This window comes from Rhinolophus sinicus, linkage group LG02, assembly GCF_036562045.2.
Source record: "Rhinolophus sinicus isolate RSC01 linkage group LG02, ASM3656204v1, whole genome shotgun sequence".
Classification (NCBI taxonomy): domain Eukaryota; kingdom Metazoa; phylum Chordata; class Mammalia; order Chiroptera; family Rhinolophidae; genus Rhinolophus; species Rhinolophus sinicus.
The window spans coordinates 97,845,733-98,422,448 of record NC_133752.1 but is presented as its reverse complement, the minus strand read 5'-3'; the positions used below and the strand labels follow the sequence as shown (position 1 = coordinate 98,422,448).

At 37.5% G+C, this 576,716-nt stretch overlaps 8 protein-coding genes, 1 non-coding gene and 2 pseudogenes across 36 annotated transcripts in view; 5 read left to right on the top strand and 6 right to left on the bottom strand.

Annotated features, from left to right (window-relative positions):
• The window catches only part of ANKRD26 (ankyrin repeat domain containing 26), an 89,980-nt gene extending 6,629 nt beyond the window's left edge, over positions 1-83,351 (bottom strand). The window contains exons 1-28 of one of the 6 annotated variants that reach the window (XM_074324968.1): positions 82,882-83,330; positions 79,282-79,396; positions 78,953-79,126; positions 74,531-74,637; positions 71,149-71,219; positions 66,070-66,126; positions 63,536-63,569; positions 61,962-62,034; positions 55,352-55,412; positions 55,059-55,261; positions 49,090-49,219; positions 48,738-48,796; positions 46,299-46,392; positions 44,181-44,279; positions 43,530-43,558; positions 43,363-43,435; positions 32,075-32,154; positions 26,433-26,590; positions 21,815-21,848; positions 21,383-21,524; positions 15,019-15,232; positions 13,319-13,502; positions 12,637-12,774; positions 10,307-11,257; positions 8,557-8,709; positions 5,557-5,627; positions 5,124-5,217; positions 1,243-1,355 (exon numbers count right to left, since the gene is read on the bottom strand). In XM_074324968.1, the coding sequence (XP_074181069.1) occupies positions 1,243-1,355; positions 5,124-5,217; positions 5,557-5,627; positions 8,557-8,709; positions 10,307-11,257; positions 12,637-12,774; positions 13,319-13,502; positions 15,019-15,232; positions 21,383-21,524; positions 21,815-21,848; positions 26,433-26,590; positions 32,075-32,154; positions 43,363-43,435; positions 43,530-43,558; positions 44,181-44,279; positions 46,299-46,392; positions 48,738-48,796; positions 49,090-49,219; positions 55,059-55,261; positions 55,352-55,412; positions 61,962-62,034; positions 63,536-63,569; positions 66,070-66,126; positions 71,149-71,219; positions 74,531-74,637; positions 78,953-79,126; positions 79,282-79,396; positions 82,882-83,132 (3,962 nt within the window). In that variant the 5' untranslated portion in view covers positions 83,133-83,330. Of the gene's footprint in view, positions 1-1,242; positions 1,356-5,123; positions 5,218-5,556; positions 5,628-8,502; positions 8,710-10,306; positions 11,258-12,636; positions 12,775-13,318; positions 13,503-15,018; positions 15,233-21,382; positions 21,525-21,814; positions 21,849-26,432; positions 26,591-32,074; positions 32,155-43,362; positions 43,436-43,529; positions 43,559-44,180; positions 44,280-46,298; positions 46,393-48,737; positions 48,797-49,089; positions 49,220-55,058; positions 55,262-55,351; positions 55,413-61,961; positions 62,035-63,535; positions 63,570-66,069; positions 66,127-71,148; positions 71,220-74,530; positions 74,638-78,952; positions 79,127-79,281; positions 79,397-82,881 lie in introns of those variants that run through there. The other 5 variants (XR_012493778.1, XM_074324970.1, XM_074324969.1 and 2 more) reach the window with 5 other exon arrangements.
• A 20,095-nt stretch (positions 83,352-103,446) lies between these two features.
• Positions 103,447-147,010, bottom strand: YME1L1 (YME1 like 1 ATPase). Its single transcript, XM_019749130.2, has 19 exons — positions 146,275-147,010; positions 142,094-142,225; positions 135,696-135,858; positions 133,220-133,318; positions 128,943-129,052; positions 127,478-127,628; positions 126,988-127,071; positions 124,605-124,687; positions 118,718-118,808; positions 115,590-115,742; positions 114,887-115,019; positions 114,014-114,076; positions 112,153-112,265; positions 111,099-111,254; positions 110,356-110,507; positions 109,582-109,708; positions 109,415-109,488; positions 108,673-108,759; positions 103,447-103,910 (listed from the first exon to the last, which is right to left on the bottom strand). The coding sequence occupies exons 1-19, from the start codon at positions 146,305-146,307 to the stop codon at positions 103,767-103,769; spliced, it is 2,148 nt and encodes a 715-aa protein (XP_019604689.1). The 5' UTR covers positions 146,308-147,010; the 3' UTR covers positions 103,447-103,766.
• LOC109456702 (centromere protein K) lies at positions 104,622-106,334 on the bottom strand (annotated as a pseudogene).
• Positions 147,011-147,191: 181 nt separating the features above from the next.
• MASTL (microtubule associated serine/threonine kinase like) lies at positions 147,192-182,855 on the top strand. Of its 5 annotated transcripts, none has more exons than XM_019749104.2 (13): positions 147,195-147,495; positions 150,326-150,463; positions 162,356-162,495; positions 163,418-163,506; positions 164,724-164,830; positions 165,059-165,209; positions 169,545-169,717; positions 171,300-172,445; positions 173,460-173,598; positions 176,784-176,798; positions 178,817-178,930; positions 179,018-179,119; positions 181,672-182,855. In XM_019749104.2, the coding sequence occupies exons 1-13, from the start codon at positions 147,310-147,312 to the stop codon at positions 181,827-181,829; spliced, it is 2,658 nt and encodes an 885-aa protein (XP_019604663.2). In that variant the 5' UTR covers positions 147,195-147,309; the 3' UTR covers positions 181,830-182,855. The 5 variants fall into 5 exon arrangements, with proteins under 5 accessions (XP_019604664.2, XP_019604663.2, XP_019604665.2 ...); XM_019749103.2 differs by having other exon boundaries at positions 147,205-147,495; positions 173,457-173,598; XM_019749105.2 differs by lacking the exon at positions 176,784-176,798 and having other exon boundaries at positions 147,192-147,495; positions 173,457-173,598.
• LOC141570286 (small nucleolar RNA SNORA38) lies at positions 154,310-154,440 on the top strand. Its single transcript, XR_012494291.1, has one exon. It is a non-coding gene; the product is annotated as a small nucleolar RNA SNORA38 (small nucleolar RNA).
• A 17,127-nt stretch (positions 182,856-199,982) lies between the features above and the next one.
• ACBD5 (acyl-CoA binding domain containing 5) lies at positions 199,983-239,355 on the bottom strand. The gene is given in 15 exon segments (XM_019749107.2): positions 199,983-200,103; positions 200,106-200,143; positions 204,246-204,355; positions 205,027-205,059; positions 211,713-211,912; positions 215,144-215,411; positions 217,718-217,824; positions 218,619-218,822; positions 219,860-219,994; positions 224,900-224,932; positions 225,028-225,142; positions 231,145-231,217; positions 233,562-233,682; positions 237,706-237,871; positions 239,213-239,355. Coding segments are annotated over 14 exon segments (1,599 nt in total). The 5' UTR covers positions 237,782-237,871; positions 239,213-239,355; the 3' UTR covers positions 199,983-200,017.
• LOC141568559 (pancreatic progenitor cell differentiation and proliferation factor pseudogene) lies at positions 222,043-222,987 on the top strand (annotated as a pseudogene).
• A 12,088-nt stretch (positions 239,356-251,443) lies between the features above and the next one.
• ABI1 (abl interactor 1) lies at positions 251,444-362,792 on the top strand. Of its 11 annotated transcripts, XM_019749116.2 has the most exons (12): positions 251,483-251,778; positions 290,992-291,159; positions 336,378-336,554; positions 339,871-339,885; positions 340,610-340,710; positions 341,976-342,116; positions 344,696-344,796; positions 345,715-345,795; positions 349,529-349,705; positions 352,804-352,890; positions 356,604-356,789; positions 360,675-362,792. In XM_019749116.2, the coding sequence occupies exons 1-12, from the start codon at positions 251,662-251,664 to the stop codon at positions 360,848-360,850; spliced, it is 1,527 nt and encodes a 508-aa protein (XP_019604675.1). In that variant the 5' UTR covers positions 251,483-251,661; the 3' UTR covers positions 360,851-362,792. The 11 variants fall into 11 exon arrangements, with proteins under 11 accessions (XP_019604678.1, XP_019604680.1, XP_019604677.1 ...); XM_019749119.2 differs by lacking the exon at positions 352,804-352,890 and having other exon boundaries at positions 251,444-251,778; XM_019749118.2 differs by lacking the exon at positions 345,715-345,795 and having other exon boundaries at positions 251,476-251,778.
• On the bottom strand, positions 362,598-399,189 carry PDSS1 (decaprenyl diphosphate synthase subunit 1). 3 transcript variants are annotated; one of them, XM_019749127.2, is made up of 11 exons: positions 398,987-399,188; positions 393,676-393,740; positions 393,062-393,182; positions 390,198-390,328; positions 382,092-382,233; positions 379,202-379,313; positions 378,996-379,105; positions 371,900-371,980; positions 371,676-371,789; positions 365,841-365,921; positions 362,598-363,055 (listed from the first exon to the last, which is right to left on the bottom strand). In XM_019749127.2, exons 1-11 carry the CDS (start codon positions 399,113-399,115, stop codon positions 362,915-362,917), a joined length of 1,227 nt encoding a protein of 408 aa, XP_019604686.1. In that variant the 5' UTR covers positions 399,116-399,188; the 3' UTR covers positions 362,598-362,914. The 3 variants fall into 3 exon arrangements, with proteins under 3 accessions (XP_019604686.1, XP_019604687.1, XP_074181067.1); XM_074324966.1 differs by lacking the exons at positions 362,598-363,055; positions 365,841-365,921 and adding an exon at positions 371,138-371,326 and having other exon boundaries at positions 398,987-399,189; XM_019749128.2 differs by lacking the exons at positions 393,062-393,182; positions 393,676-393,740; positions 398,987-399,188 and having other exon boundaries at positions 362,773-363,055; positions 382,092-382,318.
• Positions 399,190-399,249: 60 nt separating this feature from the next.
• LOC109456696 (protein adenylyltransferase SelO) lies at positions 399,250-439,042 on the top strand. 7 transcript variants are annotated; one of them, XM_074324960.1, is made up of 21 exons: positions 399,731-399,837; positions 402,545-402,639; positions 403,188-403,306; positions 403,916-404,044; positions 410,102-410,166; positions 410,254-410,310; positions 410,403-410,501; positions 410,669-410,736; positions 413,057-413,144; positions 415,310-415,379; positions 416,129-416,201; positions 417,598-417,681; positions 418,363-418,492; positions 424,267-424,311; positions 424,420-424,501; positions 424,601-424,693; positions 428,188-428,208; positions 429,161-429,240; positions 430,007-430,050; positions 435,765-435,844; positions 438,774-439,042. In XM_074324960.1, the coding sequence occupies exons 2-21, from the start codon at positions 402,576-402,578 to the stop codon at positions 438,894-438,896; spliced, it is 1,614 nt and encodes a 537-aa protein (XP_074181061.1). In that variant the 5' UTR covers positions 399,731-399,837; positions 402,545-402,575; the 3' UTR covers positions 438,897-439,042. The 7 variants fall into 7 exon arrangements, with proteins under 7 accessions (XP_019604674.2, XP_074181063.1, XP_074181060.1 ...); XM_074324961.1 differs by lacking the exon at positions 399,731-399,837 and adding an exon at positions 399,842-399,881; XM_074324962.1 differs by lacking the exon at positions 428,188-428,208 and having other exon boundaries at positions 399,261-399,837.
• Positions 439,043-441,226: 2,184 nt separating this feature from the next.
• Positions 441,227-552,377, bottom strand: APBB1IP (amyloid beta precursor protein binding family B member 1 interacting protein). Its single transcript, XM_074324957.1, has 14 exons — positions 552,117-552,377; positions 500,142-500,213; positions 498,967-499,054; positions 495,450-495,742; positions 492,911-492,988; positions 482,519-482,678; positions 481,091-481,212; positions 468,262-468,348; positions 465,845-465,988; positions 460,946-461,056; positions 452,046-452,144; positions 450,995-451,112; positions 444,472-444,563; positions 441,227-442,078 (listed from the first exon to the last, which is right to left on the bottom strand). Exons 2-14 carry the CDS (start codon positions 500,211-500,213, stop codon positions 441,578-441,580), a joined length of 1,965 nt encoding a protein of 654 aa, XP_074181058.1. The 5' UTR covers positions 552,117-552,377; the 3' UTR covers positions 441,227-441,577.
• Positions 552,378-576,716: the final 24,339 nt, after the last annotated feature.

Here is a 576,716-nt window from a genome sequence, read left to right as displayed (position 1 = left end):
TGTAGAAATGTAGAATGATAAGTCAAATTCTTTAAGAGTAAATATTTAATAACCATTTAAATAGATATTATGGTCTATCATATAAAATAAACAAATCTATAAATTAAAATCCTCTCTTATTTGTTCTAATCTAATACTTTTTGAAAGCATAATGACTAAATTATCTTAGGTAAATAATATGAAAAAAATTTTATGACATATATGAAAGTTAATATTGTAACTATAGAGTTCTTATAAATAAGTTATTAATATCCATTTCCATATGTTAATATAAAATATTAACCTATTATTAAATATCAGCTCTACACCAGACATCAGTATCCAAATTGAAGAAGAGAAGCATAATTATACATGAATGTTTTGAAAAGATACAAAAATACCATTTGGTACCCTCTGACGACAGTCTACAAGAAGAAAAGAAAGTACTAACAAGAGACCATTCAAAATAGAAAGAGAAGCAAAAAGAAAAATCTTTGAAGTCCCAATGGAGGGGAAAAGGAAAAGGCAAAGCTTTAGAAGAAAGGAAATCAGAGAGATAATGTGTAACAGTTTCTTCAAGACTGTTTTAGGGAGAGATCTTTGCTAGCACAATGTTAACATAACGAAAGGGATACAAAACAATGTGGAGAAAAACAGTGAAATGAGAGGAGAAACATTGATGAGAATCAGAGAACAAACAAATACTCAGCAAATAAACAAAAAGGAAGCCATGTGGGGAGCTTCCCAGATGTTGGGGAAAGATTCCATTATTATTTCATCTGAGTGGTAAAAACATGATTACTCATCTCATTCTTCTTTAAGCCATACACATATTTTTGAATATATATTTTATAACTGAAAAAAGCAAAAAGAGACCATAAGCCAAATCAAGATAATTTTTGATGCTATTAAACAATGACACAGATAGGTTTTTAGACATTAAACTACTAGAATGCCAAAGGAAAAGACATAGTAAGAGAAGAAAAGATTACCAAAGACAGCAAAGACATCTTACAGAAATAAAAATTGAAGGTAGACAATTAAGAGTGCAGTTGACAGTATACGCAAAAGGCACTGTCATTATTATTTTAGGAATCATTAAAGAGTATGCTTGTACAATTAGTTTCTGAAGTAAATCTTTAAATAAGTTAATTTGTTTATGAAAATTACAGATAAATAAATTTGTATTTTGGTTTTAATAAAGTAAAATTATACTTAAATCTTAATTAGTGGTTGACATGATCTGAAATATTAAAATCTTACCTGGTAATCTCTTTTTCTAATTCACTATTTTTCTTCATTTCTTCATCCAAACTATATTCCAGAGATTGTTTTAACTCAATACATTTCTTTAACTGTTGCTTTTCATTCTCAGACTTTGAAAAATATTTTGAGCAAAAATTAGTTTTAAAAATCTAGAGACTCACTCTTCTTTCTCTAAAATATTATTCCTCATCAGGTCATGAGGGATATGTGTAGACAGGTTTATAAAATACAGTTTATAAACCTAATGCCAATAATGATAGATTTAAAAAACAATGACTTCTTAAAACAGCTAATTTAATTTTACACTGCCATCATTTTTTTTCTGGAGTTTAAATTGCCATAATTTGTTAAAAACAGAGGTTTTTTACATGTAAAATAGGAAGTGTTAAAGAACTTTTTAGAAGAATGGCTATACGAGGTGTGATCAAACAATATGGTGAATGTTTAAATAAAAATTATTACAGTAAAAGACAACTGCCATTAATCCCCCTCAAAAAATACTCCCTCTTGCTTCTAACATACTTGTCCCATCGTTCTTGCCACTTTCTGAAGCAGTTCTGGAAGTCCTCTTTCGTGAGTGTCGTTAGTTGCACTGTCATGGCTGCCTCAATGTCCTGAATCAGTTTGACTTTGGGGAAGAGCCAGAAGTCACACGGTGCCAGATCCGGTGAACAAGGTGAATGAGAACCATAATGCTTTTACATGACAGAAATTGCCATACCAGAAGTGATATGTGACACAGAGCATTGTCATGATGGCGGATGATTTACAGCACACTTTAAAACACATTTTTTTCTCAGCTGTAGCTCACACCCAACTGACTGCACCGAACAAGTTGAAACTTGTCTCACACTGTTACTGAGGTTCCAAGCACCACTTTCTGTATTGAAGATCCCTGCCTTTCACCGTATCTGTACTTTGCCTTCTTCCTTCTAGTTCTTCATAGACAATATCCACAACAGAAAGGCTCCATGTCACACATCACTTCTGGTACGGCAATTTCTGTCAAATAAAAACATTACGGTGTGTCCTCATCCACCTTATTTACCGGATCTGGCACTGTGTGACTTCTGGCCCTCCCCCAAAGTCAAACTGACCATGAAAGGTAAATGTTTTGAATTGATTCAGGACATCGAGGCAGCCATGACAGCGCAACTAAAGACACTCATGAAAGAGGACATCCAGAACTGCTTCAGAAAGTGGCACGAATGATGGGATAAGTGGGTTCAAAGCAAAGGGGATTAATGGCAATGTGTCTTTTATTGTAATGAATTTTTTTATTTAAACATTCACCATATTGTTTGATCACACCTCATATTTACATTTTAGTTTCTAAAGATGCCCTAGAAACATTTCATCAACAGTGCAAAATATTCCAGATTTTATTAAATCACATCTTACTAAAATAATCTGTGAAAAGTTCCCATGCAGTCCCCATTATATTATGATGATAATCTGACTTTAGGGTGAAATAAAGACTCATTTGTAAGCATTCCTCCATAGGTTCAATTTCTCCTTTTCTATTACACAGTTTTCTCTATAAATAAAGTTTAGGTTTTCTCTAGATTATATAAAAATATAACTTTTTGTTGATTCTTGTACCCTTTTCTATCATTGTTTCTCCGCTTCCACTGAACTTCAACATTCGTTAATGAATAGTCAGTCTCATCCACTTATTCATATTTTCTCCACTTATTCCCGTCTTTCACATAAGAATCTGTCTTTCAATCCTATAATTGCACTAAAATTTTTGAGTGTCATCTTTGTCTTTAGTCCTTATTCTGCTTTACTTCTCAGTAACAACTGAGAAGAATGCCCACACCTTTCTATGGTCTTCTAAGCCCGATTCATTTCTAAACAGCAACCCTGACGTTCATCCTTCACCTTTCTCTTTTTAAATTCTCTCAGAGTTCCTTAAATCTCAATGCTTCAGACCAGATTCCCTAATCTACACTTTCAGCCTTAACCCAATTACTGAGGTCATCTGTACTTTGCCTTCTTCCCTCTAGTTCCTCATAGACAGTGCCCTCAACCACACACTCATAAACCATTACTTGCTGTGGATCAGCTCATCTTGCACATTTTATGTTGATTCTTATTAGTGTTACTTTAAGTGTAGTGTGATTTTCTGCTCTTACGGACACCTTCATTGTTGGGATGTTGACCAGCATACTTTGTCTTGGTTTTCTCTTAGAATGTAAAAGTTTTTTACAAGCATTAGATTATCAATTACTTGCATTTGGTTTTTTTGTTTTCGTTGTTTTTGAATAATTTCCTATTCCTTAGAGACCTGACCTGACCTATGGAAGTTTTCTTCCGAAGTTGCTTTCACATACATACTCGACTATCTTATTTGAAGGCTTGAGTCAGCTAGAGCTATCCCTTCTTCCCAATCCAGATTCTTCCCCTCAACATTGTGCAGATCAAATATCTTAACCCAGGTAATATCTCATCGGAGGGGAATCATGAGATGAAAGCCTTCTAGAGAAGTGGGGGCTATTGATTGAATGGGTTGAAAGCTGTCATTATTAAATTTTTGAATCACGGGGTAGACCTTACGGTGGCTAATACTTCTGTCAAGATCCTAACTCATTTCTATAGGAATCTACAGAGAATCCCTCATTATTTTTTATTTTTGTGTAAGCTTAATCAGTTTTGAGTATTCTTACAAATTTTTTTATTTTTGATACCTTTATAAATTTCTGTATGAAACTGTAAGGTGACAACTCCTGGCACTCGTGTTCACAGAAGACTCCTTGTCAACCTATCAACATGTCACTTGTATGAAAGTAAACTAACACAATGTAACGAATGTGTATGAAGTCTAGACAAAATTTTTTTTCTAAGTTTCTTCAGCCACAGGCAGACCCATGAACATAATCTTCTCTTTCCCTGGATAGGCATGTCCGTCTAAAGCACTTGCACAGACCTGGCCACTGTGACTGAAAGACACCAGCTGGTAGGTGCGTCCACCTCAGCACTCCACCTCAGGGTTCACAGTACAATCTTCTGATTGGAAATCCTAGGCTGCCTCTCCTACAGGGCACAGGAGGATGGCAGGCGAATGTCGTTCTGCTTAGGAAACAGTGGTATGGGTTTCACTACCTATCAGGAAATTGTCATCCTGGATGACACATCAATCTTTTCTGACATCGAACTGTTAAATCTTTAAAAGCGTATGATTAACTCAAGTGAATGGAAAAAGATTAGTTTCTAAACTTGCAAAGCTAGGAGCACTATGTTACTATGTAAGGCCTTGATTGGACATTCATTTCTACTTTTACACTTGCATCTGTTTTCTTTTTCAAAATCCAACAAAGAGAAAAGTATATTCTTTTCAGGAAACATTTGCACAATGACCCAGTATTCTTTAATGATGAAGAAAACAAATTAGAACATTAAAAGTAATTTGTTCTCCAAATCTCACTAAAGGGTTTACATTTCAAGGGAAATTCAGAATTCTGGATCAAATCCTTACTCAAATGCCTGGACTCAAACAGATATTTGTAGTCCAATGTTTATTGCAGCATTAACAATAGCCAAAAACAAAAAACAAAACAAAACCAAAAAAAAGCCAAAAGCTGGAAAAACCCAAATGTTGAACAGACAAATGGATAAATAAAATGTGGTATATATCAAATATTTTTAGACTATCACCATCTTTTTTTTTATTAAAATCTCACTATAAAATTCAGTAATTTTATGAATTCAGACACCTTCCTCTATAAAGAGGAATTACATTCCTATTTGCAAATACTATCAGGATGAATACACTACTTTTATCCATGAGACTCCTTATTGTCCAAAATATTCTTATATGCTACTACTACAGAAATGGAAATTCCTTTAGTGTGACAGAAATTAGGAGACTGACTTACCGAACTTGTACATAAGAGGTTTCTCTGAAGCTGTTCAATTCGGCCTGCTTGCTTTTCAATTGTCACTTTTAACTCAGCATTTTCAGTTTCAAGCCTAAAATGTATATTTTGAAATAATTATTCTCACACAATGATTTAAAACATACCTCATAATCTCTGAACAAACATCTGAAGGTGCAATTCCATAAAATCTTACAATTTGAAAAGCACATGATATGGCAACTATGCCAGTTTTCTAGTAGTATTTTGTGGATAATGTGCAAAATCTAGAGACAATGTAAACAAATACGCATTTCAAAGTAGCTCAAAGCTGAAATTTTTATCCAGCTTAACACTGATGTATTTATTATCACAACTGATCTAATTGTCATACTACACTACACGTCTGCTTTATAAATACTCAAGTCATTTTCTGTGCTGCTTTAAGTTATACTTTTGCATGTGATCTTGCGTCTTCTCAGCATATCTTACGGCCTCTGTATGTCGATCGTTTGCTTCAAGCAACTAAAAATAAAGAAAAAAAAAACTTTTTAACTACTCATAATCTAGTACAAATCTACCTGTTTGTGTAACTGAAATTGGATTGACACACAGCCACACTCCATCTGCATTTTGTTTATGGCTACTTCCTGCCATAACAGCAGAGCTGAGTTATGACAACAGAGACCTTATGGCCCGTAAAGCCTAACATATTTACTATCTGGCCCTACAGAAAAGCTTACCAATCTCTCCTCTAGTACCCAAACAAAAACGTTATTAATGTTTTAAAATTGTATTTTATCAGATAAATATACAACGTTCTAAATTAGCCAAATGGGTAAAAAAGGAAATTATGTTATGATACTTATATTTTTGTATTCCAAGAACCACACCAACGATAAAGATTAACATATGCAAATGACCATGGCTATGCCAGTGATTACAAAAGTGAACAGGTGTCTCTCGGTGATGACCAGATATTTCATGGACTAGTTTGAAAGGCAGCTTCTACCTAGGAGCCACAATGCCTGGGTTTGAATTGCAAGTCCACCAGCTATTACCTACATAACCTTGAGCAAAGTACTTAAATTTTCCGAGTCTCAGTTTCTTCATCTGTAAAATGGAGAAAATAATGGCATCTACCTCACTGGGGTGCTGGGAAGATTAAATTAGGGAATATATGTAAAGTAGTTAGAAGCATACTTGATGCATAGTAAACTCTAAGGGTTTGCAATTAGCATTATTATTGTCACTGTATCTTATGTTCTAATAAAATTTGATATTTTAGACAGGTAGCATACCAATGGAAGTGGTCTCTTACACAAGTTACTCTGAAATCATTCTTCATACCATTGACAATGGCAGGAAATGAGGAGCATGAGGCCCAGAATATAGCCCCAATGCTTCAGAAAACTTTTACCAATTGAAGTAGCCAGCAGTACGTTAATAATTTATAAGTTGCTTCATCTCTGTACTGTTCAGTGGGCAAAGACCATGGACTATAATGCAGAAACCACCTCGGGACTGAGCGTACAGTGCACATGACCATGAGAGGCAGGGTAAAGTCACTGACATGGAAAGAATGGACTCTAGTGCTAAATCCAACTTCCCGGATCACTTCATTCCCAGCAAGTGTTACCAAGTCCTCTGATGAGCAGATGAGGAGACGTGCTCTGGCGGATCAGAAAAGCCGTCCCCAGAGTTTCACAGTTAGTAACATGGTATCAATCTCTGCACATCCCAGTGTGGCTGAGGAGTGAAGGGAGGCCGGTTTCCTGTTTTTTTCCTTTTCTTTTTTTTACAGAGGAAGAAAACTGAGCTTTTTTTTTAAATTTTATTAGTTTCAGGTGCACAAGACAAAACAATACTTAGTCGTTTATCATTTATATCCCTCACACTGTGTGAACCCCCCTCCCCCCTTCCACTATCCCTCTGACATCGCAAAAACTGAGCATTTGATTGAACAATTCTCTATTAGATTAAATGCTTTCAATTTTATATTTTTTGTTTAAAATACTTTTAGAATAAAAGCTTAATTATATCAATGTCTCCAAGAAGAAAGTACAGAAGTGGTATAAAATATTTAATTTTATCCAAACAACTGTTCAGCAAAATATTTTCAATTTATGCAAGGATAGGAGCCATCATATCAAACACCATTTCCCCTTAAATAATTTCATACTTAGAAAGACAAGATATCGCTCATGAAGAAAATTTTAACAATGTGAAATTCAGGGCTAGATTGCTCTGCACAGACTGGCTGACAAGTGCTGAGGAGAATGATCTCAGTGAGAGTTCGAGCAGCCACAGGAAGCTTCACGGAGAGGAGAGCGTGGGAGCCGGGCGTCCAGGGGCAGGGGAATAAAACATAGGCTCCCACCGTAACTTGCAAACTGATGTTCACAGCAGAATTATTAATAGCCAAAAAGTGGAAACAACACAACATTCCATCAACTGATGAACGGATACGTATTTTATCCACAAAATGAAGTAACGTTGGGCAGTAAGTAGAAATAACATATTGACATGGGTTACAACAGGGTTGGGCCCTGGAAACATGATATTAAGTGAAAGAAGCGAGACATAGAGGAACTCAGATTGTGTGACTTCATTTACATGAAATATCCAGAATAGGAAAATCTATAGAGACAGAAAGTAGATTGGTGGTTGCCCAGGGCTGGGAGAGATGGGAAGCTGGGAGTGACAGCTAAGTAAGATGGGGTTTCTTTTTGGGGTGAAAGAAATGTTCTACAATTGACTGTGGTGATAGTTACACAACTCTCTGAATGTACTAAGAGATATTGAATTGTACATGTTAAACGGGAGAATTATATGATATGTGAATTACATCCCAATAAAGATTTTTTTTAAAAATCCAATAGTGGATCTAGATAATTTTCTTAATTCTCTATTGTGGGTGTGCATACTATAATGCTCTACATATTTCCATACTTTTACAATAATTCTAAAATGGAAAGAAAATGAAGGCAATGCCTACTTCGACTGGTTTGCATAATGACCTTTCGGTACAAGTGATTCTGAAATCCATGAAACATATGCAGCTTCTGTATCCATTCACAAAAGTGAAGATAAGAAACAATTTTCTGGAATGTTCCATTAAATATTATCCTCTGATTTTAAATGGCTGCCTCATCGTGGTAATGGAGATATCACCACAAAATATTGTTTAGTAGAAAAAGTCTCTCGATTTCTATGAGGAATGCTGCATATTTCTCAGCTTTCCCATGGGTAAATATTACAAGAAAAAACATATAATAGAAATGGCAGAATGAAAGTCAGAGTTTAAGAAATAAGTGCATTATAAAGATAATAAAATTATAATAAATTAATTTTAATGAAAATAAAGCTACCCATGAAAATTAGTATCCCCAAACACTGTATATTATTTAACCAGTTATAGATTAACTATCGACATGTTAAATTTTATACATACTTGATTTCTGATTTCATTTAATTTCTTCTTTAAATCCTGTGCCTCATCTTCTAAATTCATACGATAACGTGATATAACCTCCAGTGAAGCCTCTGACATAGATTGTTTTTTTAGGGTATCAGCCAATTCTTGTTGAAGTTGTCTAATAACTACCTAGTAAGATATTTTTGTTACTGATTTTATATAAATCACATTATTATTAAATTATGTTAATAATCTATAACTCTAACATTAATATAATATGTAACTTGAAAGAGATCACATGCATCAATTCACCTTGAATTGTAAACAGGAGTGTGTCCTCTCACTCCTGTTTACTGGACACAGTAAAGGACAAACAGGACACACTCCTGTTTACTGAATCAAGGTAGAGACACAGAAGGTGTTATCCCCAATCACCATTAGGTTACTTCAACGACGGATTCAGCCTCACTCTCCATGCTCCCCTGATGAACCTGTAGAGCTTTACAATCTACTGACGTCTCAAAGGGAAATGGGTCTGTCGGTGGGACCAGTGGTAGCAAACTCTACACTGTGTAACGTTTCCCTCTTTTTTATCTCAGGCTTAGATTGACCTCAGAGGTTCTCACGTATGCAGTCCTCTGCTCACAACCTTCCTAAAGATTCCTATATCTTAGAAGAAAAGTGAACTAATTCCAATGGCTTTCAGGGCCCCAGGTAACCTGGTCTCTACCTCTCTCCCTGCTACACATGAATCCTGCCACCCCTAACTTGTCTGAAAATGGAGATCCAATGCGAAATTAATAACAGACAGCTACAATTCTCTTTGAATTGGACAAACGTATGTCTAAATGATAGTAATTGGGACTTGTGATGAGAAATATGAACAAATTATTTGTAACAATAGTCAAATAAAATTATATGTAGTAGTGGGAAGATTAAATCAAATATAATTTTGTTAAAACTCATCATATGTTCCAAATTATGATTTAATGAAAAGTTAGCGGTCTTTAACGAGTTGAGAGGCCATAAGAATACATTATTTGAGACTGAAATATTTCCAATTTAAATCAAATTGGCATGAATAAAAAAAATTATACCAACAAAAATGTATATGAAGCTACTGAAAGAAAGGTGCTATTGAGGGACAGTATCTATACTTCGGTTCTTCTGGAAAACCTAGAATTAACTGTCTAGGTAATCCACTTAATTGAATCTTAATTTCAAAACATTCATTTTAGGTATGAGCATTTCCATTTATCTGCTTCATAATGGTACCATGTTTCCCCGAAAATAAGACCTAGCTGGACCATCAGCTCTAATGTGTCTTTTGGAACACAAATTAATATAAGACCCGGTCTTATCTTAATATACTATAAGACCGGGTCTTATATTACATAATTACATATATTAATTTTTGCTCCAAAAGACACATTAGATCTGATGGTCCGGCTAGGTCTTATTTTCGGGAAACACAGTATTACAATGTGATGACAGAAAGATTAAAATTATTATTTTAGCAGTATAAGACTAAATTATTACCAATCTATATCTATTAACAATATATAACTTAAAATTTCATAGGCAACACAACATCTTTACTCAAAGTAAAGCAGTACTCAGGTCCAATTTTTATTTGGACACAATGTCTGCTTTTAAGCTGATAAAGCAAATACATTCATAGTCTGTATTTTTAATATTCAACTAGATTCAACATTCGGCCAACATCAAATATTACTTTGAATTTTCTTTCAGGAAATTTGAAAATTATTTCTTTCTGGATATTTACCTCTCTTTCTGCTTTATCAGTTTCATATTGACTAATTCTTTCTTTCAAATGATTACATTCTTTGATTAACTCTTTATTTCTTTCTTCTAGCATACGACCTTGTTTTTCACTTTCAGCTCGAAGTATTTTTATGATATCCTGAAACTGGTCTTGGATATTAATGACTGTCTTTTCTTTATTGTCACTTTTGTTGTGAGCATCATCCAGTTGCTGTCGTAGCAACATATTTTCACTTTGTAGGTGAGAAAATCTCTCCTCTAAGGATTCCTGCTTTCCAATGTATTTATTCACTTTATCTTGTTCATTTTGATACATATGTTCAATTTCCTTCTTTTTACATTGTGTTTGGCTTAGGTCTCTTTGTACATGTTCTAAAACTGAAGTCCTTTCTCTGAGAGCGTCTCTCGTGTGATGGAGCTCAATTTCTAGGCTATTGAATTTACTCTCAGCTTTAGAGAGTTGTTGAGAAAGAACCTCATTGTTATCTTTTAGGTTAGACATATCAAAATTCATTTTGTCCCGTAAACGAAACCATTCATCTCTTGCTCTCTGGAAAGCAAGTTCTAGGTCTCTTCTTGATGTCTGACTTTGCTCGTGATCATGGATTGCAGCAGCCAGTCTAGAACGGTATGATTCAACTTCTGTTTCCAGTCTTTCTTTGTTCTGTTTTTCACTCTCCAGTTTAGAATTTAGCATTGTATTCTCAGCTGTCAGAACGTTCAGCTGTCCATTATATTGAAATATTGTTTTTGTTAGTGTTTCCTCATTTAGTTTTATCGTCTTTTGAAGGTGGTCATTCTTTTCTTTTACAATTGCAATGTCCTCAAAATATTTTTTTTCCATTTCCTGCTTCTGATTTTTCGTGGTGTCTATTTCCAGTTTCAACATGGCAATTTCATCCTGCAACATGCGGTTTTCATGCAACAGATCTTTTTCAGGACTCTCAGAAACCTAAGTAAAACAATGGAGACTTGTCGTTAGCACTCGATGAAATGATGTATCATGATATCCTCTGAAATTAAAGAACCTATATGTTATGTAATGAAAAGGTTGTAATGAGTGGGAATCCCACTGACAAAATATAAAGTTGGACCCAAATCTCCAACTTTATACAAGGAAAAATTCCCGAAAGTTCAAAAATTTAATATAAGGTGCTGAATTCATAAAAGTAAAAAAAGGAATCATAAGAGAATTTTTAAGAGTCTCAGAATTGGAAAGGCAAACCCAAAGGCATAAAATAAAAGATTAAAATAAAAGATTAATAAATCTCACTACACTTAAAATTTAGCTTTTAGTTTGAATATACATACAGCTACCCCACAGTAAGAGTATTAACTCTGCATATATTTGGATAGATTAAATTTCCTAAAATTCTTATTTCCTGAGAATATTCTATAGATATTCTACTTTTCTAATATTTTCATAGTAAGTTATAAAAATTATATCTATACTAACAACTGATGGCATCGTATTAAGCACTTCTGTATACATCATGAATTCATTTAGTTATTGCCGTCTGGAATGGAGAGGTTAAAAAGATAAGCAAGTTCAGAATTTTCCCCAGGTCTTCTGACTACAATCAGTGCTTCTGCACCAAACCACAGTTACTTCTGCAGTAGAAGTATATAAATATAAAAAAAAGACATATTTTAAAAAACTCATGGTAAATACGGTAAAATTTATAGAGCTCTTCTTAGAAAATCATGAGATTATTTGCTGCTGCAATAACTTTTATTTCCTTTTGATAAAGTTTAAAGTAGTATCAAATGTGAAATAAAGTAAAATACATTTTACTATTTAACTAAATAAAATACTTATCAATAAATTATCATTAAGTATATATCATGGTATATCATTGTCTTCAAAAAGTCCTTGTACTGAAATAAAATACTACTTGGAGAAAATTGTTACTTTTCTCAAAAGTAGGAGAATGACATCTAAAATATGGTCTCGAATTGGCTCTGCTTTTCCTCCTTACCATCAGTGGAAGTGAAAACTAACCTCTGTATTATGGAAAATATTAACCGCCCCCCCCCCCCTTTGGATGAGGCCACTGTGAATGTCACTACTTGACTGTTGAAGACAAATGGATTTGAATTAAGAATATCATTTTTTGCAATGGACCAAAAATGCCACATCCTAAACATACATACATACACACACACACACACACACACACACACGATATATACATACATGCATGCGTGTGTGTGTGTGTATATATATGTATGCTTTTTAAATCTTTTGTACATTCCATATTGATAGTGTTGGTTTTTAAAATATATACACAAATAATACATACACACATTTGAAAATGACTAAAAGAATACCTCAGAATTCATTTTCTTATGAGCTGTTTCTACCTCCTTTTGTTTGCAAAGGAGATTGGTCAGAATTCCATCTTGTAATATTCTGGCATTTTGTTCTCGAGAAAGTTGCCTCTGAGAGTCATTTAGCTCTTCCACAACCTAGGAATACATTTCATTAGGTTTTTGGTCTCATACTATTTTTTTTTTAAAAAAGTCAAAAACCTTTAAAAAAAAAATGTTAAAAGAACGTAGCTTTTCTAAGTACAAGGATCTTTATCTTCCATGAAAAACTCAAATTTGAATTTAAATGAGAGCTAAATTTGTCACACAGCAAAAATACAGGCAGCTATAATATTGTGAAATAACATTTCTTTACAAAACATTTGACTAGTTTCATCACAGTCTCAAGGCAATTTAGCCTGTTTGTTAACATTTAAGAAAGCCAAAGTTAACATTTGTGTTGATGATTAAGCTCAATTTACCTTCTACTTCTTCATTTAGAAAACATATACAGAGCATCTATTAGATGCCCAAAATTGAAATAAATTAAAATTGTAGTTATAAATGTCACAGTTCATATTTTGAACGAAATAACATTTTGGTTTGTTTTAAACCTAAATAATATACATCAAATCGAAGGAATATTATAAATATGGATGAAATAGTATTAGAATTATGAAATTTTTACTAAAGGTGAATTTACCTGATTGAAATTATTTCTTACAGTCTTCAATTCCATATCTAGTGTTCGAAGAGTGATTTCAAGTTGTTGTTTCATGTCTACTTCTTTACTATATTGCTCTTCTTTTTTTCTTAACTGCTCCCTAATTTTTTTATATAACATATCAGTATTTCTTCTTTTCTCTTTTTCTTGTTGTAAGGTAAATCTGCAGTTAAATACACTTATCTTAAATTTCATTTGATTAGAAAAAAAAAAGTTCATTTTATGATCTGGTTCTACATAGGTTGCTTTATTATCCTAAAGAAATTTCTAAGTTCTCAAATTTTTTTCCTATCTAGGTCTCATGCTTTTTATTTCTCACTTCAATCTCTTCCAAAAGATAATATATACCTGAAAGGTAGCAATGAAAAATATCGTAGGAAAGGAATTTTGAAATTCCTTGGTAAAGGTAGAGCTGACAGTTATCCTTTTACCCATAGTCATACTTACTCCTCCATTAGGACAGATAATCTAGTTACTAATTAAAAAGACAAGTCATTGTTTATAAACAAGTTTATAAATTCACTAAAAATAAAATTTCAGCTTTTTCATATTCAAAATATGACAGGTACCCCTGAAAATGATTTACAGTGTAAGGCAGTATCTGCAGATGTCTCATACACAACTCATACCTGCTGACTACTGTAATCCAAGACTACGCTAGAGAGTCTAATATCTGTTGCTGTACACTTTTTATGTTTCTTCTTTTGTAACACTTTCAGATTATCTTGTTGATTATTATCTATTTTATAAATCACTTTAAAATCCCTTTTGGAACAAGACAGGATCCATACTGAGTCAACAATGAAGAGTAATATGTGCTTTCAGTGTGGACCTTTGAATTAATTTTATTATATATAAGATACTGAATAAATTAATTAGTCATCTTTCCATAACATCACTTTTCATACTGTGCATATATTAAGACTAAAACTGTGGGGCGACAGGATAGCTCAGTTGGTTAGAGTGCGGTGCTCTTAACAACAAGGTTGCCGGTTTGATCCCCTCATGGGCCACTGTGAGCTGCGCCCTCCACAACTAGATTGAAACAACTACTTGACTTGGAGCTGATGGGTCCTGGAAAAACCCACTTAAATATATAAAAGTTTTTAAAAAATAAGACTAAAACTGCATAAATATTTTTGAGAAATTTTTTCTGTCTTGAGAAAAATGGCCATTTTAGACTGTGTTGATGGGAAGGTAAATTAATATGAACTTTCTTGAGAACAATTTGGAAATATGGATCAAAGATTTTTTTCAAAAGTTCTTTTATGTTAACCAAATAATACCCTATTAAAGAATTTATTCAAAGTACATAATCAGAAATGTAGGAATAGGTTTATATACGAGATATTCCTTATAGCATTAACTATAATATAGAAAAAAACAACCAAAATTCAATTTGTTAAATAAATAATGAGGTTTCCATATGGTGGACTTCTATATGGTCATTCAAATAATGATTTGAAAGAATACACATACACATTAACTTATTACTAGAAGTATGCACTGTTAAAAACTTGCTATATTATTTCCAAGAATTTTATATTCCACAATACTAAAGAAGTTTCTTCCCTATAAAATACCAGGAGGAAAGTTAGCAATTATAAAACTTATCCTATATATCTATAGTATGAAAGCAAATATTCAAATATTTCTTTAAAACCAAGATGTTTTAATACCTCAAATTGCAGAGTTCTTGTTCCCATTCCACTTTTTGATGCTCTAACTGTGATTTCATTTCTTTTGTTTCTGATAGCTCCTTTTGTAGTCCACTAACCTTATTTTCCATTTTTTTTATTTTTCCTGTAAGTAACTCACAGTGATTTTTCCTAAGTTCTATTAATCTTTCATATGAAATAATGGCATCTTGAATTTTCAACAAGCTAACAGAATCTACATCAGAGAGAAAACAAAAATAGAAATAAAATATATGAGTACTTTTTGCAAATAAAGGACTACATTTTCACAATCACTCTTTCATACATTGAACAAATATATACTGAGTACCTACAATGTGGAAGACATTATACTAAGCTCTGCAGATAAAAGAGACAAGACCATTGGCTCTTATTTAGCTCAAAGTCTAGTAGAGGAAAATGACAAATAAAATAATTATAAATTCAGACAGATATTATACAGTTCTATGATCACATAACAGAACTTGACCTAGGCTGGATCCAGGGAAGATTTCCCTGAGGAAGAGATGGCTACACTGAGAAATGCAGGGTGAGTGGGAAGCAATGAGACAAAGGAGAAAGAAGAGCATTCTAAACAGTCTACAGCATGTGCCAAAGTTGTATTGCAATCTGCTTCCACCAAGAAGGAGTAAGAGGTACTGATTTACCTTCCTATATGAAACAAGCAAAAACAATACAAACAAATTACATTTAAAAATTATTTTCAAGACTGGACTTCAGGGAACGAAGGACAATGATTCCTGAAACAAATGAAGTTATCCTAATGAATGTCCCAGCTCACTGCCTCGAGAGAATTTCCAGGCAACTCCACAGGGAGAAGAAACTGAGGTAGAGTCCACCAGACTCCCTACATTAGGTGATGAAGCTGACGAGGGTCTGGTGAAACCAAGGCAGAGAGAGATCACAGGTCAGAACACTGGAGAGAAGACAGCAAAACAGAAAAAGGACCCTGGAGACCTGCAGAGGGCATTCAGTTGAGAAAGGAACCATGCATACGTGTGAGGAAATCACCCAAGACCAGGGGAAAAAACAACATCTGAAAACAGTAGAGGAAACAGTGCCTGGTGCTTACTCCTATTAGCCAGGCTGAAGAAACTCATAACTCACAGGAAAATGAACAGGTTAGTCAGAAAGGTCTTGCCTCTGACTAGTGGGGAGTAATTAGCCTTTGGCCAGGCTCTGGATTCACCTAACAAATCATAAGAGCAACACCAGAAAGGACCAAACTATTTGCAGGCAACTTAACTACCTCTCAAAACAAAAGCTCAAAAAGTTAAGTAGAGACATGGAAGTTATTTTTTTAAAAAGCAAATAGCACTTATTCAAATAGAAATTATAATGTCAGAGATGAAAAATACACTGGATAAAAATAAATACATACTAGACATCACAAAATAAAAGATTAGGCAGTTTGACACCAGTGAATAGTGAGAAAACTTCAAATGGCTATCATATAATTCCCCAAAGAAGCAGGGGGAAGGGACAGAAAAACATTTGAAGAAAAAATTTCCAAACTTTCTAAACTTAATGAGAACTATAATTCCACAGATCCAGCATTAAAAGTAAACTACTGTAATTTTTTTGTACTATATATGATGTGATATAATATTATTTGAAGGTGGACTGTCATTACTTAGTCATTTGACATGAACCAACCCTAATGCAGCCACTAAAATAGCAAAAGTTATAGCTAATAAACCAAAAAAAAAAAAAGAAAGAGTACTAAATCATAAAAATTACTTGATTAATCTAAAAGAAGACAGAAAAAGAAGAAAATAGGAACAAAGAGCAAATGAGACAAACAGAAATCAAACCACATGATGACAGATTCAAATCCACTGTATCAATGATCACATTAAATGGAAATGGTCTAAAAACCTCAATAAAAACATTGTCTGGCTGGATAAAAAAGCAAGACCCAAATATAGGCAAACTCTAAGAAAAACACTTTAAATGTAAAGACACAAATTTTTAAAAAGGATAGAAATAAGATAGACTACACTAACACTTAACAAAAGAAGGCTGAGCTAAAGTAGCTATAATACCAAACAAAGTAGATTTCAGAGCAAAATATATTACCAGCAATTAACCAGGTCATTTCACAATGATAAATTAATAAGCAGCATAACAATCCTAAATGATTATGCACCTAATAACAGCTTCAAAATACATGCCGCAAAAACTGAAAGAACTGCAAAGAGAAATTGATAAATTCACAACTACTGTCTGGGATTTCAATACCACTCAGTCAATAAGTAATACAATAAGTAGGCAGAAAGTGATCAAGGACATAACACCACTGTTCTTCTCAAGTTTCCATGGAACACTTACCAAAAAGACTATATATTCTAAGTCATAAAATAAACCTTAATAAAAGGAGTGAGTCAAAAGGACTTAAGTCATACAAAGTATGTTCCCTGACAATCAAACTGGAAATCAAGAACAAAAATACCTCTGGAAAATACTCAAATATTTGGAAGCTAAATAACACACATCTAAATAACCCCTGGGTCAAAGAAGTAATGAAAAAAGAAATTAGAAAGTATTTTGAATTGAATGAAAATAAAAACAAAACATGTTAGATGTTGTGGAATGATGCTACAGTACGTAGTACTTACATGGAAATGTATAGCACTGAATGTCTATATTGGAAAAGAGAAAGGTCTCAAATCAATGACCTTCACTTCCACCTTATAAAACTAGGAAAAGAAGAGTAAATTAAACCCACAGCAAATAAAAGAAAGAAAATAATAAACATCAAAAATAAAACCCATAAGAGAGAAAATTAAAAAAAAAAAAAAAACCTATAGAGAAAAACCCCTGAAACCAAATGCTTTCAGGAGATCAATTAAAGTGATAAACCTCTAGCCAGGCTGATAAGAAAGAAAAGAGAGAAGGCACACATTACCAATATCAGAAATGAGTAATGTGACATTACTACAGATTCTACAGATATTAAAAAGATAACAGAGTAATATAATAAACTTTATGTAAATAAATTTGACAACTCAGATGAAGTGGGTAAATTCCTTGAAAGACAGAAATTACAAAGGCTCTATCAAGAAAGAACAGATAAACTAAACAGCCCTGTATCTATAAGAGATATTGAAGTCCTAGATAAAGACCTTCCCACAAAGAAAATTCCAGGCCCAAATGTCTATACTGGTGAATTCTACCAAATATTTTAGAAAGAAATAACACCAATTCTAGACAAATTCTGTCTCAAAAAATGAAGAGTTTGAGAAATATGTCCCAACTCATTCTATAAGGCTAGTATTACCCTGAAGCTAAAACTAGACAAAGATATTATAAGAAAGAAAACTGTGTCAAGAGCATGGAAGTAAAAATTCTAAACAAAATATTAGCAAATCAAATACATTAAAAGGACAACTTGTCATGACAAAATGGGGTTTATCCCAGGATTGCAGGTTTCGTTTAACATTAAAAAATCAGTTAAGAGTAAAGAGGGTCAAATACATACTTACAGAAGGAGAGTAGACTTCCAGTGGTGAGCACACAATAGAGTATGCAGATGCTTATACACGTGAACTTTATATAAGGTTACTAACCAATGTTACCCCAATAAATTTAATTTTAAAAAAAGATCTTTCCACATCAGCTCAAGTACAAATTTTTAACTAAAAGATAAAAACAAATCTTATAATCACAGAAAGCAAAATTTTTCCAGTGGGGGTGAGGGAGTACCTTTAACTGCCTCATATATTTGTAGTATCACTCACATTCCATTATAAAAGACTATTAACTTTGTTCATTATTTCACTAAGATTACAACTAGATAGATATGCTTGTGGCTCCTAGTGTGACCAATTTACCACTGGGAAGTCAAATTTAGCTAAATACCCATTCAAAGACTACAACAAATGAAGGGTTTTTTTGTTATGTTTAAGACAGACTCTTTCAAACTAGATCTGTAAGACTTCAGCCTTTTACCAAGTGAGAAAAAAAACATATTTTTTCTGAATGGTGTAGTCCTAAAAATGTCTCAAAAGGTACTTATTAGTGGATAAAGAGTTTCTTTTGGGGGTGATGAAAATGTTCTAACATTGATTGTGGTGATGGTTGTACAACACTGTGAAAACACTAAATACTACTGAATTGCACACTTTAAATTGATGAATTTTATGGTATCTGAATTATAGCTCAATAAAGCTGTTATTATTTTTAAAGTGAAAAAATGAATTAGTATTACTCGCCATATTAACAGACTAAAAAAAACAAACCATATAACCTTATCAATAGGGGAAAACAAGGGCGCTTGACAAAATTCAACATCTATCCCTGATAAAAACTTCCAGCAAACTAGGAATACAAGGAAAATTCTTCAGTAAGATAAAGAAGATCTATGATAACTCTATAGCTAACATCATATGTAATGGTGAAAAACTGAATTCTTTCCCCAAAGGATCAGGAACAAAACAGGGATGACTGCTTTTACTCCTGCTCAACACTATACTACGAGGTTCTAGCCTGTGCAATTAGGCAAGATAAAGAAACAAAAGGCATCCATCTGGGAAAGGACAAAGTAAAATTATCTTTATTAGCAAACAACATGATCACATAATAGCAATCAGCAAACTCCAATCTGTGAGCCAAGTGACTTGTTTTAGTAAATAAAATTTTACTGCAGTACAGTTATGTCCATTAATCTGTGTATTGTCTATGGTTATTCTCATGGTACAATGGCAGAGCTTATTAGTTATGACAGAGAAAGTATTGGCCACAAGACGTATATATTTACTACCTTTAGTAAAACTGTTGTTTAAGACTAACACTATCTAATTTCAAGAACTATTATAAATCTAAAGTAATTAAGAAAGCATGTAATTGGTGTAAAGATGGCCATATAGATCAATGGAGCAGAACAGAGTCCAGGAATAAACCCACACATATATGGTCAACTGATTTAGACAAAGGCACAATGACCTGAAATGGAAAAAAATAGAGCCCCTTCAACAAATGGTGCTAGAATAACTGGATATCCATATACAAAAGAATGAACTTAGATCCATACCTTGCATCGTGTGTAAAAGAAAACACAAAACAGATCACAGATCTAAATGGAAGACATAAAACTATAAAACTTCTGAAAGAAAACAAAGGAGAAAATCTTTGTGACCTTGTGCTAGGCAAAGATTTCTTAAATATGAACACCAAAAGCAAAATCCATGAATGAACAAATGGATAAATAGGATTTCATCAAAAAGAAAAGCTTCCACTATTCAAAAGACGTTAAGAGAATAAAAAGACTAGTTAAAAATCCTTGCAAAAAATATAGCTGATAAAGGTATTGTATCTAGGATATGTAAAGAATTCTCAAAATTCGACAAATAAGAAAACAAAGTCTAATTTTTAAAATGACAAAAGATCTAGGCAAAGTTCAGAGAAGATATACAGATGGCAAATAAGCATATGAAAAGATGCTCAACATTATTCATTATTAGGGAAATACATATTAAAACCATAATGATGTATACATTACACATCCATCAGAATGGCTAAGATTTTAACAACTGACAATACTAAATGTCCATGAAGATATGGAGGAACTGGAATTCTAACATGCTGCTGGTGGGAATGGAAAATGGTGCCACTACTTTGCAAAACAATTTGACAGTCTCTTAATAAGGGATATAAGGGGCATGAAGGAGACTTTTAGGGGTGATGGATATGTTAACTCTCTGGATTGTGGTGATGGATTCATATACGTATATGGACATCCAAACTATCAAATTATGTGCTTCATAAGTGTATAGTTTACCTAAACACCACTGTTGGAAACAAAAACCTCTATCACAGCAAAAAAATATATCAGGCAGTGGCCGCGACAGAGACAGAAAGGATATGAAATTATATCAAATAAAGCTAGAGGACTGTGGTCTTTAACCTTGTTCAAAACAATGAGAAGTAACAGCTGGGTTTTAAGCAAGGGGGTAACATGATGAGATCTTAAAAATATATCATAATTCTGGTTGCAATGTACACCAAGTTTCCAGGAGGTGGAATGGCAGGGAGAACAGTTCTGAGGTTATATCAGTATTCTATCAGGGAAATCATGGTAACCTGACCGTGGGTGATGGCATAGGAGAGAGGCACAGTCAACAAATACACTAGGTGTTGCCATTCACACTGAGAAAAGCACAGTGGTAATTACCATAGCTCTTTGACTGAGGGTATACAAATGCTCTCATTTTATTTTAAATATAAAACAGATCTCAGATAAATAGCTCTGCAACACATCAGTACTCAACAGAGCAGTACCATACAAAGTGTGCATATATTACTACAGTGTACATACAAAGGCTTTATAGTTTTACAATGGTCCTACCTTTACAATCCATGCCAAGTTGTTCAATTAGCAACATGGAATTCTGATAATTGGAGTAAGGCAACTCCCAATGTTCTGAAACTGTTTCAGAAGATTGAGTTAAGTCATCAAGGTCATCTACCGAATTCATTTGCTCTTTGACCTACAAATAAATGACACTGCTATTCAAAATGTCCCCACAATATTCATAAAATATACTGAGTGTACAGAGGAGATAAATGTTTACCTTTTTATAAAAGCAAAAACATGGATATTCTTAAAATAATTGATTTTTATCAAAAAGTTACTTTTATCAATAACTAGTGTTTCTAAATGACTTTTTCAAAGTAAATGCCTCTAGAACAAGGGAAGATTTTCTATTTTTTCATTATATATTTTATAAAATATTTTTTACGACAGATGATATTTTTGATAATTTATTTTTCACAATACCTTGATCTCTTCATTAGATGTTTTTTTTGCTGACCTAAAAAAAAAAAATTATTTTCAGGTAAATATTAAATACTTAAAATATAAAGAATATCTAAACCTAATTGTTTCTTATATACAATATGTGCATTTTTAATTAATTTTCTATAAGGCAGATTAAACAATAAATAGAAAAAATAACATTATGGGACAAAGAAAATATACTACTAATAATATTAACACAAAGTATTGATTCAGATCAAGCTTACAGTCAAAACAAACACACCAAAAAAACACATAATGGTTGTTACTTGCATTATTTGATAGAAAAAAATAACATATCAGGGTTTTTATTGTCATTTTCAATAAAAACAAACTTTTATTGAAACTAAGACCTATTTGGAAAGCATTACTTAAGTCCTTATATGAAGGAAACCCTTTTTAAATGAATCATGATATTAGCTTTGTGAGGACTTACCATGCAACTACTAAGCATTATTATAAGCACTTTACGTGTCTTATGGGCATTTGAATCCTCACAAAAATTATGGGAGGTAGGCAGTACATTAGGTATTTTTAAAGGAAGAAAATGAAGCTCAGAAAGGCTAAGCAACTTGCCCAAGCCCGTACAGCTGGTCAATAGCAGACCCAGAATTCAAACCCATTGACATCTGGCTTCAAAACATGTTTCACACTCTGCTGGGAAAGCAATATTTATTTTTAAGTGTTTTTAAGTACTATGATAGCAAATGAATCTATATTATTATTCCATTTCTAGCTATAATTATAAATAATAATTTCTGAATATTACACATATTTTTTTAAATGAAGAGACTATATACCTAGGCAATATTAGAAATATTCTTTCAGTAAATTAAAGATTTGCTTTTTCTAGGGGCCAGCCCGGTGGCTCAGGCAGATAGAGCTCCGTGCTCCTAACTCGGAAGGCTGCCGGTTCGATTCCCACATGGGCCAGTGGGCTCTCAACCACAAGGTTGCCAGTTCAACTCCTCGAGTCCCACAAGGGATGGTGGGCTGCACCCCCTGCAACTAAGATTGAACACATCACCTTGAGTTGAGCTGCTGCTGAGCTCCCGAATGGCTCAGTTGGTTGGAGCACGGGCTCTCAACCACAAGGTTGCCGGTTTCAACTCCCGCAAGGGATGGTGGGCTGTGCCCCCTGCAACTAGCAATGGCAACTGGACCTGGAGCTGAGCTGCGCCCTCCACAGCTAAGACTGAAAGAACAACAACTTGAAGCTGAACGGCACCCTCCACAACTAAGATTGAAAGGACAACAACCTGACTTGGAAAAAAGTCCTGGAAGTACACACTGTTCCCCAATAAAGTCCTGTGTTCCCTCCCCAATAAAATATTTAAAAAACAAACAAACAATAAACTAGACAGGCAAAATATGCAGTATGTTAGGGGAGAAAAACTAAAACAGAAAATAAAGCTTTGATGTGCTGTAGGGGCAGAAATGGTCAAAATATTGGGCAAGCCAAGAAAGGTCTTGCCTTTTAAGTAAAGAACTGAAGAATGGGAAGAGCGTTCCATGAGGAATCTGAGGGAAAAGCATTCCAGAGAGAATCAGCAGCAAGTACGCAGGTATGCCTGGAGTGTTTAAGGAATAGTGAGAGATTCAGTGTGGTTGGAACAGAGTGAAAAGGTTAGCAAATATAAGTTCAAGTCAGAGACAGGGACAGAGAGCTGAGATGAACAGACTACGTAAGGTCTTGTAGGGAGTAGTAGGACAAACTTTGGCATGTACTCTGAGTGAAAATGGGAGGCAATTAGAAGGTTTTGAGCACAGGAATGACATAATCTGACTTATCTTTAATAGATCTACTGTGCTTAGAATTGATGGAAAGGGAGGGTGGATGGGAGAAAGGAAGGAAGGAAGGAAGGAAGGAAGGAAGGAAGGAAGGAAGGAAGGAAGGAAGGGAGGGAGAGAGAGAAAGTGGGTGGGAGGGAGGGAGGAAGGGAGTGAGGGGATAGTCAGATGAAAGAGAGAGAAAGAAAGAAAGAGAAAGAAAAAGAATGGAAGGAAGAATGAATGAATGGAAGAAAGAAACAAAAAACCAATTAGTTGACTATTACACTAATCTAGATAGCCGATGAGACAGGTTTGGGCCTGGAGGATGTGATTGGCTCTGGATATATTCTGAAGGTAACCTGACAAGATTTGCTGACACATCAGATGTGAGGTGTAAGAGAAATGCAGGAGTTGAAGATGACACCAAGTTTTGGGCAGAGCAATTGGAAGAGTTGTCATTAACTCAAACAGGGAAAACTACATTAGGGGCAGGTAAGAGAAAGAATATCAGTACTGTAGTTCGATTTTGGACATCTTAAGTTTGCAATACCCGATAGCTATCCAAAAACAGATATCAAGTAGACAGTTTGATATATAGGTTTGCAATTAAGGAGAGATCTGCACTGGAGATATAAATTTGGGGAACATTGACATAAACAAGGTAGTAAAAGTCATGAGAAAAAGATCAAGGACTGAATCCTGGGGCCACTTGAATGTGTAAAAGGTGGGGAATGAGGAGAAACAAGGAAAACAATCCAAAATGGACGGACTAGACAGGCAGGGGGAACCAAGCATGTGTTTTTCCCCGGGAAAACTAAAAGTCCTGAAAGCCAAATGAAGCAAAGATTTTGGACAGAGTTTTCATTGGGTCAAATATTGCTGATTTAGTAAAACTGATACGGGCCAATGAGTAGCCCCCCCACTGAAAAACTTTTAAGTCTTCTTTCTTACAGAAATTTTAAGTTTCCTTCTCCTTAATGTTTCTTTTTTCACAGTTTTGTAGCTCCTACCCCCTGCTTTAGAAAATTACCCTAAAGCTTGTGATTTATACTTGTTGATTGTAATCATTGAAGCCAAATGTTCTTTCCAACCCGTCTGGGCCCAGCTCCTGGACAATTAACGTCACCTGAATAACCAGTTAAGTAGCCACAGGCTCCATAGAGCAGATGGATTTTCCGTCACATACCATGTTTCCCCCAAAATAAGACCTAGCTAGACCATCAGCTCAAATGTATCTTTTGGAGTAAAAATTAATATAAGACCCAGTATTATATTATATGATATTATATTATATTATACCCAGTATTATATTATATTATATTATATTATATTATATTATATTATATTATATTATATTATATCTGGTATTATACTATATTATACCCAGTATTATGTTATATTATATTATACCCGGTCTTATATTAAAATAAGACCAGGTCTTACATTAATTTTTGCTCCAAAAGACGCATTAGAACTGATGGTCTGGCTAGGTCTTATTTTCGGGGAAACACGGTAGCATCAATAGCTTTGAGCTCTGCTCTTTAAGCCAACACTTTTAAATGTATTAATTAAAATCTATTTTTCCTCATTCAGGGGCCTTGGGGATACAGATGATACCCCAGCAAGATTACTAGTCCCAACCAGAGAAGCCAACACGGTGTTCCAAGCAGATCTCGGGTCCCCTTCCTCTCATCTAAGATCAGATATGATGAGAGTTCTGCGAATCCCCCAATAGGTAGGAACAGCTCTATGCCCCTGCCCAGCAGGAAGCAGATACAGAAGAAAACACCTCCTGTCCCTCATAGAAATTTTATGGGGATCACATCTCTCAAGGAGAAAACAAGGCAGGCAGTCAAAGATAGGCATCAGGTGTCTGCATTCCTGCACATCCAACACAACCCACAGAATGTGACTGCCCAAAAGACCTCCCCTCTCTGCCCAAAACTTCCCCTTTTCACTGTAATTATCTACCCCTATGAGGAAACAAATGGGTACAAAATACCCAACTAGACTACGCCAGTCATTCACACCTGCGCAGTAAAGGCCACAACAACCTTCATTTCACCTGGGCCTCATTATCCAATCATTATAATATCATGCATATGCCCGGAAGTTCATTAATATCATTATAACGGACTGAATTCTGGGAAGGAACATGCGCAGTCTAATAAGATGAGGTAATAGCCCCTTGTCAATCACAGGTGTCAATCAAGTGGTCCCATGTCTGGAAAGGAATAACCCATTCTAGAGAAAAAAGGGATAAAAACTCCAAGTCCTCGCTAGTCAGCGCCTTTAAGCCTTTGAGCCTTTTGAGCCCCTTCTTCTACTCAAGCCCTCTCCAATCCCTTCGAAGTGTACTCTCTTCTAACAATGGCCCTTGAGCCACTGCTTTCTGCTCGGCCCGCTTCTATCTCTTTGAATAAACTGCTCTTTCACTACTTTATCTCGATATCTCATTCAGGTCTTTGCTCAAGATGCCAAGAACCTGTACACCGCGCCAAGGAGGGCCCACTCTCCAGTAACAAAACGAGGTCTGAGAAATTATGTCTACCAATAGTGTATGAGAATGCCTTTTTCTTCCCATTTGCCGAACCTGGTTGTTATTTTTTAAATAAATTATTTATCATTATGACTTCAAAAAATGGTATCTTATTGTTTGTTAGTTTTTTTTGTTAATTTGGTTAATTTGCATTTTCTGATTACCGGGCAAGGCTGAAAATCCCTAGTAAAAATACAAAGTTTGTAAATCGTGAATATTAGCTCAAATTAGAATTTGCTGGATAGGAAAATAACAATTAACTACTGTTAAATATTGCTATAGGCTTACCTATCAGAATCTTCATTCTCCATAATAGGAAATTGCTGGTCATCAGTTTTTCCACTCTTTCTTTCTTGAATTAATCCATGGCTGTCATCAGCAGCAGCATTATATATGTGTTCTGTTACTTCCATTTCACTACTTTCGTGCTTCTTTTCTTCTTCAAACTTTAATGAAAGTGATAAAAGTGAACTGGCATCTTAAGATGACTAACCACAGAGCTAGGAGGTCTATGGGCAGAGCTGGGCTCCCTGTTACTCTCTAGTCCTGACTTCCTGTTAAAACTTTATAGTTCTAACTTCCGGGAGAAGGACTGACATAGGGAGCCATTTGGGGAAGAGCTCTCTTTCTTTTTGCACATGTGAGCCGGTTGGAGCTCCGGCCAGAGGTGTGCGTCCTCACACGGCTGTGGTGGTTTTGTTTCCTTTTCTTTTCCCGAATAAACTGCTCTTTTAGTGGACTACCTGGAGAATTATCTTGTCCAGTCAACAAAAGCTTGATACTAAGGATAATTTAACAATTAATGTATTCATTAAAAAGAACTTTTGTATTTTCATTGATTTTATCATTAGGCTCTGAGTTTAAATGTCATGTCTTTCACCAATAAAAATATTTTTGTGCTTACTGTATCATTATAGGTCACTGAAATCTTTGTAAATTCTGTTTCATTTCTATTTCACAAAGGGCTTTCTTAATGTTGTGCTCTTATTTACATCGACTCTTTGCTACCTAACACCCTCCCCCATCTGATTAGCAGAGACAGAAAAATGAAAAGATGAAGACACAAAATTTGTTGTTTTCTGTCTTTACCACCTGGATTTTGCATCACACAGCCAGACTTAGAGGATGTGACATAGAGCTTAGGAATGTGGTTAACAATAGGAAGTCTTCTTTTTGCACTAAGCTATTCTTCCCCTCTTGCCTTTTACAACTCTTTTTTTCCTTTAGATCTTGGGGATATCGAAATCATAATGGTATTCATGAAATACAGGAACCAAAGTCTACACAACACAGAAGCACAGTGAAACTGACCAACTGTTAGTTAATGTAGAATTCTAGAAAATGAGTAATGCTCCCCGAATTTCACATTCAATAACCATAGAATTTTATAGCTAGAGGATATGGAAGTAATTACCTAATACTTTAACCCCATATTTACTGAAAATGAAAATAACACCAAAGGTTAGATGATTTTTCCGAAGCTCCTAAAGATGCATTACCTAGCATTCTATGGCACCAAAAGAGATTATAGAATTCTATAATGCTGGATCAGAAAAATGACCAGATAAATTTGTCAAACTGATCAGATCAATTAAAAGCGTGACTTTAAAAAAGGATTTAAATGCTTTAATTTGGGGAAGGACTCATCCACTTTTTCTTTTGAAAAAGAATATATCAATTTTGTCTACATTTAAAAGTCAATGCACCTCAAAACTTTTCTCCTTTAGAGTTAAATACTGAATATTTTGCAAAGGGTTTACATTACCTATATGATAAAATCATGCAAGTCAAAATGTACCATACTTTATTAAACAACATAATATAAAGGTAAGAATCAACAAAAATATCTGAGACTGGTGATAAATATATATATATATATATTTAAATATATTTAAATATGTTTGTTATTAAAAAATCTCAAAGGGGTCATGTTGGAATTCTAAGTGTCTTACTTTTTAAAGTAAAGCATATAAAAGATTGCATACACTAGAGTATAAAACATTAGTATAGCTGGGAATATTTGTTTATATCCCTTCTCTCAGTCATTAGTTCCTTTCCATTTTATTGTTTATAGAATGCAATTTATATTTAAGCCAATACATTAAAGCAAAAACCCAAAGCTTATTACATTTTTTAAGCAGTCTCCTTTATATTTTTTCTGATGCAGAAAGTCACATGGTACATAGCTAAATTAATTTCCCAGTTCATACAGAAGACTGACAGAGACACTTAAGTTGATTAAGGAACAAAAATTATGAAAATGTTTTCTTGAACTCCTATTATTTAGATAGCAGAAATAATATATGTGAAAACACAATTACATATTAAGACAACCCCATGTTATACACAACTCTTTTCAAAGTGAAAAATCAGAATGGATCAGGTAACTGATAGAGAAAAAAATAGAGTAGTAACAAGTGAACCTCTACCTCTTTTTGAATTTTCTCTTTTTCCAAAGCCAGGAACTCTACTTTTAACTTTACTTTTAATGCCTATCTCATTCTTAAACCTTCACATAGCTTGCTGTAATTCTCCATTTCGACATACTTCAGATGTTCTGTCACTATACAGTGGAGAACACTTACATTTTCTAATTCAGTTTCCAGGCTTTTACAGTTATTAGCAATACAATTATCTGCATATAATGGCTTCTAGAACAAGTCCTGATTTGGTTTTGTTTTCTTTTAAGTGTTTGTAACAGCAGAAAAATTGTGGCTTTTTATTTGAATCATGAATTGCACTTCATTGGAGCGGGCAAGACACAAATCAAGAAGGGTTTTTGGATCACTACACTGAGATGTATGTCCGATGCCTAATTTCCAATTGGTGGTATTTGGGTTCCTATTTTTTGTCACCTGCATATTAAACTATTGGTCTTCTTTCACTTCAAATGGAACTACGGAGTTCCTTACTTTTTTATTTTCTATATCACTATAAAAACTCTCAGCATTTTTGTTAAAAACATGTTCAGAACGTGGTTTGTTATCATTTTCATGGTGTAATTTACCTTCATTTAAACAAAGCTTAGAAGGTGACTGGCAAGAATATTCCGGGAACCCAGAGTATGAATGAGATGGAAAGACATTTTCAGGAGTGGGTTCTTTTTGTTCAGGAAGTGCCTGGAATACTGCAGAGACAAACAGTCCAAATGTATCCTTTTCCTCACAATTAAGTATATTATTTGACAAATTAGAAGGTATTTCTCTTAAGTTTGATCCTTCTTTAGAGCTATCAGATAGTGGCTCTTCCTCAGAACAAGCAATGATTTTGTATTTTTCACAAAACTCACCAAACTTCTGCTTTAACTCATTTGTGATGAGTTTTAAATCATTTCTCCACTCTAATTTGCCTTGCTTGGTCCAAATTCCTCATACTTTTGCACACAAGGATGTCCTGGGTATACAGATATATTCTATCTTGAGACATTTTTTGCAGATGCAAAAGTGGAAGATTAATTTGCTTAGTTTGATTTTCAGATGTCTTTTCTGTCGGGGTACATGTTTGTGAAATAACTTGATCCTGAAGGAATCAAGTATGGACAAAGAAAAATTAGAATATAATTAAAATTTACCCGTCAAACTTCTTAATCTATGTTTAGCTACTCTCAAATCACTAGATTGTAACTAAGAAGTAAAAAATAACTTGCCTTAGTCTAAATAAGGAGAAAAACATGAATCTGCACACCTAATTTTGCTTCTGTTTGAACTAAACAATTTGTTATATGTTAAATCCACCAAAAATGAATTAGTAGATGATTTTTAATGTTACAAAGGCTTCCTCACTTAAAATAGTTCACCTCCCCATATATTAGCGAGCCCCTACAATGTGTTTAAGAATATTCTTTTTATTTTATTTTATTATTTTATTTTAAATTAGTTTATTGGGGTGACAATTGTTAGTAAAGTTACATAGATTTTAGGTATACAATTCTGTAATACATCATCTATATATTACATTGTGTGTTCACCACCCAGAGTCAGTTCTCCTTCCATCACCATATATTTGATCCCTTTTATCCTCAGCTACCACCGCCCCCCTTAACCTCTGGTAACTACTAAACTATTGTCTGTGTCTACGTGTTTTTGTTTCTTTGTTTGTTTGTCTTGTTCCTTTGTTGTTTTCAGTTTTATATCCCACATATCAGTGAAATCATATGGTTTTCTACTTTTTCTGTCTTATTTCGCTTAGCATAATTATATCAACGTATAACACTATTATAGTATATAATGTGAATTAAAGTTAGGAATTTGCTTTTCTTTCTGATTGATGTTAATGATTTTGGCTCCTAATAGTTTAAAGTTAAATAACTTTATTAATTTAAAGACTAATTTAAGGATTTATTAATTTAAAGGTTAATAACTGGAGAAGAGGTAAACTTTAAATTATTAGGGTCCAAAATCACTAACATCAATCAGAAAGAAAAGCAAATTCCTAATTTGAATTCACATTATATACTATGGTAGTGTTGTACATTGATGTAGTTACCAGTTGCATCCAATTCTAATATATTCTAATATCCACTAATAAGCATATATAAAAAACTGAATAATATTTACTGATTTCCTACACCAAAATGAAAGAAACTAGAAAGTTATTGTTTGTACCCTAACAACAAAAGGTCCCATCCTGCAAGGTATGATTCCCTTAACAAGCAGTTGAGTTGATTTCATGACCCCATTCTCTCCCTGTAGACTCAGAGGTCAATTACTATACATAGAGTTCACAAGGCAGAATCCACCTGTAACCTGGCCTAAGTAACTTGCCATATGAAACTACAAATTTTGAACCACTGACAATGATGACTCCTTTCACATGAGTCTGACTCAGTGATCATCATTTTCACATTGTCCATAATTTCAACTGTTTAATCATGTGATTCAATATTTGATGTTACTTTCTTTATTATGAAAGGAAGTTATAAAAATGAAAGGAGCAAACAATATTCAGGACAGCTTTTTGTTGTTGTTGTTTTTTTGCTTCAATTCCAAAGATAAGGTTTAGCTATAAGTTACTATAGATTCTAACACTATTTTCAATTTTGTAATTAGTTCAAATATTATAAAAACTAGACTCAATTATGCTCTATTAACTCTAAAAGGCTAGCTCGAAAAGTAATTTCTATTTTTTGTCCTTTTTTAAATTTAAGTATATAACTATAGTTGGTATACAATCTTATATTGGTTATATTAGTTTCAGGTGTACAATATATGATTTGATATTTTTATACCTTACAATGTTATCACCCCACTAATTCTAGTAATCATCTGTCACCATGCAAACATATCACAATATCATTGATTATATTCTCCTTCCCCTTTTCACCAACCCCCCCACCACCTTCCTTCTAGTAACTGTCCCTTTGGTCTCTGTTTCTATCAGTCTGTTTTTGTTGTTTTGCTTATTTTGTTCTGTTCAAACAATTAAAAAAAAAAAAAATTGAAGAGGAAAGAACATTTCCAAACTCATTCTAAGAGGCCAGTGTAATCCTGATTACCAAAACCAGACAAAGACCCTATAAAGAAAAAGAATTACAGGCTAATATCCCTGATAAACATGGATGCCAAAATTCTCAACAAAATACTAGCAAACTGAATTCAACAGCACATTAAAAAGATCATACACCAAGATCAAGTGGGATTTATACCAGGGATGCAAGGGTGGTTCAACATCCACAAAATAATTAATGTGATTCATCACATCAACAAAACCAAAGACAAAAATCATATGATTTTAAAAAAAAAATCATATCATTAGCTCAATACATGCAAAAAAACCATTTGACAAAATTCAACATCTATTTATGATAAAAACTCTCAACAATGTGGGTATAAAAGAAAACTCATCTTGAGGAAGGTAATTTCAGTGGGACTGTGTTATGTTATTAAAGCATAGAAAATGGTATTATACTAGAAATTAAAATTTTTACATACCTGTGGGTAATTATTTTCACTTCCATCAAGGCTTTCTTGTCCTTCTGATGTCATTTCTAAGTCTAGTTCTGCTGACAAATCTATATATTAAAATGAATTGTTAGATAAAACTATAGATTAGAACAGTTGGATAAAACTATATAATCTTTGTAAAAACAGAAAATAACATTGTATCAATTGAGAATTTAAATTAAGTTTAATCTTTAGCTGATATTTATTTAAGAAATACTTTCAATTATTTAAAATTTCAACAAAGCATTTGGTAAAAAATAGATGTCAGAGTTCAAGGCATACAAACATCTCAAAAATTCGTTCACAAATACATTCACCCAACATCAATGAAAAAACAATCAGAAACAAAAGAAAATTTAAAAATACAGAACAAACATATCAAGTCCCACTAAACTCTATTCCCTACCTCATAATAGTACCTTTTTAATAACACCCCAAGATTCAACTGTAACATTATTCAGTTTCCAAAATTGTTACGTTTTATGCCTTGATCAGTGTACACCCTTCCTTCTAGCTGAAATATTTCCTCTACTATTCTAACAAATTTCTTTTCATCTTTTAAGACCTAGCACTGGGATTTAAAGACCATAGATAAGAGGTATCAGGAATGGTTTTCTTAGAGATATGCCCGAGCTGAGATTTAAACAGTGAGGTTATCCAGAATCAAAGGGATAGAAGGCAGGAAAGGGGAGAGCATGCCAGGCTGTATGAACACAGGGAGAGAAGCATATAATAGGATACATTTTGTCTAAAATACAGGGATGGTGAGGAGGGCATCACCAGCAGTTCAGCAATGGACTGTAGAAAGGGCGGATAGTAGAAAGAGTTAAAGATGAAGAGTTAGACAGAAGTCAGATTATAAAAGCCTTATGTGTAATTTTAAGATGCCTGGACATTAATCTGTTTTAAAGAGTGGTTCATGGTCATATTTGCATTTGAGGTAAATCACTCTAAATGCTGTGGTAGTGATGAATTTGAGGGGCATACTAATAATGAAAAGAGATGACTTAGAAGGCAGTAATTCAAAATAAAGATGACACAGGCCTGAACTGAGGAAACGTTTCCAGAAATATTTAAGATATACAACAATCAGTACAGAATAAATCTTTATTCAATGAATAAATGCAAGAACTAGACTCTGCTCATTATTGTATGAAAGTTATCAACTAAGAAGTGAAATGAATTACTTGAACTGTTTTAAGTTGCTTGAATTTATTTTGCAGCTTTTCTGTTTCACATGTTCCTGTGTTGAGGGAGCTTGTGTAGGTGTTTAAAATCTCCTGCTTCTTGGATCTAACAGACTCATGAAGAAATAAGACACTTGTATAGATAAATAAACAACCTTGGATTTATAGCTTGCAGTCACTACTCTAGGAGATAAATAAAATCTTTGGTAAACACAATGTTAATTCTAGAAGTAAGGATTAAGAAAAGAAGATAAAACTATAGGAGTGAAAAAATACTGTATTCAACTACAGACCTGATAAAGGGCACAAAATTAATGGTACGTAAAGTAGAATACGTATCAGATGGAGTTAGTCAATAGAATGAGTATCCTAGTAGAATTAAAATTGGTTTTCCATATATTGTTTTTAAATAATACAGCACTTCTTAAAACCAATTGTGAACTATGTATTCATTAAAAAAATTTTGGAAAGTGACAGACTATGTGGACCCCGCTGAGAAGGAAGTACCAGGTAGCGAATTCTCAACGACTCCCATTACTGCTGGAAAAGTCAACTCTAAAATATATAAAGCCATAGAAAATACAAGAAATATTTTAATATTTGGTTTCAGTAAGTGCTTTTTCAGTTACACTAAATAGAATTATAACTAATATTTGTGAATTCAGAGCTATAAAACTAAAGCTAAGAAACCACGTTTTGTTTCAGGAGGCAATCTTTAGATCTCTACCTAGATTTCCCATCTAGTCCCAACATTACCCCCCACCCCCACCGTGGTCTTCTGCCTTCCCTCCTCCCCATCCCCCCCACCCCGCACTCCAGTTCAAGCCATTGTTTCTCAGTCTAGTTGTAGGACACAGCTCCCTGGCCCATGCTGGTATTTTGAGCCTTGCGCTCCCCCCAGCTGAGGCAGGTAGTCGCCAGTCGTCGGTTGGCTGTTCACAGCAGCTCACGGCAGCTCACAGCAGCCCACGGACACTCACACTGGCTGCTGGCCACTCAGGCTGGCCACAGGCCGCTCTTGGCAGCACAGCAGCCCACGGCATAGTCCCAACATTCTACATATAATAAAGAATAATGCTGCTACCCACTTCCAAGGGTACGATCAATACAAGTCTAAGGGAAATCACCGTTTCTCATTTTCTTTCGTGTGTGCGCGCTACTTTGGTTAGAGGAAGCATGTAAATGTCTTGCTAGGGGGTATTCTGTTTGGTTGTGGGTTGCATAAACGGAGTCAACATAAAGTAGATTTTGCCACAAAATGATTTGAAAAGTCAGAACTATGGTGAAACCACAGAGGTGGTGAAGGGTTGAACTCTTTGTTTTTTTATTACCTTCTTTGTTCTCTATTTTCTGGTAGCTGTGATTCACACAGGTCTTGAAGCCTATAATTTCCTAATAGAAATACAACTCCAATATTAGTATTTTCTTTATCTATTAAGGTCATCTGTCCAAAGTCAGTGGATGCTGACTGATCTTTGGTTATTGTTTGTGATACAAATGGACATTTATCATCAAGTTTCAAATTCCTGGATGTTTGATGAGTACAATGATTGAAGGATAAACCAGCAGCATCCCAACCGGAAGAATCCAAAACTAAAATTTTATTAGAATGTAAATAATAATATAAATTTGACTAACTTGTAAAAATTCTTCCTTCAAAGAAGCAGTCCCAAGTCTTCTTCTCCCCCAAAACACACTACTCCTTCATAGTCCATTCTATTTTAGGTGTCCTATACCTGCCATGTACATAGATAATTTAACTACTGTCTCACAACTCTGTACTTTTTTATTTTTATTACTTTTTATTTTAATTCACTCAGCAATTTCTATTACATAATCTATTTTACATAAAAGCTATGCTTATTAATAGTTAAGATTCTTCAGGGTATGAATGCTTTTGTCATTATCAGAATTTATGTCTATCCACTTAAGTTTAAATACGAGGTTTGACAATTAAGTTCGCTAACTTGTTGCAATGATGTTGCTAAACTTTTTTGATATCAGAGGGATTACTCATTATGAATTTGTACCAACTGGACAAACAGTTAACAAAGTTCACTATTTGGAAGTGCTGAAAAGGCTGCATGATAAAATTAGATGACCTGAACTTTTCGCCAACAATTCATGGTTCTTGCACCAGGTCATGACAATGCACCAGCTCACACGGCACTGTCTGTGAGGGAGTTTTCAGCCAGTAAACAAATAACTGTATTGGAATACCCTCCCTACTCACCTGATCTGGCCCCCAGTGACTTCTCTCTTGACCGAAAGATAAAGGAAATATTGAAAAGAAGGCATTTTGATGACATTCAGAACTTAAGGGTAATATGACGACAGCTCTGATGGCCATTCCAGAAAGAGTTCCAAAATTGCTTTGAAGAGTGGACTAGGCACTGACATCAGTGCATAGCTTCCCAAAGGAAGTACTTCAAAGGTGACTGTAGTGATACTCAGCAATGTGGTATGTAGCACTTTTTCTAGGATGAGTTCGCAAACTTGTCGGACCTCATATGCACGGTAAAACGTGGGTTTTAAAAAACATTTAATGAATGGTACTTCTTCTAATAAGAAAATACTTACTTACAATGAGATGGTCTTTCTAAATGTACCAGTATCTTCAGAATTCATATGAGAAATGACATTCTTGGGTGACCTTATTGTTCTCATATAAAAATAGGATCAATGTATGTCTATGCTAGATCCGAAGAGTACAGGAAATGAATATATAACACAAATATTTTCCTTTTTTTTAAACAAAATTGTCAGATTTAAACATTAAAAAAAAAAAAAAAAACTTTTTAAGAGAAGTGAAAGAAAAAAGCAACAAATGTAGAAGTGAAGCTTTAAAGCCTATTTCATCACGAAGATCCCTTTATCATTTTGCATCCAGGAACCCTGTATATCCCTGGCATATTAAAATCCATCAGTTCAGCTGTCCATAACTATTTTCACAGTAATACTGAATGTCATTTGCCATTTTCACTCTCATTCTCTTATATGTATACAGTGGAGTTTTCCACAGACATGATATGTGGTAACATCACAGCCCTGCAGCAGGACCCAGCTGGGCCCCCTGTAGTCGGAGCCCTGCCCCCATCCAGCTGGCTTCCCTTTTTATTTAAACAGTAAATCTGAGCAGTGTGAGCTCAGAATGCCTTCGGGATACCCTTGCCCCTCTTCCAGCTATCACCCTGGAGATGCTCTCTAATCACAAACTATTGCTCAGCATTCTTCCCAGGTTACTCCCCCCACCATCCCAGATCACTGGCACCAGAAGAGATACGATGACAGAGGTGGGCATCATGAAAGAACAACAGACTTTCGGAACCATCATGCAATCTCTGGGAGAGTGCCCTGATTTTCCCTTAAATACCCTAAGCAGGTCTGAGAATGTTAAGGCAGTTTTTGGAGGTGTTAACCCGCTACCTTCTCAGACCACCAGTGCTCTCATAAGAAACACTTATTCTGTGACCCAACTCCTGTGTTGGTCTACAGTACTGGCTGAACGGCACAGTCAGCGTGAGCCCCGGACTCACTGGGCTTCCAGTTACAGTTTCTGGCAACCACGAAGGGATTGCCTCAGGATTTCTCCAGTAAGTCTTTCAGCTTGCAGAGGGTCTTGGGGGCTGCCTAGGACTGGGCGGATTCCTTGGCACAGACCAACCTCTGGAAGTAGCTGCCGAGCGTTTTGCTGGGGAGGGGGTGTCTTGCACCAGGGTCCACCTGTCATGGACGTTTTTCTGCTCAGTTGGGATAGAATAAGCGGTTGTTCTGTTTTCCTGCTTCCAGTTACTGGTTGAGAGAGTGAAGTGGCCCCCGGCATGCGCAGTCCAAGGATTTTGCACTCACTGCCTAGGGCTCCTCTCTGAGGGCCATCTGGGGGTCGTACTGACCCACTGGCGCCAAATAGGTGACACTGATATGGGCCAAACGAAAGGGCTTCTCACTATAGAAACTTTAAGTTTTCTTTTCCCTAGTGTTCTGGCTTCGTAGCCCCTGGTTATAATCATTTTTCAAATCAGTTTCTTAATCATAAATAACAGATTGTTTTTAACCTGAATCATAGAAATCTCCTACCCTCTGCTTTAAATAATTACCCTAAAGCTTGTGATTAATGTCTGTTGACTATGGTCATTGTATCACAGCATTTTTTCCAGGCCCAGCTCCCAGGTAAACAATAAACGAATGACCAGTTAAACCAGAAGAAAGGCCAGGCTCTATGAAGGTGAACAAATTTTTCATCATGCAGTCACCCTGTGTCAATGGCTTTGAGTTCTGCTTCTTGGGCCAACACTTTTAACTCTATTAACTAAAATCTATCTTTCCTCATCTAGGGCCCATTAGGATACAAGTGATGCCCCACCAAGACTTCCAGTACATCCCTACCAAAGAGGTCAACATGGTCCTCCAGGCGGATCTTGAGACCCCTTCCCTCATCTAAGATCAGATAAGGTGAGAGTCCCGTGAATCCCCAATAGGCAGGGACAATGGCCACATTCAGCAGGAAGCAGACACAGAAGAAGAGATCTCCTGTCCCTCAACTTCCCATAGAGACTTATGGGGATCACGTCTCTCAAGGGGGACATGAGGAAGGCAGTTAGAGACAGGAATTGGTTTCTGAGATGCCTGGATACGTCAGGTAACATTCCTACATGTCCAACATAGTCTATGGGAAATGACCACCCAAAAAACCTCCCCTCTCCGCCCAAACTTGCCCTTGTTTACCATAACCATTAGCCATTATCAATCACAGGTATCAATCAAGCAGCCCCACAAATAGAGAGGAGTAGCCCATTCTGGAAGAGAAGAAAATAAAAACTCCAAGTCCTTGCCAGTCAGGGCCTTTTGAGCCTTGCTTTGCTCGGGGGCCCGCTCCAAACCCTTCTAATAATGAGCCCTTGAGCCCTTTGAGCCTTTTGAGCCACTTCTTTGTGCTCAGCCCGCTCCTACCTCTTTGGAGTATACTTTCACTTCTAATACATGCTCTTTCACCACTATATTTCTGTGTCTTGTTCAATTCTTTGCTCAAGATGCCAAGAACCTGGACACCGCACCGAGAAGGGCCTGCTCTCCGGTAACAACACTGCAATATCCAACAGGGCATAATACCCCACTAGTAAGAGGCTTTGGTTGCAAGCTTGCTCTGGTTCTGGAAGCGTGCTTGTGGTTAGCAACACGGTTCCCCAGGAAGCGAGGCCCATCTGCCGTACTGTAAAAGCCACCACTCCTGCTCTTAATCTTTGGGCATCTGGTGGTCTTAAGGCCACATCTGGTTTCTGCTTTTTAGCCCACTGGCCGACTAGCTGATGATCAACAGACCCTGTATATGGAGTAAGACGACGTCGCGTCCAAATCTGTCACCTATCTAGGTCTGGTTTTTGTAACTTCAGATTCAAATTTGTTTTTTTGTTTTTTGTGTGGTATCTGTCTGGGTTTTGTCTGTCTGATCCAGGGAATATTTAGGTCTGTGTGTCAAGTGTGACTGCCTTTGTTCCAGCTCAATACTGGGATCTAAGGTTTCAATCCAGGCAGGAGCCCATGGGCAGAATATTAGGGCCATTGGCAAGATTACAGCTATAAGCCTCTGACCAAAAAGAAATCAGTATTCTATTGCAATTCTGCTTGGCTAATGTATATACTAGATTCTGGGGAATGCTGGTTGCTCAGTAGTTCATTGAATTATTATACTATTTTGCAACTGGAATTGTTCTGTTACAGGTCTGGGAAATAGTTTGAAATTGTGTATGTAAAAGCCTTTATGATAGACTCTGAAAGGAAGGGAACCAAACTGATAGTTCAGAGAAAAGGGGACTCCACCCATCTCCTAATCCACTTATAACCAGGAATGCCTGGGGCTGAGGTAAATGAAGGAAAAAAAGAAGAGATGCTTTTAAAACCAAGTGGCTAATTCTAAAGCCAGACCCCCCAACCCCTTTGTTCCAGGTCTTTGAAATTGAAGGGGCAATTGTAAGATCTTAGGTCCTCTCTGCAATTGTTAATACCAAGTTTCCCCAAAAATAAGACCTAGCCGGACAATCAGCTCTAATGAATCTTTTGGAGCAAAATCTAATATAAGATCTGGTATTATGTTATATTATATTACATTATATATTATAGTATATTACATTACATTACATTACATTACATTACATTATATTATATTATATATTATACCGGGTCTTATAGTAAAATAAGACTGGGTCTTATATTAATTTTTGCTCCAAAAGACACAGAGCTATTGTCCAGCTAGGTCTTATTTTCGGGGAAACACGGTAGTTCTGGTATATGTATATGATCTCTGGTATCTGTGTTGGCCTATGTTTTATATATAATATAATGTTTTGTCTCCAGATGATATTACCAGATTATAATGTTTGATTGGCTTAAAGAAAAAAGATTAAGTGCCTATATAAATTTTAAATAATAAAAAACTAACCCAAGTACTTTTCAGGATCACATGATCTAAGAAAATATTTGATACTAAGGCTGGTTTAACTTTTGGTTGAATAGATGTGTCTTTTCAGGTTATTAACATTAAATATGGTATCTTTTTACCTGGGTTTACAAAAATAAATCCATGTTATCTCTTACAAAATTTGTCAAGAAAATAACTTGGTTAATAATTAACTTTGAAATCTCATAGAGTTAAAAACTAATAAAATGTTAACTGAAAGAAGGTTTTAGATGAAACTTTTCAGTAATAATTATATAGTGGGGATATCTGGATGTGGTTTCTCAGCATCTGTTGACTAAGACGTTACTAAGCTGTTTACTTCAGGTTTACTTAGTTGTGCTAAATGATAAAAATTACTGAATATCTAGGTATTTCAAAATAACAAAATGCTGAAATATTGATTTTTGGATAAGTCTGAGTTCATCCATTTCTGGCTTCTTGTCACAAGAATGTTAAAAGATAGATTAAGGTCTGTTAATAAATATATCTTATAATTTATTACAAAATCTTATACTTTCAAAGGTTACAAAATATGTTCCTGGATTTACCAATGTAAATGCTAACTGCTTGCTTTTAGTTGTCAGTAAAAATTAAGGTTCTGAAGGTTATGGATTCTAATTAATATGAAAGAAAATGATGTGTGTTTTCAAGGAAGGTATAAGGTATGGAAATATATTTTTGAAGGAATTGAAAGAAAGTAGTTTGCCCTAAGGATAGTTATTTCTGAATGTGCGAGAGGAGACAAACTAAGAGGGACTGGGAAAGTTGTAGAAGGTTTGTGAAGAAAAAGCTTAAAATAATTTTATATATGGTTCAGCAAAATGCAATTAATTAGGTACATTTAAAGATCAAAAGTAAGCTAGTACAAAATTAGTTAGGTTTTCTCTCTCTGCTAAATAAGACAAAATTTGTTAGACTATTGGTCTGCTACTGACATGAAAAATGTTCTGCCTGAAAAGCAAAGATTATGTGTCATCAAAATAATTTATATTGGGGCGGCCAGTTAGCTCACTTGGTTAGAGAGCAGTGTTCTTAACAACAAGGTTGTCAGTTAGATCCCCACATGGGCCACTCTGAGCTGCGCCCTCCACAACTAGATTGAAACAACTACTTGACTTACAGCTGATGAGTCCTGGAAAAACACACTTAAAATAAATAAAAGTTTAAAAAATAATAATAATAATTTATATTGTCTTAATCAGGTCCTTGGTTACTTAAAAAAATAAAAAAATAAATCTAAGAACTAAATTTGCTAATAGTTATGTAAACTTTTGTATTTTAGGACTGCTAGAGTTCATGTGCCCTCCTCAGTGTCAGAATGTAGGCCAGTGTAAGGAAGCTTGGCCTGATGTTTTCCCCTAATCTAATAGGCTATTATAAGGGTTCTGGCCTACTATTACATCCCTGATAAAGAGGCTTTGATCCTAAAAGAAGGCCAGGGAATTTGTTCAAGTGTTTAACAACTGAGACAGGGAAAACGAGGAGTAAAGGAACAGTGAGACCGGAGGACAAGGCCAGAGACAGGCCAGATTTTTGGTTGCAGTTAATAGACAAGCCAAGTCCAGGGCCACCTCAGGGTCATCCTGATGGAGAAACTGACCTAAGATGGTTCCCTGCCACATGGAACTGACCTAAGATGGTGGCCTGAACAAAGAGAGAAGTCCCCAGCCTAAGCCCCAGCCCACTTCCGCATAACCCCCTCCAAGCCACACCCCGAGCCAATCAGCAGACGACACCTACCCCGTTCCCGACTCAAGGAAGTCCCCAACCCATAAAAACCTGCTCACAACCTTGCTAGGGGCTCAGTCTTTTGGGAAGGATCCCGCTGAGCCTGCCAGTGTAATAAAGCTGACTCTCCTAACTCTCTGAGTGCCGCTTGGGTTCTTTCCGGTTCTGGTATCCGAAACAATCCCGGCAGCCCCAGAAGAGGTACACCAGGTAAACGAGCCTGCTTTGGATGTGGAAGACCACTGGAATAAGGATGCGTCTTTTGGAGCAAAAATTAATATAAGACCTAGCATTATATTATTATATTATATTATACCCAGTCTTATTTTAAGACTGGGTGTTATATTAATTTTTGCTCCAAAAGACGCATTAGAGCTGATGGTCCAGCTAGGTCTTATTTTCAGGGAAACACAGAAGTAACAAGAGTGGTCCCCACTCGTATCCCTGGATTTAGAAATTGTCTTAAATAATACAGTTGTTTTGTTTCCTCTCTAATCTAACCTTACTGTTTTTATAGTAATAAAACGAACATATGATGGGTGGCAATGTAAAGGTGAAATTTGGTAAATCAATAATGTAATTAGACTTAGCTAGTTTGCAGTTTGACTTACCACATAGCTCACTATCTAGCCACTTGTCAGTTTGATCCACCCTGATATTCAGCTGTTTTTCTATTTGTTTCTCCCCTCACTGATTGACTTAAGAACTGTTTTCTTCCCTTTTTCAAGGCTACACTTACCTCGTTAAATCCATTCAATGAACAGAATCCTAACCTGAAAAGGGCAATTTCTTAATCCTCAGGCACCCAATTGTAGATTGGAATCCAATCTACAATCCCCTTGCAGTTTTTACTGATGACACATAAAGCCCCAGGCCTTAGGAGTATGGAGATAATATTATCTTAAAACAGACCAGACCCCAGAAAGTGATTTCAGCCCTAGGACCTGCCTAACCAACTCCCCCTTTCCCTTGTTCTTCTTGTGTACCTACAAAACCTTCTCCCCATTCAAGAAACGAGGAGATGGGCTTTGGACAGGAGTCTGCTATCCTCCCAGAATGCCAGCATTCTAAATAAACTTTCTTTTCTTTCCACCAACCATAGCTCTCGATTTTTAACTTTTTCAAGCGGCAGGCAGCTGGACCTCAACACAGTATCAGTTCTAATGGTCGCTGGGTCATAGCTCTAATGGCTAATGTGGGTGCTTGTTTTTGGTATTTTTCAGTTTTAATTCCTAATATTGTAAATATCAATAGATGCTACCTACTTAAACAAAATTCTTTGGAATTCTCAATGTCTTTTAATAGTATAAAAGGATCCTAAAGCCAAAAAGTTTCAGAATTACTGTTTCAAAGACTGTCTACCAAATATTATGATTAATTACTTCTACCATTTTTAATAATCAAAGACATCACACACACACACACACACACACACACACACAGAGTCTGCTAATCAGAACATCTGGTTGGCTTAAGATCATTGGTGTAATGACACTAATATGAAGTAAAATTAAAACACAAAAATTAACAGTTGACACATTAGCAACTGAGGCTTTACTCTAGATAAAGGTCAAAATCAAAGAAGCATTTTAAAACACTGGAAAAAATCTGTGTGTGTGAAAATTAACCTCTGGGATCCCAAACTGGGAAGTTTAGGGTATTGAAACAAAAATAGAAACATCTTAGTTCAAGCGCATGTTTTTAAAATCTCTTTTTCTTATTGTTGTAAATATCTTTTTTCTCAAACATGGATACCAACAATGACATCTGCATTATTTATGTCAAATCCTTCAATTAAATTTGCAAAAAACACCAAACAAACAGGAATTAGGAATGAGAAGATTCTGCGCATGTCAAATATTTTCGTGCACTCCTTTGCAGAGAAAAATTGGTATTACAAAACATACCTGATGTGGGTGTTTGCACATCCTCCATTCCTGCAGCTTTGTTAGAGTCAGGATCTTTTGCTTCAACAGTAAGCTGAATGGATGTGGAAACAAGGTGAGTAATAAATAATGTACATTTCATACAATCTGTAGTTAACAAGTCAAAATAAAAATATAAAAGTTATTACCTTCAAGTGAGGATATTTTTCAGGAGAATCTAAAAAGCAAAGGGACATATACTCAATCATATGCAAATATGAAAGCTAACTATACGTTCATGCAGAGTTAGTATGGAGCTGAATCCTCATGCGTGGCTTTGGAAATGACTACATTAGGTGTTGGTGGTTTTTCGGGGAGAGAGGGAGCTGTTTGGACAGCAGCAAGATAGAAATACGAATTCACTCTAAATACTGAAGAAAAAACAGGAATATAGGTTTCACAAAACATGCAGATGAGATTTCAAAAGTATGTTTCCAATGACTATAACTAAAATAGAAAAGTGTGCATAACCAATGCGAACGTGCTGATTGATGGGGAAAAACGTGATCCTTCATCAGAGGGACAAACCATGATCCAGACAGGCTCAATGTGCAAGATGATGATAGAATACAACAGCGTATCTTTAATGCAATAATACATCAGAAACATTTATACCATTATGCTATAAGTATTTATCATGTTCTTCCATCTGTTCTGGAATTTAGGAAGTACACAGTTGTGATGACAGTTCAGTTGAATGCATAATTCATTTCTCAACAGAGGAAGTGTTATAAATCGATCAACTTGGACATACACTTGTAGAATAATAGTTAATAAAAATCTTCATTTTTTTTTCATACCAATGTGGGCTACTGGTGTGCCTATACTTCTTGTATCCTCTAGTTTAGCCATCTTACAGTTTCTTGATCCACTCATGCAAGAAGGGATATAAAACACATCTAAGAAATAATGTAGAATGAGCTTTCAATATTGAAATATGGTTATTAAAAGAAAATAATTAATTTAATTGCCACAGAAATATTAAATATTAAAGATCTTTTATATTTAAAATCAGTGTAATATTTACCAAAAATAACAATTTTGACACTTAGGGAATAAACGCTATATAATTTCTTTCGTTTCCAAAATTACTTTGGTTTGGTATGTCATGCTAGTCTTTAAAGGATTTTTATGAAACAGCTGTCTTATAAAAAACTTAGCTACCTTAATAAAACAGCCAATGCTTTTATATTCAAATTAATCTCATTTGAATAGCAAATACCAGTGTAGCAGATGTATTTTTTTGATGCCTGAGAATCCTGAGGAGGATAAGTGAGTGGCTGCAGCTTACCCCATTCTAGCACTCCCTCCTGCTTGGAGCAGCACTCCCTCCTTGGAACAGCAAGGATCTCATCTTCTGTTTCAGTGCAAATATACTAAAGCCATGAAAAGTGAGGTCTCTCACATTTCCTCATCGACTCCAAAATTACCTAGCTGAAGCCTTTCTTTCCTCCCTCCTTCTCTTTACTACCCCACTTCCTCTTCAAAAGTAATTTTTAGACCTGTGGTCTGGATACTTCCCCTTTTCCATTCTTTTTGTGGATTATCCCCACCATTTTTTTTTTCCTCTCTGTTTAATAGTAGTATCTTACAGCTATAAACTCTGTTTCTTCATCTCTTTCCTTCCCTTTGGTTATAAATATGGTCAGAAAGAAAAACAAAATAATGCTGTTCCTGGATCCTTTTATGTCTCCAACTATCCAATGTCTCCTCTTCCAGAATTCTCTGAAGAGAAGTCAGCCCCCCTCTCTGCACAGAGCATGGCCTGTGGACCAGCACCTTGGTGCCCCCTCAATCCTTGTGAGACATACAGATACAAGACCCACTGCTATCATTTCCCCCCAAACTGCAACTGCATTCGGAGTCATGGACTTTTGGTCAGGTTATTGCTTCCCTGATAATCCCATAACCAATCTTACTCTCTGCTTCATTCCAATGCTCTTATTTTGCTCTATATGATACTACCCTATGAAGTAACAGCGTTTTATATGGCATTAAAGAATATACATTTACAGCTGACCACATAGGCTTAAGTTCATCCCTGGTAGATAAAATAGAGCTCTACATGGTCAGGTACCTCAGTCTGTAATGCCGTCCCAACCGTGAGGAAAAGAGGATGAGCAGGGACATTTTACTGTACTTGACTGACAAGTTTTGGTACTACCTGTAGAAGCTCACTTTCTTCCCACATTTCAAAAACTCTGCTCTTCTTTTTTCTAAATTATTATTTTACCACCTTCCACTTCATTTTTCTTCACTTACTCCCTACAATTTCTGCCTTTCTTGTTCTTCATTCCCTCTTTTATTCTTTTCCTCTTCTTTATTTCCTGACTCTCCTTAGGTCTTAGAGAGTCTTGAAATGGAACAAATAATTGAGCTCCTGTACTGGCACTCCCAATTTGTTGTTGGTACCTGATAAGATAAACAACTTGTCTCCTTTTCACTTCCTTTTCCTCACTAGGCATTTAATAGGTGGTTTTCTTTAGCTATTAGACTGTATCAGTATTCATGCTTTATTTGTTTTTCCCCTTTCTTCTCACCCCCGCACTCCTGTTCAAGCCATTGTTTCTCAGTCTAGTTGTGTAGGACACAGCTCCCTGGCCCTGCTGGTATTATAAGCCTTGAGCTCCCCTCGGCTGAGGCAGTCAGTGGTCAGTCGTCGGTTGGCCGCTCACAGCAGCTCACAGCAACCTCCAGCTGCTCACAGCAGCCCAACTCCAGGGAGAGCTGTTGTTCACAATCTTAGCTGTAGAGGGCGCAGCTCATTGGCCCACGTGGGAATCAAACCAGTGACCTCGGCGTTAGGAGTATGGTGATCCAACCATCTGAGCCAACGGGTCGGCTCGTGTATTCATGCTTTAAATCGACATCCTGTTAATGACTTTTTAAATAAAATACAAAAAAGTAGAAGGTCTTACCTGCTACTTGTCCAGTAAGTATATTTTTTCCTCTTTGATCTGCAGCACCAGAGAAATGATCAACATACTTCTGTGGAAGGCTTGCAGAGAAACTCTGTTAAAATTTATATCAATAATGAGTTGTATAAAGATTTCTAGTCCCTTGTAAGAAAATATCTGAATTTCCCACTTTTAATGCAATTAGACTGAACAATCAGGCCAACACGTACTGAAAACTGAACCATGTAAGCAGGGAGCCACATAGACACTGTGAAGCTCAGGCCTGTCATGTGGCTCCTGCCTGACTGTCATGGAGTCTCAAAGCTGAGTGAGCACTTCAGAGACACCGTCCTGATGTCTGTGCACATCTCACCAGGAACTGACTCCAATCACCTTCATCTACTCTGCATCCCCATCAAGGTCACTGGACATACGGAAAACTACGCATTTAAGCAAATCCTCTAAGACGTGTACTTGATATGAATTTTAAATATTTCTACTGACAGAGTTGTTTTCTGTTCAAATAAGATAGTTGACATGATAAGAAGCCTTGATGTATGTAGTGTTGCATCTAAACAGAACAGTTTAGAACCTACTAAATTTAGGTAAACAAGGACTTGGAGAAAGCTAACTATTATTTGATAAAAGTTTTAATAGGAAAAATCATTGAATGAAATGGCAAGGTACTAAGAAAAGCATTTTTTAAATTATGTTTAAATAATAGTCAAAAATTTTACATAGCTATGCAACTCTTCAGAAAAATTATAGTAAGCTTTCAGTAGGGAAAAATAAAAACATTTATTTATTAACCATCTAAAATGAGCCAGGCACTTATTATGCACATTTTATTTCTCTTCTACACAAAACAACAGCTATAAGGATGGTTTGATGATGGCTACCGTACAGGCTGCTTCCTGGCCTTTCTAAGACATCAGAGTAAATGATGAGCAATGCGATCCACTGTTGTCTCTGTCCAGCAGGTTTTGCTCCTAGACCTTCACATGACTGGCTCCTTCTTGTGCTTCACTTGGCAGCTTTTGTCACACTCAGGTTTTCTGACCACCTAAATTCTACTCCTACTCCCATTCCAACTGTAACTCCCCCTTATTCTCCCCCCCTTATTCTCTAACCTAACATTTATAGGAAGCATGTGCTGTTTTCCTGCTCCTACGACTATAGCTTAACCCCTCAACTTCTACACTCAGTGCCAAACTGCCTGGCATACGGTTGGTATCCAATAACAGAAATTTGCTTTAGGTCAAAATATTTAAGATTTCATCAAGAAGGCCTCACGTCCCAAACCACTACAGACCTCTGGGACATGGCCAGTCACAGTCTCCTGAACCTTAATACCCCCAAATTAGAAATCCACATGTCCCTTCTAATTTTCCCATTCTGTTCTTGTCACCACTGCCATTCATTGTCCTTCAGGTTACAGAAAGTGTCCCAATATTAATAAGTCACTACAAGCCACTGTGATCACTGTGTCTTATATTTCCACACCACCCTTTACAGTTTACAAAGTGTTTCCACATTTGCTATCACATCCGTTCATTACACATCCCTGAAAGGTAGGTATGACTACCATCATTATGAATCAGATCACTGACATGGGCAGGTTAAAAAGTTTTCCCAAGATCCCATAGCTAGTAAGTAACCAATCCAGGATGCTAGCTTGTTCTTAGACTTCAAATACATTGCTTGTACCACCAGGCTGCAGATGCCTATATCAAAATAACACCCTTCCTATCTCTTTCCACAGCTAAGGTGTCAGATTAGCTCATCACTACTTTGTACTTATATTATTACAAGTACGGTTGCTATAAGTTACTTAATGCATGTTATTTTAACTATCAAAAACAGTTGTTACTTATCAAAACACCACTAAGCCAAATTGTTGTTAATGTAATCCTACATATTTATTACTATCCACCATGCTCTTCCTTCTCTGGAAAAGTTCCTTTCAGATCTGCTTGACAATCCAAATATAATAAAACTTTGCAATCTCAGGCATTATCTTTCAAGTTCCAAGTGATAAAAAAAACTACAATGCAAATTGCTTCTCTCTGAATCTCATTAGTAGTTTTACACATTCATATATGCTATAGAATAATACATTTGGCTATAGGCTGACCTGGAATAATTCTTTAGTTTTTAAGTGAACTTAACTTCAGAAACCAAACTGATTCCTTATGGTTTTGAAGCCTTAGTTTTTTTATACTATACTACACTGATTTCATTAAGTGAATCTTGCAAATTAGCAGAATTTACTATGCAGTATTATTATATTTAGCACAGTTATTTTATTAACTATAGCTTAAAAAACATAAGAAAATAATTTTTATGGAAAAATGCAGAGGTGAGAAAGCATACTGTTTATATTTTAAGCATACTGTTTATATTTTAAGAATAGTCAATGCTGATATCTAAAATAATAACAATAATAATAAAAGACAGTACCTCAGAATCCCAAGGTGATTCTACATCTTCTTCTTCTAAACCTAATGCTGACATTTTATCTATAAAATGTAGTCACAGATACATTAATGTAAATATTTTTATATGGATTTTAAATACATATACAAGTCTATTTCCATTCATGAGAATTGCAATAAAATAAAAGCAATAGCAGAAAAGAAATTCAGAGGATTGAAGTATTTGCAAGAAGAATAAGTTGGTAATAGTTGGGATACTTTTCAAGAAAGAAAATAAATACTTAAAAGAAAAAGGTATCATATTTGAATCGACACATGTTAGATTTGTTTATAAGCATTTAAGCACAGAAAAAAATCACAGATAGTCACTAACTTACCACTTCTATTACTTTTGTGTGCCGCATCAACATAAGTCAAATTGTCATTATTGGTTTGCTCTTGTGGAGCACTTTCAATAATATCCACACCATTTTCTTTTTTTCCAATTGCTGGCTGTGTTGCTTCTTCCTATAAAAACAAAACAAAACAAAAACCCAACTTCAGAAAACATCATATTTATTTACTTGCTCACTTGCTCACTTAGTCCCTCAGTCAGCAAGACAACAAACATTTACTGTGTCCATCAAATCATAGGCACTGCCCCAGGAGAAGCTGGAAATACAAATAAAAGATTTTGTCCTATATTTCAGTAGGGGTACAGATACATGAAAACAACAAGAACTGAAAAGTATCACTCACTAGTACTACACCTGAAGTGAATAAAGTACAGTAAGGGCACAGAAGAGTCAACAGTCAGTACCTGGGAAAGTCAGGAGATGCTGCAGAGATAAGGCTGCATCATGAAAGATATCCTAAGTGCAGAGGGAAGGCGAGAAGGGAATTCTAGAAAGGGCAGCAGGAGCAAAAACCTGAGGCATGAAACAACATATTGTAAGTGAGGGCACCAAACCTGGAACACTGAGAATGGGATGGAGAGATAAAACTACAGGACCAGAACCAAGCCAAAGAAGGCAAGTGTTACGCTGGCGTGTGAATTTTACCCTCACGTGATGGGGAGCCACTCAATAAGCAGAGGTGTTGCATCATCACAAATATATTTTAGAACAGTCGCACTGGCAGCAATGTAAACATGAACATAAGGGGAGCAAATTACAAAAGAGTATTTCAAAATTAAAGGTGAGAAACTGAATTACGGTAATGAGACATAAAGAAATGATAAGCACGTAGAAAATATGAAACTTGATGATTGACTGGAAGTGGTGATTTCAGGAGGGTTGGAGTCCATGATTTTTCATGATTCAGTGTTTCAATGGTGCTTTTACCAGGATGGGGAAAATAGATGACAGAGTAGATTACAGAGAGTCAGGAAAAAGGAAAGGGTCCAGGGCAATGTCTTTAGTTTGGGACATACCAAATTTGAGGCACTACGGGAACTTAGAAGGAAAATCTGGATAAATACATGTGGAGTAGAAACAGATGACTTTACTCAGGAAAAGCATAAGATGTTAAGAAGATAAGTGTCTGTAAAATGCACTAACCTGATATAATTAAATAATGCAAACCTACACAGAATTTCTGAAATTTTGAAAATAAAAACGAGAGCAGATAAAAAAAACAGTGGGATTCAATTTTTCAGTTATACGAGTATATTGCAAAATCTGTTTCAACAATATAAAATACCCTTTGATGGATATATGCAAAGATTATTTCTAGAATATTGTAGTAATAAGCACTTTAATGAAAAAATTTAATTGTCAAACACCAATTCACAATGTTACAAGAAGACTCCTTTTTAACAATTAATGTTTAAAGACAAGTTTTAAACTGTGAAAGACAAATGCTTATGTAATTATAGAATTACAAGGCATTTTTAAGTACTACTATCATGTATGAAAGAAATATAAAGCTCTATTTTAAAATTCACATGGTTTCCTTATTCTCCTGTGAACAGCACACTGATAGCTCTAATATCCTATCTATTCTACATTCCCTAATAGTAAAAGATTACAGAAAAAAACTACTATAAAAAACCTGATAAAACTGTGATTATCCAAGTTGAAGATTTAAAAGTCTTTAAATACATCTGTGATCATCAAGTAGGACTGAATGAAGAAAGGTACTAAAAAATCAAGTCACCGGGATCTCCGAGTTTCAGATACGAAAGAATTTTCATGTTAGGTTTAACTATGAATGCCGAAGTTAATAAAGTTTCTTAAGTATAATAAGAAATGTACCCATTGCTGGAGATATTCTAAAAAGCAAAAAAATCATCTTTTAGAAATAACTTTGTACACTCTGTTGATAATCTTTCTTTCACTAAGCATTTTATATTAGAAAAAATCATAAATTGTGATTTCATTCATTTGATGTGTGCATATGTGTCCATTAATTGCAGATATTATTGGGAAAAAATAAATCAGAATCCCTAGCTCCAAGAGGCTAAGTGAGTTTCCCACATTCTTGAAGCTAGGAAATGGTAGAGTGGGCTCAAGCCCAGGCTACCTGCCTCCCAAGCCCGTGCTGGGACCACATTCTGCTCAGCCCTTCCTCTTCCCTGCAGCTCCCATTTCATGCCTTCTTCTGGTTTGTTTCTTCCTTTTGTCCCCCCTTCCCGAACAAGCCCTAAAGTGAAGCAGTCCTGGGCACACAGAGAACACAGAGAGGGGGCCTGCTAAAGTCTGTGCGCCCTTGCAGGCCTGCTCAGTCTGACCCTGCCATGGAGGACGCCACAGGCTGGCACTCAGAGATGTTCTATGTATAATTGTTTATAATGGCAAAACAACTGGCTGTCTATCCACAGGGGACCAAATAAAAAATTCACGTGACTTCTGCACAATGGACATCTCTGCAGTCATTGCAAAGAACAAAATAGCCCCTTAGAGAGCAATATCTAAGAAATATCATTAAGTTAAAAAAGCAACAACAGAAGACATGCTTTAAATGAGTCCATTTGATTGTTTTAAAATGTATTACATGATCTTAATTTCATTGACTGTTTGATTATTGCTGTGACAGTGTTCTTTTAGTGAGGTAAAAGTTCACAAAACATAAAATTAACCATTTTAAAATGAAAAATTCAGGGGCCGGCCCGGTGGCTCAGGTGGTTGGAGCTCCATGTTCCTAATGCCAAAGGCTGCCGGTTTGATTCCCACATGGGCCAGTGGGCTCTCAACCACAAGTTGCCGGTTCGATTCCTCGAGTCCTGACAACTGGACCTGGAGCTGAGCTGTGCCTTCCACAACTAAGATTGAAAGGACAACAACCTGCCTTGGAAAAAGCCCTGGGAATACACACTGTTCCCCAATAAAGTCCTGTTCCCCTTCCCCAATTAAAAAAATCTTTAAAAAATAAAATGGAGGGGCCGGCCCGGTGGCTCAGGCAGTTAGAGCTCCGTGCTCCTAACTCCGAAGGCTGCCGGTTCGATTCCCACATGGGCCAGTGGGCTCCAAAACACAAGGTTGCCAGTTCAATTCCTCGAGTCCCGCAAGGGATGGTGGGCTCTGCCCCCTGCAACTAAGATTGAACATGGCACCTTGAGCTGAGCTGCCTCCCGGATGGCTCAGTTGTTGGTTGGAGCGTGTCATCTCAACCACAAGGTTGCCAGTTCAATTCCTCGACTCCCGCAAGGGATGGTGGGCAGCGCCCCCTGCAACTAAAATTGAACATGGCACCTTGAGCTGAGCTGCCGCTGAGCTCCCGGATGGCTCAGTTGGTTGGAGTATGTCCTCTCAACCACAAGGTTGCCGGTTCGACTCCTGCAAGGGATGGTGGTCTATGCCCCCTGAAACTAGCAACGGCAACTGGACCTGGAGCTGAGCTGCGCCCTCCACAACTAAGACTGAAAAAAAAAGAACAACAACTTGAAGCTGAACAGAACCCTCCACAACTAAGATTGAAAAGGACAACAACTTGACTTGGAGAAAAAGTCCTGAAAGTGCACACTGTTCCCCAATAAAGTCCTGTTCCCCTTCCCCAATAAAATCTTTAAAAAAAAAAAAATAAATAAAAATAAAAAAATAAAATAAAATGGAAAATTCAGTATCATTTAGTACATTCACAATGTTATACAACGATCACCCCTAATTTCAAAACATTTTCATCACCCCAAAAGGAAATCACATTCTCATTAAAGAGTCACTCCCAATTCCCCTACCCCCCAGCCCCTGGCAACCACTAATCTGCTTTCTGTCTCTATGGATTAACTTATTCTGGATATTTCATATAAAAAGAATTATATAATAAAAAAATTTTTTCAAAGAATCTTTACAGAAAAAAAATTTTGTTTTTTTATTTTAGAGTGTTATAGCTTAAGATTTATTTTCTCATTCAATGAATACAGATTAAGTACCTCATTTACATAACCAGAAAGTTTAATTTTGATTAATGAAAAAAGTAAAGTGCTATTTATTTCCTTATCTTTGTTTTTTAAAAATCTAAAACACCTACCAAGATTTTACCAAACAGTAAGATCAGTTAATTAAGCAAGTTAAGAGTTTCAGACAAGATGGCAGAGCAGGTAAAAGCTGTGCTTGCCTCTTCCTGTGACCAAATTAAAACTAAATTATAGAACAATCAAACTGGAGAACAATCTGAAGACTAGCTGAACAGAAGTCCTATAACTAAGGATATAAAGACGAAGCCACCTTGAGACTAGTAGGAGGGGTGGAGACATAAAAAGTCTGTTCCCACACCTACATGTGGCAGTCAGGAATTAGGAGGAATATCTCAGCTGCAAAGTTCTACCCCTGAGGAGCGAGGGGTCCCAGGCCCACACCAGGCTCCCCAAACCAGAACACAAGTGCCAGAAAGAGAAGGCCCCTCAATACCTGGCTGTGAAAAACCAGCAGGAATTGATTTTGTCCACCCAATTGAAACAGAAGGTGGCTGGAAAACCAGATGTGCACTTAAAGGGCACACCCCCCACCCCCACCCCGCACAGATTCACTCACTCCCAGGCCCTCACCCTGGACTCTGGTGGAGCAACTGTGGCTCAGGAGGTGCCAGAGACATACAGGGAGGGACAGAGTTGTGTGGCTTCAGGATGAGGGCTGGAGAGAAAGCCGCCATAGTCCCTGTGTTGAGCCCTCCTCCCATGTGGCCAGCAGGTGGATGCCATCTTTCCTGTGTTGATACTTCCTTCCACCTGGCTAACCACTTAAATTACTAAAAGTACTAGACTAGTCAGGGGGATCACTACTTAAATTATACAAAAGTCTAATTTCAGGTGCTGTACACCTGAAATCAATATAAAATACTATTGAATGTTAACTGCAATTTAAAAATTTAAAAGGCGGGGAAAGGTAAAGGGGAATAAAAGGTTCAAATTTCCAGGTATAAAACAAATAAGTCATGGGGATGTAATGTACAGCATTACAGACAAGATGGCAGAGCAGGTAAATGCTGTGCTTGCCTCTTCCTGTGACCAAATTAAGACTAAATTATAGAACATTGGGAATATAGTCAATAATACTGTGATAACATGGTACGGCGTCAGATGGTTGCTGGTGAACACTTCTTTAGGTATTTAAATATTGAATAATTATGGTGCACACCTGAAACTAATATAATATTGTATGTTAGCTATATTTTAATAAAAACCTTTAGAAAAAAGCAAGTTAAGTATATACCAAACAGTAAGATAAGTTAGAAAACACAAGAAAAAAGAGCCAAAAATTCATAATTCATAATAAATCTGATAAGGCCTATAACAGACTTCACTTTACATTATCTATGAACACAGGTTTTGCTAGATTAAATACAAGGGGTGACTTTATTAAGCTTAAAAGTGAGGATTACCAAAAAAAGACTTCAAATAAACACTTCAATGAACAAAAAATAGTTGAGAACTAAATTTTCCTTCAGTTTTTCATAAAAATCAGCTATAAGCAATTTTGAACATTTTTTTCATTACCTGGCTTTCTTTTCTTAATTTGCATTTAAAATAATTTCTATCATATATTATAATATAGCAAGTTTCTGCTCTCCCTTAACCCCATTTCTGTTGTTTCTTTATAATAATCTCCTAATCTTGATTCTCTTATTAAATCTTTATTTTCATCTTACCTTTCTTAAAAGAATATTTCCCCTTCACCCTCATCTTCACATTCATATAGCTATTCTTTCTAGTTGCCTTTTAATTCTTTCCTTTCATAACGGCATACCTAAGAATTGTTTACTCCCACTAACCTTTATAAAACCCAGTCCTGTACATATATATCTCTTGTTACTTATTTTCTATTCTGTTCTTCAGGACCTCCATTTCTTTCTAGGATCCTTTTCATTACTAGGATCAGGGGGATGGTATACGAAAAACAATGGGGAAATAACTTAAAACAACACAACTTACCTTTGTAAGACCAGCGACTGTTAAAGGCATGAAAGGAGGTTTTACAAGAGGTTCAGGTGAGGGAAAATCAGGATGAGAAAGGCCCTGGACTGTTTTTGACGGTTTAGGAAGGGTCTCAGCCAGATCTTCATTCTCACTATGAGATTTATTGTCCTCATAGAAGATCTTATTTTCAGGTTTCACAATGGCATATTTTGCTTCTACTACAGTGAAAACAAAGTAAAGGGTACATGAAAATATCTGTGACTTCAAATCAGTTCATAACATAAGAACAGACTCTTCAAATAGCTTACTGTTTTTCTGGGATTGTTGAACAGCAGTCATTAGCTTTGCTAAGCTTGGTTTCATGACATTCTAGGAAAAAAATTATAGCTTTAAGTATCAAATTTGATAATAATGATAATATTCACCATTAATAGGTGATCTCACACAAAGAGCACAGTCTTTGGACTCATTCAGATGTAGATCTGTATCCCATCTCTGCCATGTACTAACCTACACATTCCTATAGGGTAAAAATTGTAAGAGAAGACAAAGTAAGCCCCAAAATGTTACTATCATCATCCCTAAGATTATTATCCAAATACTAAGATATCCATTAGATTATAAAATTTAACCCTATGTAGTTTAGAGTACTACTGAAAAAGCTAACATTAAGACATTTAAATTAATTGTTATATTTTGAAATGTGTTTGCATGATTTATAGTTACATGAATTATCTCTTGTGGGAGAAAATATGAGAATATAGTTTTTAGTAGTAGATAGGTTGGAATTGCAAACAGTATAAAGTGGCTTCTATTCTTTTTGTCAAAAGGCTAAAAACAAATGATTGTTTCAATTCAGCTGCTTCCAAGAAAGAGAAAAAAAAAAAAAAAACAGAATAAACCTGAGGGTCAATAATTCATGAATAAGAGCTACATACATACTAAATAGAAAGCCATGACGAGATATGTTGACAATGGAGACAGAGAGATGGACTGAAAAAAACACACTGAAGCAATGTTTTCTGCAAGGAAAAAATTAGGCTAGGAATAAAAACAAAAAGGAGGTGGGAGAGGAGAAAGAAAGGAAATAAATGAGATATGACCAGTTAATCAAGTACAAACTTAAGACAAGGATAAAAAGCAAAGCATAAGTACAGGGTATGTGGATAAATATATAGATATAGATATAGATATAGATATAGATATAGATATAGATATAGATATAGATATAATATCACTATATATAAATATATTTATAAGACTTTAGTAATCATCAATATTATTAGGAATATACTGGAAAAAACCTCTGCTTCACATATTTATTATACATTAACATATATAACATTTTATAAAAATATATAAATACATAAAAAAATATATAAAACAGAGTATATTGGTTCATAGTACATCCTAATAATACTGATTTGCATTACTCTATAATTATTTGTTTACAAATTCTACTGTAATAAAAAGTTTAATTTGTCAGTATAGAATTAGTCATACAATTATTTTAACATGGGCATCTATCATGACACGAAAGCTATAAATAACTAGAGAGAGAGAAAAATAGAAAAAGAAATGTTCCTAACACATCTGCTTTCCACTTGGAGAAAGAGTTGGTAATCAGAATTCTAAACAGGAATGTGTGGCTTGAAAACGTATTTTAGATAATGCCTTATAGGACTGTACACTTGAAAGCCATGTAATTTTATTAACCAATGTCACCTAAATAAATTTAATTAAAAAAATTTTTTTTAAAGGATATATTTAATGGAACATGAGATAGGGCTAAGAAAAGTTTGAAAATTTTTAATCTAAAAGTCTAAGCTCACAATTAAAGGATACTAAAAAATATACTATAATCTACTTTCTTAACACATATTTCTTATTTATTTCCTTCTTATTTGTGACATATTTCCTCAACATAACTCAACCGAAATTATATATCCTAAACATTAAAAGTGAATATAAATTTAAGTCATATTTCTAGAAAATCAGATAGATTTAACTTTGATATATTATGTCTAATGTATTACTTGTAACATTTCATTACACAAAATGTTATTTATCTTTGTTCATTTATTCACATTCAAAAAAATATTAAAGAGCTTCTTACATGTAAGACCTTATTCTAGCTGCTCCAGGATGTGTACAATTATGTTTTCTAATGTCCAGTACCTCATAGGATGTAGGGGCTTTAAAATGAATGTTTAAATCATTACAATAACAAAACATCTGAAATTTGAAATTTGAGACTGTGATACAAGGACTCTGGGTAGATATTTTTAAAAGCTATTATACAAAAGTTTCTAGTTTTGGTCAAGAATGTGAAATAGGTAAATGCTATGCTTGCCTCCTCCCATGACCACATCAAAATTAAAACTAAATTATAGTACAACCACCTTTGAGAACCACCTGAAAACTAGCAGAACAGAACTCTTATAACTAAACATATACAGAAGAAACCACATCAAGACTGGTAGGAAGGGTGGAGATTTGAAACCTGGTCCCATAGCCATATGTGAGTAGTTAAGAATCAGAAGGGATATCCTGGTTGCGGAGGTCCCCCCTGCGGAGTGAGGAGTTCCAGTCCCACACTGGACTCCCCAGCAGGAGCCCCAGTGCTGGCAAAAGGAGTCTCCACAGTATCTAGCTGTGAAAATCAGCAGAGATTCGTCCAGGTGTGATGTAGGGCTGCCGGACTCCCAGATGTTCTTAAAAGGAACATGGACTTACTCACCGAACGACACACTTGCTTTCAGCTCCAGCACCGGGCAGAAACTTGAAAAGCACCAGGGACATATAGGGAAGAAGTGAACTGTCTGACTTCAGTGCAAGGTATGGAGGGGCAGCACTGTCTTCCATTTTGATCATTTATTGAGCCCTTCCCCCACACAGCTGGCAGTTGCAGGTGGGCTCCAAATCTGATTCTCCATTAAACTCGCCTCACCCTGGTGATTCACTCAGAACTTGCCCCACCCAACTCATGCACAGGCCTGAACATCTCTCAGCAGATACTACTCACAAGCAGCTGGTCTCGGCCCACACTGTGGACTTCCTTGAAATCTCTTAAAGGTCCACAAACCCTAAAAAAGCATGCCTATACTTCTGGCTAAGTGGCCCTTAGCCCAGTACTAGTGGGAGCTGGCTTCCATTCATAGCATAGGCTCTTCCAGGTGCCTCCAAGCCAAGCACAGGCAGTTACCAACAACAGATCACTTTGTAACTCCTACTAGGTGGCCCTGGGCCAACCACAAGCAGCAGAAGACCTAGGCTTACACCAGAGCTTCTCCCAAGAAATCCAAGAACCAACAGACCCAGAGATGAGCTTCAGACCATACCACAGCATCACCCAATTAGGTCCACAAACGACACACCCAAGGGTGGACTCAGCAGACACCAGAGGCCTGCAACAGTGAATTCCCCTCCGTGGGGTTAGCCCACGCACAATAGTTCATCTGCAGTAGTCACAGACAGTCCTCACATGCAGTCAGCCTAAGGGTCAATTCCACACATTGACATGTCAACAGTAATCAAGTCTCAACAACAGGAGGGCACATACAACCCATACAAGGGACACTCGTGGAGAATCTGGCTCAGGTGACCAGGGAGAATGGGCCGCTGGGCCCCACAGGACACCAACTACATAAGGCCACGTTGCCAGAAGTGGGAGACTTAGCAGATATACCTAATACAAAGAAACAAATATGGAGAGGCAGCCAAAATGAGGAGATAAAGAAATACATCTCAAATGAAAGAACAGGAAAAAACTCCTGAAAAACAACTAAACAAAATGGAGGCAAGCAATCAACCTGATACAGAGTTCAAAAAACTAGTTATAAGGATGCTCAATGAACTTCAGGAAATAATAGATTAATTCAGTTGGAACTTTACAATAAAGAGATAGTAAACATAAAATAGGATATAGAAACCATAAAAAAGAGCCAGTCAGAAATGAAGAATACATTAGATGGCATCAACAGCAGATTAGATAAAGTAGAGGATCAAATCTGTGATTCGGAAGACCAGGTAGTGGAAAAAACACCCATTTGGAACAGCAAAAAGAAAAAATAATTAAAGAAAATATGACTATAGTTTAAGGGACCTCTGGAACAACATTCATATCATAGGGGTACTAGGGAGAAGAGAAAGAGCAAAAGATTGAAAACCTATTTGAAGAAATAATAACTAAAAACTTACCTATCATGGCAAAGGAAATGTACATACAAGCCCAGGAAGCCCAGAGTCCCAAACAAGATGAACCCAAAGAGGTCCACACCAAGGCACATTAGAATTAAAATGCCAAAGGTTAAAGACGGGAGAATCTTAAAAACAGCAACAGAAAAAGCAGTTTGTTACCTACAAGGGAGCTCCCATAAGACTGTCAGATGATTTCTCAACAGAAACTTTTCAGGCCAGAGGGGATTGGCACTAAATATTCAAAGTGAAGAAAGGCACGAAATATTCAAAGAGAAGAAAACTAAGGACCTACAACCAAGACTACTCTACACAGCAAGGCTATCATTTAGAATCAAAGAGCGATAAAGAGTTTCCCAGACAAGAGAAAGCTAAAGGAGTTCATCATCACCAAATCAGTATTACAAGGAATCTTAGAGGAATGAAGAAGAAGAAGGGGGGGAGGAGGAAAAGGAAAAGGAAGAGGAGGAGGAGAAAGAGAAGAAGAAGACAAAGGAGAAGGAGAAGGAGAAGAAGAAGAAAAGGTAAAAAATGTGAATAATAAAATGGAAATAACTACATACCTATCAATAACCACTTTAAATGTAAATGGATTAAATGCTCCAATCAAAAGACATAGAGTGGCTGAATGGATTGAAAAAAACAACACCCATATCTATTACATCAAACTAAAGTTTTTGTACAGCAGAGGAAACCATCAACAAAACCAAGACAACCTAATAAATGGGGGAAGATATTCACTAATGACATATCCAAGGGGTTAATATAAAAAATTTAAAAAACTCATACAACTTAACACCAAAAAGACAAACAATCCAATTAAAAAATGGGCAGAGGACCTGAATAGACATTTCTACAAAGAAAACATATAGATGGCCAATTCACATATGAAAAGATGCTCAATGTTATTAATCATCAGGGAAGTGCAAATTAAAACTACAATGAGATATCACCTCACACCTGGCAGAATGGCCATCATTAATAAATCAACAAACAAGTGTTCAGTAATATTGTATGCCAACTATAATTATATATATATATATATTCACAGGATATAGAGTTCAGCATAGGGAATAGAGTCAATGGAATTTTAATAGATATGTATGATGTTGGGGGGCAGTAGATTGGGGGGGTTGTCACTTTGTGAGGGGTGAAATGTCTGGCTATTGCATTGTTTTGTGCACCTGAAACTAAAAAAAAAAAGATCAATTAAAAACAAACAAGTGTTGGTGAGGATGTGGAGAAAAGGGAACTCTCGTGCAATGTTGGTGGGGTTGCAAATTGTTGCAGCCAGTCTAGAAAATAGTCTGGAGGTTTCCTCAAAAAATTAAAACTAGAACTACCATATGACCCAGCAATCCCACTTCTGGGTATTTATTCAAAGAAATCCAAAATACTAATTCAAAAAGATATGCGCACCCCTACGTTCATCAGAGCATTATTTACAATAGCCAACATATGGAAGCAAACTAAATGTTCATCAATAGACAACTAGATATAGAAGATGTGGTACATATGTGCTATGGAATATTACTTTGCCATAATAAAGAATAAAATCTTATCATTTGTGCCAACATGGGTGGACTTAGAGGGTATTATGCTAAGTGAAGTAAGTCAAATAGAGAAAGACAAATACCATATGATTTCACTTATATGTGGAATCTAAAAAGCAAAATAAATGAATAAACAAAAGAGAAACTCATAGATACAGAGAATAATCTGACAGTTGCCAGGTGGGAGGGGGGTTGAGGGCTAGTTGAAAAAGGTGAAGGGATTAAGAAGTACAAATTGGAAGTTACAAACATAGTCATGGGGATGTAAAGTACAGCATAGGGAATATAGTCCAAATATTGTAATAACTAAGTATGGTGGTGGGATAATAGACTTATCGAGCATCACATTGTAAATTATATAAATGTCTAACCACTGTGCTATACACCTGAAGCTAACATTATATTGAATGTCAACTATAATTGAAATTAAAATTTAAAAAAACAACAAAATCTCTGAATTTTACCATATGGTTATTAAGAATCTCTGATTTTAGAACTGGTTATTGTTTTAGGCAAAACATGTATTCCTCAATTAGATGAAGACTTTTGAATATACTCTTAGTGCAATGATTTAGAACACAGTGGAATCCTTTGTAATATGGGTTTTGAGAAAGACAATTTAAATTTCTAAATTTCTACAATTTCTACTATTTCAGTCTAAATGTGGAACCCAGGATAGAAACAGAAAAAACTCCCTCCGAACAACTGTATGATACAAAAATTTTTTAAAAATTAAAAAATAAATTTAAAAAAACTATGTATTATATGCTATTTAGTTTTGGAACTGAAAGTCACCAGGAAGATATTGTGATTATTACAATAAGTAATCTGATCCATTAAAGATTTCATTTATAATCCTTACCCTTGACCAAATTTCATATCTCTTCCATTGTGGGAAACCTTTTCCCAATATAATTTTCCTATTACTATACATTTACCAGCCCATTCTTTTTTTCAGCCGCCACTTTCAGTACTTACTAAAATTTTAAAAAAGAAAGAAAAAGGAAAAAACCTCAACTAGTCATATTTCTATAAAAGTGTGCTCTGGTGAATTTTCCATTACAAACATAAAACAATGATAGGTGGAACCCTACTAAATTTTAAGAGTAAGAACCACTCAAAACTAAGTTCAGAGCAGGAAAATTAATTTTACAAAGGAGCACTGTACCTTGGTATCAAAATCAAAGTCTTCATCATCCGATGTAGGCCATGAATCATCAATGCCAGGTTTTTTGGAAAGACTTTAGGGTAAAGATATACAACAAAAACAAGTGAGTTCATTTCTTTAAAAAAGCAAAAACAACAACAAAAACGGAGTGGTAGTTCAGCTATCTGTATATTAAATGAAGTTTCTTGATATAATTAAAATTTGGCCTGTTTTTAAAACGTTTTCAGTTATCTAGTTCTGCTTCCACCTCTCCCAACCTATGACATAGTCAATGAAGATACAGTCTAAATTTCCATCACAAACAGTGACAACCAATATATCAGCAAAGCCTGAAATTACTTTGTTTTCACCAGACGTCATGAAGGATGGATTGAAAATCCAATTAATAGCTGACATAACTTCTGTAATTTGAACTGGGCCAAATCTGATTACCTAAATCAAGGAAGAAAGATACACTGTCCCTTCTCCATTGTCCTGCTTCAGAGACTAACCTGTGTCTGTCAAAAATGGCTCTTTGTTTTTAGCATGGAAACCACTAACTAAGGTGACCCCATTCTTTCCTTTTATCCTAAAATAGTACAGAGAGTTTCCTGAAATGTTTGAAATGTTTGCAAGTTACAAGCACAAAAGTCAAAGAACAAAGTTGTATGTTGTTAGCTTTCCCACTCCCAGATCTCTCATCCTCAGGGCTCCCTGGCAACCTCCAACCTTGAAATCTGCAGCCTATGAAAGCACAGACTCCTGAAACAAGGACAGGCTCAAATGACCCGCAGTAGGAGCTCTTTATTTCCCTATTCCCTATTTTTTCTTGTGTTTCACATATACACATATACAGGCTTCTTAGGAAAACTCTAAATCAGCGTTAACACATAACTAAATTAGACTCTCTGAGCTCATCTGATCTGCATCTGAATCCTGACTCCAGAGTTGCCCAGGAACTTCTCAGTACAGGCTGAGGGAAAGAGAATGACTTTGGGAAGCCAGGCGGGCTGAAGGTCAAAGTACAGGTCAGCCACTATGTTCCAGTAACTGTGAAACCATAGGTCAATCAATCAACCTCGCGGAACCACAATGTCTAATTAATAAAAAGTAAGCTAGAACAGCACAGGTATTGTGATGACTACATAACAAATGTTAAGCACAAACCGTGTTTCCTCAAAAATAAGACCTAGATGGACAATCAGCTCTAATAAGTCTTTTGGAGCAAAAATTGATATAAAACCTGGTCTTATTTTGCTATAATATAAGAGCCAGTCTTAATATAATATAATATAATATAATATAATATAATATAATATAATATAATATAATATAATATAATATAATACCAGGTAGAATATAATATAATATAATATAATATAATATAATATAATATAATATAATATAATACTGGGTCTTATATTAATTTTTGTTCCAAAAGATGCATTATAGCTGATTGTCCAGCTAGGTCTTATTTTTGGGGAAACATGGTAATATAGGGTCTAGCCGAGAGTAGAACACTCAATAAATGTTGGTTTCTCTTCTCTGCAGTCCCTTAGTTAACACATGATTTTTTAAAATCCATAAAATCCTACCTGCTTACAGAGTCTTCTTCAGAACATTCATCCACTATTAAAGAAAAACATAAGATACATTTTAAATCCACAATAGAAAAATACAGAACTTTAAAAGTATCAGACTGATGCTGTGTTAAAAGTATTCCTTTGGGACGACTAAAGACTATACTAGAATGAATATTAAGGATACTATTGGTAGACAATTAATACACGAAGAACTTTTACTTCCCCTCCTTTCTATATGTGAAACACAAGAAAAAAAGAAAGGTATTTATCAAAATTTGATACATACAAGTTAACTGTTATTTATAATGATCATAATCCCAACCAAACCCCATCAAACTGAAAGAAAATGGTATCTTTAGTAAAATCAGTATCATAAACTGACAATGTCAAATGTAAATCACATGATTTTTCTGACTTCTATCATGAAGCCGAGTTATAACAGTGTACACTTATTTTGCTGTTACGCAGTACAACGTGTCCAGCTCTTCCATCAAGAGTGTTCAGTTTAGGATGAAACACCCTGTCATAAGGAAGCTGGGTCGATGGGCACCATACTTTGCAGCACTGCACAACACAGGAAGCTGACTCTTTTTGCCATCATTGCAAGGTAAGTATGAAAGACTTTGTGATCCCAGTTTTATCAAGTATAACCCCTGAGACTGTTTCCTTCCATTGCTAGCGAGTCTATCTGGACCCTCCTCATAGAACAGGAAGGTCCAAACAGTGCTCTGCAGTAGCGCTTGATGCCATTTTTCTCAACCCTCCCCATTATGAGGCAAATGTCTATAGAAATCATGTTTTTTCAGCTTGTAAGGCATATGTCATCAGATCCTATGCCATTGAACAACAGCAACAAACAACCAAAGAAACAAAAACTCACAAAAGACAAAGAGGTTATTTTGAACAACTACATTCAATGACCTTGGAATTTTAATTTTTTAAACATTCAAAAAGATACCCACGGTATGATTCCAACTATATGACATTCCGGAAAACTACGGAGGTAGTAAAAAGATGGTTTCCAGTGGTCAGGGAAAAGGGAGGGCTGAGTAAACAGAGCACAGAGGATATCTAGGAGTGAATCTATTCTGTATGGTACTGGGATGGTGGAAACGTCATTAGACATTTGTCAGAACCCACAGATTGTACAACACCAAGAGTGACCCTAATGTAAACTACGGACTCCGAATGATAACGGTGACTTAGTGCAGTTCATCGATCGGCATTAACGTACCACTCTGGTGCAGGGTGTCAACAATGAAGGAGGTTCTGTGTGTACAGGGATATGTGCTTTGTGGGAACTCTCTGTACTTTCTGCTCAATTGTGCTATGAACCTAAAACTGCTCTAACAAATAATGCTTATTAATTAAAAAAAAAAGGTATCCACTGAACCTGCTATTACCATATATTAATATATTAATGCTATTTTCAAGACACAGTCACCTTGAAAATTAAGATAAAGATCTAAGTATCAGAATATGGATATTATCCACCCAATTGAATGAAGTATATGAAAATCCATAAATAAAGCAAATCATTTTAGTTGCATACTTAGGCAAGAAAATAATTGATAAATATGATTGAACATCTTGCTTTATCATGATGAACAGGGATGTACTGCAAAGTGAATCAAAACTGAATCATTCCTATACTTAAAAGGCAATTTTATTCTAATTTTAAATTAGAAATCATTATGCTGATTTTATCTAAAAATTACATTAAAAGATTAATCAGGTAAAAAGGAAATATTATAAGTACCATAGTAATTTATGTACAAATACCTGTTAAATATTTTAAAAAGGCAAAAAAATAACCAGCACTGAAATTTACTATGGATGCTACAACTGAAACCAGTACCATGGCATGTCATCATATTACTTGCTATTAAAATAAAATGTTAAGACAGTGTCAAAAATTTAAGTCAGGGCTATAACTGCTGTGCAGGAAGATTGCATACAGCAGGCCTAACTGCTATCCTTCGAAAGTCCTACTTGACTGGCTGACCCTTGGCTGGTGTCTGGAAACCTGGATTCCCACCATTCCCTAACTAAGTGTGGCTCCCAGGGCCTAAGGTGTTTGTACAAGGTGATTCATGCTAAAAACTCGCTTTCCTTCTGGGAATCTGGTACGTGCTAGGGGGAGCTTGCCGATGTGACTTGTGTGCCATAAAAGCATTAGGCACTGAGTCTAAGGAGACTCTGGTTCTGCTAGACAGCATTTCACATGTGGTGCCAGACTTTGACAGAGGAGAAATTGGCACATCCTGGTAACTCAACAGGGAGATGACTCTTGGAAGCTTGTGCCTCGTATCCTCCAGATTCTGGCCCATACACCTTTTCTCTTTGCTGATTTTGCTTTGACCCTTTCACTGTAATAAATCACAGGCATGAGTACAGTTATATGCTGAGTCGTGTAAAGTTTTCTGGTGAGTAACCAAACCTCAATGTGGTTTTAGGAACCTCTAACAAATTACATTATATGAAATTTTTATTATTTGGGTTGATGTTTTACTTGATCATAATCAAAAGGTTATTTCACAGAATACCTGTGCTTGAATTTGTTTTTCTTGATACTTGTTTTGGAGATTCCTGTAGATCTATATCTATTTAATAAAGGCATAAAAGGGAAAATTAAACAATGATGTCAGAAAATAATGTGAAATAAGTAACAATCCTATTTTAATCAGAATAAATAATGGAAAACCTTAATGACAATATGTTCTACAGTATGAAAGTTCCAATAAAGAAAATGAAGAGATCACACTGTCAATATTCTCCAACTAAGGAGGGCTTAATTCCTTTTTTATAATAGTTATCAATCAAGTAAATGGAATAAATATAGAAAAACATATAATTATCATCCATAGTATAATAATGTACTACTGATTATAGAGTTCGTTTTGTTTCTAATCTTTTTCTTAATTTCTTATAAAACTAAAAACATGCCTCACCTATTAAGGCAGTGGTTGACAGAACATGCCAAAAAATTACCATACTTTGCCATATATAATGCGCACCCACATTTTTGGCCCAAACTTTCAGGGGGAAAAAATCTTCCATTTTAATTTTTTAATTCAAATTTTTATTTGTTTACATTTAGGTACTTGTTATTTGCATTATAAAGGAATTTTAGCATTTATTTTTTAACATATTATGGTACAAGAAATTTTATGTAACAAATAATTATAAAACACAAGAACAGATACAAGGTACAAGAAATTTTATGTACTGGTAACAAATTTACAATATTTACGTATCATAGAAGGCCAAGAACTCTTCGACATTGCAAGTTCGTTGTAAGTTCAACAAAACCGATTATCGTATTCCAGGGTATTATTTTGCATATGGATATTGTTATTGATTTCTATGGTTAACACTTTTAACTCATAAGTATAACTAAAAGAATTAAAAACTTTTATATAGATACAGAATTAGTACTACCATGTACAATGTGTATCCTTATTTTTCCCTCACAAGTTTGGGCAAAAAAGTACGCAATATACATGGCAAAATACAGTATAATCAAAATGTACAATGATTTATCCATGGATATTCCATCAAACTCAACATGTATAAAACAAAAGTGGTCTTCCCTGCTGCTCTTCTCCATGTATCTGATAGAGTCCAATTCACTCCTCACGTCCAATTTAAATGCTGGTGCACAATATGGAAACCTATGAATCATCTCAGATTTCTCTCTCCCCACTAAAGTTTTATATTCAATCATCACTAAATCATGTTAACTGTACCTCTTTTCTGTCTCTGCTTTATTTTACCACAGCCACTGCCCTAGTCAAACATGGGCTCTTAACAGATGGCTTTCACAAGGAAAAAAAAAAAAAAACACTACTGATTATGGTTATTTCTTAAATGAATAAGATTTTTTTCCAGCAAAACAAATGAGAAAGATATAAGTCTAGAAAAAGACCAACATTTTAAATTGAATAAATTGAGCTTCCTCACTTTTATTTCTTTCAGCATGGATGGGTAAAAATGTCATAGTGAACTGATAATAGTCCAAGGAAGAAAAAGCTTCCTCTGTCTGCCAGTCTCTTTGTGGTTTCCTCCAACCTATCCTCTATAAGAGGGGACAGTAAACTATGGCCCGCAAGGCAACTCCACCCCGCCATCTGGTTTTGTATATAAAGTTTTACTGGAGTTGTCTTGCCTGTTCACTTACATATGGCCATGACTGCTTTCACACCATAATGGCAGATTTGAGTAGCTATGACAGAGACCAAATGGCCTAAAATCAGGCCCTTCACAGAAGAAGCTTGTTGGTCCCTGCTTTACACCACAACCAGAGTGCCCGAATCCACTTGTTCCTCTTCTGCTCAAAACTCTCCCATGAGCCCCTGCAGTAACCATTGCTGGCTCCCTGCCCACTAGCCATTCCTTAGTCTTCATTCTCACTGGAGAACCACAACTCTGTGTGGATATTTATTGTCCCAATACATAAAGAAGGTGGCTTCTCCTCAGCTCCAGAATAGGAAATGTTATACTAAGCTAACTACAGTGACTAGTTTTACCATTTAACTGGTATAGGAACGAGCATGTGATGTACCCCAGCCTATACATGTTACAGGGAGTCTACTGCAAGCCTCTGTTTTCTTCCTATTTAAAAGAAACACAGAGCTCAACATCACTAATCATCAGAGAAATTCAAATAAAAACCACAATGAGATATCACCTCACACCTGTCAGATGGTTATCATCAAAATGGGAATAAATAACAAGTGCTGACAGGGATGTGGAGAAAATGGAACCCTTGTGCACTGTTGGTGGGGTTGTAAATCGGTGCAGTCACTATGGAAAACAGTATAGAAATTCCTCATAAAATTAAAACTTGAACTACCATATGACCCAGCAATTCCACTTCTCAGTATTTGTTCAAAGAAAACAAAAATACTAATTCAAAATGATATCTGCACCCCTATGTTCACTGTAGCATTATTTACAATAGCCAAGATACGGAAGCATCATAGGTGTCCTTCGGTAGATGAATGGATAAAGATGTGCTGAATATACCATATATACACAATGGGATATTATTCATCCATAATCTTGCCATTTGCAACCACATGGATGTTCCTAGAGGGTATTACGCTAAGTGAAATAAGAGAAAGATAAATACCATAAGATCTCGCTTATATGTGGAATCTAAAAAAACAAGACAAACAAACAAAACAGAAAAAAACCCACAGCTACAAAGAACAACCTGATGTTTGCCAGAGGACAGGGAGTTGAGGGGATGGATGAAAAAGAAGGTGAATGAGAAATACAAACTTCCAGTTATAAAGTAAGCCACAGGGATCACGTACAGCAGAGTCAATATGTCAATAATATCGTAGTAACTTTGCATGGTGATAGTTGGTGACTAGACGTATCGTGGTGATCACCTCGTAAGGTATATAAATGACAAATTACTATGTTGTACACCTGAAACTAATATTACATCGCATGCCAACTATACTTTAAAGAAAAATTTAAAAAAGAGAAACATGTAAAGAAACGCAGTCCTTCCAGCCTTTGGATATTGTCCTCAAAACATGTTTGGCGCAGTTGCTAATTAGCTGACCGGGAAATGAGACTTAAACAAAACACTGACAGCCTCACAGGTGAAAAGGGCCAACATGTGGCATCCTGATGGCATCACTGAACCCCAACACCACCCTGGTTCCTGTAGTTTTAGCCACTGTTACCTAGGTCACCAATTATCTGCAGCTAAAAGCATTCTATCGGAATCATTTCCCAAGGCCTACAGGATCACAGCGACTCCTACCTCTAGTACTAAAGACTTTCCTAAGCTTGCCTCACCTAGGTATTCACCTCCTTCCCAACCATCCGCACAGCACACTGTTGGCACCATCAAAACTGAGCTGCTCAGACATCCTGCAAAGTTCACTTGGACATCTGAGCCTATGTCTGCGGCTCCTTCTGCAAACCTGTAACCTTGAGAGTTGTTCCTCCTGCCCAACCCGGTCCTTCTGCCTCTTTACCTGGCCCCCTTCACTCACTCTGCATGCTTCCCTTAATCCTACGCAGATTTTTACAACTCTGATTCCTCATACGGACTGAAAGTGTCTGGCACATACCACACACCAATAAAAACAATAAATAATGATAATTATAAGCTCTCAGTGGTCTCTGATGCCTAGTAAGCACCGTATAAAGTAAAGACTAAAAATGACAATAATACTGAGCTCTTGGAGAGCAGGGCCGGTGCTTTTAAAACACTTGTATTCTGCAGCATCAGAGTAACACTTAGTACCTGAAAGACACTGGATGGTCACATAGCAAACCATTACACGGACAAATGAATAAATGAATAAAAAGGTTTCCTTTTTATTAAAAACCACAGAAATAAACCAGGGACAGGTCTATAATATTATGAGCACCTTAAAAACCAAACTCCATGTCATCTTTGTGTTTCCAATAACTTGCAAAACCAACCTACAGAAGTTCTTGATAGAGGCCTACTAAGTGAAAGGGGTCCTCATGCATTCAGATTGTAAAATGTACAAGGTGCCACATCCAGTGAGTACAGCAGCATTTTTGTCATTGTGAAGCTTTTTCTACTTTTATCATAATGTTTTGAGACCCAAGGATGGCCATGTGGATATTTATTATGATTATCTTTCGACTAATGGCAACAGAGCATCTTGTTCTAAAGAAATTACAATGTCATAACAATTATCCAACAAATATAAGGAAACATCTTCTAATGAAGTCAACGTGTCTCATTCTGTTTTAACTTATGAGGAATGAAGGTGAAAATAGTGAAACCTTGTTAGTATATCTGTATGGAAAATAACCTATGCTTCTTTCTCAACAAGACATTGCTTTTCTGACTTGCATAGTACCAGTAGATATCTTTATAAAACAATATCATTGAGATTGCTGCACAGTGGCTAGTTTTGTAGTTCTTATTGTTTGCCATTTGTTTATAGCACCAGGAAGGTATTACTGAGTTCCTAGTTTGGGTTACATTTTCAGTGAGACCAATCACTATGTAATAACAAGTATTCATTTGCTAGATGTAATCCATTTGCTATAAATATTACTCAAAAGATCCATTTTTAAAACAAGTCTAATTTGGTACAAGGTGATTACAGAGGAAACATACAACACACTAATTTAAAAATCTTTTTTCTTATTTATGCAAAGATATAGGGCATTTTAGGGGTCATGACTAAATAAATGAATTTCTTTTCACATAATACTGTCTCAGATTTTAAATTACCTACAATTAACTTTTATAATAATTTTGAATACTAGACTATTAAGAATGAAATTAAGAAAGAAAATATATACATGCAATTTACACATTTTTTCACTGCTCTTTCATTAACAAAACTTCCTTACTCTTACTTTATCCATAGTAGAACCACCAAGAGTAATTCACTATCAGAAGTCTTACCTAGGGGGGTGGAGGGTGGGAGATGAGGGTAAGGGGGATCAAATATATGGTGATGGAAGGAGAACTGACTCTGGGTGGTGAACACACAATGGGATTTATAGATGATGTAATACAGAATTGTACACCTGAAATCTATGTAATTTTACTAACAATTGTCACCCCAATAAATTTAAAAAATAAATTTAAAAAAAAAAAGAAGTCTTACCTAAATTGCTGTTCTCAGAAGGTATTTTACATCTCCTTTCTTCTTTAGATTCAAAAATTAATTTGTGATTGCTGTGTATAAAAAAGGTGATAAATAGTATTACTATCTTAAAACTGACATAAAAATATTTATCAAATATACAAATTTCTTAGTGTATTTCAGATAATATCAGACTAATATTAAAACTTCAATTATCCCATACAGTTCAAATTTGTAAGTTCAACAAACTTTTTATAAAGCATGTTCTTAAAGAAGAAAAAAAAGGAAGATGAACCAGTCATGAATTGAGGGCAGTATAGTTCAATCAATTAATTACAGTTAGCTTGACATAAAAACAAGTGTCTTGAACTCAGAACTCCTACCGTGTTTCCCCAAAAATAAGACTTAGCCGGACAATCAGCTGTAATACATCTTTTGGAGCAAAAATTAATATAAGACCCGGTCTTACTTTACTATAATATAAGACTGGGTATAATATAATATAATATATAATATAATATAACATATAATACCAGGTCTTATATAATATAATGTAATATGATAATATTACATTATAACATAATATAATATAATACAATACCAGGTCTTATATTAATTTTTGCCCCAAAAGACGCATTAGAGGTGATGGTCCGTCTAGGTCTATTTTCAGGGAAACACGGTAGCTCTATAACAGCTATTCATAGTTCTCAGACAAGTTGCTTCTCTTTGGCTTAAAGTCCTCCTCTATAAAACAAGCATCTCACTGCCTTATTTTACCAGGTTGTTAGAGGAAATGAGGTAATATACCAAAACAGTGCTCAGAGAAATAATAAGGCAATGAAATGAGTTGCTCTTAAACTTTATTTGTAGAAACTATTTTGGAATCCCGAATAAACCCTAACGTGTGTCTTTCATAGGTTCTGACATTCAAATGTTGCAGTTTTCAGGAAATGTTATTAAGTTTGGTTATTAGCTACTCTTTTTTTATGGTTTGTAATTCAGGGCACCTCAGCTATTATAAAATTTGTAACTAAATTTATTTATAAATATATTACCTCATTAAATCAGATAACATAATGGTCCCCTATTCTTGTAGCTAATCACACTGACTGCAGAGAAGTAACAGAAGTGAAACCTGGCTGGGACTGCTGCTGTCCGGTCTGTATCTCCTCAAACGCTGAACCACAGGTCTTTATTAGAATGATACTTAACCTCCCTGTCCATTTCCATTGACTTGGAAGATATGACCCTCCTTACACACATGCATACTGATGAGTCATGGGTGGGCTCAGCTATTCTAGTGTTAAATAACCTACTTTAGATTCAGATTCAGGGCTTTCTGTTGACTGGCTTCCCTGTGAGGCATAATTGAGAATATTTTGAAACCTGAGGGAGATTCAAGTCACTTTGAAGAGTCATTATTATGAAAAAGAGATCACTTGAGAGGTCAACGTTAACTAAGGGATCTCAGGGAACTTGGTGCCTACTACTCTGGGAAGGGCGACATGGGACCTTCCGGGACCTAAGGGAAGGAGCTCTAGGGGATACCAAGCGGCCTTGGGGTACAGATCTGGTAACAGAGGAGAAAGGAAAGTCTGATCTTCTCCTGCACGTTATTTGACCCTCTTTGTCAGCTCAGAATGGTGCCAACTAACATCTGCTAGCAGAAGACACAACAAGACGCTCAAAGGGTAACTCATCATGAAGGTCTGGGCTGACATGCGGGCCCCACATAGCTTTCCAGTGTGGGGGGAAGGCTATGTGTGGCTAAAGCTGGGAGGCCCAGCTGCTGGGCCAGGGTGCTGGTGCTTTGGAATAGGGGCTGAGCACACAAGTAGGAGGGTGGAAACTAAGGAATGTTGGAACTTTGAAGTCCAAGTGTGGAAAACCACGGACACAGAGGACTCCAGATCAGCAAGGGAACCTGGGAGCAAAGGTCAGTCATGACTACGAGGTCAGACAATTAAGTTCGCGAACTCATCCTACTCACCTCATTGCTGAATATAACCAGGGTCACCTTCTAAGTACTCCCCTTGGAAAACTATGCACTAATGCAAGCACCTAGTCCACCCTTCAAAGCAATTTTGGAACTCTTTTTCTGGAATGGTCATCAGAGCTGTCATTGTATTACCCTTGATGTCCTGAATGTCATCAAAATGTCTTTCTTTGAATATTTCCTTTATATTTGGGTAAAGAAGAAGTCATTGGGGGCCAGATCAGGGAGGGTGTTTCAATAGTTATTTGTTTACTGGCTAAAAACTCCCTCACAGACAGTGCATGTGAGCTGTGCATTGTCGTAATGCAAGAGCCATGAATTGTTGACGAAAAGTTCAGGTCGTTTTTATCTAACTTTTTCACGCAGCCTTTTCAGCACTTCCAAATAGTAAACATGGTTAACTGTTTGTTCAGTTAGTACAAATTCATAATGAATGATCCTTCTGATATCAAAAAAAGGTTAGCAACATCGTTTTGACTCATGATTTGGACTAACGGAACTTTTTTGGTTGTGGAGAATTGGCTGACTTCCATTGTGCACTTTGACGCTTTGTTTCAGGGTCGTATTGGTATACCCGTGTTTCATCATCAGTGATAACATGGCCCAAAACATCGTCTTGTCTCGCCAAAAGGTCTTGGCAAACTTTGACTCTCCTTTGCTTTTGTTAATTGGTGAGTTCCTTCGGGACCATTTTTGCACACAACTTTCTCATGCCAAAATTTTCAGTTAAGATTTTCCTGTTTCTCTATCTATGTTTACTTGGTCTGCTATACTTCTCACAGTAAGGCAACAATTTTGACATACAATTTGACCAATTTTTTAAATGTTTTTGTCAGTTCTGCTCATAACTGGCCACCCTGACCTCTCTTCATCAGTGATGCGTTCTCACCCCTCAGAAAAACATTTAACCCATTTGTACACTGCCATTTTCTGCATGGCCTTATCCCCATAAACTTGGACTAACATGTCCCTGATTTCACTTCCACTCTTGCCAAGTTTAACAAGAAATTTAATGTTTGTTCATTGCTCTAATTCAAGCTCAGACATTCTCAAAACAGCACACAAAAACACACAATAATGAACGCCACTCAGCAAGACACCGCAATATGTCGACAGGAACACAGCAGTGAGACACTGATATACCAAGGTTATGAAACCTCACCGATGTAACCTTACTTGCTAATGTAAGCGCACGATGGCAAGTTCATGAACTTAATTGTCAGACTGCATATACTGTTCTTCCTGTTGCCCAGTCAGAATAATTGCTTTTCTACCTAAATGATAATGTGTTGATATTTTCCAGTATATAATTGTCAGTTAATCCTCTTCTTATTAATTTACTTTCTGACTTGATTGTTACCACTTCAGAATACTAAGTTTAAACAAAAAAAGAATGAACAACTGTACCTTTTCATCTTATCAACCGCATGTATGTTTGCATTTCTTTTTACTAAAAATTCCACCATTTGCTGATTGTTTTCACGTACAGCAAGTAAAAGGGGTGTGAGATCATCCTGTAAAATAGAGAAAACAATTTGTAACCTATAAAATTATATATTTCTAAACTGAATTTTAAAACTCATAAAAGATCCTCTGCACTTAAACATATAATAAACAAAAAGCAGCCCCCTGTGCTGTCATCTGCTGCTCCTTCTCTTTCAAATACCCTCCTTCTAGGTCCCCAGCAGATGAACTGCAACCTCATTCTCCAGAACTCCCTTCAAACACGGGCAGTCCTGGTTTCAGGAATCTTTGCTCCTATCACAGCCTCTATCGTAGTATAACTGCAGTGATTTTATTATTCCCCATCTGAGCCAAGAGCTTCTTGAGGGGCTATTTTTCATCTCTGTAACTCCAAACTCTAAAACATAGTAGTAAATGCTTTCAGTATTTTTATTGACTTAATCACCAAAACGATTATCTCTAGAGTAGTGTGTCTAAAATTATATTCCAAAGAATATGTACTTTATCGGAAGTTAAGTACTGTGTCCCAACAGGAAGATTCCAGAAAGATCACCTATGTTTGAGAAACATTACAAAACTGTGCTTTATATGCCTATTATTAAAGAAATGTTTCACTTTGCTTAATCCCCATTTGATAATGCTTCTCTGTGGCAAACATTTACATTTGAGAAGTTACAGAGTTTCAGGGGTACAGTTTTGAGAGCTTTTCAACAGAGGTGAAGACTTTCTCCAACTTATACAAACTTGCTTGCTTCTCTTCTATCAATGCTCTCAGGATCCCAGATGTCAACTTCAGGCTCTACTGCTCCAAAAGGATCACTAAGGAAATGGACTCCACGTTATAAAGAAATAGGCTTCACATGAACTTTGATTGCTTATGAATAAATGGTTCATGGGTTTTCTCCTATTATAAGATCACAGATTTTTATCTTAGCTGTTAGAACACTCAATATGAAATTTTATTCTCAATTATAGTGATAATCCTGGGACCCTAATGCATATCTATTTTTTTTAAGTTTGTTTTTATTCTAGTTCCATTTAATTGCTACTTAAAATTATTTTATAGTTTAGGCAAAATATAAATTAGAAACAAAAATATCATGGCTTACCAATAAACATTTTAATACTGATCTATATAGATTATTTTTAGCATAATAAAAGCTACTAAATCACTGACATTTTTAAGAAACAATGCTGAGGGAAAAGATATAATATTGTCTCGAATATGCATAACCTCTCCAACTATAACCATAAACCTCATAAGACTTAGAAACATTTCAATGGAAATATGATTATAGGACATATAAAGAAGAGTTTAAAAAAAAAACAAAAACATAAATTCTAACTTGAAAAATTCAATTTCATTGTAAAGAGATTAATATCAAATATAAAATACATATAATAAATCAATATAGACTGTCTTGAAAATCTTGAGATGTTTATCAAAATACACTGTAAAACAGGAATCGTAACCTCCAGTGCTTACAGAGTAAGTGAAGAACCCAGGTGGGGACAGTAGGAAACTAGAGAACACACGTCCCATGTAAGAGGCACAGCCTCGCCACAGCACACCCACTGTAGTCAGGGCTGAAGGGGACCAGGTTTGATTCTTTAGAGAAGCTCGGCATCCAGATTTCTACTGAGTCTCCAAAATTGTCAGTGTTGACTCAATATATGGAGGAAAACTAAACATACCCAGGGGCCACATTTAGTCTATAGGCCACTTGGGATTTTATATTTGCTGTTTCCAAATGGTTGTGTATAAAGTGAACATTTGTATGTAAAATCTTTCCTTTCTTTAGTATCACGTTTTATCAAAAAAATGGGCCCCAACATGTAATAAAAATTGTTATTTAGACTCATTATACCCACTTCAAGAATTTTTCCAATACTTACTCAAATCACAATCCATTTGTATTTATTTTTCACAGATTGTTAATCAAATGAATAATTACTTCATAGGACTGCTGAAACTAAATTATTAAAACAGTTCCCATCTGTATTGGTACTAACTTCATGGTTTTTGATAATTTGATGTTTAAACCTGCCATCCTGATTATGCCAGGGCTCTACAAATTTAACAGACATACTGAGACAGTCTGTCATGCAGCTTCAACTAAAATGAAGGTTCATGATTTTCTATTACTGCAGGAAAACCCGCTTGCAGTAAACATTTGTTGATCTAATGACCTGAGCATGAACGAAAGATGTAAAATTCTTAAAGGGTCAAATTCTACTTATTGGTAGGTTACCCATCAGCAAATTTCTAAAGATTCTCTGAGTGCCAGTGATTGACTGATGGCTGAAAGGAAACAGGTAGGTGTTCTTCAAGCTAGTAGATACCGCCAGTGATACTCCCTTTCACTTCTCGAGCCCAGAGGTACAGATAGTTCAAAGTCAGGCTAAGACTGTTGAAAAGGAAAGAGATGAAGGAAGTATCACCTCTCAAACTCCACCTCTTCTAGAGATTTCTTTAGTTTTTGAGATGTGAATTGATACATTACACTTATCCATGCAGTGGTTTTGAACCAAGAGTTGTGTCTGAATTTATTAGATCCAGGACTTATTAGATTTACTAAATCAAAATCTTCAGGAAAGAGCCTAGGCTTATAAATTTTTTAAAGTTCCTCAGGTGATTGTGATTCGCCAACACAATTCTAGCTGAGAACTAGTGCAGCAGACAATCACTTCAGTCTGTTTTCTCACATACGTGGCCAATTCCCTGTCATTTGAGGATTCCTCAAAAGTGGAAGAGATATGTCACTTATCAAAACTGCAGTTAATTTCCTGGGTAGGAGTGGAAACAGGACTAATGAACTTAAAATGCAACTTGATTTCATTATGGGTAAACTCCTTCCTTTCCGTCAAGACATTCTAGATTTCACAGGAGAGTTTAGACTTTTATCTAAGTGGCTGTTCCTGCCAAAACAGGATAATATTTCGGTTAATTATTTGTCCTTCTCTCCTGTTTCTCACTTAATCGCCACCTGTTCACTGCCAATCTGGTGGCTTCAGAGCCCTCCTAGAACTGATCTCCAGGCAAGTTTCCAACTCACTAACTCTCCCTCCCAAACTAAGGATTATTATCCCTGAAAACTGGAGAGCACCACACCTAACCATATAAACTGAAGGAAAAGCAAAAATAAAAACCTCTTCTTATTATTTCCCCTCAGGGGCCAAATTCCCAAATACGCCTTCATAGTTCAGAGAGCTCTTTCCTTTTCCCTTTCTTTTTTCCCTCTTATGCTTTGGCCAATAAGAGCTAAATCACTTTTATATAAATCACCTTTTTATAATATAGGAACTTGTTAATAGCAGGAAGATTTCTATGATACTGTAAAAAGCTTTTGTTTTGTTTGAGTTTTAAGATCAAGCCTATTTCCAAGGCAAATTTGGTTTTCTGTGTTACTTTCCATGAATTGGGGAAAAACTCAGACGGGAAAAAAATATTTGAAAAAGAAAGTTTTGCCTTTGACAAACTGTGTTTTCACAAATATTTGCTGTAAATGTATAAAAGAGAGCTGTACCCTCTACTGCTTCTTCAGAAGTATCATTATATAAACAAAGGGAAATCTTCGACAATTAAGTTCAATATGTTTTCATTCAAGGAACTGCCTGACAAGCAAACATGTAAAACTGACCCTACCAGTGCCAACCGAGAGCATTCCTGCCGGGGTTGCAGTGACGAGAGGTGATGTACGTCCAGGAGCAAAAGCGCGTGAAAGCGGCCCCATCACCTCCTCCCTCTGTACACCTACAACCCGTCCAGGACCGGCATGAGGCTGAGCTGGAGCCCCACTCCGAGGTGGAGACCCTGAGAGGGGCCGTGGCTGGCAGAGGGGTTCTGAGCACAGGCAGCTGTCCTTGCTGGATGCCCAGACGTGACTGACCCTCCTGCCCAGTCTGCAGAACCCCGGGTTCCTGGGGTGCCCAGGGCCTGTGGCCTGCTGCTTCCCCTCCCCACCTGCACACCGCCAGCTCCCCCTGCCGGGTACCAGGTCTCCATTCCTCCTCCCACCCATCCCCAGCAGCGCCCATGTCCTAAGGCCCTGCCCTCACAGAAGCCACCCCCTCATCACTTCCCTCCCCCCAGACCTTCAGCGCTTGGTGGGCTCTGAGCCTGGCACCCACTCCCACGCAGAACAGCAAGTGCTTCCTTCTGGGGTGGAATGGGAGCTGGGAGGCAGAGCTGGGCCCTTTCCGTGGACACCCCATTTCCCAGCCTTCCTGACTTGGCTTTGGAGTTGTTTCCGTGGTGACGAGGCCTGGTGTACAGTATGCAATACATACCTACTAGAAATACAATGCTTGGGGCTAAAGAGACGTGTATTGCAAATATTGTGTAAATAATCCATTGATCTACACCTTGTTCCTTGCTTCCATATCTGCCTGGTGTTGCAGCAGCTTTACGGCTATCGCGATGTTCCAACCCAGGGCTGAGTAGTGGAGAGCGGTGTTGCCATGGATGTCCATTATATTTGGATCAGCACCGCATTCCAGCAGGAGACTCACACACTCCTCTTCTTGACACTGTATGGCCTGTGGATTATGCCCAGAAATAGATGGTAAATTCTGGGAATTCAAAGTAGACATTCCACAACTTTCCCCAATCAGGTCTAGTTAATCGAGATACATTCATTTTTATTCTAAATAATGAAATCCATCTGGTGTTGACATAGCTGGCTACCACGTACCTTCATCAGAGCTGTCCTGTTCTCGTTGTCACGGAGGTTCAGCTCACATTTCCTGTCTGTTAACAGAGTCACCACTCCCAGGTGACCACCAGCACAGGCCAGATGCAGAGCGGTCCTATGAGGGTGACAAGGCTTTTAAGGACATTACAGGGCACTGTGTCAAACATGCAATTCCTCACATTAACTGTGAACGTGAAATGCTATTCCTAGGCCTTCTAAGCCAATATGGAGTTTGCTTCTGGGCAAAGCACAATATTTACTAGCTCTTGTCACTCACCACATGAATGAAAGAGCAGCCTATGTGAGTAAAAGAGGACATGACCCGGGGATTCAGCTCAACATAGGTTTGATCCCACTTCAACTCTGTCACTTGTTAGCTATCCCTTCGTCTTTGTGGGCCTCGATTTCCTCATCAACAAAATGGGCATAAAAACAGTAGTTACCTCACAGGACACAGGAGTTTGCTTAAATGAGATCTACGCAAAGAATTTGCTACACTTCCTACCACAAAACACAGCTGAATAATTGTTAGATAATATTATTGTAATTCTTACTATCACTACTACTTCACAAAGATAACATTAAGTAAAATGATATCACTCTACCTACTTTGCAGATATATTTTAAGAATTAGAAAGGACACTGTAGTTCAATATTTCTAAGATGCTTATTTTCTCACATGTTAACATCTCTGACATTGGAATTCAATTTATAATTCAAAATGTCTTATCACTATGATCGGCAGCATTTTTAAACCTTTATCACTGGATCATAAAGTAGTGGGCACCCTGCCCTCCGTGGTGCCTTACAAGTGCGACAATGGTATTTGCATCAGACCAACTGCAGGTCTAGGCACATGGTTGGCATGTAAATAAATTTTAGTTCTTAAAAGCATTATGCGGAAGAGGACTAACATAACAAAACAAAACAAGAAAATAATTTTTTTTAAAAGTAAGTCTTACTTTGATTTTCAAGAAACTTTAAGTGAAAGAAAATTCAGCATTCAAATGAATAGGGATGGTTCATTTTATTCATTGTTTAGATTTAGCATTATATGAAAATCGGGTATTTCCAATGATCAGTATTAGTATTTAACACTAATATACACTTTCAAAAGGGCAGGTAGAGGTTATCTTCTACAATTTCCTACCTTCAGAAATACTTTTGTTTGAAAGAAGAAAAATCTTCAATTGACATAAGGTCCTAATACTTCAATTTTAAATTTCTCATTTACTTATAATGGGCAACATGAAGGTTTAAGGATGAAAAGGTCCTGAGTAGACTATGTTTGCTACATAATAGGTATTCAGATTATATTTGATGAATAAATGGATTGAATAACTATAGTTGGAGACTTCAGTAATTTTCACGGAAACTTTTATAAAGTAAAGCAATATTTCTGCGATAGTAATAATCACTTATATTGCTATTTTTATTTTTTCATTTTCATTAAGACACAACTGAAATGATTATAATCTTTTACATATTTTATGTAATAAAGCTATATATAATAAAAAACGTGTATAACTATATACTCGTATATACATAAACTCTACAGACACAGATAAAAAGATTCCCTGTACTTCTGAGAAGGCTAAATGTTGTCAGAAGATACCAACCCTCAAAAAATGTTTTAAATAAATGAAAGTGAGAAATTATTTTTATCTGCAAGATTCATATTCCTGCTCTTCCCCAGGAATATTTCATTAATAATAAACTTTTGCTAGCATGTCTATACAACTTCACTTCTATACAAATAGAAATCAGATTTTTAAACAAGGAAAAGAAAATTTCACTTATAATAGAAATGATCAGATATCAATTTTATCCCATTTTGCACATGTTTTTGGCTAGAAGATCATAGTCTATTTGTGTGTGTGTACAAACTGATTTTTTTCTCCCTTTTCAATCTACCAAAGTACATCTTCGCATGTCAACATACATCTATTATCCATACCACCTTCAGTGGTCCATATTATTTATTCTATCCTATTAATGCACTGCAATTTATTTATAAAATCTATTCATTCTGCTTAATACATTGCTATTTTAAGCAGTGCTGAGAAAAACAAATTGTAATTTATCTATTATTTTGTAAAGATATTTTAGTATAAATTGAATTGATGGGTAAAGGGAATATATATTTTTTAAATGTGGTCCTTATCACCAAATTGCCTGTCTGAAAAGTCAGAAGCTATTTGAACTTGAAACAGCAATGTAAGTGCCATGGCTCCTCACCTTCACACACTTTGTGGATGGAAAAGGGAATTTCATTTCTCTTTTAACTTAAATCCCTTTTCTCACCAGGGACACTAAATAATTTTCCTATGTCTGTTGGTCACTTGTAGATCTATTGAAAGGACTTTGTCCAGTTTCAAATTAGAGTTGTTTTCTTGATGATTCCAAAAACTTCTCAGTAAAAGGAAAATATACTGTTTCTCTCATATGCATACATGTTGTAAATATTTTGGAAGTACATTTTCTTTTACTTTGTTAATATTATTTTCTGATATACAGAGGGTTATAGTTTTTTTATATTGCTCAGTCTCCAAAATTCTTGCTTTTGAAATCTTTGTCAACATAAAAAATATACAAATAGACATTTGTGTTTTCTTCTGATACTTTTCTCATTTTGTATATTTAAAAATGTTTAATCTATACTCCATCTGGAACTTAAATTTGTGATTTAAAAATCTAGCTAATTTTCTCCAAATACTTAACAGGTATGTCTCCACCATTTATGAGTAATTCACCTTTTCTACTAACATAAAATGTCACCAATATCAAATTCTAAACTTTTACACATGTTTGGGTCTTTGAGCATTTTCTATTCTGTTCGAATCATTTAACTTTCTTCTCAGTTATTAGCAAACAATTCGTGGAAATTTATAGCACATGTTAATATCTAGAATGGCAAACCTTTGTCTACTATACAAAAATTCCCTTTACTTCATCACAATAAAGGATGGCATATGTAACTCAAAAATTTTTAAACCATATTTTTGTTTGATTTATGTAAAAATGATAAATAGAGAAAGAGCACACATTTTGAGAAAAATGAGTCTTCCTATTTAAGACCACAGCCATCTTCCCACTTCAAGGTTCCCTTCTAAGGTACCTCAATGAAGACCATATACTTAGGTGTACACTGATATAAAACGGATACTGGATTATATCCGAGGAATTTTTAGCCCACCAGTTGCTCTATTATGGGAACTATTTTTCTCGTTATGCACTTTTCTATAGTATATAACATTACGGTATAAAATTGTGAATATCAAAAATAAAATGCTGTATATACTTATTTTCATTTTTATTATTGATATTCAGTTAAATCGCTTTAAAATTGCCACTAAAGTGCTCTGGCAAATTCATCATGGGGAATGATGAATGGGTCCTTAAGTTTTCATTTCTGCGGCTCACGAAGTCGGCCTGGGCCCTGGACCCCAGGTAGGGTCCCCTCAACAAAGGGAAGAGCCCAGCATCCTCGGTGACAGGAGGGCTGGGCTCCACCTGGATACGCCCGGGCAGGTGAGCCCTTCTCCCAGTTGCCCCCAGCCTCTTCCCAGCCCCGGCAACCAGCCTCGAAGTCCCTATTACCTGTTCATCCTGTCTCTGTCATTCAAGCCATTTATCCGGAGCAATAGAAGCTGCTGCACTTTCGCTACGTCGCCCAAGCTGGCAGCTTTGTGGATCTTACCCAGATCTTTGTCTCGGATGTGGTACCCAGGCCCCAAGGGGACTGTATTACCAGTCTCAGCCATCATGCCAACGCCTTTGCTCCGCGGACTAGTTAACGAGCCCAAGGGCGACTTGCCCTTCCGATTCCCAAAGCCAAAAATCTTCTTCATCGCAGAGCCCACCGGCTTCAGAGACGCTTCAGCACCCGCTCAGATTCTCACCTCCTCTTGAGCCCACCACGCGCGCTCTAGGTAAACAAACCGCCTCCCGCCACAACATCCCAACAGGGCAGCGCCAGAGTTCGGAATCTTTCAATCCAAAATAATTGTAACCAAGGAATGCCACTAAACACAAGTGCGCCTGCGTGCCTCAGAGGCTTATGTCTCTGCGCAAGCGCACAGAGGCACTCAACCAAAGTCAAGAGTACCCAGAGCGCATGTGCGGGCCCAGGAGGCTCAAATCTCAGCGGTTGCTTGCGGGCAGTGCTGGGTTCCTTTCTAAAGTTGGTGGCTTTTGGCCCAGTGTTTCCAGACTTTTGCGAAACTTAGATTCGCCCAGTGGAGAAGTGGTCTTTGCCTCCGCCTTGGGCTAGAGTGGTGTGGAACTTAAGGGTGCTGAAGGACTCATTCCCCCAGAAAACTCCCCTAAAAAAAAAAAAAATCTCTGACTCTCCTTGTCCCCAGTTTAGGCCTTTTCCACAACCTTCTGGGCCCCAGCCAGTCTGGAGACTGGCTAAAGCGAATGCAACAACAGAAACATGTTAATACACATGCACACTTATGAGAAACCAATGAACATTCTTCAAATAAAGTGAAAATGTATTTCTGTATGCCTTTTAACCCTCTCCTTTGGCCCAGCCTTATGTTTACATTTTCTTTACTGTTGTTTTCCCCAATTAAATCCTTAATCAATCCAAGATTTGTTTTGGAACATGGTGTAACATTTAAGAACTTCTTTAAAAATGTCTATTCACACGTCGCAAACCATCTTTTCTCACCTAGTTTAAAATGCCACTTTATTGTGCATTAAATTCTCAGGTATGTTTTTTCTCCTTCTGGGTTTGTCGGTCTGTTCCACTGAATGATCTGCTTCTTGCATCAATACTCCACTATTTTAACTTCTTTATAAAATATATTTTAATATTTGTTACAGTTCCAAAGTTCCCCCTCCTTACCCAGGCAATGTTTACCTAGAAGTTATTTGAGATGAATTTTTCATCAGTATTCCAAATTATAAAAAAAAATCTTAGTGAGATTTTTATTTTAATTCTGTCAAAAACTAATTTTAACTGAGAATCAATCTCTTGTGTCAGTATGTCCAGCTACAAGGTATGTCTCTTAATTTCAGTCTGTTTTATGTACCTCATTAGCTTTTGGTAGTTTTTTCCTTATGTAAATCCTGCCCACTTCTTGATATATTTATTATATATGTCTGATTTTTATTTTTTATTGTGATGGTATATGTTTTCCATTATAATTCGTAAGTGATGATTATTTTGATATCTGTGTATTTGAAAACCAGAGTGAAGAATTTTTAAAGCTATAATTTTGTAACAGAAGGAGTTAACAGTTTCTGGAAGGTTCTTAGGGAAGGCACAAACTGGAGGGTAAAGATTTCACCAGAAAGATGGAATATTGAAGTATGCTATGATGCAGAGGGGGAAAAAATCAAGTAAAATGCAAGCAAGAGAGGCTGTTTTTATTGAACGGTAAAATAATTGCTTAAAAAAAAAAATTTAACATAATATAGTTATTTTTCCTCAAATCACATTAGCCAAATTTTTCAGTAATTAGCTATCTGAAACAACATCTAACTTTTTTGTTTCCTTTTAATATTCTCTGTTCCTTTGCTTTCGCTACCCAAATCCACTCCCCACTCTTATACCCAGTCATCTTACTCATCTTGTGTAATCTTGTCATCTTCATTGTTATGAAGCCTCTTGTGCTCCACACTTGTCCCATATTCCTTAAGATCTTACAAACTTAAAATCTAAATACTCATTTCCTTCCTCTTGCTTCCATATTTCTCTATCAGCAACTCCTGTATTTCCATCTTTATTCCGTTTCTTAGGAAAACAAAATATGTTGCCTCCATACTCCATAGAAACTAATATAAACAGGTGAGTGTATAAAGAAGCTCCTTTTATTTTTTTTATTTTTTGTTTTTTTGTTTTAATTTTACTGGGGAATATTTGGGAACAGTGTGCTTCTCCAGGGCAAATCAACTCCAAGTCATTGTCCTTCCATCTAGTTGTGGAGGGCGCAGCTCAGCTCCAAGTCCAGTCACCATTTTCAATCTTTAGTTGCACGGGGCGCAGCCCACCATCCCAGTGGGAATTGAACTGGCAACCTTGTTGTTGAGAGCTCGGGCTCTAACCAACTGAGCCATCCGGCTGCCCCTCCAGAAGCTCAGCGGCAGCTTGTTGTCTTCAATCTAGTTGTGGAGGGCACAGCTCACTGGCCCATGTGTGAATCAAACTGGCAACCCTGTTGTTCAGAGCTTGTGCTCTAACCAACTGAGCCATCTGGCTGCCCCAGCAGCTCCTTTTAATGTAGTACTTGATCCAGTCATTCCAATTACCTGGTATAATGGGTGAAGAGGACAGAAGCAAGAGGCGACTCACAACAACAGCTAATGCAAAACCAGCCAACCCAGACCTCACCAGGTTCCTATTGCATTTGCTAATCATTTCAAGAGCTGACCAAAATAAAAAGTAACAGAAACCACCATTGCACAAGATGAACCAGCCAAATTTGAATGTTTCGCAGCCATATATTACAGCAAGACAAATGCATAGATATGCATTTAGGTACTTATTCTTCAGAGGTCATTTAATGCCATTTTGTTCTTTGTCAGTTGAATAATTTGACAACAAACTGTTTAGAATTAGCAACTCAGAAGCCGAGTGTCTGGACCTTCAGCAGAAGTTGCTGCTGGAATGTACCTACATGGCTCTGGAGAGTGCTGGGGCTCCTGCTGAGGATTGGGCATCTTCAAAAACAAAACAACAACAAATTTTCTCAGGCCTATCCAGATTAGCTTGAACAAATGGTTTTAGGGGGTGTGAATAGTTTCAACTACAATCACCAAGCATTTGCCTCTCACAGTTGTCCAACTAGAAAATTATCTTTTGTTCTCTATTTGTCTCTTCAGTATTCCTCAGTGTGACCTAGGAGACCAGTAAAGGCTCTCTAGTGACATCTGAAGAGAAGAATCTGACATTTCGTGATGCAGCCTGTAATGAGAGTCAAAGACATTACCAGGCTATAGGGAGCTAGGAAACACACACCAGGACTCCAGGCCAGTTGTAGAGATTTGGTTGACCCTAGTGTTTTTGAATGGACCAGATATGCTCAAGGAGTATATATTAGGCCAACTCTGAGCTTCTATGTTCCTTGGCCAAATGCTATCTGAATCCCCAGAGTTTCTTACAAGAAGTTGGAACTTACAATTTCCCATTCCTGGACTTCCGTGAAAACTAATTTTGGACCCAGAGCAGATGCCCTGTAGAACTTTGTTGCTTAGAACCCTCATGCCTATCTAAGACTCAAATAATGCCCTGCTTCAGCTTTCCTGCACACTCATTTAATAGCTATGTTAATGGAATTAATAATGTGTTAGAGTAATCAACTGAAATATGGATGCTTTAACAAATCTCATAGGAAAAGTTTTTCCAATTCTAGTTCAAAGGCTGTCAATGTTTTCTGCTTGTAAGAGTTACCAAAAAGTCATCAAACAATTTTCCACAACTGGTTCATTTATTCTACAGGATGTGTCTTCCCAGGCATTCTGCTGTATCTACTAAGGAAAACTGAAATGATTATTTCAAAATAAAATAAAAACAGAGTCTCTCTTTTGTTCTTCTTGGAAATCCTCTCGCAACCAACTTCTCCAAATGCCTTTATATTTGTCTCTTTTTCCTCCATTTTTTCATACCTTTGTCTCTTTTAATCTCCTAGGAGAGTTATACAGATGTAACTAACATCTCAGGTTTTAGAACAACTGGTCCTTAACATGCCTCAAGACCTTGAAGAGCAGTAACATTTGAGGTGAGAGCCTAAAATTATTTGTGCCAAGCAGAAAGGAGGAAACATGAAAAATACACCTTTAAATTAACATATCCACTCATAGTTAACTGGCACACAATCCTACCTTGTGTTTTTTATCTTCTAAAAAAGAAATCAGATTTTCCTCTACAAGAAAACATCCCAGTCATTTAAAATATCTCTTTTACTGTTATACTCACTGGGATACTTTCAGAGATGAAAAAGTCACTTAATACTCATATTCTCCGTAGCATTGTTTAACCCTCTATGGAGAGTCTGATTCATCTATTCCATGCTCTGCCTGTTGGTGAGGGAATTAGGATAATTAATCTACTTAATACCTAGTATTCTTTCATTCACTGAAAATGTATTAGCTGACTACCTATAAAGCACTCCATTTAGCCCTAGAGATACAAAAGTGTTAAGATTGCTTCCTAGAACTCACCATCAGGTGGGAGAACAATAAATTAGAAAACAGTTTATTACAGAAGTACAAATCAAATGCTACAGAGAAACAGAGAAAGTAGGTGGATATACAAGCTAAATAGAAAAGGGCTGGAGAGAAAGACTAAGAAGTCACCAGCATACAGATGGTAGGAAAATATGGAGAGAAGCTGAAAGGACCAATGATACAATCTTAGAGTTTACCAACATAAAAGGGAGAGTGAAGAATAAAGACCCACATGATAGTTACTAAATTTTATATGATCATAGAATTGTTATAACAGAATAAAGGGGGAAATAAGATGTGTAACCAACTAAAGCAGTCATCAGAAAGTGTTCTCTTGTTTCTATTAATTTAGCAACAGTATAAATAGATAATGCTGCTAGATCCTGGATTTGCTCTTTTGGTATTAACTCTATTAGTTTTGATAATTATGTAAAAATAACATGACTACATGTCACTGTAATTTTAAGGAAAAAGAATACTAAGCCATAATATAGTATAATAAAAAATCATAAGATACCAAGACAATAGCTTTGTTTAAAAAGTTAATTTAAAAGTGAGATTCATACACATATCCCATACATGTCTGTGAAAAATTACACAAATATTTCAGATTTTGAAAAATCATATGGATTTATATCACCAAAAAAAGTGTTCAAACAAAAAATCTGTTAATATATGTAACCACTATTTTTGCGTCATTACATACATAATATGTAATGTATAATAAATATGTAGGACTATAGATTTGATTTTTGGATTGAGAAAATAACACCTAGTTGGCAGAGTAGGCAGGAGGAAGAGGAACTAGCCCCAGGAAAGGGCTTTTCTTTTCACAGGAAACAGGGCTCTTGACTTAATGTGGGAAAGAATTCAAGTGTGAGCCAGACAAAAGAAGCTTATTGTGAGATGATCCACTCTACTAAGCAGAGTAGAGGCTGCCCTTAGGCAAGAGACAGCCCCGATCCTTACAGCTGTGGTTTTTATTAGTAGGCTTTTTAATATGGGAATAAGAGGGAGGAATATTCTTACTAGTTCTCAGAAAGGGTGGGCTCTTCAGGAGATTTAAGATATACCCCTTTTTTTGTCCTTATATGGTCCTCTCCAGAGGTGTCATGGCCCTAGGGGGTGGGTCATTTAGAATGGAGATGTATAACAATGACCATATAATGTGGCTGGAAGTTACCTGGAGTGACTCTTGCCACCATCTTGGTCTTGGCTGGTTTGGCTGGTTTCCTTATCTCATCTTGATTTATTGGCCCTTTGTCTTTGACTGGTGGTTAATGGTTTTCTTGTATACTCTGCCCCCAATCCTATCTCACTTACATTAAGAAATATGCACATAACTAGCTGGATTGAAATAACTAGTATTTAAAATGAATATGAACAAATATAAAGAATATCTGAAAATATTTTATCAATTACCAAAGTAATCAATTTAATACATTTAAGTTCCAAGTGAAAGTTTTGCATTCTAGTCGCTTAGAAAAGTTTACAATTCCTCCCTAAGTCCATTCTTATTAAACTGTTTTGATTGGAGTGTGATTCAAAATAAGTCAGGGAGTTATCACTTTCAGCATGATGAGGAAAGGAGGTTGAAATCATCTCCATTTCAAAAAGAAACACAAAGTTGACCAAATTGTTTAAAAAACAAAACTTTTCGCACTCTAGAAATCAAGTGGGGACCTACAACAAACTAAGAAGTGTTTATTCATGAAAACCACTGAAGTTCAGATAAGAAAAGTGTGAGTCTATGCTGCTGTGCTCCCACATCCCACCCAGGGCTTGTTACCCCTGCCAGAGGGGACTCACTTCACTAGATGCACCCTAAATTAAAGTGGTGATATCAATAGTAAGCAAACAGAGTTCCCTAGCCTGAGGCTATAGCCTTGTTTGAAGCAAATAACAGAAAGAGTAACTAGGTATTTCACTGCAAGTTCTGGGAGATAAGACAGCTCAGTGGATTTCCCCAGATTTTCCAGAGGCATGCAAAACAGAAACTGAAGCAGGTTCAAGCTCCCCACACACCCATGGTTGCCAAAGCCTGTAAAAATACATAAAGGAGAAGCAAAAAACCATGCGAGAAAGCAGAAACCAGGGCAGACTTAAAATGAGCTGAACATTTAATGTACAGCCCACAAACAAATCCATTAGCAGAGTAGAGGGCCTGATTTATGGGGCTTGAACACAACCTGTGTTCAATCTTTGGCTAAATGTTAAGCTGTGTAGACATAGCAACAACCCTTAGGAAGCAAGATTTGAAATTTATAAAAATGAACAGAGACATCCGTGGCTGCACACTGTACTAGAGACAGACTTCATAAATTTATTGGAGGCAGGTTATTAAATAAAACAAGAACATTCTTTTGGGGAGAAAATCAGACTCTGTAATTGCTACATTACATGAAATTCAACAAGGTTACAAAAGCAAAGAAATAAAAAAGTTTGACACTTACTGAGGAAGAAAAGCATTACTAAATAGAAAAGGTGTATCTCCAAATGTTGGCTTTATCAGACTTAAAAGCAGCTATTATGAACATGTTCAAGAACCAATGGAAATCATGTTTAAAGAATTAATAAAAACTATGACAAAAATGATCCAATGCATGAAGAGAAACAAAGACAAAGTATAGGAAAGAACCACATAAAAAACTTGGAGCTGAAAAACACAATGATCTGAAATGAAAAATTCAGTTTATGTGAGATGGCAGAAGAAAGAAATCAGTGACCTTGAAGAATCAACAGAAATTATCCAATCTGAAGAGGTGAAGGAGAGAAGACAATAAAGAAAAGTAACACAGTCTTAGAGACCAGGTCAACATCAAGTGTGTTAACACGTGTGTAAGGACAATCCCAGAAGGAGATGAAAGAGAGGAAAGGACAGATAAAAGCATTTGAAGAAATAATTACCAAACCCCTCAAATTTGATGAAAAACATTTATCTAGAGATGCAATCTCAACAAATCCCAAGTAGAAAAAACACAAGGAGATCCACAACTAAATACATTACAGTCAAATGGTTAAAAGACAAGGATAACAAAAATATCTTGAAAACAACAAGAAATAAACAACAGATTGCTACAGGAGACCAACTTTTTGATTAACAGCTGACTTCTCAACAAAAATATGGGAAAGGGCTGGCCCGGTGGCTCAGGCGGTTAGAGCTCCATGCTCCTAACTCTGAAGGCTGCCGGTTCGATTCCCACATGGGCCAGTGGGCTCTCAACCACAAGGTTGCCAGTTCAATTCCTTAAGTCCCGCAAGGGATGGTGGGCTCTGCCCCCTGCAACTAAGATTGAACACGGCACCTTGAGCTGAGCTGCCGCTGAGCTCCCGGATGGCTCAGTTGGTTGGAGCGCATCCTCTCAACCACAAGGTTGCCAGTTCGATTCCTCGACTCCCGCAAGGGATGGTGGGCAGCGCCCCCTGCAACTAGAAAAAACGGCAACTGGACCTGGAGCTGAGCTGCGCCCTCCACAACTAAGATTGAAAGGACAACAACTTCACTTGGAAAAAACAGACCTGGAAGTACACACTGTTCCCCTTCCCCAATAAAATCTTTTAAAAAATAAAAAAATAAAAAATAATAATGGGAAGTCAGGGGTTGTGGGATAGCATATTCAAAAGTGATTAAAGAAAAAACTCTCAACCATGTATTTTATACCTAGCAAACCTATTCTTCAAAAAAACAAAGTCAACGACATTCCCACACAGACTGAGGACATAAGATTAATACAAAGTAGTAGTTTTGTCACTGTACTGATAGATTGTAATGTGTACAGATAAAACAAATGATAATATTAGCACAAGGAAGTGAAGAAAATAAGATACATTGGAACAAAGTTCCCACATTTTACCAGAATGAAATTTGTCTTATTTTGAAGTAGACTGTGTCAAATTAAGATGTATATTGTCATCCCTAAAGCAACCACTAAGATGTAACTCAAAAAAGAAAGAACAGAAGGATCTCTTTAGATACGAGAAAAACAAAACAAATAGCAAAATGGCAGATGTTAAAAACAACTATATCGGGGCCAGCCCGGTGGCTCAGGCGGTTGGAGCTCCATACTCCTAACTCCGAAGGCTGCCGGTTTGATTCCCACATGGGCCAGTGGGCTCTCAACCAACCACAAGTTTGCCGGTTCGACTCCTCGACTCCTGCAAGGGATGGCGGGCTGTGCCCCCTGCAACTAATATTGAACATGGCACCTTGAGCTGAGCTGCCACTGAGTTCCCGGATGACTCAGTTGGTTGGAGCGCGTACTCTCAACCACAAGGTTGCTGGTTCGACTACCGCAAGGGATGGTGGGCTGCACCCCTGCAACTAACAACGGCAACTGGAGCTGGAGCTGAGCTGCGCCCTCCACAGCTAAGATTGAAAGGACAACAACCTGACTTGAAAAAAATTCTGAAAGTACACACTGTTCCCCAATAAAGTCCTGTTCCCCTTCCCCAGTAAAATCTTTAAAAAAAAACAAAACAAACTATATCAATATTAAACATGAATGAACACCCAACTCAAATAACAGATTGCCAGACCAGATTTAAAAAAAAATAAAAAGCAACACCCAGCTAATAAAGGACTTGTATTCAGAATATATGATTTCTAACTATATAAGACAAACAACCCAAAGGGGAGAAGGTAATATATTTGAAAAAATATTTCTCCAAAGGTATACAAATGGCAAATAGCATAGAAGAGGGTGCTTAAAATCACTTGTACTAGGGAAATACAAATTAAATCCACAATGAGGTACTACTTCATATCCACGGAATGGCCTTATCAAAAAGACAGACTATAAGCAGAACTGTAGGTGTGGAGACACTGGAACCCTCAAAACATTGGTGGTTGGAAAATAATATTGTATAATTACTTTGAAAGCAGTTCCACAGATTCTTAAAAAGCAAACAGAAACGTACTACATGGCCCAATAAATTTCATTCCTTGAAATCTACCCAAGAGAAATGAAATACGAATTCATACAAAGACACGTACACACAGATTTCCAGTTAAGATGGTAGAGTAGGTAGATGTTGTATTCACTTCCTCTCAGGACCACATCAATTACAACTGAACCACAGAACCATTATTGAGAATCACCTGAAGTCTAGCTGAATCGAAGCCCTCCATCTAGGGACATACAAAAGAAGCCACCTCGAGACTGGTAGGAGGGGCAGAAATGTGAAACCCGTGTGTCACCATTAAAAATTGGAGGTGATATCTCAGCTACAGAGGCTCCCCTCTAGAGAAGCGAGTGGTCTCCACCCATCCCCAGCCCAGGGTTTCAGTTCTGAGGAGAGGTCTCCATAACTTCACCAGTGGAGAGTGTGGCTGAGTGAGTCAAAGAGGGGCTGCACTCCCAGGTGCTCCTCTTAAAGGGACTGCACATGAACTTACTGATGGATTCACCTGCTCTGAGCTCCAGCGCTGGGGCAGTAGCTCCAAAGATGCCAGGAACATATGAAAGGAACTGAATTGTCTAACTTCAGGGTAAGGGCTGGAGAGGCAGCTTTCTCCCAGAGGAGCTGGCAGAAGCCATTGTTTGTTGAGCCCTTCCCCTCCCTGTGTGCAGGTGCAGGCAGACGTCATATCTGTCTCCATCAATCTGGCTAACACTGTTCATTTGCCCCCGCCCTAGTGATTCCCTGAGACCATACCCTACCCAAAGTTCAGGCACACCCAAGCTGCTTACAGTGGCTTTTCCATATAAACAGCCTGCCTTCACTCATACTGGGGACTTTCCTAAAATCTCTCAAAGGATCACAAGACCCCAACAAGCAGCATCTGGATTTGGCGTGTCTCATACCTCTGGTACCTCTGACTGAGCAGCCCTAAACCCAGCACTAGCAACAGCAGACCTTGATTTGTGACCTGGCCCCTCAAAGCACCTCCAAGCACAGCATGGGCAACAGCCATCTCTGGATTGCTTTGTGGTTCATTCCATCCCAGGCAGGGCAGACTGCAGATGAACTTGGCCTGCAGTGGGTGCCCTGTCAGGAGGCCCTTGGGCTGGCAGTCTCAGTGGCCAGCTTTGAACTGGGCTGGAGCATCACCCAGCCACCTCAACAGATGATACAACCAAAGGGAAGATTGGGCAGGTACTAGAGTCCTGCTAGAGGGAGCCCTGCTCTGTAGGGTCAGCCCTTGCATACACAGCTCCTCCACTGTTGTGAGGCAGTCCTCACAACCAAACCTTAAGGTCAATCCCTCTTGTTGACGTGCAAATAGCAATCAAATCTCAACTACAACAGGAGGGCACACACAACCCACACAAGGGACACACTTGGAGAACCTGGCTCTGGTGACCAGGAAGACTGCACCACTGGGTCTCACAGGACACCTACTACATAAGGTTACTCTACTAAAACTGGGAGGCATGGCAATGCTACATAGAAACAAACACAGGGAAACAGCCAAAATTGGGAAACAAAGAAACATGTCCCAAATAAGAGAACAAAGCTCCAGATAAGGAACTAAACAAAATGGAGACAAGCAATCTACCAGATGCAGCATTCTAAATACTGGTTATAAGGATGCTCAATGATCTTAGAGAGAACTTCAACAAAGAGATAGGAAGCACAAAAGTGGAGATAGAAAACATAAAAAAGAACCAGTCAGAAATAAAGAATGCAATAACTGCAATGAATACATTAGAAGAAATCAACAGATTAGATGAAGCAGAGGATCAAATCAGCAATTTAGAAGATAAGGTAGCAAAAAAACAACAAATCACAACAGCAAAAAGAAAACAGAATCCAAAAAATTGAGGACAGTTTAAGGGTCCCCTGGGATATCAAGTGTACCAACATTCACATCATAGGAGTACCAAAAGGAAAAGAGAGAGCACAAGGAGTTCAAAACCTATTTGAAGAAATAATGACTGAAAACTTCCCTAACCTGGTGAAGGAAATAGACATACAAGCCCAGGAAGAGCAGAGTTCCAATCAAGATGAACCCCAAAAGGCCCATACCAAGACACATCAGAATTAAAATGCCAAAGGTTAAAGATAGACAGAATCCTAAAAACAGCAAGAGAAGAGCAGTTAGTTACCTAAAGGGAGCTCCCATAAGATTATCAGGTGATTTTTTAACAGAAACCATGCAGGCCAGAAGGGACTGGCAGAAAATATTCAAAGTGATGAAAAGCAAGGTCCTACAAACCAAGATTACTCTACCCAGCAAGGCTATCATTTCAAATCCAAGGACAGATAAAGAGCTTCCTAGACAAGAACAAGGAAAAGAGTTCGTCACCACCAAACCAGTATTACAAAAAATGTAAAAGGAACTTAAGACAAAAAAAACACAAAAAAATGAATAATATAATTACAACTACTACATATCTATCCACAATTACTTTCAATTTAAATGGATTAAAATACTGATCAAAAGATAGGTGGGCTGAATGGATAAGAAAACAAGACCCTTTATATGCTGCCTACAAGAGACTCACTTCAGATTGAAAGACACACAGAGACTGAACATAAAGGGAAGGGAAAATATTTCATGAAAATGGAAATGAGAAAAAAAAAAGCTGTGGTAACAATATCTATAGCTGACAAAATAAACTTTAAAACAAAAGCTATAACAAGTGACAAAGAAGGACCCAGTAATCCCACTTCTGGGTAATTTTCTGAAGAACCCAAAACACTACAAGAGGACGTGTATCAATATGCTCATTACAGCATTTGCAATGGCCAAGATGTGGAGGCAACCAGAGTGTCAGTCGATGGATGAATGGATAAAGAGGAGGAGGTACTTAAATACAATGGAATATTGCTTGGCCATGGAAGGGAATGGTTCTCGCCATTGGTGGTGGCATAAATGGACCTGGAGGTGTAGGGAAGATGTTGAGGAAAATTTGCTCTCATTGGCTGATGTGAGCTTTTGTCTATTAGTTTTTGTTTCTTTGTTTTCCCACACGAGAGACTGCATGTGGGGTTCCCTCCCATGAGACTGCACGTGAGGTATTGGTTAACTTAGGGTTAAGAAAATGTCTCCCTGGTCTTCTTCCCAGCAGAAGAGATATGGGAGGATGTTGCTTTTTGTCTCTTTTGCCCGCATCAGCAGGTGAGATGGAAAAGCAACTAAGTTATATAGGATGACGTAACAGGCATGTTGCCAGACTTTGGAAGGCCTTGGGATGATGGTCCCAGGTGAGAACAGTAGGTGCTCTTTGTCCAAATGGCCCTTCAGCCAGATAAGCAATATTCTTATCACAGTAACTGCCAGACCCTCCCTGAACCGGCCATTCCTGGGGGGGGGGGGGGGGGGGCAGAAACAAGGAGCTTGGCTCTAAGGTACATCTGAAAAAAATATGACAGACTTCAGTTGGCAGTGTAATTTTGTCATTTTGCATTGGTGATTCTTCATCATTCTGACATTTTGAAGATTCGTATACAACACGCAGCTTACACCTGGAGATGTCCTGACTTCCAGCCGCGGACCTGGTGAGGTCTGGCTGGTTCCCAACATTCTCCAGTGTTGTTCCCCACGCTTAGCCTTCTTGAGAACTTGTTAGCATTTTGGAAACTTGTATACAGCTTGCAGCATCAGAAGACACCCTAACTTCCAGCAACAAGAACAACAGCAACACCAGCAGCATTCTGGGCCAAGCAGCAGTGGGAGACACCTGAGTTTCTCTCAGCTGCAGACCGGGCAAGGTTTTGATTCCTGACCTTTCCACTGTTGTTTTTCCTACAGTTTGGTGAGCTTTTGGCATCTACTGTAATAGTCGCTATCCTATAGTTTATTACTGCTTTTGGATACTCCTTATTGATGTTATTTGTGCATTCAGCCAAGTGATTTTTGATCAATAGTAAACATATGTTAAGATCTCTTAAACTTACATGTATGTATACTCCCTTGACATGACATTGCTATCAATGTATATAGTTTAACCACCTTTACTTTGTCATTACCACATTCTTTTAAGTGCCTTTGTCTTTTGCTACCACATATTGCTAAATAAATTGATTAGATATTGCTAAATAAATTCATTAGTCCCACACTAGCGTCTCCCTCCCCTTCCTTTTCCCTGCTCGTCATTACAGAAGGGTATTGTGCGAGTGGAGTATGTCGGAGAGAGAAAAACAGATGCAATGTGATTTCACTTATAGGTGGAATCTAAATAAACAACATGGAAACACTCATAGATACAGAGAACATTTTGATGGTTGCCAGATGGGAGGGGGGTTGGGAATGGGTAAAAAAGGGAAAGAGACTAAATACAGATTGATTGTTACATAGTCTTGGGGATGCAGGGTATAGCATAAGAATAGAGTCAATAATATGGTAATAGCTATGTAGGGTATTGGACGGGTACTAGATTTATTGCGGTGATTGGAGGTGGGTTCGGGGACAGGGTAAAAAAAGCATTAAGAAATACAAATTGGTAGTTACAAAGTAGTCACGGGGATGTAAAGCATAGGAAATATAGTCAATAGTATGGTAATAACTATGTATAGTGCTAGGTGGGGACTAGTCAGGGGGATCACTTCTTAAATTATGTAAATGTCTAACCATTATGCTGTACACCTGAAATTAATATAATATTGAAGGTCGACTGCAACTGAAAAATTAAAAAAGGGGGAAAAAGGTGAAAGGGAATAAGAGGTTCAGATTTTCAGGTATAAGAAAAATAAGTCATGGGGATGTAATGTACAACATGGGGAATATAGTCAATAATATTGAGATAGTGCGGTACGGTGTCAGATGGTTGCTGGACTTATCAAGGTGATCACTTCTTTAGGTATATAAATGTTGAACAACTATTTAGTACACCTAAAACTAATATAATATTGTATGTTAGCTACAGTTTAACAAAAATCATTAGAAAAATAGCCCCCAAAAAAGACATGTACAGAGAGAGAGAGAGAAAAACACAGAGAGAAGAAAGGGAATAGGGAGGTAGCAATAAAAAAAAAAATGGAGCAATGAAAACAATTGGTGAATATGAGTCAAGGGTATATGGGAGTTCCTTCTATTAACCTGGTAGAACATTTCTGTTAACTTTGAAATTACATAAAAATTTAAAGGTTTAAGGAAAAGGGAAATATGTAGCAAGCTCCATTTCAACTTCAATGAAGACCATATACAGCTTAAAAGTTACTAGAAAACTGTAGGTAATTTTAATAAAATCACTTCAAGAATATAATTTGGTTGTAATAAACCAATACAATGTACTCTAAAATAATTTTTCTATTGAGTTAAATAAATCCATCTGAAAATCCTGTAACAACACATTCATATTCTCAAAATATGAAGGAAACCCAAACATTAACTTTCCATTTCTAACACAGGGTAATTCAAAAGTTCACTTTGAAGGGTGCTGAATTTTTGGTTTCATTTTACTTTCAATACCAAGCATAATTATGTAGGTATTCAGAATTGGAGATGTTACTTTTTTTTTTAAACAAGCAGTGGATTAAATAAGGAAAAGGAGTACACACCCAAAATAATGGAAGTGGGCAGGCCAGGGTGAGAGTAATTGCACCAAAGAACAAAATTTAGGATTTTATTCAAATGAAGGGCTGAGTCACAGGCTTTCCCGGGTGGGGCCTGCTGTCCTCAATGGCCACTCCTTTCCATCAGGAGGTGGGATTCCCTTGTTCCTACTTGGCCCTTGTCAGAACTGTCTGGAGATAAAGGGGGTAGAGAGGTTTTCCCCTGCAATGCTAATAGTGTTATAATCCATTACAATTAGCTGTAGCTGCACCTTAAGAATGATCTCATCTCCTCCTTCCTTCGTCTCCCGCACTTCCTCCTTCCCTTCCTCCCCCTTCTCCCTGTTCTTTCTGCCTACAGTAACATTCCCCACCCAAGAAATCTGGGCCCTTGCAATCTTACAAGGGATTTGGGTCGAAGGTCCATCCTGTGAAACTGCTTCCTGCTGGACAGGGACGTAGTCCCTGCCTATGGGCACCAGTTTCTTGCTATCCTATTACAGTGGGGAGAGGGCTATGGAGGATTTAGGGAGTGGTGGAAGGGGCAGCTGTGAGTGAAAAGACCCGGCCACTTGGTTGAGCAGATGTGACACGGTCTGTCATCCTCAGCAGGGATGGGATGGGATCCTTGGCGGATGGCCATCTGGAGATGAAACTACTGTATCCTAGAAGATACAAATTTGACAAAATAGAAAGACAAGAGCCAAAGATTAGCAGTCCAAGAATTAACAATAAAGTGATTTTCCCATTTTCCCTGGAGGCGCCTGGGGAAGAGCCAAAAGGACAAAAATCATGGTGATAACTGGCCATGGTATGAAAGAAAGCGTTCAATGGGGATCCCAGGTGGGGCACAAGAGGAAAACCAGAGCTAAAATAAGGCTTAAGAGAAAGGCAATTAGCAAACCTGAGTCTGGGGTTAGTCATCAGTACTTATCAATCTTGGGAGATTGACTTGCTTGTCTGTTTGAAGAGGAGCTTAAGTTCTGCTGAAATGTTACTTGTTTAACAAAATATTGCTATTCTGAAATAAATTTCATTAGTTAGAATGATAGCAATGTTTAAAAAATTTTTTAAAAAATCCAGACCAGCATTTTGTCTCCGGCAAGCAGGGCACACACACCTGGAGAGCACGCGGCTGCTCCTGGTTTCAGACAAGCAGAATATGAATATGGTCAAGAGCCCGATTTGCACTCCTTCCAGGGGTCGCCACGAGCATGGACTCCTAAACCTTTTTGCCTCCATGGAGGGCATCAGCCACCTGCATATTCTGGTGGCAAAGGACATGAGATGCCCCTGTACCACCAGTACTGGCCCAACCATGTCACGCTGGTGCTTCCCACTGTTCAATAACACAGGCGTGGGTGCTGCCAGGTCTCTCATTAAGGAGCTGTCATATCACAGCCAGCTCTGGACAGGAACCGCCTGGAAGAGCTGGGAGTTAAACGCCTGAGTGTCTGGCCATTCATCGTTGTGATGAACAACTCGTGTGTCGTGTGGAACATCCACAGTGCTCAGGAACAGACCAGCCAGCCAAGAGGCAGGAGTTTCCAGTAAGAATGTGTCCTTCAAGAGTCTTACAGCATATTGAAACAACATCAGACATTGGCGGCTGGATGGCTCAGTTGGTTAGAGCGTGAGTTCTCAACAAGGGTGCAGGTTCAATTCCTGCATGGGATGGTGGGCTGCGCCCCTGCAACCAAAGATTGAAAACGGTGACTGGACTTGGAGCTGAGCTGCACCCTCCACAACTATATTGAAGGACAATGACTTGGAGCTAATAGGTCCTGGAGAAACACACTGTCCCCCAATAAAAAAATTGAAAAACCAAACTGTCCACTACGCAATCCTGGGCATACAGAAATGGAGCAGCAAGCAGACGTCCCAGAGCCTGCAGGCCCCATTCTCCAGGTGCCACGTGCATGACTTCATTCTCCTTAACACAGACTTAACCCAGAAGGTACTGGAGACTTCCTCAGCTATTTCAGTGAAGGCGCTTTCACCTGAGAACAGTAGTGGCTTGCATCTATCTGCTCATCTGCCGCTTCAATAAGTTCAAACTTCGGTCTCATGAAGTAACATGTTCACGATCAAGGGCACAGGGACTTTTTATCATTAGACCACTGATCGTGGTGTCAGAGCTTCAGCATGCCGGGCTCCTGACAGTGAACACACACTCCTGCAGCCCCTGTGTAGTTTCTCCAGGAGTTCCCTCAGCGCGCCTCATACGCTCTTCCCCAAAGCCACCCGTAACTTCAACAAGAGCCTTATCTTGACCTTTAACTGTGACCTGAACATTGGACCGGAGGTGGCCATGTGCTACGTCAGCTCCAGACGCCATTCCAGCAATGTCAACTGTGAAGGGCTGTTTTTCAGTAGACTCCTCTCGTACCTCTGTGACTCTTCTGTAGGTGATCTTAAGAAATTTAAGTTTCTAAAAGGTGCTACCCTGTGTGTCACCTGCCAAGAGAGAAGCTCCTTATGCCAAACAACTGTTTGCTTAGAACTAGAGGACAAGTGGCAGTTCCATCTCTGGGATGAGTTTCAAACTGCTAACAGTAGTGATGACAAACCCTTTACTTTCTTACTGGACGTCATGTATGAACTTTTGAAGAGACCAAAAATAGTAAAGGGGTGCCTGGGTGGGATGGGGCAGAAATATTTGGGATTTTTTCCCTTTGAAGTACAATCACTGTGGAGCAAAGAGCAATATATTTGTTCTCCAAAGAACACCCCAAATCTGACCCAGGGCTTTGGGGGCATCACTCTCCTTCAGTTCCAATTTCAGGACCTTACATCCAGGTTAACTCTACTCTAGACAGTCAATACAATTACGTGAGACATGGTCTGTCCACGGAGGCTGGTAAGGATATACTTTGGAGAAGGAACATGGAGTTTACATTGCTTTTTCTACTGCATTGTTAGAAGGAAAGCTGTCAGCACCAGCTAGCCTGAATGTGTCACATGTGACTCACACCACTGGTGTGGAATTACCTGAAGATTTATGCTTGAGACCTGAACCCTCAGTTTCTCTTCAGATCTGTACTTTAGTACACTATTACTTAGGGGTCTGATAGAATGTAGAAGGTATTTATATTTTTTAAAAAGTAGCTTTGCCTGACTCTGTGCAGTGTTAGAGATTTATAATCTTTATGTATTGAACTTTTGGCAAAACTTCCACAGGAGTTAAACATTTGACTATTTAACCTGAACCAATCAGTAAATGCAGAGCACGCATTGTGTGCACACAGAGCTTCTCCTTGCTTGTTTCCATTCTCCAAGCACACCATGTCTATGAGAATACGGAACAGTGATTCATCTTCTACAAGGAAAACCTGATTCAGTAGTTGAGCCAATTAAGCTTTCAGCAGTCACCCCATACCAACCCCCATTTGGATGCTGGAATTACGCAGTTGGCACAAGCAGAGCTGTTAGGTTGGTGCAAAAGTAATTGCGGTTTAAAAGGTTAAAAATTCCAGAAACCGCAATTACTTTAGCACCAACCTAATACATGTCAGGGCATGGTGCTGTGTGGAGTGGAACTAGTTTGTTTCCTTTCAGAGACTCAAGCAAAGATAACTTAAAAGATACACTGAATGATATTTTAGCTGCCACATGCTGACCACAACACAAAAATTGCTGAAATAGGAAATGAGCCATAGAAAGAGACAGAACTGTTTTTACTTAATCCTACACCAGTGATTCTTTTATAAGGAAGAAGATTCCATTAAAAGTCTCTCTGACTCATTAAAATCAGCAGGGGGTGGTCTGCCCAGTATCAACAGTAGGAGGCATAAGTTTCTACGAATATCTCACCATATACTTTAATCAAGAACAGATTTTTGTACTAGAAAAACTAAGCCTATAGGAAGTTTGCTCTTAAATTACTCCCATTCTCCTCACAGAATCTCGACATCTTTCTCATTAGCCCATACGTATCACTTCATCTACACTTAAAATGGCTACTGTTACTTAAATTGATGCCTTATTTGTGACCTGAAAGTACCAAGAGGGGGCCTACTAAACCTGCATTTACTTAAAACAGTATTAAATGACCAATTTTATTAGCTCGTGATAACAAGGAGTCGACAGCTAGTGAAAGATGGAATGTAGTAATCTGAAAATTGTTTGATCTCGATTTTAATATAGCTACTTATTATGTTTTAAATGCATTTTGAATGAACAATTCCATTAAAGCCAATTTAATTATTCTTCAAAGAGGATCTGCCTTATGTAGGTTTTAAAAATGCTCAATTTCAGTACAGTAGATTTTTTGCCAAAGAGGTACGTTGTGAAGCAGGTTGATTTAGATATGAATGTATTTCAATTGTTCCTGTTTGGCTGAAAAGGGCCTAATGCAGAAGATATCAAGAAATCCACTGCTTGTGCAATATTCTAACAATATTTACTACATAGGGTAAATAAAATACTTCAAATAATTCTAAACAGTTGTACCTGGGGCAGATGATCTTGCAGCGTTTCTTCTGGCTTTATGGCTTCATAGTCTGAAGGACATTTTTTAATATAGTTACTTTAGATGCAGGTACTCCATATTAGTTAGGGCTGCACTCTGAAAAATCAAATGATTATAATCTCTTCAATACTATTTAACCCTGTGGAAGAGAAATACCAGAATAAAGCCAAAAGACCATCACCCCAATGATGGACAATTCAAACTGACATGCTTCTCTTTTCAATGCTCATCTTACTAAGGTTTGACTCTTTTAAAATCACCTTATCAGTATAATTCTTTAAAGAATATTAGGTCCTTCTTCTTTAAGGATAAAATTGCACAAGCACAGGACACCACAATTTGTTAATAGATACCTTGGTGTGTTCCACTCGAGCCTTGTATGAATGTGTTTTCTCGACCTCAATAATAATTGATCTATAGACCTGTTGAACCTTGTCATGTCATAACAATTCACACAGGTTAATACTGAATGTAAACTAAAATGAGAATGTTGTATTCAACATTTTGGCTGTAATTTATGCAAATGTTTTTTGTGAATTTTAGAAAAGGTGTGGCATTTATGTTCCTTTACTGCTGTAAAATTTCTTAACCAAAATTTGGTGAATTTCACTAGTCTACCTCACATGTTGTTTATGATTCTAAATTGTCTTAAGTTGTGTCTAGTGTTCTTGTCCTTCATTTTATTTGGTGAATGTATTAAAATTCTCTCAACCTCCCCCAAAAGACCATGAAGATGAAAGGTGCATTTTAAAGTCTATAATCATTTATATTCCGATTATATCCATATGTTTACAATTCTCTACTCTTAAAGATTTTTTTAAAAACAAGGGTTTTTTAAAATAAAGGGTGACAAAGAGTTTCACACCTTTGAGTGATGCCAAGTCAAGAATGCCCGTTTTATATATGGACAATCTGGAGCATAATTAAGTGCATCTTAATGACGTTTCCCCTGATGTGTGCAGAAATATGGTTTACCAACAGCCAAACAGCATCATTTCCTTATCAAACATAAACGTACTATCTAGAAATAAAATCCAACAATTTTACTTTGCTATGTAAAAATACTTCCAAGGAGCTAAAGGCACAATTTTATTCACATCTAGTAGAGAAACCAACCATAAAATCATTATTTTCAACTTAACAACTGATTGACATTTCTCAAACAAGCTGTTTTCAATCCTGATAGTTCTTTATTTTTCTTTAACATATTTGCTATGGGTTGCTAATTTGCAATAGGTGTCATGAGAATAACCAAAATTAGATAAGTGTGACAAAAGGGTGACAAAGTGTTTCACACCCAAGTTAAGAATGGGAGAAAAGCGTCGCAAAAGGAGACTACTGCAATCCTACTTATATTCTTGCAGTAAAACCAACAATGCATCCTTTTCAAGAGTCATCATCTGAATTCCAATTTCTTCCCCTCAAGAACAATTTGAATCTCTTTGGCATCCAAAGTCTCATAAGTCAATAAAGCTTCTGCTAGGTTCTTATGCTCTTTTGCATGAGTCTTCAAGATATGTTTTGCTCGTTCATATGAGTCCTGAAATAGAAAAGCAGGTATATTAAGAGGCAGAAAACTTAGGAGATGCAAAAACCATAAATGAGAAAAGAAAAAACTTTAAGAACCCTAAAATTGCCCAATTTAATAATTTCTATTTATAAAATATAAAGCATTTGTAATTTTTAGATAAGAGAATTTTATTTACAAGAGTCACAAAGATTAATAAATTTTATGAACACTATTTTGAAGTAATTAACAGGTAATCAAAGTGATTTAATATATATCACTTGTTATATGACACACATTAAAATAGTTTTCTACTACCTTTATCCATTAGATCTTTCTATATTTAAATTTTTAACAAACCTAGAGATAAGGCAGTATACATGGAACAGATTTACTAAATACTTTAAAATTATGCTTCCTTCTACATCAGATACAAGGTCAATTTTAAAACCATCTGCAAATTAAATGGCCTTTTCATAATTCCTAAATTTAATGGAGGTAAGCACCAAATAGAACTTAAAATGCATAAAAGAAACTGTCATAAATTTCAAAAGAAAACTATTACATTAGCAATACCATAAATTAGAAAAGAATTTTCCAAAGAATACCGCAGAAGGTACATTAAATGTTTTGTAACGATTAAGTCTAGAATATTTTTACTTGCATCGTTGTCCATCCAGTTTAAAACAACAAGCACTAACCATACTGTGAAAGGACTGTTCTTAAATAAACAGTAGATGGCCACGTGTCATTTTAAGGATAACAGAAAAAGACTATGTTCTTTGATTTGCAAATAATGTTCTTTATTCAAGTAATACTCAGTGTTTCCATTATCTTTGAATGACAAGGTTTGTGTGCAAAAGAGACCATCCGTTTACTGGTGGAATGCTTCTAATCTTATTCAGGTTGGATCTTCTGTATGGCAATTCTTTCAAGTAGGAGCAGCTCTATATAAGGTGCCCAAAAAGAATCACTGACTTTGACATACGGATCATGTGGAACAACAAATAATCTATTTAAAATAATCTCTAACATTACATGCAGTGTTATCAGCTGTGCAGTTGATTCCTGAATATTTTTTTTTTCTTTTAAACATTTCTATCAGGCAGAAGAAAGTGGTCTACACTCACTCAAGGTAATCAATAGTTACTCCTTATTTTCTTTTGTATCATGAGTATTCTAAAGATTCTTGGTTCAGTAACGGTCACAACCTGAGGTTTCAATTCATTGCGTGGTACAAAGAGATTCCAGTATCTGTTGCTGTTCATCCAACCACTGTTGCTCCCTTTCCAAGTCTTCCTTTAACTTTTTATTCTTTGACTGAATAGTAGATAGTACCAATTCAAGATAATGTCTCAATTTTTGGAATTCTTCTTTTCCTAATGTTACCGGAACTTCTTCATTCAATGGAATTATTTCAGGAGTTTCTACCATTGACTGAATTCAGCAGTCAAAAACTGCTTTTGCATAATTAATAATGAAAGCTTAACATTTGAACCAGGGAGTGTCTCTGTTCCAACACGTGATAACGATAGGGTAGGTAGAAAGGTAGAAATGAGCTGGAGGGAACAAGCATTAGTTAGGAGACCCCGTGCAGCTGCTCTTACTTGGGTCACAGATATCCTGCTCTGCAGGATACTAAAAACCAAGGGGAGCACAAATACCTTGCTCAGCAGGATACTGAGAACAAGACATTTCGGTTTAGCCTCCCATAGCAGGGTTTCCTAAAGAATTATGAGAAGATAGTGGGCTCGCACATGCCCCTAAATCAAGGTCATTAGAAGGAAAAATGTCAGAGAGGGAGTAGAAACATCCCACTAATCAGAATGTACATCCTGCTTTCCAGAACCATACATTTTAGTTTAGCTGGCTTTTTAATGGACTTCTCAAATAAATCACAGGAAATGGAGAGGTTCACACTTATGCCCTGGGAAACAACCTTGTGAACAAGAAGGGAGGATAGGACACTCAGCAGAAAAGGAGAAAGCTGCTGGCGAGGGAGGGGGAGAGAATTCTACCCATAGAGATAATGGGAGGAGACTGTTTCCCTCCCGTGGGTCAGCCGTTCCATGTCTTGGAGTGTACTTGCTTTATTAATTAACAAACTTCTTGCTGTCCTATGCGTGCACAAACTCTGTCTCTCGACTGAATTCTTTCCCTCAAGAAGACAAGAACTGAGGAAAAATGTCACTTCTGATAACATTCTTCCATATCTTTCCACATTTCTTCACATTTTTTAATAAGTTCTTTAGTATCTGCAACATCTTCTACAACTGTATGTAGCATTATCTGGATCTAGATCTTGCTGGCTCACTGACATGTGGCTTCTGTTTTTCTTAGTCTTGTAAGAAAAAAAGCCACGTGACCTTGGGCAAGTCACTTAAACTATCTGTGCCTCAGTTTCCTTATCTGCGAGGTTCCAGAGCCAGAGAAGAGTGGGACTCAAGGCCTGGCGGATGTGGGCTATCCAGTCCTGGGGAGGTGAGGGGCCACCACCACAGCTGTAGCTCCATATCCTGGGAGCTGCCAGCCCCAGCAGCAAGTGACTAAAATGTAAAAGCATTCAAAAGTTTGGTTCCCACAGATAACTCTTTTGTACTTTCAAACGTTCCATTTTTAACCTCAAAATCTATCACACAGAAAAATGATTACCTTACACAAAAAGCTACTTTAAAAAATTAAAGTACACTCTGTACTTATCTGCTTTTTAAATAAAGCCTGTGAACATAGAAATCTATTTCTCTATTTAGCATATATGCTAGAAAAGAAAGGAAGTTTGCTCCTTTTGCCTCTTGATTTCACCAATTTATTCAATCTAGAAGGACCGGAAAAGACCTACGTTTCCCTTCTGTTACTTGGTAGTCTATACACTTGACAATTGTAATAGTATTATTACAGCTGATCCTTGATTTTCACACTTTTATTGCAACCCACTTAAAAGCTTCAATTGTCTTTCCAAAGGTGAGTTTAGATTAAGTTAATCAGTTCATCAATAACCATACTAACAGTTCATTTTTGGCAGTGTCTCAACATCTGTCTGTACAATGATTTTACCAATATTTGAGTATTTAATCATATTTTTGTTTGCCCTTACAAAACTGTGGAAAATATAAAAATGAATTTACAAACACCAAGAAGCATAGATCATATAAACGTAATATAATTATTAAACATAGACATCATTAGACTTTCTAAACAAAACCCTCACATCAACGGAAATAATCAAAGCAAATATATAAAATATCAGAAATAAATTATAGAAGATTATAGCTAAAAATGAAGGATAAACTGGCAATAACTTAAAAAACTTTCTTGGGATGAAACCCTTATGTTGCAACATGTTAAGATTACTATTAGGTTTTTACACTTTTAAGTTTCATATACATCAGAACCTAAAATACTATTAACTAGTAATCATTTCTCCTTAGGAACAACATAAGCTTGCCATCTAGTGGAGATAGGACCTACTGCCTTTCCAATCATTTCGTAAAGAAAGGATTCAAGTTTTCTGAGTTTTCAAAAATGTATTACAGCAAAGAAAGTATTTCTGATGTTCTAGGAGTATTAGAGTATACATAATTTGCTTAGAATAACATAAACAGTAAGGGAAAGAGAGAGAAGATTCTGGGAAGGCAGAGATTTCTTCTGAAACACCTTCTAAATCTTTCCATTATATAAACTTTCCCACATTGTTAACTACTTTAAAGCATTTCTTCCACTCTCTTAGTCAAAAACTGACCTTCCTGGGAAGACTGCTTTCTCGAGGCCCCCAAGTGGCAGATATTTATTCACTCTTATCCCAGACACTTCAGGATAAAGAGGCGAGCTCTTTTTTCCCATCAACACTTCCAGACGATTACTATACTACCCTCTTCTATCCAGCACTATTCCTTTGAAGTTCATGCTATTTGACTATAGCCCTACCCAACATCCTTCACTGTGTCATCTACTACCCGAATTACAATCCTCATTCACTAAAGACTTCCGGCACTCAGTTCAGTCTTCTCCATTCCAAGACCTGCCTTCACGCACGCCCAAATGGAACACATATCCAGACCCATGAATCTCTCCCAACCTCAAATCTGCATTAAACCACCTGAAATTCAACATTTATAAAACTGAACTCATGATCTGCCCACTTCCCAGCCATCACCAGTGTTTACTCAGTAAATGGCATAACTATATAGTTGCATGAGGCAGAAATCTAAAAAAATTGTATTTTAAATTTAATTAACAGCTCTCTCAGCAAAAACATCACAAAAGCATTTTGATTCCACTACATCAGAATCTCACGAACCCATCATGTTTCTCAATTTCCACTGTGACCAGCCTAACCCAAGCATCCATTCTACCACGACTAGATTACCATAGTACCTACTAACTGATCTTACTGAATCTACTCTTACACATGATCTCACCCTAATCTGTATTGGACAATGCACTCAAAATGACCTTTGTTTTGCTTACTCTGTATTCTCAGCACATGCACACTGCTAGGCACAAGCAAATAATAATATATGTTGACTAAATGTATGTCAAGAGTGGGAAAGTAAAAACTCAATAATTAATATCCCCCACTCTAATACCTCTTGTGGCTTTGCAGCTACAGAATTGAGTATTTATTGTCACTGATATAATCTGATTTTAGGCTACGGCAAGCATAAAGCACAGACCGAGTCTACGACCAGGGTTCTCTAACAACATATTTAAGTCGTGGTTGCAATGATACACCCACTATCTTGTACTTAGGCACAGTATGACTAAATAAAGAAGCACAGAAAAATATGATCATCACCTTTAGAAGGATTCTGATTTCTTGTTCAATAGCAGATTGCGTTTCTGGACTCAGTTTCCCTGTATCACTGTAGGTCATAACTCCAAGCTAAAACGAAAGGGAAAAAAGTGAACAGAAAAACCCCAAAATACTAATAAATGTTAACAGAGGAAGTACTACCCTATACCTAGGGAAATACATTTTACAGTGGGACAACAAAGAAATTCAATATAAAAATGCCCTTAAGGGCAAAGAAATTTTATCATTCTTCCAAAAGTATGAGACTAAAATTAAGTGTGAGCAAGAGAGAAATTTTAAAATCCTAAGTATGGTTCTGAGTACTTTCTTAGAAAAACCTTGGCAGCTATTCCAAGTCCAGAAATCCACAATTCAAAGTAACAGAACTGCTTCATGGAACCACAGTGGTAATGCAGGAAAGTGAAATTGTGAAAAGGGTAAAGTATGGCAAGCTCAACAATACGTCTTTTATGTCATGTGAATAGAAAAGGCTAAAGAGAGTTTGTCTTATCATTTGGTTAACTCATTAAGTAATAACTATTACCTGTTCGAGCAGCTAGAATGGAAAGAGTGCTACATTTGATTACTCAGAAAAATAAGGTTTAGTTTAGTGTAAGTGGGACAAATTCATTTGGAATGAAACAGAGGATAAGTAAATGCTATCAGTTTATAATGAGAACCCTCTTTCACAGACACTTGGCACATATCATTTGATAGATGAGGAAGGATTAAAATTAGCCAGTACCTTTTCACTCATTCCAAATTTGGTAACCATCCGCTTTGCTATTCTCGTTGCATTATCAAAATCACTGGAAGCACCTAAAATTTTAAAATATACATAGAACTCAATTTATAAAGATATCTTTAAACCAGCAAATACAATTAAAACTAAAGACATTCTTTATAGCCAACCTGTTGTAATATGATCACTTCCAAATATAAGCTCCTCTGCCACTCTTCCTCCCATACTAACATCCATTTGTGCAAGTAGCTGAGATCTGGTTTCATTCCATCTGTCATTTTCAGGCAATAGGGACACCTAGACAATTGAAAAGGAAAAAATGAAGACACAGTTTGAAACACTTAAGTTAATAACCAGAATTATCACTTGGCTCTCACACCTTATTAATACCATGATGCTGAAAGCTCAAAGACATTTAGTACAGATGGTCGTCAGGTGATTGATGACAAAACCAGCAATTTATAAAATAAGGAAAATTCTTTACAAAGGAACAGCTCATTTTATAAATAATAGGTAGAGTATGCTGCAATATGACTATTTTATCCTCCATTTCACAAAAATGTTTAAAATGTGCACAATTAGAAAGATGGGAGCATGAAACTTGTACTCGAGAAAAATCTTAAAAAAACTATTGAGCCAGGACATAATTACTTTCTGGGGGGAAGAGAGCAATTATATATTTAAGAATTATTCTTTGCTATCATTCCAGAATTAAATTTCATAATGTAAATATATAATATCCAAAATATTAAGGATATTCTTAATTAGCACATAAATTTCACAAGTATCTGTGATTTCAAGATGATTCAGAGAGATTAAGAAAAAAGTACCAACAAACTTAGAATGTAGCTGAATTTTCTTTTTAAATGTTTTCATCAGCAATTTCCTACATAAGCTTCTGGGCAGCGCTATTTGGAAGCAAAGAAAAATTACAAGATACTTACATGTCCAAGTGTTGGCCCTCGTGGCATAATTGTAGCTTTGTTGATAGGCATTGCATCTTTAGTGTAATATGCAATAATAGCATGACCAGATTCATGATATGCTGTGATGGTTTTGTTTTTGTTATCGATTTCCACACTTCTACGTTCAGGCCCTAAAGGCAAACATTTAATTAGATGAAATACTCCAGACATATTTAAATTAATGAAACCTATTTGCCTCAAAGTCATTCTTAGAGTATTCTTAGAGAAATATGATTTAATATCATCATTAATAGTTTAAACAGAGTAAAAGTTCTAATAACTGAGTAGAATTGACTCTACAACATATATAATCTATCAACTGAAATACAAAATTGTTACAACTATCATCTTAATCCATATAGCAAGAGAATGCTTAATTCTATTTCTAGAAAATGAGGTTCCAATTTAACAGGAATGTCATAACTAACCTGTTTCGAAACCAATTCAAGATTTAAAATAAAAATTAAATACTGAAAAAAGTAAAACTAACTATTCTTTCATCAGCAATATCAGACAAAAGTAAAACCATGGGCACTCATTCCCCCCAAAAGTGTAATCATGTAAGCTATACTTGTTCTGTAAGAGGCCAAACTATGTTGCTATATTTAAGTATATATTTTCATGTTCCTGCACTTTTCTTTTTTATAACCTTTCCCCCACATGAAGACTTTATTCTATAACACAATGAATAGTGTAAGACAGGAAAAAAAAAGAAAACCTACCCATTAGAATTTTATCTTTGGAAAACTCTAGTTCCTTCATAGTAACCATTTCTTTTCCATCAACAGCTGCCTTTAATGCAGCTTGGTTCACAAGATTCTCCAACTCTGCTCCAGAAAAGCCAACAGTACCTCGAGCTATGATTTCTGGATTGACGGCTATGTAGATAGAACATATTAAAATTTCAAAACAGCCAATAGAAAGCTTTTCACAAAGAACTCACGTTCCAAAAGAAAAAAAAGATAAGTTATCATGAACTATAATTTAAAATATTTATCTTAAAGAAACTGAAAAACTTACTTTACTTAAATTCAAAGGGGGACAAAAGCTAAAATTGCTATTAAATATGCCATTAAAATCGCCATTGGGACAAACCGCAAAAGTTCTTAAATTTAAATGAGTTTGTAAAAAACAGAAATGTAGAGCTGTCAGATGATAATTTATATACCTTCAATTATGACCTATATTGTTACTGGCCTAACCACAAATTCATAAAAGCATATTCATAGACAACATGTTGTTTTCTGAATTTCATCTTGAAATACTCTGGATATCAAAGCTCCCTTTATTTTAGGAAACATATTTGTTTTATAAACTGATTCAGGTATCTTTGAAAATACCACAGCTTTAATAGCTGCTTTTTTTACTCAGGTGGTCCATATTTCCATGTGTTTCTTTTACAGCGTGCTCCCCTCTTTTGGTCCCAAAGTGATTTTATCAGGAGGTACTATGCTCATAATAAACAGGTGTGTTTTCTATTATTTTATATTTTACATTCATCTTAAAAACCATTTTTTACATCTCCAAGTACTGTCTAACTGAATACTCAAAAGAAATTTCTTCAGAATTGGGATTCAGAATGGTAAAATCTCCTACATATATACTAATTAAGAAATGGACTTTTTTTTTAAGAGAACCCATAACTGGAAGGGGAAAAGGACACATAAAGGAACTGGTCTTTAAATACATTTATCAAGTAAGGACCACAAACAGGGTGCATTGATGTATTACCATTTCATGGAGATAACAATGTTTGTATCACTGAATTAGACTTACACTGATCAAACTTTATTTTATTGAGGTACCATTTCAAAATTTCTGTTCGACCTTTTACATCTGGTCTTGGAACTGTAACCTGCATGTCAAAACGACCAGGACGTATTAAGGCGCTAAAGAAAGAATACAAAAAGAAAATATAAATTAATAAGTGGATTATGCTGAAGATAAAAATAAACAGGACTAATACGCTAAAAAAAGGATGGAAAGACAGTGGCAAACAGAGGTTAGATGGAGTTTTGAACACACATATACAGATCCTGGTAAAACATGGCTCAAATAACAGTTTCAATAACCAAAAGGCAGAACTAAGGTTCACATACACGTACATCTGGACAGTACACAACCCTCAGAAATAAAAATATGCAAGTCAGTCAAGGAACAAATAATTCTACAGCAGTCTGTTATGAAAGCTACACACCCACCTTAACTGCTGTAAGTATAGAACGTTAAACTAGAGTCTTAGGCAAAGACAAACTATTTGATCAAATGAAACTGTGAATAACTTTTATAATAAAGTCAACAAAAATTTTAAACTACAGTAAACTTTATTTTAAAAATATGCCCTACACGGCAGGCCCAGCGGCTCATGCGGCTGGAGCTCCGTGCTCTTAACTCCTAAGGCTGCCGGTTCGATTCCCACATGGGCCAGTGGGCTCTCAACCACAAGGTTGCCAGTTCGATTCCTCGACTCCCACAAGGGATGGTGGGCTCCGCCCCCTGCAACTAAGATTGAACACGGCACCTTGAGCTGAGCTGCCTCCCGGATGGCTCAGTTGGTTGGAACGCATCCTCTCAACCACAAGGTTGCCAGTTCGATTCCTCGACTCCCACAAGGGATGGTGGGCTGCGCCCCCTGTAACTAAGATTGAACACAGCACCTTGAGCTGAGCTGCCGCTGAGCTCCAGGAAGGCTCAGTTGGTTGGAATGCATCCTCTCAGCCACAAGGTTGCCAGTTCGACTACTGCAAGGGATGGTGGGCTGTGCCCCCTGCAACTAGACAATGGCAACTGGACCTGGAGCTGAGCTGCACCTTCCACAACTAAGACTGAAAGGACAACAACTTGAAGCTGAACAGCACCCTCCACAACTAAGATTGAAAGGACAACAACTTGACTTGGAAATAAAGCCTGGAAGTACACATTGTTCCCCAACAAAGTCCTGTTCCCCTTCCCCAATGAAATCTTTAAAAAAAAAAAAAAGAATATGCCCTACACACTCAAATTTTGTGATACATAAATTGTCAGGTTCTTTTAACAGCTTTACTGATATATAATTCACATACCACAGAATTTCAAGTGAATCCAGTGGTTTTTGATATATTCAAAATTGTGCAACCATCACCATAATCTCATTTTAGAATATTTTCATCCACCCTCAAAAAGAAAACCCACATCCACTGGCAGTCACCCCCCATTCTCCCCAGCCTCTGCCAACTACCGTGTTTCCCCAAAAATAAGACCTAGTCGGACAATCAGCTCTAATGAGTCTTTTGGAGCAAAAATTAATATAAGACCCACTCTTATTTTACTATAAGACCGGGTATAATATAATTAATATAATATAATATAATATCCCAGTCTTATTTTATTATACTATAAGACCAGGTCTTATACTAATTTTTGCTCCAAAAGACGCATTAGAGCTGATTGTCTGGCTAGGTCTTTTTTTCGGGGAAACACGCTACGAATCTACTTTCTGTTGCTATGGATTTACTCTTCTGGACATTTCATATAAATGGAATCATATAATACATGTGATGTTTTGTGATGGGCTTCCTTCTCTTAGTATAACATTTTTAAAGTTCATCCATATTCCAGTATGTATCAGTAGTCTACAAAAATTTGTTTTAATACTTACTTATCTAATGCCTCTGGGAAGTTGGTGGCTCCTATGATGATAACTCCTTCATTGGGTTTAAAACTATTAAAAAAAAAAAGTACCTTTGCACTAAAAATTAAAACATCAGACACAAAAATGCTCTACACAAAACTGTTTATCATTAATCTTAATTAACAGCAAAGAAAAAAGATCGATCTTTTTATGTACCAAATGATATCTCTATTTTTTAAAAGTACTAATAACAAATGTTAGGCCAGTATACTTCAATAAAAGTGTTACTAATAAATCACCAAAACATCTGTGATGACATATCTGCACAATATTTGCTCTACTTAGGAAAAGACCTGACACAAAAAGCTTGAGTACTTGACTAATTTCTGAAAAATTATTTTCAATTTTACCAACTGAAATGATTTGCTCCTAGACTTCCTATTTGGTTCCAGAATATCTTATATGACTTTGAGAAACATTTCTGCTTCTTTCAAAGCAAACATTTCTGCTTCTTTCAAAGCAAACCCACCTCTTGTTTTCCATATTATGAAAACTGATGCAAGCTTTTTACCTACCACATCACTCAAAGCTAGCCAAACTGTATAAAGACCAGTGTACTCTCCCTTTACATCTCCATACAGACTACTTAGTCTCAGCTGGAATCACTGCTTTCCTGTCATAATACAATAAATGAAAAAAGATGTAGCTATCACCAGTTAAAAGGAGTTGGTATATTAATTACCCCATTAGTAATAGAAACAATACAGTACTGAGAAGAGCTTGTCTTGATTTCATCTGTGAAGGAGTACGCTATTGCCTATAAATATTAACATTTTCCCTGTCTCTCAAATGTTACCAAATATATCACCATATTCCAAAGGCAGAAGAAGATTCAATTACCCATCCATTTCAGCAAGAAGTTGATTTATAGTTTGCCTTGAATATGGATGCATTGGAGATTCAATTCTCTTCCCACCAACAGAATCTAATTCATCAATAAATATAACACAGGGTGCATTTGCTTTTGCTTCCCCTAGGAAAACAGAAAAGATTCAAATAAGTTTAATGAAATCAACATTTTTGGACAAAATCATATAAATATTAAAAACCTGTAAGATTGTCAAAAACCAACAAAAGTTAGGGAGAAAATACACAAAAGGAGGTTTTTTTTTAACTGATTGAAGAACAGTAGCCTCAGAAGAAAAAAAACTATACCGTAAAGAATGATATATGATAAAAATAATCATTCATTCATTCTTCCTAGCTGTACAAATCACATACAATCAGGGTTGAGGCTAATTACTCTTTAATTACATATTACAGAAATTACGACTAAAATAAAAATAACAAAAACAAGAAAACCCAGCTTTTCAGTAGCCCCCAACTGCATCTAACACTTCTACTAGCTCTTCTGGCTGTATGTGGGGAAAAGCATAGCTAGCTCTGTTTTAGCTCACAAATTAAGTTACCTGAACCCAGAACCCCACAAGGGCTATTTCAGCTGATTAACAATCTTAATTACGTAGAAAAGACAGGGTAAAAAACCCTCTTTCCCTGAAATTAAGAAAAATTAGTATTGTATAAAAGATACATTAAAACGTACTAAAAAGATTTCTTATACGGCTGGCTCCCACACCCACAAACATCTCATCAAATTCTGATCCAGAAGCATAATAAAAAGGAACATCAGCTTCTCCAGCCACAGCTCGGGCAAGAAGTGTCTTTCCTGTTCCTGGTGGTCCAACTAAAAGAATTCCTAAAGAAAAAGAAAACAACAAAAAAAGTAAACAAGAATGATTTAAATTAAAAAACAAAAACAAATCCTGATATAAATCTATAAAACAAATAATTACTAATTTATATAATTTTGAAGTTGAAGGTAAATCAAAAGACCAATGTTTTTAAACACAGCAAAATATATTAGTCTCTACTAATAACTGATCCATGTCAGAACCTTTTCCAATACTCATTTTCCTGTATCATTTTAAAAAACGCATTTAAAAAAATTCTAGGAACATCTGGTGAAAACTGAAAAAATACGGAAGAATACATGATATTAAGGAAATAGTGTTTAATTTTATTTGGTAGGATAAATTATTGTTTATTTAGGACAATGTCCTTACTCTTAGCTGATGTATAAGAAAAGTATTTAGATAAAAGGTAGTTAATGTCTACAGCCTTCTTTCTAACTTTTCCGTGTTTGAAAAATTTCGCAATAAGTTTTCATAACAAGTTAAAACTTCCTGATTTACATGGCTTTTTCTTTTTCTAAACTGCATTAAAAAAAGGCAACAAAGCTGTATTAATTCTGTATTTTAGCATTAAAAAATTCTTTTTAAGGAAGGTCAAAAATACCCTGAAGACTATCCTTGTATTTTCCTTATTGTGATTCCTAACTGGTTTAAATCATCACCAAATCTTGGTACCTGAAGGTTTTCCCACGAATTTATAAAGTATTCCTTATAATCAGAAAGAAGAATGTCATTATTTTTATGGTTTTAAATATGTTCCCTATGATACTACAGTATTGATTTAATAAATGAACCCTAAATAATCAAAGATTCATGCAAACATTTTTATGTCCTACTGAGCATTCTCAGTAGAGATACTGGGCAGTATAAAAACAAGGCGTGTCCCCTTATCTCACCAAATCCATTTCTAGAACTGGAATCTACAATGATGTATAAATAACAAATGAATAAATCTAGAATTTGTTCTAAGGAAATAAGAATACGGGCAAAGCCTTGAGATATTAAGATGATCACCCCAGTGCTAACTAATAAAACATTAAAAACAATTTAAAACTTCAAGTAAATGGTTAAAGTATTGTACAACCATATAGAAGGACACCATAAAGTCATTACAATTCTGCACCCAATTCCAACTGTGGATTTTTCCCACACCGACCAACAAGCAATTCTATGACACCAGCTGGGTATCCTACAATGCAGCTCAATTCAGACACTACCCACCTGGAGCTAGCATTAAATCCCACTGGTAAAGAGGCCACTCCCCCAACCTTGAGATGCCAGTGGCAAGACCAGGTGGTTTCCTATGCTTCTGACCAACAGGCTAGTCAGAGGTTCCAATGTCTCCCTACTTAGGTATGATTAATTTGCTAGAGCAGTTCACAGAACTCAAGGAAACATTTACTTAGTAGATTACCAGTTTGTTGTAACATACACAACTCAGGAACGGCCAGGTGGAAGAGATGTGTAGGGCAAGTGAACCTCATTCTTTTGGGTTTTTATGGAGGCCTCATTACATCGGCATGATTGATTAAATCACTGGACATTGGTGATTAATTCAACCTCCAGCCCCTCTCCCTCCCCAGAGGTGGGGAGGAACTGGTGGGTGGGACTAAATGTTCCAACCATCTAAGCACAGACCCCATCCTTAGGTGTGTTCCAAAAGCTATCTTATTAACATAACAAAAGGAACCTTTATTGCTCTCTTCACTATAAAATTCCAAGAGTTTTAGGAGTTCGGTGCCAGAAACAGGGACTAAGAACAAATATTTCTGATTATAAATCACAATATCATACAGTCACTAAAAATCATATTTAGTAACTGAGAAAACATCAAAGCTAAACTGAGGAACATTCTACAAATTCGTGTGTACTCTACACAATCTTTAAGATCACAAATGATCCACCCTGACCCTCACAAAAAAAGACTGAGCAATTTTTTGAGATTAGAGAAAAACCTAAATGTTGTGTGTGAATCTGGAATGCGTCCTGAACCTGGGGTGCAGGGTGGAGGATGAGGGGACCTAACTACAAAGGGTATTACTGAGATAAATGCTGAAATTTGAATATGACTGTGAATTTGATAATAGTTTTTGGATCACTGTTAAATTTCCTAATTTTAATAACTGTACTGGAGGTTATGTGACAAGAATATCTTTATTCTTAGGAAATACACAATGAGATATTCAGGGATAAAGGAGTATTATATCTATAATTTACTCTCAAATGGTTAAGAAGTACATGTATATACAGAAAAGTAAATGAGCAAATAGGACAAAATATTTAAAAACTGTTGAGTTTGGGTTGAGTATAGATGGAGTTCTCTGTCCTATTCTTGCAACTTCATATAAAGTTTGAAATAACAAAATTTTAAATTACCAAAAAAGGTTATAGAACAGTATGTTCAGAATGAACACTTATTTATAAAATAGCAATTAAGAACTAAACTTTAATCAGTTAAATCTGGTAAAAACTGTACGATGTCAGGTGGTTGCTGGACTTACCATGGTGATCACTTCTTTAGGTATATAAATGTTGAATAACCACGTTTCCCTGAAAATAAGACCTAGCTGGACAATCACCTCTAATGCATCTTTTGGAGCAAAGATTAATATAAGACCTGGTTTTGTGTTGTGTTATGTTATGTTATGCTATGCTATATTATACCCGGTCTCATATTACAGTAAAATAAGACCAGGTCTTATCTTATTTTATATTATACTATTATATTATATATTATATTTATTATACCATATAAGACCCGGTCTTATATTAATTTGTGCTCCAAAAGACACATGAGAGCTGACTGTCCGGCTAGGTCTTATTTTCGGGGAAACACAGTATGCTATACACCTGAGACTAATATAATATTGTATGTTAGTTATATTTTAATAAAAATCTTTTAAAAAAATGATAAAAACTAAATTAGTAATATATTATAATATTTCTTGATGTCAAGTCTAGTAAAGGGAAGATATCTTACCTTTTGGAAGTTTGCCTCCAAGCACAGTGAATTTTTGTGGACTTTTCAAGAATTCAACAACTTCCTGTAATTCTTGTTTAGCTTCCTCTACCTAAAGTGACACAATTTACCAAACAATTTTAAATAATTAGATTATCAAGCCATCCTCTTTGAAAAGCATAAATTTAATTGGAAATTAACTTGTCTCTTTGTTTCAGGGAAAGGAGTATACAAAAATTCCCCTTTATAAATACACAAAGGGTTTTCTCCTGGCCCTTGTCATTTATGCAGTCTCCTTACATATTCCAACAAAAGCCAGGTTTAACTTCTTGCATTTTTGAAAAAGTGCTTCCTCCAGTTAATAAAAACTGTTACATTCAAAATTCTAGTCAAAGGTGTCATGGCATTTGATTTAGAAAGCATTTGTGATTATGAGGCTGTTTTCATTATAAGGAATTACTACTAGATTATAAATGACTCAAGTCCCTAACAAATGCCAAAGGGCAGTGACTAAAATTAGATTATGGTGTATTGATATTGTTTTGTAAATGGCTGTGGCAAAAAAGTTTGTAAGATTTCATGCCCAAATATTAAATTTTGAAGAATTTCCATCGCTAGTGAGAATAAAGTGCAACATGGCCAACTAAGATGGCAAGCAGAACATTAGCTTAACTTTAAAAACTCTGATGTAAGATTACAGAAGCTGCCTATCAGAAATGGTGAGCTATTTTCCTAATTAGCATACTAGAAAAGTCAAAAATACTCAGTGCCGGAATGATACTAAAAATTAGTGCAGATGGCCAGATGTTAAACAATTGTGGTGGCAATATGCTGATTTAAAAAACAAGTCCATTAACGAGGCCAAAACCCAGGACTTGGTTCTACCAAGAAATACAGATCTAGACCTCCAGAATTAAATTTTCTAAGGAAAAAAATCCCAAAATCTTTTCATGGATGAAATTTTCCAATTTAAAAACGTTGGCTGCCAATTTACAATGTGTTTGTGTGCACTTATTTATATTTATTTATTTTAAATTATACTGGCCAAATAATATATTTGTTAATCCAATTCACCTCACTAGCAGCCATTCTGCAATCTTACATTAGACAACTTTAAATGGCTCTCAGTGAGAAAAAAAGAGCTCATGTACACAGAGCAGGGTTAAAAACTGCCTGGGAAGGAATGCACTAAAATATGAAACACACTTTGTGCCAGAGGGCATCCTGCAAATCTAAAATTAAACTCATGACTACCTCTGAATTCTAGAAAATTTCTCAAGACCATTTCCAGGAAATAAAAAATTATTAAGAGTAAGCAGGTTTTTTGATGGGCTTGAGAGAGTCTTTATAGTTAGCCTGTTTAAGTTATTAAAAATTTACCAAAACATTTACAAAGTTAATGGTTAAAAAAAAGCAAAGCTTTGTCCACTCCTCCGGGAGACCCAGAGAAACACATACATACAAGTATGCTAACCAAGAGACACATATAAGAATAATCACAGCAGCACACCAAACAAAAAACAACCCAAATGTCTCATGTAGAATAAATATACAGTGTTATCGTGTTCGTAGAACAGAATACTGTATAATGAGGATTAAGGAACTACAACTCCACAAAACAGCATGGATGGATCTCACAAACAAGTTGGGTGAAAGAAGCCATACCTACATTAAATGTATTACATTTATATAAAATTCAAAAAGTGGCACAAACTAATGTATGGTATTAGTACAATGATTATCCTTGCGGTGGGAAGAGATAGTAACTAGGGAGGTTCTGGTAATGTTCTGTTTTTTTGAGCTGTGTTCACTGCGTGAAAATTTATTGAGGTATACATTTATGATTTGTGCATTTTTGAGTGCATGTTGAGCTTCAATAAAATTTATGTCTAAAAAAATATTTTAATGTAAAGAATTTTTAAAAATATTCAAACATACCGATGTACTAAAAGAAGACCACATCCATTCGGTCAAGGTAATGGATAACTTCAAACTACAGGAAAAATTACATTTTCTATTCAAATTACATTTTCTCTCCCCAACCTCTGTGACAAGATAATTCCCAGTTGAAGAATATAAAAATCGATGGAGGGAAATAGGGTTATAGGGATCAAGGCAATGAATAAAGCTCTAAAAGCCCTGATTAATATTTTTATGGTAACTATATATAAAAGTATCCCTACATAATCAGATGTTCTGGGCAAGGAAATGACATTCTTATACAAGCTCTTTAAGACTTTAGTAAAGTTGATCAGAGGTACTGCATCTAGTGGCATATCTATTATGGTAAATGTTACTGAATTACTTTGCTCTATATACTTTTGCAAACATCTATTCATATTAGCACAGAATTTTGTGAGGCTCTACCTTATGATGGCCCCTTTTTCTAATGTTTAGTTATCTTTGGCTTTGTACTCAGAAATGGCCTATTTCCAGATGTGTGGTAAGGAACAAAGTATATACATTGCAGAGAGAAAGCAAGACTGTCTCACTGACCACAGCCATGCACAGGTTTGATGCAGACCTAAAAAACGAGAAGGACCTCTGCACTGGTAAGCCTAGTTTTCAAATAGTTGCTACACCAACCTCTTCCTCAATTGTTCCCTTTTCGCAATTCCAACAGGGTTCACAGCTATTTAAATTGCAAAGAAAAGGACTGCTTGGTATCAAATTGCGATAATTTCTGATGCCTTATTCCCCAAAGAGTCAAGGTTGAAAAAAAGTTTATGTATAAATAGGAACTAGAGTGTGGGAAAAGGAAGAGCAGAAATAATATCAGCAGCCTCTTCAGAGGTGGAAGAATCCCCAGAAGTCATGGATTTCATGTACCTTCTGCAGGAAGAATTTCTTCCAAAAATGTTCCTCAAGGACAATTACATTGCCTTTACTTGAACATATTCACTTGTGACAGGTCATTAAATTGCAAGACAATCTTTATCAATCCTTCAAATAATGAAACACTATTATTATGCTTCCCCTACTGCTTATTAATTAGTTGAAGAAAACACTCGTGTTGACTGGACTCAACAGAAATTCATGATCCCAAACTTTGAGTGGCCCACCAATATTTTATTTCCCTAATCCATCCATTCCCTAATTCCTACACAATTTCAGACCTCCTCTTCCGTCCACACATTCGTTCAGCTCATGACTGATTCTGACTCCACTATCAATGAACCCCCCCATATATATCCCACCTACCAGTTTATACATGTCTATTTTATTTTCTATTAGAATAGATGCACTACCCGTTCCAATAAAATTCAAACATTATTTATAGTCACCTATTCCATTTAATTTCTTTCCATCTCTTATAAACCCACTGTAATCAGGATTTAACCCCAGGCTTTGCCACTGAAATTGCTCTTTATCAAGTACATCAATGATCTTCCCATTTCTAAATAAAATGGTCAATTCTCATCGGCTCATCAATAGCATTCCACATAGTTGAACACTCCCTCATCATGGAAATTTTCTTCTAGGATACAACCCTCAGCTGCCTCACTGGCAGCTCTTTCTGTCTTTTCTGATTCTTCCTTCTCTATCCTCTGAACTTTCTAATGCTCTACAGCTCAGTATCTAGGCCTCTTCTCTTCTCTAGTCATATTCACTCCATTGATGATCGCAGGAAAACACATGGACTTAATACATCTAAATGTAATCTCTATTATAATTTTTATCTCTAGCTCAAACCTCCCCAGGAAGACCAAAATGGTCTATCCACGTGCTTAGTCAACACCTTCATTTGATATCTCACATATAACACACCTCAAACTGAATTCCTAACCTTTGTTCCCAAAATCTAGTCTACTCACAGTCTTTCTCTCAGTAAATGACAATTCCATCCTTCTAACTGTTCAAATTAAAAATCTTGTGGTCATTCTTGACACCTCTTTCTCTTATACCATACATTCTAATCTGTGAAGAAACTTTTGGTTCTACCTTCAAAATCTGTATTAAAGATCTAAACAGTTCTCACCAACTCCACTGTTACCATGTTGGTCTAAGCCACCATCATCTTTGCCTGGACTATGATAATAGACTGTTTTCTACCTCTGTCCCCTCCAAATTATCATCAACACAGTGTCCCATTAAATTTTGTATCAAATCATATTATTTTTCTGCTCAAAATCCTTCCACGGCTCCCACTTTCTCACAGTAAAAGTCTTTATAATGGCTTACCAGATACTATGCAATCTGTTCCTATTTACCTCTCTGATCTCATCTAGTATTTTTGCTAATTCACCTTGCTCACTGCATTCCACATAAAAGTAGCCTTTTCAGATCTCAACAAACAAAAATGGTACGTTATTTCTTTACGTCCTTTATTCCCTCTCTTCCTCTGGCAAGAACTGTTCTTTGCTCAGATAAAATGCATGGTTTATTCCATCTTCAAATCTTCACGTAAGTGTCACCGGCTCAGTCAATCATACCCTGAACACCCCATTTAAAATTGTGATCTTTATCCCAGAACTCCCAATCCTCTTTACACCCTGCTCTATTTTTCTACCATAACATTTTACCATTTAACATACTCTATTATTTCCATGTATATCATAGCATTGTCCAATTCCTGTTAGAATTAAAACTCCAGGAGGGTGGAGATTTGTTTTATTTCTTCTGTCCCAGTACCTAAAACAGGGACTGGCACTTAGGAAACACAATTAAATATTTGTCAGATGATTTAATTAACTGGCTATAAACTAGCATTCATCCGTTCTGTTCACTCCAGATATAGATATTTTAGATACCGGAGTTACAAAGATCAGTAAGAGGAACAGGTAAAAAGAAGTACCGTTTATTGAGTATCAACTATGTGTCAAGCACATACACAATCTGTGAGAATCTAAAGTAACTTGCTCAAGGATACACACCACTAAGGCAAAAACGAATTTGAAACCTTAGTCTGTTTGACTCTGAGGTCCACATTCATTCCACTACACCTTGCTGCTTTCACACATTAATACTAAGCCCTGCCATGAAACAGGTCTGAGGGAAGGAGCGCAGCCACCTCGCCCTCTCTGGATGCGCTACTCTCCCAACACCACCACTTGTTTACCTGGAAGCTTCCTGAACCTGACTATTGAGATTTTTATGGAGGCTTCCTCATGTAGGTACAATCAGTTATTAACTGCATTTCCATGTCCTGTCTCCTCCCTAGAGAATGTGGGGTGGGGCTGAAAGTTCCAAGCTTCTAATCAAGGCTTGGTCTTTCTGGTAACCAGCCCCATCCGAAAGCTATCCAGAAGCCCACTAAATGTCACCTCATTTGGTGCAGCCAGATAGCTCATTTGGTTAGAGCGCGAGCTCTGAACAACAGGGTTGCTGGTTGGATTTCCACGTGGGCCAGTGAGCTGCGCCCTCCACAACTAGATTGAAGGACAACAAGGCTGTAGCTGAGCTTCCGGAGGGGCAGCCGGATGGCTCAGTTGGTTAGAGCGAACTCTCGCCAACTAGACTGCCGGTTCAATTCCCCCAGGGGATGGTGGCTGTGCCCCCTAAAACTAAAGATTGAAAACGGCGACAGGACTTGGAGCTGAGCTGCGCCCTCCACAACTAGATTGAAGGACTTAGAGCTGATGGGCCCTGGAGAAACACACTGCTCCCCAATATTGCCCAATAAAAAAAAAAAAGTCACCTCATTAGAACAAAAGACACTCCTATCACCCAGGAAATTCCAAGGGATTTAGAAGCTCTGTGTCAGGAATAGCAGTCAAAGGCAAATAGCTGAACAAAAGATGCTCCTCATGCTCTTATCACATAGGAAATTACAAGGATTTTCGGAGCTCTGTGCCAGGAACTGGGAGCAGAGACCAATATATATTTTCTATTATTCACATCTTTAGAATCAAATATTGACCTTATACAGTTAATGTTTGAAGAGGTCAGGGTAAACTTTTTAACTTACTCCTTTAACATGCTCAAAGGTGACATTTTTCATCTGGACAGGATCTACTGCAGAATCAAGCCCCGTTGTTGTCCGGAAGCGGACTAAAGAGAAGAAAATGTTCACACATTTGATTCATAAAATTCCAACCACTTTATTTTTTCAGATGCAAGAAAGCAAATCCCAGGAAAATAAAATATCTAACTTCACATACATTAAATCAGAGTGAGGAGTAGAAACTAGGTCTTCTAGATTTCTAGACCATGTTCAAGGAACAAATGATTCACATTAAAATGACATCTTATACTTTCCAATTAAAACCAAGAGTTATGTTCCTCTTCTCTTAGTAACAGCTAATGTTAGAAATCTTAAATATTCCAGTGCATAAAAATCACTTGAGAATGTGTTAATGCAGGTTCCCGGGCCATGGCACAGAACTTCTGATTTGTAGATTTAGAAAAAGGGCACTGTAGTGTTTGCATGTTTAACAATCAACCCTGGTCATTCTGATACAACTGGTCAGGGATCTATACTTTGAAACACTTTGCCTTCACCTAGCATTAAAAAAACCACAAAAAAACGGCACTGACATTAAAAAATAAAGGGTGAAGCTTAACAGCTCTCACTTTTCAAATAGGCATCCTCCTCTGACAACTTATTTGTCCTTAGATGATATATCAGTAACGACATCATTAAGTATAAGACAGTGAAAGTTTGCTAGGACAGACTAACTATGGTGAACAAGTCAACTATGGGAAACAAAGCTGTCTGAAACTTCCCCACTTCAGGTAAACTTCCATACTGGACATATATAAATGAGTAAACTGAACAATTTCTAATTTCCTCAGAGTATGTCAAAAGTATTGTCTTTAAGATAGACTGAAATACAAAAGCAAAAAATGAGTAGGCTGTAATACAGGGTTAACAAAAAACACTTAACTATCAAGAACAGACAAGCCAAGAGAGCAAATTTAAAACAGTAATTCTACAATGGAGACTGACTGTTTTAGCTCACTAAATTATTGTTTCAAGGCTCTATACAGGGCCCGGCCCTGTGGCTCAGGTGGTTGGGGCGCCATGCTCCTAACACTGAGGTCACCGGTTCGATTCCCACATGGGCCAGTGTTCTGCGTCCTTTACAGCTAAGATTGTGAACAAGAGCTCTACTGGAGCTGGGCTGCCATGGGCTGGCATGAGGTGGTGTGAGCTGGCGTGGGCTGAGTGGCCAGCAGCTAGCCTGAGCAGCGGCCAGCCAGCCAGCCAACCATCAACCGGCGTGACCTGAGTGCAAGGACTTGAACCAGAGTCGGGGGGAGATGAAAGAAGGGGGAAAAAAGGCTTAGATGGACTTAATAAATAATGAAAATAAATTTGCAGCAGGAGCACTTGGACCTAGTAAAAACTTAGAATTTCTCAAAGGCAACACATTTCCTACTTATTTTCCAACACATTTCATACTTATTTTTCAACACATTTCATACTTATTTTCCTTCATTTAAGACATCAATTAAGAATAATCAGCTCTCACGTCACCCCTCTACCAACCTGCCAATATCACCTTATCATCCCTATAGTGGTTCTTTTTGAAAAACGGAGATAAGAGATGGTGAAACGAGATATAAAAAGGTATTCCTGGATGTTAAAACTTCATCTCAGGTTTCATGCCACAAAAAAACTTAAAATGTCTGGGGCTACATGCAATTTCTGGGATGAAATCCTGATCCAAGTAACCAAAGTTCTTAATACATTAAGAGTTTTTTCTCTCAAGATACTCAATCACAGAGAGAGTAGAAAACACAGGGTGAAAATTAAATGGTAGTTGAAAAAGCAATTAAAATCACTTAAGCCTGACATTAGGACTTCATTTTAGACTGGCAAACAGAAAAAATAAATTCAATTTATTAGTCTCTAAAAAGACAATTATTTTACTTTGTCTTGCTATTATAAAATTCTGCCAAAAATATTCTTTTTTAGTTTTACGACTAGACAGGTATCATTTTCTAAAAATCTAGGAAACTAACCACTACTAGAAGTTTAAATAACATTTTCACTCTCATAACACAATCCTTGGAATTTTAACAAAATATTATTTTCTCAAAATGAGTAAAACCTGAATTTGCCTGAAGAAACTTTTCCTGTAACCCACAAAATAATGTCAAAATAATAAACCCTCTGACAAGGCAGAAGGTACACTGTGGTACAGGTTAAAACTTTTCTACTTAAATGCAAAAAACAATCTCAAAGTGACTCACTCTGAGAAGTCTTGATTTAGGCATGAAAGGCCTAGATCCTAGCTCGATAAACATTAATCTTTTCTTTCTCTCGGTCTTAAGTGGACTATGAAAAAGAAACAAGTATGTAGATTTTTAAAAATTAGTAAGTCAGATAAATAAAAAGTATTTACCAGATAAAAATGGGTTTTTTAAGAGTCCATAAATGCCAAATAGCAGCAAAACAAAGAGAATCAGACGAGTTCGTCGTAGAGAATCTGGAGAGGGGGAAAAAAAGCCTTAAATCAAATGGCATCAATAAGAAATGACAGCTCTATGAAATGCAAACATTAGGTTAGTGATAGTAATCATATTTCATCACATGCTACTTTGCAATAATTGCATAATTGTCTTTTGCTTAACTGCCATGATTTCCTGTCAGCACTCTGTGACAGGAACTTCATGAAGCCACTCACACTTCTGTCCTTGACTTCAGTTTCTCAGTTGAGAAAGGGGAATGCCCGCAGATACTTTCATCTCTACACAGCTTAGGTTACAATACAGCAGAATATAACTAATGGAAAGTTCGATAATTATTAGAAAAGTTATTCATGATCACTTGAAGGTAGGACTATGACTTCCTTTCAGATACTCTTCTCAAAAACAGTTGTCAAATCAACTTACCATTGGTTTTTTGGGTTAGTGCTTGAGCTTTCAGAAAACCCTCTGCAAAACCAGTTTTAAATGCCTCTTGATGAGCTTCAGGTATGTTTTTGTTTTTCATGAGTTTGTCCAAAGTCTCAACATCTGATCCTCTGTCTCTCAAAAGAAATCCCTAAATACACAAAAAACACATCAGTATTGGTTGATTATATACCACTCCTCAGAAATATTCTGATCACTCACACACAAAAAATTTACTATAATTCTAGACTTAAATTTTTGTCAATGTGACAAGTTAGGTTAAAACTCAACAATAAATTACTTAATCAATAGTTAGCAAAATAACATTGGACCCTATACCTGTATCAATCAATTAATATAAAGAAACTCTCTGTATGAACACTATACTGAAAACAGGTAACAGGTCACATGTTGACTCAGGGTTCTAATGACTTGACGTCCACACTACTTTAAGTCTGCTACAGGATATCCTCATTAATATCTTAAATGTTTACTGAGCACATTTCATATACCTGGTCCTGTTTATGTTCTGAAGACATAAAGATAAATAATGATCTGAATGTTTTCAGTCTATCGAGGAGAGATACATAAGTTATCGAAATCATCTTCATATTATGTTAGAAGTACTAGGTATGGTGGTAAAATAAATACTACTTAGGCAGTCAAGAAAGGCCTTAAAGATAATGGGATACATAAGCCACAGGGACAAACGGCATGGACAATCTGACAGAGGCATGAAAAAACAGTCTTCAATGCTGAAGAACTGCAATCTTGTATGACAGGACTTTAAAATGCCAAGTGATGGGGAGGTTAGGGGTACAGAGGGCGTGACACATTGAAAATGAGAACAGAAAATGATCGGTAGAGGCTAAACGATAACATGCCCTGTATCTCATGGCAGGAGTCTGACAATAAAGCAGAGGAACACAATATTACATTTAATACATTTTAGACAGACTGGTCGGTGGCAGTCTAGAGGCTAGACTGAAGGTAGTAAAACTAAAGGCATGGGGACTGAATTAATGCTTATAACCATTTCTTGCCTAGATAACTAATAGTCTATGCAATGGAACTAGGGATGAAAAGAGAGATTTAAGAAATATTGAAGAGGCTGGATCAACAAGACTTTAATGGATGTGGTAGGTGAGAGAAGACAGACAAATCAAAGTTGATTACCAGGTTTCTAGTTTGAGTGGATGCTGCTCATTAACACAGAGACACATATAAGCAGGTGTAGTAGGTTGGTAGGGAAAGAAAACAGGGAGATGTTTAATAGGCCAGAGGAAAGACAAGTCTGGCATCCAGAAGAGTTGTAGGTATAATGATTACACAGGTTATTCATCCTTTGTCATAAGTAGAAAAATGGGGGAAAATCAATCAGCCAACAAAAAAAATCAGATATTGAAGCTTCTCATTTTAATAATCTGAAAATTATTGCTCTTTCAAACAAAAACAGTCTAATTACCTTCACGAATGATGGTGCTATGTGCTGTGTTTCTGCTAATCTTTCAGAGGTGGACTGCAGACGTCGTGTCCTTGATTTCAAAGTTTTAAAACCCCGAGACTGTATGAAAACTGAATGAAACAGTATCACATTTACTTCTCATTTTAAATTTTTATAAGAACAGAAAAATGCCTAAGACTCAAAACTCTGACACCATACCTGTACATCACAGGTTTTCATCTTGTTTTTTTAACTGTTCTTTGCCTGATACTTCAACACACTTGTCATTAAAATGGACTGAATCTACAAAATTAACCTTACGTATCTTGGCAATTTAAAAATGTTAAAAAAACAGCTAAGTATCAAAGTTAGTGTCTTCTAATTCCTCAAACCCCACTCCTACTTCCAATAAGTAACCAGTATTAACAATTCCATGATTATACTTCTATCTATTTAAACACATGCTCTTTCTGTAACAGTACAGAGCTTTCTACAATTGTTTTCTTTCACTTAATATAGTCTGCACATTTTCAAAATAGGTCAGACAGTGCAGTTTAACGGCTGTTTATAGCTTTCCAATTTATCTGAGTAGAGCAATTTATTCAACCATTTCCCTACTCCAGACATTAGCTGTTTCCTGTTTATTCTTGCTAAAAATAATGCTGCAGTAAATATATACAATGCAGATATTGTATATATTATCTTTCAGCATATATAGGCTAAATTCCTAAAAGTCAGATTGTGAGGTTTATACTGTTTAACATTAAGAAACTGCCCTCTAGACTGTTATCGATTTATACACCCACGAAAGAAAAATTGTTCTTTTCTCCACGGCCTTTGCAACAATGAATAATATAAATCTTTTTAATTCCTACAAATCTTATGAGCAAAAAGTAGTATTTTGTTTTAATTTGCATTTCAGATTAGAAGTGAGGGTAAGTTTTGAAAATATTTTAAATTTGTAGTGACTATTTTTATTTATTTAATGAATTGACTATTCATGACCTTTGCACATATTTCATTTGTAGAATATGGATGTTATGTATACTAGCCTTTAGTTATATATATTTCAAAGGTTTAAAGTCTTTGTCTTTTAATTAAGTGATACAGTAACTTATAAAATTAATATAGCCCTATCTTTTAATCTGTAGTGTTTTCATTAGAGTCCCATCCCCAAACTAAGATTTTAAACGTAGTCTAATGACTTCATCTAATACTTTTAACTTTTTTGTTTTCAGACCTTTATCTATTTGGAACTTTTTTTGTTTTAAGGTGTAAGAATCTCAATCACTTCAATACACCCAAATTTAAAAACAACTTCTTGATTTTCATAAATCTTTAGGCTTTGGATTGGAGTTGTACTGAATTAATAAATCTGGGTATACATTGATACTGTATAATATTGAGTCCTTCCAAAAAGGATAATGGTATTCTCTCATTTTATTTCACTTAGCTCTTTTACTTCCGTCAGCGAAGTTTTCTATGCGTACACATATACATATGTGTGTATATTATGTTGCATGCTTGTCAGGGTAAAATATTTAATAGGTATTGAAGAAATTGGAAATAAAATCAATTGCTAGAATAAAAAAAAAGCTAATGATTTTTATGCATTTATCTTACCCATGTAATGAACTCTTACTTGAGAACACTTTCAGTTGATTTTCTGGTAAACAATTATATCACCTGCTAATTATAATTTTGCCCCTTCTTTTAATTTACATATAATCCCTTTCTTTTTCTTTTTAACCACATTGTTCAGAACCTCCAAATTACTGCTACACAAAAACAGGATACTAGACATCTTTCTAATATTAATGAGATCCTAATAGATTTCGTTAAGAAATTAAAATTTCTATTCTAGCTTTCTAAAAGCTTTTAGGAAGCATAGCAATTAAAATATATTACATGTTTTTTATCATATACTAAAATAACATTGCTTTTCTTCTCTAACCAATTAACATGATAATATACTTCCTAATGTTCAATCATTCTCATATTCCATTCTAAACTTGGTTTTTCAAATTTTATTTAGGATTTCTGTCTCCACATTATTAAGCAAAATTGATCTTTTTTATTGCTAATATTTCAGTATCAGGCATTTTATGAAATAAATAGGAAAGCTTATTCTATCTTTTTCCTTATTAAAAAAAGCTTTAAACAACAAGAAACTCTTAACCCTAGAAAATGGAATACAGCAATAAAACTGTCTCAGCCTAATGCCTTTGGGGCAAAAGTATTATATTTGAAAAATAGTACCTTTAAATTTTATTGTCTTACCTCTTATTGGGTCAATTTTGCTAATTTATAACTTGGATAATTATCTGTTTCAATACGTTTTTATTTACAATATAAAATTATAGTCATAATATTTTTATTTTTTATTATGTAAGTTTCAGGTGAACATTATAATTTGACTCCCATATATACTACACAAAGTGATCTCCCCAAAAATCTAGTTACTATCCATTATGCAACTGACCCCCTTTCACTCCTTTCTGCCCACCTCTCAACTCACTTCCCTTCTGGCAACTACCTATCTGTTCTCTGTATCCACGACTATTTGTTTTGTTTGTTTTTCAAGATTCCACATCAGCGAAATCATGAGATACTTGTCTTTCTCTTTCTGGACATTCTTGCAATTTTATAATCTTCATTCTCTGTGGCAGTTCCCACTTTTCACCTCTAATATTGCTTGTATTCCCTTGCTGTTTCTTAATCAGACTTGTTTGATCTATTTTCTTAATTTTGTTCTTGGTTTAGTTAAGTAAAACTTTATGCAATTATATTCATTTAACTGCATGTCTGTTTTAGCCATATTAATTTCTCAATCTTTTTAAAAAATTCTAAAATTGTTTAATGAATTTATTTCCCATCTTCCTTATTTCTTAATAAATTATACAATGCCCTCAGCATCAGTTTGTCCTCAACCCAAAGATTTTGATATACAGATTTTCACTGTGGTTCATTACTAATTATCTACAAGTTCAGGTTTTTTTGAGATTTCTCTTTAGCCAGACACTCAGAAAAGTATCTTTAAATTTCCACATATTTAGTTATTTTTTTGCTATCCTTTGTTATTTGGTTTCAATTTTATTACATGATCAGAGAACCTGACCTGACACACAAGCGTTTTGAAAATGAAGATATACTTCATACCTAAATACATACTTAGTTTTTATGTCTTCCATGAATATTGAATATAGTATTCTTCTGTCTTCTGCATTAATAATTTCTTCAGAGGATTATTGGTCTCTGCTCAACATGGTGCCTCTCTTACTTACTACAAGTTTACCTCAAATATATGGAGATTCTTGCTAATCCATTTGTATTTGTAAAGAAGAATGACTGGTGATAGGTTTCCTCAAAACTACCAAGGTGATAAATGTATTTAGACTACAAAACATAGACTCATGGTGAACGAGGAGGATACCTTCAGTACATGATCCAAGTCCAGAGTAATCTGGGGTACTGACATGTTTCTCTGTCATGAATATTCAAACCAGGAGTCTTTAGGGATATACACTCCTTTCAACATGCATGTGTACACATACACACCCTTATTACAAGTCTTTTGCAAATTGCAGTCTAAAAGTGAAAAGCCATACCTGCTCTGTGACTGGCCCACTTCTGGCAATCTTTTCAACTGTTTACTGTATCAACCATCCCAGAGCCCCCATTTATTGATTCAAAATTTGGGTTTTTTCCTAAGTTCCACTAGAAATAGCAGTACACACCTCTTTTATTTTACTCTAAGTTCCATGAAAACAGGCATCACCTATCTTTTTCATTTATCACTGTCACCTAACACCCATCACTAATGTCTGATGTAATATTATCATGTAATAATACGAATGAACGCATTTTTTATTTTGCTAACAATTTGATGTCATCTATCCTATGACTTATGGAAAGCCCTCGAATTTCTGGTCCATCAATGAAATCCCTCTGCTGTTGCCCTTTTTCTCATTTTTCTATTTTTTGGTCTGGCAATGTGATTTTGAAAATGAAGGGAAATAAACAAATGTGCTTAGTTAACTATTTTGAAGCCAGTATAGATAAGATGCCTAGAATATGATTTACTGTAGCAGTTAATACATTCAAAATTTAGCTCCTTTTAATATTTTCCACATAAATACACAGAATACCCAAACTAATTCATTTCAAATACTCTATAAGTTCTACTGTGAGCTACAAATAAATGTTTATAATCATTAGTTTTATTAAGGAAAACAAATCAGAATATAATAAATACATCTATTATTTTTTACAAAGTAAATACAGTTGTTGCTTCATACCTGGCCAGTACTGAAGATCTGAACAAATGCTTTTAAGAGTTCTTGAATGTTGTCTGTACAAGCAAGAGGAACGTAAAGTACTAAATACATCTATGTAACCTGGAGGAAAATTGAAAAAGTAAATGTTCTAATTGCCAAACCAAAAAAATATATGTATATATGAAATATAATTTTACCAAATATTAGAAAAAGCAAAATATGAGTTTTGCCTTTTATTTGTATATAGTTTTACAAATATCTAAAAGCACTGCTATTCTAAATACAGTTTTTCATCATTTTACTATCACTTATCAATCTTTTTTTATCTGACATACGAATATAGCTGCCAATGAAACTAAATTCAAATCAAGAGGTGAAAGATATATGTTTAGCTAAAGTTACTTTTAATTAAAAACATAAAAAGATAAAAACTCATTATTTCCTAGAGACAATTTAAAAAACTGTAATGAACAATGTGATAAAAGATTGCAAACCAGAGGTTCTGCCAGTTTTCTCTCCTAGAGCTTCCACAGTCATGGGTACAAAGAAAGTTCCCTTGACAGCTGTAAAGCCATGAATACTTTAGTGTTCCTTCCTAACTCCTATTCTTGATTACTGGGCACCATCCTACTTTACATCTATGATCTCAGGGAAAAGCTCGGCAGCAACAAGACAGACAGTGGTGCTCACCTATCCGTGTATCCCAACTAGGATGCATGGATTCTTCTAACAACCCTTAGAGTGAAGTCAGAAACCCCTTCCTAATATCCCTATCTGCCTAAGCCTAGAAAATGACTGGCAGTAAGAGGAACAAGCTTCAAAGGAAATGTAACTATCAAGACTAGAAGATCAGTAGTAATTACACTACTATAATAACAATGATAAGAAAAATTTTAATCTACTAAACACTCACTGTGGGCCCCAAGTACTTCAAATTATTTCATCTGACCCTTCAAAGTAAGATAGTTATTCCTCATACTTTCATAAAAAAAACAGCAACTTGAAGAAAGTTAGGAGGGGCAGACGGGTGGCTCAGTTGGGTAAGAATGCAAGCTCTGGGCAATGGGGCTGCCAGTTCGATTCCCACATGGGCCAGCGAGCTGTGCCCTCCACAACTAGAATGAAGTCAATGAGCTGCTGCTCAGCTCCCAGGCGGCCAGATGGCTCAGTTGGTTGGAACGCGGGCTCTCAACCACAAGGTTGCCAGTTTGACTCCCGCAAGGGATGGTGGGCTGCGCCCCCTGCAACTAGCAACAGCAACTGGACCTGGAGCTGAGCTGCACCCTCCACAACTAAGACTGAAAGGACAACAACTTGACTTGGAAAAAGTCCTGGAAGTACACACTGTTCCCCAATAAAGTCCTGTTCCCCTTCCCCAATAAAATCTTTAAAGAAAAAAAAGAAAGAAATTTAACTAAGTAAATACCATCGTTAATCTGGCAGGACTGAGTTTGATCCTAATCTGCTCCTCACTCTTAACCTCTAAATCACAGGGCTTCTCTTATGAAGGAGGTAGTACATATAGCACAAAAAGGTAATGAAATAGAAGCAGATTTTTAGCCTAAGCCCCCAGCTCAGAAACACTTCATATATTCTCACTCTTGAATTCTTTATTTACCCTCCAGCCCTTATATGAATGAAAGGCAAAGGCAGTAAAAGAATTAAGTTGATACAAAGTACAGTTTCAAATCAAATCTTTGTCACAAAACTATTCAAAACTGCTCTTTTGTTTCTGGGCTTTTATAGCTTGTTATTGATTTTAAAAAATCTATTCTTCCATCAATATAAAACAAGAATTTTGATAAGACTCAAACGTTAGTTGTTTAAGTATTATCCAAAAAGAAACCATGGAACTGACCTTCCTTTCAACAAATGGCCACTTATTATAATACCAGATTGTTAACAAGACTCAAGAATATACGTAGACTTTCTATAAAAGAAGAGACCATGACTGTTTCTTCAATGTATTCTTAGAGATTAGTAGTTTATGTAACCTAGAATCCAGTAAATAAATGTTTGTCACATCACAAACACCAAACAAACAAAAGATACCATACCTCTCCACCATCCTAAATGCTATGTAGTATGCTGTATTAGATCCTAGAACAGAAAACGGATCCTAGTAGAAAAACTCATGATTTGGTAAAATTAAACTTATTTGGTAAAATCTAAATAAAGTCTGTGATTTAGTTAGAAGTAATGCACCAGTATTAATTTCTTAGTTTTGACAAATGTACTGTGGTTATGTAAGTAGTCAGCATTAGGGGAAGCCACGGGAAGTGTATATAGGAATTCTATACTATCCTTGCAACTTTTCTGTAAATCTGAAATGACTCCAATATAAAAAGTTAGCCAAAAAAAATAAAAAAATAAGGAAGGAAAAAAAGAAAGGGAGGGAGGGAGGAAGAAAGAAAACAACTCAGGAAAGAACCTGGTACATAGTGAATGTTAATAAATGGTATCTGTTATGATTATCAATAGCACTAAAATAACTTACCATATTTATTTTCAAAGAAGGACTGTGCAGAGACGTGAGATATATGCCAATGGGAAGAAATGTTTTTGCCTTTACAAAACCCAGGAAGTAGACTGTCTACCAACTGATCAATCTGTCCAATTTTTAATTCAGATAATCCAAGGTCCTTTAAGTTAAGCACAGGCTGTAAAAGATAAAGTTAACCAAGTAAGCATTAACATTATCAAGATATTTAACTTAAGCAGTCTTTATCAGTTGAAGCAATATAGGTTTTAAAAATCTAATAAATGCATTGATTTCCTTTTTTAATATTTAATTGGTAAAAATATTTTTATAGTTCTAGTTTTACTGAAGTCAATCATATGAGGCTTGATAGAGGTTGAAAAAATGATTCCCAATGGTATCAGCAGTCCTCAGAGCTTTAAAGCTTCCTTCATCCCGAATGCCCATAAACAAAAGGCCACTTGATAAAGAAAGAGCAATATGCTACCACAGGCCATCTCACAACTCAGGCCTCCTGGATGAGATCCTTCATTGAACAGAGAGCTTCTACAGATACCCTATCTCACATCTATTACGGAGGGACACTGAACAAAGTAAAAAACGTGTGAAAACCAGACAAGAAAACACATTCACCTCACAAGAATTCTGAAGTAACTACAAACAGATGGGGTGAGTTATTTTCTTGTCCTTGTGAGCCAACAGGGAGACACTAAAAACAAGTAACAATTATAATCTCAAACAGCTAAAACTTCAAGTAAGGAGAGCACAAATAAACAGAATAAATAAAGTATCACCTTCTTATGATTGATATAAAGTTAGATCCATGGATTCTATAGCTCTGGATTCACATCCAGAGGTTTGCCACTGATTAGCTTTGTAATAAGTGATTCAGATTCTTAGAATGCATTTCCTCATATTTCAAAATGACTACTAAATATGTCCTGCCTGTTTCACCAACGATAGTATCAATGGAAGAGATCATGCCTTGCTTATCTACAAATCCCATCGCACATAGTAAGATAGTTAAAAGTATGATGAAACAAAATATTTAAAAGTGCTTTTTAAATTACTAAAAGCCATAAAGCATATTATTACAATGGAAACAGAAGGACTACAATATTCAAGAGCTACTTTTTAAAAGTTATCATTTAGGGGCCGGCCCGGTGGCCCAGGTAGTCGGAGCTCCGAGCTCCTAACACCGAAGGCTGTCGGTTCAATTCCCACATGGGTCAGTGGGCCCTCAACCACAAGGTTGCCAGTTCAATTCCTCCAGTCCCGCAAGGGATGGTGGGCTCCGCCCCCTGCATCTAAGATTGAACACGGCACCTTGAGCTGAGCTGCCGCTGAGCTCCCGGATGGCTCAGTTGGTTGGAGCGCATCCTCTCAACCACAAGGTTGCCATTTCAACTCCCGCAGGGGATGGTGGGCAGCGCCCCCTGCAACTAGCAACGGCAACTGGACCTGGAGCTAAGCTGCGCCCTCCACAACTAAGACTGAAAGGACAACAACTTGACTTGGAAAAAAAGTCCTGGAAGTACACACTGTTCCCCAATAAAGTCCTGTACCCCTTCCCCAATTAAAAAAAAAAAGTTATTTAAAACGGGAAGTCAAAAAGTCTATTTATAATCCATAGATTTCAAAAGGGCAATGCAGATTCTTAACTAAGATAGAAAGTTATTCTCATTACTTATTGGGTGTTAGATCCTAGGAACGTAAAGAGAAATAAGGTACATGTAATTATGGTACAACATGGTAACTGCTATTACACAGATGGTTTTAAAAAGTGCTGAGAACACAGAACACAGACCTACTAATTTCCTAAGGCAGAGAAGGCTTCACTGTAGCAACACCTCATTTGAAAGATGGGGGAGGAAGACTTGGAGAAGGGGGCAAACAAAAAGTCATTAAAGGGCCTGGATGTCTGAGATGTAGTAAAAAATTTAGTGATGGAAGGGACTAGAAAGGTGCGCTATAGCCAAATTGTGAAGAACCTTATTTGAATTTAATTCTGTAACTAATGTGATTAGTTTTATATTACAGAAAAAAATACAAGATAAATAAGATACACTGGATGAGAGAAGGCTGATGGAACAAGAAAAAAATGATATGAGCCTGAACTAATTTCTGACTAAGAAGGATGGAAGAAACACATCATAGACAAAAGACATTTGAAGAACCAGTAGAGAGACTGAGAGGGAGAAAGGTTCTGGATGGATATGCTGGTTACTGATCTGTTGTTTCTTAGCTCCTCTTCATTCTTTTTGTTGACTTCATGAACATAGGTCTGGGCCCTTTAAATGTTTTTCCTGGGCCAGCTGGCACAATGTAAATCTTTGTCAGTGGCGGGCACCAGAGAGACAATGTAGGAGGAAAGTTTTTATTCCTGGTTCTGGTACGATCCCACAGTGGGCTCCTGTCTGCACCACCATCTGGCTCCTGCCACTTGTGCAGCTTCTCCAAAGCCTGGCTCCTGCAGTGCAGTGGCCAACAGTATTCAGCGGCTTCCCCAGTAAGACACCCCCCCCACCCCCCGAACAGCTTTTCCTGGTACCCTAGAGGGCAGATTTCCATCAAGTTGAGCCTGCATGGCACTGCAGTGACTTCTCTGCCATTCCGTAAGCCAAGGCCGTGTCCTCTCCAGCAAGGTCACGATCTCAGCCTGGGAGAGGAGTATTCTTCCTGGGAAGCTCTATCTAGAGTCCTAGGAGTATTAGTTGCTCCTTAAGTCTGTCTGTTTTATACATTTTTAGAGTATTTTTTACTAGCTAATCCCTAGTTATTCCAATGCCCTATTAAAAAATAGGGTTGTTGGGGAAACCGGTTAGCTCAGTTGGTTAGAGCACGGTGCTCTTAACAACAAGGTTGCCAGTTCGATCCCCACATGGGCCACTGTGAGCTGCGCCCTCCACAACTAGATTGAAACAACTGCTTGACTTGGAGCTGATGGGTCCTGGGAAAACACACTTAAATAAAAGTTTAAAAAAAAATAGGGTTGGGTCGGCCCGGTGGCTCAGGCGGTTAGACCTTCATGTTCCTAACTCCGAAGGCTGCTGGTTCGATTCCCACATGGGCCAGTGGGCTCTCAACCACAAGGTTGTCAGTTCAATTCCTCAAGTCCTGCAACGGATGGTGGGCAGCGCCTCCTGCAACTAAGATTGAACACGGCACCTTGAGCTTAGCTGCCGCTGAGCTCCCAGATGGCTCAGTTGGTTGGAGTGCTTCCTCTCAACCATAAAGTTGCCAGTTCGACTCCCGCAAGGGATGGTGGGCTGCGCCCCCTGTAACTAGTAACGGCAACTGGACCTGGCGCTGAGCTGTGCCCTCCACAACTAAGACTGAAAGGACAACAACTTGACTTGGAAAAAAGTCCTGGAAGTACACACTGTTCCCCAATAAAGTCCTATTCCCCTTCCAATTAAAAAGGCTGTATAAAATAAAATAAAATAAAGTGTTGTTAAAACAAACTAAAACATTATAGCAGTTTTTTATATTATACTTTCACTGTTCAAATGACTATGTGGTTTCTCTCTCCTGTTTGGGCCCAGACTGAAAAACAGGGGAGAAAACCACAGTAAGATCAAATACACTGGAATTTGGGGGAGTAGCTCAGTTTTGGATATCTTAATTTTGAAGCCCCTGGAGCCTATCCAGAGGGGTATTTTAACAAGCCACTAGATAAATTACTTTAAAACTTCAGAGAGACTTTAGGATTGAAGATATATTTGGGAGTTATCAGCATATGTGGATATATATAGATGTTAAGTGAAGATATGAAAATGGATTACATAATCTGGAAGACTGTACATAATGAAAATTAGATTAAGGATATATACACAATACACCCAATATTTAAGGGGTTGGCAATTTTAAAAAAAGGCCAGCAAAACAGAAAGAGAAAAAACCATCATTAATGTAGTATCACTTAATTCAAGATGATATTTTGGAAGTAGTACATGTTCAGCAAGGTCAAATGCTAGGGAAAGTTGAAAAAGATGTAGACTTTAAGAGGTCTCTATTTAGCACTAGAGAAATCAACACTGACTTTAGCAAAATAGGTCTGTAAAATGGTAAAAGTGGTAGCCAAACTACAATGGGATGGAGTGTGAATAAAAGTTTACCAAGTACAATAGTCCCCTCATATCCCCAGTTTCAATTTCCATGGTTTGCTATCCCCGGTCAACCCCAGTCTGAAAACATTAAATGGAAAATTCCAGAGATAAACAATTCATAGATTTGAAATTGTGTGCCATCCTGCGTAGTACAATGAAATCTCACGCAGTCTGCTCTCAGGCCTGGGGCCATGAATCATCCCTTTGTCCAGCATCTCGGCTCCCTGCCGGTTAGTCATTCAGGAGCCTTCTTATCAGATCCACTGTCATAGTGTCACACTGCTTGTGTTCAAGTCGCCCTTATTTTACTTAGTACACAAAGGCACCAAAGCACAAGAGTAGAGATGAGGTAATGATGCTCCAGGACAATGAAAAAGTTTGTGACGCAGTAACACGCACTCACTAAAGACCACGAGTAGGACTAATGAGAGTACTATCAGAGGTGAAGAACAGCAATTCTGTATTTGAGACCATTAGTCTTAACCTCAACACTGGCTTCTAGAGTTTAGCTACTTTTCAAGCTGCAAAAACATACCGTATTTTACCATGAATAATGCGCTCCTGTGTATAATGTGTACCCACGTTTTTGGCCCAGACTTTCAGGAAAAAAATGTCTTTCGTCTTAATTTTTTAATTCAATTTTTTATTTGTTTACATTTAGGTACTTGTTTTTTTGATTTATAAAGGAATTTTAGAATTTATTTTTCAATATATTATGGTACAAGAAATTTTATGTACCAGTAACAAATTTACGATAGTTAAGTATCACAGAGGGCCGAGAACTCTTCATTGTTGCCAAGTTCATAGTAAGTTCAACAAAACCGATTGTCATATTCCAGGGTATTATTTTGCATACAGATATCATTATTGATTTCTAGAGCTACACTTTAAACTCATAAGCATAAATAAAAGAATTAAAAACATTTACATAGATCGGAATTAGTACTACCCATGTATAATACATATTCTTGTTTTTCCCTCACAAATTTGGGCAAAAAGGTGCGTGCGCATTATACATGGCAAAATACAGTACTTAACTACTGACGTAGCAATTTCACTTGACGAAACAAAGATTTAGCAACATGGAGAGTAAAAATGGTATTATTTATAGCAACAAAAAATTAGAAACAATATCCAACAATGGAACATCATACAATGAACATTTGAAGTCATTAAAAATTTGGAAAATGTATGGTATAATAAGTTCATAAGACTATTAAAGAAGAAAGCAGAATCTAAACCAGCACTGCAGTATGGTCCAATTATAAAATATAAGAGTACATGAGAAAAAAAGAGACATGAAATAAAACACAAAATGTTAACAGCATTATCTCTAGGGACTAGGTTCACAGGTGAATTTCAATTCTTTCAAGTACATAATGTTTTCAAAAATTTCTAAAATGAACATAATTTTGCTGCACGTAGTATTTTCATTAGGAAAGCTCTCTTGCACTGTAATTTGGGAGAAGGGTGCCAGGACAATAGTAAGACAACAGAATGCCTACAGAAAAAGGCAATAGGAACTGGGCAAATAGTATAAAAGAAAAGCATAAAGATGACAAAGACAAACTTTCCCTCTAATTAAAACTTTATCACAGGACTGACCGCCTCCCCCAGCTCCTCCCCTCCAGTCCCTCACCACAGTCCCTGATATTAGAACTAACAACATAAACTACTTACGGGTCAAAGAGGCTTTTGGGAAATAACTACAGATTATGTCTTCTATAAAAAATGTATTCTGAAGTACAAGCAACTAGCTTATTACTGAACCTTATAAGCAGAAGGATTCCTGGAGTGGAACTTCCCGATGTCCTAGGCAACACTGATTTTATAATTCTCTCAATACTGTTTTTCCAAAGCTTACACATTTCATTTTCAGGTACCTATACTCTAATCGTTCAATTACACTGAAAGCTCCTATAAGGCAGTAGATGGTAGCTTCTTACTATTGCATCTTCCCTGAGACTTGGGGGGACAATAACTGTTAGTTAACTGTGGGTTCACTGCTACTGTTGGAGCAACACACAAAAGAATATCTAAATGGTATCACACAAATAGTAACCTAGAAAGTAAATACCAAATCTAGTGCGACATGAAATTTTTTATAAATTAAATGTTAAAGAATAAGACAAAGTAACTTCTCTGTACAATAAAGCCAGAATTAGACATACTTAATTGCAAAGGAGATTAAACTGATGACAGAAATTACCTTGTTAGAAATGCCTAAATATAGAAAGACCCTTCAAACATGTTTACAACGTATTAAATCAAAATGTTTTCTCACCCAACCGGGGTAAAAACTCTTACCTCATTGCTGGGAGCCTCGTGCTCAGGAACCACATCTCGATGCTGGTTTTGAGAAACTGGTGCACTGACAGAAACAGATGTGCTTTTTGGTGAATGGAAGGCATTGATGAGATGACTCAGAGGAACTGTAACCTAGAAAAAGATGAAAGCAGAAATTAAGTAGTACGGACCGCCACAAAATGACGTATTTCACAATTATCCAGAATTTGATACTTCTCGACTTCCACATGCAACATCTTGTTCTTAGTCACCATCACCTATATGTGGATTTTCAACAGCCTCCTAACTACTCTCCCTGCGTGTGCTCTAGCCAAACCCAAGTTGGATCGCATCACTCCTCTGCTCAAAAATCCTCCTGTGGCTTCTCTTCTAACTTAAAATAAAAGCCAGTCTTAACAACTATGACACAGAAAGACCTCCATGGGTCTTTATCACATTATCCACTACTATGCTCCCCTTCCTTTTCTCTGCTCCAGTCGCACTGGCTTCCTTGCTGTTCCTGGAACACACCTGGTAGGTCCTCACCCCAAGGCCTTTGCACTGCTCTTTATTCCCTTTGTCCAGGTAGTGACACAGCTTGCTCTCATACACCCTTGAATTCTTAACTCGAAAGTTATCTTTTCATGAGACTCTTTTCCCTAGCCAATCTATTTAGTTTTCCAACAACTGTCTCCTAAAAAAATATTCCTTATCCCTTTCTCTGCTCCACTTTTCCTTCTTGGTACTTTCACTATCTAACACACTTTATCTGTTCACTGATTTAATTATATGCTGTTTATTACCTGTGTCTGTCTCAACCAATTCTCTGACAATCAGCTGGGTGTCCCAACACTTCAATTCTGACACCAATTTCCCAGTGTTAAGTGCAGATCAAACAGGTGAAAGGCTCAGTCCCACAAGACTTCTCCCATGTCAGACGCCAGTCACAGGTCCCAAGCCAGCCATACTTCTGATCTACCTGCTATAAATCAGGGTTTCCAACAACCCCCTTTGGGTTCAATAATTTGCTAGAGCAGCTCACAGTACTAAGAAATACACTTTACTGATGTTTACCAGTCTATTATAAAAGATAAAAACGAACAGCCAGATGAAGAGGAACTTAGGGCAAGGTCCAGAAGGGTCCTGACACAGGCTCAACCACGATCATGAGTGTACCACCCTTTGCACTGTGAATCTCTGCACTGAATCTAGTTATAGTTTTTACAGAGCTCATTCTCCAGGGCAGGTGAGCCTTCCCCTCGCAGAGGCCAGGGAGTTGGAGCTGAGAGTTATTTCTGGTGACAGGCCTAGTCCTGAAATTATCTAGAGACCCCACCCTAAGTCACTTTATTAGCATAAATCCAGTAGGGATCCAAAGGGATTCCTTAAGAATAAGACACTACTATCACTCAGGAAATTCCAAGGGTTTTAGGAACTCTATCAAGAACTGGGAACAGAGACCAAATATTTATTTTTTATTATATCACACTCTCCCACTAGAATGTAAGTTCCATGTGACAAGGGATTTTTTTCTTTATTCGTTTATTTTATTTTCTCTATTTTATTTATACATTTACTTAATACAAAATGTTTTATATAATACATAAATTACATATTTTATATTTTATTTTTCTCTTAACTTATTCAATACTGTATCCCAGAGCAACAACAATGCACACAGTAGATGCTAAATATTTGTTAAGCAAATGAATAAATTAAACGGGTTCTCCCTGTATGCCAGGTTTTTTACTATGTGCTTTACTTATATCATCTCATTTAATCCTTATACCAGCCATAAACATAAGTTACTATTATACTTCCTATTTAATTAAGACAGCAAGAATTTAAATAGGTTCAGTGGCAGGTACAAAGTCACATAGTTGTCACACAGCTAGCTAGAAAGTATAGGAGCAAGAATTCTAGTCCAGATAATCTGACTCCAGATTCCAATTAAAGATATTTTCATTCCATAGTTATCGATATAGAAATTAATTTATGATACACTGTTAAATGAAAAAAAAAACAGACTATAAAACTACATGTAACATCTTTTTTTTTAAAGTATGCATACACATTTGTGTACTGATAAAAAGTATGGAAGAATTTATTCTAAAATGTGATCTCTTTGGGTAATGAGATTATAGGTGATCTTTATTATTCACTTGTATATTTTTCTTTTCAGCATTTTTGGAAATGAGCATGTGTTATTTTTAGAGTCAGAAATAATAAGTTCTTTTAAAACAACAGGAATCAAATTATTTTAAGATACGTACTTTCTGCCCATTTCTTTGAAAAAGTTTATTTGAATTAGTTATCTTTTCATTCAAGAAAGGATTTACAGTGTAAAAGCCGGTTTCATCTCTTCTCAATGATAAAGTTTACCTTCTGTGGCTTTTGTAACTTTACCATTTAAATTCAAGTGTATTCAACCAATTAAGCAACCAGGAATTACAAATATGTTCTACCATCTTTCACAGCATAAAATGCATAATGGCCCTATGTGAGCCCAGTTAAGACTTGCCTATAGTACACAAAATCCCTTCACCATCTCTACCAATGGCGTGTACTGCTAACTCTCCATCCAGCTGATGATAAATTCTCCTAAAATGGGTCCTCTTGATGTCAATTTCTTGAAGTTCAGTTTCAAAAGTTTGATACTATATTCAACAGACCAAGTCAGACTTCTTTTCCAAACAATCGGTAGGATTCCTCCAAACTGTCATCTTGGTAAATAATACCTTCATGCATGCAACTGATCAAACTAGAAACACCTCTTTCCATCACCCCTTATATCCAATACCTCATGAAATGCTATTCTTTCTACAAAATAAATCTCATTCCCTTCTTTCCATAACCATTGCCACTTTATTGTGTATTATGCCTCTCATGGATTACTGCAATAGCATCCTTAACTGAAAACACATCCAGTCCTGCCCTTTCACACTGTCCACGCAGCAATAAACCAGAATAATCTATTAAAAGTGTAAATCTGATCATGTTACTCCCTAGTTAAAAGCATTCAGTAGTTCCCAACACACTTAAAATGAAATCCAAAGTCTCTTATTATTACTGCCTGTATGATCTGCTTCAAGGACTCTCCCCAACCTCTTTCTGCCATTGTGCTCCTTAATCACCACGCTCTAGCCACACTGCCCTTATTTTTGTTTGCTCCAATTGCCTAAGCTCTTCCGAACCTCAGGACCTCCAGATATCATTTGGTCTGCCTGGCAAACGTGTTCACTTCCAGTCATTCCTCACCTGGCTAACTCCTACCTTTTACTTCATATCACCATCAAGATGACACATTTGCTTTGTTCACCCAGCACATTACTTATGCCCAGTAAATAATCACCTCATTTTCTATTATCCAGCCAGTAATAGCAAAAAACAAAACAAACAAAAAACCCGAGGGAGTATGTGTTACACAAAGGAACATAATTATACGTTTAAACCAACAAACCAAAGAGCTTCCAAAAAATTATTTTTAAATCTGAATATTTTCAAAAACAGTTGGCAAGACTATAAGAACTCTCTGGGGGGAAAAACTATCAAAACGTTACCATCAAAAATGATTTTTAAATGAACCAAGATTATTTACAAGTTACAAGTGATTAGTCCTAAAAGAAGATAATTGAAAACCCGTGGAATCATTTTTCTCTGCCCCTTCTTTCGTTTCATAAGCAGTCAATAACTTGAAAAATTCTATTTATTAGTCTTTCCTGGTCAAAATAAAAAAGCATTCGTGACAGATTACTCAAATTATTATAGCATGATTGCGTTAAATTCCATTTAAAGGGAAAGAACAGGGGATCAAGGTTGTGAATACTAGTCTCCGGCGAGGTGGAAAGATGAAAAGGGAATATTACTTGCTTCCCTTACATGTATGACAAGAACGTCTCCCCCACCCCTATCTCTATCCCTGAGTATCCCGCACTGAACAATGCCTGATTGATTCCGTAGCAAAAATTCCACGCAGTCAACTCGATAAGCCAGTCTCCATCACGTTCTTAATCATATCTCTGCTTCACCATCAGCCCTTTACTCTCAGCGCTGCCCCTGATCCCCGCTCACCCCCAGGACTCGCGTTGGTCTGATCGCTTCCCTCCTACGATCCTTTACGAGAAACCGTTTCCATGAAACGCAAATGGCCAACAGTCGCGGGCGGTGGTGGGGGGAGAAGTGCACTGAATGCCAGGACTCACCTGAGGCTGCACCGTGCTCGATAGGGAAAACATCTCCTCCGGGCCCTCAGCGACCTCACCCGCCTGCCGACACTGCCCTTCTGTCCACAGCCCGGCGGGGAGGCGCTGAGCCCTTCTTCCTCCTTCTTTTTCTCCCTCACTTTACCCTCACTCTTCTTAGAAACGGAAAATGGCCTCCCCTTCCTCCAGCTGCAGCAACGACAACCTGTCCCGGAAGGCAAAGCTCTAACGCAACAGTACTTCCGGGGCAGGGGAGCGCGGCAACCCGAGGACTTACGTCAGTGCTCGGGGTTTTCCGGGGCCGGTGTTTCTGCCACCGCTGCGGAGCTTTGGTAGCTCCCAAAGTACGTAGTTGACGTTCACGTTGAGTAATACGCTTGCTACAATTTAGTGTTCTTTACATTCTCCACAATAAATAGAAAGTTATTCCCGTTGGTCCTAATCGTTTTCAGTCAGGCAAATTACAACCTGTTAAAATGTCAGATTACAGGGTCACTACCTGCTCCTGCTCATCCAGTTACGCCACATCTATGATTTCACTGGCCATCGCTTTCCAGAACAGACTAAATTAGTTTACATTTCTCGTTGGGGTGGGAGATCGCGAAGGACTGGAAAAAAGGGGCAGGGAGAGAAGAGGCCCCAGCAGCCTCTCTTAGAGGTCGGGAGAGAACTCAAGTCCCTCGATTCCGCTTCAAGTACCCATTGTCCCTTGTTGGCCAACAACTGTTCGTGGCACGGCCCACCCCCGTCGTTACAGAGGAAGTGGGCGGTGGTCACTGCCCTCTAAGAGTCTGGTTGGTTGGAGAATTTCCCAGTGTCCCCTCCCTCACGCCCATAGGCTCCTTCGGCGTTTACGAAGGGCGGGTGACAGGGGCGGGGCTGCGCTGGGCTGGGTTTCGCTCGGGCATCGACGGGGTGACGTCACCGCCGGCGGGCGGCGTGGGCAGAGCTTTACTTTGAACCCAGTTGGCGGGAGTTGCGTCGGGACGAGAGATCTTGGCGGCTGCTGCAGGCTTAAATCTGGACTGGCCTGCAATGGAGCCCCCCGCCCGGGCCGAGAAGGAGAGTGGAAGAGGCGCGGCGTCAGGGGAGTGCATGAATAGCATCTCGGTGCCGCGACCTCCCTCCATTGAGGAATTCACCATAGTGAAGCCCATTAGCCGTGGTGCCTTTGGGAAGGTGTATCTGGGGCAGAAAGGCAGCAAATTGTATGCGGTGAAGGTAAGAAATCCAGGAGTAAAGCAAGGGAAAGAGTCCAGCCCTTCGGCTCTTCTTCCTGACCCCTGAATTGGGCAGGCCCCGGGGCCGCTACTAGACTAGGTGGCCCGGCTTGTTGACGCCTGCCCAGCCCTGCCACTGACTTCACCCTTGGGGTTGACAGAAGCGCGGGCAAGTCGGGTGTCTTTCCTTCGCCGCCGCCCTTTTCCACACCGCGAATGCTTAGGAGACACGAGAACCTCTGAATCCTTTTTACTGATTTGGCCTTTACCAGGATGAACTTTGAAACTTTAAGTTTGAAACAGTTATTTTCCAAGTTATGTTTTAATTCTGTCAGTTTAATTTCTCTAACGTGTACAACCACAAGATCTCATTAAACAACGTCATTTTTTCTCTCCAAACTTTTCATTATAAATCTAGAATGTGCGTTTATTTAAAGACTAAACTGAAATATGTCCCAAAGCAGTCCTTTATCCTTGCAGCAGTGTATAGCATTCCAGAAACATTCAACAGATTTCAATGTGTTGAAGCTGTTCTGGCCACACTTGCTTATCCACTCCCATAGTTTCAGATTACTCACATTTCAGCAGTGAGTGAAGGTGATAAAGGGAAGAAGCCAGCAATCTGAGTAGCAAGAGACATTTTCAACTTTTTGTTGAACATTGCTATGTGAATATATAGCAAGAACCTCCAAAATGTATTTGCCTAACCTTGACCAATCCTCTCCAACTAACTGCCTATACTCTGAACCTCCTGTATTCCCTCTCCACTTAATAACACCACCGTCATCCCTGTCATTTAAACTAGAAACCAGTGTCATTATAACTTCCCTCTACTTCATGTGTATATCCTATCTCTTAACGAGGCTTGTCATTTCTGTCTCATATTCATTATTACCCCTTCCATTCCATTTCCAAGTCTGCCCAAGTAGAGCCCTTCATTTTCCTTCCTCCATTTGTTTGTTCATCCTCTCTTCCTTCCTTCCTCTTTCAAAGTACAATTAGGTTTTTTAGTAGATTAAAGATTGGGTAACCATCACCGCAATCGAATTTTAGAACATGTCCATCACCCCCAAAAGATCTCTCCTGCCCATCTGCCTGCCCCCTTTAACACCGCTACCCCAGGCAACCACCAGTCTACTTTCTATCTCTATAGGTTTGTCTTTTCTGAACATTGCATACAAATGGAATTATACATTAATTCTTTTGCATCTGGCTTTGTTCACTTGACATGATGTTTTTGAGGTTCATTAGGCCTTCATTTCCATACCTAATCTATTAGAATAGCCCCCTGGAATCACTGTTTTATTTTTTCATCCATTCCTTAGGCTGTGACACAAGCTAAAGTCCAAACTTCTTAGAAAAGCATTCACGCTGTAAGTTCTGGCTCTAAACTTCCACTGTATCTTCCACATATACTGTGTTCTAGCCACGTGAGACTATTGACTGGTCACTGAATGCTGTGTATTTTCTTGCATCTGGGCTTATGCTGGTTCCTCTTTGAGTGCTTTCTTCCACCCTTCTGTGCTCTTCTCCACCTATGTTATTTATGTAGTAGGGTTCATCTTAGCTCCCCTTCAGACTGTCCCTGACCTTTCAGACCCATCCCATTAAAATGAACTCTTCATTGCTTCATATGTTCCCAAGATGTTTTGCCTTTACTTCTACTGTACCCACTAATCAGTCATTTCATTTCAGTTGAAATGAAAACACCAATTCACTTACATACCTATATATATAATATACATATTGTATGTTATATATGTGTATATGTATATTATATATGTGTGTATATATATAATAAATATATATATATATGGAGGGAGAGAGAGAGAGAATCCCTTTCTTTGTAGGATCTGGGCTACTGTGGTGAGTAAACCTGCCCTCATACAGTTTCCAATCTAGTGGCATGCCAGGTGAAATCATGTTACATACAGGCTTTGTCAATTTCCCTCAGTTTTCTTGTGGAAAGGATGTTAGGCTGGAATTTACAGTGTATTCATGATTTTATTAAAGTACTCTAATGAATCTTTAGAAGAAATATGCCTTTTTTTCTTGTAGTCTTGAGAATCAGTCTCAGTGTTACTATTCAGTTTAGTGCTCCAACCTTAATGTAGATTACAGTTTTACTTCTGTACCAATTGCCTAGAAACTCGAAAGGATTAGTTATTTTCTGTAATATAGCATTAGAGACTGTTAAGTTTCAGTAGTTCTAATCATTCTTAAAAAAATTTTTTTTGATAGGCAAACTTCCCACATTCTTCCTCTTTCTGATTCTATTCCCATCCATCAAAATATCAAGTAAAATATGTATTTATATTAGTTACTGTTTCTCTGTGCCTAGGTTCCTGCTTATCTGGGAGATACTAGGAACACGACTATCTTTGGACTTTGTTATAAGAATAGCAGAAAAGCATTATGCTAACTGAAATAAGTCAGTTGGAGAAAGACAAATACCATATGATCTCACTTTCATGTAGAATCTAAAGAAATGAATAAATGAGCAAAGTAAACAAAAAAAATAGCAGAAAAGAATGTTTTTTCTACTAAGATGTACAGCAATCAGAGAGCATTTGTTTACTTTTTCCATCTCAAAAGGGAGGTGATACTTTTAACACTTGATTTCAAGATGAGCAGTTCTCTGTTGAAGAAAGTTCTGTTTTTGTTTTCATCATATTAGTTTTTCTGGCAGAGTGTCCTCATGACAACGTGAGGTCCAAATGGCATCTGTATGTTTTCCCTCTCTGGTTGTTTCATGATGGTAACTTTGAACCCTGAGAACACTTTGTAATAAAAAATAAAAAGAATGTCTATTGTCATGTTATCTACTATAGGTTGTCAAAAAAGCTGACATGATCAACAAAAATATGACTCATCAGGTACAAGCTGAGAGGGATGCACTGGCACTAAGCAAAAGTCCTTTCATTGTCCATTTGTACTATTCACTGCAGTCAGCAAACAATGTCTACTTGGTGAGTAAACAATTTTACATTTTTTTCTTCATTCAGCAATTACTGAACCCAATGATTTAAGATGATTTAAGATGGGGTCAGAGTCCCGAGGTTTGAATTCCAGCTCTTGCACTTACTAGCTTTATGACCTTGGCCAAGTTACCTTACCTGTCCTATTAGTCAGGGTTGTTCAGAGAAAAAGAACTAATAGGGTACATATGTATGTGGGGGGGGGAAGGGGTGGTTATAGAGAGTGGGGGATTTATTTTCAGGAATTGCCCTACATGATTGTAGGAGCTGACCAGTCTGATATCTGCGGGGTAGGCTGGCAGGCTGTAAATCCAGGAAAGAGTTGGTGTTTTAGCTCCAGTCCAAAAGCCGTGTAGAGGCAGAATTCCCTCTTCTTGGTGGGTGTGGAGGTAGGAGGGGGGTGGCTACTGTGGGGAGGACAACATCTCAATCTTAAGGCCTTCAATTGATTGGATCAGGCCCACAAATTAGGGAGGGTAATCACCTGTTACACAAAGTCTATGTTAATCTCGTCTAAAAATACCTTCACAGCAACATTTAGATTGGTGTTTCACCAAACAATCTGAGTACCATGGCTTAGCCAAATTCACACATAAAATTAACTATAGTCAGGCATCGTGCGTTTTTGTCAACATTGGACCACATATACCATGGTGGTCCCATACAATTTTAATGGAGCTGAAAAAATTCCTATTGCTTAGTGACCTCGTAACATTGTAGTGCAATGCATTACTCACATGCTTGTGCTACTGGCGTAAACCAACCGACTGTACTCCCTGTCATGTATAAGTATAGCACAGGCAATTAGGTCCAGTACGACATAATACTTGATAATGATAATAAACAACTATGCTAGTGGTTTATGTATGTACTATGCTGTACTTGTTATCATTATGTTAGAGTGTACTCTTTCTACTTATGAAAACATGTTTGCAGTAAAATAATATGCCGTGTTATACTGGCAGCACTCACACGCATCTCATGTTTACCACATCTCTTGATTGCATCATTTTCTCTTTTGCCTCATTTAAGCTCTGTGGTTTTGTACGGTAACATGCTGTGTAGGCTTGCAGCCTAGGAGCAGTAGGCTATCCCACATAGCTAGGTGTGTAGTAGGCTAGAGCATCTAAGTTTGTATAAGTGCACGCTATGTTTGCACAACCACAAATCACCTAATGATGCATTTCTCAGAGTGCATTCCCATCATCAAATGGCACATGATTGTATTACACCTCAACTTCCTTGTCTGCAAAATGACATACCGTGTTTCCCCGAAAATAAGACCTTGCTGGACAATCAGCTCTAATGCATCTTTTGGAGCAAAAATGAATATAAGACCCAGTATTATATTATGCTATGTTATGTTATGATATGTTATATTATATCATATTGTATTGTATTATATTATATAAGACTGGGTCTTATAATAAAATAAGACCGGATCTTATATTAATTTTTGCTCTAAAAGACACATTAGAGCTGATTGTCCGGCTAGATCTTATTTTTGGGGAAACACGGTAATAATAGTATCTACCAAAAAGGTTATTATGAAGTTTCAGTAGCTTAATATAATGCATGCAGAACAGTGTCTGGCAAATAGTGTTAAAAATATTTGGTAAGAAAAGGACATACTCGTATAATAGAAATATTATTAGGTTGATACAAAAGTGATTGCGGTTTAAAAGGTTAAAAATAATTGCAAAACAGCAATTACTTTTGCGCCAACCTAATATATAAGGTTTGATGTATAATAAGGAAAGATATTAGGAAGTGATGGACATTGGGTGTATGGACTTTGAGAAGTACTCGCTGTTCATTTAAAGCAGCAGCTTTCACTCTGTAAATTCTAATGAGGAATTGCAGGGGGACTGGCAGGAAGAGGTGAGAATGGAAGATAATTTGACTACAAATTCTAGAGATTCTTCTGACTTCAGAGATGATCTGTGCATTAAATGCTTGGTAACTCCGGTAGCTTGTTTAGTACGTATAAGTGGTGTCTGTGAATGAATGGGTTTTAGGATGTACTAGGTTTTAGACCTGGGATTTATATGTTCATCAACAGAAGATTCATTCGTTTCATGATTTGATTGCCTTCAAGAGTGAAAGCCGTTTATCCTTGATACGCTAAAGCTTTGTTGCAACTCTGTAAAACATATGAAAGGTTGGACAATTAAATTCACGAACTTTCCACGTACACTTACATGGCAGAAAGTTCATGAACTTAATTGTCCAATATTTTGTAATTGCACCGCACATCAACTTTTTACTATATCAGAAGCCTGAGATTGAACGTGACATACAGCTTCAAGCTGTAGAACCTGAAAATTCAGGTTATAAATATAGGTTATAAAAATAGAATCTGATGTAAAACTCTTTTGGTACCTGATGGTTAAATCCATTTCTAATCTGTCAGTGAATCTGTGAGTATATTTAGACTGATGTTAAATATGGTTGCAAAGATTTAATGGAAAAGTCAAAAAATTTTAAAAAGTGAAGTTTATTTAGAACAGTGTTGAGCACCTTTTTTGCGTTAGGACTAATTCAGGAAAAATAAAAGTTTTTTACAAACCACAGTTGTTTAATGAATGCATGAAAGGTGATCATATTGTAAATACTATTCTTCTACTTGTTTTTTCCACTTAGTGGTGACCTCATCCTTTTTCTTTTTTTTCTTTTTTAAGATTTTATTGGGGAAGGGGAACAGGACTTTATTGGGGAACAGTGTGTACTTCCAGGCCTTTTTTCCAAGTCAAGTTGTTGTCCTTTTCATTTTAGTTGTGGATGGTGCCATTCAGCTTCAAGTTGTTGTCCTTTCAGTCTTAGTTGTGGAAGGCGCAGCTCAGCTCCAGGTCCAGTTGTCGTTTTCCAGTTGCAGGGGGCACAGCCCACCATCCCTTGCGGGAGTCAGGGAATTGAACTGTCAACCTTGTGGTTGAGAGGATGTGCTCCAACCAACTGAGCCATTCCAGAGCTCAGCGGCAGCTCAGCTCAAGGTGCCCGTGTTCAATCTTAGTTGCAGAGGGCACTGCCCACCATTCCTTGTGGGACTCGAGGAATTGAACTGGCAACCTTGTGGTTGAGAGCCCACTGGCCCATGTGGGAATCAAACGGGCAGCCTTCGGAGTTAGGAGCATGGAGCTCTAACCGCCTGAGCCACTGGCCGGCCCGACCTCATCCTTTTTAATGACTACATAGAATTAGATAGATTTATATGTGAATTCCATAATTTCTTTAACAAATGTCCTATTGCTGAGTTGGTTTAAGGTTTTTTTTTTGTTGTTTTTTTAACTCTTTGGGTTTTCTTTTAACTATTCTAAACAACACTCCAATGAATACCTTAGCATGAATTGCAGTACCTACTGGTAGTTGTGATGACCTTCTCTGTGGTAGATAAGACCTGGTAATATTTGGAGGGGAGGGAAGATTTTGGAGTCAAGATAACAAATTTGTATTGGAATTCACGCTCAGAGCAAGATTAAAGATAGCCCCTCAGGAGACCCCTAGGTTCTGAGAAAGCATGAGTCGGGGGTTTCCTTTTTAGGATGATTCACTTTTTCAGTCAAAAATAATAAATAGTAGCAGTAAGAGGGTGAAAACCAAATACTGTAAGAATAATGACTTCCCATCTTTTAAGCCAATGGTTGGCAAACTATGGCCCATGGGCCAAACCTGACATACTCTTTCTGTACAGCCTGTGAGCTAAGAATATTTGTGCATTTTTATTTTATTGTATATTTTTAAGATTTTTATTGAAAAATATAGCTAACACAACATTATATCAGTTTCAGGGGTACACCATAGTGGTTCAACCTTTATATACCTAAAGAAGTGGTCACCCCCTCCTACAAAGGCGTGTCTATAGTGCCCTGGCTTTGGACACGTAAGAATTGGAGGCACAGAAATGTGGACTTGGAGAAGTCTGGAGCCAGCTTGCTCCTTGCAGGCTCCAGACCAACCATCCCATACAGGAAAAAAAATAATAAAGTGATCACCATAAGTCTAGCAACCGTCTGACACTGTACCACGCTATCACAATATTACTGACTATATTCTCCATGCTGTATGTTACATCCCGTGAGTTACTGTTTTTATACCTGGAGCTTTGAACCTTTTACTCCCCTTTTTGAATTTTTCAATTGCAGTTAGCATTCAATATTATTTTATATTAATTTCAGGTGTACAGCGGAGTGGTTAGATAGTTGTATAATTTAAGAAGTGATCCCCCTGACTAGTCTAGTCCCCACCTGGCACTGTGCATAGTTATTACCATACATAGACTGTATTACCTATGCTTTACTTTAAATCCCCATGGCTGGTTTGTAACTGCCAATTTGCTCTTCTTAATCCCTTCCCTTTTTTTAAAATTTTATTGGGGAATATTGGGGAACAGTGTGTTTCTCCAGGGCCAATCAGCTCCAAGTAGTTGTCCTTCAATCTAGTTGTGGAGGGTGCAACTCAGCTCCAAGTCCAGTCCCTGTTTTCAATCTTTAGTTGTAGGGGGCACAGCCCACCATCCCATGCAGGAATTGAACCAGCAACCTTGTTGTTGAGAGTTTGCGCTCTAACCAACTGAGCCATCCAGCCATCCCTCTGGAAGTTCAGCGGCAGCTCGTTGTCTTCAATCTAGTTGTGGAGGGCACCGCTCACTGGCCCATGCGGGAACCAAACCGGCAACCCTGTTGTTCAGAGCCTGCACTCCAACCAACTGAGCCATCCGGCCGCTCATCCCTTCACCTTTTTTTACCCTGTTCCCTAACTCTCCTCCTATCTATCACCCTGATAAATCAGACACCATACATAGTTATTACAATATTATTGATTGTATTACTTGTGCTGTACCCTACATCCCCATGATTACTTTGTAACAACCAATTTGTATTTTTTAATACCTTCCCCTTTTTTACTAACCCGCTCAATCCTCCTCCCATCTGACAACCATCAAAATGTTCTCTGTATCTATGAGTGTGTTTCTGTTTTGTTTGTTTGTTTATTTTGTTCTTTAGATTCCACATATAAGCAAAGAAATCACATTATCTCTGACTTTCTCTGTCTGACATACTCCACTCAGCACAATACCCTCCAGGTCCATCCATGCTGCCACAGATGGCGAGAACCCATTCCCTTCCCTGGCCGAGCAATATTCCATTGTATATATGTACCACCTCTTCTTAAGCCATTCATCCATTGGTGGATACCCAGGTTGCCTCCACATCTTGGCTATTTTAAATAATGCCACACTGAACATATGGATGCAAACATCCCCTCAAAGTAGAATTTTGGGTTTCTTCTGATAAATACCTTAGAAATGAGAGTACTGGCTCCTTCTTTGTCTCTTGTTATAGCCTTTGTTTTAAAGTCTATTTTGTCAGGTATAAATATTGCTATCCCAGGTTTTTTGTTTGTTTGTTTTTTTATCTATTTCCATTTCCATTAAATAACTTTTTCCATCCCTTTACTTTCAGTCTGTGTGTGTCTTTCAATCTGAAGTGAGTCTCTTGTAGGCAGCATATGTAAGAGTTTTGTTTTCTTATCCATTCAGCCACCCTATGTTTTTTATTAGAACATTTAACCCATTTACATTGACAGTAATTGTTGATAGATATGTAGTTATTGGCATTTTATTATTCATATTTTTTATCTTTTTTTTTTTTCATCTTAAAGAAGTCCCTTTAACATTCCTTGTAATATTGGTTTGGTGGTGATGAACTCCTTTAGCTTTTTCTTGTCTAGAAAGTTCTCTATCTGTCCTTCAATTTTAAATGATAGCTTTGCTCCGTAGAATAATCTTAGTTGTAAACCTTATTTTTCATCACTTTGAATATTTCCTGCCATTCCCTTCTGGCCTGCAACATTTCTGTTGAGAAATCAGCTGACAGTCTTATGGGGGCTCCCTTATAAGTTACTAGTTGCTTTTCTCTTGCTGCATTTAGGATGCTCTCTTTGTCTTTAACTTTTGCCATTTTAATTTTAAGGTGTCTTGGTGTGGGCCTCTTTGGGTACATCTTGTTCGGGACTGTTCATTTTCTGGGCTTTTATGTATATTTCCTTCACTTGGTTAGGAAAGTTTTCAGTCATTATTTCTTCAAATAGGTTTTCAATCCCTTGGTTTCTCTCCTGGTACCTCTATGATGCGAATGTTGTTTTGCTTGATGTTGTCCCAGTGGTTTCTTAAACTATCCTCATTTCCTAAAATGATTTTTTCTTTTTGCTGTTGTGATAGGGCGTTTCTGCTATCTTTCTTCTAAATTGCTGATTCGATCTTCTGCTTCATCTAGTCTGCTGGTGATTCCTTCTAATGCAGTCTTCATTTTAGTGATTGTATTCTTCACTTCTGACTGGTTCTTTTTTATGGTTTCTATGTCTTTTTTATGCTTACTATCTATTTGTTGAAGTTCTCACTAAGTTTCATGAGCATCCTTATAACCAGTATCTTGAACACTTGCCTCCATTTCATTTGATTTTTATCTAGAGTTTTCTTCTGTTTTTGCACTTGGGATGTATTTCTTTGTTTTGTCATGTTGGCTGCCTCTCTGTGTTTGTTACTATATATTAGGTAGATCTGCTGTGTCCCCGAGTCTTGGCCAGGTGGCCTAATGTAGTAGATGTCCTGTGGCACCCAGTGTCAGTCTCCCTGGTCACCTGAGCTGGGTGCTCCAAGAGTGTCTTTGTGTGGGTTGGGTGTGTCCTGCTATATTTGAGCCTAGATTACTATTGGCACATCTGTGGTGGGATTGACCCTCAAGCCGACTGGCTGTGGGGTTTGGCCACATCCACAGTTTAGGCTGTTGTGGAGGGCTTACCCCATGGAGCAGGATTTGCCCCAGTAGGCTCTGGTGCCTGTAGAGACCTCCCTTTGGGCTTGCCACCTTTGGGGCTAATTGGTGCTCCTCTGTGGTCTGAAGCCAATCTCCAAGTGGGCCTCTTTGGATGGGCTTCAGTGAGGCCCAGGTCAGTCACTGCCTGTGACCAGCTGGGGACTACCTGGTAGTAGCTACAAAGCAATCCACAGTTGTTCGCTGCCTATGCTACCGTGTTTCCCCAAAAATAAGCCCCAGTTAAGATCGTCATCCAGCGGACGCATTTAGTATGTAATGACGATGTTCCAGAAGATGACATGACTGTATTTGAATAAATGTAGATTGTTGTACATGAAAAAATAAGACATCCCCTGAAAATACACCCTAATGTGTCTTTTGGAGCAAAAATTAATATAAGACCTGGTCTTATTTTCGGAGAAACAGTGGAGGCGTGTGGGAGAGGCCACATTGCATGTACATAGTAGTTCATGGGATAGGGCAAGCATAGCATTTATCTACTTCGCCATCTTGGATAATATCACAAATGTGGTCTGATTAATCAAGAAAAAGAGGTGGACAGTCACATCTTACTGTAACTTCCCTATTGAGTTTATAATCTATCCACAAGATAAACAAACTCGCTGGTTTTCTATCTCAGATAGTTTTTACATTTTTAAAATTTTAGAAAATGAAAAGAAGAATAGTGTTTTGTGACACATGAAAATTATATAAAATTTATATTCCAGTGAATAAGTAAAGTTTTATTGGAATACAGCCACCTTCTTTTGTTTACATATTACCTATGGCTGCTGTCATGTTGCAACATAGACCTAAACAAACAAAGCCTAAAATATTTACTATCTGGCTGTTTATAGAAAAAAGAGGGAAACATTATTGTATGTCATTTCCAAAGAAGGTAGGGAACAATTTGACCTTTTAATTCTTCTTCAGGCTCTCTAACGCCTTTAGCACATACTGTTTCATATGTGGTGTGTGTGCCTTCCCCAATGCCCTGACTGGCTGTGGCATCAGTCGTGACTTAGCCATGTGGCAGCCGGGGGTTTCCACAACCCTAGTGTAACAATGTTGGTTGAAGGGCTTGGTCATCTTGCTAAACTTGGTAGACTTTTTTTTTCTCAATGCTATGTCCTAGAATTGGTGGAATAAGTAAACAGCTATATTTTTTCTTTCCTATTCCTGGAATTAGATAAAGGACCATATCTTGTCTACTAACTTCATCACTGGTTTAGATCTTTGATACTCAAAATGTGCTCCATAGACAAACAATATCAGCATCATCTGGGAACTTATTAGAAATGCAGAATCTCAAGCCCTGCTCCAAATCTACTGAATCAGAATCTGAATTTTTAACAAGATCCCCAGGCACATTAAAGTGTGAGAGGTCCTGGTTTAGGCAAAACAAAAGTTTCCTAGAAAAGGGAAGTTACTCTGAGGCAAAGAGATAAGGTCTGACTGAACTTGGCAAAGAGATAAGGTCTGACTGAACTTAGCCACAATAATACACAATAGTTGACTACTACGTATATGCCAGGTACTACACTAGGTATATGGAACATAAAAATGAAAACGTTTATTATGGAAACATTCAGACATACACAGAAATCAAAAGATCATTATAACGAACCCAATCAACCTTTCATGTAATGGTTTTGGCGTCCTTTGATTCATTGCCTGGATTCATTATTAAGGCTTGCAAAATGATAATTTTTACATTTTTAATATTTAGCTTTTATTAGCTGGAATTCCTCTATAAAGAATTTTCCCTTATCATCTAATTCATTACTCTGGAAAACAGCTTGTATGAGGAAGACAGAATAAATGCTTGATTCTTTTCCTTTCATCACCCGTTTTCAGAGGAGCAATCTCCAAATGTTTATAGGTTTATTTTTATTTTTTAAGTATCATTATGAATTCATGGAATTTTATAGATTTTATGTGTTTTAGTCCACTATAGTCATTATTTTCTATGTTCTAATTGTCCCATCTTTAGTGAGCAGAAACCCCTTTGGTTAATTTGCCTGTTTGTACTATCCTAGTATCCTGATAGCATTCTTGCTTTCTGGTATGACAAGGTGCTTAAGGCTCCTTTTGTAAGTGTCCTATACTAGACCTGAGGGAGGAAGTCTAGCTCCTTTTATTGGGAAATAGTGTTTAGAGACCACAATGTAGGTGGTAGTAAGCAGTAATGTTCATTGTCACTAGGTTGTCATTCCTTTTAGGCCTTTTGTGTGGACAGACGAGGAAACACATAGTTTTAGAGAAACAGAAAAATATATACAGCTATTTCCAATTTAATGGAAGATATAGAATTTTTACTTAACATCCTTGAAAAAATATATAAACTATAAAAATTTTTAGAGAGAGTGTTTATATACTTTTACCCTGAGAATCTGGGATCCTACACATTAACAGACTCACTTCTTTGCTTTTACTTCCAATATGTGTATGTCTAATATCTTCAAAATAACAATCCCAGTATTGTTTTACTAGCACTAAAACAACTGGATTCAATTTAGGATTTTTTTGCAGTTCTTTTTGTCCTTGGGAGGTACTGTCATGTTCTGTTTTTTGACGTTACTTGAAATAATTCTTTGTGTGGTTAGACAACTTGATATAAAGCTAGGTTCCCCTTTCATATCAGAGATTTCTACTTCAAAGGGGAATCCATAAAAGTATTAGAAGAAAACTGACATGAATATTTTTATAATCATAGAATAGTGCAGAACTTACTAAGTACAAGATAAAACTTACTTAAAATTTTAAAACATGTGACACAAAATACCATATACAGTCAAATGACATGTTTGGAGAAAATATTTATTGTCCAGAAGACAGACAAAGGGCTAATTTTACTAATATGTTGTGGGGACAGAGTCGCAGAGAGCAGTGTCCAGGCTCTCGGCCTCACATAGAAAGGTGCTGGCTCAGGTAGTAGATGGTCATCAGCTGTGACTAGTTGGCCATCAGCTGTTACTGCTTAGCCATTAGCCACTGATATGACTGCCGCAGCTAAGCTAGCAGTGGGGTGGTGTAGTGGCGTGGCGTGGTGGAGTGTGGATTACGGATTGCAGAGAGGTGGATTGCAGTTAGCAAGGGGTTGGTTGGTTAGCAGAGACAAGTAGACGGGGGATTGCGGATCGTGTGGCTCCTGCTTCCTGTGTCTCCAACCCAGCCGCCAGTGAGACTATAGTATGACTCCCCTATCTATGGCTCCGTGGATGCTCCTTTTTGGCCTCTCCATGTCCTGCATTCTTATGTGGGAAGCGGGACCAGAGACCCCGCATGCCACCCCGCGTGACATACGTAAACAGAGTTTACAAATCAGTACGAAAGTATAAATACCCCACTAGAAAGTGGGCAAAGAATACAAGTGGTTCACAAAAGAAATATGAAAGGCCAAAAACAATGTGTAAAGATGCCAAATCTCCCTAAAAGTGAAGAAAGTAAACATTTAAATAAGTCCAACTTTTTTCCTTAAGTTGACAAAAATAAAAAGGATTGATAATCATTGTTAATGAGGGCTTGGCATATTAGGTTGGTGCAAAAGTAATTGCAGTTTTTGCAGTTATTTTCAACCTTTTAAACCGTGATTACTTTTGCACCAATCTAATAGTAATTCTCATAATGAGCTTAACTACAGTATCTGTTTATTTCCCTACTACTGAATTATAAACTCTTTAAATGCAGTGACTACATTTTACTTATGCTTATATTCCCAGTATTAGCACAGTACATAGCACAGATTTTGTGCTTAAGAAATGTTAATGATTGATCGCATCAACAAATATTGACTAAACTCTACGTACCAGGGAAACTGCTAATCTAAAGAGGAAAGAAATGGCCTTGTTTTATTATGATCTTAGTAGACAGTATTTTATAGCTTAAAACTATAGAAAATTTTGAGACTAATGACTAGTACATGTAGAAGGAATAATAGACTGTAGCAATAATGGAATCATCTTTAGTTACTCGATGCTAAAATCATTGATTGAAACAGTTTGTTGGGAAACAGGTTATTTACATAGTTTCAAAGTATCTCCCCCAGAGTGTGTATTAAGTACGGGGTGGGGGAGGGAGAGTTCTTGAATGGAGAAATGTGAAAGTAACTACTTTACCTAAGTGATGGAAGTGAGTATCATGAGTAATGGAACTCATTGATGTCAGTTAGGTTCTCGTGTGCTGGGAGTCACTGACGAGGCCTCGGCGTTGCTAATGTGGTTTTCCTGCCCAAAGTGCGTAACCTGAATCAAATCATGAAGAAATAATCAGATGCCATGAAAGACTGCCCTCCACTCCCCCCCTAAAAAATGCTAAAAACTCTTTCAGATTAAAGGATACTAAAGAAACATGACAATTCAATCCTGGGCGAGATCCTGGCTTGAGCGTGGGAGATGAGGAGAGATGGTACCAGGGACAATATTGAGATAATGAGAGAAATTTGAAGATGGACTATACATTAGAGAATCGTATGATGTTAGTGTTAAATTCCCTGAATTATGTCATGCCATAGTTATGTGAGAACGTCCTTCTTGGGTGATACATGATGAAGAATTGAGTGGTGATGGGTTATGATCTCATCAACTTTATTCTTGAATTCTTCAGCAGAAAAATTAAAAGTTATACATTGATACCAGTTGCTAATGTTGCCATATAATTTTTTAAAAAATTAAACTGTTTAGTCTGAACAAAAATGCATGCATAGGAGATATTAATATTTATGTTAATGATTAACATAAATGTTTTATATGTGGAAAGGAAGAAAGCAAATGTAACAAAGTGCTAACAATGAGTGAATATAGATGAAGAGTATATGGGAAATCATTCTGTTTTTCTTACACCTTTTCTGTAAGTCTGAATTTTTGTTCAGATGAAAGTTTAATTCATATTGAAAAATCTGTATGGCAACATGACTAAACCTGGTATTGATGGGTACTGAGTGGTACCAAGAAAATGTGTTTTGTACAGAACCATGCTAAAATATATACAGCTGTGATGCTCAAAATATATATATTTTAATGAAATCATATTGTTTTTATTTTAAAATGTTTATGTTCCTTTTTGATAGGTAATGGAATATCTCATTGGTGGAGATGTCAAGTCTCTCCTACATATATATGGTTATTTTGATGAAGAGATGGCTGTGAAATACATTTCTGAAGTAGCATTGGCTCTAGACTACCTTCATAGACATGGAATTATCCACAGGTAAAGACTGACTTTTCTCCAGACTATTACTTGAAAACACAGATCATCAAATTATGTATTAAATATTTGTATAACCCCTTGCCCATCTATCCAGGTTATCTAAAGTTTAGTACTGACTTGTGTGAATTTATAAATTCCATCAACTTTAATTTTCGTATCTTTGTGTTGTTTTAATACCATGTTTCCCCTAAAATAAGACATTGCCAGACCATCAGCTCTAATGCATCTTTTGGAGCAAAAATTAATGTAAGACCCAGAATTATATTATAGTATAATATATTATAAAGACACAGTATAATATAATATAATATAATATAACGTAAAATAATATAATACCTGGTCTTATATTAATTTTTGCTCCAAAAGACAAGATAGAGCTGATGGTCTGGCTAGGTCTTATTTTTGGGGAAACACAGTATGTTGCTTTGATCATGAGTATACACCATTTTATTGTGAAGAATACTGAATCCTTTTTCCACTCCTTTACCATCATACACAAGTGCTGTATTTTGTAATCCCAGCTGATTTACAATGTTTTGCTCTGTACAAAGAGAGTCAGGTTAAGTGGCTCTGCTCTATGAAGGTTTAATCTTAACCTCCTTGAAAGAAGCCAATAGGATTTTTACCTGGCTTGAGGTTTGTTTTAGCTAACAAGGTTTGTTTCTTTTAATGGAATATCTAATGAATAATGTGAAAGATAATCATTAAATCAGTTAACTTTCCTGTAGATTCAGATATACAAAAGATGGTTTGCTTTTTAGAGTTGTTTTTTGCAATTTCAAAGCCACCAATGAGGGCCTTATTTTAGAGAAAATAAATAGGGTTTGATTCTTCTGTAACTTTCTCTGTTTTCCACCAGGTAATTCTAACAGCAACACTAGCTCTTTATTAGTTATCTGCTATTTTTCTTTTGTATGTGCAGGGATTTGAAACCAGACAATATGCTTATTTCTAATGAAGGTCATATTAAACTAACAGATTTTGGCCTTTCCAAGGTTACTTTGAATAGAGGTAAGAAAAATAACAAGTAAGTACCTTTCTAAAAATCCAACAAATTTTAGACACTACATTTTATTAACCTATACTGTTTTCTTTGTTAGTTTATATGGAATAAAATTAGGTGATTATTTGTTCCAAAATAGACCAGAAAGGTGTAATTGTATCTTTTCGTTTGATTAAAGATGTAAAATGGGTATAATTATTTTTAAATCCTCAAAGTTCCTTGAAGATCTTTGGCTCTGCAAAGATGATCTTACAATTTCTGTTCTTTTGACTTTTTATCCCTACTGAAACTGTGTCTGACCAAGAAAACATCAGTAAATGACTAAAATAACTACAAACTAAAAATGACTAAATTAATTATAAACAATTAATACCTAAAGAACTTACTCAAATATACATGACCACCGCCAAAACCTTGGTAAACAAGGAGCAGAGAAAATGCACACACAGTTCACACAGACACAGGAGTATGTTAAATTCAATAGTAGCGGTGAAATAGATGCTAATTTAAAAAATGAATGAATCATTTTACACAATTAAGCTAGCAAAAAGTAACTTATTGGTTCATCAATATAATGTAGAAATGAAATTTGTTAAGTTCAAACCTTCAGTTTATCTTTTAAAAAATCTTGTATCACAGAGTATTACTTCTCTTACCAGTTTTGATCTCTGAAGAAAATAGCACAATATTATGTGTGAATGTTGAATTATTTACAGTGTTATATACTGAAACCTGAGAAAAATCTGTGCCAGTTTCTAGCTTGACCTACACTTGCACATGTCAGTTAACATGAAGTGTTCATAATTTGTATTAATTCCTTACATAGATTCTGATATTGAAATTTAATTTATATTTCTACTATCTACTATCGTGATTCCTTTCTGAGTTTTTCTCACTACCTCATTTTCTAATATTTGATTTACCAAGAATTATTTTGTTGCCAGTTAGATAACACTCTTGTTTAGGGACTGTGCTCCCTAAAGAAGCTAAGACTTTGGGTCATTACACTGTGTTCTATTCGTTCCAGAGCAGGACTCTGTTTTATCAGACTTTAATGATTTCAATCAGTTGCTTAGTTTGATATGTTTACTCTATGGCATCTGGCTTTCCTGGGTATATTTGTGTTGCACAAGCCAATTTGTAGGTAATTTAATAATGTGGAAGGAGGAGCAAAGTTCAGAACAGATGATTAGAGAATGTCATATACTTTTCATTCCGTACATAGATATCAATATGATGGATATCCTTACAACACCTTCAATGGCTAAACCTAGACAAGATTATTCAAGAACCCCAGGACAAGTATTATCTCTCATCAGTTCTTTGGGATTTGTAAGTACTTGATAAGAAAAAACTCTCATAACATGCCCTTTCATGATTACCATTTAAATTTTTAAATTTTTTTTTTTTTAATAAATGATCAAAATGAATTTAAATATCAAGCATGTTGAGTTACTTCAATAGTTGCTCTACTTAGGTGGTATAACCATTTACACAGTTAGGTGGTGTTTTTGTGAAGTTAAATGTCAGCATTTGTATCTGTTTTTCTCTTTTTAATAGCATCCATCAGTTGCAGAAAAAAATCAAGACTCTGCAAATACTCTTTTAACCCATGTATCAGAAACATCACAGCTTTCTCAAGGACTAACTTGTTCTATGTCTATAGATCAGAAAGATGCTACTCCTTATTCTAGCAAACTACTACAATCATGTGAGTATAAAAGAAAAGGTAGTTTATTTCTACCATCATTGTAATAATTTCAAAATGGAAATATTTGAACAGTCTGTGGCTTTCCTATATTTCATTATGTAGACACCATTTCTGACAGGGGTTGTTGCAGATCTTTATGTTTACAGAACAAAATAACGAATGAGATCTTCTTCAATTAGCTATATTATTAGGATGATCATTGGGTAGATATCACTATGCTGGATCTGTGGAAATCTTATATAGAGAAGATGTAGTAACTGTAGTACCTGTAAAATTATTTCCAAAAGATTTTGAACTAAAATAGTCAAAGTAAAGATATAAACTAGCTCACAATAAAAGACAAAAAAGTCAAGTGGTAGAAGAGGAGAGCCGGGCGTTTGTATGGCACTTAACTTCACCCTTTATAACTTAGCAACCATGGACAATTTAGTTTTCGGCACTCATGTTCTTCATCTTGGGAATGTGACTAATGATGCTTTGAAGTGGTGATTAGTGTTAGTTGTTCTCATAGATGTTACCTCACTTCAAATTTGGTTCTCAACATATCTGTACATGTCTAGACATTACATATGAGGTTAGACAATTAAGTTCGCAAACTCATCCTAGGAAAAGTGTTACATACCTCATTGCTGAATATCACTATGGTCACCTTTGAAGTACTCCCCTTGGGAAGCTATGTACCAACACCAGCACCTCGCCCGCCCTTCAAAGCAATTTTGGAACTCTTTCTGGAATGGCCATCAGAGCTGTCATTGTATTACCCTTTATGTCCTGAATGTCATCAAAATATCTTCCTTTCAATATTTCCTTTATCTTTGGGTAAAGAAAGAAGTCATTGGGGGCCAGGTCAGGTGAGTAAGGAAGGTGTTCCAATACAGTTATTTGTTTACTGGCTAAAACTCCCTCACAGACAGTGCCATGTGAGCTGGTGCATTGTGATGCAAGAGCCATGAATTGTTGGCAAAAAATTTAGGTCGTTTAACTTTTTCATGCAGCCTTTTCAGCACTTCCAAATAGTCAACTTGGTTAACTGTTTGTCCAGTTAGTACAAATTCATAATGAATAATTCCTTTGATATAAAAAAAAGGTTAGCAACATCGTTGCAACAAGTTCACGAACTTAATTGTCCAGCCCCCTCGTGTGTGTATACATATATATGTATATGTATATATGTATATATATAAAATGCCTTCTCTTTACAAATGAGAAAACTAATATTTGAAAATGTTTAGTTGCATACTAGTGAATGGGTAAGCCAAATCCTGATTGAATATACAATTTTCTTTCCCTTTACCCTTTCCTCCATATTCAATGAATCGTGTTTCTTCTATCAAAATCCACTCTGAAAAATCAAAATGGCTGAATTTTATATATATATATATGGCTCTGATTACAGAAACTGTTAACGTATGGAATGTGCAGATGTTACTTTATAGCCTTATTCTTAAGGAAAAATAATTGCATCTCCCTTCATCAGTCTTTAGACAGAATTTGATAGGTGAAGGCACTGTGTTGGTCACTTGAGTGGGTATGAAGATGAGTAACAGAGGTCCTTGTCTGAGAAGAACTTGTAATTCTGTGGTGATTACAGGTATAAAGGGATAACAATAACAGTTTTATAAAATAAATGCCACAAGAGGTATACTTGGATGTAACACAGAAAGTGACAAATGTTAACTGGGGAACTCAGGAATAAGATACAGCAACAACCAAGCTGGACCCAGAAAGGGGAACAAGAGTGTAACAGCTCCAAGCACAGTGGGAAGGGACATTTCCTATAAAGCACTAGCATGAGCAAAGGCTTGGACACATGGATGTATATTCCCTCTTCAGATCATAGGGTAGATGTATTATGTGAGAATGTTTTGTGCAATGGAAAAGAAAAAGAAAGCTAAGCAGGTAAATAGGGAAGGGTCAAGTGTTATCATAGGGAGTCTGGAATTTAAGCTGTAGAAAAGGGGAAACCATCAAAAGTTCCAAAGTAGGGAAGGGTCTGATCATCTCAGTGATCCAGAAAGAGCTCATTAGCAGATATACAGTATCACATGGCATTAGATTAGACACATATTCCCATATTATGGGGAAATGCATCTGAGCAGTTCAGTCAAATATCAAGATCAGTGCCCAGCGAGTTTTAGGAATTCCACTGAGATAATTTGTGTACCAAAAGGAAAGTTGTTTTAGATGAACTAGGAAGTTCTCCTTCCAGTTTTAAAGTTCTAAGATATATTAATTCAAAAACCTATTAGACTAAGAATTTACTTGGGATGAAAGTTATGTTCACCCATTTTGGGAAAAGGAAAACAAGATATATGTATAAAATCTTTGTATTTTACATATTGTGATCCTTAGTGAAAACATGATTGTCTATTGTGTCTAATTTTAAGTTCAGGGTCAATAATTTTTAGCATCATTATTTACATGGTAAAGGAATATGTATCATGTAGCTAGTGCTGCTTTCTTTCACTGGCTCACTCTTAGCCAATTTACCGTTACTTATTTGTTTTACCCAGTGGTATTTAGAAAATTCCTTACGGGTTGTGTATAAATCACACTTGTAAGAATGTGGACTTCAACATTAAAATAAAGCGATGCATTTCTGGTAAAGATGGCGGAGTAGGTAAATGCTGTGCTTTCCTCTTCTCAAGACTACATCAAAATTACAACTAAAGTACAGAACAATCATTGAGAATCGCCTGATGTCTAGCTGAACTGAAGCCCTACAACTAAGGACACACAGAAGAAGCCACGCTGAGACTAGTAGAAGGGGTGGAGATGCAGAATGGGCTGGTCCCACATCCACATATGACCATTCAAAATCAGGAGGTTGTACGTATGAGTATGTACAATGGAATATTGCTTAGCCATGTAAGGGAGTGCGTTCTCGCCATCTGCAGTGGCATGGATAGAGCTGGAGGGTGTTGTGCTGAGTGGAGTGTCAGACAGAGAAAGATAGATGCAATGTGATTTTGTTTATATGTGGAATCTAAAGAACAAAATAAACAAACAAAACAGAAACACTCATAAATACAGAGATTTTTTTTTTTTTAAAGATTTTATTGGGGAAGGGGAACAGGACTTTATTGGGGAACACTGTGTACTTCCAGGACTTTTTCCAAGTCAAGTTGTTGTCCTTTCAATCTTAGTTGTGGAGGGTGCAGCTCAGCTCCAGGTCCAGTTGCCGTTGCTAGTTGCAGGGGGCACAGCCCACCATCCCTTGTGGGAGTCGAACCGGCATCCTTGTGGTTGAGAGGATGCACTCCAACCAACTGAGCCATCCGGGAGCTCAGTGGCAGCTCAGCTCATGGTGCCATGTTCAATCTTTAGTTGCAGGGGGCGCTGCCCACCATCCCTTGCGGGACTTGAGGAATCGAACTGGCAACTTTGTGGTTGAGAGCCCACTGGCCCAAGTGGGAATCGAACCAGCAGCCTTTGGCGTTAGGAGCTCGGAGCTCCAACCACCTGAGCCACTCAGCCTGGCCAATACAGAGAACATTTTGATGGTTGCCAGATGGGGGGGGGAGGGTGTGTGAAAAGGGGAAAGGGATTAAGAAGTACAAATTAGTTTGTTACAAGGTAGTTATGGTGATATAGGGTATAGCATAAGGAATGTAGTCAATAATATTGTAATAACTATGTATGGTGTCATATTGGTACTAGATTTGTTGGGGTGATAGATGGAAGGGGGTTAGGGACAGGGTAAAAAAGGTGAAGGGATTAAGAAGTACAAATTGGTAGTTATATAATAGTCATGGGGATATAAAGTACAGCACGGAATATAGTCAATAATATGGTAATAACCATGTATGGTGCCAGGTGGGTACTGGATTAGTCAGGGGGATCACTTCTTAAATTATGTAAATGTCTAACCACTATATTGTACACCTGAAATTAATATTGAATGTCAAAAATTTAAATAAATTAAAAGTGTAGTTTTAATTAAATATGAATTGAACTAGGTAAATTTAGTCACATTCCAGCCTTATATCACATCTGGATATAGCATATCAATAGTAGCCCTTTATTAAGAAGTGTTTCAAATTGGATAATAGATATTCAGGTGGATTTCCTCCAACTATAAATTAGTTCTCTTGTCCTGATTTTTACTTTAGGAATGTTGAGAGGTTTTTTGTTTTTGTTTTTAACTTTCGGAACAGTACTTATATGCCAAAAACCCCGGAAGCCATCATTGTGGATTGGATCATTTTTACGCAGAAATAGTTCTGATGTGCATGCAGTACTTAAAACTTTTCCTAATGATCTTGTAAAGACTCAGGCTTACTGAGAAATTCAGAAAGAGGTGACATAAGCTTCAATATTTTCTCTTCCCTACAGGTCTTGAAACTGTTGCTTCCAACCCCAGAATGCCAGTGAAGTGTCTAACTTCTAATCTACTCCAGTCTAGGACAAGGCAGGCCACATCAAGTACCAGTAGTCAGTCCCACACCTTTGTATCCAGTGTGGAATCCGAATGCCACAGCAGCCCCAGATGGGAAAAGGATTACCAGGTGAGAGTGAAATTTGTCTTAACCCAAACCAATTGTGTGTGTGAAACTAACGATAAAATCACTTTACTTTTTCATATAAATTCTGTATGGAAGTGAATCGCAGGCAAGGTAGTCTTTATTTTTCCTGCACATTCTGTCAAAATTTTTTTTGAAATATTTCATTTCTCATTAAAATGTGAAATTATTCTTGCTTTGTTTTTGTCCTTTTTAAAAGCTTTTAAGCTAATATTAATGCTAAGAGGAACTAAAAATTTAAATTATAATAAAGTTTCCTTCATAAAATGCCAATAAAATAATGTTAGATTAGAATAATGGTAATAAACAAAGAATAAGCCTTTCATTTGCTCCTTATTCTCAGTCATATGATTTTATTCATTGTTGGATATTGGCATTTTAGGAAGAAAGTCAAATTATTTCTTAGTTAAGACGGTTTCTCGATTTTTATTCCTTCTCTCCTTATAGGCTGCGCTATAGGTAATGTGTATATGCTACAGCATTACCCATATTTGCATTCCTAGTACTATTATTTCATTTCTTTCCTATTGAAGAAAGCATATTCTATACTGTTACAGCTGTACACAGCTTTACTTTCTTCCTCCCACTTCTGCATCCCTGTGGAATGCAGTGATTGGATTATAGTAGTGCTTCTTAAGTTATGATCAGAGGAGGGGAAGGGGACCCCTGATAAACCCTATGGTAATCCCCAAATGCATCATTTTCTGTGCTTGAACGTCAATGAATTGTAATTCAGGAATTTCCTTTGGTTCGTGACTAAGTACTCCTTGTTATTACTATGTAAGTTAATAGAGTTCGATTTTCACATGTCAATAATAGGCACTATTAGAGTTACTGAAGATTCCTTCTAACTTAGTAATCTTGTAAAAATCCTGATTACCACGCAGCAGTTTGTGATATTATGTACAAAGCTCTGATAACCCAACAGCACCTGCAGAGAATTTGAATTCAGTTTTCAAAAAAGCATTTTGTTATCAATGTATCATCAATGCAACTTGACAATGGATTTTTCACTCCTGTTATTTTGGGTTTTTAATTATAAATTACCACTAATTTAGCTTCATCCTTTCAGCTTGGTTTTATTATACTTGTATGAAGTGATACATGTTACGTAACATTAATAATATTTTTGGTCTGTAATTTTCCATTAACTATATTTATATCAAGCCCCGTGCATTTTGCAATTCAAAACAGAGTCGTCCATACTCCTCTTGCAAAACAGATATGTACATAATGTAGCCGTAAGTCCAAATTTGCCTAAATATGTTGCCTGTAAATTAGTTCTATTTAAATAACATGGAATACAGTATCAAATAAGTATTATAGAATAATTGATTCACATTTTAGAGCAGTGTTTCACTCAAAATAATGTGTATAAATGTATACTATAATTGTTTACAATGCTTTTTAATTCTCTGTTGTCATTGTTTTGTTCCATTGGAAAGTGGGAATAAGTAGCATAATAGCTTATTGAGGTCATTCATTTATTCTACCGAAGTGAACAGAGGTTTGAGTTTAAAGAATCTTAGTTCTATACAACTAAAAAAAGGTTTCTCCCCACTCCTAGGAAAGTGACGATGCATCGGGCACTACAGTGATGAGTTGGAATATAATTGAAAAGCTTTCATGCACAAAATCTGCAAATGCCATCGAAACCAAAAGTTTCAGTGAAAAGGATCTCGAGTTAGCCCTTTCTCCCATTCAGAACAGCAGTGCCATTAGTGCCACTGGAAGCTCTTGTGTAAACTTTGCTAAAGAATGCTTCTCTGGAGAAGTTTCTTGGCAAGCTAGAGAACTGGATATAAATAATATTAATATGGCCACTGACACAAGACAGTCTGGTTTCCATCAGTCAACTCAGTGGCCTTTGGATTCTGGCGGTATGATTCAAGATCACCTTGGGAAAAGAAGTAGTAAGAGAAATTTTGAGTTAGTTGATTCCAGTCCTTGTCAGGAAATTATACAGAATAAAAAAAGTTGCATAGAATATAAGCATAGCAACAAAATGAGAGGTTGTTATACAAATCAAAGTACAGGCTTAACGACTGAAGTCCAGGACCTTAAGCTTTCGGTACATAGAAGTCAGCAAAATGACTGTGCTAATAAGGAGAACATGGTCACTTCTTTTATTGATAAACAACAAACACCAGAAAAATCACCGATTCCAATGATTGCTAAAAACCTTATGTGTGAATTGGATGAAGATTGTGAGAAGAATAATAAGGACAACTCAAGTTCTAGTTTTCTTTGTTCTGATGATGATAGAGCTTGCAAAAGTATTTATATGGACTCTGATTCATCTTTTCCTGGAATTTCTATAATGGAAAGTCCATTAGAAAGGCCGTTGTTAGATCCAGATAAAAGCGTCAAAGAATCTTCTTTTGAGGAATCAAATGTTGAAGACCTACTTACTGCATCACCCAGCTGCCAAGAAAATACTTTGCCAAAGGGGGATGAGAATACTGCTGTCCAAGGCAGTCAGCAAAAAATGTTAGCTCCTTCTTCTTCGGAGGTGTTGAAAACATTCACCTTCTCTAAAAGAAATGCTGTAGCTTTTCGAAGTTTTAACAGTCATATTAATGTATCTAATAACTCAGAACCATCCAAAATGAGTATTAATTTAGATGCAATGGATATTTCGTGTGCTTATAGTGGTTCATATCCCATGGCCATAACCCCTGCTCAAAAAGGAAGACCCTATATGCCATGTCAGGTATGTGATAACTTTCTACCACTTTGTTCTTTGGATTTTAGAAAAATAAACTGTGAAGGTCAAACTCTTGCTTCTCGGCTAGACTATATGATATTAAGAATATAGTTTTGCTTTACTTGTGGGAATCTCTGGATTGTTGGAAGTTTTAATGTTGGTAAAGCTGGTAGTATTGTTTATTATTCTAAACTACAATGCCTCCTTCATTTATAACTACAGTGCTTCCTCCATTTGTAACTACAGTGCCTCCTTCACATGTGAAAATACTTTCACATATTTATCATCACATATTTTCACTTGATCCCAGAAACTCTGAGTTATAAAATTAAAGTCCACTGTATTATCTTTTTAGGATATATTTAAATGATCTCTTTTCTGTATTGAAAAAAGTTTTAAAATGTATTATGTCAAATCTTATTTTGTTTTCATTTTCCAACCCTTTATCTTTTTTTTTCTTCCTTTGAGGAGACATCATAACATAAAAAATGTAAACCCCAAATTTAGTTATAAGATTTGGGTTTTCTATTCAGAATTTACTGAGTAACTTAGAGGTTTCTTACCTCGCTTTCCCATCTGTCTGTAAAATACAATGATACCTGTCCTGCTGGTCTCCTAGAGTCCTTGTGAGATGACAAAATAGCTGAAAATTTTAAATGCCAATTAGCACAAGATTATTGACATTTACTTCTATCTTATATATTATCCCAATAATTCAATCATTTCTCAGCCAACGCCTTCCTCAGTGAATGTTCTTATGCTAGTATTAATCCATGCTATCAAAAAATTTTTCTTGTGGATTTTTTCATTGTTTCTTGCATATCCAGATATTATTGAAATAATTAGTGTTACCTAAGCTGTTGCATTTCATTAGCTATATCAGTACTTTTCATAAGTATAATCAGTTATGTGTCCATTTTCAAAACTGATCAAAAGCCTAGCTTTTTGTTTTGGCATTTCTGTTCACTGTAAAAGGAATTAAGATATTTATTGTCTCTTAAACTCTTTTTAATTCAGCAGACCCCAAATCAGGTCAAGTCAGGAACTCCATATCGAACTCCAAAGAGTGTGAGAAGAGGGGCAGCCCCAGTGGATGGAGGGCGAATTCTGGGAACCCCAGACTACCTCGCACCTGAGCTCTTATTAGGCAGGGCCCATGGTAAGGCATATCTGTCTTGAGTTTTTGAAGTGTTATCTATCACTATATTTTCTTTTCAGGCAAAATTGTTTTAAATTTCTTTGGTACTTGGACGACCTAAAGTAAAAGAAAACGAACTTATGCAATGCTCTTTCCTCATATATATGACTTTTATTATAGGAAAAGAAGACATGCAGCCTTTTGTTCTTTGCTTATGGTTCAGTTGTAGTGATCAAGAGAATCCCCACCTCCGACCCCCTGGTTATCTTTGCTCTAAATGTCTCCACAAGTCCATTCTGGTTTGGGCTCAGAAATACAAAGTTGGGCCTACATTTCTGTTCAGTCTGCAGAAACCTGTTTAGAGCATACCCTCACCAGAAGGGGCAAGCCAGAAATGAGCCATCCTTCAAAATGCAACATAGGAATAAAAGGATATTTTCACTTATCTTTTTTTCCCTTTCACTCTCTGAAGAATTCTCCCTTCTTACATTCTGAAATAAACTATTCTTTTTCTGGGGCCACTGTAACAGAGTACCACAAACTGGGTGGTTCAAAACAGAAATTTATGGCCTGACAGTTCTGGAGGCTAGACATCTAAAATCGAGGTGATAGGCCCACGTTCCCTCTGAAACCTGTAGGGAAATCCTTCTTGCCTCTTCTTAGCTTCTGGTGGTTTGCTGGCAATCTTTGTAATTCCTTGGCTTGTAGGTGCATCACTCTAGTCTTTCCGCTTCATATGGTGTCCTCCCTGTGTCTCTATGGTCACATGGCTGTGTTCTTATAAGGACACCAGCCATACCGGATCAGGGGCCCACCCTGCTCCCATGTGACTGCATCTTAACTAATTACCTCTGCAAGGACCCTGTTTCCAAATGTCACATTCAGAGGACCTCAGGATTAGGACGTCAACCTAGCTCTTTTCTAGAGGACATAATTCAACCTGTGACAAGAACCCCTTTTACATCTTGATGTTAATTACTCCCCTTTTTTTGGGCTTCTTTGGTGATCATTTGTCTCATCTTTCCTGCCCCACTCCCACACCTTCTTTTTTTATTTCTTTGTTGGCTTTTTTTCCTTAGTCTGAAAATAATTTTCTATGCTTTTCTTCCCCTCACCACCTAACTTTTCAAAGGTTGCCTCTTTTCTTTGCCTGGTTAGTTTTGCTTTGGCATTACGATTGTTATCCCTACTCTTGAACTGAAACTTTCATGGATAGTCACCAATGACGTCATTATTGTCAACTCTACCAGCCTCTTCTCAATCTCATTCCTCTCACTTCTATTTCTACCCCTCAGGGTTTTTTTTCTTCATCTCTTGTAAATGTGGAAGTGCTTCAAGATTCTGACCTTTGGGGGCGGCCGGTTAGCTCAATTGGTTAGAGCTCGATGCTCTTAACAACAACGTTGACGGTTCAATCCCCGTGTGGGCCACTGTGAGCTGCACCTTCCACAACTAGATTGAAACAGCTACTTGACTTGGAGCTGATGGTTCCTGGAAAAACCACTTAAAACAAATAAAATTAAAAAAAAAAAAAGATTCTGCCCTTTACCCTTTTTCCCTGCACATGCTCTGTTAATCTCCTCACTCCCATGACTTCAGTTGCCCCCTCTATGTTACTGTTTCCCAAATAGCTGTCGCTAATCCTTACTCTTACTAGGTAGCGGACACGTGGCCAAAGTATCTTCTCAGTACCTACTGGTCTTTCAGATGCTGCCTGTCAAAACTGGACTTGTTACCCCACTTGCACTTCCTCTGTTCCCTGTCTCAGTTTCGCCATATTTGTGGTGACATACTATCCCTACATTCAGGCATTTAAATCTGGTTGGTTATATCTCTGCGTTATTTCTCCTCACCTTTGCATCTCTGCCATGATCTTCGCCTCATCTTTCCCTTTCATTAATTGAATAGCGTTCTTTCTGGTCTCCTCAGCTTCATTCTGTTGTCTATAATCATTGCCACCGGATTTTCCTCTTAAAATATAATGTGGCTCATGCTACTTCCCTCTGTGAAAAACTGTGGTGGCTCCTTAATATCGGATTACTGATCATGGCAGTTGAGGCTCCAAGCGCTCAGAGAGGCCACGTCTCTCAGAGAATCTCTTTATAGGCCTTCTATTCCTATTCTACTTCTTAGACACTTTTTTTCAAGTTTTCCTTATTTTGCACAAGTATTTTACCATAGTTTAGAAAAGCCAGGCCCCAATCTACTTCGTGCTAAATTTGTTCTCATCATCAGTTCCCTTGATCAGTTCTGGACAATTACTTATTCACTGTTATCTCACTTAATTAGAAACTGTTTAAAACTGACGTCATTGTCTCTATGTTATAATTAGTTATATTTGTCTCCAGTACAAAAGCTTACGAAAGTTTCTTAAGACTGGTGTCAGAAGCTTCCTTCTAGCTTGCGCTCCAGGAGTATTCCTGGGCAGCACTTAGTACCCATTGTGAATAATCCCTGCAGTGGTGAAAGTGGACACATTTAATACTCCCCTTTCTTATTAGCCAAAGCCATTAAGTTCCTCTGGGTACTTCACTGATTTTTGTGCAGTGCTCCTGTTTTGCTAAGTCACAGATTTGCTAGTCCATTTCCTATATTACAATTTACATTTTCTGTAACTTAGGATACAGGATGAAATGTAAAGATGTGCTTTATACTTGCCACTGTTTCAGTGGCACATCCATCCAGTTACCTCAGCTATCTAGTGATATATTTTAAAATGTGTATTTTCTATAAAAGTAATGTGATGTAATGTTTTTAACATAACAAACAGTATAAAGCAATTAAAAAACACACAAAACCCAGCAATTCCCTGTTGTCTCCGTCTTCCCCTAGATCCCAGGCTCCAGGGGCAGTGCTTCCGCTCCTCTGTTTCTCGTATGTACCTCTTTTTCCCAACATTGTGCTGACGCACAGCTAGACTCCTCTGATTCCTCCTTGGCCTCCCCCCTTCGCCAAGCAGACTTAGAACTCTGGCCTGCTTTCCCATTGCTTCTTGTGCATATTTTTGTTTCATCTCTCTTAACATTTGTGTTAAATTGTCTATATTGTCTATCCCAGGCTGTTTTCTCCTTGGGAAAAACTTGGTCTTATTCATCTTTGTATCCCTTATATCCATCTCAATACCTGGTTTCTAGTTCAATGAATGATATAAGAATAAACTCATAATTTTAATCCAACGTGCCTAACGACTGTTTTCTTACGTGCAGGATTTCTGACTTCGGGTGAGTGAACTTCTCTGCAAAGGGATATGGCAAAGCACATTAAACTCAGCAGTCAAAGTATAAGTAGATCACATTGCATACAAACATTTTTTTCCCTTTCAGCTCATTTATAAAATACAAAAACGAACTGTCTTCCGTCATTTGAGCAGGAAGATATCCAGAGAGATTGATCTTCTCTGTGAAAACAAATGTAGGCATGCGGCATTTTTTATAACTTTTAAAGGTAGCGAGATTGAAGATACACAGCCTTTTTATTGCAACAGAGGAAAGAGGCTTGATAAAAATAATAAAATTAGCAGGCTTAAATTTTCTAAACCATTTAATACATTAGTATTAGAAAATAGAAAGGTATAAACAGTATCAGCATACAAATTGCAAAAGTGGGTTTTGAATTGTAAAGCCAGTAGTACAAAACAAATTTGTTCTATTTCTCTGGCTAATGATGTAATTGCTATGATTTATCGCAATATGTGATCTTATTAGACTTTGACTCAATGCATATGGGTATGTATGACATATCCGTAGAGGAATCTTACATTTTTGACGTGGGTATATTTTGGCTGAGCTGGGGAAAGGGCCCTCATTTCTAACCTAAGTAAAATAAATAAAATGTATGTTTTTTTCCTGATTTCCCCTTACTTTTCTATTCTTTAGTTATGTTATCTAATCCATTGGAATAATTGTTTCTCAATGCTGCTTAAAAGGTCTACTAACTGAGGTGGTTTGTATGTTTTTATAGTGATTACTACAGAAATAGAAGCCTAGAGACTATTTGCATTTTGTGTTCTTAGGGAAAATGGGTTATGTGGCTTGCAGATGAAAAAGCACTATATGCATGCGATTACCTCTCCTAACGGGCAGATTCCACAATGCTTTCCTACTTGTTTTAAAATGGAATGGTGGCAGTTGTTTAATCACAATAATGAATTTTGTGAAGTTGAACTTAAAGAATAATTTCCAGGCAAATTTAGCATTAGACTAGAATCCCTATTCTAAATTTACATTGAAGTTAACCATTTTTGGTCTAAAGTTAACCTTTGCTTAGTAAACATTTTATTCATAGAACTAAACAAAAGTATAAACCAGATTATAAAAATCATGTTTAAATAATCCTTTAAAACATCTTTGTATATAAATGATGCTTTCAATAAAGATATTATTTAGAGGAACAGCCAGATGACTCAGTTGGTTGGAGCGTGAACTCTCAGCAACAAGGTTGACGGTTCAATTCCCACATGGGATGGTGGGCTGCACCCCCTGCAACTAAGATTAAAAACGGCGACTGGACTTGGAACTGAGCTGCGCCCTCCACAACTAGACTGAAGAACAACGACTTGGAGCTGATGGGCCCTGGAGAAACACACTGTTCTCCAATATTCCCCAATAAAATTAAAAAATACATATATTATTTGGAAATCAGTTTTCCCTATTTCTTAAGACATCTCCTAATTACCTCCTCAAGCCATAGTTTAAGTGAATATTCTTTATTAAGCTAATTTGCCCCTCTATGATCTTAAAAGGAATAAAGCTATATGGTAACACTGTACGTAAGGCTTTCCCTAGTTACCAGCTATCCTCCAATTAGTATAAATGTTGCTACCTCATCTCATACCTTTGTGAAATAAGTGGGATATGGAATCATCTAAATGTTGTTTCCCAATTTGAAATTGAGATGAACTCTAGAGAATAATCTTTAGATTAAATGCATTTCCTTGGTTGTGTTTTAGGATTTAGAACAAATGAGTATTCTAGAATATCAGAGGTTATTAATAAATGACCAAAGATAGCTTTAACTTTAATTAGCTGTGTTAATTGCTAATTTAAACTTCTTGGAAAATAGAGAAGGAAAGTAATTGCCATATTGCCTACATGAAGGTCATATGGATTTTTGCACCTTATGAAGGAAGCAGAAAGTCTTAGGAAATGAATATGCCCAAATATCCGTGTATTAATATTTTAGTTGATCAAACATTTGTAGAAAATGCTTCCAAGTTCAGCTACTTCCTCTTAAATCCCAGGTCCTGCAGTAGACTGGTGGGCACTTGGAGTTTGCTTGTTTGAGTTTCTAACAGGAATTCCCCCTTTCAATGATGAAACACCGCAACAAGTTTTCCAGAATATTCTGAAAAGAGGTGATTCTTTTTCTCCTATTTATATAAATCCATTTATCTCTGTGTATTATTTTGAGCAATGATCAATAAGCTTATTTGTATTTGTAGATATCCCTTGGCCTGTAGGTGAAGAAAAGTTACCTGATAATGCTCAAAGTGCAGTAGAAATACTTTTAACCATTGATGAGACAAAGAGAGCGGGAATGAAAGGTAAGAGTTTGTATTAATAAACCCTTTTACCCTTGATTAGTTTCAGGTGGTGAATGTTAAGAATAAGCTCAGGTTCTAGTACAATACTACAGCTAATCTGACTGCTAAATTGGTTTTAAAGAATGTGTTTATTTTTGCCCTCTAGGTATCCATTGATATATTTGTCCTTATTGTACATTAAAATTTAATGTGGTCAGGTTGTGATCATCTCTCACTGAATTTGATTAACCTCAAGCAGGCATCTTAAACAGTCTCAGGTTTATCAGAGCCTGATAGGTAACATCAACAAGTAGAGGACATTTTTTTATCAAAACTTTAATTCTATAATTTCTTACTATTTCATTTCTGATACCTTTATTGGTTGACAAATGTACCAGGTGCCAGGTTACCTCACATAAGACAAATTTGGAGCATTGTAACCCATTCAATGGTTTTTTTCCACTGCAGGGGTATGTTAAACTGCAGTTTTGAAACTCCAGTAAATCTCATCATCAGCTGCCTTAAGATCCTTTTGTAACAAGGTACACAGAGAGACAAATAAGCATTTTGTCTGAAAATTCATTTCCATATGAAGTAAGGTATATGCGTACTGAGAAAAATGCGCTTTAGTAATATTATCATTTGCATCAGCTTCTAGGTGTTCCCTCTAACAAGACTCATAGTTTGTTTATTTATTTAACAAACCCTATAGGGTGACTTCTAGGTGCTAGGCGGTGTTGTTACGGGCACTGGAGACGCCCTACAGATGAACCAGATTAATATTTTTGTGCGCGTAGATCTTACATCCTAGTGGAAAGACAGTAAACCAATAAAACCATAACCAAGTGCCATCTAGTTATAAGTACTATGAAGAAAGATACAGCGGGGTGAGAGGATACAAAGTGATGGCAGGGGATTTCTTTTTTTTAGATGCAGTGGTCTGAAAGACCTCTGTGAAGAGTGGGATTTGAGCAAAAAGTCTGTGTAAAGTGAGGGTGCAGACACTTGATTGTCTGGAGACATTTTTGGTTGTCACAAGTTTTTGGAGCATCTAGTAGGTAGAGGCAGGGATTTGGTTCAACATCCTCCAATGCACAGGACAGTCCCCTCAACAAAGAATTATCCGGTCCACAATGTCAATTGTGCTGAAGTTGAAAAACCATTGTTTAGAAAATGCCTTTAAAGTAAGTACCTTGATTTGCTCAAAATAAATGGAAACAGAAGAAAAGCATTCTTACCAATGACCTCTGATTTTTGTTTAACAGTTTACATAGTGAAGCAGATGGTAGGGTATTCTTCAGTTTAAAAACAGTTGCTTCATCAACTGTTGTTTAATCATAACCTAGATTAGAATTCCTTTGTGGATTCAGTTTAAATAAATAACTGAGGAGCGGGTCAAAAAGCATCACATCATATACAGATACCACAGTTTAAGGGTTACTACAACAACTAACTCTAAAATAATCCATGCTCAGATACTTATTTTGAATAATTAAAATACAAATAAATTCTCTAAATGAGAATTGTTTTTGCTGTTTTATATCCCATCCAAACAGTCTTTCAGTTTAGGAAAACAAGCAATGTGTAGATATATGGACTTCCGAACCCACCCCTGCCGAATACAGACACATAATTCTTTCCTGTCTGTGTAGTCTTCTCCAATATGTTCTTAAATTTGATTGCTGCTTCTTTTTAACTATTTACTGACTTTATTGTCACTTCATTTCTTTGTTAATATCTTCATTGTTGCCTTATGAAGGGTTGAGGAGAGGGGAGGTTATGTATAGTAACTAAATATCAGTGTGATCAAAAGAGCATATTTTCATTTTAGTAGGTAAAAGGAAATAGGAAAGATGACAGGTATCAAAAATGTAGTTCAAGAGGTGAGCAAAGTTGAGATTTCGTAAATAGAAGCAGTAAAGGTTCCGGATGTGACCATATTACTAGATCGTTTATGTGCTATGAAGATGCAAGTCAGTAAAATCAAGGAAGTCGAAGAATCATGGAGAGAATGTGTTAGAGGCGTCCTCAGTGTATCTGTTGAAATCACCATGAAGGATAAAGGGGCAGCCCAGGGAAGACAGCAAGCGAGCGGAGGATGAGCTTCTTGCTATAGCACAATGTAGGGCAGTAGACAGTGCTAAGGATTGCAGAGGTGTACACAGGTGGCAAGGACTTGGCACGAGAGACAGGGCCTTCATCATGGAAGGTGAGTGGTGTGGAAGCTCTACGGCAGAGCAGTAAGTAGGCCAAGCTCTCCTCTCTCATCAAGTCAGGGATTATGGGAGAAGATGCAGCAGGCAGTGAGAAAGATACGCGTCTGTTATGGCAAATCATTCACTCACTCGTTTGACAAATACAGACCAGGCACCAAAGGATATACAAAATGACAGCATGTGCCCTTGTGAAGTATGTGGTTGAATAAAGAGACAGACATTAAACAAGTGTCTGTGAAAGTGACATAATAAAGTAGGGCAAGAAATATGCCAGATATTCTCCTCTTCATTCCTGTAGAGCAGGACTTGCTTAGGCAGTGGTGTCATTATATTCTGTTTTGTTTTGTTTTTCCGAAGAGCTGAAACATCATCCTCTCTTCAGTGACGTGGACTGGGAGAACCTGCAGCATCAGACGATGCCTTTCATACCCCAGCCGGATGGCGAAACAGATACATCCTATTTTGACGCCAGGAATCATGCTCAGCACCTGACCGTATCTGGATTTAGTCTATAGCACAGACATTTTCCCTTTAACCTTGTCTTATAGAATACACTAGCTAATTATACTCCTTAATACTAGGTTGATCTAAGGGAAAAAAACCATTATTTTACCTGGATCGGTGAGCTTTTAATGTATGTCTAGTTTCCACAGAGGTACAAGGCTATCAAGAATATAATCAGGAACTTATCTTAATCTCAGAGCTGTTAAGTCTTCAAAGCTTTCTTCATCTTATTTATTTTATTACTGCACTTTATGAAAATTGATGCATCAATCAAACTTGCAATGGCACTACCACTTTAGAGAAAGAGTGAGCCTTAAGCTCGGTTTTCTTTCTTGTGTTGATTTCAGTCCACCATTCTGTTTGGTATGAAAATAATGAAAACATCATACAGTTTTATTTTCATGTAATTTCTTTGTATGTTATTGCCTGCAAAAGCTGTAGTCTCCAAGGCAGTCATTGAAGGCTGCATATGTGAGCTCAACATGCAGCTGGCAAGTTCTTCACTCAGTAATGTAACTCCTTTGGGGAATGAGGAAGAAAAAAAAAGACTAAGGTTTTAGCTTGCTTTCCTATGAATAGTTTTGCTGCCTTGTCTGCTTCTGGTATTTTCTCTACAATACATATTTATTTAAAATAGTACTGGAAAGCTTAGGTGTGATTACTGTAAGAATTTTAACAGCTTGTTCAGTTTTAATAAAAAAAATGTGATGGCTTACATCTTAAAATAATTTAAAACATATGCAGCATTACCAGAAACAGCTTGATCCTTTTAAAAAAAATGTACTTTTGCTTAATAAATATAATTGTAACATACTTCAAATCTATTATCTGTCAACATCATTCTTTTAAATATGTGTACACACAAACACACACACACACACACACACACACACACACACACTATGATTGAGCTTCACAGGTCATATCTTAAATTCACTGAGGCTTTCAACATACCTCACAAAAGAGCAAAGTTCAAATTTAAATGTACCATATGTAATTCTTCTGCCTATCTATTAAACACTATTGTTCTCTTTGCACTTTGGCTTTAGTGTTTTTACTTTCCATTACCATGCCGGTAAGAGCCCTGCTAATGTAGTTGAGGGTAAAACTGTTACAGTGAAAAAGATACACCTTTAAAATCAGTGCTATGTAATTGAATCCATAGTTTATTATGGATTCAACTACAAATGGCTTCAATTGAACTTGTTTTAGTAATGACTACCCAGATTTAACGCTTCTAATCGTCACCTCTTTTAATAAAATATAGAAAATAAGTTGTGAAAACTTTAATATACATTGCATCTTTCCCTTAATTAGGTAAAAGCATAGCACTATTTATTATCCTTTTTTGGTATTTTCAAGTAGTAGAAAGAACAGTGGTCTTGGACTCAAGCACAAACTATCTAAACTATTGATTGCTCTGCCACATTAAAAGCTTGGGCAGGTAAAAAAAACTCTGACCTACTGATTGTTCACCTGTAGAGTATGGATTAATAATACGGAACATGCAAAAACATAAAACAATAAAATGGAACAAGCCAGCTCCTTAATGGAACTGCCCAGGATACCAGTCATATCAGGGACTTGAAACATTACCGAGTAATGGGGGGGACATGTATAGTGACCCTGTTCCCAATGCAGGAGAAGAGTACCCGTAAGTGGGGAAGTTAAAAGGTTTACTGTTAGAGACCTAGCATATGCAGCTACTATAGTCACCTGGAATTCTGCATGCTGTGATGGTGTTGGGAAAAGGGATTTGTTATCTAAACCTAAATTCTAATACACCTGGCAAGATGTTCTGGGCTCAGATACTTGTTAAGGAAAAATACCTGAGACAGAACAAGAACAATAGGAAATGTTTGACAGTTGGTGTGTATGTGTAATGCGGGATCTCAGCTCCCGCTCCCTGCACCAGAACACAGGATATGGAGAGGCCAAAAAGGAACACCCACGGAGCCATAGATGGGGGGGTCACACCACTATTTTCTCAATGGCAGCTGATCGAGACACAAAAGCAAACATCTGCCAGTACCCCAACAAGGGGTCTTCCTGCACCCCAGTCTCGCTGGTGGCTGGCCGAGAAACAGGAAGTATGATCAACACAATCTGCAATCCACAATCCACTTGCTAACCGCACTTGCTAGTTGCAATCCGCCACCCGCTTCTCTGCCAAACGACCCACCAACAATCCCTTAGCATAGCCATGGCAGTTATATTAGTGGCTAATAGCTAACTGGTAACAGCTGATGGCCACCAGCCACAGCGGATGGCCATCTGATTACAGCTGATAGCCATCTAATAACAGAGCCAGCACCTTTCCACGTGAGGCCAAGAGCCTGGAAACTGCTCTTTGGGACTCTGTCCCCACAGTATGTATGTGCATACATGTCTTTAAAGAACACTCACTGCTTCTGCCAGTAGAAATCTGTGTTTTTCTTGCTATATACAATTTTTACTAATAGGAAATAATTTTCTCCCCACTTGTACTAAGTGTTAAACAAATACAGACAATATGCTTGAAGAGGTACATGTGGTATTTACCCTGGTGTACTTGTGTCAGAATTAAATAAGATGAAGTGTATAGCAAACATAAAAGATGTTTAATAAATTATCATTCTTTGAACCCTAAGTACCCTGCTACTTCTTAGAATATTTATCTTAATTTTCAGTTTGGGAAATGGTCACTATATAAAACTTTGCTATTCTCCAAATGATCTGGAAGGACATTCAAGTGTAATCATTTTGCCAGAAAGAACCACCTTACTTTTAGGCAATTACAAACATACTCAAAGTATAAAAGATAGTGCAAACATTTACTGTTTCCACCTAGTCTCCTTTCAGTTACCAAACCAGCCATGGGTATGACATTCTTTCAACAGTGTGGAAAGTATTAGAGCAATATTTGAAGGACGGAGACAGAATAGAAGGCTATTGAACCAACCTACCTGGATTCAAGATACATTTTAGAGGTAGAATCAGTGGGACTTACTGATAGGTGGGATGAAGAGGGTGAGACAATGGGATGAACCCAGTTTGACACCTAATTTCTGTCTTGAGCAACTGACTGGATCAATTGTGGCACTAAACCCTTAAATGGGGGAGTGAAGGTCAGGCCTGGTGGACATACTAAGTGTGACATGTCAGAGACATCCAAATAAAGAATTCAAGAAACCAGACTTCTAGGTAAAATGGTGGATTGAATACATGCAGCTACATTCTTTCATGAAGTCCCACTAAAAGAACAGAGTTGGTGTTTTTTAAGGCATAAACCAACATGGTGGCTTTATAAAATTTTTTGACTCTCTTCCACAAAAGAAGTGGAGTCTAGCTCCCCTCTTCTTGAATATGAGCCAGCCTTAGCGACTTGCTTCTCATGAACAAAGTGGTGAAAGTGACTTTATAGCTTCCAAGGCAAGGTTGGAAAGGGCAACACAGCTTCTGCCTGGCTCTCTCGGTACATGGACCTTGGGAGCCCGAGCTGACACATAAGTCCAGCTATTCTGAAGCCAACATGCTGGAAAGACCACATGGAGAAACCACACAAAAATAGAGGTACCCATGGAACCCCAGCTGTGCCAGCCCCCAGTTATTTGAGTCTTCACAGAAGCAGCTGCCAGACAGGTGTGAGCATATACGCTAGCCCCCATCCTGAGTCACCTCAGCTATCGTGAGCCCTGCAGTGCCGTGTCCAAATTCTGAACGCACACAACCCCTGAACACAATAAATGGCTGTTTGATGCCACTAAGCCTTTGGATAACTTGTTATCTAGCCTTAGTAACTGGAACACTCCTCAAGTACAGAGAGAACAGGAAGGAAAACAGCAAATTAAATGGCTGAGTAGTAAAAACTTAGAAACACCGAATCCTTGGTGAGTCATGGAGAGAGCCAAAAGTCAATCCAATTTACACTGTAAAAGTCCTCAGAAAGGCTCAGGCAGCAATGAGTACCAGGAACATCTCAGAGTAAGAACGAAAAGAAGTGGTTAAAATAATTACAGGCATACCTCAGAGAGACTGCAGGTTGGTTCCAGATCACTGCAATAAAGCAAGTATCCAGTGACATCAGAAACATGGTGGCGTGAGAGCCCCCCTTGAGCCCTCCCCTTGAAGTTACAAGATGAACAGCTATAATTCAACAGAGGATTCCCTACTCAACACACAGACATGTCTGAGAAGTCCACACATGGCAACACCTGAAGTTGGGCAAATCTGGGTGAACAAGGGAGGAGGGAAGGGAGAGGAGCAGAGATGGGGTCCAGGGGCGCAGCTTGGAGCTCACAGCGGTCCCAGGAGAGGGGAGGAGTGAGGTGCAGGCTCTGAGCGATCCTGCCTGGGAGGTCAGCATGTAATACAGCAGAACCCAGCAATCCGGGCAGAGAACTTGGGGCAAATACTGAATACAGAGGAGCTACAACGGTGCACTAACAGCCCTCACTGCCAGGCAGGAAGCAAAGCCATGAGCGTTGCCACTTCAAGCCATCCTCCCAGAGCTCGGCTCCCCCACACCATCTCAGTGCTAGCAAGGGGCCCCAGTAAAAATGGTAGCAGTGTCAGAATAAAGAGCAGAATACCTACAGCCCTGAGAACGGGAAAGAGCAGAGACACACACTGCGGCTAATCCCCGGGAACAAGAGATATAAGGACCGGGCAGCTGTGGTCTAGCAGTTGCCATTACTCAGAGTAGAAAAGACAAAAACACACCAGTCCCCTCTCCCAGCCCACCCCACTCCCAGCTTTCCCAGCTGATCCCAGTGGGGGCACCCAGGGCTACTGAGGCACACAGCTGTGCGTCTAGCTGCAGGGGCAGCATTAGCATTTCAGGGGCTCAGAACCCCATCGCCCACCACATCCTGCCATGGGGATGGTGCCTTGAGACTGACATGACCTGGTCACAGAGGAGAAGCCCACTTCCCCAGGAAAACTCCCACTGTGCAAGAAGCCAGAACAGGGCAAGAGAAAATAAAACGCTCCAGCGCTACCCACTGGAAAACAAAAGAAAGACCTTTTTATATCAACCTGGTGCAGAATTCATTCTGGTACCGTGTTTCCCCTAAAATGAGACCTAGCCAGACAATCAGCTCTAATGCATCTTTTGGAGCAAAAATTAATATAAGATCCGGTCTTATATTACTGTAATATAAGACCAGGTCTATATAATATAATGTAATGTAATGTAATGTAATATAATATAATATAATATAATACCGGTCTTATGTTCGGGGAAACACAGTAGATGCCCAGGAAGAGAAATAATTCATCAGTTACCATGAATAACCAAGGTAACAAGGCAGTTCAGAAAGAAAATGAAAAATATCCAAAAATAAACAAAGATGTAGAAATATGTGACTTAAATGACAGAGAATTCAATACTGAAGTTCTGAAAAAAATCAACAAGATACAAGAAAACTCAGACAGTTTAATGAACTCAGACATAAACTCAACAAACAAAACGAATACTTTACCAAGGAGATCGAAAATTTTAAAAAGAACCAAATAGAAATTCTGGAGCTGAAGAATTCAATAAAAGAGATGAATAATGAAATAGGCAGCTTAGGAAATAGAGCTGACCAGATGGAGGAAAGAATTGGTGATATGGAAGACAGAAATCTGGAAATGACACAGATGGAAGAAGAGAGAGACTTGAGAGTTAAAAGGAATGAAAGAACTCTACAGGAACTTTCTGACTCCATCAGAAAGAGCAATATAAGAACAATGGGGGTGGGGAGGGGTGGCCAGTTAGTTCAGTTGGGTAGAGCCTGGTGCTAATAACACTAAGGTTGCTGGTTCGATCCCCACATGGGCCACTGTGAGCTGTGCCCTCCTTAAAAACAAACAAACAAAAAACCAAACAACAACAACAACAAGAATAATGGGCATACCAGAAGGAGAAGACAGGGAGAAGGGCACAGAGTATACACAAACAGTCAACAAGAATTTCCCAAACCTGTGGACAGAACTGGATTCTCGAATCCAAGAAGCAAACAGAACATCCAACTACCTCAACCCCAACAGGCCTTCTCCAAGGCACATTGTATTGAAGCTGTCTAAAATCAACGACAAAGAAAGAATCCTCAAGGCAGCCAGGGAAAAGAAGACGGTAACCTACAAAGAAAATCCCATTATATTATCAGCAGAAACTCTACAAGCCAGGAGGGAGTGGAACCAAATATTCAAACTATTGAAAAAGAGAAATTACCTGCCAAGAATAATATATCCAGCAAAGTTATCCTTTAGATACGAAGGAGGAATAAAGACCTTTCAAATATACAGAAGCTGAGGGAATTTCCCACCACAAGGCCTGCATTATAGGAAATACTGAAGGAGGTTATTCTACCTGAAACAAAAAGACAAAAGGATATAAAACTATGAGTAAGATTACTAACAGACAGACAGAAGCAGGAAATGGCAACCCCTACACAGAATAGGGCACTATACACTTAACCATATGTGAGGAATAGAAAATATGAAGGCCTGCCTGGGAACATTTGGGGATGTAAACTCTCACAGTGGCTGGGGTACGTGCTTGGCCTTGGAAGGATTGGCTACCCTCCCAAGGACCAAGAAAATATTTACAGGATGTGGAGCCTGGCCTTCGCCTTGGCGCAGGTGGGCCGAGCTCCGATACATCTAATCTCGTACCGAGGACTGGCCCAGGCTCCTAGCCAGATCCGAGTACAGTTCCTTGTGTTGTTAACACGTATGCTTATTGGCTCCTTGCCGCTGTTGTTAGTGAAGTCCTCAAAACCCCAGAAAGCCGAGACAGGCAAAGCAGTAGTTGTTGTTGTTCCCTGGCCGCCTCGGCTGCTGCAAGATATTCCGCCCGTGTTGATAACTTTACTTGACTGGGATTTTGCCCACGCTGATGAAGGGCCGGTGCTGTTTTCTGCGCATGATGTTTTGCCCGTGCTGTTGAAAGGCCGTTGCTGTTTCTATGACTCTAATTAACTGGGCCCTGGTGGTATGATGAATTGCCTCCTTGCATGTTAGTTGTATGATGATATATTCCCCTAATCTCTGTCTTGTCTTACTTACTTTCACTCTTTAATAAAACTCTTTAACCCCTTCATTCTGGCTTGTGGTGGTGTATCTTGCGTATCGGGCCTTGAAATTAAGTCTGTGCACAGCAATCGATAATACTTTTCGATACACCATAATATAAAGGGAAAGGAGAAGAAAACATTAAAGAGAGAGAGAGAGAAGTGAATTTGCTACTGCAACTCAGCAATGAACTCACAGAATAAATAGGGATAATTTGTAACGACAAAAACATAAAAGGCGACGGGGAAAGGTGACAATAACCAAAACAGCATGGTGTTGGCAGAAAAACAGGCACAGAGATCAATGGAATAGAAGTGAGAACCCAGAAATAAACTCAACAAACAAAAGGAATACTTTACCAAGGAGATCGAAAATTTTAAAAAGAACCAAATAGAAATTCTGGAGCTGAAGAATTCAATAAAAGAGATGAATAATGAAATAGCCAGCTTAGGAAATAGAGCTGACCAGATGGAGGAAAGAATTGGTGATATGGAAGACAGAAAATCTGGAAATGACACAGATGGAAGAAGAGAGAGACTTGAGAGTTAAAAGGAATGAAAGAACTCTACAGGAACTTTCTGACTCCATCAGAAAGAGCAATATAAGAACAATGGGGGTGGGGAGGGGTGGCCAGTTAGTTCAGTTGGGTAGAGCCTGGTGCTAATAACACTAAGGTTGCTGGTTCGATCCCCACATGGGCCACTGTGAGCTGTGCCCTCCTTAAAAACAAACAAACAAAAAACCAAGCAACAACAACAACAAGAATAATGGGCATACCAGAAGGAGAAGACAGGGAGAAGGGCACAGAGTATACACAAACAGTCAACAAGAATTTCCCAAACCTGTGGACAGAACTGGATTCTCGAATCCAAGAAGCAAACAGAACATCCAACTACCTCAACCCCAACAGGCCTTCTCCAAGGCACATTGTATTGAAGCTGTCTAAAATCAACGACAAAGAAAGAATCCTCAAGGCAGCCAGGGAAAAGAAGACGGTAACCTACAAAGAAAATCCCATTATATTATCAGCAGAAACTCTACAAGCCAGGAGGGAGTGGAACCAAATATTCAAACTATTGAAAGAGAGAAATTACCTGCCAAGAATAATATATCCAGCAAAGTTATCCTTTAGATATGAAGGAGGAATAAAGACCTTTCCATATATACAAAAGCTGAGGGAATTTTACACCACAAGGGCTGCATTACAGTAAATACTGAAGGGGGGTTATTCTACCTGAAACAAAAACACAAAAGGATATAAAACTATGAGTAAGATTACTAACAGACAGACAGAAGCAGGAAATGGCAACTCCTACACAGAATAGGGCACTATACACTTAACCATATGTAAGGAACAGAAAATATGAAGGTCTGCCTGGGAACATTTGGGGATGTAAATTCTCTCAGTGGCTGGAGTACGTGCTTGGCCTTGGAAGGACTGGCTACCCTCCCAAGGAACAAGAAAATATTTACAGGATGTGGAGCCTGGCCTTCGCCTTGGCGCAGGTGGGCCGAGCTCCGATACATCTAATCTGGTACCAAGGACTGGCCCCGGATCCTAGCCAGATCCAAGTCCAGTTCCTTGTATTGTTAACACGTATGCTTATTGGCTCCTTGCCGCTGTTGTTAGTGAAGTCCTCAAAATCCCAGAAAGCCGAGGCAGGCACAGCAGTAGTTGTTGTTGTTCCCTGGCCGCCTCGGCTGCTGCAAGATATTCCGCCCATGTTGATGACTTTACTAGACTGGGATTTTGCCTATGCTGATGAAGGGCCGGTGCTGTTTCTATGATGTTTTGCCTATGCTGATGAAGGGCCGGTGCTGTTTCTACGATGCTAATTGACTGGGCCCTCGTGGTATGATGAATTGCCTCCTTGCTTGTTAGTGGTATGATGATATATTCCCCTAATCTCTGTCTTGTCTTACTTACTTTCACCTTGTAATAAAACTTTAACCCCTTCATCCTGGCATGTGGTGGTGTGTCTTGCGTATCGGGCCTTGAAATTAAGTCTGTGCACAGCTATCGATAATACTTATCGATACACCATAATATAAAGGGAAAGGAGAAGAAAACATTAAAGAGAGAGAGAGAGAAGTGAATTTGCTACTGCAACTCAGCAATGAACTCACAGAATAAATAGGGATAATTTGTAACGACAAAAACATAAAAGGCGACGGGGAAAGGTGACAATAACCAAAACAGCATGGTGTTGGCAGAAAAACAGGCACAGAGATCAATGGAATAGAAGTGAGAACCCAGAAATAAACCCACATATATATGGGCAGATAACTTTCAACAAAAAAGCCAAAAACGTAACAGAAAAGAAAGCCTCTTCAGTAAATGGTGCTGGGAAAATTGGAAAGCCACATGCAAAAGACTGAACCTAGACTGCTGTCACCATGTACCAAAATTAACTCAGAATGGATCAAAGACCTAAACATAACCCAGCAACGTGCAGTAAATTGTATAGAAGAAAGCACAGGTACTAAATTTTCCTAAATTTATAGACCTTGGGTTCAGAGAGGATTTTATGTATTTGACTGTAAGACAAAGGAAGTAAAAGTAAATGAACAGGACTATATTAACTAGAAAGCTTCTGCATGGCAAAAGAAACCATCAACAAAACAAGGAGGCAACCAACCGAATGGGGGAAGATAGTCGCAAACCCCTTTGATAAGGAACTAATATCCAAAATAAAGAACTTGTACAACTCAACAACAAAAAAATCAAACAATCCACTGAAAAACTGGGTAAAGGGGGGAAAAAATGGGCAGATGAACTGAAAAATGCTCAACTTCATTAGCTATTAGGGAAATGCAAATCAAAACCACAAACAATGAGATGCCACCTCACATCTGTTAGAATGGCTATCATCAACAAGACAAATGAAAACAAATGTTGGACAGGCTGCGGAGAAAAAGAAACTCATACACTGTTGGTGGGAATGTAAGTTGGTACAGCCACTATGAAAAATAGTATGGAGGTTCCTCAAAATATTAAGAATAGAAGTACCATACAGTAATCCCTCTTCTGGGTAGCTACTCAAAAACCTGTGAAAATATTTATCTGTAAAGATATATGTACTCCTATGTTCATTACAACATTATTCACAGTAGCCAAGACATGGAAACAACCAAAGTGCTCTTGCTAGATGACTGGATAAAGGAGAGGTGGTACATATATACAGTGGAATATTACTTGGCCATATGAAAAGACTTCAGTACACGAAGTCCTAAAACTCTTGTAATTTCCTAAGTGATAAGAGCACTTGTGGCATCCTTTGTTCTGATATTTGGTCTTTGACCCTGGTTCCTGCCACAGGGCTCCTAGAGCCCTTGGAATTCCTGGGTAATAGGAATCTCTTTGATTCTAATGAGGTGATGCTGGGTGGGCTCCTGGATGAGGGCTGGTCACCAGAAAGACGAAGCCCCGATTAGAAGCTTGGAAGGTTTACCTGTACCCCACATCCTCCAGAGAACAGAGAGGCTGGAAATAGTAAGTGATCATGCTTACCTGATGAAACCTCCATAAAACTCCCAGCAGGACAGGGTGAGGAGAGTTTCGGGCGGGTGAACACGGGGAGGTTCTAGGAGAGCAGTGCACCCACAGAGAACAAGGAAACACCTTGCCCCTGCCCACATACCTGGCACTACATCTCTGCCATCTGGGTGTTCACCCGTACCCTTTACCACATCCATTTATAATAAACCAGTGAACAGGAAGTAAACTGTTATCCTGAGTTCTCCAAGCCACTCTAGAAAATTAATCCAACCCAAGGAGGGAGTTGTAGGGATCTCCAATTAACACCCAACTGGTCAAAGCATAGGTGACCATCTGGACTTGTGACTGGCATCTGAAGTTGGGTGGAAGCAGTCTTGTGGGACTGAGCCCTTAACGTGGGTGATCTGATGCTAGTATCTCCAGTTATGCAGTGTCAGAATTAAGGTAAATTCTAGGATGCACAGCTGGTATTGCAGAATTGCTTGTTGGTGTAAGAAACCCCCCCACACATCTGATTGTCTGAAATATTGTGAGTGTGAGTAGGGTGAGAATAAAGAAAAAATAGGGCCGGCCCAGTGGCTCAGGCTGTTGGAGCTCCGTGCTCCTAACACCCAAGGCTGCCAGTTAGATTTTCACATGGGCCAGTGGGCTCTCAACCACAAGGTTGCCGGTTCGATTCCTTGACTCCCGAAAGGGATGGTGGGCTGTGCCCCCTGCAACTAAAATTGAACACAGCACCATGAGCTGGGCTGCCACTGAGCTCCCGGAGGCTCAGTTGGTCGGAGCGCATCCTCTCAACCACAAGGTTGCTGGTTCGACTCCCACAAAGGATGGTGGGCTGTGTCCCCTGCAACTAGCAATGGCAACTTGACCTGGAGCTGAGCTGCGCCCTCCACAACTAAGACTGAAAGGACAACAACTTGACTTGGAAAAAGCCCTGGAAATACACACTGTTTCCCAATAAAGTCCTGTTCCCCTTCCCCAATAAAATCTTTAAAAAAGAAAGAAAGAAAAAACAGAGGAGGAACACTGAGTTTTTTCCTACACAACTGTTTTTTTTTTAAACTTTTATTTTAAGTGTGTTTTTCCAGGACCCATCAGCTCCAAGTCAAGTAGTTGTTTCAATCTAGTTGTGGAGGGCGCAGCTCACTGGCCCAGGATCTAACCAGCAACCTTGTTGTTAAGAGCACCGCGCTCTAACCAACTGAGCTAACCGGCTGCCCCAACGTACAACTGGTTTTTAAAAACCATCTGACATGTCTGCAAACTTAACAGTTACACCTGCAAGTAAAAAAGCAACAGAGCAACATCTGCAAACTTCGGAAAGGAAGAATAAAGGCATTTCCACACATGCAAAGTCCCCGAATACTTTCCTCCTGGGTACCCTTACTCAGAAAGACAGTGGAAATCATGCACCATTAAAATGAGAGTAAACCAAAAGAAGAGTCCATGGAATAAGGGAAGCAGACTCTCTACCAGAGGAGGACGGTAAAAAGAACCCTCAAGAATGATGGTAACATGTGTGCCTAGGGTGACAGCTGAGTGACAGGCAGAGAGGGCAGCAAGCTCAGAGCAGGTCAAAAGTCTCCAGGAGAGACTTTGAAATTGATAGAAAATCAATGAAATTGATAGAGTATCTGGTGTATCTGAATGTCTTGATAAGTTATTTAGACAACTGGAGAATAATTAGGAATTGAATTATTATTGATAAGTAGAAGAAAATAAGCAAATGAAAAAAGTTAAGCGTTAACTCCAACAATAATAAAAAGCTGTGCAGGAAAGGGAAAATGACCATAGGTTAATCAATTGCTCAGCTGTGAATACTATTTGCATAATCTAATAATGTGAAGCCTGAGTACTGATCTGACCATAATTATAATACAAGTGTGTTAGGAGGACAATTCTCCATGGCTCTCTTGTGTTTCAGCATGTCCTGTGAGTGAGGCACTGCCTGCCCTTCATTCTGGACCATCTTTGCAAGGATGCTTGTATAGTGAACAGCCTTAGAAGATGCGATGGTATCTCCTCACGCATAAAGGGCAGGATACTTACAAATATAGGTAAGGTTTCTGTCCAGAGTAAAGCGCGGACCTCCTTACTACCCATTATAAAAGATTCAGGTTCCTAAAGTCCTATAATGTACCTTAGTGCATGTGCAGGTGTCATGAGGTCTCTTGGCATCACCTGTGGGAACTGGGGCTTGGAGCACCAGTACAAAATACCAATACTGTAGCTACTAATATTGCTACGTGTAATAAACTCCTTCCTTCTACTGGCATCCATAAAACTGGGAGGCAAACTTGTTAGCTTGCAGGTAGCATGAAATCTTAGCCCCTTCACAGTTTTTGACAAACTGTCTTTCAAAGATTGGGGAAGTGGAAAGGATACATATGAGCCGTGACTGCAAAGGAAAGAAAAAGAATGACAACTTCAATTTCAGTAGAGGCAAGTAGATAATTCCTAAACCAGAAACATCAAAAAGTAGCAGTTCAAGCGCATAATTTAGGATCCTGGAGGTAAGTACCAAAACACTCAAGACAAAAGTGATGAAAGCAGTTGCCTCGGTGAAGAAGAATGTGGCAAAGTCCTTGAAGAAAGAGAGTATCCAAGGATAAGTGGAAGACATTGGCTCTTGTTTTGAAAATAAAAGTCATCATCTCCGTCATCATTAGTACCTCTGCAACGTTTCCAGGGTCTATCTCTGCAAAAGGGATTTTGATTTTGATGTCTTCTTGCCCTGCTTCTGTGAAAGTACTGATAGTTAAAAAACCAAACTTATTAGCATCACAACAGTTACTGGTTACAAAGTACTCACTGCACCTGAGCACTGTTGTGTGTATTTTGTATGTATTAATCCTGAGACACTGTTATCCAAATTTTACAGATGAGGAAACTGAGACACAAGTTAAGGAACTTTCCATTGATTGCACAGAATCTGAACTAGACAGTGTGGCTCCAAAGCCTGCACTCAGTCCTGAGAATCAAGAGCTACCTACACTAGTCAGGACGCTGGGTGCAAGTGTCAGAAACCTACCTGAAACTACTTTAAGAAAGAAAATTTCTTAACCCATGTAAACAAATTGTATAAAGAGAAGAGCAGTGTTTTCAGAGTTAACTGGATTAAGGGACTCAAACTCACTGTTTCTGACTCTTGTCGAACTTCCTAGGTGTAGATGTTATCTAAGGTGCCTCTAAGTGGCAAGATACTCTTAGACGGCCCCAGAATCTCCAGGGTAATAACCTAACTGGCTATAATTCAAAAAGAAAGAGAATGCAACAATGATATACCACTACACACCTATCATGGCTAAAATTAAAAAAATTGACACCACCAAATGCTGGCAAGGGTGAGGAGCACAGGAACTCTCATTCACTGCTGGTGCGGATGCAAAACAGCACAGCCACTTTGGAAGACAGTTTGGCAGCTTCTTACAAAACTAAACATAACTTTATGATCCAGAAATCACGCTCTTTGTTATTTACCCAAATGAGTTGAAAACTTATAGCCACACAAAAACCTGCACACACATTCATAGCAGTTTTATTCCTAATTGCTAAAATTTGGAAGCAACCATGATGTCCTTCAACAGGTGAATGGATCAATAAACTGTGGTCCATCCACACAATGAAACACTATTCAGTCCTAAAAGAAATGATCTACCTACATCAGAAGTCAGCAAACTACAACCATGGGCTAAATCTGGTCCCCTGCTTATTTTGTAAATAAAGTTGTACTGAAATAGCCTCAAAGAACATAAAAAGAAATGCACTATGAAGCCATGAAATTACATGGAGAAATCTTAAATGCATATTGCTAAGTGAAAGAAGCCAACTTAAAAAGGCTACATACTGTATGATTCCAATTATGAAACATTCTGGAAAAGGCAAAATGCTCTCTCCTTGCCTCATGAAATGAATACACAGAAAAGTCTGATTGCCTCACTGATGGTCATATGCTCATTCCTGGCACTGTCCCTATGGTCGGAATGGTTTATGTACCGGCCAGGTGTCACATGCCATTATTGCGGCTTGGGGCGAGGCAGCAATGGGCATAGCTGGCTGTTCCATTTAGCAGTCTCACCACAACTACCTGACTAGAGTGAGGGAGGGAGAGATCTCCAAAGGGGGGAAGGGACAGAGGACAGTGTTGATCTTATCAGAAAAAGGAGGAAAGGGTGCTACGCAGATTAAAAGAAAAAAAAAGGCTATACCCTCCCCTGTATTATGTATATATTTATGTTTTATTTTGTTTTTAAAAAGGAAAAGGACATTTATCATTTTCCAGATTATAAAATGTGGTACAGAAGAATTAATGGACAAAGAGAAAGTCAGTGGGAAAACAAGGGCTGAGAAGCAAGAAGGAAAAGCAGAGAGAGAACTTAAGAAGGGGGCATTAAAAACCAAAGACAAAGCCTTTCCTACCATGAATGTGTAAAATTAAGTTTATAAAATTATATCTATATAAACTGGAATAATTTTATTTTTTAAGCAATATTTTTATAGACAAAGACCTAATGATGAGACCCAGTTCTAGCCAATGAGATGGGAGGGAGTGTTCCGTGAGACTGCCAAGAAAGTCAGTTTCCTGATCAGATAAGGATCTGTCCACCTGTCAGGTAGATCTTAGACCTGGACGTACAGCAGCCATCTGGCAAGCACAAAGTCAAAACCCACACACCAACTCTGGTAGAACAGAAAGAACAAACCCGTGTACCTAGTGGCCCTGCAGAAGCACCTTACCAGCCCTGGACTTTCTACCTCCGGACTTCTTTTATATGAGAAAAAAAAACAACTCACTTGGTCAAGCCAGTGCACGTAGGTTTCTATTACAACGTAGTAAAACTCTGGTATCTTCAATGATACAAATAGCTAACATCACCTTTATCACTATCTGTAGAAGTTACAAGTTACATATTTGTATTAAACACACAAAACCCTCTCACCATTTTCCACCTAGGACGAAATGTATGTATAAGGTGTGATCGCAAAAATATGGTGTTTAAATTTTTAAAAAATTTATTATAGTAAAAGACACCTTGCCATTAATCCCTCTCAAAATACTCCCCCTCGCTTCAATCACACTTATCCCATCATTCTTGCCACTTTCTGAAGCAGTTCTGGAAGTCCTCTGTCGTCAGTGTCTTTAGTTGTGCTGTCATGGCTGCCTCAATGTGCTGAATCGATTCAAAACGTTTCCCCTTCATGGTCATTTTGACTTTGGGGAAGAGCCAGAAGTCACACGGTGCCAGATCTGGTGAATAAGGTGGATGAGGACACACTGTAATGTTTTTATTTGACAGAAATTGCTGTACCAGAAATGATGTGTGACACAGAGCATTGTCATGATGGAGGATGAAGTAAAGACACTCATGAAAGAGGACTTCCAGAACTGCTTCAGAAGTGGCAAGAACGATGGGATAAGTGAGGGGGAGTATTTTGGGGGGGGATTAATGGCAATGTATTTTTTACTGTAGTACATTTTTTATTTAAACATTCACTATATTTTTCAAGCACTCCTCATATTTAAGACATCTGATTACGGGTGCACTGAATGGCTGTGGGAAGCTCTTTGTTTGGTATAAGAATTGAAACTAAGATTTTGACTGGATCAATAACATCCTCAACTAAATAACTAAATGAGTTAAACTTCATCCCAGTTTTTGATATTTACAAAATATATGTAATAGCACGGTTTTATTTTGAAAGAGGCATGATTCCTTTCTATGAATTCCTACTATTTATTCTCATTTAATCCTTAATATACATATGTGTGTGTATATATGTGTATATATAAAATCCATGTACTTCTAACACTAACAAATAATAAAAACCATATCATTTCTCATTAACCTTTTATTTTTAACTTAGTTTTACAATAAAGAAACAGAAAAGAAGATCATTAAAAAAATACCATAGCTGTCGATTTAAAATTTTAAGTGAGGTTCTTGTTAAACAAAGCAGTAACAGTATATATTAACTTACATCTTTACTTGTATATGTAGGAACTGTGTGTAAAGTGCTTTTCAAACTATAAAATAAAACTTTGGAATAGGATACAAATGGTTATCCCTAAGAGTTAGTTACCTCCAACTACTTGTAATGAATCACAACTGCTTACATTCTTAATCTGCATTTTATTTCCCACCATTTTCTGATACCCATTATCTAATTTTTAAAAATAATACCTGATCCACAGGTTTAAACTTTATTTTTTACATATAATTCAGTTGTTTCATTTTTATTCCTAAATACATAAAGGAGAGTTTTAAAAAGCAAATATTAGTAGATCCCTTTAGACAGAGACACATTTTAATTAAGATGGGATTAAAAAATAAAAAAACATGTTACATGAAAGAAAAAAATAAGGAAGAAAAGAGTCTTGGGAAAAGAAAATTACATTCTTATAGTTTTTTTCTTTAGGCAAACAAAGAACCACTCTCTATACTAGGAGTCGATTACTTTTTCCTATTGAAAACGCTCTGAACATATGATACTAAACCCAACATCATACATACCAAGAATGCTTAAAAAGTATTTGCTATAAGCCTGTGAATCAGAGAAATCTTTAAAGTACAAGGTACATCTAAATGAGCAGGGAGTTTTAGAAGGTATACAGGAAGAATAATTCCAAATAAAGCCTTCAAGGATCTAAATAACAGTGTTCTTTTTAGTTTGAATGTGGGAGGTGGGGGAGAGACACTTACAGTTACATTAGTTGGGTATGCCTTATATAGAGCACATAGCTTGCTAGCTTGCAAATCCTTTGACTACCCCAGTGAAATAGGTATTTTTCAAATATTATACTCCGAAGGAAAAACAGGCACTAAAGAGGTTAAGAATCTAGTCTGTGTAGTTTACCAGTTGCAGAAAAGTGATTTTCATGTTTCCTTTTTGACCTTTGTAAAAACAGTATAAATAAGTTTTTTCATGTTATAGTTCAAAGCACCCTATGAAGCAGAAACAAGATATCCTCAGTTAAAGACAAATTATTACAAAGGAATAAATGTAAAGGATTGAATAAAAATCTTATTAATGATCTGCAGGCTCAGAATAAACTTTCAAACCTACTTTGTTCTTCATCATTTGCATCAGCAGGTTGTGCCCACTCTGTGAATCATTTGTAAAAACTAAGCCTCGTATTTAGGGCTCTACTTTATAATAATGATGTCTGAACATTAAAATCAGAGCTCTGAACGCCCAACAAAGATTATGGGCAGCCCACAGAGTGGATGTGGAGAAGATTCTACCAGCAGTTTTCTACTCCTTGGCATGGCAATTCAGTGACTAAGATATAAAGCCAATTTAATCTCATTTGAAATTAACTCCTGGTTTGTATTCTTTCTCACATTTAATTTAGAAAATTTAAAATACCCAGTTATAAATCTGATCTCATTATCACAACTGTACCTAAGTAACTTATATTTCTCTATGGGAGATAATCAGGTAAACATGTTACCAACAATAATCAATAATTTACTGTCCTTCAAGTTCAAGGGTAAGGTAAATCTATATATGCTATTTATAACCTAGCTGAGATTAATTATTCAAGTATCAGCAATATTAGTCCTTAAAATGTTATCATTTGTGTAGTGCAAAATATATATGTATATATGTACGCAAACCAAACTACTGGACAACAAAAAGAAATGTAATCATCACAAACTAAGATTTTCTTGTGAGCTCCACAATCCATTTCATTCTGAGGTCATCCAGCCCAGTAGTCTTCTTGAGTAAAATAGCATTTTCTTCAGTTCAGTTTTCTTTAAAAAGAAAGTAAAAACCAATTTCCTATGAATAGAAATGCAACCTGAATATAAAACACATCCCACATCAAAGAATTCTCCAAATGATAACATTATCATGATATTCAATTTCAAAATAAAACCACAAAATTACAAATAATCCTTATGAAATTACATCATGTGACTTATAGCTCAATAGGAAAGATCCAATTGCAAGTGCTGACATTATCAAATAGTTTTTAATAAATAATTTCAATGTACATTCCTCCACTTGTAGTTTCTAAATTCTCATCCTTTCCTAGTTGGCTAGTCCGCAAGTCAGATTTTTGCAAATTATTCTGCAATCTTTTCAGAATGATAAAGCTGTGAAACAAAAAAAGCTTAATAAAACTACAAAAGGTTGATAGATGTATAATCTGGGCTACCCATTAAATCAACAGATATTCTGTATCTGCTGCTTTGCAGGCAGTGTGCCGGGTACTGGGGATTCAAACATCGATGAGGCAGGCTCTCAAAAGAGCTCTAGTTTAGCTGAGGGGTGGGGGGGACATACAAACCAACAGTTCAGGTATGTATACCTTGCTGGTTTTAATGATAGCAACGCGAATGAGCTCCCAGAGAAGGGCAGGCTGGTTGGCAAAAGACAAGTCACATGATCTGAGTTCTGGGAAAGGTCCCACACCTGTAAAATCTCTATCTCCTCCTCAGCACTCAGGATGCCAAAGGGCCTGCAACTGTCTCATCACACATTCCTCTCCCCTGTAGAAGTGCTCTTCTGCAACCCCTTCGCAGGAGCAATGAGATTTTAAATAATTGGATCATTCCTCATCCTCTGTAGAAATCTTATATAGACCTCCTTGGTAGGAGTAACATATCAGTGTTCACATACCAGAAGGAGATTACTCAGGACATGAAGAAAAAATGCCCTTGAAGCAACAGAATTATGGATGGTTCGAAACACTAATGCTTGAGTGAGGTTTTAGCTGGTATGTTAGCAGGAAGGTACCTGAACAGTTAGCAAATTTATCAAGAACCCATGTGATTCGGATTACTACACAAGGTCCTTTGCAGATTTACAAAAAAGTACACAACTTGGGTCTATGAACCCTGATCTATCTATCACAACAGGGAAATAGAATACACACAAATCACTATTTTCAGAACTTTAGAATGTTTTTCAGGCTCTTAATGAGGACTTTATCTCCTTTTTTAAAAAATTAACTTGTAAAATGTGGGGTACGGCGTGGTAAGAAAAGAAAAGTTACAGAAAGGAACAGATAAGGGAACGGAATAAAATCATGCCTTTGCCCCAGCCCGCTGCTCTGGCCGTACTGTGGGGCTTTTCCCTGCTCTTCATAGCCCAAGCCTGCCTTCCTGGGCCAGGCCCATCTTCCCCAGGCTCCAGGTGAAGAATGAGTCTCCTGAGAGCCTCTCCACCCCCATGCAGTTTTTACTGATGACTTCTCTAGTGAGAGCTCACTATTTCCAGGGAAACTATGTGACAGCCAATTTATGAATCTGGGCAGACTGATAAAGAAAAGTAGTTAGAAAAAGTAATAGATTAAGAGCTGTCTTTTGGACTTAACAGGTCTGCTTTCAGTATTTAACTCATGGATAATTTTCATAGTCGACTATCAGGTTAGGTAACTGGGGAGAGATGGCACCACAAGAGGCTATTCAGGGCCTATCTTTGAACAGGTCTGCAGATATTGTTCTTCGTATCACATTGAGAAAGAACGTTTTTCTGATCCACTGCAGAGAGATATGAGAAATCTTTTACTTTTACATTTATATTCTTCTATACTGGAAAAAAAAATTAAGCAGTGGACCTTAAGTATTACCTTTAATGTCAAAAAGTTTTTTAAAGCTTACCACAAATAGCCACTTATCTCACATATGCATAGGACTACTTTAGCGTGTCTGTCTGTGTCAGATGCATATTTATTAGATGAAATGAAAGCTTTTCCATGTCATGTGGTACTTCAGTTTGCCATCCTGCCAACAGTGGGCATTCAACCATGCATTTAGCACGTATTTACTGAAAGCCTACTACGTGCCAGACACTGCACCAGGGGAGGAGGTACAGGATGGTCCCTATTATGAGTAGGGCACACCCTTTTCTGCCCATACTTTTCCCATCCTAACAGGATTTCTAGATCTTTTCCTTCATCTCTAACATAGATCTGTCTCCTCTAAACCATATATGTACTCTGCTCTCTAATCTTCATTCCTGTGTCAGATTAAAAACTGTTAAACCCTCCCAGATTAAAAAATACCTAAATCCCCAAGACCAAAATTTGTTTCCAAATGAAATATAGCTCTATCTCCAACAACAGTTCATTTGTTACATACGTAAGCAAACAACACATAAAAACACCGTATCTCATCAAAATGCAGTTGTGCAATGCTAAGCAATTTGCAATTTGGAAGGACTAAACACCTACAATACAGTGGAAAATCTGATAAAGATTCAATAATAACAAAGCAGAAAAATTTAAATAGTAAGGTACACTTAAAGAAAATAATTTTAGAAAAACTGCAATTTCTGTTGACTGCTGAAGCAAAGTACAGTTTTGTTTTTCAGTCTTTAATGAAGTGACAAACTGCTCCATACCTTGAACATAAAATAAATTATTAACCAAAGTAAGCTTTAGGTTTTTTTGTCTTATGCCAAATTTCTCTTCCCTCCAATTCCCCATTTTGTACATAGGAAGCACGAAAGGGAACCTAGAAATGCATTGCGAAATCTGTAAACACCTGCCTTTAGTGCCACTGTTCCCTGCAGCTTAAATCTAGTATTACTACGTGTTGGAAAAAGCTTTGGTTCTTTTTCCCTCCTATTATCAGGGAAATCAGAATTTAAAATACTGTACAGCATTAAACCCAACCATCACATGAGAAATGTAAAATGTGTGAAAGAAGGAAAGAATGGATTTAAATCAAGGTCTACATCTTAGGTGAAATGGCACATACACACGTGGATTAGAAAGGAGTATTATTTACAATACTGAGAAAGCAACTTATGCTTCTGAAATACTACTAAAGCTTTTTTCAAGTGGGCAGGTATAGTGTAGGAACATTAATGTACCAGAAAACTTACTGAGTTCATTTATGAACATAAATCAAACTGTCTTAACATAAGCAGAGAACAAAGAAGACTGAAACAATTCACCTAATGTCACAGGTATTTCATTTTCTCTACTATATTATAATACTGTAGCACCTACACTAATGTGCTGAGAATCCCTTCTACATCAGAGAAGGGTAAATGTTTGGCTTTGCTTTTGCTATCACATGTATTAATTAGAAACTTGGGTTCTTTCGTACAGGAACAACATACCTGAAATTACTTAAACTGTTAGATTTTTAAAAATGTGTTTCTACTCACATATTTAAAAAAGCACTTAAACTCTTATTATCAAATACCCTATTTCTTTTCCCCATCTGTGTTACTTAAAGGGAAATGGTGACAAAACACCAAAAACATAATCAGTGAGGCCATCACTGAAGTAAACAATTACGGAAAGTAATTCAGTTTACATAGTGTCCAAAAAAATGCTTTAACGATTTTCTTGAACCCAAGAATTTTGGCCTCAAGTTATTCCTAACTTAGACAATCTCAGGACACTTTCAAGGATTCCAATCTATTATTCTCAGGCTTATTTATCTCCTGGCACCCTAAATTGGAATTTCTCGCCCTCAAATTAGATTAATCCCTATTTCTAGACATAGTCAACCACCAGGTCGAACATTTCCTGAAATGTCAATGTCTGTATTTCAAAGGTATAGAGAGCATCCCGGCATCCCTGTCCTTTCAAATTAGCAAAGAGCCCAAAATAAACATCAGACTTTAAGAACATCGTTTCTTCATAAGCCATGAACTGTAAGCCTATAAGCCTTTTCTTGTTGCCCAAATCAAAGATGTACAAATCCATCAGATGCTCTCAAATGAAAAAATCTGAACTCTAACGAGTACTTAGAAATCTACCAGATGCCATTTCCAAGGTAGTTTCAGTCTCAGGATCAATATAGAATGTTCAGTGTGACAATATATCTATAAAATTGGACCTATCTCTTTAACTGCAGCTAAAAGCTGTGTCTACTGTAGAGTTAACACACGACTTTGAATGATAAAACTACAGTATTACCTTCTCCTTCTTTGATAATATAAGTGCACCAACCATTGGGCAATAAAAGGCCATATGATAGCAAAAGTTAATGCACCAGGAGACATCTCAAAGGGCCACCAAGATGGTCTCTGTGAAAATAAAACAAGCTGATCATCAGTCTATTACATAGTGCATGTATAAACTTAAAAACACACTTAATGATAATTTTGAAAATATATAACTAATAATAAATCTCCTGCTAAAGACAGGGAGATATTCTGTATTTCAGAGCATAATTTAGTAATTAGACTTTTGGGAGTACTTCGGACTTAAAAAACACACAAAACAAACATATACATATATATATGTGTGTGTGTGTATATATATATATATACACACACATACATATTGTTTTCAATTATAGTGGACATTCAATATTATAATAGTTTCAGTTGTACAGCATAGTGGTTATTTATATAATTTATGAAGTGATACCCCCAATAAGTTTAGGACCCACTTGGCACCATACATAGTTATTACAATATTATTGACTATATTACCCATAGTACTTTACGTCCCCATAGTACTTTACGTCCCCGTGACTATTTTGTAAATACCAATTTACACATCTTAATCCCTTCACCTTTTTGATCCTGCTCCCCAACACCCTCCTATCTGGTAACCATCAGTTAAAACAAATATATTTCTAGCTTCAGAGGTTTACAGGTAGATTCACTTGGAATACTTCAAGAACCTCATAAAATCTAATTGTAACTTATTTGAAACACCAGCACCTAGATTTAAGAAGAGAATTTCTTACCTGTGCGGGAGACTGTAATGTTGATGATTTTGCCTATAAATACAAATGAAAGTGATTTAGCTTTGACAAATGCAAAAACAAAACAAAACAAAAACACCCAGTAATTTTTCAATTTCCTGTCTTAAAAAAACTGAAATATTAGTTCATTCTCTTTTTCTGCTAATTATGCTTCAATTATCCTGAAACCCATATTGACCAAAATTACTAGCCAAATAAACGCCTCTGACATTTTATGTTTTATAGTTCAAATTTTAGAAAATTATCAAAATAAAACCTCAAATTAACCTAATCCATTACTTCTTTTATATTCTTATTAAATTACTTAATCAACTTTTCTCATTAATTCTGGTAATTTCCATACAAATTACCAATTTACAAACAAACATTTAAGTACTGCAGTCTTGATTATCAATTAAAATTGGAAAGATTATGTAAATAATATTGAAAGATTTGTTTTGGAAATTCATGCGAAGTTATAGCAGAAGAAGTTATCAATACACAGGAGAAATAAGCTGTTACTGTTGTAGGTTTTTATTTTTTAGTTCTCCCAGCTTTATTAGACGTAATTGACAAAATTGTATATATTCAAAATATACAACCTGATGATTCAATATATGTGTATATTGTGAAATGATTACTATAATCCAGTTGATTAACACATCCCTCACCTCACACAGTTACCTTCTTTGGGGGGGAAGGGATGAGAATTGCAAGTTTTTTAATGAGAAGTATAAACTCAGCAGAAAAAATTCAAACTAATTTAGGAAACTCAGATTCCAATTTGGCTTATCCCAAACAAGTTTCCTGAAACTAGATGTTAGAAACTCATTACTCCAGTTTTCTCCATTTATTATAACTTTAGAGAAATGGTATGAAGATTAATGAGATCATTCATTCATTCAATAAATATTTACTGAGCGTTTACTACATACCAATCACTATTCTGAGCATTATAGATATAACAGGGAGCAAAATGATAGAAATCGCTGCCCTAATGGAGCTTATACTCTAATGGAAGGATACAAATAAAAGGAAAATAAAACAGGGAAGGGAGATGGGACATGTCAGAGGAGGGGAGGCTTGGAAGCAAGAGTGGTCAGGGAAGGTTTTGCTGACATCTGAGCAAAGACCTAAACAAAGAAATACTGTAAACTATGTGGCCAACTGGGGAAACAGCATTCTGTACAGAGGGAACAGCAATTGCAAAGACCCAGGGTAAGAGGGAGCCTGCTATCAAGTGTGTGTGTGTGGCCCAGTACGACTATATCTTACAGGTAAAACTAAGTTAATTTCCTCTGGATGTTGCATTAATCCTTCAGACCATTAGAGTGTTAAAGAAGTTACAGTTCTAGCATATTCAAGTTGCAAATGAGGAAAGAATCTAGACAAAGTTATGATTTTTATGATATTAGTTGTAATAGTACCTTGTAGGCCTAACAATATTTAACTAAGAGATTTACCTTAATGGCACTCCAGACTTAATGGAATAAAGGGTAGATTTACAAAATTGGGCTCCCAGGTATCTGATGACTTATTTAAGGTCACATTAATCTGCCATTTAGAATGGAACTTGAGGTGACCAAATCCCAGTATGATGACACAACTACTCTTCATTAATGTAGCGACTACCAATAAATACTAAGATAGAATCACAACTAATAAATGAAACTGTTGGTGAATTTTGTTTTAAGTAATAAATGGTCTAGAAAGGCAAATGAAGAGTCCCACTACCTACACTTAAGAAGTAACTGGCAGTAATGCGTGATTAGCAGTATGATTTTTTGCTTTAATAATATTTACTCATACATACTGTTAAAGAAAAAATTCAATGACACTTATTAAAGGCATGGTAAGGAAGATTTTACTCAAGGGAGCAGGGGCTATCACTGTAAGTACAGGGACCACTGTAATGGGGGAGAGAGATTAGGCCCAATTACCAGTACAGCAGGGGCAAGTGGGAATTTACAGTTAAGAAATAGGGTGGGGACTGGCCCGGTGGCTCAGGCGGTTGGAGCTCCATGCTCCTAACGCCGAAGGCTGCTGGTTTGATTCCCACATCGGCCAGTGGGCTCTCAACCACAAGGGTGCTGGTTCAACTCCTCAAGTCCCGCAAGGGATGGTGGGCTCCGCCCCCTGCAACTAAGATTGAACACAGCACCTTGAGCTGAGCTGCCACTGAGCTCCCGGATGGCTCAGTTGGTTGGAGCGCAGGCTCTCAACAACAAGGTTGTCAGTTCGACTCCCGCAAGGGATGGTGGGCTGTGCCCCCTGCAACTAACAACGGCAACTGGACCTGGAGTTGAGCTGTGCCCTCCACAACTAAGATTGAAAGGACAACAACTTGACTTAGAAAAAGCCCTGGTAGTACACACTGTTCCCCAATAAAGTCCTGTTCCCCTTCCCCAATAAAATTAAAAAAAAAAAATACACAGCAACTAAAGATACTCAAGAAAGGGGACTTTCCATAACTGCTTCAGAAAGTGGCAAGAACGATGGGATAAGTGTGTTCGAAGCAAGGGGGAGTGTTTTGAGGGGGATTAATGGCAATGTGTCTTTTACTGTAATAAAATTTCCTTAAAATTTAAACATTCACCATACTGTTTGATCACAAATCACGTTTTCTCAATGACTGTTGAGTGGACAAAAGAATAAAATAAATTGCATATGATTACTATAAAAGGTACGTTACAATGTAAATGAAACAGAATATAATTGCAAGAATTTTATCTGCAAATTAAGTAACTTAAGGAGAGTCAGAACATCACAAAAATATAAGTAAAGAAAGTATTATTATAATACACAATGTGATATATAATGTATTACAGAATTATACACCTGAAACCCATGTAACTTTATTAACTATTGTCACCCCAATAAATGTTAATTTAAAAAACACACACACACACACACACACACAATAACAGAAATGCCTTAAAAAAAAAAAGGGGGAAAGAAATAGGGTGGGTTCAGTGGATGGAAAATTACTAAGAGGAAACATCAGCAGTAGGGAGATTACGGGGGATTCTGGCCTACCCAACCTAACAGGATTCTTGCCAAAAAGAGGCGAGGGTGATTAGATATCACCTGGGAGATTGTGGAGGATGAGGAACCTAATCAGATACTGAAGGTAGGAAGTTCTGGTTAAACTGAGTGAGCAGGGTTCTTGCTAAAACTGGATTTTCTAAGGAAGACACGAGCAGATGGGCCTAAGCGAAGGTTTAGGAGCCTGACTAAAGTTTGGTCAAGCAACAAATGTTTGGCAATATCAAGTAGCTTTCATGTAGCTTTTACATATTTAGAAATTCTATTATCATTCTAGTGCTAGATTAAAATAAAGATTACTAAATGTTTTGCTAAATCATTTTGAAGGGAAAATTCTTACATAATAGTAATCATTGCGAAGCAAATCAAAGACAAAAAATTATTTAAGTTAGGTCTTCCCTAAGGCTGTGAACTTCCTTAGGGAAGAAACCAAACTGTTTTACCATTCTTGTTCTCATCATCACCTCGCGTGACAATACTTAAGTGCTTAATATGTTCGTTCTAGGTACTGTACTAAGAATTCGATTTTATTCTCTGAACAAGCTTATGAGGTAGGCATTAATATTTCCTCTTTCTAGATAAGAAAAGTAAAGCACAGAGAAGTTAAATAACCTGACTCAAGATCAGACAGTAAGTGGCAGAGCTAGGATTTGAACCCATGTAGTTTGCTTGAACGTCTGCTACACTCTGCTACCTCCCTTTTCATTTTTGGGTCCACTGCCTAGAAAAGTATCTGCTATGTGGCCAGTTAACAAATATTTATTGAGTGAGTAAATTTAAGGAACTATTTTACCAAAAAAAACAACAACAGAATAATAATACATCTCAAGCAGCTTACTGATGTGGAAACCATGTTGCATGAGAAATCAGGAAACTTGAATTACAGACCTGGCTCTGCCATTAATATGAAAGCATCTTCTCAGTATCTCAGCTTCTTCATCTGCTGAACTAAGGATGTTGGACTAAATTTCCTTCAGTTCTACAACCTACTGCTATCCTACCATCAATGTATTTCCTTTATTTATGCAAATTAATCATGCAAAATTTAACGCATACGAATGAATTCTACAAATTTTAAGTGGCAAAGTCCCAATATGTCAGAATTTCTTTTAAGTTTGTTATATGTAAGACAAGAGTGAGAAAAATAACTTCTTTAAAAAAATCGAAAGGAAAGGGATTAAGAAATACAGATTGGTAGTTACAAAATAGTCACAGGGATGTAAAATACAGCATAAAGAATACAGTCAATAATGTTACAATGACTATATATAGTCCCTGGGGGTACTAGACTAATCAGGGTATCACTGCATAAATTATATAAATATCTATCCACTATGCTGTGTACCTAAAATTAATATAATATTAATGTCAACTAATCTGAAAAAATAATTTTAAAAAATCAAAAGAATTTTTAGCAGAATTTAAATACCATTAAAGACATTAGATAGATACAAAACATTCTTCTTTAAAAAAAATCACAGAACAAGAAAAGAAAGATTACCAAAACAATAATGTTCAACAGTACTAATTTAACAAATGAGGTTCCCGGCATGGGTTAGCTCTTTTTGCTTCCTTTAGATAGTTCTGTACTAATCAAGTGATTCTTTGAGGCGATCATGGGCCTAAATTTCTCAAGCTAATATAGAATAGAATTTTCTTACTAATGAAAGATACAAATAAAATAGTTTGATATCAACAACCTACACTTACTTGGACAAACAAGATAATGTCATTTATTTAAGGCACTATTCTTTTTTCTCAGGATTCATACTTGTCAACGATTTATTTTTTAAAAAGGAGGGTCCTGGAGGTGCGGGGAGAAAAGGCACTATTCTTAACCTCTTTTTCATTACAAGCCCTGTGGAAGGCAACAAACCCTCTCTAAAAATGCAAAATCAAACAGAAATTTGCATATTATTTTAGGGTGTTCACACTCTTGAAGAGTCTACAGATTACCAATCTAAGTGATATTAATAATAAAATGTAATTGAGAATCACTGACATACATATAATTGAGAAACCTTGTGATAATCTGAGTAAGTTAGATAAAGGGTAAGATATTTACAATGGTTGTTTAGAAAGCTTACAGTATTAGTTTCTTTACATATGAGGTGCGATCATAAAGTACGGTGAATGTTTAAATAAAAAAAATTTGTTACAGTAAAAGACATATTGCCATTAATCCCTCTCAAAACACTCCCCCTCACTTCAATCACACTTATCCCATTGTTGATGCCACTTTCTGAAGCAGTTCTGGAAGTCCTCTTTCGTGAGTGTCTTTATTTGCGCTGTCGTGGCTGCCTCGATGTCCTGAATAGATTCAAAACGTTTCCCTTTCACATTCATTTTGACTTTGGAGAAGAGCCAGAAGTCGCACGGTGCCAGATCTGGTGAATAAGGTGGATGAGGGCACACCGTAATGTTTTTATTTGACAGAAATTGCCATTTACCAGAAGTGATGTGTTACAGAGAGTGTTGTCATGATGGAGGATGAAGTAAAGACACCCATGAAAGAAGACTTCCAGAACTGCTTCAGAAATTGGCAACAATGATGGGATACGTGTGTTTGAAGCGAGGGAGAGTATTTTGAGGGGGATTAATGGCAATGTGTCTTACTGTAATATTTTAAATTTAAACATTCACCATATCTTTTGGTCACACCTCATATATCTACATTTAATGTATTCATCTTATAATGAAAGCATTTTCTTTGATTAATCTCTACAAATTCTTCTTAACATCTGTTACAGCGTGGTGCTTCAACGTTATATCATGTTTGAAGCTAGGTCAGACAGCAAGGCCAGTCGTCTCATTCTTTTCTCCAACCAACATTACTCAAGGAGGAACGAGTCAGGGGCAGATCACTAGTAGGCATTTGAAAGCTCTGCAGCTGAGTCCAGGGATTTTCACAGCCCGGTCAAAACTGCGAACCAAGCTGAATTGTCCTTTCCTATGACCTGCTCTTCCCTTCTTTCAGGATGTCCTCCATGTTCACCTGCCTGGCTTTATTCAGTACTGGATAGCAATCTGCCATGCACAAAGGGCACTGCCCTCATTTACATGATGTCTAGGTTCTGCTTGAGTTTCTGCAACAGATAAGCTGTGCTGCCTTTTCAAAGGTTTAATACCTTTGATCCTCCAGGATTAAATAATAGCGAAGGTCAAATATAACTCCACACTACTCTCTGGCTTTCAAGTTTTGATCCTAAAACTAATTTACACTAAAGAATTAGTAGCTTAATATATTATCTGTACAGTATTTTAAGAAGAAGTCAAGATAGAGGACAATGATTACAACAAAAAAATGACTCTCTAATGATGAACTCTAGGGTATTAGTTACGGTCTCTTTATTAGTTCCTCAAATTGAACTATTTAACAGCTCTTATTCTTTTAACACCAAGCAACTTCCTCATTCCTCCAGAATGGTACTGTGAATTTCACAATCTGAAAATTTTCTATTACTTAAATTGGCATTTAGCTTTTGGGTCTTTTCTTAAGTAATATTTTCAAAAGTACTTGTAGGTCCTATTTATTTTTTTAAAAAATCATTAAAATACACGATTTGTGTAAATCTGATCAATACAGATTACACACTGTTTTACAGGATCAACAAGTAGAAGGTAAGACAAATATAGATGCTTACCTGGGAGGCCGTTAGCATTTCCAGTTTGTGAAGTCTCTGCAGGACATTCTGCATGTCCTCCTGCAGTCGCAAGAGCACGAGAGCGATCTGCTCGTTGAGGCTGCCTCGTGTCCCTCGGTCGGAACCCCAGCGTTCCCCGTCACCTCCACTTCCCACTTGCCAACCCTTGGTTCCTTCGCTCAAATGTTGCATCCTTTGCCCTATTTTAAGAGAGCAAAACAGGTTAGTTGTAAATTAGTCTTATAAAAGTAGAAATAGTGTGTTTTATTAATTTTCCTCTTATTTCTTTGAGATCTAACTCTCCAAAGTGGAATGGAGGCAGTCTCAGGAAGTGCAGAAAATAAATTATTGAGATCAAAGAGTACATATGTAAACTTCTATTTATACTGATATATTCTTAGATTTTTTTTCCCCAAAGGTTTTATAATGTACCTAATGTCCTAGTACATGACTAAATGCATATAATTCACAAATAATACGTACATATTCTGGGTGCATTCCCCCCAATTTTTTACTAAATAAGGTAAGAAGATTGAAAAAACCTGAAGACTGTTTCTTTAGAGTATTAAAAGCTACACTAAATAGCTGTATTTTCCTTTTTGGTCATTGTAAGCCTCCCAAAATGTTTTGAAATGCTTTTCTTATCATAAATTCCATTATACTTAGAGAGATATTGAAATCTCATTACTTTTAAGATTTTGTTGTATATCCATCCATTCCTTTTTCTACACATAGATTTATAGAATTGGCATTACCCCTTATACATGATTTTGTATCCTACTTTAAAAAAACACTGTAAACCTTTATCTGCAACATTAAATTTTATTCCAAAAACATTGAAATGGTTACATAAACTCCCTAGTAAGATATGAAGTAATTTACTTGATCATTCTCCACTTCTGGATAGTCAGGAAGATTCCAAATTTTTGGTATTACAAATAACTCTGCAATGAATGTCTTTGTATATGAGTATTTGTCCAAATCTCTGCTGATTTCTTTAAGACAGATTCAAAATACTGGGTCAAAGGATAACAACTTGGTCAAGGTTCTTAATAAGTGTTGCCAACTTTTTTTCAGAAAGGCTGAAACAGTTTTATCCTGCAGCACAAAAAAGGTAGTACCATGTGACCCTACCCCCGCAGAAATAGAATATTAAATGTTTTTACATTTACTAATATAATGGGTTTGTTTTGCTTTAAATGATAAACAGGCATTTATCTACCTCGTTGCCATTTGGCATTCTGGAACCCTATAGCAGCAGCATTGCTAAAGCTGAACTGGTATTAAGCAATGTTTGGGGTTGTAAGAAAAACATAACTGGAGCTATTTGCCAAGTTAAACCCCCAAGAGTACACTGAGGTGCATGCTGCCATTTTCAAGAAGACGACTACTTTTATATCAAAATGAAGTAAATTTTGAAGTGGTCTTTGGTGAAAGGACCACTTCAGCCATTGGTATGGAATTTACATGGGGGTGGGGGGGAGAGTGGGAAGTCCAGTTTGAGGCTGTTTTTTCCTGCATCCTTAAGAGCTTGAGATACTCTGTGAAGGCCTATCAGTGAGTACTGACGATGCTAGAGAATTATTCCTGTCTCTGCTTACTTTACTACCCACTTTAAAACCAGTCTTCACAAAAACAGGATTACTCAGACCATTCCCATGTTACGCTAATCCCCACCTCCAGTCACTCTATCCAAATACCCTATTTTTTCCCACTCAGAGCACTGATCACCATTTGCAACGTATCTGAACTATTTACTTCTTCACTGTCAGCTCCCCTATACCAGAAAGTAAGCTGCACTGAAGGAGGAGCTTTGTTGTCTTCTCTACAGCAGCTCCAGGACCCAGAACACAGCTGGACAAAGAACAAGGGCTCAGCATTTGTTTACTGCTGAGGCAGATTTACATGAAGCTCCCAAAACTTAACTTTCAGGGTATGCCACTTGCATGGGTCCCTGCGATTGCTGGAAGTTGTACCATGTTGTAGGTTGGGTAAAGTCAGGTTGTAAATAGGATGCCTTTCATATAAGCAATTTTGATAAATTACCTAAAGAAAGGGACCTGAATTCAAAGTTCTAGAAATATGCTGTGATCTTTCTTCTCTTAACTAAATATTCACAATTCTCTTTGTGTTCAAACAGTTATTTTTTAAGCTATAATTTTCTTAATCCCATTAATTCTTTTTTTTTCCTGCCAAGCCTTAAAATTTGCTTTATTTTATACAGGTTTTTTTCAACTAGATACATAGACAATTCCTTAACTTTTTATGACCTCATGAAATTAAACAGCAGTTTTCCTTTTTTTTTCAGGTGTACAATATAATGATTAGATATTTATAAATACTGTGAAACGATCCCCACAATAAGTCCAGTTAACATCTATCACCATACACGGTTCCAGATTTTTTTTTTTTCTTGTGATAAGAACTTTTAAGATCTACTCTCTTAGGGAATATAGTCAATAATATTGTAATAGCTACGTAGGGTGCCAGATGGGTACCAGACTTATGGGGGAGGTCACTTCCTAAATTATTTAAATGTCAAACCACTATGTGGTACACCTGAAACTAATATAAAATAACATTAAATGTCAACTGTAATTGAAAAATAAAAAGATCTACTCTCTCAGTAACTTTCAAATATACAATGCAGTATTATAAACTGTCGTCACCATGCTGTACATTCCATTCCATGACTTATTTATTTTATAACTAGAAGTTTGTACATTTTGACTGCCTCCTCCCATTTTGCCTAACCCTGTAACTCCTGCCCCTTTGCCACCTCTGGGAACCACCAATATGTTCTGCTATCTACAAGCTAGGTTTTTGTGTTTGTTTTATTTTTTAGATTCCATGTAAGTGAGATCATATAGTATTTGTCTTTCCATTAATTCTTTTTTGACAATACCTATTCATTCCTTACTATAAACAATTATAAATTATTTACTTTTCTTCCCACTTAACTCTATTCTATTACCTCATTACATTACTATTCTTAATGTTTACCTTTGTATTGTTACATGTTCTTTTATGTCTATTATTTGAATTGTCAGCTTTAAACATCTTTTGACTTAAGTGGGGAAATGTGGAAGAAACAAAGAATTCTAATTTTTACTAATAAGTATAAAAATATCAGCATAGTTGGAGCAACTGGTAAGTGATTGCTCAGAGGGGTGATAGAACACAAATTTGGATACCTCAAAAATTTGCATAAAAGATGTAAATATAGAAATGTTTTCCCCCACGCCTTCAGAGAACACACTACTCTGCCTTCTTCAATCAAAGGTGAGAATCAGACACAAAGAAAAACGGTCAGATGTTATATATGGTTAATTTTTCACATTCCCTTTGCAGATTGATAATTCTAACTCCTACCTAGACACTCTGTTTCACTAGTTAGATTATAAAGATCCAAAAACACAAGTAATACACACCTCTCCCTCTTCTGACATTGGAGAATTCCTCATTTTCTCCGCCCCGTTTCTCTCGGTGTGGCGCCCCACTGTCACTCCTGCCATCTTCTCCTCCATGCTTTATTTCACCTTTTCCTTTGACTGCTACCACCTGCATATCCCCGACAATGCCATTCCCAGGAGGTACCCGAACATCTTCAGGGAAACCACAATTTTCCAAGGGCTGATTGGGATCACTACCCAAGTAATATCGAAATGGTCCATTGTTTGATGTAAAGCTGTCTAAAGACTACAAATGTAAAAAAAATACTTAGTTAAAAGCTACAAACATAAATTATACATCACAAAGTTTTCATGATAATAAAAGAATTACTGTCTTTATAAAATATTTTTTCAGTTTATAATAGAAAATATTACTTTTCTAAAAAATTTCAATTAATATTCTGCCTCCTACATGTAAGGGAGAAATAGGAGAGAAATGATTCATTTATGAGGAAACAATTGAGAAGTTATGGCAATGTATTGTTCTCGTGAGTCAGTCATTCATCGAAGAAACACTTAAGTAAGTGTCTAAATTAAGGAGAAATTTAAAAATGGAGAAATTAATGAGAAAAGGAAATGTTCTAATGGTAATAGGCAAACAAAAAATGTGATCTTAGTTGTCCACAAAAACAACTTGAAAAACACTTTGATTCCCAAGGACTCCAAAATTTATCAGAGAGATTAAAAATATTTTTTAAAGAACCCACCTAGGTAACTTGTAGATGACAACCTATAATTAACTTAGACTTGGTGAGGATGGTGATGTGGTGGGGCTCTGGTATCTTAGCTAAAGAAGGTTTCCTTCAGGAAGGGACATCTGCATCAGGGTTCACGGGATATGCAAGCGTTAACTTGGTGAATGGTGAATTACATTCTAGCAAAATGAATGCCAAGATGCTGGTGCTGGTGGAGAGAAGGGGAAGGGACTAGACATATTAGAGGAACAGAGAGAAGGCCCTGGTGGGTATGAGCAAAGCCCAAACAGGACAGTGGTATCAACAGCAGCCAAAAAGGTAAGTAGGAGCCAGATCAGGCAGAACCCCATGAAAGATTTTAGTCCATTAACTGACTTACAGAGAAAATATAGGCAAACCTAGAATTTAGTACCCAGATGTTTACTGAGATCAACCCCCATCCAGTCCTTTTTAACCAACCTTCGCCAAATAAATCTTCTTAAAAAGAGAAAATAAAAGGAAATCTGGATTTTTATCCATTTTCATTTTTGATTAATTTCAGCTAATTCTCGGTTTAGCCTCCTTACCATTATTCTTCCCATCTATGCTAGTCATTTGTGTTTGACCTTAGAAAGTATTCTGTTCATTCATGTGTTTTTAAAATTTGAGAAAGCTAAGAGGTAAATTTAATCACATCATAAAATTTTTAAAAAAGGGAAACACAAAAAAGAAAAAATTAAAATCATTACTTCAGGCAGGCAAAGGATAAATGATTTTCTATAAGACACACGTGAACAATGTTAGAACAGGGGTGGGGAAATAGTAGGGGAAAAACACAAAACCACCAAACATAAATACAGCTGTCAAAACCACCCCTAGCCATTATCAGAAAAAGTTGTCAAAGCAAGAAAAAAACAATTCACGTACTTTTAATAATTGTTTTCAAATGTTAGCTTCCAATACTGAATCTTAATTAACTGAAATTTGAAAAGTATTTCCACTCAAAATTTCAGTTCAATGTATTAAAGTCAATGTGAAAAACAGATTCATTTGTTTGAAAATTAATCAATTGGGGCCGGCCTGGTGGCTCAGGTGGTTAGAGCTCTGTGCTCCTAACTCCGAAGGCTGCCGGTTCGATTCCCACATGGGCCAGTGGGCTCTCAACCAGGTTGCCAGTTCAATTCCTCGAGTCCCGCGAGGGATGGTGGGCTCTGCCCCCTGCAACTAGGATTGAACACGGCACCTTGAGCTGAGCTGCCGCTGAGCTCCCGGATGGCTCAGTTGGTTGGAGCCTGTCCTCTCAACCACAAGGTTGCCGGTTCGACTCCCACAAGGGATGGTGGGCTGTGCCCCTGCAACTGGCAACGGCAACTGGACCTGGAGCTGAGCTGCGCCCTCCACAACTAAGACTGAAAGAACAACAACTTGAAGCTGAACAGAACCCCCCACAACTAAGATTGAAGGGACAACAATTTGACCATTGTTCCCCAATAAAGTCCTGTTCCCCTTCCCCAATATAAAAAAAAAAAAAAAAAAAAAGAAAATTAATCAAATTTTTAATGTTTATCAATGTTTCAGACATAGGGACTAGCACAAGGAATTTACTTTCTGCTTCCCTATCTCACTTTTCCCAGAATATTTATAAATATAAATATATTGTAAGTTATCATATAACATTTAAATGTTATTTTTTGAATATTCAGGAATTCTATATACTTTTTAATTCACAAAAACTAATTTGAAATACAAATGTTTAAACATTTTAGAGGTATGTTTTCAAAGTGATGAACAGCATGTACATCTGCTATTAACAGAAGTTATGTATCGAATTCTGACATACCACTTTGAAAACTTACCAATTAAAAAATGTCATTTTTACCTCTTCTTGTCCAAATTGCTCCATGGAATCACAGTAAACTTCACTGTCTGAATCACTTGTCAAATGCTGAATTCCTGAAACATCTTCAACATGATCATCATTTATATCTAAATATGAATAAATAGCCAGGTAGAATAATTGTTCTCTAATTGAAGAAAAATGCATTTATTCCATTTTCAAAATGTATTAGCTGTACACTATTTTCATACTGGGAGACAAATTTGATTTACCAAGCCACACTTTTTTCTTTTAACTTAACAAAACTTTAAATTTAGTTGATAAATTTTATTTGAAAAGATTACAAAATATTTTATCATAGAATTATACAAAGACACTGTCCAGATCAAACCTTGCAAAACTTAACATTATAAGAGAAAACTGACAATCAGCTAGGGCCATAATTTGGATGCAAGTATTCAAGATTGGTTGTTACATTAACAAATTATATTTCTTGGTTTCTTAGCTGTATTGCAACAATGTTAATAATTCACCATATACATATTATAGGCTCACCCCTACAGCCCTAAGATATGAAAAGAATATAACTTATCTTGCTGATTGGAGAACAAAGGTATCATATAATCAGAGGTTTAAGTTAAAAGAAACATGAGGAATAAAAGTAAAAATTTCAAAATTTTATTTTAAAATGCCATATACATAAAAACAACTGAAAAATCACACAGTAAAAATATAGTATAAAAAATTAATATATTTCTTTCAAAGATATATTAATAAATCTTCATAATATTAACAAACCTTAAGATATTACTGAATAAGTGGTTTTTAAACTCTAAATTGCTGCTAAACATTCTGAAATTATTAAAAGAATATTTTATTCACAGGGAAGAGGCTGTATTATTATTCACAGGGAAGAGGCTAAGTAATTATTATGGGAGCATACCTTGATGAGTGCAGACAGCAGTTTTTTCAGTTTGGTCCAAGTTTGGATCTACAGATTTTATTTCTTCAGCGCTGCTGCCACTCGGGGAAGAACTGGCATGAATATCACACTGTACATCCTGAACAAGGCTGTCTTCATCATAGCCATTAGTCACAACGACTTCCACATTCTCATGGTCTATGGATTTTTTCACCATTTTCTTATCTTTTATGTAAAAATGGAAAAATTCATAAAACTCCACGAGGTCAATTTCTGTATACGATGTTCTAATATTAAGTAGACATTTCCCCAACCTACCATAATCCCTTTGAAGGGTTTCCTACTTAGATCACAGAGATGGGGTGCTCCTAGAAGAGGGGTTTTTTAATATGCTGAGGGCTCACCCAAACTGTGTTGGTTTCAAAACTGCTTCAGTTCCCTGTGAATTTTCTCTCTTTTAAGACATAATCTCTCAAGGACTTGACATTCTCTCAGCATAGGCAAATTGTTCTATGAGACCCAGCAGTACAAAAATAGCCAATAAAAACATCCTTCAAAGAAAGTATTGTCATACCTTAATGGAACATGAAGGCAAAACTAAGTTGTGCAGTTTGTTTTGGTGTTATTCTGCCTCCCTTTTCTAAAACAGTCTTCCCCGGAATTACCGGAACTCTTACTAATAAGGCCCCCCTTACTACTAAGGCCCCTCTAATGCAGTGTCCCATGATTCCAATATTCCCTCTTCATCAAAAGTTCTGCCAGTATCCTAGTCTCAGGATTCTATTCTTGACAGGATATTCAGAGTTTAACTTGTCTCCTCTTCTTGGTAACATATATTCATATTGGAAACAATACCTTAAATTAATATATTTGTTTTTTTATTTTTTTGCTTTTCTTTTTTTAAGGAGGGCGCAACTCAGTGGCCCATGTGGTGATCGAACTGGCAACCTCGGTTTTATCAGCACCACGCTCTAACTAGCTGAGCTAACCGGCCAACCCAAATGAATGTATTTCTAATGCAGCATTTCAGGCATTACATTTGGAGGAATGGCCTATTCTCGTTAGCTTGCAACTGCTATCTATTCCATCTATGCGTAAGGCTGGCTGGCCCTATAGTAGAGCCTTTCGGTCCACAGCAAACCTGATTACAGGGTCAATAGCCCACATCCCACTACACGCATATAACACCAAATCAGCCAAACTTCTCCATATCCTTTTGTCTTATTTAATGTAGAATTATTAGCCCATCATCCAAAGATTACCATTATCACTTCGTTCTGCTTCTTTCACTTCTTCTTGGGCCTCTTCTTCCTCAGACTCAGCTCCACTATCACTGCTTTCAGCTTTACCATTAACAGTTTTGGCATTTGGAGTAGAAGTTAGAACATTACCAAGATCTAAAATATGAAATGACCATTTAATCTCTAACGCTATAACATACAATAATGCTATAATTTACAACACTATAATTTACAATAACTAGTAAAATAATTTTGAAGAAAAAAGTTGTAATCTGATATGTAATTAATAGTATTCTTTTGACTACAAATTATATAAATACTAGATAAATTCCTTCAATTAGTTTACAACAAAATGATAAAGCAATCTTAAAACCTTTCTGAACAACGCAGAGGATAAATTATTTTTAGTTAACATCAATCAAAATAGTAAAGTTAGAGATGAATTATCTTTATAGATGGTAAATGAAGACGGTTGCTATATGCTAGCATACTGAAAGTATACATATAATATTTTTGGCCCTAACAACAGTCACCTATCAATATTATAGGTGGACTATATTTAAACATTTTTAAAAATCATTTTATAACCTTTAAGGCTTCAGGTGCACAACTTATTATGTCTTTATAGTTAAACTTTAAAAAAAAAAATCAGTTAATGCTATTAACCACTTAAAAAGACAACTGTCTATTGCCCAAAGTCATACTTTGAGAGTAAACACATCAGAGCTTCCCCAATGCTAACATGCATAGGAACCACCTGCGATCTAGTTAAAATGGAGATTCTGAATTAGTAAATCTGGGGTAATCTAAGATTCCGCCTTTCCATAAAGCTCCCATGTGATGCCAATGCTGTTGGTTACTTGACCACAATTTGAGATACAGGGAATTACATTCCCACAACTCTTTAAGATACTAAATGCCTCCTAAGTGGCTACTGGCCCAAAACAATGGTCCTTCCTCCATAAGCTTTTGGGATTTATTTTCACTATACAAATGCATTTTGGATGCTTCCCTGCATCCCAAACCACATAATAAATTTCAAACTCTCTGTACATCTTAAACAGTCAGGCCTACATTCTTATTTAAGTCTACTTAACTAATGGAACAAAAGACTAAAAATTCAACTCATATAATGCATTGTGTTCTATTCTCACTTAGAGAATCATGGTTGTTTTTGACTCTCTCTTACTTTCCCCCGACAACCAGAATAAAATAATAACAACAAAACAAAAACGAAAACACGCACCACCCACAGACATCTTCAACAAAACTGAGTAACAGGGAAACCTCATCAAATGCTTCCCTCATCAAATGGATAGCTGTCAAAAACTACTTCACAACAGCAAAAACAGCATCACAACAGTTCTGTGATGAGGTGTAGAAAGCACAGAGAATTACTAATGAGCCCTACTTCACATCCAAAAATCAATTAATGTGATATACCATATTAATAGACTAAAGGACAAAAGCCACAATTATGACAACAGACGCAGAAAAAGCATTTGACAAAATCTAACACTCTTTCATGATAATAATGTTGAAGAAATTAAGAATGCAAGAGAATTTCTTCAATATGATAAAGGGCATCTACAAAAAATCACAACTAGTCTCCATACTTAATGCAAAAAGACTGAATTGTGTACTCCCAAAATAAGGAACAAGACAAAGATGTCTGCTTTTGCCGTTTCTATTTAATATTGTACTAGAAGTTCTAGCCAGGGCAGTTAGGCAAGGGAAAAAAAAAAAGATTTAAAAATCCAGATCGGAAACAAAGAGGTCAAATAACCTCTGTATATGACATGCTCTTCTACACAGAAAATCCTAAGATATCTACAAAAACTATTAGGACTAATAAATAGTTTGGCAACATTGCAGGATACAAGGTCAACATATAAAAATCAACTGTATTTCTATAAGCTAACAAATCAAGCCAAAAATAAAATTAGAAAACAATTCAAGTTACAAAAGCCCCCAAAAGAATTAAATACTTACTACCGAGTTTCCCCGAAAATAAGACATAGCTGGATAATCAGCTCTAAGGCATCTTTTGGAACAAAAATTAATATAAGACCCGGTATTATAGTATATTATATGTTATGTTATACGCGGTCTTATAGTAAAATAATACCGGGTCTTACATTAATTTTTGTTCCAAAAGATGCATTAGAGGTGATTGTCCATCTAGGTCTTATTTTCGGGGAAACATGGTAATACATTTGACAAAAAGGTATAAGAATTATACACTGCAAGTGACAAAATGTTGAAATTAAAGAAGATCTAAGTAAATTACTTGGAAAGCAATATTGTTGAGATGAAAATATTCCCCCAAATGATCTATAATTCATTGCAATTTCTATCAAATTCCTAGCTTTCCTTTTTTTGCAAAAATTGACAAGCTGATTCTAAAATTTGTATGGAAATGCAAGGGATCCAGAATAGTAGTTAAAACCATCTTGGAAAAGAACAAAGTGGGACAGTTCATACTTCCTGATTTCAAAACTTACTATATATGTATATTCCGAAAAAGCCTATGTGACACAGCTACATCTTTCATCTGTTCTCCTGGGCCTAAATGACTATTTTGAACAAAATGCTTTATTAAAAAAAAAGTCAACCCCACGCAGCTTGGTGGTGGAGCGGCCTCCAGTGGACTCTTCTGCAAATGGGCTCCGTGGCCTAGAGCCCCGGTCCTCACCCCCCGTGATCGTGTGCCGAGGCCCGCTAGGAGTCGCTGCCGAGGTTTCCACAAGCAAGAGCACGGCAGCGATCCCCTCCAGCAGATCGCTAGTGGCCACCTACAACTACTAGTACCAGCGGTGCCTGGGTTCCACTTCCAGTGACAGCTGCTGTGGAAGTGCCGAGTACCCTGGGGAAGCCACCTCCCATCACCCCGGTCTCTCCAAGGCTGATCCGGGTCACTGACAGAAGAGCTTCTGTTTTGGGAAGTCCACTCTCCCGTTCAGGGCCAGTGATGGGTGTTCCCAGAGCACTCGTCACCTCCCCAGATCTCCAGCAGCATGATCACCTATGACCCGGCTCGGGAAGCCACAAGGAAACAGGGCTGTTGGCCAGTCCAGCAAAGCCAACGCTGGGCCCCCATCCTGAGTGGCTTCCAGCAGCCACCAGACTTCCAGGGGCAGTAGGCTCTGTTGAGACCCTCCCCTCTCCCCTCCTCTCTACCCTTTCCTAACCCCACCCCATAGACTAGGCCAGCTGCAGCAAGCAGAAGCAGTTGGGTTCTTATACCAAAAGAGCAAAACACCAAAATGGAAGTTGAGAGACAGCATCACTCTTTACTATCCAAGCCACACAAAAGCCTTCCTGTCACCCATAACCATGTGCCTTGCACTTAGTGGAAAATAAACCAAAGCACTAGCACACACACATGCACAAAAAAGTCAAGATTGCAAACTGTCTTGCAATGTGGCAATATCTTACAAAATTGCAAACACCCATCAAATACCCATATCCTTTGATCCAGCAATTAACTTTTACATTATTTCTTACAGATATCCTTCCACATATGTAAAATGACATTTGTATACAGTTAATTTCAGCAACATGTTCTAAAGATTAGAAGAGGAAACAATCTAAGTGTATATGAAAATGGTACAGGTTAAATAATGCCACAGGTCCACATCCCTTACCACCCTTGGATCCAGATACGATTCGAAATACATAATTATCTAATTTTGCAAAGGTCATACATTATATATACTGTGTATTATACACATGCATAGATATACTGTATATACTGTAACATCTTCAACAGAGTCTAGGCAGCTCTCACTAAAAAACAAAAATTAAGATATTTGTAGCAAAGCATGAATAATCACACTAGATAGGATAAAGACTTAAAATAGCTTCATGTCATTTCAGGTCAGGGTTTGCTCCTCAATTAGTTCATGTCAGGACAAGTTTTGCTGCCAAATGAGTTACAAAAAAAAACCAAAAACGTTTCTCAAGCTTATTTTTCAATTATACTTAAGGGATGTGGACCTGAACCTTTATTATTATATTATTATTATTCATTCTTCCTTGTTTTTAAAATTAGTTGTTTAAACATCTGGCTCTGGCCGGTAGGCTGGACACTACTAAAGCAGGTCCAGGCTTATTCCCCTTTGTACCCTAAAAACATGCTTCATACAGAGAAAACACTTAATACTTTTTTGATTGAATAAGCATGAATAAAGAAGATTATCTGATCACATCTGACTTCTCTAGGCAAATCAGCTATCGAGAGTGTGGTACGGATGGTATGGAGTATGCCGAGTGAGCAATCACTCTGAGTTACTACGGCAGACATGTCCTGGAGACCTCATGAGAGAACACGATGATGGCTGAGCTGAAACACTGTAATTTCCACCAATTAGTAATAAGATGCCTTGTAAGTAGGGATGACAGAAAAAAAAGGGATACCATATGTATCAAAATATATACAATTTTCATTTAAAATGACTCTTATGGGCTCATTTCTAAAAAAATTTAAAAAGCAAATGTTTACAGTTAATACCAGGAAATGTGTATGTTATTTTCAACTCCTGCTAGTATGTTAAAGATAGACCTTTCAATTCTTTACTGAGAACATGAAAACAGAATTCTAAAAAGAGAAACCAAGCTAAGTGAATTCATTGATGTCTTGTTTTAGCTTGCTAAACTACAGTTAAACCATACTATACATGTATCACTTTAAAATTAGCTTAGAAAATTATTTCAGCCATAGTATTGCTAATATAATTCATTAAACAAAATAGAAAATATAATCCATCAAAATAAAACTATGAATTCTGTTATAATTTTGTATGTACTAAAAGAACCACCTATTATGTCGCAGTAAGTTAAGGGTTCAAACTTAAGGGTTTATAATATTATTGAACTTTATACAATGTGTTTGCTTACATTCAAAATGCCTGAGTGACAGGAAAAAGACCAAAAAAATAAACAAATAAAAATAGAAAGAAAACTCTTGAGTGACAAGCTTATAAATTATATAAATTTGAGCAGAATTCTTTGGCATGTAAATTTTAAACAAAATTTTTACATGGACTTTTTTATTCCTACCTTCTAAGTATTTAGAGATTTTCTCCAGTCGGACTAGCATGTGAAATTAAAAAGAAATTAGACATATAAATATAACGCATGCATAATATATCAGTTGCTGAATTTAAAATGAGGTAAAATAGTCCAACCTGAAGTTAAATCAGAACTTCTGCCACTCTTTTTGTCCTCTACAATTTCATAAAATGGGCCTATGACATGTAGCAATTCTTCAACTTTCTCAGTCATCGGCATAGTTTCAAGAATCTATAATCAAAAGAAACGAATCTTGTGAAATCAAAAACTAATAATCTAATCTATTATTAGTATCAAATAATATAACATTTATAATTTAAGTCTTGGTAACTGTGAGAAGTGAGATTCATTGATAGAATCCCAAAGTATCTATATTAATTACATACTTAACATATATACCCTCCTAGAAAAGTTTCAAGTATATTAAAGATTTAAAAGTGTTCTCATTTTAAAGGCTATTTCACATAAGCTTCATGTGAAATTTACACAATAATCTACATATTGTGCATTAAAAACTAAGGGCACTGGGTTCCATTGAAGGTGGCGAAGTAGATGCACACATTTTAAAAATGTGCATTACATGTCAAATATTTTCTTTAATTCAAATGATGACTAAAGCAAAATAAAGACACTTAAGATGTGGTTACCTGTAAAAAAATAATAACTAAGCACTAATGTTAAATAAAATAGAAAACTGTGGGGTTAATGTAAATTATGTCTGTTGTTTAATACTATGGTATTGTTCTTAAAAGGGCACAAAAGTAAGTAGGAAATAATAACCACTTTCAGACACCTTTATAACTTTATAACTATGGGCCAATTTAAAATCATCAAATTTAAAGAGCAAGGTATATAAACTGAAAAGACATTGAAATAAATAGCCATCAGTGGATGACTGATAAATTAAAAGTACTTCCATATATGGAATATTTTGGAGATATTAAAAAGACTAAGGTTTGTGTTCTGATTGGAAAAATATCCATGAATTTTTTTACATGAAAAAAGCTAGCTGCCACATAGTATATTTGATATGATACCACTTTTGGTTTTCTTTTTTAATATATATATATATATATATATATATATGTATATCTATATACTGTGTTTCCCCAAAAATAAGACCTAGGTGGACAATCAGCTCTAATGTGTGTTTTGGAGCAAAAATTAATTTAAGACCCAGTCTTATTTTACTATAATATAAGGCTGGGTCTTTATAACATAATATAATACAATGTAATGTAATATAATATAATACTGGGTCTTATATTAATTTTTGCTCCAAAAGATGCATTAGAGTTGATTGTCCGGCTAGGTCTTATTTTCGGGAAAACATGATGTATATATATATATATATATATATATATATATATATATATATATATATCTTATGAATCAATCTACAAAATACAATTAAAAGTAATTACCACTGAAGAGTTAAAATAGAGGGAATGGGGAACTCATTTTTCACTTTATACTTCTTTCAACATTTGGATTTTTTTCATTTACGTATCTTACCTGTATTAATATAAACGAATTTATTATTTTAAGCAACCAAAGTCCTATATCATTCTTGCACATTTCTTCAGCTCATATGCAGTTTTAAAATGATCCCTTGTATCTTTAAAATTAACAACAACCTCAGATTTGTTAGTCACGCTCCCTGCTTTATTGCTCATTCAGTACCTTTCACAGTATAATGTAAACTCAATGCTTTTGATCACTCCTGTATTTCCAGTGTCCTGCACATAGGAGGTATTTAATAAACAATATAGTTTACAACTCTAAAATTTTTGTTCAAACATGCTTTTATTTCTAAATCAGATACATTATCTATGGTAATCAGCAAATCTGATATGATTTAGAGCTGGGATACATCCATCATCATTACTACCGTGTGTGTATGTACATGAGCGTGCGTGCATGCGTGCTTGAGAGAGAGAGAAGGGGGGTTATTGACAGAGACTATACAAAATGAACTATGTTAACAATAACTGGTTTTAGTGATTATCATTTAATTTTACAGCTCATAGTAAATTATCTAATCGTTGCTCCTATTAATGGATAGGACTGACAAGAATGCTTTATTCATAGACTGTCTTTTTGCTAAAGCAAATACTTATAAGGCTGGGACCATTAGGGAGAGTATTTTTATATCTTATTATAGGTACATGATTTGTAATATATTTGAATTATAGTAATTATTACAGTTTTCCATTCTGAGAATTAGATTCAAACCAGAAACTGAAACCATAGGTAGTGTTTACTTTGATATGACCAAAGACACAGCTAATCAATGGCAGAGATATGATTCAAACACAAGTTAGTATCCTTTACACTATTCCACAGTGGATATAAAGACTTGACTGAGCAGAATATGGAAAGCCAAACACATATCCCATCCTGACCCCCACTCAACACCTCCTTTGATCCTCCTCCAAACTAGATTTCTTTTGGTTATCTCTCAGTTGAATATTATTTTAAAAATCTCTTTCTCAAATAGGCCTGTTTGGTTCAGTATTTGGGTTTTTTATACCCCGTAAGGTAAGTGAGTGAATTATGGACTTGAAATGTCACAACTAAATAAATGGAGTATGTACTGGTACTAAGCGAATATAAGCAGAATAATTTTTCTTTCAATAACCTACAATTTCAGTAGTCAATACAGTCAGGACATAAGTGGCCATACCAAGATACACCCAGAATTTAAGAGATTCGTCTGTGAAGAAGAAACTTTAAAAATACAAAACCCAAGAAAAATGACCATTTTTTGCAAAATAGCCATTTGTAAAATTCTCTCCCTCACTCCAATACTGAAATAAAAGAAATGTCATACACACAGGTCTCACACACACAAACGAGACACAGGCAGAGACAGAGAAATACAAGCAGACAGAGGCAAATCTCAGTCTAGATAACTACTACTTACCCTCAGAGATTTTTTTTTAAGTGTAAATTAATTCAATTGGATGTAATGCATCCAAATGAAGAACGTGTTAACAGAAATATATGGTAAGCTGTATGGACTCTAAGAAATCAGCGCTCAAAGTACAATAATTTTTCCAGGTTTATCTAGCACTTTTCCTTAGTGAGAGACACCACTACTGTACGACGAAAACATACTGGAAAGGTACAGGTATACTGTATTGTAAAGCAAAGACTAAATCCCTTGGGCTTCTTGTGTCAGATGGTCACATCTCTTACAGCCATCCAAATCCACTTCTCTGCTCTCTGTTCAATAGACAATCTCAACAATCACAAATCCAAGTGTCCCAAATGCCTCTGACATTCTGAGGAGTGTCCTATATCTCAACCCTGAGGATGATGATCACGAGAAAGCTGTATCACCCACTGTAAGTAAAGCAATTGGCATTCTGGTTTTTCCGTAAATCTCCAAAAGATGGTCATCATGAGTCAAGCCTTAAAAAGCAAATCAACCTTCAGTACTCAGAGAAAGCCAATGTTCTGGACTTACAGAGATATGGACCAGCGACCTGCAGTCATGGTAACGTTCAGGTCCCATCCTTTCTGAGACTGTTCTAATCCTCCCTCCATTCGTGATTATCCCATCCTCTTAGAAATTCTGAAACAACTAGTCTGGGGTTTTGCTGGGGCATTTGGTTTTTTCTTTTTTTCCTTTTAACAAGAGTCCCTAGTGATTCTATTGTGCAGCTAGAGTTGAGTACAGTAGTCCCCTTACCTGTAGCTTCACTTTCCAGGGCTTCACTTACCCACAGTCAACCATGATCCAAAAATATTAAATGGAAAATTCCAGAAATAAAAAATTCATAAATTTTAAATTGCACGCGTGATAAATTCTCACCCGGGACCTGAATCATCACTTTGTCCAGTGTTTCCATGCTGTATATGCTCCCTGGCCCTTAGTCACTTAGTAGCCTTCTTGGTTATTAGATTGACTGTCAGGGTATCACAGTGCTTGTGTTCAAGTAACCCCTTAATAGTGGCCCAAAAGTGCAAGAGTAGTGATAATGGCAATTCAATATGCCGAAAAAGAAGCCATAAAGTGCTTTCTGTAAGTAAAAAGGTATGTATGTATAGGGAAAAAATCGTATATAAAGGGTTCAGTACTATCCACAGGTTAAGGCATGGATTGCGGATCTTGGAATATATCCCCCACGAATAATGGAGGACTACTGTACACTGATATCTCTTTAAATCAACAGACATAATACACATTATTCAAGTACTAGCTGAATTTTCTGGAAATCCCCATAAGATAGTCTGTAAAATGGTACAGAAAATAGAATTTTATATTTCCTCTTGATTATGAATCAAAATAAACTTTATTTAAAAAAACATGGATTATTGCCCCCAAACGACATTAGTTACTCTCAGTCCCTGAATGCTAAAATCCTATTATATTATTTTAAAATAATTTTTGATTTTGGCAAGTTTTTTGGTGATATTTCACTGGATGGTTTACAAATTATGAAAGGCAATTTTCTATAAAACATTATCTATTATAACATATAAATTAAATGAACAAGGTTCTTTAAACCCTTGAATGCACAGGCATGGAATTAGATTCATACTGAAAGACTAATTCTAAAGAGCAATAGTACAGGGATTTGTGAACCATATTTAAGAACATAATTTAAGGACTGCTTCAGTTAGTAAATTATTGACATTAGATAAAGTCCCAAATTCAGTAATGAAATCTTTGGGATAATGTACTATCCTAACTGGTTATTTAGAGGCATGAAATTTTATCTACTGATGTTCACAAAGCTAAATTCTGAAAAAAATTTTAAAGACTAATCAAAATTTTAAACTACGCATATCTTACTATTTTTAGATTTATCTCTAAAAGTTTCCTATAAACTGTATTGTATTCACAGTATGAATTGAAAATGTTAAAGTCTTACTGAAAGTAGTTGGTGAATTCTTTTAATTAGAGAGTTAGTTACAGAAACCTATAGGTACAATGGAAGTATTTTAAGACAGCTAAAAGGCAGATGTATAGTCTTTATCTTTCTTGGGGGAAAAAAGTGGAATACACATTGTTTCACACCCCTCCCATTTTAAACTGTGGCTATATCATGAATTAATAAAATTGGACAAGTAAAATGGGTAAATTTTACTTAATGTGTCATTCAGCTTTACATTGCAGAATGTCCTAACATTTACAATGATATTTAAGGGAAATATATTAATATTTTAAAAAGTAACAGTTATCAAACCAAAAAAACTTTAGATTCTCTTTCTCTCTCTGCTTTTGAAAGGCTCCTTTGTTGTTGTGTTACTGATACAGTTCACAGCCAAAAGAACTAAACTCTGCCCTCTATTATAAACAAAGTCCAGTAAAAAAAAATTGTGAAAATGTAACAAAGGGTACAACTTTGGCAGTGTAAATATGAATAAAACAAAGCAAAAACTAGTTTGAATCTACCAAACAGAAGTTACTAATACTGTCAAACCATCTGGGAAAACGAAACAAAACAAAACTTTATTCATTTTTACAGATTTTCTTTGAGTTCAAAGATAATTTATGTAAGATTGTCAAAAAGACCTACATTTCCCACTTCCTGATTCTTCTCCAATATAAAAATGGTCCTTTATAAAAAAGGCACTCAGATTATCTTTAAAATCTATGATTTCTTCATAAATTTGTTCCTCTAAACAATTCCTTGAATGGACTTAGAAGAGCTAGTGAATGATGAATGCACTTTTTAGAAGTTAACAAAGATACTAAAAGCATTCTTACCTATTTTACTTTGCAGTCACAGAAATACTTGTTACTGAGAAGTACAGTGATGGGTATATCTCAATTTTGAGTTAAAATATGTACAAGAACACTGTTCGGCAGTCTTGTTAACTATTTCTCCTAAATAAAAGGTTCTAAAGAAATGCTTTCAAGGCAGGCCAGGTATTTCCCAGACTCTTGAGTTAGGGACTCCTATTTTTAAAGATTCCTATTTCTATACCTTCTGCAGAAGTCAACTACATAGAAAGATAGGGAAGGTGAAAAATAAAAAACAAAACAAAACAAAATCCCCAAAGTATCCACAATGTGATGTATCTTAAAGAAAAAACACTTAACTTGAGATGAACTTTGATAAGACAGATAAAGACTAATTCAATAATCTAGATTGTATATTCTAACATATTACAATCTCCTTGTTCCTTAAAATAAAGCAGCTAATTTGCTTGATGATAAAATTAAATTAGAACTGCTCTGAATATTTTTATTTTCTCCTGTGAATTATTTTCCCTACCTTTTTCATTTCTTCAACATATGCAATCATGGCTTCCTCTTTGGTCATATCACCCAATGAACTCCAAGCATCCCTAAAAATGAAAACATTCAAATAACAATAAAGACACCTGATTTTCAATTGTTCAAAATACAATTTATAGTTGATACTATAGGGTCATTATTTAAAACAAGCTCTACTTAAAGCCTTATTATATTTCCAAAGGATCTCTTTAAATGCATCACCTTGAAGAGTATCACAGTAATAGATGGCAAAGTAAATAGTATTTAAAACTAATAAGTATATAACTCAACTATAGATTATACAGATTATATAAGACCAAAGAAACTATAGACTGTTCAGAAATATTTGCTAAGAACTCTTTAAAAGTTTGTCATTATATAGATCAATGACAGAAATGAATACTTTAGAAGATACATGTTTTAGATGAACAGAAGTTTGGGTTAAAAGTTTCCATTAATTTGGGCCGGCCCGGTGGCTCAGGCGGTTAGAGCTCCATGCTCCTAACTTCGAAGGCTGCCCGTTCGATTCCCACATGGGCCAGTGGGCTCTCAACCACAAGGCTGCCAGTTCAATTCCTCGAGTCCTGCAAGGGATGGTGGGCAGCACCCCCTGCAACTAAGATTGAACACGGCACCTTGAGCTGAGCTGCCGCTGAGCTCTGGAATGGCTCAGTTGATTGGAGCGCAGGCTCTCAACCACAAGGTTGCCGGTTCGACTCCCACAAGAGATGGTGGGCTGTGCCCCCTGCAACTAGCAACTGGACCTGGAGCTGAGCTGCGCCCTCCACAAGTTAAGACTGAAAGGACAACTTAAAGCTGAACGGCAACCTCCACAACTAAGATTGAAAGGACAACTTGACTTGGAAAAAAAAAGTCCTGGAAGTACACACTGTTCCCCAATAAAGTCCCATTCCCCTTCCCCAATTAAAAAAAAAATTTCCATTAATTTAAATAAGAGTCTAACTTACACATTTGAAAAATGGAAATAGTTTCTTCCTTCTAACAAGAAAAAAAGGAAAATGTGAGGGGACAGGAAAATTTTAACCCCCTAGATAATGAGTATAGTCCTTTAAAATTTCTCCCTAAAGTGAAAAACTCTCTTTTTATACCTTTTTGTCCAGAAGCAGTTTAACTCCACCAAAGATCAATTTCAAGGGAAAATTATAAATAAGTAAATTTTCTGAAAAAAGAAAACATGTTGCTATTATACTTAACCTATTATTTTGTGACTATTCATAAAAATCTTAGATAAAAGTATAGTACGGGTAGTAAGAAATCCTCAAAGGAGTTTAAGGACTTCCAATTCAGAGTGAAGAAATTTAGCCATCAACATGTGTGGCTCTTAAGATATGCTTCACCAATCAGAACACTCTGTTCATACATACAGTCTATGTTAGACTAAGTTACGTTTTGTTAGACATTTATAAAGTCTTCAGTATTTAGAACATCAAATGTTAGTTAACTGGAAATATGGTAGAAGCATCTCTGGATAGTTTATGATTCTCCTAAGTGTATTAAAAATCAAATTTCTATTCAAGTATAGTGGGACATTCGGCTTAAATAAAACATTAGTATGACAGTACCTGAGTCATGCTCCTAGTTAATTATTATCTTAAAGGCTCAAAGGCAAACAATGTCACCTCACAAAAGTCACTATTTTTCATGGCAGGTCAAAGACTCAGGAGAGTTTATTTCTTTCATTAGCTTAGTTTGGGAGTTTTTCTTGTCATAAAAATGCCATAAAAGGAAAGACTGGGGCGGTCCGGTTGCTCTGGAGTGCCGTGCTCCTAATGCTGAAGGCCGGTGGTTCAATTCCCACATGGGCCAGTGAGCTGCGCCCTCCACAGCTAAGACTGTCAACAACGGCTCTCCCTGGAGATGGGCTGCGGTGAACAGCCAGAGGTCGGCGTGAGCTGCTGCGGGGCTGCTGTGTGCTGCTGTGAGCAGCCGGTAGCTGTGCTGGCTGGCAGCCATGAGTGGCCGGCAGCTATTGAGCTGCTGTGAGCAGCCGACCGATGACCGGCGAACAACTGCCTCAGCCGGGGAAAGCGCAAGGCTCAAAATACCAGCATGGGCCAGGGAGCTGCGCCTACAACTAGACTGAGAATAGGTTTAAAACCGGGGAGTGGGAACAAAAAACAAACAAACAAACAAACAAAAAAAAAAACGAAAAGACTAACTAAAAAGCTTATTATCTTTGATGTACCTACCCCTTTTTATTTTATTGTTTTTTTCTCTTCCCCAAGACTTCCCCATTTGTGTGAAATTGTGTTAAGAGCACATGGAGGATAAAAAATGTATCCTGTACCTAGACCACTTTATGCACAGGATAATACATAACCACATAAATAACAATCACATGATAATTATATCCTTATAGTAAAATGCCTTTCCTAGCTTTCTATATAAAATTACCATTTATATCTCCCAATAGGATCCCAGAATGCAGGCCTTGAGTGTTTACAGGGTCCTTCCGTTGCTTGCTTGTAGAAGCTATAGAACTTGAGCATCATTTCATTTGTTGGCTGAAATGAACCTATTGGAAACATACATTAAACACAGATCACCTGGAGAACACAATTGATAATCTAAGACTATAAATTAGCTTAGTTATACTAATAGTGATTTTTAAATATTTCATTAATAGTTCAGATAATTATTTATTTCTATCTTATAGAAACAAAAGTTATGGCTCTGTTAGTTGCTTTACTCTTTCAATATTAAAAAACTCTGAGATTTTAGACTTTAATAACAATGCTTAACACAGTTCAATTAACAAAAGAATAAATGAACAAACATGCTGTAGGTGTAACCAAAATAACTGGCAAAAGTAATTTAAAAACACAAATACAGAGAAGGTGCAAAAAAAATGTATACACATTTTAAGAAAGGAAAAAACTGCATTAAAATCACACTGATGGTAAACACTTTGAGCCCCTTTCATAATTGCAGAAGTCAAACGTGACTTGTATTCATCTTTTGTTATTGGTATATATTGAGTATTGCAATTTTAATACAGTTTTTTCCTTTCTTAAAATGTGTACACTTTTTTTGGCACCCTCTGTATATTAAAATATATAATAACTGTATTATGCAACTGTAATAAGGTATTTTTATTCAAAGATTGTGACAAATCAAAAATGACTAGCATAAATAAAAAACTTACACATATACGCTGCTTAATAAAATTGTAACAGTAAGAAATTCAATTCCTCTTGGCCAAATTTCAGTTTCTCAATGGATAAAGAACTTTGCCTGAAGCCAACCAGAGTGTACTGTGGTTGAAAAAGAATTAATCCAAGATAAAATAGATTTGTCACTGCCTACCTCTGTAATTTTAGAAACATCAATTTCTTTGAATATCAATCTTCATATATGTTTCAGCATCTCTATAACCTTTTTTATGTTTAAAAATTTCAAATTGTATCAACAAGCACTGTGAGTTACAATACTCTTAGTAATAGGGAAAAACTGGAATGTAAATGTTTTATATAAATACTTGGCTAAATAAATACGATATACAACAGGATAATTGATAACTATAGCCCTTAAAATTATATTGTAGAAAAATATAAATAATGTCATGAGAAAATTTCCATGATCTACCATAAAATGAGAAAAAAAACGGCAGTTTAAAAGCAGCATATCCAGTACAATCCATTTTTTCAAAATAAGTATTTACAAACATAAAACACAAGTAGAAGAAAACACATCAAATAGTTAAAGACAATCTCTCTGGATAGTAGGCCTACAGATTATTTTTATTACCCTTTTTGCTTGTTTGTTTTTAAATACTTTACATTGAGTTTGTATTACTTTAATACCAAAAATAAAAAATTGTTTATAAAAATAAAAATTAAAACTGTAAAAAGATATTTTAAAAACTTTATAGGGCGGCCGGGTGGCTCAGTTGGTTACAGCATGAGCTCTGAACGACTGGGTTGCCGGTTTGATTCCCACATGGGCCAGTGAGCTGCGCCCTCCACAACTAGACTGAAGACAACGAGCTGCCGCTGAGCCTCCGTAGGGGTGGCCGGATAGCAGAGTTGGTTAGAGCGCAAGCTCTCAACAAGGTTGTTGGTTCAATTCCCACCATGAGATGGTGGGCTGCACCCCCTGCAACTAAAGATTGAAAACGGGGACTGGACTTGGAGCTGAGCTGTGCCCTCCACAACTAGACTGAAGGATAACAACTTGGAGCTGATGGGCCCTGGAGAAACACACTGTTCTCCAATATTCCCCAATAAAATTAAGAAAAAAAAAAAAAAAAAGAAAACTTTATAGATTGCAAAATAAACAAATAACATGTAGTAATCGAAAGCTAGTAGTCAATAAACACAAAAATTACAACATAAGAAAATGAGAGCTGGTGTTTCAGGTTTGGCCAAGAGTGAATAATTAATTCCAAAAATCACAATAATTATCTACATATTATGCTCACTTAGGTATATCTACTAGATATAGTATTTCAATGATATAGTCCTTCTTTACATAGTAGAGGGAGAAAAATGGAGAAACTACAGTTAAAAATGGTTATTTATTTAAGTAACACAAATCTAAATTTAAAACATCAAAAGCCTCATCTTGTAATTGTTTCAGGAAGTGAATGAAATGAAATTTAAAAGTTTATTGGTTAAGGTGGATAATATATACCGTGTTTTCCCCGAAAATAAGACATAGCTGGACAATCAGCTCTAATGTGTCTTTTGGAGCAAAAATTAATATAAGACCTGGTCTAATTTTACTATAATGCTTCAAAAGACACAGTAGAGCTCATTGTCCAGTAGGTCTTATTTTCAGGGAAACACAGTACATTAGAATAGGTTACAGCAAAAACTGGTAACATATATTGAATATATTCTGTGTGGAAGACAGTGGATAAAGTATAATCTCTGTCCTCAAGGTGCTCACGCATTGATAAATTTGATATGTGTTTGAAATATTATCTAAGAACTTACATTTCTAAAGGCCAAGGGAATACCAAACATAGAAGCTATAGGATTCAACACAACCTTACACCTTAAATAAAGATTAAGCAAAAAGGAACAAAAACACTGTAAGATCTTACTCTTTACAAAGCAATCCAGGGCAGAGCAAACAATTAAAAAATATTATTATAAAAGTAATTAATAATTCATTATAACAATACTTCTGCCTCAATATCAATGTAGTTTCAGGGGACAACAGGATACTGATATTGTCCAACATAGTTGCCATTTGGCAGCATATCTTAACTTTGCAATACCTTCTTAAATGTAAAGTAATAGAAACTTTATTTACATTTACATGGGTTTCTTAATAAGTAATATGTAATGTAAACAAAGGTAGAGGGCTAGAGATATCAAGTCTAGCTTTATCAATTTTCACGAAATACATAAAAATGTATAGTTTAGGAGAAAGGATGAAGGTACAACTCACATAAAACTCTGAGAATCATGCCTTTCTACAAACCCTCCTAATTGGGCATTTAAAAAAATCAATACCTAAATAAGTTCCTATAATATTTCTTTACATTTTGTTCACTCTCATCTTTCAATTCCCCATATGTCCTTCTCTAACTTGATGTCTGAGATTACAAAAGGAATACTATTTTGTATATATTTGTTTCCAAACTTTTTGAATCTTCACTTAGTGAATTTTTATGGAATGTGCTGAATATTCACTATGTAGCCAACTGGTGACTAATAAAAATAAAGGACATGCTATTAAATACTATAGTAATACATTAATGCTGTATTCCGTTAGTTTTACACTCTGGCTCAATAACTGTACTTAAAAGCATTATTAAAAAATACAAGTTTATTGTGAAAAATAATTCATATATTACAGGAGGATATGAAGTGAAAAATAAAAGACTCCCCCTACAAGCTTTTCTACAGAAAAAAAAAAAAATTTGAATAATGGCCTTAAACTTCCCAACATTGGTCAAAGGCATAAAATTACAAATTTAAAAAGCTCTCCAAACCCCAAACAGGATAAGTATGAAGAACACCAGACTTAGAGCAAAGAGAAAAAGGAATACACATTAAATACAAAAGAACATCGAATGACTTTTCTACCAAGCTGCAAAAAAGGTCCATCCAATAGTATAAAAGAGAAAAACTAGTACAATAGTAAAAAAAGTAGCAAATATATATGTATATATTAAAATAAAAACATAGTTTTACAAATGAATATAGTTGTTCTTTCGTTTCTCCCATTATATTCAAAAGTGTTCAAAAGACTTTGTCAGTATGCACCAGGCATCCCCATGCCAGTTTTTAAAATTTTTTTACATACAAATCCACAGTCAAAAAGTGACAAGACTTTTGTTTTCAACAACTATATAAACTACTTAAAACCCGCATAATATAATTGTCTCTGGCTTGACAGATCAGTAGGCAATTAATTCACATTCGCTATCTTCTCCCCTTCAATTACATTTCTTTTAAACGCAGAAAAGAAGTAGGTAAATAAGCAAGAGTAGAAGCAGAAAGGTTCAAGGAGGTTAAGGTTCAGAAAGTGGGGCCTCAGGCCTCTGCAGGAGGCTTCCTCACCGGGGGAATACCAGTGCACGTACCATTTTTCGGCAAACTCTGGATCACCTTTACCGCCGCCTCAAACCTGGTTTCATGCACGGATCTCCTGTCCGCCATCTCTAGCCGCCAGCGCCGGCCCCCGTCCCAAGGTCTGTCGGCTGGAATCAGACAGCAGCAGCACCAGCTTTCCCAGGAGCCTGCATGAAACTAGAACATGGAGCGCAGCCGCGGATCAACATGCCCAAAGGGAGGAGGCCCAGGAGCGCAGCTGGTCAGTTCCCCTGCCCTATCCAGGCCACACAGACCGAGGTGGCCCGACTCCTTCCTCCTCCCCGGGGCGTGACCAAGGCCAAGAAGCCGGCCCGCGAAGACAGGACAACTCACCGAGAGGAAAAGCATCTCTAGCATAAGGCGAAGACGCTCCGGCCACTGGTGGTCTCGGAGCCCCGCTTCCACCCACAAGATCCAGACAGAGCAGCCACACCCCCCATCCCAGCAGGGTCGCTCTGTCTATCCGCGGCCTCCTCACAGCCCCGCCCCAAAGCTACCCAGGACCCACTCGCTGCCGCCGCCGCCGCCGCTGCCTTGCAGCAAACTCCACCCACCCGGCCCGCGGCTGCAATGCTGACGCGCGCAGTCTGTCAGTCCCGGAGAAGGGGGACAGGAAGATAAATAGGATGGGTCGGTGGAGGACCCGGTGCTGGCTTTTGGAACAGGCCGGACTGACTTGTCCGCGCTAGCGCTGCCGGACAAGCGGAGCGCGAACGGGACATGCGCGGGCTTGCAGGCTGCGCCTGGGCCCCAAGCAGCACGTCGGTACCGCTGGGCAAATAATGACTGTGGTCATCAGCGCCTGCCCTCTGCTAGATTAAAGTTAGAGGAAGGTGATGGGACATAAGCGAAGGGCTTTAGATAGGGAGAGGGTTGGTGCGAACCTTCAATTCTGCCATTTAGTTTCTGTGACCTAGGTCGTTTAGCCTCTCCGGTGGCCGGCAATCTTTATGCCACCCTAAAGGGTACATGAAGGGAGTAGGGATGCTGACTGGAGGTGATTAGCAGTGCTTGGCTCGCACATGTTCGACAGCTTTAGCCGCCTCGAGACAAGGGCATGCGAGCAACAACCAAAGGAAAGAGAAAAAGTCTCCCGCTACTAGACTGGACCAAGGGAGGGAGACCACCTTCCCCTGCACTACCTCTAGTATCGAGACCCAGGACAGAGGCCAGCTCCAGCTCGATTTAATAGGCGACAGGGCGTGGGGGCGGGGCAAACGAGGAACTACTACGGATCGCCAACCCTACAAAAGACTACCCTGGGCCTTCACCTTTCTAGCCCAGCACCCCGCGTCCTCATGCAACTAGGAAGCACCCCCAGGCCCGTAGTGGGGGAACTGATATGGGTCGTGGGGCTGGAGGGAGTCCTTGATCTGGAAACCCCAAAGTCGCCAGGTCTTTTTTGTCAGTTCGGGATGGGTTAGGAGAGTTACTAGTACAGGTTTAGACACAGACTATAAGTTACTCTTCCCTCAGAGCCGCAGTGCCGGCATTTACCTTGGTGTTGCCCTGCAAGGCCTGTCCGGTATTGTCCCCTCGCCCTGCCCCCGCGGACTTGTGGGAAATGTAGTCCCCCAGACGCGGCGCTTCCGGACACTTCCTCTGAGCCGTGGGCGTTCCTCTCACCTGTTCCGGTTCGGTTTCATGGTCGGGCAGGCGGTTGAGCCGTTTTGGCGGAAATCCCTCCTTCCTACTGCGTCGCATTTTGTGCCAATTTAGAATGCCACATCCGCTTCCGGCGAGAGGGACACTTGGTGTCTTACGGAAGTATCCTGGTGTGACTGAACTTGAAGCGGAGAATTGGGGTCTGATTTCTTGCTCCTGATGCTTACTAACTTTGAGATTATGTGTAAGAAAGCAAAGAAGGACGTTCGGATAATAAAGACTATGGCTTATTGAGCGCCAGGTATTTACGTAGCGTCTGAGACATTCCGAAAACGCCCTAGGGTGTTTACGAAGGAAGAAATTGAGACTAAAGTTTAACTGAGTTGCCCAAGGCGCCACAATTTAGTAAGTTGCAGAGCCAGGAGTCAGTCCAAAAAACTCTCTTGCTTTAAATCTTGGACTTTTAGCTGGACACCAAAGTGTAAGACTAAAAATTTTTCTAATTTACTCAAACTAGACTTTATGTGTTTAATATCTACTGCTTCCTTTTCTCGCCCTTTGATTATATATTCTTTCCAGTTCCAATCTACTCAGTCATGCATACTTATAAAAGAGCTTGGGTGTTTTATTTTTAATCTAGGACTTAATTTTGACAAGTTTTCATTAAGCTTATGTAATAAGCTGATTTACGGTAAGTTGGTCTCTAGATAATGATGAATAAAAATTTTCTGCCAATGATTTCTGTTGAATTTCCTTTTACTGGTAGAATAGTCAATGGAGAACAGCATAAAAAGAAAGAAAATTGAGGTTATTCAGGTAAAGGTATTTAAATAAGATAAATACACAAAATCAATAGTTTTCTTGTAGAATGTTGGAATACAGAAATCAAGCCGATGTAGTTTTAAAGACTTAAAAAGCGAAATTACAAACTTTTAGAGAATAATGAAGTCTTTCAAAGAAATATGAATAAGATATAAGAATCAGGAAAGAATAATTAACTTTACTGAATAATCAACTTTCCAGTTTTATTATTTGCAGATATGTTGTCTACACAGAAAATTTAAGGGAAGCTACAATTATAACTAAGAAAGTTTCATCAAGGTTGTTGAACAGAAGATCAATCAGTAGTGATCTTTTAAAGCACCAGTAATCAATTAGAAAATGTTACCAAAAATTCATATTCCAATAGCAATAAATTCCAAAGTGTTAGCAATACATTCCACTAAAAATAAATAAAAGATATACAAAAACTTAATGGAGAAAAATTATAAAATTTACCAATGGGCATTAAAAACCTGAATAAATGGACATGATAGTTATATCCAAAATTATAAAGATAAACATTCTTCCCAAATTAGTCCATAAATACAATGTAACTCCAACTATAATTACCACAGGACTCTGAGAAACTTTACAAACTGATTCTAAAAACCTTATAGAAAGGCTCAGAATAGGCAAGAGGTTTCCAAAAAGAACATGAAGGAAAGTTATATTAGGGTGGACTAACTGCTACAATCAACAGCTGCAGTAACTCAGACTAAACACAATAAAGTTTATCTGTCACACACGTCAGTCTGATACTAGTCGGTGAAAGAAAAGCAAGGGGAGGGTGGGCTTTGTTCTATTTAGTCATCCAGGAATGCAGGATCCTTCTGTTTAGTGACTCCATCACCCCATAGGACCTCAGAGTCATCTGCTGTACCCAGCCAGAAGAAGAGGTTAGAGAGAAGGCACAGAGAATCTCAAGGGAGATTTTAAGCCAGATCTGAAAGTGGCAAATAGCACCTTCCCCCAACATTTCATTGGTCCCACTTAACTTCAAGGAAGACTGAAAATTTTCAGTCTGGCTAAATGTGTGGAGGGGGAAAAAAAATAGAAACTTTGCTTGGTGAACAAACAACGATCTCTATCACAAAGAACAGGCCCTGCAAAATAGCATACTTAACAATTACTAGTAATTAATAAGAGTTTGATATTGACTTGAAGAAAAAATATTTAGTTTGATGGGACAGATTAGAGACCCCAGAGATAGGCAGGCATTAAAAGGTACTGGAGAATAAATGTCTAACCACTATGTTGTACACCTGAAACTAATGTAATACTGTATGTCAACCATAATTTAAAAATTAGTGGAGAAAGGATGAACTATTTAATAACAATGGGACAATTCCATATAGGAAGCAAAGATGATAAGATCTTACCTTGGATATACACATAATAAATGTGCCATAGAGATTAAGAATCTAATGTGAAAATGTCTTTAAAATCATTAGAAGAAAAATAAAATAGCTGCTGCATTGCACAACTCCAGGGGCACTATTCATGTTGTAATCTATTTTAATTGGTGCTCTCCTGAAGTTGTGTAGCATAGGGGTCTTGCTTATGATTAAATGTTAAGGAAAGATTTACTTAAACCCCAAAACTAGAATTGAAAAAGAAAATATGGATACATGTCTTAGCTTAGGCTGCAATAACTAAATACCACACACTGGATGGCTTAAATAACAGACATTTATTTCTCACAATTCTAGAGGCTGGGAAGGCCAAAGTCAGAATGCCAACATGCTGGGATTCTAGGTGAGGGCCCCATCCATGGCTTGCAGGTGGCTGCCTTTTTCCTATATCCTTATGTGTCCTTTATGTGATGTGTGTGCTCCTTGTGAGGGATCTTTCACTTCATCTTCTTAGAAGGGCATGGATCCCATCTTGAGAGTCCCACCCTCATGACCTACCTAAACCTAATTACAGTCCAGAGGGGAAAGGTAGCTGCTAATGTGCTGAGAGCTAAAATTGACCAAAATTAACTGCAGTTTTCCATCACATCATTTCCTGGGAGTTGGCAAACCATCTGGAGTTTCCAAAATAGTTACATCAGGCAGATTCTGCCAGTGAAATTGTGGTCTAGGTGGCAAGACAGATTCCTACTCTGCCATCTTCCCAGAATCCTCTCCTGAACACTCACTTTTAAACTGGTGTGCTAAGTAGGTTATGGTTCATCTCACTTATTATTCTTAAAACATAGACTATTCCTTGCCTAGGGTCTAACAGCTGGTGAATGGTCAAACTTAGACTTAAAACAAATGATGGGAGGCACTTCCAGAACAGTGGAGTAGGGATCTTCAAAGACATGCTCTTCCATAAATTCAGTAAGAACACTGGCAGAAATTGCAAAAACCACTTTTTTCCAAACTCTGGGAATTAACCAAAGACTTTCAACAATCAAGAGTTGTGCACATGCCCAGGAGACACGGACAGGCCCTCGTGTGTTACCTCGGGCTGAATTTGAGAACCAGGATGTGAAGGCTAAGGCAGAGTTGTAAACTGCCTGCCAGAGTATTGGAGGCATGCCCCAGCAAACACAGCTGCTCGGTAAAGACCAGGACACTTCCTGGTTCAACAAATGAAAGGAAATCACTATCCAATTATTTGCTGACCATTAAAGTAACTGGGTAGATATTTTAATGGCCACACATAACAATACAGCTATTACAGAAATACGTGGAAAAGCTATTAAAAAAAACAAAAATGACAATAAACAGCAACAGCAGCAAATCCTGGCGGGATGGAGAGAAATCTGGTTTTCAGAGTTGCTACTTACGTTAATTAAAATGTCCAGTTTTCAACAAAAAAATGAGACATGTAAAGAAACAGGAAAGTATAAACAAAAAGAGCAATCGATAGAAACTGTCCCTGAGGAAGTCCAGACATTGCATTTGTGGGATTTTATCCCCTCTTTAACTCTGTCAGATGCTGTTGTATGAAAGTAACCTGCACAATTGTACATGGTAGTCCTGGCTTGCACCCAGGCCACATGTGTATGCGTTGCAAAATTTTTCCCAGTTGTGGTGGACCCCTGACACTATTGTTTTCTTTGATTATCTGCTCTCTCTGGACATTTTCCATATCAGTCTCACAGTGGTTCAAATAGGTATGCTACTGCTGTTTGAATATATCTCCATTGCCAAAGCTGATGATTGGGAAGAAGAGCTAATTCAGGATGGAATAATCAGATTTTCTTTTTTGAGGAATCTGAGTTTGGAACTGAGAGATTTCAAACTTAGGATGGGCTTCTTGAATGGAAGAGATGAAAAACTTGGGAGCCAATTTTGCCATGCTTTCCACCATTTAAAAAGGGTAGGGAAAATCAAAACAACAACAACAAAACTTTTTGGCAAAGAACCAAGACACTAAATGGGTTCCAGCTAGCCTTTCAAATAATTTGTACTAGTACTTTCTTAGGACTGAATGCATTTCTGTTTTAGAGTTCTATGACTAAGCCTGAATTTTCCTGATAATAACCCTTTTTTCTTTTTCTTATTTTTTTCTTTTGCTGTCTTGACTTATTTTCTGTAATTTCCAACTAAAGAAATACTAACTTTATATGGACTGCCATTTGTCTTCAGAACTCTTAAATATTATTTTGTTCAGTTGTGTTATTCAGGAAAAGAGAAATTACTGTAGATATTTCCAACAGTAAGGGATTTATAAAACCTTTGGAAGGGTTGGAGGGACAAAGCTCGGTGAAGGGCCATCTCTAGCCCCCACCCACCACTAGGTTAAAAGAATGAAATACCTGTTATACTTGTCGATTGTTCCAGAACCCGCTCAGATTGTCATAGACTGCTGCAGCATCTTACTAAAGTTGAGAAAGGGAAGTGGAGGAGGATGTGTTGATTCAGTAGCTTCCAAAATTAACAAGTGATTAATTCATTCAAACCGCACTGGAAATATTGCAGCTTCTGGAAAAGAAGAAAAACACAACATGAGATTTCACTTAGAGGCTATATTTTTCTCCCCAAGACTCCAGGCACCTTGCATTTTTAGCCAGTGCTAATTTTTGATTATTTCAAGATAACAGCTTGCTCTACACTAAAATAACACTGGCATTTTGCATTTGCTTGGCTTAAGAAAGATCTTTCCCCGTGTTAAATAAATAATAAGCAGACCTATCCGAAAACTAGCGTGTGGGTCAAGCCTGCTATACAAATGTTGTGACTCTGCATAAAAGGACTTCCATCATCAATTATGATAAAGTTTGAAGGTGGGTTCACCATTCATTTTATCCCCTGAAATCCTCTTGTTCTCTGTGGGCCTTGCTGAACTGTTGAACAGAGTGTTCCATTAACTTTCCCCTTTTCCTTGGGATTCCTGGGTGGTATTGTAGATTCTAAAAGAAGCAAGAGGAGGTAATAATGAGGCATGCAGAATCCTTAAGTGTCAGTTAACTCCACATAATGAACAGAGTTGTGTCCCCCCTACAAAAACTGCATATGTTGAAGTCCTAACCTCAGTCACCTTAGAAAGTGAATGTGTTGGATATCAGGTCTTGAAAGAGGTAATTAAAGCTATATGAGGTCATAGGGTATAATGCAAATCCAATATGACTGGTATCTTTATCCAAAGAGAGATTGGGACACACGGGCACCAGGGAAAAGGCCACATGAGCACATAGCCATCTGCGAGCTAAGGAGAAGACACCTTAAAAGAAATGAAACCTGCTCACACCTTGATCTTGGACTTCCAGCCTCCAGAACTGTGAGAAAATAAATTTCTGTTGTTTAAGCTACCCAGTCTGTGGTAATTTGTTATGGAAGCCCAAGCAGAGTAATACACTACCATTTTTTTTTTTTTTTTTTTTTTTTGGTAAAGATTGTGATCGCATCACGTAGTTGTGATGGATGGGAACAGCAGAGGTTGGGGGTGAACCCTGATTACCTGATTCCTGGTTTTTTCCCACTATACCACACTGGCACTCTACGTTCTGGTTTGTTGACCACCTACTTCCACTTTAGTATCCTGGGATACAACATTGTGAATTAATTTTCCAGAAGTCAAAGGTTTACTAAGTATGCAATATCACTTCTTATCAGGTAACAAAATAAGCATTTTATGTACCAAGATAACCCAAATTATGATTTTGCCTGGCACATCTCTTAATCCCCCTGAAGTAAGGTATTTATGATTGTCAACAATCTGCTATTTCAAAGTAGAATACATGAAATTTCAATTTCTCCCATGCACACGTGCAGAGCTTGCAGTTACAAATGGGTTTTCATGACTAAATTGATTAGCTCAACTAGACATCCATGAAATGAAATGTACGAGGTCTGATTTTCAGCTTGAGCCTAAGGAATACATCACTAAGTTTAATACAAACACTAGAAGTTCACATTATGGGGAGAGAAGTTGGATTCTGAAAAGTTCACATGATGCTTGTAATTTACTGTTCTTAATGTTACCTCTTGACTGTTTCTTTGTTTTGTTTCATTTTTATTTTTTAATTTTATTTTTTAATGGGGAACATTGGGGAACAGTGTGTTTCTCCAGGGCCCTCAGCTCCAAGTCATTGTCCTTCAGTCTAGTCGTAGAGGGCGCAGCTCAGCTCCAAGTCCAGTTGCTGTTTTCAATCTTAGTTACAGGGGCGCAGCCCACCAGCCCATGCGGGAATTGAACCCACGTGTTAAGAGCTCATGCTCTAACCAACTGAGCTGTCCGGCCGCCCCAACTCTTGACTGTTTTTAGTTGCCTTTATTACTTGGAAGAACAAGTTGTCTCCTATCTTTTTGGAGTCTATGATTTTTCATTATATGTCAAAGACAACAAAACAACAATTTTTTTCCTGTTTTTAATGTTTGAAGCAAAGGAATTTTCTGCAGCCTGTACTGTTTTGATCAGCTTCAGTTAGCTGTAATTTAGTTACAGTATAACTCAGATTTTTAACTGTGCAACTCCATGTGCTTTGACAAATGTATATAGTCATGTAACAGCCACTACAATCATGATCCAAAACATCTCCATTATCTCTAAAAGTTCACTTGTGTCTACTTGGAGTCACTCCCACCCCACTTCCCCTTTTCATTCTTTGAAAAAGTCTGATTTGATTTCTGTCACTGTAGCTTAGCTTTTCTAAAATTTCATATAAATGGAATAATACAGTATGTAGTCTTTTGTGTGTCTGTCTTCTTTCACTACGCACAATGATTTTGCAATTCATTCATGTTGTCACATGTATCAATTTGTTCCATTTTAGTGTTCAGTAATATTGCATTGTATAACTATATTATAATGTTTAGCTATATTATAATATGTAATTATATTGTAATATGTCTATATTATCATATAAATTATTGCTGTATTATAATATTTATATGATATCATAGACATATGGTTCTTTTCAGGTTTTGTCTGTTTCGAACATTTGCTTTTAAGTCTTCGTGTGGACATAAGTTTTTGTTTTTCTTGGGTAAATGCCTAGGAGCAAAATTGCCGGATCGTAAGGTGAGTGTTTTACCATTATGAGAAACTACATAACTGTTCTCCAAAGTGGCCTTACCATTCTGCATTCTTATCAATAGTGTATGAGAGTTGCAGTTGCTCCACATTCTTGACAACACTAATATTAGCAATCTTTTAAATTTTAGTGGTCCTATTGGTTGTGTAGTAGTATCTTATTGTGGTTTACATTTTTATTTACTTAGTGACTAATGCATTGAGCACCCTTTTGTGTGTTTGTCATTGTATGTCTTCTTTGGCGAAGTATCTGTTCAAATCTTTTGATCTTTTTTAAAAAATTCAGTTTATAAGTATACACAATAAAAACCATTTGTAATGTACATAACAAACTGTTAATATCTTTACCATATTGAACCATACAAATTGTTAAGAGAAACTCCAAATTGCCATTAGAAAAAAATGTGAAAATAGTTAGTTTTTACTACTCTTATAAATATAAAATAAAAATAAAAACCAAATAAAATGCAAATAAAAAAATTCAGTTTATTTGTCATCCTATTACTGAATTGTAAGAGTTCTTTATATATTATGAGTACATATATTATGAATACAACTCCTTTACTAGATATTTGTTTTGTAAATATTTTTCTTCTAATCTATGGTTTGCCTTTTCATTTTTTAATGATGTCTTTGAGGAACGGATGTTTTAAATTTTGATGAAATCCAATTTATCATCTTTTTATTTCATATTTCATTTTTAATGTACTTTTTAGTTTTTGCTTAACCCAAGTGCGCTAAGATTGTCTCTTAAGTTCTATTATAGAAATTTTATAGTTTTATGTCTTTCATTTAGGTCTATGACCCATTTCAGTTAGGCAAGGCCTTTTGGATCTCAAATTAAAATATCTTCTAGAAAATAGTTTGAAACGCACATCACTGCACAAATAAAGAACATGAACTGATACACACAATTTGTCTCTACCCCCTTCCTCCCAACTGAAGGAGATACAGATAGAATTCATATTTGTCATTCATCTTAATAACTCCTGGACATCTGAAAATTGTTTAGTTTTCATTATTGTAATTTGTATTATGTCCTTGTTTTCATCTCTAATATTGGTTATTTGTGCTTTTGTTAATTTTATTGTTCAAATATTTTATATCAACTTTTTGCTTGCTTCTTTGGTCTCTGATGGAGATATGTTAAAATTTTCCATGTATAAAAAATACAAATAAAGATAATTTAAAAAATCTTCTATTTATGATTGATGATATGTCAGTTTTTTCTTGTAAAGGTTTTGCTTTATATATTGATTGGTTGTGATGTTGGCTCATAAGAAGTTATGCTTACATCTTCTTGATGAGTTGTTCTTTTTATTATTATCTAATGTCCTCTTTATGCTTTGTAATGTTTTTTGGCCTTGATGTGATTATCTTTTCATTATTATTGCTATAACAGTGTTAACCATAAACAAAAGACAGCCAGATATTTCTCCAGCAAAATGAGTTTATTTGGGAACAACAAAGAATGGCAATTTGGTACATGTGGTGTGATGGCGAACCACATGCAAGTCCGGAGAAACAAAGGAGAGAAAACTCTTTTATAGAGAAGAGGAAGTTGGGAAAACAATTATAAACAGAATTCTTCCTGTTCTGCTCCGCAATCCACTTAGGATTGTGACCTCCCAACTTCATTTTAAGTTAGGTTTCTGTTTATTAATTTTTACAAGTTTTCTTTAGGTTAATATTTGCACGGTAAATATTTTGCTATCCCTTTATTTTGATTAGGCTTTGGAATGACATTTAGCTGGGTTTAGATTCTAGGTTTAGTCATTTTCCTTCAGCAGTCTCAGGATATAACTTCCTTATGTTTTGTATCTATTATTGTTGAATAAAAGCTCACTAATTGCAATTCTTTTGTAGAAAAATCTGTTCTCTCCGGTAGTTTTTAAGACTTTTTTATTCTATCCTTGACATTCTAATGACCGGTTATTTTATTAATTCAATTACGACTTACCTTGATGTTTAAACTTTGCATTTAGATGTTTTTATCTTTTACACTAAAGAATCACTGAGTCACATCAATTTCATTTCAGGATTTTATAGACTTTGTTCTACTGTTTTTTTGACATCTATTGCAAAGGAAAAGGTCACCTTGATACTTTTTCTGTTGATGGTAACCTGTTTTTTTCTACAGAAGATTCCTTTATTTTTTTATCTTTAAAGTTCAATAAATTTGCCAAGATTTTTTCTCGGCAAATTTTGTAAGTTTTGTTCTTGATTTTGTCTGTTGATTTTCCCTTTTTGTAGATGAGATTTTAAAAAAATACTATTTTTTCTTTATTTATTTTTAAACCGAGGTATAACATACAGTGAATTATGTAAAAATGTACTGCTTTTAAGTGTACGGTTTGATGATTTTTTTTATTTACATATGCTCCCTTATAACCACTAACCAGATAAAAGCATAGAATAGTCCTAGTGCCCCAGATTTCCTTATATTGCTTCCCAATTTATCCTTTACAATGGTTGACTACTATTCTGCATTTTTGTTATCATTGATTACTTTAACCTTTTTTTGAACTTCATAGAAATGAAATCATATGGTATGTACTCTTTCACGTCTGCCTAATTTCACTTAATAAAACAACTTTCATCCATGAAAGTGCATCTAGCAATGGATTCATCTATGTTGTTGCATGTATCAGTAGTTTGTTCCTTTTACTGCTGCATAGTATTGTATAATATGAATATGCCACTATTTATTTATTTTTTCTTTTGTTGATAGGTCTTTGGGTTGTTTCCATTTTTTTGGCTACTATGAATAAAGATGCTATGAGCATTCTTGTACATATCCTTTCATGGACATATTACTTATTTTTCTTGAATAAATACATAGGAGTGAATTTCTGGGCCTTAAGGAGGTGTATATTCAGTTTTAATAGGTACTGCCAAAGCAAATAGTCACTTCCAAAGTAGTGATTGTGCCCTTTTATACTTGTATACATATACATAACAACATATATATTTATATATATATATATAGTTTATGACACAGATATATATTAGGTTGGTACAAAAGTAGTTGCAGTTTAAAAAGTTAAAAATAAATGCAAAAACTGCAATTACTTTTGCACCAACCTAATATATATCAGTGTGTGTATGTATATGTGGGTGCTAGATATAATACATTCTTGCCAACACTAGGTATTGCTGCTGTTTTTTGGGGAGGTGGGTGGGTGGGTATCTGGCTTCTTTCATTTAGCAAAATGCATTTGAGATTCATCCATGACTTTGTGTGAATATATAATTTATTACATTTAATTGCTTAAGAGTACTCGATTGTTTGGATGTACCAGTTTGTTTATCCAGTAACTGGCTGAAGGACATTTGAGTTGTTCCCAGCTTTTAGTGATGATGAATAAATTTACTGTAAACATTCACATCATGATATTTCTGTGAACGTAAGTTTTCATTTATCTTAGATAATACCTAGCAGTAGGATTGGTAGATTATAAGTTAAGTATGTTTGGCTTTATAAGAAACTACTGAACTCTTTTCCAGAGTGGCTATAGCAGTTTGTAGCCAGTAATGTTTGAGAGTCCAGTTACTCCACATTTCACTAGCACTTGCTATTGTCAGGTTTTTAAAATTTTAGCCCTTGTAATGGGTGTGTGGTGTAATCTTTTAAATTTTATACTACATCCTGGTAGAGTGTGGCGATTATGGTTTTATTTTATACTTCCTTGATGACTAATGGGTTGAGAGCCTTTTCATATATTTATTGGCCTTTTGTGAAGTGCAGTTATCTTTTTTTGTCCATTTTTTTTATTGGATTGTCTCTTTATTGACTTGGAGTTTTTTTAATTATTTTATTTTGGATATGAGTCCTTTGTCAAATGTATATGTTGTAGCTTTCTTTTCCCTTTTTAAATAGTCTTTTAGTGAGTTGAGTGTTTTAATGATGGCTATAGTAGGCTGATTAATGGCCCCACAAAGATGTCCACGTCACAATCTCTATACACTGTGAGTATATTACCTTACGTGGCAAAAGGGACTTTGCAGATGTATAATAATCCAGTTAAGGATCTTGAGATGGGAGATTATCCCGGATTATCCAGGTGAAATCTATGTAGGCACAGGGGGTCTTATAAGAGGGAGGGATGATGGGTCAGAGTCAGAGAGAGATTTGAATGTACTCTGCTGCTGACTTGAAAATGGAAGAAGTGGCCATGAACTAAGGAATGCATATGGTCTCCAGAAACTGAAAAAATCAAGGAACGATTCTCTACAGTCTCTAGAAGGAACAAAGCCCTACTGACACCTTAATTTTAGACAACTGACTTCTGATGTCCAGATTTGTAAGATAATAAATTAGTTTTGTTTTATCACTAAATTTGTTACAGCAGCGATAAGAAAAATGTCTTTTCATTTTATTAAAAAACAACTTATCAATTTTATTAGTACTTAACTGTATCCTAGTTAAGAATTTTTTGTGTAACCAAGCTTGTGAAATTACTGTTTTCTTGCAGAAACTTTATTATTTTACCTTTTATATTTGGACCTAGGATATATCCTGAACAAATTTTGGAGCACGGTGTGAGACAGATTCAATGTTCAAAGTTCTGCCAAGTTTCACAGGCTTCTCCGGAAACAGTTTCATTCCGGGGAATCACACTCTGTGGCGCCATCTCCCGGAGATGTCAGGAAACTCCGGATTTAAACCACCACCAAAGGTCGACGTTCTTAAATTACACTCCCTGGGGTTCTTGTTCGGAGGTTCCCTGGACGCATGCGTTTTTGATGGGAAGCCTGGCCCGTGAGAAACTACAATTCCCAGAAGGCCATGCCAAAGGGGGGCGGGAATCTTGTGGTGGGGGAGGGAAAGGCATGAAGACTCGCGAGAGAAGGAGGTTGAGGCCGCAGTGCGAAGTGGGTGGAGGTGGGTGGAGAGAGTGAGGAGGAAGAAGGGGAGGTGCTGTCCCACAATACCAGGCGGGAGGGCGGGTAGGCGGTTTGTATCCGGGCTGTGAGGTGCTCGGAACCTCCGCGGACCTTGCTGTTTCTGTCTCTTTAACGCGAGAGGAAGCGATGCGGAGGGGTGGAAAATGGCAGAGCTGCAAATGTTACTAGAGGAGGAGATCCCGTCTGGCAAGAGGGCGCTGATAGAGAGTTACCAGAACCTGACCCGGGTGGCGGACTACTGTGAAAACAACTACATACAGGTGAGGAAGCGCGGGCGCGCGGGCGGGCGCTGCCTGGCCGGGCCGAGGACCCGCCGCCGGCCGCCCGAGTGACCAGCCTACTGGGCGGGGTGGGGAACAGCCCTAACCTCCGCGGCCGCCTCAAGCCCCAGCCCCAATCCCCAGCCGGGGACAGAGCAAGTGGCCGGGCTCTGGGAGTCGGGCTGCGATACAGGAAGTGGCTGTGGTGGAGAGAGAAAATGGGCGAGGGAACAGGGAACCCGCCGCGGCCCGGAGCCCCCCTACCGTCCGCCTCCCTGCGGGCTCAGCTCCCCGAGTCGCGCTGCCCCCCGCAGCCTGCCGGTCGCGAGGTTTCTGCCTGAGACCCAGCTGCCACCCGGCTGCCTCTCCGCCAGGCGAGGGGTCTACAACCGAGACACGGGAGAGGAAAGGGCAGGGACGAGGCACAGGGAGGAGCAGCAGAAGCGAGAGGAAAAGCGGGGTGTGTGTATCGGGGGAGGGTAGGGTGGGGGAGATTATGTCAGTTCAACCCAGAGGGTGTGTCTTTTATTTATTTATTTAAAAAAATTTGTCATGAGTCACATTACACAGACCTCCCCGAGGAGAGGAGGAAGCGGGTGGGGAGTGAGGGAAGACGTCTAAGAGAAGTTAATCTCAAAATTCCTTTGATTGAAGGTTTGTAAATCTGCCTGCCTGTCCGTTTTCAAGTCGGGTTTCTTCCCTCTCATCATTTTCACTTCCACCCCACCATAACGTATGTCTAGAGGAGGTTACAGCTATCGTTATTATAAAACACAAATTAACCTTAACTACTTGGAAACATGTCTTAAATACTGTCGTCCCCAAAAGTTCTTGAACTGTTGGTTTCATAAAGTAACTTAGAATGGTGTAATCGCCCGATGCTTATTTTCGGAAGGTTTCTTTTACCAATCTAAGTGAATGTGTAGATTCTAAATCCAAATCGGTTACAGAACATATTTAGTTTTAGAACCATAACGTAAAATGTTACTGTAAATTTATTAGAAAGTTCTTGGGGCCTTAACTATGACAGATGCTTGTTTGTTTTTATTTTAATGATTGAAAGTGAATTATGGTGTGATAGTTTGGTTTGTAGATCTTTAACTGCATAAACCAACAGTTTACAGTAGAAGCAAATAAAGTACCAGAATCTTTTCTGTCAATATAAGGGCACCAAAAATTCACTTTTTAGTGGTAAAGCATGGCCAAAATGTGCTTTGAAAGGTTAGGGTTATTTCAATTCAGAACTAAAGTATTTATAGAAATTCCTCCCATGTGATTGTCATTTTAAAGAACCAATAGTTTCTGTGTTGGCAAATGCTTTTCCTCCTTATTTTTAGAAGGAGATACTGTTTTCAGAATATTCTGAATATTTCTCAGTTTCCATATTAGTAACATGATATCTTCAGTAGCACTAGTAGGAATTTATCTCAAACTTTTTCAAGCTTTTACTTTAGGAATTCTGATAAACTTGTTGAATGCCTGCCACGTCTACTGAATTTCTTGTTTTTGCAAACTTTATATTTAGCCTTTAAAAAATAGTCTAAAACCAAGTAGAACTGTGGATATAGTTTTCAACTAGAAAAGTGATTTTGTAGTTTATTGATGTTAATACATACAGCTTTTATTCAATTTAACATGAAAAATCTTAAAATTGAGGTGAATCTCAATTTACTGAAGATTTTAAGAAAGACTTTGAAAGTCAAAGGGAGAGCACAGGAAGTTAAATTGCACCTATTCCAGAAGTTATTTCTTTGTAGAAGTCAGCAGATAAGTACTTCACAAAGGGTGGCTTCTTTTTGTTTTGCATGTTGGGAAATCTGACAAATACATGATGTGGTAACTGCTAAGTGTTGGCAAATGCAAACATGTTTTAACCTGTCTGGTGACTGTTTTTCAGGTAGTCGTCTGCTGCTGTAAGGCTTTTTTTTTTTTTTCTCCCTGACCCCTTTCCTTTTCACCTCCTGCCACCATCATGTAACTTGGAAGCATTTTAAAACTTATTGGTAATATCCCTAGTTAAGATAAGTCATTTTATTTCTCATGTAGTCTCTTACTTTTAAACACGTTAGTACAGTGGTGCAAAGAACCACTATCAGTGGTCCCAAGTTTTTTTGTGTGTGTTTTTTTTTGGTGGTCCTAAATTGACACTAGTGAGGTATTCTGATCTTACTGGGGAAGAAAGATGTTTATCTTAGTAGCTTTTAAACTTTGGGGGGCATGATGCAGGCCATTAGCTAGCTGCCTTCCTGAGGCTCAGACAAGGTCAGGCTCAGACAGGCTTAGAAGATGCTGAAGACTTTGTAGGAGAAGTGGGAGCTGACTTTGTGATATGCTGTGCTGCTAACTTTGGTGCTGTGAATTGGGAACAGAAGTACTAGTCGGACCCCTTTGGATGTCTTTTGAGATCTTTCTGTATCCTTTCTATGATCCTGATTGGGTTATAATGAACAGCCTTCGTAAATGGACCTCTTCTCAGGGAAAGTATGTGGTTACTTGCATTTTGAGATTTTTTTACCCAAGATGAGGTAAGTTACTGCCTGGGTGATTTTTATCCTGAGAACTCAGTTTTAATTTTGTTGTTTTCCTACATTTTGGAAGTATAGTCCAATTAGGTTAAAGTGTTTAGTTGACAGGTTCTTTTGGCTTTATTGCAATTGAGTCCTAGAGTACTTCATTAGCTCTTTGGGGCCTGTTGACGTTTAAGTGTTGTATTGTAATAACAGAACTTCTCAAAGGAGTACATTATCTTAAAAAGGACAGAGTTTTTGATTGTTACAGGGAAATAATATTCAAAATAGAGAGTTTTTTTTATATAAACATTTATATAGACATGAAGAAAAATCTTTGCTGTTTTCCATCTTTTGATTCCTATGATCAGTTTGAATTTTTCTAGTAGATTACGTCAAGGACAGTCAACTCCTCAACTTGAACGTACTTTATCTGGCCAGTTCTCTTTGCTCTACTTTAGGGTCCATAATACCTTTAAGCATGAGAACTATTTTGGGGAATAGGAAGCAGAGTTAAGTTAGAAGTAATAGAAACTGCTTAAGAAAGGTTTCTCAGTATGCAAATTGCTAGGTTGGGTGAGGACAGAAAAGTCTTCCATGCAGCTAACCTTTTAAACTTAGTTTTCTGCCTGGAATTCTCCCAATAAAATCTTCATTTGGGTTAGCAAGTATATTCTAATTCTGGGAGTATGAAGGGGATCGCATCAGTACTTAGTTTTTTTGTTCCTATGATGTCAGTTTATGCTCATTTGCTCATTATGTACATTTGTCCTTAGAGGGCAGATAATTTTTGAGCAGGAACCCTTTGAAATAGGGAAAAGCTAGCATTTCTGGTACCACGTAGTTTATGTCAGTTTATAGGTGAAGTCACTTAATCGTTACAATACTTGAATGTTTTCTTTCTTCCCTGTTTTTTTTAAACAGATGAGCCATTTAAAGTTCAGAGATATTAAATACCTAGCCTAAATTTCCATATCTCATGAGATAGTGCCGGGAATCAAAACCGTATTTTCTGATTGCATGTTCTAAGTTCCTTTTAGTGAATACTAAGTAGGCTGCTTACCATAGCATAGGGGATAAAACAAGATGGTACAATGGAGGGTCATAGAGAGAAGGGAAGAGAATAATACATGTCATTGCTTCTGTTTGAGTACCTACTCAGTCAGTTGCTGCTGGTTGATTTGTATTATTGTATCTTTACAAAAATTCTCCATGATAGGCAATATTCTCTTACAAATGAGGATGTTAGGACTCAGAAAAGTTAAATGAGTTTTGGTTGATGAAATTGGCAGTCAGGATTTCTGCCTAACTCTGACAGGTTCTACAGGCTATGCTCTTTCCGTATCATACTGTCTCTAGACTTGAATGAGTCTGGAGCTTGGACTAGTTCAGAAATGTCATGGAATAGACTCTTTTGGGGCATCTCTGGGAACCTAACAACTATTTTACCATGTTTTTTCTGAGTTTGAAGTTGCAAAATTATAAGAACAGGTATGTTTCTAATTTGGGGACTTGCCTGGATCACCAGAGGATGGTAGTAGCTTTGGCATTTGAAGTGTTGAATTATAGGAATCATAGGCTAGTTTTTAATTGAGCTCAGTGGATCCTTTTCCTTTCTATGCATCCTGGCCTATTTTTTCTATTCTGATTCAGCTTTGCAATTGTGATAAGAAAATTTGTAAAAGAATTAGTGGAAGTTAACAAAACAAAATGTTTTGAAACATTTTGATACCCATACAAACTTGATTAAGCTAAAATAAAGGTAGACAAAATGATTGAGGAGATTAGGACAGATTGGAAATGGTAGACTTATAATGGCACTTTGACGTTTGAGTAAAACAGTGGCTAGCAAAATCAGAGATATATGATGGAAATCTGAATGAATTAAGCAGGGTTCCAGTAATGTACAGCATCGTAACTATAGTTAATAATACTGTATTGTATATTTGAAAGTTGCTAAGAGAGTAGATGGTAAAAGTTCTCACCACAAGAAAAAAAATTTCTGTGTGGTGATGGGTGTTAACCAGTCTTATTGTGGTGATCATTTTGCGATATATACAAATATTGAATCATGTTGTACACTCAAAACACGTGAGATATAGAGTATGTCAATTGTATCTCAAAAAAGAGCACAAAACAAAACAGGGTTTTAGATAATTTTATGGAAGATCCTCAGGTAGTTGTTAGATTGACCCATACAATAACACACATGCTTATTAATGCTTCTGTCAAGCAGGCAGGATCTGACCTTGCGCATTAGGTCTTAGGAAAGTCCATTCATAAGGATGCAATATTATATCAGTTCTTACTAATAATGCTCTCAATAATACTGAATATTCTTTAAGACAATGTCATTTGCAAGTTTGTATTAAAACTAATTCTCTTTTTTTCTTTTGTAACTTTAATATTAATAAGAGCTTTACATGTGGTACTTTGATCTAGTCCTAGTATGTTTAGATCCTCAGTTTTAGCATGTTTTTGTCTTTTGGAGAGGGTTTAAAGAAAATTGTTGAAATAATCCCTTAGGATAATTCCTCCTATGTGCTTCTGCTTTGTACAGTTGATTCTGATAGCTAAAGAATGCAAATACTCCTTGGAGTGGAGAAGAGGTATTTGGGCAATTCGGGGGTCTGATCTGTGGCCATTTAGAACAATCCTGTTTATGTTGGCTGAAATGTCATAGGAATTAGACATTTGTGAGTTAACACATAAGAAAAGAAGGAAGAGTGCTAATATTGGGAGAAGAGGTTGAACGAAACATTATGGGATTATTTAAATGTAATTCCATGAGAAGAGTTTTGGTATGAAAAGTAAGGTGAAAATAATAATTAAGTGCTAATTTGGGGGCATTTAAAAAGTGTGAATTTGGGGGGAGCTGTATACTTTTTCTAATGTCTTTCTGTGTTGATTATAATTTTTATTGAAGTTATGATTGATTTTAGAAGAACTAATAGTCAAACACCGGAACTACAAACTTTTTAGACTTTAATATTTAATAAAAAATAAAGGACTTAAAAAAAAAAAAGTCCAGCATTGAGAAGATAAGCCACTTGGAAAATGGCAATTATTGGATTTTGTGTTTAAAGGAAATATAGCTGACCAGATCATTTTATCAGTAAACATTAATTCCTTAGAAAGGAGACTTGAAGTTTTTTAGTATTACCACTCGATGTCAACCCTAGTAACTACAATTAATCTTGGATCTACTAATTTTCTCCATTTACAAAATGAAATTTTCTCAGAGATAGTTGGTAGTGAACTAATGTTTACGAAGAAAGTCTGAAAGCAAAACAGAACATCCTAAGGAAGATAATGTATATTTGTTATCAAGTAGATTCTAATTTTGATATATATCCACAGATACGAGTTCAGCAAATGTGTGTGGAATTGTGGTTTATGTCGACTAAAGAATATTGGTAGGACCATCTCAAATATAGCTTAAAGTATAAAAGGAAACTAATTTTAAGTCTTACTTTACTAATTATAAGCATAGTAATTAAAAACTTACGGAAAATTTCAAACATTTTCAGGAGAGTTGTATAATGAACCCCTATGTGTTCATTGCCCAGCTTTAACAGTTATCAACTCAAAACCAGTCTCCTTTCATCTAATATTCCTCTCATATTTCTGTACTGTTATTGTAAAGCCCATCTTTGACATACCATTTCATCCATAAATATTTTACTATGTATGTCTAAAAGATGAAGGCTTATTAAACCCGTTGCATAATTTCTATATGTGGGGAAAATTAATGAATGCTATTGTAATATATTTGTGACAAAAATGAGAGCTTTAAAATAGTTTATATATACATATACATATACATACATATATATATATATATATACACACATACACACACACGCTTTTTTTTTAATTGGGGAATATTGGGGAACAGTGTGTTTTTCTAGGGCCCATCAGCTTCAAGTCAAGTTGTCCTTCAATCTAGTTGTGGAGGGCGCAACTCAGCTCCAAGTCCAGTCACCGTTTTCAATCTTTAGTTGCAGGGGGCTCAGCCCACCATTCCATGCAGGAATTGAACCAGCAACCTTATTGCTGAGAGCTCGCGCTGTAACCAACTGAGCCATCCGGCCGCCCCTCCGGAAGCTCAGCGGCAGCTCATTGTCTTCAGTCTAGTTGTGGAGGTCACAGCTCACTGGCCCATGTGGGAATCGAACTGGCAGCCCTGTTGTTAAGAGCTCGCACTCTAACCAACTGAGCCATCCTGCAGCCCCATATTTTTAATTTATAGCTAATTTTGTAGTGATTTCTGCCACAGGTTGGTTAGAATGCAGTTATATTGCTTCATAATGGAACTTTATTTGTTGAGTTATAATTCATATAATATAAAACCAACCATTTTAGAGTATATAGTTCAGTGGTATTTAGTACATTCCCAGTCTTGTGCCACCACCACCTTGACCTAGTTCCAAAATAATTTATCACTCCTCAAAAAAAAAAAATACCCCATACCCATTGAGCAGTTCCTGTCCTACTCCCTCAGCACCTGGCATATACCAATTTGCTTTCTGTCTCTATGACTTTACCTGTTTTGTGTATTTCATATGAATGGAATTATACAATATGTGGCCTTGTATTTGGCTTCCTTCATTTACATTAAGCAGAGTCTCGTATGCGCATACCATGTTTTGTTTAACCATTCATCTGTTGATGGACACGTTGGTTGTTTCTATGTTCTTGGCTATTGTGACACGTACTGCTGTGAATGAATAGTCATGTATGGTATTTGAGTGCCTATTTTCAGTGATTCATTATGGTATTTTGTGAAATATGTAACTGTAAGTTTGCACTTAGATAATTTTCAATTTCTATCACTGTACTTCAGTATAATGAGGGAATTCCAGACGTGAACACAGACTTATTTTCAGTGTGGATTGATAGAAATTATTAAGGGTTGGAGCTTAATTTTTCACTTTATATATAAGCTTAATTTCCCCCCAACTACCAAAATAATATTAAATATGGTTACAGCACAAATTTTAAACTTTTTTAGAAATATATATGGCTTAGACAGTAAAGTGCCTTGTAATATCACTCTTAAGTATAGTCTTTAAAGAATGTATCTAACCTTTATGCTGTACAGTTGGTAAACTCATATTGTTTATTGTAAGGCAAAATATTTCCATCGCAGTATATTGTAGAAAACTAAAAAAATTCTAACAGCTCTATGAGATTATCTAATTATTAAAGCAAATGTGAATGCTATTCTTAGAGCTTAAATGAAGCATAGTATGCTAGATGTGCAGTTGGATATTCTCAGCTGCTTTTAATTGGAGCAAAATTTTATTATTTCCTTGAAACTTAAAGGGAACAAAAATACTATGTTAATGAAAAATTTTATTGAAAAACTTCAGTTTACTTTTAAGTCACTCATTTCCTGAATGCTTTATATTTAATTCCTGTTAGTAATTTCTATATGCTGTGATAAAATTACATTTGGTAAATTTTTTCATTTTGTGGAAAGGCAAGAGTAGTACTTTTTGAGATTCCTTTCTATTTGGGCCATGGGGAATTAATACCCTCCACTTAAATGCCAGAAATGTATATAATGCATCATATGGGAAAAGATACTTCTAAGTTCAAATATTCGCAATCTTTTTTTTTTTCTTTTTAAAGATTTTATTGGGAAAGGGGAACAGGACTTTATTGGGGAACACTGTGTACTTCCAGGCCTTTTTCCAAGTCAAGTTGTTGTCCTTTCAATCTTAGTTGTGGAGGGTGCCGTTCAGCTTCAAGTTGCTGTCCTTTCAGTCTCAGTTGTGCAGGGCGCAGCTCAGCTCCAGGTCCAATTGCCATTGCTAGTTGAAGGGGGCACAGCCCACCATCCCTTGTAGGAGTCGAACCGGCAACCTTGTGGTTGAGAGGATGCACTCCAACCACTGAGCCATCTGGGAGCTCAGCGGCAGCTCAGCTCAAGGTGCCATGTTCAATTTTAGTTGCAGGGGACGCTGCCCACCATCCCTTGCGGGACTCGAGGAGTTGAAATGGCAACCTTGTGGTTGAGAGCCCACTGGCCCATGTGGGAATCAAACCGTCAGCCTTTGGAGTTAGGAGCATGGAGCACTAACTGCCTAAGCCACTGGTCCGGCCCTAATACGTTCTTATTTTAAGAAGGCAATATAGTGGAGAGGGTTCATGAGTGCCATTTAAAATTACCGTTACCCCTCAGTGTGGGCCCTCAGCACAGCCCAGGAATCCCACTACATTTTTCATGTCAGTTTATTCTTCCACTCACCATAAACTGTTTTAAATCTTCTCTTCCCTTTTAAAATCTTTCCATTCTCATCTTTTGTTTTATGGAGAAAATAGACCTCATTATATAGGACATAATTTCTTACCACTCCATCTCCAAGCCTCCTGGCGTCCTTGTCCATCCTGTTCTACTTCCTTCTTGTTAGAATGGAGGCTAGATGTCCTTCCTCCTAGCTAAGGTCAGTACTTGTCTTTGCTCTGGGTCCCATCCTCTCTTGCCTTTTTCAGAAATCTTACACTTCATATCTCTTTTTCTTTGAAGTTTTTATTCTCATTTGTTTTATTTCTAGGAACAGTTTTATTGAGATATTATATGTTTCACCCATTTAAAGTGTACAATTCAATGGGTTCTAATATTTTCACAGAGTTGTGCAACTGTATTAGTTTCCTAGGACTGCCATAACAAAATGCCACAGATTGGTGGCTTTAAAAACAAAAAAAAATTTTTTTTTCTAAGGTTGAGAAGCTAGAGGTTCAAGATTGAGGTCTTGGCAGGTTTGGTTTCTTTAGAGGCCATTCTTTTTGGTCTGTAGATGTTTACCTTCTCTCTGTGTGCACAGGCTCATCCCTTCATGCATACATGTGTCTGGTGTGTCCTCACCTCTTCTTTTTACAAAAGTTTTATTAAAAAAGTATAGTTACATACAAGATTATATCAGTTTCAGGGATACACTATAGTTCAACATTTATATACCTAAAGAAGTGATCACCATAAGTCCAGCAACCATCTGACACCGTACTACGCTATTGCAATATTATCGACTGTATTCCTTATGCTCTACATTACATCCCCATGACTTGTTTTATAAAATTTGAACCTCTTATTCCCTATCACTTTTGCCCCCACCCCTTTTAATTTTTAAATTACAGTTAACATTCAGTTTTATATTAATTTCAGGTGTACAGCATAGTGATTAGACATTTATATAATTTAAGAAGTGATCCCCCTGACTAGTCTAGTACCCACCAGGCACTATGCATAGTTATTACCATATTAGTGACTGTATTTCCTATGCTTTAAATCCCCATGACTATTTTGTAACTACAATTTGTATTTAATCCCTTCACCTTTTTCACCCTGTCCCTCAACCTCTCCCATCTATCACCCCAACAAATCTAGTACCCAACTAACACCATACATAGTTATTACAATATTACTGACTATAAACCTTGTGCTATATCCTACATCCCCATGACTACTGTGTAACAACCACTTTGTACTTCTTAATCCCTTTCCCATTCTCATTCACTCCCAACCCCCCTCCCATCTGGCAACCATCAAAATGTTCTCTGTATCTATGAGTTTGTTTCTGTTTTATTTGTTTATTTATTTTGTTCTTTAGATTCCACACGTAAGCAAAATCACATTGCATCTGTTTTTTCTCTTTCTGACATACTCCACTCAGCACAATACCCTCCAGGTCCATCCATGCTGCTGCAGATGGAAAGAACCCATTCCCATCCATGGCCAAGCAATATTCCATTGTATATATGAACCACCTCCTCTTTATCCATTCTTCCATCGACGGACACCCAGGCTGCCTCCACACATTGGCCATTGTAAACAGTGCTGCAATGAACATATGGATGCGCATGTCCCCTTGAAGTAGCATTTTGGTTTCTTCAGATAAATACCCAGAAGTAGGATTACCGGGTCCTTCTTTGTCTCTTGTTACAGTTTTTGTTTTAAAGTCTATTTTGTCTGGTATGAGTATTGCTATCTCAGCTTTTGTTTGTTTTTTGTTTCCATTTTCATGAAATATCTTTTTCCATCCCTTTACTTTCAGCCTGTTTGTGCTTTTTGATCTGAGGTGAGTCTCTTGTAGGCAGCATATGTAAGAGTCTTGTTTTCTTATCCATTCCGCCACCGTCTTTTGATTGGAACATTTAATCCATTTACATTTAAAGTAATTGGTGATAGACATGTAGTTATTACCATTTTTTTATTCATATTTTTGATCTTCTTTGTTTTCTTCTTCTTGAAGTCCCTCTAACATTTCTTGTGATACTGGTTTGGTGGTGATGATCTCCTTTAGCTTTTTCTTACCTGTGAACCTCTTTGTCCTTTGATTCTAAATGACAGCTGATTCTAAAAGATTACTGGGTAGAGTAATCTTGGTTGTAGGTCCTTGCTTTTTTATCACTTTGCGTATTTCCTGCCAATCCCTTCTGACCTGCAAAGTTTCTGTTGAGAAATCAGCTGACATTTTTATGGGAGCTCTCTTGTAGGTAACTAACTGATTTTGTCTTACTGCTTTTGAGATTCTCTGTCTTTAAACTTTGGCCTTTTAATTGTGATGTGTCTTGGTGTGGGCCTCTTTGGGTTCATCTTATTTGGGACTCTGTTGTTTCTGGGTTTGTATATCTATTTCCTTCTCCAGGTTAAAGAAGTTTGCAGTCATTATTTCTTCAAATAGGTTTTCAGTTCCTTGCTCTCTCTCTTTTCCTACAATGCGAATGTTATGCTTGATTTTGCCCCAGAGGCCCCTTAAACACTTCTTATTTTTTTGGATTCTTTTTTCTTTTTGCTGTTCTAGTGGGTGTTTTCTGCTGCCTTATCTTCTAAATTGCTGATTATATCCTCTGCTTCATCTAATCTGTTGATTCCCTGTAATGTATTCTTCATTTCAGTTACTGTATTCTTTATTTCTGACTGGTTCTTTTTTATGTTTTCTGTCTCTGTTGTTTATTTGTTTATTTTTTGAATTAAATTTTTTTTGGTTTCAATGGTTAATAAAATTACATAGGTTTCAAGTGTACAATTTTATAATACATCATCTATATATCACCACTGTGCTCTATCTCTATTTTTATGTTTCCTGTCTCTTTGTTGGAGTCCTCACTGAGATCACTGAGCATCCTTATAACCAGTGTTTGGAACTCTGCATCTGGTAGATTGCTTGCCCCCATTTTGTTTACTTCTTTTTCTGGAGCTTTGTTCTGTTCTGTTGTTTGGGACATATTTCTTTGTCTCCCCATTTTGGCTGCCTCCTTGTGTTTGCTTCTATGTATTAGGTAGGGCTGCTGTGCCTGCTGGTCTTATTTGAGTGGCTTTATGTAGTAGGTGTCTTGTGGGACCCACTGGTGCTATCTCCCTGGTCACCAGAGCTTGGTGCTCCAGGTGTGTCCCTTGTGTGGGTTGTGTGTGCCCTCCTGTTGTAGTTGAGCCAGGATTGTTGTTTGCACATCAGTGAGAAGAATTGACCCTCAGGCTGACTGGTTGTGAGGCCCTGCCATGACTACAGGGGCTGACCCTGCAGAGCAGGGTTCTCTATAGCAGGGCTCTGGTACCTGCCCAACATGTCTTTTGGGTCTGTCGTTCTTGGAGGCTGTCAAGATGATCCAGCTTGTTTGGAAGCTGGCCACCAGGTGTCCAGCCCTGGGACCTCCTGGGAGGGGCCCCGTTGCAGGCCAAGTTTAGTCATAGTGTTGCTTTGCCCAGGGCCACGTGGTATGAGCCACAAAGCAGTCCACAGATGGCCACTCCCTGCACTGGGCTTAGAGGTGCCTCGAGAGGCCAATCTGCAAACCGAGGCTGGCGGTGGCTAGTGCTGGCCTTAGAGCTACTCAGCCAGAAGTTTGGGACATGCTGCAGCTACATGTTGCTTCTGGGTTTTGTGAACCTTTGAGTTAAAGTCTGCAGCATGAGCTAAGACAGGTTGTACAGAAAAGGCACTGGAAGTGGCTTAGGTGTTCCCGAAAATTGGGTGGGCACGGTCTCCAGGAGTCACTAGGGCTGGGCAGAGAAAAGATGATAGCCAGTTTGATGGAGACTTAGATATGGCATCTGCATGCAGAGAGAGGGGAGCGCTCAACAAAGAAACAGTGGCTTCCACCAGCTCCTCCATCTGGGAAAAAGCTGCCCCTCCAGCACTTACCTTGAATTCCGATAATTCAGTTTTCCCCCCATATATCCCAGGCCCCTTTTGAGCCACTGCCCCAGCTTTGTAGCTCAGACTGAGTGAATCCCTAAGGTTGTGTGCAGTTCCTTTAAGAGGAGCGCCTGGGACTCCAGCTGCCCTTCCTTTCACTCCGGCACAATCTCTGCTGGTTTCTGCAGTCAGAGGTTATGGAGACTTCTCTCCCTGCCAGTGGAACCCTGGGCTAGGGAGCCTGGGGTGGGGTGGGACCCCTCACTCACATGGGGGGTTTGAGTGAGATATCCATCCTGATTTTTAATGGTCACACGTGGGTGTGGGACCACCCCTTCTGTATCTCTGCTCCTCCTGCCAGTCTTGAGGTGGTTTCTTTTGTTTGTCTGTAGTTTTAGTTTCAATGATAGTTGTTCCATAGTTGTAATTGATGTGGTCCTGAGGGGAGGTGAGCAATGTTTACCTGCTCTGCCATTTTGACTGGAAATCTGCATTTGCTCTTTATTTTGTCTGTCATTTCCACTGCTCCACTGACTTTATGCTCAATAACCTACATGGTGCAAAATGCATTGAATATTCTTTAGTTCTCATCTTGTTTGTCTTCTTAGCATCAGTTCACGCAATTGACCATACCCACTTTTTTTTTGTTTTTGGAAAGCTAATCAATCCTCTGGCTTGTGTGATGACATTCTTTCCTATTTTTCCTGTTTCTCTCTGGCTCTTTGTTCTCCTTTACCTGTAAGTATTAAAGTGGCTTTGTATGAGCTCCTTTCTACACGTACCACCCCACGCTGTTTTATTTATTCCCATCTGAATGATCTTTCTTCCACTGAAGTTTAGACCCATATATCTAATTGCCCATTTGATACCTCTGTTTGTTTGAATCACAAGTGCCTCAGACTTAAGATGCTAGAAACGGAACTCATCACTTCCCTCCAATCCCTTATTACTGTCCACTTACTTAATAGAGACTCGGGCATCATTCTTGACCGCTCCATTACGCCGCCTCCCCCACTAATTCATCTGTAACAGGTCCTTTTGATTCTTCTTCTTAAATATTTCTTAAATTTTCTATTCCATCTCCACTGTACCACCCCAGTGTGAAGCTTAGAGAGCTGCCACAACTTCCGTCATCTTTATAGTACCGCATATCCCCCCTCTGATCACATCCCCACTATTTACACTGTGGCTCAAGTGGTAGTTTCAAAATGGAAATCTGATTATGTTACTTCCCTGCATAAAAATTTTTCAGTGAATTCCCATAAATACACAATCTTCTAATGAGGCCTAAGAGACTCTGTATAGTATAGTCCTGGAGTCTTTCTAGTCTTGCTACATTATGTAGGGTCTTGTAGGCTTTGAAAAAAGGTTAGATTTTATTCTAAGTGTGATGTGGTTATCATTAGAGTACTTGATTATTTTTTAAAAGAATCATTCTTGCTACTGACTGGAAAACATACTGAAGGGAAGGCAAGAATAGACTCAACCAGCAGGGAGGGTATTATAGTCCAGGCAGAAAATGACAATTGCTTGTACTTTAGTGGTGGGTGAGGAATTGAGGGGAGAGGTTGGGTATTTTAAGGCAGAGCTGAACAGGACTTACTGGTGAATTGGATGTGGAGTATTAGGAAAAGAAGAATCTAAGGATATCTCTTAGTTAACATTTTTTAAAAGTATGTCAGTGGATGGTAGCACATGGGTAGGAGAACACCAAAAGTTGTGTTATATGCAATTAAAATTTTGTATTTGAATCAAGATATGCTGTAAATAAAAACTAAACACTGAATTTCCAAGATTTGGTATGAAAAAGTATATAAAATATCTCATTAATTGTTGTTTATGTTAATCATATTTGAAATAATATTTTGGATATATTAGGTTAAATAAAAATGTATTAAAGTTAAAACGGTACTGTTATGGACATGTTAAGTATGAGATATTGATGGGACAACCAAATAGATAGGCCAGTTAGTCGTTCTGGAGTTTAGGGAAGAGGCTGAGTTGGACATCAACATTTAGGATTCATCACAGGTTAGATTAGCACTGTCTAATAGAAATACAATGAGAGCGACATATGTAATTTAAAATTTTTCTCATAGTCATATTAAAAAAGTATGAAGACATAGGTTCAACATTTATTTTAGTAGCATGTTTTATTTAGCCCAGTGCATCCTAAATATTATTTCAATAAGCAATCAGCATAAATAGTTTATTAATGTGATGTATTACATTCTTTTTTTTTTTGTAGTAAGTCTTTGGAATCTGATGTGTATTTTATACTCAGAGCACATCTCAGTTCGGACATGGATAGTCAAAAATGGAGCGTTAATAGGTGGGAAGTCCTGTGATATCAAAGGATAGTTGGAATTGAGATACTAGAGTAAATAAACTGCAGAGATAGAAATTGGGTGTTTAGAATGTAGAATTTTTGAAATCTAGATTTTTGGAAATGGTATAATTATTAGTAATGACCATGGCAGTTTTTGACTGGTGATAAAAAATGGCAGAAAAAAATTGTTCAGTTTAGGAAGTTAAGTGACTGACAGGCAAGGGTTTTGGGTGAATTAGCTGAACAAATGTTGACAGCACTAAGAATAATGATAGGGATAGTTTATTAGTGAGCAAGATATTAGAGGTCCTTAGTGGGAGGAGGGAAGTGACGAGGACGGTGGTTGATGACACTAATGAGGAGGTCACTTCCTTAGAGACCTCTTCCCTGTACTGGCAGGTCAGCTTATACCCTGTTCGATGCTCCCATAAAATCCTGTGTATTTTTTCTGTAGCACTCATTACACCTGTTTGATGCTTGATGCTGCTTTCCAAGAAAGCAGGACTGAATTTGTCTTGTTTATTCCAGTATCTCCAGTGCCTGCCCAATGCCTGGCCCTTAAGCTCTCAAAAGTTTATATGAACTGTACCAAGGAGTCTGGAAGCTTGGTTCTAGTCCTCATTTTATCAGGAATTAGTTGTATTTTAACCAGACCTTAATTCTGTTTTATCTTCTATAGAAGGATGAGTTTGAACTAGATTATGTCCAAAGTGACAATTCTGATGGTTTTTAGTAGTTTGTTTCTGTGACTCCTAGCCTTGCAGTTCTGATGGTTTTCATTAGGTTATTCCTGAGTTCTTCAGTTTTTGCTAAAAAAAATTCTGATTTACTTATACTTATTCCTTTATTTCGTTAGCAAATATTATGTTTAAATAATTACTTTGTTGTAATGAAGACATCAGGATGCTGAATAAATAGGTTGTTCAGAAAATGGTTTTATTCAAATTGTTATGAATTAAGATTCCTCCTAAACATTCTTAAAATCTTTATATTAAAATCAATTTTTCTGAGTCTTACTGAAGAGAGAAAATACAGGGAGGGAGTGTTAAATTAGGATAGGTTTGTCTTTATCCCTTGAGTAATTTTCTAAAATACAGATCAACACTACTGAAACTTACGGGCTCAGGACTCTTATACTCTTAGAAAGTATTGAGGACCCCAGAGAACTTTCCTTTAGGTGGGTTTTATCTATCAATATTAACTGTATATTAGCCATCAACAATTAAAATCAAGAAGTAAAACATTAGTTCATTTAAAATAATGTGTAATGAGTTTATTATTGTTAACGTAGGTAATACAGTTTTTGAAAAATAACCATAGTTTCCCAAACTAAGAAAAGCCTAATGAGAAGAGTGGCATTGTTTTACATTATTGCAAATTTCTTCACCAGCTGGTTAATAGAAGACAGCTAAATTCTCATATCTGCTTCTGCATTCAACATGTTTGATATTTTATTTTGGTTGAAGTATGTGAGAAAATCTAGTTATGTAGTTGGAAAGTATTTTAATAGCTTGTACATGTAATTGTGGATGATTTTCTTTGATTCTATATCAGAACTTGGTAGATAGTAATTTTTTAAAGATTAGTTATAATGTAGGCTCTGTAACCATGTCACTGAACATTATATACCTCATTAAATTAAAAATTGTTGCATGGATCATTTGGAAATTATTTGTTCACTGAATGGTACGGATCTGAATGTTGACACATTTCATTGTATGTTACGGAAAAAAATCACATTCATTAATATCACAGATTTTATGATACAAGTGTTAAAGTATCGAAAAGCTGCCAAGCTCACGTTGATGGATACAAGTTTTCTGAAGTTCACATTTTTACTTGAAAGCTCGAATTTTACTGTTGGCAACAAATACTGCCAATTATTTTCTTGAAGTGAAGGCTCACTTCGTTCATTTTTAGAAAAAAAATGTCTGCCAAATATCCAATCTGAATAATCATAGTTTGTCCTTTGTATTTTGAAATAACAGTGAAGTTTGTTGAAGTTCCATGGAAAAGTGGCTTGCAAATAAATTGCACAAGTGCTGTTTCCTAAAGGCATCCATTCTTCTTAGAATGCAGCAAAAGTACTTTATGTATACTTACCATTTTGTCACACAGAACATTAAAAGGCGTTTTAAGGGTCAAGATTTAATAAAATTAGTATCTTCCCTGCTTCATCAAGAACATTTTAAAGTGAAGCTGGCTTTTCTTTTCCTGTGAGTGGTTGGTAGTAGAGAACATAATGATCATTAGAACAGTTGGTGGCATTGCCTTGATTTATGCTAAGAGGCTAGTAGTTCAGTCACCTTAGATTTTGCACCGTCTGTGCAAATGTCAACACACAAAAGACAGAAAATAACATTAGTATTGTTATGAAAATAGTTGTGACCTGATAAATCTCCTGAAAGGGTCTTTGGAATCCGCAGCCTTCCGAAGACCTCACATTGAGAAACTTTGGTGTAGATGGTTGGTTTAGTATAGTTAATGTCTCCCTTTTGTGGTGATAATGGGAGTCTGAATTTTAAATATTCTGTAGCACTATGTATATTGGGCATCTCTGGCTAAAGTAACTTGACTAATACATCATAAAAATCTAAAGTACCTTGTGTAGGTATTCTCTTAGTATAGCATATGAATGTATTAGTTTGTCACACCTATTCAGTTTTTCAGCAACATTTTACTGCCTATATTACGTACCAGAGTGTTTTGTGAATCAGATGTAATCTCTGCCCTTATATAATCTCTGCCTCCTCCACTAATCAAATAAATCACATACTATAATCAGTTTTATCTAGGGAAGTACATGCTGACATGGGGGTACGTATCAGGTGCCCCCCACCTAGCCTGGTGTGTCGAAGAAGTGAGGGGGACCAAAGTTTTGACACCCCAAAATATGCTTTTTGGGATATTGATTTTAAGCTGGTTTCTTAAAAAACAACAAACTCTGAAAGAACCTATGACTCTCCTCCTTTACCTGCTTAAAAGAATTCAGATAGAGGTGGCCGGTTGGCTCAGTTGGTTAGAGTGTAGTGCTTGTAACACCCAGGACGCCAGTTCGATTCCCACATGGGTCAGTGAGCTGCGCCCTTCACAACTAGAGTGAGAACAATGGCTTGACTTGGAGCTGATGGGTCCTGGAAAAACACACTGTGTTCCCCAATATTCCCCAATAGAAATTAAAAAAAAAATTCAGATGGAAAAACCTGCTGATAGGAAGGGAGTGGTAGCATCTTAGCATCATAATATAAACTACATGTGGCAGACGGAGAAATCTAGCAAAGCCTGTTTGTTGAACTCCGTCTGTGTCCCATTTTTTCTGGGTGACCCAGCAAGAATTTGTTCACCATGTTTGCTCTTTCTCATCTACCTGTAAATTACCTGCTTTCCTCTTGAAATCCCAGACCCCTGCCTCCTTTGTCCAAAATGGCATATAAACCTCAACTGCCCAGTGTGTCTTCAGGGCTTATATCATGGCACCTCTTCGCGTGCATCCTTAATACATTTTGGAATGTTCTCCTGTTAATCTGTCTCCTGTGAGTTTGAATATTAGCCCAGCTAAACAATTTAGAAGGTGGGAGGAAAATTAGTTTTTGCATCCCACAAGAAGTAATGTTGGAGTTGAGATCTGAGTATATGTATGTTAGTCAAGAAATTTTGAGGGAAGGTAAAACAACGTCCCTAGTAGAGGGAACAGGAACATTATATATACAGGCCCAGAGGTGAGTGAAAGCAAGAGTGAGTTTGAACAAGTTACAGACCTGTGTGCTTTAGATTAAAGTGAGCAAAGAAAGGGAGAGTGATTGGTGAGGAGAAGTGGGAACCAGGTCAAATAAGGCTTTAAGGCTGCGTTAAGATGTTGGTCTTTTTTCTGAGGTTGATGACGACAGTGAAAGTGTTAAGTATTTAAGTAGTAGGATGACATTATCATTTTTACTTTTTAAAAAGATTGCTCGTGTTTAGAGTGGAGAACAGATTGGAGGTAGGCTTGAGTATGGATTGGAAGGAGCGCAAGAAGAGTTTGAGGGGAAGCTAGGCTCGAGGTGATGGTAGTAAGTAGTAGTGAATTTCTAAAATCTAGTGGCTGGAATCATCGTGGTAGACTGAGACTACTTATTTTTCTTTTCTAGAAAGAGGAGAATTTGAGGCTATAGGGATGTGTAGAAGTAGTTCAATAAATAGTTATTTGATGCTCAGCAAGTAGTTATTAGTTGCCTACTCAGAGGCTCTATGCTAGGTACTGTGATAAGGTGTTCTGATGTGTTATGTGATGTGTAATATAATTATGTATAAATCGTTTAATGATAGAAGATTATAAAGCCTCAAATGTAGGGAAGAGGAAATCAATCTATAGTATTTATATTTAAATGAGGAAATGATCTACATAGAAGAAAATAATTGTTATTTTTAAAAGGTTTTTAATTTCACTTTTGGCAGTCAGTAGTAGAATTTTGCTTATAGAAAGATGTCAAGAAGCATTTTTGAAAAAAGAACATCTAAATAATACATCTCCTATTAAAGATTCAAATAATACAGTTGTATTAAAAGCAAAATCTACGATTCTCTTTTCTTCTTCTCCCCATATTCCTACTCATCACCCTAACAGACATAGACTATTGTTAATGTTTGTTTTGTATCCTTCCATATTTTTGCACAAAGGATAAGGTGGTTTAGGAAGGTTGACCTAGCATTGGTGTAGGGTGAATTTGTCAAGGGACAGACTGGATGCAGAGCGGCCAGTTAGAGGACTGTCATATTTGTCCATTTGTAAAGAGTATTCCTAGAATTGATTTAGCTGCAGTTAAAATTGAAAAGGAAGGAGTAGATGCAATTGAGAATCAGGAATCCTTGGTGATAGAAGTAATGGGTGAATAGAGAGAAAGGCAGAACTCAAAGATGACTTATTTTACCTGTAGCCCTTCTCTTGCAGCATAAAACTCGTATGCCCACAGAAGGTAATTTGCAGTCACAGAAGTGAATCTGTAGAGCCTCTCTTTTTCAGCCTTTAGTACACAGTTGGTTCCGACACTTTCCAGCTTTTACTCCTCCACAATTGAATTGATTGGCATAGCAGTGGGTTGGAAAATAGGAATAAGGCTTGACTGTTAGCTGGCTGTGTGGGCAGAAACAGTGAGAGGGAGGAAAGAGAGGAAAGGGACTCCAGGGTCTCTGACTGTGTACTACTGGGGTGTGAGTTTGAGCTGCGAGTTTCTCCTTCTAATGTTAATTTTGGTGTTCTGTCATAATCTTCTGTATTATAGATCTTGGCACTTTTAGACATTTTTTATAAATATTTTCAAAATATGTGTGACTTATATGTGGATTGAGAACTGTCTCTTTTAAAAGGAACTTTTAGAGAGAATGATAAGGAACAGTTCCCTGTTTGGGGTTTTCAGGGAAGGCTTCTCATGAAGCGTGAGTTTAGCTGAGTCGTGAGTTTATAGAGTTAAGGAGAAGGGGAAGTTGGGAGGGAAGAGATATAGGTAGTAGAAACAGCATGTATACCCAGGCATGTTGGAGAAAGCTACAGGTAGCTTGCTTTTGATAAGTGTCAGATATAAGGGAGAGGGTAGTGGAGGAAATGAGGTCTCAGTGAAAATTATACCCGAACTGCTGTTGTTGAACTGTAGAAAACCAGTTCGGTGTTTCCCACATTTGAAAACAGAAAAACTATGTTTTAAATTTAACACTGGTCAGATGAAATTGTGCTTTTGCTATGTCCTGATACATATTCTGTTCTTTTATCTAGATACATTTGGCATAATCAACAGAGACCATTGAGTAAGTGGGTACATGCAGGAGAGATGAATTACAGGTCTGAATAAATCACTTTTGTATGAACTAAGTGTCGTAACTAGGGGGCTGCTTGCATTAGTGGATTTATTAGTGTTTATTAGTAGCTTATGGAATATAGAGCCACTTATCTCCAATTCAGTGGCGCCTTTCTTCCACCCATCTTTACTCTCTACCACACTCCTGTACCCCCCCAAAAAAGGAAAGCCAGCATAGTACTATCTATATGGAAATGCTTTCATTCTTCGGGTTTTTATTTAGTTTTGTTTTGTTGTTGAGTGAAGAGGTGAGGTGTTGTTAGGTGAGAGGGGACAGATGATATATTTACGTAACAGAGAAGAATTGCAATAAAACATTCCTTTCTCAGTCAGACAGAAGTAGTCTTAGAAAAAAGTGTGCTTCCACGAAGATGTTTTGACTTCATAGATATTATAAATCATATAATGATCTTGTTTCTTTATCTTTGTGGATTCATGTGTACCAGAGCCAAACTTATGGCTTCAATTTATTGTGTAATATGCTGTGGTCTCTGTGGTCTGTGTATTAACATCTTGCCTTTATCTTTCATATTATTGGATATCCTGATTTTTATCTTGACTATTTTCCTGTTTTATTGTACACATTTTTGTGCTGATACAGTAATAGCTAATGGTCCTACCCTAAACCAATGTGATAGTAATCTTTAGAAGTGAGCAGATGTTTTCAGCAAAGGGCCACAGAGTACTGTTTTAGGCTTAGTAGGCCATATGATCTGTCACAGCTGCTCAACTCTGCCATGATAGTCAGGAAGCCATAGATGGTATGTAAATCAACAGGTGTGACTGTATTTTCATGAACGGTTTGCAAAAACAGGGCCAAGTATTTGGCCTGGGGGTCATAGTTTGTTGAGCCTTGTTCTACAGCCTGAACTTTAGTTACTGTGCTATACAGGTGATGAACTAAAACTGTTTGGACATGGGAGTACAGATATTTCTTTGAGATCCTGGTTTCATTTCCTTGGGATATATACCCAGAAATAGGATTTCTGGATCATATGGTAGTTTCAGTTTTAATTTTTGGAGGCACGTCCATATTGTTTTCCATATGGGAATGCCGATATACATCCCACCAACGGGGCACAAAGGCTCCCTTTTCTCCACATCCTCACCAAAGTTTACGTCTTGTTTTGTTGATGATAGCCATTCTAACAGGTGTGAGGTGTGGTTTTGATTTACATTTTCCTGGTGATTAGTGATGATGAGCATCTTTTCTTGTACCTGTTGGCCATTTGTATGTCTTCTTTGGAAAAATGTATTCAAGTCCTCTGCTCATTTTTAAATCAATATTTTTTTTGTTATTGTTGTGTGAGTTTCTTATATATGTATTTTGGATGTTAACCCCTTATCTGGTAGACGGTTTACAAATATATTCTCCCATTCTATAGATTGCCTTTTCATTTTGTTATGTGTTTGTTTTGCTGTGCTGTAGCTTTTTAGTTTTTATAGTCCCACTTATTTATTTTTGCTTTTGTTATTTGTGCTTTTGGTGTGATATCCAGAAGGTCATTGCCAAGATTAATGTCAGGGAGCTTTTTTTCTGTTCTGTTCTAGGAGTTTTAAAGTTTCATGTTTTAAACTTAAAGATTTAAGTCTTAAATCCTTTTTGAGTAAATTTTTGTGAGTGGTATAGATAGGGTCCAATTTCTTTTCTTTTTCTGCGTGCGAATATCCAGTTTTCTCAACACTGTTTATTGAAGAGATTATCCTTTCCCTATTGAGTATTCTTGGCTCCCTTGTCAAATATTACTTGACTATATATGCGTGAGTTTATTTCTGGGTTTTCTGTTTTGTCCCATTGATCTATGTGTCTATTTTTACCCAGTACCATACTTTTTTGATTAGCTTTGTAATATAGTTGAAATTAGGTTATGCCTCCACCTTTGTTGTTCTTTCTCAAAATTGCTTTGCCTATTTGAGATCTTCTGTGGTTCCATACAAAATTTAGGATATTATTTTTCTATCTGAAAAATGCCATTGGATTTTAATAGGGATTACATTGAATCTGTCGATGGCTTTGGGTATTATGAACATTTTAACAATACTAATTCTTCCAATCCATTAACATATGGGATGGCTTTCCATTTATTTGTATTTTCATCTTTCATCAAATCTAATAGCTTTCACAGTACAGGCCTCTCTGAGGCCTGCAGATTTGGGCTGCTTTCCTGCGCGTGCTCACTGGCCTTTTGTAAACGCTCCCTCTTGCATCAGGAGCCAGCCCTGAGGTGAGGTTTTGTGTGGATCAGGCACATGGGGCACTGGCGGTGCCTGTAGGTCAGTTCGGGGAGATCTGCAGGCAGAGCGTCCCCAGCAGGTCATGGTTGAGCCTCTTGATGAAGTTCTTGACGTACTTGGTAGGATCCACATCCCTTTGATACGTTCCATTCCAAGGTCCGGCTGCTGGTTTTCCCCCAGCTGCTTACCATTCCCTACTTGTACAGCTCATGACTTGGTGTCCTGGAAGGGGCAAGAGAGAAATGGGCGTCTTCGGCAGTGTGTCACCCAGCGGGGGAAGCGGGGCCCTCCCTCACCCACTCGCACTTTACGTCACGGGAGAAATCATCTGGCTGAGAAGCTGGCTTCCTTGGCACTAAGCGGTGCTGCCTGGGGCGGGGGGATGTAACTCAACTCAAACTCTTCCTCCTACTGCCCTTTCCACTGCGTCGCTCCTCAGCTGTTGTGTGCTCCACTGGTGTGCTGGGGCTGCCCCACTGGCCTGGACGCCACAAGGGTTCTCTTGTGTGTGGGCGATTGTCTCAATCATTGTTCTCCAGGAACTGCTGGCCTCCGGCTGCGAGGGACTGAGTGGTTTCATGGGCCACTGCAAGGTCCTCATCTGGGACCAGTGTCTGTATGTCTGTTATCTGATGCATGAGGGGGTGAGAGTCCTTCCGGGGCCCTACGGGTATGGTGCTGGTGTCAAAGCAAAGTTAAATGGGGCTGAAGCCAAGTCTGCTGGTGTGGAGCTGGGTCCAAGTCTATAGCTGAGATCATGGTTGAGTCAGCTGCCTGGGTACAGGCCTGTCTTTATAAAAGAGCTCTCCTCCATTTTGGACTCCATCGAGATTTCAGTTTCCTCTCTGGATCCCACAACTCCCACAAAGGCACTTTTGTCCGTGGATTGATGCCAGATTGTTGAAGGTGGATACGATGAGGGACGTCTTATTTGGCTACCTTGCTGACATCACCTTTTCATATAAACTTCAGAAGCACTTTGCTGATATTCACAAAATAACTTGCTGGGATTTTGATTGGGGACTGCATTGAACCTATAGGAAGAAGTGACATCTTGACAATAGCAAGTCTTCCTACCCATGATCATGAAATATCTCCATTTATTTGGTTCTTTAGTTCATGCATCAAAGTTTTGTAGTTTTCCTCATGTAGATCTTGTACATATTTTGTTAGATGGCTTTCTTTTTAATGCTATTGTGTCCCCTTAATTAGTGTTCAGATTCATCTTGGTTAAATTATTTGGTTTGGATTCAGTATGTGGTAATTTATTAACAAAATGTTTTCCCCTCTTTGTCTCTATTTCATGACTGATGTGTGTGAACAGAATATTCCTCTGCTCACATCTTTTTGGAATAGCTATGAGGATAACTCTACATCTTAGAATTTTATGGATTAGTTGTGATTTAGAAAATTCAATTGATTTCAGTAAAGATTTGTAAATTGATTCTTACATTTTTGTGATTGTTTTACTTTCATAAAGCAGATTAAGAAGTTAGGGTAAATGTAGTTTGTCAGATAGTATCATACTGGTCTTGATTTTTGGTTTGGAAAATGTGGTTAATGAATCACTAGCATGGAGATGCCCAGCCTGATTCTGTGAGGCTGTACTGTAAGCTGGTAGAAGTGAGGAAACAGGCAGGCAGGGGTAGGGCAAGGTGCTTTTGTTGGTATTTATAGGACCTTGATCTTTTTTTTTTAAAAAGCAGAAGTACTTTGTTTTTCTCAAGTCTGTTAATTAAGGGTGGTGCTGATTGTGACAGTGTTACCTAGCAGTTTGTAAAATGATGCGGTATATTCCCTAAGTAACTTCCTGGCAAAGTCACATTGATTCGGGTATGAATTAAAGATGTGAACCTGTTACTTTGGTGAAGAATAACATTCGAAAAGTGTTACATGTTTATTTTTTGTTTTTTTCTCTTATAGAACTCCCTGTATAGAGTATTAATTGTTTTGTAGGTCAAAAAATATTTTCCGCCATCCTGAGAAAGTCAGTTTTCTCCCTCTATTCTCTTTTCCCTTCCAGTTACTTAAAATTCGTGTGGTATACAAATTAGTTAATGAGACTTGGAGTGGTTTATCTCAGAGAAGATACTTTCGTTGTTTCACTCTGGCACATTAGGACTATACTTTGCTCACTGTTAGGATTATAGACTGGGAGGCAGTGTGGGTCGTGGGATGCCGGGGCCTGTGGAGGCCTCGTGGCTATTCCTTCCTAGCAGTGCTGCTTTGGGCAAGTGACTTCACCTCACCGAATTTCTTTTTCCTCATTGTTAGGTAAAGTGGGAATGTTTAACATAAAGATGCTGGTACCACCTGAAGATGGACATCTGTAGCCACACGCACAGGTGACTCAGAAAGGCAGCGATGAAGGGAAATTACCCTGTGGGTAGAAGCTTGAGCAGTGCACCTAGTTGTTAATTTTGCCTAGAAAGAAAGATGGTTAGAGGTGTGGATCCACCTTAATTCACGGCAGTAGCTAATCATTCAGCCGCTTCATTATGGACTTAAAAGGAATATAATTGGTAGTGTAGGGAATAGATACGTAGATGTACTTCTGAATGGACACAGTAATATTTTTGGTCTTTGCTATTCAAAGAGCAACCTCAGCAAAAAAGGACTGTAATAATCACATGGATGTCACCTCTGGATTTCAGCCTCTTTCATCCACATCTGTCTTTGCCTAGTGAGCTCATGGAGAAGGTGCCATGGGGGCACCTGCCGGTAGCGCATGTGCTCAGCAGAGTGGACTTCCACTCACTGAGACCAGTCCGCTACATTGACTGTGAAATGACCACCTTGCCAATAGCAAGGAGCCAACGCCAACCCCCTGAGGTAGCACTGTTCCTGTGGGGACCAGCCAGACATCTGGTGGCAGGTGGCTTATGTTGGGCTACTTCCCATAATGGAAAGGATGACACTGTTCTCCCTGGAATAACTATTCTGGGTATGGATTTGCTTTCCCTCCCTGCATTGTTTCTGCCAAAGCTATGTGTGACTTTCAGAATGCCCCGTTATGTCATGGTATTACATGCCACATTGCTTCTGGCCAGGCAGCTGATTTCACACAGGTGAAATATGGCTCGTGTTCGTGGAATGCCTGCCCTTACCATGTTCCCCATTGTCCTAAAGCAGCTGAATTGATATAACAGGGGAATGTCTTTTTGAAGACTCATTGCACCAGTGGTGGCAGTTCTTTGTGGTGCTGGGGTAACGTTCTCTGCAACGTGGTCTAGTCTCTAAGTCAGACACAGTGTGTCTGTTACGCCAGCGTTCATAGCTTAGGGAATCAAGTGGTGGAAATGGAATGAACTCCTCTCACTATTAGCCCTTGTGATTCCCTAGCAGAATAGTTGCTTTTCTCTACAACTCTGGGAAATGTTAGTTTAGAATTCTTAGTTCCAAAGAGAGGATGCTTTTACTGATGAATATGGTATTGGTCTATTAAACTGGCAGCTGAGCAGCGGGACACTTTGGCTTCCTCATGCTGGGGTACCAACAGGCAAAGTGGGCGACTCCTGTATTGGGTAGGTGATTGATTTATCCTGACTGTCCCGTGGAAATTGAATCGCTGCGACACAGTGAGGGTAAAGGGGAGCAGTCAGGAGTGCAGGTCTCTGGAGTCCCTCTTAGACTCCCAGGCACTGTGATAAAAGTTAATGGAAAACGCAAACAACCCACTACAAGCAGGGATACTAGTGGCAGAGAAGGTTTGAGTTCACCCACCAGGCGAGGAGCAACAACCAGAAGAAATGATTGCTGAGGGACAGTGTGTGGTGGATAGTGGGAGAAGAACAGAAACACCGCTGTGACCTTAGGACCAGTTATAGAATGAAAGCCCTAGTAGTTATGAATATTTCTGATGTACCTTAGTATTTGTGTATACAGTAACCAGTTCTTTTTCTCCCCTCCCCCACCAATTCTATATTTAACTTAAGATATGTTAATTGTGGTTAAGCTAGTATTTCATTATTTAAGGGAAGTGGGACTCAGCTAGCTAGATAAAGAATGAATGTTAGAGAGAGAGTAGACTTGCATTCTTTTTTGGAGGAGATAACAGCTTCTTGGTTGTGTGAGGGACGGTTATATCATGTTAGACTGAAGCATGATTTTACTGTTGTCTTTATTCAAGAGTTCAACGTTAAGAAGTGTGTCTGGGTACCATATTGACAGCGGACTGTGGCAGTTTGTACTATGTCAGTTACTTAAGCTGGAACTGTGTATCCTGTGGTTCCACAGTATGATTCCTTCCCTGGATGGTTGTGGGTTAGAAATTGGCGAAAAGAATTTGTGTCAGCAACACTCTAACTTCTGAAAGTTTTTGTGGTTAGAGGTGTCGGTGGGTTCCAGCTTGATCTTGGTTTGGTTTGTTGACAATTTGGTCAACAGCAGCATCAGGCCCATTCACCTGGGGGAGAACCTAGAGCTTCCCAGGTCGCCCCACGAGCCTTTTCTTTGCAGTCTGATTTCTGCAGCTGACTGTGTTTTGGCTTCAATCAAATAAGATCAATGATTCTGTGATCTCTCACTTCCCTGGTGGAGCTTCACAACAGCTATTCCTATAATTGCGTAAGGTAAAATCCTATCATAAATGTATCCTTCTGTTACTGACAGTGGCTCTGCTACTCAGTTTGAATACTGACTTAATACACTTGCCTTGTTGGTAACTATATCACTTTTATTGACTACATCGTATTCCAGTATATGAATATTTTTTATTAGCTGTCATTGGCCATTTAGATTGTTCATAGTTTTTTTTGCTGTTATGCACAAAGGTTGTATGGCCATCCTTGAACATATACTTTCTTTGCATTTGCTCTTTTATTTCTCTTGGGTAAATTCCTAGAGGTGAAGAATACATGCATTTTAAAGAACTGATACATATTGTCTGACTGCAACCTCCAGCGTTATATGAAAGTGCTTGCCCAGGTACACTTTTCGTCATCATGACTCTTTCAATTTAATTCTTTTTAAAAAGAAGGAAGAGTACATGAGAAGATAGTTGGTTAACATGGAAGGAGCTAATGGAAGGAAGTGAGTGCTTGGACTAAGTATGAAATATATTCTGTCAATAATATTTAAACTTGTGACTAATTTTGTGTTTAAATGTAGTTGCTCTTTCTAAAACTCGGTTTTTACAGGTTTTGCATTAGGCCTGTTTTTAAAAATACAAGTCTTGTAGTATGTGGTACAGGATGGTAAAGGAATTAGTCTGGGATAAGTGTCATTGACTTTGGCTATAATCAGGGTAAAACTTAAAATTTCAGTATCTAATTATGTAATTATTGGAAATGTCCTGTGAATATAAATTGACTTGTGGAGGTTTAAAAACATATTTTACATTAGGGTTGAATTTGGAATTTTATATAATGAGTATGTATATTAGCTATTGATTGTGTTCTTCAATTAAAGAAGCGAGTGTGTCGCAACGCCGCTTCCTGTCCATCAGAAACCTGTGACACAACAGGCAGTGGAGACGTCCCCTGGGTTTTGCTGGAAATGAAAGGGCTCACAGGCCTGTTAGTAGCAGTTATTTAAGTGCGAGGTGGTAGGGAGGGGCTGTGCTAAAGCTACGGTGACTAGGTTGCAGTCTGAATTTTTATGAAAAATATTTATTCTTTTTGCTGGATATTTGCCGTAACCTGGAGGGCTTTCTTTTTATTTAGTTTTCACTTAGTGGAATGGGAATTGTGTTGAAGAAAATTAGATCCTTTTCATGTTAGCTAGGTATTGAGTATGCTAATCCCCAGGACTCCGTGCTTAATAGGTTTGTCAATAGTGAACCAGCATTTGGCCTGTGTGCTATTTCCCCCCCAAATTCTCTCATCCCTCTCCACAAAGTGATTATGGATTCCTCCTGATATTTTTCTCATGTCTCAAACCAACCAAATCCTTAGGTTGGCGCCTTTAGCAAAGTAGGTATTTTGTTTTGTATACTTTATGGTATATAAACCTCACCGTTACAGGTAGTAAACTTGAACTTTTAAATCCTTTCCATTAGCATTAGCATACTTATTTTTTTTTTAAAGGGGTCCCATAAACCAAGAAGGGTTCCTTATATGCTATATTTTATCAATTCTAAGAAACATCCTCCTCACTCCCACATTTTAACATTTCTGAAATTAGGATGCGTTTTACAATTAATGATGTCCTTACAAAGCTGTCAGCCAGGCAGAAGTTGTCATTGTTTGCACTTATGTGAACTTGATTTTTTTGCTGGTGACTTAAGTGGATTGTTGTAACCTGTCAACAGACCATGTAGGGAAAAGACTAGATTCCTGGGTTTTGTCTTAATTTTTTTTTTTTTTTTTGGTATCTTCTGGTAAGATTAAGATAGCACCAGCATCGACATTTGCAGCATTGGTGTCAGCAATTTGGAAGACAATCCTGGAAGTGATGGTAGAGCCTTATTTTAAAAGATGTGTCGCCTACAGTGGGAAATTCACAGCATTAACTATATAGTGTGCTTGCCACTCTGTTTAATCTGAATCTAATCATGAGGAAACAGACACATCCAGATTGTAGAACTTTCTGTAGAACAACTGGCCTTGATTTTAAAAATAATGTCTATGTTTTGATAGAAAAAAAAGGTTAGGGTTGGAGGGGGTATTCTAGATTTAAGGAAACTAAATAGACATTACAACAGCTGTGAACAGTCTTTGGCTGGATCTTGGATCATACAAAATAAGAGATGTAAAGGTTTTTCTTTTGGAAGTTGGATAAATTTGAATATGAACTCTAGCAGGTATTACTCTTTATGATTAAGAGTGACATAAAGTTCACTGCCTAAATAAATAGTGTTTTCTGTAAGTACAAAATAAAAATTCTTCATAAGAAAGCATTCTGACATAATTGACTTGGCAAAGTGATACATAAAAATGCTCCGTCTAACAGTGCTGGTTTGTTGGAGTCATTGAAATATGGTATTTTTAATAGATATATGTTATTTTATAATGGATTGTCATGAAATTACTTCCATAATATAATTGAAAAAACCTTATTTAAACATTTAAAATATTCCGTGGGAAAAATACTGACTTTGGGAAAGTTTCTGGGAGGTTTGGATGAGAGGTAAGTTATTAAAAAGATACGATGTGACATTTCAAAAAAGAGGGGGAGGAAAGGTGAAGACACAGAAGAAAGATGACAGGAAAATTTTTTTTTTTTAATGTACATGAGACTGTCTTTTATTACCTAAGTAGGGTCATTAAATCACTTGCAATTAGGACACATAAAAATGATTGTTCCTTAAAGAAAGCAAATTATTTTCAAGTCCTCTTAGCAGACTTTCAGGAAGGGTTCAAAATGAGTAAGAAACAGACCATTTAAATTTAAGGCATACTATTATTCTGAAATGTTATTATACAGGCCAACACTATAGGATATGTTCTAGGTATAGGCTCTTTTTTCTATCTGTCAGTAAACTAGGGCTCTAACTTAGAAATGGTACTCTTTAAAAAAAACTTAGAAAACATTTTCGATTATGGTTGACATTCAATATTATGTTAGTTTCAGGTGTACAGCATAGTGGTTAGACATAGAAATGATCCTCTTAAAGTTGGCTTGTACGTTGGCGTTTGGAACTTAATTGTACAAAAGAATGTTATATTGAAGAGTTGGAAGAAAGTGATTAGTTTTATGAAACTTGTAAAATAAATAAGTACTTTTAATAAGTCAACAGTGGTAGTGTTTGAGGGAAACATGTCAGACAGGACTAGAGCAGAATGACAGTATCAGTGTTTTGGTATTTATTTCATATGGTATAAAAATATTAAAGTTGATATTTTATTTTTAAGATATTTTCTAAGAAAAGTGGTCTGAATTCATTTTAAAAATCAGTGAAACTTAGTTTTTAATGTATAATATAAAACATTGCAGACATTATAAAACCAAGTAAAATGTGCATTTATAAAACTAAATTTGACACTTCATTGGGGTTATCATATTATTCTTTCTACTTATATATAGACTATACTAATCAGGGGGGTATTTATAACTAACTCTACATGCTTTCTTTTGAATTCCTATAACTGCTAAATAATGCCATCTCTTGTTTGGTCATTTAGAGGAAGCTGGATTTGAATTTGTTTTTTGACAGGGTGCAATACATTGATGCCCTGATGAAAATCAGGGTCTTAAAATTAGAGGAATTAAAATGAGAGTAGGCAACTAACAGTTAACTGCTATAATTTAAAGCTATTGGAAATTGATTTTTGGAAAAGATTCTAAGGAAGGATAGCACGTTACGTTATTAAATGAAAAATAAAACAGGATATATAGCTGGTACCCCGTTGCCAAATTTTACATTCTTGTGTATGTACTTATATTGAAATACACTAAAATGTTAACATGGTCTATTTAAATGATAGGGCCATCACGAACTTTTTATTTTTCATTATATTTTTTTTTGGTTAAACAATAGGCAGAAATTTAAAAACCATATTATATTTGTTTTTATTTAGAGTGCATTACTTTTAAAACATAGTCATGACAGGAGGTTCTCTTTGTCTTTTTGGGGTTCAAGTATTTTCATGTAAGAAAGGGAGAAAGATTTTTCTTGTAATAAGGTAATGGTTGAGAGACTGAGGGAGAGGAAATGTGGTTAGAGGTAAATATGTTAGATTGCTTATAGCAGTAATTTCCACTTTAGGCAGTGAAAAAGAAGAGATTGCCTGTGTGGTCACTTTGAAGGGCAAGAAAAGGACTTAGAGGGGTAGAGGTGTACTAAAAGGCTCTTTTCTCCAAATAGCAGATCCTGACTCAGTAAAGCTTGGTTTCTGCTGGTGGATAAGGGAGGAAGAAGAGAGCTGATTTTGTGTATGGGTTGTTCATAAAATTCAGTTATCTGAGGAATTTCCTGTTTAATTCTTGCCTACATTGTGTATTTTGGATTTAGCTCCTTTAAATAGTTAACTTTTTATTTTAAAGCTGAGTATGTTTATTTCCACTATAAGCAAACTTCATTAGTGGCATAAGACAGAGGTAGCAAATGGGCTTCATATCACACATCAACTCCTAGAGTGAGTTGTTGAGTATTTAGACGTTGCCAGGAAGACTGCTATAATTGATTAACAATGTCTGTTTTAGCCCCTTGGAGAATGCTGCTATTTGTCTTCTAGCTTCTAATCCATTTTGTATGATCCTTGGAACATGCATACTAAGGCTGCTTCATAGTTATACAGTAAAAGCCTCAAAGAGTGAGGGAGACCAACTATTGGATACTAAATTTACAAACCTGAAATTAGTGACAACAGCAATTCCTGTGCAGATTAAATTTTTCCCCCCTTCTTCTGCCTCCCCCGCCCCCCGCTCCGGTTCAAGCCATTGCTGGTATTATGAGCCCATGCTGGTATTATGAGCCTTGGCCCCCCCCCCCAGGTAGTCCGTGGCCAGTCGTTGGTCGGCTGCTCACAGTAGCTCACGGCAACTCTCGTCAGCTGCCGTCCACTCACACTGGCTGCCATCCGCTCACGGCAGCACATGGTAGGTTGCAGCAGCTCTTGGCAACTTAAAGCAGCCCAGCTCCAGTGAGAGCCATTGTTCACAATCTTAGCTGTAGAGGGTGCAGCTCACTGGCCCATGTGGGAATCGAACCGGCAACCTCGGTGTTAGGAGCACGGCGCTCCAACCACCTGAGCCATCACATTTTAAATCGATGGTCTATAGAGGAAATTACTGTAACTATAACTACATTTTCTAGTAAGGTAGCCACAATCCACATGTGGCTATTGAGCATTTTAAAATGTGGCTAGTTTTGAAATAAGTCAGGCAGAGAAAGACAAACACCGTATGGTTTCACTTATATGCAGAATCTAAAACCAAAACAAAACAGAAACCAAAAACAGATTCATAGAAACAGACCAAAGGGATGGTTACCAGAAGGGAGCGGGTAGGCGGTCGGTCTAAAAGGGGAAGAGGAATAGAGTCAATAATAATGTGGTAAGTTTGCGCCGTGACAAATGATTGCTGGAATTAGTAGGGTAATCACATTGTTAGGTATAAAAATGTCGAATCACTGTACTGTACACCTGAAATATAACTAAGATTGTATACCAACTATACTTAAATAAAAAAATAAATTAAAAAAATAAAGTGTGGCAAGTTTAAGAAAATGATTTTTAAAATTTTAATTTAACTTTAAATTTGAAATGGAAGCAGTGTAAAATATTTTCTGTTAAACACAACTTTATTGTTTCAGTAGGACTGCATTTTACATTAACTATTGCATGGAACATGCATGGGAGGTTTTTATGACTAGGCATAGAGGTAGCACCCATTTCTGCTATCATTCCATTGACAATACTTAGTTATATGATCATGCAATTAGGCAAGCTGGGAAATAAACTAATTTTATGCCCTGGAGGAAGGGAGAGTAGATTTTAGCACAAAGCTAGCAGTGTCCACTACTCTCATGACAGAAGAAAGTGTGCAGCCTGTACAATGAATACAAAAACAGAAAAACCATACAGATGAAACTCTAGAATATAATGGATGACTGACAATAACCAAATCTTACTCAAGATTAAGTCTGCCTACTTTGGTAAGCGAACTAAGAATAGATGGTACTTGCTTAACCTCATAAAGGGTATCTGCAGAAAAACCTACATTTGATGTTTTAATGATTAAAAAACTGAATGTGTTCTCGCTAATGTTGGGAACAGCTACTTCTGTTCAACATTGAAATGGAGTTTCTAGCCAGTGCAGTAGAGCACGAAAAAGAAACAGAAGGCATACAGATTGGAAAGGAAGAAGTAAAGTTGTCTTTATTTACAAACAGCTTGACTTTTTAGGGAAGATTGCTATAATTGATTAATTACATGATTGTCTATGTAGAATATCCTAAGGAATCTAGAAAAAAGCAACTACAGCTAATAAATGAATTTAGCAGTGTTGTAGGATTGCAATGTCAGTGTTCAAAAATCAATTGTATTTTGTTTTATTGGGGAATATTGGGGAACATTGAGTTTTTCCAGGGCCCGTCAGCTCCAAGTCGTTGTCCTTCAATCTAGTTGTGGATGGCGCAGCTCAGCTCCAAGTTCAGTTGCCGTTTTCAATCTTAGTTGCAGGGGGCGCAGTCCACCAGCCCATGCTTGAATCGAACTGACAACTTTGTAGTTGAGAGCTCGTGCTCTAACCAACTGAGCCATCCGGCCACCCCAAAAATCAATTGTATTTTTATAAGCTTGCAATGAATAATTGGCAGTTGAGATTATAGAAACAATCCCCTTTATGATACAATAAAAAAGTATAAAATATGTTAGGGATAAATTTAACAAAATATCTGCAACTGGTACATGTAAACTAAAAACTTTGCTGAGAGGATTTAAAGGAAACTTGAATAATAGGAGAGAGTTATTGTGTTCATGGATTGGAAGATTTAACATTTTGAGATGAAAGTTTCCCCAAATTGATATATAGATTCAGTACAATCCCAGTCAAAATTTCATTAGGCTCCTTTGTGGAAATTTACAAACCAATTCAAAATTTACATGAAAGAGCAAAAGACTTAGAATACTCAAAAAATATCCAAAAGAAAAACAAATCTGGGAAACTTATAGTACCTGACTTAAAGACTCATTAAAGCTTTAGTAATCAATACAATATAATACTAGATGAGGCCCAAGATATATTTCAGTGGGATGCAGAATATTCCAGAAACAGACCCACACCTATGCAGTCAATTGATTTTTGAGTAAAATGCCAAGACAGTTCAGTGAAGAAAAGATAGTCTTTTCAACAAGTGATGCTGGTACAATAGGATATCTATATGGAAGAAAAGTATTCTGACCATTATCCTAACTCACACCATATGCAATAAATTAATATGAAACACATCATAGGTCTAAATGCAAGAGCAAAAATTATAAAACGTACAGGAGAAAACATGGGAGAAAAATTTTTGTGATGTTGAGTTTGGCAAAGATTTTAAAAAGTAGGACACAAAAAATCATGAAATATAAAGGAAAAAATTGGTAAAGTAGACTTCAACAGAAAAAAACATTTTCTTTTTGAAAGACTGCGAAAATAATGAAGAGGCAAGCTACAGGCTGTGAGAAATATTTGTAAAATATATCTGACAAAAGACTTGTATTCAGAATAGACTAAGGAACTCAACAGTAAGAAAGAAGGCCAACTACCTAGTTTAAAAAATGGGCAAAAGATTTGAACAGACATTTTATTAAAGAAGAAACGGATGGTACATAAGCACTTGAAAAGATGCTCAACATCATGATTTGATGGGAAGATGGAAATTAAAACCACAATGAAATACCACGGTATAGCTATTTGAATCGTTAAAATGAAAAGGACTGACCATACCAAGTGTTGGCAAGGATGTGGAGAAATGAACTTGCATACATGGCTGGTGGGAATGCCAAATCAAATGGAACGACACTACTTTGGAAAGTAGTTTGGCAGTTTCTTACAATATTAAACATATGCAGTATTTAACTTCCCATGGTGTAGCAGTTCTACTCCTAGGTATTTACCTAGGTATTACCCAAGGAAATGTCCAAAGAGTTGGACTCAAATATTCATAGCAGCTTTATTCATACTAGTAATCCCAAACTGGAAACGACCCAAATGCCTATCAGCTGATGCGTGGATAAGCGAATTGTGCTAAGCCCGTATGTTAGAATGCTGTTGAGCAATGACAAGGATGAATTTCAAGAGCGGTATATGCTAACCGGAAGAAGCCAGACACAGAAGACTGTATACTATTGATTCCATTTGTATGAAACTCCAGAAACTAAAGGCAAAACTGTAGTGACAGAAAGGAAATCATTGGTTTTCCAGAGTCCAGATAAGTTGGGAGGGAGTTGACTAAAGGACAGGAGGGAAATGTTTTTGATGAAGCTTATGATGGTGGTTACACTGCTGTACACGTTGGTTGAAAACACATTGAACTGCATACTTACAGTTTTTGTACTGTCTGTATTGCGTACTTTATTAAAGCTGCCCCCTCCCCCTTCACCAAATGAGATGGTCCCTAGCATCCTCCAAAACTGGCCAATGACTTTTTTGGCTTGTTATTTATTTTTTAATGTTACAAACACTTACATACAAATATTTTGTTTCATTCCATTATAGTTATACTCATTGATGTTTATGTTTTCCCATCTTTTGCCTGTAGCAGCTTATTCCAGTTGATTCCTGAGTCCTTTTGACATGATCCTAGAGTAGTCCTTGGTGGCTTCCACATTCTTTGATATGCGCGTTCCAAGTGCACCTTGTACATTTCTTTTCCTAGACCTGTAGCCTTTTAGGAGTCCTGGTTCCTTGCATTGGAGAGTGGTAGTGGTATCAGAGATCACAATCTGGATAAGTGGTGCTCTGTGGCTGGTGGACAGTCATTATTTTCAGGCCTTTCTTTTGCTCCCCCACCTCCAGCTTTATTGAGGTATAATTGACAAATTGTAAGATATTTAAAGTATATGTTATGATAATATAAGCATGCATTGTGAAAGGATTTCTCTTGTCTAGTTAACACATCCTCACCTCATATATTTATTAAAAGAACATTGAAGTCTAGCAAATTTCAATTATACAATACCGTGTTATCAGCTATAGTCACCATGTTTTATATTTAGGCCATTTCACTAGACAGAGGCAGGATATTGGTATATGATACCCATATGATAAATTACAAATTGAGTTCAAACTCATGGTTTCATTTTAAATCCAGAACTACAGGATTTTTCTTAACTTTGTTCTTATATCAGAATCTCTTTTGAGCCATGCCAAAAATCTCAGTTCTCAATGAGAAACATAATTAATGACTTCCTCTATCCCACACTGCATAAACAACATTCTCAGGATAATAATTCCCAAACTACTGTCAGCAATGAAGTGATTGAAAACAGCTTCAGTTTTTTCCCCCCCTTTAAATTATTTTTGTCCTATGAATAAATCCCATTAAGAATATACAAATTACTGTGCTTTGAAGTCACTTTTAGACTATTTCCTTTCTGGTTAAGCCACTAATTTGATGCATATTTAGACTCAGTGATTAATTTTACATTTAATTTTGGGGAATTCCTTTTTAAAATTTAATTTTGTTTCATAATTATATAAATTATTTACATAGTTCCAAAAACTAATCTATAAAGCAATATTTAAAGAATTCTGTCCATGTTGCTTCCAACCTATGTACCCCCCTCCCCATGTGTAATTATTTTTTTTATGTTAATAGTTTATTCTTTCTTCTTAAAAACTATAAGCATATATTTTTCTATCTTTCCCCATTTCTTAATTAAATAATAGCATTCTATAAACATTGTTTTTCCGCCTCAGCAATATTCCGGAGATCATGGTGTAGTGGTAATAACAACAACATTCCTTATTATAGTAGTCCCCCCTTATCCACGATGAATACATTCCAAGACCCCCAGTGGAGTCTCGAAACTGGGGATAGCACTGAACCTATATATACTATGTTTTTTCCTATACTACATACATACCTATCATCAAATGTATAAATTAGTTATAGTAAGAAATTAACGACTACTAATACAATAGAACAATTATAACAGTGTACTGTAATAAAAGTTATGTGAATGTGGTTTCTGTTTCTGTTCATGTCTTCCACCCACAAATTTAATTCTTTCTCCATCTTAATTGATAAGCATTTATCACTGTGGCTGTAACTTTTGTAGTTTGAGGTGAGACAGCAAAATTAACATGAATTTCTTTTTCCTTCACAATTTCATGGATCGAAGATACATTCTTAGCAACCTCAGATGTAGTTTTCCTTAGTTCCTTATTAAGTCAAGAACTTCCTCCTTTCACTTAAAGGGAGCACTTGACAGCTTCTCTTTTGCATATCAAAATCGCCAGCCTCACTGCTCTTGCACTCTGGGGCCTTATTAAGTAAAAAAGGGTGACTTGAACACAAGCACTGTTTGTCAACTGTCCGTTAGATCGCTGTTCCATTTTTTATATTATTGATCTTGGCCTTCATTTTTAGATTATATATTAATAATGTTTACCTTTGTGATATATGTTGCTCCCCCCACCCCCAAGTTTATCACTTGTCTTTGAATTTAGCTCTGAGCTTTGCTTTGAACTTTGCTCACTACCTTACTCTGAGTTAGGTGCAGGAGTTTGGGAAGAATGGGTGGGTAGAGGATTGGGTCAAAAGGTTCACAGTTTTTGTGGAGATGAGAGGTTTGATCATAATGGATAAGAGGAGGTTGGATTTCTGATGGGGATTAAGGTAGAATGGATTTAGTCCATGTCCTTGTTAGTGGGTGTTATGATTTTTGGGTTAACATTTGTTAAGTGAAACCCCGGGGGTGTCATCAGATGGTAAGCCAAAGTTCAACAGAAGACTGAAGGGAAAGTGAAATAGAGAAGTTCATTACTCACAGGTCCCGGGGGAATATACAATATGCCCCGAGGGTCCACAGGGGAGGTCAGTGCAGGCTTCACACAGAGTGAGCAGCAGGGCCCGGGGCACATGCCTGTATTAGGGTCTGCGGGTGGAGTGCTTTGGGGTTCCCTGGTGAAGGCTGGATTAGTCAGTTTAAACCCAAAAGGGGGGAGGTGGTAATCTCAGATTGGGATTCTGTTTTATGTAAGGGGCACAAAAGGGGAAGGAGGTGGGAGGCAGGAGAAACTGTTTATCACAAGGGGGAGTTTATCCCTTTGGGGGAGTCATATCAGGAACTTACATTTGCTTTGGGCTGTTACCTAGGGCATGTGCTTATTGGAGGCGCTAGTGTCTAGTGTGGTTCACGAGCCCTGCAGGCCACTTAGTCACGCAAATTGGATGCCGAGGCAGAAATATTATGGAATAGTTTAGCTAAACTCTCAGCAGGGGGTTGGGAGTCTGGGGCTGACAAGGTCCTGTGGATGTAATGTGATGAGTTGGTGGTTGAGGGGCTTTCAGTGACTTAGAACCAGCTGTCACAGTGCGCCTCTGATGTCAATGTTGTGGTGGCTCCTTTAGTGCATCTCAGTGGACGAGCTACTCAGAAGGGAGCAGTTCCCTCCTGGTAAACAGGGATTTCCACCATGGCTTCACAGGTGTCCTGGGACTGTCATCAGATGGGTTCGTTAAGAGTTTTGATTCAGTTGGATTTTTCTAATAAAAAATATAACTGCCTTTCTATAGAGTAATGTTTAATGAATGTTAACCTAAGTGAGAATTGTTATTTTTGTTCTTATTTCAGGCTACAGACAAGAGAAAAGCTTTAGAAGAGACCAAAGCCTATACAACCCAATCCTTAGCTAGTGTTGCTTATCAAATAAATGCATTGGCCAACAATGTGCTCCAGTTGCTGGACATCCAAGCCTCTCAGCTTCGGAGAATGGAGTCTTCCATCAATCATATCTCACAGGTAACTGCTTTAAATTCACATTTAAGCAACTGGCAACATACTGTCAAAGAAGAAGATAATCCTGGATGTATGGATTCCTTACTCATCTTCTTACCTATTGACTATAGTTATTATCACTTTCCGCTGTGGCTTTGAGTTCAATAAACCTATTTTTTTGAAAAATTTTTTTGTGGTAAAATATACACAATATGAAACTTACCATTTTAACCATTTTTAAGTGTATAGTTCAATGGGTTTAAGTTTATTCACATTTTTTGCAACCGTCACCACTTACCCTATTCTTTTTTTTTTTTTTTTTTAGGTTATATATTTTTATTTTCTTAATACTGATAAGTTTCTTTTTAAAAAATCTATAATGGGGTATATTTTAAGACATTAAAGCAACTTGGGGAAAGAGAATATCTTAATGTGGTTAAAATGATAATTTTTATCAACGTACGTTCAAACGCTTCTCATCTTCTGTAACTACCAACAAGTCCTTGTTGAACATTCCACTCTCCCTAAATATTATTTCATTTGTGGTAATATCCCTTAAATCTTTTTTTCTTCTATTAGTTTCAGGGGTATAAAACAACATAATGATTAGACATTTACACACCTCACAAAGTGATCACCCAACAAGTCTACTACCCATCTGACATCATACATGGCTGTTACCATTGACCATATTCCCTATACTGTACTTTACATCCCATGACTATATACCATGTTTTGCTGTGTATAATGCGCACTTTTTGCCCAAATTTGTAAGGGGAAAAATAAGGATGAGCATTATACATGGGTAGCACTAACTCCATATCTATATACATGTTTGTAATTCTTTTATTTATGCTTGTGAGTTAAAAGTATAACTATAGAAATCAAAAACGATATCTGTATGCAAAATAATACCCTGGAATATGATCATAGGTTTTGTTGAACTTACGATGAACTTGCAATGATGAAGAGTTCTTGGCCTTCTATGATGTGTAAATGTTGCGAATTTGTTACCGGTACATAAAATTTCTTGTACCTTGTATCTGTTCTTGTGTTTTGTAATTATTTGTACATAAAATTTCTTGTACTGTAATATGTTAACAAATAAATGCTAAAATTCCTTTATAATACAAAAACAAATACCTAAATGTAAACAAATAAAATTTGAATGAAAAAAAAATTAAAAGATTTTTTTCCTGAAAGTTTGGGCCAAAAATGTGGGTGTGCATTATAGACGGAAAAGTACAGTATATATTTTTCAATTATAATTGATGTCCAGTATTATTTTGTATTAGTTTTAGGTGTACAGCTCACTGGTTATGACCTGATCCCCCGATAAGTCTAGTACCCACCTGACAAACCATACATGGATTTTACAATATTACTGACTATATTCCCCATATTGTATTTCACATCCCCATTACCATTTTGTTACTACCAATTTGTACTTTCTAATCCTTTCACCTTTCTCACTCATCCCCCCAATTCTCCTCCTATCTACCAACCATCACTTTGTTCTCTGTATCTGAGTCTATTTCTGTTTTGTTTGTTCGTTTATTCTGTTCTTTAGATTCCACATACGAGTGAGATCATATGGTATTTGTCTGTCAGTCTGACTTTCTTCACTTAGCATAAACCCTGTAGGTCCATCCATGTTGTTGCAAATGGTAAGACCCTGTTTCCCCAAAAATAAGACCTAGTTGGACAGTCAACTCTAATGCGTCTTTTTGAGCAAAAATTAATATAAGACCTGGTCTTACAGTAAAATAAGACCGGGTCTAATATAATACATACACATATATGATATATACTATAATATATATTTTAATATATAATACAATATGTTATGTATACATAATATATATCATATAATATATATTATAATTTATATTTTATATGTATAACATATAATATAATATAATACAGTGGTACCTTGGTTTTTGAACGTCTCTGTTGACAAACATTTCAGTTTACGAACACCATAAATTTTATGGATCTATGGTATTATTAGATAGTAAAATTCATGCTAAATTTGCAGTTTTAGGGGTTGATTTTAAAGGTCTGGAATGGATTAATCCATTTTGCATTACTTTCTATGGGGAAACCATGTCTTTGTTTTCAAACGTTTCAGAACTTGAACGGTCTTCTGGAACAGATTACGTTAAAAAACCAAGGTACCACTGTGTAATATAATAAAAATATAAGACCTAGTCTTATTTTACTATACTATAAGACTGGGTCTTATATTAATTTTTGCTCCAAAAGACACACATTGGAGCTGATTGTCTGGCTAGGTCTTATTTTTGGGGAAACATGGGATTTCATTCTTTTTTAAGGCTGAGTAATATTCCATTGTATATATGTACCACAATTTCTTTATCTAATCATCTATTGATTGGCATTTCGTTGTTTCCACATCTTGGCTATTGTATTTACAATAGTGTTGTTTAGCACTGCAGTAAACATAGTGTTTATACATATTTTTTGAATTACTGTTTTGGATTTCTTTGGATAAATACCCATAAATGGAATTGCTGGGTCATAAAGTAGTTCTATTTTTAATTTTTTGAGGAACCTCCATACTGTTTGCCATAGTGGCTGCACCAACAGTGCACAAGGGCTCTTTTTTCTCCACATCCTCCCCAACACTTGTTGTTTGTTGATTTATTGAAGATAGCCATTCTTTTTTATTTTTTTAAAAATTTTTATTGGGGAAAATTGGGGAACAGTGTGCCCCTCCAGGACCGAAGAGCTCCAAGCCAAGCTGCCGACCTTCAGTCCAGTTGTGGAGGGCACAGCCCACTTCCAAGTCCAGTTGCCACATTAGTCTTGTTTCGGGGGGCGCAGCCCACTATGCCATACGGGAATAGAACCGGCAACCTTGTTGCTAAAAGCTCGCGCTCCAACCAACTGAGCCATCCGGCTGCCCCGATGATAGCCATTCTGACAGGAGTAAGGTGGTATCTCGTTGCAGTTTTTATTTGCTTTCTCTGATGATTAGTGATGTTGAGCATCTTTTCATATGTCTGTTGGCCATCTGTATGTCCTCTTTGGAGAAATGTTTATTCAAGTCCTCTGCCCATTTTTTAATTGGATTGTTTGTTGTTTTGGTATTGCATTGTATGAGTTTTTTTTTTTTTTTTTTTTTAATTTTGGATATTAATCCCGTATCAGATAATCACTGGCAAATATATTCTCCTGTTTGGTAGGATGTCTTCGTTTTGTTGATGGAAACCACCAACTTTGCTGTGCAAAAGCTTATTAGTTTGATACAGTATCATTTGTTTATTTTTCTTTTGTTTCCCTTGCCTGAGGCGATATATCAGTAAAAATACTACTAAGAGTGATGTTTGCTAGTTTACTTCCTATATTTTCTTCTAGGAGTTTTATGGTTTGGGGCCATTTAAAAAGTCTTCAATCCATTTTGAGTTTATTCTTGTATATGGCGAAAAAACGTGGTCCAGTTTCATTTTTTTGTTTGCGTGTATCCAGTGCCCTCAGCACCATTTATTGAATAGATGTAAATTCTTGCTTCCTTTGTCATAGATTAAATGGCTGTATAGGCATGGACTTATTTCTGGGCTCTCTAACTGTTCTATTGAGCTGTGTCTCTGTTTTTATGCCAATACCATGCTATTTTGATTACTATGGCTTTTTAGTATCAGGTAGTGTGATACCTCCAGCTTTGTTCTTCTTTCTCAGGATTGATGTGGCTATTTGGGGTATTTAATAGTTTCATATAAATTTTAGGATTATTTGTTCTAGTTCTGTGAAAAATGCTATTGGTATTTTCATAGGGATTGTGTTGAATCTATATATTGCTTTGGATGGTATGGACATTTTTACTATATTCTGCCTATCCATGAGTATGGTATATGTTTCCATTTATTTGTATCTTTTTAAATTTCTCTCTACAATGTCTTACAATTTTCTGAGTACAGGTCTTTTACTTCCTTGGTTAAATCTATTCTTAAGTAATTTATTTATTTATTTGTTTATTTATTTATTAAGATTTTATTGGGGAGGGGAACAGGAATTTATTGGGGAATAGTGTATACTTCCGGGACTTTTCCAAGTCAAGTTGTCCTTTCAATCTTAGTTGTGGAGGGCGCAGCTCAGCTACAGGTCCAGTTGCAGTTGTTAGTTGCAGGGCGCAGCCCACCATCCCTTGCAGGTGTTGAGGAGTCGAACTGGCAACCTTGTGGTTGAGAGCCCGCGCTCCAACCAACTGAGCTATCTGGCACTGGCCCATGTGGGAATCCAACCAGCAGCCTTTAGCGTTAGGAGCATGCAGCTCCAACCGCCTGAGCCACCGGGCCAGCCCTATTTATTTTTTTGATGCGATTGTAAATGGGGTTGTTTTCTTAATTTCTCTTTCTGGTAGTTCGTTATTGGTGTATAAAAATGCAACCGATTTTTGTATCTTGATACTTTACTAAATGTGCTTATCAGTTCTAATAGTTTTTTGGTGGAATCTTTGGGGTTCTGTATATATAGTATCGTGTTACTTGCAAACATTGACAGTTTTACTTCTTTCTTTCCCATTTGAATGCCTTTTGTTTCTTTTTGTTGTCTGACTACCGTGGCTAGAACTTCCAATACTATGGTGAGTAAAAGTGGTGAAAGTGGTATCATTGTCTTTTTCCTGATCTTAAGGAGAATGCTTTTAGCGTTTCTTGAGTATGATATTAGCTGTGGCATAGTCATATATGGTCTGTGTTATGTTGAGACATGTTCCCTCTATGTTTATTTTTATCAGAACTGGATGCTGGATTTTGTCAAATGCTTTTTCTGATATGACCATATGATTTTTATTTTTCATTTTGTTTATGTTGTGTATTATGTTAATTGATTTGCTTATATTGAACCAACCTTGCACACTAGGAATGAATCCCACTTGATTCTGGTGTATGATCTTTTTAATTTATTGCTGAATTTGGTTTGCTAATATTTTCTTGAGGATTTTTGCATTTGTGTTCATTAGGGATATTGTGTGTGTGTGTGTGTGTGTGTGTGTGTGTGTGTGTGTAGTAGGTAACACCTTTGTCAGGGTTTGGAATCAGGGTAATGGTGGCTTCATAAATGAGCTTGGGAGCCTTCTGTCCTCTTGGAGTTTTTGAAATAGTTTGAGAATAAGTGTTAATTCTTTTTTGGTAAAATTCACCTGTGAAGCCATCTGGTCCAGGACTTCTGTTTGTTGGGAGCTTGTTGACTAGTGATTCGATATTATTGGTAGTAATCATTCTGTTCGGATTTTCTTCTTGAGTCAGCCTTGGAGTATTTTATGCTTCTATGAATTTATCCATTTCTTCTAGATTGTCCAATTTGGTCACGTATAGTTGCTCGTGGTATTTTCTTAATTTTTTTAAATTTATTTCTGTGGTGTCTTGTCACTTCTCTTTCATTTCTGATTTTATTTCTTTGAGTCTTTCTCTTTTTTTCTTGATGAGTCTGGTTAAAGGTTTGTCAGTTTTGTTTATCTTTTTAAACCTTTTGGTTTCATTGATCTTATGTATTTTTTTTTTTTTTTTTTAGTCTCTATTTCATTTATTTCCACTCTGATATATATTATTTCCTTCCTTGTGCTCACTTTGGGCTTTGTTTGCTGTTTTTTTCCCCATTTCCCTTAGGTGTAAAGTTAGACTGTTTATTTGAGATTTTTCTTGTTTCTTCAAGTAGGGCTGCATTGCTATGAGGTTCCCTCTTAGGACTGGTTTTGTTGTGTCCCATAGATTTTGGGTCATTGTATTTTCGTTTTCGTTTGTCTCAAGTATTTTTTGATTTTTTTTTCCCCTCTTTTGATTTCATTGCTGACCCATTCATTATTAGGTAGCGTGTTATTTAGTCTCCATGTGTTTGTGTTTTTCAGTTTTTTTCTTGTAATAGATTTCTAGTTTCATACCATTTTGGTCAGAGAGGACACTTGATATGATTTCAGTCTTCTTTAATTTACTGGGACTTGTTTTGTGGCCTTACATGTGGTCTATTGTGGAAAATGTCCCAGATGCACTTGAAAATAATGTATATTTTGCTGCTTTGGGTGAAATGATATAAAAGTATCAATTAAAACTATCTGTTCTAGTGCATCATTTAAGGCTGCTGCTTCCGTGTTGATTTTTTGTCTAGAAGATCTGTCCATTGGTGTCAGTAGGGTGTTAACGTTCCCTACTATGATTGTGTTATTGTTGATCTCTGCCTTTTTGTTGGTCAGTATTTGTTTTATATATTTAGATGCTCCTATGTTGGGTGCATAGATACTTACTAGGGTGATAGCCTCTAGTTGGATTGATCCTTTATTGTTGTGTAATGTCTTTCTTTGTTTCTTATTATATTCTTCAATTTAAAGTTTGTTTCATCTGGTATAAGTATTGGTACCCCAGCCTTTTTCTTGTTAATGTTTGCGTGAAATATCTTTTTCCATCCCCTTTCTGTCTGTGCGTCTTTTGATCTGAGGTGGTTCTCTTGTAGACAGAGTAGGCATGGGTCTTGTTTTCTTGTCCATTTAGCCCCCTGCATGTCTTTTGATTAGAGCATTTAATCCATTTACATATAAAGTAATTATTGATAGGTACATAGTTATTGCCATTTTATCATTTATATTTTTAGTCTTCATTTATTTATCTCCTTTCTTTTACTTAAAGAGGTTCTTTTATCATTTCTTGTAATACTAGCTTGGTGGTAGTGAATTTCTTTAGCTTTTTCTTGTGTGGGTAACTCTTTATCTGTTCTTCAATTTTAAATGATAGCCTTGCTGGGTAGCGTGGTCTTGGTTGTAGGCCCTTGTTTTTCATCACTTTGAATATTTCCTGCCCATCCCTTCTGGCCTGCAACATTTCTAATGAGAAATCAGCTGACAATCTTATAGAGGTTCTCTTATTATAAGTTACTAGTTGCCTTTCTCTTGCTGCTTTTAGGATTCTCTCTTTGTCTTTAACCTTTGCCATTCTAATTATAGTATATCTTGGTGTGGGCCTGTTTGGTTTCATCTTGTTTGGGGTTCTCTGTGCTTTCTGGACTTGTATGTCTATTTCCTTCACCAGGTTAGGAAAGTTTTTAATCATTATTTATTCCAACAGGTTCTCAATCCCTTGCTTTCTCTTCTTCTGGTACTGCTATGATGCGAATGTTGTTACGCTTGATGTTGTCCCAGAGGTCTCTTAAACTATCCTTATTTTTTTGGATTCTTTTTCTTTTTGCTGTTCTGATTGGGTGTTTTATGCTACTTGTATTCCAAATCACTGATTCAGTCATCTGCTTCATCTCTTATGGTGGTGATTCCTTCTATGCTTTATTCATTTCAGTTATTGTATTCTTCTCTTCTGACTGGTTCTGTTTCATGAGTTCCATGTCCTTTTTTTGGTGCTTGCTATCTCTTTGTTGAAGTTCTCACTGAGTTCTTTGAGTATCCTTATAACCATTGTTTTGAACTCTGTCTTTAGTAGGTTGCTTGCCTACGTTTTGTTTAGTTCTTTTTCTGGAGTTTTCTCTTGTTCTTTTATTTTGGATATATTTCTTTGTTTCTTCATTTTGGCTGCCTCCCTGTATTTGTTTTTATGTATGAGGTAGATCTGCTATGTTTTGTAGTCTTGGCCGGGTGGCCTTATGTATAAGGTGTCCTGTGGGGCCCTGTCACAGTCTCTCTGGTGACCTGCTCTGGGTGCTTCAGGAGTGTCCCTTGTGTGGTTTGTGTTGGCCCTCCTGTTACAGTTTAGCCTTGTTTGCTATTGGCAATTCAGTGGGTGCGATTGACCCTCAGGGTTTGGTCATGTTCCCAGCTTCTGGGCTGCTGTGTGGGAAGCTTACCCCCATTGAGTGGGGTTCGCCGCAGCGGGCTCTTGCACCTACTGAGATTGCCCTTTTTGTGGGGCTAATTGGGCCTTGTTCTGCTGTGGTTTGGAGCCAGCCTCCAAGTATGTTGGCACTGGGGCTTCCTGGAAGGGGCTCTGGGGCAGGCCCAGGTCACCCACTGACTGTGACCAGTTGGGATCAGTGTAGGGACTACTTGATAGGCGCTGCAAAGTGATCTGCGGTTTTTTGCTGCTGGTGCTAAACCTGGAGGCACGTGGAAGAGTCTACACTGCCAACTGAGGACAGCCACCACCAGTATGGGGCCTGAGGTACCGCAAAAAGCCAGGACACCCTGAGTCCTGTTGCCACCTGCTGGCTTCCTTAAAGTTCCCAATGATAAAGCCTTGTGTTCTGTTCATGTTGGGTGAGGCAGGGTCTCAGGGAGTCACTAGAGTGGGAAGAATTGTGTTCACCAGTTTAATGTAGATTCTGGTCTGGTGCCAGTGCTAAGACTGGAAATACTCAGGAAAAGTCTCAGCGCACCCAGAGGCCAGTTGTTACCCTCCTGGTGCCTTGGACTTTGAAAGTTTTCCAGGAAAGAGTGCAATGCAAGTGGGGCTGGCTGCTAGCTGAGCAAGTGCCTCTTGAGTTGGGGGAGTTGGGTGTGGCAGGGTCCCAGTAAGTCAGCAGGGTGGAGCCCTCGAGCTCACCAGAACAGTCAGGTTCAGATTTAGCTGTAAGGGTAGAGGTCCGCTCAACATGTTAATGATGGTGGCTGCGTGCCTGGCTGCATGGAAGGTGGACCCCACACAGGGATAATGGCAACTGTCCTCCAGCCCTGGCCTTGAAGCCACACGTCTCAGTCTGCTCCTTGTATGCCTCTGACGCTTCCCTCCCCAGTCACTGTCTTTCCACTGGAGCCCAAGGTGAGTGCCTGTGAGCTAGTGAGTCAGTGCACAGGCTGTCAAAGTGGACGTCTGGGTTTTCTGCAGCCTTCCGTCCCACCTGGATGATTGGAATCGCCACTGTTTTTCACAGCCAGATGTTGTGGGGACTCCTCTTCCAGGCATCAGTACTCCGGGCTGGGGAGCCAGAAGTGGGGCTGTGGTTCTTTGCTCCTCCAGGGGGAACCTCTGTGGTCAGGGTATCCCTCCCTATTTTCAGTTGCCACGCGGAGGTTTGGGACCAGCCCGTTTCACAACTCTGCCCCTCCTGCCAGTCTCCAATGGCTTCTTCTTTATACCCTTAGTTATAAAACTGATTTTCAGCCAGACTTCAGATGGTTCTGCAGGTTGATTGTTCTATAATTTAGTTTTAATTTTAATGTATTCATGGTAGGAAACAGGCACAGTGTTTATCTCTCCCATCTTGGATCTCCAGGAAATATTCTTTATATGATTTCAGTCTTTGCAAATTCATTAAGAACTTTTTTTGTAACCTAGAATGTAGTCTGTCTTGGTAAATGTTCTGGGAAGAAAGTGTATTTTGTTTGCGGTTGTGTGGAATGTTCTGTAAATCTCCTTAGGTCAAGTTTGTTGATAATATTATTTAATTCTTTGATATCCTTATTGATTTTCTGTCTGCTTGTTTTATTGATTATTGAGGAAGGCATGTTGTAATCTCCAGTTATAATTTTGGATTAGTGTATTTCTCTGCATTTTTATTTTATGTATTCTGAAACTGTTTTGTTAGGTGCATAAATGCTTAGGCTTGTTATGTCCTATTGATAAAGAACTGACTCCTTTATCATTATGAAGACTTTCTTTTATCATGGTAAGCCTGCATTTGACTAACGAGGCAGTTAGTACAGGCACTAGGGAGATAGAGTGTGTTTTTCTAATGGAATTGCTCTGGGTTCTTAAACATTTTGTGCCTGGGTTCCCTTAACATCTTAAAATATTGAGGATCCAAAAGGGCTTTCGTTTATGATGGGAAGATCTTGCAGGACTTATTGCAGAAATTCAACCTGATAAATTAAAAAAATATATTAACCCATTTAACAATTAAATTAACTTTGTTACATGTTAATACAAGTAACATATTAATGAAAAACAACTGTTGTCCAAAACAAAAAAAAAATGTGAGATGGGTGGCATTTGTTTTTTACATTTCTGCAAATCTTTTCAGAAATAAGAGCTAGAATCTTATATGTATTTTTGCATTTAGTATGTTGGGATAAGTTGTTTTGGTTGAAGTACATGAAGAAAGTCTGGCATACCTCCACAAGTAGATTGAAGGACAACTGCTTGGAACTGATGGGCCCTGGAGAAACACTGTCCCCCAATATTCCCCAATAAAATTTATATGTATAAAAAACGCCTTGCATACATAGATAGTTAGAGAAGGTAGGATTTTGAGGACCACAGGGGTCTTTGGACCACAAGTTGGAGAACCATTATATTATGGGTTATTAACAGTTAGTCTCTATGGTACCGCGTTTCCCCGAAAATAAGACCAGGTCCTATATTAATTTTTGCTCCAAAAGTTGCAGTAGGGGTTATGTTCAGGGCATGTCATCCTGAAAAATCATGCTAGGGCTTATTTTCCGGTTAGGTCTTATTTTCGGGGAAACACGGTCTGTATTCCCAATGTCATATACTGGCCATCATACTTTCATTTATAAAAATATCCCAAATATGTAATATGTCTCCATGTATAGTTTTTTTCTCGCTCTGTTATACGATTCTTGGTCCATCCTTACTGACTTTGGTGGTATTTTTGGCACCTTTATCCATAACATCAAGGCTGCTAGGCTGAGTAATGGCTCCCCAAAGATACCCAGTTCCTAATCCCTGGAAATGTGAATGTTATTTCATATGACAAAAGGGATTTTGAAGATACGTGTTAAGGATCTTGTGATGGGGAGATTACCCTGATTATCCAGGTGCTATAAATGTAATCACAAATGTCCTTGTAAGAGGGAGGCAGAGGAGAATTTGATATAGAAGAGCAGAAATTGAAATGACAGTGAGAGCAGAGATTAGAATGATGTTGTGACAAGCCAAGGAATAGCACTAGCCACCAGAAGCTGAAAGAAGCAAGGAAGTAGATACTTCCCTGAAACTTTAGAAGGGAGCATGACCCTTTTGATACCTTGATTTAGTACACTAAGATTCGGTTTGGGTTTCTGGCTTCCAGAACTGTAATAGAATAACCATTTGTTGTTTTAAGCCACAAACTTTGTGATAATTTGTTACAGCAGCGTAAGTAAATTACTACACGTTATGACAGATCAGTTCTAAATGTGGTACGACTTTATATTTGTGTAAATTTTTGGTAGCAATTGATTCTTGTCATCTTCATGATATGGATTCAAATTGTATTTTTTAAAGGATATTATTATGTTGTATAATATCCTCAAAACCATGAGGAAAATGTGAAAAATTCTCCAGATTTCCTGCCAAAACCCTATTATAGAATAGTATTTGTTATCTTTAACTTCGTTATTTCAAGACTGATATCTGACCTAAACATCTGCTAACTTTTCTCTGTTTTTCTTGTAAATGTTAAGGCCCCAAATCAAATGATTTAGGGCAAACTTCCTCAGCCCCTTTTTGGAGGAAGGACACCTGTTAATTCAGATTAATGAAGCATTATTGATTTAATTATAGTTATTAACAAGGTAAACTTTAGGGGAACAAACTGGTGAAAGTATACTAATATAGAATATAGATTCTTTTCTGAATGTAAATACATACTGCAGAGCATACAAATGTTTGGGGTTCGGAGGAATAAACTTTGTCTTGGCACTAAACCTTGTCTTATTACTATCTAAAATAAAATTTATAAATTCACTTACTTACATGGATAACTGTTTGTTTCAAAATTAGTTATTGTGCCAGGGACTCATAGCACGTAGGACAGTGCCTTGTGCTTTCATGATAGTTGATGGAAGTTTTGAATTTTAATATGTTTTAAACATCTGAAAATTTTGAAGTTAGATAAAAGTACTGTAAAATGTAACAGATTTCTGGAATAGCTCTGGTCCTCTCTTCCCTTCTTTTTCCTTCCTGTTACACACACACACACACACACACACCACACACATATTAGCTAACATATGATTAATATCATTAAAACATACGTATATTAGCCAACATACGATTTGAATCATTAAAATATGTATTAGCTAACATGATTTGTATCATTAAAATTGTATGTTAGTTAACATGATTTGTATCATAAAAATACATGCATTAGCTAACACGATTTGTATTGTTAAAGTACATGTATATGTTTACTTTAAATTCATTTTCTTAAAATGTACTAATCTTGTCTCTAAGGCTGTTAGTTATTAGTGTGATACTAGAGCTTCATGCCATCAAACAACTTACATATATTGTTTGTTTGAAGAATTACCCAGTGCAGGGACCAGTAAACTGATTTGTGTAGGCTAAATCCAGTTTACAACCCCACCCTTTTTTTTTTTTTTTTTTAAAGGAGGGTGCAGCTCACAGTGGGCCATGTGGGGATCTAATCGGCAACCTTGGAGCTACCAGCTCCACACTCTAACCAGCTGAGCTAACCGGCCACCCCTTCCCCACCCATTTTTGCAAATGAAGTTATATTGGAATATAGCAGCGTTCCTTTGTTTACATAGTGCTGTGACTGCTTTCACCACTGTCATGACACAGTTGAGTAATTATGACAGAGACCGTATGGCCTGCGAAGCTTAAAATATTTACTCTCTGGTTCTGTCCAGAACAAGTTTGACGACCCCTCATGTAGTGTTATATAAACATTATTTAAAAAAAATTTTAAATGTGTTTGGGATTTAACACCAATTTCTCCAACTACTTATAGTAACTTTTTTTAAAGGTAATTTTCCTGGAGGTTGATTTGCTGGTATTTCTGAAGAAGCAAGAAATTGTGAGGAATGGGGTTGTGCAGATTATATAATGATACAAATTCTGTAAGTTTATGGCTTCATTCTGTTATATCTTTAGCATATAGAGAGAGGTTAGCTTGTGTAGGAAATGATGGAAGCAGCTCCATTAGAGGTTTGGTGTTCTGACACTGCAGTGCTGCATTGACACCAACCACCTGGAGTCCAGACTGCCTTCACTTCAGATGCCACTGGCAAGTTGAAGCCCCTTCTACACACACTTTGGACCATCTGGTTCTAATCTGGGGGGTTTCCCATCAGGTTTGATAATTTACTAGAATTACTAACAGAATTCAGGAAAACACTGTCCTTATGATTACACTTTTATTTTAGAGGATACAGATCAGGACCAGGCAAATGAAGAGACACACAGAGTGAAGTCCAGGACAGTCCCAAACACAGGGTTTCTGGGCCCTTTGTGAAATCAGGGTGTATCATTCTCCTGGCACTTCATTGTGTTCACCAATCAGGAAGAGTTTTTATCTGATGTAGACATGATTGGTCAAACCATTGGCTACATGATTCAGCTCAATCTCTAGCTCTTCTCCCCTACCCAGAGATTGGGGTGACTCAAAACCTTAACCCTTTCATCACATTGTTGGTCTTTCTGGTGACCAGCGTCTATCCTGAGCCATCGTGTTAGCATAAAAGACACCCATGTCTATCACTGGGGAACTCTAACGGTCAAAAGCTTCTTCCTAGGAACTAGGGACAAAAGCCAGTCAAATTTTCTTTTTTAGACAGCAGATACCAAATTCAAGGTTTTATGGACTGAAATAAATAAGAACCAAGGGATGTGTTTGTTTTATGGTTGAGTCTGTGACTTAATGCCGTTCATATTGAAGTTGTGTAAAAGTCATTTGAGGATTGCTTTGTCAGTATGTTTTATAAAATTTTTGCTGCTATAGAATGAACATTAGATCAAAAGATGTAGTTTGTAGGAAGTTTCTCAAAGCTACTCTTCATGTAGTGAGTGATACTTGAAGTGTGGTATATTTATATAAGTAGATTTCTCAAATTGATAATTCTATAGAAGAATAGTATTTTAGATAACTGAAATTCCCTATTTTAATCACATTAATGGGAATCTTTCTAACATATGTGCCTTGTTTTATTTTTTACAGATTTTTATTAAAATATAGCTAACATTCAGTAGTTATATCATAGTCATTCAACATTTATATACCTAAAGAAGCGATCACCATGATAAACCCAGCAACCATCTGACACTGTACAACGCTGTCATAATATTATTGACTGTCCCTGTGCTGTACTGTGCACCCCCATGACTTACTTGTTTTATATCTGGCTATTTGAATGTCTTATTTCCTTCGCCTTTTCTCCCTGCCTTTAAAATTTTTTTCTATTACAGTTGTCAGTCCGTATTATATTAGTTTCAGGTGTACAGCACAGTGGTTAGACATTTATATAATTTAAGAAGTGACCCACCCTGACTAGTCTAGTACCCACTTGGCACTATACATATTTATTACTATATTATTGACTAATTTCCCTATGCTTTACATCCCTGTGACTATTTTATAACTACCAATTTGTATTTCTTAATCCCTTCACCTTTTCCACTTCACCCCGAATCCTCCTCTCATCTGGCAACCATCAGCTTGTTCCTTGTATCTATGAGTTTGTCTCTGTTTTTTTAGTTTGTTTCTTTTGTCGTTTAGATTCCACATATAAGTGAGATCATATGGTGTTTGTCTTTCTCTGTCTGACTTATTTTACTTAGCATAACATCTTCCAGATCCATCCATGTTGTTGCAGATGGTAAGATTTCATTCTTTTTTATGGCCGAGTAGTATTCCATTATATATAGAGACACCACAATTTCTTTATCTAATCATCTATTGTTCGGCATTTAGATTGCTTCCATATGTTGGCTGTTGTAAATAATGCTGCAATGAACATAGGGGTGTATATCTTTCTGAATAAGTGTTCTGATTTCTTTGGATAAATACCCAGAAGTGGAATTGCTGGATCATAAGGTGGTTCTATTTTTAATATTTTGAGGAACCTCTATACTGTTTGCCATAGTGGCTATACCAATTTGCAATACCATCAGCGGTGCTTGAGGGGTCCGTTTTCTCCACATCCTCACCAACACTTGTTGATTTATTGATGAGAGCCATTCTGACAGGTGTGAGATGATTTCTCATTGTGGTTTTAATTTGCCTTTCTCTGATGGTTAGTGACATTGAACATCTTTTCATACGTCTATTGGCCACCTGTATGTCTTCTTTGGAGAAATGTCTATTTAGGTCCTCTGCCTATTTATTAATTGGATTATCAGTGTTTGTTTTTTTTTTGTTTGTTTGTTTTTGCTGTTAAGTTGCATGAGTTCTTTATAAAGTTTGGATATTAACCTCTTATTGGATGTATCATTGGTGAATATCTTCTTCCATTCAGTAGGTGGTCTTTCTGTTTTATTGATGGTTTCCTTTGCTGTGCAAAACTTTTTACTTTGATGTAGTCCCATTTATTTACGTTTTATTTTGTTTCCCTTGCCCAAGGCAGTATATCAGGAAAAAAATTACTAAGAGCAGTGTCAGAGTTTTCTGCCTATGTTTTCTTCTAAGAGTTTTATTGTTTGGGGACTTAGGAGTATATTTGTCTTTAATCCATTTTAACTTATTTTTTCTTTCACAGGATTTATTTTACACTGTTACACCAAACCACATGTTAAACACTGACATAAACTCCCTAATAAGATGAAGCAAAGACAAAATTATTTATCTTATGAGAAACAAGATACACCATCATTTAGTCTTCAAACATTATTGCACTTTAACTTTCATAATTTGACAGTGCATTCACGAAAACAATCTGCAGAGAATTAGTTTTAACAGACAAATTAAAGAACACTTTTAAACAAACATGACTGTCCTAAATTGTTTATTAGGTAAGAATTTTATAAACATTACTCATATTAGTAGTAACGGTGGAGCTGGAGAGTATTGCGTCTTCTCCAAGCTGCACGGCAAGAACCACCAATAATGTGGTGGAACCTGTGGCCCTTTCCAAGGCCACGGCTCTTGTCGCCTTCAGAAGTCAGCTGTCGCATCTCCCTGTGCTTGTGGACTGGTCTGGTGATATGTTTTAGGATTATTATAGTTTTGTGAAAAATGCCACTGGTATTTTGATAGTTATTGCATTGAATCTACAAATTGCTTTGGGTAGTAAGGACATTTTAGCGATGTTAGTTCTTCCTATCCATGAGCATGGAATATGTTTTCATTTATTTGTAACTTCTTAAGTTTCTTTCCTCAATGTTTTATAAATTTTTGAGTACAGGTCTTTTACCTCCTTGGTTAAATTTATTCTTAGGTATTTTATTTTACTTTATTTTTTTGATGCGACTGTAAATGGATTTTCTTAATTTTTCCTTCTGACAGTTCATTGTTGGTGTATAAAAATGCAACCCATTTCTGAATATTAATTTTGTATCCTGCTACTTTACTGAATTCACTTTATCAGTTCTAATAGTGTTTTGCTGGAATCTTTAGGGTTCTCTGTATGTAGTATTACGTCATCTGCAAATAATGACAGTTGTACTTCTTTCTTTCCAAGATGGATGCCTTCAATTTCCTTTTCTTGTCTGATTGCTGTGTCTAGGACTTCCAGTACTATGTTGAATAAAAGTGTGAAAGTGGGCATCCTTGTCTTCTTCTTGATCTTAAAGAATGCTTTTAGGTTTTTCCTTGTTGAATATGTTACTTGTTATATATGGCCCTTATTATGTGACATATGTGCCCTCTATTTCCACTTTGCTGAGTGTTTTTATCATAAATGGATGCTGGATTTGTCAAATGGTTTTTCTGTGCCTATTGATACCATCATATGATTTTTATCCTTCATTTTGTTTATGTAGTGTGTTACATTGATTGATTTGCAAATAGTGAATCAACATTGTATACCAGGAATGAATCCCACTTGATCATGGTTTATGATCTTTTTAATGTATTGCTGAATTTGGTTTGCTAATATTTTGTTGAGGATTTTTGCATCTATGTTCATCAAGGACCAATATATTCTTTATTTGTAATGTCTTCGTCTGGCTTTGGAATCAGGGTAATGATGGACTCATAAAATGAAATTGAGATCCTTCCTTCCTCTAGAATTTTTTGTAATAGGCTTGAGTAGGATAAGTGCTAATTCTTCTTTGAATGTTTGGTAAAATGCACCTGTGAAGCCATCTGGTCCAGGACTTTTTTTTGGGGGGGAGTTTTTTGAGCACTGGTTTGATTTCATTAGTAGTGATTGGTCTGTTCAGATTTTGTTTCTTCTTGTTTCAGTCTTGGAAGATTGATTGTTCCTAGGAATTTAACCATTTTTTCTGGATTGTCAAATTTATTGGCATGTAATTTTTCATGGTATTTTCTTATAATCCTTTGTATTTCTGTGGTGTCAGATTTCACTTTCATTTCTTATTTGGGTCCTCTTTCTTTTTCTTGATGAGTCTGGTTTTAAAGGTTTCTCAATTTTGTTTATAGTTTCAAAGAACCAGCTCTTGTTTCATTGATCGTTTGTATTGTTTTTTTAGACTCTTATTTCAGTTATTTTCGCACTGATCTTTATTATTTCCTTCTTCCTACTCACTTTGGGCTTTGTTTGCCGTTCTTTTTCTAGTTCTGTTAGGTGTAGGGTTAGATTGTTTAGGGTGTTTCCTGTTTCTTTAGGTAGCTCTATATTGTTACGAATTTCCCTCTTAGGACTGCTTTCGCTGTGTCCTATAGATTTTGAGTCACTGTGTTTTTATTTTTGTTTTTCTCAGGTTATCTTTTGATTTCTTCCTTGATCTCATTGTTCACCCATTCGTTGTTTAGTAGCATGTTATTAAGCCTCCATGTGTTTATATTTTTCAGTTTTTTTCTTATAAATGATTTCTAGTTTCATACCATTGTGGTTGGAGAGTAAATGCTTGGTATGATTTCATCTTAAATTTATTGAGACTTGTTTTGTGGCCTAACGTGTGGTCTATCTTGGAAAATGTTTCTTGGACACTTAAAAAGAATGTATATTCTGTTTAATGTATATTCTGATTTGGCTGAAATACTTTAAAAATATCAATTGAAAACCTGGTCTAGTGTGTCATTTGAAGCTGTTGTTTCCTTGTTGTTTTCTGTCCGGAAGATCTCTTGATGTCAGTGGGGCTTAAAAGTCTTCTATGACTGTATTACTGTCAGTCTTTCTCTTTATGTTAGTTAATATTTGCTTTATGTTTTTAGGTGCGCCTGTGTTGGGTGCATAAATGTTTATAAGGGTTATATATCCTCCTGTTGAATTGATCCCTTTATCATTATGAAATACCTTTCTTTGACTCTTATTATAGCCCTTGTTCTACAGTCTGTTTTGTGGGATGTAAGTATTGCTACCCCATCTTTTTTTTTTTTTCCCGTTTTCATTTGTGTGAAGTATCAGTTTCCATCCCTTTACTTTCAGTCTGTGTGTGTCTTTTGGTCTGAAATCAGTCTCTTGTAGACAGCATATGTGTGGGTCGTTTTTCTTATCCATTCTGCTACCCTATGTCTTTTGATGGGAGCATTCAGTCAATTTATATTTAAAGTAATTATTGATAGGTACATAGTTATTCCCATTTTATTATTCATGTTTGTGTTCTTATTTTTCCCTCCCCTTTTCCTTAAAGAAGTCCCTTTAACATTTTTTGTAATACTTGTTTGGTGGTGATGAACTCCTTTAGCTTTGTCTTGTCTGGGAAGCTCTTTATCTGTCCTTTGATTCCAAATGATAGCTTTGCTGGGCAGAGTATGTTGGTTGTTGGTCCTTACTTTTCATCACTTTGAAAACTTCATGCCAGTCCCTTCTGATTTGCAAAATTTCTGTTGAGAAATCATCTGACAGTCTTATGGGTGTCCTCTTGTAGGTAACCAACTGCCGTTTTCTTGCTGCTTTTAAGATCATTGTCTTTAACTTTTGGCATTTTATTTATTTATTTTTAAAATTTTGTTGTGGAATATTGGGGAACAGTGTGTTTCTCTAGGGCCCATCAGCTCCAAAGTCATTGTCCTTCAGTCTTGTTGTGGAGAGTGCAGCTCAGCTCCAAGTCCAGTCGCCATTTTCCATCTTAGTTGCAGGGGGCTCAGGCTGCCATCCTATGTGGGAATTGAACCCGCAGCCTTGTTGTTGAGAGTTTGTGCTCTAAACAATTGAGCCATCTGGCTGTCCCTCTGGCAGCTCAGCTGTAGCTCGTTGTCTTCAATCTAGTTGTGGAGGGCATAGCTCGCTGGCCCATGTGGGAATCAAGCCGGCAACCCTTGTTGTTCAGAACTCACGCTCTAACCAACTGAGCCATCTGGCTGCCCCAATTTTTGGCATTGTAATTACAGTGGTACCTTGGTTTTTGAGCATCTCCGTTGATGAACATTTTAGTTTTCGAACACTGTATATTTTATGGATCTATGGTATCATTAGATAGTAAAATTCATGCTAGATTTGCAGTTTTAGGGGTTGATTTTAAAGGTCTGGAATGGATTAATCCATTTTGCATTACTTTCTGTGGGGAAACCATGCCTCGGTTTTCGGATGTATCAGAACTCGAACAGTCTTCTGGAACAAATTATGTTCGAAAACCGAGGTACCACTGTATGTGTTTTGGTGTTGGTCTCTTTGGGTTCATCTGTACGTCCTGGACACGTAAGTCTATTTCTTTTGCCAGGTTAGGGAAGTTTTCAGTCTTTCTTTTTTTCATATTTTTTCTTATTAGTTTCAGGTATACAAAACAATGTAATAGACATTTATACCCCTCACAAAGTGATAACCCCCCTTTGTGAGGGATATAATGTATCCCCAATCTAGTACCCCTCTGACATCATGTACAGCTGTTACAGTTCCACTGACTATTCCTTATGCTATACTCCACATCTTGTGAATATACATATTATATATAAAATTGTATTTAAATATATATAAATATATAAAATTATAGTTAACATTCATTATTATTCAGCTTCAGGTGTACACTGCAGTGGTCAGGAACCTACACTATGCATGAAGTGGTCTCCCTAATAAGACAAGTGCCCATCAAATATCCTATAAAATCTTTACATTATTGATAATATTCCCCAAACTGTCTTTCATATCCCCATGGCAATCTTGTGGTTGCCAATTGTGCTTTCTAATTTCCTCACTTTCTCCCTCATCCCCACCCCTCTCCCATCTAGCAACCCTGTTTTTTTCCTATATCTCTGAGACTGTTTCTGATTAGTTTGTTCATTTGTTCTATTCTTTAGATTCCACATATAAGTGAGATCATATGGTATTTGTCTTTCTCTGTCTGTCAGTCATTATTTCTTCAAATAGATTCTCAATCCCTGTACTCTGTTCTGTCCTTCTTGTACGCCTATGATGGGAATGTCGCTATGCTTGATTCGTTCCAGAGGTCCCTTAAACTATGCTCATTTCTTTTTCTTTTTACTGTTCTGAATGAGTGTTTTCTGCTACCTTCTAAATTGCTGATTTGATCCTTTGTTCTATCTAATCTGTTGATTCTTTCTAGTGTATTCTTCGTTTCAGTTATTATGTTTTTCATTTTGACACACTTTTTTATGGATTCTGTGTCCTTTTTTTTATTCCTTACTATCTCTTTGTTGAAGTTCTCACTGCGAGAAGTTCTGAGTTCTCACTATATCTTCATTATAACCAGTGTGTTGAACTCTATATCTGATAGATTGCTTCCCTCCATTTCATTTATTTATTTTACTGGCATTTTCTTTTTCTGTCATTTGGGATATGTTGTTTTGTTTTCTCATTTTGGCTGCTTCTCTGTGTTTGTTTCTTTATGTTAGGTAGATCTGCTATGTCTCTCAGTAGGGTGGCCTTAAGTAGTAGGAGTCCAGTGGCACAGTCTCCCCCGTCACTTGAGCCACATGCTCCAGGAGTGTCCCTTGTGTGGGTTGTGTGTGCCCTCCTATTGTAGTTGAGCCTTGGTTTCTGTTGTCACATCAGTGGGTGGGGTTGACCCCCTCAGGCTTACTAACTGTGAGGACTGGCCACAACCACAATGTATGAACTGTGTGTGTGGGCTAACCCCACGGGTCAGGATTCACACCACTGAGGTCTGGTGCCTTTTAGTGTGTCGCGTGTGGGGTAAGTCAGGTGGTGGGCTGTTGTGGTTTGAAGCTGGCCATGGGGTGTGCTGGTTCTGTGGCCTCTTGGGAGAGACTGCTGTGCAGAACAGTTAGCCACTGACTCAGTGGCCCAGGGCTACTTGGGAGAAGCTGCAAAGTGACCTACAGTTGGTCGCTGCCTGTGCTGGTCCTGGAGGTGCCTGGGAGAGGCCTTCCTGCAATTTGGGGCCTATGTCACCAGTGCCAGGCCTGGGGTAGCTTAGCAATAGGCCCAGTATTGCCCCCACCTGCTGACTCTCTGTAAGTCTCAACCGTTAAAGGAGCCTCGGGTGGTATGGGAGTTGGGTGGGACACAGTCTTAGGGAGTCATCAGCATGGGAGATGGGCGTTCACTGGGTTAATGCAGATTCAGATTTGATGCCAGTTCTGAGCCTGGGGCCACGCCACAAAATGCTCAGAGCACACTGAGGCTCACCATTCTTGCCTGAGGCCTGCAGACCCCTGAAAGTTCTCCTAGAAAGACTGCTGTGCGGGCCAACACGAGTTGCCCACAGGCTGCTGAAACAGCTTCTGGAGGTGCATGAAATGGGAGGGGCAGGGTCCCAGGGTGGAATAAGTGGGACTTACCAGGCCAGTGAAAATTCAGATTTGGCCTGTGGGGAGGTCTTAACACAGGAAAAACAGTGTCTGCCCACCAGCCACATGAGAGTAGGCTGCCCCAATACAGGGACAATGGTGGTTTCCTTCGTCTTGAAGCCACACAACTGTCCCTCCCTGTATGTCTCGGACACATCCTGAGCTGCTGTCCCTCCTCCAGAGCCCAGGGCAAGTGCCTAGGAGCGAGGGAGTCTATACGCAGGCCCATTAAGAGAATGCCTGAGTTTCCAGCCACCTTCTATCTCACTTAAACGACTGGAACTCCTGCTGATTTGCACAGCCAGATGTTGTGGGGGTTTGTTTTCCTGATATTGGTGCTCCAGACTGGGGAACCTGGTGTGGGCCTGGGACCCCTTGCTTTTCATGGGGAACCTCTGCAGCCGAGGTATCTCTTCTGATTCTCAACCGCCACACGTGGGTTTCGGGCCAGCCTGTTACATTTGTCTTCCCCTCCTACCAGTCTCAACATGGCTGCTTTTTTATATGCTTAGTGATAACACTTCTGTTCAGTTAGACTTCAGATGTTTCTCCAGGTTGATTGTTCTATAATTTAGTTGTAATTTTAATGTGGTCATGGAAGGAAGTGAGCACAGTGTTTATCTTTTTTTGCCATCTTGACAGGAACTTTCTGTATGTGCCTTGTCTTACACTTACAAGTAGGGTATAGGAAATCTAATTTTTCCACCCTCCTCTACTCCCCTCTCCACTTCCTCCTCCCCTCTTTTAAACAATTACTGATCTGTAAAACTCATAGTTACAGTAATCCAAGCTGTTCCATATTCTAGTTACCTTCTAACACATGCGTGCACACCAACCCGTCGTCCCCCTTCTGAATGAACAAAGAATGAAAGAGACTTGGACCATCAACCATATAGAACCAGAGATATTATTAGTATTTTTTTAGGCTAATGAGAATAGGGGCAAAGTTTTGTATTTAGGTTCTATTCCAGAGTAAGCCAACCAAGCATTCTTCCCGTGGTAATGATACAGTACTTGCTCTCAAACCAGCCTTCCTCTGAACAAAATGTAAAAGACAAAGATGACCTCAAGAGAACCAATAGCAGGCAGAAACTGAGGGGGAGAAGTAGGTGTTAGGTGATGCTGGGAAAAAGGAAACAGCACTGATGGGTGTGCTGTTTTTATAGCCAGTTGGCACCATGTATAACTAAAACTCAGATCTAAAACTGTGTACTGCTTGATGAACCAGAGGACAGAGTTCTTGTGACCACAACAGCCAGAAAATGAGAGGGAAAGGAGACCTGAAGAAAAAGAGCCACCAATTTTGCAGTAAAAGTTTACCCATATTGTAGGTTGACCCAGAACTATGCATGTGTGGAACAAACTGCAAGCCACCTAGCGAAGGCTGAAAGAAGTGACAGAGTTCGGCTGCTGTCCATCTTAGAGGAGACAGTTTGGATTTTAAGTCCAGCTAAGTTTACTATCAACGCTTTTCAGAGGACTATAACAGGATTTAGAGTTTCTGCAGTGTATCATTTATTATGTACACCGCATCCATGATTACTAGACCTATGAAGAAATGGGAAAACGTGACCAAAACTCAAGATAAAGGCAATCGCTAGAGATCCACCCTTACATGACGTACATGTTGGACACATAACTATTTCTTTATCTGATCTATCCTGAGTTCAGGGACTTGAAACTATGGTTAAAGGGAAGGTCAAGATATTGATTCTAATTTCATTCTTCAGTATTTTTTTCTCATGTATCCGAAGGTCTAACCTACACTTAACAGTTTGCTAGTTTTTGTACTAGTACTACTCACTTTGATGTGCTTCTTCCTCTGTAAGTCATTACTTGTTTAGTTAATGTATGAATCAAGTTCCAGAAAACAGAAACCACTCTAGGTATTTTAAGTAGAAATCAAGTCTCCACGAATAACTCCCAGAACTCTAAGAATGGACCCACTAGGGAAACTATAACTTCTGATGATGCCATTGGAATTATTGAGTTTAAGAACCTGATTCAAGTATTTCAAACCAAGAGTTTGAAAGTTTCTGTCGCCGTTGTTGCTGCCTGAGCTGCCTCTTGACACTCAACACAGCTGGTGACTGGGCACTGGAACTTAGGGTTCAGCTGTTGCGTCCACTGCAGTTGCTTCTCAACATCCAAAGAATTAGAGAAAAGATACTGGAGCACCACTCTGAAAAAACTAATTTCTCAACTTGCTTGCCAATAGGAAGTAATGTAAAGGGGTAGTAACTGATTTCCACCTCGCTTTCAATTTCCATGTCCCATGAACATGTATGTCATTGACAAATCCGAAATTGCATCCAGGAGCCTAGCTGTAAGAATAATTGGGCAATGTTGTTTTCAGCTCTTTGGCTTCTGTAGAGCAGGAAGGTACTCTTGGGGTCTGGGTGGGGAGGGTGAAATGAAGATTGAGTGAGTGAGTCTTGCAGCATGCATTGACATTATCTGCACTCCCCTAGCACTTTTAGACACTTATCAAATGCTATATTTACTGTGGAGCATTGTGTTTTCATTGTAGTTGGGGAGCTTTTGGAAGGCAGCATATAGTACTGTTTTTAAAAATTCTAGAACCTAGCACTAAACCTGCATAGACTAAGCATTGAGTTTTTGTTAAAAAATTTCATTTGGGAGGGTTTGGTATGTATACTATTAAATATAATACATGGAAATTTTTAATAGACACTTTATCAGAGTAAAAAGCCCAGTGGGCATGTAGTTTGGGTGGCATGGAAGGAGTGACCTTTAAGTTGGGATTTGAAGGAAGGCTGTGTATTTATCATGTTAACTTGGAGTGAAATGCATTCTAGTCCGAGGTAATGGCACTAGACAAAGAGATGGTTGGCTTGTTCCAGGTACTAGGATGTAGGGCAGAATGTTTGGAACAGGGAATGTACCTGGAGTTTAGTTTGTAAAAATAAATCTGCAATTCTAAATTATCCTTCATTTTCCTTTGGTTTGCTTTCACTCATGAGGCTGAATGATGACTTGTGTTGTCTTGGGGGAGTAGATGGTGTCCTTTTGCTTTTTCTCTGCCTCAGATCTGCTGGGTGCTGGAAATAATACAGTTCCTGAATCAGAGCAACGTGCTTGGAAGAAAAAGTATATCTTCCTGAACCATTGTCGGATGGCAGACTGGCATGATTAAGCCCTGAAGCAAAGGAAAGACAGTATTTTATGGAAATTGGAGAATCTGTTCTTTGCTTTCAAAGTAAACAACAGGCTAGCCTGCCTCTCTTCAGTATGCTTTTTGGAGAAACGAATCACCCAAACCCACATTCTGCCTTAGATGGGCTGTTTGTGGTGTTGAGGAAGCAAACCTCTGATCACAAAGTTTGGACTAAACCAGTTTTCAGTTCTGTCCTACTGAATAGTACCATAAGGGACTGTTCTTGCCTCACTTAGAGTCAGAACTACCTTTTTCAGGAAGAGACTTTGGAGCCCTCCTTCTGATAGCTTGATTATAAGTAGCTAGTTTGGGAGTCTCCTTCAGATCGTGTGTTCTTTTGGTGTCTGTAAGCCATTCACCAGCCTGTATAACTCGAGCCTCCTAATTGGGCTCTCAGTCCTCAGAGCAGCATAATCTTGTTTCAAAGCCTGGAAATGGTGTTTTATTTATTTTCTGTAGTTTAAACCCCAGATTCCGTAGCATGGCGTAAAAGGCTCTTTGATCTGATCTCTTCCAACTCTCATTGCATTCCTGCCTTGCCCAACTTCTCCAAGTGTTCCAAACATGGTATGTGCATTGGTGCCTCTTTGCCTTTCCATACTCTGTTTGTCTCACTTGGAATTAACTTTGTCCTGTTTCTCTTCTGCTTAACACAAGGACCATCTGAAGTCTTCACCAATTAGCTAGCTCAGCACAGAATTCTGGCTCTTTCTTTGTGCTATGCCATCTAACTTATTCCTACTTTTATCAGTGTCTTGAGGTATGTGTTTCTCTGCCCTTCCTCATTCTTTAAAGATAATCCATCTCTGTATCCTCAGACTTAGTGACTGGCACTTAAGAAGTGGTTTGAGGAAGTATTTGTTGAATGAATAAGGCAGTGTGGTATGGTATGCTTTGGAATCATAAAGATCTGGATTTGTTCAGGTTACCTAACTTCTTTGAGTTTAGTTTACTCAGGTGTAAAATTGGGACGTAGTGCTAACCTTACAGATAAAGAATTGCACAGAAAGCACTTAGCCTAACACCTGAATATAAGTGTTGGCATTAATCATCATCCCTATTACCCATTCCTTCTCTTATATTCAACCTCGCTTGCACTCCTCCTTCTAATCAACATGCAAGCGTGTTTGCTTTTTTCCATCTTACAAAAGCTTTCTTACCATACCGTTTGAGATACCATCTTTTCTCTCTTGACAGTTCATAACTCAGGTTCTTGAATCGCTTATCTCGTGGAGTGAGTCTTCCTCCAATTTTGTTTTTTCCCCACTCCGTGGAGGTTGCTTTTGCAAAGACCAGCAATGATATGTTTGTTCTAAATCTAAAAGCATGTTTCTTTTTCACTTCATCCATGTTGCTTTTACTCGTAGCATATAACGCATTTGTAGTCTTGTTTATTTGTATGTTTACTTATTTAATGGCTGTTCCTTCTATTAGAGGTAAGTTTCATGATGACAGGAACCTCCTCTGTTTTATGCATCACTGTATCCCTACTGTCTCCCATAGGGCCTGGCAAGGAGTAGGTCCTTGACTCTTTGAATGATCAATGTGGCACTTTCGAAAATCTATAGTCCTTTGCAAATAGGACAGAGGTGTCAGTGTTGTTTTGAGGAAGTTCTCCATTTCAGAGCAAAGCGAATGTACCCTAGTGTCAATTTTGTATTACCAGTGATTTGTTGGAGAATCTTAAAAAGGTTACTTAATGTGGTCACTAACAATATCTTTGCCTGTTCTCTGAAAAAGTCTAACTGTGGAGAATTTGAAAAAAAAAAATGATTGAAGTGGATTAGAAGTTGTAAGTAGGTATTATTACCAGTGTTTGCATTCTTCTTCACATTCCCCTTCTTGCAGTGCTTTTGAAATGACCAGGTAATTGCTATTCAGTCAAGAAATAAGAAAGAGAATGACTAATACCATATATAAAAGAAAATCTCTGTGCCCATTGTTTTTATTAAAAACTCAAACCCACCTCTATCAGATGATAACATGTCAATCCTTACACTTTGCCTTCAGGATAAAGGCTGGATTGTTAGCCTGGTCTTGATGCGAGCACGAGCTGGTCTCCCCTTTGCCTCCAGCTTCATTCCTTTCCCTTGCTTGCTTTATACTCTGCTTCAGACATCCTGATTCACTCACTCTTCTAGCAGTGTCCCTTTGTAGTGGCCGGTCCCCTTCCTTGGAAGGTCTGTTTCCCCTATTTCCTCTCTCTGGCTAACTCTCCTCATTCTTTAGGCTTCAGCTTCATTGCCCCTGCTCAGGGAAACGGAAACCTTTTCCTTGGTCCCAGAAGGCCAGGTTTGGTCTTCCCTAGTACTTCTGTGCATACTCCTACATGACAGATAACTTCTGTTTGATATTCCTGTCCCCGCCACCCCCGTATTCCCTCTGGGAGGCTTACCTGTTTGGATTATGTCAGCGAGCATCTGTGATTTCTGGCTTCAGATTGAGCGCAGCCAGGTGGGAACACGGGCAGATCCAAAACAGTAAGGAAGTTACGCTCAGAATGTTTATTTCCTTGGTTTCTTGCCTGTGGTTTGGCTTTGTCCCAAGACAAGTCATTGCTCCCCTCAAGGTAGCCTTCTCTGTGTGACTTGCTCTTCCCAGTGACGGGAGTCTCCTGCCCCGGCCCCTTTTGGATTTAGGGATACTGCTCCTGTGGCTCACACTTGTTCCTGTATCTTCTGCTGTGTGCCCGTCTCACCATTCCTTTGGGGTTAGCTCCTTTGTCTAGAAATGCTCTTTGAATTATTCTAATTGGAATATTTCATCAGCTTCTGATTAGAAGTCTGGCTCGTGTGACCCACTATGTATTATTTTGTGTATAGCAGTCGCCTGTTTTGCCTTTGCCCTCACAGGTAGGTAGGCCCAGGTGCAGTTCTAACGCACCCTCCTTTCACTTTAGACAGGACAGTGCTGCTTTTGTTTATGTTAGATACTGAGATTTTTGTGTAAGAGTGGACTTGAAATTAGGATTGAACAACAACCAAAAAAAGGTTTGAAAATCAATGACTGCAAGGAAAAAATCTTACAATGTTTTTAATGGCATTTAAGGCTCTTTAAAGGCCTGGCATCTGCTTTTATTTTTCGCCTCATCCCTTACTATTAACTCTCTTGGACTTGTAAATTCCAGGGATTTAGTAAATACTCTCTGCCCTGTCAGTGACCTAGAATGTATTGTTAAGACATGTTTCACCCAACAAATTCTCGTATTCAACCTTCAGGTGTTATCCTACATTTTATGAAAGGGTGGTTTTTCTCTAATGTCCCTTTCTGTCCTGTCTCCCACCTGTACACATATTAGGGTTCTCTATTAACTCTTTTTTATAGCATCCTATACTTTGCCTTCATAGCATTTATTATTAGAATTATATAGTTATTTGTCCTATTATTCAATAGCTGCCTTCCATCGTGGTCAGTTGTGATCATTGCTATTGTCCCAATGCCTAGCATTCATGCATATTCAACAAATAAAAGGGAAGGAAGTCAGAGGAGAAGGTCACCGAAGCTCTCTAGAGGAGTGTGATTCAGAGAATTTAGGGCCATTAGAATTTGTCACAGTTTTGAATTTAGGGCCATTAGAATTTGTCACAGTTTTGAACGAGGCTATTCCTTTTTAATTTTTTGATTGATTGATTATATTCTTCCATAGATGAATGGAACATCGATCACTAAATACCTCTGAATCAGTGAACTAACAAAAAAGGCCCTATTCTCATTTTTATGACTAAGTAATAAAGATGACTTAAAATATTTTGGGGGCTACAATTTTTAATTTACAGAAAAGTTGCAAGTACACGACACAGAACTTTTTGTTTTGAACAGTTTGAGAATAACTTGCTCTTATGACACAAGTATATTCTGCATAACCATAACACAATCATCAAAATCAGGTAATTAACAGGTAATACATTGCTACTAGCTAATCTTCAAATTTTGTTTAAATTTGCCAGTTGTTCCAAAAGCTTTATAGCTAAGGGATCCAGTTCAGAATCATTTACCGTGTTTCCCCGAAAATAAGACCTAGCTGGACAGTCAGCTCTAATGCGTCTTTTGGAGCAAAAATTAATATAAGACCCGGTCTTATTTTACTATAACATAAGACCGGGCATAATATAATATAATATAATATAATATAATATAATATAATATAATATAATATAATACCGGGTTTTATATTAATTTTTGCTCCAAAAGATGCATTAGAGCTGACTGTCCGGCTAGGTCTTATTTTCGGGGAAACATGGTAGTAACCATGTCTCTTTCACCTTCTTCAGTCTGTAACAGTTCCTTAGTCTTCCCTTGACTTAACCTGACCTTGACACTTTTGAAAATTATAGGCCAGTTAATTTGTAGAATGCCTGTCAAATATGGGTATGCTTAATGTTTCCTCATGATTACATTAGGTGATAAAGATGATGTTTTGGAGGCAATAATAGTTTTCCTATTTAAAAATCACTCCCATTGTCTTAACTTTTAAAAGAATGTCTCTGTTGTTTACATTTTAAGTCTTTTTTAAAGTGTTTTTAGTTTGGGGGCTTGTAAATACATAATAATCTTTAAAGATAGAGGAAACCTATAAAGAACCTGGAATGTACATCACGGCATAATATCCTTAAAAATATTTTGTAAGAGACGAATGAAATTTACTATCATAGGAATTTTTATTTCAACTACTCAGCATTAATTTATTTTGCTATATTTTGTCATTAAGTTCATTTCTGATTTTAAAATTCTTCAGCTTCTGAATTGCAAGTGGTACTTGAGAACTCCTGACATAAACAAGTATATGTAATTATGATATAATTTATTTCTAAAATAATCTTGGTTAAAAACAAACGTACACAATTTAGCTCTTTAGTCAGTTTTAGCTCTGAAATAATTTGAAAACTCAAAGGTAGTCAGAATCACTGTTTTAAGCCTATTTTTAGATATTTTCCCTTTTAGCTGATTTCCTTCCTAGCCACCTGCAGTTTTATGTGCAGTCGAACGTGTTCATTTCTTAAAAAACTGTTCCCTCTACCAAGCTTGGCATGTAAATAGCTTCTCTTATGCTTTTGGTTTGTTCTTTTTAAAGAGCAAAGTGTAAATTATAAAACCTTCATTGAGTGTTTAAATTGATTTTAAAATATTTTAAATAAAATGCAGCATTTAAACAGAATAAAGGACTCTGCCTCTAGGAAGCCTTTTTGATTATAGTTTATTTTGTCTAGATATTATTATATTAATGTACTATAGATATTAATATATAGAATATCTTTTCCATTTTACTCTTTCAACTTTTTCCTATTTTAATGATTTGTTTCTTCTAAGCATAACTGGATTAAAAAAGTACTGCATGATATTTCTTTTAACTGGGGCATTTATTGCATTTATACTTAATGTAGTTATTGATATATTTGGATTCAAATGAACCACCATTATTTTGTACTTTTTATTTGTGTCTATTCTGTTTTTTTCTCTTTTGTCTTCTTTCTGGATTAACATTCTGTTTTGGATTAACATTCTTCGGAGGCCTGTGTGTGTGTGAATGCAGGTTTGCATGTGTGTATGTGCTGCCTCTTGCTTATGGTGAATTGTTTCCTTATGTGTTTTATAAATTTTGAGTGTGAACTCATCTTAAGAACTCATTTTTGAGATATCTGCAGTCTGAGGGGAACAACATTAATAAGATAAGCTGAAGGTATGTTCCCAGACAGTTTTGTTCTGCCAAGTGTTCTAGGGATAACCATCAATACAGGACGATTTAGAGTTCTGAACCTGAAAACTTCATGGGAACATGACAAGTGCCACACCCACCACATCCAGGGGTGTGTGTATGTGTGTGTGTGTTTCCTATAGCTGCTGTAACAAATTACCACAAATTTAGTGGCTGAAAAACCATAACTTTATTCTGTTACAGTTCTGAAGGTCAGAAGTCTAAAATGAAGGTTTCATTGAGCCAAACTTAAGATGTAGACAGGAATATGTTCCTTCTGGACATTCTGTAGGAGAATCTGCTCTCTTGCCTTTTTCACCTTCTAGAGGTCTCCTTTGTTTCTTGGCTGGTGGCCTCTTCATCCTCAAGCCAGAAATGGCCAGTTGAGTCTTTTTCACGCTAACCGATGCCTTCCTCTTTCCCTGATAAAGACCCCTGTGATTGCATGAGCCCACCTTCACAAGCTCAGATAACACACCCATCCAAGGTTCTTGATTTAATCACACCAAACAGTTGCCTGTGCTGTGTCAGTTCTACCTTCCCACTGTCAGCAAGCTGAGACCTTATATTTTGTTGCTCTTTGGCAGAAAAGTCCAAACCCCTTTGTTAGTGGCCAAAAAGCCCCTAAGAAAGTGGGTTCTTTCATATTTTCTTCTCTGGGTTTTAGCCCTCATTCTTCCTGGATTTTCTTAACTCTTTAACATTGAACTATGAGTTCAAAAAAACAAACGCCGTTTTCATCTACCAAGCATGTTTAGATAGTTTGTAGTAGGCAAGTTTTCAGTTACCTAATCTGCCATATTGCCTCGCCTCCGTTGGCGTTCCTTACGTTAGCAAGATATTAATGAGTTTTTATTATACTTGAAAATGGTTTTATTTTAGCCTTAATCAGAAAACAAACCTCCGTGAATCTCATCTTTGAAAAAGCTTGTCAGTTAACTGTGATTAAAATCGGTTTCTCTATTTGAACACACTTATTACCAACTAACTTTTTTTCTTTAATCTGACCCAGCCTGTCCTGATTTACTCTTCTGCTGCTCAACCAGACCAAGACTCCTTTACCACATCCTTCCTCCGGTCTTGACGGTCTCTGGTCAGGTGGTTCTCTTTCAATTAAAGTTTTTATTTTCTGTGTTTTTTTTTGGTTTTTTTTTTGGGTCTTATTTGAGCTAAAGGCATGTAGATACTCTTCTGTACCCAGCTATTATCAATGAGCTTCATTTCATAATTTCCTTCTTCCCTCTCTCCCTTCAATAATATGTGAATGTGGTTAAAAGCCAGTCAGATACTATCCAAGGGATTATAATGAAGAGCCAAGTTCTGTATCAGTGCTTTCTGTACCTCATCTTGCTCTCTAGAGCACTTACGTAGTGGATACCATGTATCAGGCTTTGTACACCACGAACACCTGCGTGTGAATTAATTCATCCTCAGAACAATCCCATCTTGCAGATGAAGAAACTGATCCACAAAAAGGCTGTGTGACTTGTTCAGGATCATACAGCTATTAATTGGCGTTATTTGAACCAGGCAATCGGGTTTTAGAATCTGCTTGTTATCAGTATGTTGTACTGCCCTTAGTTTTAGACTAAAATTATTTTCCCTCAGACTTTTAAAGGCAACAGTCCATTTCTTCTGGCTTCCAGTGTTGTAACTGAGATGTCTGATCTCTGTCTCTGATTCTAGATCCTTTGTGTGTAACTTGTATTTTTCTCTCTGGAAACCTTTGGGCTTCTCTTTAGGTGTGGTGTTTTGAAATTTCACAGGGATATAACTTGTGTGGTCTTTTAAAGTACAGGTGCTGGCACTTGGTGGGCACTTTCTATCTGGAGTTATGCTACTATATTTTTGGGATATGGTATTATTGGCTTGATAATTTCTTTCCCACTATATCTCTGTTCTCTTTTCTCTAACGTTCTGTTCAGATATTAGACCTTTAGTATTAATATTTTAGTACTGTTTTCTTTTCCTAGTTTCCATCTCTATGGGAGACCTACCAAATTTTCTTGTTCTTACTTTATTTTTCACAAGCTGATTTCTTATTTCTTAATGCATTATCTGTTATTCTGCATATAATATAAATATTTTCTTTTTTTAGAAGTGTTTTTCTGGTCTGCAAAATCTTTTCTTCAGGTTTTTTGTTTATTTTAGTCCTTCCCCCACCCCCCTTAGTTTCCTTAAATAATCTGGTGATCCTTAAGTAGAAAAAGTTCTATTTAAGAATGAGGAACTAAAATGCGTAGGTAGAAACTCCATAAATATGTGACAGAGACTGTCATTTGGTGGTGGTAGGGGTGGGGTGGGGTCACTGGGCTTTGAACATGGGTTCCCCAATTTTTCAATATGTAGGAGTCTCTTGCCATTCTATTTTGCAGTGGAGAATTTTTCTAATTTCTTTCGTGAGAACTGTATTCGTGAAGGAACACTAGCATTCTGAGAACATGGTGAGTGGAAGGACTGGGAACTCCACTCTTCAGTGTATCGACACTCACTGAATTCTCCTCACTTACGAAAAAAAAAGCAGTTTTATTGGGATAAATTCACATGCTATACAATTCACCCACTTAAAGTGTACAGTTTGGTGACTTTTGATAATATTCACAGACTTATGCATCTGTCGCTACAAGCCATTTTAGAACATTATCATTACCTCAAAAAGAAGCCCCATATATACCTGTGCTGTTAATTCTCAATCCCCGCGTCTTCTCTCTCTATCCATCCCTAAGCAAGTAGGAATCAGCTTTTATCTCTATAGATTTGTCTGTTCTGGATATTTCATATTAATGCAATCTGTGCTCCTTTGTGATGGCTCCTTTCACGTAGCGTGATATTTTTAAGGTTCATCTATGTTGTAGTATGTATCAGTACTTAACTTTTTATTGCCAAATAATCTTCTAGTCTATGGATATGCCACATTTTTACTTACCCGTTTACGGACACTTGAATGGTTTCCACTTTCTGGCTGTTATGGATAATGCTGCTATGAAAATTTGTGCACAAGTTGCTGTGTGGGCATATGTGTTCAATTATATTGGTTATATACTTAGGAGTGGAATTACTGGATCACATGGTAACTCTTTAACCATTCAAGGAACTGCCAACTGGTTTCCATAGCGGCTATACCATTTTACATTTCCACCAGCAGTGTATGGGGGTTTCAGTGTCTCCACATCCTCACCAACACTGTTCTGTCTGTCTGTCTGTCTGTCTAGTCATCCTAGTGGATGTCAAGTGGTATCTCATTGTGGTACTGATTCTTTCCTCACTTTCGTAGTTTGGAGAACCTATTGCTTCCAAAGTCTGAGCCTCTCAAGGGTTATTTTTTTCTTTACTTTAAAAAATATTATTGAAATATTGTTTATAGTGGTGTATTAGTTTCAGGTATACAACATAGTGATTCAACATTTATATCCCTTATGAAATGATCATCGTGGTATGTCTAGTAACTATCTGTTACCATACAAAGCTCTTACAATATTCTTGACTATTCCCTGTGCTGTACATTACACCCCCGTGACCTATTTATTTATACCTGCAGGTTTTGACCTCTTAATCCCCTTCACCTACCTTTTCCACCCAACCCCCACGCCCTTATATTTTTCTTTCAGGATAAATTGCCTTGCAGTCTGTGAGTGTTTGGGGTTCTAGCTTCTGTCCTAATTAGTTAATATCCCCAAATGTGGTCATCACTTGTAAGAAGAATTATAGGATCAAAAAAGTCTCCTTGATGAAGATGAAAGAAATGAAGCTCAAAAAGGGCCTATTGAGTAGAATCCAAATCCTTTCAAAGTGTTGGATCCAACTCTTGATAATACTGATTTGTACTCCTTGTTACATGTTTAATATAGCTACGGTGTCTTAAATGAACTAAGTTAAGAACAATTCTTAATTTCTAAGATTACTTGGAAGAGTTGTATATGTTGTTGGCTATAAGCTTTAACTGGTTTAGTTTCATCTAGTAAAATCAGAGTTAAACACTTAAATGTAGATTGGGGAACAGAGAATAATAATAAAAGCTACCATTTATTTTGTTCTTTATGCATGCATGCATGACATTTAAAAATCGTCTTCCCCATCTCTCCATATTCTTTTTCTTTCTTTCTTTCTTTTTCTCTCTCATTTAATCCTCATAATAACGGAGGCAGATATAATTTTTTGTTTTAAAATCTCATCTGTATGGTAAGAAAACTGAGGGCATAGAGTGGTTAATTAACCTGCCCAAGGTCACAAGCTAATAATGGTAGGGTCTAATTTTAAATGTATGCATTCTGGTTCCTAAGCCTGTTCTCTTAGTCATTAGAATATAATGCCTGACATATCTACAGACTTTTAAATACATTATTTTTTTAAGAGTGGAGAGACATTCATGAAATTTTAAAACAAAAGTTAATACCTAGTAAGGAGTAGTGGGTTGGGGAATAATAAGTTCAAATTCATGACCTGATATTCAGAAGATAAACGGTGATCTGATGGTCTCTTAAAAGTCATATTTACCTTAAACCCTACTTTGGATCAAAAATGGTTATCACTAAATTAAGCACAGATTTTTTTTTGAGGTGGATGTCTAATTACCATGTGGAGTGTTCTGTAGTGTGTCTTCTTAAGCAGGAGGAGACAGAACAGTGTCATTGGGTGAAACTGAAAAATTGGGTATGGGCCAAAGTCTTAATGACAGATTCAGTTTTCGCAGGATAAAATATTTCAGAATAAATCTGATCCTGGTGTTTTACATTATGTTTTCCCACCAGTCTTTATTTTGTAGCTCATCTTTTCTAAATAGATCTATTTTATAGTGTGCATATATAGGTCATTCTTAATCAAGTTAACTTCACAGTTGATTGGGACCTTGTTTCAAGCTTATTAAACAAAGCTCTGTAACTCAGAGTTTTGGGCATAGGGCCATTTCTAGAGCCTGGTCCAAATAAGCAGTAACAGACAAAGATTGTCTCTTTCTTGGCTGAAGACTTTCTCTGTGTGGCTTGTCTCAGGACTCTTTTACACTTTTCCTACCCGTTTCATACTCCTCCTTTTTCTATTCAGGGCAGAAGTGTGTTGATTTTCATTCTGTACTCTTTCAGCAAACATTTCTTGTGCCTTTTACTTCTATACGAGGTTCTTTGCTTGAAACCTATAATGCCGTCCCTGTACTGGCAGAGGTGGTCATGAGGACAGCTGGCCTTCCAATATGATACTGCAGAAAATACGTGAAATATTAAGTAGGTTTCTTATGTCATACTTCTTTCCTGCCTGCCTTTTGGTGTTTTGATAATTAGAAAGGGTTTTTCTGAAGATCTTTAAAAGAATGTTTTCTTTTTCCCCCCAAACTGATAGGGAAAGGAAAGAACATATTTAACATAGCATTTCTGTACAATAGTTTTAAATAATCATATCTTAAAAGATAATCTTAAAATCTTGTCTACTTCTGAAATTTATCTTTTTAATTCAACATTTGTTTTAAAAAGTATTTTCCTTTCTAAATAGAATCAGTTTGGGAATATTTTAATCATTCCTTTAGGACCTTTGCTTTCCACAAAATTTATTTTATCTGTTTAATTCCTGATCTGCTCATATTATAAAGGACCTGCTTGGCCCTTTAAAAAAAATTGTGAGATTTTGTTCTTCCTTAGTCTTTCTTTAATAACTCTTACATAGAGTTCAACTTATTTTTATTCATGCTATTTTAAATTGTCTCTTGTCTCTGAGTAGGTGTTGTATTTTCATGCCTTTTTGCCTTTGCTTATGCTGTTCCCTCTACTTGAATTTTCCGCTGACCCCATCCTCCTCCTTTTTGGCATGCCAAATGTGGCTGGCTAAAATGAGGTTTCTTTTATGGAGTCTTTTGATGCTGCTCCAGGAATTTAATCATTTTTTTCTCTGTGCACTTGAAAAACTATATTATACTTAATACATTCAAAAGAATAAATATAATGTATGTTACAAAATTTGTAACAATAAAACAAACATCTGTGAATCCACCACCAAAGTTAACTTGAAAATGATGAATTCTGTTTCTTCTACCCTTTGTGTTTCAATCCATACCTCCAAGGGAGTGTTTATTATTTCCTTGCTCTTAAATTTATCACATGTATGTGTATCCCTAAACAATTGTTGTTTAGTTTTGTTTGTGTTTGTTTTTAATAAAAACAGATTTGTGCTGTATGTAGTTTAGCATGGCTTTTTAAATTCAGTGTTGTGTAAAATTTATCTGTGTTTCATAATAGTTCATTCATTATAGTTGATTTTTTGCTCATTAATCATAATGTCTCAATTATAAATATCCCACTTATTTTCATTTACATTTAATGGATCTGGAATTGTTTTTTCCCTAGGGTGAGGTGGGGATCCGTTTTCAGTGTTTCTTTCTATATGGCAAACTAGTTGCCCTATTTGAATAACGCATTCTTTCCCACCACGCCATCACTGTATATAGGAAGTTTGTTTCTGAGTTTCTCTTGTGTTGAATTGGTCCATTTATTTAACCCTGTGTAAGAACCTAGTGGTCTTACTTACTATGGCTTTATAATCTCAATGGGCAAGTCCCCCTGCCTCTCTCTTAGTTTATTTTTTAACCATGTCTTGGCCATTCTTCCCCCTTTGCCCTTCTATATATATTTTGAAACTGAAAAGTCCTGTTGGAGTTTTTATTGGGAGGCATTGAAACTGTAGATCAGTTTGGGAAGATTTGGCATTAGTAATACATTGGAGTGGGGGAAATGAGAGAGAGGTGTGATTGTGAGTAGGTGGGGGTGTGTTGTACCTGGCTTTGAAGGCCAACCACATAATTATTTTTTTTCAGGTTAATATGTCATTTAATTGCTTCCTTATTTCTTCACCTTATTCAGGGTATTTGATAATTTTTGTTTTTGTTTGGGCAGAATATTTCTGTTGATTAGCTTATGTTCCCTGTTGCCTTCATTCTTGCTCACAAATCTTTATATTATTGAGCCATATTGAGTCTGTCAGAAGAGTTTTCTAGTTGTGTTATATTGGCTCTAGATTATGCCTCGTACAGTCCCCAAATTCAAAGGCGTTGTTTGCGCTGTATTAAACTGTTGCAGTTATGTCTTTGTTACCATGCAGTACAGTTTCATTTTATGTGCTCAAAGTGCAATATAACATATTACCAAAATTCAAAAAAATGTTTTTTAAATGTAAAGACTTCAAATTAAAAAAATTTTGTGAACCATTCCTTAATTTCAAAACTGGGCAAAGACATTATTAAACTACTTATTATTTTGTCATTTGATGTTAAAACACTATCCTATATTAAACTTAGTTCTTGGACTTTGTGAGCTTTGCATTTATTTATAAGGTCTCAGGAATGTACTCAAGCCTTAAGAGGCGATCCCCCAAACATGCTCAGTCTATCCATTACTTCCAAATTTATCTCATCTACATTCTATTTTGACTTTATCACTTCTCCTTCAGATGCTGAATCATCAAGCATGAGCTTCATTTACCAGATTTTGTCTTTGGGGTTCCATCTGTTCTCTAGTTTGTTCTACTGATAATCCACATCTGTAAGATCTGCTTTCTTCTTTCAAGTGAGTTTTTCTTTTTTGCCTTTAGGGCTTTTTTACCTTGGAACCATTGAGTTTCAGGCTTCCAGAACTTTAATACTCCTTAGACTGGCTCTGAGGAGTCCTCAGAATGCTGTTACTGCTAGTGGCAAAATTGGAGATTTGAACATAATTCACATTCATCATCCTTCTTTTTATTTTATTTTTAAAAGTAAAAATTGTATGTATGTATGGTGTACAACATGACGATTAGATATACATATACATAGTGAAATGATTATAGTCAAGCTAATTAACATATCTTCTCACATAGTTTCCTTTTTGTGTGTGTGATGAGACCTCCCGAAATGCACTTTTAGCAAATTTCCAGTATTCAGTACAGTATTAACTGTAATCTTCATGCTGTACATTAGATCTTAGACTTATTCGTCCTGACGTAACTGCAACTTTGTAGCCTTTGCCAAACAGCTCTCCTTTTCCCCCACCCCCAGACTCTGGTAACCACTGTTTACTCTGCTTCTATGCATTGGATTTGTTTTTTAGATTCCTTGTATAAGTGAGTTCATGCCGTTTTTTTTTTTTTCTTTCTGTGTCTGGCTGAGTTCACTTAGCATAATATGTTCCTGGTTCAACATTCATTATATTTCTGATGCACAATGTGATGTGTCCATGTTTTCATAACAACATTTTAGAAATACTTTACCTTAATTGCTGGGTTATAGGTTGGATAGTTTGAAATAAGATTCAGATTTGGGTAATTTTTGGGGTACTTTTTTGTATCAAGCAATATTGTAGGTTCTAATATCATCCCATTCCCACTTTATATGAGCAAAATGGACTTGTAGTGAGTTTAAAAGCTTGTATAAAATTTCACAACCAGTAAGTGAAAGAGCCAATGTTCAAACCTAGGTTTTCTGATTTCATGTTTGTGCTTTTTTTTTTTTTTAAACCAGTGGTTTTCAGCTGTGCCTCATACGTCCAGGGATGGCTGCCGGGTGATCATCTGGGCCTTCTAGTTTTTCTCAACTGCCGTAACTCTTAAGTTTCTTCTCCGGTATATTAGAATTGAAAACTAATTTTCTTCATATCAAACTGCCTTTTTTGCTATCTAAAGATGAAGAAAAAAGTGTGAAAGTGAGGATGCAAGTATGTGAAGGAATTAGTCTCCCTGCGAAAGCTAGCTTTGTCGTGGTGAACACATGGCATCTGTTGCTACACAAATGTTCCGAGCCCATCCCCCTCCTCCGACCTGCTGCCATAGGGAGGGTTGCAGTACGGATGGATTTTGGGTTGGACTTCCATGATTCCTGATTGGGAGACTGGGGCAGAGGTAGACGGAGAGAAAAAATGTCAAGTAATTTGAAATAGTGTCCTGAATAGTTTTGCAAGTGTGAGGGAAGTAGGAAGGGTGAAGAAAAAGGATTTTAAGGAGAGTTGTGGACACCGTGATGTTTGAGGAAAATAGGGAAAGAACTTGAGCCATTTTGAATTTGTTTTTCCCGTGAAGACTGGAAATCATGTGCAATGGTCTCTTAATAGGAATTAAGAAGGTGGGATATCTTCCAATGTTTTAATTTTGTTTTCCCAAGTTTACTGGTTTTGTAAAGATCACCATGGTTACACCATGGAGGACAGATTGGAAAGAGGCTAGATTGGACCAGTTCGAAAGCTATTGCAATAGCCAGGTTGAGTGATGATAGAAGATTGACTGGGATTAAAGTGTTGGAAACAGGAGACAAATTCCTGGTATGTATGTATGTAGTTTCTTTTATTAAATTAGAGGTATAATTGACATATAACAACATGTTAGTTTCAGGTATACAACATAGTGATCAGATACTTGTATATGTCGTGAAGTGATCACCACAATAAGTATAGTTAATATCTGTCCCGTGCATAATTATTAAATTTCTTTTTCTTGTGATGAGAACTTTTAAAATTTACTCTCTTAGCGACTTTCAAATACGCGATACAATATTATTAACTATAGTCTCCACGTTGTGCATCACCATGACTCACTTGTTTTAAAACTGGAAGCTTTGCCCTTTGACCTCCTTAACCCTTTTTGACCACTCCCCATCTCTGGCAACCACCAACCTGTTCCCTCTATGAGCTTGTTTTTATTGTTGTTTGTTTAGATTCCACATATAAATGACATCATACAATGTTTGTGTTTTTCTGACTTATTTCTCTCAGCATAATACTCTCAAGGTCTATCCATGGTACCACAAATGGCAAGATTTCATTCATTTTTTATGGCTGAATAGTATTCCATTGTGTGCGCACGCGTGCGTACATACAGAAGGTGCCAAAAAATTTATGCACATTTTAGGAAAGGAAAAAACTGAAATTATGCTGATTGATGGTAACCACTCTGAGCACCTCTTGTCATTGCAGAAGTCAAACGTGACTTGTATTCATCTTTTTAAAAATGTATATGTTGTGTATCACAATTTTAGTACAGTTTTTTCCCCTTCTTAAAATGTGTATACATTTTTTTGGCACCCTTTGTGTATACAAACACACACACATACACCCCACAGTTCTTTACCCATTCATCCATCGGTGGACACTTGGCTTGTTTCCGTATCTTGTCTGTTGTAAATAATGCTGCAATGAACATGGGGGTGCATACATCTTTTTGAATTACTGTTTTCATTTTCTTCAGATAAATACCCAGAAATGGGTATCTAACAGCCATAAAATTTTGAGTCCCTCCCCTTCCCAGAGTTCTCTGGTATACCTAGGTATATTTGGTCCTCAGTTCCCCTTGGGGACTTGGAGAACGCTGCCCCCACCCCAATCATGTTTCTCTTTAAAGCAGCTGAGGATGGGGTTGAGGGAGGGGTTGGGAGAGAGCAACTCTGTACCATTAAACAAGGTGCATTTACTTGCATTTTGAGTGGTGCTGTAGCTGCTTGCTGATCAACCAATTAAACCCGAGTTGGTTTTGGTTCACCCAAAGCCCTGTATTTTGCAGCAAGGTCATCATTACATCATTCACTTCTGTTTGGGAACACCATGATTCAGCAGCTACAGACACACTGCTTTCTTTGGGGTGGGTGGGGCATTGGGTTTGTACCCTTTGGCAGTCTTGGGCTTGATTGGCACAGTGGCATCCTTGATTTTTTAGGAGTCCACCTAATTTGGGCTGTTTGCTGTTCCATTGTCAAGATAACAGACATCTCTTCAAGTTTTGCTTGATTTCAGCGTCAGGATTAGGGAAGTTTTCTAAGGCTGGCAGGGCTGACAGCAAGAGTTCATCTAGACTTCTTTGGACCATTTTCTCATTCGCCAGTGAATCACCTTTACCAGTATTTTCAACCGAATTCAGTATAGTAAGAGCCAGAAGACTAATCAGTGCCTGAGGGAGTTTATTCCAGGGACATTTCCCCAAGGGGGCCAAAGCTGTCCTATAGTTGACTTGTGACACACTGTCAGAAAATGCTGAGGCCTTTTACTCATTCAGTGGATTGAATGTGGACAAAATAGACTAGACTGTACGAGGGGCTGAGCAATATGTTAGAAAGCATCTGTTGCCATTCTTCTTTAATATGCATTATGTGCCCACCCCAAATGTCCCTAGCAAACTAGCCCAAGTTCTAAAGATTCTCCTGGTTCTGACCACAGTTGCTGCACTTTTCTTCCTTTCATGCCTATTGTAGGTGCATTGCTGTTTAGGATAGAACCTTATGTGCTTTCCCCCTCCCTCTACCAGACAGATCTTAGTACTAGTTGTTCACAGGACAGACCTGCTGAGGCTGGTTGTTAGCTTGGTAGAGAGTTGGCAGTGAGCAGGGCGTCATTCAGCCTGCTGCCTTTGAACCTGCTCCTGGTACTCAGCTCGAAATTACTTCCTCAGTTCAGTCTCATTCACAGGCAATAAAATTGAGGACCATTCATTGCCTGGTTGACCATACAGTTTGGTCAACATGTTGACTCAAATTTCCATGGAATTCTCTCAGTTCCTGTTAATTGGCCTCTCATTCCATTTCTAGAAAGGTTTGTCTCTGTCAGCATGCCATCCTCAAGCCAAAACTCAAAAATTGTGAAGGGTTTAAGATTTTACCTTTCATGCAAGCTAGCCAGTTAGCTTGCTACAAACAATATGATGCATATTATTAGAAGACACGAGATTCTTGGGTCAGAGAAGAGATGTCATTACTCATGACAATAGCAGTAGCCAGTGCGTCAGCATTTGTGCCGGATAATCAGCCCCAATTTCCATAGGGTTCTGTAGAGAGAGCCGAGTGATGCCTGCACACACAACTGGGTGCATTAAGAGAAAGGAACTCCCAGCTTAGGGGACCAGATCTGATGTATAATGGGCAGTAAGCCTTCCTCACCTTTGCCCTGCAGGGTGACATTATGTTTATTATACTGGACAGTAAATAAACCTGCAGTTTGCTTTTCCAAGGAGACCCTATATTTTCTAAGGCTATTTACTATATAAATATCCAGAGCAAAGGGAGTCATTGTCTTTTCTTGTAAGATGTGCAAAAGTGCTAGACACCCAAGGAGAGTGTCTCCTCTACCTTGTTTTGGAGCTGGGAGAGCATTGTTTTTTAAAGATATTTATTAAAATATAGGTAACACACAATATTATATTAGTTTCAGGTGTACACAGTAGTTATTCAACATTTATATACCCAAAGAAGTGATCACCATAAGTCCAGCAACCACCTGACACTGTACCATGTTATCACAATATTACTGACTATATTCTCTATGCTGTGCATTACATCCCCATGACTTATTTGTTTTATACCTGGAAATTTAAACCTCTTATTCTCTCCCCCCCCCTTAAAAACATTTTCAATTACAGTTGACATTCAGTATTATTTTATATTGGTTTCAGGTGTACCGCACAGTGGTTAGACATTTATATAATTTAAGAAGTGATCCCCCTGACTAGTCTAGTACTCTCCTGGCACTATACATAGTTATTACCATATTATTGACTATATTCCCTCTGCTTTACATCCCCAAGTCTATTTCATAGCTACCAATTTGCACTTAATCCCTTCACTTTTTTCACCCTGCCCCTCAACCCGCCTCCTCTCTGGCAACCATCAGCTTGTTTTCTGTATCTATGAGTCTGTTTCTGTTTTGTTTGTTCATTTATTTTGTTGTTTAGAGTCCACATATAAATGAGATCATACAGTGTTTGTCTTTCTCTGTCTGCCTAATTTTACTTAGCATATAATACTTTCCAGGTCCATGTTGTTGCAAATGGTAAGAGTTCATTCCTTTTTTATGGCTGAGTAATATTCCATTGTATATATGTACCACATCTTCTTTATCCAATTGTCTATTGATGGGCACTTAGGTTGCTTCCATGTCTTGGCCACTGTAAATAGCACTGCAGTGAACATAGGGGTGCATATATCTTTTCGAATTAGTTTTTTGGATTTCTTCAGATAAATACCCAGAATTGCTGGGTCATAAGGTAGTCCTATTTTAATTTTTTGAGGAACCTCCATTCTGTTTTCCATAGTGGCTATACCAATTTGCAATCCCACCAACAGTGCATGAGGATTCCTTTTTCTCTACATCATGGCCAACACTTGTTGTTTGTTGATTTATTGATAATAGCCATTCTGACATTGTGGTTTTAATTTGCATTTCTCTGATGGTTAATGACATTGAGCATCTTTTCATATGCCTATTGGCCATCTGCCTGTCCTCTTTGGATAAATGTCTGTTCAGGTCCACTGCCTATTTGTTAATTGGATTGTTAGTTTTTTTTGATGTTGAGCTGCATGAGTTTTTTATAATTTTGGATATTACCCCCTATTGGATGTATCATTGGCGAATATCTTTTCCTGTTCAGTAGGATGTCTTTCTGTTTTGTTGATGGTTGGGAGAGCATTTTTGATTACAGGTTCTTTCCCAGTCAATTTTTAAAATTCTGATGAAATAGAATCTTAAGCATTAATTTTAAACTTGTTTTTTTCCTAACAGTACCTTTTTCCCCCACCCCTTGCTTCAGTTCAGTTCAGTTCCTTGCTTTTTCTCACCTAGACTACTGTAATTGCCCCCCAACTGGTCTCATTGCCCGTAGTCTTGTTCTGACTATCCTCTCAACACCTCTCTCAGAGGGCTCTTTTAAAATGCAGATCTGATGATGTCACCCAGTTTTGTTATTGGTTCACCATTACTACCATGTTTCCCCGGAAAGAAGACCTAGCTGGACCATCAGCTCTAATGTGTCTTTTGGAGCAAAAATTAATATAAGTCCCAGTCATATAATATCATATATGTATAAGACCGGTTCTTATATTAATATATAATATAATACAATACAATATAATACACATTATATATATAATATACTATATATTATATAAGACCCGGTCTTACATTAATACATAATATTATGTATGTATTATATAATATTAAGACTGGGTCTCGTATTAATTTTTGCTCCAAAACACGCATTAGAGGGCCGGCCGAATGGCTCAGTTGGTTAGAGCGTGAGCTCTCAACAACAAGGTTGCCGCTTCAATTCCCACATGGGATGGCGGGCTGTGCCCCCTGCAACTAAAGATTGAAAATGGTGACTGGACTTTGAGGTGAGCTGCGTCCTCCACAACTAGACTGAAGGACAATGACTTGGAGCTGATGGGCCCTGGAGAAACACACTGTTCCCCAATATTCCCCCCGTCCCCCCCCAAAAGACACATTAGAGCTGATGGTCTGGCTAGCTCTTATTTTGGGGGAAGCACGGTAGTAGTACAAAGTTTAAATTGTTGAGTAGTTGTGTAATTATTGCTCATGTGCTATTATCCAGTTTTTAAATGTTGGCAACTAAAGGTTTTTAAAGCCATAAAAGTCAGTACTGTGTAGGCTGCATGCTGCCAGTTTCTAACTTCTGCTTACTGGTCATCTTTTCTATTACACTTCTGTCTATAACATGAAGTTCTTTCTGCCTTTAATAATTTCCATTTTTGCCTCTCCTATTCAAAACCTACCTATGCTATAAAGCCTGTTAAGTGAACCCATCTCAACCTCGTTAGGTATCTTGCTCTGAACACCTTTAGAGTAATTTGTAATAAACTGTGCATGTGTCACTATAGCAGACCTCATTGTGTTTTGTTTACTGATCTTTTTCCTGGTTTGCATCCTCACTGCATAACACTGTAAGCTACTCAGAGCAGGACCTCCTTCCTTCCCACAAACACCAGATTTCTTTCCTGAGAATTGTTTTAGAATCAAATCCATTAAATTAGTTTGTGCTTGTAATTACCTTTAAGATACTCCCTGTTTTGAGCCTTGAGAATGCTATCTTGCTTAATTTTGAAGGGAAAGATACAGTATTCACTAGAAAGACATGCAACAAAACCATATGGTTCAACCTATATATGACCCAGTATATATATGGACATCATATATATTATTTACTATGCTTAATAATATTTTCTTGCTTTGTTTAAATTTACAGACCGTGGACATCCATAAGGAGAAAGTGGCTCGAAGAGAGATTGGTATTTTGACAACAAATAAGAATACATCGAGAACTCACAAAATAATAGCACCTGCTAATATGGAGCGTCCTGTAAGGTATATTCGGAAACCTATTGACTATACAGTTCTGGATGACGTGGGCCATGGTGTCAAGGTAAGCATTTTAATATTACGTTAACTTGAAATAATTTATCTAATAAATATTTTGGGTAGGAAAATGGTGATAAAGATAATTTTCTTAAAGAATTAATAAATGTTCTTAGCTATCAACTAGCATTACAATTTTCATAGTACATTTATTTAATATTAGTTATGTATTATACTAAGCTTGGGGCAGACTTTTACCTGTGGAATGGGTTCTATTCAAGAAGATACTAAATTTTGAAACGGCTATTCATTAAGCCGTTTGAGTCCTAGACTAATATTATAAATTTGTGTTGTGAATACCATGTCTTGCTTTCACTAATGAATAAATATATAACAATAAAAAATGTATGTGATTTCCAGATTGGCTTAGAAAATAATTTATAAATATTTTAAACCTTTATTCCTAAATATGTGCTTGTATTAGTGCATCTGTTTGGATGTGGATGTAATTCCAGCAATGTAGGAAAAATAAAAATTTTATGTAATTTTGTTCTCTGCACCATCCCCGACTCCCCACCCCAACAGACTTTTAGGAAAGAGATTATTTTTTTGTCCATGTCCATTTCTTAGCATGGGAGAATCAGCTGCTCTGGAAGGACATCTTGTAGCCCATCAACTTTTCAGATATTCATGGGTCATTTTACGAACATCTAGAATGATCTGAATTCTTTAGCTTTCTCTGCTCAGGATAAACTATTCCTCTGAAATTTCATAGTCCGTTTCCTAGAGGACCAGTATTTGATTTTGTTCCTGGTCTTCAGAATATTTATAATAGTTTTTTTGGAGTCAGCTAGAATTTTGACACTTTTCCTAGCTGGTTGATCTGACTGGTGCTATTGCTGGACCTTTTGCATTCTGAATTATCGGGTTCCTGGCCAAGAGGAGAGTATAGTTGACAACACTGACCTGTATTCTACTCCCTTTGAGACCATTAGAATCTCCCCTTCACTGTCATGCTTGGAAGTTATATGTAATGTTGGGACACTGCAAATGTAGCGGAGGCTACTTGTTTGTTTCTTGTATTTTTACCCAAAGATGTGGCTCGGGTTGTGTAAGAGCTTAAATTCAGTTTTAAGATTTTTAGACTAGATTGATGTACAGGATTTGGATTTTGAGAGTCTGGAAGAACTTCTTTTGTATTATTACTTACCTTTGGATTAAATATGGTAAACATATACACACACATATATATGTATATGTATATACACACACACACACACATACATATACGTGTGTGTGTGTGTGTGTGTGTGTGTATACCATGTTTCCCCAAAAATAAGACCTAGCCAATCAGCTGTAATGTGTCTTTTGGAACAAATTAATATAAGACCTGGTCTTATATTATATTATGTTAGATAAGACTCGGTCTTATAGTAAAATAAGACCGAGTCTTATATTAATTTTTGCTGCTAAAGACGTATGAGAGCTGATGGTTCGGCTAGGTCTTATTTTCGGGGAAACATGGTATACGCACACACACATACATACACTCTCATAACTCTCATATTCACTTCCTCTTTTGCCTAATCTTGGTTTTTCTTTCTATTAAAGCAATACATACTCATAAACAAAAATTCTGTCACCGTTTTCGAAGTGAATATCCTCTATTATCCTTCCTCTAATAATTGTGTTTAAGTTTAATACATATGTAGTGCTTAGTAGGATATAAGATGAAACCTAATTTTACAAGGAAATTTTGGGTGAGAATGTTCAACTATTTCATCCTACATGTATAAATGGGAAGTATAAACAGCATAATACATGCTGAAAGTATACAGATGTGAATTTTGGCAGTTTACTTTTTGTATATATAGATATTTTAGACAGGGTTCTTTTTCTAACTTTAAAAAATTGTGGTAAAGTTTACTGTTTAACCATTTTAAGTATACAGTTTTGTGGCTTTAAGTACACTCACATTGTTACACAGGCTATTTTAAAATATATTTTTTGGTTAAGAGGGTGGTCTGTGAGAACAATATATCTTAGAAGCTATTATATGGCATATTTGTCCATATTTTGTTTCTGTGTTATACAAATATAAACACAATTATTTTTTCCCTACTAGTCTCATTGCTGCTGTTTCTCCAGTTTTCTGATTTCTCTAAAAGATCATCACTGACAATATTTCTAGTATATCTGATCTTCAAGGATAATAATGTTATTCAAGTTTAATTTCTAAATCCAGGTGTGAAATGTAGTGACACGGTAGAATTCCAGACATTGTTTCCAGATAAAAATGAGCAATATCATTCTAAACAAACATTAAAGAACACCAAAATTCTGGCAGTTCCTAGAAATGATAATTTATCTAAGACAACGTACATTCCTCCTTTGGGTGATTTCCTTAATGTTGTGTTTACGATCACCTGAAAAATGATAGCTACATATTTAAAATAGCAGATGTTATGGAAAGAACTTGAAACCCCCCAAAATGTAGAAAAAGTTAGATTCTACAACCAGATGATATTTTTTCTTAAGTGGCATAGTACAAGTAGTGATGCATTAGGACTGTACACATTATTTCATATTATTCGTATGTACACATGTTCATATTATTTCATGCATACATACTATTTTACAGAAAACTATTCATGTGTCATAGAAGTAGCCTTTAAGATCAAAGCAGTTTTCCTGCAGTTTTGAATTTTGACTAAACTGGTTCGGAAGAAAACTTAGAACTAAACCTATAACTTCCTGCTAGTGTTGGCCTGCTCAGATTTGGATTCATGAGTTACAAATAAGATTTCCAGACTCTGTTTATTCTGTAGTTAGAATGTGGCCAAGTTATTGCTGTGCATAGTGATTCGTTCTTAAACATTGAGATGTTAGGTCTTTTTCTGAATTTGGAAGCAACGTATTATTTTGCGTTTTAACATTTGCAGTTTATCACTTTTTAAAATGGTATGCTACTGTTCAAATAATGAACACTCATACTTGGGCATTTATTATCCAGTGGAGTCTTAGGTCTCATAAGCTGATATATTAAAGTGGCCTTACATTTCATGTGTTACAGCATTTATATATAAATCAAACTTTATCATCTGTGATTCAGTCGGATAAAATACTGACCTAACATTATTTGACCTGCATGCGATTGGCATAATTAAGTCGTAGTTTCCTTATGAATATATTCTTTTAAAAATATGTGATACATTTCCCTACTGATTATGGATATCTTTTTCTTTATGAAATACTTGAAATAATGGCTGGGTAAAAGCTTGTTAACATGAATTGAATAACTGTAAATGTAAACCTGTCCTATCAGATATGACTTATTTAGAATTAATTTCTACTTTTTCCCCCCTTTTTTTGCCAACGTAAAGTGGCTAAAAGCCAAGGTAAGAGATACTACTTATCATTTGATCCACAGTATTACCTCTATATTGATAGAGGCTGCAGAGCCACTAAAATTTGAAAACTCTTCCTATGTCTGTCTGCTTTTTCCCCATAGGATTTATAGTAGATTAAATAAACTCAGTTCAAATCAGCAACATTTAGCTTGGATGTGTTAATATATCAAAGATATATTGACATCTGCATTTATATAGGAACATTAATTTTGCTAACATTTATTGCTTTGCTCATTTTTTGATAGTTGCCTTGCTTTTATTGACTTACAATTAGGAGGTTTCCCAGACATCATGTATGACTTTGTTACTGAATTGTTAGGATAAAGATGATTTTTCAAATGACTGTTTTAGCAAATTGACACTGAGATCTGTAGTTTATATTCATGTACACATTTCAGAAATTTTGGGAAACCCAGTACTTGAATACAAATAAGTTTGATCTCAGTGAACATGTTTAACAAGAAAATAATACATAAAATCCAATAATCTCACCTATATTTTACCATAAATTGTTACGAATAGCACAAAATAGTAGGAAAAGCCAAGTGCAAGTTGTTTCTTGACTTTTTAAAATGTGGTACCAAAGTCTGTTAAAACTGTCTGGGAATCCTTACTTCACATTCTGATATTTAAAAAAATAATAATACATGGTATCAAAACACCAAGGGAACAATTTGATATAAAAATAAAAGCTCTTTTTTCTACATTTTAGCATGGAAATAACCAGCCTGTAAGAACTGGCACACTGTCGAGAACAAATCCTCCTACTCAGAAACCACCAAGTCCTCCTATGTCAGGCCGGGGAACTTTGGGGTAAGGATTCAACCACACTTTACAAGAAAATTCATATGCTAAAGGAAGATATTTCTGTGATTTAATTAAATGTATGGATCCTTGCTATGGGTCCTCAATGTGGCGCTACCTTTTATAAATTCATTTTGGTTCTTATTTTGTTGGACAGAATCCAAAATAAATTGGCCTGTTTTATAATATTCTCTATATATACCTGTACCAGACAAGTTCTTTTATGTATGTATAAATGAGCATTATTTATATTTTATTTTTTACTTCCTCTTCTGAAAAAATTATAAATTTGGCTTAAGTTTATTTCAAATGAACTGACCAGAGGATTCCATGTGGTGTTTTCGCATGTATTTACAATATTTATATTATAGAACTTTGAATAAGTGGTCTGTTTTGTGTAGTATGGCTCGGTAACCTGTAGGTCTCCTGCTTCCCCTGTTCACCACCTGAGTGAGACTCTTTACCTGGAGTACTTCTAACTGCTTCTGCTGGCAATCGTGGGGCCCTTACAGGGAAGGCCAGCTCACAGAGAAGTAGAAAAGGGAACAGTTGGTGGTTTCTTCCTTCTCAGTTCTCAATGCAATAAAAATATTGAATAATTGGTTACGCCTTTCTGGAAGATTGTTCACCTAAGCATAGGAAATAATATATTAGAGTCCTTGTTTTTAGTGGAGGACTGGGAAATCATTATTTTATAGTACTAGAGATCAATCAACTTACTAATAGAATCTTGGTTATTATTTTCCTTCCGTAAACTCCTTACCCCTGGGGAATAAAAACATACGAAGTTATTTAATAGAAAAGTTAAAATCATTTATTGAGAAATTAATGGCATTGCATCTGGGATCAAAATGTATTTGTCCATATATTTCCATATTGAGGTAGGAATAAATTGTAGAGGAGATATTTAGCTTCCATAATGTATAAGGACAATAGATTATGGGTGACTAAGCTAGAAATAATGTATATTTCAAAGTTTGGTGTTATTGAGCATTTAAAAAAATTGGAAGCAAGATTTTTAGAAATAAGGCTAGAACTTTTAATAAATTACCGTAACTTTCCTGTGGCTTTCCTAAGAAAAGGTAACAAATTTAGCTTTTGCATAAAGTAACAAAATTCATATACCTCAATTAAGAATTTTTCTAAAACTTTATTGTTAAAAGATAAAAAAGTCGTGTTATACTTGGTTACAAAGGGACAGTCACAAATTTGGGGGAAAATAGCATTTTATTTATCTTTCATATTCATCATTGCTTTCCATAATGCTTCTTTAGACGGAATACTCCTTACAAAACCCTGGAACCTGTTAAACCTCCAACAGTTCCTAATGACTACATGACAAGTCCTGCTAGGCTTGGAAGTCAGCATAGCCCAGGCAGGACAGCTTCTTTAAACCAGAGACCGAGGACACACAGGTAATCCTTCAGGTGGAGCCTTTGAACATGTGAGAGTGGGGGTTATGGACTGGTCACAAACTCTGTGAAGTTGCTGAGTAAAGTACTGCTCTAATGCTAACACAGAAATAGAGGGGGAAAGTTGAGGGTAGTAGTATTGGATCTGTTCCTCTAACTTTGTGTCATAACTTCTGGTTTTTAGATTTTTTAATACATATTTATATTAGCAGATTGCTACTATATCTTCCTTTTGACAGAGGTACAGATATACATTTGGATCAACGCTAAAGAGTGTTTTTTAAAACAATCTTGCAAAAAAGATCAAGGCAGCCACTCTTAAATAGTTTTGGATAAAATGTTAAATATCAGAAATTACACAACATGATTTAAACTTGGAAGAGATTGGAGGAAAGAAGGCTTAGCTTAGATCTGACCAAGAATTTATTAAGAGAATTGATATACTCTAGAATATGTTATTGTATAAATTGTTTTTAAAAAGTTCTACAAGTCAACTACACGTTGAATTTTTACAAACTTGCTTATGGAGCATAACATACATTTAGAAAAGTATACACTTTATTAATTATACAACTTAATGGATTAATACAAATTGAACATACTCATGTAGCCATCACCAAGTCAGAAAATGGAACACTACCAACAACCCAGAAGTCCCCCTCAGGTCCTTTTCCCTATTATTACCTCCCTCTTCTTCCCTTCAATAGTAGCCACTCCATTTGGGGGCACTTTTTATAAAACCAGACAAATTTATTGTATAGCTTAATTTGTTTTATTCTTCAGTTTTACCTCTCACTTCATACGTTGGGCAAGAACCTCTGCTTTCCTTGACTTTTAGGTTGGTATATTACACATACAACTTAACAAAATCATTTTTACGGTTTCAACTAAATAAGAGTATCAGGCTGTTAGATGGTGTGTAATTGGCATTTGTTATTGCTGCTGTTAGTAAATAAATTCTTATATTGATATCTGCAGTTACTGTATCAGGTTAAGTTCAGTGAAGACCAAAATTGTTCTTTGTTTGTTTGTTATTGAATTACTGTATTCAAGCATGGTTTTTGTCTACAGTTTAATCATATTCAGCAACCAGGTAAGACTTAACTTCATTAGATGCTAGGGATATACCGATAAGATACAGTTCTTTTTTTCAGAGCTCCTTTTGTTAAAACAGGGATCAACAAACTTCTTTATAAAGGGCCAGATTGTCGATATTTTAGGATCTGTGGACCATATGGTCTCTGTTGCAATTACTCAGCTCCCCATTGTATCACGAATGCAGCCATGGACAACACATAAATGAATGAGTGAGGCTGTCTTCCAATAATATTTTATATACGGTACTGAAATTTGACTTTCATATAATTTTAATGTGTCATAAATTATTCCCTTTTCAATTTTTTTCCAGCTATTTAAAAATGTAAGAAATGTTCTTAGCTCATAGGTCATAAAAAATTGTATCATTAATCAGATTTGGCTTATGGGCTTTAATTTGACAACCCCCATGTTAGAAAAAAGGCAGATAAGCCAATAATTGTAGAAGAGGATAAGAAATGGAAACATTTTCATATGTCTGTGATGCATTGATGGCATAAGGCAGAGTATTGATCACCTGGCTTAAGGGAATTAAGAGAAGCCTTCACAGTGAAGCTATTTTTGTTATGTAAACAGCTTTCTGTTTTTCTTTCATTAACATGTGATAATGTAATTATAGAATGATCACATTGGAGAAAAAAAATAAAAAGTTTATCTAGGCAGTGCAAGTCTTTGTCCTGTTGAGTTTCTGGGCCTATTGAGCGAATGATGTTGATTTTAAAACATAATACGGAGTCTAAGACTACGCATGCACATATGTACATTTGCATACATATACATGCACACATTACAAAAACAGTTGGGTAGTGCAAGGTCTTTTACCTAAAGGGACAGTAAATCCATAGGAATTAGCATAGTAGGGAATTGGCTAGAGTTTTAACAATAGCAGCTATTCTAGAATGCCTCACTCTGAAACTTCACTACTGTCTTTTTTTTTTTCTCATTTTCCAGAAAATTTCCTGTTTTATCACCGTTCTTTGAGATGAGTGGGGGTTTTCATACTAATTCCAGACTAAAATTGGTTAACCTTTTTATTGATTTCTATAGCATCTTGTACTTTTTATTTTTTTATTTTTTGTGGCATCAATCACAGTTTTTTAATGTGTTTTCCCATTCTCACTGTGAGCTCCATGGCAGCATGGTTCATGTCTGGTTTATTCACTGCTGTTCATAGTAGGTTTTAAATAAACCCTATTGACTCATTGCGCTATAAGATTTTATTGGTCATTCATTTCTCAATAGGATGATCTCTTCTGATACTTCTGAGTACTATGTTATGATTGTATTGGTTTCCAGTATGATTGAGAGGTAGAGTGAAACACAAGAACCACTTCAAGTATTAGGGTTAAAATTTGTATTGAACAATTTTAAAAACGTATTTTTATATATGTATCATAAAAGGGAATATTTAGTGACTTTGAGTTGAATATTGTAATGTTTTTGGATAAATCTCTACAATTGCTTTTCTCACATTTTTTTCTTTTCAGTGGAAGTAGTGGGGGAAGTGGAAGTCGAGAAAACAGTGGAAGCAGCAGTATTGGCATTCCCATTGCCGTGCCTACACCTTCACCACCCACTATTGGACCAGGTATGTTATTTATAAATCTATTTTAATATGTGGTAGTATTTATGAGCTTGATTATGGAAGTCTGAATTTAGTTTTATTAGATAAGATTATTAAATTTACGCACTTGTTACTAGAATATAAATGCTATCGACAAATTTGAAAGCATTTTCAGGTTGTTTTTCACAGTTTTGAGGGTTTTACCAGCTATTTCTCCTTACGTATAAAGCATATTAAGTAACTTTATTAAATAACTTTTTGGCCATTTTGCTTTAGAAATACTTGCCTTGGGCACTAGTCAAGAATGGTATTTATTATTTTGAGAGCAAACCAATATTGTTGATACTCTAACCAAAGGATCAGTGTCTATATTGTGAGTTATGTATCAATTGAGTTTTGATGTTGTCTGATAGGCTAGTATCTCAACTCTGGTGTTAGTTTGTTCTGTGACTGCTATATTTATATATGATATTCAATACATAGTTCAGTAAAGTACCATGAATATGAAATGGGATAATAAAAATAAAAGTTCTTTTACTTTTTATATTATATAAAAAATTTAAAAACCATTGCAGAGCATTAAATTAGTCCCTTGATTTTTAGTAAATGAAATTAAGACTTTGTGGTGTTAAAAATACACATTTTTAAAAGTAAGTATGATAATCAGTACTGTTAGGGAAAAATTACTAGCTTCTCAAGGATGTTGTTGAAAAAAGGAGAAAAAGTTACTTATAAAAACAGGCATATTTTATAGTTAATATAGGTATGAACTCAATGGCCTCTTTACCTAGTAAAATTCTTACTCATTTGAACATGCTTTACATATGGGTGTGTCTATCTCTTTTTTTTTTCTTCTTTCCAAAACATTGTACTTTCTTACTGTTTCAGAATGTTTAGTTCTCTTTCTTGCACTCTGACCTGAATTATAAACTATTTTATTAGAAAACATTTCTGTCCCTCCTCCTTCTGGAGCTCCACCAGCACCACCTCTTCCACCACTTCTCCCAGTGAACACTGTGATAGGTGAGATTGCATAACCATTGGAGTGATTTAACTTACTTTGCATAATTCATAATAAACTCCTCTGTTAGACTGCTAGCTTTTATAGTCATTAGGTTGTAAGTGATTATACAAAGGTTAAAGTGTTAAATCTAATTTACACTAATTTCTGGTGAAAGGCCTCTGAAGTTACACAGAAAACAAATATAAAACAAATTCCTCTATAAAATGAAATGCTCTGTGCTTAGTTTATAACCAATTTAATGTGGTTTGTATTTGTTGTTTGTTTAGAATTTTCTAGGAAAAGTATAGCAGTGATTGTTCAAAAACTGTTTTAAAATTAGTAATGTAATTTTTTTTTAAAGTGAAACTTGATTTGGAACTCCCTGGTATATGCAACAGTCAAAATACTGGAGTGAAGATGGGGGACAGGATGAAGAAAAATGGAAAGGAAAATGATGTGTGTGGTATGGGGTGCTTTGAGGCTTTCCTATGGATCACAGTTTGAAAAACTCCAATATAGCCCAGTACTTATGGCATCTGGAGATGGCCATGAAACATTTCTTTCAGTAAAAAACTTTTAAATTGTTCCCAACTTGAGGGGGACTGAATTGAGCATATAAAGAATTCCATATATAGACTCAGTATAAAACCATTCAGCCTAGAAATACACAATAGCAATAATCTGGGTAGAAATGGATAATGAGATGTTTCAAATAATGAGAGCTGAGAGCAGAGTTTCATTATTGTGAAATAAAGCCATCTAGCAACATCTTTTCAAAACATTTGCACTTGTGCTCAAAGGAAAAGGGGCAAAAGAACGTAATAAAAAAAAAGACCCTAATAATAGAGATTGTTGGCAGAAAGTCCGTGTGAAAAAAAAAATCCCCTCAACCTAATTGATGATCAGGAAACTGAAAATTCAAACCACAGTGAGATACTACTTTTTTATCCACCAGATAGGTAAAAATGAAGACAGGTAAAAATGATAGGTAAAAATGAAGTGGAATCACATGCTGGTGAGGCTGTACAGGGAAGTGCATTGTTGGTGGGAGTTTATCGGGTGATGCACTCACTTTGGAAAGTGGTTTGTTAGCTAGTCAAGTTGAATAGATTTCTCCTTAGATTTATCAATTTCATCTGAAGCTATTTACCCTAGAGTACTGATTCTCAAAATATGGTTACAGGATCCTGGGGGTTGCCAAGATCCTTTCATGGAATTTTTGAGGTCAGAACTATAGTCATAATAAAATTTATTTACCTTTTTCATCTCATTCTGGTACTGTGGGATTTTCTGGAGGCTACATGACATGGTAATATGAATGTGTATATGTGTATTCATGTGTTTTAAAGATATATCAGTTTTAATTTCTAATATAATTACCTATTGCTATCGCTCACCCAACAAAAGCTTTTTGAGGTTGTCTAATTTTAAATAATGGACCCTTAGACCATAAAGTTGAAAAACTACTGTCATAGAGCAGAAGCTTTTGGAGTGCGACCCTGGCCCCCCCAGCATCATCATTGTGGGGGAACTAGTTAGAAATGTGAACTCTCAGGTCCCATTCTAGACCCACTCAGTCAGAAACTCTGAGGATGGAGTCCAGCAGTCTATATTTAACAGTCCCTCAACTGGGCTTGATCTGGTCAACAGTGAAGTTTGAGAACAACTGTTCTAGAGAAACTCAGGAGTCATATGTAGGACTGTTAATTAGTAGTAGTATTAATAATAGCAAAACTCAGGATGTAATTGAAATGTTCAAGAGAATGATAAATTGTGGCATGTTTACATGTAAAGCACTAAAATTGGATGATATATTGATATACTTATCAACATGGATGAATCTTAAAAATAATATGAAGGAAAAAGAGGAAGCCAACAGAATACATAATCATTTTATTATAAAAACTTAAATTTTCAAAATCTCTGTGTATTGATTGTGTAAGATTATATATCTGTGATTTAAAAAAAAAGCAATGTGTAGTAAAGAAAGCAAATGTTTAACACATACCTTTTAGGGCTTGGGATCCAGAAGGGGGCATATGGGAAGCTTCAGTGATACTGGTAATCCTCTTTCTTGGAGCAGGATATTTATCTTTTTTTAAAAATAACTATATATATTTATAAGATATATTTATGTAAATAGGTTCTATATAATCATTACATACAATATATACTATATATTAGCATATAGCATATGCATTTATAATTTATATATAATATAGTTATGTATATATATCAATCACACACCCTTTGGTATTATAATTTATTTTATAAATCATTAAAATAAATTCTAAAGTAGTCATAGTTTGGAACTGATAAATAGTTGATTTGGTTTTAAATCACCAAGAAAAATTACTTAGATTTTATACACATTTTATTACATATTAGAGAAATATAAAAATGACTTACAGAGATTACTATTAAAAATGGTTATAGAGTTACATCTTATATTTCTAGAAAACCTAGCTGTCCAAAATTACTCATGAAAACTTTTGAATAGACTATTATTTTTAAGATGTGTTTCTATTTAGAAAACGAGCTTGTGGATGATTCCAGTAATTAGTGACTGCCTATGGCTTGGGAGCTCCAAAATGTTCAATATTAGCACTGCTTCTAACGAACAACCTCTGCTGTACGGTTTTATCTAATACCTTTTATGACCTCTAGGGGAGGTTAAATTAGACAACTGAATGAAAATAAACTAGGATGCTGTCTTTTTACTTACTCAGTTGTGCTTGGATTGGGTAAAGAGGATAATATTAATCCCAAAGTTACCTTTGGAATGTATAGTTAACTTTAGAGGCTTTGAACTTTATTAACCTTTTAAGTATTAAACTTTTGAAATGTTGGTAAAGGTGGCATTGAATAAAATTTTAAGTATTAATACTTTAGTCAGTTTATGCATTATAATTTTTTAAAAAAGATTGCTTTGGGTGTGGTATGTAAAACCCCTCCAAGTATGGAGAAAGAGAGTGGATTTTCTACACAAAGCTGTCTTCAAATGTCTACTTTACAGTCTAAAATTTTTTCCAGTTTTGTTAGTTACAAAAATTTAAGTGATAGGGAAAGGTATGTTACTAAAGTTTGGAGATACACAAGGAATCTGACAACATATTTAAGAGCTTTGAATCTAGAAGTTGTACTCCTTTTTAAAATGATTCTCCTATAATATGTATTGATAACTGCTAGTACAGTAAATTCAAATAAATATAGTGCTATGTATGGAAATATGCTTACCTGTTTACATTTTATAACTTAAACTGGATTTGGCTGGATAGATTCTTACACTGTGCTTCTGAAGATTTGTCAATAGAAAGGAAGAAGTTTGTATACCAGATAGAAATACATTTACATTTAAAAACTGATGCTTTTCACCTCAGACTATATTTTGTATCTATTTTGTTGGAGAGACACAATTTACATATAAAAGCTATGTGTTCTAAAATGATACAGAAAAAAATGTATATATAATATTAGCAAAATACGATTTGGAATTATGCTAAATTAAAGGTTTAAGAATGTTACATATTTACTTTTGCAGCTTTCCACACAGTATCTGTTTTTCCTTCTGTTTGTAACTTCAGAGCTAGAGCTATTTGTGTTTTATCTTTACTTTTCTCTTTATTTTGTGCTGTGGGCTTTAAAAAGTAATAACGACTTCTTACTGAGAGTCCCTCTCTCTTTGTTCTGCTATTGGAGGTGACAAACAGTGCTCAAGTTCTTTGTTGGTTGCCTTTGACTAATGCTTTTCAGCGGCCCCGGGCTCAGCTCCTGGCTCCCAGTATGGCACAATGACCAGGCAGATTTCTCGACACAACTCTACCACTTCTTCGACTTCTTCTGGTGGATACAGACGGACTCCCTCTGTGACTGCTCAGTTTTCTGCTCAGCCTCATGTTAATGGAGGTCCACTTTATTCTCAGAATTCAAGTAAGCTTGTGCTTTGCAGGCGTACAGCAATAGTGGAACTCCTTTTGAAGGAAACTGAAACTGTTATTCTTACCAGTGATAGACAGCAATTGAAACCATACTATTTCATGTTCGTTTTTGCTTGAGGAAGTTAGTTCTTGAATTATTCCATTTAAAAAGAAATTGCTTATCTCTTTCTCTCAAAAAAATTCAGGCTTAGTATACTTGTATACTAAAATTTACTTTTAATATGCTTTCCTATATTTTTATTACTATAAACAGAACTAGAGAAGAACACCACTGAAATTAAACTGAATTAATTTTTATTGGCATATTTGAGGTTGTTCAATAACAGTAAAATTTAAAACACTGAACATCGTTTTTCTTTTAAAATAATATAATGAAATTGCTGGCTATCACTTTTAAGCTTGTTAACCTATGCTGAAATGAGTTGAGAACTATTAAAAAACATTTGTGGTGTGTGCTTATTCTGTCTCTGAATAATTATAACAGTAAGGAGGATTTTCTTTTGATGTCTTCCGTTTTCACCTCAAATTGCACATCTCAACACTAACTGCAATCAGTGTTTAAAGGTGATAAGATTAGAAAATAGTTTGGGCATGTAATGTTAGGAAGTTTGAATTACTTATGGTAGTCATTAATTTCGCTTTCCATAGTCAGACGCTTAATCCAAAACAGAAAAAACAGTTAAAGAAATGAAATGAGCCTGTCGTCCAGCATTTGTTACTGGCTTGAAGTGGTGATCACTGGGCCTAGATTAAAACACTTTCCCCATGTAATTTTTGTAGTAGCTACTTTCTAGACCTGTATGTTTTATTAGTTTACTTACAAAACACTGAATACTCCCCATGTGTACTTAGGAAGTTGGTTTAAGTTCTTTATTAGGTTGGTGCAAAAGTAATTGCGGTGTTTGCAATTTTTAATCTTAAACCACAATTACTTTTGCACCAACCTAATAATAATGCATGTTCTGAACATACATTTTAAAGCAGAGTTGGGGAAAAGTTACCTTATTTGTTTTTTGTTTAAATTCTAGAGTTAAAGATTGTGTTATAACAAAAAAACTCATAAGAATTGAAAACCACTTTAGCAGAAGTGTCAGATATCCCAAATTTATACAACCTTCTTTCTAGACTAAAATTGTCATCCAAACTATAATACTAAGAAACTTTACCAGTTAGAATTTTACCTCACATTTTCCCTGGTCTCCTTTGGTAGTGAAAGGTAGCTAAAGTCTGAATATTCCACAGATTATCTGATTATTAGCTCACTAGTTTCATGAACTTTTTTTTTCTTTTTCATGTTATGCTGCATTTTTAGATCCCATCTTTATGTTTCTTATTTTTCTTTTCATTTAGACACTTAATTTACTCTGCAAATAGAACTTTTGGTGATTTTTCACCTAATCCATGTTTGTGTAGTTTTATTTTAACATTACTTGGTGGGTGGGTTGCTTATTTCCAGACAAAACATTTTCATTACTGAATATCTATCTTTTGGATATTTTAAAGCAAATTTAGCCTTAAATTTTAAATATATTATTATATGTTGTCAGATTAATTATCCTTCAACCTGAGTTACTCTTGGTGTTGTAATAGTAGTAGATATAAATGTTGTTAGTGTTTTGATGTGCATATTTCTTTCTGTCTAAATGTGGTGGTAATGATTAGTAGCCTTTCTTTTTCTTTCGGTACTAACCAGCATGGCTAGTTAGTAAGGGTTGTTTCTAAAAAAATTTTTTAGATTTGTGGGAGTTCTTTAAAAATCAAAACCTGTAACATTTTATTCATTTAAGAGCTTTCTGTATACAGAATATCAGAATGAATGAGGACCAACTTCATAGTGCGTTGAATGCTATTTTTAGCCATACAGTGGATATTATTGAACATATATTGCTTTTTAAGTAATTACTTCTTTGAACACTGAACTTCTTTCAAATTTTTATGTTTACCAACAAAATTTGTAAATTGGTTTAATTGAAACTACCTTTCGATTACATGATCCTTGGGAACCAATAATTGTTTTTCTCTGTCAATTTAATGTCACTTCTTGGTGACTACCAGTAAACTGAATTTTGTGATACATTCTTGTTGACTTTTTTGAACAATTTTTGGCAGTTACTGTCTTGCTAAAATGAGACAAAGTGGTAAATGTATGTATGTTTACTTCCAGTTTGTTACAATTTTTAATACATTTGCTGCTCACATAATCATTTGGTATCAGTTTTTTTATAGATTATGTCCTCTCCAGAAAGAAGTTGGAATATGTTTTCAGCTACCCAGTGACTTGTTAGAAATTACTTCAGTGCAAATAATTCCATATTTTAACCTATTATTAGATCAGGTTTCCTTTTTTTAGAACACTGATAATAAAAAGGTCACTCTTGAAATAATATCCCATAAAACTCAGTGAACAATTAACATGGTATATGAAGCACTCTTATTCCCTAGTAAATTTAGGAGTGATGTCTTTAAAATTGTCAACTTAAAAAGTAACAGTAACCTTGTTTTACAAACAAGAGTTTTTCCTGGAGAGCTGTGTATAAATTGAGATATATAATAAGAACTGTCTTTAAAGGAAACCTGTGCTTAATGTAGTTATTTATACATGGAATAAATAGCTATTTCATGACATATTTATTTATGTGGGTTGTAATTTGGAACATTATCTGAAAGTTAGACAAACCTGTTGGGTTATAGAAATATGGAAACACAATATCCTGGAAACCTCTATCAGTATTTCACTATTAACTATTTTTTTTAAATTGTTTCCTTAGATTTTGAAAATTACATTGCATGAAAGTGAATGTGATGGTAAATTTAAATCTTCCCCGAACAATATAACATTAGGATTAAATAAAATGTATTTGCTTTCTAGTTGGCTAAGTACAACTCAGCTTTAGGTTTGCTAGGGGGTAATGAACTTGAAGAAGGTTCTGCAGGTTTTTGTTTTGTTTTTTGTTTTGTTTTGTTTCATTGGCAAACTGTTCTTTGCATACTTATGTTTGTGGTCCTTGTAACTGACTTCTGCTTTTTGTTTGTTTCCTTTTCTTTCCTTTATCTGTTTTACTTCCCCCCATACTGTGTTGTTGCTACCAGTTTCTATTGCTCCACCCCCTCCCCCTATGCCTCAGTTGACTCCACAGATACCTCTCACAGGCTTCGTGGCCAGGGTGCAGGAAAACAGTAAGTTTGGAAAAACTGAGCTATCAAAGAGTAGAGGCTGTCTCCTTATAGCATGCATGGCTGATAAGTCATCAGTTTTCCTTACTTTTTTTGGGACGCTAATCTTATCTTGAAAATAGGTGCAGATATGTTATTGAAACTGAAGAGCACGGTCTTCAGTTTTTTTTCTCTGGTGTGCATGATTACTGACCCATCTAAATTTCAAAACTGCGACTTTCTTACATATTTACATGATCTAAAACATGAAATCTGATCTTTGCAGATTCTTAAGGAAAGAATAATCAAACAACAGAAAGTTACATTGGATGGAAACTGCTAGCTTTAATAATTATTAGGGAAATTAGTTAGAAAAGATTTTGTATTCTGTTGCCAGCAAATTCATAAAGGCATAGATAGTTACACTGTGCGATTAAATTTATTATGCGCTTGGGACAGTTTTTTGTTTTCCCATTTAATTACACAGGTTTTTGGGGAAAGTTTTATAGCCTCAGATTTTGATACATAAATAATTTTGAACCTATATAAAGATTCATTGTTAGGATGAGAATGAATCTGCAAGAATAAGTAAATTATATCTATGATATCTATCCATGTAAGAGTGATAATCATTGTAGAGCCCTCTTTATGTTTTTGGCTACATGCAGGCTCATGAGGATTATTTATGAATATGCAAATCTGTCAGTTATTTTTAGGTCTTCTCTGAAGGAAGGTCAGAATTAATGAGTTTTGGAAATGCTTTTGAATATGTGGATTTAATTAGGATAGAGTAGTTTGTATTGCTGCCTGATTAAGGCTCTGGAAGATGTATAATCCTTGCTATCTGATCATAGTGAATGTTATTTGGCAAAATAAAGACTACCACAATCACAGAATTGTATTGTTGAGATTAAGATGGTGAAGTGGTCTGGGAGTAATTTACTTCTAGTAATTTGGGACCATCACCATGCAGATAATTCTCAGAATGGTTTGAACAAATGTGTAACCCACTTGACCAGCCCATCTTCTAGGAGACTACATTGTGGCAAATTCCATTGTTCAGCTTTTGCTGACCCTATTGTGTTACTCTACCTATTTCCTCCTTTCCTCTAGTCAAATACTTGTTTATTCAGTGTTATGTGCTAGTCTTTGGGAAAAATACAAATAGTCTAAGAGGAAGAAGTCCCTACCTTCAAGAAATAATATGTTTTAATGGATTTATAAAACACTGTACTTTCAAAATACTGAAATTTCTGAGTGTAAACCAACCTTGAAATTTGTTTATAAACTCTGATGTGTTTAAATATGTAAAAATAAGTGAATCTAATTTTAAAAATAAGTGAATAAGGGTTAATTGCTGGTCCTTAATGCTATAAGAGTTTAAAAACTAAGCCAGTTAAACCTTGTGAGCTGCCTTAATATCCAAGAAATATTAGGAACTACGTATTTAAAAATTACCATAATGAACATCCATTTAATGGGTCCAAAGCTCATTGCCTAGCTTTTTGGTAACTCTTTTTTTCATAGAAATTCAGAATGAATGTACGTTATTCTAAGCATGCCTGGTTTTTGCTAAAGAGATCCGTTTGGTACTATTTTAGTTCTTTTTACCAAACGTACGAACTTGAGTCAATCAGTCATTCCCCTCGTGCTGTTGAATGCTCAACTTTATTTGGCATCTATTTGCTTTGAAAGCATGTTAGGAAGATTGGTGAGAAACTGTGTATCAGTATCTTAAATGTTTTATAAACTACAAATTTTCTGTGTTCTCTTCAGTATTCAGTTTCTTCAATATTGAGTTCCACTAACTCAAAGTTGGTGATAATGAATGCATGTAGCAGTTAACCTATTAATAAATGTTTCAGTTTAAGACATGAGCCTTTAAAAAAGTCGTCAGTGTGTTTACATCTGTTTATGATTAACATCAGAAAACATTTTTGAACTAATTACAGCCAGTGCTAGACAAAGTATTATGCATAGAGAATTAGATTGACTGGACTCCTGCCCGTGTGTGTATAGTGAAGATAAGCCAGTGGCGATTCACTGCAGGTGGACATGAAGACAACTGAATGAAAACATTAAACTAATAAGTAATATATAAAATCCAGAGTAGATGCAATTGAGGGATTCAGGCAAACATATATAATTTACATTAAGCCAAATTAAGGATATCAGCTTTGGCTCTTTGATGGATTCACACCTATTTTCTTATCCTCTTACGAGTAATAGAAAGCTTTATGGAGTATTTATGGATAAAAATAAAATAGATCCAAGCATTCAATGGAAAAATAAATTGTAGACTATCAGAATTAGCATCACCACACAGGACTTGTTTTCTAATAGCCTTTTTCATCCCCCAGCAGGATAAAGTAGAAATCACAGAATTGAAGTGGTTATGGAAATAGGGCTGTTATGCAAATGTTTTAAGTCTCGGTCCCTCAGTTACATTCTTGGCACATTATTCCAAATAGGGTGGAGTAAACTTTAAAACCTGTGTTACAGATAGATTATCACTGCTTTTTTTTTATCACATAAATAGCCCCAGAAATTGACATTTGAGTTAGTATATTGGTATTCTAAATTTCTCCCCTGCAGTTATTTGTAAGTCCCGCATCAATTTGTACCAAAACATTTTCATGTCTTTAACTTTTAAAGAAATATGTGGATCAGAAATTTAAATTAGAATTAGTTGTGTTCTAGCTTTGACTTCCTTAATATTGAGAGCATTTGTTACCTGGTGTCTTAATAGTTCAGTGAACACAGTTCTAGCCTGACATTTTCCCATTTCACTGTTTACACTTTTGATTATTTAAATCACACACAGACACATACCACAACCATCTAGAATTTGAGGTATGAGTTGTTTTTATTGTTCTGCATGATACAAGTTACTTTCTGTTTGTTTTTTTTAATTACCTTCCCATAATACTTTATTTTTTAAAATCTTTGTTGTGGATGTATTCTTAGAAAATTGGATCTTTAGGATCTAGTCTCTCCCTCATCCCATCTTTATGTTTTACTAGCAATAATGCAAAAATCTTAGCTTGCTTTCTATGATACAAAAGTTGATTATGAATACAAACATTTTAAAAAATGTTCAGTGAGATTTGCTAGTTTGGAATTTCTTAATTTTTAATTTAGTTTTTTCTCATCTTGTTAAAATTTAAATAAAAGAATAGAAAATCTATACGTAAAAGCGGATTTAATACCACCACCAACTTTTCTTTTATTCTCCGTTAAAACAAACAAAAATATCCACCCACTGATTTCTGGGGAGCTAAAGATATTAAAAGCCAAAATCAGGGACATAAATGTGCACAGTGAATGGTTATCAAACCATTAATGTAATGTTATTCATTATGATTATTGTAGTCCAAATGAAAAAAGTGACTAAGGAACTAGGCTAAGAGTGACATTTGTTCTGATCTGAGCCTTGGAATAAGGAAACTTATTTACTCCTTTCTCCTTTAAAAAAAAAAAAAAAAAAGATTTTTGTCTCCTAACCTCCTTCGTTCATTAATTTGTAGTACTTCCTAATACCCTTATTTTTAGCTCATTTTATTACTGCAAAATTATTCTTAAGAGTAGTAGAAGCTTTAACACACCAAGCTTTTATTTCTAATCATTGCATGTTTTCTTATAGTGCATGCTGTATATGACTTAGAGCTTTCTTAAATTCTGTTAATTTATGAATTAGTCTAATTTTTGATTCAAATTAATTATCTGAATTTTTTTAGTTGCTGATAGTCCAACTCCACCACCACCACCCCCACCAGACGACATTCCCATGTTTGATGACTCCCCGCCTCCCCCACCACCACCTCCAGTGGATTATGAAGATGAGGAGGCTGCAGTAGTTCAGTATAATGATCCGTATGCAGATGGAGATCCTGCTTGGGCCCCCAAGAATTATATTGAGAAAGGTGAGATACAGTCATCACTGAATTGGTGTTAAGGAAAATAATCTAATTATAGAATTTTAGAGTTATGAAGAACATCTAATCCAGTATTTTTAACCGTTTGAAAAGCCTTACCAGCCAAAATGATTTCATTAAACCTTATTTCCTATACATTCCTAATGTAAAGGTAGGATTCTTAATGTTTTAAATTAAAAGTATAATGTATGTGTGCTTTTTCAAATGACATATGCTTCTAGCTGGAGATTAACTTGCCTGTATGCATTTCATAGTGAGTCATTTTTTCTTCCACAGGCAGAAAAAAGAAGTGAAATGATTTACTAGTCATATAATTAGTAAAGATTTCAAATAAAATTTCCAAGCTTATAATAAGAACAGATACCTTTCATATCTAAATATTTTAAAATATATTGGGACTATCACAAGAAAAAGCCTCAATTTAAGGTTTTCAGTCGGTTGATCTTATAAAAGAGAAGATAGTCATTTCATGAAATGATGTATAGTATAACTTCAATGTCCAAATTTACCTTAATTACCTGACCACTCACTTTTAAGTATCTATTAAGAAATAGTGGGTAGAAAAGAAACAAATCTTATTTTTAGAGAGTTTATTTGCTTTTTGTCATCCAATTCTGTGCCATATTTCTGTAGTGGTCTGGAAAATGCTTGTAATTTAGTTAATAACATTTGGCTGCATTTGAAATGTATTATTTCCTTCTATTGGCTTCACTGGATTAACTGACTTTGAGCAAGTAGGTGTAGCTCTTGAGATCTGTTGCTTTCTCTCCTGTCCAAATTTTGAATACATGGCTAAAAGTAAATTTGCTATTTCTCTTTTTTATATTTTTTAAACAGTAAATATTCTACATGTTGTTCAGGAAGTCTTGAATATTCTGCTTTACCTTCAGATTCTCATGTACTTCAAATAGAGACACGTTGTGGTTATTATGAGAGTGATAAACTTGAGTAGTCTTCAGTTGTGTTTTTACCTATATTGTCTGGCTTGGAAAAGCAAATTTAACTTTAAGTATCTATGAAATTGGGACTATTACATTTATATAAGTTGACAAATTTGGAATTATATAATGGTTAATATATTTGGAATCATATAATGGTTAATATACTTAGTAACAGAGCAGGATTTAAAAATACCTTCACAAGTTGAAATGATGAGTCTTAAAGCAGGGGTCATCACACATATTTTGTAAAAGACCAGATAAATATTTTTAACTTTCTTTAAAAGTGGAGGTATAATTGACGTAATGTTATATCAGTTTTAGGTATACAATGTAATGATTCGGTATCTGTACATATTGCAAAATGAAATATTTTCAACTTTGTCAGCCACAGTCTCTTGATACAACTATTCATCCCGACTGTTATAACACAAAAGCAGCCATAGACAATACAGAAGTGAGTGCATGTGCCTGTGTTCCAATAAAACTTGATACATAAAAAAGACAGTGGCTTGGATTTAGCCGTGGCCATTGTTTGCTGACCCCTCTTCTAAATCGAAACGTTGCTATTTAGGATTATATTTAAAGCTTTTAATAGTCACCTTTATAATCACAAGATGAATAAAACCTGGTTTAATAGGATTTCAGTTGACTATATTAATCAACAGTATGACATGGCTGTTCGAAAAGCCAGATTCCTAGGGTACATTAGCTAAACTTCAGTCTAATATGTACCAATCTCATCATATTCATTTATGTTAACTATTATTATGTCTAATTTTAAATACACATGTCACGATCTTGCAGACAGGAATGCCTTTAGAGAATATTCAGGAGGCCACAATGTCTAGAAAGTGCATCTATGAGAGACAGTTGAAAGCTTTATTTTTTTAAGTTGAGGAAAAGATTTCAGAGGGACTAGATAGCTATCTTCAAATTTTTATTATGTAGAAGTAGGATTTGAGTATTAAGATTTTGACTTCCAAAGAAACCTACAATACATACAGGAGGGAGAGTTTAGCTCTCTATATGGATTCGGGTCCTGGCATGTAGAATGCACATTGAATTGTTAATAGGTTAAGTACTCAGCAGTAGAAGTTATTATGTGAGACTGTGCTTTGGGGGAGAGGAGGTTGGGTGCGACTAGGTTACATTTACAAAGGGGACTTGGAAAATAGAAACATTATTAATTGAGGCCAGTACTTTTACCAGCTCTTTCTACGCCTATGAGTAGAAGAGGAAATAAAATAAGAACAAGAGGAAATAAAATTTTTATTCTGCTGAGTGACTGAGGGTGTCAAGCCTTTGTCATAATCAGTTTACAAGTCATATCAAAATTTAACCCATGACTGAATGCAAAGAAATTAATGTTACCAAAGTTAATAAATATTCATTGACAAATTAATAATCAATATTTTACTTTTTTATTATTACACTATTTTCTTTATTATCTCTAGCATTCACTCAATTTTCTTGGATGCTTTTTTAGCCAAAACTAATACCAGGATAATTTAATATTGTTTATTCTTTATGTTTTGGGGTTTTTAAAAAACTATGTCATTGAGCTTATAATCACAATACCATGATTCTGCTGCAGGATGAAAATAGAGGGAATGGATTTGTTGAGTTTATGTAATATAGTATTTTGTGCAGGGGATAAAAAGATTGCCTATTTTGATTTAGCAAATGCTGTAGATCAGTGCTTCAGGTCTCTTCCTTATTATAATTTAATTCAGAATAATTATGTGGAGTAGCCATCTTTTTAGGGGAAAAGTGAGTTCCAGAACACCTTAAATGTCTTAAAAGCTCTATTTTAAAAGCTACACAAGGTAAGTCAGTGGAGAAAATCCATATCACATACCATTTCACATATACCAGAAAATTACATATAATTTCAGAATTATTGTGCTATAAAGGCAGAAGGAAGGAATAATTAAATTCATAAACCAGTAGTTTGGAAAACTAGTAATTTTTTTTTTTTTTAAGTTTTATTGGGAAATATTGGGGAACAGTGTCAGTGTGCTTTACCAGGACCCATCAGCTCCAAGTCAAGTCGTTGTTTTCAGTCTAGTTTTGGAGGGCGCAGCTCAACTGCAAGTCAAGTCGTTTCCAGTCTAGTTGTGGGGGCGCAGTTCAGCTCCAAGTCAAATCAGTGTTTTCAATCTAGTGGAGGACACAGCTCACTGGCCCATGTGGGAATCGAACCGGCAACCTTGTTATGAGCACTGCGCTCTAACCAACTGAGCCAACCAGTCACCCAAAATACTAGTAATTTTTGATGCCTTTCCTTTCCAGAACACTGCAAAGAAAGTGAATATTTTGAACTCAAAGTAATCACAGATACCACAGAATTACAAACAGTTCTCTGGCTTAATGGGTCTTTACTCAGCTATTTCCCCTTAAAAAAAACAAAAAGTCCTATGACCTTAAAGTGTGTAAATATTCTGTGAATGATTCTAAATATAGCCTCATAAATTACATGAATGTTTTCCTTTGATTGAGTAGGATGAGCTTTACCTCCCACTATATATGTATTTTCAAATTAGATAGCTGTATTTTCAAATTAGATGCAGCTTTGCCCAATAGTTATTTTGGAAAATGGTGTTTTGCATATGGTTGGCACTTATTAGATATTTGAACAAATGAATTGAAATATCTAATAAATCCTAAAATTCAGAGATATTCCCCAATAGGTAGAAACTAATGATGTCTCTAGCCTAATAATAACTAGATTGTTAATTTGGCCCTAAGATAAAGCTAGTGATTTAGGCATATGGTTTGGCCACTGCTCTACCTGTATTTATAAATGTAAGAATTAAAAATATTCATAAAAATAGTTCTGCTATATTATGGATTTAATTGACATTATATTTTAAAATTCAGTTAAATGTTGGATGGAGTGTACTCATGTGTTATTTTGACTCTTTCTCCATAGTTGTGGCAATATACGATTATACAAAAGACAAGGATGATGAGCTGTCATTTATGGAGGGTGCAATCATTTATGTGATAAAGAAGAACGATGATGGTTGGTATGAAGGAGTTTGCAATCGAGTGACTGGTCTGTTCCCTGGGAATTATGTTGAATCAATCATGCACTATACTGATTAAACTTTTTTTTTTCTTTTAAAGTAGGTTCTTATTATTACTCAGTCATACTGTGGGACTATTAATGGGTAACAGAATTGTCTTAAAATGTTTTAAAATGTGCCCATATTTTCAGGACATGCTGTTTTATTGGAATAATTGAATGTCTACCTGTAAGCATAAATCTTTGAGGCAGTTTGTATATTGCTAAACAGCAATTTATACAAGAAGCTGCCCATAACTGATTTTGCTTATGTACTTACTTACATAATGTTAACTTTATGACCAGCCTAAATATTCTGGGAATATGGAGTATAATATATAACAAATCATGATTCAGATTGTACCTTTACATGTTTTAGTGAGCATGGTTACTAATGCTATGTCAGACTAATATTAAAATCAGAAACTTAAATGCTGGTGCTGGTCATACTTTTTGTTTAGACTCTCATTCTTGAAATATAACTTTGTTTAAAGCATGCATACAAATTTATGTATTGACATATACTTTAAAAAATCCAAGATGCTTCCAATTTGTGTAATATTTACTTGGAGTACTCGTACTTAGGTCTCTTGAAATGAATCGAGTCTCTAAGTTTTCCATGTGAAACAAAACAAAAAAAAGGTTATCTGTAATGTTGTAATTTGTACCTAAGTTTTTTAATGAGTGAATTTGCATTATAAATTTTTTCCATTCATAAATATATAAGTGAACCAAAGGTTTTTGTCCTTTCCTTCACTGGTTTGCTTTAAAAAAAATAAATAAAAGATACTGATTTATTGCAGAATTATGGTCTATTTTCTCAGTATATTAACTTGGAAAAAAATTTTAGCCTTATTTCAACTTGTCCCCACATCAATGTGATTGATTCTTGCAGATTTAAAATCTGTGGTTATTTACAATTCAATGTACTTAATTGTTTTTCTAAAGTAACTTTTTTCAAAGCTAAGAAAATGTGTAAAAGTATACACATTTTGTGGGTAAGATTCTTAAGCACTGCTGTTATCAGTCTTTCAGTTTTCCAGTGGACTGCTGCATACTGGTTTGACGAAAGGAAATTATAAGTATCTTTTACATACTGTTTTGTAGATGTGAATGCGATTGATTTTTGAATAGGCACAAATTAATCCATTACCTGGCACTAGCAGCATAAAGATTTTTATAATGATTGGGAAAAAAGGTAGATCATATATTAATCAGCAAACAAGGATATACCTGACCAACAGATTTGTATTGTCTTTTGACATAATTGAAATGCAACACATGCACTTTGTGTGTCTCCTCTTAATTTAAGGGAGGTTTAGGATGTTTTCTCTTGTGTATAATTCTGTATTGCCTGGGATGTTAAAGTAGAGCACCCAAGTGTGGGTTTCTGTGTATTGAGGAATTGTTTGGATTTCTAATTACAGTTACTGGGCGTTACAGACTTACAACAACATAGTAAATGGTAAGGCTAGTGCAAAATATTTAATTCCTGCAAATTAAAGACCATTGCTACCAAATCAGTATGACTGTTGCATATGCATTTTGCCTTTGTTAATTTTAAACATAATTGCAGTATCACTAGTGCTCCGCTAGCTACCTTCTTCATTTTTTTGAGTGGAATATTCTCTTAATTTTGTATTTAACGTCTAAATTTTATGTACAGTCTTTTATAATAAACCATTCTCCTATATGAAGTTTTGGATACTGTTAAAATCTAATGCGGATTGAAATGTAGACCTCACAGTTCTCTGACCTTTTACTCCTATAGTGAAATAAGATAAACTGTTTGAATTTTAACATTGATTATTTATTTGTGTAATGGCTTTACATGTGAATATTAACAGTGTAAACAATACCACATACAACCATCCAGGTACCTTGATTAGAATTTACAGGACCAGAACGACAGATTCAGATGGTTTAATTACATTTAAAAATTTTTCTGAAAAACTTTGCCAATAAAAAAAAAATTGCCCATCATTAAGGTTGAAATGATTTTTTAAAATGATTTTTGGTTATCTGCACATGAAGCAAAGTATATTCCACAAAATTCTTTAGGCACAGTCTGGTAAAATAGCTGCCAGAAATAACTGAAAGACATGTCATTTATCTCTTGTAAGTACAGTTTCCGAGAGTTGTATGAGAGCATCTCTTTCTGGGGATGGTCGAAGTTTACTGATCTCTCTTATTGCTTCGTGGCAGTACCGCTGGGCGAGGTAGGTTGTTTGTTGCACACCATCACTCTGTGGGGCACAGAGAAACAGGAGAGATGCGTGTTACCCTGATCAGCCCTGGATCAGCTCTTAAAGTCGTTAGAATGAACTAAAACATACCTCTAAGGTTTGATTCATTAATAGCCAAACTACGTTTCTAAAGTTCTCTTCAGCTCAGAGTTCCAGCTTCCTCTGCCTGCTTCTTTAAGGCGCCTTCCCAGACTGAAGCAAAGTTTTACTGTTAGCATGCAAAGCACCTACCTCATTAATATCAAGAACCATCTATTTCCCTGTTTTTAATTTAAATATTAGAGTTTTAAAAAGTTCTACATGTATAAAATATCTATACAATAAATTTTTAAATGAAAAAATCTACAATGAAAGTTTAAAAAAAGAATATGTACTAATAAAAGTAGACAGAAGAGCTGATGATGAAAATCAACAGTTCTTCCATAGGCACCAGGTTTTTTATCCACGTTTTATTTTTTAATGATCAATTTTAGTTATTATCTATTGCCTTTCTACTAAGAAAAACGAGGATTTAGCCCACCCATACTATGGTCCTAATTTGATCATTATATTGCTATTTTTAGCTTTTCTTTTTAAAGATTTTTTAAACTAAAATATAGCTAATTCTCTTTAGTTTTTCTGTTGATGACTTTTGCCATCGTGTGGTATCACTTTCTGACTTGATCTTATATGAGGAAACCAGTGCTGCTCTTCTTTCTGCTTTTAACTAAACTTTTACATTATAGATAAGTTTGCATTCTATTCTGTAGCCATGTTTTTATGTCGGTTCTTTCTAAAAGCTGAACACTGATAAAATTATTATTTCCATGATGTAAAAAATGTTTACTGTAGAATCAAGTAAACAATTTTATTTCCTCTCCATGGTTCCAAGTTCATGATGCCTCTTTCATTGAGAGTAAAATATCCCTAACATGGTTGGGGATATGACTTTCTATACCAATTGACACAAAATATGACACAGTTTAGTTTGCTGTGCCTTATTATAAGTACAGAAGCCCACTTCTGAATGTAACTGCCTCCTTTCTTTCCTCTTGGGAAAGGATCTCTTGATTCCTAATATTTCTAATGCCTTAATCATTCTATTCATTACTTAAGACTGACTGCTTTTTAGCTGTCGTACAACTGCCATCGCAGGATGACTTTTCATTGAACTCTTAGGTTCATTTCACTGGTTTTTGTACCTACGTCTTTCTCTTACTTGGTGTTTTCACACCTGCTGAAATACATCCACAAGTAGCTTACCCGGAAAATTTGTATTGGAAGCCAACTTTTATCCTTAAGTGTGATAATGACTTTTACCTCCAGAGCATATAAAATTCTAGGTCTAAAAGGTTTCCTCACCATTTGGAAGGCCTTACTCATGGCCTTCTGGCATGCAGTGTGTTTGCTATACACTGAGCCAGTTTTGATCCCTTTGCCTTTTGTAGGTGACCACTTTTTTCTTTGGTTTCATTTTTAAATTTTCTTTCTCAAATATCTGTCACATGATTGTACTGATCCTCTTAAGAGCTTTTCTCATTTTCCTCCCTTGTTTACATTTGGGAAGATTTCTTCAATTCCACTTTCCAACTTTTCTTAGCAGTTAGTTTTTCACAATCATTTAAAATTTCTCAGAGCTTGTTCTTATTCATTGTTTAAAGATACTATCCTGTTCTTGTTTTATGATGTAGTTATTTTTGAACCCCCCTATTTATATCTAGAGGTCTTTGGAGAATTTGTTTAGAGAACATCCTGTGGATTTTTTTCTAAGTGCATTTATGCCTAGGCTTGCTGGAACGTCACTGTTCTGTGTAAGAGCTACAATTAATTTCCTTCTTTTCAGTTCCACTTATCCTTTCAACCTGCAGTCATACTCTTGGTTCTGAAGCCAGGACCTCTCAGGCACAGCATCTTCTTCATCAGCGACAGCCCCTCTCATATTGAGTTTTTAATAGTACTGCCAACCCACCCTCTAAAAAGGTGGTAACCCATAGCAAATTATGATGCATAACAGTATAAAAAGTTAAAAAAGAAATACAGCCTTTGGAGGGGTTTTGCTTTTTGAAAATTAAAAGAATCTGAAAGGTAGTCATTCGGAAGTTTTTCAAATATTGGACTAACTATAGATCTCAGATCATACTTCCTTATTAAAAATTGCTTGCTCCATCTCATTAACTAGATCTGTTGGCTCCAAATGACTTTGGATTTGAATATTAGAAACAGCTCATTCTCAAGAGTCATTGAAACTTAAAATATTCAACGGAAAAGTTCTGAGGATATGTGGCAGTATATTTGAAATAAGCTTATATATAGCTCCAAAGGTTAAATAGTTCAGTTTGCCTGTGTTAGTTTAATGTTTTTTTCATGTTAACATTTCTTTAGTCACACATTTATGACAGTTATATAGGATGGTCCAGGAAAAGACCAATTTTGAGTAAATTGCTGTAATAGTCCAGCCATGGCAAGGATGAGGACGTGGACTAGATTGGAGACCAGTCTGGGTGACTGGTGCGTATGGGGAAGACTGGTTCCAAACCAGTGGGTCTCAACACTCGCTGTACATTAGAATCACTTGGGTAACTTTCAAAAAATATTAATGTCCAAGCCCTACCCAAGAACAATTAAATTAGAATCTTTGGCGAAGAATTCTACACAAGAAAAATGAATTCTACAAGTTTTCCCTTCTCGGTTTCTGTCAAATCAAGAATGGACCGGAACTTGGTTTTGTACCTAAAATTTAATGTTAAATTTTGGTTGGTTCAAAAACTGTTACACTGTACCTGCTGTTTTTTAGAAATAATCTTACCTGTAATACGTATTGTCGGGCTTTGTCCACATCTCCTGGCAAACTGAACCGTCTCATTATCATAGCATTCATTTCTGGGAACTAACCATAAAGAAAGAAAACCTATTTATTGCTCTTGGCAGAATCATATGTTCTAATACTAGTTTGTAACAATAGGAGATAATAAAAGGAGCAAACAAAAAGGTGATTAGATGATGTAGGGGAGCGGTAAATTGTAACAACTAAAGAAACAGAGCTAAGACAGACACTCATTTTCCGTGCCCAGGGCCTGGGCTGGAGCACCGTGTTCATCTGATGTTCTGTTCTATCCTTGGTCCAGTGCTGAGTAAGGAAGAGAAAGAACAGTACATCTCAAAATCTTTCTGACTTCTCTACGGTTCTCGAATTTTCGATCTCACCAGAATCACCAGAGGCTCAAGCCTCTCCTCCAACTTTCTAACTCAGAAGGGGTGGGCCTGAGCATGTCTTCTAACAAGTTCCCAGGTGATACTGATTCTGCTGGTCTCCGCTGGCATTTTGAGAACCACTGACCGAGCATGAGGGTGGGAGTTAGGCATTCTATGTCTAGTACAGTCTTTCCCTGAAAATAACATCTAATTGGATCATCAGCTCTAATGCGTCTTTTGGAGCAAAACTTAATATAAGACCCGGTCTTATTTTACTATAATACAAGACCGGGTATAATATAATTTATATAATACCCGGTCTTATATTAAGTTTTACTCCAAAAGACGCCTTAGAGCAGATGGTCCAGCTAGGTCTTATTTTCGGGGAAACACAGTGCTAAGTTGAGTGACACTTAAAAGCTACTGAGGTTTCTGAGCTGAGGGTTACGAGCAGAGCTCTGCCTCAGCAGTGGGTTAGAACAGCGCTACTCAACGCTGACCGCACACTGGCGTCACTTCAGGAGGTTTGTAATACAGTGGCCTGATCTGCTCCCAAAGACATTATATTGGCTTGGGGTTTGCTCTGGGCCTCAGGATTTTAAAAACTTTCCGGGTGTTTTTAATATGTAGCCAAGGTGGAGTACCAGTGAATTAGAGGAGACAGGTAAAAATACCCAGGTTACTGTAGTAAATTATAAAGACCAGTGTTATGCTGATGGCAATAAGGAAAAAAGAAAACAGGAACAAAAGGCACCCAAGAGAAAAATCTATATTCTGTGATACTTAGCAACAATTTAGGAGCATTGTCACCAATAACAGAATCAGGAAGCCAGGACACCAAATCACTTCATTTTCTAGATCAGCTCTAGTGCTGGTGCTGCCACAGCTGAGTGAGTTGCTAAACCTCTTGGGTCTTAGCCTCCTCACCTGTGTCATGGAGATGCTGGACTACATGGTCTGAGATCCATTAGCTCTAACAGCTTATGGTCCCGCAAAGTAAGAGGCAAGATGATGTGTTTGTTTTGGGCACGTCTCAGTGCTTACAGCAGTTGCCAGTTTTTCCCTGGCACTGAGCCTGAAGGATGAAATAAGTTGTCCTGTAACTACCACCAAGGTATTGGTAATCCAGAAGGAAAAGTAGGGCACACACAGAAAAACCTCAACCAGATGATGGCAGATTAGGACTTAAGAGTGTTCCTTTCAGGGTAAAGTATGTGTCAGAACAAAGCTATAAACATGTAGCGACTGCTAACGTGCTTATCACATTTAAAGCGCCAGCAACCTGTTAGTCCTTAAGGGAAAACCAGTAATTTGCTTTAGTTTATGGTCTTTTAAGAATAATTTAAATATTATAGGAAACAAATCAGGAAAGCTCAAGTCAATCAATTTTAGTGGTTAAAAGTCAAATCAAGGAGGCAATTTATTAGTTTATTAATACCAGATTCCAAAATCAGATTTCTAGAAGGCTATATGGTCAAAGCTGATGTGATCCTCCTCCTGGGCATCTGGTAAAATTACCTTGTTTATGGTGTTTGAGCTTTCTCGGCAGTAGTAACAAGTGTTGTAAAATGTGCTGATTAGATGGTTTTTCTGATTCCTTTTACTATAAAAAGCATTGTGAAAGCAGTTTGAAAAAAAAACATCTGCATTGAGTGTGGCTACATCCTTCCTTTGAAAGATGTACTGTGTGCAGTTTTACTATGCAAATATCAAACTCTTCCCGTAGGCACTCTTCTGTTCCCTTAGAGTGTATGTGGAAAAGAAATGAGAAACATAGGAAGAACCATTTGTCTGCCTACAGATTTAATGAGAAATAAGAAAATTTTTGTTTGCTCCGACTTTGTTTCATGAGTAGGAAAACCAGCTGTGGAAGAATCAGATTCTAACTCTGTACTGTGTAAACTACACCATACACTAAACTACAAAGGTGGTCAATAAATTGGAGTGAGCTTAAACAAAGCATGGGAAACTCTGGTACCAGCTGCTCACACTAGCAAAAGCCTGTGTGGCTGGTGCAGGGGCTGGTGATGGTGACGGCAGTTGGGAAGTACAGCTCCAGGCTGACATTTAGGTCTGGTGACTTACTAAATAAGGAAGAGAAGCAGAAGAAGAAAGGGAAAGACCTTTTAAAGGCTATTTGAGAACTAACTAATGTAGTATCACCAAAACAAAAACAACAACAAAACCCACTTCCATTTTGTTTGTGAAGATCTCAAAATCTGACCTATATCCTCGTTAAAGATCTAACATGAGGTTTTTGTTCTTAAGGAAAATATGTACACACATATACATGGAAGGATACTGTCATCACTGGGACCTCCCCAGAAATCTTGAAACTCTTCTTAAATCCCCTATACCAACTGCTATCCAGAAACCCCTTCAGAGAGATGTTAAAAATGGTGAATTCCAAAGAGGGAGTTTCTATCAAGTTGCTTGCTGGGTCTAATAGATGCCAAATTCCCCGGGCTAAGTTCAAAAGGAGAAGCAGTTTCCCAAGATTGATGGTCTTGGTCCAGTGAGGCTGTTCACCAATGGAAAAATTCAAAGATTTACCTCAATCTGCAAATAAAACTCACCTGCCTCTGGAAAGAGATTATAAACCTCTTTCAACTACTCCACTAAGTGGGTAGATTAATTACAAATAATGAAAGCTGACACAGCGACTTCCTTAAGCGTTGTCAGTGCATTTTCACTGGTGTGCCAGAGCACACCAGTTAACCTACTTTGAGGGAAGACCTACTGGGGATCAGACCAGCTCATCAGGTACTAGCTTTTGCAGTGGCAATATTATTGTGTAGTAAAATGAATACTGTCTTAGACCTGGAATGTTTAACTACCTGATGTGCCATTTACCAAGTGTTTAATTTTCGCCAAGTTTGAGCATCACTTTATTTGCAGAACGGACATAACACCTACTGCAAAGGCGAGTTCATTGTGAGATTAGAGAAAATGTATAAAAGAATCCTTTGCACACCATGAAAACGATGCATTTTCATTTAATGGAGATACTGCACATTCTCATGTTATTTTTGGAACTTGTTTCACCCCAAATCCATTTTAGCCCCATAAATCTTTTGACAGACAGACTTCTGGCCATGAATCCCTTTTTTGACAGTGTCATCCTTAGTGGAATCTAAACTTGATGTTTTATATGAAAACAACTTATAAATACATATTTGACTAACTTTGGCCCATGCGCCACAAGAAAGAACGATCAGCCTACGTAGGAAACAGCTCCTGCCCAGAGTCACTCACTTCCTGCTCAGCCTCCTTCCGTGTTCCCTTTTCTAAGGCTGCAATGTGCCTTTTCACTCCTCCCAATGCCTTATGGGCAGATGGGAAAAGTGGCGTCTGGTGAGGGTGAGTGTGTGCCTCGTGATGCTGGGATTTCCAGTGAAATAAAACCTGTGGTTTGGGGCACTGTAAGCTTTGTTCCTTTTCCTTGCCTTTTTTTTTTTTTTTTTTTTTTTTTTAATTTAAAACCAGCATTTTTCAACTCTTGCAGATGAGGACAAATCAATATGGAGGGGTGGTCTGTTTCCCCCTGACTGTGCCCCTCTATACCTGAAAGTTAAATGAGTTATTACTCCTCTGGTTTGTAGAGGGAAACCAGAGGGAAACTGATTTGTAGAGGGAAGCAAATCAGTTTCTCTTGGAATATGTTCATGGTGAAACAATCAGGAAAGGTAGCCATTCTCAATCAATCACCTTCAGGTTGAAGTAGGACTCGGCTGTTAACTTGGTATCATGGGATTCGTGACAATTATAATTGTTAAGATTTCTCAAAGGATAGCTTTTTAGGAGACAGCTGCTTCTGGGAAAGGTCTGTTCCTCAGGCATCTTGTTAACCTCAGGGCCTCGCTATATGAGTCTTTGCTGAGCTGGCAGAACCTCAACGTGCTCTGTCCAGCTTGTTCTTTGTTCACATTTACTAACCAGCCTCTGAAGAGTAGATAGATTAAGGTTTTCAGTTGTAGAGATGGTAGCCAGTGACCAATCAGAACTTCCAATCTCAGGCATGCCTTTACATGGCTGATGAATCCTCTGCTTTTTGGTGGGTTAATGGTAAAAAGAAAATGTTCCTCACTCACGCTTTAATGTGTACAAGGGGATTTTATAATTTTTTTGTCAGCACTTGGCACATGTATTAATTTTGTGTTTCAGGCTGGTGAGTTAGTCTCAATAGAAGAAAAGACCCATTTATAGTACACCTTTTACTTCTCATCTCTGCCTCAAAATTTTGAGGATGGATGGAGCCTGGTAATGAGGACAGATGTTTCCACAAAGTGCTCCCACGTCTCTGTTCACAGCCCTCATTCCTCAGTTGACTGCTGTCCACTAGTGAGTTCTCCGAGGTCACCTGGCCCAGCCCCCGGGCTAGCAGCCTCCTCTGAGAGGCGCTGCTTATGGCTCTGCTGGATGGTGGAAAAGACATGATCTCTCCTTTCTTGGATCAGAAACTGATCAAAAGCAAGTTCATGGTTTCTGTAATATCAGAATGGAATCACTGAGTTCTGTGGAAGATAGGACTTATAGTTGTAAAATCTGAGAAAGAATATAGGCAGAACTCTGAAAGACTAAAAGTGACTAGTATTTTAGACCAGAGAGCTAGTTTTTAATCTTATGGCGATGAACATCTCACTGCTTTGCTAAATAGTGAATTAAAGACTACTAAGATGAAATCTGTTAAAGATGTCCAGATACCAGCCAGTGGCCCACTTAATTCCAAATACCATTGGGCACAGCCAAAAGCAGTGTGGCCTGGGGCCAGAGCAGGCTTTCAGAGTGTCCGCCCTGCAAGTCACTCAGCACCTCTGCAGCTTCCTAAGCTTTTCATCCATACTCAGGAGAACATGAAGGCAGCTTTACTTACTTCCTTAATGGACAGCCCCTCAATCTGGAGCAAGGAGGAACTATGTGGTTCTAGTAGTTCATTCCACTGACTTCTTGACTTTTTGAGGCAGTGGCCGAGGGGCTCTCTGAGAGCAGCAAACAGTCCCATTACACTTCTAGAACTGGAGAATTTCTCAGAATTTCTTATGCTTGGAGGCCCTTCCTGTGGCTTTTTAAGGGGTTCTGAGGCACACCCACCGTCCAGTCCTATAATCAAGATGTGGAAACCATTCACTTTGTCAGTGTTCCAAATACATGGAAATAATCACAATGCTACCTTAAATGCATACAGCACTTAATTTACAAAGTATCTCCATGAATATTCTCTCTGAATCCTCACCACAGCCCTGGGGAGGGTTGTAACCTCAGCTTTACAGATAAGGAAACATGAAGCTCGGGTGAAAGGACCGGCCTCAACACCTCAGCCACAGAGCCAGGATCAAATTGAGATCCGAGGTCTCACCTAAATGCTCCTCATCTAAACCTTCCTGTCAACTGTGCCTGGAAGATACTGGTTCTAGAGGGCTGTGTGTCAAAGGGAGTTTGTAAAACCTACCTGCCGACAAGCAAATAAGACAGGGCCAGTGGCTAACCCGAGCTTCAGATCAGCTGATGTTGGTTTGCCCATCTGGTCAGAACATGAGGTGAAGTCCAATACGTCATCTATTAGCTAGTGAGAGGAAAAAAAGGAATGTTACAAGCACTACCATCCCAACATCACAGCCACCCTTCCCACTGTACCAACAGACAGGCCAAAGTCTTACAAAGAAGCAGACCAACCTGAAAAGCTATTCCCACATTTTTTCCATATTGATAGGCAATCTCATGTACCACGGGGTCAGGGCATCCTAGGACAGAGACCTGAAACAGAAAGAGAATTCTGAGATAAGGAGCTGGCATGCAGAAGCAAGGCAGCCCACCCCTGGGTGGAAGGAGTCATTAACCCATTCCCCTAAGAGGCAGTGAGGTTATGTATAATCAGGAGCTATTGTATCAGGACCCCAAACATGTACCACTACATACAGCTGACCCATAAATAATGCGGGGGTTACGGCTGCTGACCCCGTGCAGTCAAAAATCCATGTATAACTTTTGAGCCCCCCAAAACCTGTTGACCAGAAGTCTTACCAATAACAGAAACTGCCCATTAACATGTTTTGTATGTTACCCTGTTTCCCCCAAAATAAGACTTAGCCAGACAATGAGCTCTAATGTGTCTTTTGGAGCAAAATATAAGACCCGGTCTTAAAAATATGTGTATTTTGTACTATATTAGTACAATAAAGTAAGCTAGAGAAAAATATTAAGATTATAAGAGAAAATAAGTTTATAGTATTTATTGAAAAAAATCCACGTATAAATGGACCAGTGCAGTTCAAACCCATGTTATTCAAGGGTCAATGTACCTGTGTTTTTGTTTTTATTGAAAAGATTTCAATTTCAGATTGTTTTCTTAAGTTCTAAGAAAACTCGCCCTTTTTTCTCTTCTTTCACAGGATCAGCCCTCTTTTCCACTGCTTTGGAAAAACCAAGTTACACTAGATCAGTTATGCTGGTCAACCTTTTTGACATGCAGAAGAAACACTCCAAATTTGTGCAATACTGGCTTCCAGCACTCAGCAACTGTCCCAGTTGTGGGCTTTTTTTCTATGACTTCGTCCTTATTTTAGCGATACCTAATCATACACACGATGTTGCCATGTTATTTCCCCATTTGTAGTCCTTTTAATAAGTTTTAGTGATTTCAATTATTTCTGAAATGCAGTTATTTCTTGATATGTCTGTAATAGCCTCAAGCCTCATGCTTCAGACATAGATATTTTTCTTTCATTATCCAAGGATCTTCACTGGTCCTACTGTTTCCCTATTTCTTTCACAAGTAGTAATGTAACAGTATAAAAACATTTTTCCTTTTCAGTGGGGGAGAAAATAGGACTTTTAGCTAAGTCTTTTTTAAAACGCCAAAAAAAACCCTAGCTGGCACTGGCCCCTTGAGTGCATTTCCTGCTGCTCTGCTAAGCATGCTAAGTAGGCCCGGCCACATTTTCAGGAAACAAAGACGATAAAAAACAAAACAGGGAGGGGAGAGGCATGTACTCCACAGGAGAGGAGGGGTCTAAATTGACCCTCCATGAGAAAGCCAGCTGGTACACTTGCCTCCTTCCTGTGGGGGGGGGAGGTCCCTGATGATAAAGAACCCTGTCCCCCCACTTCAGTCCCTCCCTCTGCTCAGGACCCCACTTTGCTCAGGCCTCAGCACAGTACAAGAGCGTGGGCTCTGCAGTCAGCCTGCGGGGTGCCCTTGGCGTGTTCCTTCATCTTTCTGGGCTTCACTTGCCTCATCTGTAAACCGTGGGGTCAAAAGCGCTTACCTCATAGTGTTGCTCGCTGTGAGGAGTACAAGTGGTGCTACTTTTACCCCCTCAGCCCAGTGCCTGGCATTGTAATAACTCAGCATGTTTGCTGGTCCTGTTAAGAGTCCTTCTCCCCCACTCTCCCCACTGGATGCAGAACCAGGACCTGGGGCGTGTCCATGCCCTTCTTCTTTGTAACGCCAGACCACGTAACGTGCTCAGCCCTGAGAATGTTGGTGACGACTTAATGAAATCTGTGACTGTGTAGTGTTTGGCCACACATCCTCCTCGATAAAAATGCACACATCCTGGAAGGTTAGGTGGCCACTCCCTTGAGTGGATACACTCATAACTGCTTTCAACGGCGAAGACCTCACCATAGTAGTCACTGGTCCATGGGCTGTAGGGAGGGGATCCTCTTTTCAACTAAACTAAAGATTCTAAGAGACCACATGGGTGACAATTTAGAAACTTTGAAAGAAGTCAATATATCCATCATATCCATCAACTTGGCTAAAAGAATGACCGAGTGGCAAGATTTGAGCAGGCTGGGATATACTGAGCTCAGAACACAGTGATTTCCCTTTTCTAGGCAGATATAACCCAGAAAGCAGTCTTGCAGATAGGTTAATGCTGTTTCCTCAACCCAAAGCAGCACAGAAATGCACTTTGTTCCTGCAAAGTAAAAGATTTTTAAAAAATCCATTCTATTTCTAAACTCAATAAATTAATATGGAGTATGTATGATCAGCACTTCGCATTGTCTTCCTTAAACCTGACAACATCCCATAAACATGACCTTTGTGGTTGATGAACAGACAACTCACAAAAAAGTAAAGCTATAAAAATGGCCCTTAAGCTACTGAAAAGATGGTCAAGTTCACCCAGAGAGGTGAGATGCAAATTAAAACTCCACGGTAATATCATTTCTTACCTATCAGATTGGCATACTTTTAAAAGTCTTATTACACATTTAGTTGGTGAGGCTGTGGGGAAACAGGAAGACACTTTCACAAACTGCTGATGCCAACAGTGGAAACGCATAACAGCACAGCTCTTGTGGAGGCAACAAAACCACATCTATAATTACCGTGAAATACACCCTGAAGGTACCCCTCTAACAATACAAAAATACATTTACACAAGGTTAGTCACTGCTGTATTCTTTGTAACTGTGAACTACTGGGAACCTAAACGCCTATATATAGGAGTAGGTGAGTAAACCACAGTAGGTGTTTCCCCGAAAACAAGACCGGGTCTTATATTAATTTTTGCTCCATTAGGGCTTATTTTCAGGGGATGTCTTATTTTTTCATGTACAACAACCTACATTTATTCAAATACAGTCATGTCATCATCTGGAACATCGTCATAACGTCCTACATGTGTCCGTCTGGCTGAGATCTTAACTGGGGCTTATTTTCGGGGAAACACCGTAGATGTTTAAAAATGAGGAAGATTCTATAAACCAACATGGAGTGGTTTCCATAGTGTTGACTGAAGAAAGCAAGGTACAAAAGCAAGACAGACAAAAAGCAGTGCAGCATGCTACTTTTCGTTGTAAGAAAGAAGGGGTTATAACATACGTGTACGTCTACTCGTTTGTGTAAAAAGAAACAGGAAGGGGGGAACCATAAACTAATGAGCATGGTGACCTACAGGGTGGGTGGGAAGGACGGGGAGTGGGAACGAGAAAGGGGGTGAGAAGGCACATCAGCTTTTGGTCCAGCTGACTTTTGGGAGCTACACGAATGTTTCACACTCAAAACAACAATAACCTCAAAACCAAAAAACCAAAATCAGTAAGAATGGGAGGAAACCCCTAAAATGAAATAAAAACTATTTCACCTAACTATATTTCAAATAACATAACCACACTGAAATGGGGGGAGAAAGGTAACTTTTGAACACAGAATTTTGACTATATTATCTTCGGACTACAGACAAAAGAAACTGTAAACAAATACTGAACTCTTACCTACTAGGCTTGTTTTTCACAGAAATGGGAGTTACCAGTCTTTAAGCTCCTGTAGTGTAGTCTTGGATTGAGCAAATAAGTATGTTGTAGAGAATGGGGGCCGGGTTTCGCACTGCTGGGGAAGGGAGTTAAAAAAACGTAAAGACAGAATGCTGGACTAAATCGTGAATCCTCAATGGATTTGGAGCAATCAGCATGATACCTCATGGTTTTGAATAGATATAGATGGATGTAAAAAAAAAGATATACACGTATCCACATACATGTATTATACAGACATGTATTTCCTAGCTCTGGCCAATGGGAGGCCTAGAAACAATGACAGTAGCACCCAGATCTTGGTTTCTAAATATTATTTTCCACCAAAAGGAGCCAGGGCTCTTTGGAGAAATGACGGGTCCCAGTGCTGGAAAGGACAAGATGAATCTGCTAGAAATGAAGGAAGTGCTGAAAGACTGACAGGGATATGTTAACAGCACACAAGAGCCAGGTTCAAGGGCCTTTCCCTTGGTCAAATATGGGACAACTGAGCATTAAATAATAAAGGGCTATAATCCATAGAATAAAATAAGAATCCAGGAGTCCATATAGGCAAGGTCCTCCTTAAAATAGAATACCAACTCTACTGTAGAAGCGTGATGTAGAAGGAATGATGGAATTGAACTGCCATTTGGCAAACAGCATAGTAATAACTGCCTCAGGAAAGAATCATAAAGATGCTAAAACCAGAGAGTGACAGTTTGATAAAAAACAGAATATTCACATAGTCTCAAAATGCCTCTCCCAAGTAGAAAACAATAGTAACTTGAAAGTGAAGAAACCTGGCAGACACCATCCTGATCAAGTGACCAAAGTGAACATCGTCAGTAATAGGATAAAGGAACCGTTCCAGAATCAAAGAGACTAAAGAGTCTTGACAACTAAATGCAACATGAGATCATGGATTGGATCTTGCACCAGAAAAAAAATTGTTTCCCTTTGTTACAACAGTATTAAGACAACTGGCACAATTCGAATAAAGTCTATCTGTAGATTAGATAAGAATATCACAACCGAAAAATAGTGTTCTGCAAATATGACCCATAAAACAAAATTCGGTGGTGGCACTCTGCATCTCTGAAAAAACAATAGGACGATAGTCCACTGATTCCAGGCCACACACAGCACTGGAGAGAATATAAATTCAGAAAAAAAGAAAAAGAAAAAAACGAATGCAGGATTACCATATGAGTTCTTGGTTCAAATCCCAGCTCAGCCACTTTCAAACTGAAAACACTGGATGGGGCCACTGGACCTCTCAAGTCTCATTCCCATCAGATTTTCTGGAGACCAAGTTATGCTCTTCACTGGTAAGCTACAGAGTGTACTCTGTATGACTATATATATATATATATATATATATATATATATATATATATATATATATATATATATATGTATATATATATATATATATATATATATATATATATATATATATAAATAGCCAACCATCTTTTAAGGTTACTTCTATTTTAATATAATCAGTGTCACAAAACAATCCTAGACAGGTCTCTCTTAGATTTTAATACTATTTCCACTAAAATGCAATGAGTTAAGAAATGGTGTCCTTCATAGAATGAATTATAAACTGCTAAATTTCCTTTAAATTCCCTAACATTGTGGAGTTCTATTAGTTCTTCTGTAACAATTGTGATGTTTAAATTTTCCTTAACCCCCGTTTTGGCATCTCTAATTTGCCTTGCATGCAGGACTACATAAAAATAGCGATTTTGAATATATAACACCTCTAGAATATTTCTACCCATAGGCACTTAAATATAGAAACTTGTATTCAGAGCACTATGATTTTGCTTTATTATTCTAACAGCGAGGGAGGTTAGGAGTAAGTCCCACACAAGTGGGTAGTTCTGGGGTGATGCCAGCACGCCTCCTAGTGGACAGCGCAGACCACTTCATTCTTAATAAGGGTCGGGCCATGTTAATACTCACATCCACTGTTTTACTTGTTAATCCGCGAAGAACGAAGGGCTCTTTATAAACGGATACATGTGCTGCTACGTCTTTGGCTTCCTAAGCAGAGGACAGTGACCACAAGGAAGCCTTTCCTTGGGAACCTGAGTCCCTCTCCTCGGCCCCTTCACAGAATGTGATCACTGAGTCCCTCAGTTCCCGTTCGGGCCCCAGGGCTGTGGCTGTGGGATGTCCGCTTAGTGTGGACAAGGGCTTTGTGTTTCCTCTACCTCTAGTGCTTCTAACTGCAGTCTGACGCTGGTGAAATCATCAGCGAGCCTTGCTGAATGAGGGCCTCATGAGGATGGGTCTTCCATCTTCATGGAAATTTTGGCCGTCAGTGAAACAGCATTACGGTGCCCATTTTAAATAGGTCATTCTTTTAGTAGGCACTCCAGTGGCTATCATATTTTCATTCGTCTTTTTTTTAAAAAAACTTGCCATTTCTTGGAAATAAAAAAGAATAATAATAACCCTTTCAATAAAGACAAAAGTGGCTGAAATCGTGGCCAGCATATTCTACATAATTCACATTCCTTCGGGTTTCAATTAGGTCTTTTTTAGGAAGAAAACGTCCTCATTCTTTTCTGGCTCACAAGTATACATTTCTTGACACTTTACAAAATAGAGACTGTTGGCAAGGGACTTTTTCACCTGAGGGGCCTGAGAAAAAGCTCTCTTTAACTGTAATTATGTTAAGAGTGTATCATGACAGCCATGGGAGTTTGCTCCTTACAGGCCTTCCTTTCTTGTCACTTTAATTACAGGGGACTGTTACTCGCCCAGGTTCCATCTCGGCTGCTCTGTTAGGCTGACACACCGTCAGATGAACAGTTCTATGGTGAGAACTGTCTCTCATTTACGGGTGGCACTGAAAACCACACATTTTAGTCTACAGATTAAGGATAATGCTGACTTTTTTTTTTTTTTTTTAAGACAACTATGTGGAGAGTGGAGGGATAGCAAGGGAAAGAACAAGTTAAGGTTCACACTAAATTTATAGCCTGAAGAAATATGGCCTGTTTATATTTCATTCAAAAATACTGGCAGGTTCTACTGCTCATAAAAAAGGATGAAGGACACTATTACAATCTGATACCGTAGGTAGATATTTTCTCCTGGGTAAATATTGTATTTAAGAGCACAGCACTAATTACCTTTTTAAAGGTAAAATGTCAGAAATAGTGTGTGGACAACAATCATGAGAGAAGTGATTTGTGATAAGTTGTCAAAAGGTTGCATAGCTTGGAAAGTAGATTGGGTCACTAAAGCTTATTTTGATTCGACTCGGGAGGAAAGATGAAAAGCAAATGACTGCATAAGCAAAAAAAGATGGCAAAAATGAAAACCAAAGCAGAAATTCTCTGCTGTTTGGGATTCATTCTTTTCTCAGTGACCTCTTGGGATTTTGGTTACTATTTTTAAGGTTCTGCAGTGAAATTTTTTTCTAGGAGAATTAGCTCCCTAGAAAGAGCTATGAGGCTTTTATTTATTTATTTTTTTAACTTGAAAAAAGACAGAACGTACATACTGCTTTACAACTGTTGGCTATCAGACTTGCAGTCTTCTTGAAGGTCTTTTCAAGGTAGTGCGCAAATCTTTCATTCTCATTCTCTTTTGACCCTAGCTGAAGAAATTCACCTATAAAGAAGGAAAGGGGTCATTTGAGACATGGTCTTATTGCTTGGCTAAATACTAAGATGGAATAAAAAAGAAGAAAAGTCAGCATTAACCTACCACGCACCAGATCTTCAATAACTTGGGTTAAAATAGATATAACAGTCGTATTTCCAATTCGTGCCAGAGCTATAGATGCTGCAGAAAGAATTAAATCTCCAGCAAGAACAGCCTAGAAAAGAAAAAAAATCTTTCAGAGAAAAGTGTCAGAGTAACTGCGCCAAGAATGAAGTTACTTCTCAGAAGATACAAATAAAATGGGAGGGAGGGGTCATCTTGGATTGTTTTTACCCTTTTTCTTCCTCAGTAGGATTGTGTAATAATCAGTCACAGATTTGGAACACCATTTGGACAGGTTTGGTTCTGAAAGATTACCTAGTCTATCTCTCCACCTCAGAACTGAAGAAATGATGTCTGGAGATGGAAATTCTCTTACCCTCTAGTTCACCCCATTGCCCCGCCAAGAAGCAGCTGCCTTCAGTTTAGTTACGCTGGGCCATTTGCTTTTCCCTCAAACTGTCTTCTTGTGCCTTTGCATTTACTGCTTCTTCTGCCCCAAAAGGCCTTCCTCTTCTTCATCTAGCGCTCATTTACATAATTCGTTCAGATGGTGTCTCCAGGAAGTCCACTCAGATCCCTCAGTCTGGTCAGATACCTCTTTTTGTGGGAGCACAGCACCCCTCCTCACACACTGCTGTCTGCACTTTTCCTCAGGATTTCCTATTTACTGAACTCCGTCAGGGTTCAGATGGGGAATCATCTCATCTAGTACTATAGTCCACCCCAGGGCAGGGCAAGACACTTTACTCAATGAAACCAAGGAATCTGGGCCCCAAGTTCAATGCTTTCTGCCCTATACTTACCCTGCCCTACACTGTCCCTCATTCCTAGACAAAATATCTTTCCCACTAGATAATCAATATTTTTCCAATCTTTAGATTGTGAGTAGATGTCTGTACTGTATTTGCAACTAATTATAAATTATACATAATTGAGTTATATGCTGTGATCAAATACACTAACTTGTATATTGAAGTATTATGCTATGAAATAGTTATAAATGCTATAGTTATAAATTTTAATTCATAGAATTTTCAACATAACCACATTTTAAGTCTTTATTGTGACTATTGGTTTTCCAGTATCCAAACTTAGTGTTCACTGTTTACCAATTAATCATCATGTATATGACATACGATATCTCAACATAAATATACATATACATTCATAAAGCCATTTTGCAATTATGATATATATGTACATGCACATATTCATCCATCTGTGCTACATCATTAGCAGCTGAACGCTTGGATCTCTAGGCTTTTACCACCTTCTTTTCCTGGTCGTGGGGATCCTGGAGGCCAGAAGCTTCCAGCACATGGAACCCGATTGGGGCTGGCTGGGGTGAGGGGTTCAAGAAAGGCAGGGCTGGGAACCCAGGCAGGGTCACGGAGGCTCATGGCCTACACGCTGAATGATTTTTTTGTATCGGGAACATAGTTGTTTTGGTTGAGACAGAAAAGGGGAGGAGACTGGTAGGTGGCCTTGTGCAGGCAGAGCAGTCTCACAGCTCAAAGAGGCAGGTGACAGTGGTAAACACCTTCTTTCACCCCCTCTCAAAAAGAGGCGACCAGGGAGGCAGTCGCACAGGGGACTGGTCAAGAAGACCTTAATTTGTTCTCTTCATCCTCCTCCCTGACCAAGTGCTCAAATAAGGCTGAGAACAGGCCCTCAACACAGACAGCTGACTGCAGGGACACATCACAAAGTTACCCACAACTTCTCCAAAGCAAAACTCCACCCTCTTTGTACCAACGTTCTGATGTATAGAGTTCTGTCAATAGGACACAAAATCTTTTAATCAAAAATTTGAAATAAAAGGCTTACAAATGAAATTGCAGGGCTCGATTACACAACAAAGTCAATGACACTAAAGCAAAACCAGCATGTAAAGGTAACAAAGAACATATATTTCTCTTTTAATTAGGGCAATTAGAAAACAGCAGGAACCAGGTGCCATCAGTATGTGAGGGAGGGGAAGGTGAGGAGAGGGAAACCTTGTTTCTATTAATGTTTGGTTTGGGGCAGGACGGCCAATGGAGGGGAGTGTGTGCTGGGAGGGGCCAGCTCCCCGAAGGCCCGCACACCTTCACTTTTATTTGTTCAACTGCATTCCCATTCTTCCATGATTTAAACATCCTCAAATAAATTCCTCATTTCACACACCCTCTTCAAGAAATGCTAATAAAATAATATGGAAATGTGCTTTAAAATATACATGTATGAAACAATACCATTCATAATGCTTCTATTTCAAAAGGTAAAATTTTCATTGTAAAACAGTTTCCCTTTGATATAGTTTTTATTTTTAAAGTTTTATTTACTTTTTTGTTTTTTTAAGTTTTATGATATTCTTACACATGGCAGTCAATAAATGGTTAAGGAATTAAAATGAATCTGTACAATGTATGATTCCTCATGAAATGTGCTTTTTGAAATAACTACCGAAACCCCTTTCCTTCTAATCAAAAGGAATTCTATAGAAAACTGACTAACTGGAAATACTAAATTTATTTTTCTATAGTATTATCTATCATCCAGTTTCTGTGCACAGATAAGACATGAATACTATTTAGAAAGTTGGATGACCACATAGGAGGAAGCATAATTTTTTTAAAACTTTTTTTTTTTTAAATTTACTTTAAGTGTGTTTTCCAGGACCCATCAGCTCCAAGTCAAGCACTAGTTGTTTCAATCTAGCTGTGGAGGATCTAGATCCGGGGATCGAACCCACAACCCTGGTGTTACCAGCATCACGCTCTAACCAACTGAGCTAATGGGCCGCCCCAGGAAGCATAATTTTTTAAACGAGACAAATCTGAAAAATAAATGCAATGCAAAGTGCAAGTGATTTGATAGGCAAGATTAAAAAACACAAAGAAACCCATACCTTCTTTTCACCCCAGATCTTATTAACTGTGTGTTTTCCTCTCCGAGAACTTGCATCATCGATAACGTCGTCGTGAACCAGACTAGCAGTGTGGATCATTTCTGCAATTAAGGCTATGGCACGCTGGCTGGCTTGCACATCTCTAGTTAACAGAAAGCAATGCTTTTTAACAGAGACGTCGCCTAGAACCTTCTCAGCAATCATCTTGTGAAAACTGGACATCAGATCTAGGACAAAGAATTTTATTTCTCTAAGAGAAACCGTACAAACACTTTGGCTTCCCTACAAAGCCACTTGGAGAACATTTGAAAAATGCATAAGATATTGTTTTATGTCAAGACAATGTTCTATGGATAAGAAGTAAAAGTTGTATGATGAACAAAAACAATGATACATATCGCAGAAGTCTGGTAATCAGGCTGAAGAATCATCTTTGTGTCTTATATTAGTGGTCTTGGTCAGTTGATCAAGTTGACAATTAGGTTACAATTAAATTTCAGAGTGGATGGGGAAGATAGGTGAGAAGCATTCTAAAAAAAGTGTAAAGAGAACCAATGATCACTATGTTTCATACTGTCTTAAATGTTTAGTAAAGAAGACCTCAATAACCAAGGCAGAATTTTTGTAAAAACTTTCTTCCAATTCATAACCTTTACATTAGAAATTTATACTTTTGTTTCCTAGATTTAACAAACTACAGGATAAACACTCTCAAGAAGATACATAGAAATGAGTCTTAAGGTTAGAAGGGAATGCCCCAGTTTCTTTTTAATCACCATTTTTATCATCTCCATCATGTATGAAAATTTTAAAAACTGAATTTCAAGAAAATCAAACTGGAGAAATAGTCAAGTAAATTTTTTGAACTTAAACATATGCCTGACTTAAAACACATGTTAACCAAATGTTTCATTTACTCCAATAGTTTACTTTTCAAATATCATCAAGTTATCTCTTGAGTGGAGAAAAGTGAGAGGGACACTAAAATATGACATTTTTTTGAAAAACTCTGAACATCTGTAAAAGATAGTGTTCCTTCTGATTCCTCAGACCTGGAAGAAAACAATGAAACATGAAGTGTAGCTACATTAGAGATGGTGGAATTTAGCTACAAACACTAAATCAGCATGAGTGTATCTTCCAATCTTGCTCTAAATATAATTTTACAATACGATGCCTTGCCCGTTCCTCTTACTTTAGAGCTAAACCACAGACCCTTCCAAATACTTTTAGCCCAGAAATCAATTGTAAAGTGCTGCTCATTATTTATTAATATGTCACCATCATAACAGTTCTAAATACATCCAGATCACAACACAGTCTTCCAAGTAGGAAAAAGCAAAGCACCAGAAGGTAGGGACAAGTCATCCTATGAAACCACTTTTGTAAATGAGAAAATGGGAGGTCCAGATGGCTTCTAAGAGCTTTCTCTGAGTCTCTCAGCGAGACACATACAGACGCTGTATTAGGAAGCTTGGACCTTAAATATTTTTCAGGTAAATTTATTGGGCCCTATCTTATTTGAGTTGAATACAGAGGCAAAGATATAGACTTTCAAAGTTGTTTTGTAATATGAAGGCCATTTTTTAGAATATTTTCTCAGCTGGATTTCAGTCTAATAAAATATACACTTCCTACTGGTTAGTGGTAGAATTTACCTTACAACAACTGTTAAGGCCTCAGCCTTCTCATGCATTCAAAACTTGGGTATTACTTCCATTATCACAAACTGTGTCAACAGACAAGGGTTCCCACTGGGAACTTGCAATGAAATGGCAGTGCTCACTGAGACAGTAGAGTTTTTTGTAATTTGAAGATAGTAAAACAACAAAGAATTCTTAAAATATTTTTAAATTTTGTAGACTATACGTGTATGAAAATGCCATTTTGCATGGTTAAATTCTCGACGGATGAAATCACGATTCTTGCTTAGAATATTATTATTTGGCATTGTGACACAGCCCCTACATAGAATAAGCATCCCATTTTAGATGCTTTATTATTTTATCTAGTGTACTTTTTCCTATACAATTTTAGGTTTCAATGTGTGTCAGCTTATATCTGCAAAATACCGCCACTGCTTATCCCTCACACAGCAAAATGGTGGGACAGATCACTGTAATTTGCAGATTACAAAAAAAACTCACACCGTCTTGAAAATGAACTCTCCAAAGTGCCCATCTGAGTCACGCCTTCAACAAGCTGGGCACCATTTCTGCTTCCTGCTGTGAAAGATCTGCCACACTTTCCCAGCTTCTCAGAGAGGTGCTAAGAAAAGCCAGACAGGCGAGACAGCATGAAGAAGGGAGGCCCTAAGCCTTGAAGGTTGGCCATGTCCTATGTGTCTCACACCTGCAAGAGCACGCTATCCGTCAGCAAGCCCTCAGGGCATGTGTTTCTTCTTCATCAGATTTAAAAACAAAAAATGTATAATGAATAGTTTCAAGCATAGACAAAAACAGATGAAACAATAGAACGACTCCTCTATTACTATTTCGAAATGTTCTTCTGTTGGTCTCTTCTGACAATTCTAAAAATAAGTGTTTCACTTTGCTTGTTAGAACTCTGAGAGGCTTAGTGTTTCTTAACTGTCTCCCCCTGCTCCACCACATAGGGATCAATACTCTTGAAAATGCAGACGGAGGCCTCAGACACAGAGTCAGAATCTCTAATAGTGGGGCTCAGGACTCTCCATTTTAAAAAAGCATGCCAGGTGATTCTGACACACAAAATGTAGGGAACACTGCTCTGTTTAGTGGGGGTATTCATTTTGATTGACTGTAAGCCAGAAAGGAAGCTTTTCCTAAGAAGAGTTTGGAACAGGCTCAGCCTTTACTGATCCACTGCTGTGATGCCTATAAACTCTGGGCTAATGGAATGAGAGTCTGTCCTGCCCTAAAGATGACCTGAAACTTGGGGCCTTGTGCTAATGACCCTCCCGAATCTCTTCATACCCCAAGAGCAGGATGGCTCACTTGCTCTGAAAAACACAATCATGGGAGGTGACACTTTCCTCTTATCCTTTGCAATACTATAAGTTTTAAATTGCAATTTTTAATTGCTGAAATTGCAAAGTTCGCTCTCCCAACCTCTCTCTAGAAAATTCTCAGGATGTAGATTGCATTTTCTGGTTCTTCCCTGCTAAAAGTACACATATTCAAGTTTCAGTATGCGCAACAATATAACCTTACAGACTCAAATTGATTTTGTCTTTATCTGCCACTGACTTGACTTGCTACAAGTTTGGGTTCTTCAACTATTGAGATTGTGGAATGTGCTCTGATTTACCCTCTGGTCTGGTCTGTCAGGCTTGGGGGGCCCACAAGAGGCATCTCCAGAGGATGGACAAGCCCCTCCAGGCCCACTCCTGGCACTGAGGTAATATGATGTAATGACGGGGTTTGCATTAGCTTCCTGTAGCTGCTGTGACAAATGACCACAAACTCGGTGGTTTAAGACATTTTCTCACAGAGAGGCCAGAAGTCTAAAAAGTCACTGGGCTGAAATCGAGGTTTCAGCAAAGCCATGCTCCCTCTGGAGGCTCTAGGGCAAAAGGCTTTCCTCACCCCTTGCAGCTTCTGGTGGCTGTCGGCAGGCTTTGGCTTGTGGCCACATCACTCCAACTGCCATCGTCCCACCTCCCTACTCCAGTCTCCCTCTGCCTCCCTCATAGAAATGCACGCGATGGCACTTAAGGCCCATCAGATAATCCAGGATAATCTCCCCATTTTAAGATCCATTCTGGGCACTACCTTTAAAGGGTGTCACCTTCCACACTGGCATCAGGTTGAATGCGTGGAGCGGAAGGAGTTCCTGAAAATCCCTCCCTCTCTGCCTCTCATCTTCAGCCTTCTATTTCCGTTTCCTGGCCTTGGTCTCTGGCCACTGCCATCGTGTTCCCTTTTCCCATATTCCTTCTTGGCACATTGGGCATGTAGTGGCATGACGTCAAGGTGCCTTCCATTTGAGGAACGGAAGAATGCAGGAGGGGTGCCTGTGAGCTCAGACTGACTTAGCAGGTCATTACCCTTGGTCACTGGATAAACCCAAACGAGCACACCAGGCTCAGAGTGAAGTCTGTCTCTCTTTGGTGGGAATAGCTTGAAGCTTGATCCCAACAATCAGGGATTTATTAGCAGTTTTAGGATCGAGAGAAAAGAACTGCCATCTAAGAGCAGCAGCTCCTGTACATTTTCAGATTTATTTCCAGATAAAATGGATGCCTGCAAAGCCACATCATAAATGATGCAGGTTTCATGCTGTTGTTTATTTTCTGGCCACTGAAGAAGCACCGTCTAAGTGTGCAGTCTTTGCATACACAAGGAACAACCCACCACAGCGCTATCTTGTATCTATAGCTTATACAGGCTGCTCTGCACGGGGCTTTCCCCACAGGGTCCACAGTGCTACAGACCAATGCAGCACTCGGTTTTTTCCAACGGGGCATGGCTAATTCTAAGCGTAGGAGTCGATTCCTTTGGTGATAGAATCAGCTTCACCCCGGCCTGGTGGGTGCTGGAAGAGGGTGCACACAGCACATTCAAATGTCCTGTGGCCCTCCTGCTCTCACTGAGATTCTCCTTACGCTTGGGTTTGACCTCACCAATGAAATGGAAGACCACGTGGTAATCAAAATCTCCCCCATCTCAGCAGGTACGCCTTCTCATAGACTTTATTTACCTCAAGATCCATTTTAGTAAGCATGGACACAACAAAAGTGCCATCTCCTAGTAAGACAAAAAACCTTTCTTTTGGCACCAACCTTCCTGCCTAGCCTGTAAAAAGCGACAGCAGTAGCTAGCTCAATTATTCGGAACACATGGAAACCAGTGGTTCTAGAATCGTCAGTGGCTGGAGTTGCAATGACTGTTTTGTTTCAGTCTTCCCAGGGCAGGCTTTTGTAATTTCCTTTGTTTTTACGAGACTCATAAACGTTACCACCTCTGAAGATAAGGTTTTTGTCACACTTGGATTCTTGACCTATTATCTAATGTGAAAACTGCGTGATATAATCTGCACCACCTAATCGCACGTCTGACTTTGTAAAGTGGACGAGTGGGATTCAATACCTCTTGACTATTTGCACAATCAAGACCAACAGCTGTGTGCTCAGTACCACGGCAGTGACTGTGTTATCCCAATCACTGGCAGTAATCAGGGCTGGAAGATTGCCACATGGGAGGGAACGGACGGTGCCAAGGTCCGTAAGAGTCCCTTCCTTCAGCGAAGTTGCTGAGCAGGATAGCTTCGGCTTGTTTGAGAAAAGATTAGACTCTCCAGCTGTGCTGTACTCAACGCATAGATCAATTTTACAGAAATCTATTTCCTATAAGGCTCAATTTTGATCTGGATTGTTTGATCGAGTCAGTCCTGACATACTTAGTGGAGGCTAGTTTGGGTTTTGCTGAACTCTGCTGTGGGTGGGGTTCTCTGGGAGGCAGACTGAAGCTGAAAGTACAGGATGTCTCCTCAGGAGTGCCCTTGGGGACACTCCTGATGGGGCGAGAGGAGGAAACAGGCCTGGGCAGAACCCAGAACCCACCATAACGCTGTTTTCTGGACCTTTCAAGGTTGAGTCACCTGTTGTGTGCATTCCTACCTCACCCACCCAGGGACTGTGACTATCAGAATACAGAAAGGAAAAATAAAGATTGGGTCTTAAGCTTTTGGAGACCATACTGCCTTCGAAAATATATTATAAGCTTTGGATACTCTTCCCCAGAAAAGTGCAAATACACAGAGAATTTTGCATACAATTCTAAAGGACTCACAGACCCCAAAACTCCCATGGGCCTTAAGTTAAGAAGTCCCAGGGAACATTTAGTGGATGACTGAAAAGCTGAGTAAAGGAAAAAGAAAACAAATAAAAGTCGTTTTTTCCTCTCTCTATTTCCTAAGGTATCTGTTCTATTGTCTTCTCTAATCCCCTCCAGAATTACTGGTGACCTATTTAATACACATCTCACAAGCAAGAAAATGGTGTGTGATAGGAGCCATTCAACTTTGTCAAATGATAAAGCAGGTCTCTCTCAATTCAGCCATCATGAATGAACAAGCTGGTGAAGTACTGGAATGGGTTCTGGTGACCGCTGGTGGCACTGGCCAGAAACAGAGGCTGTGTGTGGTCCTGCTCCCGAATCTTCAGCTATCTTTGCTCCACACTGTTCTCAACCTTTCTCAGCAAGCGCAATCAGATGGCCCAGCTCTCCAGAAGCTCTCCCTGCAAGCCATCTTCTTGTTTAAAGAAGCATGGAACGAACAACTACATGTTTAGTCCATGAAGAGGCTGATCCAAAAGGGACCTTAGGAAGGATTCTTATTCTCAAGAGATTGGGGCTTGGAGGGTAACAGAGCTGGGATACTGTACCGCCTAAATGCACGCCACAATTACAACTCACAGCTCCAAGCTGGGGTCAGCTCTGCAGTGTGCCTTCGGCAGGCCACACGCTCCACTTACGGGGAGAATGATGCTGCAGCTCTGTCCCTGGAGAGGGCAGTCTTGAACTTACTTTTTGAACTAGCAAGGCCTTTTCTGTGTTATATTCTCCCATGTGTTTATACAGTTTATACAGTGTCAGTTACGCAAACTGAAAAACTCGCACCTGTGAGGATAACAGTGTAGTTAGAGCAGTGCAGAGTACTTTCCTTTGCGTGTTATCTGAGACTAACGAACTGCATTATGTATTAAGCTGAGAAATTAAAACTGCAAACACATATTCTCCCTAGACCAGTGGTTCTCAGCCAGGGATGATTTTGCTCTGCAGGGGACACTTGGTAATGTCTGGACACATTTTTGGCTGTCACCATCTGGGGGGTGTGGGCACTACTGGCATCTAGTGGATCGAGGCCAGGGCTGCCACTTCCTCCTACAGTGCACAGGACAACCTCACCCACCAACAAGAATGAGCTGGTCCAAACTGTCAGCAGTGCCAACACAGAGAACCCCTGCTCTAGACCACGAGATGGACTTCGCTTGGTTTAGAGCGAGCATTTCTGCTGCTCTGCCTTCCAAGTGAAGTGAAAGGAAGACTGATGATGGTGAAAAGGTCACTGCCAGAGACGTTACTCCCTGTTCAAACTAGACTGGGAGGGCTTCGAAAGTCTCAGGGTGAGTGGGAGGCACCCCTGAGCCTGGGTGATGTGTTGGAGCTATAGGGAGGGGCACAGCACCAGGGCACCAGAGGCTACGGTGGGCAGAGGTGAGCATCCCGAAGATGCAGTATCTGATGCTCCTTCTTACAGGTTCCTTAAATTTAGTGCTGACCAATCTTTGGTGTTCCTGAAAGTATTATCTATTGAGAAAAGGGAATATAATACAAAAATGTTCAACACTAGGGAAATGTGTAAGTCCATTTTGGTCTACTGGAATTTCCACCAATTGACTACATGATGTAAAAATAACAACTATGAAGACACTCCAGTAACATGGTAAAGACTTTAAAAACCAACGGTAATTAAACAAAGCAGAAAACAAAATTATTTATATATCATATGACTGAATGCAAGAGAGGAGGGGAAGAGGGGATGACAAAGACCACTGCAGGGGGTAATGGGTACATTTGCTTTCCTTTGACGATTTTCTTTAATAGTAAATGTTGCAGTTTTAACATTTTAAAATTGTAAATATATTCAAAACACAAAAGTTGAGGACCCATAGGCAAAATGCCTTGTTTTAAGAAGACTTCCCTTTGGCATGTCACAGGAAGGCTGGCACCGCAGGGGGTGTGGTGTCCAGAATCATGGCACAGCTTATCACTTTACAATCATCAACCTTTGGACTAAACGGCTTGTGTGGATAACGATTATACGTACGCATACAACCTGGAAGTCTACTTCTGAATGAGAAAATGAGATTTGGCTTTGAAACTCCTTTCTAAAATGCTTATTTGTAGCTGAAGTTGTTCTTCCATGGACATAAAAAAGAGGGAAAGGAAGGTGCACAGACCAGACTCCAGAGTGACCTTAGCGACTCAAAGTCAGAATCTACTCATCACAAAGTGAATTCTTAGATACATGCTACTCCTAAAACAGGAAACTACACGGTAACATAGGGAAGGAAGACCTGCTGAATATAAACCGACAGAGGAGGGAAAGTAAATGACTCACCGGGAGTTGTTATAATGAGTATTACACGCGCGAGCCATTAGCACCACAATAATTGGTCGAAAGGCTTTTCCTTTTCCATCAAAGTAGTATTGAGACATTTCTTTAAGTTCCGTTGCAGATATGAGTAGTTCCTGAAATAAAGTTTCTGTGTCAATATGGCATCATGATTGCATAGAAAGTCAATAGGATTTCTTGCACAAAACTTGGATGTGATTTCAGTGAATTCATTTTAATTGAGAAATTCAATACTCAGTTGGAAAACGTTCCAACATGGTGTGGCCACAAACCTGGCTGCCTTGCAAAGGGGCCACAAGCAATGCGTGGCTTGGCTCCAAGCAGCATTAAGTGCCACAGCACGCACTGCCCCTGCCCCCAGTGACTCTAAGAGCATGAAGGGGAAGAAAGTATTAGGTGGCCCAAGGACCCTGGGTCAGTGACAGCTGGACAGAGAAAGGAGCAGGGGCTGGTTAGCAAGTTGGAAGATGGAGGGGAGAAGACAAAGACGGGAAGTGTGGGAGTCAGTGGCTGTCGGGAGCCCATGAAGCAGGTGTCCTGGGTGGGGGGCAAAACTGGGCTGTGTATCAGGCACAGGACGATAAGATGGCAGCTGGGGAGAAGGCCGCGATAGAAGTCTGGCTCAGTCTTTATTTAGCAAAAGACATGTCCAAGGTCCACAGAGGAAGTGTAAGACGTGGTTGGCCTGACTGTGAGGTGAGGAGCTAACAAATGCGTTGAGGAGACAAAATTGTTTTTAAAAGGAAATACTCAGTGAATAATACAGTGGTAACTTGAACAGTGCTGTACATTAAACACATTAAAAGCTCAAAGAAGGGAGACATCAGTGTGAGTTAGAAAAACCCAACATTTCACAATGGCAATAAGCTTTGACCTGGAATTAAGGATAAGTAGGGCTTTGACTGTGAAGGGGAGGGAGAGCCTTCAGGTGAGGGAGGTATGTTTGTTTCATCTGCCGCTGGAGGATTTACTGGAATGAATCAGAGTTGATCCCCCAGAAGCTATGGGAGCTCAGAATGGACCTAGAGGACCCCCAGCCAGGCTCAGGGGAACACCATACAGCCGGCCAGTCATTAATTCACTAAATAAATAGTTGACTCAGTGCTAAGTATGGTAATAAACGCAGAGCTTACAAAAATACAAAAGACAGCCCCTTGCCTACAAGGAGCTCCGAGTTCAAATGGGGAGAATAAAACATTAACTGCAATAAAACATAATAGTGTGACGGGTGCTGTCCCTGAGGAAAGTGCAGTGTCACAGTTACCCTGGGGTCACGGAGGAGGCCCCTCTTGCTCAGGATGAAACAGGGAGGACAAAGCAAGGACAATGGCAACAGAACTGTGGGTGGCCGGACCTAGGGCTGTAGGACTGAAGGCAAGAGACAGACTAGGGAGATGTAGAGGGGAAAGAAAGGGATGAGTGGAGGCTCCCTCTGGCGTGTTACCTTCAATGAATGGGAAAAATAGGAGAAAAGACAATTAGGAGAAAGTAGATTCAGCTATGTGACATTTGAGAGAGTCACAGACTCTCCCGTGAGCAGGTATATGTTTGGGTTTAGGAGTGACAATTCAATCTGGAATAGAGAGATTCTTTGGGAGTCGTAAGTATGGAAATGGGTAAAATGAGAACAGAGACAGAGGAGGGGCTGACAGAACCCCAGGGAATGGCAAAATTAAAGGAGGTAGGGTGAAGGGCATAGACAGGAACAGGAAACACACTGAAAGATGGCCTGAGAATGCGGACAACCAGGAAAGTGTAGAAACCAGGGTGGGAGTGGTCAACACGGCCCAGCATTCAAAAAAGTCAAGGAAGATAAAAAACAAAAAGTGTCCATTGGATTTCATGGAAGGAAGCTATCAAGGACGTGGGCAAAGGCAGTTTTAGAGAAGAAGCCGGAAAGAAAGGTGCAGTGCTATGGCGGAGAGAACGTGGAGGGGCAAAATAAAGACAGAGGTAGAGCATACTGTGATGGAAGGGAAGGAAAGCGGGGACATTGGGTCAAGGGACGGTCCTTGACTTAAAAGGGATAGAAAGAGACATGAAGGAGAGTGCCGATAAAGGAGAACAGGCCATTGTGGGAGCAGTTCCTAAGGCGCTGGGAGGAGGAGGAGGGGATGGGGCTTAACTAAAATAAATGGACTATTCTGGAAAGGAAGAGACATTTCCTTCACAAGGTGGGAGGAACGGAGGCAAGCACTTAGATGGGCGCAGATGAGTTTGTACATGGCGACAGAGCAGGCTTTGACGGAGTTCCTCCTTCAAGGTGTCTGCGTGGCCTATTAAACAGGAAGTGGTTTTGCTGTGAAAATAGCAGAGTTGGGTGGGAGTTGGGGAGAAAAAGTGGAGAACCTCCAAAGGGGAAGGAAGCTGACGAGGGGCATATGAACATTTCTGGGTGGCATCTGAGAATTCGTGTGAGGTTGGGAGCCACTAAAACTTTTTGGGGAAAAAAGCGTTTAATGAAGAAAGCCCTATTTGGTGCAGTCTGACACTAACATTAAGAATTAGATAAGCAAGACGGCAGCAGGAATCGCGGAAGGCTTCGGTGTTTCAATAGTCATGGAGCAGGTGATGGAATTGGAGAGGAAATGTTAGATAATTCACAGGACAGGGAGGGGCTACCTGTACCATGTTTTCAGTTTCCCAATTCTGCAACAGCCTCCTTCTGGATGGTAACATGTACTGAGTCCTCCATGTTGCCCCATAGTTGCTCAAGATAAAGAGCACTCCTGAAACTTGACATTCACGAAATCAAGTTTGCGATGGCACTGTACATGTCTGAAACCTGCACTGTTTTCATAATTCTAAGAGTTCAACGTTACTTCACAGCAGCATTACAACTATCTTACCTTTCTAATGTCCTCATACAGACCTTTCAAGTCTCTCCTACCAAGTTTAAAAGGATCGGTGTATTTCTCACCACTCCGTGTTTTACTACAACAGTCCACGGACGACGTTGTGTGATGGAGCCTGGGCCAAGCACAAATGTACACAATGTAAGTCTGAGCGCTATTTTATTAAGTGAGATCATTTCATTTTTTAAGTAAGAATTATACACACACGCATACACTTATACACGTAGTAGTCAGATGATGGAAAATTTAAGCCCAGATACTTGCTGGAAATTACGCACGAATCCATAAAGGTCATTATAATTTAGAAAAACATACAGAATTCTGTTCTTACTATTATAAAAATAAACATCAATTGATTATTTTTATAACTAGGATCTTGAGACCCCACAAAATCAAAGAAAGACTAAACCATGTGTGCTGTGTTCTGAGTTTAAATTTTACTATAGTCCCATTTTTTGAAAAGACAGAGATCACACAGTGCAGATACTGTAACAATTATTTAAACAACATATTCAATGTTTTGGACTAGCCGACCACAATTTAGAATAGAAATTTACTGGAAATTTGGCTAATAATTTTAGTAGTTGCAATACAGATTATAGACTTACCGTGATATACTATACATATTTGGAAAGGCAGATGTTAAACTCTTCACAAGATTAAAATAGGACATCTATAAAATAAAAGTATTAAGAAACTTGTAAGAATATTCATGAAAAACTTGTTTATACCACTAGATAAATGAAAACTCCCATAATTCATAAACATAACCTTTGTCTTTTAGTTGTGCATTTATACGTAGATTGCAGCTTTAGAAAAATGATAGTTTCCTTTCCTTATTACAAAAGCAGTATTTGTCATTACAGATAATAGAAATAAAAACAGAAGAAAATTAAAAACATCTATAATTTATTCCTTTCCCCAAAGAAAGTACAGTTTCCACATTCATACCTATCTTTCCAGATCTGAAAAGTAATTTTAAAACAACTTCCTTCTATTTAACAAAGACTGATCAGAGAATAATAAAGATTAGTGTTATTTATATTCTTTTAAATTCTTACATTGGTTTAAAACAAATAGTCAAGATTCCAAAGCCATCAGCCCAGATGGTGAAAAGGAAAAAGATTTCAGTGTTAAAGAGGCAATTTATATTTATTGTTCCTGAGCATACTTGGGAATGGTTCTTCTTAAGAAGGAATGTTAAAAAACAAACAAGCTCAGCAGCACGTTTTGATAATACCGTGTTTTCCTGAAAATAATACTGGGTCTTATATTAATTTTTGCTCCAAAAGACGCATTAGGGCTTATGTTCAGGAGATGTCATCCTGAAAAATCATGCTAGGGCTTATTTTCTGGGAAACACGGTATTAACTTAATCAGAGATCAAGAACAACAAAATTCTAAAAGACTCAGTGCTGGTTATGACAAATACTAGTTCCAACAATTATTGAGCACTATTATGCGCCAGGAATTGTGACAGGCACTGGGGACCCAAAGACACAGACAGCCAATCTTGAAGAATTCAGGAACACAAGCATTTCAAAAACTACGAATCTAATGTGGTAAGAGTTCTTACTTAGTATTTGAAGCCAGCATTTTGACAAAAAAAGGATAAAGTTAGCATAAGAAAAATAAAACGAATCCACTCTATTAGTAATAAAGTCTTACAACGTGCGTTTTTCACTATTTGCTTTTCTACAGCTGGGGAACCTGAAGTTCAGAAAAGTCAAGTCTGAAAAACGGACATACAGACGCTCTAGATTTATGATGGTTTTACACCCTGATAAACTCACCATTAAGTAGAAATTTCTAAGTCATAAAGGCATTTAATACACCTAACCTACCAAACATCATAGCTTAGCCTAGCTGGTTTCTACTAAATGCGAATGGCTTTTGTACCATTGCAAAGTTGAAAAATCTTGTCAAAACTTTGTAAGTCACGGACCATCTGTACAGATGTTTACAATACAGCATAGGCACCGGCTGCATACCATTTTAGTTAAGGACAGACTGCATATACGAACACGGCCCCATAATAAGATTATAATGGAGCTGAAAAATTGCTATTGCCTAGTGATGCTGTGGCCATTATAACGTTGTATTGCAACGTTATGTTTTTGTGCCGATGCTGGTAATAAATAATCCTGGTACCAGTCGTGTAAAAGTATAGCACATACAATGACACTGGTAGGCTACACCATCTAGGTTTGTGTAAGTACACTGTATGAATTTCGCAAGACAAAAACGCCTAACGATGCATGTCTCAGGACATATCCCAGTCATTAAGTGGCTTATGACTGTATATTGAAGGGGAGCAGAGTTTGCCCCCCCATAATATGCCTCTTTGGGATATGGGTTATTGTAAACTGGTTACTTTTAAGAAAAAAAAGACTCAGAAAGAACCTCTGCCCTTGCTCTAACTCACAGAGGACCTGCTCTAGGAAGTGAGCTGTCATCATAGATTTTAACTAGAGTTTAATATGAACTAGCTGTAATAGACAGGGGAACTGAGCAAAGCCCCTTTGATCAAAGTCTTCTCTGGGTTTCATTGTTAAAGACGGACCAGCAAATATTTGCTTTTCCGTCTCCGTATGAATTGCCTTCCTGCTCTTTGAAGTCCCAAACCACTATCCCCCTTTTCTCATTAGGTCTTTGCAGTCCCATATTCTTATGGCACCCCCATATGTACACATACTTAAATTTGGTCATTTTCTCCTATTAATCTGTCTAATGTCATTTTATTTATTTGACCAGCCAGAAGAACTAAGAGGAGAAATAGAAGAAGAAAAAAGCACTTACAGACTGTGTGCCTCATGTGATCCCACTAGAAATTCACACACACACACACTCACACATTAAATACACAGAGGATAGAGTTTGAAAGCATATACACCAGGCTATTAAAAATAGTTATTTTGGAATAAATAGGATTGTGGAAGTTTTTCTTTTATTCCTTTTTTTGTTTACATTTTCTGATTTTTCTCTAGTGAACACATATTGCTTTAGACATATTAAAAGAACAATAAAGTTTGACTTTGCCAGGCAGGCAGCGGCCAAGGAAGATGGTCTGAGTTCAATTTTTTCCACCATAGCATTACATATTCATTAAACCAGTAAGAACATTTTATGAAGTTCCACGCAATTACAATGTCCCAAGAAAACAAAGGGATAATCTTTTGATTTTACCATTATATGACACTTAACCTACTTTTGTCAGTTTTCATGGGTAATTAATTCATATGAATTCAAGATTTTATTATAATACATATTCAGTTTGAGACCTAACCTCCAACCTGGGGTGAAGAGTTAAAATTACACAGCTAATAAGAGAGTGCTCTAACCACCAGGCAGCATAACAGTTGTTAAAAGCATGGTCTTTGGAAGATGGATCTTGGTTCAAATGCCTGGCTGTGTTACCTTGCGACATCTTTCTGATAATACCTACTTCTGGAAAGCTGCTGAGATTAATTTAAAGAGTATATGCGTATATAAATCTCTTAGCTCAGAACTTAGTACACTGTATATATTTAGTATAGTATGTATTCAATCAAGCTATTTTCTGCTTTAAAAGTACCTTAGAGCAATGTTTTCCTAAGTGAGGTTAGAGGGATTCAGAAGAGCCATTTACAGTAGCCCTCCCTTATCCTGGGGGTATACGTTCCAAGACCTGTAGTGGATGCCTGAAATCTCGGATAATAACAAACCCTATATAAATATTACATCTTTCCTATACGTACATATCTTTTCATGTAAAGGAAGCACTTTACAGCTTCTCTTTGGCATATATGAATTGCCAGCATCACTACTCTTGTGTGTTGGGGCCATTATTAAGTAAAAACGGGTTACTTGAACACAATCACTGCAATACCGTTACAGTCTGACAACCGAGAGGGCTACTCAGTGACTAACGGGCAGGTACCGAAAGTGTATACAGCAGGGATACACTGGACAAAGGGATGATTCACATCCCAGGTGGGACAAAGCAGGATTATGTGAGATTTCATCATACTACTCAGAACAACATGCAATTTAAAACTTATGAATTATTTATTTCTGGAATTTTCCATTTAATGTTTTCAGACCATGGGTAACTGAAACTGGAAAACAAAACTGTGGATAAGGAAGGACTACTGTAAAGTATTAAAAGGGAGTTGTGAAACTAGAGCTGTGTCACTTGGTGTGCCAATACTAGCAGTAGCAACACTCAAATGTCCAATTCTGATTTTGTTCCCCACCCTTTACCGATTAAGAATCAAAGACATACTCACAAGTGATTTGGCCCAAATGCGCAATTATGTTTTGTCCTACTACAAGACTGTTAACACTACCAAGTATAGAAGTCGGGACAATGCCCATACAACAGGAAGTAGCAGAGCTGTGCTTGCTGGAGAGCTGGAAGTGGCTTTATTTTGTTGCTCTTTGTCCCCAAGGACTGTCAGGCCCTAAGAGACCTGAACTAACCAAAACACAGAAACCTGAGGCAGAAAGCAGATGGCTACTGTATTCATTTACAGTGAAAAATATCACTGACACACAGATCAGAAATACATGGCACTGGAATCCTCAGTGCAGTCCTTATGGCATATCCTCTCCAGAAAAGCACCATTTCCATGGCAGAGAAAGTTGCTTAGGGATCATGGAATCAAGAAAAGAGTATCAAAGAAAAGGAGTATCAAAGAAAAGAAGTATCCAGTGGCATCAGATGGTAGATGCATCCATCTTTCCAAATGATGTCCTCATCTGTGGCACTAGAAATATGGGAAGTCTAGCTAGGATAGTACTAAAATGGACCCCAGAAAAGCCCTGAAGCTCTCTTTTCCCATATTTCTCTTTCCTGTTTAGTCTACCTACTAGCCCAGGTGCCATTCTCTCTCGAAATGTCCATTTTGGGTAAGCTGTGACACGGAGCCACTTTGTACTGAAGTAGACACTTATAAATACTACACATTTTATATTGGTAAAAGGTGTTTGATGGGCATATGGGAACATGAAGTGTACCAAATCTGAAACAAAAGAGTCTTAAATTCAAATAAACAGTATGGCCCTACACTACGGCACGTTGAGAATTACTTACTACAAATTGCAGAAAGGACTTACAGAGTCTTGAAATATGTCAACTTACAGGGGCTAAACTGACCAAAAAGGGAGACAAATGAGATTGGGACCAAAGGCAACAGGGGAGAGAGCCAAGGAGCCATGGTTAGCTCTGAGATTCTGACTCTACTTCAAGAAGTCATAGGTCAAATTAAAGATCACGCCAAGGTCAAAAGTCACTCTACTCGACGTCCTCAGGCCTTTTCTCCTTCCAGTGCCCTGCCATCCGGTCCAGGTATGCTCTTCCTCCGACGCAACTACTGTACGACTGCCATCCGCTCCACCCTTAGCATCAGCCCTCTATCCTGCCCAAGCGCTTTTCCGCCTACCCCGAGGCCACCAGGGAGGCCACCTGGATCCTCCGCCTCTCTGAGCGCTCAGAGCACCTTTTGCTCTAAAATCCCAGTGAAGATCTGTTTTCCCGAAACCCTGGCGGTAACTCCCAAAGTACAAGCTGCAGACAGTCTCGGGTCTTGACTTTGTCCATAACCCAGGAGACAATCTGACCACTCCGCCTGCGTTTTCCCCGGGGCCCTGGCTCCTCACGGCTCCCTCGCCACGCCCCAAATGCTCCCCGGACCCCAGGACACCGCTCTGCAGTCCCGTGCGGGGCGCCCCGACTTCAGGCAGACAGACGCCCCGCGCCCATCCCTCCGCGTCCCACCGGGCGGCTGGGCCCCATCGCGGCGCCCCGGGTCCCATCCCAGCGCGTCCCCGCGGCCCCCCGCCAGGCACACACGTGGCTGTCGCCCATTCATTCCACCCGCCGCTGTCATTGCGCGGTTGACCTCTGCGCCCGCTGCGGCACGCGCGTCCCGGCCTCACCTGCGCGCAGGCGGTGGCGGCGGGGCGCGGCCCGCACGGCCCCGCGCGGTCTGGGGAGCCGGGCCCGGGGCTCCGCGCCGCCGGCCTCCAGGAGCAGCCGCGCCGCCACCGCCACCAGCACGAGGCCATGGTCCGAGTCTGAAAGTCGCGGCGAGCGGCGGCTCCGCCTATGGCCCGGCGGTCCTCCTCCGGGACCCGGAGCCGGAAACCTGGCACAGGAAGAGCTTCGGCCCTACCGGGGCCGCCTCTTCTCGCTCCTCCCTGGGGCTGAGCCGCCAGCGCGCTCGGGTGGTGGCCACTTGCCACCTCGGGCTTTTCCCTGCGCTGACTCAGCGGGGACCGCCCGACGGTCCGAGGCGGAAGAAGGGGCGCGCGGCGGCGGCTGGAGCCCTTCGTCCCTCTGCTGGCCGCCGGCCGGGAGAAACTAACTGTGACCTGCCACCTCTCGAGCCTCTTTCCCGCACCTTCCCGCGGCTTGCGGGGAGCCAGTAGCTCCAACAATCAGAGAGCGAAATGGACCTTTGGGGGACCAGCTGTTAGCAAGAAATGCCACAGTGCGCCAGACTGCCAGTCACTAACTTTTTCTGTGTATTCTGGCAGAAATATGACTCAGAGAAGCGGGTTCCCGTTTTGCTGCCTGACACGGAGGCTGCAGATTCCGCAGCTGCTTCTCTTATGTGTGACCTGTCACGCTCTCCTCTGCTCCTTAGTACAACCTGGCCTTGAAGGAAGTGCCAGTCTTATGCATCTTCTCAGTAACAAGTCGAACCAGGAGCAGGGCTATTGTGAAACGGAAGCTAGATTAGCCTCGTCTCTCGACTTTTGGACTCTCTCCTCTGAAAACCTTATAGGTATATGGTGGCATATTTGGGCCGTCGTGCTCACATCTGGATGTGTGAGTTCCACTCGCGGGTGTACTGAGCTGTGTGAGAGTGTTTACTGTTTGGTAATGTTGAACCTACTTGTAGCCAGCCCAGGGGATACTGGAGAGTGTACAGGATTAGTACTCCATACGGGTTAGAAAGACCTTTCCTTAATTCTGTAGCCATATCTCACGGCAATGAGAATGTATATATAACAGAAATCCATGATGTAATTAATCATTCAACACATGCACACAAACACACAGAGCCAGGAAAGAATGTGTAAGCATTAGGGATACAGAAAGAGAAGAAACTTACTCTATCCTCAGAAAATTAAGGAGGAAATACACCAGCAAAGAGGCAACTGCAATTCTCTGATATTTTTTCTTGTTTTTCTGAACCATGCCTTTTGCATTAAAGAGTGCAAGTACCTGTATAGCTGAGCACATTATATTTATCTTCAAAGTATTGTTTTTTTTTTACTAAATGAAAGCATAGAATAAAGAAGTTTTTAAAAATAATTCAATTTTATGAGGTATTTTTCCAATCTCAAAGAACATTATATAAAAAAGACTCAGGTGGTTTACAAGTAAAGATTAATAAGCACCTGTGGCTTATCTTGTTAAAGGTTTATATATTAAATATTTAACAGGTACAATTTGCCAAAGTAGAGTATAGCAATAAACACTTGTACTTGCAACAATCTTGTAACTTAGATGTTATCATTTCGCCCCCCCCCCCCTTTTTTTTTTTTACAGATAAGGAAACGGATATAGAGGAAGTAAGTGTCTGGTCCAAGCTCACATAGTTGACTGATATAACACAACACAATTCTATCAGGTCATTTTCCTTTAGAAATTGTTTCCCAGATGAAAACAAAATACCTGATTCTTAAAAGGATGAAATATGCTGAGGCTTAGTAGGAAAGACAGAAAGACGGATGAAATTCATGAAGGCTTCCAAGATTACAGTATAGCTCAACTCTTGATGAATAATTACCCACAAATAGGACATGCAGAATACCAACTAATTGTTTTGACCCAACTAGGCCAAGCATGGGATCTAGGAAATTAAAAATATTGTCTGAGTTGTGCAAGTAACTGTTGAATAACTCCCCCTTTGCACAGGCTGGAAAGACTGCACTTACATAAATGAAACAACCAGTCATGACTGATAAAAATGGAATAAGTGTAATCAAAAGCATTTTATTTTGATGAGGGAGAAGGCTACACTTTAAGACATTTTCTTTAAAGCATTATCTACGGTAGGACCAGGTTTTACAGCCAAGGAGAAATTATATACATATTACTGTATACATATTAACCATGTCTTTGTTCCCAGTACTGCATAAAAAGCATCTCATCCTGATGTTATTAGATAAATGATCAATGAATTATCAAGGTAGCTGCGAAGAACATTTTTTGAGAGAAGACAAACATAGTTGCACTGAAAGGTTAGCAGTTATTGTGGATTCCATATTCTTAGGCAAAACAGAATTCTGAAAAATTTAATTTTGGAATTACTGATTTCTTTGAAATGGTAAGATTATGTGCTAATCTCGTACATTTGGAATTTTCTCTGGGGTTTTTAGTATACTGATTAGTTTGTTACAAGGATGAGGGTTGGGTACCTCTGAAGCTGTTAGCGTTTTTGTTCCATGATCAATGATCACACGTATTGACTGACCAGCTACCTCGCCAAAATGTGAATCAATCAGTACAAAATCATAAGTACGAATGGAAATTCTATACCGCCCATGCCTTGCTAAAACGTTAGAGCATCATAAAAGAAAATGTATTAATTATATAATTTAGTGTATTTCCAGACGGGCTGTCCTAAAAGACACGAAAATATGCTGTTGGATCTTCTAATGATATTAACAGGTTTTCTGTGGTGGATACTAAAATGTGTTTTTTGGTTGACTACTTTTCCCATGATGCTGCCTTATTTACCAGCATCATGGGGGAAATATAAAGAGCTAAATGTGGCCCACATTTGCCTGTTTTTATTCTTACATAGAGAAGATATAAGATTACTCTTAAATGTTATAGCTGACATTTAGTTTATCTAGGCTTGGGTGGAATAAACAGGAGTTATTCCAAACAGTTGAACAAATTTTCCCGATGCCACCTTTCTCTGATGATTAAAAAGATCATTTTCATTATATAGGACATTCTTACATTACTTTGGGCTGTTTCTGTGCTTTTTATTGAATCCCATTGATCTTTGCATGTATTTTTGGGATAACAATATTGTTAGTTATTGTAATTTTTAATAATGATAAGGAAACTCCCATTTCTCTTATTAAAAAAAAGTTAGTCTTTATTTTTTCAGATTTACACTTTGTTTCTTCAAAAAATAATCCCACTAGGTTTTTGTGTGGATTTCCATTATGTTTATTAAATAATTTGCTGACACTGACATCTTGGCAATATAATCTCTATTCAGAAACATAGGATTTTGTGTCTCTTTGTTTTATAGTTTTAATAATACACTTACCCTCTTTTATTTTATTTTTTTAATGACTCTGCATTAGGAAAACAGATTCCGATTTTAAGAATTGTACTTAGAAGTGAAAACAGATTCAGATTTTAAGAATTGTACTTAGAAGTATGTATGTTCTGTTCTACGCGTATGTATCTAAAGCATATTCAAACCTTTCCTCAACAGCTTTTTTTTTTTTTTTTCTCAACAGCTTTTTAAATAAAGTACATGAGTTTTAGTGCATGGACTTTATGAAACAGTTTATCTCTTCAGAGGCAATTTTTAAACATCTATCCTTGTGCACAGGCATGTATCATATTTTGAAGTTTCCAGTGGGATTGGAAACAGTTTTGAACATTTAGTAAGACATGTATTGCCTGGTATTAGAGATGTGTATGTATGTATCTTTTTCCTTTAGTTCATTATTTTCTGAAGACAGAAAGAATGTGATCAAGTGCCTAATATTTTTGGTTGGATTCCATTGAATTGGCCTGTATTATAATTCTAATACAGTAATGCAGCTCACCTCCGTTTTATATATATAGTCTTATTTGTATAAATATGTTGCACATCCTATTGGTTTGACATGAGTGAAAATCTTTTAAGATTGTATTTGTCTTGTTTTAAACTTTTTTTTAACTCCTGTGTTCTTAGACAGTTCTGTATACTGCACATATGTATGTTGGATAGATATAGTTGAAAATTATAACTTTAAATAACAAAGTATAAAGAAAATAGTGTTTTAAGTTGATTTTCTTGAAGAACCGTAGCCGTTCTAAGGAATGTTAATGCTGTTAATGCAAGAAATGAGAACATTAAGAAGGATTTTTTGTTTGTTTGTTTGTTTTTATCAGCTGTGTTGCCAGTTGATCCTGTTAAAGAAAATTATGTTCGTAAAGTGAAAAACTGTATTTTTTCAATTGCCTTCCCTACGCCTTTCAAATCAAGAGTACGTCTTGTAGCAGTTTCAAAGGTTAGGCTTAATTTTTTCACAACACAAATACTTAACTCACTGTAACGTTTGTCTAAAAAGACATTCATTTTTTTCAGGATTAAATTGTTAGTTTATTGATAGATGACTATATTTGTGTTTAAAATTCAGACACTTGGAGAATTTCATTGTTAGGAATCACTTTTTGATACTTATTCCTCGAGCCTAGTTGTCAGGTTCATCTTAAAGTTATTTACAAACACAACATACTTTGTGGGGGAAAAAGGAATAAATGAGTTAAGTTCTTAGAAATGGGCTCTAATAACAAATTCGAAATTCTTCTCTCATGATAAAAATGAATTTGGGATAAAAATAGGACATTTACTTTTTCTAGTTCCTTTAAAGAACATGTGATAGGAAAAGTATTATTTAACTGTGCATCACAAGAAATACATAAAAGTTTTAAGCTAATAGAACTAATTTTCCCAAATAATATACTCATTGAAAATATAGTACATCTCTTATGAAAAATATTAATGTATTTTTGAAAGCGTTTTATTCTTTTAGTTTTCTTTCTTCCATTGAGTCTCTTGTCTCATAAATGATTAAAGGATTACTTAAGTTTGTAAGATTTTTTTTTTCTTGCCTCAGGAAGTTTTAGAAGATATTTTGGATCTTGATTTATCTGTCTCAGAAACAGATGCTTTTATCCAGCTTGTCAGTGGTGAAAAGATAGTATTTGGATCCATTCCATTGACTCACAGATATGGTGGTCACCAGGTAAGAGTAACATCAACATAACTTCCCTTATGCAAATATAAACAGTTGATGGAAATGCTATCCTATTAAAGAAGTTATTTTGCATTAATTTCTCTAATATTAGTCAACAAGATGTTTCTGGAAGAATGTATCATCATATTTTATAGATTAGCTGATGTGATTTCATGCTGTGATAAAACTAGATAAAACTAGAGCCTAAGTTTCATTAATGGAATTGAGACCACACACATATAAAATATCTGACTTATTGCTAGAGAACTCATGCGGTGAAGTTTTGGCAAGAGACTTAGGTAAAGTCAAGTAGCAGAGTGAATCAATATAAAACCCTCAGAAGGACAAATAGATTATAATTTTGCCAGGATAGCTGTAGAGCAAAATTTTAGAACTGCTAGAAACTGCTAGAAATTAAATTGGGATTAATTGGGGGTGTCATATATGCTGAAGCAATTAAGAAGTCACCTTCTAGAAATAAAGCAAGATGTGAAAGCAAGTTCAGGTGTGGTATCTGACCAATTTAAAAAAAAAAAGGAACACAGGACCAACTGTTGAAATCCCTGTGACTTCCTGTGAGCTAGATAAGATTAATTTAACACTGGTTGTTTGGGGACTGGGTTACTCAGGCATAGTTTGTAAGACAAATAGCAAAGTATAATAGAGTTGGAGTAAGGATTAAATTAAGAAACACATGAAAAATGCGTTCACGATAGCTATTATAATGATTACTATCAAGCCCTGGTTGTTGTGGTAGTTAATTCTTTTTAGGTTTTTATTGTTTTCAGTCTTCAATTTCCTAAGAAGCAGAAGTAATATAAAAGCTAAACTAATATAAGCTAAGTGACATAGACCATTAGAATTGAAAAGAATTCTAACGGTTATCTATGACAAATTTGAATTTCAGTGTCTTGATCTGTAATGTGCGAGAGTTGACCAAGATCATTCCAGGAGTTGAGAGAAATGCTGTGTCAAAGAAATCTGCTTAATTTTATTTAACACACCATTTTCCAAACATATTTGACTGCAGGGTTTTGTGGTTCTGTTTTTAAGAAATAACTGTTAACATTTTGCTGAACTATGTTTCTCAGTTTAGAAACTTCGGGACTAGATGATCCTTGTGGTGTTTTCTACTCCTAAATACAGGATTCCATGATTCAAAAAGCCATTCCCATACAGGACAAAGTTATTAGGTAGCATTTTATACTGGTACTCGTATGTACTGTAAAGTACAAATGCAAACCTTCAGATTTGCAGAGTTTTGTTAAACTACTCTTTTTTTGTACTTTTTTGGATAGTAGAGTAAATTAGATTAAGTGTTTATCAATTTCACATTTCATCTTTTGCTTCCTCTCCCTGATCTGAAATTATATTTTAAATATTTATTTATAAGGATGGTTTCGCCATTTTGAATTTACAGTGCAGTGAATGATTTCTCTTTTGTTAATGCAGAACTACCTTCCTGTTTCCCCCAATTTCATTCCCACTTCTTGGTTTGGGATATACCTAATATTTTGTTGGCTTTAGAACTTTCCAGAATATGCTGAGAGCACCTCTTAGAGGTATTCCATAACTAAAATTAATTAATGGTGGTCCATTCCTGGTTAAGATGAAAAATTAAAATACTAGATAAATTTTTCTCAATTTCAGCTTTTTCTTCCAGAACGATTAATATCTTCCAGAACAATGTAAACATTGTTTACATATTCTACAGTTGTTTATAGAACTCCTTTTATGTGCCAGGAGCTACAATGGTGAATGCGACCTCTCCCCTTCGCTCAAATTGCAAATACTCTGGGGAAGGGATAAATAAATGAATGAATTCCAATAGCATTAGGTTGTGATAGGGGTAAGTATAGGAGTTATGGGAATGTATAGGACCATCCTACTAGTCCCGGAAAGTCAGAGAAAACTTTCTGGTAACATCTATGTGGAGAATGGAGTGATGTCTAAGTTAACAAATAATTGTTGGCAAAAATAATAAGTACCATCTTTTGAGCACTTGCAAATGTCGGACACAATACAAGGCATTTTGCATATATTTGCATTCATTCTTATAACAACCTGGCAAGGGTTACCGTGTTTTACAGAAATGAAAGGTCAGTCTCAGGGAGATTAAGTAACTCACCCAAATTTTCACAGCTAGTAAGTGGCATAGCCGGGAGTTGAACAAACTCAAGCAAATTTTAACAGAAAAGTTTGGAAACAGTTAATTATGCAAGTTCAAAAACAATTTTTTCAGGTACAAGCATGTTGCTGATTTTATATTGCATATGAATAATATAGGCAAATTTTCTACTAATAAATTTTCCTTGTTCATATTCCAGAATTAAATAGATCAGTTCTAAGTATTCTACACCTAACAAACTTGAGCTCAGCTATAAGATGATGAATAAACTAATTACATGTCTTAAATTTATATTTTTAAAATGAATTTCACTCGTGTTTTATTGATTGAATTTTTTATACTTTATTTATTCTGACATTCAATATTATTTTTTGTTAATGTTAGGTGTGCAGCATAGTGGTTAGACATTTATGTAATTTAAGGAGTGATCCCCCTAACTAGTCTAGTACCCACCTGGCACTATGCATAGTTGTTACCATATTATTGACTATATTCTCTATGCTTTACATCCCCATGACTATTTTGTAACTACAAATTTGTACTTCTTAATCCCTTCACCTTTTTCATCCTGTCTCCCTAACTCCCCTCACATCTATCACCCTGATAAATACTACACATATGACACCATACATAGTTATTACAGTATTATTGACTATATTCCTTATGCTATACCCAATATCCCCATGACTGTTGTGTAACAACCAATTTGTAATACTTAATCCCTTTCCTCTTTTCATCCCCCAAAACCCCTCTCCCATCTGGCAATCACCAAAATGTTCTCTGTATCTATCAGTTTGTTTTTGTTTGTTTTATTCTTTAGATTCCACATATAAGTGAAATCAGACTGCATCTGTCTATCTCTTTCTGACATACTCCACTCAGCACAATATCCTCCAGGTCTATTGATGCCACTGCAGATGGCAAGAACTTATTCCCTTCCCCGGCCAAGCAGTATCCCATTGTATATATGTCCTATCCCCTCTTTCTCCATTCTTCTGTTGACAGATATCCAGGTTGCCTCCACCTCTTGGCCATTGTAAACAATGCTGCAATGAACATATAGATGTACATGTCCCCTTAAATAGTGTTTTGGGTTTCTTCAAATAAATACCCAGAAATGGGATTATTGGGTCCTTCATTGTCTCTTGTTATAGCCTTTGTTTTAAATTCTGTTTTGTCTGGTATAAGTATGGCTGCAGCGGCTTTTTGTTTGTTTGTTTCCATTTCTATGAAATATCTTTTCCCAATCCCTTTAGTTTCCATCTGTGTGTGTCTTTCAATATGAGGTGAGTTTCTTGTAGACAGCATGTGTAAGGGTCTTGTTTTCATTCACTCAGCCATGTTATCTTTTGATTGGAGCATTTAATTCATTTACATTTAAAGTAATTGTTGATAGATATGTAGTTATTGCCATTTCATTATTCATATTTTTTATCTTTTTTCATTTCATCTTAAAGAAGTCCCTCTAAGATTCTTTGTAATACTGGTTTGGTGGTGAAGAACTCTTTTAGATTTTTCTTGTCTAGGAAGCTCTTTATCTGTGCTTTGATTCTAAATGATACCTTTACTGGGTAGAGTAATCTTGGTTGTAGGTCCTTTCTTTTCATCACTTGGAATATTTCCTGCCAATCTCTTCTGGCCTGCAAAGTTTCTGTTGAGAAATCAGCTGATTATCTTATGGGAGCTCCCTTGTAGGTAACTAACTGATTTTCTCATTGCTTTTAGGATTTTCTCTTAGTTTTCAACCTTTATCATTTCAATTATGATGTGTCTTGGTGTGGGACTATTTGGGTTCATCTTGTTTGGGACTTTCTGTGCTTCTTGGGCTTGTATATCTATTTTCTTCATCAGATTAGGGACGTTTTCTGCCATTATGTCTTCAAGTAGGTTTTCAATTCCTTGCTCTCTCTCTTCTTCTGGTACCCCAAGATGCAAATGTTGGTACGTTGATGTTGTCCCAGAGGCCCCTTAAACTAGCCTCATTTTTTAAAATTCTTTTTTCTTTTTCTGTTGTGATTGGATATTTTCACTCCTTATCTTCTACATCGTTGATTTGATCCTCTGCTTCATCCAATCTACTGTTGATTCCCTCTAATGTATTTTTCATTTTAGTTATTGCAGTCTTTATTTCTGCTGGTTCTTTCTTATGCTTTCTATCTCCATTTTTATGTTTCCAATCTCTTTGTTGAAGTTCTCCCTGAGATCACTGAGGATGCTTATAAACAGTGTTTGAAACTTTGCATCTGGTAGGTTGCTTTTCTCCATTTTGTTTAGTTCTTTTTCTGGAGCTTTGTTCTGTTCTTTTATTTGGGACATGTTTCTTTGTCTCCCAATGTGGCCTGCTTCCCTGTGTTTGTTTCTATGCATTAGGCAGGGCTGCTATGCCTGCTGGTCTTAGTAGAGTGGCCTTATGCAGTAAGTGTGTTGTGGGGCTCAGTGGTGCAGTCTCCCTGGTCACCAGAGTTGGTGCTTCAGGTGTGTTCCTTGTGTAGGTTGTGCCCTCCTGTTGTAGTTAAGCCTGGGTTGCTTTTTGCACATTAATAGGAGGGATTGACCCTCAGGCTGATTGGGGGTGAGGACTGGCAGTGACTATAGTGGATGAACTGTGGTGCAAGGGCTGACCCTACAGAGCAGGGTTAGCTTTAGCCAGGCTCTGGGGCCTGCCCAGTCTGCCCTTTGGGTGTGTCATCCTTGGAAGTAGCCAGGTGATACTCCAGCTTGGCCCAAAGCTGGCCACCAGGTGTGCCAGCCCTGAAGCCTCCTGGGAGGGGATTCACTGCAGGCCAAGATTAGCCGCAGCCTGTGCCCTGCCTAGGACCACCTGGTATGAGCCATAAAGCAATTCACAGATCACCACTCATATTGGGCTTGATGGTGCCTTGAGAAGCCAATCTGTGAACCGAGGTGGCTGCCACTAGTGCCAGGCTTAGGGCTGCTCAGCCAGAGGTATGGGGCATGCTGAAGCCAGATACTGCTTGTTTGGGTTTTGTGAACCTTTGAGAAATTTTATGAAAGTCCACAGCATGAGCTAAGGAAGGTTGTATAGAAAAGCCACTGGAAGCAGCTTGGCTGGGCCCAAAAGTCAGGTAGGGTGGGGTCTCAGGGAATCACTAGGGTGGGGCAGGCAAAAGGTGATAGCCAGCTTGATGGAGACTCAGGTATGGCAGCTGCTTGAGTCTATAGGCAGGAAGGTGGAGGGCTCAACAAAGAAACATGGCTTTCACCAGGTCCTTCCTCTGGGAGGAATCTTCCCCTCCAACCCTGACCATGAATTCAGTTTCTCCCATAAGTGCTTGGCACCTTTTGAGCTGCTGCCCCAGTATTGACGCTCAGAGCGAGTGAGTCTGTCAGCAAGTAAGTCCATGAGCGGGCCCTTTAAGGGGATTGTCTGGGACCATAGCCACAATCTCCATTGGTTATCACTGTCAGAAGTTGTGGAGATGTCTCTCCCCAGCACTGGAACCCTGGGCTGGGGAGCCCGATGGGTGGCTGGGACCCGTCGCTCCTCTGGGGAGGACCTCCACAGCTGAGCTATCTCTCCTGATTTTTAATAGTCACAGGTGCACATGAGACCAGCCCATTTAATGTCTCTGCCCCTCCTACCAGTCTCGAGGTGGTTTCTTCTGTATGTCCATAGTTGTAGGGCTTTGGTTCAGCTAGATCTCAGGCAGTTCTCAATGATGGTTGTTCTGTAGTTTAGTTGTAATTGATGTGGTCCCGAGAGGAGGTGAACACAGCATTTACCTACTCCACCATCTTGACTGGAAATGTCTCTATTGATTGAATTTTATTTTCACCTTTATTAGAGTTGTTGATTGTTATAATGCTCAAAATGCAGTACCTCGTTCTCAATTTTGACAAAATAACATTGACTATAAAATTGCTATGAAGCTATCAAGGTTAATAAACATGATATATTCTCCTTTTTTCCATTTTAGTTTGGGATATGGGCAGATCAGCTTGGGGATGGCAGAGCCCATCTTATTGGAATTTACATGAACAGGTACCACATATTTTCTTATAGGATAGCTTTTCTGTTAAATATTAACATGAATCTTCTAATACTTAGTTTGTTTTTTTTTTTTTGAAGGCAGGGTGAAAAATGGGAGCTCCAATTAAAAGGCTCAGGAAAGACCCCATATTCCCGGTACAGTTTTTTTTTTTTTTTTTTTTAGCTTATCTAATTACAATTTGTCTTAATTACAATTGAAAATCTTTTTTTTATCTTATTTCCCATAGAAATGGTGATGGCAGAGCTGTACTTCGTTCCTCAGTGAGAGAATTTTTGTGTAGTGAGGCTATGCATTATCTTGGAATTCCAACTAGCAGAGCTGCAAGGTAACTCCTCTTTGAAGCTAACTTTCAGGAATGGATCATCTCCAGAAATGTGTCAGTAAATTGAGCAGATAAGTCTCTGTTATCATGATTTCTTATAGTTTAGTACTTCTTGATAACTTGCTAGCAGTTAAAGTGTAACTTTAATTTTTGATTCTCTTATGTTCCAGTCTGGTTGTAAGTGATGATGAAGTATGGAGAGATCAGTTCTACAATGGAAACATTGTGAAAGAACGAGGTAATGACATTTTAAAGACTACTTACAGAAAATTAGACTAAGTTCTTAAACAAATATTGGACATCTTTGAAGTTTTTCTTTAAAAAATGACCCATGGTTGTTCCAGATATTTCAGTGTTTTCATATTATAATAGAATATCCTTTTCCACATCCTTGTATCACTAATCCATCCATTTCAAAAGGCAAACATTGGAGAAGTGAATCAAAAATGTTTATGGACAGCAGCAAAATGCTACAAAGCCAGTACATGAAAGTTCATACACTTTCATCCCAGGAGAGCCCTTGGACCTTTTCTCAGAGCCTGGTTGCTCTTACTACATGTTTACTTCCAATAGGTTCAGTTAACTTTTTCCTCAGCTTTTAGTAGGTTAGAAATAAAAAGTTAGAAAGGGGATGAGACAGTGTGCTATAGAGTAGCACAAGGGAGAGAGTGAGAGAAAGTTGATGCTGAATCTCTGGGGAAGGAAAGGTCCTGAAAATCAATAATAAACATATTTAATTGCTTCAAAAGCAGAGTTATCAAGAACTACTGACAACCCCGTATGCTTTCTTGGGTCCTGTGGTCATCACTGTATCATGGGGCAGCATTGTTAGTGATGCTCACAGTGATTCACCAAGAGCACATTTTATGTTGCTTGTATTTAGTGCATAATATGTTTTGATAATACTTTAATAAAAAACAGTCTCCTCCAAAGTATTCATGCTTAAAGAAATTAACACTTCTTTATCTTTATGGTATCTCTCTCCTTTAATTTCATCTGGATAAAATGGATACAGTTGCACGGAGGCCTGAAACAACCATTTAGGTCTTTTCTGTGTATAGTGATTAGAAATGAGTTTCCAATCACAGATTATTTATATGAGGGGCACAGCACTACTTACTTTTGTGGCTGTGACATATATATATATATATATTTAATCTGAATTCTGAACCATAATCATAATGGTTTCAAATGGTCCCAAGTATTTCTCATTTTTAGGTCATTAATAAAGTTTCTACATCTAAGTCTTTACATATATACAGATATTTCGATTGTGCTTTTACCTTACTATTTGCCCAGCAGCCACTGTGGTATACTGAGAAAAATGCTGGAGAGTCAAAAAGAATATGTGAAACCTAGAACTGGTTCTGCAGGATTTGATTTGTGACTAAGTCACGATCTAACCTTCCTTCTCTATCGAAAATGAGGGGGTTAGATTAGATGATGCCTCCTGTGTCTTTCAGTGGCTATTCATTAAATAAACATTTAGAATAATTTATGTAGCTGTTATATTTTTTTTCTGAGTGACTACATTTTTATTGCTCAAAAAAAACCCATGAAAATAAATACCCAAATTAACATTGTGAAAAAGTCCTGACTGTATAGTAATTTGGTCAACTAGAAAATATTAATTGGACCTTTTCTGTGCCTACCATTGGACTAAACTCTGAGGGAGGGTCCAGGAGGAGTAAGTATAGATCGTAGTCCTGTCCTTGAGAAGCTCAGTCTTTGTAGAGAAAAGACTGAAACCCGTGGAACAAATGAACCATAAAAAATCTGAGGTCAGTAAAAGGGGGATCCATTTAGCTTTATGGAGGAACTGGGACTTAATCTTGAGCATAACATTAGGAAGGATTTCAGTACGCGGAGAAGAGGATGGGGGGCTATGGAGAGCAGGGGGTGATAACATAAAGGCTCACAGGCAGCAGGAGGTCCTTGAAGGACAGCACCCACGGGTGGGAGCCGTGGTGCCTGGGATAGCCTTCATCTTGACATCTAAACACTTGTAAGCACAGCATTGCTTATAGGAAAGAAACTTGCATTCCATTTGTTAAGTGTATTACTGATATGTATCTGTAATCAGTACAGAAGGTGGCTATAAGTCTACAAACCCAAACACAGAATGCATAGATTCATGTTATTTTTTCAATATATTCATAAGTTAGACCATATCCAGACATTTATTTATTGAAGTTAATTTTCAGGTAGTTACACAAATGGAAGGCACTTGTAGGAATTATGCCATTGAAATAATTCCCTATTTCAGGATGAGGTACAGAGAAAAGGTGAGGGAGTCTGATGTTTGGAGTCTCACAGTTTGAACAGCTTTAAGCTAGGTTGGAGCCTCAGTGTTTCTAAAAGAGTTGTGATTCCTAACATTCTAATTGAATCAGGCTTAAAGGAATAGAGAAAAATAGGGTGTAAATTAGTCAATTTTTCAAATAAATTCAGTCACTGTATTCTGTTTTATTTAAATAATTTTATTTTAAGAAAAGCATATTATGCTATGATTGCATAGTTTGAAATAATTTATGCTAAATTAAATGTTTCTTTTTCAGGTGCGGTAGTGCTGCGGGTTGCAAAATCATGGTTTAGAATTGGATCGTTAGAAATTTTGGCTCATTATGGTGAACTGGATTTACTAAGGTTAGAAAATGACATTTAAAAAATGGTAGAAAGCAATTGAAAAAAATGCTTATTGGGAAGTTGCTGGGAAGTTAAAATATTTTTGGTTTTCTTATAAGTAAAACCGAAAAATTCAATTAATAAGTATTTTTAATACTTGCTATGTCCCTAACTTCGTTTGGGTTTTCTAGGAGGCTAAAAAAAGAAGTATAAGATGCAGTAGATCCTTTTCTCAAGGAATATTTTGTCTAGTGTGCGACCCCGTTGCAGCTGATGGCCTCTGTGCCACCCAGAGATCTGGGCTGAAGTGACTCAAACTCCCCAGTTTCGCAGACTCAAGAGGTCCAGAGCTCTCCTTCCAATTTCTGGGATTTCCCAATCTCATGTCTCTTTTCTCCTGGACTCCAGTTTTGACGTGTGTGATACCTGTTCATGTCTGGGTCAACCCCTTAAACAGGATGGAAAAAAACAACAGACTAAATTTGCATGAAGTATTTAGGAACAGAGTGCATCTTACTGAAGATTTCTTCAGGGAAGAGAGAGGAAAAGCTTCCAAAGAGCTAAAGCAGTACATGCTCCCCCTTGTGTCATGCAGTACGGTTACCACCTTCCTCTGATATCTCGGTGCCTGATACGGTGCTCACAAAATTCAGTCTTCCGCAAGCAGACTAGCAAGACTTTTCTTCGAACAAAAATATTTCCTTTTTAAAGAGGAATTCTGTTACCATTTGTTATGATAATAGAGTTTGAAAAAGTCGTTAGAAATATACAGATAAGAAAAAAATTCTCTTAGACAAGCTAGAATCATTTGGAATATGGATCCTATATTGCAGTTAACCAGCTTAGTAAAATCCAGGTACTTGGTCCATGAAGAATACAGAGAAAAACGAAATGAGGAAAATGAATGCGCAGAGCAGAGAAGTCAGTACACTTGATATGACTCTTCTCTGTGTCTCTTACTTTAGCAGTGTTTACTGAACTCAGGGTCATCCCAGCTTGTTGAGAGACTTATCTGCCTTCACTGGGCATTATTTCTAACTTCCCACTGGTTTTTTTGGTTACTTCTATTTGGATTCACCATGTCACTGAAATTGTTTCGTCTGGTTGTCATACTTCAGTTGTATTTCACTTCTCTCTCTGACATTTGATGTACATTGGTGACCATTTCATCCTTAAAATACCTCCACTGGCTAATATGACCATATATATACATATACATATGTATATGTATATATATGTATATATGTATGTATGTATGTGTGTATATACACATGTATGTATATATACATGCGTATATGTGTATATATGTGTATATATGTATATGTGTGTGTATATACACATATATATACACACACACACATATATATATACCTTTTCGTTTCTAAATGCATGAAATCATTCTTGACACATAGGTACTTATTCAAGTTATTAAATGATTAAATTATTGAAAAATACATATACAAGCTCTAATCCATTCCTATTTTGACTGAGTTTTAGTAATAACCAAATCATATCTACAACCACAATTTTTTTCTAGATTCTCTCTTATCCAATGCAATAAACACTAGTACTTAGTCGACTCACTAGAATAGTTAAAATTGGGAATAAAAAATATGATACATACGCAATTTAAATATTTTAACTTCAACACTGGCCAGTTTTTTCTTACCTCATTTGAAATAAATGTGACTTCTATGCAGTCATTTCCTGCTCTATTATCTTTATACTTTTCATATATGTCTATTATTATGTGTATTATATTATAATGTCTATTATTATGTGTATTATACTATGATATCATTATTTCTTTATATGTTCTTCTTCCCTGATAGACTATGTGTTCTGTGAGAGCTGAGTCTGGGTCTTGTCATTCTTCTTTCTAGAACTTGCACAAGGCTTGGCATACAGTAGGTACAGTAGGTACTCCATGAATGTTTATTGAGCTAATCTGAATTTGTAATATAATAAGATGGAATCTAATATGATCTCAGAAGCACATTTCCAAGTTTGATTGGTATTGAGGAACTATTTTTCTATGGCTTTTTTGGAAGTAAAATCTTATTTTGATTAAAAAAATGTTAAGCATGAATCTAATGAACTCATAAATGGCAAGGGTAGATTTAGATGATTGGATATTCCATTCTGTATTCTGACGAACACTGATGCTCTCTCCTTTTCCTCTGCAGGTCGTTATTAGACTTCATCATACAGGAACATTTCCCCTCAGTAAATGTCCAAGAACCTAATAGATACGTGGTAAGTTTTTAAAAGGAAAGGGTAATAGTCTTGTTTTTTCTCGTTGGCCTGCTAACATTAGTGGTTACAACTTAGAACTTAAAAAATTGCAATTAGGAAAGGAAATGTGGAGCTCTGTGAACACTGTGTTAGAGGAAGATAAGATGAACCACTTCATAAACAAGACATAGATAAGAAAGTTGTTTCCTTTGGAAGATATCTTGAAGAAAAGAACAGGTGCTACTACATCCTGACTGTAACATTGTTTTTGGAGCAGCATTTGTAACTTGGTCACGTATAATCTTTTCTTACACATTAGTGAGATAGCTATTTCTAGAGTTGTAGTTCTAAAATAAACATACTACATAATAGGAAAATGTGATTTTTTTTCTTGTGGAAATTTTTCGCTTTTCATAACTTTTTCATTCTTTTAACAGTTACAGAGAAGGGAATTCCGTTATTTTTCTTGGTGACTCATTTCAAAGTTTAGTAACTCACTTTGCTTACATTTAACTCCCTTGTGTTGAAGTCTCATGCTTTTCTTTTTCTTACCAGACATGGAGAAAGCCTGGTTATAATACTGTGTCTGAGCCTCTTATATACTCTTTCTGGATGAATAATTCTATGCTCTTCCATACATAATTTCCATTCCTTTAGTCATCTTTTGGCCCACCTTTAAATTCTTTTCATATTGTCCTTAACAATTATCAGAAGATCCTAAAAGAGTTTACATTACTGAAAATCTGAACGTTTTCTAAATTTTATTTTAGGATTTTTTTTCCATTGTGGTATCTGAGACAGCACAACTTATTGCCTTGTGGATGTCTGTTGGTTTTGCTCATGGTAAGTTATCATATTGATATTTCATTCTTCTGATGAGAAAGTAGAATTAATTTGTTAAAGCAGAAGACTTCCTTTTTGTATATTTCAAAATATACCTGCCAATGAGCTTCTTAACACTTACGATATATGAATTTGTTTTTAGCAACAGGGAACCAATTCAATTTCCTCATGTTTAAAATGGTTTGAATAGAATAGTATACACAAAATAGAATAAGGATAACCTTGTGAGTATATATTATATTTAGATCTCTTTAAAGCTATTTTTAAAATCCTAATTATAAAGCAGTACATGCTTAGGATAAAGAATTTAAAATATACAGAGTGATTCTGAGTTCTATCTCTAGGATAATCATTATTAACCATTTCATATCACATCTTCTAGACTTTTTAAAATGCTATTCATACACCTACTATAAAAACAGCAGGGCTGGCTTATGTGCATTTGAAGCTATTTGTTGTACGGGGGTTGCTTTGGAAGGAATAGCTGCCTGAACGAAGGACAACTGAACAGCAAGTCATATATGGACTATCTCTAGATAAATACAAAGGGGAATCCCACAGTACAAAACTTCTTGAAATGTTCTTTGATCATCACATGCATACTCTCTGTATCTCACTTGGGGTGGGATGGGGAGCAAGGAAGGTGTTTCAGAGTTTTTGCTATTACGAACTGGGCTGCAGTAACCGCCATGCACCTATAGCTTTGTATTCGGGAAGGTGAGACTTTGAGTATGAACTCCTAAAAGTGGACTGACTGGGTTAGAGAGTCTGTACACTTAACATTTTGATAAACATGGGGATCTCACTCTGAAAAGGGCTGGGACTCTATACGGGACACTATGCCACCATGCCCAAATATCCTGTTTTAGGCTATTGTTTCCATGGCTTCCTCCTGTCTCACTCTCTGTCCCCATCTGTGAGCTCCCTCGCCTAGGAGGTCACTCTCCCCCACAAATTGCTAGTGGTCTGCATCTCATGACTGTTATGGGGGTACATACCCATATTTTCACCGTTTTCCCTTCTCACAACCTTTGAAAATTAATCTTATTCTTTCACTAGTCTCAATCCCATTCCAAATAATGTATATATTTTTAACAAATGCTAGAAATTGAGGAAAAATAAGAGGAAGTTTCGTTTCTTGGGGCTTTTTTTCCTGTAGCGTTTGAAATCTTTCGAGGAGGTAGTATAAAACAAAAGGCTAAATTTAATTTTAAAATACAGTTTTAATATATGTTAAGCCATTTGACTTCACCAGTTAAACTTTCAATTGATAATCTAAATTTCTTTCATTTCTAAAGCAAATGCATTTCCATGACTTTTCTTATTCTGGATAATTTTATACAGTTAAAAAATGCTTTATTATTATCATGTTTTTGGAATTTTTTTGTTGTTTTAGGTGTTTGTAATACTGATAACTTCAGTTTGTTATCCATTACAATTGACTATGGTCCATTTGGTTTTATGGAGGCTTATAATCCAGGTATATATGATTTATATATATGTGTATATATTCACTAAAAAATCATCACAGGTTTATTTTAGATATAGCTAATACAGTGATGGAATTGTGGAAATAATTGGGTTGATGCATAATATAGTCATTTTATGTGGTACTCAATCTTCCAGGTGCCATGGGGATACAAAAATGAGTCCTTTGTGGCCTCTGCCCTCAAGGAATTACATGTTAGAGAAGATGAAATGAAAGATAGTAGGAAATATATTGTCAGACAGACATGGGTTTGAGTTTTGGCATCCAATCCATAATGGCTCTGTGCCCTTGGACAAGTTACTTAACCTCTCACCTTACTAACCTATAAAATCGAGGTGACATTAATGCAATATTTACCACTGGAGGGATCAGGGCAGGCTTTGTAGATGACATGCTACTTGACTTGGAGTTTGAAGTACATGTATGATGACCTGGAAATTCTTGTAGATTAAAAATGTATTCTTCTATTACGCAAATATTCATATTTTAAAAGACTTTCATGTATATGGGTATTAAGTATTTATATTACTTTTGAGTTAAATGTTTAATGTCAGCAAGATTTTTGTCTAATAAATATAAATTTATTAAGTTTAAATACAAACTTAAAAAATAAAGAAGCTATTTATTATAATTATCCTCACTGTATAATGATAGTATTTTTGTTTGAAACAGATTTTGTACCAAACACATCTGATGATGAAAGAAGATATAAAATAGGAAATCAGGCTAATATTGGGATGTTTAATTTAAATAAATTATTACAAGCTCTAAACCCATTACTCGACCGAGGGCAAAAGCATCTGTGAGTAAATCTTAAATTTACTAATTAAATCTGTGTGAAAATATATTTGTATAATGATCATTTTTTGAAAAGCAAGAAAATGACATTTTGAAAACCATCTTATTGTTTAGTCTTTAATAATCATGGTATTTCAAACTATGTATTTTTCTCTAGTACAGTTTAGGCTTTTTTCCATAACTGTCAGGATAAAGTGTTTTCTTATTTATTGCTTTTTGGGTGTAAGGAAATTTTAGTTTATTTCTTCTTTGATGCAAGAGTTATTTATCACTGTTTCTTTTTTTAAAGTTTAAATTTTTTTTTTCAATTACAGTTGACATTCAATATTGTATTAGTTTCAGGTGTACAACATAGTAGTTAGGTATTCATATAACTTATGAAGTGATCCCCCCAGTAAGTCTTGCACCCACCTGACACTGTGTATAGTCATTACAATATTATTGACTATATTCCCTAAGCTGTACTTTACATCCCATGGCTATTTCATAAATGCCAATTTGTACTTAATCCCTTCACCTTTTTCACCCAACCCCTCAACCCCCATCCTATCTGGCAACCATCAGCTTGTTTTCTGTATCTATGAGTCTGTTTCTGTTTTATTTGTTTGTTTATTTTGTTTTTTAGTTTTCACATGTAAGTGAAATCATATGGTATTTGTCTTTCTCTGTCTGGCTTCTTTCACTTAGCATAATAACCTCTAGGTCTATCCATGTTGTCACAAATGTTAAGATTTCGTTTTTTTAATGGCTGAGTAATATTCCATTGTATAAATGTACCACTTCTTTATCCTCTTCTTTTGATTGGAGCATTTAACCTTTTGCTTTTAAAGTGATTATTGATAGGTATGTAGTTATTGCCATTTTATTATTTTCTGATTGTTTTTATAGTTCTCTGTTTCTTATTCTTTTGCTCTCTTCTCTTGTATGTTGATGACTTTGTGTAGTGTTGTGCTTGGATTCCTTTTTCTTTATTTCTTCTATATCTTTTAGAGATTTTTGGTTTGTGGTTACCATGTGCTTCCTATATACCAAGCTATGTTTATAGCAGTGTGTTTTAAGTTGATGGTTGCTTAAGTTTGAACACCTTCTAAAATCACTACCAGTTTTACTCACCCCCTCCACATTTATGTTTTTCTTATTGTGTTTTTACTTCATGTGTGTGTTTGTGTTTATCTCTTAATTTACTGTTTTAATTACATATGATCTTCCTACTTTTGCTTTTTAACCTTTGTGCTAGCTTTAATGCTGGTTGATCTACTGCTTTTATTATGTGTTTGCTTTTGTCAGTGAGAATTTTTTTCTTTGCAATATTTTCTTATTCATATTTTAAGTTTTTTTCTTCTTCTTCCAGAAGTCCCTTTATCCTTTCTTTTAATACTGGTTTGGTGGTGATGAATTCATTTAGCTTTTGCTTGTCTGGGGAGCTCCTTATCTCTGGGGAGCTCTTTGATTTTAAATGATAGCCTTGCTTGGTAGAGTAATCTTGGTTGTAGTTCCTTACTTTTCATCACTTTGAATATTTCATGCTATTCCCTCTGGCCTGCAAGGTTTCCATTGAAAAATCAGCTGAGAGTCTTATGGGAGCTCCCTTGTAGGTAATTAACTGCTTTTCTCTTGCTGCTTTTAAGATTCTCTCTGTCTTTAACCTTTGTCATTTTAATTATGATGTGTCTTGGGGTGGGCCTCTTTGGATTTATCTTGTTTGGAACTCTCTATACTTCCAGGACTTGTATGTCTGTTTCCTTCGCCAGGTTAGGGAAGTTTTCTGTTGTTATTTCTTCAAACAGGTTTTCAACCTCTTGCTCTCTTTTCCTTCTGATACTCACTCCTATGATGCAAATGTTGTTACACTTGATGTTGTCCCAGAGGTTCCTTAGACTATGCTCAGTTTTAATTCTTTTTTTCTTTTACTGTTCTGATTAGTTGTTTTATGCTACCTTGTCTTCCAAATCCCTGATTCAATCCTTTCATCTCATCTACTGTTGATTCCATCTTATGCATTCTTCATTTCAGTTATTGTATTCTTCATTTCTGACTGGTTCGTTTTTATGTTTTCTATCTCCTTTTTTATGTTTTCTATCTCTTGTAGAAGGTCTCATTGAATTGATCTAGTCTTCCCCTAAATTCATTGAGCATCCTTATAACCAGTGTTTTGAACTCTGTATCTGGTAGATTTCTTGCCTCCATTTTGTTTAGTCTTTTTCTGGAGATTTTCCCTGTTCTTTCATTTGGGACATGTTTCTTTGTCTCCTCATTTCGGGTGTCTCCCTGTGTTTGTTTCTGTATATTAGGTAGACCTGCTATGTATCCTAATCTTGGCAGAGTTGTGTTATACAGTAGGTATCCTGTGGGACCCAGTGGCACAGCATCCTTGGTCACCAGAGCTGAATGCTTCAGGGTTGTCCTTTGTGTGGGTAGTGTGTGTTCTTCTGTTGTAGTCTAGCCTTGATTACTGTTGGCATGTCAGTAAGGCTGACGGGCTGTGAGGATTGGCAGTGACTACAGTAGACAAGCTGTGTGTGCAGGCTGACCTCATTGAGAGGGGTTTGCTTTAGTGGGCCTCTGGTGCCTGCCAAATCCATCCTTCCGGTGTGTCATTTGTGGAGTTAATTGGGTGGCACTCTGTTGTGGTCTCAAGCCGGTCACCAAGCGTGTTGGTTTTGGGGCTTCTTGGGAAGGGCTCTGGTGCAGGCGAAGGTCAGTCAGACCAGGGACACTTGGTAGGAGCTACAGAGTGGTCTGCAGTTGGTAGCTGCCTGTACTGGGCTTGGAGACACCTGGGAGCGGTTATGCCAAGGCCAGCTGCCACTAGTACTGGGCTTGAGGCTGCTTGTACTGTCAAGCAGTACAGGGCATGTTGAGGCCAGCTGCTGCTTGTTTGAGGTTTGTGGACCTTTGAGAGATTTTAGGAGAGTCTACAGGGTGGTCCCCAGCCAGGCCAGCTGAATGTGTGGATTAGCCTCTGAAAGAGGTTTGGACCTGGCTCATGAATTGGGTGGGGGGATCTCAGAGAATCACCAGGGTGGGGTGAGAGCTGTTATCCAGGTGAGTGGAGACTCAGACTTGGGGCTTGCTTGTGCCTGCTGGCTGTGTGGGGGAAGGCTAAACAAAGGAACAATGGCACCTACCATTTAGTCTTGGAGAGCACTGCCCCTTCAGCCCTCGCCCTGAAGCTAGACAATTCAGTTCCTCCCTGTATGTCCCTGGTGCTCTTCAACCACTGTCCCTTTACTGGAGCCAAGGGAAAGAGTTTGTGAGCGAGTGAGTCTGTGCTTGGGCCGTTTAAGAGTACACCTGGGTCTACAGCAGCCCTCTATCTCACCTGGATGGAATCCGCACTGATTTTCACAGCCACATGTGTGGGGACTCCTCTTCCTATCATATCACTGGTGCTGTGGGTTGGGGAGCCCGGTGTGGAGCTGAGACCCCTCTTCAGGGGGGAACCTCCATAGCCAAGATACCCCTCCATGCCACACGTGAGTCTGGAACCAGCCCTCTTGTCTCCTTCCCTCCTACCAGTGTTGAAGTGGTTTCCTCTTTATATCCTTAGTTATAGGAGTTCTGTTCAGCTAGACTTCAGGTGGTTCTCAAGGCTGTTCTATAATTTAGTTGTAATTTTGATGTGGTCGTGGGAGGAGATGAGCACATTGTTTACCTACTCCACCATCTTGACCAGAAGTCTCTCACTGTTTTTTTAATTTCTAAGTAGTTGGATTTACTTTGCCCATGTTTTTATGACCAAAGAATGTATTTGGTAAAATCTGCTATTCAAAAATGTATTAATGTTTCTTTATGGTATAACCCTGCTGTACCTCATGAGTGAGGGCCTGAGGACTTGCTCTGACCCTCTAGGTTCTGCCTGCTTTCTCCAGGCCCTACAAGCTACTGGGCCCAAGAGTATGTTATTTGTTGATCACTGAACATTGAACTTTTTTTTTTTTTTTAAAGATTTTATTGGGGAAGGGGAACAGGACTTTATTGGGGAACAGTGTGTACTTCCAGGACTTTTTCCAAGTCAAGTTGTCATTGTTGTCCTTTCAATCTTAGTTGTGGAGGGTGCAGCTCAGCTCCAGGTCCAGTTGCTATTGTTAGTTCAGGGGGCGCAGCCCACTATCCCTTGCGGGAGTTGAACTGGCAACCTTGTGGTTGAGAGGACATGCTCCAACCAACTGAGCCATCCGGGAGCTCAGCGGCAGCTCAGTTCAAGATGCCCTGTTCAATCTTAGTTGCAGGGGGTGCTGCCCACCATCCCTTGCGGGAGTTAAGGAATCGAACCGGCAACCTGGTGGTTGAGAGCCCACTGGCCCATGTGGGAATCGAACAAGGAGCCTTTGGCATTAGGAGCAAGGAGCTCCAACCGCCTGAGCTACCGGGCTGGCCCTGGAAATTGAGCTTTTTGAGTGCAGGGATCACATTTTGTTCATTTCTGTGTCTCCAATGTATTTGCTAAGAGATAAAACATATTTCTCTTCATACTCTCTGTACCACCATCCCCCAATCTAAAATTTACTGTTTTCAGTACAAGATCCCAAATGTAAATCAAGTCATATAGTGATGCTATTAACCCAGGTTGCAAAAAAATTACTACAACAAAGATAAAAGTTTTATATTCCACGTGTGCTTTCCTTAATTAATTTAACTTAAAGCTATATTGGTAATGCTGTCACACAGTTCAAAATCACAGTGATATAAAATGATATTTATTAAGCAGTCTTCAACCTACCCTTGTCTTTATTAATTTTATATCCATTTTTCTCTGCAGAGTTCATTCATTCATTCAACAAATATTTATTAAGGTGCTCACTATATGCCATCTACTGTTCTAAGTGCTAATGGGACAGCAGTGAATAAAACAGCACAATAATTGTGCCCTCAGTGTTCTTACTTTTGGTGTGACAGTCAATAAACAGATACATAAGTTATATCGTATTTTAGAAGGAGATAAGTATTATGGAGAAAAATAAAGCAATGGATAGGGAGTATAAGGAGGGGTTTGCAGTTTTAAAAGGATGGTCAGTGAAGAACTTGAGCAAAGGCTTGAAGGAGTCACAGGAGAAAACCATGCAGATATCTGGCAGGGGTAGGGGGAAGGGGAGACAAAGGAATAGCTTGTGCAAAGGTCCGGAGGTGGGAGTGTACATGGGATGTTTAGGGAACAGCAAAGCCAGTGTGGCTGCTGCAGAATGAGCCAAGGGGAAGAATTGTAGGGGATGAGGTCAGGAAGGTAAAGGGAGTGGAGCTTCAGACTGTGTTAAATTTTGTATTATTTAAAATACATTTAAGAAGTTAAGAAATAGAAACTTAATTCGTTTAAAGATGAATTTAAGGTTAAAAACTTTAATGTTTATATTTTTATGAAATATTTCTCTTATTTTCATATTTCCAGGCAAGTAAAATATTATTGTATTAGCTGAGATATTTGTAATGCATTATTTTGGGTCTAAGATGATTTTAAAAAATATATCAAAAACCCATTTATATAACTCTTTGGTATTATAGAGACACATGAACATTTATCCTATAAGCTAATTATATATAGTAATGTTCCAGGAGTGACATGATTTGATCTGTACTATATCCAAATCTTTGAGACAGTAAATTTATATTGATGATTTTCTCTAAGATCTGATATATAATTAACCACTAAACCAGAATCAGTAGCATATAATCTAATGTTATTTAATATATGAGAAGATTCACTTTGTTCTTGTAAAATGTAATTCATGAATGTTAATTTTAAATCAATGCTTAACTGCTCTTCCTTTTTTATTTCCATAGTGCTGCTCAGATTCTTGAGGGGTATCCTGTTCTTTATTACACAAGGTTTGTCCATTTTGAATATAGATAGTAAAGCATCCTGGTTGGTTTGAGGACAATTCTTAGAATAGTAAGAATTTGAATAACAAATTGAATTGACATTTCACCTTTTAGATTTACAGAATTGTTCAAAGCTAAGTTGGGATTACTTGGAGAAAGGAAGGGTGATGGTGATTTAATTGCATTTCTCTTACATGTGAGTTTATCATTTTATCTTTTTTTTAATTAATATTTGAATTACTATTCAGCATATTCTTGAAGAATTGAGGTTGATAAATATATTTAATTTCATTAGCTCATGGAAAAGACAGAAGCTGATTTTACAATGACCTTTCGGCAGCTCAGTGAGATTACTCAAAGCCAGTTACAGGAACTCAACATTCCTCAGGTATTAATATGTGACATTTGGCTTTTTCTTAATTTAGTTTTCTTTAACAGGTTTATTGAGGTATAATTTTCATTCCATAAAATTCCTCTTACCTTACATATACAGTTCAGTGGTTTCTTAAATAATTTACAGATTTGTGCAGTAATTTATCATCATAGTTCAATTTGGGAACAAGTCCATCACACTTTAGATCATTTGGGCCCTTTTGCAATCAATCCCTGTGTCCACTCCCAGCCCCAAACAACTAATTTACTTTCTGTCTCTCAAGATTTTCACTTTCTAGACGTTTCCTATAAATGAAATCATATGATATGTGGTCTCTTGCGTCTGATTTTTACACTTAGCATGTCTTTGAGATTCATCCGTGTTGTATCCTGTATCATTAGTTCTTTACTCTTTATTTCTAAGTAGTACTCTATTTTATGACACCATATTTTGCTGATCCATTTTCCAGCTGATGGACGTTTGGGTCATTTCCACTTTTCGGCTATTGTGAATAAATACTTCTATGAACATTCACGTATCAGTTTTTGTATGAACATAAGTTTTCATTTCTCTTGGATAGATAGTCGAGTGGAATCACTAGATTGTTTAATAAATTTATATTTAATTTTTTTAAGAAACTGCCAAACTATTTTCAAAGTGGCTGCACTTAATTCACTTTTAAGATTTTGTGTTGTCTTTTCATTTCAGTATAATACATTGAGTACACTATTTATGGAAGAATACGAGTATTACCAGAAGATTCCTACTTCTTATAGATTTTTAGAAACATAGATCTATTTATAAGGTCTTAGTATTTTATATTGCAATCATTGTTTTTATCGTTTTTGAAATTAAAACCTAGCCTTATTTTTTAAATTTTAATTTCTTCATTATATTTCAAGACGTTCTCTGTATAGTTAATGTTATCTTTTCATAAATTTTAAAAAAATTCAGCCTCCTTTATGCATTTTTCAAGTACTTTTTGAGAACCCACTATTATTGATACCTTCTCCTGGGACAGGCATGAGAGTAAATGCTTTACAAAAATAATGAAAAATTAATAGTAATAATATAAGAACAATAATAGCTAACATTTATTGAGTGCTTATTGTGTTCCAGGCATATTCTAAGCATTTTACATGAGTAATCTCTGCCAAACCATGTGAGGCAGGTACAGTTGTGATCTGTGTTTTACTGATAAAGAAACCAAGGCATAGAGAGGTCATGTAACTAGCACCAGGTCACACAACTAGTAAATGTCTGGCGGGATTCAAACACTGGCCGCTTTCTCCAGAGGCCATGCTCTTCACCTCTGGGCTTTGCTGCACCTTCCGTGTGTAAGCCCTCCTTAGCTGTCGCTCAGTATAGTAATAGTAGTAAAATTGGTTGTGCTTTTAACTTATTTTCTGTCAACAGGAACACAGCAGGATCTGATTCTCACATCACAGGCCTGATGAGGCTCCTTCTAGAGGCATTTTCATGCTAATTGGACATTTAGTCTGTGGTTCTGGTCATAGAATTTCAGTTAGAGAATGCTCTGAGCAGTGAGTAAGCCCTGTCTGAACCTCTAATTCCCAGGCACAGGCAGCTCCTTCCCCCACCACAGAACACTTTGCCTTGGGTAAAAAATGGACGTGGGGTCCAGGGCAAAACCGTAGGATGGACCACTTCTTCCCTCAGTCTTTCGATGCAGTCAGTCGCCAAATGAAGGGTAGCCTGGGTTAACTCATAAGGCTTAGAATTACAGTCCTGTGGAATTTGAGTCTAGATGTCATCATCCAGTAGCTGAGTAAACTTGAGCATGTGATTTAACTTCTCTGAGACTTAGTTCTCTCATCAGTAACACAGGCAATCCCACGCTAGACCCAACTTTTTAAATGTTTAAATACAGTCACATGGTTAAAAACCCTTGTGCCCGTCCAGTGCATTCCCCTCTTCCACTCCTGGAGGAGGCTATTTTTATTAATTTCTTATGGGTCCTTCCAGCATTTCTTGATGCAGATACAAGCATATATATATATATATATATATATATATATATATATATATATGTATATATATATATATATATATATATATATATATATATATATATATGTATATATACATATATATGTATGTATATATATGTATATATATGTGTATTTATATATCCCACACACATTGTAAACAAAAATTCCCAAAGAGCTGTGGTAAAGGAGAGACTTTATTCAGGTGAAAAGTTTGCAAACTGGGGAATTGCAGCTTCTGGTGGAAATGGAAAGTGTACTCCACTGAGACAAAGGGGAGGCTGCCTTTTATATAGAAAGTTTCCGCCCAGGTTCCCAGTTGGTCCAATTTTATGTAAATGAGGTTTCTGAATTCCTACAGCTTTGATTGATCCAAATCATGCATTGTGATTGGTTGTTGTAGAGCAGTTCTGATTGGTCTGTATAGATGTAAATGAAGATATAATTGTGCAGTTCTTGGATGGAGCAGGTCTCAGTCTGTTGGTAGAAAGACAAAACCAGGGCTTCCCTCCAGTGGTTGCCTCAGATGGTGGTGTAAGCAAGCAGAGCACAGTGCGGGAAGCCAAGAGTTCATTCTGAGGTTTTTCCCGGTATACAGAGTACTTGAGGAACACTTGTCAGCAAGTGGCTGCTAGGCTGTTATTATTTATAAAATATGGGTCCTCAGTTGACCATGGGGAGTTGACCATTGGGGTTCACATCAGATGAATCTTTCTTTTTGGGGTCCACAACATAGAAGATTGCGTAGTTTATGTAATGTTTGCACCTTGTATCATAGTATGTCCCGAAGATAATTTTATATTAATACATAGAAATAATCCTTATTAATTTTACAGTTGCAAAACATCCCATTTGTAAGTGTGCCATATTTATTTAATCAGTTCCCTACAATGGACTTGTGTTGTTTCCAAACTTTTGCTGTTAAAGTGTACATAGTTTCTTTCATTTGGTGTTAAAGTGTACATAATTTCATTTGGTGCAGATGTATTTGTAGGGAATTTTTTAGAATGGATTTCTCTGTTAAAATATATATGCATTTGTAGTTTTGCTACATGTTGCCAAACTGCCGTAGACTTCAACATTTTGTATTTTTATCAGCAAGATAAATCTTTTTAAGAGGGACAAATGTTTATTAAATACAAAGGTAAAAATAAATGCTTGAGATGTAGTCTTTTTAAAGGTTTAGTATCCTAACATTCTTGATCCAGTTGTGAATGTAGTCTCACGCTTAGAGAGAGAATCACAAAATCTTCCATTGATAAAGGACCTTAAAGATCAATTCATTTTATAATATGGAGACTAAGGCCAAGAGAGGTTAAATGATTGCTGAATTCACACAGTAGTTCTTTACAAAATCAGAGCTAGAACCAAAATTTCCTGCTGTCCAGTGCCCTTTTCATTATGCTGGGCCTGCCAATTTTTCCTTTGTTAATTCTTACTTCTTTGATATTTTAAGCTCATGTTTTACTAAAAAATAGTCCTTGTCTCCACATAGTGAAGCTGAAGCAAGAAAAGGTAAAGGTAGGTATGGATATTAGTATTCATAATAAGAAAATAATTAGTATTAATTGTAAGAAAAATTATTGTTCTCACAGGCATGGATAGACTTAAGTTACATTTTTAGGAGTGATTTGAATTAAAAAAATGTCTACCTATTCAGTAGGAAATGCAGAAGAATGTTAACCAATAAGCATCTTTGATATAATTTGAAAATTTAGAAGTGATTTCATCTATCAGAACTAATTATCATTTAATTAGTGATAATCATTAATTATCATTTAATGTATGGAAAACTGAGACAAAGTAATGTTAAAGTGACTTGTTGAAGCTCTTGACAGGTATCTTAAATTACTAAGAGCTGGGAAATTTAAGTGAGATCATTACACTTTTAATCATTCATTAAAAGTGTAATAGTTAATTTCTTTTTTTTGAATATGAAACCTTTTCAACCCTTTGACTAATTGCTTATTCCTTTGTCTTAGCCTTTTATGTATATTTCTTTAACAATTCTATAACACTTTAAAAATGTATTTTATATTGAATTATTTGTTTACACAATTTCCTTCTTAAATGCAAGGACCATGTCTTGTGAATTTTTATATCCTTCTCACTTAACACAGTTGCTAGCACATAGTTGACACTGCATACATATTTGTTAAATGAATTAATAGATGACTAAATAAAATGTAATTGCAAATTAAGTTTTTAAAAGTAAATTACACATTAAAATGCATCTTTTGGAGCAAAAATTAATATAAGACCCGGTCTTATATTAATTTTTGCTCCAAAAGACGCATTAGAGCTGATTGTCCAGTTAGGTCTTATTTTCGGAGAAACAAGGTATTTCTACTTGAAATAGTATATTTTTTAAAAAGTCTGGATATTATAAGTTATTATTAAAGAATATAATGTAAAAGGAACATGGAGTTAAATGTTAATGTAAAAAGCAGTCTATTACTGTATTTTCATTTAGCAATTCTGGGCACTGAAGATGATTTCAAAGCACCAACTCTTTCCTGCCTGGGTGTCCCAGTACCTTTTGAGACTGAAGAGGTAAGGTAATCTACTGATTTATACAAAAGTATGTTATGTATTTCTTTAGCATAGTCAGTCCATCAGATGCCTCTCTTCCATTTTTCATAATTTCCTTTTGACTCCTGGGTATTTGTGTTGGCCGAGGCATCTGTAGTAACACCTCAGCCATGCAGAGAGCATTCATCCATTCACCTCAGCTCTCTAATAACACAGTTCCCTAAGCTTCCCAAGCCCTTGAAGAGAGCTCCTCAGGCTTTCATCCAATGCCTACTTACTGGCACATCTTGTACAATGTAAGAAGTTACTTTGTTTCAAAACTCAAAATGAAGTACAAGCAACAGACATGGAAGAGTAAAGAAGTTGTAGGTAGTGGCAGCTGAATGGAGAAACAAGAAAACCACAGGGCATACGGGAACAAATAGTCCTTCACAGTTTAATGGCCACTGAGGACTATTTATAAAGATGACTGAGTAATTAAGAAAAAGTTAAATTATTTTCAGAATACTATCTTTAAGATAAGGAAAGGTAGCAGCCAATTTAGACTTTTTTAATTGGTAAAAAACATAAGAAGTTTTGGTATTATCTAAAATAATTAAATAAGGTAATATTTTACATATTGTTTAATCTACTCAGTATTTTCTGTCTCCCTTTCAGACACTGATTCAATGTGATTTTAAAATGTTTTTTCCCCCCAATATATGTCTTGTGAAATAATTCCCATCCTTTTGAAAAAAAGATATGATTTGGGAGGCAGTAGTTGATTTTGTGCTTTATTCATTTTTAGTAACATGAATGATTCAGATTCTGAAAGAAGAAAAAGAATGACAAGTAAGTAATCCTTTTGATTTTTTCAACTTTAAATTATCACATCAAAGCAACATTTTTGAAAACTGGAAGTAATTGCTTGAGGGAACTGAATTTTTTTAACTAGAATAATTCTACATGAGTATATTTTAGTTGAGAGTCATATATGAGCTTTTCTAATTTCAGCAAATGACTTTTACCCCAGAGCATGATAGCTCCGCTTTCAACAAGTTTGCATACTGATATTAAAATAAGATAGTCTTAAAAGGTAGTGGAGAGACAAGGTGGTTTGGGTTATGGTGAAAAGAACATGAGTTTTGGAATCTGACAGATAATCTCATCTTGCCACTTTTTAGCTCTATGATCTGAAAGATATTTAACTCTCCAAGTTTTAAGGCCCTTAGCTATTGTCAAATGGGGAATATTTTGCAGGGATGTTATAATGATGAACAGTAATACATGTAAGGTATCTTGTTTTAGTGCCTGGGCCATCATACATCAATAAACAATCGCTGTAAAAATAAATCACTTTTATATATTGATTTCAGTTTACTATGTGATACTTGGCTTGGAGAAGGAAAAAATGGAAGTTAGTTCTTTTTGTATCGTGGGTCTACCAAGATCAAAGAAGTTAAGACAGAAGGACCTAAGTGCTGCTTACTCTTGCCTTAGCACTTGTATGGAAAGCTAGTGTTATCATCAAGGTGCCTGATTCATGTTGATGAAATAAGGATACCGTTAACATTCCATGTTAGGTTAGGGAATGAGACTGCTTCTTGAACTCAGGACATTATTGTAGAAATAAAAGCAGCTTTAGTTTTTATGGGGAAGAGAGGAATCTCTTGGGGGTCAGCATGGATCTAGTTGACAACCACTTATATCCATTTGGACGATCATACAGAATTTATTGGCCAGCTCAGAATATGGACAATCTCAGCAGTTAAGAGAAACAAGAAATTGAAAGAAGGAAGTGTGATGGTAGCCTTTAGAATTTGGACCTTTTTGGTTATGACAGGATGGATGAGATGGTAAAATGAAAGAAATTTAGTGAACTCAAAACTGCAACTCTGAGTTATTTCAGAGAAATAATAAATACTAAACAATGTACTCTTAAGGAAGGGAAGAAAATAAGTTTCCACATTGACAACTCACTTATTTTTTAAAGGCACATCCATATATTACTGTATATTTAATTGATATGAAAATGTGAAATCATAAAAAAAAGCGATTTCACAAATTCATGTAACAGTGTGTGCCCAGGATGTGGAATTAAAGAATTATACAGGCATGAAGAAATGAACCTCTTAGAAGTAGCATGTATAGTTCAGTGAAGTCTGAACCCTCACTTCCCTTGAAGAGTCTTTATTTCTGTACATGCTCCTGATCTGAGTTTATTTTCCCTACGGGGGCAGTGTAGCATGGGTTCCAGAGTTAGACTAGCTGTTCTTGAGTTCTGGTTCTGCCATTTATTTCCTAGATGTTATTAAGCATGTCACTAGGCCCCTGCCCCCCATCCCTCTTTTTGTCTCTCTGGTGTGTATATATTTTTAAACAGCTTTATTGAGGTATAATTCATGTCATATAAAATTTCCCTGTTTTAAGTGTACAGTGATTATTATTATTTTTCTTACTAAATTAAAAAAATTGTACAGTCATCATGAAATCCAGTTTTTAAACCTTTCTTTTCACTTGTGCTCTCTTTTGGTTCCTCATCCATAAAATACATTCACTTCATGGGTTGTTGCACAAACTCAATATGATAGTGGTTGGCACATATTCAGTACTCAATAAATACCAACTATCGTATTATAGAATATATTAAATATCCTTGTCACAGGGATATTGTGAAACTGGAATGAATATAATGATTTTTAGAAACAAAACAACTGAAAATATATTGCCATTATACATCATTTCAAAACATTTAAAAAATCAATAGTAGACTAGGGGAGGATGTGCTATTATCTTTGGAAATGCTTCAAGTTTCAAGCAATGGGAACGTCAAAGATGGGTGTTTTAAAAGCCTTAGAAATATATTTTTTTAATTCTCAATATTTATTATTTTTAGGGCTCCAAATAATTCTAAGATCATAAGCCACCAAAAGGTGTTGATCATTTTTCTTGTATGTCCCCAGCCCAGGGTCATATTAAAACTTTGTTTAATAAACATATATATTTTTTAAAGATTTTATTGGGGAGGGGGAATAGGACTTTATTGGGGAACAGTGTGTACTTCCAGGCCTTTTTTCCAAGTCAAGTTGTTGTCCTTTCAATCTTAGTTGTGGAAGGTGCCGTTCAGCTTCAAGTTGTTGTCCTTTCAGTCTTAGTTGTGGAGGGCGTAGCTCAGCTCCAGGTCCAGTTGCCGTTACTAGTTGCAGGGGGTGCAACCCACCATCCCTTGCGGGAGTTGAACTGGCAACCTTGTGGTTGAGAGCCCACTGGCCCATGTGGGAATTGAACTGGCAGCCTTCAGAGTTAGGAGCACGGAGCTCCAACCGCCTGAGCCACCAGGCCAGCCCAGGTTTAATAAATATTTTGATTGGTATGATTACGGTAACACTCAGGACAGCCATCGTTGTTTTTATATTCAAAGAGGATAGTGTTTCTGATGGTGTTTACCTTGCAACTGTAATGATTAGTAAGGAATTAGTCATTTCTATAGTTTCTAATGGAAAGAATAAGATCAACAGGCTGCCAAAAGAAAACTAGATAATGTACCAAAATGAAATCTTTCCATTTATTTTTGTTACCCTGGGTAGCTCCAGCATTATACGACTGGGTCTATATTGCTAGGGAGTTTTTTGTTTTGTTTTGTTTAAGTCCTAAAATATCTGCCTCTGCAATAAAATGAGGTTGGTTGTAATTCTAAAAACCCATCAGTGTAATTCTGCTTTTCTTCGTGCCTCGTAGTGAATTTGTGGCGCGTGCTTAGAAAAATCTTTGTCTCGATTGACAGCTGATGAGAGCCCAAGGCCAACTAACTTGGAATCCTGGATTTGAGCCTCATTATAGAATACAACCCTAGGCCTTGTCCACAAACCTCCCATCTGCCAAATGGCAAGGGCCCAGACTGGGGCTGGCTCAACACAAACTTACCGCTTTTGAAAATAGCACAAAGAGAATGCTAGACTGATTGCCAAGTCAGTGACATTTCTTTTGTGTCCTGAGGAGCCTCAGTGGATACTAAACAAGATCATTTGGGAATCAAGGTGAGAGTGCTATCAGTTAAGGTGACAGTGTAAATTTAAATTTTGGCCTCAAGTAGATATTTCAGACCTGACCTTTTATAGATAATTAAAAGAAAATTTTTCTAATTCATCCTTCCTCTTGGGCATCAAAAAAAAGAGAGAGAGAAGAAAAAGTTGTTGTATTTGAGATAATTTTTCTCTTAAATTATTTTAATAACTATTTAACAATTATGAAAGTAAAATTTATGTATATTTTATTGAATTAAATAAATCATAAATAGAACTGACATTTTCCAGTTTCATTGCCAGAGAATCAGACATTAGGAGAGTGTTCAGCTTTTTATCGTTACTGAGTCTGCTGAATTTCTGATACATTGATATTTTCCAATTGGAGGGTAGCGATGGCATGCTTTATTTAAAATTATGATGTAGTCAGTAAAAAACATGGTCTTAAGTCTCTTTTCTCAGCACTAAATTTACTTATTTAGCAAACATATATTAAGCCCCTATTATGTGCCATTTTTTTGCACAGTTTCTTTATAGCTGGAAAACAACAAAGATGAATTAGATACCTGCCCTTAGGTCGCCTATATTCCAGTGAATCAGTGATTATCAAATCATATTGTTTGGATATAATCCTCCTCACCCCACTGCTTAAAATTTTAATGCCAACAGAAGTAACCCATAAACAGAAAGTTCTAAATCAGGTACAAATGTACAGAATTAGATAACTCCTCAAAGGCTCTTATAAACAGCTCTATAAGTTTCTGATTTTCAAGAAGTTTGTATATTTATAATATGGTCCAAAGTACTTCTGCTTGTAGCTGCAATTTCCAATGTATTTTTTTTTAAATTTCTTTTATTGGGGGACAGTGTGTTTCTCCAGGGCCCATCAGCTCCAAGTCGTTGTCCTTCAGTCTAGTTGTGGAGGGCACAGCTCAGCTCCAAGTCCAGTCACCGTTTTCAATCTTAGTTGCAGGGGGTGCAGCCCACCATCTCATGCGGGAATTGAACCGGCAACCTTGTTCTTGGGCTCTCACGCTCTAACCAACTGAGCCATCTGTCCACCCCTCTGCAGCTCAGCAGCAGCTCATTGTCTTCAATCTAGTTGTGGAGGGCGCAGCTCACTGGTCCATGTGGGAATCGAACCAGCAACCCTGTTGTTCAGAGCTCGAGCTCTAACTAACTGAGCCATCTGGCTGCCCCTCCAATGTATTTTAACAGTATTTCATTGGCAAGTTTCTACAAAAATTTGTCAAATTTTTCAGACTTTGAATTGGATGACTCCACTGTCCCTGCCTAAACTGAGTGCTTCCACAATTTCCCTTACATGTTAGTTTCCTTTTTTGTTTAAAGATTGTATATATATTTTGTGTACATGGGTTTTTATTTTAAAGGAGTTCTGTATGAATTCTTTAAATTTAAAAATGCAAACTTGTAGAAAGAATGAAAAAGATCACCCATACAATTACTGTTTACTTTTTGATGCATTTACTTCTAGTCTCTTCTGTGTGTATTGGTTAGGAGAAAATGTGGTAGTAATCATAATATGGTATACTTTCAGATCTTTTTCCTTTCGTGAAAAATAAATTATGCATTTTTTCTTGCTACTGAAAATCAATATTTTTAATGGCTGCATAATACTTCTTTGAAAGGACATGTAATGTTTTACTTAACCTTTCCCATATTATTAAGTATTTAAGTTGTTTCTAGTTTTCCTTAATGTAAATAATTCCTTTTTATGTTTAAATTTGTTTCCATAGACTATATTTTTAGAGAAGTGGAATTACTGAGTCACAGGACACTTACATTTTCAGATTATCTCTCAGAGCTTGTCAGATATTTAAAACCAAGTTGCAATACAATTTGTATGTTCCCTTCATTCAAGTAACTCAACAGAAAATTGCTATTGAGAATTACAAAATGGTGATTTCTGGAGGCCTCTGGAATTTCTCTTATGCCACCCAGTTGAGAAACTATTTTGGAAAACTCCCCTCTCAAATACAGATATAGTTTCTGAATTTTTCTAAATGTGCCATTGTTATACTTTATAATATGAAAAAATGCGCAGTTACTATCAAAAATATAAATTTACAGAGAGTTCTGCTTACACTAACCTTTCCTGTTTGCTCTTGGCTGCATCAGTGTTAAGCAGTCCCCCTGAGTCAGATCTTAATTCTGTGCTTGAAGATGTTGAAAGCAGCAACATCCCCCGCTCCCTACACTTAGACTATGGGGCCTAATTCAGATGAATTCACTACTTTCTCCATGCTTTATAAAATGCTCAGCAAACTGAATGTAATCAGAAAGACAAATTAATGATGAAATGCTGAAAAGAAAAACAAAACGTAGTATTGCTCGAAACAGTTTTTCTGTACCATAAAGCAATAAATACTGTACATTGTTTATAAACAATCAAAATTGACTGGTGCTGACCACTTCTTCTCATTTGAGCCTTCCAGAAAAGTTCTTAAAGTTACCTAATTTCATATGGCCTGTGTCACTTTTGTAATTTATGGTTCCCATATGTGCTTTTCCCTTTTATTTAAGCTGTTAATCCGAGATACGTGCTGAAGAACTGGATGGCAGAATCTGCAGTGCAAAAAGCAGAAAGGAATGATTTTTCAGAGGTAAGGTAGTTGATTTTTCTGCATTTACTTTTATTAATTTTCAGTGTATCATGTTTTAAGCACATTGATTTTGTTCGCAGACGTGGTAAACATGGTAAACTAGACCATTGCCCACACCAGCTTCCCGGAATTCTCATTGCCTGAACTCTCTTTTTTGGTGTATCCATGAATCATTTTCTCATATTTTCTAATTTATTCTTTAATATATTTAAATTTTTGAATATTAATTTTATATCTTATACCTACATTATTTGAACATGTGATTCTGCTGTTTGTTGTTTATGTTTGGGAATTGTGGATTCATTCTCCAAAATCCAGTGAAGTCTGATTTGAGGGTGCATCTCTCCAGCAGGCACCCACTGCACTGGAAGCGTGGATCCACTCAAATTAACCCTGCCAGCAGTAAACATGAATGAACTAGGGACGAGTCTCACATATAATGTTAAGCAAAATAAGTGGCAAAGGAATATATACAGTGTGTTACCACTTACAGTGTAAAACTTGCAAAATCATATTATATGTTACTTAGGGATACACACATATATAATAAAAGTAGCAAAATGAATAAAGATGACAAATATCAACTTGGGACATAAAGTGATTACTTTACAGTTAGAAGGAAATTTGAGTCAGGGAAGGATACTCTGTTTCAACCATCTTGGAAGTATTTTATTCTGAAGCTGAATGGAAGGTGGAGTTCGTTATATTATTCTGCGTACCTTCTGTGCCTCAAATATTTCTAGGTAATTGTTTAAAAATGCACTGCACGTAATATATTTTTTAGAAGAGGAAGGGCACCAGCACTCGTGCTGTCACTCTTCTGTCCTACACCGGAGCGTGCATTATTGAGGATCAGCCCTCTTTCTCTCTAAAAATGGTCACAGCCTCAGAATCATTCTAATCATGCATACTGTGTCCTCACTACCACCTGATCAGAGTTGGCGTGAGAGAGAAACTATTTTTGTTATTTCTAATTTGGAACTTGCATTAGCTTTTTACTTCAGTAGTTTAATTAGTCTGACAACTCTAGGTTCTCATTTTAGAAAAATAAAGTGTTATTAAATGGAACCTTTTTATGGTATTAAGGAAAAACAAAGAGAAGAGTGGTAATTCAGCATTTATCTTTAGGTAAATTAGTCTAAACTGAGGAAACTAAACATTGTTTAATAAGTTGTTTGGGTGGATTGTTTCTCCTTTTCCCCCTCCCTTTTGTTCCTTTCTTACTTTTTTCCCCCTTCCTCAAAATTGTATTTGAGTAACGAGGCAGTACCCAGCAGAGGTAGGAAGGTGTCTTCCTAGGTCAAGTAAACATTCCTACTCACAAGACTGTCAGAGGCTACTCTTTGCCCCACTCCACCTAGAAGATGCAGGACAGAAACATGGCGTATGAACAGGGCAGCATCAGGTTCCTGGTTCGCAGGAGTTCTGGCTGCCGTCCATGCCGGCAGGAAGGCAGTGCAGCTCAGGTGTGAGGAGACGAGAGCCACATTGGGAAGATGCAGGGGCAGCCCTGGCTTTAATGCTTCACGTTCCACAGAGACAGTATCTCTTGTAACAAGGCCGTAGGTGTAGTGTCTCATGTCCCCACAGGAGACCTGCCTTATACCAAGAGTCACCAGAGTCACCCACACTAACGAAAGCCCTAAACTTTCTGTTAGGTGTTTACAGTTCTTCCATTCCAGATGCTATCTGTCAGATGTAAGCAGTGTTGTGTGGTGATATGGTTGACATGCCACCTCATCAAGTTACCAGGGAACAGACCTGGAGAGTTAACTAAGGGTTACATTCCATTCAGGAAAGGAAAAAGATTTTATTAAACCTTTTACACGAAACCTTTACACACACAGCTTGTATTTACCTTCTTGCTTCAAACTTTTCTTGAGAATCTACTCTATGTGAGGTGCTGTGGAAAAGTATAAAAATCAATTCAGGGAGCTTTTAAACTAGTAGGTGAAATTAGATAGATATAAAACTGACTTCAATAAAAGGATATGTATAGAAAGTAGCTGGGGAGAAGTCAAGAGGGGCTCTAAGAGCCTTGACGATGAGGCAATCTTCCTATTTAAAATATTATAGTAATATAGAGTCTACTTGATCTCTTGGCTTTACTTTCTTATTATAGATAATCATCCAACTTTTTCTATTAGAACAAGGCATTTCATTAGTAATACCCAAGGAAGTGATAAAACCATTGGGGAAAAAAATTTTTAATTGAGATATAGTTGACATAAAACATTATATTAGTTTCAGGTGTATAACATAAATTCAATATTTGTATATATTATGAAATGATTACAGTAAGTCTAGTTAATATCTGTCACCATACACAGTTACAAAAATTTTTTTTCTTGGGATGAGGACTTTTAAGCTCCGTTAGCAACATTTAAGTATGCAATACAGTATTATTAACTATAGTCACCATGCTATACATTACGTTCCCATGATGTATTTGTTTTATAACTGGATGAAAATACACATTATTTAATCCCAGAATTATTGTTGAAAGCGGTGTGTTCTTTGATGCCTCAGTTTGTTCTCATGGGGCAAAACTGCAAATGAGGAAGCAGCATGAATTGGAATCCCTGCCCTTGATTTGGAAAGATTGCAAATCATTGACATCGTTTTGTTTTTGTAAATATTTTAGAAAATTATAATCCTCTTACTGCTGTGAAGGAATTTTTAAAATTATCAGTCTTTGCGATGCTTTACATATTCCCTCTCCTGTTTTAGAACAAAACTTGTACTTAAGGAACTTTGTGGAACAATGGAAATTTTAAGTAAGAACTATTGTTGAAGATTTAATAAAACATAAAATGTTTAAACACTTTCAAACAAATTTAAAACTTACCTTGTCATTTGATAAATTTAGAAAATGAATAAGGGGTCTGAGGCAGAAAATCTATATTTATCTACTTAAATTGTTTACCAGGTCCATCTCCTCCAGCAAATTCTTCAGCATCCTTTCCAGAAGCATTCTGCAGCTGAGAAAGCAGGCTACGCCTCACCTACCCCTTCGTGGGCTGAAGGTCTCAGAGTTAGCTGCTCATCTTAATTTGGAGAAAATAAATTAAGGAATACTTCTATCCTTGAACTCAACATTGAATAATCAACTTGATAAGTTCTTAATGACATATACATTTTGATGGCAATCCTGAATTTCAAAATAATGATTATATATAAAAATATTTTTTAATTACATGAACTGGGCCTGTTTTTTGGAACATCTTTGTGGTAATTTTTGTTCTAACTAATAACTTTAATGGGATCATAAAGCATTTTTGGTAAATCACATGAGTTATTCTCACTAACAAAAAAATCTTATGATAATCTTTGAATGAATTTGTAAGTATTCATGTAATACTTACATGTACCCAGCTCTTTGGGGCACCAAATACGTATATAGTTTAATTGTGCTCCTAGAGGTTTTTTGTCTATTATGCTAATTTTCAAACATTTACCAAATTGAAGAGAATAGTTTAATGAACCTCATTTACCATTCAGCCAGCTTATTAATTATCAATCCATGATCAGTCTTGCTTCATTTATATCCCTTTACACTTCCCCATATTCCTACTTATTGTTTTAATCGAGATATGGTTTATATATTCCCAAGTACTTTAAAGAAATTACCGGACATTGTTTCATTTAATTTACAAATATTTCTGTATGCCTCCCTAAACATTAATGACTTTAAACACATACAGTACCATTATCACCTTAAAACAAATTAACAACTCCCTAATGCATTAATTCAAATAACCAGTTTTCATATCTTTCCTATTGTTTTATAAGTTATGATCACCATAATTTATTATTTTTATAATTGTTTATTTGATTTGGGATCCAAATAAGAACTATACATTAAAATTAAATGATCAAATCTTTTAAGTCTCTTTCGATATCTTCGGGTACAGCCACCTACATCATTTTTTCCTTACAAATTTTTGGTTTTTTTTGGTTGAAGAAACCAGATCATTTATCCTAGAGTGTTTCCCAGTCTGCATTTAGCTGATTGCATCTCTGTAGTAATGTTTAACATGCTACTCTGCCCCCTGTATTTCTGTAAAGTCTGATTCAGATTCAGGTTTGATTTATTTGGCAGAAATACTTGCTCTCAGGAGGCAAGTGCTGTGTCCTTCTACCAGGAAGTACATATTTGGTGGTCGCTTTGTGCTACCAGTAGCCATTGAGAATCATCATCTTGACCCACTGATTCCATAGGGTTGCAAAATGATGATAATCTAATCCAATCACTCATTTATTAGTACTCCTTCAATACAGGAAAACTTCCTTTTGTTATTTGGATATCCTCAGATACAGAAAGGCAAAATGAAAAATTCTCAAGCAGGCTCCAAAGACAACCAATGGGCTTATTTGATTGTGTTAGGATCAGTATGATCTATTGAATTTAAGCATATTTTATATGTTTTATACGATTGTGGTTATTCCTTCTGCTGTACAAATTGTCCTGTATTTGGCCAGTGAGGTTTTATTCATATTGGCTCCTTTGGACATGATCCTAGAAGTTTTTGATAACTTCCTTGTTTCTGGTGTGTATACACAGGTTCATCCTGTGTATTTCTTGCCTTAACACTGGAATCAGTCACTAGCAAAGTGAAAAAAAAAAAAGCATAATTGATGTGCTGAAAAAGGAGAGAAAAATAGAATCATATAAAATACTTAAAACCACAAAAGGCAGAAAAAGAATGGAAGACAAAAATAGGAACAAAGAACAAAAAGCAACTTATACAAAACAGTAGCAAATATGATAGACATTAATCCAGCTATGTCAATAGTCACTTTAAACATCAATGGTCTAAACACACCAATTAAAAGAAGTAAATTATCAGTGGATCAAAAAAATTTTTTTTTATAGTTTTTCCCCTGTAAAAGAAAGGTACGGTGTGGGTAGAATTGGGAGATGCAGCTGCTGTCCAGCTCTGTGGGACCGAGGGTGAGCACACCTTCCGGCCTGATGTCTTCTCTAAGTTAGGAATATGTTCGAAGTGACACAATTTGGGTCTTCTTTGAAGCCCATGACAACCACATCTCTCCCTTTCCCCTTCCCAGCACCCCGCTCCTACTCTCTGAGGGCTGTTGATTCACAGTGATGGGTCCCAGTACCTCCTTTGTCACATGCAGGCTACAATCGATTTGATGAGGAATGACCAGGCCAATGAGATTCTCTTTTAGAGAATTTTCCTCTTTCGAATTTTCTGAAAATTCTGAAGGTCATGGAACTGAAGATGGAAAATATATGAAAGAGCAACAAGACTTTAGAAGGTGTAGGATTTTGAAAGCTATTTTCAAAAGGTCAAGTATATTATAAAATAGTGTTGATACCGCATTAGATGTATACACTGATATTTCTAGAATACTATCTTCAGGAAAAATTTTTTAATTTTTATTAGTTTGTTACTTTTGAACATCATAAAGTAAATGAACATAAATGAACAAAGTGAACATTTTGGTTAGTTCCGAAGGTAAGATAAATTCCATTGCAGTGGAAATACATAGGAAAGGTGTGTACATTTAAGCAGATATTATAAATTCTTTGTTCGGTGAATGGTTATGAATGTACTTAAGCAATAGTAAGACGTAGTACATCACTTCTAATATGAACACTTCGGAATTTTATCTAAAATGACCAAGATACTACGAAAATAAAATAGCAAAAATGCATTTGAGGTTAGAAATGATTATACCTATCACACAAAGGTATTTGTGTTTCCCTTAGGACATGTTGCCTCTTTTCTTTTGCAAAGCTTTCATGAGATCTGACATGAAATCTTGCTCCTCGCCCCCTCCGGCTCTGGGCGGACCCGGGTTCTCTTGCCTCTTTGGAGGAATGGGAGGCCTTTTGGCGGCAATGGGGGGTAGCCTCGCGGATTCTGGGGCGAGGGCGGGTGGGGGAGGAGGAGGCGGCGGTAACGGCCCCGCATCCTCCGCAAACGATGGCGGAGGGGGAGGCACGAAGTCTGGGGGCGCTTCTTTTAGAAAGGGGGGTGGCGGCGGGAGCTCGTCGTCCTCTAGAGGTGGTGGGGGAGGGGGCGGTGGCAGCAAGTCGTCCGGGGGAGCCGGGAAGCCCGTGCCTTTGGCTTTGGGGGCTATCACTGGGCTGCTGCTGCTGTCTGAGGACCGTCGCATGGGAGGGGGCGGTGGCAGTCTGGACTTCGGAGAGTGATGGGCCCTGGGTGCTCCTGGGTCGTGGTTACCAAGGGCTGGCTTCTTGTCCTTCAAAGCAACAACAATAGCATTATCCTTGACGCACAACCGCTGCTTAGAGGCTTGTGCGATCGCCCTGATTTAGGCAGCGTCTGCGCCCCCAACCTCCTCCCCTCCAGCCCCCAGCCTCAGTCCCCCAGTCCCTGAGACTGTAAGGTTGTTCATGAGCTCATCTTTGCTCTGGGATCGGTGACTGACTCCAAAAGGCCTTTCACATTATTACTCGGGGGACACTCATCTATCCTGTCTTCTGTAAATGGAAAACCTCGCCTGGTTCAAGAAGCTGTATATTATATTTAGATTATATATGTGTAAGAACCGCTGCAGTCTTGAAGAGCTTTAGTGGTATAGAGTTTGGCTAGTAGAGAGGTTGCCGAAGGAACTCAAAATGGAAGCAAACTGTCTCTCTTGGAATTCCCGCTTAGGTCTCGGTTCCCGAGAAAAATCCCCAGGGTCCCAGGCATATGCAGCCATAATATGTCTTGGTCTGAGTCTAGCTGGTTGTGAAGCTCAGTTGTCACCATTATTTTGCCCCTGTACCAACCCTCAGTAGCAGACAGGTGTTCAACGGGCTTCCCCAAACCCTCCCCAAATCTCCAATGTCCGGCTTTGATTAGCACCATGAAGATGGAAGGGAAAAGGAAAGCCAGAATAGTTCTCTCTGGGCTACAGGTAACCTCTGTGCAAACCGCAGCACGAAGGATACTGTCCTGGTAAAGACCTGTCGCTGAGAGTACAGGTGCCTTTCCCCTGAGCGGGATTCTAGGGAGGAGCCAGTTATAGCTCGGCTCCCTCTGACAGAGATTCAGGGGAGGTGGGGGGCGGGGCAGGAATGTACACACCTGGTCTGTAGTCTTAGATCGACCTTTTCCTAACTGTGTGAAAGCCAGCTGGCTAATCATAATCCCTATGATTATCTATGTCTCACGGAGATCAAATGAGATAAATATGTGAGTGGTTCCGAAGAGGAAAAACCAGGATGCCCGCTATTGATGGGAACCAGAACACCAAACTTGGCCCAAGGCTAACAGAGCCCCAGCTCTTCTGCCAACAGTAGCATAGGTCATACAAAATTATATTTATATACTGCAACTTCCCCAGGAATTCCAGGCAGCTGAATCGAATCCCTCTGTTTTAGTGATAATCATTGCAATTTACATTTTATCAGGCTTTCGTTTTCTTTCTTTCTTTGCTTAATAACCTCTTACCACTGAAGATTCCATTTAGAAGTGTTTTTCCCCAACAAAGTGCCTTATAAATGAGTTTCTATTTTATTTAGTTTATTTGCTTAACATGATAAACCAACTGGTGATGTATTTAAAAATTTTTTCTGAACTGGCAGTTTGGGAATTGGTGTTCACACCCAGTGATTTCTATACTGGGATCGTTTTTGTTGCTTTCAGCACTTCAAAATGTTTCTCTTCAGTTGGCATCATAGAAACCATGAAAATAATAATTTTCACACTGAAAGCACACTGCATGATGAGATTGCCAGATCTGAGAAACTAACAAAAATATTAGAGAAACACAACTTTTAACAATCTACAGTGGTTTTCAAAAAGTTCAATAAATGTAATATTTAGTTGTTTCCACCACTGGCTGATAGACAAAATGAAAGGGGGAGATGAAGTGAAAAATTAGTAAAGGTACAATTATTTAAGGTTTCTTTGAATCACACATGGGAAATATTCAAGAGAACTTGTATAATCAACTGAAATATTACCAATTGGACTAGTAACTAAATTACAACTTTAGCTGCAATTTTTAGGGAGATTTAAATGAATCTTATCTAATATGTACTGATAAAAAAGTTATGGATGATGTTATACCAAGTTTGGCTATTATTTTTAAATGTGTTTTCTTCTCCATTTACCCTGAGGATGTATGTAGAATATTAACAGAAAAATACAAAACGCACATTTTATAGTGGAACCTTTTTAGTAGTTTTCTAATCTGGTTTTGGGGCCCAATTAGCATTTATACAGGGCTTATGACTAATTGGTTGCTCTAATTTATTTAGGGAAAAAAATAAGTAAAAATCCCCAGGGCTTAAAGCTCAGCTGCCACTTCAGAGTGACTAAAAACCAAGAAAATCACTTCAGTCTAAATAAATGTAACTAAATTCAAAATGGTTACCCATCCTCATCATTAAAAAAAAGAATTCTTACATTTTCCCAAAGTCGTGTGATAATAGTTTTAACTCTCCATTCTAGCCTATGTAATTTTAAGATAAAAAAAATAAAAAATAAAGCAATTATCTAAATGAAGTTACAGTGACTTAGTTGTTGGAGTTACATTTTCTCTTTTTAAAAGAGCAGTTATTAGAGCACTGCTAATGGTTTAGAATATGGGCTTCCAGGTGACCGTTTGATAGAACTATGTTGGTTACTCTCTGGTCTTACCTTAGTTGTGTCAACTTGTCTCTGGGCTTCTTCGAAAACAGCACTCACAGAGTGTGCAGCCTGGGGAATCTGACCATTGGCTTGGGTGATGCCTGAGAGGGAGGGAGGAAGAGAGACAAGAAGAGTGGGCAAGGCCTTTTAACATTCTTGAAAGTTCATCTGAACATATAAAGTGGTTTATATCTCCAAAGCAAAAGAAAGGGACTCGTGGGCACGTACGGATTAACTGGGGGCCTTATGAAAAATCTAAGGCCCTACTGATTTTGTGCCATGAGTTCAGGTGAAGAATTTTAAAGAACTGAATTTTAAAATGGTGTCATTTCAAGAAGGTCTGTGGCTAAGATGTTATCACACTCACCGTGTATGTATATGTGTGTATATGACGGAAACAAATGAACTTCAACTTCTGTTTGAAAGTGGCTTCACTTCCTTCTAGGCTAGTTACTAATAGTAGCTCTTTAGAGCTTAAAATCCAACACAGCAGGTGCTCATGGCAATAAATTCTAAAGCATAAGCTGAAAGAAAGTTTAAATTGAGCATTTTGTTTCTCTTTGGATGCTCACTGAAGCATTTTATGAATAAGCAGGGATGGCTCCCAGTATGGTTTATTTCAAAAATCTCAGTATACTTGTTCCCTGTAGGGATAGTATCAGTGACAGAACTTAAGAATTTTTGATAAATAAAACTCTACAGCAGCACCAACATGGGCTAATTTACTCCCTACTAAGGGATATTCCATCATTTGCAAGATCCCTCCTTTTTATCAATGGAAATCCCATCTGACTGCTGCAATGGTATTCTTCAAAAATTGGTTTTAAGCGATTCATTTAGGAGAAATGGCACTAACATTTATTGAGCACTTAGTATTGAGGACATTAACATACTTTATTTCATCCTCAGAGGAACCCTACAAGGTATTAATTCATTTTTTCACTAATTGTTCCAAACATCTTTGCATTCTGCCAGACATTGCGCTCAGTGCTGGGGAAATCACCATACGCAAGACAGAAGTGGTCCCTGACCTCATGATTTCCATCAGGGTCTAGAGGAGGGAACAGATTCTAAACTAGTCATCAGCCTACAAAGACAATTCATTTGAGATCTGAGGATAGGTAGGAATTAGCCACATGGAGGAGAGAACATCACAAACGGGGAACAGACTCTGGGAAGTCCCTGAGAAAGAATGGTGCTGATGCTTTGAAGATTTCTGGAAAATAAATGGCCTGTGTGGCAGCAACAGGAAAGCAGGAGAGGTGGGCAAACTCATACGTATTATGCAGCTTTCTTGGCCTTGCTACTGATTTTGGACTTTATCTGAGAGCAGGGGGAAGCTTCTGAAGGGCTTTAGGTAGGGGAGAAACAGATTTACATTTTAAAAGGTGACTCATATAGGGACAGAGGCCTGCATGCCGGAAGCTGGGTGGCAGCACCAACTCAGGAGCAAGAGAAAGAGGCCAAGTGAAAGATCATGGAGGCTTGGATTTAATGGCAGTGGAGATGAACAGGCTAGACCAGATTTGACCAATATTTAGAAGGTAGAATCAACAGGATTTCGGAGTGATTAGATTTGTGGGTGAGTGAGCTTTTCTTGCATGTTTTCTCCAGGAGCAATTGGGCAGATGATGGTATAATTTACAGAAACAAAGAACAACAATGGAGGAGCACGTTTGGAGGGTAAGATGTGAGTTCAGTTTTACAGATGTTGAGTTTGAGGTGTCTGTGATGTATCCAAGTGAAGCCATTGAGCAGAGTTGGATACATGGGTTTTGAGGTCAACAGAGAAGCCTGGATTGGAGTTGTATATCGATAGGTGGTCAGCACATAGATGGGGCAGGGAGTGGATTAGCTCATTTACAGAGATTGTGCAAAATGAGAAAAGGATTAGGCTTGACTGGGCCTTGGGTAATTTCACAGTGAAGTAGAAGAAGAGTTAGGAGAGGAGATTAGAAAAGAGTGGCCAGGGAAGGTGGAGTGGGGTGGGGTGAGGTGGGGTGGGGGACCTGGGGTGTGTGATAACTTGAAAGCCAATAAAGGACATTGTTTCAAGGAGGAGTGGTCAATTGTGTTGATGTTACTGAAAGATCAGAGAAGAAGAGGGGTTTGCAATAGTACCATTTAGCAACATGGAAGCCACAGGTGAGATCAGCAGGAGAGAAAGGTACGAGTGTAATAAAGCATCAGTCTGTTCTTTGTCCTGGGTTCCCGATACAGAACTTCAAAAACCCTTGGTATTTCCCAAGTGATGTGAGTGTCTTTGTGATTCATGGGCCCCCAGGACCACATCTGAGTTTATGCTAATGACATGGCTCAGGTTGGGGGCTGGTTACCAGTGGGACGCTAACCTCTGGGGAGAAGTGGGGTGCCGAATTCAATCATGTGGCCAGTGATTCAATCAGTCATGCCTATGAATGAAATCCCAGTAAAAACCCTGAAGCTCCCTGGTTGTGGACACATTGCAGTACTGGAGGGTGTCACACCCTAATTCCACAGGGAGAGGACACGGAAGCTCTGCATCCAGGACTCTCCCGGATCTCACCCTCTGTGTCTCTTCATTTGGCTGGTCCTGATATATATCTTTTATAATAAAGGTGTAGTCATAAGAATAGCACTTTCCTGAGTTCTATGAGTCTTTCTAGCAAAACTGTTGAATCTGAGCGGGTCATGGGAACCTCCTATTTGTAGCAATAGGTCAGAAATGTGGGTGGCCTGGAGATCCCTGAAGTGTGGCTGACATCTGAAGAAAGGGCAGCCTTGTTGGGGACTGTGTCCCTTGCCTGTAGAGTCTGGTGCATCTGAGTTTTGCCGCAGTACACCAGTTGGTGTCAGAATAGGAGATGGGAGCGTGCTTGGAAGCGGTGGCCCTTGTTAGGAGGTAACATAATGGATGCAGGCTAGGATGAGCTCAGAGGCAGGTAAGTTGTTGGGTTTGGTGGTAGGAAGTTGAAGAAGTTCCCCTTTGATGGTTCCATTTTCTCTGCTGAGAGTAAAGGGGTTGGAGGTTGGAAAGTCTGAGGAGAGTGAAGAACATCTGAAATAATTAGGGAAACTAGGAGAGTGTGTTGACGGCAACAGGTTTTCTCAATATTATTGGTATTTGGGACTGAAAAATTCTCTGTGTGTGGGCTGTCCTGTGCAGTGTCAGAGAGGCAGCATCCAGAGCATCTACCCATTAGGTGACAACAGCACCTCCCAAGGTGTGACAGCCAGAAGTGTTTTCAGACATTGCAAATGTTCTCTGGGGGTCAGAGTCACCCTTGGTTGAGAACCACTAGTCTAGAGAAACAGTAAGATCGATAGGCAGTATTAGGGGCCCATTTGTGGATGAGGTCCACAGACTTGTGGAATCAATATGTCTATTGTGTGTAGAGCCTTCTAGGAGGAAAGGCTGTTTCAAACCCTCTCCCCTTCCTAGAGAAGCCTTGCTCCTGCCATCTTCTCCTTTTCCCTCCCTCCAGGTTTACTAGCTTAACAGTGGGCAGAGTCAGTGTGGGTGAATGGCAGGCCCAGCCATTTTGTTCTCTTCCTTTCTTCTGTTATCCCGTGCTCCTCCCTCGCTCCCTTCTTTTCCTCTTTTTCTTTAAATCGCTGGTATTTTAGTTGCCTCTGGCGGGGGCTGGTGTTAATACTGAGACCGAGGGAAGAGAGATGTCCATTTCAGGCTTAAACCACATGCTCTAGCTTATTCTACCAGAAAGCCTTGAATCAGGAGTTTGGGACACTAGCCCAGCTAATCTTTCCCATGGTTCCTTGTACATATATCTCTTTCTCTTGGGAGCTCCCAGGAGGGATGCCTATGGCTGGATATGGGATCTGTGGGTGTCCTATCATAATGGTATCTCACAGATCCCCAAATTCCCCGTGACTTCAGACATATTTACACAATTAGTAGACCCAAGGCCCTGGCAGGGAGGGTGTTCTGTTTCCACCCCAAGTGGAACTTGGGTGCAGTTCAAAAGTGGATTGCAGTTCAATTCAAACACTAACCACCAGAGTTGGCATAAGACTCCACAGGCTTAAGGGCTCAACCTCCATAAGACTGCCTTCACTTCAGATGCCAGCCACCCAAACTTCTGACCAGCCCTGTACAAGTTCAGGAGTTCCCATGACCCGATTAGGTTCAGTGATTCACTAGAATGACTCACAAAACTCAGGAAAGCACTATACTCACAATTACGGTTTTATTATAAAGGATACCCACAGGGCAAGACCTAGGAGGGCCCTGGATGTGGAGCTTCCATGCCTTCTCCCTATGAAGTCAGGGCATGTCACCCACCTGGCACATCAATTTGCTCACCAATCAGGAAGCTCCCTCAAGTCTCAGTGTCTAGAGTTTTCTTTGGGGCTTCATAACATCTATACCACGGATGAAATCACTGGCCATGTGACCAAATTAAATCTCTAGTCCACTTCCCCTCCCTGGAGGTCAGACAGCTGAAGGTTCCAATCCTGTAATCACGTGCTTGGTGTTTTTGGTGACTAGCCCCATCCTAAAGCTACCTAGTGGCACACAGGAAATTCCATGAGCTGTTGGAGCTGTGTCAGAAACTGAGGCCCAAGAGCAGCTATATTTTTTACTGAGCCCCAGAGTGGGTTTTGTGATCTGAATGATCTCCAGAGAGCCTACGTGGGTGTGGCCCTTCCTAGCTGCTGAACAGAACACCTCCTGACAGATACATCCAGTGTCAGGCTATGACACCTGTCTAGGTGGACATATGATTGTCTGTGCAAAACACTAGTCGCTTAATTCTAGGAAGCAGCTGATATCCTTAAGGTATCTCAAGTGTTCTAAAACAGTTCAGCTCATAATTCAATCAGCTTGATACGAGGTAGGGTGATGCTTGTGAAAAATAACTATAAAAATGACAAGACTTAGCAAGAGATAGAACTATTTGCTAAAGCCAGTGATCCTAATTTCTGAGAAAAATACTCAAAAGGAAAAAAGTCTCTGGCTGGTCTGGAAAGGAAAGGGATCTGAGTTCCCCCACATCAAAGAACTTGGAACCCAGGGCTCACTCTCAATGAGTGAGACTTGAGGCTACAGTATCTGCCCCAGAAAGAGCCCAGGGGTCTTTACCGGAAATGGGGCCTATACGCCTGAGAAAGATGCCTCAGAGGGACTCAGGATGCCTCTCCTACAGAGTGACACCATCTTGGGGAGGGGAACCATGACAGTCAGGAACTTCAAATGCTGTTTCACTCCCAAGCCGAGGATTTCTTCTAGGGTCTTTGAAACCCAGCTCCCAATCAGTCTCAGCAAACTTTTGTGCACTAACTCAACAAATATTGACTATGTGCCAGGCTCGTACATCCTGGGAACACAATGTAGAACAAGCAGAAACGATCTTTGTCCTCTCAAGACTTAGAGTCTAGTGGAGAACATGGGCAACAAATAATGAATACATAAAATCATAACAAGTTGTGATGAGTGCTCTGTAGAAAGCAACTCGGCACAAACACCTCCAGGAAACTTATCATTCACAGAGCAGCCGAAATGGACACAGCTAATAAAACCATCTTCCAGGGTTGGGTCAAACCTACCTCAGTGCAGCATTCACCCTTTCAAGCTGCTTTTACCCTTTGAAGCAGCAAAGAACATATATACCGTATTTCCCCGAAAATAAGACCTAGCTGGACAATCAGCTCTAATGCGTCTTTTAGAGCAAAAATTAATATAAGACCCGGTCTTATTTTACTATAATATAAGGCCAGGTTTTATATAATATAAGACCGGGTCTTATATTAACTTTTGCTCCAAAAGACACATTAGAGCTGATGTCCAGATAGGTCTTATTTTCGGGGAAACACAGTAGTAGCCTTTGATCTGACTCTCCTTTAACAGTGGAAAACAATGATCAGAGCTCTTTTGCCATAAGTGGTTCCAGTTCTTTCAACCATTATTTATCATAAAGATACATGTGTTTGAATTATAGCTCAGTCACTGAGAAGATACTATCTTCTCCCAGCTTCAGTGTCCTCAGCTGTAGTGTGCAGATAATCTTTACTTTGCAGGGCTGTTGTAAGAACCAGAAACAGTATATGTAACGCCGCATGAAGTCCCCACTCCATCCCTCAACGTCCTGTCCTCCCAGAAATATAAACAAGTAGCTGTTATGCTGCCCTTAAAATGTGATGTCCAGACTGGGTACGAGGCTCTAGCCATGATGTCAGGCAAACATCAGGGAATGACCTTGTCCTTGGGCAGTCTGCTGGGGACGAACGGAACCGTGGACAAATACAACATTTGTACTCTTGTGAGACACAGCTCCCTGCCAGTTCACCCCAAACGGTGATTGCCATCTTATCCACAAGCACATCATGAAAAAAAGTTTGAAGCGTTCCTGAAAGTCACTTATAAAGAAACAGATATAGGTGTGTGTATGTGTAGTTCTTGAGCCTGACCATCAGAAGGGAAATGTATAGCTGTAGTGCCTACAAAGTTCTGCTTTTATCAAATGTGTCGGATAAGTTTGAACACAAGCTCTGAGCTTTGAACAGGTGTCAGAATTTCTGCTCTGTGCAGTACCTGTCGAAGGTGGAGGTGGTGGTGCAGCTGCACTGATAGTGCCCAGGTTTGTCCACCGAGAGGCCAGCCCGGCCCTTGCCACTGCCCGCTGATAGTTATCATAGAGAGTCTTTCCATACTAGGGAGGAAGCACAAAAGAAGTGAGAAGTTCATCTATTTGTCTCAAATATTCTGCACTCAGTTGCAATATACATATTGAGGGAAAAATACGTGTTTCATAACTACTCTTTTTACTCCTTTCCCGAAGTGTTTTTTGTTTTGTTTTTTTAGCACAGTTGACCCTTGAACAACACTGGTTTGAACTGGATGCATCCATTTATATACATTATTTTCCAATAAATACTGTAAACATTTTCTCTTATTATTTTCTTAATACCATTTTCTTTAGCTTTATTGTAAGAATACAGTATATAATACATATAATATGTGTTAATTGACTGTTTATGTTATTGGTAATTTCAGTCAATAGTAGGTTATTAATAGTTAAGTTTTTGGGGAGTCAAAAGTTATACTTGGATTTTTCAACTGCATGGGGAGAGGGGGAGTCGGCACTCCCCGACTATAGCCTTGTTCAAGGATCAGCTGTATTAGTATTTCAACAAAAAATTCACAAATTGTTTTTTCATGTGTTCAGTACTTTTCTGGATTAGCAGAGTCAGTTAATACTTTTACCTAGACATTAGCCACACAATTCTGATCACATATGTCTTTATATAATGCTACACCTTGTGTATGTAATTACACCTCATGTTTCTTAATTACATGCGACACCTGCAATGTTCTGCAGGAGTAAATAAAGATCTGAAAAGTCTCATGTGAAAGTAAATCCTTGATTCTCAGGTCATTGGAGAGGTCCATGTTTCTATCCCTCTTACCTGTTTAAAAAACCCAACAGGCAAATAAATAATGTTGGCAGCATTGACCCATTAATGGTATTGAATCATTAAGAATGAGCCAGCTGTTTCACAGGGGCACAAAGACTGGAGCCAGGTTAGGAAGCCAACTGGTAAATTCAAGATGGTGGGGGGAGGGACTCCACATGCTCACTCACCTTGGCAATCCTTATTCCCGTGACCCACTGGTTTAGAGTTCTTGCGTCATCACAGCAGAGATACTTGATGTACTGGGACTCCTTCTGAATTTGGGGATGCTAGAAAAAGTCATTTCAAAGATCATTGATAAACTCTTCATTCATTAGTGCCTTTCAAAAAAAAATTTAAACTCTAACAATGTATGTGATTTCTTGAGATTGTGGCAAAAATTACTGGGAGCAAGTTTAGGTTTAAGAAGAGGGTACTTTAAAAAAGGATTTTAAAAAAATAATAAAAAATAAAAATAAAAAGGATTTAAGAACTCTGGGGCATGATTTATCCTAACCGCCTCTTACTATTTATCAACACTAATGTTCATTTCTGCTTTTTTAACTTTTGAAAGCTTTCCCATCTATCATGTCTCTATTCCACAAGAAATCTGAGTCATTCCTCCGTTTATCAGATAAAGGAACTTACCTGATGTAATTCTTTTTTTCTTTTAATTAAAATGTATTGGGTGTGACAGTGGTTAGTAAAGTTACGTAGATTTCAGGTGTACAATTCTGTAATACATTATCTATATATCACATTGTGTGCTCACCACCCAGAGTCAGTTCCTCCATCACCATATATTTGATGTAATTCTTATGTCACAGAAGTAGTAATGTTTCTGTGACTCCCAGTGAATCCTAGGGTAATTTCTGCTACCAGGAACTAGTCTTTCTTAACTGTCATCTTCTACCCAAATGGGCCATTTTGGCCAGTGGATGGATGGATTGCAGAAGGAATATTTCTGTCTATTCTCAAGTGGCAGTGACTTCGGGTGCTGCCGCAGGGGTCACCCATGCCTCCCGAGGGCTCACAGTCAAAGAGAACAGTGATACAGGCAGGCACGAAGAGAAAGAGACACAGCTCACCCTGCACGCCTCTTTCTTAATCCTCATAGCTTTTGTAATTTCTGCTTTGTGTCTCTGTATTGGGTAGACCTTGCGTTCCATCAGGGTGGGAACCATATTTGTCATTCACTGCTGAAGACCCCAGTGCTTAGCACATGGCCTGGCCCAGGCTCGGTATTACGGTCCAGAGGTGGAAATAAGTGTTGAAGGAAATCAACAAATGCAAGATTTCCTGCTCAGCCAGAAGTCTAGTGGCCATAAGGTGAGGGGCAGGCAACCAAACCTAGGTTCTAAGATGTGCACTATGTGAATTTTCATGGGTCAATATAATGTTCAATAGAAAAATAATTACCAACATAACCATTGTGTGTGTGTGTGTGTGTGTGTGTGTGTGTGCGCTACTACCTCTTTTTTCACCTTCCTCCATTTCTCAGAGGAGTTCGTTAATCCTTCTAGGATAAGCATAAATTCCTAGTGGTACCGAAGGTGAAATGGAATGCCAAGAGAGCTGGAAGCCATATTCAGTGGGCGGGAAAGGAGTAAAGCTGTTCACTTCCTTTCTTAGGGTATTGCATAGACCTCTCCACTTCACTTCTGCTCTCAGCCTAATCACCAACCTTCAAAGAAATGGCTATTTTCAAATTTGATCTGAGACAAGGCCATTGTACCTTGAAATTCAGTTTGAATCTGAGAGGCAGCATCTGGACTAGTCACTCACCTTGCTGGTCTGTCTAATGACCCAGCCAGCAAGAGCCAGTGGTTTTGCTGAGTGTGCCCAGAAAGGATAACAAGATCCATACAGACGCTGAGAGCTTGATGAGAGGTTAGTCATTTGGGGTTTTACAAATGAGAAAAACAAGGCTCAGAGAAGTTACTATATATTTTACCTCACGGTCCACTAGAACCTTGGAATCTTGTCCTAACCCCTAGAATTTATGCATTTATATTAAGCCAAAATTCCAGACTCTAAAGATACCTCTGAAAAACTAACAAATTATAAAGAATTCCTCCTTTTGGCCTTTTGAGTCAATTGAGGAAAGTATACCCTTATACTTTTATCTTTATATAGACTGTTCCCTTTATTGAGGCCATTCAGCCCTCAGAATTTGTGTCAGCATCGCTTGAAAAATGGCCAGTTCCTATTAACTTAGGTACCACAGGTTCCCCTCTCTCCAAAAGGTGACAGCGCTACGTTAGGCTTCTGAATATTGCCTGTAGTTTTCCACTGTGACCGGCAGATGGCAGCACACACTTCTGAGTGGTTGCATATTTCCTTGTTAACGGGGTTCAATGTTTCCTCATTAATTCTGAAAGTTAGATTTTATTTTTGCAGATGTTACCTCAATAATCATCCTCTTTAGAGTCCCTTAAAGTTAAAACTATCATCTCTAATAATGTGACTCAATAGCCAGAAGGATTTGTTACATTAATTAACTCAAAGGTCATATTGATGAAAAATGCACTAAGCTGAGGATTTATTTCCTATATGGAATGTGACATTCTCAAATTCCCATAGTAGTCCCTCACAAAGCCAAAACAGCGTCCTTGTCTTTCAACACCAGACACACAGCTCCCTAAGCTACAATAACATTCTTGTTCTGACTGTCGTAAGATGGATAAATGTGGGTCTCTTCAGCAATTTAATGTTTATAATTGTTCTTAGAAAGCAGCTATTTTTTTGTTTTGTTTTGTTTTTTGGTGCATGTCATGTGAGAGCCAGGGTCCCAGGAACAGGTTACAACTCGCATTGTGCTTGCAATGAAATGCACAAAGCAACTGTGTGGAGGTGTCCGCTTAAACAGCACACTGCACAATTTCTATTTATCCAAATAGAGTAAAATGCAGTCATTCCCTTCAAAATATGGCTTCTGAGTATAAAACAGAGGCAAGAACTCTTGAACTTGAGTTCTAACAATGGCTCCTCCTATGATGAGGCAGATATACAAACCTTGGTTCATTTTTTTTTACAACACTAGAGGGGCAAGTCTCACTGATTTCCTTACAGCCCATGAGAACTACTAACATATACAGTAGAATTAAGCATCAGATGACCTCGAAAGGTCTTTTGCAACCCTCAGACTTTATGGTTCGAAGATGAGCTACTTGGTGAGCTGCCAAAGCGGAGGTTCCTTTCCAGCTCCTTTGTTAATGCAGAAACCCTCGGAACTCCCAGGACATCATATCACAGCCCCTGTGCTGGTTCTCCAGTCATATCTTGAGACCTCGCCAAGGAGTTTACTGCCCAACTGAGACTTTGGTGAAAAATAATTTGCACAGTGGTTTAAGGAAAAATGCTGGTTCAGCACCACTGGCCAGACGCTTCCGCAATTGGTTTGATGGTTCCTGACCATAAAAAGAGAAGCTCTCATAGGACACGCAGCACAGCACACAAAGGTCAGGGCAGTTGCAGAATGTCACTGTTAGAAGGGAACTTACACATCCCCTAAACTTACAAATGAGGAAACTGAATGCTAAGACATATGTCCAAGCCAAAGAGATTGGCAGAACCATAACTAGAACCAAAGCCCCACACATTCAACAAACACTTCTGGGTGCTAAGAAATATACCAATCCCTAGTAAAGAAAGATGAGTAAGATAGGCTCACACCATAATTAGAAAGATGACTAGGGATGTTGATGTTGAGGGAGAAACAAATATATGATTACTCTATGATGTGGTAAATTTCACATTAAAAGTTTGAACACAGACGCCGAGAAAGGCTTTTTGGAGGAAGTGATAGGATGTTGTGATAACATTCGAGGAACATCTAGAAATTCTGTGTGGCTGGGAGCCGTGGAAAGAACAGGCAGAAAATAAAAGAGTTCTAGGGCCTGTGTCAAACTAGCATCTGGACTTGTCCTCTAGGCAGTGGGCCCATCAGACTTTTTAAAACAGCAGAGTAATACAGGCAGGAACTGGTGGCTCTGTGAAAGGTGGGCCTGGAGGGAGGAGGAAGGACAAAGAAAAAGCGGGAAGAGAGATGTCCCTGATGGAAAATCAGAAGAAATTGATGATGGATTTGACGAGAAAGGGAAGAGAAGATGATATATCTATTCCTGGCTTGGAAAAGTAGGTGGGTATTATGGTTTTAATTGTGTTCCCTCCAAAGATGTGTTGAAGTCTGAACTCCTGGTACCTGTGAATGTGAAATAGGATCTTTGTAGATGTGACCAAGTTAAGATGAAGTCATACTTGATTAGGGTGGGCCTTAGTTCAATGTGATTGGTATCCTCCTAAGAAGAGAAGAAACACAGGCACATGGAGAGAAGGCCAGGTGATGATGGAGGCAGGGCTTAGTGTAATGAAATACCAAGGATTGCTGGAAATTGCCAGAAGCTAAGAGAGGCATGGAACAGATTCTCCCTCAGAGCGCTCCAAAAGGAACCAACCCTGCTGGCATGTTGATTTTGAACTGGCTTCCTGAACTGTGGGAGAATACACGTCTGTTGTTTAAAGTCATCCAGTTTGTGGGACAGTGTTGTGGCAACAACAAAAACTAATACAGTGGGTGATACACCATCCATCTTGAGAGGGACTGCAGAAAGATGGAGTTTGTGAGGGTGGAGAGAGGGGTGAAATCACCATCTGACAGGTTATGATGACAAGGCCAGGACTCAAATCCCAGTCTTTGTGACAGCATCAGCCCTCCCCCCCCCCCGCCCCCCGCCATGGACTGTCATAATCAGTAATCTGATATTGAATAAGAACCTTGTGGGCTGCACTCAATCAGTGCCTGCCCATGGAATCATGCCACCTTTTAACATGCTTCTTCATATCCTGAATTCCTTTTGCAATGTGTGTATATATTCTTTGAATTCTGTGAATCTGCACATCCTAATGAAATATCTGAATATCAAGATTTTTTTCTTCCACAGGGGACAGAAAGGGAACTTAGTGACCAAAATGTTCATAAACAAATTAAGTTCCCAAACAGTGACAAAGCCTTTTACTCAGCAAATTAATAAAAATTCCCACTATTTTGGGGAGGAACTGACAAGCACGTTCAAGGGCAAAATGAGCAGGGTGATTACGCATGAAAAAATGAGCTTGAGGGCAGAACTGGTCACTATCCTGAGGGGAACAAAAAATGCATGCTCTGCTGGGGTTACTCCTGACTCCTGTTGGTTCTTACATCCATCAGGCCCATTGGCTTCTCCACCTCTGAGCCTTCTCCCCACTGGGGAGGCCCCCAACTCTCTCCTGAGACCGAGGCCTTGGATATGAGGGTTTTAGAAGTTCTAGCCCAGCGCCCTGAGTCTTAGCATGCCATTCTCAGGGCAGTCCAGGATAACCTGTGTCCCAGTCCCATCATTCAACTCAAGCTACGATTCTAGGACCTAGTCCCAAACGTCCAAACGTGTGAGTCAGCACCAGAAATCAAGGCCCTGACCTGCTGCTCACTGTGTCTGAATCTGCATCCTGGGAACCTCTACATCTGAGACCTTGTCTTTCTCTTGCCAGACATCCCTGCTCTGGCCCTGGCCCTGGGGTTTGGGCCCTTGTTCCTTTTCACAACTTTCATCCTATTTGCCCACTCTGAAGGGTATTTCATCACCAGCTGAGCCCTGACTGTTGATGTTTAGCGTTAGGATACTTTCTAATGCTCTGCGTGCAAAACTTGACTGTGCTTAGGGAAAAACAAAGATTCCTGGGCCACATCCTTAAACATGTTGAGTCAGTGGGTCCTGAACCTGTATTTCTAACAAGACTCCCCTGACTCTGAGTCAGCCAGTTTACTGGCCAGCATTTCAGAACCTCTCTCCAAAACCTTCTCTCTACTTAAGAGATGCGGGCGATGCTTCAGAGGTGAGGTGCCCTGGAATGCCCACTCAGAAATGAGGGCCTCCATTTTGGTACTTTCTCAGGGTCTCATGATTCCAAACAAGGGCCACAGGGTTGGACAGGAACACAATGAAGACAAGGTTCAGGGGCGGCTGGCAGCCTGCGTGGCCGAGAGGATATTCTGTGTCCTAGTAAACTGTCTGAGAGAGTGGCCTCTGAGCCACCTCCCGGCTTTTCATCCTGGCTCAGGTTCCACATCTAGGGAGAACTATGGCTCTCACCTCATAAGATTGATAGAAGGATTAAATGAGTTAATATAGGTAACATGTGCAAAACATGATTTTCTAGATGCTATATAAGTGTTTGCCATTATTCTCATTACCCTTTCTATGCCAGGAGCAGAGAAGGAGTCGCAGGAACCTGAAGTAGGCAGGACATTCTCCTCATCTAGCTCTTCCTTCTGACCCAACAGGCCCCACCTCAGGACCTTTGCACTTGCTGTTCTTGTTCCCAGAAGTCCCTTCCTCCAAGTAATTCTTGTTCCCTCGCTGCACTCACATCTTTTGCTCAAGGTCCCTCCCTCAGAGAGCCTTTCCCTGGCCACTCCACCCATAGCAGCCCTGGTCACAGTCCTGGTACATCTGTCCCCTACCCTGTTCATATTTATCCACGGCTTCATTACTTCCTGACATCACTTTACATATATTTTTTTGTTTATTGACATTTCCCTCACACGGCATGTAAAAACTCCATGAGGACAGGGATTATTGTATGGTCGGCTCACTTCTGTATTCCCAGCTTCTGGGACAGTGCCTAGCAGAGAGCTGGCATTCAAATATTGAAGGAATGAAAGGAGGGAGGGAGGAAGGAAGGAAGGCACCTAGCTCTCCCTTCCCCCAGTCCCTTCCAAGCCATTATCCTGGGGCTATTCTGTTTAGGGCATGTTTTTCAACAGCAGCACTGTTGCCATCTGTCGACAGATAACCCCTTGTGATGGGGTTTGCCCTGTGCATTGTAGGATATTTAGCAATGTCCCTGGCCTCTACCCACTAGATGAAAATATTAACAGCCCCCCACCCCAAGTCATGACAAACAGATATGTCTCTAGATATTGCTAACAGTCCCTCCCCTGGGGGGCTAAATGCTCCTGGCTGAAAAACCACTGAGGGAGTGTCAGGCGATTGAGCTAGTAGTAGAATGGTTATTATTATTATTTATAATGAAACTAGATGCTCAGTAACGACAAAAAGAGGACTATGTCTAAATGAAAACTACACATTATCCTGAGTCCTCCGTGAAGCCAATCATTTCAGCCAATTGTTATTTGATAACTACAATAATAAGTAATAGTAAATGTGCACGGAGGGGTCATTTGGAATTCAAAATGATAAATAAGATTGAGACCAATTGTTGCCTTTGACTACGAAAAAAACCCAAAAGTGGACCATAGACCTAAACCCAGAGCGCTGTAAATATATAAAAAGACCCTCAGTACATCATATATAATAACCCATTTACTGAGCTGAATGATAGATTCTGATTAAAAAAACAACACCCAAAAACAAAGTAATAATTTTGTTTATATAAATTATTTCTCTGACTTTTGAGGGCTCTGTTAAACCTTTCTCATGTGCCTTTTGTTCTTCATTAAGGAAGGTAACATTCTGAGAAAATGATAGAAATGTAGAAGATATGAGTAGTTGCCAGGGGTTAAGGACGGGATGGGGGCAGGAAGGCAGGGGGTGTGGCTATGCAGGAGCCACGTGATGGATCCTGGTGGTGATGTAATGTCCTGAATCGCTGCTGTATCAATGTCAATATCCCGATTATGATGCGGTACTACCGTTTTGTAGACATTACCATTGGGGGACACTCGGGAAATGGCACAGGGGACCTCTCTGTATTATTTCTTACAACTGCCTGTGCTTTACAATTCTGAAAATATAAAAAGGTTAATTAAAGAAGAAAAGTCATCTCCTTAGAACTGCTATATTTTTAAAAGACAAATGATAGAGGGACATCCCTCTATTATACTGCAATAGAGGGGAGTGGGCAGGCTGCCTGTGCTCGGTCAGGGTTTAGGGAAAGTGCGGGTCTAGGGGATAGCCAACTCCTGGAGTAACAGGTGTATGACAATAGCACACTAGTATGGGCGCCTCTGAAATGACAGGGTTCATGATCATTTTCGACGATGTGGCCCTTGACAAAGACTAGGTCCGTTACAAACGTAAATATAACTGTGGTCCCTCGTTTGTGAAAATGATGCAAACCTATAGCGTACACTTTGGACCACTTCCTCAGGAGAGGTGACGGCTTTGCGAGGAGCACACGCATGCACACAGGGAGTCCAGTGGCATACATTTCTAGAAACACGTTGATGGGATTCTTCCTGGGGGGAGGTGACTGACCTACAAAGGAACCTTCCCAGGAACATGGTCTCGTTAACACCTGCTCCACAAACTTCCATCCCAGATGGTAAACGAGGAAGCCTGACTCTTAGAAAGGACAAATTCTGCACACAGCCTTGCGCCGTGTCTAATGGGATCATATCATCCACGCTCTCTGGTATGAAATGGACGTGAAGGGCTGTGAAGGGAAAGGAATTTATGGCATTTGAGACAATGACCTGGCCAGAACAGCTGCATAAATTCCTCGAAGTCATTTCTAGGTGTCAGTTGTTACATTTCGCAGATAAAAGTTACTTCTGCCCAACCTCCAAAGTAAGGTGGAAACGTAAACCTTATCAAATACCTGATAGTACATAGTCCCTTTTGATAATACACACCTTAAAAAGTTTCAAGATCCAGTAATGCTAGTTTAAAAAAAATTTTTTTTCTATTTTTCGTATTTTCTGTATTTTTCTAGGAAATCTTACCAAGTTCCTAATTTGTAAAAACTTCTTACAGTATAATAAGAGGCCTATAAACAAAGACCTGAAAAAGGTTATTCAGTTTTATCAATAGAATTGCAAATAAACTTTGTTCAACATGTAGAGCTTTCATTTTCATAAGTGATGAAGAAGCCCAGACAGACGCACGTTACAGTTTTTCAAAGATAATGGGCATCGGGGGAAACGATCTGAACTGGTAAAAATATTCCCCCTTTCCTGTTTTGGTTTAAAATGAAATGCTTATTATATTATACTTATGGTTAACTATATAATATTTAGCATTTTTTCCTTAAAAGGAAATATTAACTCAAATGGCTTACAGATATAAAGTAAGGACTTCTTACAACATACCTTTAAAACAAAACAATAGTCAGTGGGTGCTTTATATTTCATTTTACACTGAATCCCATAGTAAATGTTGACATTTTCAAACTGTATAAAACACGCCAGATCTCGAGATGTCTGAAAGAGAAGGAAAAAAATAACTGAGTTAACAGTTAATATTTTCCCAAGGTTGTTCTTGATGGCACAACTAAGGATGACATTTTAGTAGAAAAATATTGAATTTTAGGTAATTTATTGCAGCAGGTACCATGCGTAGTTTCCTAAAAGCCAAGCCTGTGTTTTAAGAGGTAAAAGAGTACACCCAAGGCAAAACAGCATGCCACAGGCCGGGACGTGGAGTGAAAGATTATACTGCTGTTCTAGTGCCTACACATGGGCTTCCAGGGTCCTGGTTGACCTTGAGACATCATTATTGATGCTGTCAAGACAGGTGACTGGCCACTTTGTCAGAAATTTCATTTTGGCTTTTGCCATTCTAAGTCAGTGATGGATTTCACGATTGAGCATTTGAAAAAAGAAGTCCCTCTCAGGAGGAACAATGAGAGGTAAATTTGATGCTCAGTAAATTAGCACGCATGTCATGCACTTCTTCCTGGGAAAAAAGGTTCCTTTCATGCTTTCTCCTCAGGGCTGGCGGTGTTGCTATGGAAACAGAAACCTCTCCTCCATGTATAATATATTTGTGAAGACTGCAACCTCTAATCTACATATTTGGTTACACTTCAATTACAAATTTGTTCTATTACTTTTTTCCCATCACAGTCTGTAATTCTTTCCCCAGTTAGCGAATAAAGGGCAGAATCGCTATAGCTCAGTGCACAATTCCTTTATATATGGTTGTACATTTTTTTCTTGTAAGATATTTTCTTCTGATTTTCAAAGTTTTAATCAGCAAAATGAAACATATGTATCATAATTTTAAAAACAATGAATATATATGTGTATATATAATAAAATGAAAATCTTCCTTCATCACTCCTTTTTCTAATTCCACTCTTTTCTTCAGAAGCACCATTTTATAAATGGTTTGATAATATTTTTCCAAATGGCTTTGGGTAAGCATTTATACCTATGTATCTGTAGACATCCCTACATATGTACATACATATACTTATATAGATGCAATTTTTAAAACACGAATAGGATTTTACTATAAATACTGTTCTGTAAATTTGCTTTTTTTTTTTTTTAAACATTGTATCTTGGAGTCCTTCTATGTCAGGATATATGAATGGATATATGACATTCACTTTATTGTTGCATAGCATTCCACTGCATATGTGTACGACTTTTTAAACCATTGTACTATAGATGATTAGAAGTTATTTCAGCATTTTGCTGTTGCAGAAAGTACTGTGCATATGAGCAGATATTTCTGTGTGATAGATTACCAAATGTAGAGTTGCAATTTGCAAGAATATTCCCTTTTATATTTGCATAGATCTTGCTAAATTGTTCCTCAATTTGGCTGAACCACTTTACATTCCAACCTCTATGCTTGAGAGTGCCAGTTTTGCTTACCTACTCCTGCTGAAATTTGGATATTATCAATATTGTTAATTTTAACAATCTCATGGGAGAAAATATTTCACTATTTAATTTACATTTCCATGATTATTAGTAAGATAGAGCAACTTTTAAATCATTCAGTGGGTGTTGATATTTCTTTTTCTGTGAATTTTCACTTACTAAGTTTTGTGGTATTTCTACGACTGTATTTATCTTTTTCTTACTGATTTATTGAAGTCTTTATATTTTATGGCTATTCATACTTGGTTATACATGCTGCAAATATACTCTGACTCTATAGTTAGTCTTTAACTTCTTGTTTGGCTCTTTGGTCATGAGGAATTAAAAACAACTTTATATAGTCAAATCTGTCAGTTTTTGCCTTCATAATTTTGAGTTTTTAGTCTTGCTTAAGAAACATTTCCACCCCCAAATTATGAAAATATTAATCTATATTTTCTTCTAAGATTTTTGTATTCCTTTTTTTTCTAAATATATTAAATCAATAAATAATTTAATTTGGAACATGGTATGATGTAGGAAACTATTTTTTCCAAGTGGACATACAATTATTTCAATGTTATTTAATGAATACCACCTTCTTTCGCCACTGCTATAAAATGCCCACTTTAATTTCCTTTATATTACACAGCTCTTTGTTCATCTGTTTGTCTCTACCTGTCCTGTTTTTAATATAATGTTTTCACATTTTGGAGAAGAGTTTTACTTCAATGTTCTTCAAAATTTTTTTTGGAGGGGGTGTATTTTGGAACAATGTTGGTTTCTGATGAATTTTAGAATCAGTCTGTATACTTGAAATAAAAGGAATCCTATTGCATTTTTTTTAAAATTGAGATTGAAGCTATCAAAAATTTTTGGGGAAATTAATATCTCCTCACCTAGGAACATGGTACATTTTTATTTATTCAATCCTATTTCACTTCCTTTAGTACATTTTATATTTTATGCAACATATGAAGTGTGATCAAACAGTATGGCGAATGTTTAAATTAAAAAAAATTATTACAGTAAAAGACACATTGCCATTCATGCTCTTCAAAATATTCCCCCTTAAGTTGAACACACTTATCCAATCATTCTTGTCACTTTCTGAAGTAGTTCTGGAAGTCCTCTTTCGTGAGTGTCTTTAGTTGCACTGTCATGGCTGCCTTGGTGTCCTGAATTTTGACTTTGGGGAAGAGCCAGAAGTTGCATGGTACCAGATCCGGTGAATAAAGTGGAGAGGACACACCATAATGTTTTTATTTGACAGAAATTGCTGCACCAGAAGCGGTGTGTGAATTGGAGTCTTCCATTGTGATCACAAAATGCGGTGAATGCTGCTGCCGAGTGCCATCCAATGGAAAGGCAGGGATCTTCAATACAGGAAGCGGTGCATCAAACTTTAGTAACACTGTGTGACAAGTTTCAACTTGTTCTGTGCAGTCAGTCAGGTGTGAGCTACGGTTAAGAGAAGGTGTGTTTTAAAGTGTGCTGTAAATCACCCTCCATCATGACAACTCACCGTGTCACACATCCCTTCTGGTACGGCAATTTCTGTTAAATAAAAACATTACAGTGTGTCCTCATCCACCTTATTCACCAGATCTGGCACTGTGTGACTTCTGGCTCTTCCCCAAAGTCAAAATAACCATGAAAGGTAAACATTTTGAATCAATTCAAGACATCGAGGCAGCCACAACAGTGCAACTAACAACACTCACAAAAGAGGACTTCCAGAACTGCTTCAGGATAAGTGTGTTCAAAGAGAGGGGGAGTTTTTTGAGGGGGATTAATGGCAATGACTTTTACTGTAATAATTTTTTTAAATGTAAACATTCATCGTATTTTTCAACAAGACCTCATAAGTCTTAGACATTTTTGTTAAGTTTAATGTTAGGTATTTCGTATTTTTCATTCCTACTATATATGGAACCTTTTGCAATATATTTTAATTTGCATATTGTTTGTGTAAAAGAAAACAATTTCTTATTTGGTAAATTCATTTGGCCCTAATAGTTTTTCAGTTGTCTTATGTTGTTTCTTAGACAATCAGGTTAACTGTGAATAGAGACTTCATAAAACTGTGATTAAGTGTGCCTCTTCTTGTCCAATAATTCTTATTCTTTGTCTTGATTACAGTGTTAATGGCAGCAGTGAGAGAAAGTATCATTACCCAGCTCCAATGTGAACATTTCTAATTTTTATCATTGAATGTGTTGTTTGTGATAGGTTTATTTATATGTCTCATTTATATGTAAGACATAACATTTCAAAAATAAAACAAATTATCTGTGGGTCAACTGTTATGTCACCAGTGTTGGACTAGCCTGAAGATGGCACAGATGGGAAAGTATCAGTTCTAAGACTGAGACTAAGTAGGAGAAATAGCTGCCTTGGACCAAGCTTTACCCATAATGCCTCTCCTGCGTTCCAACAGAGATAACAGAGGCTTCTAACGGACTCTGGGAGCAGACCTGGACACTCACCATGACTTGGATGCAAAAGGTTCCATATATAGTAGGAATGAAAAATATGAAATACCTAACATTAAACTTAACAAAAAATGTCTAAGACTTATGAGGTGTTGTTGAAAAATTGGACTGTAGGTCAAACCTTATTAGAAGAAGCTGCAATTTGTAAACATGCCATTTAGTGGCATCTTGGATTTGGCAGTGAAGGCAAAATGCTTCAGCTTACCCCAGATACAGAGGAGAGAGATATCCTAAAGTTTTTAAATGGTAAATAAAGATGGAAATGCGCCAACCCTCTAAGGAAGGTCTTTGAAAAAGCAAATGGTCAAATTGCGAGTTAAAATTACATTTTGAAGAAGAATTTACTAGAAAATTTGAAGCAATTATCCTAAATCACCAAGTAGAAGTTAAATGATGTCTAAAATACCCTGCTAAATTAGGCAGGAAAATGCATATAGTACACCTCAGAGAACAACTTAAATGTTCAAAGTGTTAGGGCTAAAATCTAAATGAAGGTCTCTCAAGATTCCTAATACTTCTGATTACAGATAAAAGAAGTTTTACTATAGTGACTATAGAACAAGAGAGTAAATAATGGGGGGCAGGGAGAGAGAGAGGGGAAGTCCTCAGAAATGGATATATAAAGTAACAAATTTATCTCCAGAAAAATGCTTCGTCTATTAATTTTTGAAACATGGCTTTAAAATAGGTAAAATTCTTCACCTTCAAGAGAGAGCTATAGGAAAAATGACAAAAAGATTTCCATAATTCTGTCCTAATAGGGTATGTATTTGTATAAGCATTGTAATAACATGGCTCTAAAGCAAAAGAGAGTGTATTTAAATTGCCATTTGAGGATTTCTTTAGTTTCACTTTCATGAAATGCTTTTTTGCTAAAGTGTTTTTTTTTTTTCTTTCTCACCTTAGTCTTTCCTTTGGGTACATAATAAATTCCAGAAGCTCGTAAAAGAAAATAGCGCCTTTTCCAGGATTTCTTTCCATCTTCTTTCAAATAAAGAGCTCCTTCAAGTTCTGGCACAATGACGGATGTTCCACAGAAACTTTCCTGAAATTGAGATTCTGATTATATAAACACATGAAAGATAAAACACAAATTTTGTTCACATTTCAACAAACTGACAAACTGGTCTTTAAGCTAAATGCCGTTTTTGCTTACAACTCTGAATGTGTATGTTGACATTGCATACTGTTTGTCAAAAGATTGGGGGAGTCCTGGCTCCCAAGTTAGACTTTAAGGTTTCTTGACCACTTAGCTCTGTGATCATGGGCAAGTCACTAACCCGTGACTTTACTTGCAAAATGGAGTAATAACAGCCCCAGCTCCATAAGTTAGGTTTTGAGTACAATTTTGGTATATTGTAAAATTTAACGTTAAATAACGGCTATTACTGTTATTATAAATTGGTAAATAGAAAAATTATTATTTTTCCTGTAAGCAATTCCCTATTCGCTGCTAGGGAATAGAAAAATTACAATATATTGGGATGGTTTTCTTATTACAGAATAAAGAAGGCAATTATTAATACTATAGTATCAGAAAAGAATAATGCCAAAGTACATTTTCTAGGTGTAGATTTTCAAATGTCAAAACTTGCACGGATTTATAATTCTTAGTAAATTTCTTTTAAAAAGCAGCGTGGAAAAATTGTATATTAGTCCATCTTCCAGTTCAAATACTCAAACTTCTTCCTTTTTTTTTTTTTTTATAACTCTCAACTTCCTTTCATTCAGTCTCATTAATGTATAACTTAATTTTGCATCCTTCAAGTAAATTTATATGCAATGGAGCTGGGATACATTTCTTTTTTGTTCACATTTCCCTCAGTTTCCTCCAAATTTAGCTGGTATTAGTTGTCTTGTCAATAATCTCTTAAATTCCATCAGATTTTTTTTTGTGCCAAATTAGAAAGCAGGGTAGAGCTGATTTTTCATAGCTTAACATACTTGTATTTACGCTCACTTCCAGGTTTTAAAACACTGCTGAAGTTCTATAACAAGAACTCTTCAAGCAATTGTATTAATCTAGGCATAACTAGTCCCTGACTTACAGACAGCTGGTGTATAAGCACTGATTGAAAAAAAATTGTCTGTGTGGCAAACTGTTCACTCCCCCTCCATGTCTGTTAGTCTCCATCACTGCTAGACATGCTCAGAACTTGAATCTCCTTCTGCTGGGTACGCCTGGTGTCTTATCTTCCTAGACTCTACCTGGAGTCTATGTGGCAAATGCAGAAAGAATGTCCCCATTCCCACTGTTAGGCCTTCCTGGGAAATGCCCACTGTGCTCTTGGTCCCAGGATCCAGAACTTGTTATGTGTTTTCAGGACCTAGGGCGTGGCAGCAAGGTTCTGGTGCCTGCTCCATTGTTACACAGCTGGGAGGGCCTGATGGTGACAGAAACAAGTGTGTGGGCCTTGGCAGGACCCCGGTGAGTGGTAGAGGGAGCTTTTTAGCATCAGCACACTAGCTCCAGGTGGGAATGTGGGCCCAGGCATCACTAGGTCTTTTGTTTTTTCAAGAGAAAACCGAAATCCACTAACTCAAGGAAAGGTCAACATATTTTCAGGGGCAAAGAAAACCTGTCTGGGGCTCCAGCATGCCCATTTGTGATCTGCGATCTGGCATTCATCTATATTACATACTGGGAACAGAGCCTCCATTTGTAGCATAGTTACTGTTGACAACTCATTGGGAGTTTCAAAAAATCAACCATCAAATAACTTCTGGAACATAATCCTACAGTGATAATCACAGACATTTGTACAGTAATTGATATACTGTGCTTTTACTACCTCCCTGGATCTCTGTAATAATTCAATACAATTCAGGAAACCAAGGTTCTTGGTTTTGCCCAATAACACATGAACCTCAACAGGCACATTCAACATTGTATTGGATCTCTAACTCCAAATCTCTCACTTCCTACTACACCTGGCTGCTGGAAGAGGAGCATCTTAGAATTTACTGTAAAGAAGATTTGGAAATCCTTTCATCTGACTTATGTGGAATACTTAAATAATGAAACATATGGAATGTTAGGTGATGAGTTTTATGTGGATTCATGTCTTTTAGTCAAGAATTACTAATTCAACTTCACGAAAAGTAAAATATATTGTCTAAAGCCATACTTTTGAACAACTGACTAAAAAAACCAGATTAATTATCTAAACAGCTATAATTTGGTAATAATTTTTTAAAATCCCAAGTCAAAATTTCAGTATGTCTCGGATCTCCCATTGTTCTGAGAAGCAAATAATTTAAAAAACAGGTGCAGTTAACATCTTTCTCTTTTCATTTACTCTGCAAAATTAAACTTACCTCAAGTAAGCATTCTTTGTTCTTAGCATTCATTTTCTCATTTGTTTCCTTGCTTTCTTTTTTTCCTTTGTTATCCAAGTAAAAATTCTACATAAAAGATGAAAAGATCAGATCAGTAACTCTGCATCAACGTGCTAGCCACTGCAAGGAACTCATGGCCTTGCTGGAGAGAGATGTACCTGCAGGAAATAAACTGGAAACCACAATGTATGCTGTCTGTCAACCAAGTGCTTACCTACCCTGGGCCTCACCAAGTGCTGACTACAGCATAAATGTGCAGAAGTAAAACCTTCCTTTCCACCCCTAGTACATAATCACCGAGGAAACAAGCATAAGACAGAAAACACTAGCAAAGGATATGATGTAATTTAATTGTTAAATTCCATGGTCTACAACACAATGGCAAATGTTGGAAGCTGAGGGACCTTGATGCCCTGGGCAGAATCTGGGGCTGGAGTGAAGGTGGAGCCCACATCCCAAGTCCAAAAGGGGAACTGCTCCATTGAAGGATGTCATGTAGGATCCCAGGGCCTTGTGGACTAGAGATTCTGGATTATCAAGAGAAGCTTGAAATCTGGATTTCTATAAATGTCAGCAACTAATTTTAATTTAAAAGAACTGTGTGGGTCACTCACAACACAGAGTGTGCTACTTGGCAACTTCTAATGATAGACAGAAGAAGAAAGGGCATTTCTCGAAAGAGAGCCAACCTAATAAAGTCAGGGAAGATCATGGTTACAAAGCACTCAAGAGTAGGCACATGGTTGAAAGCAGGATTTATATTAATCTATGTATCATCTTGATTTCTGGTCAAGGTGGTGGGGTAAATAAACGCTGTGCTCACCTCTTCTCAGGACCACAACAATTACAACTAAACCACAGAAAAACCATTATTGAGAATTGCCTGAAGTCTAGCTGTACTGAAGCCCTACAACTGCAGACATACAGAAAAGCCACCTTGAAACTGGTAGGGGTAGAGACCCGGAATGGGCTGGTCCCACACCCGTGTGTGACCATTAAAAATCAGGAGGGATATCTCCACTGTGGAGGAGTGAGGGGTCCCAACCCCTCCCCAGCCCAGGGTTTTAGTGCTGGAGAGAGAAGTCCCCATAATTTCTGTCTGTGAAAACCAGCAGAGATTGTGGCAGAGTGAGATGGAGAGTGGCTGGAGTCCCAGATGCTCCTCTTAAAGGGACCACGCATGGACTTAATTACTGATGGACTCACTTGCTCTGAGCTCCAGTGCTGGGGGAGCAGCTCAAAAGGTGCCAGGGATACACGGGAGTAATTGAACTCATGGTGAGGGCTGGAGAAGCAGCTTTCTCCTGGAGGGAGGAGCTGGCAGAAGCCATTGTTTCTTTGTTGAGTCCTTCCCCCCCCCTACACCCCGAGTACACACACAGGCAGATGCTACATCTGAGTCTCCATCAAACTGGCAATCACCTTTCATTTGCACTGTCCTAGTGATTCCCTGAGACTATGCACAACCTAACTTTTGGGCTTATCCAAGCCACTTCCACCATCTTTCTCCTATAAACGGCCTGCCTTGGCTCATGCTGCAGACATTCCTAAAATCTCTCAAAGGTTCACAAAACCAAAACAAGCAGTATCTGGCTTTGGCATGTCCCCTATCTCTGGCTGAGCAGCTCAAAACCCAGCACTAGTGACAGCGGACCATGATTTGAGGCTTAAACTCCCAAGGCACCACCAAGCACAATATGGGCAGTGGCCATCTCTGGATTGCTTTGTGGCTCATGTCAGGTGGTCCTGGAAAGGGCACAGACTGCAGCTGAACTGGGCCTGCAGCAGGTCCCCTCCCAGGAGGTCCTGGGTCTGGCAGACCCAAAGGGCAGCTTCGAAGTGAGCCAGAGCATCACCCGGCCGCCTCCAAGGATGACATACTCAAAGAGAAGACTGGGAATGCACCAGAGCCTGACTAAAGCAAAACCTGCACTGTAGGGTCAGCCCCTGAACAACAGCTCCTCTACTATAGTCATGGCCAGTTTCACAACCAATCATGCTGAGGGTCAATCCCTTCTATTGATGTTCAAATAGCAATCAAGTCTCAACTACAATAGGAGGACACACACAACCCACATAAGGGACACACCTGACTCTGGTTACCAGACAGACTGCATGACTGTGTCCCACAGGACACCTACTACATAAAGCCACTCTACTAAGACCAGCAGGCATAGCAACCGTACATAGAAACAAACATGGGGAGACGGTCAAAATGAAGAGATAGAGAAACATATCTCAAATGAAAGAACTGAACAAAGCTCCAGAAAAAGAACTAAACAGAATGGAGACACTCAATCTACCAGATGCAGAGTTCTAAACACTGGTTGTAAAGATGCTCAATGATCTCCGGGAGAACTTCAACAAAGAGGTTGGAAACATAAAAATGGAGATAGAAAACATAAAAAAGAGCCAGTCAGAAATAAAGATTATAATAACTGAAATGAAGACTACATTAGAAGGAATCAACAGTAGATTAGAAGAAGCAGAGGATCGAACCAGTGATTTAGAAGATTAGGTAGCAGAAAACAGCCAATCACAGCAGCAAAAGGAAAAAAGAACACAAAAAATGAAGAGAGTTTAAGGGGCCTCTGGGACAACATCAAGCGTACCAACATTTGCATTATAGGGGTATCAGCAGGAGAAAAGAGAGCAAGAAATTGAAAACCTATTTGAAGAAATGATGACTGAAAACTTCCCTAACCTGGTGAAGGAAATAGACATACAAGACCAGGAAGTGCAGAGAGTCCCAAGCGAGAGGAACCCAAAGAGGCCCACACCAAACACATCATAATTAAAATGCCAAAGGTTAAAGACAAAGAGAGATCTAAAAGCAGCAAGAGTAAAGCAGTTAGTTACCTACAAGGGAGCTCCCATAAGACAACCAGCTGATTTCTCAACAGAAACTTTTCGGGCCAGAAAGGATTGCCAAGAAATATTCAAAGTGACATAAAGCAAGGATCTACAAACAAAATTACTCTACCCAGCAAAGCTATCATTTAGAATCAAAGGACAGACAAAGAGCTTTAGAATTGAAGGACAGATAAAGGATGGCTGAATGGATAAGAAAACAAAACCCTTACATATGCTGCTTATAAGAGACCCACTTCAGATCAAAAGACACACACAGACTGAAAGTAAATGAATAGGAAAAAGATATTTCATGAAAATGGAAATGAAAAAAAAAAGGTGGGGTAGCAATACTTATACCAGACAAAACAGACTTTAAAACAAAGTCTTTAACAAGTAACAAAGAAGGACCCAATAATCCCATTTCTGAGTAGTTAGTGGAAGAAACCCAATATGTTACTTTGAGGGGACATGTGCATCCATATGTTCATTGCAGCACTGTTTACAATGGCCAACATGTGGAGGCAGCCTTGGGTGTCTGTCAACGGATGAATGGATAAAGAGGAGGTGGTACATATGTACAATGGAATATTGCTTGGCCATGGAAGGGAATGGGTTCTCGCCATCTGTGGTGGCACGGATGGACCTGGAGGATATTGTGCTGAGTGAAGTATGTCAGACAGAGAAAGACAGATGCAATGTGACTTCGCTTATATGTGGAATCTAAAGAAGAAAACAAACAAACAAACAAACAAACAAAGCAGAAACACACTCATAAATACAGACAACATTTTGATGGTTGCCAGATGTGAGGGGGGGAATTCTTTGCTCTGTTGTTCCTCATTTTAAAATGAGGTGGTCTGTTAGTACCTCCCAAAGTATATAGACCAGTCATTCTGATGGGATGCCTTCATAATTAAGAATCTCTGGATTCACAGAGAAACCAGAATCTGGTTTCTCTCCATAACTTTATTATAGATGATTCCCAACCTATTTCTCTTCTGGTGCTTCTTACCTCAGTGAATGACATTAGAACCTGCTCAGTTCTTGATCTTGAAACCCGTGTGTCATCCCTGCATCCTCCTCTTATGCCTCCCTATTAATCACCACATTCTGCAAAATTCTTCATCCTAAGAATCTCCTAGTGCTCTCCAGTCCATCATCATCTCCTCTTTCTGGGCTTCTGTAACCACCTCTCTACCACATGGTGGTTTTTACTGGGCTTTCTCCAAATCCATCCTCCATTGAGCAGCCACAGTGATCTTCGCCCCTGCTCAAACCCCAGGATAAAGTCCAATCAATGTCTTTGACAGAGGTTACAAGGCCCTCCATCATTTTGTTCCCACTTCTTTCCAGGCTAAATGAAATCTTACTAGGACCATATGATTTGGTTAAAAATAATTTGATCGCAAATAAACTCACAGCAGAAGTAACTAATTGGTTAAAATTCTCCCCTGCCACATGTTTTTGCAGGTCTTAGTGATTCTGATGCCCTAAGTAGTACTTAGTTTTTATGCATCTTTAAGTCTTTGGGCCCATGCTACAGAATTTTTTAGGTTTTTTTCTTTTCTTAATCTGTATTTCACTCTTAGCCAATTTTGCTTGCGTGGCATCTCTTCCTAAAATTTTGGATTTTGGGTGAGGTACTGGAGAGTGAAGTGAGTGTGAATCAACAGCTTGATGCCACTGGCCTTGGCACTGCTGCCAGCCAGGATTTGAAGACCTATTCCAGGAACGGTGAGTCCTAGCCAGGGGTCAGGCCTCCCTCAGCTTCAAGAGGCATTGCGATGGCAGGAAGGAAAACAATACACTGTAGGAAATACAATGAATGATACTCTGGACTACTATAAGTGACTCCAGAATCTTCCATCGCACGATAACCTTCTGCTGATGGCATTTCACTCATGATTTCTACTTCTATAAATCATTTTTCTGCAAGAACGAAGCCTTAACCCTAAGGGAAAATGTCCACTGCCCAGATGCATAGAAAATGAGGCTAAGGGCGCACCACAGATTTTGCCTCTTGACAGATACTGTAGAACAATCTTGCCCTGATTTAGGATGAGTGAAGAGGAAAAACCAGCATCGTGTTTATGGCAAAATACTTCAAGACCTGATGGGAAATCGTATCTGAAAGGCTTTATGGACAACATATCTATACAACTAATGAACTGCAGGATTCAGAAGAACATTGTTATCTTCAGAAGAAGGCAGTCAGATACATAGAAGTGTATTTCCAGTGGAAGTTTCTCACGCACATACAACCCAGAAATGGTCAGAATTCACGTCCCTCACTCTAAGGGTAGCATGTTGAAGACACAATCCAGGTGGAGTACTGATCAGAAGATGGATTATTCAACGAAACACTGAGAAAATGCAAGTACTTAAAATCAGTCACATCAAAAATGCATCCACCTCAATGTTGATCCTTAAATTTAATTGTAAATTAGGAGAATCTTCTTACTTGGTTTTAAAGAATATATTATAACTCAGCAGAATCCATGAGGAGGATTTCTGCCCCTCCTGTGATATAGTAGCTTGCAGCTAGACCAAATCAGCTAGAAAATCTGGATTTAAAAATCAACTAGAAAATCTGGATTAAAAAAAAAAAAATCTGTATGCAGGGTTTGGATAGCTGCAGAGGTAACCAGGACTCAAGAGAGAAAGGAAAACAAAGAGGTGTCTAGATGTTCTGAGAGCCACATCTCCCCAGAGGGCATTTGTGATGCTTGGCCTAAGGTGAGAGGCTGAGAATCATGGTGGATGACTTGAACAGGCACTTCACAAAAACGGACATTCAAATGGATAATAAACATTTGAAAAGGTACTCAAATCATTGGTAATAGGAAAATTCAACTTAAAACCACAGGAGATAGCACTACACACCCACATATAACCACTAAAAGTGTTTTTTTTAAAAATGGCAACACCAAGGTCAGGCAGCATCTGGAACAGCAGGACTTCTCATATGATACTAATGGGAGGGAAAATCATAGAATCAATTTGGAAAACAGCGTGGCACTATCTCCTAAAGCTAGATAGATGCATAATGTATAATCTAGCAGTTGCACTTGCAGGTCTATATACAAGAGAAAAGTCTACAAATGTCCAACAGAAGACATGTGCAAGAATGTTCCCAACAGCATTCCTTGTTAAAGCCCCAAGCTAGAAACAAATCATATGCCCATCAATCATACAATGGATAAACATGTTTTGGTAGAGTCACACAATAGAATACTAAACTGCAGTGAAAAAGAATAAACTACTGCTATATGCAACAACATGAATGAAAGTTGTGTGGAAAACAAAAAGCTAAACACAAAAGAGTACTATGACATGATTCCATTTTACACGAAGTCCCCAAAGAGGAAAAGGCAATAGAGGTCGAATTGGGATTACCTTTGTAATGGTATTAATGGCTGGGAATGGTGTGAAAGGAGGGCGGCTGCAGGAACCCTGTTAACATCGTGTATCTGATGCAGTGAGAGCGTAGTTATGTTTTGTGCACTAATTCATTAGACACTGGCAATCTGCAGATATCCACTAATACCCATTCCTCCTCCGCCTTCTCTTAGTTATACAAAAGTACAGCCTTGTCACACAATTCCTGGGCACCATTCTTACAGACGCAATTTGAAGGGTGCTTCGTGAAGGAGTTGTGCAAAGTGGTGGCCTGAATATCACTCCCCAATCTTAGCTGTGCGTGTGGTTGTTCAGATAGAAACCACTCCTCAACTTCTCTCACCAGGTAACTAAGTTCTGGCCAATGGGATGTAAGCAAGTGCCATTTCCAGGTCTTTCCAGTGAAGAGTCTGGTTGTGTACTCCCCTGGCTCTTTCCACAGCTCCTATGAACTGGAAAATGGGCAGGTGGAAAAGCTGCCTTGGACCCACAGATGGAAGCCACGTGTTTAGGATGGCAGAACCATCCTACTGAATCTTCCCACCTATGTTTGGACTGGTGTGTGAGAAAGAAGCTTCTAGTTGGCTCAAGCCACTGATGTAGGGGGTCTCTTTGTTATACCAGCTTAGATGGCACCCGAACTACCATGTTTCCCCAAAAATAAGACCTAACTGGAAAATAAGCCCTAACATGGTTTTTCAGGATGACATCCTCTGAACATAAGCCCTAATACATCTTTTGGAGCAAAAATTTATATTAAGACCCAGTCTTATTTTTGAGGAAACACAGTAATATAGGCACTAAAGCATGGTATTGAAAGTAGTCATAGTTTGAAAACTTTGTACTTTTTTTGTTTGCCATTTGTTACAAACAACAGTATTTAATTGCTTTGTTGCCAGTCTGCCACCATACAACCTAGAGAAGACGCTGGAAAACAACACAGTATAGGGGAAAGGACATTTTCTCCTGAGCAAGCTGCTCTAGAGTAACTTTTCATTCTGTCTCCCATAATTTTGGGATTGGTTTTGTTAATCTGTAAAATATAAAGGTGTCTGGATGTTCCTAAGGCTCACGTCTGTGTTTAACACTTTGACTTTCCTAAACAAGACTTAATGACTCGCATGCAATTACAGTTGGCTGGATGCCGCAGTGGGGAAAGGCCTATACTTCCGTGACTTCCTTGTACACATGACTTGAAGAAAACTTGTTCAAATATGGAGAACAGTGCTTTTCATTATGTAGACTATAGAACTAAAGCACAGCAAGTTGCACATTCTCCAGGTGCTCTCTTTAGTAATCCCAGCATTAATAAGCACCAAATGTGAACAACAAACAAAAGCATATTTTCAAAATATGAAGCATTAATTATTCAGAGTGCATCAAGGTATATTGGATTAATGTAGTCAATTAGCAATAAGGACAGATAAGGAGGATTAGTCAACCGATTGGTATGTTTTAGATGCTGTATCAAAAAGAAACACAATGGATTCTTTTCTTTCTGGATCCTTCAAGGGGCTCTTAGTTTACATATGACCTAAGAGTTGAGTTTGTGTTTCTTTGAAAGGAATACATTTGTGGTATTTTGTGAGATGAACGATGTGGTTAGCACACAGGTGACATGAAAGAAATCCTTCATACTTTATATGGTTTAACAATATGCAAGTTATCTTACCTGCGGATTTTTAAATACGTCATATTTTTCCTCTTTCTTCAAAAACACCATTTTATTTTCTGTGTCTCTTGTCCAGTCTGATAAGATTTCAACTACATTTTCATGGTCTTCGAAAAACCTTTCTAATAAAACAAGAAAAAGCAGTCTTTCAGACCCAACACATCAGGGTTTCTAACAGAGAAATAAGCTAGTATTGACTTAAGCACAATGCTTCATACTTCTCGTCGATTTTTAGGAATTCCTAATTCTTACATGATGTCATCTTGTAACATTTCTGCTACGTTTTATTTTTCAGTGTCAGGTCTTCAATTTATTTTTCATAAAAAAATAGTGATAATGGTAAGCCATTGCACTTTTTTTCAAATTAGCATTTTTTAAATTAGCTTCAGGTGTACAAAACAATGTAATAGATAGACATCTACACCCCCCTGGAAATGGAACTACCTTATGACCCAGCAATTACACTCTTAGGTATCTATCTAGAAAAATCCAAAACTCTAATTCAAAAATATATATGCACCTCTATGTTTATTGCAGCGCTATTCAAATTGACTGTAAGTAATACTAGGTGGAAGTAAACATCCTATCTGTAAGGAGGAAAAAGTTTAAACAACTTTGAATGACATTGTAAGGTATGCAGTAAGTACTATAAAATATTCCTTAAACTCTAAAAACAATGCATGAATATTGGAACCAAACCTAAACATAAAAGAAGGCTTTCATTTTTCTGTTTGACTCAGAGAGTTGAAGAAAACCTCAAGAGGTTATTATAGTGTAGGCCATTTCCTTCAGAAAACAATTTCACTGAAAGCTTCTAAAACAAGCAATTCTATATTCCACCAAGCTCTCCTGGGAGATAATCATTCTGTGAGTGGTATTAAGACAAGAAATAACAGAGTATTTCTTTAACTGCTTTATTTTTATTTTTTATTTATTTATTTTTTTTTTAACTCCATCAATTTCTATCAAGTGTCCTTTGTTCTTTGGGGCCGAGCCTCTTCTACTAGACAAAGTGTCAGGCATTAGGTGAGTGGAAGGGAGAAAGGGGAAATGAACTGTGATGTGAGGCAGAGTTACACTACAGCTTAATAAAAGCAAACACTGAGGAGACATTAGCTGACAGATACCCAGGACCTCAGGCAACCTACTTAGCTTACTAAGCATGGAGTAAGAAGTATCATCCCGTCACTTTCTTTCCCGTAGGAACCACTAGAGAAGTGACAATAATAATACTTACATCCCCCAAGGTCTGGCCACCTGCTATAATCTGAGTCTCTTCCTCACAAAGAAATGAAGAGGCAAGAACTAAGTCTGACAGAAGGGAAGTGATGTACGGGAAGTCTTGATAGCCTTAAACCAAACTCTTCTTAATAAGAGACCAAAACCCATAATAAAGCAAACCACAGATGATGGGAGTACAGTCTATAGCTGGGGATGAGACTTACCAATTTGTAGTTCTGGATATATTTCATAAAGACACCAGTCTACAGCGCAGTCACAATGGGTTTTCTCAAACAGGTTGTCTAGAATGTCTCGGGCCAGTTGTCGCTCATCCACCATCAGGGACTTCGTGCTGTTATCATTCATGTGCACCTTGACAACCAGCTGAGGATAAAGCCACAGAGCAGCCACTAAATTTCAGCAACTAAAGAAGGCCACAAAGATTAAGGTTTCAAAGTTGCTATTGCTTCTGTGAATTTAATTAAGACTGTATCCTGCTCACTCACATGCCAAGAACTTGTTTAAGGTGTTAGGAATATAGAAGTGGAGAAATCATTTCACAAAAATGAAAAACACACAATAGACACAGTCCTTGCCCAGCCCTCAGAGACTTTGCATTCTGGTGAGGGAGAAAGAAGACAAACAAAACCAAGTAAGTGCTGACTTCCTGTTTACCTGCCATTGTTTTTAAAAAGATTTTTATTAAACTACATCTAACATACAATATTATATTAGTTTCTGGTGTACACAATACGTGTTTAACATTTATATACCTAAAGAAGTGATCACCATAAGTCCAGCAACCATCTGACACCATACCACACTATCACAACATTATTGACTGTATTCCCTGTGCTGTACATTACATCCCCTTGACTTATTTGTTTTATACCTGGATATTTTGACCGCTTATTCCCCTTCTCCTCCCCCCTCTTTTTAAATTTTTTCAATTGTAGTTGACATTCAATATTATTTTATATTAATTTCAGGTGTACAGCACAGTGGTTAGACATTTATATAATTTAAGAAGTGATCCCTAAGACTAGTCTAGTACCCAGCTGGCACTATACATACTTATTAGCACATTATTGACTATATTCCCTATGTTTTACTTTACATTCCCATGACTATTTTGTAACTTCCAATTTGTATTTCTTAATTCCTTCACCTTTTTCACCCTGCCCCCCAATGTCCTCCCATCTGGCAACCATCAAAATGTTCTCTGTGTTGAGAAAATCAGGTGTAGCCATAATGATATCAGATGAAACAGACTTCAAGGTGAAAAAGATAACAAGAGACAAAGATGGACATTTCATAATGGTGAAGGGGACTGTACAACAAGAAGACATAACAGTCATCAATATTTATGCCCCCAATCAGGGAGCACCGAAATACACCAAGCAACTTCTAACAGAACTAAAGGGAGAAATTGACCAAAACACAATTATACTAGGGGACTTAAATACATCATTGACAGCTATGGATAGATCATCCAAACAGAAAATAAATAACGAAATAGTAGCCCTAAATGACACATTAGATGAAATGGACATAATTGACATTTATAGAGCACTTCATCCTAAAACATCAGACTATACATTCTTTTCTAGTGTACATGGAACATTCTCAAGGATAGACCATATATTGGGACATAAAATCAGTCTCAACAAATTTAAGAAGATTGAAATCATACCATGCATATTCTCTGATCACAAGGCTTTGAAATTGGATATCAACTGTAAAAAAGCGGGAAAAACACAAATACATGGAGATTAAACAACATACTTTTAAAGAAGGACTGGGTCAAAGAAGAAATTAGAGGAGAGATCAAAAGATACATAGAAACAAATGACAATGAAAATACATCCTACCAAAATTTTTGGGATGCAGCGAAAGCAGTTTTAAGAGGGAAATTTATCTCATTACAGGCCTATCTCAAGAAACAAGAAAACTCCCAAATAAATAACCTCATGTTACACCTTAAAGAACTAGAAAAAGAAGAACAAGTAAAACCCAAGGTCAGCAGAAGAAAGGAAATAACAAAAATTAGAGCAGAACTAAATGAAATAGTGAGGCGTAGTTATGTTTTGTGCACTAATTCATTAGACACTGGCAATCTGCAGATATCCACTAATACCCATTCCTCCTCCGCCTTCTCTTAGTTATACAAAAGTACAGCCTTGTCACACAATTCCTGGGCACCATTCTTACAGACGCAATTTGAAGGGTGCTTCGTGAAGGAGTTGTGCAAAATGGTGGCCTGAATATCACTCCCCAATCTTAGCTGTGCGTGTGGTTGTTCAGATAGAAACCACTCCTCAACTTCTCTCACCAGGTAACTAAGTTCTGGCCAATGGGATGTAAGCAAGTGCCATTTCCAGGTCTTTCCAGTGAAGAGTCTGGTTGTGTACTCCCCTGGCTCTTTCCACAGCTCCTACGAACTGGAAAATGGGCAGGTGGAAAAGCTGCCTTGGACCCACAGATGGAAGCCACGTGTTTAGGATGGCAGAACCATCCTACTGAATCTTCCCACCTATGTTTGGACTGGTGTGTGAGAAAGAAGCTTCTAGTTGGCTCAAGCCACTGATGTAGGGGGTCTCTTTGTTATACCAGCTTAGATGGCACCCGAACTACCATGTTTCCCCAAAAATAAGACCTAACTGGAAAATAAGCCCTAACATGGTTTTTCAGGATGACATCCTCTGAACATAAGCCCTAATACATCTTTTGGAGCAAAAATTTATATTAAGACCCAGTCTTATTTTTGGGGAAACACAGTAATACAGGCACTAAAGCATGGTATTGAAAGTAGTCATAGTTTAAAAACTTTGTACTTTTTTTGTTTGCCATTTGTCACAAACAACAGTATTTAATTGCTTTGTTGCCAGTCTGCCACCATACAACCTAGAGAAGACGCTGGAAAACAACACAGTATAGGGGAAAGGACATTTTCTCTTGAGCAAGCTGCTCTAGAGTAACTTTTCAGTCCGTCTCCCATAATTTGGGGATTTGTTTTGTTAATCTGTAAAACATAAAGGTGTCTGGATGTTCCTAAGGCTCACGTCTGTGTTTAACGCTCTTTGACTTTCCTAAACAAGACTTAATGACTTGCATGCAATTACAGTTGGTTGGATGCCGCAGTGGGGAAAGGCCTATACTTCCATGACTTCCTTGTACACATGACTTGAAGAAAACTTGTTCAAATATGGAGAACAGTGCTTTTCATTATGTAGACTATAGAACTAAAGCACAGCAAGTTGCACATTCTCCAGCTGCTCTCTTTAGTAATTCCAGCATCAATAAGCACCAAATGTGAACAACAAACAAAAGCATATTTTCAAAATATGAAGCATTAATTATTCAGAGTGCATCAAGGTATATTGGATTAATGTAGTCAATTAGCAATAAGGACAGATAAGGAGGATTAGTCAACTGACTGATATGTTTTAGATGCTGGATCAAAAAGAAACACAATGGATTCTTTTCTTTCTGGATCCTTCAAGGGGCTCTTAGTTTACATATGACCTAAGAGTTGAGTTTGTGTTTCTTTGAAAGGAATACATTTGTGGTATTTTGTGAGATGAACGATGTGGTTAGCACACAGGTGACATTAAAGAAATCCTCCATACTTTATATGGTTTAACAATATGCAAGTTAACTTACCTGGGGATTTTTAAATACATCATATTTTTCCTCTTTCTTCAAAAACACCATTTTATTTTCTGTGTCTCTTGTCCAGTCTGATAAGATTTCAACAACATTTTCATGGTCTTCGAAAAACCTTTCTAATGAAACAAGAAAAAGCAGTCTTTCAGACCCAACACATCAGGGTTTCCAACAGACAAATAAGCTAGTATTGACTTAAGCACAATGCTTTGTACTTCTCATCGATTTTTAGGAATTCCTAATTCTTACATGATGTCATATTGTAACATCTCTGTTACATTTTATTTTTCAGTGTCAGGTCTTCAATTTATTTTTCATAAAAAAATAGTGATAATGGTAAGCCATTGCACTTTTTTCAAATTAGCATTTTTTAAATTAGTTTCAGGTGTACAAAACAATGTAATAGATAGACACCTACACCCCCCTGGAAATGGAACTACCTTATGACCCAGCAATTACACTCTTAGGTATCTATCTAGAAAAATCCAAAACTCTAATTCGAAAATATATATGCACCTCTATGTTTATTGCAGCGCTATTCAAATTGACTGTAAGTAGTTCTAGGTGGAAGTAAACATCCTATCTGTAAGGAGGAATGACATTGTAAGGTATGCAATAAGTACTATAAAATATTCCTTAAACTCTAAAAACAATGCATGAATATTGGAACCAAACCTAAACACAAAAGAAGGCTTTCATTTTTCTGTTTGACTCAGAGAGTTGAAGAAAACCTCAAGAGGTTATTATAGTGTAGGCCATTTCCTTCAGAAAACAATTTCACTGAAAGCTTCTAAAACAAGCAATTCTATATTCCATCAAGCTCTCCTGGGAGATAATCATTCTGTGAGTGGTATTAAGACAAGAAATAACAAGAGTATTTCTTTAACTGCTTTATTTGTTTTTTTGTGGTTTTTTTTTTTTTTTTTTTAACTCTATCAATTTCTATCAAGTGTCCTTTGCTCTTTCGGGCCAAGCCTCTTCTACTAGACAAAGTGTCAGGCATTAGGTGAGTGGGAGGGAGAAAGGGGAAATGAACCGTGATGTGAGGCAGAGTTACACTACAGCTTAATAAAAGCAAACACTGAGGAGACATTAGCTGACAGATACCCAGGACCTCAGGCAACCTGCTTAGCTTACTAAGCATGGAGTAAGAAGTATCATCCCGTCACTTTCTTTCCCTTAGGAACCACTAGAGAAGTGACAATAATAATACTTACATCCCCCAAGGTCTGGCCACCTGCTATAATCTGAGTCTCTTCCTCACAAAGAAATGAAGAGGCAAGAACTAAGTCTGACAGAAGGGAAGTGATGTACGGGAAGTCTTGATAGCCTTAAACCAAACTCTTCTTAATAAGAGACCAAAACCCATAATAAAGCAAACCACAGATGATGGGAGTACAGTCTATAGCTGGGGATGAGACTTACCAATTTGTAGTTCTGGGTATATTTCATAAAGACACCAGTCTACAGCGCAGTCACAATGGGTTTTCTCAAACAGGTTGTCTAGAATGTCTCGGGCCAGTTGTCGCTCATCCACCATCAGGGACTTCGTGCTGTTATCATTCATGTGCACCTTGACAACCAGCTGAGGATAAAGCCACAGAGCAGCCACTAAATTTCAGCAACTAAAGAAGGCCACAAAGATTAAGGTTTCAAAGTTGCTATTGCTTCTGTGAATTTAAGTAAGAATGTATCCTGCCAACTAACTCAATGTGAACTCACTCACATGCCAAGAACTTGTTTAAGGTGTTAGGAATATAGAAGTGGAGAAATCATTTCACAAAAATGAAAAACACACAATAGACACAGTCCTTGCCCAGCCCTCAGAGACTTTGCATTCTGGTGAGGGAGAAAGAAGACAAACAAAACCAAGTAAGTGCTGACTTCCTGTTTACCTGCCATTGTTTTAAAAAAGATTTTTATTAAACTATATCTAACATACAATATTATATTAGTTTCTGGTGTACACAATACGTGTTTAACATTTATATACCTAAAGAAGTGACCACCGTAAGTCCAGCAACCATCTGACACCATACCACGCTATCACAACATTATTGACTGTATTCCCTGTGCCGTACGTTACATCCCCTTGACTTATTTGTTTTATACCTGGATATTTTGACCGCTTATTCCCCTTCTCCTCCCCCCTCTTTTTAAATTTTTTCAATTGTAGTTGACATTCAATATTATTTTATATTAATTTCAGGTGTACAGCACAGTGGTTAGACATTTATATAATTTAAGAAGCAATCCCTCAGACTAGTCTAGTACCCAGCTGGCACTATACATACTTATTAGCACATTATTGACTATATTCCCTATGTTTTACTTTACATTCCCATGACTATTTTGAATCCTCCAATTTGTATTTCTTAATTCCTTCACCTTTTTCACCCTGCCCCCCAATGTCCTCCCATCTGGCAACCATCAAAATGTTCTGTGTCTATGAGCTTGCTTTGTTTTGTTTATTTATTTTGTTCTTTAGATTCCACATATAAGCGAAATCGCATTGCATCTGTCTTTCGCTATCTGACATACTTCACTCAGCACAACACCCTCCAGGTCCCACCATGCCGCCACAGATGGCAAAAACCCATTCCCTTCCCTGGCTGAGCAATATTCCACTGTAGATACCGTGTTACCACGTAGATACTTACTGTCCACTGTAAGACCTAGCTGGACAGTCAGCTCTAACGTGCCTTTTGGAGCAAAACTTAATGTAAGACCCAGTTATATTTTACTATAATATAAAACCAGGTCTTATGTAATACAATATAATATGAGACCAGGTCTTATATTAAGTTTTGCTCCAAAAGGCATGATATGTACCACCTCCTCTTTATCCATTCATCCATCAATGGACATCCAGGCTGCCTCCACATCTTGGCCATTGCAAACAATGCTGCAATGAACATATGGATGTACACCTTCCTTCAAAGTAGCATGTTGGGTTTCTTCGGAAAAACACACAATAGACACAGTCCTTGCCCAGCCCTCAGAGACTTTACCCAGAAGTGGAATTACTAGGTCCTTCTTGGTCTCCTATTATAGCCTTTGTTTTAAAGTTTGTTTTGTCTGGTATTATAAGTACTGTTATCCCCAACTTTTTTTTGTTTGTTTCCATTTTCATAAAATATCTTTTCCCCATTCATTTACTTTCAGTCTGTGTGTCTTTAGATCTGAAGTGATTCTATTGTAGGCAGCACATGTAAGAGTCTTGTTCTCTTATCCACTCTATCTTTTGATTGGAGCATTTAATTCATTTACATTTAAAGTAATTTTAAAAGTAATTCTTGATAAATATGTAGTTATTGCCCTTTTATTATTCATATTTTTGACTTTTTTGTCCCTGCCTTAAAAAAGTCCCTCTAATAGTCCTTGTAATACTGTTGTTGTTTTTTATTTATTTATTTATTTCTTTTTTTTCAATGAATGTATATTTTTAATTTATTGGGGTGACAATTGTTAGTAAAATTACATAGATTTCAGGTGTACAATTCTGCATTACATCCTCTATAAATCCCATTGTGTGTTCATCACCCAGAGTCAGTTCTCCTTCCATCACCAGATATTTGATCCCCCTTTACCCTCATCTCCCACCCCCACCCCCTTTATCCTCTGGTAACCACTAAACTATTGTCTGTGTCTGAGTTTTTGTTTCTCATTTGTTTGTCTTGTTCTTTTGTTGTTTTTGGTTTATATACTGCATATCAGTGAAATCATATGGTTCTCTGCTTTTTCTGTCTGACTTATTTCGCTTAGCATTATACTCTCAAGATCCATCCATGTTGTCACAAATGTTCCTATATCATCTTTTCTTACGGCCGAATAGTATTCCATTGTGTATATATACCACAACTTCTTTATCCATTCATCTATCGAAGGACATTTTGGTTGTTTCCATGTCTTGGCCACCGTAAACAAAGCTGCAATGAACATTGGAGCACACGTGTCTTTATGTATAAATGTTTTCAGATTTTTTGGGTAGATACCCTGTAATACTGGTTTGCTGGTGATGAACTCCTTTTGCTTTTTCTTGTCTGTGAAGCTCTTTGTCTATCCTTCAATTCTAAATGACAGCTTTGCTGGGTAGAATAATCTTGGTTGCATGTCGTTGCTTTTCATTACTTTGAGTATTTCCTGCCAATCCCTTCTGGCTTGCAAAGTTTCTGTTGAGAAATCAGCTGATTGTCTTAAGGGAGCTCCCTTGTAGGTAACTAACTGCTTTACTCTTGCCGCTTTTAGGATTCTTTTTTCATCTTTAACCTTTCGTATTTTAGCTATGCTGTGTCTTGGTGTGGGACTCTTTGGGTTTATCTTGTTTGTGACTCTTTGCACTTCCTGGGCTTGTATACTTATTTGCTTCATCAGGGTTGGGAAATTTTCTGTCATTATTTCTTCAAATAGGTTTTTAATTCCTTGCTCTCCCTATGATGCAAATATTGGTACACTTGATGTTGTCCCAGAGGTCCCTTAAACTCTCCTCATTTTTTTGATTCTTCTTTTTTTTTTTTGCCATTCTGATTGGGTATTTTCTGTTATGTTGTCTTTCAAATCACTGATTCGATCCTCTGTTTCATCTAGTCTGCTGGTGAGTCCTTCTAGTGCATTCTTCATTTCAGTTATTGTATTCTTCACTTCTGACTGGTTCTTTTTTATGGTTTCTATGTCCATTTTATGCTTGCTATCTCTTTGTTGAAGTTCTCACTAAGTTCCTTGAGCATCCTTATAACCATTGTTTTGAACTCTGTATCTGGTAGGTTGCTTGTCTCCATTTCATTTAATTCTTTTTCTGGAGTTTTCTCCTGTTCCCTCCTTTGGGGATATATTTCTTTGTTTCCTTATTTTGGCGGCCTTTCTGTTTGTTTCTATGTATTAGGTAGATCTGCTACTTCTCCCAGTCTTTCTGGGTGGCCTTATGTAGTAGGTGTGCTGTGGGGCCCAGTGGCATAGTCTCCATGATCACTTGAATTGGGTGATCCAGGAGTGTCCCTTGTGTGACCTGTTATAGTTGAATCTTAATTGCTGTCGGCATGTCAGTGGGTGGTATTGACTGGCTATGCGGTTTGGCCATGTCCACAGTTTAAAGGCTACTGTGTGGGGGCTTATCCCATAGAGCATGATTCACTCCAGCAGATTCTGGTGCCTGGGGAGACCACCCTTTGTGTGTGCTGTTTGTGGGGCTAATTGTGTGGTGCTCTGCTGTGGTCTGAAGCCAACCTCCAAGTATGTTGGTTCTGAGGCCTCTTGGGAGGGGCTCTGATGCAGGCCCAGGTCACCCACTGCCTGTGACTGGCCAGGGACTACCAAGATAAGTAGGAGCTACAAAGCGATCCACAGTTGGTTGTTGCCTGTGCTGTAGTTAGAGACACGTGTGAGAGGCTACACTGTGAATCGAAGATGGCTGCCACCAGTACCAGGGTCTGAGGTTGCTTTGCAAATAACCAGGACACTCTGAGACCTGCTGCCACCTGCTAGCTCCCATAGTGTGCAGCCAGTAATAAAGCCCCGTGTGGTACAAAATTGGGTGAAGCAGGGTCTCAGTGAGTCAGCAGGTTGGAACAGTGGAGCTCACCAGGCCAATCAGATTCAGATTTGGCCTGTGGGGGAGGGCTCAACACAGGAAAGATGGCACCCACCTGCTGGCTGCTTGGGAGCAAGGCCACACACAGGGAAAATGGGGGCTGTCCCTCAAGTCCTCATCCTGAAGTTACACAACTCAGTCTCTCCCCATATGTCTCCGATGCCCCCAGAGTCACCATCCCTCTTCTGGAGCCCAAGGTTAGTGTCTGTGCAGGCCCTTAAGGGGATTTCTGGGTTTCCCACAGCCTTATATCCCACCTGGATGGTTGGAATCCCCACTGTTTTTCATAGCCAGAAGTTGTGGGGGATCCTCTTCCTGGCACCAATACTCGAGGCTGGGAAGCCTGGTGTGGAGCTGGGGTCCCTCGCTCCATCATGGGGAACCTCTGTGGCCAAGATATCTCTCCTGATTTTTAACTGTCACATGTAGGTGTGGGACCAGCCAGTTTTGCATCTCCACCCCTCCTACCACTCTCGACATGGCTTCTTCTTTATATCCTTAGTTATAAAACTTCTGTTCAGCTAGACTTCAGATGGTTCTCCATGTTGATTGTTCTATAATTTAGTTTTAATTTTGATATGTTCATGGGGTAAGGCAAGCACAGCATTTATCTACCCCGCCATCTTGGGTCTCTACCTCTAGATTTTCGGTGGTCACACGCGGGTGTGGGATCAGCCCGTTCCACGTCTCTGCCCCTCCTACCAGTCTCGAGGTGGCTTCTTCTGTATGTCAGTAGTTGTAGGGTTTGGGTTCAGCTAGACTTTAGGCAATTATCAATAGTGGTTTTTCTGTGGTTTAGTTGTAACTGATATGGTCCTGAGAGGAGGTTAGCACTGTGTTTACTTACTCTGCTGTCTAGACCAGAAAACCTCCTGACATATTTCTATTAATTATTCAGCTTCATCCTGGAGCCAGAAGCATTTCTTGATTGAAAGCCATGCCCATGTCTTTATAATAAAATTTTCTCTTTTGCTTAGCTGGAGTTGGGTCCCATTTCATGCAACCCAAGAGTTCTAAGACCCAGTAAGACAAACTTGGTTAACCTACAATTCTTTGAAGGTCAGGAATGCACAATGACATGATGTCATGGAGGGGCCTTATGGAGAGCCAGATTGTATCACAGCAGAACACAATTGAGACTAGAGGTAGATTAAGCAAAATGACTGTAGACTGAGAAACAACTGTTATGGAGGCATGCAGGGAAATTAGTGATCTAATTGACTTTTCATTCTATTTGTAAAAATTCTACTGCACTGAGTTCAGTCAAATTGGTAGTTATCTCATTCTAAATCTGGATGGTTTGGTGGGAGCAGCATTTACTCATCTTCAAAAAGGATATAGGATTTCACTAGCTTTTCCCAGACAATGTGTCAGAATTACTAAAACTTCTGAATCCCAAGAGAGATCACAATTCTGATGCAATATAACAGAATTAATTCATGAAGTAATGCAGCTAGCATTTGGCTCTTCTTTGACATGTGTGTATTTATAGCATATTTTAATGATAGTAGTTTGTTATTTATGAGTGCTACAGGTTATAATGGTGCTATATATCCAGTCTTGACAACAAACAGAGGAAATGTGCCCACTAGGCCCTGATTTATTACACTGATCCTACCTAATTAAGTGGGGATTAGTCTAGTCAAGTTAGAGTCTATCTTTGAGCACAATGGAGGAAGTAGGTGCTGCCTTTGCCCTTCCAGACAGTTATTGCCCAATCTCCAGCCTGTGGTGCCCACAACTACTCCACACACAACCAGCAGCGACTCCACAGCAACTCCACACACAATCATCAACTAGAACCACCTGACATTCTTGCTTAAATTTCTGTTCTGTTAGGTGGGTGCAAAAGTAATTGAGGTTGTTGCAATTATTTTTAACCTGTTAAACCACAATTATTTTTGCACCAACCTAATAACTTAAAAAGACAAGTGCGAAATAGCTAAAGACAAGTTCTACCTATGCTGTTTGCCTAGAGTTGGTCCTGATAATTCACAAATGAGACTTATCGCTATTTAAAAAGTGATTAAATGGACTGGAGAGACAAGCCCTACAACTGGTAACGCTTCTTCCTCCCCAAAAGTTTGGGTTAGATTCTGAGCAGTTGTGAAACTGCCCCTCCTGTCTCATTTCCAATAGAATCTTGAAAACATTCTCTAGTTAACAGAGTGAGAGTTCAGTTCCTATGGATTGTTATGCAGAGTTACTGATAAGCAATCAAGGGTGTGGGTGGTGATAAAAATCTGGTGAGCAGAAGGCAAGGACCACAAGTTGAAACTTCTGGTAGTACCTTCTCTTCTCAAGAGTCAAAATGTAGAAATCAGGCCAGTAAAAGCACATTTCCTTCTCCTGGGACCATTCAAATTCAGCCTTGTCTGAAGAATATATATATATATATATATATATATTTTTTCCCCTTGAAAATCTGTAGCCCAAAACCTCTAGTTGCATAGTTGCTTTTTAAAATGTCTGTCTTTTGAATATATTTAAAATGATAAGCCCAAGTACCTCAGTATCAAAGATACATTCACCTGACCTGAGAAATGAGGCATGGAGGATCGCATGGAAAAACAGAAATTCCTCAAATAGTGGTCGTTATTTCTGTAGAAGGCATGCCTGCTGCTCTCTGCTGAGAATTTTTGCTATAAAGTAGCTACATGTCCTAAGAAACAATGCCAATGTTGGGACTTAGAAAACTTAATCTTCGTGACGGAAAAATTATTGATGTTTGACCACATTTCATTCTTGCTTAGGAATTCTTGAGAAAATAAAATATATGGGTGTTTTCTTTTGCTTTTATAGAGAGAAACAAAAAATGAAACCACATAATTTGACAATGATGAAAGGTTTGTTTCTTTTTTGGCAGAAATTGCAAACTAAATTTAATCCACATGTAGTTATGAATGTTCACAATTATAAAACTTAGAAAATTAAAAAAAAAAAACGAGAGAAAGCTGGTGACTTTTAGCAAGAAGAAACCATATTTACTGTTATTCACAGCTTCCATCACATTTGCAAACTGAAGAGTATCTATACGAACACATAACACCACTAAATTACAGTTACGTGATTTAGCAAACTAAGTACTTTTCATATCTACGCTATGTGACATACGGTAAAATGATTCAAGAATGAAGAAACTCCCCCTTTCTAATTCATTACAGTAAAGATTTTGCAGTTTTTTATAATGTCTTTTTGTTCTTTTGCAAGCTGTTAAATATAAGAATATCTTATCCCTGAAGCATTTATTAGGTTGGTGCAAACACAATATTTTTTCTTTTATATTTAAATTTACAAATACAATTGTTCTCCTGTGTCACAGAGCTTTAAAACAAACAAACAAACAAACAAACACAAACACAATGAGCAAGTGAGTCTGATTGTGTTTCCAGTTCCAAAGCTTTGTCCTACAAGATGTGTACATCATTCATAATCCAAAATGATGTCAACACCCACAGAACACTGGAGGGCAAAGTACTTCAGATAGACTTGATCTCCATCCTTTAAAAGCATGGTGTAGATTATGTGTGAATACATTGTAGTTACTTTATTAATGTACCGTGTTTCCCCGAAAATAAGACCTAGCTGGACAATCAGCTGTAATGCGTCCTTTGGAGCAAAAATTAATATAAGACCCAGTATTATATTAGGTTATATTGTATTATATTATATCATATTATAAAGACCTGGTCTTATAGTAAAATAAGACTGGTTTTATATTAATTTTTGCTCCAAAAGACACATTAGAGCTGATTGTCCAGCTAAGTCTTATTTTCGGGAAAACATGGTATGAATATGTCACAGTTATGAATGTTCTGTGCCACACATAGGCTTTTCTTTTAAGAAACATCTGGAGTGTCTGAAATCAGAACAAATATAGCACCTGGCTTAATTTCCCTTTCCCACTGGTCAGAGTGGCTTTGTTTCACATCTTCTTTGTTGAATCAAGGCAGGTTTTGCTTTGGGTTTACTGTTAACAATGCACCTCAACTAAATTATGACCACGTTCTCTTTCTTTGTGACATGCAGCAGGAAACAGCTGCTCTCTCCTCCCTGTTCTCTCAACCTCCAGTTGAAACAAACAGACTGATTATGCCAGTTGTCTTACCTTTTTATCTCAGAATCAACTTCTCTTTCATTTCCTCTCTGAAAATATATCCAATGTGACCCTCGTTTTATACCCAGTGGCTTGTTTGGGCACTATCACCCATTCTTGCTTTATTTTTTTCACAGCACTTATCTCCCTGACTAGAACTGAACTTTCCACAAGAAGAGACCTCACCTGATTTGTTCACTCTCTATCGCCTTAGCACCTGTTCTACGAGGTGGGGATGCATCAGTGAGGAAAACACAGGATGCCTGGAAGAGCTTCTGTGGGGGTGAGGAGGGGATGTAGGCAGCGAAGATGACAATCAAGTAAGGTGGCAGTGTGTTGGAAGGTGATAAGCACAAAGGAGAAAAAGGAAATTGGGAAGAGCAGGGAGTATTGGGCGTGCATGCGTGCAATGTCAGATGGGGAAGGCCTCACTGGGTAGGTGACCAGACCTAGAGGAGGGACAGAAAGGACCCACTGGAATCTGGGGGAGAGCTTTCCAGGCAGGGGGATTGCAAAGAATGAAGGCCCCGAGGCAGGTGTGTGCCTGGAGCACTTGAGCAACAGCGGTGAGACAGGTAGCTAGAAAGGGGTGAGTGGGGGAGAGAGTGGTGGGAGATAGCGGGCAGCCAGATCACAGGCAGTTAGGCCTATGTGAGGATTTGGGCTTTCCTGTGAGATGGGAGCCCCCGCAGGGGTTTGAGCAGGGAAGGGACAAGGAAAGAGGATGGGAACTGGAACACAGGGGGAGGGGCTGGTCTTAGGAATGTGACAGTCACCTACAGTAACAAGAAAGACTATGGACTCTATGTTCCAGGTGCAGGCAGGCAGGTGGGTAAGTGTGTTGGGAGCTTGTGGCACCGTTCTTTTGATATCTTCTATTTTCTCAGTGTACTGGGCAGCAACACCATTAGGTGAGGGAATGTGGATGAGGAGAGAGGTAATAGAGGTTTTAAAAGAGGGGACAAGAAAAGGTAGAAACAGTTTTCTAGGCTAGTGGGAGAGTGACTGGACTGGAGAAGCTCAGGCAGCATGGAGGAACCAAGCTCAGGAGGGGGAGAGCTGGACTGAACCAGGGCTTCACAGAGTGAGCACAAGGGGAGGAAGGGCCAGACAACCAGGATGCATAATTTCAATTACTGATTATGGAACTTAATCGCATGGAGGGAACAGGGAAGAATAATGATACAGAAGTTCATGCATGTTCAAAATGAATGGAACCAGACTGACAAGGAAAAACTCATAGATGAACCTTGAAAGTCTGGATGCAGGGATAGTCAAGGAATATTTATTGAATATCAATCAACATGTATTGAACATCTTCGTCCAAGGGAGCATGAATATAAAGTCTAATGCCCTGTATGAAAAGAACTATTCACCCAGCAATATGTGAAAAGTTCTTAAAGAGTCAGAGATGATATATGCTTCAGAAGTTGAAATAAGACAAAGATTTTTCATCCTTCCCTTAATTTACCAATTAACTATCAGTAACACTTAATTATTAGGTGTATGCTTAACCTAAGGTTAAGTACAGGCATTTCTGTTATTATAAGACTATATATGTGTTCTTGAAAAACCTATGCTCTACAAAAAAAATGCACAATAAAATTACAAGCTTCTTTAGGGGCAAGTAACTCAAGCCTATGCAACTTTGAAACCAGAGCACTAGCGAAGCAACATTTGGTACCTCAGGAAATAACCTGGACATCCAGGTCAGGCAGCGTGGCTGGAGGTTGCCCCAGGGGAAATGAAAAATGCAGTCTCAGAAGTGCTGAGATGGAGGCGAGGCCAACTGAAGCTGAGTTCTGACCCAATTAAGATGGGCCAGAAGGTGGCGCCACCTGCTATTAGCTAATTGTTGAGCAGAACCAGAGAGGGCACCGTGGGTGGGAGGGAGCCCTGGGTATACAGACTTGAATTCTTCCACATTTATACTAACATAGGTCCCCTGTTTATCAATCACAAATGAGCTAACTGATGTCATAGAAAGAATAACTATGTAATTTATCTTTCTCCTTAAATTAAAAATGTTACAATTATTTGGAAAGCACCACTTGAAATTTTAGTGTTTTAATCATTAAGCACAGTGAAATGTCACTAATTCAACTTCCTCTTGCAAAACTGAGTCATAATTTACCTTCTTGACCTTGGCCTCCTTCAGTTTTTCCAATGCCATCTTAATTTTATCAGCCTTTGCTTGGGCTTCTTCTTCTTCCTGTAAAATGGTAAGACATTCAGTACAGTTCATTAAAGAATAACAACAAATAAATAGCCTTGCCGTCATTAGTGTCTTAGTTATTTTATGTTAGCAAAAGGCTGTATTATATGCTCCAAATTTCACATGATCGAGTTTGAGAATTTAAGTGGCTACAATAAAAATCTTCAACCCAGAGATATAGAAGGCAGTCACGCTCACTATGTTAGGAACAGTAACTTAACAGATGAAATGATGACACTAACAGCGCTTCACATATTTAATCCACAATAATCTCTGTGGAATCTGTAGGGGGATCTCAAGAGATCTGAGCACTTCCTAAATTATATTATTATTTTGGGTCAGTATGCATTTCCTGGGATTCCTACCATAGTTTTCATTAGATTCCTAAAGGGGAACTTAACTCCCTCAAAGATAAGACTTAGACTGAAACTTAAACATATAATTCACTAAAAATACTGAGATACACACATGAGCAGGCAGAGAAGAGAGTTCAATATCTTATGAACCCCAAACCCTTTGATTTTTGTATTTTGAGAATAGGATTATTAAGGCTCTCCTACCTATGAGTACATTTAAAACGATGAGGAAATGAACTGTTCTGGTTAAATCCTAATTACTTGAAAATAGACATATATTTTCTCACACCAGTGGTTCTTAATTTTTCTTTTTGAGCCACAAAAATATCATGCCTTCCCTAAAATCTTCATGAACCCTACATTAAGAGCTTCTGCTCATTAGAATGGCTATTGTCCAACAGACAAGAGACAACAAGTGTTGGCAAGGAAGTAGAGAAAAGGGGACCCTTGTGCAGGGTTGGTGGGAATATAAATTGCTGCAGCCACTATGGAAAACAGTCTGGACATTCCCTCCCAAATTAAAACTAGAACTGCCAAATGACCCAGCAATCTCCCTTCTGGGTATATATGCAAAAGAAATGAAATCACTACTTTGATGAGATTTGCACTCCCATGTTCACTGCAGCATTAGTCACAACAGCCAAGACTTGGAAACAACATAAGTGTCTGTGGGTGGATGAATGGATAGTGAAAATGTGACATATAGGAAATGGAGTATCATTAAGTCACAAAAAAGGAAATCCTGACATTTGTGACAACATAGATGAAACTTGAAGGTATTATGCTAAGTGAAATAAGTCAGACAGAGAAAGACAAATACAGTGTGATCTCACTTACAAGTGAAATCTAAAAAAGCTGAACTCATAGAAGCAGAAAGTAGGTTGGTGGTTGCCAGGACTTGGGGGATAGGGAAAATGGGGAGATGTTGGGTACAAACTTCCAGTTATAAGGAGAATAAGTTCTGGGGATGTAATGTACGGCATGGTGACTATAGTTAGCAATATTTTATTACTATGTACTTGAAAGTTGCTGAAAGAGTAGATCTTAAATGTTCTTATCACATGCACACACAAAAGGCAATTATGTGAGGTGATGGAGGTGTTAACTAACCTTATTGTGGTAATCATTTCACAATATGTGTATCAAATCATCACATTGTATACCTTAAAGTTACACAATATTATATGTCAATCATAGCTCAATCAAGCTGGATAAAAAACCCTCTGTTCTCTATGGGTCCCCAATTTTGAAATAATTTTTCAACAATAAATACATAACAGAGCAATGAGTCTGATTCAATATTTGATTTATATTTGTTCACTCAAAAGTCACTGTAGGAACTTCCAGGGTTATTAGGGTCATACTTAAGGATACTGACCATCACCACACAGTACAACAAATGTAGAAGCCACGGGAAATGGAGTTAGGTTCTTATTCTAAAATATTTTTAAAGTGGCTTACTCTAAGAAAAACCCTTAAAAGTTCTCTTTTCACTTTTATGAGAGACATATTGTAAGTTAACGTCCCAAATATTGACCATATGAACTTTGCAGTGGTTTGTTTTCCCAGTAGTCAGAAATTTAATAATATCAAACACTCATCACCTGCCTGCCCCTCAACACCCCTTCCCAACTATGATATTATAGGTGATACATATCTTTTCCCTATTGAACAAAGCTGCCAAATTCAGCAAAATTCCATTTAGTTCAATTCAGAAATATGTAAGGAATGACTTCTATTCTTCACGTACTGGGCTAGGACCAGGGACAAAAAGATGTATAAATTCGTCCCACAGTCCATACCAAGTTAATAAAACATTACCCCCCAAAATTGAGTATTACCAGGAAGTGCTACATACAAATATAGATTTTAGCCAAATTTAATAATTCCTTAATATGGCCCTAATATGTTCTTTATACACACCTATGTATCTTGTTTTTGGAGGACTCTGCCTTTGCAATGAACATACTCAGTAACCTTGTTTTTTAGTATCTCAGCCTTGGGAGTCCAAACTTAGGAATGGAACTCTCACTTAGAAGAAAGTGAAAGATGATGGGCAGCAGACGTCAAAGGTCCTGCCCTCTCTGGCCCCGCACACTTACCTGAGAGAGAGGTTCGGGAGGTGGTGGTGGCAGAGGAAGATCTAACATGGGATCAGCCGGTGGGGGTGGTAAGTCATCCTCATACGGGCTCATACTAGTTTCAGCAACATTTGCTCTGAAAGCGAGAGAGGCTGCTCCACTGAAATCTGATACATCCACAGGTGCTGAATGATGCTGATTCTGAGAAGACTCTTTCTGTGTCTGGATTGTCCTCTGTTCAGCCTCACTTATGTCTGCTACCAGATCTGCCATGAGCGCATCTAAATCTTGGTCTTCCAGTGCATTTAGGGATTCTGATAGGGAAAATCACGTTAGTGATCAACACAATGATTTGTCCCTGGAAAAACTAAGAGAAGGTCATTTTAAAAAATAATATTTGAATACTGGTTGCCAGGAGCTGGTGGGGTGGGTGCAGGGGGAATTGGGAGAAGGTGGTAAAGGGCACTAACTTTCAGTTATAAGCTCTGAATAAGCTCTGAGGATCTAATGTACAACATGGTGACTAGAGTTGATAGCACTATGTTATATAATTGAAATTTCCTAAGAGAGCAGAACTTAAATGTCCTCACCAAAAAAACAACAACAAAAAACAAAAGGTACATATGTGAGGTGATGGATGTGTTAATTAACTCACAGGAAGGAAACTTTCACAATGTATTCATATATAAAATCATCAGGTTGTACACTTTAACTATATTACAATTTTATTTGTCAGTTACACTTCGATAAAGCTGAAAAAAATCCCTCCCCTGCCAAAAAAAAAAAGAAAGGAGAAAAATGTGTTTTTACATTGGGGGACCTAACAGATCAGCTGTAAAGTTAATACCAAGTGCATGATTAGCTGCCTAAGTAGACAATTCTTATATATTCTGGTGGAAGGTCTTAGAGTTTTAGAAAAGTAGAGGAGGGGAGACATTGGGAATCAAAGTAAAGTTCTTTCCCAGACTTTGCAGAGCAGACAGAGTACCCCTGATGAATATATTTGGGAGAAAATGGGTCTCAATGAACTGGGTTTAATATGCTTAGAGACTTTGGGGTGAGGACAGAACTTCTGGAGGCACACCACCCAACTATAGGAATTCTCACATTAAAAAAAAGAACAATTAATGATAAATAGCTGAAAATAAATCACTAAGAGGGTTGAGGAGTAAAAAAAAATTATTAAATTATGATTAAATAGTAATGACTTCATAAGACAGTGAGCTGGGAGTTAAATTTAAAATTTTTTAATTAAATTTATTGGGGTGACATTGTTAGTAAAATTTTATAGGTTTCAAGTGTACAATTCTATAATACATCATTTATATATTGCATTGTGTGTTCACCACCCACAGTCATTTCTCCTTCCATTGCCATATATTTTACAGTTAACTTTTAAAGGAAAGGTGGACATGGATTTTCAGAGTGAGGATGAAGGGAGGACAATTCTAATTAGATTTTCTTCCATGTGTGAGATTACTACGGAAATCAGATATGTGATCCTGAGAGTTGATTAGACTGCGTGGGGTAGGAGTGGTGTCAGTGAGAGAGCTTTGATGGTCAGGTATACATTGGATGGCAAATTAATGAACAAAGGATGGGCAGGATGGAAGTGATCCATTAGAAAGAGAATTCTAGCTGCTATGTGTAGGATGAATTGGAATGAGGAAATGGGGGTGTGGAAATGACGCCTACTCAGTAACAAACAAGCATAAAGCTTGGTGAAATAATTTATTGCCAAATATCGTCATAATAAAAAAACCATGTAGCACATTATATTAATGTTAACAGTTCTAGAGTGCAGCTCTAGGACTAAAGTTTAGATCTCCTAAATGTGTAGAAAGGGTTTATTTTCTTCTAAGCCATTTTTACATATAACTTCTTTATAAAATTAAGTTAAATTAATTTAAAATGTTTTCAGAGATAATATATGTAGAACTAATGAAGCATAGTCATAATTTCCTAATGTTACCAATTCCATTGTGACTGTTGACATATAAGCAAATGAGTTTAATCCTTTATAAAAATTTTAGGGACAAAATCCCCACAATAATACTTATATTAACAATTCCCAAAGCAAATTATAATGTTGAATTTACCAATATGAAATTGAATAGTAAGGAATTGGGGAAGAAACTAACAATAGATACTGTTCCGTAGTTTGCCACTAACTCTCTGAATGACTTCAGGTAAAACATTTTTAACCCATTTTAGCTGTGTTTTAAGTGAAGACAGTAAAACCTATTCTTATTCTAATACCCCAAATTTAATTTTTGGTACCCATCAGTACTTTTTTATGGTGTTATTCTATACCCATAGAATAGAATTGTGCCATCTGTGCACTTCTTGTCTCTTCAATGCAAGGAGTTTCTTGTTACTATACCTTAACATTACTACATTTATATATTGTTGGGTTTCTTTGTTATTATTTTCAGTACTGTTTTTGATACCAGGTACTGAGTTAGTGCTTAGAAAGAATTAGTTGAGCTGACTACAATTGAACTGAGGTGTTGATTAAATTTAAATTTTAATGGATCTCATTTCAGCTGTTACAAGTGTGTGCAAATATATGTTATCTATTAATGGCATAATTTTACTGAATTGTATTGCTTTTTTGAAACTTCACAAATGTTACCATCTTTCAATGTTACAATGGAAATGACGGAAAAGAATAATAAATTTATGTAGCAAATAGAAGAGAGAATGGACAAAAGGGAAAATCGGAAGACTTTTATCATAATTTATCAAGATACAGACTTTGGCACCTAAGGGTTTATCAGAAATTACTGAAAATGACAGGCACAGAAACAGAGAAATCTAGTGAGTGACATAAATGGAACTTGGGACTCTGGGTTTCTGTAACTGGGCTTCTCTATTATTTAGCTTTTCATTCTTTTGGTAGGCACTACCAGTTTTTCGTAAATCTTTTTCAAGAGTTGCAATGAATTCTCATTAATTTGGAAGCGACGACTTCAAGATTCATTGTAATCTGAATAGCACGTGGGCTAAAGATCCTCTCTGCACTAAAAGAGAGATTTTGTTAACAAAATAATGTGATGATCTCAGGAAGAATAAAATTGTCAAATAGAGGAAATATATCATATTACATATTAATTGTATATATAAATTAAAATATATTTGGAAGCATTCATTCAAACTGTTCATTACGAAATGGACAGTTAATCATTATCCATGAAGAAACATTTCCTTATTAATATTTTCTTATACTACTATTCCTTATTATTTTAAGGGCTTAGAAATAAGAAGAAACTCCCTTTACTTTTTTAAAAAAATAAGATAGTCTTGAGACTGCATAACTGCAGGCTAGTGTTCCCTTTCGTTATTAGCAAAAGTACCTCCTTGGCCTCTCAATTTAATCCAGACACAGAAACACACACTCTGAAATCCAGGACTATAAAAATTAGACTTATCATTATGTCCAAGCTCCTTAAATTTTGTTTTCAAATTGTAGTTCCATACAGATGTTAGTCATCATTATGATTTCATATTCCTTAGGGAAATAAATGATCATGCTTACCGTTTAAATCCTTAAAACCCACACTGTAGTTAAATTCAGCTCTGGGTGGGTTAGGGTCTGGAGGAGGAAGAGTGTCAACTCCTAAACTCTGTGGAAATAGATCCCCGCCCCCAAAAGTTAATCATGAGACAATCATTTTTGCAGCACATTTAATCATTAAGTCAAAAGTCATTTATTGTTTACACATTCTCTCTTTAAATATGTTCTTTAAAAATAATATTTCTATTTGAAAATGTTTTATGTGATTTTTTTTCTACTACAGAAGATTAAAACTTAAGGTACATTTTGAAATAAAACAGGTCAACTGAGAATGATAAAAATGAGATAGTTAATTTTTATAAGCAGCAGAAAAAATCTCCTGTAATGATGCATTTGTGACATCTACACTAGACAGTATTCTTTAAAAATATAGACTGTTCTTCATTTGTTTTGTAGAAAAGTTTAAGATCCCTATCTCATTTAACGATAGTGGGTCATTTTTATTTCACTGTTTTACACAGAAAGTGATGAGCTAACTCCTCTCTGAATCTGTAAGACACTGAGACTCACCTGACTTTGTAACTTGGGTCAGTGGCTCTCAGATCAGCAGCCCCTGAACTCCAGTCTGCCTGAGAGTGATTGACCTCTGACCTTATCTGGTCTTGGCGCCAGTGGCCCTTTCTTAGACCTGGAGCCTACGGCTGAGTGGCTTTCATGATACTTTGAGGGGACTAAGTTCTTCCAGTGTAATCAAGGGGCCACAGTAACTCCTATTTAGTTCTTTAAAATGTAGCATTTCCTCAAAAATTGGTGGAGAATCCTTACTAAAGATCATGTAATTTTTCTTAGCTAGTCTTTATATAGAGATAACTGCAGGGGAACTTGGTCAATGATGGTGGTTGTGGGAGGGATTCACCTGGGGAAAATTCCTCTATTGGCTAAATATTTGACCATGATGAGCCTGAGAATTGCCATAACAGAATTTATGTGTGACCAATGTATTCAATTAACCAAACTCAAAAGGGTATAAACAGGAAGAAAGCTTAATTTTTCCCCCCTACCACTGTCACACACATCAGGAATACATAATATCAATCTTATTATTATTTTTTTAAAGATAGCTCTCATTATATTAAAACAAATTCTATAACCCCATTTCGTTTTTTCTAATTTGAAAGTTAAAAAGGGGAATTTACCTGGGTCAAAAGATCCATCTCTCCCAGCAAATTGCTGAACATTTGGTCTATATCATCATTGGACTCACCCATCTGAAAAAGAGAGAAACCCAGATATAAACAGTCTAATAAAGCCTGATCCCTGGATAATTGTCCCATCATTTTCTCCAAGTGCCCTATCTGTGGGTAAGTCGCGAAGAGAAGGCTATGGAGAGGAAGGTTCATTTCAGTCTGGAATTCCATGCCTGGCCTCTCTCTAATTTGCTCGATCAGAGATTGAAACAAATCCTGGGAACTGCCCCAGGGCGACAATCAAACTAAACTTGCCTCCAGACTAACCTAGTCTCTCTGGGGCAACTAGACAAAGTGGACATCGTTCAGGAATGCACATCACCGTGGGACACCCTTATTAGAAGAGAAGAAAGCCTCATGCCACAGATGATTGTGTCGGAGAAATGGAGAACTTCACCTCCACTTAAAAACTTACCCAGAAATGGTATGTCAGGAATGGGTAAGCACCTTTATCAAATGATGCCTTACTTTACAAAGATCTCTCTGAAATAGCAGCTTTTGGTACATTTATTTGGAAGTATTGGGGGGATAAACACTTGAACTAAAATGGCCACACAATCAAGTGATAAGAAATGAAAATAAACCCCACTTTATTTTACATTTGAAATTTTTTCTCCTTAAGACAAATGAAGCAATTGTCCAAGAGAGGAAAAGTGTTTCCATAAATTGGAGCGGGGATGCCCTGTGAGGCATAACTAGCTGCTCTCTTCCTGACATTTTGGGCAAGGCTGAATTACCAGGAAAGTAGGAGACCTGATTACTAGTCCTCCTTCAGCTACTATTTAGTAGGGTGTTGTTTGGCAATGAGAATCAACTATTTCATCTGTAAGATGAGGAGTTAGCCGCAGATAATGTCTAAGGGTCCTAAATGTTCTAAAACTTAGAAGATTAAAGCTACTTGCAGTTCAGGCTAAGAAGTCTGGTGAGAGTAGAGAATCAGCATGTATTATTTAAGCCAAACACTAATTATGTGTGTGTTTGTGTTTTAATCATTTTATATAGACACTTTTAAACATATACAAAAGTAGAGAGAATAGTATCATGTACCCAAAGTTCAGCTTTAACAATTGATTTTTTAAAGTTAAATATCGTGTGTGTATATGTATGTATATATACATATATATGTATACACATACACAGGGTGCGAAAAAAATGTATACATATTTTAAGAAAAGAAAAAACTGCATTTAAATTATAATAATATATACTGATAACAAAATATGAATACAAATCATGTGTAAACATTTTTTTTGGCACCCTGGTATATAATTATATTCCCCCAATCATTATTCTGAGGCAAATATTATTTTTCTGTAACTATTTCAGTACATAGCTCTAAAAGATTTTTTAAAATATCATAACCATGTTACTCTCATCTCTGTGATGACTGTTAATTATCCAGAACAACCTATCTGGCTGCCAGGGGAGGAGGTATCTTGCAGAAGCATGGGTAGCTACAAAACTGGGTTGGCTAGGAAGGGGACTTCAGTTAAAATAAGAGAGGTCTATGATGGGACAAGCACATTCCTAAGGGACAGACACACCTGAGAGAATCAGGTGTGCATACACATGGGACAGGGAGGCACGTGTTTCAATCTAAGGAAGTTGTTCACTGAATGCTCAGGGTCAGACCACACAAGTTAGGCAGGTTGAGCACTCAGGTGCAGAAGTGACAGGTAAGGCAGACATTGCAGGTGTAGAGCTATGTGTGCAGGCCTAAGAGGTCAGGGAGAACCCAAACATAGCATCAGTGAAGAAACGTGGAAGATTTCATCTTATATCATGTGGGTTGTTGGGCTTAATGTTGGTTTCAGTCAGAAGAAGGAAAAAGAGCTGCAGGTGGGCCCTGCCTCTGGTTGGGGAGAAGAGTCAAAGCTGGGATCTGTTTACATGTGGTTTTTATCTGCTCCCAGCTGCTTACAAAGTATCTGAACCATACTCTCTCTTCTTCAAACTACATACAAAATGGAAGAGAGTATTTAAGTCAACAAAGAAGCCATGGTTTCACAAACTGTCCCCTCAAACAATATGGTATTCAAAATTTTATACTGGATAATTAATTCATTATTTTAATAAGAGGAAATCAGCATAATAAACAATAAAATTCCAGAACTGGCCATGTGAATTGATTTTCATTAGAATATTATGTAGTACAATAATGGGACAAAATAAAGGAATCCTTCAGATGAATTATTATTAACAGGAAAAGTTAAGATGTGATTGTTAACTATTTCAAATTTTTCATAAGAGAAAAGTAATCCATTCAAAGTGGAAAAAATAGATTTATATGCTGACCTCAAAATTGCCAGCCAGTGTTACAATTAACTCACAGGAACCAAAGATGATGCCAGTAATAGTTTCTCTTAAATCATTAAATTTGGAAAAGTGCTATACTGATGAAGAATAAAGTCTTGAAAGGAAACATGGCATCCATGAATCAGAAAAAAACCACTGAGCCCAAAGACCTTAGTTCCTCAGCCTGTACACACCACTGACACATAGCGGGTTAAGGATGGTCCACCTACGATGGAAATAACTCAAAACAGCACATTCTCATGCCCTCTGCTGAGACTCTCCATATGTTCATCCGGTAAAAATCTTTCCTTTTGCCCCTTCATTCGTTTCCCCCCGAGTCTGTTGATATGGAATTATAAAAAGAAGTCAACATCAACATTGTGTGGTAAGTCTACAGTCGTAAGTAAATCTGCTACTACATGAATCACAGTTTGAAAAAGTTGCATCTTTGTTGAAAATAGTAAGACATTTATTTGAGTTAAGGGCTATTATTAACATAAATTTGTATTAATCTGTAAATATAATCATTTTACATACTTATCTCCCCAGTCCTGCAAGAAAACCTTATTTTTGGAATGGAGACAAGAGTCACGTGGATATATATAGTGTATACACACACACACAAACACACCCCCACACAGACACAAACAGACACACACACAGACACACACAACACACACACATACACCCATACACACACACATACACCCATACACACACATACACACACCCATACACACACACACACACATACACACACACACACACACACACACACACATACATGTGAGAAAATAGGGCTGTGTCTATTTGTATGTGTGGTATTTTCCAAAGGTCAAAATTAAGATTAAAGACAGAGAGAGAGAAAACACCCAGCCCTTAGAGCTCAAAGTGTTACTTGGGTTAACAGCTGAGAGCGGGTGGAGCAGCTTTAGTGAAGCAACTGATTGCAAAACAAGCCACGTGCACATTATGTTGGGTACAATTAACAACATTTTGTCAGTACGTTATTTCTGAGTTCCTTTTGTGTCCTGGGAAGAACTGCCAACTGTTGGGTAAAAGAAAACTGGAATAATACTTTATCAGATAGATTTTGTTGTTTTTTGGGGTGGGGTGTGGAGTGGATAGGAGATGGGTGGGGCGGTTGGGGCTGCATATGCAGGATTTTGATTCCTTGAATGATAATGGAATTTCCGCCAATGCTCAATATTTCCTTAAGGCTCAAATTTCAGTTTCATCCTCAAATCGTTTCTCTTCAGATATAAAAGTTTCATATATAAAATTCATATATACATATTTTAAAAGTCTATCCATATCAAAAAATAGTCACTATGTGAGGTGATGAATGTGTTAGCTAAACTTATTGTGATCATTTCACAATCTATGCATATATCACATCATTATGTTGTACATCTTAAAAGTATACAGTGTTACATGTCAATTATATCTCAGTAAAGCTGGAAAAATTTGATTCTAAGTGCTCTGACATATATGTTTAACAGGACATGCATTTATATCTATGGAAAAGTTAACCCTATATATTTAATTCAGTTTGGATGCAGGTTTCATTGCCATTTGGATTAGCAATTCCAGCCATGATTTTGGACATAGATCAGGGAAGACCTTCTTTTATCTGTCAGAATAGCTTGCCTCAAAACAGCCCATTAATATCCAACAGGCATTTCTACCATATTTCCCCTCTGGTGCGTTCTCCTCCTGCATGCTCTCACTTGGCTAATGGTCGTTATTCACTTATTAATCCAATTTAGAAACCTTGGCATAATCCTTGACTCCTCCCATTTTCCCATCCAATCTGTCCAAAAATCCTGCGGGTTTTTCCTGTGGAGTGCTCTCCTCTCCATTCTCACTGTCAAGCTGTAGTTAAGACCCTCATCAGCTCACCCGGCATCCCAGATCCTGTATCAAGCCTCACCCCCATCACTGGGAATTTGAAATACAAATTTAAATGTGTCACTCTCCTGTTTAAAATCCTTCCATGGCTGGTCAAGATGAAGTGGAGAGAATTCAGGTCTTAGCATGTCTTTCAGGCCCTTCAGAATGTATCCAAGCCTACTTTTCAGGGGTCAAGTCTTGCCATTCAGGGCCCTAGTCTTGCCATTCAGGGCCCTTGACAATGTCTGAAGAGGCTCTAAAAAATTCTCTTTGTCTTTGTATAGACTATTCCCTTTGAATAATAGTCCACTTCTCATTCATAAAATCCTATTTGTCATTCAAAATCAAGCTCTATGTCAACACTTTCAATGGTGCCTTCAGACCCAGTAGCAGAGAGATCTGTTGTCCATTGCACCTGGTAACCGTACCAGTAAATCCTGGCTCCAACAACAACCTTGAAAAGGGTTTTTTCCTTGTCTGTAACATGAGGTGAATAATACATAATTATAGGATTATTGTGACTTTTAAACAAAGTAATTTGTGGTCCTTGGCATAAACACTCCATAACAGCACTTAACATACTGAATCATGCTCTTTTTGTTACCGTGTTAGAACCTCTTTCCAGACTGGGAGCTGTTATTAAGTAAGGATTAGACCTTGTTCATCTTTGTGTTAAAAAATGCTTTGTTGAAATCCCACAGAGATTAAGTAACCTCCCAGACTAAGGGGAGGAGTTCTAGAATGCAGGTCTCAGGCTGCGTAGAAAGCTCTATCATTCTACCTCCTACACCCCAGACGTGGACCCTGTTGCATTGCACGCAGAGACGTGACATTCCAGGGCTGGGCAGTCCTTACAGGTTGCCAAGTTCCATGTTTCCTATAACGATGAAACAGATCATCTGTTTCTAAGCTGTTGTGCAGCTTGAGGGTTGTGGAACCTCACTTATCACAGCACTAGTTCTCTTTTTTCAGTGCTTGCCAAGAGAGTAAATACTGATATTTATACAGGCAAATTTTGTTGGTAAACACAAAGGTTTCGTTGGAGCTCATATCTATTTAAGCTTGAATCAGTTTTCAAATCCAAAATTTTTGAGCAAAATCTAATAGCTACCGTGCAACTTGAATGACATTATCAATGGCTTTCCTTCTTACCTAATTCAATCTAAAATAAATTGCAATTTAAGTAGTAGGTTAATTAAACATTATTTAACAAATAAAAATAAGTTATGTCTTCTATCTTAATTATTTCTTTATTCACATCATATATCTATTTTTAACCACATAAATATATATTTATACCTTATTTTAAAACAAAAGTGTAACAGCTTAATTATACAGTAATAGATCAGGTTATCTGTATCACTTTAATATATAATTTATAATATGTTTATGTGTATTTTACTATTTACTTAGAATTATATGCCTCTGCTGTGCATTGGGTTTCAAAATGGAGAATGAATTATACGTGTGTGTTATTTGCCAATGCCACATTTTTCACGTGTTTATATTTAAAGTTGTGAATTTGTAGGAACAAAAATGAATACACACACATGACCATGTTCAAATACTCCTCTCTTATAACATATATGTTATACTTTCTTGCTATGAACTGAGTTTTGAGCATAATAGTATTAAATTAAGGGGCTATTTGATGCATTTAAAACAAAAAGATTTATTCATAAAAACATACAGGTTTAAATACTAAACAAAATAGGTAATAATAAACTTATACGAATTTTTCATAAAACAGAAAACAAAAATATTACACTTCATATAGATTTTTAAAAAGTGCACCTAACAACTTCTGCATGAAGTCAAAAGGTTAAGATTTTTCTCTAGAGATGACCAATTCTGGGCTTTACAGAAGTGATATACACTCAGTGACAGCCAGCATCAATGGAGAACCTCATGTTATTTCAATTTTGATAAGGAGCTTGTTGGTCAAAATTCTGCTTTTTTGTAGCACCCAGTTAGGATATTATGAACTCAATTAGAATATTATGGATGGTCTAATTTGAATGGTTGCAGAGCTCATCTCTTCAGCTGTGCTCTTAGTTATACATAATCTTTACTTGGATTGAGGTACTGATACCAATAACAGAATAAAATTTTTTGAGCCGTAAGAATGAAAAGAAAAGACAGAATACTTGTTAGTAAAACAATGTAAAGGAAACAACAGGGATGTATTAAAACAATCAGTCAATTAAGTTCAGATGTGTTAGAGTTGGTCTTCAAAATTCCATCGAATAGTTGCTCCTTGTCTACCAAGAGAAAACACCCCTCTCTGTTGCTCCCGAGCCTGGCTGTGTGTTGAGAGCCAGTGGACTCTCCCCATTCCCTCTATCTGCCTGATAATAAAAATAATAGCTAATAACTATTAGGTGTTCTCACCCTGTGTTCGGCCCTTTCCTTGTGCTTTGCATGTACTGACTGTTTAAATCCATCCTCACAACCATGTTAGGTAGGACACTTTTATTTTCCCCATTTTACAGATGAGGAAACTAAGGCATCCAGAGATTAAGTAACTTGCCTGAAGTTTCACAATTTAAGTCAGTCAACAAACATTTATTGATTTCAGACACTTCTAGGCCCAAACAAACCTCTGGAAGATTTTTCTCTGTGGGTTTTCCACAACTGTATCTCTCTTTATCGAAGTGCCAAGGATGAACTCTCTAGACTTAATCTACATACCGGACCTCTTTCCATTTTAAAGATGATTAAATAAAAATGTTGGCATCCTTGTATTGAGACTGTTCTTTACCCGAACTCCTATCACGTATTTCGTAGTGCAGGTGAACAGTGTTTTGAGTCTATAGTTAGACTGCCAGAGCTGAAATATAACTAGAATGAGAAAGATGGTTGAAAAATCTGAGGCTCTGTCAGTATCAATTTGCTTTGGTATTTTCATTATTCTTAAATTTAAAAAATAGTTGGTCATGCAGCCCACACATCACAACTATAGATACAAAGGGAGAGAAAAATTTAAAACATCTGTTCATGATAGGGATGACAGTTGGTAAAATATGTTGGCAGAATCCAGATAATCACAAATGCTGCTGGAAGGAAGTAGTTGGAGTACAGTATGATTGGGACATAACTGACAGTATTGGATTTTACTTCATTCCTTCAGTATAGTTTGTTTTTCAAAATGCAATGAAGGTACTTATCAAGAGGAAGTGGTTCTCAGAACACACAGCATGGTTAAAGGTTCTTGCAATGTTTGGGGGAAGGGGGGAAGCTAAAGCTTCTGTGTAACATAAAACAGGAAACAGAATACCTCTGAAATTACACATAATATCAAACAATACTTAACAAAGAACTAAGATGAAGAAGTCTCTTGGACCAACTTAACTAGCTTCGTACAGTATACCTGAGATCAGTGAACATTTTAAGAAATAGACTAAGAAACAATTATTAAGTTATTAGGATAATCACTATGGTCATATGAACAATACTGACCAACACAACTACCAATCACAAAAGAAATCTGTGTGGGCATTATAGATATGCACACATAGAGTCATGCAAAAGGAATGGCCAAGACAATAGGGTTCTTTGGTAAGCAATACTGTGATGGCAAAAGTTAGATGGGAAAACATTTTAAAATGAAAAAGTAATCATGAGATGACATGAACTATTTCAATAATTTAAAAACCACGAAGGCAGTGCTTTGAAAAACTTTAGAACTTTTCGTAGTGTGGACACACACACACACACACACACACACACACAGCATGAGATGGGCTGCCATTAATTTTTTAAAGTATTATTTAATTTTTAAATTCACTTATTTCCAAATTGCTTTGCTTTTGAGTGAATGCAGGGTGAACTGGGGCTGAGGAATGCACTCTACTAAGTCAAGCGCCAGGGGAGGTGGAAAGTGAGATGACCAAAAATGTTCAACAAGACTCAGAAGTAAACAGCACGTGACGCAGGGAAACAAAGTTCAGCTCATGTGAACACAATATTCTCACTTCTATCTGTTCAGATGGTTTTCCTATGTCTCTGGGAGACAAACTGTAGACTAGTTTCATTTGGATATATTACATGGGCTGAAAAGAGATGAGATTTTCTTAAGTTCCCTTTTTATTCTGTTTTGAGCATCTATATAAGGAATGGGGAACTGCTTTTGTATTTAGGATCTACTGTGACATTAAACCAAAGTGATAACATAATTTAGGTTTTTTTTGAAGAGATGAAAATAGAAACAATATTATTCACTCATTTGTAAATAAAAACTATGGATGTTAATTTTCACTCACAAAATTCCTGTGAATTACGTGTATTCACTATTTCCCACCCATGTCTATTTTCTCTTGAATTTACCCACGTGTGGCTGAATGTCTGTGCCGTCCCCCAAATTCATATGTTGACATCCTACTCCCCAATGTGACAGTATTTGCAGATGGAGATTTTGTGAGTTAATTAGGTCACAAGGGTGAAGCCTTCATATTGGGATTAATGCCCTTATCAGAAGAGACGAGACAACTTGCTTCTCTCTGTCTCTATCTTTCTTTATCTCTGTCTCTTTATCTCTATCTCTATCTATCTCCATTTTTCCCCCCTCTCTGCCATGTGAGGATACAAGACAGCCTTCTGCAAACCAGGAAGCAGGTCCTCACCAGACACACGATCTGCCTCACCTTGAACTTGGGCTTCACAAAATCCAGAACAGCAAGAAATAAATGTTTGTTGTTTAAGACACCCAGGTTATGGTATTTTTGTTATAGCAGCGCAAACTGACTGAGACATACCCACTGGACTTTTGTTCCCTCCATGTCGCCAAACTGTGTCAAAGTTAGCAATGACCTTCATGTTGCTAATCCGATGGTTGATTCTTAGCATCTTAAACAGCATTTAACACAGTTCCTTGATCACCCTCTTTTGGAAATACTTTCTTCACTTGGCTTCTATGAAAGCTTTCTTTCCTGCTTTTCCTCTTAACAGAGGCCATTGAGCTTGAAGCTTCACGGCTCCTCACTTGCAGGGCTCTTCTAAGACTGCGTTTCTCTTCTTGCACCCTAGCAGCAGCACGGAACACTATTCTCCTACTGGGAGATCCCCTTGGTAGGGGTCCCAGGGCTTGGAGTGGGGCTGGTGGGCTGCGAGCACTACCTCCACTTCACCTGGACTCCAGCAAGAGCTGGATCTACGGTAGATCTCATGGACTTCTTTTATTCCTAGGAGAAGATCTGAAGGAGACACTGTTCTGCTTTGCTCCTTGCATGGGGTCGCCCTGACCCAGGCTTCATTCTGGCCACCTTCCATTGCCCCCAGGACCAGACTAGCAGTTGGGAGGGGACAGGAACTGATGGCTGTGTGGTCCTAGCTAAGCTGGGCTGTTAGGAGCCATAGGGAGCTGTGCCATATTTAGTGAGAGAAAATGCTTAAGTTCTCTGAGGTCTTGCTCTGGGGTAAGAAGAACCGCCAGAGTAAGAAACCACAGAGGAAGTCACGGATGAGGCCTTACCGGAGAGAGCTGTGAGACTGAAGTCAACTTTTCCTGAACTATCAAGAATGAAATTAGTTTTGCACAACCAGGCCAAAGGAAGACTAAAGTATTTCCTCCATAGAAAATTGTATTTCAAATTTATCCTCAAATAGAGAGGTGATCAAAGAATAAGCAGCCAAAAATGTAGGAGAAAAATGTATCAGGCAGTTAATTAGTAATAATAACAATTAAGGTTATTTTTTGGATTTTGTGATGTTTGTAATACGTGTTTTAAAGAATTAGTGATTTGTGGGCAGCCGGTTGGCTCAGTTGATTAGAGAGCCGTGCTCATAATACCAAGGTTGCTGGTTCGATTCCCACATGGGCCAGTGAGCTGCGCCCTCCACAACTAAAAAGGAAACAACTTGACTTGGAGCTGATGGGTCTTGGAAAAACACACTGTTCTCAATATTCCCTAATAAAAAAAAAGTCATAAAAGAAGAATTAGTGATTTCCTTTCTCTTAAATTTTGTGTTTAAAAGGGAGTCTCTCCAAATTATGTAAGATTCAGGCCCCAGGGATCGTACCTCACTCCTCTCCTTTTAGTGTCTTCCATTGGGTTGTCCTGATCTCCCAGTTTTCCTCCTGGCCTCTATCTACACTCACTTCCTAGGTGACCTCAGGCTTTAAAGACCACATACGTGCTGCCTGCCCACTCCTAAGAGTGTATCTCTAACCCAAACTTCTCTCTTATTTCACATACTCAGCTGCCACTTAGCACTGTCCTGCCCCTGCCCCTCTGATTTTATCTCTTAGCTCACACTGGCCTTGCAGCTGGTCCTTGAACACTGTCAGCACACGTGTGCACATGCTTTTCTCTCCGTCTGGAGCACTGGTTCCCCACTTCCCTAAATGGCATGCTCTCTCACTCACTGCCTTCAGGTCTTTGCTTAACGTTCCCTCATTACTAACGTCTTCCCTCACTCATTTCAAAATCAACTCTTTCCCACAAGCCCGGTTTCCCCTGTTTATGTTCTCCTGTTTATGTTTATGTTCTTCTGTTTATGTGCTCCTGTTTATGTTTCCCCTGTTTATGTTCTCTCAACTTACCAACTAGACTGTAAGCCCTGTAAGGGCAGGGGTTTGACTGTTGTGTTTACTGCTGCATTCTCAGCAAGTAGAGCAATGTAAATACATGCTAGACACTGAATTAATACTTGTTACGTGAATGGATGAATACAAAAATAAATCGTGACATATTCATCTAAGCTTCCTGAGGGTGGGGACACCTTTGTACTCCTGGTTCTGAGCACCGTGCCTGCCTCGGTCATGCAAGACCTTCAAATGTATTTGTGAATAAATGACTGAAGAAACAGCAGTGGAGGAGAAATGAAGCTAGGAGATAGATAGATAGATAGATAGATAGATAGATAGATAGATAGATAGACAGACAGACAGATAGATAAGGGAAATGATTCTACAACCACCATAGTGGGTGGCAAGAATAAACAATGGATGTGACACCAATGGGTGATAGATGCTTGGGGAATGATATTCACTCAAAGTATCACCCCACTCTGCTAAGTCAAGCTCTAGGGTAGGTGAGAGGTGAGATGTTGAATATTACCCTAAAATACTCAACAGAATTCATAAGTAAACAGCAGACACAGAAAAACATATTACTTAACACTTTCAAAGGGAATACTTGAAATGGAAAAATATGATAGATACCCTTTAATCAAATGATCAAATTTAGATTCGGCATTAATAAGAATTCTGACATCCCCTACCCCTAATATGATGAACTCAGGATACGACATCACCCCTATAACACCACTGCCTGAGTGTTTAGCCTGAGTCTAGTCAAGAGGAATCAGACAAATCCAAATTGAGGGACATTCTGTAAAACCAACAAAATAACTGGTCTGAACTCTTCAAATGAAAAAAAAAAAAGACATTTTTGGGATAATTTGGAAATTTGAATATAGACTGTATATCAGAAAATGTATTAAATCAACTAAATTTCCTGAGTGTGATCATTGTGTTGGATTGTATAAGAGAACAACAGACACAAGTTTAAAAAACAAAGCAAAACAAAAATGAAAGAGGAAGAGGGGGAGGAAGAAAAGTAGAGTCAGGCAAAGACAATGTAAAAAAACAAATCTATCCTGTGCATTGCTGATATGTCATCTCATCTAATTATCATAAAACCATACAAGGCCCATATCTGGCCATGGCCTTGAGACCCACCCCTCGTCTAGGTGGAAAAGGAGAGGCAAGCATAAGCCTGGGTCTAGGCATCTTGCATAACAAACAGGTTGAAATGAAAATTTTCTGGTAATCCCAAGGTGCTGATTGCTGATTTTAAAAAATTAGTCTTCTCTCTTCTTCCAAAGTCCAAGTTGAAAGTGGAAAAGAATGAAGGAGAGGAGAAACACTGGCTTCAATTGTTCACTTTGCTTTGACAGTGAGGCGAACGTGTTCTGGTACAAGGAAGATTTCCCTGTGCGATTGCTAAAATTCTTAAATATCTGAGCATGGGATTATTAGTGTCAAATGGCTTGTTAACTTCTAGGAGTGTGGAGGGAATGTTTGCTAAAGATTCTGAAGAATTAAAAGTCATGATCTTGGCCATCCCGGGAGTAATAAGAACCAGGCATGGCTACTGAGGCTTGAGAATCAGAAGGAACTAGAGCACATATTCCAGGCTTGTGCATAGAAAACAGTGTATAGCCACCCAGGAGCTGAACCTACCACAATATACAGTCACTGAAGAGCTGACTCTACTACAATACTACTCGAGGACTGATGGTCTGTTTTGTGAGATGTATTATAGAAATGTACACTTGAAACCTATATAATTTTACTAACCAATGTTGCCCTAATACATTTAATAAAAATTAAAAGAAATTATTTGTTTTAAGCAACTGGAAAAAAATAAATCTATAGGCTGCTACAGAACATAAAAAACAAACAAACATAGACCTCAAAAGGAAAAGCTGAGGGAACCTATTTCCTCAACTTAAAACATATTTTTGACATTTTAATGCTTCTGAAATCATGATTTGTCCAGCAGAAAATGAAATTTGGCTACCACCACCAAGAATCAGCTATGATGTAGTTTTTATGTACAAACTATGTCGATCAGAATAGGTGTTTATTCATGTAATTGTCATTTCAGTTGAGTTATCTGCATTGGTAGTAGAATACACAGTTCAACTTAATTTAAATTTAGATGCCCTGTCGTCATTTAAAAACCTTTCAAGAAGATTCACAGTGATGCAACATTGAAATACAAAATTATCATCTGGAGAAGATTGCCATTCACAGACCAGGACACGCAATTAATGGCAGCAGAAATTTCCAAAGCTCTGACTGTAATTTTCAAAGTCAAAAGAGAATGAATGATATGGCAGATTTATGCATCATTAATAATGATTATCTTTTAGGTACCAAATGCCTACCTATCAAATGTTTCTAATTGGAATTCAATAGGAGTTGTTCAACTTCCAATGATACTAAAGAAAATAAAGAAAAATAAGTCTCTGTTTAAAACAAATAAATATAGAAAAAATCATGACTTTCTTTGATAAGCCTAAAAATTATATTGCAGGCTCTAAAGGTTGTAAGGACAAGACTCTGTATGGGCTTGGGTGATGGACAGCTGAGTGTCCTGGCAGGCGCCACACATCTTAGAATCTTTAGATCTTCAATTTGGAGAAGTGAAGACTCATATTTCATTTGTAATAGGAATGGTAACAAGAAATAATATGATGTAACTCCATGAATAACTGTACACTGTTATGTCCTAAAATGTTTCTGAACATTTAATGAAGCAGCCCCCTTGCCCCACCTCCCATAGGTAAATGTTAATGAATTAATCAATGAAATAGGATAACAGTGTTGAATGTTCTCAAGACCAGAACTGAAAAATGAACTTTGGCTTTAATGGCACAGAATTAAGTCACTGCTTATCTCTGGAGGAATGGTGAGGGTTAAAGCTAAACAGAGTGCCTTCAGAAGTGAGTGGGAAATAGAAATGAGAACTTGGATAACATTTCTGAGAAGGTGGGGTCCACAGCAATTGTAAAATGCTTTTCTCTCTATCATTTGGAATTCTTTCATAGTCATTTTCATGACTGCAAGCATCTTTCACGTGGATGTTTTGCACCATCATTTAATCAGTTCTCTATTGTTATAAATTTATAATTTGCTTTTCTTTTTAAGATATGATATGAGCCAGATGTTTTCATTTGCAGAAACAGTATATGCAGCATGGTTTAAGGAGAAAGCCGGAAATATCAGTCAATTCTTGCCTTGCTGTGGGGTGAGGAGTTTTCTGTTTTTGCATCTTGGTCAGTGTTCTGCACCCGACACCAGAACCCCCAAAGGACTGAGGCTTTTGGTCAAGATAATGATCAAGTGCAAGTAAACTTTACGTTAATGAGCGACATTAATGTCCCACTGTGCCACTGATTTCTATTTGGGAGTATTTACAACCATTTCTGTGACTGCTGGTGTGTCCATAATCTATAAGGTGATACACACCATGCAAATAACTTACATCAGAAAAATCTGAGGTACGTTTAAGGTTTTTCAGTGGCAGCCCAGTTTTAATTCTTTCCCTCAGTCTCTCAGTAAGCTTTTTCTCTTCTCCCTCAAAGATGCTACTGACAATACTTTTCACTCTTATTTTAAAGCTAGAAAGGAACTAAATTTTTACTCCCCCACATTCAAGGTGATTCATCCCTTAAAATAAAAGAAAACTCATCTAATATTTTTCTCCACAATCATCTTCTGTAAATAGCCGAGGTGTGGTGTGTGTGGGTTTCTGTTTTGTGTGCATTTCCCTCATGACAATGTGGGCCCATCTAGGTGGGCCTGAGGCTAGGGGGACCACTGAGCTACACAGGACAGACAAGACCCTCCTGAAGAGACATGAACAGAGTCTGGAACCAGGATGCCTGCGTTCAAAACCCAGTACTACCACTTGTTGGCTGTGTAACCTTGGGAAAGTTACTTGACCTCTCAGTGTTTTACCCCTCTCATCTTTGAAAAAGTGTGATAATAAACTACCTCATGGGATCAAAGTGAGAATTCTAGAAATTAATACATGTAAAGTGCATAGAACAGGGCCAGGCTTAGATCTGAGAGCTCAGTAAGTATGAGTCCTAATACCATAAAGCAATTGGAACTGCAGCCATCTTTTAGCGTCCCGGAAGCCTGGACGTCCCATGTGCAAGGCACAGGCTAAGGATGGAAACCCCCATCATGGTTTTGGAAAGGGGAATGATGGAGACTGCAGCATGCCATGTTATTAGAGTCAGCTTTCTCCAGACCTGCATCTCACTTCTCACCCCATCCCTTCCCCATTGGGGAAACCACCTGGCCCCAGGGATGTTCTTGGTTGTAGTAGGTGGGTTGGGGAGGTCATGAATTGAAAGAAAAGGGAGAAACTTAAAAGAAAAATAAAAAGGACTGGATCTTTTGAGACCCTAAAGGAATCTGAGAGCACAGGTCTGTTTTGTGGATTACGTCGGAATTATTCAGAGTAACAGTGAAGGCTGTGCAAACCACAGAGCGATCAAAAGAGGTAGGCAGAGCTGCCACCTCAGGAAGGGCGGAAGTGAAGCCACCACAGGAACAACGTGGGACCTGCAGGGACAACACCAGTGTCGTAGCTGGGGAGTCACAGATGGTACAAGAGGAATGAATGCGATCCTTGGCACAGGACAGTCATGGCTCAGGGCTCACATGAGACATAATCAGGACTCTGGGAAGGAGCCAGAAAGAGCCTATGAGCTGAGCTTGCAGACACTGTTGAGGGTGGCTAGATAATAACCACGCTCAACAGTGGTTCCCTTAGGTTGGCATGACCTAGAGAAATGGGTGACACACAAACATATACACGCAACCTTCACTCATTTATTTTCACACAAACTCATTTACGTGTACAATGACAGTTTTTTTTGCCATGATTTTTCACTCATGAATTCATTCATTTATTAGCTCAAGAAGCATTTAAGGAATGAACACTCTGCTGGAATTTATGGTAATTGCTAGAATCCATACATGGAATATTTGTTAAATGAATGATGTTCACATTCTAAGGGGGACGACAGACATGAAAATAACACTATATAACAATAATACACAAGACACAAATAAAATTATAGGGGATCAGAGAAGAGAGACCATTAATTCTCTGGGAGTGAGGAGTTGCTCTTGGCAGCCTGAGAAGATGGTTGGGTATATAGCAGGTAAGAGCATGAACATGCACTCTGCATTCTGAAAGATTTGGGTCCAGCTCTACACTTACTGTGGTATGATGTTGGGAAACTTAGCCTTAATAGCTTCAGTTTCCAAATCTATTACATGGCACTGTTTCGCTGGGATTTGGTAAGGGTTAAATAGAGTGTGTGCAAAGGGTTTACTAAATGCCCGATACATGTGAAATGCTCTGTAAGTGGGGAAAGTGGTCGTATTGTCATTGTCATTGTTTCGTCAGTACATGTATCTTATGAGAAGATTGTCAGATGCTTGAGAGCACATGGCAGGTTGATATAGCTGAGTAATCCAGTGAGGCCGAAGGTAATTTTTGGATTTGGTTCTGTATTTTCTCCGCAACAGTGGTTCTCAAAGTGTGAGTCTTTATACCAGCAGTGTCAGCATTGCCCAGACACTAGGGAATGCAAATTTTTGGGCCTCACCCCAAAATTACTGAATCAGAAACTTTGGGCGTGGGGACCAATGATCTGTGTTTTAACAAAACTTCCATGCAATTCTATTGTACACTAAAGCTTGAGAACCACTGCTCCACAAGTAGGTGGCGAAGCCCCCCTCCCCACCCAGCAGGCACAGGAAAATGCAGAAAGTAGAGGGATTATGAGAACCAAAATTTGTAGCCAAAACAACAACTTGTGTTTTATGACAAACACAGGGAAAGAAGGCACTCCCCATATCCTGCATTATCTCCATGTTAAAAATGCATTAAAAGTTATTTCATCTTTTTATTGTTTAAGGGTACAGAACGCAAAAGAATCTGGTGTTTAACCTAAGATATTGAGGGATCAGGCTTATTTTTACCATTAGTGTTCCTGCCCTGGGCAACTGTATAACTTCTTGCAGCAAATATTCACTCAATTCCTGCAGGATTATGAAGCACTTCTTTTCCTTATTCATGCACAGAAAGCATATTCACAGTATAATAATGATAATGGTGATGATGGTTGGTAATTTAAAACATGGCCTCCAGTTCTTTGACACTTCCCATTCAGACATGGCGTCTATGTCCCCTCCCTTGCATCTGAGCAGGCTGTGTGTGAGTGCTTTGATGGATGTGGGATGATGGAAGTGACACTGTGTGTGGCTTTGGAAGGTAGGCCATCCAAGGCCACGCCCCTGAGCCTCTCAGAACTCCCTCCAGACGTTCCTTCTCAGAGCCCAGCTGCCACGCTGTGAGAAACCTGAGCCACGTGGAGGAGCCACAGGAAGCACTCTGGTCACCAGGCCCAGTCCAGCCCAGGGACCTGGCAGGTGAGTGAAAAACCCTCCAGATGAGCCTGGTGTCCAGCTGTTTAAGTCACCACCAGCTGTTCAAATTTTCCCAGCTGAGGTCGCAGACATGGAGCTGAGACAAGCTAGCCCTGTTGTATTCCTGACCCATAAGAATCCATGACCATAATAAAAGTGTGTTTTACACCACTAAGTTTGGAGTGGTTTGTGATGTAGCAATAGAGAACCGAAACAACTAATCCTAATAACTACCATTTCCAGGGTACCTTCTGCGTGTCTAGCAGTACACCGTGCCTTATATGCTGCACCTCTCATCTTTTCAACGGCATTGCAAAGTGGATTATCCCCAATTGCAAGGGAAGAAATGGAGTCTCTGAGAAGATAAGTATCATGCAAGAGCACACATCTGGTAAGTCACGGGAAAAGTTTATGTCAAAATTCAGTGCCTAAAATAATGCCCAAATGTCAGTCTTTAGCCACTTAATGAGAATTAGGAGATGGCAAACATTAAAAATTAATAATGACACAACACACTGTTTCTTTAAAATTTAAAAAGGTTAATACTTTTTCTATGCAGAGTTTAAGCATTGTATTTACTCATCAGGATGTGCAAAGATTATTAATTACAATCAATAATTATACCATTATAATATACAATCATGTCATCATTATTTGATTTAATTTCTTTGTTCATAATTATGAAATGTTTGTCATGAAAAACACAGAAATCGGTGTACTGAATATGCCAACTAGATAGAAATCAACCTGTCTACAGGGCATCACTACCAGCAAACTAGTTAAGATCTGAACACATTTATGAAGCAAAGAAGAAAGCCTATCAGCTCAGTTGACATCTGATAAAAATTTACTGGCTCTATCTGAGTTTCTTCCATTTCTTTGTGAAGGACAGTTACACAATTTCCTGTGGGTATGATTTTTATAGATGTCAAATGAGAGCCTTTTAATTTAATTATATTTTTCTCCACACGGTCTACATGTGATCACAACCAGTCTACACCTACTGCACTTTAAATTTCTTTCTTCCAGCTATGAGAAAGCACAAGTATAGAATAGAAATAATGTACTTGAAAACACAGAATGCTGCACGGTTCTCAGTCAGTTATATTTACACCATGAAACCAATTCTCTGTTTTATTCATGTATCAAGAAAATAAAAACAGTGAATAAAAAACTTGGAATTACCCTTGATCATCATTCAAGTGGTACTTTTTGAGGCTCTGCTCTATCATCAGAAAACTTATTAGGTGTGAATGAGATAATTGAATGAGTCAAACCTGAGTTCAACTACTGCATGACCTTGAGCAACTTACTCAACATTGTTGAGCTTCAATTTTTTCATCTGTAAAATGGGAATAAGAAAACCTTATTCATAAAATTGTTGTGAGGACTAAAGTAGCACAGTCAGGCCCTGGCACAGTAACTGGCACATAGTGGTGCTTGCATGTAGGTAGATGTATTTAAAATGCACTGAAAATCTCTGGTTCCAAAGAGTAGGTGGTGAATATACACTCACTCTTAAAATTCCAATGAAATGACTCTATAACAGTCTGGAAAGGAAGAAGGATGGCATTACTAGACTAAAATTTTGAGGAATATTGGGAAGGTATTAAGGAGAAGGGACTATATAGACTGAATAACATATCTAAGGAAACAGTAGTCCAACATGGGTCTAGAGGGGGCTGGAAAGATAGAGCCAAGAAAACACCCAAGATCAGGGTCAGCAAAAATGGGAATCCTAGGACACCTAACTGGACAAGTAATTATTTAAAGGACTGACTGCTATGCGCCTTTTGACTTCTCTGTCACAAGAAGAAATGAAAGGCCACAATTGCCTCTAGTCTAAAATCAGTAAGAACCCTTGCCTTAAATAAACTGGGCAAAGTATCTCACTAAGGTTGGTCTTGACCCCTACCAAATCAAGTACAGCAGTGCTTAGAATGTTTGGGGCCCCATAACAGATAGGCAGACCCCAATCCAACCTGTGAACTAATCAATCAATCAATCAATCAATCAATCAATCAATCAATCAAAAGGGAGCAGGAAGAGAAATGTCCATACTAAGAACTCTCAGGTGCTCCACCTCCAGCGCAAAGCTTTGCTTGTCTCAGCAAACAGACCTCATGCAGGGCTTAAACTTACATGTCTGACTGTTATCCGAACCAAAGAGGAAAGCCACCTGTCTATCAGTACCCACATTCATCTATAGAATCCTACACTCAGCCTCCTGGTCAAGAAAGAGGCTTGTTACAGCTGCCATGTAAATCCATAGACCTTCCTATATTATTCTAGTCCTTCAATTAAAACTATGACTCAATAGCCAAGGATCATGAAATATTTGAGGAAAAACAAGACTATGGGAGCATCAAGAATCAGAACCAGAATATTGACCCTGAGGAAATACAGCTGATGAAAAAAATAGAAGATAAAATTTAAAAAATTCCAACCGGTGTCTTCAGAGAGATTTAAGATGACACAGGAATGAGAACGAGTTGCGATTAAAAAAGCAATCAGAAAAAAAGAAAACAAGTTAATATTATTTACAAATATTGATGCAAAAATCCCAAATAAAATTTTAGAAAAATGAATCCCAGAAGTATATTAAAATAATAATACATAACAACCAGGAATACAAGAACACCTCACCAGTGGAAATATATTAGAGTAATTCATTAAATTAAATATTAAATGATAGATCATATGATCATCTCAACGTATGGTGCATAGGCAGTTGGTAAAATCCAGTACTCATTCCTGATAAAAACCTCTTAGTAATGTTGAAATGTTTGGTACTTTCCTTACCTCAGTAAAGAGTATCTACCAGGAACCAATGACAATCATTACTGTAATTGTAAAACACAGAAAACGTTCCTGTTAAAGTCACACACAAGCCAGAGTCTTATCATTATTGCTATTATTTAAGTTTGTTCAAGTGGTCTTAGACAAGAAAAGTCCAGAAAAAAAAAGATCTCAAATTTATAGATACTCTATGGCAGGATTTGGCAAACTTTTCCTATAAAGGGCTAGATAGTAAATATTTTAGGTTTAACAGGTCAAATGGTCACTACTATAGGGAAAAAGTTGTTGTGGACAATATGTAAACAAACAAGCATGGCTAGTATCAATAAAACTTTATTTACAAAAGCACCACAGTGGATTTGGCACATAGGTGCCAAAAACAAAATTAGCATAATGTGTAGATGATTTGATTGTCTATATGAAACATTTAAGAGAACCAAGTGAGAAGTAGAACTAATAAGAAGGCTTATGTGAAGTGAATATATACAAAACAATAACATTCTTATCTATCCAATAATAAATTTTAGAAAATGATATGGCAAAATGATCCAATTTACAACAGCACGAAAAGCTCTGAAAAACATAGAAATAATAATGAGCAATTTGCCAGTTCTAGATAAAGAAGATTACATAGCATAAAGGAAGACTTGAACAAGTGGAGGGAACCATCATATTATAGTAGGAAACATTTAAAATGGTGAAGATGTCACTTCTCCCTAAATGAATATAAAACTTTTTGCAATTCCAATTAAACCTCCAAATCAATTAAAGCAACCAACCAAACAAAAGCTGACAAACTGATTCTAAACTTCATGGGAGGAAAAAAATGATTATTTGTAACTAATAACAAAAAATGTACTTTAAGGAAAAAAATTTTTGGCACTTTAGGATTTACACAAATAAACCAATGGAAAAGAACAAGGATTGCAGAATTCAAATTTAATATATAAAAAGTTGGCAGTTAATAAACAGTAGAAAAATAATAACTAATAAATGATATGAAAACAATTGACTATCCATTTGGAAAAAATAAAATCAGAGCTCTACCCCATCACCATACACAAAACAAATTCAAGTTGGATTAAGAATCTAAGTGTAACACTAAAACTACGGGAGTCCAAGAAGAAAAAAGTTTTTATATCTTCCCTCCCTCTCTTCCTCAAAATTCAGTGCCGAAAATAACGGTCAAATGGTCTCCCTTTTTCCTTCTTCATAATTTGATGGCAGATATTACTAATTGGCTTTCTTAACACTCTCTCCAAATGCCTTGTATGATGAGTTCCCATAACACTCAAGCTGGAAATCTAGAAATGACGTTTCCCACACTCCTTTGCAGTTAGGGTTCAACTTGTGATGCAGTCAAGGAGACACACTGAAGTGAGACCCGCTGGGTAGACACGAGCAACATGAAGTGAAAGCCACACGTGGAGAAACAGAGTCTTCTGGGGGCAGTTGTCCTGTCCCTATCATCTTAGATTGCGTAGTGGATGTTGGCAGCAGTGAGGTTTTGCCAGAATGGTCCTGAAGGTATAGTTGGGCATTTCTCCTGGCTCGTTGTTCCTGACTGTTAACATTAAATATAACTCCCTGACCAACCTGGCTTTGTATGCACACATATACCTTGTAATAAACGCCTCCCTGGTTAGAGTAGATTCTGTTTTCTTTTTCTTTATTGAGGTATAATTGACATACAACATTATGTCAGTTTCAGGTGTACAGCATAATGATTCATTAGTTGTATATATTATGAAATGATCACCACAATAAGTTTAGTTAACATCCATTACCATACATAGTTACAAAAATATTTTTGTTTGTGATGAGAATTTTTAAGATCTATTGGTTCTGTTTTCTGATTAAAAGTAGTGAGGTGTTTTCCAAGCATGATCTAAAATTCAAGAGCTCTAAAGAAATTCCTTTATGTTCATTATTTCATCAATGAATACTTATTAAATATCGAACTATCATGGAAATGTTCATTCTCTTTGGCTCGCTAATTCATCGTTTAGGAATTTAATTCAATGAAATTTCATGAACTATGAAAGAATTCTATCTGCCTAAAGATGAACCTGCAGCATTATTGGAAATTAAAAACAGTCTAAATATCCAACAAATATGGGAAGAGTTAATTATTGTAATACACCCAATGATTTTTTTTACCATTAAAAATGATGGCTATGAAGACTGTAATAACATTAAGTAAAATAAGTAGGATACAAAATAATTTATGTTTTAATATTACAATAATATAAGAAAACCAGGGGATAAAAAATACTAGAAGATAATAAATCAACATGTGAAATAGTGTTTGTATTAGAGTGCTGGTCTCTCTCTATTTTCCAGATTTTCTAAAATGTTGTGCTATTTTCATAATTTAAAAGAGTTGAGTCACAACTGATTTCAAGTTCATAGAAGTGACTTAAAGGGCAAGTTAACAAAAGCAGAAGTGTATGCATATAAATGTACATAAATATTACATATTTAAATTGAGATTATTGACACATAACATTGTGTATGTTTAACGTGTACAATATGCTGATTTGATACATTATATATTGCAATATGATTAACACTATACTGCTAGCTAACACTTCTATCATGTCACATAGTTATCATTTCTTTTTTGAGGTGAGTACAATTAAGACGTTGTTTCTTAGCAACTTTGAAATTTATAATACAGTATTATTAACTATAGTCATATGCTGTGGATTAGATTTCCAGGACTTACTTATCTTCTAGTTGAAAGTCTGTATCCTTAAACAATATCTCCCCAATTTCCCCACCCTTCAGCCTCTGGTAAGCACCATTCTACTCTCTCTGTTTTTATGAGTTCAGTTTTTTGTTTTTTTTTAGATTCTACATATAAGTGACATCACACAATATCTTTCTTTGTCTGACTTATCTCACTGAGCATAATGCTAAGTTCATCGATGTTGTCACAAATGGCAAGATTTCCTTCTTTCTCACGAGTGCATAATATTCCATTGTATATATACACCACACCTTCTTTATCCATGAAACTAAGGTTGTTTCCATATCTTGGCTATTGTGAATAATGATGCAATGAACATGGGAATGCAGATATCTCTTCAACATCCTGTTTTCATTTCCTTTTAATATATACCCAGAAGTGGAATTGCTGGATCATTTGGTAGTTCTAGTCTTAATTTTTTTGAGGAACCTCCATACTATTTTCCATAGTGGCTAAACCAACTTACATTCCCACTAACAGTGCACAAAGGTTCCTTTTTCTCCACATCCCTGTGAACAGTTATCTCTTGCATCTTCAGCAATTTTAACAGGAATGAAGTGATGATCTCATTGTGGTTTTGATTTGAATTTCCCTCATGATTAGTGGTGTTGAGCATATTTCCATGTACCTATTGGACATTTAGATGTATACTTTGGAAAAATGTCTATCCAGATCCTTTGCCCATTTTTTCAATCAAACTATTTTTTGTTGCTGTTATTGAGTTGTGTGAGTTTTTGTATATTTTGGATATTAAATCTTTATCTGATGTGACATATGGTTTGCAAGTATTTTCTCCCATTCCATAGGTTGTCTTTTTATTAAATTTCACTGGGAATGCTGCTCACAAAAAGGGAAAAAGTCATACTTTTCTTTACCCCACTCAATTGTGACTTTACTCTCTGAAACATTGCTGGGGATCAATTTGAAATGGAGGACAATTTGATGTGGAAAGCACATTGCAACAGTTCCTTGTCTTTCCTGCTTAGGCTTCAAACATTCTTAGCGAAAAGAAAATGCTAACGAAAATGTATCCTTCATGTGTTGCTTCTTATTGGCAAATTTTATGATGACTATTTTATTTGTAAAATTGGTAATTTATTTGTTTATTTTTGTTACTATACTAGGAACTTTCCAGGGAGAATTTTTCTTGTCATCAGTCATCAGTTAATTATTTTCTTTCTTATGGAAGCAACAACTGCAATTAAGAATTTAGCATTATTTGTCTTGTTTTACAACTGACTCATCGTTTAACTTTCCAGTCAAGAATCTATTCTTTTATTTACACAAATTATTTTGAAGATTAAATCGATGTTTTAAAGAAAATAATACTGAAAATTTTGCTTATAAAATTTGACTTTAGCATGGTAACCCGCTTCCTCTCTATATTTGACTAACAGGGATGAGAAATAAAGACGTTACAGAGGATTTGATTAAAAATTAGGCTTATCTTATAAGATATTTATTGAAAATTAGTCATACACCAGAAAAATCTCAATAAATTCCCTAAAGAAGAAATTGTACATCCTCTACAATTAGTATATCCTCTAACTAAAATGTAATAAAAATAGAAATTAATAATAAAGCATTAAATAAATTTTAAAATCCTTAAGTAAAAAGCATTTTCCCAACAATTTAGGGATCAGAGAAGAAGATCTCAAAAGGACTATTTCAAACTATCTAGAAAATAACCATAACAAAATCTACATACACACACACATACGTAATTTAACCTAAGTCAAATTCAGAGGTAATGTTAGAGAAAAAAAATAATGAGAGGATTTGGGTCCAATATGGTGGATTAGGTAAATGCTATGCCTACTGCCTACCAGGATCACACCAAAATTACAAATAAATTATTAAACAATCAACCTCTAGTATCATCTGAAGATTAGCTGAACAGAACTCCTATAAATAAGGATTTAAGAAGAGGCCATATCGAGACTGGTCAAAGGGGCAGAGATGTGAAATGGGCTGACGCCAAACCCACAGATAGTGATAGAACACAGGGAGGGACACCTTGGTGGCTGGGATCCAATCAGAAGAGGAAGGGGTCCCAGACCCACACTAGGCTCCACAGTCCAGGAGTCCTGTACCAGACAGAGGAGTTCCCACAACATCTGGCAGTGAAAATCAATGAGGACTCTGTCTGTCTGTCTGGGTGAGACAGAGGTGGCTAGAAACCCAGATACCCTCTTAGGGGGATGAAACACAGACTCACTTATTTGCAAACACTCACCTGGTCTCTGGTACAAGGTCAGCAACTCAAAAAGTGCCATAGTTGTATGAGGAAAGACTGAGTTGTGGGGGTATGGGGCAAAGGCAGGAAGGAGGGACAGCAGCCATTATCCCTGTGTGGAGTCTGCCTCACATGTAGCTTACAGGAGGGCACCATCTTTTCTATGTTGAACCCTCCCCCAAAGAAGCCAAATCTGAGACTGCACTGGTCTGGTAAAATCTGCACATGCACACAACCTTGGTGCAACCCGCCCCACACAGCTAGTACTACATCGCCCAGGATACTCTCAGCTACTGAGCAGCCAACCCCGCGGCACAAGCCATGAAGCCTTTTATAGCAGTAGACAGCCCGTAGCTGTTCAGAGAACTTTTGCAGGTGGACAGTGAGACACAACATGCACCGCTGCTTCTCTTGGGCAGCTTTTGGGGACCTGCTTACCCGAGGCAAGCAGTGGCTGGCTGCGGTGTTCTCAGGGCATTTTTCAAAGTGGTCACAGGCCAGGCATTGGCTCAAGAACTGAATCTGCATGAACCTTGTAAAAATCACTGGCCATGCCTTGTGACTCCCTGGGACCCCCCCACCCCACCCAGGTAATGCTGCACTGTTGAAGACACTCTCAAGACTGGGTCAACCATCCTGGCATGCACACCCAAGTAGGCTCTTTTAATGGCTGAGCCTTATGGGCAGCCGGCAGGTGGCAATAGGTCTAGTGGGCCCCTTTTGCTAAGCTGCCTCAGGCCCACAAATGGCAGCCGACCTCACTTCACAGTGATGTCATCCCCACATGCCTCCAGGTCCAGGACAGGCAGCAGCCAAGCACATAGCTTGGTGGTTCCTACCAGATAGTCACAGGCTGGTCACAGAGAAGGCTGAAATTGTCCTTCATGGAAGCCCCTCCCAAGAGAAACCAGAAACAATACTCCCAGAGGCCAGCTACAGACCACACCAGAGCACTACCTAGTTATCTCATGAGTGGCACACCCAAAGGGTGGTCTCAACAGGCACAAAAGCCCATGGGAGTGAATCCCCCTCTGAGTGGTCAGCCCCCAAACATCACTTCATACACTGTGAGCATAGCCAACCCTCACATTCAGTCAGCATAGGAGTCAATCCCGCCCACTGACATGCCAAAAGCAATCAAGTCTCAACTATAACAGGAGAACACACACAACATACTCAGGGGACGCTCTTGGAACGCACAAACAGGAGATCAAGGAGATTGTGCCATTGGACCACACAGAACACATACTACATAAAGCCACTCAGCAAAGACTGAAAGATATAAGAGATCTACCTAATACATAGGAGCAAACACAGAGAGGCAACCAGAATGAGGAAACAAAGAAACATTTCCCAAATAAAAGGACAGGAGAAACCTCCAGAAATAGAACTAAATGAAACAGAGTCAATCAACCTACCAGAGACAGAGTTTAAAACAGTGGTTATAAGAATACTTAAAGAATTTAGTGAGAAATTCAATAAAGAGATAGTAAGCCTAAAGAAGGACACAGAAACCATAAAAAGGATCCAGTCAGAAATAAAGAACATGATAATGGAAGTAAAGAATACACTAGAAGGAATTAAAAGCAGATTAGATGAAGCAAAGGATTGACTCAGTGATTTAGAAGACATGGTAGTATAAAACACCAATCAGAACAAAAAGAAAAAGGAATAAAAATAAACAAAGACAGTTTAAGGGACTTGGGGGGCAACATCAAACATAACAACATTTGCATCATAGGTGTACCAGAAGGGGAAGAGAGAGAGCAAGGGATTGAGAAACAATTTAAAAAAAAAAAAAAAAAAAAGAGACTGAAAATTTCCCTAACCTGGCAAAGAAAACAGATATACAAGCCCAGGAAGCACAGAGTCCCAAACAAGATGAACCCAAACAGGCCCACACCAAGACACATCATAGTTAAAATGGCAAAGATTAAAGACAAGGTATCACCCATAGGACTTTCAGCTGATTTCTCAATAGAAACTTTGTAGGCCAGAAGGAGTGGCAGGAAATATTCAAAGTAATGAAAACCAAAGGCCTACAACCAAGATTATTCTATCCAGCAATGCTATCATTTAAAATTGAAGGAGAGATAAAGAACTTCCCAGACAAGAAAAAGCTAAGGGAATTCATTACCACCAAGCCAGTATTACAAGAAATGTTAATAGGATTTCTTTAAGTAGAAGAAAGGAGAAACCAATCAAAGATCAAAACTATGATGGATCAATAATGTAAACAGATTAAGTGCTCCAATCAAAAGACATAGGGTAGCTGAATGGCTAAGGAAACAACACCCATGCATATGCTATCTACAAGAGTACCACCTCAGACTGAAAAACACACAGACTAAAAGTAAAGGGATGGAAAAAGATATTTCACGCAAATGGAAATGAGAAAAAAGCTGGGGTAGCAATACTTATGTTGGACAAAATAGACTTTAAAACAAAAACTATAATAAGAGACAAAGAAGGACATTATATAATAATAAGGGAATCAATCCAATAAGAGGACATCACTCAAGTAAACAGTTATGCACCAAACAAATATTGACCAATATAAAGGAAGATATCAACAATAACACACTCATAGTAGGGGATGTTAACACCCCACTGACACCAAAGAACAGATCTTCCAGACAGAAAATCAACACAAAGCAGTAGCTTTAAATGACACACTAGAGCAGATGGATTTAATTGATATTTTTAGAGTATTTCACACCAAAGCAGCAGAATTCTTTTCAAGTGTACATGAAATATTATTCAAGATAGACCACATGCTAGGTCACAAAAGAAGTCTCAATACATTTAAGAACATTGAAATCATATCAGGCGTCTTCTCTGACCACAATGGTATGAAATTAGAAATCAATTACAAGAAAAAAAATGGAAAAAACACAACCACATGGAGGTTAAATAACATGCTACTAAATAATTAGTGGGTCAACAATATCAAGGAAGAAATCACAAGATACCTTGAGACAAACGAAAATGAAAACACAATGACCCAAAATCTATGGGACACAATGAAAGTAGTCCTAAGAGGGAAATTCATAGCAATGCAGGCCTACCTAAAGAAACAAGAAAAATCTCAAATAAACAATCTTAACTTTACACATAAAAGAAATGGGAAAAACAACAACAAACAAAGCCCAAAGTGAGTACAAGGAAGGAAATAATAAAGATCAGAGTGGAAATAAATGAAATAGAGACTAAAATAAATAAATAAATAAATAAATAAATAAATAAATAAATAAATAAAAGATAATGACACCGAGAGCTGGTTTCTTGAAAAAATAAACAAAATTGACAAACCTTTAACTGGACTTATCAAGAAAAAAAGAGAGGATCCAAACAAATAAATTGAGAAACGAAAGAGGAGAAGTGACAGTGGACACCATAGAAATAGAAAAAAATCTGAATAAAATACTATGAGCAACTATATGCCAACAAACTGGACAATCAGGAAGAAATAGATACATTTCTAGATGCATACAATCTTCCAAGCCTGAATCAAAAGTAAACAGAAATTCTGAACAGACAGATTACAACTAATGAAATTGAATCAGTAATCAACAAGTTCCCAACAAACAAAAGTCCTGGACCAGATTGCTTCATAAGTGAATTTTACCAAATATTCAAAAAAGAATTAACACCTATTTTCCTCACACTAATCTATAAATTTAAGAGGGAAGGCTCCCAACCTCAATTTATGAGTCCACCATTACACTGATTCTCAAACCAAAGACATTACAAAAAAAGAAAACTAGAGGTTGATATCCCTAATGAACATAGATGCAAAACTCCTGAATAAAATATTAGCAAATCAAATTCAGCAATACATTAAAAAGATTATATACCACAATTAAGTGGGATTCATTCCTGGTGTGCAAGGTTGGTTTTATATCTGCAAATCAGTTAACGTGATACACAACATAAGCAAAATGAAAAATAAAAATCATATGGTCATATCAACAGATGCAGAAAAAGCATTTGACATAATTCAGCATCGATTTCTGAAAAAAACCTCTCAGCAAAGTGGGAATAGAGAGAACATATCTCAACATAATAAAGGTCATCTATGACAAACCCACAGCTAATATCATACTCAATGTGGAAATGCTAAAAGCATTCTCCTTAAGATCAGGAACAAGACAAGGATGTCCACTTTCACCACTTTTATTCAACATTGTGCTGGAAGTCCTACCCACAGCAATCAGACAAGAAAAAGAAATAAAAGGCATCCAAATAGGAAAGGAGGTAAAACTTTCATTATTTGTAGATGACATGATACTATTTATAAAGAACCTCAAAAATTCCACCAAAAAACTATTAGAACTGATAAATGAATTTAGTAAAGTAGCAGGATACAAAATTGATATTCAGAAATCGGTTGCATTTTTATACACCAATAATGAAATAGCAGAAAAAGAAATTAATAAACAATCCCATTTACAATTGCATCAAAAAATAAAATATTTAGGAATAAATTTAACCAAGGAAGTAAAAGAACACAGAAAATTATAAGACATTGAAGAGAGAAATGGAAGAAGATACAAATAAATGAAACATACCATGCTTATGTATAGGAAGAATTAATACAATTAAAATGTCCATTCTACCCAATACAATCTATAGATTCATTGCAATCTCTATTAAAATACCAGTGGCATTTTTTTTCACATAACTAGAACAAGTAATCCTAAAATTTATACAGAACCCTAAAAGACCCTGAATAACCACGACAATACTGAGAAAGAAGAACAAAGCTGGAAGTATTACGCTACCTGATACCAAATTATCCTACAAGCCCACGGTAATCAAAACATCATGGTATTGGCATAAAAACAGACACATAGGTCAATGGAAAAGAATAGAGAGCCCAGTGGAACATTCTCAAGGGTAGACCATATATTGGGACATAAAATCAGCCTCAACAAATTTAAGAAGATTGAAATCATACCAAGCATATTCTCTGATCACAAGGCTTTGAAATTGGATATCAACTGCAAAAAGAAAGCAGGAAAAAACACAAATACATGGAGATTAAACAACATACTTTTAAAGAATGACGGGGTCAAAGAAGAAATTAGAGGAGAGATCAAAAGATACATAGAAACAAATAGTAACAAGTGTTGGAGAGGCTGTGGAGAAAAAGGAACCCTCATACACTGTTGGTGGGAATGCAGACTGGTGCAGCCATTATGGAAGGCAGTGTGGAGGTTCCTCAAAAAATTACGAATAGAATTACCATATGACCCAGCAATTCCTCTCCTGGGTATCTACCCAAAAAATCTGAAAACATTTATACATAAAGACACGTGTGCTCCAATGTTCATTGCAGCTTTGTCTACGGTGGCCAAGACATGGAAACAACCAAAATGTCCTTCGATAGATGAATGGATAAAGAAGTTGTGGTATATATACACAATGGAATACCATGTGGCAGTAAGAAAAGATGATATAGGAACATTTGTGAGAACATGGATGGATCTTGAGAGTATGTTGCTAAGCGAAATAAGTCAGACAGAAAAAGCAGAGAACCATATGCTTTCACTGATATGTGGTATATAAATCAAAAACAAGAGAACAAGACAAACAAATGAGAAACAAAAACTCATAGACACAGACCATAGTTTAGTGGTTACCAGAGGGTAAAGGGGTGGGAGATTAGGGTAAGGGAAATCAAATATATGGTGATGGAAGGACAACTGAGTCTGGGTGGTGAACACACAATGGGATTTATAGATGATGTAATACAGAATTGTACACCTGAAATCTATGTGTAGTTTTACTAACAATTGTCACCCAATAAATTAAAAAAAAAAAAAGAAAAGAATAAAGACTCCTTGAGGTTAAAAAAAAAATAAAAAAGACTAGAGAGCCCAGAAATAAATCCATGTCTATGCAGTCGTTTAATGTATGTTAAAGAAAGCAAGGATTTACATTGAGGTAAAGACAGTCAATTTGATAAATGGTGCTAGGAAAACTGGACAGACACATGGCAAAAAACTGAAAATAGACCACCTTTTTTATGCCATTTACAAGAGTAAACTCAAAATGAATTACAGACTTAAATGTAAGGCTCAAACCACAAAACTCCTAGAAAAAAATATAGGAAGTAAACTCTCAGACATTACTCTTAGTAATATTTTTACTGATATAGCTCCTCAGAGAAGAGAAACAGCAACAACAAAAAATAAACAAACGGGACTACATAAACTAAAAGTTTTTGCACAGCAAAGGAAACCATCAACAAAATGAAGACATCCTACTGAATGGGAGATGATATTTGCAAATGATACATCTGATAAGGAGTTAATAGCTAAAATTTATTTTTAAAAATTCGTATAATTAAACACCAAAAAACCCAAACAATCCAATTAAAAAATGGGCAGAGGACCTGAAGAGACATTTCTCCAAAGAGGACATACAGATGGCCAATTGACATATGAAAAGATGCTCAATGTCAGAAATCATCACAGAAATGCAATGAAAAGCCACAATGAGATACCACTTCACCTCACAGAATGGCTATCATCAATAAATCAAACAAGTGTTAGAGAAGATGTGAAGGAAAGGGAACCCTTGTGCACTGTTGGTGGGATTGCAAATTGGTGCAGCCATTATGGAAAACAATATGGAGGTTCCTCAAAAAATTGAAAATAGAATGACTTTATGACCCAGCAATTCCACTTCTGGGTATTTATCCAAAGAAATCCAAAACACTAATTAAAAAAAATATATGCACCTGTATGTTTACTACATCACTATTCACAATAGCTAAGATACGGAAACAACTGAAATGCCCATCAATAGATGAATGGATAAAGAAATTGTGGTACATTTATACAATGGAGTTTTACTCTGCCATGAAAAGAATGAAATACTACCATTTGCAACAACATGCGTGGACTAGAGGATGTTATGCTAAGTGAAATAAGTCAGACTGAGAAAGACAAATACCATATGATCTCACTTATATATGGAATCTAAAGAACAGAATAATGAACAAACAAAACAGAAATAGACCCATAGATACTGAGAAAAAAATTGAAGGCTGCTAGATGGGAGGGGGGGTTGGAGGGATGGAGAGAAAGGTGAAGGGATTAGGAAATACAAATTGGTAGTTAGAAACTAGTCATGGGGATGTGAAATACAGTATGGGGAATATAATCAATAATGTTGTAAAAACTATGTATGACGTCAGATGGGTACTAGACTTATCTGGTGGATCACTTCATAAATTATTTAAATGCCTAACTACCGTGCTGTACACCTGAAACTAATATAAAATAATATTGAATGTGAACTATAATTTTAAAAAGAATATATATGTATATATTTATCTATTTATGAGTTGTAAGGTAAAGCATAGGGAATATAGTATGGTGTTGTAATAGCTATGTATAACGTCAGTTGGGTAGTAGACTTATTGGGATTGTCATTTTGTGAGGTGTGTAAATGTCTAATCATTATGTTGTTTTGTACACCTGAAACTAATAATAAAAAAGAAAATAACGAAAGACTTCCACAATGACAATAATTAAAGCAGAACACTAATAATGTAGGAATAAAGTAGATAGTAATATCACGTAGAATGTAGAAATATATTCAAGAACATCAAAGGATTTGGTTCTTCATAATCTTATTAGAATCTCAAATATAAGATAAAATATTGTCCTAAGGTTTTTGGCTAGCATATTATAGAGTCTTTGTTTTGTATGTACTTTACCATTAATAACTTATTTCAGAACTTTGCAACTGTCCAGTGATGCCTTGATATGTGTATTGACATGTGTAGTGATATGTGATGACCATGTATTAAGGTACAACTTTGTTTTTGTTTTGATGTAGACACTGAGAGAAAAATATACCTTACTTTATTAATTTCTTTGGTCAGATAGTCATGGACTTTTCCAGATAAAGTCTCAGTAAAACTTCCAGGAAACCATCCATTAAGTCCTTGAACCTTCCTTCCCCATTCTTTCCAAGTGGGGAATGGAGGGTGTCATGACAAAGATATTAGTGAGACAGTACAAATAGCCATATTTCATAAATATGAATAAAAATGCAGCTTTACTTACTTTCTGAAGTAAAGGTGGCCATAAATTTGCCATTTCATAAAAATGTCAAATCATTTCAGATGCAATTCAGGTTATTTTTCGGGTAGAGCCTCCCTGATCTGTTTTTCTTTCTATCATCGTTGTTCCTATTATCTAGTCTCTGTAGATATTGCTGCAGAGTGAAGCAGAAACAACTTACTTATCTGTGTCTCCATATCTCGCCTAACTTAAAGCCCTGCATCTATATTTCCTGTCGTCTGCAGGGCATTTCCACAAGGCGGTCCCATCAGAGTTTCAACCGCAACATGGCCCTGTTCCAGCTTCCTTTTCTCCACCCCACACCCAATTTCCCTGGCTTGCCAATATGGGTGCAGCAATATCCAAGCCAGAGGTTACCTTGGGAACTGGGGAGAAAGTCAGCACAGAGAGGCTCTGGGTGAAAATCAGAATCTGGGGAAGCAGTGGATCAGTGCAGTGAAGTGAGACTGAGATTGGATGTCTGGGCAGAAGACACCAGTCAAGTGAAAGAGCTTCCAGAATAATGAAATTGAAACAGAAGCTCCATTTAGGAAGTGGGCAAGCAGATGAAACAAAGGCAAGAACAAGCTGGGTGAAGAAACACAGTTAGGGTGGGTTAACTTAATAGCTGTGGATGTCTGTGATGACCAGGCTCAGCCTTGCTGCTAAAAGGAGCCACCTAGACACAACTAACTATCCCTCTCCCCAGATAACAACTCTCCCTGCCCTCAACCAGCCTACATGCATCTTCACCTATAGCTGGATTAGCTCCCCTCCGTCATTCTTCTCAGGAACTCCAGGGCATCTTGTTAGCCTCTTGTTCCTGAGGTCCCGAATTCTATCAGTCAATGTGTCATGTCAACTTAGCCTTCCTAATGCCCTTGAACTAGAACCATTCTTTCCATAACTACCACCCTAGTTCAGCTCCTCCACAGGTCTTACAAGGACTCTGCCATCTGCTTACAATTTATCTCCCTACCTCCAGTCTCTCCTGCTTGAATCTAGCATCTATAATGCCACCAGAGTTTTCTTTCTAAAATCCAGTTCTGTTCATATCCTTTCAGTTAGCAGAATTTTTCAGTGGCTCTCTATTATCAGTAGAATATAATCTAAATGCTTTAATGTGGCTTTTAAATTCTTCCACAGTCCAACCCCATCCAACTTCATCTTTTAGACATTATCCTGGTCTCCCCACAAAACCTACTCTGCTGCTGAACTACTGTTTCCTTTATAATCCCCTGGCATCCCAAATGATTTCATTTAATGTATTGAAACCAGAGCTCAGATTGCTTCTAATGCATCTTTTCATCTTCCCATTGGTTAGAGCAGCCCCTTGGACACAGGTCTCGTGTTCCATATTTTAAAAAATAGCTTTATTAAGATGTAATTCACATTCCATACAACTCACCAATTTAAAGTGTATAATTCAATGGTTTTTGATATATTCACAGGGCTGTGCAACCATCACCACAATCTAATTTTAGAATACTTTCTTCTCCCCTAAAAGAAACCCAATACCCTTTAAGAGTCACTTGCCATCCCCCCCATCTCTCTCCAGGCCCAAGCAACCATCAATCTACTTTCTCTTTATATAAATTTATTTGCGTATTCTGGACATATATACAAAAACATACAATATGTGGTCTTTTATGCCTGGCTTCTTTTACTTAGTGTAATGTTTTCAAAGTTTATCCATACTGTAATATGCACCAGCACGTTGTTTCTTTTTATTGCTAAATATTTCATTGTATTGAAACACCACATTTAGATTATCTATTCATCCATTGATGGACATATGGGTTGTTTCTACTTTTCAGCTATTATGAATTATGCTGCTATGAACATTTTTGTACAAGATTTTGTAGGGATATATGTTTTCATTCTTCTTGGGATTTCTAGGAATATAACTGCTGGGCTACATGGTAACTTTATATTTAACTTTTTGAGGAACTGCTAGACTATTTTCCCAAAGCTCTAGAACGATTTTACATTCTACATGCAGTATACGAAGGTTCAAATTTCTCCACAGCCTCAGCAATACCTGTGTCTGTCATTTTGATGCTAGTCGTCCTAGTGAGTGGGAAGTTCTGGTTGTAATTTGCATCTCCCTCATGTCTAATGATGAGGAGCATCTTTTCATGTGCTTATTGGTCATTTCTATATCTTCTTTAGAGAAAAGTCTACTCAGATCCTTTTCCCAGCTTTAAAATGGATTGTGTGTCTTTTTAATATATTACTATTATGTTGTTGTTCTTTTTTAAATAATTATTTTTCAATTAGAGTTGACATTACAATATTATATTAGTTTCAGGTGTTCAATGTAGTGATTAGACATTTATATAACTTACAAAGTGATCACCCCAATAAGTCTAGTACCCATCTGACACAATACACAGTTATTACCATATTATTGACTATATTTCCTAGGCTTTACTTTACATCCAAATGACTATTTTGTATATTCTGGATACAAGTCCTTTATCAGATATGCTTTGCAAATCAAATGTTTTCTCCCCTTTTGTGCATTGTCATCATACTTTCTTGATGGCACTGTTTGCTGCACAAAAGTTTTAAAGTTGGATGTAGCCCAATTTATCTATTTTTTCCTTTTTCAATTGTGCTTTTGTATATATATATAAATATATAATGTATACATAATATAATATATACATATATACATACATATGTATATATATTATAGTTAATATATAGTAATACATATATTACTTTATCCAAGGTCATAAAGATCTACTCCTATCTTTTCTTCTAGGTTTTATAATTTTAGCTCTTACATTTAGGTCTATGATCCATTTTGAGTTAGTTTTTGTGTACAGTGTGAGTCATTATTTTTTAATGGATGTTATTGAGAGCATCCATTTAAGTCCTTTTATACCTAAAGGACCACCCCCAGCCCAAAGACACATTCAGTCAAAATACACTCATTGAATCATTTGTGCAAATGTATGTAGCATTGATCCAGGCACTATGACAAAAATAAAAAGAAACTGTAGCAGCAAGTACTATACTACTATAATCCAGGACCAATCCAAATGGATTTAGGGTAAATTTATGATTTCTTCCTGCAAAGAACTGGACTCCTCCAAAACTGGTTTAGATCAGGCCCATCCATAGAAAGATTATCAATTAACCTGGCATGAATATTAATCCTTGATTTAAAACACACAGCACCAAACCAACCAAACAAAAACAAAATTAAAAAACCCCAAACCTCAAGAACCATAAACGGCTAAATCATCAGATATAGAGTGAAATTCAACTTCTAGGAACATACATATTTTATGTTTTACATAAGTTACCATGTAACTTTACTAAGTTGAACTAAAAATCCCCAAACACTTTATGATACAGTCACAGTACTTAAATCATGGCCCACATTTATATTTCAATTAACTAAGCAATATATTGTTTTTTTCTCGGCATCTCTGTCATCTGTTTGCCTCTTGGTGAAGAATCTGAACCCCCTGCACCATTTGGTTCATTGTCCTAGTAGGTTCCTGAATAACATGAACGAAGTTCTACAGCAGAGACAACCAGTCAAAAACGAAATTATTCTCTCTTCCCTTCATAATGTGGTGTCCAATGTGGGGGGTCATTCAGGCCCTCCTCTGTCAATATTCACGAGGGTAACTGCCCCCTGATACCTTTTCCAGTTGTGATCAGGGTCTGTACTACAGCCCAGGGGAATGTTAGCAATCTCCAGGGCCAGGTCATTCGGCTGTCTGAGCACCCCTGGTCCAAAGGGTTCAAACACCAAATCTGGAAAGTCCATGTCAATCAGAGAAAGGCAAGCAGAAGGTGAAGGAGTGGGTGACAGGGAGGCCAGCACTTGTAGTCAAGGAGAAGAGGTGATTGATCCGTGGCCCTCATTGTCACCGTGTGTGCAGGCCGGTCTGGCACCTCCCCAGCGAGTTAGAAGAGCTGCTTAGAGCGAACACCAGCTAGAATGAGCTTATCCACAACCCACCCCCACAAACCACTCTAAATTCATCATCTTTCTTTCATTAAACCTTTGCTTATAGTGAAAGACGTTTCTTTCTCTTCCCCATACAATCATTTGTCTTACCTCTGTGCTATTTTTCCAATATTTCTCCACTACCATTAGTCCCACACACTATCAAGGCTCACAAGTGGGTCCTGGCAATCTACCCTTGTCTGAACTCCTGCAGCAGCAGTGTTAGGATCACCAGTTTGAGAGTTCACACGTTGACTTATGGTTTATCTGTCTCCTAATATGTATGTTTTATCTTCTAAACTATGTTGAGAGGGGAAACATTTACACCTCAAGTCTCTTAGTACTCAGCATAACGCCATGATTAGTTAGCACTGAGAACTCAATGTATGGTAGCTCATATTTAATATGTATTAGCACCTACTTTAAAATAAGAATAGGCGTTATAAATGTAGAACAATTACGACAGGTCAGACACCTATAGCATCTCATTTAAATTCTCAAAACATCCCTATGAGGTGGTGACATTATTCCAATTTCATAGGTTATAAAACTCAGACCCAGAGAAATTAAATAATTGGTGTAAGTGCATGCAAGTGGTGGACTGGACTGCGCCCAGGTCTAACTCAGAGGCTCATGTTCACAACCACCATGCCACAGTGCCTTCTGAAAACAAGGATTGTGATTATTAAGACATGGAAAGTGGTAGATTCTTTGCTTATGTTGCAGTTACAGTGTCTGTATGTCCAGATCTCATATAAATAGTTGCATGCCTGTCTTTCACATCACACTGGGAGTGGAGGCATGGAATCTTGCATTTTCACCCAAGTGTGTGACACATGGCGCGTACTCAGCAAATAGACTTAGCTGCTGAGTGATCTTGGGCAAGTTATTCAACCTCTCTGTTGGCTTCATTTCCTCATTTGTGAAATGGCAATGAGAAGAGTCTGTACCTCATAGGGATGGCGTGGTGCCTGTAAAGTGCTTAGGATGGAGTCTGGTGCATATAAAGTTTACGAGTAATACTAATCTCAGCTATTACTGTCATCACCATCATCATTTTTATGACTACATTCCTGCTCTAAAATTATCAGTGGAGACAAAAGTTAGTTACTTATTGCCCCCCACCCCTCGTACGCACACACGTGCATGCACCCCCCCCAGTCCATACCTGGGTAGTTACTTCTGTCTGTCGCATTTCTGCGTACCTGGCCACACTGAGTGGGGCGGCCATTTTCTCATAGGCCAAGGCACAGTTTTAAAAGATTAAGCCAAGGACATCTGTAAGCAGTGATTCTAGGACAGAGATCCTTAACCATTCTGAACAACAGAGGAACTATATCAGAATTTCCTTGAGATTTTTTTTTTTTAAACTATATCATGGCACCTCCAACTCCACGTGTCAAATCTTTATCACTATCTCCCTCCCCTGAAGGGAAGTGTATTTCTGGAATTGAGAACCACTGCAAAGAGAGTTGTTGTTGATAAGGGTATGTTATGCTTGTGAACTAGCAGGTGGAAGCCAAAAAAAAAAAAGAAAAAGAAAAAAAAGAGTTAACAACTACTGTTGCCTAGGGTAACAGATAGATGACATTTTGCCGGATGTGGGTTTAGAGTATACTGCTCCATTTATTTCCATCCTTTTTCAGTCCCTGTTACTATCTGGCAGAATCCAACAAAGAAGGGGCAGCAGGCAGTGGAGAAAGAATTCAAAGAAAAGTAAGCAATGACAATTTGACGTTGTTCGTTTTTGTTGCTGGAGGGCTACTAAAGCATTCTGGTTATAAGTTTAAATATGAATTAAAATCAGGTTCCAGCGACAGGCCCCATACTAACCAAAAATGCTGTTCCCTTCCTTTATCCTTTAGCTTACTTCACAATTCATCTAATACCCTCCATGCAGCTGAATAGTGAACACACGGGATACAGTAATTGTGTAATTACCTGCCTAGAACTGTGCTGTCCGTTAGGCAACCACTGGCCAAGCTACCGGCTACTGAGCACTTGAATTGTGGCCAGTCTAAATTGAGACATTTTGTAAGTGTAAAACATGAATATTATTTAAATTTAATGTAATTTAGTATAATTAATATTAATTAATTGATCATTTTGGATATCTATTAAATAAAATTTCTTACTAAAATTTTGATGTCACTTGCATTTTTCTACTGTTCCTAATGTGGCTTTTTGAAAATTTAAAGTTATATATGTGGCGTGCATTATATTCCCTTTGGAGAGGGCTACAGTTCTGTTATTACAAGTGCCTACACATTTGACTCAAAGATGACAGATTGTGGTGATTGTATCCTATAAAATGCAATCTGAATATTACTCACCAAGTGTCAAATCAGCATCTCCCCATTTCCTTTCCCACTGCACTTTATGCTCTAGTACAGCCAAACCATTTTACACATGTGGGGCTTAGGGTAGCCTTCTTTCACTGGGATGCCTGGAAATATCTTATCTTTCAAAGTGCCTCTTGGTTACCCCACATGACACATTATAATGTGTTTCTTTACAGGCCTGTCTCTCCCATTAGACTGGAAGCTTCTTGAGGGTAGGGGCCATATGTTATTCTGTTTTATACCCCAACACTGGCATGTGGGTGGTCCTCAACAGATGTATGTTGAACAGAAAAAAAAGTCCCAATTACATTATGTTGAGCATAATATATTATATATATATATGAGCATAATGAGTATAATATATATATGAGCATTATATCTATATATATATGTGCATAATATATAATATATTATATTATGTTGAGAATGAATATGTATTCATTCAACTGAAGTGTAAGTGTAAGGACCTATGCCCCTTAGCAGGCCTCCCCTTAGGGAACGCTTGTCTGCTCTGACAATCAGTGTAGTGAGCTACCTGGGAGTTTTAGCGTCTCTATTCATGAGGCATATAAATATCCAGTCAAACTTGAAACTAATGTAATATTGTATGTCAATTGTAATGGAACAATAAATTTTAAAAAAATTCACAATCGAAAACACCAAAAAAATTAGTGCTCTTATGAGCCATCTGTTCACATCATTTCACTGTGTTTACCCACATTCATGGCTCACGGAATTTCATTTCTGTTTGTTGCTTACAATAGAGGAAATATAATGCTGCAGCATTAGTAAACAGCATTAGTAAAATTAAGAAATCATCTTGGTTTGCTAAGCCATAGCGTTTATGGAATTTCATCAGAAGGAAATCATGCTCCTAAAAAAAACACAAGAATAAACCAACCGATACTACATTCCAAACCTAATCAGTCCAATGATCTTTCAGTGGTGAATTTGATGTTATCAGCAGAGATGAAAGAGTTTGTTAATACTATAAATACAGTAGCCTTAGACAAATTTACTCAATCAGTGAATTAATTGAGATATTAGGTTGGTGCTAAAGTAATTGTGGTTTTTGCAATTGTTTTTAACCTTTTAAACCGCAATTACTTTTGCACCAACCTATTAATAAAGTAAATCACATGAAAAAAAATTTGTGGTACTTTTTCTGCCACATAATCCATTCTGTCCTTTTTTAGATGAAACCCTAATAATAAACTTAACTGAAAACTAGACTTTTGCCCTGTGAAAAACATAGACTGTTAAATGGGAATCAATGACTTAAGCAGCATTTTACTAAATATGACTAATTCAGAATTACACTGCCTTGATAACTAAAGCAAATGAAGTGTCAGTTATCTAAATCTCAGTAGCTCCTAATAATCATTTCCAGCTTTCCAAATATCATAACTGTGTCATCTAACATTCTTCAGCAGCTACCAATGAACCTTTAGCCCTGCTCTAACATTTGCATCCATTTGAAATCCAGATGTGCAAAGAGGAAGCCCCCCCCCTTGCCCCCGTCTCTTCCAAATTTGGTTTTAGATTTTGAAAATGTATATATTTTAACCTCTAGGCATAAAAGGCTCCTTTGTGGAAAAGGCCTTTGTCCTTCATCCCTCAGAATCCTGCTGTTAAACTCAAATCATAAAAACCTGGTCCTGTACATGCCACTGGTTATACATTTATGTATGGATATAGGGCTTCTTACTATTCATTTCTTGTTCTTCCATTTCTTAAAAATAATTTTCATTGTCTTGAGTCTCATGGGGGTGGAATATTACTGATTAGCTGACTATATTCTTATTTTAGCAATACAGTAAAGATTGCTGGTCAACCCTTCTAGCAAGTATTGAGAGAATGGTGAAAGTTTTAGGACCCCCCAAATGTGGTTTTATGTTCCATTTCTTAAGCTGTGTAAACTTAGGAAAGTTTCTTAAAACTCTCTAAACTGTCATTTTTAATTTTGTCACTGAGCAAGGGCTCGCTGTCTGAAGCACACAGAAATCAATACTATGACATTGGCTTTGGAGAAAAGAAAGCTTTTATTTGTGAGTCCACTGAAGAAGACAGGAGGCTAGCCTCAAATCTGTCTCCCCTATCCAGGGTTCGCAGCAAGATTTAAGGGGTTTCAGCACTGTACCCTTTGCTTCTGAAAGGGTTCCCACTTTCAGGTTCAGGTCATGTCTGGTCCTTTGGTTCCATGGAGAAGGGGGTGGGAACTGTTAAGGGTTCATACGTGTTACTCAGGAGTGGTGTTCACAAGTGTTACTCAGGAATGGTGTAGCCAATACTTAAACTTTAGTTCCTGGTCTTGTTAGAAACAGGATTTGACCATTTTAAGCTAGTTCTGCAGTTATGATTTTGTAAAATGAGAATAATAACAGTATCTTCCAAAATATAGTTACTTAGCCTGAACAACCTTAGCTTGATATATAAGCAAATGGTTATTGCCAATTGGTATTTCATATCCATATGCAATAGCAAACTTCTGATGTCTCCCCACCAACCTCTGCATGTTGGTTGATGCCAATTCCATCTTTCCAGTTGTTTAGGCCCCAAGCTTTGACTCCTCTTTCTCTCACACCAATCATCCACTCTGTCATGAAATCCTATTGGTTCTACCTTCAAAATACATGCCGATTCCCAAAGCTTCCTAATCTCTCATCCTTGCTGCTTCCTTTCTTCTCAAGCAGTTGGAGTGAGCCTTTTCAATGTCAGTCAGATCAGATTACTACTCAGAACGCTGCAATGGCCCCTCAATTTCACTCAGAGTAAAAGCTAAAAATTTTACAATGGCCTCCAAGAGCCTATGTGATCTGATACGTCTCCACCCTCCTCTCACCTCTCCAGTCACATCTCTCATTACTCTCCCTGCTAACTTACCTCTAGCTACAGGGGCTTTTGTGTTCCTCGAATACACTCTGGCTTGGCACTGGCTGCTCCCTTTCCTTGGAACACTGTTCCCTCAGATACACCCTCTTTTTTTTTTTTTAAAGATTTTTATTAAAAATACAGCTAACATACACTATTATATTAGTTTCAGGTATACAACACAGTTAATCAAGGTTTATATACCTAGAGAAGTGATCACTATGATAAATTCAGCAACCGTCTGACACTATACCATACCAGTCACAATATTACTGACTATATTTCCTATGCTGTACATTACATCCTCATGACTTATTTGCTTTACCTGGAAATTTGGACGTCTTATTACCCTTCACCTTTTCCCCCCTTTTTAAAATTTTCAATTACAGTTGACATTCAATATTATTTTATAATAATTTCAGGAGCACAGCAGAGTGGTTAGACATTTATATAATTTAAGAAGTGATCCCCCTGAATAGTCTAGTACCCATCTGACAAAATGCATAGTTATTGCACTATTACTGACTACATTCCTTATGCTATACCCTACATCCCCATGACTACTGTGTAACAACCAATCTATACTTCTTAATCCCTTCCCCCTATTGCACCTGCAGCCCAAACCCCCTCCCATCTGGCAACCATCAAAATGTTCTCTGTATCTATGAGTGTGTTTCTGTTTTGTTTGTTTATTTTGTGTGTTTTTTTGGATTCTACATATACATGAAATCTCATTGCATCTGTCTTTCTCTCTCTGACATATTCCACTCAGCAAAATACCCTCCAGGTCCATCCATGCCACCACAGATGGTGAGAACCCATTCCCTTCCATGGCCGAGTAATATTCCATTGTATATATGTACGACCTCCTCTTTATCCATTCATCCATTGACAGACACCAGGCTGCCTCCACATCTTGTCCATTGTAAATAATGCTCTAATGAACATATGGATGCTCATGTCCTTTCGTAGTAGAGTTTTGGGATTCTTTGGATAAATACTCAGAAGTGGAATTACTAGGTCCTTCTTAGTCTTTGTTTTAAAGTCTATTTTGTATGGTATAAGTATTGCTACCCCAGGTTTTCATTTCTCTTTTTTTGTTTTTTTGTTTTCATTTTCATGAAATATCTTTTTCCATCCCTTTACTTTTAGTCTATGTGTGTCTTTCAATCTGAACTGAGTCTCTTATGGGCAGCATATATAAGGGTCTTGTTTTCTTATCCATTCCGCCACTCTATGTCTTTTGATTGGAGCATTTAATCCATTTACATTGAGAGTAATTATTGATAGATATATAGCTATTGCCATTTGATTATTCATAATTTTGACTTTTTTTTTCCATTTTAAAGAGTCCCTCTAACATTCCTTGTAATGCTGGTTTGGTGATGATGAACTCCTTTAGCTTTTTCTTGTCTGGCAAACTCTTTATCTGTCCTTTGATTTTAAATGATAGCATTGCTCAGTAGTCTTGGTTGTAGGTCCTCGCTTTTTATCACGTTGAATATTTTGTGCCAGTCCCTTCTGGCCTGCAAAGTTTCTGTTCAGAAATCAGCTGACAATCTTCTGGGGACTTCTTTATAAGTTGCTAGTTGCCTTTTTTTTTTTTTTCTGCTTTTAGAATTCCCTCTTTGTCTTTAACCTTTGGCATTCTAATTATAATGTATCTTGGTGTGCGCCTGTTTGGGTTTATTTTGTTTGGGACTCTGCAGTTCCTGGGCTTGTATGTCTATTTCCTTAGCCAGTTAGGAAAGTTTTCAGTCATTATTTTTTCAAATAGGTTCTCAATCCCTTGCTTTGTCTCGTCTCCTTCTGGTACCCCTGAAATGCTTAGGGTAGATGTTTAAAAAAAAATTGCCTTCATTGGTTTATGTGAGATTTTGTCTGTTTACTTTTTGTTCCCTCACATGACAGACTCCATGTGAGGCGATGGTTAGCTTTTGTTTTGCTTTTTGTTCCCTCACATGAGAGACTCCGTGTGAGTTCATGATTAGCTTTTGGTTTGCCTTTTGTTCCATCACATGAGAGACTGCATGTGAGGTGATGGTTACCTTTTTATAAATTATTTCATGTTGTTTACAGTTTTATCAAGTGTATTAAAATACTACTCATATACGGGTGGCAATAATGACTTATTGCCAATGAATACAAATTTTAATGCCAAATTGTAGGGTAGATGTTGAAGAAAATTTGCCTTCATTGGTTGATGTGAGCTTTTTTCTATAGTTTTTATTCCTGTATGTGAGGTGATTTCTGGACTGTGATCAGTGGTTGAGTAAATTCCCCCTTTGGTCTCATTCTCCTGGGTAGGGGAGGCACGAGATGATGTTGCTTTCCGTCTGTTTCACCCACATCAACAGATAAAGTAAAAAAATAGCTAAGTTATATCAGGATGACGCGACAGGCTCGTTGCCAGGCTTTGGAAGACCTTGGGCCGATGGCCCCAAGCAGGAACAAAAGATGTTGCTTGTCCAAATGAACTGGCCCTTCAGCCGGATAAGCAATATTTTTATCTTTGGCTGCCGGAGCCTCCCGAAGCTGACCGTTCCCGGAGAGGGAGGCAGGAACAAGAAGCTTGGCTTTAAGGTACATCTGAGAAGATATATAAGGCAGACCTGAGTTGGCAGTGTAATTTTCGTCATTTTGTCTTTTGTTATTGGTGATTCTTCATCATTCTAGGATTCTAGAAACTTCCAGCAACATACAGCTTACAACACCCAGAGACGTCCTGACTTCCAGCCATGGACCTGGGGAGGCCTGGCTGGTTCCCGACCTCTCCAGTGTTGCTCCCCACGGATAGCCCTCTTGAGAACTGTTAGTATATTAGAAGCTTGTATGCAGCTTGCAGCATCAGAAGACACCCTAACTTCCAACAACAATGGCAACAGCATCAACATTCTTGAGAACTTGTTAGCAACGACAACAACAATATTCTTGGGAACTAACAAGCAGCAGTGTGGGAGATGCCTGAGTTTTTCTCAGCTACAGACCTGGCAAGGTTTTGATTTATGACTTTTCCAGTGCTATTCTCCCCTGGTTTGGTGAGCTTTTGGCATCTACTGTAATAGTTACTATCCTATAAAGCTTATTACTGCTTTTGGATACTCCTTACTGATGTTATTTGTGTATTTAGCCAAATGATTTTTGATCAATAGTAAACATATGTTGGGAACTTTTAAACTTATATGTATGTGTATGCCTTTGACATGACATTGTTATCAATGTATATAGTTTAGTCTTAACCACCTTTACTTTCTGTGGTTAACACACTTTTTAAAAGTGTTTTTGTCTTTTGTTATTGATTAGATATTGCTAAATAGATAAATCAATTAGCCCCTCCCTAGTGTGCTCCTCCTCTCTCCCCCCCTCCCCCCGCCTCTGCTTGTCATTACAGCTGGGAATGTTTTTATGTTTGATGTTGTCCCAGAGGTGACTTAAACTATTCTCATTTGGGGGGATTCTTTTTTCTTTTTACTGTTCCAATTGGGTATTTTCTGCTACCTCGTCTTCTAAATTGCTGATTTGATCCTCTGCTTCATCTAGTCTGCTGGTGATTCCTTCTAGTGTCTTCTTCATTTTAATTATTTTATTCTTCATTTATGACTGGTTCTTTTTTTATGGTTTCTATATCCTTTTTTTAATGCTTGCTATCTCTTTGTTGAAGTTCTCACTAAGTTCCTTGAGCATCCTTATAACCATTGTTTTGAACTCTGTATCTGGTAGGTTTCTTGACTCCATTTCATTTAATTCTTTTTCTGGAGTTTTCTCCTGTTCCTTCCTTTGGGACATATTTCTTTGTTTCCTTATTTTGGCAGCCTGTTTGTTCCTATGTATTAGGTAGTTCTGCTATGTCTCCCATTCTTGCCAAGTGGCCTTATGTAGTAGGTGCCCTGTGGGGCCCTGGCATAGTCTCCCTGATCACCTGCTCCAGGTGCTCCAGGAGTGTCCCTTGTGTGGGTTGTGGGTGCTCTTCTGTTATAGCTGAGCCTTGATTCCTGTTGGCACACCAGTGGGTGGGATTGACCTTCAGGCTGACTGGCTCTGGGGTTTGGCCACGTCTACAGTTTATGGGCTGCTATGCTACTGAGTGGGATTCGCCCCAGCAGGCTCCAGTGCCTGTTGAGTCAGCCCTTTGGGTGTGCCACTTGTGGGGTTAATTGTGTGATGCTCTGCTGTGGTCTGAAGCCAACTTCCAAGTATGTTGGTTCTGGGGCCTCTCGGGAGGGGCTGCGGTGCCACTTTGTAGCTCCTACCAGGTAGTCCCCAGCCAGCCACTGCCTGGTGGGAGCTACAAAGAGATCCACGGTTATTTGCTTCCTGTGCTAAACCTGAAAGCATGTGGGAGAAGCCACTCTGTGAACTAAGGATGTCTGCCACCAGTACTGGGCCTGGGGTAGCTCCCCAAAAAGCTAGGACACTCCGAGGCCTGCTGCCACCTGCCAGCTCCCTTAAGGTTCAGCTACTGATAAAGACTCATGCATTATGTGAGTTGGGTGAGGCAGGGTCTCAGGGAGTCACCAGATTGAGAAGAACTGTGTTCACCAGATTAATGTAGATTCTGGTTTGGTGCCAGTGCTGAGCCTGGAGCTACTCAGAAGAGTCTCAGAGCACCCTGAGGCCAGTTGCTGCCCATCTTGGGCCAGTGGTCTTCGATAATTTTCCAAGAAAGAGTGCAATTCAGATAGTGCTGGCTGCTCACTGTGAAAGTGCCTCAGGCACTGGGGGAATTGGATGGGGTAGGGTCCAGGAAGGGTCATTAGTGTGGAGCCAGTGAAGCTCACTGACCAATTCAGATTCAGATTTGTCCATGGGCATGGGGGAGCACTCAACACAAGATGGCTCTCTGCCATCTGCATGGGAGAAGGCCCCTTCACAGGGAACATGGTGACTGTCTTCCAGCCCTCACCTGAAGCCACAAACCTCAGTCTATCGCCTGTATGCCTTTGATGCTGTCTGAGTCACCATCCGTCCACCGGAGCCCACAGTGAGTGCCCGGAGTGAGAGAGTCTGTGTGCAAGTTGTTTGAGAGAACATCTGAGTTTCTCCCAGCCTTTTTTGTCCCACCCAGATGGTTGGAATCCCCACTGTTTTTCACAGCCAGGTGTTGTGGGGCTCCTCTTCCTGGCACTAGTACTCTGGGCTGGGGAGGCCGTGTGGGGCTGGGGTCCCTCACTCCTCTTGGGGGAACATCCTTGGCTGAGATATACCTCCTGATTGTTAACCACCACATGGAGTTTTGGGCCAGCCCATTTTGCATTTCCACCCCTCCTACCAGTCTGGACATGGTTTCTTTATATCCTTAGTTATAAAACTTCCGTTCAGTCAAACTTCAGGTGGTTCTCCAGGTTAATTGTTCTATAATTTAGTTGTAATTTTTATGTGTTCATTCAAGAAAGCAGGCAGAGTGTTTATCTACTCCACCATCTTGGATCTCTCCCCTCAGATACCCTCTTAACTTCTTCAAACCTTTGCTCAAATCTTGTCTTTCCAATGAGACCACGTTTTACCAACTTCTATAATATCACAATTTTACTTCGCTCAACTTTGTCTTTTTTTATAGCACTTTTCACTTACTAATATCTATGCTATTTACTTTTATGCTCATTGATTATTTCCTGTGTCGCCCCACTAGAATATAAGCTCCATAAATGCAGAGATCTTTATCTTTTCTGTCACCAACATGTCCCAAGCACCTAGAATAGTGCTTGGCAAATCTTTTTGGAATGATTGAATTGTATTTGGAGAGGAAATTTAAGTAATATGGAAATATTAGCAGTTTCTAAGTTCGATATTCTTTATTACACTTAAAAGTTGTAGTGTTCAGAATAATAATTGCCTCTATCGATATAAAAGGGGAATGCTACTGAAAGTCAGAAGATACGTTGGTAATATTTTACTTCTTAAGCTGAGTAATACGTATCCAGATGTTGACTTTATTGTTTTTTACTATAATTTACATATACATCATACACCATATTTTGTATGTATTAAATACTTCATAATAAAAATGGAAGGAAAAATTAAATCTAGTCCAGTGTTTACTTGTTTTACTACCACTCTTTATTTTCTCTCCAGTTTGATATGTTATAACTCTCTGGACATAAATCTTCTAGCCAGTTTGTGGAAACATAATTGCTGTGTGATTTAGCATTTATTCTCCCTTCCTGGCCCATGGGTGTCTCACTGATGAGGATATCAAATCAGAAAGATTCCCTGCAGAATTAGAAAAAAATATTATGCTCACTGCTTCACTGATTTAATCAACCCTACAAGCTATCAAGAGGGATTAGAACATAATAAAGATAAAAATGAAAACACATGATTGCTGCTAAAGATTATTTTTGCAAAAGACATCTATAAAGATAGCAACTTCACAACTGATTATACTATCTTGTCTTCCCACTAAGAAGAAACTAACTAAAGAATTCACAAGGCAAGTTCTTTGCTTTCTTTGCTTTCCCTGACCCCAGTGTGGAGTAAGGATCTGATACTTCTCCCCCACTAGACTAGAAGTTCACTGAGGAAAGGCCCCATGTTTTTCCACCATTTGAGCCCTTGTCCCTGGTACAGCACCTTGAGCATTGGTATCAGACTGGCTCGGGTCAAAGGTCAGCTGTGCTTCTTACTCCCTGTGTAAGCTTCTTAACCTCTCTGTGCTTTCATTTCCTCAATGATAAAAGGGGGATAACAATAGTAGAAGCTCAGGACGTGAGAATTAATGAAACTATACATCTAAAATAGTTAGCACAGGGTCTGTACAGAATATCAGCTAAACAAATATAATAATTATTATTTACGATTACCATTTGGTGATAAAGAGGAAACTGAATTGACAAAAAAGATAGAAAATAGCTTTTAGGAGTTTTAATGATTCAAGTGCATAGTCAATGTTCAGGAAATATTTGTTAATTGAGTTGTGAGGAGGTGTGGTGCCTTGGAATGTGACATCTCTGCCTGCTCATGCCTCAGGGTTAATACCAATGGGGCCAGCTGGGTCTCAGGGGCTTGCAACATTTTGATGGTACAACCCAGAAGCGGAACTGATATAGTATTTGTATATTTAGCAAACACTTTTAGAATCCTAACTATGGTGCCAGGAATTTGGCTAGGCAATAGGGATGCGGTGGTGGCAGGTCACATCCTCTAGTCCTTAGAAGCTGTCCTCTGGCTCTGCTTTGCCACACCTCATGTACAATCTAGCCTCTTAAACTGTTTATAGTTCATTCAACGCCCTTCCTTAATACTGCTATTCTCTCTTCTCAAGAGAAATCTAATTGCTACTCTTCCAAATACATAGCAGTTTCCTCTAAAAGTCATGTTTTTCATGATAACTATAACTCTAAAACATATAAACATTACTATACAAGAAATGTACCAATCTAATACCTTACATCCTAGCATTTATTATGTACTTGAATTTATAATAAATGCTTAAACTTTAAGTCACTTGCTAGTTAAAATGATATGACTGATATAAAATATATATTTCCAAACTAAAATATAATTATGTTAATAAGAATTGCTCTATTTTGAGCTGAGAATTACTAAGATTGTTCTATTGCCTATGAAATAAACTCATGACGTTCTATAAAATTGAAAAGATTTTGGTGTGATAGACTATAAAATGCAAAGTTAATTTATTATAAGATCTGTGGAATCACTAAAGGGTTTTAGGTGTAAAAATAATTAAAACAAGATTGAAGAGGATTAGAAGTAAATAAAAATAATAATGCTATTTGAAAGTAGGATGGCTTAAAGAAATCCAAAGTGGCAGATCAAACACAGTCATTTATGACAATGAATTTTATAAATAGCTCATTCCATTAATCATATGAAAATATCTAGAACTTTTTATTTATAAGTGAAAAAAGGCAAAAAGCAAACAAACACCAAACAGTGGGTGATTGGTATACATTCTTAGGATATAATAATACCAAAAAATTTAATGGACACTACATACCCTAGTAAGTAATGTGTTTAAGATTTTTTTTTAAAAAGACTTAAAGTAACTAAATCATAGAGTAAGCCATATTACAAAGTTATATTTTTTGAGAAATAACAATTAAAAATTTTTTAACTTAATATTGTCCTGCTTAAGCTTAGGGACATCAACTCCCTATGTCAGTTTGTCAATAGAATGGAAATTATTACATATAGGCCAGAAATTGACTTTGTTTTTAGAGGAACTTCTCAGAAACAAAAGCCCTCAAAGGTGTTGATATTTCAGAATCTAACCAAATGTTTTATCATTATTTTCTCCATTCTCTTTTGTTAGTGGTCAGCAATTCTAACTTTGCCAGCATTCCAGACAGGACAAATTCAAAGAATTACAGCAATTCCTCAGTTGCTATTCTAATGACAGACATAATGTAGTCCAATAATCTTACTTTACTTATAAATTTTCTCAGGTCCAAAAAGGTTAAAGTAGCTTCATTAAGGTCATCTTTGTTCTAATTAAAGGCAGATATGGAACTAGAACCCAAGTTTCCCAAACACCCAGAGAAGACACAAATATTAATAATATTGTGAAAATTATTAAGTACTAATAGTCTGAACATGGCGTTAAATTTCTTAGACCTTTCATAACACATTGAACAGATAAGAAATAACATCTGGAAATATAATAGAAGATTTCTTCGTAGACTCTCTGTTAATTTTGCCAGCCAGCATTAGGTAAGACTGCCCATGTGTTGTTTCAGTATTTCAGTGAGGCCGGAAGGAAAATTGCCACTGGAGGTTTATTCAAAGGGACAAAGGATCTTTATCTGAAATTTCTGTTGAAAGGCCTAGAATTTATTATTAGTAATAGCTAGTACCCTTGCCTTTGTTTAAACCACATTATACCAACAGAAATAACAACCGGGGAGTAATAAACACATTCCCTTTTCCCTGTAAGTTAGTTACTCCATTTCTTTTTCTTTAATGATCACATGAAAAGTTCTTTTTGAACTGCTTTGCTGTGAATGACTAGGCAGCAACGCATTTAAGGTTCCACGTGGTATGAATGATAAGAAATACCTCCCCAGAAGGAAAATAAGAAGCCCACAGGGCAAGGTCTTCAGCGGGACCCTTGAGCTAAGGTCTTCCAGGATATATGGCATCCACTGAGTTTACTTCAGTCTATAAAACGGCACTCTGGACATTAATTTCCAAGACAAATTACGAAACTTGTGCTTGCTGTCTAAATCTTTCCTCTATCTTATTTTAAAACGAAAAGGGCAATAATTCGGAGGAAAGGTTATTTTTAAAAATAAAAACAGTTGTCTGAAAGTTTTAAAGGAAGGAAACACTCTAGGATGCGTCAGAACCACTCTCAAATTCTCACAGGGCTTGCATTTAATCTACAGGGCCCTGACATGCCCCAAGAATCCCTTCAGAGCTGGTGAGGCTCCTGGCCCTGCCGGACAGGCGGCGGTTCATACCAGTGCTCGGTTCGACCTTGAAGCAATTTTCTGGGCAGGAAATCAAATCTGGTAAAACAGAGCGCGGGGATGGCGATCCGAAGCCCCAAACCCCAGCGGAGCTGGGTCAAGTCTGGAGATACACGATGGGGACCCCGGGACGCACGCCCCTCGAAGACGAAGCTGGAGGGAGGTGCGCGAGTTCACCCGGGAACGCTGGGTCGGGCCTTTGACCCCAGGGGCTTGACACATGATCCATGACAGCCCCGAGGGTCCCGGCTGCAGCTCTCAGCGCTCCCGGGCGGATCGGCGCCGCTTACCTCGACGGCTCTGCGGGAACTTGGCCGGGCGCGGGACAGCGACGGGGCACCAACCAGGGAGGCGATGCGGTGCACTGGGCTGCACCCGGCTCAGGTCCGCTGCTCCGGGAGGAAGTCGTGTCAGCCCTGCCCTTCCCCCGCCGCGCGCAGACGTGGGGCGCTCTCCGCTCTGCTTTGCATGGAGGTGCAAGAGGGGCGCCTCGTTGGGGACACACCCGGAGAAACACATGGAGAACGACTCCGAAAACTCGGGGCTGTTCTGTCCCGAATCATCGGGTTTGTTCCTTTTACTTCCCCCCTCTACACCACAACCACGAAGAAAAAAATTTTTTTTATTTTTTTAATTCTGGGGAAAGTTGTGCCTTCCTGTTTCATTCCTCCTCTACCTGCGTCGCGCGACCCCTTCTCTTTGGCGCGTCCCCTGGCGAAGTGACAACCTCCTTTGTCGCCTCGAAATATTATTAGTGGCTAAGGGATTTGGGGCCAGATGATGGTTCCATAAAAGCCCTAGGAACCGATTTCTTTCAAAACGGTCTTCCTAAGTGTTTATTTCAGCCCTTTTTGTGCTTCCTCTTTCGGGCCAGTTGTGCAAGGCCTGCTTTGCCGCAGCGGGTTGCCCGCCCGCAGGGGAGGCTGCGCGGAGTGGGGCGCCGAGCCGTCCCGCGCGTTCCGCCCTCCGGCCCACTGGGAAAACGCCTCTGCCCTGAGTTCAGCGGTGTCTGCCAGAACCCCGGGAGACGGTGGGGCGTGGGGGTAGGGGTTGGAAGGGCGCGCTCAACACAGGCCATTTCTCAACAATCAGATTGGCAACCCCCCCAAGATTAACCACACAGTGGGCGGGCGAGGCTGTGGCCTCTCACATATTGCTGGTGGATATCCAAAATGGTATGAACCCTGGGGACAGGGGTGGGGGGGTGGAGGGGTTGCATTGGGCAATAGCTGTTTAATTTACATATGCAATTACCCTTTGACCCAGTGATGCCACTTCTAAGAATGTATTCGGAAGATACAGTGATGAAAAGAAATAATACATGTGCACGAGGCCGCCTGATTTGTAACAGCCAAGGACTAACCGGAAATAACCCCAGACTGCTGGGAGTGGAGTTTTCTGAGAGGAAAGTGGCGAGATCCGAAAATACAGAAGTTAAAATCAGTTACGATTTGTAAATGTGGGTGAACGAACCTCCTCTTCCCCTATGCAGCTGTGTCTTCAATATGTGGGGAGGTGGTGGAGACATGAAGATATAAATTAGAAATATAAATTAATTAGGTAATTTCAGATACTTCAGTTATTTATTTAATGAGAAACCATTAAGCACCTACTCTTCTAAGAACAATGAAAACAAGTAGTGAAGGAAATAATTCCTTCTCTCACGGATGGTACATTCTATTGGGAGAAAACAAAGGATACATTGATATTTAACATGTAAAGTAATGTAAGTATTTTGAGGGAAATTAAGAGGTGAGGGGTAGAGAGTGACGGGAGTGGGGATGGAGTCACTATACTAATTAGGGTCATCAAGGAAGATCTTCCTGGTGACACCTGAGTCAGACCTAAAGGCATGAGAGATTAATCCATGTGGATTTCAGGATGAGAATATTCCAGGTAGAAGGACCATTCAATGGTCCTGAGTGAGGAGGGCATGAAATGTTGGAAAAACAGCAAGGAAGGGACTATTCTGGCTATAGCAGGGACTTTACTGTGTGATGGGATGCCACTGGAAGGTTCTGAGCAGTCATAGCGCTATATAGAAAGTCAGGTCAAACAATGGAGTGAGTTTCATGGGAAAGGAAAGAAGGTCAGGGAACACCTCTTTGCAAAGTAATATAAAGAGGCAATGATTCAGAGACTTGGAAAAGCTTTCCAAGAGAAGGAAGAGCAAGAAACGGTCTTGAGATGGAAAGGTAGAAGGTTAGAAAGAAGGCCAGTGTTATTGGAATGTAGTGCAAGAGTAGGGCAGAGAGGTAGGCAGGGGTCAGATCAAGTAGGGCCTTACAGTGAGCTTTGAGGACACTGGGTTTTATTTTAATTGCAATGGGGAACTATTGGAAGGTTTTCAGCATCATTGAAAACATGATTTAACTTCTGCTATATACCATCATGCTGGTTGGTGACTGGAAAATCGATTGAATGGGGCAAGAGAAAATGCACTGAGAGATCACTCAGACTGAGACAATAGTACAGGTGAAAGACGATGGTAGCTTTCATCAGGATTTTTACAGTACAGATGGGTGAGAAGAGTTTGGTTTCAAAATATAGTTTCAAAGAAGAACCAACACCATTTGCTGATGGGCTGGCACAGGGTTGGGGGAATGGCGGAAGGGATTAGAATTGAATGGAAACCAGTGTGACTGGAGTCCTGGGTACCCTCCTGTGAGACAAAGCCAGTTAAAGGTCAGTAGGGACAAACTGTGTAGACCATTTGCACCGTGTCAAGGTGTGGGGGCAGAGCCCCAGAAAGTAGTTTCCAGGCTCTCGGCCTCACATAGACAGGTGCCTGGCTCAGGTAGTAAATGGCCATCAACTGTGATTGCATGGCCATCAGCTGTGGCTAGTTGGCCGTCAGCTGTAACCAGTGAGCCATTGGCCACTAATATAACTGCTGTGGCTACGCTAGCAGAGAGAGAAAGAATGGGGGCTAGCAAGAAGATGGTGGCTGGGCTGGCAAGTGTGGATGGCGGTTTGCGGACAGTGTGAATCCAGCTCCATTGAGAGTATAGTGCCGCGAGAGAGAATATAGTGGTATGACTCCCCTACCTATGGCTCCGTGGGTGTTCCTTTTTGGCCTCACCATATCCTGCGTTCTTGTATGGGGAGCAGGAGCAGAGACCCCGCAGGCCTCCCTGCACGACAAATGGCGCAGCGAGCAGGGTCTCCCGCATGACACAAGGATTGTTTTCTCATCCTAGATGCAAAGAGATTGTGTTAAATAATATTTTAGGCTGGCAGTTGGTGGTATTTGTGTTTTGGAAACGTCACTCTGGCTATAGTTTGGGGAATTGATCGGGTGAGGAAAAGAATGGGTATAGGAAGATTTCGGAGCTAGGCTGGGAAAAAGATTATGTTGGGTGGGGCTAGGTTGCTGGCAGTGGAAATGGAAAGAAGCGGATGGACCTGAGAGATATTTAGAAGGTGGTGACAGGAGATTGTGATGACTGGATATGGGTAGAGTGAGAAAGAGGGAGGAGCCCAGGATAACTCCCAAATCAGACTTGGATAATTGTGGATGACACTGTCTTTCATTGAGATGAGGAACCTTGGAAGAGGACTATTTGGGGAGGGGAAGATAATGAGTTTTCTTTTGAGCAAGTTGAGTTTGATAAGCCGCTGAGACATCCAGTTGGAGACTTCAAGGAGAGGGCTGTTGTGGGGACAGAGCCAGGAGTGCAGTTTGCAGGCTTTTGGCCTCACGTGGAAAGGTGCTGGCTCAGGAAGTAAATGGCCATCAACTGTGATTGGATGGCCATCAGCTGGGGCTAGTTGGCCGTCAACTGTAACCAGTGAGCCATTGGCCACTAATATAACTGCCGTGGCTACGCTAGCAAGAAAAATGGGTGCTAGCAAGAAGATGGTGGCTGAGTTGGCAAGCACGGATTACAATTAGGATGGTGGGTGGCAGACAGTGTGGATCCAGCCTCCAGTGAGACTATAGTGCCACCAGCAAGAATATACTAGTATGACTCCCCTACCTATGGCTCTGTGGGTGTTCCTTTTTGGCCTCACCATACCCTGCATTCTTATGTGGTGAGTGGGATCAGAGACCCTGCAGGCCGCTCTGTGGCGCAGCGAGCAGGGTCCACCGCATGACAGCTGTGTATGAGAGTCTGATGCTCAGAGGAGAGTGCGTTTAGAGTTAGAGATACACAGTTTGAGTAATCTACCTATAGGTGACCATTGAAGAGATTGCTTGGAGAGAAATGAGTGGGATGAGAAAACAGCTTAAGGTTAAGCGTTAAGAAATGCCCTCAGTCAAAGCAGAGGAAGCTGATCCTGCAAAGGAATTAGAGGTAGAGCTCTAAAGGGGTAGGAGGCAAACCCAGAGAAGATAATGTTGTGGAAGTCACAAGAATGGGAAAGAGTAATCAGTTATGTCCATGTCTGGAGATGTTGAAAGGAATGTAAGATGAAGACTGAGCCCTGCCCACTGGCTTTAGCAAAGTTAGTGACCTCAGAGACCTTTTTTCAATAGCATGATGTGGCTGGAGTCCAGACTGGGTTGAGGAGTGAATAGGGTGTAAAGAAATGAAGGCTTTATTTCTTGGCTTCTATTCTGTTCCACGGATATATGTGTCTGTGTTTATGCCAATACCACACTATTTTGATTACTATAGCTTTGTAATATAGTTTAAAACCAGGAAGTGTGATGTCTCACAAGAAAACGTTTTTCTTTTTTCTTTTTCTTTTTTTAAATAAAAAGATGAGCCACTAATGGTCTGCAAGTAACAACAAGGACCATGGAGAACAGCAAACTTCTTCTGAATGCTACTTCATGGAGTATGAAAGAATAAAACTACTCTCTGTTTGAGAGAGCTGCTGTGGAAATGGTGTCCTTGGTTAAAGCTCCAGGATACAAGACACTCCAGAGATAGCTTCAAGATTCAGGAGTGACAGTGAAAGAGTTTGGGAGGTGGTGAAGGCAATGGTAGAATGACTCACAGGCAAGGAAGAACACAATATCATGGAATGATGGTGTGGGAGAAAATTCCCCAGTGGCTTCCTCTTTGCGGAGGGACTTCATGAAGCAGACTTCCTGGAACTTATCTACAGAGGATGGTTTGTGGCTAGAGAATGTGGGTTATGGGACTGTAGAGGAACTTGGTTTAAATTGAGTTTGATTTTAACTGTCTTACTACTTCACTCTTTTGGCATGTCCACCAAATCCAACATGTGTTTTGGTCCATCTCTTCCTGGCAAGAGATCTGGGTTAACCTGTTTCAAGAATCCTGCTACCATCTCTATATTTATTAAGAAATACTATACATATAATAAAATTGTAATAAAGACAAAAAAAAAAAAAAGAATCCTGCTACCTTTTTTGGGGGGGAGGAGGGGTATTTTTTTCTTTCGTTTAGCATTTTTATAAAGTTTTGCCAGTGTATTTGATTTGGCTTATTCTTAATTGTAGGGACTATTTGTTTCTGATTTAAATATATTGCTTTAATGCCATCTGTCATCTGTAGCAGACTGCTTTCCAAAGATGGTAGCAACCATCTCTCCCTTTCCCATCAAGAAGTGGAGTCCATTTCTCTCCTTCCCCCATGAATCTGGGCAGACTCTGTGACTACTCTGACCGAATGAAGACAGCGAATGTGGTGGTGGACTTAGCACTTAGCTGGCTCTTTTAGCCTCAGACAGTCATCAAGCAGAGTACTCCTGCACACGGAAAGACCATATGGAGCACTGAGGCATCAGACATGAGATGAAGATGCCATCTTGGACACGCAGCCCTGCTAAGGCTCCAAAGGACTCTAGCCCCAGCTCTTATCTCAATAAAACTGCAGGAGTGGCTGGGGAGAACCACCCAGCCAAGCCGAATCTACCCAAGAGCCCTGAGAGATAATGATAAATAGCTGTATTAAGCCTCTACATTTTGGTTTGTTCACAGCAACAGATACTCAAAACACCATCTTAGGTACCTCTGCTTCTCATTTTTCTGTTCTGGTAAAGCTTCTGTGCTTTCATTTTTAAAACATAAACTGTGAATAAAAAATAACTCTGCTCATGAATGTCCCATTGAATCATAACACACATATGTAATTAGTGTACTATTAATTATATGTTTTATATCTAGTGTATATAGTTCCTCTTGCCTGCTAACAAAATTCTCCCTGGCCTTTGTTCTCAGCCATCTCCTTCCTGCTCCACACCCCAGTGATAGTCAGCAGGTGGAGTTCTAGAAAGGCAGGGATGGAAGAATAGCGGCAGGAGAAGGGAGGGAATAAAGAGAGCTCAACAAGACTTGCAAGAGGATTTTTGGTGGGCAATTGAGAGCAAATAAAGGGGAAAGATGATTTGGAGACACTGCAGAATATAAGAGAGGTAGACAGTGAGAAGAAAGGGAGGAAGAGGGTTTTAAGAAATTTCGACTTGGTTTAAAATTGAACTAGGCTGATGGTTTCTTTGCACTGAGACTGAGCAGAAGCTATGCCCATGGGAGCCCAGTGTTAGGTTACTTAATTAGCATTAACATCTATGAAATACTAGGATACATACGTTGTGATTGCTACCTATTATCATTGGCTAAAAGAACAAAACAAACAGGGAGTGTTTGATTTGCAAGAAACAAAATCCACTCAAACTGACTCAAGCCAAAAGAAGTTCTTGGGAGTGAAGCTCTGACAATTCACTGAACTCACACAAGAAGTATAGCTGGGCCTCTTAAGGGATTACGCTAAGAACTACAGGACCACCGGAAGTCTGTCCATTTGTTTTCCTTTTCTTTTTTCAAAATTTTTTATTCTGGTAAAATACACATGACATAAAATTGATCATCTTAACCATTTTTATGTGTACAGTGCAGTAGTAATAAATACATCTATAATGTATAACTATCATCACCACCCATCTCCATCGCTCTTTTCATCTTGTAAAACTGACACTCTATACCCATTGAAAACTAACTCCCTATTCTTCCTTTCCCCAGGCCCTGGTAACCACCATTCTGTTTTCTGTCTCTATGATTTTGACTGAGTAGCTCATATAAGTGGAATCATACAATGTTTGCCTTTTAAACCGGCTTTTAAAATTTTTTTCACTTAGCACAATGTCTTTAAGTTTCATTCAGGTTGTAGCTTAAGTCAGAATTTCCTTTCTTTTTAAAGCTGAATAATATTGCATTGTATGTATAGACACATTTTGCTTATCCATTCTTTCGTTAATGGACACTTGGATTGCTTCCCTGTTTTAGCTATTGTGAATAATGCTATAAACATGGGTGTAAAATATCTCTTTGCATTCCTGCTTTCAATTCTTTTGGGTGTATATCCAGAAATGGAATTGCTGGATCATATGGTAATGCTATTTTTAATTTTTTGAGGACCTGCCATACTGTTTTCCACAGTGTCTATACCATTTTACATTCCTATCAACAGTGCACAAGAGGTTCAATTTCTCCACACCCTCACCCATACTTGTTTTCTGTCTTTGTTTTATGATAGTAGCCACCTTAATGGGTGTGAGGTGGTATCTCACTGTGGTTTTGATTTATAGTTCTCTGATGATAAATATAATGTGCTTATTGGCCATCTATATATCTTCTTTGGAGAAATGTCTATTGAAGTTCTTTGCCCACTTTTAAAATTGGTTTGTTTGGTTTTCTTATTGTTGAATTTTAGGAGTTAGTTCTCTATATGCTGAAAATCAATCCCTTATCTGATATATCATTTGAAAATGTTTTGTGCGTTGTCTTTTCACTCCGTGGATGTTATCTTTTGATGCACAGCATTTGAAATTTTTCATGAAGTCCAATGTATCTATTTTTTCTTTGATTGCCTGTGCCTTTGGTGTCATAGCTAAGAAATCATTGCCAAATCCAATGTCGTGAAGCTTCTGCTCTATGCTTTCTTCTAAAAATTTATAATTTAGGTCTTACATTTACATCTTTAATCCATCTTAAGTTAATTTTTGTTGAAAAGAGTGTCCTTTCCCTATTGAATGGTCTTGGCACCCTTGTCCAAAATCATTTGACCATATACCTGAGGGCTGTCTAGTCTATTCCATTGGTCTATATGTTTGTCTTTATGCCAGTACGATACTGTTTTGATTACTGTAGCTTGGTAGTATGTTTTGAAGTCAGGAAGTGAGGGCCCTCCAACATTGTTCTTCTTTTTCAAGATTGTTTTGGCTATTCAGAGTCCCTTGGGGTTCCATATGAATTTTAGGATGGGGTTTTCTATTTCTGTAGAAAACAACATTGGAATTTTGATAGGGATTGCATTGAATCTGTAGATTGCTTTGGATAGTGTTGACATCTTAACAATATTAAGTCTTCCAAGCCATGAACATGGGATGTGTTTTCATTTATTTATCTCTTTTTTAATTCCTTTCAGCAGTGTTTTGTAGTTTTCACTGTACAAGCCTTTAACCTCCTTGGTTAAATTAATTCCTAAATGCTTTATTCTTTTTGTTGCTATTGTAAATGGAATTGTTTTCATAATTTCCTTTGCAGATTGCTCATTGTTAGTGTATAGAAATGCAACTTATTTTTGCATGTTGACTTTGTATCCTGCTACTTTGCTGAATTTATTAATTCTAACCATTTCTTTTTTGTGATGAATCTTCAGGGTTTTCTACATATAAGATTGTATCATTTGCAAACAGAGATAATTTTACTTCTTCATTTCCAATTTGGATGCCTTATATTTCTGCTCTTTGCCTAATTGTTTTGACCAGAACTTCCAGTATTATGTTGAATTAAAGTGGTGAGAGTGCCCATCTTGTCTTATTCTTGATCTTAGACGAAAAGCTTTCAGCCTTTCATCATTGAGCATTATGTTTGCTGTGGATTTTTCATATATGGCTTTTACTATGATGAGTTAATTTCCTTTTATTCCTAATTTCTTGAGAGTTTTTATCATGATAGGATATTGAATTTTGTCAAATGCCATTTCTGCATCAATTGAGGTGATCATGTGATATTTTTCCTTCATTCTGTTAATATATTTCTTTGACTGATTTTCGTGTGTTGAATCACCCTTGCATTCCAGGAATAAATCCCACTTGGTCATGGTGTTTAATCCTTTTAATATGCTGCTGAATTTGGTTTGCCAGTATTTTGATGACAATTTCATCTCTCTTTTTGTGCCAGTATGATTTTTATCCAATATTCTCTGCCCAACTGCTTCTTTCTTTTTCTTCAAATCAGCTTTCTTTGCTCTACTTCCAACACAGCCACTTCCTTGGATTAGCTCTCCTGGAATCTGTATTTTGAGATGGAGATTTCCATGCACAAACTTCATTGGGAATGACCTCAGGAACAATGCCTGTAAAGGAGTGAAGGACGAAGGATCGGGAGGAAGAAGTTTAACTATGGTGTATTGACAACAGAGGCCTTAGCCAATTCTACAGAAAGCTCTAGGCAAGACCCCTGAATTCCTCATATTGAGCAGTTATTGGATGCTCATGTCCCTGGGGAGGAAGGCAAACTCTTAGACAAAGTGGTTCCCTTTAGTCAAGGAAAACTCTTGGAGAGGGACTCAGCTACTGAGCAGTTAGCAGCTGCCATTCCTGCAGAGGGGACATTGAGCTTTGGGCATCTACTTTAGGTACCCAGTTCAGATTGACCTCATGTCCCATCTGAAACACCAACTGAGTTCCTATGTTCCACTTCCAAATTCCTAGGAGTGAGAATCTGGCAGGCCATATTTGATGAGGTATATTTCTCCTGTTTTGATCAATTCTGGCTCTGGAAGTGAGGTCCTGGGGCATATTATCTCCTGGATATTAACTCATATGTTTGCTAATATCCAATTATCAAAAAGTTATAATTTATCTTTGATTGTAAGTGCAAATCAGTAAAGATTTGGTAATCAGTCTCTAAGGTAGACATTACTTAACTAACATTTTTTGTTGAAGAGTAGTTATGTTTTGTTGAAATAGTAGCAAACATTCAGATAAATATGATTCCAAAAGTCAAAATGTTTATGCATGTAGGGATGTTTCAGTGTGTAGAAGGGTTATGTAAAAATGAAAAATCAAGCCCACATTTATAGAAGACAGAATGAATAGTTACCTTTTAACAGCATTTTTGTTTATCATCTCTACAGTTTTGCCTTTTCCTGCATGTCATATAAATGGAATCACACAGTAGGTAGCCTTTTTGGATTGGCTTTATTCACTTACCAACATACATTGAAGATTTATTCATGTCTTTGTGTAGCTTCATAGCTCTTCCCTTTTTATTAATGAATAGTATTCTATTGGGTAAATGCACTGCAGTTGGTTATCCATTCACCAAAGAAATCTTTATTGCTCCCAGTTTTCAATGATTATGAGTAAAGCTGCTATAAACATTCACAGGCAGGATTTTATGTGGACATAAATTTTCAAATTAGTTGGGTAAATTCCTAGGAGCATGATTGTTGGATTATGTAAGATTGTGTTTAGTTTAGTATGAAATTGCCAAACTGCCCTCCAAAGCAACCATACCATTTTGTGTACCAACGAACAATAAATGCTCCTGTTGCTCTGCATCCTCACCAGCGATTGGCATTGTCAATTTTTGGGACTTTAGCCATTTTAATAGGTATGTAGTTACATCTCATTGTAATTTTGATTTGCATTTCCCAAATAACAAATGATGTTGAGCATCTCTTAATATGCTTATTTATGATCTGTAGATCTTCTTTTGTGAGATAGACACTCAGATCTTTCCCCCATTTTTGTTTGGTTTTATTGGTATTATTGTTGAGCTGTAAGAGTTCTTTATTTATTTTGAGAATACTAAATTTTTAATATCCAATTTCTGTTCACTCAGTATTAACCTTACCAAGGCCTGAAAAACCTCTTCTTTCATCCCTGTGGTCTCTTGGGAGAGACTCTGTTTCAGGCCAAGTTCAGCTGCTGCCTGTGCCTTGACCAGACCCTCTTGGTATGAGCTACAAAGTGATCTGCAGATGGTTGCCACTTGTGCTGGGCTTGGAGGTGCCTCAGAGAGGTTAAACTGTGAACCAAGGCTGGCTGCCACTAGTGCCAGGCTTGGGGGTGCTTAGCAAGATTTGCTGGGCATCTCAAGGCCAGATGCTGCTAGTTTGGTGTTTGTGGAACTTTGAGAGATTTAGGAAAGTTCTCAGCATGAACCAAGATAGGTCATTTGTATGGAAAAGCCACTGGAAGTGGCTTGGGTAGGTCTGCAAGTTGGGTGAGGTGGGGTCTCAGGGAATCACCAGGGAGGTGAGAATGAATGGTGTTAAGTCAGGTTGATGGAGACTCAGATATGGCACCTGTCTGCATTTGCATGCTGGGTGGGGCAAGGGTTCAACAAAGGAACAGTGGCTTCTGCCAGCACTTTGGTCTGGGAGGAAGCTGTACCTTCAGTCCTTGCCCATAAGCCAGACAATTCAATCCCTCACCATAAGTCCCTGGCACCTTTTGAGCTGCTGCCCCAGAGCTGGAGCTCAGAGCAAGTGAGTCCATCAGCAAGTAAGTCCATGTGTGGGCCCTATAAGAGCCTGGGACTGCAGCTGCTCTCTGTCTAATTCAGCCACAATCTCCCCTGGTTTTCACAGTCAGAAGTTGTGGGGACTTCTCTCCCTGGCACAGCAACCCTGGACCAAAGAGCTTGCTGTGGGGCTGGGGCCCTTGACTCCTTAGGGGGTAACTCCACAGCTGATATATCCTACCAAATTTTTAACCACCACACTTGGGTGTGAGACCAGCCTGTTCTGATTCTCTGTTCACTCTATCAATCTCGATGTGGCTTCTGTATGTCCATGTGGCTTCTGTATGTCCTTAGTTATAGCGCTTCTGTTAAGGTAGACTTCAAGCAGTTCTTAACGATGGTTGTTCTGTAGTTTAGTTGTAATTTTTATGTGGTCATGAGAGGAGGTCATGAGTGTTTATCTACTCTGCCATCTTGATCAGAAGCCCCTAGTTAAAATCTTATTCATCAACAATAAGGGAAATTTTAAAGATCTGTAATATTAATAATTATAACAAATATTGAAAATAGGGAAGAATCACTGCTTAGATTTTTCATAACTGAACATTTTGTTATTGGAAGCCTGGATCTAAAATAAAAATGAGAGAGAGAGAAAATGCAAAATTGTATGGGAAGAAATATGAAATCAAATACTACAAATTTCCCAGAAGCTCTTTCTAATGTCATAGGCCACAATTAGCTATTGGATGTTGCAGAGCCTTACTGTACTGTAGGAAAGTAATGAATTAATAGCTGTGTTTCTACACTACAGAGGGTTTTGTACCAGGACTGAACACACTGAACAAAAGCATAGGATTTAAGAATGCTAATGGTACATATTTTAAAAATTTAAAACACAGATTTTACTATAGGTTTTTTTTTAATCCAAATTAAGTTCTTTTATCTTCCTTTTTGCTCAAGCCATATGAGTACTGGCAGTAGAGGCCAAACCATAAACTCTTCAGCCTATCTACTCCATTTAGAGGAATGGAAGAATTCTGACTGCTTACAATTTAAATAGTTAATTTTTTGTTTGTGTGTCTTCATGGAAAGATGATAATAGCTGGATTGATTAAAGTGAGAAAAAAATGTGCATGAGAATTTATTGTAATAGACCTTGTTCAGTGTTTTAGAACCTCAAATTAAGATTTGGCAGATTTTATTGGGCACAGAGTCATATTTAAATGCTGGCCATAAACATTGCCCAGCTGGATACAAGATCAATACAAATGATTTCCCTAAGGCATTTGGATTGCAAAAAAAGTCTTATTCAATAGAAGCATTTAAATTATGGTTTGCATTACATTAAACAATTTTATTTATCCTTTTTAGAAATGAAAGAAAGTTATTTTGACAGAATTCCTGCACTTTAAAATAAACCTCAATTTCAATGACAGATAGTATTGGAAACTCGTGATATGATAGTTTGGGCTCTGCATATAATAGTAGTAACTACTGTTTAGTTTTAGTCTTCTGTGAACATTAGCTGATATGCTCTATGATTACTTTTTTCACTTTTAAACAAGATGAACAAACAAAGAAAAGCGAAACAGATTCATAAATACAGAGAATGAACTTGTTACCAGATGGGAGGGGAGTTGGAGGGCTGGGTGGAAAAGATAAATAGATGAAGAAGTACAAATTAGCAGTTACGAAATAGTCATAGGGATGTAAAGTAGAGCATAAGGAATATAGTCAATAATTTTGTAATAACTATGTATGGTGACAGGTGGGTACTAGACTTATTGAGGGGGAATCACTTCATAAATTATATAAATGTCTAACAACTTTGCTGAAATTAATATAATATTGAATGTCAATTGTAATAGAAAAATTTTTTTTCACTTTTACAACAAATCTCTTTCTTAATTGAGGTATAATTTACATACAGAGAAATGCACAGATTTTAAGTGTACAACTTAATGAGGTTTTCTTCCCCTTGATGATGTTAGTTTTGATGGTTTAAAGTATCATTATTTTCTTCCATGGTGTCATTTTTTGTGTCCTATCTAAAAATCTTTGCCTACCCCATGATCATAAATATTTTCTTTCACGTTTTCTTCTCAAAATTTTATAGTTTTAGCTTATTCATATGATCAATCTTGAATTAATTTTTATGAGTGGTGAGGTAAGGGTTGAGAGTCATTTTATTTCCATGCATTTATCCAAGCATCATTTGTTGAAAAGATTTTCCCGGTTCAGCTGTGCCATGACTTGGGTGATTGACCTAATTCTTGGGTTCGGTGAAAGAAAGTCCATTTGGCTCTCATACTAAGTTACATCCCCTAATCTATTCTATATCATTATGAAATGACATTTTGCTCTCCAGTAATTATTCACTTGTATCATGTTCAATATTTTCAGAACTCAGGGGTTGAAGAGAGCTGTTATTTATAAGCTCTTTCCACTGGGAGCACCTTCCAAGCTCTCAAGGAAGGGATCCAGGTTCAAAGCCAGGGAGTGGCTTGTCTCAGGTCTGGGCTGCATGAATATTTCTACTTCCTTTTTCTTTTATAGATATTGATTTACATGTAGGCCATAGCCATAGGCAGTGATTGGTTGAGGCATTTTTTCCCCCCTCATTTTCTTTTTATTGGACAGTGTCATGGCTCCTCTTATAGGATAATATTTTTTAAAAGATAAAAACCATGATCTCATACAAATATAAAATCAACACTTGTCAAGGATTTTATTTAATTCATTAATTAGGGACACTGTAAGATGTTACAATTGTTCCCAAGGAGAATTTAAAGAAGCACATGTTTATATGCAATAAAGGAAAGCTGAAATGAATTTACAAGTAGATAAAAAAGACTAGTCTATCCCCAAAGAAATTGTCAACTACATTTCACCAGATACAAGTAATTTGCATTTCTGTGGCCAAGAATTATTTGTATTAATACTGGTAGTCTACAGTTTCAAAGAGTTGCAGAACAACTCACTGATAATGAAAGATGGCGGTAACCAAGATTACTAAACTAGATAGGACACCTGCTAATCTTTTTGCCCATTTCAAAGTCCTTCACAGTTTTCCTGACACTTTCCACTTTCTCCCTGTTTCATGAGGTGAGCCTGGTTCTGTTGTCTGCCACAAGATTCTAACCAGCTTTAGCGACACTTCCTGGTTTTATGTAACTATCTTCTTGACCTTTCCACTTCGGTATCCAACAGGTACCTTAAACTTAATATGAATAAAACAGAATTTTCGATTTTTCCCTTAATCCAATTCTCCTCCCAGTCTTTCTCATCTCCATAAAGGGGATCTCTTCTTTCTAATACCTCAATACAAAACCCAGGAGCCATGATTAATTCTATTTTTTATTTCTTCCCTCGTCTAATACATTATCATGCCCTTTTGGCTCTACTTCCCAAATATATACCCTTATCTTTATCTCTATCTTCACCTACTTAGTTCAAGCCCCATGAACTATTCCTTGGGTCACTTCAGCAACTTCCTAACTGGACTTGTTGCCTATCCCCTTGCACTCAATCAATTATCCACACGGAAGTAAGAATTATTTTTTAAATAAAACAACAACATTTACCGATGCTTACTATACAGCAGGGGCCATTCTGTGTTTTACAATGAATTATTTCAATACAGCCCTATGTTGTGCTATCGTTATCTTTATTTTATAAATAAGGAAATTAACATATATGGGTATTAAATAACATATCTTCATTTATACATTTAATAAATGGTAGAAATGCTATTTGAATCTAGGTGGACTGATTCTGGAGTTTAAACTATTAACCACCATATGATAAGCCTCCCTGAACATATCAGATTTCTCATTTTTTGTTTACATACAATTTGAATTTGCCTTTGTACTTAGGCTAAAATCTGAACTTTTTGCCGTGACCTCCAAGGCTTTACAAGATCTAATGTCAACCCCACCTCTTCAACCTCATCTCATAGCTGTCTCTCCCCATAGTAAACTAAGTTCAAGACATACTGGTGTCTTCCTCTTTCTTCCTTTACTGGGGAGCTCTTTACTGCCTAGAATGCACTTCTCCTTGCTCTTTGCTTGAATGGCATCTTCTCATCCTTTCAGTCTCATGTTAAAGATGACCTCTTGACCTTGTTAGGTAAGCTCCATGAAGACATGGAGACGTAGCTACAGTAGGAGCATAAAGGCAGGTGGGAGTTAGGGGATTGAGGGAACTCAGATAGTCTTCATTTTTCTCCAAGCACAATGTCCTAAATTGTACCTTTTCTAAGAGAAGTTGTGTGAAATATTCAGTGTAAACGGCCATCATAAGACTGTGAAACATTGGAGTTCAGAAGGTGGCATTTTTTATGTTCTCACCCCACCCTGAACTGTAAAATGAGGCCAATAATAATGTCTTCCTGCCCAAACCACAGGGTTGTGGTGCAAATAACAGATGCAGGATCAATTTGAAAACTGCAAACAGAAACAGATGTTAGTAACTTAAGGCTAATGTGGTCTTTACACTAGAGAGCTGCCTTCCCTTGCGAATTCTGCCAACGATGAAATGAGCTCAGCGTGCTCAGGGGAGAACCTTGGTAGGCATTTCAGTGTCTGCTCTGGGGACGCCAAGTGTTTCCACACTCCACTGCTGCTCACGCAGCAATCTTCAGAAACTCAGTTAGTAATAATAATTGTATTTTATTCTTCCAATGAACACAGCGAAGAAATACATTTTAAGTGGGAAACTTTTCTCTAGCTTATTTTCGTCCAGAATTCCCTCCTTCCTTCCCTTTCTCTCTCCTTTACCTTCTTTTTCCCTTATCCTTCCTTCCTTTTTTCCTTCCTTCCTTCCTTCCTTCCTTCCTTCCTTCCTTCCTTCCTTCCTTCCTTCCTTCCTTCCTCAATTCTTTCCTTCCTTCCCCTCTTGGCCAAAGTTGAAGAAGGAATCTGGTCAACGTGGAAAACTCCATATGAACCAATGAATTTCAAGCATAATAAAATATGTTGGCAGTAGATATTTTCAGCGTTAACCATTAATATTATAATATTAGAGGAGGCTGGTGTAATCACATGACCAAGCAGAGTTCCTAAGACACCACAAAAGCTACCTCAACTACTTCTACTTTTCTTTCCTTTATTCAGTTTAATATCCTGTAATCTGAGGTAAAAATATAAAATAATTCATTGCTGGAAATTTAAATTTCTAATTAGAGTCATATCAAAAGTATTTCTTCACTTTTTAATTATAATTTATTCTCTATAAGGTACAAATAAGAGAAACACCATATTGTTTTTCTCTCCTGGAGCAATGCTTGCAATCAGTCAATGAGATGGTATTTGGTAAAATCACCGATTTTGTCAACAGTTTTCTTTTATTTCTGTCCCCATCCTCATTTCAGCTGATTCTAAGTTATTTTAATTAATATTTTGAAAGGAATCTTATGTAAATTATTTCCTAGAATATCTTTCATGATGATATGATTCTTTTTCATTTGAATCTTGTGAAGCTAATTCCAGCCAACTCCTAAGTACAGGGTCACATGGTCTTTGTCCCCTGGCCCTCTCCCCCTGCTGTCTATGGGACCTCATGTGGGTAAATGATGAAATAAACGTGATACTATAGTTTCCTGATATGTGCTAGTTTTTATCTAAGCAAAACTCGCTATATTATTTGTTACTGAAATATTTCGATTGAAATAATTTAATTTACTTTGGAAACTAAAGAAAATTTACTAGATAGAAGTAATATATGGCTTAGATTAGACTGTTATATTGTTATTTACATTGAAACATACGGTTACTATGATGATTAGTTGAGATAATGTATATAAAGCCCTTAAGAAGTACCCAAATAGTTGCTAAATAACCCCTTTTACCCCATACAATTAAGTCTTTTCCAAAATGAAGACCTGTTTGTTCACAACACAAGTTTTTCTATCCTTTTTTCTTTAACACATCCTTCTCCCCGCAATTTTTCACTGTTTCTCTCCTAGGAATCTCCGGTTGTTCTTACTCGGTGGTTATAATGATCTAGAGGATGGAACTCATAGAGGGTGGGGCTTCAGCAGTGATGTGTCCATGTGATGACCAGTATGTACGGGCAGGGCAGTCTGCCAGAGTGAAGGTTAGCGCCAGGTTCACTTTTACTAACTTGTAAGAAAGGAGATTGTAGATTTTGCACTCTTTCTTTTTTTTTAAAGAAAAAGTCATCAACTTAATAATTACAACAATGTAGCATGAGCAGTCAATGCCAGGACACTGTATGTGGTATTTACGTGATAGGTCCCTACAGCTGTAAATGAGGATTCTGTATGTCCTAGAGAAATGAAGAAATGAGGGGCATCAGGAAGTCCATACAAAGCCAGGGGGTACTCCGTGTCCCGGACACCCCCATCTGAAGGCCACAACCTGGTCTGAAGCTCTCAAAAGCCTTTCACTGACTTGTAAGAAAAAGGTAGATTTTGCTCTCTCTTCCTGGGAATGCCTGGGCCAGGTAAGTCTTCCTGTCACCCTGCCAAGGGGCCACTTCTGTTACCACTCATTTCCTCACTGCTTTTGCTTACTGTTTAGCTCATTTGCCTGGATTCTGAGGCTATTTTCCGCATTATAAGTTCATGTATTACTATGTGGATGATGGTGGTAGGTGTCAGTTCAGTGATTATATAGCAGTGCTTTTTGCTTCTGTCTGATAGAGTCACCCCTAAAATCTTTTGCATAGTTTTACAGTCTCTTAGAGCCAGTAATCTCCTACTGTCAACTTCTTTTTCGGGAAAAGTGGGTCAAAGTCAATGGAGAGAAACACAATGTTTTATAGGGACCAATATGAGAACACCTCCAGTCTTTTTCTGTGATATATTTATAAAGGCTTCATAACTTTTTACATATTTTTGAAATTCTGACACATACCAATTACAAATTTAATCAATATAAGTGTGCACACAGACGGAGGAGGAAAAACGTGAGATTGAATTTAATTCTTCATATTAAATGAATCAAGATTAATATCTTTAGCCAAATGATCGTTGGGTTTTGCGGAACTAATAAGTAACAGCCTTCTCTTCCTCTCTTGAATTCTGAGTGCACTGAAGGATAGGAGTAAGGATCTGACAGGTGGAGACAAAAAGAGCAGCTTTGTGATGGGTAAGTCTAAACTGGAGAATTCAGTTTGAGTTAAGGCAAAAACAGCTTCTTAATATTTCCCACAGAATTGAACTCACCTGGTACCAGGCTGAGCAGCTGCTGGTGATTTTCCACTCTCGCTACACTTTCTTTTTATTTTTTTCTTGGCAAGCAGTATCTTTATTAAATTTTTTTTCAATAAATAATAAATGCACATGGCAAAAAACAAAGGTACACAAAAATATTTAGTCAAAAGTCAGTCACCCAGCCATCTGTTTCTCTCCCCAGAGGCAACTAGTTAAATCTAATGAGATACAGTGCTTTCCTCCACAGATAGAATATATTTGTATGTGCACAGATTAATTTTAATAGAGCAAAGAATCATCAGATTTGTATGGAATCACAAAAGACCCCAAATACCCAAAACAATCCTGAGGAAAAAGAATAAGACCAGAGATATCACGCCCTGACTTCAAATTATACTACAAATTATTCTACAAAGTGACAATAATCAAAACAGTATGGTACTGGCAGAAAAAATAGACACACAGACCAATGGAAGAGAATTGAGAACCCAGAAATAAACCCACACATATATGGGCAGATAATTTTCAACAAAGGAGCCAAAAATATACAACAGAGAAAAGAAACCCTCTTCAATAAATGGTGCTGGGAAAATTGGAAAGCCACGTGTAAAAGAATGAAACTAGGCTACATATTCTTTTTAAAAACACCAATACTCGAACCTCTACCCACAGACCAGTTGAATCAACATCTCAGAAGTGAATAAGGAGATTGAGCATTTCTATGTTTGAAAAGCTCCCGTAAAGATTTTCAGTGAGTACTGAGAACATCTGATGGTTGAGGAGCATTAAATTTGATAATTAAAAAGGCAGGGTGGAGAGTAGGTTGCAGAACACAGCCCACCTCAGGGCAGACAAGCCTGAAAATGGAAAAGGAGATGTAACGGTGAGCTAATCTTCCCAGTAGAGAAATGAGTGAAGAAATGAATCTGTGGTTTGATGCCTTTTGTCAATTTTGGAAAATTCTCAGCTCTTACAAAAGTTGCTTTGTCCACCTCTCTTTCTGGGACTCACTCTAATTACATGTTAAATGTCTTTACTGAGTTACATACATCTCTTTTCTGTAGTTTTGAATTTTATATTTTCTTCCTATGCTTTAATCTTCTGATCTATCATCTAGTTTACCTGTTTGAGCTATCTAATCTGTTAAATCCAAATGATTTTGTCCATAGTTTCGGTTCTAGCATTTCCATTTGATCTTTTAAAAAAAACAGTTTCCAGGTCTCTACTGAGATTTTACATTTTGTCATCTGATTTCTTGAACATATTAATCATAGCTATTTTTTTTCCAGCTTTACTGAGATATAATTGACATACAGCATCATGTAAGTTTATGGTGTGCAGTGTGATGATTTGTTTCACATCTGTATTGCATAATGGTTACTACAGTAAGGTTAGTTAATACATCCTTTACCTCACATAATTACCATTTTGCTGTTGTTTTATGTTGAGAAAATCAAAGTTCTACATTTATAGAATTTTCAAGAATATAACACAGTATAGTTAACTGTAGTCACCATGATGTACATCAGATCCTCAGAATTTATTCATTTTAGAAGTTTGTACCTTTGACCAACATCTGCCCATTCCCCCCACCCTTCAGTCCTTGGTAACCACTATTGTATTTTCTGTTTTTATGAGTTTGATTTTTATTTGGATTCCACATGTAAGTGAGATCATGCAGTATTTGTCTTTTTCTGTCTAACATATTTCACTTAGCATAATGCCCTTAAGGTCCCTCTATGTTGCTGCAAATGGCAGAATTTCTTTTTTATAATGGATAAATAATATTCCATTATATATGACACACACACACATGCACACACACACACACACACACACACACACACACACAGGAAAGTCAATTAAATTCATGAACTTTCCACTGTGTACTTACAGTGGAAAGTTCACAAACTTGTCTAACCTTTCGTGTGTGTGTGTGTGTGTGTGTGTGTGTGTGTGTGTATCACATTTTCTTTATTCATTCATCCATCAGTGAACACTTAGGTTGTTTCCATGTCTTGACTATTATGAATAATATAGCCATGAGTATGGGAGTGTAGATGTGTAGATATCTCTTCGAGGTAGTGATTTTATTTCCTTCAAATATATACTCAGAAGTGGAATTGCTGGATAATAAAGTAGTTCTATTTTTAATTTTTTGAGAGACCTCCATACTGGTTTTCCATAGTGGCTGCACCAATTTACAATCCCACCCGCAGTGCACAAGGGTTCCCTTTTCTCCACATCCTCACCAGCACTTGTTATCTCTTGTCTTTTTAATAGTAGCCATTATAATAGATGTGAGGTAATATCTCATTGTGGTTTTGATTTGCATTTCCCTGATGATTAGTGATGCTGACCTTTTCATGTACTTGTTGGCCACTTGTATGTCTTCTTGCAAAAAAAAGTCTATTCAAGGTCTCTGTCCATTTTTCAATTGGATTGTTTGTTATTTTGCTGTTGAGTTTTCTAAGTTCCTTATATATTTTTTATATTAACCCACATCAGATATGTGGTTTGCAAATATTTTCTCCAATTTCTTAGGTTGCCTTTTCATTTTGTTGATGGTTTCTTTTGCTGTGAGGAAGCTTTTCAGTTTGATGTAGTCCCTCTTGTTGATTTTTGGTTTTGTTGCTTGTGCTTTTTGTGTTCATATCCAAAAATGTATTGCCAACACTGATGCCAAGGAGCTTTCCCCCTACGTTTTCTTCTAGGAGTTTTATGGTTTAAGCTCTTACATTTAAGTGCTTAATGCATTAATTTTTGTGAGTGGTGTAACATAGAGGTCCAATTTCATTCTTTTGCATGTAAATATCCAGTTTTCCCAACACTGTTTATTAAAAAGACTGTCCTTTTCCCATTGAGTATTCTTGGCTCCCTTGTCATATATTAGTTGATCATGTATGCAGGGGTTTATTTCTGGGTTTTCTATTCTGTTCCTTGATTTATGTGTCTGTTTTTATGCTAGTGTCATATTGTTTTGAATACTATAGCTTTGTCATATAGTTTGCAAGCAGGTAGTGTGACGCCTCCAGCTTTATTCTGTCTCAGAATTGCTTTGGCTACTCAGGATCTTTTGTGGTTACATAGGATTGTTCATTTCTGTATCTGGAAAAATGTCATTGGAATTTCTATAGGGATTGCACTGAATCTATAGATGTCATTGTGTAGTACAGCTATTTAAACAATATTAATTCTTCCTATCCATTAATACATGATATCTTTCTATTTATTTGTGTCTTCAGTTTCTTTCATCAAAGTCTTATAGTTTTCACAGAACAAATCTTTCATTTCCTTGGTTAAATTTATTCCTACATTTTTTATTGTTTTTGATACTATTGTATAGCATCAATACAAATACAATATAAAAAAATTATATTTTATTGCCTTTGATGTATTGTTTTGTATGCATTGAATCTGTAGCTTAATTTGGGTAGTATGGACATTTTATTTTATTTTATTAATTCTTCCAATCCATGAGCATAGACTATCTTTCCATTTATTTGTGTCTTCCTCAATTATTTTCATTAATGTCTATAGATAGTTTGTATATAGATATTTAACTCCCTTGGTTAAATTTTTTTCTTAGTATTTTATTGGTCTTGATACTATTATAAATGGGGATTGTTTTTCTTATTTCTTTTTCAGATAGTTTTCAGATAGTTGTTGTATAACAATGTAACTGATTTTAATATGTTGATTTTGTATTCTAAAACTGTAGTGAATTCTCTAATTATATCTAACAGTTTTTGTTTTTCATGGAGTTATTAGGATTTTCTACATACAATACCATATCATCAGCAGAGACAATTTTACTGATTTGGATGCCTTTTACTTCTTTTCTTGGACTTCCAGTACTACGTTGAATAGGAGTGGTGAGAGTGGACACATTTGTCTTGTCCCTGATATTAAAGGGAAAGCTTTCAACCTTTCACTATTGAGTATGATGTTAGCTGCAGACTTGTCTTTTATGGCCTTTATTATATTGAGATATTTTCCTTCTGTACCCAATTTGTTGAGAGTTTTTATCATGAAAGGATATGTTGAATTTTGTTAAATGCTTTCTCTGCATCTCTTGAGATGATCATATGACTTTTGTCTTTCATTCTATTACTGTGATGTATCACATTGATTGACTTCATATGTTAAAAAATCCTTGCATCCCAGGAATAAATTCCACTTGATCATGGTGTGTGATCTATTTAGTATGCTGTTGAATTTAGTTTGTTAATATTTTGTTGAGAATTTTTGCATCTATGTTCATCAGGAATATTAACCTGTAATTTTTTTTCTCTCGTAGTGTCTATATCTGACTTTGGTATGACAGTAATTCTGGTCTCATAAAATGAGTTTGGGAGTGTTGCCTCATTTTCAATTTTTTGTAGAGCTTGAGAAGAATTAGCATTAATTTTTTTCAATGTTTGGTGGAATTTGTTTATGAAGCCATCTGACTGTGGGTTTTTCTTTCTTAAGATATTTTTAATTACTGATTTAATCTCCTTCCTTGTTATTAGTCTGTTCAACTTTTTTATTTCTTTATGATTCAGTCTTGCTGAATTGTATATTTCCAGGAATTTATCCATTTTATTCTTGGTTGTCCAATTTTTGGGCATATAATTGTTCATTGTAGTCTCTTATGATCCTTTGTATTTCTGTGGTATCAGTTGCAATGTCTCCTTTTTCATTTACAATTTTAATTATTTGAGTTCTCTCTCTGTCTCTGTCTCTGTCTCTGTCTCTCTCTCTCTCTTTCTCTCGTAAATCTAGCTAAAGGTTTGTCAATTTTGTTTATCTTTTCAAAAACCTAAGTCTTAGTTTCACTGATCTTTTTATTGTTTTTCTATTTCCTATTTAATTTATTTTTGTTCTGATCTTTGTTATCTCTTCCCTTCTGCTAACTTTGGACTTAGTTTGTCTTGTTTTTCTAATGCCTTGAGGTGTAAAGTTAGATATTTTATTTGAGATATTTCTTTTTTCTTAATGTAGACATTTATTGCTATAAACTTCCCTCTGAGAACTGCTTTTTCTGCATCCCATAAGTTTTGATATGTTATATTAATATTTCCATTTTCATTGTCTTAATAAATATTTTGGTTTCCCTTTTGATTTCTTCTTTTACCTATTGGTTGTTCATGAGCATGTTGCTTAATTTCCACACGTTTGTGAATTTTCCAGTTTTCTTCCTGTTACTGATTTTCAGTTCCATACCATTGTAGTCAGAAAAGATACTTGGTATAATTACAATCTCTTTAGTAAGGGAATACTTTCACTTGTGGTTGAGGGGACACTGGAACATGCTGTGACCCTAGGTCTAGTGGTGCAGGTCACCATTTGCAGGGTTGTGTGGTGGCACTGGATCTAGGGCTGTGTGGCAGCCTGTTGCAGCAGGCTGTTGGGTTGCACAGCATTGACAACTGTGTAGTGCTTGGTGGGCACTGTGGAGGGAGCAAGAGGAGGCTCACAAAAACTTCAAGGGCTGTTGGGGTCCTTAGCAGTGCCTCCAGGTCCAGTGGCTAGGGACCAGGGCAAGTAATAGTAGTAGGTGGAGTGGTAGTATGCATATGCTTGGCTGCAGAGGCCAACTGCTGGTGCCTATGGGGTGACATCTGTAAGAGGTCTGTGGTGTATGTGCAAGCTCTTGGTTTCTTCAGTGATGAAAGCTGCTGGGTTTGTCTCAGTGCAGGTCACTGGGAAACCGTGATCACTCCTGCTGTGTGGCAACCCTGTTTTGCTTTCTTTTTCCTGGCCACATCTATACATCTCAGCTGTGCTGGTCTCCAGGTGGGGTGAAACTGAAGTGGGACCTTTGTGCAGTGCCTCAAAAGGCTGGGGAAGCTGGTCACCACCCCTTTCTTCTCCCTTCAAGGGAAACTCTTTCTAACTGGGGAGTTTCCTCTTGGTGCTCAGCAGTGCCAGCTTGGGGGATGGGATGATGCATGCAAATGAAGCTGCATTCCTTCCCTTTTTGTGTGGTTAGTCTGAAGATTTTTCTTCCACTGTGTTACTAACGTTTCTTAAGTGGACTCCAGAGCTCTCCCAGAGCTGTTTTTACTTCTGTATAGCTATATAATCATTGACCTTTGTTGGGGAACAGGCTAGAGTCCCCTACTCTGTCATATTGGTTATATCACTGTCTCTGATAGACATTAAAATATATGTAATATACTGTGGGTGCCAAAAAAAATGTATAAAGTGGACACTTCTGTCAATGTTGCTCAAGCAGCAGTTCTCCATAATCAGAAGTGTCTGGATGCTGATGGTAACCACTTTGAGAAGCTCTTGTAATTGCGGAAGTCAACCGTGACTTGTATTTATCTTTCATTA

Excerpts from the sequence above, each read along its gene's own strand:
- YME1L1 (XM_019749130.2), bottom strand. The coding sequence starts at position 146,307 with ATGTTTTCCCTATCGAGCACGGTGCAGCCTCAG. Across the intron at positions 129,053-133,219 it reads AGATCTTCAGTACTGGCCAG|TTTTCATACAGTCTCGGGGT; the intron begins GTATGAAGCAAC and ends TGTTTCATTCAG. Across the intron at positions 108,760-109,414 it reads AATTTGGAATGAGTGAAAAG|CTTGGAGTTATGACCTACAG; the intron begins GTACTGGCTAAT and ends CTTTCGTTTTAG.
- MASTL (XM_019749103.2), top strand. The coding sequence starts at position 147,310 with ATGGAGCCCCCCGCCCGGGCCGAGAAGGAGAGTGGAAGAGGCGCGGCG. Across the intron at positions 150,464-162,355 it reads CAGCAAACAATGTCTACTTG|GTAATGGAATATCTCATTGG; the intron begins GTGAGTAAACAA and ends CCTTTTTGATAG. Across the intron at positions 164,831-165,058 it reads TCATCAGTTCTTTGGGATTT|CATCCATCAGTTGCAGAAAA; the intron begins GTAAGTACTTGA and ends TCTTTTTAATAG.
- ABI1 (XM_019749116.2), top strand. The coding sequence starts at position 251,662 with ATGGCAGAGCTGCAAATGTTACTAGAGGAGGAGATCCCGTCTGGCAAG. Across the intron at positions 345,796-349,528 it reads CCCAGTGAACACTGTGATAG|CGGCCCCGGGCTCAGCTCCT; the intron begins GTGAGATTGCAT and ends AATGCTTTTCAG. Across the intron at positions 356,790-360,674 it reads CAAGAATTATATTGAGAAAG|TTGTGGCAATATACGATTAT; the intron begins GTGAGATACAGT and ends CTTTCTCCATAG.
- PDSS1 (XM_019749127.2), bottom strand. The coding sequence starts at position 399,115 with ATGGCCTCGTGCTGGTGGCGGTGGCGGCGCGGCTGCTCCTGGAGGCCG. Across the intron at positions 382,234-390,197 it reads ACTCATTATAACAACTCCCG|AGATGTGCAAGCCAGCCAGC; the intron begins GTGAGTCATTTA and ends TCTGTTAACTAG. Across the intron at positions 371,790-371,899 it reads ATGTGGGAATAGCTTTTCAG|CTAATAGATGACGTATTGGA; the intron begins GTTGGTCTGCTT and ends TCCTCTCACTAG.
- LOC109456696 (XM_019749115.2), top strand. The coding sequence starts at position 399,591 with ATGACTCAGAGAAGCGGGTTCCCGTTTTGCTGCCTGACACGGAGGCTG. Across the intron at positions 403,307-403,915 it reads GTCTTGTAGCAGTTTCAAAG|GAAGTTTTAGAAGATATTTT; the intron begins GTTAGGCTTAAT and ends TTCTTGCCTCAG. Across the intron at positions 430,051-435,764 it reads AAGAAGAAAAAGAATGACAA|CTGTTAATCCGAGATACGTG; the intron begins GTAAGTAATCCT and ends CTTTTATTTAAG.
- APBB1IP (XM_074324957.1), bottom strand. The coding sequence starts at position 500,213 with ATGGGTGAGTCCAATGATGATATAGACCAAATGTTCAGCAATTTGCTG. Across the intron at positions 499,055-500,141 it reads AGATGGATCTTTTGACCCAG|AGTTTAGGAGTTGACACTCT; the intron begins GTAAATTCCCCT and ends CTATTTCCACAG. Across the intron at positions 451,113-452,045 it reads CGGGAATAAGGATTGCCAAG|TATGGAAAGACTCTCTATGA; the intron begins GTGAGTGAGCAT and ends CTTCCTCCCTAG.